The sequence below is a fragment of the Ammospiza nelsoni genome, chromosome 16 (genome assembly GCF_027579445.1).
Source record: "Ammospiza nelsoni isolate bAmmNel1 chromosome 16, bAmmNel1.pri, whole genome shotgun sequence".
In the NCBI taxonomy this organism is placed as follows: Eukaryota; Metazoa; Chordata; class Aves; order Passeriformes; family Passerellidae; genus Ammospiza; species Ammospiza nelsoni.
This window is the reverse complement of record NC_080648.1, coordinates 11,442,300-12,013,043: the sequence shown is the minus strand read 5'-3', so window position 1 is coordinate 12,013,043 and position 570,744 is coordinate 11,442,300. Positions and strand designations below refer to the sequence as shown.

General features: G+C 44.0%; 12 protein-coding genes across 33 annotated transcripts; 8 read left to right on the top strand and 4 right to left on the bottom strand.

Moving 5' to 3' along the window:
• Positions 1–6,637: 6,637 nt before the first annotated feature.
• On the top strand, positions 6,638–23,507 carry GFPT2 (glutamine-fructose-6-phosphate transaminase 2). Its single transcript, XM_059483722.1, has 19 exons — positions 6,638–6,682; positions 11,166–11,273; positions 11,889–11,987; positions 12,678–12,803; positions 13,373–13,431; positions 13,940–14,074; positions 15,448–15,509; positions 16,726–16,805; positions 17,086–17,203; positions 17,906–18,069; positions 18,585–18,680; positions 18,779–18,876; positions 19,219–19,339; positions 19,509–19,666; positions 19,809–19,923; positions 20,511–20,638; positions 21,276–21,443; positions 21,877–22,038; positions 22,639–23,507. Exons 1-19 carry the CDS (start codon positions 6,676–6,678, stop codon positions 22,681–22,683), a joined length of 2,049 nt encoding a protein of 682 aa, XP_059339705.1. The 5' UTR covers positions 6,638–6,675; the 3' UTR covers positions 22,684–23,507.
• A 1,644-nt stretch (positions 23,508–25,151) lies between these two features.
• Positions 25,152–51,101, top strand: MAPK9 (mitogen-activated protein kinase 9). 5 transcript variants are annotated; one of them, XM_059483767.1, is made up of 12 exons: positions 25,152–25,232; positions 28,903–29,077; positions 32,932–33,061; positions 34,185–34,243; positions 35,147–35,285; positions 35,502–35,667; positions 36,913–36,984; positions 40,776–40,958; positions 41,471–41,595; positions 42,118–42,181; positions 43,471–43,542; positions 44,285–51,101. In XM_059483767.1, exons 2-12 carry the CDS (start codon positions 28,956–28,958, stop codon positions 44,425–44,427), a joined length of 1,275 nt encoding a protein of 424 aa, XP_059339750.1. In that variant the 5' UTR covers positions 25,152–25,232; positions 28,903–28,955; the 3' UTR covers positions 44,428–51,101. The 5 variants fall into 5 exon arrangements, with proteins under 5 accessions (XP_059339750.1, XP_059339753.1, XP_059339751.1 ...); XM_059483770.1 differs by having other exon boundaries at positions 44,280–51,101; XM_059483768.1 differs by lacking the exon at positions 36,913–36,984 and adding an exon at positions 36,614–36,685.
• Positions 51,102–146,154: 95,053 nt separating this feature from the next.
• RASGEF1C (RasGEF domain family member 1C) lies at positions 146,155–219,766 on the top strand. The gene is made up of 14 exons (XM_059483825.1): positions 146,155–146,247; positions 188,323–188,505; positions 190,119–190,241; positions 192,713–192,850; positions 197,366–197,578; positions 199,749–199,823; positions 203,088–203,183; positions 204,214–204,316; positions 204,417–204,496; positions 205,138–205,233; positions 210,076–210,171; positions 210,321–210,444; positions 212,448–212,520; positions 212,920–219,766. Exons 1-14 carry the CDS (start codon positions 146,221–146,223, stop codon positions 212,942–212,944), a joined length of 1,452 nt encoding a protein of 483 aa, XP_059339808.1. The 5' UTR covers positions 146,155–146,220; the 3' UTR covers positions 212,945–219,766.
• A 5,965-nt stretch (positions 219,767–225,731) lies between these two features.
• CLK4 (CDC like kinase 4) lies at positions 225,732–236,226 on the top strand. Of its 2 annotated transcripts, none has more exons than XM_059483555.1 (14): positions 225,732–225,868; positions 227,719–227,778; positions 228,394–228,551; positions 229,574–229,799; positions 230,970–231,060; positions 231,451–231,517; positions 232,765–232,881; positions 232,977–233,143; positions 233,248–233,342; positions 233,697–233,826; positions 234,128–234,210; positions 234,690–234,769; positions 235,703–235,790; positions 235,872–236,226. In XM_059483555.1, exons 2-14 carry the CDS (start codon positions 227,725–227,727, stop codon positions 236,007–236,009), a joined length of 1,494 nt encoding a protein of 497 aa, XP_059339538.1. In that variant the 5' UTR covers positions 225,732–225,868; positions 227,719–227,724; the 3' UTR covers positions 236,010–236,226. The 2 variants fall into 2 exon arrangements, with proteins under 2 accessions (XP_059339538.1, XP_059339539.1); XM_059483556.1 differs by having other exon boundaries at positions 225,761–225,861.
• Positions 236,227–239,525: 3,299 nt separating this feature from the next.
• Positions 239,526–413,476, top strand: LOC132080255 (collagen alpha-1(XXIII) chain-like). The gene is given in 29 exon segments (XM_059483285.1): positions 239,526–239,747; positions 243,477–243,546; positions 366,903–366,947; positions 374,665–374,672; positions 377,815–377,841; positions 391,486–391,512; positions 393,281–393,307; positions 393,953–393,979; positions 400,354–400,389; positions 400,947–400,973; positions 401,368–401,394; positions 402,670–402,714; positions 403,310–403,372; positions 404,619–404,663; positions 405,128–405,205; positions 406,458–406,511; positions 407,244–407,288; positions 407,768–407,857; positions 408,175–408,246; positions 408,551–408,592; positions 409,453–409,479; positions 409,887–409,958; positions 410,049–410,102; positions 410,364–410,390; positions 410,895–410,948; positions 411,575–411,661; positions 413,040–413,218; positions 413,220–413,365; positions 413,406–413,476. Coding segments are annotated over 29 exon segments (1,794 nt in total).
• Positions 413,477–418,510: 5,034 nt separating this feature from the next.
• Positions 418,511–443,508, bottom strand: HNRNPAB (heterogeneous nuclear ribonucleoprotein A/B). Of its 7 annotated transcripts, none has more exons than XM_059483290.1 (9): positions 443,279–443,508; positions 442,887–443,165; positions 439,886–440,054; positions 439,643–439,801; positions 439,097–439,228; positions 437,372–437,480; positions 437,126–437,278; positions 436,963–437,047; positions 418,511–419,213 (listed from the first exon to the last, which is right to left on the bottom strand). In XM_059483290.1, exons 2-8 carry the CDS (start codon positions 443,126–443,128, stop codon positions 436,977–436,979), a joined length of 1,035 nt encoding a protein of 344 aa, XP_059339273.1. In that variant the 5' UTR covers positions 443,129–443,165; positions 443,279–443,508; the 3' UTR covers positions 418,511–419,213; positions 436,963–436,976. The 7 variants fall into 7 exon arrangements, with proteins under 7 accessions (XP_059339273.1, XP_059339277.1, XP_059339276.1 ...); XM_059483293.1 differs by lacking the exon at positions 418,511–419,213 and adding an exon at positions 426,637–429,033; XM_059483291.1 differs by lacking the exon at positions 418,511–419,213 and adding an exon at positions 436,384–436,707.
• PHYKPL (5-phosphohydroxy-L-lysine phospho-lyase) lies at positions 425,303–434,338 on the top strand. 3 transcript variants are annotated; one of them, XM_059483288.1, is made up of 13 exons: positions 425,303–425,360; positions 427,638–427,756; positions 428,528–428,687; positions 429,297–429,371; positions 430,145–430,232; positions 430,327–430,443; positions 430,646–430,728; positions 431,017–431,242; positions 431,506–431,660; positions 432,188–432,277; positions 432,422–432,552; positions 432,960–433,016; positions 434,159–434,338. In XM_059483288.1, the coding sequence occupies exons 1-12, from the start codon at positions 425,341–425,343 to the stop codon at positions 433,010–433,012; spliced, it is 1,317 nt and encodes a 438-aa protein (XP_059339271.1). In that variant the 5' UTR covers positions 425,303–425,340; the 3' UTR covers positions 433,013–433,016; positions 434,159–434,338. The 3 variants fall into 3 exon arrangements, with proteins under 3 accessions (XP_059339271.1, XP_059339269.1, XP_059339270.1); XM_059483286.1 differs by lacking the exon at positions 425,303–425,360 and adding an exon at positions 426,016–426,118; XM_059483287.1 differs by lacking the exon at positions 425,303–425,360 and adding an exon at positions 426,016–426,118 and having other exon boundaries at positions 433,121–434,338.
• Positions 443,509–451,644: 8,136 nt separating the features above from the next.
• NME5 (NME/NM23 family member 5) lies at positions 451,645–459,225 on the top strand. The gene is made up of 6 exons (XM_059483590.1): positions 451,645–451,846; positions 451,948–452,114; positions 453,495–453,700; positions 454,051–454,151; positions 455,154–455,272; positions 457,574–459,225. The coding sequence occupies exons 2-6, from the start codon at positions 451,986–451,988 to the stop codon at positions 457,658–457,660; spliced, it is 642 nt and encodes a 213-aa protein (XP_059339573.1). The 5' UTR covers positions 451,645–451,846; positions 451,948–451,985; the 3' UTR covers positions 457,661–459,225.
• Positions 459,226–474,974: 15,749 nt separating this feature from the next.
• WNT8A (Wnt family member 8A) lies at positions 474,975–479,121 on the bottom strand. Of its 2 annotated transcripts, XM_059483739.1 has the most exons (7): positions 478,980–479,121; positions 478,355–478,533; positions 478,233–478,266; positions 477,884–478,022; positions 476,891–477,016; positions 476,651–476,793; positions 474,975–475,535 (listed from the first exon to the last, which is right to left on the bottom strand). In XM_059483739.1, the coding sequence occupies exons 1-7, from the start codon at positions 479,097–479,099 to the stop codon at positions 474,975–474,977; spliced, it is 1,302 nt and encodes a 433-aa protein (XP_059339722.1). In that variant the 5' UTR covers positions 479,100–479,121. The 2 variants fall into 2 exon arrangements, with proteins under 2 accessions (XP_059339722.1, XP_059339724.1); XM_059483741.1 differs by lacking the exon at positions 478,980–479,121 and having other exon boundaries at positions 478,355–478,566.
• Positions 479,122–490,249: 11,128 nt separating this feature from the next.
• LOC132080503 (thymosin beta-4-like) lies at positions 490,250–492,898 on the bottom strand. Its single transcript, XM_059483704.1, has 3 exons — positions 492,739–492,898; positions 491,743–491,850; positions 490,250–490,314 (listed from the first exon to the last, which is right to left on the bottom strand). Exons 1-3 carry the CDS (start codon positions 492,857–492,859, stop codon positions 490,277–490,279), a joined length of 267 nt encoding a protein of 88 aa, XP_059339687.1. The 5' UTR covers positions 492,860–492,898; the 3' UTR covers positions 490,250–490,276.
• A 9,746-nt stretch (positions 492,899–502,644) lies between these two features.
• On the top strand, positions 502,645–547,638 carry FAM13B (family with sequence similarity 13 member B). 5 transcript variants are annotated; one of them, XM_059483374.1, is made up of 25 exons: positions 502,645–502,882; positions 514,006–514,172; positions 515,148–515,338; positions 515,760–515,972; positions 517,998–518,175; positions 518,801–518,945; positions 520,962–521,119; positions 526,825–526,866; positions 527,840–527,995; positions 529,884–530,019; positions 530,236–530,259; positions 532,551–532,618; positions 533,172–533,226; positions 533,606–533,753; positions 536,210–536,275; positions 537,327–537,537; positions 538,760–538,889; positions 539,331–539,412; positions 539,681–539,910; positions 540,228–540,311; positions 541,108–541,203; positions 543,386–543,469; positions 543,562–543,734; positions 544,152–544,253; positions 545,293–547,638. In XM_059483374.1, the coding sequence occupies exons 3-25, from the start codon at positions 515,182–515,184 to the stop codon at positions 545,414–545,416; spliced, it is 2,862 nt and encodes a 953-aa protein (XP_059339357.1). In that variant the 5' UTR covers positions 502,645–502,882; positions 514,006–514,172; positions 515,148–515,181; the 3' UTR covers positions 545,417–547,638. The 5 variants fall into 5 exon arrangements, with proteins under 5 accessions (XP_059339357.1, XP_059339358.1, XP_059339361.1 ...); XM_059483375.1 differs by having other exon boundaries at positions 502,651–502,814; XM_059483376.1 differs by lacking the exon at positions 502,645–502,882 and adding an exon at positions 507,398–507,432.
• An 8,916-nt stretch (positions 547,639–556,554) lies between these two features.
• MYOT (myotilin) lies at positions 556,555–569,168 on the bottom strand. 4 transcript variants are annotated; one of them, XM_059483734.1, is made up of 10 exons: positions 568,975–569,168; positions 566,642–567,247; positions 564,836–564,986; positions 562,882–562,983; positions 560,878–560,927; positions 560,121–560,253; positions 558,791–558,998; positions 558,083–558,248; positions 557,521–557,654; positions 556,555–557,154 (listed from the first exon to the last, which is right to left on the bottom strand). In XM_059483734.1, exons 2-10 carry the CDS (start codon positions 567,079–567,081, stop codon positions 556,982–556,984), a joined length of 1,557 nt encoding a protein of 518 aa, XP_059339717.1. In that variant the 5' UTR covers positions 567,082–567,247; positions 568,975–569,168; the 3' UTR covers positions 556,555–556,981. The 4 variants fall into 4 exon arrangements, with proteins under 4 accessions (XP_059339717.1, XP_059339716.1, XP_059339719.1 ...); XM_059483733.1 differs by having other exon boundaries at positions 568,979–569,066; XM_059483736.1 differs by lacking the exon at positions 566,642–567,247 and having other exon boundaries at positions 568,975–569,015.
• Positions 569,169–570,744: the final 1,576 nt, after the last annotated feature.

Genomic DNA, 570,744 nt, shown 5'->3' with positions numbered 1-570,744 from the left:
AGAGGAACTGCACAAAAACTGAACTGGTTTTGCATATGGTTGGGGATAGGAAAGTTATCTTGGAATCCCCTGTGTGCAATATCTATATTTCTACCAATGTTGATGAGCCCAAAGCTGATTTTGACAACAGGTAGATTATGGCAGATCTAATAACCCCAAACCCCTGGAAACCGAGATGTAGATGAGTCACTAATTGTCAGTGGAAGAAAATGACTGCTTCTATTTAAGCAGAGTTAATGCCATTTTTCTTTGAATAAGCTGCCAAAAGAACAAGATCACAAGCTGTTAGAAAAACAACTTGAAGAAGCTGTAGCTGTGATTTGTGTCAAGCTCAGAAGGAGAAATATAGAATCTGTAGGCAAGAGCAGACATCATCAGAATAGCTGTGACTCTGGTACAGAAAATAACCCACCTGTGAGAAGAGTTGTGTTCAATATTGTACCAGCTGCTAAACAACAGCATCACATATCTATCATAATTGGGTTTTATTTATTAAAGCTGGGGAATGTCTGGTTACCTGTGTTTGGACTTAAGGTACTTTACTTTCATCCTCCTCTAAAATAAATAGTATCACTGAAGCGGCATTGTTAATACACCAGTCCTAAAAAATATTACTGTTGTAGCTTAATCTGGCTCCCCCATTTATTCATTTTAATCACAAACGAGAGAAAAGGGAGAAGAGGTGGTGTTTTAGTTCCCAGTGTGTAGTCCTTTGATGCCTATCTCAACTAGAAGGAAGTGATAGGGACAGATTATGGTTTGGGGATAGGGACAGATTAGGATTTGGGGATAGGGATAGATAAAACAAATAGATTTGAATGTGTGAGGTAAAGCCAGATGCATCTTGTTTTATGGGCTGCTTTTAGAAACTTGGATTTGTTTTCTTTCAGCCTGGAGCTGCTGATAACTGGAGCTGTTTGGAGGTGCCTCCCATTGCCAGCACCTCGCCTCCCTCCAGCTCGTTCCAGCTGCTGCTGCTGCAGCTTTTGCTGGCCACTGGTGACAGAAACAATGTTAGGGGTGAGACAGGGGAGAAAATTGGACTGTTACTCAGCTTGGCTTGGGGGAGAGTGTAGATATGTGTGCTGCAAAACAACTGGGTTTTGTTCACAAAATCAGAAGCTTCTTGCCAGAGAACTCTTCAAAGGGCAACCCAGAAGGCAGCCAGCAGCAAAACCATTTTCTAGCTTCAGAGGTGTTGTTCTCAAGGGCCAGCATAAATCCTTGAAGCATTAAAGCTGTGAAAACAAATTGAGAGAAGAATGGAACGAAATTGTTCTTACCAAAATAGCAAGGCAGGTTCATATGCTTAGAAATAAAATTCCCCAGAGCAATGCAGGAGTTGCACCTCACCCTGCTCTGCTCCCTGGTGCTGGGTGAGCCAGAGCAGCTGGGGGAGAGCAGAATTATTGCACACAGGGGTGGCTGCTGCCAGGGGGATCTGCAGGAACTGGGGAAGGAGAGTGAGGCAGTGGAGGACAGAGGAGATGCTGTGGCCTGTGTAGGGTATGATGGAGGAGCTGCATCAGCTTTTTGTTTCTCTGACCAGTTCCTTGCTCAAACACTTTCAGCCAAGCCATGTTTTGGGGCATCGCTGGAGAGAATTCTCTTCTTGCAATGCTTTTTTCCTCTTTGGATTTTGAGCTTCCTGACTTCTCACATGGGCATGCTTTCTGCAACTATTGTAAGCAGCTGGCTTTGCTCCCTCCAACCCCATGTAAGCTGAGAGAATCCCAAATTTATGAAAAATAATGAGTAGATGGACCTGGTCCCCACAAATGGGACAGGGGAGGGAAGGTATAAAGATATCTGTTTTAGTCTGTCAGCATTTCTCACTTTTGACCTGAAGGACCACACAATATGCTGAGAAAACGAATCCAGCACTGAAAGCTGGCTTGCTTGAAAAATCTACAGACTTTTCCAAGAATTTATTTTTCTCTCTGACACCATTGATTTATTTGCAGCTCTTGTTACGAGGAATTGACATCAAAACCTCAGGAAACCAATTTTGCTTTTTAAAACAAAGCTTTAGATGAATTATTACTAAATGTGCCTTCATGTTTTTTAGTGTTTAAGATCCAGTTAGCTGGGTTGGTTTTACATTACACATGCTCCTCATGACATTCAGCTGAAAAGCCACCACAGAATTAAAACATGGTTACTTAATCCTCAGTCATAGGTAGGATGTTGATTCACATTTATCACTGATTGTGTATCTCCTCCTACCACACATTATTTTTATAATTTCAAAGTCAACTGTTCGACAGTGACAAATGACAATTAACTCTCCGCATTCTCAAATGAAAAGATGTTAATTACTATTTCATACTTTTAAGCTGAAAGTACCAATGCCTTAGCCCTACACAGATCCTAGGTGAGCAGCCAGCTGACACCTCCACTGAGAGAACCATCAAAATTACAAACATTTTTTTCTTCTCTTTTGAACCTCTCAGCACAAGAAAGGTGTTGCTGTTTTCACTTCATTGCTGATTGCTTTCCAAACTCACTGTGGAGCTGAGATGGATGCAGAAAGTGTCCTGAAGCTCAGCCTGACCTTCTTCATATGCCAGCAAGGTCAGCACTTCCTTTTTATATTTTCTGTGGGTGAAATTCAGCTCCACTGGAGTGAGTCCTGGTTAACAGCAGTCATTGTTATCAGATTGGGAAGAAATCAGAGAGATCCAGACCAAGCTGTCAGCCCAAATATTCTTGAGAGCCTTGGTAGGGAATAACACTGTCCCACTTTGTTAAAATGAAAGTGATGGTGATAAGAATGTTCAGAATTTGTCCATGTTTTAAATATTATTTATTTGGAGTAATACATAAAAATGGCAGAACTGCAGAAGCCTAGTTGTGGGGGATGATGATTTGTAATGTACAATTGCTGCATTTAGGCTCTCAAATTCCACATTTTGAAGCAAGAAATCTCTAAATAAATAATAGATAATGATATGTAATATATAAATACATAAGAGTAATAAAAATATATATGTAATATATATTATATTCAAAAGAAATGTTAAATATATGTATGTTAAATATATAATATATAAATATATAATATAAACAAAAATAACATATAAATTAAAATAATGGATTTCATTGTTAATATAAGAACTTGTGCTGTGCATTCTAGTATGAATCTAGAGACAGGCTACTAGTTCTCAGAAAATGTTGTAGCCACTCAAACAGCAGTTCAAAAAGGCAATTTAAAAGGAGTTTTATAACCTAGTCATAATCATGGAAGTGCTGCAGTTGGAAGGGACTGCCATTTGGTCACCCCTTGTCCTTCACACCACACACAGGTCACTCAGTGGTGACCCACAGGACAGGGTCTCTGTTCCAGTGGTGTCACCAGGGAAAGGGCCATAAGCGACCCTCTGGGGGCTGTTCCATTGCATAACTGCTTCTCCTAATTTTTTTCTTGATATTTATCACAGTTCTTCCCTTTTGCACTTCACATCCATTACTTTTTTCCTGCCCCTGCTTACTAATTAGAGGGATTTGGTCCTTTCACTCTCTGGGACAAGGGAACCTACTGGAACTCCTCACTAGGAAATTTGGTCCCCATGGGTGTCAAGGACCAGAACAAGATATTCAGAGATGTATCTGGGCCTCTTGAGTATGGAAATGCAGTTTGAAATAGCTGTCCTTTAAATGCTGATGGCTGCTTTTCAGGGCAGATCATAAATGCTGTGAGAACTAGTACCTGCATTAGGCTCAGAGGGAGCCTAAACATAAATCCCTTCTCTTTCCAGCCACATGATTTTCATTGCCCCTTGCCTTTGCCTATTGGTGCCCCAGGCAAATTCCTCATTACCTGACCCTTAAACAGTGATACAGTGATCCCCATCCTGTACCCCACTGTTTCCTACTTCCATTTTTGATCACTTGTGTAAAGACAGAAAAAAAAAAAGAGAAATATGTAGCTGGGCAAAATTTCCTGATCCTTTGGGTGCCCCTTCAGGTTTGTCTTCAGACCTTAGTGGGAAGTTGCACCCCTTGACCTCCTTATTGCTCATCAGTTGCCTGTGTCTTGTGACAGGAAAATTGCAACCTTCAATTTGCAAACTCTCTGTCAAAACTGCTCCCTTTTGTTTTGGGGTTTTTTAATGGTCTCATGAGAAGAGCATTTTTCCAGAGCATGGCAGAATTTCTGGATCCTTATTGTGTTGAATACAGTAGGTGATACTTCAAAATATTTTGGCTTTTAGAGTTTAAGATGTTGTGAGATGAGAACAGTTTGATCATCTCATCTGAGTGCCATAAAATGTGTCCTTCAAGCCAAACAAACCCACTAGTAAAAAAGAATTAGTGTACTCTCTAATGCACTTCCAAAAAGTGATGAAAAAGACAAATGGCATCAGACAGATGTGTATGAGAAGTGTTGACTGATAAGTTATCAAGGTGATGCATTAACCACTAATTAATGCAGTTCTTCCTAGCAGTTGAATCTCATTTTGTTTAGTTTTCTCCCTGGGAATGTCACATGGAAACATGAAATGTCTTGCATGAGTGGAATTTTGGGCTCCAACTCGTGATCTTTGGCAATTAGTATTGCAGTGATGTTAAAAAAAAATGTTTTCCTACTGCATCACTCATTAGTTAAAATGCCCCACAAGGAGCAAATAAGTTTTCCTTTATTGTATATAATTTAATATAAATAGCAATGCTACTTTACACAGAGAGCTGTGATTAGGAATGTTCCTCTTCACTCAGGCTGGGCTGAGGAAACAAGATCAGAGGTTATTTTAGAGGAGGAGCAGTTACCTAAACAGAGAAGAAAAACTGGAATGGAGTGTCAAAACGCCTGATGTCACGTGGCAGGTCAGTGACACAGCTGGGATTGCAATGGTGACAAATCATGGGCCTGTTTGGTCTGATTCTGGGAGACTGTGGGAAGGAAAACAATATTGGTTTTTAAGGAGCACGGTGTGCATGGCTGTCCACACATTAAGTGGAAAATACACTTAATTTATCCCTTTTAATAAAATAATTTAAAAGAGAATTTAAACACTTTTAATTTTATGACCTGAAAATATTTTAATTCTAGTATTTAACTTTAAAATTGAGACAAAGTTTCTTTTTCTTAAAGTGGCACAAAAATGTTTTTTTTTGTAAACTGAAATGTTAATGTTCCAATCTTTATCCTTCATTCAGCTTCTCCATCAAGCAAAATGCGACAAAGTTTGAGGGAATCACTGCTTTAGGTAAAAAATGACCTGCAAAATAAATGCAAGAGAGAAAGAGTCTTTAAAATCTAACTTAAATAAGACACTTCACACTTGAATTTCAGGAACTCTATGAGATAACTGGGATCACGTCTATAAAATATTTTGGTACTTTTTAATAAGGAAGAAGAAACTATTTAATGAAACTTTGTGTATTTTTAAAGTCATGTTTCTTTGAATAACGGCCTCAGCTGTTCTGTGTACACTGTTAAAGCAAGGCACTTGCTTTAAAAGCCATCATTCACTCCTTTGGTTTGGAGGAGCTCTCTGAGATGAGTTCCTTTTTAGGTGGAAAATCAGAATCAGTGCACAAAAACTGCTCCTTGTGCTGCCCATGGTCACACAGGCAGATCTCTCTGGGGTTTCTGTCACTCTGAAAATCCCTGAGTAGGCCTGAGGTGGACATAGGATTCATCCTTGACATGACTAGACGATGTAGCCTAGAGCTGTGCCAGAGAAAGTTGAAGTTGGACTCCAGGTAGAATTTCTTCAAGGAAAGGATTGCCAAGCACTGGAACGGGCTACCTGGGAGGTGGTGGAGTCCCCATCCCTGGAGGTGTTGAAGAAATGATTAGACATGTCATTTAGTGCTGTGTTTGACCAGGTGTGATCGGCCAAAGGCTGGACTTTGTGATCTGGGAGGTCTTTCCCGAGCTTAATGCCTCTGTGACTGACTCCCCGTGCGCGGAGCTCGGCAGGGCCGGCCAGGGCGGGATCCGCCGCGGTCCCGCCGGGCTCTGCCCCTTCCCTGGGCTCTGCCCCTTCCCTGGGCTCTGCCCCTGCCAGGCTCTGCCCCCTCCATGGGCTCTGTCCCCTCCATGGGCTCTGCCCCTTCCCTGGGCTCTGTCCCCTTCCCTGGGCTCTGCCCCTTCCCTGGGCTCTGCCCCTTCCCTGGGCTCTGTCACCCCTGGGCTCTGTCCCCTCCATGGGCTCTGCCCACTCTCTGGGCTCTGTCGCCTTCCCTGGGCTCCGAACCCCCTGGGTTCTGTCTCCGCCGGATTCTGCCCCTTCCCTGGGCTCTGCCCCTTCCCTGGCTTCTGTCCCCTTCCCTGGGCTCTGTCCCCGCCACGGGCCCGTCCCCGCCGGGCTCTGTGCCCTCCCCGGGCTCTGTCTCTTCCCTGGGCTCTGTCACCCCTGGGCTCTGTCCCTTCCCTGGGCTCTGCCCTTTCCCTGGGCTCTGCCCCTTCCCCGGGCTCCGTCCCCGCCGGGCTCTGTCGCCTCTCCGGTCTCTGTCCCCTCCCCGAGCTCTGTCCCCTCCCTGGGCCGTGTCCCCTCTCCGGTCTCTGTCCCCTCCCCGGGCTCTGCCCCCGCGGGGCCCCGGGCAGGGGCGGGCGCAGGCAGGGCCGGCCCGGCCCCGTAACCGGAGCATAAGAGCCGCAGGCGGCGGGGCCGGCCCGGCGTCAGCCGCGTTCGCCGGGAGCGGGAGGGACCGTGCGCTGCCACCATGTGCGGTGAGTGACGGGCTGAGCCCGGCCAGCAAGGGACAAGGGCGGCTTTGTGCCCGAGCCCAGCGGTGCCGCTGGGGACCGGCCCCGCTGCATCCTTCTGGGGGTGGGAAGGACGGGGAGCGCCCGGCAGGTGAAGGTGCAGCCCCCCGGCCCGGCCCTTCTCCGAGGAGACGCGATCCCCGTTCCGTTCATCCCTGCCCGAGCCCCCCGTGCCTGGTGGCGTGTCCCCGGTTTTGGGATGGTCCCTGGGTCTTGGGATGGAAATGGTCCCGTTCCTACCGCCCGGCTGCCCGGGGTGCCCGGTTAACCTCTGCTCCTGGTCCCGCTGCGCTGATGCACGGGATGCGCTGGGCTCTGTCTTTCCTAATTCGGGACTAGGGATTGATTAATCGTGACTCACTGCCGAGCTGCAGCGATAAGGGAGAGTTTGTGGCTTTCAGACAAAGGCAGTGAAGGAGCTTCATTCCTAGCTGTTGTGAGTTTATTCACCTCGTTTTTTTCTAATAAAGATAAGATGGCAAGATAATTCCTATAGCGTGTACACAATTGCTTCGACACGCTTCGGATCAGATGGAAATCAAAGTGTGGGTTCGGAAGCTGCTAACGCGATTTTATTTGGTTATGGGGGAAAGTTTGGTGAAACTTTGCCAATCTGTCCCTGACATCTCCTCTCAGGTCTGATGAAAGTAGAAAAATTTGCACTGGTACTTCTTAGTCGTCATCAACAAAACCTCTTTTTTGGGATACATACTGAAAGTGAGTTGGGTTACTTCTCCCAAAATTGTACTTTCTGAGTTAGGTATCTTTTCCTTGCCTCCTCATCCTTTTTAACTGTAACCTCGGGAGGAGCAAGGAGCTCTGGGATCCTCTTTCACTTGAATGGAAACACGAGGTGATACAGTTTCAGCTGCTATTGTGTGAGCTCCTACGTGACAGATGTCTATCAATGAGACAAACTCGGCGCCTCCCAAACAAAACCCCTCAGGTGAGAGGCCTGGCCCAGTGCCTGGGGTAGCCACGGCAAGCCCTGAGACACATGATGGTAATATCAAAAACTCTGCATGTCTGAGCCGTGTATTGATTGGGAAGTGAGGGTGTTAACAGTGTTCGAGGAGTTTGGTAGAACATCCAGCTTGGGGTGGAGCAAGTGACTCAGTATGAAATGGCAAAGAGCAGCAGTTCAAGAAGGGTAAGTGAGAGTGGAGCAAGGGTTTTTCCCATCAGCATTTAGAAACCTTTTATATTACATTTGTTTCCATGAGTGGTATTCCCCAGCCCACTATGCTGATCTCTGTAGGAGTTCTAGAGACTGCAACCAGCAGTTTTGAAATTACTTTTTTTGTTGTTGTTTTTATTTTTTTCATATCTTTCCAGGTTTAAGTGCTGATAATGGACCCTATTGTGTTTTCTTTGGCTTCAGGTAGCACGTGAAGATTTATAGCCCTTGGTTTATGTTTTGAAAATACACGGGTCATAAATTCTGCTATAAACATGCTCATAAGGAAGCAAAGTCAAGATGTTATCATTCTCTCATGTAAAACGCTATAGCCAAAGCATTCAAGCAAAAGTATTCAGGGTTTAGAAAAAAGTCAAGATGCACTTAAACTGATGACCTCTTTTAGATCAAAGTTAGTTTCATCAGGATATGAAGTAGAGACCTTTTCAAAGCTAAGTTTCTGGCATCAGCAATGTGCTTAGGGGTATCCTTTTATTTTTCAAAAAGTAAATAATTTTGTTCAAATTTCAAGTATAGGCTGCCCCCTTGTTGATTTTGGTGAAGTCTTGCAATTGCAAGAGTTCTTGTGGAATTTTCCCACAAAAAAATACTCAATTTACTTTTTCTTCTTCTGATGCTCTGCTTGTAATCCTGAAAAGGGAAGCTCTAAAATCTTGATACACATGTAAAGGGAGAGCCTTGCTTTCAGTGTCTGCATGTGATTGAAGCTGGTTTTAATTATGTTTTAGCAACATTTTTCTTTCTGTTTTTAGCTTCTATAGGTAAGCCATACACTATTGACCTAGTTCATCCTTCTAAGCAAACTGTGATTATGGAAAGTTACAAACTAGATTTAGCATTCAGATCAAGAGGACAATGCCCTAGTAAAACACTTCTTGGGTGCTTTTCCTGAATTTTATGTTTTTGAGTCTTCTTAAGTGAGATCTAGTAATGGCATCTAATACCTTGGGGAGGCCATCATAAAGGAACTTGTTTGCATCACAAAACTCTTATCATAAGATGATTCAACTGAGATTCAGTCATACTGGTGTGCTTCCAGAAAGAATTAAGATACAAGGAATCTTTATCACAAGTTGTTTCTACATGAGTTGAGTAATGTGCTTTAAATCTGGCCAAAATGATGACTGAGGAGGGAAAAAATATGTGAGTGAATAAATCATTAAACAGAAACGTACTAGAGAAAGTGTTACTCTCAGTGCTTAGAGCAAGATTTATTTGCCTTAACTGGAAGAGTTTATAACATGTTCTTTGAAGTCAGACTGCAGCTATTGTTTTCATTTTAAATGGCCTCTGGTGACTTCTGCATCTTCTAATGCACGTGTGTGGAAGTGCAGCTCCAATTCCCTGGGAACAAGGATCTATTTAACAACTGCAGCACACTGGTAGCATTGTAGGGATGGTCCCAGAGGAAGGTTCTTCCTGGAGCTCCGTGTAGTGAAAGATGCCACATGGAACATACAAGGATGTTGAGGCTTAAATTCATTGTGAAATCTGGCCTAGAAAGTAGAGCTGGATCTGAACTGAGGTGTGGCAATGTTTTGGAATGATGTTGAGAAATTCGTATTGAAGAAATTGAATGCTGCTTTTGAGGTTCGTGGTTAGTGCCAGAGAACGGTAAATATCTGTCTGGAAAAATGATCAACAGGCTCTCAGTCTGAAGTGACTGCTTATAACCAGAGGCATTATTTCTCAAAGCATCCATGAAGAACAGTATTAAGCAGTTCAAATTCCCGAATACCTCCTTAAATGCAACTATTGTCTTAATGTCTCCGTTAATGTCAGATGCGCTAGAAATAATTAGGCTGAGCTCCTCAAATCTCTCTTCTGAAGCAGAAAAGTATTATCCACCCTTTAATCTTTCCTAAATAAATTCAGAGGCACATGTAATACTGCCTTTGTCTCACTGTCAAATCAACAGTATTAATGTCTTATAAACCAGCAGAGTAACCAAATTCACAGTAATATTTGTAAGGGCGATTTACTGGTGTATCATTATAACAGCTTCTTCACTATGGCCATTTACAGTTCAAAAGCCTTAATTGAAGGGGAAGAGGGTGTTAAATTTCAAACAAAGGCCTTCTCTATCTAAAACACTTGCCTGAACTGCTTATCTGTAGAGCTCTTAAAGTCTGGGGTGTTTTCTTACTGTAGTCTCCAGTCCTGACTTGATGCTTGGAGAAACTGCTGAAACAGCGAAATTAGTTGTTTTTGTTTTATTGGGGTACAGATTTGGAAGAGTTAATAAAAAGGCCTAATGTATCCATATAAATACCAGAGTCTCAGGAAAGTAGGCAGAGAAAAGGAATGGCTGTGTTTTATTTTGCAGGTGACTCTTTCATTACACCTTTTCCAAAGATAAAACAACATTCCCAACACCCTTCTAATAAAAAAATGCCTGTGTACTTAAAAAAAAAAAGAAACATTAAAAAAAAAAAATAGCGTGGGGTAACCAAGCCCCAAATTAAAAAAAAAAAAAAGCCAGTTCTTGGTGGCTGACTGGTCTGTTCAAGAGGAGAGGGATCAGGGAGGGAGGTCAGGGCTCCCCGAGGAGCTGGCAGGGGCACGCCCGGGGCTCCTGTGCCCGCCTGGCTTTGGGACTGTGCTGAGGCAGCACAGGGGAGTGCTCGTGTTGTGGGTGACCCTGTTTTGTACCTTCTGTTTCTTTCCTTTGTTGTCCTACCCCATTGACTTCTGCCCTTTCCTCGTGTTTGCCTCTCCATTCTCTTTCTGCTGAAGTGGCTGTTGCATACAGGATTAAGCTGGAGCCTTTCAGAAATAGATGTTGTGCCTCGTACCTACCCATGGGTATTTAAGGCCATGACTTGGATTACAAAAGTCTCCTTGTGTTAGTACTGGTGAATATATTCCCTCCTTGAATGCCTGGATATGAAATAGATCACAATGTTCCCATTTTCAGCTGTGGTTTTCGTGAAAAGTAGAAGTTTTTTTTACCTCTCCCAACTGTTTAACTCTTGGTGGGTAACATGAGGAGAGTGAAACTCGCCAGTGAAGTTTGTGTCACGTGTTGAAATTCGGCTTCTGAGTCCTTTATTGTACTTGAATTCTTTCCATTTCAAAATGCATTAGAAGGAATTGTACTAAATGGGAGGTTGGGTGCCCCTAGGACTTCTCCCTGATGCTAGTTTTAAAGAGTTTTAAATCGAGTCTGAAGTGATGCAAATTTTTTAAATAACCTCTTTGCTTCTTCCCCCCCCCCCCTCCCCTCCTTCCCCATTTCTCTTTAAACAGGAATTTTTGCTTATCTAAACTACAGAGTGCCCCGCACTAGGAAGGAAATATATGAAACCCTGATAAAAGGATTACAGAGACTGGAATACAGAGGCTATGACTCTGCAGGTATGTTAACCAACTCAACAAATTAATTTTAGCAACCAATAGCTCATTCCATTTTGGATTTTTTGGGTTCTTTCAGTGTCTGGCCTCTTGGATTTTTCTTTCTTTATTCTACAGATTAACAGATCAGAACTAATTAGCTTGATTCTTGGAGGGCTACAGCTTTCCTCAGGACTTAGAATTGGGTGTTTAGCTTTGTAATTAGATGGTTGAGGTTAGTACACGTAAGCAAAACAAACAGGGTGTGGAAAAAGATCTCTATACAGGGCCATGTAGCTTGTGCCTCAGCCTTTTTTGTATGTGAATCACAGTGAAGGATGGGGAAGATTAAACTTGTCTTAAATTTGAGTTGGCTCATTTCATCTGGCAAAATATTTCAGTTTGTTGTCAAATACAATTTGAGATGGCTCATGTATGTTTTAATCTGTGCAGTCGATATAGAGTTGATGTGGTTTCATTTGAACATGCACAGGTCTTGCAACAGACTGCAACTATATCCCTTCAAAGGGTAATTAAAAATACTAATTTCAGTGGTGTGTGCCTATTTTCTCAGCCTTTTCCTCATTCTAGTGTATTTCGTGCTTTAAATAACACTTATGACTGTGTCCTGTACTGTAGGAGTGGCAATTGATGGAAATAACAATGAAGATAAAGAAAGATTCATCAAACTGGTTAAGAAAAGAGGAAAAGTAAAGGCCCTGGAAGAAGAGTTGTACAGTAAGTGTTAAAAATGACCCCTTTGCTTTGGCCTCCCAGTCAGATACTATCTGCATCTCAGCAGAAAGTCAGACCATAAAATTGCAGTTATGATTTTGCATCAGCAATACATGCATTGGGAAATCCAAGCAGCTATTTTTTTTTTTGTGTCCCTCAAATCTGCACTTAAGAAACAAGCTGATCTTCAGATCTAGCACTGAGGAATTGTCAGTCTATGTTCCCTTCTTTTGGTTGCTCCTTTGTTCGAAACCTGGGCTCCTTTGGCTCTTTGCTCAGGTGATTTCTGTGCTGCATGGCTGAAATGCTGAAACATGCACTCTGACAGAATTTATGACCATTTAAGCAGCTGGCTGTCATCACAATCTGCTTTATGCAGTGCTTCCATCTGTGAAAGCCTCAAGTTGTATTTTAGTACGTTTACATTATAATTTGTAGTAATGGGGTCTGTTAGCCTGTCTGTGGCTAAAAATGCTCGTGGCTTGGCAATCAAGGTTTTAATCACAGTAGCTTGAATTTTCTAAAGTGTAATGTCAAAAAAGCAAATGGTTAAAAAAACCCCCAAAAAACAGAAGATAGCTTTTAGAATTTTGCCTGTAGGAATTGTCTTTGTGTTTTACTAATTGTGTGTGTGTGAGAGGGAGGGAGAGAGGCAATATTAATTATTCAGTAAACTGAATTTCTCCTGTCTAGAACAAGATGACCTGGATTCAAAAACAGATTTTGAAACACATTTTGGAATTGCTCATACTCGCTGGGCGACCCATGGAGTACCAAGTGCAATAAACAGTCACCCTCAGAGATCAGATAAAAGGAATGGTATGTAATCTCTGCAGCACTTGAACCACACAAATCTGAAATGATTCAATCCACAGAACACAAATGTTCTTATAATTGCTATGGTATCTATTTTTGATAGTAGGGCTAAGCTGTTGCCATCCTATTTAGCTCAGACATGTTTGAAATGAAATAGCCTCTTCTCAGACTGAAGCAACACCAAAAATTAATGAGATCTGTTTTCTGAAAATTGCAAGTTAATTGAAGTAAAACATTCTTGTTTTGAAAGGTAAGACTGAAAATATGAATGTGTCAATATTGCCTGGTCCAGAAAAGAGAGATTTCATAGCATTCTTCACTTGAGAATGGCTTAATGCTCTACTAGGTGTAGTTTAGAACTCTCTCAATAACTTGGAACTGCCTTTGTATACTTTCAGAATTTGTAAGCTTCTGCTTGCAGTTGTCCATGTTGTGATAAACTGTAGGTCTGAAAGCTATAGCAGGTGGTTTCAAGTGTACTTCTAAGCTTTTTTCCCCCTTGTAATTTTGTGTTCTGAATTAAATATCTTAAGTTTTTGTTGCTCATGAATATATGTATTTTTTTCTCTTAGAATTTGTTGTCATCCATAATGGAATCATCACAAACTATAAGGACCTGAGAAAATTTCTGGTGAGTCTGTGGCAACTCAATTCTAAAACTAGAAAGTTAATACTCCCCCAAACTACCATCAGGTCATTCATGACTTCAGTGAAACATGAATTCAAGTTTCTTGATATCATCTATAAAAAAGCTGTGTGAAAGGGTCTGCCTGATAAAGATACTAAGGAGCTGGTGAAGTGCAATATGTTCCTGTAATCCTAAATGCAAAGTATTTATGAGCAGAGTAGCAGTTTGTGCTGAGACTCTGAGAGGGTGTGTGGAGTGGGCTCCCTCCTGTCTCTTACTGCTTCACAGATGCCAAACAAGTAAAGTCTTACTATGGGTCTTATTCCAGCATTTCCCAAAGAGTATCTATGACATAAGTCCTTGTATTTTATCTACAGTGATTTATATGCACTGGTCCAATGTAGTGCTCTGAGCTCTGGCTGCAGTTTCTGGTGGGAGGCAGCTGAAAAGCTCTTCAGTGTTTGCTGCCTGAGGATGCACACAATTCTTACTCTTCTATATGATATTTCAGGAGAGCAAAGGATATGAATTTGAATCTGAAACAGATACAGAAACAATCCCCAAATTGATCAAGTACATGTATGACAACAGAGAGAGTGAAGACACCAGTTTTTCAGCCTTGGTAGAGAGAGTTATTCAACAGTTGGTAAGTAGAACATTACTTTTTTTTCCCCTGTACAACAGTATAAGCTATTTGTGGGGTTCCTTAGCATTCTGCCTTATGCATTTAGATCCTGTGCAGGAGCTCTTAGAAGGAGCTGCAAATAACACTTTTAGGCTTCTAAATAATGCTTAATAGACCAAGAAATGAGATTAAAATTTTGGAGACTTCAAAGGCTTTTCACTGTTAAATCTTTAAATTGCAGTAGCAACAGGTTTTGTTTGTTGAGTTTTTTGTCTTGTTTTGTTTTTAGCAAGAAGTTAACACAGCTTTTTAATGAAGCAGTTTAATTTAAAAAAAGTAATAGGAGCCTCTGGGGGTTAAAATCTCTCATAAATGGCAGTGTGTTCCTAAAGGTTATTCTAATCGTGTTGAAACACTGCCGTGATTCAAGTTTGGCCAATGCCTTGGCTCTCCTATTTGGAAATAGATCTAACAAGCTGGACTGGTTTCCAAACCGTGAAGTGGGAATCTACTGTTACTCAGTATGTGAATGCTTAAAAACTTTGATAGATGCATTGCAAACTTGGAGAAAGCTGGCTTTGTTTCCTCCCCCAGTCTCCGGGCAGATGTTTTCCCTCCCCTTCCTGCAGTTTCTGAGTCTCCTCTTTAAGGCAGCTCTGTAGGATTCCTTGCAGCAGGGCTGGAATCCACACCAAGGCAGGGCCTGTGTGGGTCGAGAGGGAGCAGCCCCACAGTGTGGGGAAGGGAGGATTCCTTCCAGAACAGGGGCAGAGTGCTCTGAGTGCAGCCCTGGGAGAGGAGGGAATGTCACCAGCTCTGTCCTGCTGGCAGGGTGGGGCCTTGGCTCCTGCTTTGGGAATCTTCCTCCAGGAGTCTGCCAGCTGTGTTAGTACTGTAGAGTTGTTTCTGGGGTTTTTTCTGGTGTTGTGGATTTTTTGTGGTTTTTTTTTTGAAATACATTAATGAGAATTTGCTGCTTGAACTAGGAACAGTAACGCCAGGTTTTTAGTTGAAACTGCATAGTAATGCACTACAAGTAAAATTCTGATTGAAGGTCTTACTCAAAGTAAATGTCTAACAATCTTCATGTTGATTATGAGCAGCATCTCTGACATTTTCATAACCTTTGCATTCAAGTTTATTGCTTTTATTTATAAAGAGAGGCTAAGTGCTCACTTCCTGAGGTTTTAGCTGTTGCACTGTCAATGTGGATGTCAGCTTGTTCTGCTCCATGGCCAATTCCTTTAAAGGTGCAGTCTGCCCTCCAGGAAGAGACTCCTGATAGCAGCTCCTTCAGTGCCTCTTCAGAGAGGGGCCCCAGTTTAATGAGATGCAACTATTTGAGATAAGTTCTTTAGAATCTTTTTTTTCTCCTTTGTATTCATGGTTTCCAGGAAGGTGCTTTTGCATTGGTTTTCAAGAGCATCCATTACCCAGGTGAAGCTGTTGCTACCAGGTTAGTAAAAGTCTATTTTATACATAATGCATGCTTTTTATTAGGTTAAAAAAGGCCAGCCTCTGAAAGATACTAAAATATTGATATTTAAAGTGCTTAATTAACCAAAATCAGTGAGTCAATAAAGAATCTCAGTGCATCTTGTGTTTCTAAATTTGTATTAAGAGCATGCTAACATTTTTCCTCTATCAAAAAGGGGAGAGGGAAGGGATATTGTTCAGTTTTAGCTCCCATTGAGTAAAGACAGATAAGTATATTCATGTGGGCTGAAAGACCATCATAGTAACAGGTTATACAAATAGAGTTCTATAGCTGTCATAGCATTTATGGCATCTTTCTGTGTTAAGTTCTACTTTTATTTATGACTTGAAAAACAACTTTCAGGAAATGTAAAGATATTAAAATAGCAAGTGACATAGCAAGTGATTAAAATAGCAAGTGATGGGAATAAAGACTGTTTTATATTACAACCCAAAAGCCCATTGCTTCAGTGGTCTAAAATAAGACTACATTAAAATTTTGAAAAAGCCAGCTGTACCATCACTCTAACTAGAGAACATCTTCTCAAATGAACTATTCTATATGTGGTTCAGATTTGGGTTTTTAGGGTTGAGGGATTTAAGAGAAGCTAATCTTGTAATCTGAGTGTGACTTGTTCTTTTATTCCTGTGATTTTTTTTTTAATAAGGTCTTCAGTGACACGTAACCCATATAATTAAAAAATTATCTTAATATTCCACAGTTTCAGAGGTGCAGTAGGGATGATTGATGTTTCTGAGTTTGAAAGGCTAAAGAGTGTAACAGTACTTCAATTCTAAAGAGCACAGGAGCTTACTGTTGTCTCACTTTAGAGGCAAAGTAAGCTTTGGTTCAAATTGGTCCCTGTACTAAGATGTTTTCTGATAACTGCAAAGAAAACAGCAGGTTCATATTCACATTTATTCACATATATTCACATTTTCCTCCACCTGGATGTAGTTTACAGGTAAAGAATCACCAAGGCACATGGTAATTACTTATATAATAATATTTGGCGAATCTTACAGAAGAACCAAGTTTCTAGAATTCCTGCCATGTAATGGCCTTAGGATCATGAAGGAGGCTCTTCCTGTTTAGGAAGCTAGATGGGATATTGTCTTTTCAGCTTCACTGATGTCTGGTAACTTCTTTGTATGCACATTTCTCTTTATAAACTTGAGTGTTTTCCTTTCTCTAGGAGAGGGAGTCCTTTGCTCATTGGGGTTAGGAGCAAGTACAAACTCTCAACTGAACAGATTCCAGTTTTGTATAGAACATGTAAGTTGATGAATCAAAATATATTATTTTTAAAAACTAAAATTACTGTTATTTTATGATTAGAAATTAGGTTAATTGGTTTTTGTACCATAAAACTACCAGCTGATGCCCCAAATAGCTTTTTGGCTGGGGATATTTTTATACTTCTGAATGTGTAGTTTATGTAAAAGTCCCATGCCCCAACCTATTTCTGTAACTGTGATACCCTAAACATGTATAGTCTGTAATCTCTACTGAACAGAACTGGGTTTGCATTTAGAATGTCTCATTTCTTTAATAGGCAACATTGAGAATGTGAAGAACATCTGCAACTCCCAAATGAAAAGACTGGACAGCTCAACCTGCCTTCATGCTGTTGGGGATAAGGCAGTGGAATTCTTCTTTGCTTCAGATGCAAGGTAGTAAAAGTACTTCAACTCTGCTGAAAATACTGGGGTTTTTTGTTTAAAAGTGAGATAGTTCTGGAAATTTAAGCTGCCTTGCTCTTGTACAATGGCTTTCTGAAAGAAGAGCTTTTAATCCAGGTAACATCAGAAAGCCCCCAGGCTCACGTGCTTGAAAAATGTGAAGGTTTGTCAGCAGCATTTGAACTGCAAACAAGTGCAATATCTGCCATTTGCTGACCTCTCTGTGAAATACATCCAGTGGAAAGTAATTTGGGTGCAAATGGACACTCATCAGCCGAGCATTTGGGCAGAATATGGGTTAATTGGGGTTGTGATGTTTTCAATTCAGATATTGGAGGAGGAAAATAGTGGTGTGGTTCCAAGCTGGGCAGGAACCTGGACATCAGGCACACATTTATCTTGGAATAGAGAGACCAAGAGTGGGACCTTAGCAGGATCCTTCAAGGACACTGGGAAGCATCTTCAGACCAGCAGGAATGGCCGCAGTGGTTGCAGAGCCTCCTGCTGTGGGTTGTTGTGAGAGTGCAGGAGGAGCAGCAGATGGAGCCATTGCCTTTAGGATGGCTCTGTCTGCAGTTCTGTCCTAAAGGAAGAGAGAAGCAGTGCTGGAAGTGCTCTTGTGGCATATTTAATTGCTTTGCTATTGCCAATTCTGACGTGTCAGGTTTGTCTTGCTTGTTTTTTTCTCTGTAGTGCCATCATTGAGCACACCAACAGAGTGATTTTCTTAGAAGATGATGACATTGCAGCTGTAACTGACGGGAAGCTCTCGATTCACCGCCTGGAGCGCTCAGCTAGTGATGATCCTTCCCGGGCCATCCAGACCTTGCAGATGGAATTGCAGCAAATCATGAAGGGTGGGTAGAAACATCTGTCAATGAGTATCATCAAAAGTGGATAGTTACTGTTTGTGTAGTAGATGAGGCAGCAAACTGCTAATTTGATGTGACAATTGCCTTTTATTCAGGCTGTACTGGGAGCTGACAATTTTAGTTTTGAGACCAAGAAAGAATGGGCAGCCTGGGACCCTATCCATTTTATGCTTGGAAAAGTCATAGATACTTCTATTCATTTCAGTATCTAGTGAAAATGTAACTAATGCTAACATGTAGTTGTTGGCAAAGTTTGACTATAAATTAAGAATTGAAGTGGAGCATGGATGTTTCCTAATGAAGGAATTTATTTACCTTGTCAATATGGGGAAGTGGAACCAACCAAATAAAGTGACCTATCCATCCTTCCTTTCTTCTTGCCTATTCTAAGCTTTTATTTAGGCTAACACAGTCAAGTTAGTCTTAAAAGTTCTCTTTGTAACTGAAATAGACTTCAAATAACAAACCTAAGCATTGCCATGTCATGTTTTTATAAACAGGTAATTTCAGTGCCTTCATGCAAAAGGAAATTTTTGAACAACCAGAATCAGTTGTCAACACAATGAGAGGCAGGGTGAATTTTGAGAGCAGCACAGGTAATGGAGAACAGTCCTTCAAACTGCACTAAGTTTGAAATTTGTAAATGTGCTATCTAGAAAATGAAAACCACCATTGTGTATTTATTTGTTTGCAGTTCTGCTGGGGGGGCTGAAGGATCATTTGAAAGAAATCAGAAGGTGCCGAAGACTGATCATTATTGGCTGTGGGACCAGTTACCACGCTGCAGTGGCTGTATGTTCCCAGCCTTGGCTGAAATGCATTTATAACTTACTTGCTGGGCTTTCAGACAACAGCTTTTCATCTGCTTTTTCTTCTATCTCAGACTTTGTCCTTCATTGAGGGATCTCACCCTTTTATTTAGCTTTCCTTATTGCCACATTCTTTATTAATGCTCCAATGCCATTAATCACCATGCTAGAAGTTAACTTTTTCCACCTTGGCTTTTAAAGCTTTGGTGAGTTGTAATTACCAGCTTTTCTAATAAGAATTCATTTAGATTTTCTCTGATTTGTAAAATGTCCAAATGTTAGTGGGTGGCAATGCTGACAAATACTGTGTTCTGCTTGAATACAGACTCGACAAGTCCTGGAAGAATTAACTGAATTACCAGTGATGGTGGAACTTGCCAGTGACTTCCTGGATAGGAACACACCTGTATTCAGGGATGATGTGTGCTTTTTTATAAGCCAGTCAGGTGAGCTGCATTTGCTGTTGAGTGAGTGCTCTAAGATTGCTTTCCATTGCACTTTGCATCATCTAAGTGTGGGTACAGTTATTTAGAACACACTTATGTAGACTTTGATGCTTTTCAGGAATCATTATTATCTCTTTCATCCTGAAGTGAAGATGTGAATGTTTTCCAGGTGAAACTGCAGATACACTGATGGCCTTGAGGTACTGTAAAGAACGCCGTGCTCTGACAGTTGGCATCACAAACACAGTTGGAAGTTCAATATCCAGGGAGACTGACTGTGGTGTACACATCAATGCAGGGCCTGAGATTGGTGTGGCAAGCACAAAGGTAATTCCTGTTTGGGGTTTGACTTTCACCCTTCAGCCCTGTGGAACACAACTCAAATTTCAATTGCAGCACTTCAAACTGAGATCATATTCACTCTCTGCAGAATTAGCTGTTAAATGTTTTGGTTTTTTTTTTTCTGCAGGCCTATACCAGCCAATTCGTGTCTCTTGTAATGTTTGGCCTAATGATGTCTGAAGACAGAATTTCCTTGCAGAAAAGGAGACAGGAAATCATAAGTGGACTAAAATCATTGCCAGGTATATTGGTATTTTGGGTTTGAGGAGGTGTAGAGGATGTTGGCAGTGTAAAATACTACTCAGGGATATTTCTTTCTCATTTAAGTTTCACTCTCCCCCTCATCCTGAAAGGCAGACAACATGAGAAAAATGGACTGTTCACTTCTGCAGTGTTTGCCAATTTTACAAGTGCTCTTCCAAGAAACTTGGCAGGAGGATCGGAATTTTCATGGGTTGGGTTTTCTAATTACAATAAGGTAGTTTTGTATGAAAAATATTACTTGATCTCCTAAATTCATGGTTTGAAATTTTTAAAACCTCCCACTTTAATCAGGATAAAATGAAACTAATTCAAGGTGATTTTTACATGGATATTTCACAACTTCCTTTAGAAATTCAAGTGGGATGTATGAGCACTGCTTAAACCAATAGTTATTTTAAATTTATTACTGTAAATAAGGCTGGAGAAAATATCCTTAAACTGCAGTCAAAGTTGCTAAGTTAATGGTTGAATTGCATTAAGTGTATCTGCTCTAATAGATAATTAGAACATTCTCGTACAAGTGAACTAATTTTTCCAGTTAATTTTTTTTTCTGTGCCTCAATAGAAATGATTAAAGAAGTCTTGTCCTTGGATGAGAAGATCCATGATTTGGCTCTTGAACTGTACAAACAGAGATCGTTGCTGGTTATGGGCCGTGGGTATAATTACGCTACATGTCTGGAAGGAGCTTTGGTAGGAACATGTCAATATTCTTTGCTATTTTTTAAAATGAGATTTTGTGCCTTCTGCAACATAGTTTTTCTAATATTTCATTACAATTTAATTCTACTGCAATAAAACTATTCATAACTAGAAGCATTTAAACACATACATAAGGTGAACCTGGATGTGATGCCACTTTCTTGTTTCTTTCACATCATAAACATAGAGTTTAATTAGTCTATTTAAAAACAAGAAACTAACAAGTTGCTGACCCATTTGAAAACAACATCAGAAACATGCAATGTGCTGATGTTGAGAAGAGATGCTCATGCATGGAAGTCATTAATTATGTTATGAACATCCTGATGAAATGGACACGTGCCCATTGCTCAGAGGAGTTTGGTGTGTTAAAGGCAGATTGCAGTAGCCAAGGTTGTGCTGGGTGTTTGGTTCCTAAAATTCCTCTGATTAATCCATGTGCATGGGTGAGCTCTGCTGCTGCCCACAGCCTGCTAGAAATCCCAGCAGCTACCCGTGTGCTTTTGCTAATACTTAATACTGGGTATGTGTATTTAAATGGCAGAGGCACAGCCTTGGTGCTTTGATTCTTGTGGCTGTTGCTTCTCAGCTGATTTAGTAATAACTTGAGGCATTTCCTTTTTTTTAGAAAATAAAAGAAATCACCTATATGCACTCAGAAGGTATCCTGGCTGGTGAGCTGAAACATGGGCCCTTGGCCCTAATAGATAAACAAATGCCTGTTATCATGGTGATCATGAAGGATCCTTGCTTCACCAAGTGCCAGAATGCCCTGCAACAGGTCACTGCTCGGCAGGTACAGTGCTCAACTGATTCACTTCTCCTGTGTCATGGGAAAAGAGATTGTGCACACTGCACTGCTGCTGCCTGTGCACCTGGAAAGGGATGTACTGCTGATTATTGTTAATTATTAAGTTATAAATAAGATGCTACATCTGCATTGCAGGTTGTTATTACAGGTTAATATCAGCAGTGAAAACTGCTTTCATATGGCTTGTTTGTTTTGGGGTCTTTCTGTTTTGAAGCAAATGGAATAATGTTAAAACTCTACAGGGTGAAAACATTCAAACCTTACAATATAGTGAAAGTCAAGAGCCATTATGCAAGGACTGGCATTGCCTTTGTTAGCTACTTGAGCGTGTTCAAATACACACAGACATACTGTAAACAATATTTCAAAGCAGTTCTAGGCTACTTCTTCACTTAACAATGTAAAAATTTATTTTCAGGGTCGTCCAATCATTCTGTGTTCTAAAGAAGACACTGAAAGCTCAAAATTTGCCTACAAAACCATTGAGCTGCCTCATACAGTTGACTGCCTTCAAGGAGTGTTGAGTGTCATTCCTCTCCAGTTACTTTCATTTCACCTGGCTGTTCTCAGAGGATATGATGTAAGTATCTTCTATATTTAACACTCCTTTTAGTGCAGTTTTGAACTTCCTCCTACTAGTGTAAAGTGAGAGACCCAGTTATATGGCATCTCTAAGACTCACTAGCTATGAAAATAGTTAGTGAGTCTCATAGTGAGTGTGGTTATAGAGGTGACATTTCAGTGCCAGTTCTTCAGTTTTGTATTTTTTAATTAGTATCCTTCTAAAAAATTAGAAAGCCCTTTTGCTTAGTTTGGTTATTTAAGAGTGCAAATGGGACTTTTCCAGGGAACCTAATCTTGAAATGTGATATTGTACTTCAACTTAAAATAGGGCAGTGCTTTGTACACCTTGGTTTGTTGATGTGTCAGTTTGACAATGATGATGGCTTTGGAAAGGTACCCTGTGAAGAACAAATATGTATTTGTTGGGAGGGCTTTGGAAGCACAGATAAATTCAGCTGCAAGTCTTTATTGCAGATCTATAGCCTGTTGTGTGTGTTAATGTGTCTAGAATCAAGCAGAACTCATTAGGAAGTCAGAAAAAGCACACTAAATGAACTGTCAAATGTAGAATGCCAGTATTACTCTGCCATACTGAAAGCCTGTCTCTTCATTCTAGGTGGACTTCCCAAGAAATTTGGCCAAATCTGTGACTGTAGAGTAACAGCCAAGAACAGCTGATGTCTTTGTCACCAGACCTCTGAGTTATACTTGTAGAATGTGTTGTTCTGAATTGATAAGTAAATGTTTTATCTAAAAAGAATGATAGTGCTAACCGGAAAGTGTCAGAAGGATTTATCTTGCAGCTTTAAAAGCTTTTGATGTGCCTTGTACCCAAGTGCTTTTGCTCACAGTAAATACTTCTCTAAGTCCTGAAATTACCAAAGAAGATAAAAATTGTTTACACATGGTATACTGAATGAACATTTTTACTGTGCAATATATATATATATATATATATACAGCTCTCTCCAGAGTAACTGTGAACATTTTTTTAGCCTACACTACATAACTAGTTTCAAAGATATAGTATTTATAAGTACAATTTGTATAGCTTTTTTTAAGTTATTTTTTTAGTACATTGCTTATCTGTAACATTGGTAATGCTCAGAATGTAAATACTGAGCGTGTTGATACTTCTGTACAGTTGTTAGGGATTTTCCTCCTTCAGCCTCAAACTGGAAAATTGTTGTCCCCTCTTCTTTCCCAGCTTCCCTTCCCCCGTTGCATCTGTGTTTCATATTTAACCAGTCATTTGCAAAGTTCTTCCCTGGCTGTAAATTCCCAGCTATGTTTTCAATTTCTGCTTCTTTTAATTGTTTTGAAAAGCCAGAATGACATTTGTTTTGTATGCCACCCCAGCTCTTATTTGCATAACATGTATAGTGCAACAGAATAAGGGAACTGGATGTCTTTCAAGTCATATTTTTGTTTGAAGAGGGTACAATGAAATGACAATGCAATTAAAAGATTATATAATTCTTCTTATTTTGTGGTTTGGTTTTTTGTGTGTGTATGTGTGTTTGGGTTTTTATTTGTTTCATTTTTGTTGTTTTGATTTTTTTTTAACCTGATGACTTCTATGTCAGATCTGAAGAAAGTCCTATTTTAGTACCATATATATTTGCAAAAGCACACTTTGATAGTTGTGAACCAACTTGCAGCAGGGGAGAACCTATAAACCTGCAAAAAAATAAGGTAGATAGACACAAGAAGTTTGATTTTTATTTCCAAATGGCCAGAAAGCATAGGATTTATTTTTTCTGCATTTTATTATCTAACTCACTAGTGAAGTGTCTGATATTCCTCTGCAGACTTGGTTCTAAATGGAGGTGTTTGAATGTTTACTTAGGTTAAGAGCTTGAAAAGTGTTACACCAGCTTGTTATAATAGCAGCTACGTACTGGAAACCACCCTAGTACTTTTTATTACCACATAATAAAACCAAAATCATAACAAAAAATATCATAATAATCTGACCTAAATGCCAAGAATGTGTAACTCTGTCTCTAACGTGTTTTGGTAAGTGATGAAAAGGCCCCTTTTACTCTTGATCTAGAATTAATATTCCCTACATATTAAAAAGTGGAACTACCAAAGCATATTAAGGTAATCTAGTCTATATGCGACATTAAATTGATTTATTAAAAAAATTACAGGTGCATTTTTCTAAATTAATCTGTGAGAACAGAAATCACAGAAATGAAAGCTCTTATCAGTCCTCGGAGAGGTGGCAAAATTGAGTTTATTTTTAGGCAGCACCTGTTTTAAAAACAAGCAGTCCTCGTGTCAGGGCCGGGGGTGTGTAATGGAGAGAAGGCTTATGATTTTTGCGTGGGGTTGAAAATAGCTTGGGGAGGGAATAAATCCCTTCCCTCCTGAGCCATTGCTCTGGAAGAGCTGAGGAAAGCCAGGCTGAGGGGCTGTGCAGGGACCGGCGGGTCGGGGCCTGCTGTAGTCTGTGGTGCTGTGCTGTGCCCTGCTGTGCTGTGCCCTCATGTGCTGTGCTGTGCCCTCATGTGCTGTGCTGTGCCCTCATGTGCTGTGCTGTGCCCTCATGTGCTGTGCTGCCCCGTTGTGCCTTCATGTGCTGTGCTGTGTTGTGCCCTGCTGTGGTGTGTGGTGTTGCGCTGTGCCCTGCTGTGCTGTCCCGGGCTGTGCTGTGCTGTCCCGTTGTGCCCTCACGTGCTGTGCCGTGGTGCCAGGCTGCCCCCGTGTGATGTCACCGTGCCCCTGTGGTGCCTCCTGCCCAGACCGGGCCTTTGCCTCACCGAGGGCTTCTCCCGCCTGCCGGAACTGTGAGGAGCCGGCAGCAGGACTGGCGCCACAACCGGTAGTGACATGGTACTGCTGAGAGGTGATATCACGACTATCGTGACATGCTGACGTCAGACAATGACATAACAACTCAAATGACGTCACGACATCGCGCGATGACGTCATCAATACCATGACATGCTAACGCCACAAAATAAGTCCACGCGGGGGGCGGGGGCCGAACCGCCCCGTCACTGCGGGCCTTCAGCGCCCTCCCTTATATAGCGGCCAGCAAGTCCCACCCCCTATCCGATTGGCCGAGCTCCTCCGGCGGGGGCTGCGATTGGCCGCGGTGGCTGTCAGTCAGGGGCGGCGCCGTGCGGAGCACCGGGAGGCCATTGTGGCTGGGGCAGCGGGAGGCGGCGGCCGGGGCCGGTCCCGCCGCGTCCGACCCAGGTGAGGGGGCGGCCGCGAGGGGCGTGCTGGGGCGGCGGGGCTGGAGCCGGGGCGGGACGAGTCCTGAGCCGGACGGAGTGCTCAGCTCGTCCCGCGGCGCGGGCAGAGCCGGGGCGCCCCGCCGGCCGCTGCCCGGGCCCGGCCGCGCCGGAGGGACGCGGGGGAGCGGCGGGGCCGGGCCCTTCCTGCTCCGGCCGAGCCCCCCGCCCCGCCCGTGCCGCAGTGCCGGCCCCGCGGAGCCGCCTCTGCCCGTCCCGCTCCCCTGTCGCTCCGTGCCGGTGCCCGTGTGCGGCCGGCCCGCGCTCGGCGGCCCCGGAGCCCCGTCCCGGGAGGGCAGCGGCACCGAGCGCTGCGGCCGCGGCCAGCCCGGGCTCGCCGGAGCCGGAGCGATTGCTTAGCAGAAGTTTTAGGAAAGATGTAAGAAGACTCTTCTTGCTCGCTTCTTACATGAGCGGCGAAATTGCTTACAGCACAAGCATGTTTAAACTTTTTCTCTCTTTACACCAGCTTGCCCTGGCAGAGTTCTGAGATCCTTTCAGTGTTTGCTTCTGTGTGTAGTAGCTGAATGAGACTGTAACAGGTAGTGGGGAAATCTTTGTTTGGTCAGTAGTAGTGTGGGTTGCTTAAAGAAAAAATATCTGCTTTCCAAGAGTTTCCAGTTGTAAACTACCTTTAAACTGCTGTAATCCTTTGGTGTTACTCAGCTAGTGCTTTGCTACACTTTCGTTCTAAAGGTTGGCAATAGAGGAGTGAGGTGCAACTCACTGTGACTTTGTAGCTGGACTCTTCCCTTTTGATATATACTGCTGTAAAGATTTAAAAAAAACCCTTGATACTATTGGGTGATAGTCCTTAAAAGGGCACACCTGAGTTAGAAATGGTTTTGCAGAAGTGAATAAGAGAATAGGGGGAGATTTACTGCATGGATTTCCCATATGTTTTCATAAATACGTGTGTGTGTGTGTGTGTATATTCACTGCTAATATTGTCAGCAGTAGAATTTTAGCTTAAGACTTAAAAAACAAGCCAAGCTTCGTGCTGTTCTTGTGTTTCGTTTTCAGTAATGACATTTCTGTAACCAAAACAACCCTGGGAATGTGTTCCCAATCTGTTTCATAAGCTTTTGACTTGAAGATATCCAGAGTACAAATCTGGTTATTAATAAGTTGCCATTTTAATAAGTATATTTTAGGTAAGTGACTGTTTAATGCAGGATGTATTCTCTAGTGCAGTTGCTTTCAGCTTCTAAAGATTTCTCACTGGAATTGTGTATAAGCAGGTTTGGGGGTTTGGTTATTTTTCTAGTAGGAGAAAAATAGGTAAGTACTAAGAAACTCATTTCACAGATATACTTCTTACTTGCACAACAGGAAATCTATTTTTATTTGGGGGCTCTTGAAGCCCTAGTGAAAGTCAAGGCTCGAAAGCTGCTTTGCACAAAGAATTGCCAATGGGTTGAAGTACATAAAACTTGTGTGTTCTGATAACCCATTTCTCTTTCTGGGGCTTTTCTAAGGAGCTTATGCTCATCTCCAAGTGATTTTTGAACAGTGGCTTTGTGCAGACCATGATTCTTAAAGGGAGGGTTTTTCAGCATCAGGATTATTTTGTTTTCCCATATTTCTTTATCTCTGTTACAGAAAAGTGTTTCATTAACTCCTGAAGAGGTACAGCATTGTTCTTGTGCAGCTAACAAGTTGATATCCTGCAGCTTGATATCCAGTTCATGCAAAATCTGTACTTTTTTTGGTTTTGTCTCTAAGTCCTTGCAGAGGGAGCATCTTGACCTTCCAGCTGTACTTTTCTTAAAATATTGAAGATTCAGTGAAAACACCATAGGTGCTCAGGAGCTGTTCATCAGAACACCTGGTACCTCAGAGTGCCTAGCTTTGGGGTAATGAACAGGGCTGGAAAGAAGAGTGGGATGTACTGGGAAAGTCTGGAGCTGCCCTTGAGGAATCCTGTGGTCTCATGTTAGTGCTAGCTGGCTGTGCAGCTGCAGCTGACTGCCTCCAATATTATTGTGTAGGAGATACAATTTTCTTCCTTTTTCTCCCTGTGACAGAGCAGAAAGTTGGTAGCCACATTTTCCCTTTGCTGATCCTTTTTCCTCTGCTTTTTTTCTAAAGCTTCTAAAAGGAAATGTCAAATAAACTGACAGTCTAAATTGCTGCTGGAGATGACCCAGTTCAATGTCTGCCTCTTAAAATGCTGCATGGATTTTGAGGAACTAGAAGGTAAAAGGGACTCTAGACATTTCTTGAGAGTCTCTTAAGGCTATTACAGTTTGATTTTAAACTCAGTCTTTACTAGGATTTGGAGGTCTTCCATTTATTTTATTGCAGATTCCTCGAGTCTGTCAGCTGACTTAAAACATGGAAAAGATGCTGCTCCCTCCTACATGCACTGAGGAGGACAGAAATCCAAATTCTAATTCTTAAAGCAACCAAAAGTTATTTGTGTGGCTTTGTGCCCTTCTAGGGTGGGTGTCTGGGTTGCCCTTGAGGCTTTTGTATTTTGCATTGGCTCACAGATACTCGGTGGGGCCAGTGAGGAGAGACAAACTGTGCTTTCAGTAACCAAAGCAGGCTGCTCGGGGGAAGGGGCTGCTTGCATTTCCTGTTTTAAGGAACAACTTTGAAGAGATTTGCCTGTGCAAATCACCCTGGGCTCTAATGGCACTATCTGTCATAGTAAATGTGAAATTATGAGGGGAAAATTTGTTTGAGAGCTCTTCAGTAATTACTGAGGTAATTTACTTGTAAGGTTTGGAAGAGGGATGGACACCCAGGAAAACTGCTGGTCTGTGCTCTTGTTACTGTAGCACTTCCGAGCTAAAGAGGTTGGGTCCATTACTCTGCTCTCTGATGTAATTACTTATCTCTTATTCATTCTTGACAGATGAATTTAGCTTACTCTCTATTGTGTCAGGAAAGTCTCTTCTAAACTGTAGCACAAAAGTCTCATTCTGTAGTACTGCAAGGACAGTGGCTGATAGTGCAGGGTGTTGTGGTGTGTATAAAACGGGAAGGAGAATGTGTTGTTGTAGGTCTGGATCAGGGAAGGGTTGCCTGGCAGAGCCCTCCTTGGAATTTCCTACTGAACAAGGCTGAAGGGAAATGTTGGAGAAATTGCAGCAGCCACAGGGATTTGGGGCTAGTTTTGTTTTAAACTTGTTTTGCTGTTTTAGTTAAGTCTTTTATTAAAACCCTGTTTCCTTCTGTCCATGGGATCCATGGGTATATGTTGTAACTTTTATCTTTGTTCCCAGTGTTTGAATAATATTATTTTTGATTTTTTTTTCTGTAATACAGTCCTAACACATAACAGTAGTTCTAAGTTATGGAGTAACCTTCAAGGAGTAGAGAGTTGTATTTGGGTGGTTTTGTTTTTAGAGTTGTTTACTTAGATGCTTTAATTTTTTGAGGGATTGGAGTAGGAACACGCATTCCCTTAAAGCTGTAAAAGCTGTAATTGCTGTCTGTCTGCAAGTATATTTCATTAGCAGTGGTAATGCACAAAACTGAAAGAATGTTTGTTTATGAATGAATGTTTAATGGTGTGCTGTTGAAAAATTCATATGTTTTAAAATATGTATAATATTTCTCATCTTGTCTACTGGAAATTAGTGAGATATTGAACATTTGTTTTTTTTTTCTTTTTCTTCAAGATCTTGAAAACTTTGCCAGGTCCCTGAGAGAGAAAACTACATGACACTACACCATGACTGACAGTAAATGTGATAGTCAGTTTTACAGTGTTCAAGTTGCAGATTCAACATTCACTGTGCTAAAACGTTACCAGCAATTGAAGCCCATAGGATCAGGGGCACAGGGCATTGTTTGGTGAGTAACAAATACTTCATTTAAATATTAAAAGCTATAAATATGAAGCAAAGTTTGCATGTATTTCTGATAGAAGTACCAGAATATAAAACACTGATAATACATTCTCTTGTTACAGGATTATGGACTAAATAAATTCTAAACCAATTGCTTGCTATAGTTCATGTGCAATTGTATTTTTTTTGTTCTGTTTTTAGGGAAAAATAATATTTACGTAAGTGCATAAATTAGAATGGTCAACAAATTTCTTCCTTTGTCATTAATCACTGTATTTCTGTTTCTAGTTCTCCCATTGCCCTTGTAGTTGTGATATTGCAGTGTGAGGTATGACAATGGTGAGAGATTCTGGGTTTTATTCGTTTCTTCATCATGGCCCCCTTTCTTCCCCCTCTTTTATTCCCAATCACTCCTGTCCATTTCTAGGAGCCATCAATGCAGTGCCTTGCCATTAACTGGCAGGATGAGGCAAATCAGTGTCATTGTCACTCCATGGATTAACCAGAAAGGGATGCTGTGTGAGGGGCTGGGCTGGCCGGCTCTCCCTTGGTGTGGCACCCCAGCTTTGTGTCCAGCCTCCACTGGCCCAGGACGTGGGAGTCTTTAGGCTGATCCTGAACCTTAGTCTCTTGTATGGCACCACACCTCTGGGCCAGCTAAAGGTAAACACTTTCAAATGTTTTTTAGACTGCAGCAATCCATTCTGCACAATGTAGTGCCAGCCCATATTTTGTTGGGTGAAACTTACTTGGTAACAGCAGAAATGTTTATTGATGTGGGTTTTCATTCCATAATCAGGGGAGCAAACAGATGTACCCAGGAACTCTGTGATATTGACTTCATCACAACACATGGTGGGCTGTTTGTGCTCTGAATCCAGCCTGCAGTTTATCTTCATCTCTAAAATCTGCAGAATAAGTGTGATGACTCATGTACTGTGAATAACTCCTTAACAGCACCTGCCCATGTCTTCTTGGCCTTTCCATAACCACAATAAGTTATATAAGTAGGAAAAGAGTGCATTTCTCTGAGAGCAGGCCTTAATTTTAAATTTTTTTAGCTACCCCTCTTGCCCTGCTGATAGGTAACAAACAATCAACATGAAAACACCATATTTCATTCTTCTTCAGTGGGTTGAGTGATGAGGGGGTCCTAGATCTTGCTCATTAGGATTTGGGAAAGATTTAGTATAGTACTGACATTTTCCAGGTGTCTGTGTTCTCAGAGTTATGCTTGGTTGAGATGGTGTGCAGGAATTTGGGCTGCTTGGAAGTGTTTCTCCTTCATTAGAAGCAGAGCATTTTGAAGCTAAATTACTTTGGATCTCTGCTTCAGAATGAAATGCAGATCATGTTAAGGTCATTGTGTTGGGAGGAAGAGGAAATTATTTGATTTATTTGCTTGTTTTGAAACTACTTGATTTATGAAACAGCAGAGTGAAACATTGCATGAATTTTCATCTTGCTGTGAAAGACCTCAAGTTGAACAAGGTACAATGTCTTAGTTTCTCCTAAAATTTTTATGCAAGGGAAAGATGCATTTTACTTCCTAGTTTTTTGTAGAAAACTCAGTGTAAGATGAGTGCTATCCTGCTATGTTTGGCTGAAAAAATTGTCAAGACATTAGGGTAACACACAGATGTGATGGCTTTTTAATCATCCTGTGTTTAATATAAAAAATAGGAGAAGTTTTTCTGGAGTTTTCTGTCTGGATTTAAATTATTCTGTGAGGAATTTTTAATACCACCTGTGTCACTTTAGCTAGGAGAGGCCTACATCTGTGCTTTTTTTTCCTCAGTATGTTAATGAGAAACTCCATTGGTATTGCTCTATGTAGTTTTAACTTTGATATTAAAATGTAGGATAATAAGTAATTTTAAAAATATATACTTAGGAAAAATAGTAAATGAGAGCTTGAGGAAGGTGAAAAAGTAACTCAGTTTTTATGTACAGGATATTTCTAGGTCACAAGGCCAGAAGAGAAACTGGATATATTATTTGTAATTTATGTACAAAGTAAACATATTTACCTTACTGCACTTCTTTGTTCCTGAGTATTAATACATCTGGAGTCTGCTAATCTATTTTGGACTGAATCAAAATAACTTTTGTCTTTAACTTCCTGACATCTTTTTGTTTTTCCTTTCTTTTCCTTGATTTCCTAAATTTTCTAGTCAATCTCCAAAATAAGAGGTTCAGGTGGAGTTCTTCATATGTCTTTAAACTAAGGCTTGTCATACATCTGATTTGTCACATCACACAGGGACACTTCCCCTAAAATTGTTCCTCTGTCTGCTGCTGCCCTGTGATTTACAGCTAATTCATGCAGACCCTCTTGGTTACTGATTTGATACTAATTCACAGGTGTAATCATCAACATATGGAAGTCATTAAACATTAAAGGCATTAACAAATAAAAATTAATTTCCATGTAACATCTGTTGGGTGAATACTGAAATATCAGTGCTTTTGTATTTATGTTTAGGAGGAAAATAATTTCTCCAACTGTCTGGCCAGTTGCTTTCCTCCCACTCTGTTTTTCCTTTTGCACAGGCATAAAGGGTTTAAATCAGAGACTTACTGTAACATTCAGTAATGACTTGTGCACTTCACAGAAGTCAGCTGAAATAAATGCTAGCAAGTCTTTAGTTAAGTGGCACATGTTTCAAATTGAGAAGCATGTCCCAGGAAATCACATCTCCTGGGTGAGCCCTGCTTTGTGGTGGTGTTGCTTTTTTCTAGGAGAGAAAGCAGTGAGTTTATGCAGGGAAACTTGATAGATTTTGAGTATTGTTGTACTTACAGGGAAGCTGTACTTTTTGTTAGGGTACTGTAGTGTGATGGCCCTTTTAAGTCTGATGTCACATAGAGCTTGATGAGATAGGAAAGGAGCTCACAAAGAGCTTAAATGTGCTTGGAAAAAATGTGAATGAGAATTCTTTCCTACCTTATGAAAGTTAACATCAAATAGAAATAGGGTAATGTGGGAATCCTTATTTAAAACTGAAACTGTTTAAAGACTGGAACTCCTGAGTAGCATGTGCTGGGAATTTGCATATATTTTTGCCAAATAGTCTCTGTTACTGATGAAGACTATTCCCACTTTAGTCTTGTTTTGTTTATACAGATACTTTAGCTTTAGATGTCTTTCAAAGTGTAACTTTGACCTCAAACTGCATATGGAAGGAAGAAACACAAGTGAAAACCAGGGTAAATTTAATGGTCATGGTCACTTTTAAACTCTTGTATTCCTCCCTTCAGTCTGTTTTCCTTATTTCTCAATTCAATGCATTTTTTTCCATTCAGAAGCAGATGATGAATGTAATTTTCTGCTAGGCACTACATTTTTTTATCATTACAAAGTATCCATGTAAAGGAGAATATTGATCCCTGCAGAAGGGATCATAGAGACAAGTTGTGGCTCTCCTTTAGCTAAGAGACATTTCTGTTGCAAATACTAAATGATTGTCAGTCAGCAAAAGTGTCCAAAAATATTCCAAATATACAGATTAGGCAGCTGCAATGCTTCTTGATTTTAAACAAGCCTAAAATATTTTTAGATCTTGCAATTTTGGGTGTGAGTCTTGAGTCAGCAGTTTCAAGTGTAAAGACAAAAAGGAGAGCAGGAAGACCTCTGATGAATGTCAGTGCTTCTGTTTGACTTACTTGTATTAATTAAAGGTTGTGAAGTTTTTAAAGGATGTTTCTTTTCTGAATTAAAATTAGGTGTAGTACCAACAGGCTAGCGGATATACTTAGTCTTAAATCTTGATTTCTTTCCTTCCTCACTTCTGCCTCCCTTTGCCCCCTCCTCTCCCTCAAACAGACTTCAACTTGTTTGTCTTTGAACACTTCTAGTGCTGCATTTGATACAGTGCTTGGAATCAATGTTGCTGTGAAGAAGCTGAGTCGTCCTTTTCAGAACCAAACCCACGCCAAGAGGGCCTACAGAGAGCTCGTTCTTCTGAAGTGCGTCAATCACAAAAATGTGAGTCGGCCTTTGTGTTGCCCTCCTCACTCTGCCTTATCTCAAAAGCTCAGCATTTGCTCCCTCACTTGCTGTTAGTAACCCTAGGAATGGAAATAGTGATGGGCTGGGAAGATTTGCTGTGGGCAGTGCAGTTCTCCACAATGTATGGCTCAGTTTTTGGGTGAGCTGCTTGGGGTCTGAAGTACCGAGGGGAGGGGAGGAGGTTTCTGCTGCCATCAGTGTCAGTGTTAGAGACCAGGCCTTGCTCTGTTGCATTTGCCCTTTTTCAGCCATGTCCAGCACAGCTTGTTTGGCACTGGGGTGGTTTGTGAATTTGACCATTGTAACTTCACTGTATTTAAATCTTCTGAGCTTAGGCAAGATTTTTATTAAACACACCGTTTAACTGCTGGGGTTTTTTGAGGTGCAGCACTGTCTACGAAATTGAAATGCTATGGACAATACTTGGTGAATTTTGAAATCTTTAAACTCTCTAAAGTGAGCCATACTTCATTGCTCAAATACAAGAATATCAGATTTATGTGACTGCTGTGTGCTGGTACTAACATGAACTAGAAACATTGCTGGTCAAATCTCAAACTTCCTGCAGTCAATTAGCCTTTCAGGGCTGCTTTTTAGGTAAGCTTCTGGTGAGGCCCAGATGTAGCAGAATAAAAGCAAGGTGGTTATTAAAGATGGCAGTAGAGCAATTTTAGCAGTTCTGGAAATAGTACATCATAATCTAAGTTTAATGGGATGGTGTGGGGCACCTCTGTGCACGTGGTGTTGGACAGCCTTGCTTAGAATTCCTTGCACAGCCTGTGATTTAAAATAAGAGATTATTATTTATGGGGGAAAATGGGATATATTTCAGACACTGGGGAGGGAGCTAGAAGGTGTCATATAACTTCAAAAAAGATTTTGTCCTGTCTTGGTTCCCTTGGCACACATGCTGCAGTTTGGAACTATTTCTGAATTGGCAGTTTTTCAGCATATGTGAATTAAGTGCAGCCAAGTAACATTCAAATTGTGTATATAGTAACAGTGTGCACTTTATTTTGCATAGTAACTTCTGCAATAGTGGAGTTTTGTGTGAATTAAAGCAGAAGTTTCTTCTAATGTTTTGTTTTTTGTTTTATAGATTATTAGTTTATTAAATGTATTTACACCACAGAAGTCACTAGAAGAATTTCAGGATGTGTAAGTACTAGATGTTTTTTAATTTTCTATGACAAATACTGGCCTAAGCTTTAGAGCTGGATTTCCAGTATCCTACAAACTTCATGCTTTGAAAATCAAGAGTAGCTAAAAGCTGAAGTGGGCAGTGAAAAAGGGATATTTATCTTTTATCATCAGTCTGCCACATTTTGCTTGCCCATTCCTCTGGTTTGTGTGCATGGTCCTTCAGCAGCTCCATGGCTCACCTCAGGATAATAACTTGGTCTGGATAGCATGAGAACAGATTTTTACTGTACCAGTCACATCAGCACAACAGTATTTTGGCCTCAATTCAGAACTGAATATATTTCTTTTTTATTCAAGCATTATCAGTTGGTCTAGAAAGGATTCATGGCTATTTGATTGGTGGGATTCCCTAGGTTCCAGTGAATGTGCTGTTGTGGTTTGTGAATTTGCTTGGGCAAATGAGGGAGTGTTTGTGTCTGAAGAGGGTAAGTAGATGATAACTGCAAATTATTTTATGATCCTTAGTTTTCAATGTTGTTATTCTAATTTTCTTTTTTAGAGTAAAATACAGTGAAAGAGAGCATTTATGTTGCATTATCTGCAATCTCTACATCAACTTCACTCAGTCTTACTTTTCATAATGCATAAAGATGGAATTATTCTCTGTATTACTATTTATAAAACCAGTGGAATTTTAATATTTTGTGATGGAATATTGAGCACTTAATTTTTAATAGTAAGACTTTTTTAATAGATAATTTAACTTTGTAACTGTGATTGTGCATGGGTTTTTTCTCATTGGTTTTTTTGACACTTAGATTAGCAAAGGTGATTTTTCTTAAAAATCTCATATGTTCAATTTAAACCTATGAAAAATAAGACTTGAGTTTTTTTAATACTTTCTTTTTTGTGCTTTAGATATTTGGTTATGGAGCTGATGGATGCAAATTTATGCCAGGTTATTCATATGGAATTGGATCATGAAAGAATGTCTTATCTTCTTTACCAAATGCTATGTGGGATCAAGCATCTCCACTCAGCTGGTATCATCCACAGAGTAGGTAGTAGTAGATCATTAACAATATTCTTTGTGAACACAGTTTTTATGAAACAGGGAGGAAGGGAGGGGGTTGTATAAATAAGCACATACACCAGGGCAGGAAAATGCAGTTGTTAATAAAGTTACTTTTTGGCTTATCCTGATTGTGGAGGGGGATGTGTGGGTATTATTCTGTATGTTAATCCTTCCTTAACTGAAGTAATTTCTTGTTAGGATTTGAAACCCAGCAACATAGTAGTAAAATCAGATTGCACACTAAAAATCCTTGATTTTGGACTGGCAAGAACAGCATGTACTAACTTCATGATGACTCCATATGTGGTAACTCGATATTACAGAGCACCAGAGGTTATCCTGGGGATGGGATACAAGGAGAATGGTAAGCTGCTGGAGTAATGTTTAAATCTCCTGTCTAAAGTATGTCTCTCTTGGAACATAACTACTGTAAAATGAGGAGGGAGGGCTGCTTTCCCCCTGTCAAGGTTGTTAAAGTATTCTAATCATGGTACTGGAAATGAAAATTATTACAGTGTAATTTTTTTGTTGAAAATATGATCGTTTTCTGTATGCTTTTCTTCATTTAACATTAACTGCTCCCTCTCCTCTGCTCTAGTTATATCTTGTCATATATTCACCATTATGTTTTTGCCATGTTTTTATTCTCAGAAAAACTGTTGAGACACTGATAGTGGCTAGTATTAAAAAAAATCCAAGCAACAAAATCAATATATGAATAATAAACCCTTTAATCAATGTAATTTTATTCTGAAACGTCTTTTAACAGTGTGTCCCCTTTTGCCTCTCTGATTATTAAAATACATTGCAGATCCCTACCATAAACCATGTCTAATATTCTCTTAAGTCTGCTTGGTGCTCAACGAGGCTGGGTTTTACATTGTTAAAACCAACACAGCTGTAATGTACTGAACATTCAGCCAACAAAATTGCTCCCAAGGAATTGTCCTTGCTTTATTGGGGGTTTTACCTGCTGATTTTTATTAGCACTGGACTTGTATGTTCTTTATCACAAGGGCTTGTGGATGGTTTTGAATATCTGTAATTTTGGGTGTGTAAAACAAGGGACTTGTGGGACCTTGCTGGGCCCTTGATAATGATAAAAACACTTTATTTAGTGCAGAAGGCAGCTTGTGGTACAGCAAGTGCTGATGTGAATCAGAACTTCAGCAAAAATTGTTCTAGTTGGGACAAAAATAAATTATCTGCAGGACTGTAGGAATACAGTGTGAGCTTTCAAATAAATAATTGTGGAATTTAAAAAAAAATCTCTTTAATCTTTTGTCCTTGTTGCACCTAACATATGATAGTGGATATCTGGTCTGTTGGGTGCATTATGGCAGAAATGGTCCTCCATAAAGTCCTGTTCCCAGGAAGAGATTGTATCCTTCTTCATGGCATGGTGGTTTCACAAGTGTAAACACTGATTATGTTCTACAAAATACAAAATTCAGGAACACTCACTTGGTGTTGATATGATTGAAAATTCATGTGAGCAGTTTGGTTTTCCACGTCGTTGTGTTTTACTGTAGATGCAGATGGTTTTGTTTGTTTTCCTCACATTTGTTCATGATACTCCATAATTTGATCATTTCACTTTTGTTTTCAGTTGATATCTGGTCAGTTGGGTGCATCATGGGAGAATTGGTGAAAGGTTGTGTGATATTCCAAGGCACTGATCGTATCCTTCCCTAGTCATCCTTGAGTCCCATTCCACTTCAGCAGAAACACAATTCTGTAGATCTGTATAAAAGCATAAACAGTTAATAATGTTAGCAAAACATTTAATAATATTTTACTAGATCCACTGTACTCTTTGAAATTAGTGTCATTGACCAAGTTGTTGAGCTTTCCATTCTATTTTCTTAGTAGATTATATTTCATGTAATTTATAGTGGTTGAATCCAATGTGTTATGAGCTCCAGCTTTTGTAATTTGACAGATACTGCTAGGTTTGAAAAATAGAAAATAACTTATTTTTTACTCTTGTTCTTTGTAGATACGTGTTTAAGCAAAAGCCTACAAAGTTACTTCTTAACTATGCATGGATTTTGCTGATTATTTGTTTGAACAGTAGACTAATTTTTTTTATTGCACAGTTTTTTGAGTTTTAATCAGATTTTTTTCTTGTTTATTAGGGCTTGCTGGGCAAAGGTGACCTAATGGCCAGCACACTGCATGAGATCTTTTTTTATTATTATTTAACATAAAAAGAAAAACTTTCTGGAGGTTCTTTTTTTTTCCCATTTTATGAAAATTTAATTTTGGACTGACTTCTTTTATAAGACAGTTGTTTTTCCATTTCTCCTTCTAATATTTTTAACCAAGATTTCATAGAATCATAATCTGAGAACCATTTGGGTTGGAAGGGGCCTTAAAAACCATCTCATTCCAACTCCCCTACACCTTCCACTATCCCAGGTTGCTTCAAACCCCATCCAGCCTGGCCTTGAACCCTTGCAGGGAATGGGGCACCCTGTCTTCACAATTGTGCTCCAAGCCTTTGAAGCCAATATAAAATTTTTGCTCATCAGCAAGGAGCAACCACCACTAAAAGATCAGGTGCCTGTTCACAGATACTTGTGTATCTTATAGAGGAGGATTTCCAATTTTATTGCTAAATTTCATGACACTAATCTTCAACAGTTGATCATACATTATTTAGTAGTAAATTGATTCAATGTTAAATAAGTATCTTTTTTTTCTACCTTTCTTCCTTTCTATATTTATTATTTTACCTTTTGAAGCCTTCAGACCAACCTAACACAATTCTTCATGGATGTTATGTGTGTTTCACCTGCATGTTGTTAGCATGAGCTATTTTAATTTATTCATGAATAAATGAAGGAAATTTTGTTCATGCTTGTTGAATATACAAGTTATCATTTGTGATTCTCTCAGGGCCACTGAAGCTCTACCAGTCTATGTTTCAAGGAGTCTCCTCCCTGATAGGGAAGTGCAGAGTTTTGCTTACAGGGATTTTTGCTTCTTGTAAGAGTTTCAGTTCTCTTTAATGTGAGATACTGACAACTGTTTGTGTTCTTGGGGTCTTTCCTGGGTGGGTCAGGTTGTCACCTTCAGCTGCAGGATTGTCTTGGCAGGATGGTTTCTGGGAATGCCAGGAAACATTCCTTTTGTTGATTGTGTTTGGGTTTCTTTTGTTTAGTTGCCTTTTTTAAGTTAAATTTTAAAATGTCTTGGTATTTGGGCATTTAGAGGAGGGAGCAAGTTTGACATATTGCCCAGTGCTTGCCCTTGACTCTCTTCAGGAAAATCTGCTCTTAGATTCAGTAATTTGTATTTTCCCAGATGGTGGATGGGAATTTCTGGGATACTTGCAGCAGTGTCTGGGTGGAATGAGATGCTCTGTGTTGCCAGGGTGATGGATGCACAGACCCTGCTCCTGATTGTGCTGGGGAGCCCTGAGTTACTGCCAGCTGCTGTTGGAAATGACAAATGGAGAAAAACCAGGGAATGCAGGTACCTAAGGTGACATGGTGGAAAAGCCTGGCAGCAGCCCTGTGTTTTTGGGGCAGAAAGAAACTCATGGCCTGACCAATGCAAAAAGCACGAGGGGTATTTGTGCTTTCTTGGGAAAAGTCATTCTTTGTTGTGATTTTAGGAAGGATTCTGTTTTCAACTTTCCTTCCAGAGGCCCTAAAGGCAAATAGACTTGGCATGGATTAAATGCCTGGTCCCTTCTGACCCTGAAGTCTCAGGACTGGGGAGAGTGGCTTTGTGTGAAGGCTGCCAGGTCAGTCACAGAGCTTTCTCTGCCTGCTTTATACTGAAATCCCACTTGGATTTCTGATAAGAGGCTTATTTTAAGTCCATCCTATATTGAGAATTTTTTCAACTTTGACCATCTGTAAAGCACTTTGAAACTGAGATTCAGTAAAAAACTGAATTGTTTTTTACTTGTTTTTACCTCTAAAGTGGGATGGGTCATTAAGTTTTCTGCCCTTCCCTGCAGTCTTCTGAGGCCTCAATAAACTGGACTCTACTTTGATTATCTGACTAACCAGGCTGCTGTTACTCAAAGGAAAAGCATCTTCTTGAATCTGGATTGGTGGAGCTCTCACACAAATCAGTTTCTCAGCTAGGAACAAAATTTCCTGATGTATGTTAATTTTCTCTTTGTCTGTGCTTTGTTTTAGCATGACAGTTAACAATATAAACAGTTCTGAATTTTGGTTTTAATATAGCTTTTCCATTGGAATGCATTCAATAAACAAATAAAATTTTCAATCTTTGTATCAGAAGTCTAAAGTCTTAGCATGGAGCAGTGACTATACATATATTCATAATTGTATTCTTGACACACTAACTGAAATAGAAGCACCTCAGTGTTTTTTGATTACATCTTAATTCAAAGTACAGCATATTTGTTGTTTAGTTGCATAGTGTGTCCATGAGAATGGATAGGTTGAAGTGCTAGATGGTGAATTTAGCTGTGAATTTTTTTGCAAGGTCAATGGATAGGCTCTGCTGGAATTGCACATTCTTTTTATCATGAAAAACTGGCAAGTGTAGATCTGAGTTGACTTAGATGTTAGGAATATTAATGCAGTGTCTCCTAAGTGTGATAAATGAGCTTTGTTTGCCCAGCTGAGCTGGTTCAGAGCAGGCTCTGGTATCTCTGTAACAATTGTCACCATGGCTGGGGAAAATGCCTTCACTTGAGAGGGGGAGAAGGGACAGTCCTGAGGAAACATGAGGCCCAATTTCAATTTGTGACTTGTAAATGCTCTTCTTACCAAATATTTAAATTCTGAATTATACGGACAGAGTTATCTGTGAGTATGATGGTTGGTACACTTAAACAAAAGAACCTGCTATAGAACTTTCTGGAATGTGGATTTCCTGTTCTGAACTCCTCTGGACCTTTTCTGAAGTTGAAAAAGAGAAAGAAATCAACCCCATCCAAACACCAGCCAAAAAAGCCCCCAACCATCCAACTACAGCCCTGCAAAATGCTCCAACTCAAAGTTTCATTTCCTTAGGAGTCAGGTACAAAGCTCCTTACTTTGGTTGGGATGCATTTGTGCTTTTGGGTTTTTGTGTATTTTTATCTAGCTTCAAGAATTCTCAGTGTTCCTGATGTTACATTGCACTTCAGAAGATTCCACAGCAGCCTTTCTTTTCTGACCTTAGAGTTGTTTTGCTATGGATACAACCGCCAAATAAAGCTTCTTTTGGATTCTAGAAAAATATTATAATTAGAAAAAGATACTTAAGCATAATGCATTGTGCAGCACTTCCAGCCTGTCCTTCAGAATACACTGACACAAAAATAAGGCTCAGATTTTGTAGCTTTTTGCATGGCAGCTCAGAATACTGCTGATGCTGCAGTCAAGTTCATCTTTGTGTCCTCTGTTCAAGTTCCTGTTAACTTCTCAGATTTTTAAGTGGTATTTTTTTAGAGTGCAGACTTCAAATTCTTCAGCTGATTTTCCTAAAGATGTGGTGCAGATATTGATCAATGGAATAAAGTTATTGAACAATTAGGAACACCATCAGCAGACTTCATGAAGAAACTGCAGCCTACAGTGAGGAATTATGTAGAAAACAGGCCAAAATATCCTGGTATTAAATTTGAAGAGCTCTTCCCAGACTGGATATTTCCATCAGAATCTGATCGGGACAAGTTAAAAAGTAAGGCGAGTTTTTCCTCTCTGTTTCCCTATGAAGTTAATTTAAAATGTCTGCAGCACACTTAATTTAAAGTCTAATAAAAATATTTATTGTAGTAAATGTCAACATTAAAAGCTGCTTACTTTCTGTTTCTTTTATTTATGATAAGTTTTCAGATCTTAGTAGTAGTTACTAAATATTCTTTCTCTGTCCCAGGATTCTGTTTAATTCTCTTAATTTTAATTCATTGAATAATGTCTTAAATTTAGTGTTCTCCAAAAGTAATACTTTTTATTACTAATCATCTTATTCTAAGTGCATAAAGCTCATGTGGGTTATATTTTATCTTTAGATAATCACTGAGAAAATTAAAAAAAAAAAAAACATAACCAACAATCCACCTTACTATATTCTGTAGAACAGAAGTGAAATTTTGCAGCGCATGTCCTGTGTTTCCAGAATTTATTTCCTGTGTCAGACATTAAACTCTACAGCTCTTTTACATTTGTGTTCTTTTCACCTTTACTTTCTAGCCAGCCAAGCTAGAGATTTATTGTCAAAAATGCTTGTAGTAGATCCAGACAAGAGAATTTCTGTAGATGAAGCCTTACGTCATCCTTATATTACTGTCTGGTATGATCCAGCTGAAGCAGAAGCTGTAAGTGTGCAATTAAAATCAATTTTCTAAGATTCCAATTCAAGAACTTTAGAAATACCTGTAATTTTAGTCAAGAGCATGCTTTGAACTCATTGGCTAGCAGGAGTCACACAGGAAGCCTTCAGATGAGCATTAGGGGCAGAATCACCTGAAGGACAGCTGCTGGTGGGGAGCTGATAAAATTCTGAAAGTGGCTGTTAATATTTCATTTTACTTACAGAAAGAGGTGCCTGTTTGGTGGCAATCCTGGGCTTTTTGAAACAGGGCCTTGCTCTAAGGCCCTGTAAAGCTTTACAATTAATTTAATTTTGGTAGATGCTTTTAAACAGCCTTTCAGTGTGAGACAGGACTTAAAAGCAGATTCTGGAGTTGTAAAATTAATGTGCCTGATGTATAGGGAATAACCTGCCAAAAGTGAAGGTAAAAAATGATTAAAAAGTTGTCATTTTTAGATTTTTTTCATTGAGATTGGGTGTGTTAGCCTGATATAATAGGCACTATAGACTTTTCTTTTCTTTGTAGCCTCCACCTCAAATCTATGATGCACAATTGGAAGAAAGAGAACATGCAATTGAGGAATGGAAAGGTAAGGAGTGAGCATGACAAATTACATTTATTGTAGTATCTTGTGTTATTACTGAGTGGCTGCAGCATGTGCTGGATTGTGTAACAGGCTATTCCAAATAATTCCTACTGTTCCAGAGAAGCAGTACTGCCTGTGGCAACAGGAAAATCAATCAGTGATGAAAACAGGTTGTGTGTGAATACATACCTAGGTGTGTGAATGCTCATATATACATGGAACATTCTGAAGTCTGTTCAACAAAATGCTGCAGTTTCCTTTTTTTCCTTGCCTTTTTGTTCTTAAGTGCTTGTAATCTATAGAGCTTTTTCCTTGATAGAGAGTTCTCTGAAAAAGAAACATGCCTCTTCTCAGTGTACCTTGTTTAAGCCATATCTCTTGACAATATTTACTAGTTCATTTGTTTTAGAAACCTAAATAGCAGGAGAGTCCTTTGGTGTAGTTTTTCTTCTAATCTCATTGCTTATTTATTGACCAAATAGATTAAACTGTTGACTTAAACAAAAGAATAAACAGCACTGTAGCATTAAAATCAATTTCACCTTACAGTTTGAGTCAAAACCATTAAATGGTGAGGCAGTTAAAATTTTAACATCTGCCATCACAAGACCAAGGGTAATAGGCATCTTTTATGACTACTTTGAAAGCTGCTTGCTTTTGTAAAACAGCATTATAAATTTCAGATATTGATTCTGGCTGATCTATATATGTTATCCTTAGGGCATGCCTGCACAGGTAGGTAAGCTTCAAATCATCTTTGATTACTGCAAGGTGGAAAAATAAAATGGATCCACTAAATGTAATTGAATGCGTTTGTAAACATTATTACTCAGAATTAAAGAGTCCCTAATCTAGTTGGATATTGTTATCTTAGTTACATGAAGACTGTGGGTACACACACGAGGTTCTGTGATTTAAATTACAGCTCTGGATTTTCTGGGTGTTGTTCAGGTGGCTGTATCCTAAGTTGTCTTTGACTAGTAAATGGGGGTCTTCATACAATATTTTAACTGTTTAACCTTCTTCAAAATAGCCAGACTTTCCTCAGTTCACCCTTGGAGATGGTTCTTCAAGAATAAGTATTTGTATATAATTTTTGTTATCAAAGTAAAATTTCCAGGGAGGTTTACATAAAATCAGATTTTGAATCCAAATCCAAATGGCAAATAAATACCTCTGCAGTTTTCAGACTGACCCTTAACCATTTCCTTGTACCTTGGTAAAAATGTGAATTGTTTACAAATCCTCTGTGATCTTACAGTGCTTTTCCTGTCTCTTTTTTCTCTTGTAAGAATTAATATACAAAGAAGTTATGGATTGGGAAGAAAGGAGCAAGAATGGTGTGGTAAAAGATCAGCCCTCAGGTTAGTCATTGTTTCAGTAGTTCTGTAACTGTCACACATAGCTCTGTGAATGAAGAAATCTGCTCAGAAATCCAGGTAGGCAAAGCTTTTGTTGTTTGGGACTCATGAGACTGATCTGCCTTTGGAGATCCTTTGGTGCTCTGCTTTTTAATTGTTCTGAACTTGTAGAAAAACTTCACTGGTCTTGCATGTCCCACACCCTGAGCTGCCTTGTCCCTAAAGGGCTCAGTCATCAAATGAAATTATCAGCAGCAGTGAGCTCACCTGGAGCTCAGGTAAATGTGCTGAGTGCTGCTCCCAGGCTCAGCACGAACCCCTTTCCTCAGGGTTAAACAGCTTTAGAGCTCCCTCAGGATACTTAACAGTGCTGTGTTTGTGCCCATGATTGAATCCTTGTGTTTGCTGCTGTTCTCACAGCTCAGTAATCAGAATATTGTACTGTCTTTTATTAACTGTATCTGTTAGGTTTCTTGACACTCAAGTCACTATTCACACTATGCATTGTTAGTCTTTTCTTCCTTCCCTCCACAGAGGGAGAGAAAAATAAAAATCTTTTAAAAGGTCATCTTGGCTTTTGAGTGCTAGGGCCCTTACTGCTTGCTTTTCTCCTTTTTTTATTAATTCCTTGATTTTCTAAGGATTTCTGTGGGGAAAGTGCTGCTCACAGCCCAGAAACGTGGTTATTTGTGACTGTAATATTGTCTTGCCTCAGATTTTATTATGTTTGGTTTTCTTAGCACAGATGCAGCAGTGAATAGCAACACCAGTCCTTCCCAGTCATCATCTATCAATGACATTTCATCCATGTCAACAGAGCAAACATTGGCCTCAGACACAGACAGCAGCCTGGATGCCTTGACAGGACCCCTGGAAGGATGTCGATGATCAGCTGTGATTGCAGACCTGACTTTGGAAAAGAACTCTAATTTCCATTGGGCCTGAATTGCTTGTAAGTTAATGGAACTAAGTAGAAAAACTCCATGTTCTGCATGTTCTGCTAAAGTAATGCCTGTTGTTTTTTTTACTCAGTTGTTATGAAATTGCCTGCTTAATGTTGTAGAATGGAAGCAAATCAATGTCTAAAGAACAAAAAAAAAGTTAAATTTAGAGACTATTACAGGCTTTTCTTTGTTTCAGCCTATTTCAGGTGAGCAGTTATAATAGACTTCTAGCCAATAACTCCTCTTAAGTGGCTTCAACAATCTCCAGTCCCAGCTGGCAGGCTTCTGTGACACAGTGGTTGTTTACATTTAGTACAGTATTGCTCATCAGTGGGTTTTGAATGTATAGTCCCTATGAAGTTTGTTTTACCGTGTGACTGTGGCAGTTTGCTTTATTTAACAACCAGAGTGTTGTGTGTAAGTGTGAGCTCACATGTGGAATGCTCTCAGTACTGTCTTTAAAGGGCAGTTTTTCTTCCACATTGCACTTTTTTTTCTTTTAATCAAACTCTCTTTCTATCTTCACTTTTCAGTAATTTTCTCTTCTTGTAGAAGAGATAAGCGTGAAGTTTAAAGCATAAAGCCATTACTTGGTATTTCACCTGAGTGTCTTTTTCAGTCTTTTAAATGTGGACAGAAGATACAGTGGCTTAAATAAATCTTGAGGAAGGATGAGTGACTTTTCTGTGAAGCAGTGCCTGTTTAGAAGAGGAGAGTGTGCTAAAATGTTCTATATTTTTTAGCTTGTGATACTCATCCTTTAACAAAGATAAAAAGAAGTTTTATCTGTGATGCTCTTCATTCACTGCAAGCTCTGATAAAAGGAGAGATGACTTGGAGATACTTGCAGCCTCAAAAAGCTGCATAAATGTTTTCCATTTTTTTAATGGGTCCATTCTATCTAGTGAGTAATTAAAGAAATAAAAGTACAGTAGTTCTGAGTCACTTGTAAATTAAGCATTTAGGTAACAGAGCTTAGCTCTATTCTCACCTTAGTAAAGTCTATTTGTAGTGAGACATGTTTAATAAAAATTTTCTAAATGCAGTGTCAGACAAGAGGAGGAGGTTATTTGCTGTTTCCATACAGATTTATCAATAAAGTTTTCAGAATCAGATAATACAAAATTGCCTGTTACATTGCACAATCTGTTGAATTAGAAAATACATTTGCAGTAGGATAAGGCTTAAATTGTTTTGTAACACACTTGTGACTTTGTGCACATTCACTTTGGGGTGCACAGGTGTGAAATTTGCTAAAGGATCTCGTGTGTGCATGTGTGTGACTGAACTATAGAACTGTAAGAGTAATAGATGTGTACAAGTTGAGGTGAAACACCACTTTCATAAAAGCACTATATTTAGCTGTTGATCAGATACTCTTGCCTTGAATATATAAATAGAACCTGTAAAATACACTGGCCCAGAGAGGCACTGCATTACTGGCATACTTCTCATGTAAAACACAATTGTCCATTGTTCCAGGCCTTATGACTCGAATAGCAGCACTTTCTCCTTATGCAAATGTTCTTTTTATATTAAAATTTTGCCCCTTTTTAATAGCTTAATTTGCTGTAGTAAAAATATCAATATTTTAGTGTCCCAGAAGGTTAAAAAAAATTAACAAGGTAGTTAATGTTAACTTCAGAATTGTATTCTGGCATATCTGATTTTTAAAATTCTCTTAAATTGAATTGCAAGATATATGGGGCTTGTGTTTTTTCTTATTGTTTGATTTTCAACCTATGGATAACTTTTTATCTTTGGATACTGACAGTATATGTGAAATATTTTTAGTGCATTCTTGTCACTGGAAAAACATTTTAAAATACCTATTTATCATATAGCAGAGCAGTACACTTGGCTGTTCTTTTGCTTTTTTTAGTCCATGTTATTTGTAGAAGTGAAAATAGCTGAAGACACCTATTCATAATGAACAATTAGTGATTCATCTGCTGAATTTCATTTTTCAGGACTTAAATTTTTCAGCTGAAGTTGCACTGTGCTATGTTCATTTTAACAGTTTCTACTTTAGAAGACAAAGATTTATTGCTTTTTCCCCGTGTGATTTGAGTATTCACAGAGTTGAATTTTTCCTGTTGGACTTGAGCTGCTCAGCACAACAGAGGGTTGGACCAGATGACTTCCAGGTCTATTCCAACCTAAATTTTTCTGTGATTCAAATTGTCTTTAAATGTTTTTAACAATACTGTTCTGTCATCATGACTTGAACTGCTATCTGTCCTTCTCCTAGTACATAGTGTTAGCTTGAAAATATACTCTTGGAACAAGAAAAGAAACCCCAGCCTTGAGATTAAATGAGTTTATTTGTAAATCTTGTAGGAAAAGCTGTCTCATACCTAAATTTTTTTGATGTCTTCTTGCTATGGCATACATTGAAGCTCAATTACAGAATGCCTTCAGAGCATGCATGAAATATCTGTGAATATTGTGGATTTTGACTCCAGTTTAATCCAAAACCATAGTGCAAATGCAGGTGGATTTCCAGAGGACACAAATGCAGACAATCCCCAGCAGAGCCAGGCAGGTGCATGCTGCAGTGCCCAGGCTGTCCCAGTGTGCTCACTGCAGGGGACAGTCAGAGCCAGGTTGGTGACATGGTGGTCAGTGCCACGAGAGCCTCCTCACTGATGGAAAACAAAATCCAGTGTCACTTGACAGGGGTTTAAAAATTAGGAGAGTTTGGTGTGCAATATAATCACTTTTATTCCTAATACTAAAATTATGTATGTAAAGTGATGCAATTGACCGTGGTTTTGCACTTTGGCATTTATAAATATTTATATGTATTTAAAAATTAAGAATATGTGTGTGTATACATATATATTAAGAAAACAGCTCAGTTTTGTAAACATGAATGTTACTTTCCTTTGAGAGACTTTGTATAGTGTTAACACTACTGCAGCATACATAGACAATTTATGAACTATGACTAAAATAAATGTTGGTCAGCATAGATACAATCTGTAATCTTAACTGCTCACCTGAAAAAGAAAGGGATCTTTGGCTGTCAATAGATGCTTTACCAGAAACTTGTTAAACATCTGAACACTGAGTAGCTGAATGGCATTGCAGAAATGGAGTATGTTTTAAACAGTTCATTTCATCTGTGATTTTTCCTCATATCATTTTTCCTCAGAAAAGCCTTTAGAAAGAGAAGCTTGGCATTTTGCAATCTGGGTAAGCAGCCTGTACTTTGAGGAAATCCTGTGATATGACAAGTCTAGGTCTTTATGGAAAAAGACAAGAAATGAATGTCAAAATTAAGGCTTTGTCTGCATGGATCATACAAACTAAACTAGTCTTAGGACTGGAAACTGCAGTTTGCAAACAGCCTTTGAAGTTTTGTCATGTTTCCAGCAAGGGCTTGCATTTTCTTGTCAAAATAATGAAAAACCCAACCTTGACTAGAAATTAACTAGTTGGTTGGAGAGTTTCAAAAGCTGTTAGGAACCAGAGGGCTCTTGAAAGAGGTTTTGTCTTTTTTTACATCCTAACAGAGGATATGTGTTTATTCCAAATTAATGAAAAGAAAAAAAAATTATTCCATATGTTTAATTTTTCTTTCTTAAAGGAAGGACCTTAAATGCTAAATCACTTTGCTTAAAGTTATAATTTTATGAATGAAGTAGGATTTAGCTATTCCAAACACAGCTGACATGGAGTCTCCAAGGACAGGGTGGGTGAGCCTTGTGTTGTCACAAGGGCCACCCTCCAGCTGGGAGGTCACAGCTCCAGGTGCAGACAGACAGACAGACAGACCTTTGTGGTCCTTGGGGAGCGTGGGTTCAGCCTTGCAGCAGCACAGAGTGTTTGGGGTGAGTGCTGAACTGCATTTGTCTGCCTGTTCTACGTGTGTCACATGGATTCTAGCAGGGCTTGATGCTAAACCCAGTGAGACCATATTCTGGGAAGCAGATTCTTTCTGGGATGTGTGTTGTGTCATTCCTGCTCAAAACTGGCTTTGATCCAGGGACACCTGCATCCAGATGCAGAATTTGGACTTGAGTTCTATAATGAATATAGTAATTTCTTTGCTTTTCCAGAGTGTCTTGAATTATTTTTTTTTAACATGTTGAAATATGATTTAAAAAGTATTCTGGTTCATTATTTTACATATTTTATTGTCTTTTACATGAGTGGTGTTCTAAAAGCTTCTTACACAAGTTGTCAAATCAGTTGTGGTTTTTGCCCACTCTGCATGCTAAAATAATGTCTGGGGCTAAAATCATGTTTTAAGTAAACCATCTTTTCTCATGTTAGCTTTGGAGGAAATTGGAGAGACAACCATTCTTTTTTGTTTGTGTTTTATAAAATGATTATTTTTGCAGCTAAAATTTCAGTTGTTGGATTTCAATCCCACAGTGTTGCTTTGTGGATATAAATTTCCTGGGTCCTCTATTTCAAATATGTATAAGATGTCCAGTATAAAATTAAACTAATAAAATGCACTCTTCTGCAATTTGTTATTGAAAATGTGGCAAATCATTTTGGTCCAAGAATTCAATACAAAACAGAGAAAATACATTTAACTATTTAAGTTTATTCAGTGATGCTGCTGCTTATTTTTTTAAAAGGTGCTTGCAGTTTTGCACAGAAGAAATCAACTTTATTAATTGCTGGGTTTGAAGCACTTTAGGATTCTTCTAAATACAACCATATAGTGTGAAAAGGAATGACATAACGTGCTTAATGTGTTCAAATTTTGTTTGTAGCCTTTGCTATTCTGACAGAATTGATCAGCATGTTTCTTTAAACCTGTTTTCAGAGATCAGAAATCAGAAACTTTTTGGGGGCTAAAATTTAACATGTAGTAAGAGATCATTTGAGAAATACCTTCTGAGTGGGTGACTTGATTGGCAGTGTGACTACCTGGCCATCTATTAAATAAACACACAGCAATGTCTGTTCCTGCAGCAAGGGCAGCTGGCTGTGAGCACTGGGATTCTTTTTTTAAACAAAAAAACCCCCTTTTCTTTACTCTTGGCTATGCATCGTGAAGTTGTGTGTGCTGTGCTGAGGCCAGGCCAGCCTTGTGGGACTCCCCTGCAGCAGATCTGTGTCCCTGCTCTGCGGTGCTCAGACACCAGAGCCCTGGGATGTGTGGGGTGTGCTTGAGCCTGTCCTGTGTTCCTTCCCCTGCTGGGCAGTGCCTCAGCTCTCCTCAGGCTCCTTGGGATAATAACAAAAGCAGGGCAGGAAGGAGTCAGGTGCAGAGAGCATTTGGTGCTGGCTGCCTGAAGCAGAGATTGTGTCTGTTGCTGATCACAGAGCTCCTCATGCCCCTGAGCATGTGCTGTTGTCTTGTCTTCTAATGGGGAAAACCTTTTTTTGAAAACCCAAGTGTGTCACGTTTTCTATGAATTCAGATGCTTAAATTGGTGCTAATTTTTTAAAAGAAAATGTAACAGATGGTTAGCACTGTATTTGTCTGTTTTTGATACCTATATTTTCTTAACTGGTAGCAAGCCAAACTTTATAAAATGACTAATGTGCATTTTCAGCTCCATCAGATTCCCAGATTTTCCTAAAGTAAAATGTTTAATCTTCCATGGTAGCTACTGCTTCTTTGGAGCCATTGCTTTCAGGTGTTTTATACACTAATCAAATGAACACAATTAGAGCAGACAGCAATACCTAACTATCCCTTTCTTAAATCACAACGTGGTTCCCCAGGTGGTGTTAGCAGTTTAAGATGCCTAATTAAGAGCAAATTAGAGATACCTGTGTGCAGTTAACTCAGTACATTGAAGCCTTACCTGGTTGTTAAGATAATTTATAAAGATTTTACAAATCTTCATCTATTTTAAAGAGGGAATAACAAGAAGAAATAATGAACTGTTTTCATATAAATGAAGTGTAAATTCCAGAAAATATATTATTTAATGTATACAGAACACAAGCTATTAAAGAGTGTAATAGGCTCATTGAGTGATTAGTTATGAAATCCAGTTTTATCCAATGACTCAAACCCCCTCCAAAATGTAGTTCTTTGAGAATTTCTTTTGAATGCCTTCAAGTTTAACTCCCCTCAGAATCAGCTGTTGGTTTGGTGTCCTCTTTTGCACCTTGTGTTTACCAAATGTCACCAAAAGTAGCATCAAGCCCTATCATTGTTACAGTGTTCTGGTTTTATGGCCTTAACATTAGTTGTAGTCTGGTATATAATTTCAGAAGAAAGATGTGCTTTGAAGTCTGACTATAGATACATGTGGCCTCTTCTGCCTATGGAATTAGGCTTTGATTGTCATATCTCATTCTCAGTGCTTGTGCAATAGGAACATATTCCTCTCAATGCAGTGGCTATTTTGTCTGATGCTGGACTTTGGTTTCAGGATGACTAGAAAGTTTTTTTGGGTTTGTTTGTTTAGATTTATTTTATGGACAGCAGTCATGCATCATTGTTTTTTTGGACTGTTGCTCTTTAGGAAACTAGAATTTCATAAGGAAAACTGTCAATAACTAGTTCTGTAGTTCTAGTTAAAGCCTTGTTCTGGAGCTTTTTGGTTGTTTGTTTTTTTTTTCTTTCCAAAAACGTTATTGTAAAGTACAGTACTAAAGCCACTGTAAAATTACAAATAAATATGTATACATAAAAGATTTGAGCAGTCTGTCTTATTTACGATATTTTTTATACTTATATTTTACTTACTTACTTGGTTCTTCCTATGTTGAAGTAGAATGTTTTATGTAACCAATGATGTATGTTTGATGTATGAAGTTTCAGTTACCACTTTAGCTTCCAGTTAATGGAATTGTAGGTGTTGACATGAAAAATGAATGAAAAAAAACTTAAAGAAATTGATTGAAGCATCTTTTTCCTGAACAACTGGAATGTTTGGGCATATTAACAGCACTTGGTTTTACTACAACTGTGTTTTGAAACTTATTTGGGGGGTTTTGTTGTTGTTGTTTAAATGGCAGAAGCTTGTAAAAATAGTTTCACTGTGCTTCTTTAGAGGATGATGTATTTTTGCAAAGACAGTGATGAGGTTTCCACCTTGCAGAGCTGTCTGCTCTGACTCCAGGGAATGGGACTAAAACTGCGCTGCTGCTTTGATCTGCTGGATTTAATGAAGGGTTTCTGGTATTAAAGGGAGGATTAACAGCTGCCTTCCCAGATCCAGGGCCAGGGCTCTCAGGCAGCTTTTGGTGTTCTGAAAGCCTCACCTGGGACAGTCAGAAATTACTTTACAGCAATGTTTCTTTCTTGTGTGAGAACATGGAAGTTTTAGCTCTTCTCTACAAGGCTTTGCAACACTGGATAAAGCAGGGATGCCCAGAATATCCCAAAACATCCCTGGATTAGATGATGGGATGCTTTTCAGGTTGCTGTTTAAGCTACAAGGAGGATCTAATCCATTAAATACACACCAACAGCAACAAAAAAAAATCAAGCAGGATGATGATGTGTGAGCAGGGAAGTGCCTTGCAAAGCATTACCCAAGAACATTCCTCACTTATGCAGTACCTTATTTTACATTTCCTGCAAATTCTTGATGCTGGCAGGACAGTTTTTAAAAAGTAAGGAGGGAGTGATGTGATTAAACACAAGACTCAAATATTGTTTGAGGAAAGTGGGACTTGAGAAGCTGATTTTTCTCATAGGAATAAGGTCTAAAAAAAAGAATGCAAATGCTGGAATTCAAATGAAAAACTCATTTGTGATTGCTTGGTGTCAAAGTGGCAATGAAACAAGCTCTTGTTCAGTGATGCACACACATGAGTGCTTGGAAGGGGAAGATGCAGAACCCTCTGCATCTTCCTTTGCTCTCTCCTCATTTTCCATCCCCATCTCCCCCAGCCTGTACCACTTTAGGCTGCTGTCCCACTTTCCAAAGCATCCCCTGAAACTCCAACTGCAGTGCTCTGTTCTGCTCCAGGCTGGTAGAAACATAAATACTGTAAAGCACAAGATTAATTTCCCTCTCAGAAAAGCTCTAGTCTTTTAAAGTTAGCCTTTTTAAACATATGTTCCCATAAATACAAGTATTGGCACCCCCAATACGTTTCCAGTCTTCAGTGTTATGTATTAAAAGCTGCAATTTTTAGCTACCCTAATTTATAATAAGTATAAATAACCATATGGCCAAAGGAGTCAGTTTGTGGGTTGATTGATTTTTTTAGGGTTTTGTTTTTGTAGCAGAATACTCCAGTACTGTAACAGCAAATGGCAATGCAACATATTTTAGGAGACACTGGTGATTCTGCATAAATTGCAGTTCCCTTGTACTGCAGGGGAAAATAGAAGAAGACTACAGCAAAGATATTTTTTTTAAAAAGAGACTAAAATCCTACAGTTACTTTACTAAGAAGAAATTGAGGAATATTTCAAGAAATTAAATGGATCTTTTTCTTTACACGAGGCAAAGTGTAATTTGACATTACCCACTTGCCATCTGTTGAAATGCAGTATGTTGAGGTATTTTCTGGTTTATGTCATTTTGCATGACATACTTGTAACTTTTAACTAATTAACAATGCTATATTTAAAACATTCACTCCTTTTAACTACACAATAGCAGAGCAGCACTCTTTGGAAAGTGAAGCCTGGAAATGTTGCTGCCTCTTGGCTTTGATAACAAGCTATGGGTAAATCTCCATTCAATTTCTAATCTTAGAAATTGGGAAAATACTAATGAACACTTTCCTCAGAGTTGTTAAAATTCATGACTTGAATTTGTAAAGAATAATGACTTACTGCTAATGCTACAGAGCAGCCTGCACATTATTCCCTGGAGAAATGCTTGATATTGGATTAAGGCAAAAAGGGAAAATACACAATAGACCAGAGGCTTTTTAAGAGCTCTGTGCAGCCCTGCAAAAAATCTTTTAGATGCTCTGGAGTTCCTCAAGCACCTTAGATGAAATGAGTTTGGATGAGTGAATAATTGCCTGCCTAATCCTGTAATGCTGGATTCTGGTACAGGGAGGCATTGGCTGCAGCAGCATCCACAGACCCTGGTTGCACACAGTGGGAAGGGATGCTTTCCCTGAAGCCTCAGAGTGTTTAAAATCCTTTACCTTGCAGTTACAGATTTGTACCCAGCCTTCTGTGTGCCCATCAGCATCCTCAGAGCTGGGAGGGTTTGCTGGCAAGTCCCCAGGGCAAGCAAACCTGTCACTGCCATTCCCTGGGACCTGTCCTGTCTTCTTCTGATCCCACAAAACATGACTTAGAGCTGTCTTGGTTTCTTGGGAGTCTTCTGGCCAGGCAAGTTGTGTCAGATACCTTGAGAGTTTTCCTCAGTTGTGGTTCCTCAGGAGGAGCCTGTGAGCTGCTGTCCCCAGCCTGCTGTCCCCAGGCCCTCCAGTGCTGTCACCAGCTTGGTGCCTCTTCTGCTCAGGAAGGGACCTTGTTTGTGTGTGTGCTTTGCTCTGCCACCGGTCCTGAGAGTTTTCTTCCTCCTCGCAGCTGTTTGGAGCTTTTCAAGTGCTTGGAAAGGGCCCATTTTGCCAGAGCTGGTATGGAATTCACATTCTCTGAAAAAATTCCTTCACCCAGGGATTTTCTCCTGGGAAGCTGAGAAGCCTCAGAGAAAAGGAAAACAATTCTTATCTCATTTGCTTCTCCTCTGTTTTGTTCATGCGGAATGTGTTTGGAGATTGTTTACCCACAGGTGATTGTTTCATTGGATTGGGGTGTGAGTTGTTTTGACTCATTGGCCAATTAGGGCCAAGCTGTGTTGAGACTCTGGAAAGAGTCAGGAGTTTTCATTATTTTTTTAGCATTTAGTAAGTGTCTTTTCTGTATTCTTTAGTATAGTTTAGTATAGTATTCTTTAATGTAATATAGTATTATAAAGTAATAAATTAGCCTTCTGAGAACATGGAATCTGATGCATCATTCCTGCCTTTGTCAGGACATTTCCCAGCAAATACAATAAACTGGGATCTTATTTCAGCCTCCAGTTTTCCTTTTTTTGAGGTTTTGAGCTGCTGTACATCTACTGCCCACTCCCATCATCATCTCTGGGAGCTATTGCTGCTTCCCACCCCAGCTCTGTTGGCTGTAGATTGTCTGACACCTGCAGGTGGCTCATTTGAGAGCTGAGCACATTAAATGGTTCAATTCCCTGGCTGGGAGGGAATCCTGCAGCGCTGTCCCAGTCCCAGGGCTGTGCAGGGGGAGCAGGGAGCCTCCATTGCAGCATCAGAGACACAGCTCCTTGCATTCCCCTTCAGGAGAGAGACCTGTAACATGTTCTGGCTGTGCTGTATGCAGCTGGTGAGGCATGAGAAAAACTGCAGGGAGGTGAAATGGCTCAGGCTGCTCCTCCCTGGAGCATCCACTGCGAGACAACGGCAGCAGTGCAGGAGGGAGGCGGCTCCCCCGGCCACGCTGCTTCAAGGACAAGGAGCTGGAGGTTAAGGAAAAATAGGCCACATCAGCGATATTTCAATTCCTCTTGGAAAAACTTTGATGTGAATAGATACAGAGTGTTTATTTTAGCTGCCTGTTCTCACAAGAGAATCAAGCACAGCACAAAAATAACTCGGTTATTACTAAAGGAAGAGCAGCCCTTGCAGTTTAAATGCATGTCTCAGAAATAATGGAGATGGTTTTAAAATAATCTAGAAACATGCTTCCTCTCCCTCCTCCCCACATCTTCAGTCTCATGATACAAGAAATGAAAATGAGCCGTTTGAAGTGCTGCTGTGTTTCTGTGAATGTTTTACAGGCCTCTCTCTAAAAACCTCTTCAGGGTTCCCTCTGCCCTCCTGACAAAGCTGGGATGTGTTCCTGGCAGAAATTGGGTTTGGGAGGTTATTGATGTGCTTTCCCACCTTAACCTGCACTCCCTTCAGTGGGAAGAGTCCTTAGCAGGGCAGGCATGTGAGTCTTTTGGGAATCTATAGAAGGGCTGGGGTGTAATATGTAAAAGCCAAGTTAGGCTTTAGCTGTCTGAGGGGAAAGATGCTGTATTGGAGGAAGGTGGGGAGGAATCCACTAATTTGATTTGCCAGAAGTGAAAATGAACTGGTTTAAATTCCACCATCAACCACCCTTCCCCACCCAATGCTGCAGGTGCTGCACGTGGAGGGATAGAATGTAAGAAAATAAAGATGGTGCAGAAGGTGATCTCACACCTGAGGAGTTGCAGCTGCACTGATTACCAAAGATTAGGAACAGGCCTGCCCTTAACAGGCCACAGCTGTGTCCAATTAGGATGAGTGCTATAAAAGGGGGGTTAGGTGTGTGAGGGGAGAGTTGGAGTTTGTTGGCTGTGCTGTGGAGGAGCTTGTACTGCAAGGAGCTGCCCATGGGAGATCACCAAAGAGGTATGGAACTTTTGCAATAAGATGACAACAGCTGCAAGCTAAACTTTTCCTCCAAACAAAGATCTTCCTGGAGTATTCATGGCAGTGCTTTACAGGAGTTCTGTGCCTATTAATAAGCTGACAGATGGCTGTAGTTTCTGATGAAGCAGATTTGGTTTCATTGATGAATCTGTTTTCTCCCTGCCCCAAAGGACAGGCACAGCTGTGTGGGCCAGCAGCTGCTCCTGCACAGAGCTGATTTCCACAGGCACATCTGCCTGCCTGGCCAGGAGGGAATCCGTGGGGAGGCAGGGAGGGAGCTGGCCTGGTGTCTGCTAAGGCAGGGTGGAGAAGCAGGGTGAGCAAGGGACCCCTATTTGAGAGCTGAGGCACTGGGAGGAGTCCAGCCTTGTGATCCCCATTGCAGTCACACACTTAAAACAACACAGTGTGGGTGAAATCAGGGAGTTCAGTGGGAAATTCAGAGAGCTGCCCTCTGCTCTTGGTCTCCAAGCCTGTGTATTGCTGGAACTGATTCACATGGGGAGGGCCATTGGAGGCAGCAGGTTTGCAGCATGTGGGGCTGGGACCTGGGGACAAGCAGCCCTTAGTCCTGTGCCTTTTCTACACAGTGGCTGCCAAGGTCCAAGTTAGGAGGAGCTCCGAGTACCCCAGAGCAACATCAATGGGGTGCTACAGCTGGAATCTCATCTGTGCTTCCTCTGCCAGTTATGATCTTGGTGAGGCACAGCACCATATAATGTTGATTTCCTCCCCCACACCCCTCTGGATTTATGTTTATTCAAATGCCATGTTCTCCGTTCACCTTCCCTATGGCTTCTCCAGGAAGATTGCTTGTATTAGTTTCCTGACAATGTAAAGGTCGGCAATGAAAAGAGCTGTGGTTTTGGGTTTTTTTGCCCTGAGGCAGAGGAAGAGCTCTGTTCCAGACACTCAGCTTGCAGAGAGCTGGGATGTTTTGAAAAATTGTTTCTTATTTTGGACTGACTTGGGATGGAGCTTGTGATTCTCTGCTGTGACCTCTCCCTGGAGCGCAGAGATGCTGCCATGTGTGGTTAAAATTTAACATGCTTGAAATAGTTTTTCCAGATGAGCTGTGGGACTCAGCCTCCCTCAGTTCTGGTCCTGTGCCAGCTGCCTGTTCCCCTGGAACTGCCTCTGAGCTCTAGAACAGAGACCAGAGTCCCCTCACTGTGCCTTTTGTGGGATGTCATTTGCTCTGCAGACAGATATGTGACCGTTCCAAAAGGGACATTGATCAGCCCTGGGACTGTGCATGTGTGGGGTCACTGTCCAGATAAGAGCTCAAACTTCCTGCACACAAAAACTGATTACAGAGTTAGACAGTCATAGGTTAGAATTGGAAAGTACTTCAAAGGTATTCCAGTTTCAACCCCTGCCATGGGCAGGGACACCTTCCTCTATCACAGGCTGGTCCAAGCTTGGTTCAACCTGGTTTTAAACACTTCCAGGGATGGGGCAGCCTTTGCCAGGGCCCTACTACCCTCACAGGGAAGAATTTCTCCCTAATATGTAAAATCTACCCACCCTTTGCCAATTTGAAGCCATTCCCTCTTGTCCAATCACCAGCTGCCATTGTCCAAGTCCCTCTCAGCTACACCCCTGGAGTGTTGTTGTAACCTGGGTTAATCAGCCCTTTCTCACCTTCAGCCTGGGGCTGGAGCTGAGCTCAGCTGCTTGGAAGGGAGAAAGCACAAAGATCTGCACGCAGCTGTCAGGGCACCTCCTTGTGCCAGGCTCAGCTCTTCCAGTTTGTTAAAGTAGCCCTGTGGTGTGTGCAGGTAGCCAAGAGCTGCTCAAAATGCACTTCCAGCTGTGCACTGGAATGGCTCAGAATGACCTGGACCCACCACTGTGCTCCCAAACCACCCTGCTCTCCATGAGCCCCTTGTGCAGCTGGGCTGGAGAACATGTCCTGGAATGGGGAAACACTGCTGCCCTCTCCTGCAGGATGCAGTCAGAGCTGGGTGTGGAATTTAATGCTCTCTTGGTTTGCTATTGATGAATTGAAAGTTTTGTTCTTGCTGGGTTTCTTTTCAGCCTGGACTTCCATGATGTTGGAATAATGAATGTCATAGCCCCATCTCTAGTTTTTGTCTTGCAGCTGAATTAAAAATAAAAACAGTTTCCTGTGCTTTTTTTTTTTTTTTTCAAATCCTGCTTGGATTTTAATTCTGAATGAAATATTTGTTGTGCTAAATATGGTGAATATAGGGAAACAAAGAAAATGTTCTCTGTGCACCTGCAGAAAGAGAATCAGGATGGACTGGCTGGGGCAGGCTCTGAACCAGGCACCTGCCCATGTCCTGAGTCTGACCTCTGCTAAACTCCTGGCAGCAATCTTGTATTGTTTGATAGCAATCTTGTTACAAAAAGAAATAGAAACAAAGTAATAAAAAGCAAAAGTTCAAAACTTGATTTTGAAATCTGATTACACTTTTGGTCTTAATTTGCCTTTTTATGATGCATGTTCTTATACAAAGGTGCTGCCCTGTTCCAGTAGAGGAGGAACAGGTGTGTGTGGCTCAATGCCATAAGGACCTGAGCTTTTAAAGCTTTGGGGCTTGTCAGGAATACTGTATATTGCCTGTCTGCATAACAATGCTTTTGTGCATAAGTAAAGGTCTGGGGCTGCAGCCAGACAGCATCACAGACGATGGAGGTGCTGCCTTTGGGCAGCTTGGAAGCTGCTTGACAAACAGAGCTGGAGTCTCCTTGCTGTGACCCCAGCAAAGAGCCGGGAGCGCGTTTTGGCATCTCTGGCTTGTCACAGGCTGGAGCCGAACGTGGCGCCCTCCTCATCCTCCTCATCCCGCCCATCGTGCCCCAGGCTCCGCTGTGGCTCGGCTCCGGAGCCCTTCCCGCGGGGACAGACTGACGGCGATGGTGGGAAGGGGGAATGACCTTTTTCTCTCCCTTTTCCTCTCATCTCCCGCTAGATGTCACGGTAGGGGCTGGGCTGGCGCTGCCGGAGCCAAAACGCCCGGAGAGGGAAAATCCCCCCTTTTTTTCAGGCTCTGTGACAGTTTGTAACCAGCACCTTATGAAAACAAACCATAAATTATTTACGTTCCTTAAACAGGGGGGCAAAAAGACAGGTGTGGGGGAATATTTGAAAAGCACAGGCTGCTGGCAGGAGAGGGCACTGTGTACTCGGCTATTCCGAGGCAGAGCGCGCTTGGGATGAGGGAATTTGGGGTGGGAAGGCAGAGCAGGCACGCACTGCTCCCAGGTGGGACCAGCTCCGAGGACAAAGCTCGTGAGCTGCTCCTGCTCCTCCTTCCCACACCATGGTTTGGGTTAAAACTCGCTTTGCACCTGATTCTGAGGTTACAGGGGTGGGCTGGGATGAAGGCAAAGCCAGCATGGGGAGGTGGGAAACAAGGCTTCATCATAGGCAGCCTCTGCATCTCTCTGCAACAAAAGCATCCTCAACAAATGTATGCAAATACCTTTAATTTGAGATGCTTTTCTCCCTCAGCAACTATATTTTGTGCCATAACCTGTTTGCTTCAATGTAGGGTTTCCATCTGGGGGAAATGGAGTTTCACTGGAAATGTGTGCTCAGATTAACTCTCTTATCCTTTGTTTTCTTCTGTAAAATAACTCCTGTTGTGTTATAATTGGGGAAAATTGCTTGGAATGAACCCTCCCAAACTGCCTGTCTCATGGACTTGGCTTTTAATGGAGGCAGCTTTGATGCAGGTCCCTACTTTAGTTTTATTTTAGCTCTACAGATCTGCAAGGAAGGATTTCAAGTATTGGGTTTGGTCAGCACTAAAGACAAGCTCAAGACTTTCTTGTGTTCTCAGAATGACCCTAAACCCTCCCAGGGACCAGCCTGTTTAGTTCAGCATTTGTATTTCTGATAAACACTAATGGGAGCTGCTGCTGTTCAGGCTGTCATTCAGTTTTAAGGATTTTATTTCCCTTTCAGGTTCTTCCCAAGGCGTGTTTCCATTTGGGACTTTTGTCTTTGCATAAGGATGAGGCTTTGACTTTAAACTAGGGAAAATGAGAGCTGCTGGGATGCCTCTGGAAATGATCAGTGTAACAAATGCTGGGCTTGAGGCGAGCTCTGGTGTTTAGCTGCATTTTGGATGGTGTCTGTAAACACAGCAGCTGTCTGCATGCAAACGGGGCTTTCCAGCAGTGCATAGTATGAAAAGAATCTTATTGCCAGTTAAAAAAACAAAAAAGCAAGAAAGGCTCAAAGAGCTCAGAGGATGCCAGCTTGCTATCAGCTCCAGCAGCAGTCTAGACATCTCAGAGAGCCGTCAGAGCAATGTGGTGTGCGTGAGGCATCCACAGCTCTGCGTGCCTCAGAGACAGCTGGGCAGGGGGAGCTTTGCCCCAGGGACCAGCACAGCTCCTCAGGGACCCGTCCTGCTGTCCTCCTGCTGTCCCACTCCTCACCCACTGCTTCCTCTCCTGCCTGGGTTGGGGTGCAGGGGTCACCTCTTGAGGCACAGAATGTGATGATGACTTTCTTTTAATGTCATTAAGCTCACTGATGCTTTGCTCAAACCTCAGGGGTTTTGCAAGTGCTCCTGGGGCAGGGCTGTGGTTCCTTCCCTGTGGCCAAGCCCTGTGGCCATGGGAATGGCAGAGGGAGCTGCAGGGACACTGTCAGGGGGTTGAACACCTCCCCTGTCCCCTGCCCTGGGCCTTTCCTCAAGGTGGTGAAGGAGCAAAGCCAAGGTCTGACCCCACTCCCAACACTTCCCCCAGCCACAAGCTGCTCCTCCATCTGCTCCAAAAACTGCTGTGCTGGGATACCCCAAAATGGGGCAGCTCATTCTGCCAGGGACCAGTTCTGAGTCAAGTGTCCCCTCCACCTCCTGTGCTCTTTGGAGCAGGAATAAACCATGTCCAAGTTGCAGGATTCAATTTGTAAAACATTACAAACTTTTGGGGATTGCAGGATTCAATTTGAAAAACATTACAAGGTTTTGGGGAGAAAACCCCAATAGCTTGCTCTTTAGCAAGTAATTTACTTACTTGAGTGCAAAGCCAGGGATCTAAGTGGGTTCTCTGCCATCCCTCATGACTAGCTGAGCTGTGGGATGCATGCCACGGGGAAAACTTGGCTCTGCCTGCACCGAGGAGGTTCCCAAAAAAGAAATACCAAAACATCAGAGGAAAGACAGCTTTCATGATAACTTCTGGCCCCTCCAGAAGGAGAAAATGTCAGGAATTTCCCAAGAATATCTGTAGTCTCTGACTCTCCAGCTGAACTCTAGAGCTGTCTGGGATGGAGGAGCACCAGACACTGCAGGTGTCCTGCCTCTCCTCCAACACCCAGACCTGGCATTTCTCACAGGGCTCTTCTTTTAACAAGATTCAACAAAATTTATTTGGTGCTTCAGGGTTTTTTTAGTCTTCTGGTTTGTGTTGACAGGAGCATGTTGGGCTGAATACATAGCTTTGTGGTTTGCATGTTACAGGGGAAAAAGCAGCAAGAAAATGGGGAGGCTTATGGAAAACTAGCTGTTCTTTGCATTCATTTTTGGAAAATACAGCACAGAATTCACTAGTCCCAATCAAAGGTATTGAAGAAAGAGGGAAGGAGACAGATACATCTCTTAATGTGTAATTTTCCTAGGCAAAGCAAGCAGGTAGCAGAAAACAGTGGAAGGAACAAATCCGTGTTCTTATTCAAACAGACAAGTAAAATGCAAATTAAAAATGCAGTGAGTGATGGCTTTAGAGGGCTTAAAATTACAGCCCCAAGCAGGGTTGGGGATGCTGAGGGTGGGTCAGGGCCTCCCTCTCACCTCACCCCCCTCCATGGAGCATTTTCATGAGGAACACGAGGGCAAAATTTTGGTGAGAATAAAGATAAACAGTGAGTGATCCCTGTCCTGCCAGGGAGGAGGAGGAGGTTGAGGCACAGCCAGTGCAGCAGGGCCAGCCTGGGGGACAGAAAGGGACAGCAGCATGTTAGAGCCTCTGATTCAATCATTTTTTCCCTAAATGTCACTTGAAGAGAGTGGTCGTAATGTTGAGTCATTACCAGCCATTTGCATGTACAATAACAACAGGGAAAAAGATAAAAAAATCAATGCCAGGATCAATGGAGAGCTCCCTGCTCTGGGTCTTTTGCCTGGAGCTTATCATTAGCAGGCACTCACAGAGCAGAGTGCTATTAATTAGAGGAAGCACTGGCAGTCCACAGGAAATGACTGGCAGGTGGAAAATCCTTGGATTTTTTTAAACTGAGTTTTTGGAGGCGAGTTTGTTTTCCTTTTCACTGCTGGACTCCTCAGTGTCCTGAGTGAAGCATCTCCTTCCCATCTGTGTTTTGAAGAGTTTTCTCACCTGGAATTATGGGAAAGGATGACTTTCCAAAACATGTGAGCAAAAGCCAGGGACAGCTCTGCTTGAGCTTAACCCCTCTCAAATCCCTGGGCACTGAGCCTCTGATCCTCCTCTCCTGCACCCTCTCCCCCAGCACTGCTCCCAGCCTGGTGTAGTACATAAATTACAAATATTTCTGTTGTTTTTGCAGCAGCAGCTGATGGGTTTCCAGGAGGGGGCTCTGGGCAGGCAGAGCAGTCTCTGAGTGCTGCTGGAAGCCTCAGAGTGGTGGTGTTCACAGGGGTCTTATGTTGGGAGAAGAGACAGAGATCTGACTCCATATTTCAGAAGGCTTGATTTATTGTTTTATTATGTATATTACATCAAAACTATACTAAAAGAATAGAAGAAAAGGTTTCATCTCAGAAGGCTGGCTAAGCGAAGAATAGAAAGAGAAAAGAACGATAACAAAGGCAGCTGTCCCAGACTCTCTGTCCGAGCCAGCTGACTGTGATTGGCCATTAATTAGAAACAACCACATGGGCCAATCACAGATGCACCTGTTGCATTCCACAGCAGCAGATAATCAATGTTTACATTTGTTCTTGAGGCCTCTCAGCTTCTCAGGAGGAAAAATCCTAAGGAAAGGATTTTTCATGAAATGTGTCTGCGACAGGGGAGAACCCACTGGATCTCAGGCTCAGGGTGAGGACCTCAGCAACATTTAGTTTTTATTAGCATTTTGGGGGAGTTACAACAACTTCAAGTGTGTGAGAGTGTACACAGTCCTGCCTGGACTGGCTGGGCTGTGAGCCTGGCTCTTGGCACTCTATTTGCTTTATTGTCTGTGGTTGTGCATTTACTTTAATTAAGAAACAAATGCTGAAACCACATTCGAGATACTCTTCCTCCTCTGCATCGTGGTTTAGCTGATCCCAGGCAGCTTCTATTAGGTGGCTTTGTATTTTGGAGTTTTTTTCCTTACTTACTATTACTACCATGAAAGCATTTCTAGGCCCCAGGGAAGACTGGGGAAAAAAAATCTCTTTAAAACCAGCAATTATTCTTAGTAAAATATTCTAAATAATTCATTGCTTACTGGCTGTAGTGCACTATTAAATGCCTTTTAGCTACTGCTTGTATAACTCTTAAAGCCCTGGTTCAAAGCCAAGCTCAGGTTAATGATACAGAGATGTCTGTGGGAAGCTCTGTGTGCCCAGAGAGCAGCTCCTGCAAGAGCAGGGCACAGAGGGGGCTGTGTGGGCAGGTGCCTGTGTCACTGCACTTGGTTTTGAGCAGATTCTCAGGATTTCTGGACCTAGGAAGTCTCCTCATTCTCGCCCGCCTTCTGGAGAGGCTGGCTGGACAATGCTGTGTTGGTGTAATGCCCTTCTAACAGAAACCCAGGGGGTTTGGGAACGTGACACCTGCCTGTAAAGCCTGGAGGAAAGGGCCACAAATGTGAAGCCAGCAGGGGCTCAGTTCCCCTGCCTCTGCAGCAGCCTGCTCTCCATCCATGCCCACTGGAGATAAAGGAGAGTCCCTGGCACACTGGGCTCAGTGCAGGGCCCATCAGTGTAATGTGAGGGTGTTTTTCCTTTATTTATCATTTCCCTGTCCACCTCTGTCATGTATTTGCTTCTATTTGGTTCAATCCTTACCCAGCACTTCAAGCCCTAAATCTGATCCAGATGAGTCCTTATTTGTCTGAGAAAAACCTCAACACTTGTAGAAAACCCTTTCAGAGGACTGACCTGAGCACAGCATCAGACCCAAGGCATCTCCTCCAGCTCATCTCTCTGAGCATCACTTCTGGCTGCAGCTATAAAGAAAAGGCTGAAAGATACTGAAGCATGAAGATTTAAATTTACATTTCCTATATAAAGCTTTTTTCAAATTGCCTATTAGCAGGTATTAGCATCTCTTTGCATCCTTAACATCTGGGTAAGAAGGAAAAGCTATGACATGGCTCAGCAGCCACCAGGTACCTCAGATTCCAAGGCCATTTCCATCAGCAATTCAAGCAGTGCCTGTGCAGTCTGTAGGGTGGGACATATTTCCAGGAAAAATGGCTGGTGGAACCAATTAAAGGTGTTCCAGTTTCATTCCTGTTTAAATTATAAACGTTGCAGAGTTCCATCAGGCATGGAACTGTTTATTTTGTCACTTCAAGTGAAAATAGTTCAAATCATGATTTAAACCTTGGAGCTCTTTGCAGAGTGTCGCAGACATCTTTTTATGAAAAATCCTTTCCTTAGGATTTTTCCTCCTGAGAAGCTGAGAGGCCTCAGGAACAAAATGTAAACAATGGTTATCTGCTGCTGTGGAATGCAACAGGTGCATCTGTGATTGGTCTCATGTGGATGTTTCTAATTAATGGCCAATCACAGTCAGCTGGCTTGGAGAGTCTGAGACAGAGCCTTTGTTATCATTCCTTTCTATTCTAAGCTGGCCTTCTGATGAAACCTTTTCTTCTATTCCTTTAGTATAGTTTTAATATAATATATGTAATAAAATAATAAATCAAGCCTTCTGAAACATGGAGTCACATCCTCATCTCTTCCCTCATCCTCAGACCCCTGTGAACACTGTGACAGCAGAGCTGATCCAGGTTAGTTTCCAAGAACCAGTAAATTGTAGCTGGACCTGACAAAAGCCCATCTCAGCTGCTGGCCCCCATCCAGACCCTGCTGACCCCATGGCTCTGGGATCTCTTCTCAGAGCAGCCACAGAGCTGGGCTTTGCAGGGTTTGGCCCAAGGTGCTGCTTGGGAACCAGGAGACACAGCCTGAGCTCCGCTCCCCCAAAGGTCTCCAAGCATTTCACAAATGGTGACCTTCACTTTATCTCTTGGAGGTGAGTAAATACTAATACACTAATTTTACAGATGACTAAACAGCGTAGAGAGTTTCAATGATTTGGCCAAGGTCAGAGCAGGCAGCAGTGGGGCTGGGAGGAGATCCAGTCCTGCTAAATCCCATCACCTCCTCCCACAGCTCTGGGCAGGCCCTGCCTTTCACAGAGCTCAGTGGCATGGGGCTGAATTTAAATGGATCTCAATTTCATTTACTGCAAACTCCAGGATATAAACTGGGGGTTTCAGAGCAAATCTTTTATCTGGCCATTTTTAAAGGACTGTGTCATTTAAAATTGCACTTGGCAGAAATCAGGCTCTTGGAAATCAGAAAATAAGCTGCCTCCTGAATGACAGCTATGAGGGAACGGGCGAGTTAAGGGATTAATTTGTTTGATTAAATCTTTAAAGAGTTTACTGAGAGTGCAGGCAGGCCTGCAGATTATAGCAAGGGCACAGGGGTGGGCAAAGGAACTATTTAGATAGAGCCCACGTGCTATCTTTCATTTTTCTCAGTCTGTAATTACTTTTAAGTAAAATAAAAGCAAAACCACAACTGAAGCTGTGGAATTAGTTACCGTCCTATTTTTGCTCCCCCAGGATAATAAAATATTGTGAATGACTGATGGCAAAAGTGCCACCAGCACCCTGACATGGGGGTTCCAGGGAGAAATCAGTGCCACAGCCCAGGTGGGCTTTTGCTAAAATCCTTTTTACTTCCCCAAAGATTAAAGCAATCACTGAAAGTGCACGTTCAGGATAGGAACAGGTTGAAGACATTGAAGTTTTTGATGATGGCAATGAGCTTTTTCCATTAGGGCTGGGAGGCTGGAATGGCCCATTTGTCTCCAGGTTGTGCTGAGTCCCTGGGAAGCCCTGCAGGAGCAGCCTCTGAGAAGGGGTGTCCGTGTGTGCTGCACATTTATTTAAGCCAACAGTAATCAATGTAGTGTTTTTCTTAATATTTTTTCTATGATATGCAGTGCAGCAGGAACCCAGCAATGCAGGTTTGTACTTTGTTTAGTGGCTCTGGATGCAGCAGTTCCCTGCCAGCCCTGGGGCTGTGAGGCAGTGGCAAAGCAGCAGCTGAGGGTGCTGGTTACTGACTGAGGCTTCTCACAAAATGCTGACCATGGGTAAGGTGCTGCTAAGCAGGGGCACCTTCCCTCCACCTGCCTTTGATGGGACACATTAGGCACAGGTGGAGCTGGACGCTCTCTCTGGCCAAGGAGTGCTCTCAGCTGCATTAATCAGTCCAGGGCCAATAAATCCTTTGCCCAATTGCCATTAGCTGCCCAGAAACAGGGAGGAGCCTGCTACAATTTAGGACTCCACCTGGGGTGGCCCTGGGGTGGGTATAAATAAGGAACAGCCCCTATGACCCAAGGTTTGCAGTGAGGTTGGAGGTGGGATGAGTTTGTGATATATGAGTGAAGAGTTTTGTCTTGATTTAAAGGGCTCTGAAGCTGCTGAGTTGGACCCTTAGCTGCCTCAGGGAAATGCCAGGTGAGAAAAATGAATTTTTTAAACATAAGAAGCTACAGGTATTTAAATGCTTCACCATGTACCTGGCAATCTTGTGTGGGGTGAGCAGGAGGGCTCAGGTGGGTTGCTGCCAATGTGGTGAAACATTCAGAGTGGGACCCACCCTGAGGCCAGCTGTGTGTCAGTGGCACAGCAGAGAGACAGTGGTGTCCTCAGCAGTCCCCTGTCCCTGCCTGGTGTCCTGGCAGCACTGCCTGTCCCATGGCCCCAGGGAGAGCTGCTGGAAGGGTTCACTATGAGTGGTTTGCTCTGCTAAAAGGCTGCAAGTTGTGATGGTGTTCACAGGGGTCTTAGGTTGAGGGAAGAGATGAGGATCTGACTCCATGTTTCAGAAGGCTTGGTTTATTATTTTATGATATATATATTACATTAAAACTACACTAAAAGAATAGAAGAAAGGATTTCATCAGAAGGCTGGCTAAGCTAAGAATAGAAAAAGAAAGAATGAATAACAAAGGCTCTGTCTCGGACAGAGAGTCCAAGCCAGCTGACTGTGATTGGCCATTAATTAGAAACAACCACATGAGACCAATCACAGATGCACCTGTTGCATTCCACAGCAGCAGATAATAATTGTTTACATTTTATTCTTGAGGCCTCTCAGCTTCTCAGGAGGAAAAATCCTAAGGAAAGGATGTTTCAGAAAATATCATGGCCACAGCAAGTGGCTGCTCTGAGGGAACTGGTGCCAGGTATGGGGAAGTGCTGGCATACCCTCAAAGTCTGGGAGCCTCCCCTAAAGCCTGAAGCCACCATGGAGGGGTTGGGCTCCTTTTGGAAACTTTGGCATGGGAAAGGGTGGAAGTGCCCCAATGGTGCTGTTGCACCAGGCTTTCAGAAACGTTGGAAGGACTTTGCTGTGGGTGGCAGCTCCCTCTTGCTGAGCTCCATCAGTCCTTGCTGCTTTGTTTGCTGGTGGCTGATTTATAAGGTGAAGGTTGGCTGGTGTCCCCCTGTGAGCCCTGTCCCCCCAGATGTGCTGTCAATAGCGCAGTGATGCTTCAGCACTGCTGGGAAATATCAGCCCCAGCAGCAAGTCCAGCCCAGCACATCTGGGGGGACAGGGCTCACAGGGGGACACCAGCCAAGCTGGTGGATAGGAGCATCACTCTGAACCTGCTCTGAACCATTAACCTGACAGCCAGTGAGGAGTGGCCTTTATTTTGTTTTGTTTTCAAAGCAGTAGAAGTCCTTTTCTGGAAAATGAATGGATCAGGTTATTAAAGTCCTGCAGAAGCACTGAAAAACCAAGGTCCTGCTCTTAATCCCTACTGAATACAGCAGAACTTTGCTGGCTTGTGTCAAGGCAAGAGTCTGACCTGCTGCTGTGGGTTTGCTCTGGGACAGGATGTAGCTGGATGGTGTTTGAGAAATTCCCACTTTCTTCATGCGCTGATTACCTGGAGGGCACCATTTGGTCTGGTTGGCAAATGGTGTGTTCACTGTAAAATGGCAGATTCTCAACACAAGCCCTGTCCTGTAAAGTTTCCTACATCTGATGATGCACAAATCTTCTGGCTTGGTTGGGGTGAAAAGGAGCTGGGTGCACAACTTGTATAAGCGTACTCAAATTTGTAATTTCTAGTGTAAAATTTAAAAACTGTGAGCAAGTTCCCACTAGCCTTGTCCCAACAATGGTGGTAGAACAAATTCAGAATATCTCTCCTGAAGAGTGGCAGAGGCTCCAATTTCACAAGGTGTTGCTCAGAACAAGATGAATCTTTGCAGCAAGTCTTTGCAAAGAGTTCCTGTGCAGCCAATGGCCCTGAGCTGTAATTTAATTGCAGTTCTGATTTTTTTATTGTTATTTTTCCAGAAGCAGTTTGGACTCCCGTGCTGTTCTGCTGTTAAATGCATAAATAGGCAACAGGCTGGCAAGAACAAGCTTACAGTGCAAAAATCAATGGCCTGGGGGCCTGAGTGTCTCTGGGACAAGGTTTAAACTCAGATTCTTCATGAGTTCTCCCAAGCCCTTCCCTGAAGGAAGGGATGGGGCAGGGGAGCAGCAGGTAACATCCCTGCTCCCACTGAGAGCATCTCTGCCATTCCATAGCTTTGGGTTACAGGGAGAACTTGTGAAACATCTGGGTGGCACAAGCCAAAAATGCACAAGATGCAGTATGGACGTAGGAACACATACAAGCTATAATATTTTAGTTGTGTTGTAAAGGCTGAATCACTTGAAGAGAGAAAGGGAGTTACAATATTTTGTCCTTGTTTGCAGGTTTAAGTATAACCCCCCTCTGCTTTCCTTGTTACGGCAGCATAAGTATTTAGCAAAGCATTAATCTTGCTTGTCAGTAATAGCATGCAAATTAAACACCTGCTCTAGGAATCTGTAGTGCTTTGTTCCATTAGATGGTATTGACATGTCAGGTATTTGGACTTTAATTCAGAAAAATGATGCCATTTTCATTTATCTCCCCTAATGAAGAATGAAGGTGTGCACTGATACACGGCTGCCCACAGCAATGCAGCTAAAAGTGAAAAACAATACTTAATATAGCCACTAAATTACATGTGACATCTCATTTAAAGATAAACAGCCTGAAGGCATATGTCCAAGTGGCATTGATGAAATTTTTAAATGTTCCTTTGGATTTTCATTTAACCACCAGTTTGGTAGTGAAGGTGCTGTGCTGGCTGGGAGATGTAATATGCTGCTGCTTAAATGTGAGCTGGAAGGAGAAGTAGGAAAAGCTGCAAGTCCTGAGGGACATGGATGTGAATAGGCCAAGCCATTTCCCCCTGCTCACCTGGGGAAACAGGAGCTGTGGCCATGAGAGGGGTGGAAGCAGCTCTTGTGCTGTGGGATGTCAAAGCTCCCTGTCCCCACCTGCACAGGGACACTGGTGCCAGAGGCTGGGCACAGCACAGGGATTCTGTGTCCCTTGGCCTTGTGAGCTGCAGGCTGGACACTGCTGAGCCCCCACTCTGTCACATATGACCCTTTTGCACATCTTCCTCTTTAATTTTCCATCATTTTCTGGAAGAGCTCAGATCTACATGGAAAAATGTGATACAAGGGGGGATGGTTTTAAACTGAAGAAATTCTTCTCTGTGAGAGTGGTGAGACACTGACACAGATTGTCCAGAGAAGCTGCAAGTGCCTCATCCCTGCAAATATTCAGGGCCAGGCTGGATGGGGCTTGGAGCAGCCTGGTCTAGTGGGAGGTGTCCCTGCCCATGGCAGAGGGTCAGGACTGGATGATCTTTAAGGTCCCTCCCAGCCCAAATAATTCCATTATTCCGTTAAATGTTCCTTAGCAATTTACACATGGAAGTTAGCTCCTATTTTCCATGTTAGCAGGGAAGCTCTATGCATTTGAAACATGTTCCTTGCTTGCTCTTTTTTACCCTATCTAAATCATCCAAATTTGTTCACTCTTTTTTCCATGAGTTTTTCAGGCAGGTTTTGTTTTCCTCTGTTGAGATTGGCTTTGCTCTGTCACATCCAGCTAGGCACAGTAACTGAGCTGGGGTTCTTCCTGTGCAGGACAGAAGGAAGATCCCTTTTGCAGGGTTGTGTTCTGGCAATAGAAAACCCACATTTTCATCTGTGACTTTGCTGGTGTGGGCAGTCTGGGCTGCTGAGAAGTAAACCTTGTTTGTGTGTGCAGTTTTGGGCTTTCTGGGATCTTCCACAGCAGTTCCTCAAGGCAGGCCCTGGGGCAAAGCCTCTTGTGGCAGAAACAAAGACTTTCAGAGGGGAGGCTCACAGTGCCATATTCTCCTGCCAATGTTTACCCAGCTCTTGAAGTGACTGCTTGAATGGTGTCTCTACAATGTTTTTTCATTGCTCTTTTTGGATGAGAACCTTTGATTTACTTTCAACTAATTTCTTTTGAAGACTGCTGCAGAGATGAGCTCTGTGCTTCATTTTTGTCCAGATCTCCTGAATTTGTACCAGAGATTTTTTTGTTTGCTGGCTTGTTTTCCCCCAGAAGGAAACTGGCAGCAGCAGGAACAAGCTCATGTAGAGGGTGCTTTTGTGGCCAGACACTGAACACACAGATGACCAGGCTGCAGATCTTCAAAAGCATCCAGCAGCATGAAAAAGCCATGCTGGAGGCAAACAGCAGGCACTGCCAGACCATTCCCTCCAAATCTTTGATTAGTCACATTTAATGGGATTTCTTCTCATGCTTTTGAGCTGTTCAGCAGGGCTGGAGTTTGACCAGCATTCATGGTCACCTATTACTGGCTCCAGCCAACCTCCATATAGCCACTGAATGTTTATTTGTGTCTCCTTGGTGGGTGCCCGGCTCAATCTAAGACACAGCTCTCAGGATTTCCTGGTGTGGGGTCACTGGGATCCAGCTCTGGAAAGATCACGTACTTCTACTTGTTCAATCTTGATTTTGATCAGGGGAAGAGTTGATGTTGTTGCATCATTCCTAAAGCTCACCCTCCCTTTTGACTGTTTTTTTAAAAGAACATAAAGCAATTTGGCACAACAGGCTGTGCTTTGTTGGGTCTTATTTTTGCATCTTGGTATGTGATAATATCCATAATAAACACAGGCTGGGATTGCTTGTGGAGTATCTACCCTTATTTTGAATAGATCCTTTCCTTTTCCTCTCCAGATGTTTAAACCTTGCCTTATTAAAAATAATAGAAATGCATTTCCCCTCACATAAAATATTAAAAGCAGCTTGATGGGTTTTATTGTTTAATAAATAGTCTGCACTCCCAAGGCTCTTTCCAGCAGAGAATATGAGTACTCCACAACCCTTTCCCGTGCCTGGCCATGTGAGTTGCCTCCAGCAAAGAGAGTTCCCAATTCACAAGGTACCTCTGCCCACGTGCAGTTGTCAGCCCAGCCCAGCAGGCTCTAATCGTGGCTGGCAGGAGCTGGCCCTGCTGTCATTCCAGCCCTGGGCACCTCAGACATTTCCATACCCACTGAATCTCTGGGTGTTTCCTGATGGGCACAGCAGCCTGCTAGAAGCTGGACCTACTCCACAAACCAGGAATTGGGTGTTTCTTAGAGCAGCCTCATGTATTTACACCACTGAAGTTTGTGTATTTCAGAGCTGTTCATTTACTTACCTCCCCCAGACAGGACACGAGGTTTGCCCACGTTTCCTCTTGTCCAGCAGGGAATTGAGGCCCAGAGAGAGGAGGAGGCTGCTCAAGAGCCTGAGGCAGAGCTGGGACCCCATGGAGGTGCCATGGCCTCATCCCTGCTCTGGCTCCTCACTCACATTTCCCTGAGCTCTGCATCCCTGTGACAAGTGACATTTAGCAAATCGTGTCAAACTGAGGATTTGCTGATATGATTCTTCTGCCTTGATGGAAGGGGGTGGGGAGGAAGAAGCCTCTTGATTAACGAGAACTAGCCAGAAAAATCTCTTTTCTTCAGCAGCAAATACTTGTAAAAGCAAGAGAGCTGTGCAGGGGAGTTGGGGCTCTGCTGAGCTTCCTCCACCTCTGTTTCTGCAGCTTCATAGCAGGTGCTGTTGTTGACTTACTGGTGCAATATTTTGGTGGCCTTGTCTCCTTTACCCAAGGGCAGGTTATTTGGGAATGTTGAGGAGCAGCCCCTGCCAGCCCAGCCTGAGGATGGACCTCTGTGGTCCCACCACTCAAGGAAACTTAGATTTTATAATAATATGCTTACAAGTCACTATTACACAGTTGGTTTATGGGGCCCTTTGTATATTTTCTGATTCACATGACTCCTCTGGGTGGCAGATCCAGGGCTCTTTTTGCCCACAGACTGTGGCATCCTTTAGCTGGGTGTTTATGGGTGATGGCTGCTGAGGAAGGGGGGGTAAGTGATGATCTCAGCTCTCTGAGCTAAGGGAATGGGGTGTTTGAGACTGCTGTAATGAGAAGTGAGTGAAAATGGCAGCAGGGAATAGATTCTTAATTTAAATAATGAGCGCCCTTTGTTGCCTGACAGATGGTCATTTTCTGAGAAATGCAAAGTCTCTTTGGAGGGGTCAGATTGCTTGTATTTACATGGAATAATGAGGGAGAGGCACCGGTCCCAACACATGCTGTGTTTTTCACATTTTTCCAGGGGTATTCCCAGCTGTCTTTGAAAAGAGCCGATCTGATCCTTTGCAAACCTTGTGTGAATCTGACCACACGTTATTATTGCACAAGAAAATCAAACAGTGATGGGAGTGTCTCTGATATTCAGGCAGCTATTATAATGCCCTTTAAGCATCTTTAGTTGCTAGAAAGGAAGCTTGATACTGATGCCAGAAAACATCTTGGGCCTGAATGTGCCTTTACTTGTGCAGGGCTGGCTGCAAGCCAAGATCCAGTGATCTGCACGCTGGTGGTGTCTCTGGGATTTAACTCATGGGAAGGCAGATGGATGGCAGAGCATTTACTTGGAGTAGGGCACCTTCCTATACTCTTCCTCCCTTGCTGCACCCACTTTTAATGTAAGAACTAAAGATCAGGCACCCAATACTCTGTTTTAACCATTATTTATTCCACCAGTTGTGGTGATGGGCAGTAGGGGTTATAGAACAGGGAGGGTTTTGGGTACACCAGGAATTCCTTGCTGTTTCATGATATTTTTCTGGGATGGTGGCAGCTCTGTTGGGCATCATGTCTGCTCTGGCTGCTCATTGTCCATCTGCCTCTCTGGAGTGTGCAGGTTCTTGCTGTCTCATCAAACAGGGCAGAAAGGGAAACAGCCTGTCCCAAGCCAATGGTCAGGAGACAAAGATTCTGGTTGCAATGGCTCATTCTCCCATGATGGTAAAGAACTTTATTGCTTCCTGGTAAATGTCAATATTTTGTGTACATAAGCATTTTAAAAAGAGGTACCACACAAAGTAACCTTGGAAGGAGTAGTTTGGCCATCCTTGAGCCCCCACAGAGGAACTGTTAATGGCAATTTGTGACATGGTTCTCTTACTGTTCATCAATCACCACTTAGGCTGAGGTTTTAGCCCAAGTAAGCCCTTACAGTCCCATTAAGCTTCTCCCTAAACAGCAAGGAAAACAAACACTAGTCTTGAACCCAAAATTTTCTTAATGGCACAGGCAGCACTTGGGAGTTGGGTTTCTGCCTTTTCCTGTTTGTGGGTCTCCATTCTGCCTTTTTTCTCCCAATGCAAAGAAGGATGAAGACTTTCTGTCAGTGAATGTGCAGTGATGACTGTGTCCCAGACAAAGAAGAATTCAGCTTGCAGATATACCAGAACCACCCTCTTTTGAACTCCTTGCAGCAGTGCAGGAATAAGTTTTGCTATCACACTTTTAAAAAACCCCCAACACCTTCCCAACCTCCTGATTCTGAAAGTCTAGAAAGGCACATGCAAGTTGGAAAACACTAAAGGCAGTGACTGGAGTTTTGTTGCTCAGCAGCTGAGAGGTGCTCCCATAAAATTCAGCAGTTTTGTACGTCCTCACCATGTGTTCTTTAATCTCTGGGTAGCAATGTGCTTGGAAGAAGCCAAGGCAATCAACACCCATTTTTCACAGTGAATCAACTGCTGGTGTCAAGTTCTGGTCTGTGTTTTGTGCCAGAAAAGTCTTGTTGTCACCTAAATTTGGAGTGTGCCATGTCAGGCTGCAAAATCACTTGTTTCCTGGGCATGGCCCTAAATTTTATACTCCTTGTCAAGTTCTTGGAGACTGAAACCAAAACTGTATGGACAGGGTTTTCCTCCCCTTTGGTTAATTCATAGCCAAAGGTGGTTGCCTGTTGTTTTCCATGTGCTCAGACTGACAGAAATCAGATTTGGGCAGTGTGGTGTCCCTGTCAGGGTTTGCCATTCTGTTGGCTGATGCTCCCTGCCAAGAGCTCTGTGCATCTGGGAGGGAGTTCCCAAGGACCTCAAATTGCTGGATTGTTTGCAGAACCCTGGCCTGGTCTGTGTAATTTCCTGGTAGCGTATGGAGGCATTGGCTTTGCTCTGGCATGGATAAGCTGTTACAGCTTATAAAATATTTTCTTTTAAAAAATGTGTTTTACCTGGTTGACCTGCAGAGAACCAAACAATTGTGTTTCTCAGTGGCATCCACATGGACAGGACTTAGCAGTCCAGCAGCTGACAGAGTGTTGTATGACAGGGAGTGAAACCTTTAACCAAAAGCAAAGCACAAGTAATTTTTAAAGCTTAGTGTTCTAAATTTAGCTTCAAAGATGCTAAAAGAAGATGGGTAGATGATACAACTGGTCAGTGATCTCACAGGCTGTGAAAGATGTGTGTTAATCAAAAAAAAGATGTTCATGATTGTGATGGTGTTCATGGGGGTTTTTGGATGAGGGAAGAGATGAGGATCTGATTCCATGTTTCAGAAGGCTTGATTTATTATTTTATTATATATATTATATTAAAACTATACTAAAAGAATAGAATAAAGGATTTCAACAGAAGGCTAGCTAAGAATAGAATAGGAAGGAATGATAACAAAGGCTTGTGGCTCAGACAGAGTCCAAGCCAGCTGACTGTGATTGGCCATTAATTAGAAACAACCACATGAGACCAATCACAGATGCACCTGTTGCATTCCACAGCAGCAGATAACCATTGTTTACATTTTATTCTTGAGGCCTCTCAGATTCTCAGGAGACAAAATCCTAAGGAAAGGATTTTTCATAAAAGATGTCTACGACACATGATCTTCTGCACCCCTCCACCCCCACAGGTTTTATTTGTGCAGGGATGAAAATTGTGTGTACATGGGGTGGTGATGTCCAGGGCTGAACCACTGGTGAGCAGTGGGATGCTCCCAAATACCTGCCCAGCTCTGTTGTGTTGTGTGTGAGTGCATGGTATTCACACATATAAATGCCAAGGGCTTTCATTACACTTCCAAATAGAAAGGAAACCTTCATTTATCCATACCTGGAGAATCAGAGAGAGAATCAGCATCAAAGAGAGCCTCCTACTGAAACCATTTGATGTTATAAAGGATAAAGAGAATCTGGCAGAGGCCTTAGAGGGGGAAAATCTGACAGGCGCTCAAGTGCTACAAGCAGCCCAGCCTTGTAGCCTCCAGTTTAAATGCTCCAAGAGCACAATCATAATGCACAGGGGCATTCAGAGCATAAATTGATGTTTTGTCTTTGCCTTTTTTTTTCATTGCACTAAGAATTTTCCCTGCAGCTCCTGGATTAATTAAATGCTGGCAGTCTACTAGAATAGGGGTGGAGGTGCTTTCCTGCCCTTTGGATGTGTTGTGCAGAGTGGAGTACACAGTGCCCCTAGGAAACGAGCTTGTTCCATTAGGCAAGATCAATAAGGCAGAAATCTCTGTGAAATTCTTGTATTAAATTACAGATAGACTAACCCCCTGAACCAGGTGACAGTGATCATTGCTTTTATGCCCAGGACAAATGCTTGTGGGAGCACTTTGGTCAAAAAGGCACATGCACTCCTGCAAACATCAGCTTTGGTCTGCTTCATGTGGTGGCTGGCTTTTCACTCCTTGGACTATAAGAACAAAACTTTATTTTGCCTATCAGCTGTTTTCTTAGTGGTACTTAGTGCTTGTCCATGCAAACATTTACCATAGAGGATCATTTCAAGACAAATTCATGCTCTCTCCCCAGGAACGTTGTCCTTAATGTCTAATTTTCCTTGGTTGCAGCACAGGAGTTTTCTTGTTGTGCCAATTTAATCTCAGATCCAGGCTTGGTGGGGCATGAGGAGCTCAAAGAGCTCTTCAGCAAGTGCCACCAGTGGCCAGGCACTGCCTGGGATGAAGCAGCAAAAACATGCCATGCATTTACTGTCCTCGAGCAGCCCTGAGTGACACATGGCCTGCCACCAACTTTTTTGTCACTAATCTTTTCATATTGCAGTACTCATTTCTGCAAACACCTCTTGGGCTTCTCAGCTAGGGGAAAACGCAACAGGTTGTTTATTCCTGAAATGTTTGTTCAGGGCTTTGATCCACCTGGTTTAGGGAAAGGTGTCACTGCTCATGGCAGGGGCTTGGAACAAGGTGGTCTTGAAGGTCTCTTGCAACCCAAACCATTCTGCAATTCTGTCACAGGAAACCTTGTCTGTAAAAGCAAGAGCTTGGACAGCAGCAGGTTTTGATAGGCTCTGAGATCGCCAGGCCTTTCACTTTCTCTCACAGGTCCTGTCTCCAGCAGCTCAGGAGCTGTTAAAACAGCAGGTGCTACAAAAGCTGATCTTAGGACAAGCAACACAGGGGAAAAAATGCAAGGAAATAATGATCCTTACTATTGTCATTTTTACAGGAAAACAGTCTCCTGCTACCCCAATCCCGAAAAAATTCATTTTACCTACTTGGATTTCTTACACCTGGTGGGTGGGGCAGGGACAGAGGAGTTCAGCTGTAGCACCTGGGGCACATTTTGGGCAGTAGAAGTGTGGGTAGGGACTGGGTTTCTTTGCTTGGATGGGAGAGTCCCATCTCCAGAAACTCTTAGGAACAGCTGGATAAGTTTAGTCAGAAGTGTTTCCCTGACTGACAGCCCAAGGAAAGGGTTAGGTCACTTCTCCTCGTCCTTCCCAGGGATATTTGTCACCAGTGATGAAGGTCCTGTGCTGTGCAGGGTGCTGTGTTCCAAACTGCTTGTTTTTTGGAGGTTTCCAGAATCAAAGTCCTCCTTGCATTTCCTGGAACAAATGGCTTTTGGGAAACATATTTTGTTATGAGGGTCAGAGACTAACACCCTTCCCAGCATTCATAGCAACCTGCCTTAAGAATCTCTGCTTGGAAATCTTGTAATTTTGCTTGGATGCTTTTTGAACAATTTCCAGGAATGTTCTGCTCTTTCCCATTCACAAGTACTAAATATATGCTCTGCTTGGACCGCAGACCCTAGTCTATTTTTATATTTATTTCCAGCATATTTTAATTTTCCTACCCTGGGTAGAACAATTTGGTCTGTTCTTAAACCCAAGACCTTGCTGCCCCCTCTTCTGCCAGTGCTTGATTTTGGCATCATTTATAAGGAGTTTATTATTCTGGGGTACTTCTGTGTGGACAAGGACTGTGCCAGCTTCTGACTGACTGGAGACAGACTTAAAACCAGAAAAAAATATGGTCAGGAAAAAAAGGAAATCAGTTGTCCCTACACAAAGGAGTAATAAAGAGTACAGAAGTGTTTTATCCTGTTTGTAAATGGTTAACTGAGTTTTGGGGCAGAAAACACAGTAATAGAGCAGTGAATTCCTACTTGTGGAGCATTTCTCATTCCTCTGGGTTGAAATTACCAAAGGTCTTCATGTGTAAGGCAGAAAACAAGTGGCTGCTTTCTTTCTTGTCCTCCTGTGTGCCCATATTTAGCAGGGCTTTATTTATGTGACTAGGTGCAAGGAATATGGGCTTATTGTTTACACTGCATGAACAAGGATGGCAAGAAAATAGATTTTTATCAGTATTACTCTGGTCTTTGGTTACTACCTTGGCCTCTGGGATGTTTATTTCTGCATCTGGTGAAAATTTAAAGGAAGGGAGCAGGATTTGAAAACATTCTCAGGCATGTGGGTAGTGAAGGACTATTCAATCTGAGCTGTGTCTTGATTAAGCTTATATATCTCCTTGTGACCTTGACATGGAAATTCCCCCTTTAAATAATGTTTATAAGTCTCCAGGGTCAAATCCAGGCTTTTGTGATGCAAAACATGACTAATGAAATTACTGTGTCCTGAACTGACAACATCTTGCTGGGCTGTAAGAGGCTGAGCCTAGAGCAGTGCTGGGATGTCCCAGCTCTGCTGGGAACCCACCTCCAGCCTTTGGGAAGGAGTTTAAATTCAGAAATAATGATGTTTTTAAGCGTGTGTTGAAGCATTGCGAAGCTTCAGTCCCACAGGGACAGCCATGGTTCTGTCCCATTACTCCTCACTAACACCCACCACAGCAGCTGGCTTGGCTCTATTTAGTTGTTTTTCCTCCAGACAAGGACTGTGACCTTTCAGAGTGACAGAGGGAAACTCTCACAGCCATATTGTGCTTTAGAAATGAGGGAAAAGGAACCCAAGCCCTGAGTTTGTTACTACAGAAACAAAATCCTTAATCCAGCAGGGCTGGATGGTGCAGCAGGAATGTTGAGGCGGGAGTTTGCAGCAGCAAGGCAGGTGAAGGGGTTAAAGACAAAGCTGGTACTTGTTCCTCCGTGGCATTATCTGTATGATTGCTTTTCATATCTTGTTTATTGTGGTTAGCAGAGCAGCTATAATACAGAGTGCTAGATGCAATAAATCTTGTCATTGCAAACAGCACACTTTTCATCAGAGCTGGAGGAACTGCAAGGTAAGCATTCAAAGGCAATCTATAGATTTAATTATATAGAAAGCCTAACCCGTGTGTAGATCTTAAAATAAATTATAACTGTGAAGACTGCATTATGTTCAGTTTTATTTGTATTACGTGTGTTATCCTGTTTTAGCTGTTCTGAGGACACAAGGAATGGCATTGCCAACACAGAGCCTTCTCTGCTTTTGTATCAGCCCTGAACAGCCAAGGATGCTGGTAATTTAGGGGGATGAGAGTTTTTCAGCCTTTCTGATAGCTGTGTCTATAAATTCACACTCCTGAGTTTTAAAATCTCCTCACATGCTAATTGTAGCAGCAAGAAATCCCATGGGGTAAGGGAAATCATCCCTGGTTTTATTTACTGAAAGAGGCCTGTGACCACAAAGCAAAACACTGTGCATCAAAGTGACAGGTCCAAATTGCTCTAATCTCCACAATGCTCTTGACACTGGGCTGGCCACAGCCTGAGGGGACAACTCTGCCTGTCCCCACCAAGGGACACTCTGCCTGTCCCCACCCAAAGGACACTGCATGTCCCCTCTCAAGGAACACTCTGCCTGTCCCCCTGCCTGGGCAGGAGTGAGGAGGTGACTTACCCTGCCAGCAAAAAACACCCACCTGAGTTCTGGGTGCTTGGAATTGTGGCAGTTTCAGCAAATTTCATTTTTTCCTGACGTGTAGAACACCCAGCCTGGTGGTGCTGCTGTGTGGGCCTGCGTTGGCTGGGCTGTGCTGTGGAATCCCAGTGTGGGACTTTGCTCCCCCAACACGAACTTTGTGAAGGCTGCAGGAGTGCAAGGGGTGATGTGGGGTGGTTTTGCTGAGGTTGCTGTTCTTGGGAGATGCCAAGCGAACTTCACAATCTTATGGGGGTTGAGCTGCTCTGTTTTGGGCAAGGTTCAGTGATGGTTTCCCCAGCTGAGGCCTGAGGGGGGCCTGCTCTCCTAGGACTGTTAGAAATGGAGAGATGGATTTGTCATTGCCAATTGGCCACGAGGCCCAGCTGGGTGAGATCAGCTCTGTGACACACAGAAGGGCATGGTCCCTGGCTGGCAGAACCTGCTGTGGCCTTCCCAGCTCAGGAGCAGGGCTGGGAGCTCCTGGGTGGTGGGGAAATGTGATGTGTCACTGGAATGTTCCACCTGGACCCTCTCAGTGGTGCTTTTCCAGCACTCCCATGGACCATGAGTCAGGAGGAGGTTGCCCAACATGCCCTCAGGGTGCACCTTGCTCAGACAGGTTTGTCCAGGAAGGAGCAGCAAAAAAATTCCTGCTGGAAAGAGGCAGAGCAGGCAGTGGATGTGCTCCAAATTCTCCACGCCTTTCTCATCAGCAGGACTGAAAGGTGTTTGTGCCCATTTCACTGACTCATGGGTCACCCTGAACTCATGGTCTGCAGATGAAAAGTGTAAAATTGCTGCCAGTTTGTTTCATTATCTTCGGCTGTGAAGTGTGACTCAGGAGCTGCTTCACAAGGGATTTTGCCATTGGTGGCACAAGGAGGCTCAGGAATTGTGCCAGGCAGGAGTGGAGGGGTCCCCACAACACCAAAACCAACAGAGGTTTTGGTTCCAGTCCTTTTTTCCACTCATGGTACTGCCCTAAGTCCCCTGGCTCTGCAAACTGCTGAGTTTGTCCAGTGCTTCTGTTCATCATCCTTTGCTGGACACAAGGATTTGCTATTTCAGAGTCAGGGCTGAAAGAGAAGTAAATGCTAAATGTAAGGGACTGTGTTAAATGATAAGAGCAGTGTAAATATGACATAAAAACCAAAAAGCACATTTTCTTCCATCTCCCTTTGCTGAAGTAAACCACATCTGACTAGAAAATGTCTAAAATCAATAACAGCTAAGCCTCAACAACAAAATGCATGTACTTAATTAGCACAAAAGCACAAATTTATTTCCATTCATAAGCAAGATGCTGAGGTTTCACTCCTGCCTCATTGTCAGCAGTATCACTCTCCTTGTGCCCCCCTTGCTAAATCCCCGAGGTCTGGAGAGAGCAGCATTTTGGATTTAACCCAGTCAAGATGCTGTTTGGGGTGAATTAAAGATATAATAATTGTCTGGCAACTGTGCCAGTGGTAAAACCTTGAATTACTGCTTTCAGCTGTGTGCTGGAGTGATGGAGAGGCAGAGCATGGCTCAGTCCCTCCGTGCAGGAGCAGGGGGAGGTCACTGCCGGACCCCAGTGCCAGCAAGGACCACCTTGGTGGGAACTCTGCAGCCCAGCTCTGCTCTGCTCTTCCCTTGCTGTGCTTTAACTTCAGGGATTGGTTTTTTCAGCCATTTTAGTGTACATGTGAGGAGCAGCACAATCCCAGAAAGAAGCTGTTTTGTTCATGCACACAGCAGGAGCAGAGATGTGTAATTTGTTTGTGTGGACTGGGGAAATCCTGTCCCATGTTGTTTTTAATGAGATGTTCTTAAAGCTGGGTTTTGTGCTGATGATGAACCTGTGATCAGAACTGGTGACAGCAGCTGTGCACACAAAGACTTGTGCTTATTAATTCAACAACACAGGCTCATGAAGAAAAATCCTTTCCCAAAACTCTCCCAGGACTTGTCTGTAACCAGCTCATAACTTCTGCAGCTTGGTTTACCTCTCCTGCTCTGGTGGGAAAAGCAAAGCATCTGCTGTGACCTTCCACCTGTGCTGGTTTTTGGCAGAGCAGGAGAATCTGTCTCCTGCAGCTCTGACACAAGTCTGGGTGGTTTCTCCTGTGCAGGATCCAGAGCACTCAGGAGCTGGGGGTTGAGCTATACCCTGTTGCTTGCACAAACCTACATTCTTCAAGTCTCAGGGGAAATCTCAGCCCTCATTCATCCACATGATAGCTGGGGTGGTTCTGAGCTACCCTAATCTCAGTTATCTTTCCAGGGGTTTCTCCAGGGCCTTACTTTGGGATTAGACCCTGGACTGGCAGTGTCCCTGCTCCCTCTCTGAGCAGGTGTTGGGGTTGGTGACAAATGGGCACAATTGTGGTACGTGCCTTGCTTTCAGCATGCAGAGCTGGTTTGTAAATGGAGTGGTTTGCTAATGCAGGAGGAAATGGATGGGTATTAATTGCTGTCTGGCAGTTTGTCATTCTTCCTGCGGGTTATTGCTGAAATAGCAGTGGCCTGAGGGAAAGCAGCAGAAGAGACACAAATGTTAGGAACAACCTGAAGTCAGAGGAAAAACCCAATACTGGCTGGAAGAAGTAGGATGGATTTTAAACTGAACTCTTTCCAGTAGATTTACCAATATCCAAATATTTCATCAACTCTTGGCCTCACCATGCTGCTGCCTCATACCACTGCTGGAAGAAAAATTTCTTCTGAAGGTCAAAACATCCTTTCAGTATTCCAAAATGAGCCATTTTGACCATTCTTTCAATCACTTTACATTCCTTTTATTATGAGAGCCACAAATTTTGGGGGAAGAAACCCCCAAAACCAAAATCCCATTCAGCCCCAGATTGAGAGCAGAGCAATATAACTTTAGTTTAAGTAGAGAGGAATGTTGTGTTGGATTCCTGAAATCCTGAAGTTTTGCAACTTCTCCTTTTTGTCTTTCAGCACATCTGCTTTCTTTTGGGGGATTGCAAATGAACTAAAATAATAATAACAATCATGCAATTATTTTCTCTGCTGTAATGAATTCCTGTGTTGCAGTGGATATGATGGGTCCAGCAGACCACGGAGTGGACAGAGCTTAGATGAAAAATGCTGGTGCTTTAGTGTGCGCTGAATCCAACCAAATATCATTATGATCATCTTGGGCCAGCTCTGGGGAGGGAAATCTTAATTACTCAGGTTAGGTTTTCATTTATCCACTCCTCCAATTTAGCATAATGAGCCTGAAGAGGCAATGCTCCTTTGCCAGCAGTGGCACTCTGTGCTACTCCTGGTTCAGAGGGGAGCAATGAGCAGGTACAAATATTCAATGAAATTTATTCATTTTCTATAAACAGCAGAAGAAACAAATTATTTTGCCCTTTACAGATAGAGTTACAGCTTCTTTAAAGATGCAGAGCTACGACATCCTTTGGTTGGGGGAAAGTCCAGGGGAGAACAGGGTAGATTTCAATTGCTTTTGCTGTGAATGTATGGGAAACCTGGACCAGAAAGGGAATATTAATGCTTTTCTCTGTCTGTTTGCACATTGCACTGCTCAGTGATGCTGCCTAGCTCTCAGCATGCTATTTCATTTATACATGCAATTCTAATAATCCTCATTCTGTGCTTCAGCCTCTTCTCCATTTTCCTTTTCCTCCCCAGTCCCCACATTCCTGGCAGCTGGAGTAGGCTGGGCTGTCCAAGAGCTGGTAGACAAAACAAACCCATGGTCTCATCACCTTTAAACACAGGAATGGAGAAAAGGCTTTGCTGTTCTGCATTAAGCAGCATTTGAGTTTCACATCCCAAAAATGAGATTCTGTCATTCTCCCTGAGAGCAAGGCTGGGAAAAACTCTAAATAGACACCGAGCAAACAGCCATTGAAATGCTTTTTTTTTTTTTCTTTTCACTGCTTCCCTACCCCCACCTCTGATGTAAACCATTATTTGGCTGACACCTGGTGCCTGCAGGTGTCATCCTGTGTGCCATTAAGATCCTTTGCACCAGGAGGGATGGCTGCATCATGTGGCCCAGGTATAACTGTGCTCCTGGGCAGGGGGAAATTCAGATTCCCCAAAACCCAGACTAGGTGGGATGAATGGGTTGCATAGGGCTGATTTTACACCACCTCAAACTGAAAGTATTCATTGCAGCCAGGATCTTGTGCAGGTGTTGAGACATGGGGGGTTTGTAGGTGATAAGGAAATGCTGGAAAAACTGGGGGAATATTTTTTTAATTATATACTTGTGTGTGGAAACTGTTTTCCAGACTCTTGGGAAGAGTGGCTTGGTATGTGTGCTGTGATGCCATGAAACAAAGCCAAGCTCAGCTGGGGTGATGGCAGAGGCCTCTCAAACAGGGACAGACAAACACCAAAGTGACCACACCGGTGACATCCTCTCCTTTAGGGGTGTCCTGAGGCCACCCAAGCTCAGCTTTCACTCCCCAAAGCAGCTGGAATTTAGGATCTGCCCTGATGTTTCTGCAAACACTCCAGAAAAGCAGTTCAGAGGGATCTCTCCCAACCCCTGGAGTGGGACCACGAGTCCTGTGGGTGTCACTGTCACAGGTGAGAGGCACAGCAGAGCCTGGGGAAGGGATTCTGTGCACAGCCCCCAAGCTGCTGCCGTGTTCCTGACTTCAAAGGCAGCAACTGAGAGGTTTCCAGAGCCTCAGCTTTGTTGTTCATCTTCTCCAACGCTCATAAATTATCAACAAACAACCTCAGCTATCAAGTCAGTGAGTAGGACTGGGTAATTATGTTTGTGGTTCAAAATGAGGGTTGTCAATTTTAATTAGGGAAATCTGAGGGCACAGGGAATTTTTAATGTTACTACCTGAACTCTTGAGTGCTGCACAGAAAATAATTGTAAATGAAAAATTAATCAGGGCTTGGGAGGGAGTACAATGGGTGCTCCTTTTCCTCCTATTTTATAATTTTGCTTTCTTTGAATCAAATTTGGGTCTAGTGTTACAACTGCCACTAAGTTTGATTTTAATTACAGTAAGGAAAACGTATGGACACATGCCAAAGGGTGATTTCAAGGGGAATCAGATTTTTAGAGGCCAACAATCACTAATATTTGAATATATTTCTCAGGTATGGGTTTCAGAACAAATCCACTGCCTGAAGGGTGCTGCTCTCTGGGGTTCTGGTACTAGCAAGACAATTGTGAGCTGGTTCTTATGGCCCTGGCCCTTCCTGCAGGTTTCCCTTTTCCTCATGCTCTGCCCTGGTACAGGGAGGGTTTGGGCTCAGCAGTGCCTGGAGGAATCTCAGGACTAAACATTGGCAAGTGTCACTCCCATCATCCCTGCTCCTCCTCAGATCTGGGGAGTTTCATCCTTTAATGTCACCAGCAGCCAGAGGGGCTGTGTCTGTGTGACTGCACTCTCTGAAGAGCAGGCAAATGTCAGCTGATGGTGGGGAGTGTGTGCTAAGTTTTAATCAGCAGGCCAGTATCTTCTCCTCATTTATTTTCCTTCATTTAGACAGGATTTTCTGTGTTGCACATGATGCTGTGAATATTTATGACGAGAATTGTTTTTCTCTTGCTGCTGCTGTGATTAACTAATTTGGTATTTCCCAAGGATGAGCACAGTGAAGGTTAAACTGATCAGGCCCAATCCTTCCCTGGCATTATCCTGTGAGCATCAGCAGAATGGTTAGGTGTGATTTTGGCACTGAGGGTTGTTTTTCCCAGGCCAGATGACTCTGCCTGGCTTCAGCTGTCCTTGGTACCAGCAGAGCTTTGTCCTAAACAGTCTCAAGACAGCAGAAAGAAGAGTTAGTGAGCTTAGACCAGCCCAAAGGGTTTCCAGGTGCCTGCCACATAGCTGGCTAAGGTCACAAATTCAGGGAGGAAAAGAGGGGAGCTCGTGTTCCCAAAGCCCCCTGTGCTCAGGCACCTCTGGGGCACCTGCACCTCCCTTGGATGCTAAAAAGCTGGAAATGTCTGTGGGCTGGGAGAAGAACTCAGAGGATTTACTTTTGCCAGTCAAGGTGACCCAAACATCACTGCTATATTATCCCAAATCATGCTCTGCAGGTAGCTGCCTTGCTGTTTTTCATTAGTTTTGACTTCTCTTGCTGCAATTACTGATCTGCAACCAGGCTTGAGGGATATATCTGTCAAGGAAGGCTGCATGCAGCCAGGTGAATTTGTTCTCATGCCACTGTACCCACAGCCAGCTCTTTATCTGTTTGATCCTTCAGCATTTGGAGGGAAAATATTCACAAGAGAAATACATTCCTGGGAGCCTCCACCTTTGGGGTGGCTTCTGCAAATTGCAGTGATGGTGTTTCAGGCTTTGCTGTGATTTGGGGCTGGGAAGTCAAAGTCTGGCAACAAAACAATTTGGCCCAAAGATTTTGGCACATGATTAAGACACTGTTACTTGGTTCCTATTTATCATCCTTGCTCCATACAACTCTGTATCCAAAGATCTGACCTATTTATGGGTTTCTTGTCATGAAGAGACAAGCTGGGGGATGCTGTCCTGTAAATTGTTTGGTGCCCTCAATTATTTCTCTCCAGGAACCTTCTTTGTTCAGCTGCTTCCCAGGCGAGTGCCTGGCATTGTCTGGAGGGCAAGAAGTGCCATTGTTCATCTGCACCACGGTGCAGAGCTTGTAAAGTGTCTGGCAGCAAATGGGATAGAGGGTGGTAATTAAAATGTGCTCTCAGAACACAGAAAGAGGTTGCAGACAAGTATTTATCATCTCCCAGGCCTTCAACAGGCTGGTAAAACATCAGAGCACATTTAACACAACAGCTTAATTAAATGCTACTACAGTCTTAATCTTGCCTGGGAAAATAATTTACTTATTTCCTCTAAACTGTGATCTTAGAGAAAGGGAAGGACAAGGACATGCACAGTCAAAAACTTGCTTGTCAAAAATACCTAAAAATGCAGTCAGGGGATACAGCATTTGTGTAGGCTGTAGGAGGAGGACCCTGGTTCTGCTGATGGCAGCTTCTCCAAGTGTCCCCTACTCTCTGGGTCTCCTTCACTCTGTCCATGCAGGGACAAAGCTGGTTTGCAAAGAGCTGACACTGCCCTCAGTCCCACTGGGCAGCACTGCCTGCGCCTGGAGGCTGTGGGATGGGCTGGTCTGAAACAGGCATTAGGGGGAATAAATGGCAAAGGAGTGGGGAATAAATGGCAAAGGAGTGAGGCTGAACCTACAGTAAAACAGGGAGAGGGGACAGGATGCAACAGTCCCAGGTTGGGAGAGCCACCCTGTGCTCTCCCCAGAGCCAGGCCAGGTACAATCCAAACTGTGTTAAACCAACCTCTGCTCTCCTCAGCCCTCCAGACACAGGTGACAGAGGGATAACACAACTTTATAATTGGATTTTAAAAAATGCTAATGAGCTCAAATTGAGCCTGGCTTTTCTCTCTATATCCAGAAATGCTTCTGTTTCTCTGAGTGCTGCTCTGCAGAACATCACCTTTGAGCAGGGAGCTCTGCTGAACCAAGTGAAGGCTCTGATCCCAGCTCCTGCAGTCTGATGTGGGTTATTTTTAGAGTTTCACACAAGCGTGGCAGTGGGCTGTGAAGCAGAGCCTGTGGGTGTGCAAGGACAGCGTGCTGGCCACAAGGGATGCCCGGAGAGGAGCACCCCAGCAAGAGCCAGCTCTCAGTGCCTGGGTGCAGGGCTTTGAGGGGTTTTGGTGCTTTTTCAAAGCTGATCCCAAAGATGACTGTAAAGAACCGCAAGCGCCTTCCTCCCTGTCTGTTTGCATTTGTGGGATCTGACCTACTTCTGATTTGTAGCACAAAAGCCTCCCTTGTTTTCTGACTTGCAGGGAGCTCCTGCAGGAGTGCTCAGTGCCTGAGCCCCATTGCAGTGCAATGAGCTTCACCTCAGAAAAACCCCCAGGGGAAGGAAGGTGGTTTCATGGGAAGCTGAGTTAAGGGCCAGGACATGTCCCCAGCCTGGCATCTCTGTCCTGCCTCTCCTTGCACCCAGCTCAGAGCCAGCCCTCCCATGGTCAGGGCTGTCAGGGTTGCTGCCTTTCTGCTCCCCAAACCCAGAAGTGCAAACCCTCAGCAATAAATCCTGCAAATCATGCTTTGTGTGGCCACAGCCTCGCCCTGTTTCTGCAGAGACGGAGATGGTGAAACCCACTTGGGATGGGGGAGCTCCTCAGTCCCTGTGCAGCATCACTTGGCATTGCCAAGAGGAAGGGCAGGAGAGGCTGTGCCTCAGTGCACGCAGCATCACACACTGGTTTGCTGCTCCTGGCTTGCAGCACCACCTGCCATGGCTGTGTGTGTCCCTGTGTCCCCGTGGGGACATCACTCTTTTTTTTCTGAGCACATTCGTTTTTATCTATCTTTCCTGCTGGCCATCCAGCAGCACTCCCTGGGGCAGAAGCAGCCGATATGAGCCAGGGAGGAGGCACACAGGATGCACTGTGGATTTTAGAACTAAGCCTGAACAGCAAGAAAACATTAATATATGCTCTTTCCCCTCGTAAATATTTCTTCAAAAGACACTGCAGCTATCTGGGATGCTCCTACACAACAGCAAGTCATAAATGATGGCTTTCTTCAAGGAGAGTAGACTGGAAGTTCAGTTAAATACATCAAATTAACTGTCAAAATAATCTTCCAGGAGTTCATGAGCCCAAAGATTAAATGGCATGTTATTTCTTCCCTCTGCTTTTTTTATCTTAGCAAAAGGGATTTGCAGTATATTTCAGAATCCATATTTTAAATGAATTGCAAATAGTTTCTGGTAGACTTGGCCTATAGGAAAAGATTATTACCCAAAACAACCCCTCTGTCAGGGGGAATATATGTTAAAGAAAAACAGGAATGTAAATAAATGTAAAGTCTTTACAGTGAATTCTGCAGGGGGCATGTTTATTTTCTCTTGAATCCCCAGGCCTGGCTTCCTATGCAATTAAAGGCTCTAGCTCTTCATTGCAAAACATACCAGCATTTTGTGTGTGTATGTGTGTGATCAGTAAATATTTGGGCTGAAACTGTGTAAATATAATCTTTCAATAATCTTTGTTTTGCTTTTCCCCCTGTTCACTGGCTGAGTCTTGGTGTGAATCTCCACAGACTAAAAATACATGATTTTATTGGAAAAGCTTAGGCATCTTTGTCATTTTGCTGTTTAGCTATTACCAGGAAAGTCCTAAAATCCTCCTTTGACTGATGTTCAGTGTCACATAGTCAAACAGGGATATGGGATGTGCAGCCAGGGGTTGTTATTCTGAACAGGTACCTGTTATTCTTCATCTTCCTCATATTAAACTGTATGGCCCAAACAAGGCCTCCTGCCACAGGCTGAGAGCAAAAACGGTAACAAGTAGATGCAAAAAGGTGATAAAAGCCAGCAGTGGCACAGGGTGTGAGGAGGCACAGGGCAAAGCCAGAGATTGGTAGCAGTCAGTCCTGATTTTCAGGATAACAGCCTGGCTCTGAGGCACTGCTCCCACATTGTTCTGTGAGAACACTGACAGGGAGGGATGAAATGTGCCCAGCCCATGGCTTCGGCCTTAGCTGTGATGCTTTTCCACGTGTTTATCTGGGGCTCTGAATTTCATCTCCCCTTCTAGGATGTTTTATAGGCAGCAGCTAGTGATTTCCTGAATTTATTGAAAGACCTGCAGGGTTAGTAAGCAGGGAGAGGAAAAGAAATCCAAAGCTGCTGGAGGATTTCCCCATTTACTGTGCTGCTGGATGTTCATGTCCAAGTTTAAAAGTAACCTTAATTACAGGCATCTAGAAAGGGCCATAATCATCTGTCATTCGTGGTGACAGGATGACATCTCCTGTTTGGATGTTTCAGCATTACCACTCACAAGCTCAAGAGCCCAGGCTGTGATGGTGACTATTCCTGACAGGCTCAGGAGATGAGCTGGAGGTTCTGGATGTGAGTGTGTGCAGGGGAGGTGGTGTGGCAGCACAGGTGTGTGTTAGGGCCTTCCACAGACAAAAAGCAAACAGGTATTTTTATTATGAGCAACTTTGAGTTTGGATAAAGGGGGAAATAAACACAGAAAGAAGCAAGCACTGATGGGGTACCTTGTGTGCTCTCCATACAGCTTCTGTTGCAGATTCACCACCACATCCAGAGTGCCCTTAAGCCAGATGATGTAGCACCCAATGACATGAAACTCTTCCAAACAGCCAGCAAAGTCTGATGTTAAAATTTGGAAGCTCCGTTGTGTACTTTATTCTTGCTCAATTTCCACATTTGTCTGGGAGCACATGTGAAAACAAAGGCTGTCCTTTCCATGGAGCAGGGTCACAGGCTGCCCACTGGCTCAGTGACCTGGCTAGAAGGGACCTCTGTGGAGCTTAACTTCATCCTTTGCTTCTGGAAATCTCATGGATTTCCTTGCTTGCAGTATGAGTTCCAGGAGAAATGTTTGTTTGTAAAAATAAACAAGTAGCTATTAAGAGTTGCTCTGTTTATTCCCTCCATCTATGGTGTTATGATTGCAGCTGTCATCAAAATCTTGCTTGTGAGTGCCTAAATTGAGTAAATTGGGCTGGAGAGCAGCAGGGGCAGGAATGCCAGACCCAAGTAATGGGTTCAGCATGCTGAGCCTCCCCAGTTCAGGACTGGGAGGCACCCATGTGCAGTGAACAGATGGCCAGTATCACATCTCTGCAGAGCAGCCCTCTGAATGGCAGGGCTTTTTTTGTCTGGGTGGGTATTTTCCCTCCTGTCAGATATCAATCTCTTGGAGAACTGGCATCTCATATATCCTTCCTGGCTTTGGCTTCTCTGTGTGTCTGCACAAAGTGGGTCTGCTGGCTCCTGCTCGCTTCAGAGGAGTGGAGGAATTTGGAGACCCTGCCTGCATTGCTGCCTGCCCCACAAAATGTTCCTGTGTGTCCTTGTCACCTATTTGCTGCTGTGGCTCATCCCTGCAGATAGTTGACAAGCCTGGGCTTGGTCACGCAGCTCAAGTGTGTGAGGGATGCAGCATCTTCATCACTCTTGATTAATAATGTGTCAAGAGAGACAAGAGTCACTTACCTGTGAAATTCACTAATGATGTGTTGCATTAATAACAACACAAATGAAGAATAAAGAACAAAACAAAACATCCCCATCCAACCCCAAATCCAAGTTAAATAATGTAAGGAGTGTCTCCTGTGATCATCTCACTGCAGATTAGATCAGTAACAACCTCTGAATAAAGCCAGGAGAGTGGCTCTGAGCCCAGAGCTCTGCAGCACTGGCACTATTCTCAGCCCTTATTGTGGTTTACTACAGAAATGTTTTCCCTGTGCATCACCAGATTCCCTGGCTGGGTAATATACAGCCATTGTTGAAATAAATATTTCGTTAATTTTTTCTTCTTGGAGGAGAGAGCAAGCAGTAATTCTTCACTGCCACCTGGAAAGAATATGCAAAGCCAGCTCTTCAAAAGGTCAGACTTACACTGAATATAGACAGAAAAGGAAATCAGTGCTCATTCTCCCTTTGGGTGGATGCTTGGCATCACAAAGTTTGCCAGTGCAAAGTATTTTTTTTATACGTATAGAACAACGTTTTCAACCTGAACTCTTGAGAAAGCTTTTAAGAATCTCTGCTGGGTCTGGACATGGCATTTCTAACTAACACGATGAATGCCTTTGTTTGCTGTGTTTATTTTCCTCCCTCAACTGAACCAGTCCCACAGTGTTTATTGTGCAGTTCATTATTTATCCCGCAGCATTCAGCTGCCCTCATCGGATCAGCTCCTTCTGTGCAAACACACAGTGGGAAAGTCCCTTCCCTAAAGAGCTTTAGCCATCGGTGCTAATTAGAAGACAAAGGTGCCTGCTGCTCTCCGGGACTTTGTTCTCCTCACCAGAACAGGCAGTTTGTTTTTGCTGCTGTCCCAGGAGACAATGGCATTGTGGGTTCTTTGCCAGGAGTCACCGCCCCAAGGCTGCAGGTTCAGCCCTGGAGGATTTACCCACCCTGTGAGCAGATGAGGATTTGCAACACACTCCTCGCCTGTAGGATGCTGACGTTCTGGCCTGTCTTTGGGGGTTTTTTTAACATAAAATAAATATCCCAGCCGTGGGAGTTGTTATTTGGGTGTCTTTCTGTTAGGCAACCAGAGAAACCTGGCTTTTCCTGGCAGAAGGTGAGGCCATGGTAGCACCCTCCACGCACTCTGCTTCATCTCAAGGACTCAAAAGGATTTGAACTGCAACAACTTCTTCCATCTTTCTTTATCATCAACATTTCCAGTCTCTGTTTGGGAAGATATGAAAGAACGGTTTCCCACGTTTCTGATTATTACACAAGGGGAGTGCAACATACAATGAGAGTTAAAATGATTTATAATGTAGAATGCTCCAAAGGATACACAACACAGAGAGTGAGAGAACTGCTGGAACACAATCTTCTGGCAGGGCATGAAAGCCCAGTAATGATCTTGGAAATGTATTGATTCAGGGATTAGCATGAAAGGCATCCAGCTAGGATGCTTTGTTCTGGCTTGGGTGGCATCGCTGGAGACCTTGAGGAAGGTCAGCAGATCACACTGACTCTCAGTCATTCCAGCTGGAAGTTGGGCAAGAAGCAAAGACCTCATGGAGGACCAGATGCTGTATGCACACTCACTGTTCCAGGATAAATAAAAGAAGAAAATGCTTTTCATTTGTTTGAGCAGCTGTTGTTCTCTGGTGAATCTTCCTCTCCATCATTTTCAAATGCAAATTGGCTAACTGTATATATTTCGAATGACAAAGATAAGGAATAATTTAAATACATCATTCTGTTGCCATTGAAATGGCACCAACCACAGTTTGTTACTGTAGTCAGAAGGGTTACAAGTGTAGTGACACAGAAAAGGCCAGTTGTGCTAGCCAGGCATGTCTCCTGACTGCATTACACAAGGATTTTGAGAGAGGACAGAAAAGTAACACCATGAAATAAGACCTGGAGGATCTGAAATGGTTTTCGTTTTAAAGTACAGCTGTTCTGTCATTTGCTTCCCCATCTCTCTCCCAGCTATTTCTGCAGTGGTGGCCACTAGATGTGGCCAGAAATGCAGACTTGGCAGCAGAGATTGGATGCAAAGAATCCTCTCTATCTGAGAGGAAGATAAAACCATGTCATGCTAGAAGCAGAAAGCTGATCCATTGCAGTGTAACTCTCCCTGAGCCCTGCACAGCCCCGTGGGGTGGGATGGGTGATCCAATCCCAGGGGCAGCCCTGCACAGGACACTCCTGCCCTGCACAGGACACTCCTGCCCTCACCCTGAGCTGCTCCAAGCTCCTGCACCTCGAGCACATCCAGCACTGCTCACCCGGGGACAGCCCTGTGGGGTCACCTCTGCAACTGGAGCAGTTCAGCCACTGATTTTTAGGCAGTTTTCACAATACACAAAGTCTGACTGCAAACTGTACAGCTCCTTAATTAATGGCTTGCTGGCTTCCTTCCCAACTCACAGCTTCTCTATTTAGACTATTCCAGTCACATACACTCTCAAAGCAGCTTTGGCTTTTACAAAGGCAATCCAACAGATGAATAAATAACAATAATCTCCAGCTGAATGCATCCAGGAAACTTTTGATAGGAATTAATTTATTTTACTTTATTATTTAGCAAGCCAATATATAAAATTACCTGTCACAACAGCAAATGAGCTGATGCACTCACTTCCTTTTAGCTTGTGGTGGCTGCTATTGAAAGGTTCAAGTGTATTTTTTGCAAGGCAGTTATGTAAGAAGGAGGTTTTTTAAAAAGACAAGACATTTTCAGGGTTTCCTGACTACTGAAATAGCCCTGCATCATCAAGCCTTTGAAGTATCTAAGCTTCATCTTGAAAAGCTTACACCCTCGACTGCTTTTAAGGAAGACATCACAGAAAACCCTTCCATGAAGATTACAGCTGACAGCACCTGTCCTCAGGCAGAGTCAGACATGCCACCACATGGGTGAAGGGTTCCCAGGGGATGGCTGTGCCCCCCAGGAATGGAGCACCAGCTTAGATCTCAGCTCTGGAAGCAGAGCCCATTGCACTGACTCGTCCCCTCCAACATGAAAAGGGAGCAGCACACAGCAGGAGTGAAACCCCAAATTAAATACTACAAAAGCAAAATATTCCTTGCACATACAGTCCTTCACTTGGGGAGATAATAGAGTGTGCATTATCTCTGCTAGCTGTGCTATCCTTGAAGGGCACTGGTGTTCCAGGCAGTTTCTGGGCTTCTCCCTCCTCCAGAGGCTGCAGCATCCTGTTCAGGTTTGTGTGACAGAAAAACTCATCACAGCATGTGGGTAATCCTGGAAAGCAGGGGGACTAAAATGAATCTCCAGTAGCTTGGCTGTCCATGCACCACACTGACCCTGCTCTGACAACACAGTGTGGACAGACTCCCTGGAGTCAGAGGAAACCAGACAGGGCAGCAGAAAGAGCAGCCAAATATATTCCCCTGGCTGTAAATAGCCACTACTACAGAAAACATTTTGGTGGATACAGCGAGTTTGTATTCCTGGAAAATAGAGTTATAATGGTAAGGGTGAAAATTGGAAGAACAGGGAACTCATTGGTTTTGGATCCCCAAGATGTCCAGTAAAGGAATGCAAACCTTCAGTAATTCCAAATGTGGTGCAGTTTTTTTTTCATCTTTAATTTTTTTCTATTGTATTCTGATCTGTCTGCTAGACAAAAGAAACAGCTTGAAATGTTTAGGCCCCATTCCTGAAAATCAAAATCAGTTAAAGGCCTCAGTACCTGAAAAAATGTGTGAGTCTTTGCAAAAGCCATAACTATATTTCTATACAGTCATATTCTCTGAAAATCTTGTTTTGTAGAAACAAAAAATCCTGAACATGGGTAGCTCTGAAAATTTTATGGTGGGTCCAGACAGTAAAGAATTATTAATGGAAATCTGTCTGTGGCATACCAGGAGATACTGAAAGTTGAGTGTGTCACACGCTTGAGCTGCTTTATTTGTACAGTCATTTATGCAGCAGTCATCCTGGTAGTTTTTCTACCCCTTCAACTTTGTGAAAATGTAGAACATGACACAGTTTCTTTATAAAGCTTTGTGTGGTTATATAGAAATTAAACTCATCTTTACTTTAAAAGGCCACAATATGCACGGAATTTGTCGGTATATTTAAGAACTGGAATGACATTCTGTTAAATTTCAGAACATTTAGCAATTAGTTCAGCAAGAGATGTGTCTAAAAAGTCGGTTATCAGAAGCTGAAGGTTTGTTAAGCCAAGGCAAATATAAAATTCTTGGAAAGAAAATAAATTGAGAAGAAATCCAGAGCTTAGTAAAAGAAATCCATAATAGTGTATATTCTTCTAATGTGTTTAAGAAGGTGCTTAAATGGCTAAGAGTTGCCAATGTGTAATAAAGAAACTACTCAGATATAGATAAGACAATTTTAAGACAGGGTAGGTTAAGTGACTTTGAGTACTAGCAGTGTCCCCAGGGTTCAAGGGGATAAAAAGAAGAGAGAAGCATATTCAAAGTAAATAGAATATTGAGTGTACTAGAAAGAGCTACCACCAATTAATTTCTGGGGTTAATGGCAATGCAGAGCAATGTGATACTTGTCTGGGAGAACCTGTGGAAGAGAGGAATGCCTGGCAGGGAAGGGTAGTGGGGAAAAAATTCTCCTCCTGTGTTGCCATCAAATGCTTGTCCATCTCTCCACATCCTTCCTAGCTCCCAAAGGCACAAATGCCAAGCTGTGCCTGGCTGTCAAACTGCCTGAGTAACCAAGCAACTCCATATATATATATACATATATACATACATATATATATATATGTATATTTATGTACATACTTATATATTAAATGTCTTCCTTTCCCTCCCATATATAAATATAGGTAACAGTACCCTGGCTTAGATTCTTAAACTGGTTTCCCATTTCTATGATTCCCTCCCTGAATACAAGCTGGATTTTTTTTTTTTTTTTTTGTGGTCAGTGACCAAAAAATATTTTGCTACCTTTTGTGAGCAACGTTCTGTGTATTAGAGTCCTGGCCCTTAACACTCTGAGCAGCCCACAAGCCCTGCTTTCACACCAGGCTGTAACTGAGGTGTGTCTCCTGCTCTGCAGCACTTGCAGTGATAATTCCCAAGACAATTTAGCTGTGCTTTGGGGAACTAGTTAAACCTCCAGCTCTACCTAGAGCTGAGGAGTGTGTGGGGGTGGGGATGCTGCATGAAAAGTAGGCAGCATGAGACAAATATAGAAGCTGTCAAGGGAAGCTTATTTCAAGCCTGTCCCCCCAACCCCACCAGTCTATTATTCCAACCATAAATTTGTCCTTCGGTGTTTGTTTTTCTTGTCTCAAAGTCTGAAAGGCCTATTTCTAACATTGTGAAGCCTCAGCTGTCATATCTGCTTTCCTCTTATTGCAAGCTATGCACTGAAGCACCGTGCCCTTTCATATCAAATACATCATTAAAATGGAGCCTTTTCCCATCACAAGGAAGCTCTGGTACAGCTATTCAAGCATTTTCTCTTGCAGCCGAGCCAATCTGAGGCATTCGCACCTTCCTGACCTCTTTCTGCCCGCATGTACAGCTCCCATCCCCTCACGTGTGCCTTGGGGGGGAGTGAAGGGGGGTCCCCATGAATATGATCCTTGTGGATTAAGCCCTGCTCTGAAAACACATGTCTCAGCACATCAGAGGGGGGCACTGACCCCTGCCATGGAGACGGGGACGGTGTCCTTGGAACCGCATTTTCAGACACAGCTAAGGGCTGTTCTGCTGCTTACAGGCACTTCCCAAAGCAAAGCCTGAAAGCAGTGAAAAACCTGACCTGAAACCTTCATGCAATTCTCCAGCAGCCAGCTAGAGACCAGAACCATTTATTTATCTTTAATGGCACTCTCTTTAGGCATTTCCCCAAACAAAATTAACACCCTTAAATCCTCAAATCAATTCATCTTCCACTCTTTGCTACAATTAAGCAACCTGCTGTTATTTATTGAATCCTCTTTAGAAACAGTGGAAAGAAGAGCCATATTTTTTTTCAGGCATTTAAAATTCATTACAACCCTGTACTGGTAGATCCATCTGAAGGTTTATATCTTCTAAGCCACAATCCAGGGTGAGTCCCCAAAGCTGCACTGGAGTCTGGCATCCTCCTTGCAAACACAAACCTCCCAAAAAACTTCAGCCCCCAGCATGCTCCAAATGCAATGGCATTTCTGGAACCAGGGTGACAGCTTGCATGAAGAAGCAATTAACCTGCCTTAGCAAAACAGGGGGGAGTGGGGAGAATCATGGCCACAGCTGCTCTGTATTCCTGAAAACTCAGTGCAGCTGCCAGCTTGCAAGGCAGCCCTGCACCTTCAGCTAGTGAAAATTTGCAAGCTGTTTGATGTGCTGGCTGTCAGGAGGAAAAGGGATGCTAAAAATGACTGGTGGAGGACTCAGTAAATGCTGTGATATCCCAGGAAGGTACTTAAATGCAAAAAAGAAGCACCTCGGTGAGCAAGTGCTTTGGAGAAAATGCTTTAAGTTAAACTTGGAAAGGAGCAGAACAAAAGCTGAAATGTGTCACAATGGGTGTTGGCATCCCGAGCGCACTAATGAGCTGTTGCACCTAATGAATGAAGCCGTGTTCCACGTTTTGGGGACAGTGCCAACAAGCTGCAGCTCTGTGACACCCGTGCTGACCTCCCCAAAGGGATTTGTGCTGCTGCCAAGCTCGGGGCCAGTCCTGCCAGCCAGCTGCCAGCACAGGGCACAGCGAGTGCCCGGGCAGGGAGCAGGCACCTCGCCCCTCATTTCCACACCAAAGTGTAGCTGGCTGCTATCTGAGTGTGTAAAGTTCAGCTTTTTGCAAATCTGAGAGACTGGGAAGAGAAACAGCCTTGCCAGTGCTCATCCCCTCAGCATAAGAGAGCTGGGTTAATTAGATTTGCATCACCAGTTGCATCTGCTAAATCAAGTCTCTTTAAGCCATTTCTGTTCTTTTCCCTGGGGTAAGGATGCTGGAAGAGAGGTAACTTAGCTAGGGACTAAAATCCTGTTTATTTGCACTTTTTTTGCAAAATCTTAAAAATAGAAGTACCCATTTGTTTTTCCTCTAGTCCTGTCAGAGTTAAAGACCTGGGTGTGTATTTGTACAGGATATATGTGTACATCTATAAAAATCTTCCCCTCCTCTTCTTCTCCCCCACACATACGGACTCACTGCAGCACTTGAAATTCTTCAGTTGCTTGCTAGAAAAATGCTCTGAAGAGTGATCAAAGGTTAATGAAAAGTTCAGCCAAGGAGCAGACCCCAGCAGAGACAGCAGTTCTTTAAAGCTTTCAAACAGCTGACAAGAAACCATCAATAAGTATTTGTGGTCAGGGATAAAGAGAAACATCTTTTTGAACATATCCAAGCATGAAACCTCCATGGTAGTTACCTTATAATATTATCCCTACATGTCAGCCATGTCATATTTATGAAGAAGACTGATTTATACATGACAGCAGCAACTTTTTACAGCCCTCAGGGGCTGTGACTTCAATAGCTAAGATCCAAGTAGTAGTACAACTGTTGTCTACTACTCCCATACCAAAAATGGCAGTGGGAGGAAGATGATTGTTTTCAATCCTGTTACCAGACTTTAAAAAATATTGCCTGCAAGTACAGTCAATTTGCTTTCAGGTCTCAATGAAAATGGACTTTGTGAAGCAGTGGTTTTTTTATTATTATTTTTGGATTTTTTTTCCTGTGTTTCTCATGTTTTAAAATAGAACTGTCTTGAAAGTAAGTTTTTGCTTGGATGCCTGGGAAATTTTTAAGGACATTTATTTATGTTTTGAAAATGTTCACGTTATAAATGAGTGTACTTGTGTTGTTTGTGTTCTTTGAGCACTGAGGTACCTCAGTGTTCCCAAGAACAAGGACAAGAAAGAATCACCACCTCACGTGGGCTTTGGTTTGTGTTGGAGCACCATGGTCAGAGGTGGGGGCTCAGGATGGGGGGAAGATGTTGGAGAACATGCTCTGGAGGAAAAGATTGATTCACATTCTCTGGGTTAATTACATGCTGGATGCTGATGGACTGGATAGAGACCTTAATATCTGTAAGGTATTTGTAATGGGAGTTTATCATTATCCTATCCTGTTATTGATTGAAATGGTACTGACAAGACATCTGAATCCTACTGATTAATTTAGATATGTTAATTGAGTGTGTGCTCTAAACAGGGTTTGATGCACTAGTGCACTTTTTCCTTGAGTTTATTTTCCTGTCATCATGGTGCTGTACATGTAAACACTCCTTCTTTAAAAATATCAAGTATGAAAGCAGATTCAAAGCATTTTAGATCGTAAGTGCTGGGATCAGAAAAACATACGTGGTGTTTTGACATGAGCTGAAAATATATCCAAAGGTTCCTTTCCAGCATGCTGCCAAAATAAATAAATTAGCCTGGCAAAGGTCTGGCTCCCACCAGAGCCCTGATCCAGCAGAGCAGCCAAAGCCACTGGTACGTGGTGAAAAATCATTTTTCTAGCAAAGATTGTACCTGTGCCTGTCACAATAAGGACCACAGGGAAGGCAGCAGCTCACTGCCCCAAAATTCAGTGATAAATTTGGATTTCTCTGTGCCTGGCTGCTACAGGGGTGGCTGAAATACCCCCCCAGTGGCCTTGGCTGTTCCACCAGTGGGAAGGGAGGGAACAGAGTCACCCCTCAGAGAGGAGCAGAGAAAGACAGCACATCCTGAGGAGAAGCATCACATCTCAAATCACCAGCACTTCCCTCTTAAGGAGCCATTAACTGTTTCTAATTTTAGGCCCAACTTTACCAGCACTGAGAACCCTGGCTCTGATTACACCAAAGTCACACAAGCACCACAAGAAGGAAGTTAACATTAACAATGTTCCTTTCAGAGCATTACAGATTCTGTAATTTACACTACTAATTCCTACAGATACTCTGGAAAAGGCCACTTGAAAGTGTTTCTCAAGCACTGCTGGTGGGAAGTTCAAATTCAAAGCATTAATATTATTGCTTAGCTATTGTACCTGAAGTACAAAGGGGTCATGTCGTCTTTAAAAGTCACTTGAAAAAGGAAATCTTCTCCTAGAGATATCAGCTTGTTTCTCCCAGGAATTCTCTGCTCCCAGGCAGATCTGTGCTATGGATGGGACACTCATTCACGTTCACATCTTGTCTGTTCTGACAGAGGCTGAGGGAAAATCTCCCAAGGGAATGTGTGTGGCTGCTCTGGTTCTTGTGCTCCATCCCTGCACCTCCTCTGTGCTGTCCTGCAGCCCAGGCTGGTGCACTGCTGGCAATAAAACACCAAAGATCAAGCTGGAAATCAGGTCAGCCAGCGTGGCTCAGTTCCAGCTGCTCTAATTGCTGCATGGGACAGGCAGGCACAGAGACCCCAGAAGGTTCACCTTGGCAGTGAGCCCCCCTCTCCAGGCTGCTGGGTCTACAGAGGGGTTACATTTTGCCATTCACTGGGTAAATTATTCCAGGTGTGAAAAATCCCTCACCTGGGTCACTCCCTCTCCTTCCCAGCAGCTGGGGATGGAGGGGGAACATCTTTTAGCTGATGAGGAGCCCTGAATCCTGGCCAGCTGTGCTCTGTCCCCACCCTGCCACACACCTCTCCCAGATGCTGTACAGCTTTAGTGGCCTCACAGTTAAGGGGCTGTAGCTGCTCCAGTGTGTGTCTGAGCAAGGTTTCTCCCCTTGTTGCTGCACTCTGCACTTTCTGAAGCTCTCTTACAGCACGTGTGGCTCTTCAGTCACAGGTAAGCAGCAGTTCTTGGGTTCATTTGGTGCTGAGAGCTTGCACTGAGTGTTTCACTTCTGTGAGTTTTGAAGTGGGTGAGATCAAGGGGGTTGGTTTCCCACAGTTTGCTCCTAGGCTTATATGAGGTCTCTGTGACCATCTGCCAGAGAAGCATGTCTGTCCCAGGAAAGGTAAAAGTGGGATGAAGCTCTCCCATTCTTCATGGACAGCTAAAACCCATGTGTTCACTTTTTTATGGTTCCATATCATCTTCTGTAAAGCTAAAAGCAGTTACTGTTTGTGGGTTACTTGGGCATACAATAAAGCTTAGTGGATTATGGTCAAATTGATTCATGTATTACTGGAATTTTCTTTGTCATGCTTCTGCTGGCTTCTTGCCCACAATCATTAGATTTGAACTTTGATACAGAGCCTATAAAATAACGATCACTTGGGAAGTGGGTGAAGCTGAAAGTCCTTAGCAGCTCTTGGGGGGCAGGTACTGAGTGATTTTCCAGAAGTGCTCAACATTTGCTGTACTGACAGCTCTGAAAATACAAAAAGTTGAGCAGATGAAGAAAGGTGTTTGATCCTGAGGTAGGGAAGTGCTTGACCTTTTGTGTCTGCTGCACTCTTCTGTCACTCTTGCTGCTGTAGGACACACGACACATTTATGAAAGACCCATTCTATGCCAAAATAAGAAAGGGGTTTTTGTGGCTTCTTTCTTAATGTTCTGAACTTCTAAGTTATTCAGGTCTTCCTTTTATTTATAACAGTTTGTCCTGGTATAGGAACAGACAACTTATATAGGACCAGGAGTTTGGGAAAAAAAAAAAAAAACAACATTTGGAGAAGAAGCAAATCTTCACCTGGTTTGTTGTGACTCTGAGTTTCTTGGGGAGAGTCAGGGTGGGGTGTGTGGAATTGGCAGTGAAGTGTTTCTTGGTCCATAACTAGAGTCTAAGGGGTGACCTGAATATTTGCTGTTACTCTCCTTGCCTTGTTGAGCACCTCTGGCTCACAGCAGAGCTCCTCCAAGCCCCAGAGCAAAGGGCTCAGTGTCTCACTGCACAGAAATTACTTTCTTCCCAGTCTCACCTGCATATTTCAGGTGTGTGGCAGCCAGACAGGGGCTGCCTGTGTCCTGTAACCCTGGGGTTCTTACAAATCCCACTTAACTGTCACTGTCACTTGACCAAATTAAATGAAATTACATCAGAAATTAAAAATTGAGGTCTTTGCTTAGAGCCTCAAAGTTCTTTGTTTTGATGCTAGGAATCAACCTCACATGAGATGTTCAGGAAATTCCCCTGCTTAGGACAGCAGAAATCTATATTTGAACAACAAAGCAATATGTGATAAGCACTGAAATTATTGGCTGGGAAAACACAAGTAATCCATCAGAATCAGGCACTTTGTGAGAATTCTGGACCTCAGACGTGCATATCAAAATTCCAGCTGGCTGGCAAGGACTGTGGGAGCATCCAAAAAGTTTATTTCTTGAAACACTTGCTTTATATCAGCCTAATCTCTCTGGACAGTAAATATCTGGTATATTATCTGCTCTCATAATCAGGTTGCTTTACCTTGGTGAAACTGAGAAGACAATCCAACCTTTGTTTCTGATGGTTACTTTTCATAAAAGATCATCTATCATCTGTCTCCAGCAAAACTAATTATATTCTTCCATATTACATTTCCAGTCATTTCACAGTTGTCTTTTGTGCCATGTAAATGGAGCAGAAAGCCTGTAGCAAGTGCCAATCCTGGTAAAGTGAGTCCTGTTTCAGTATATTATGGTTGATTTGCAGTGTTTCTTGCTGTTACTCTACATTTCTCTCAAGGAGGAGGAGGTGGATGCTGTATTGCCAACTGCTGAGCTATTTCACAGGTTTAGCATTGTAGTTTCCACTGATAGCAAGTGTTGTAGTTAGGGATGCAAAATGGCCTCCATCATAAAATTCTGACTGAGTGTTCTCATCTTTAACATTGGGATGGAACTTGTTTCCAAACAGAATGAAAGCAATAAGAAAATAAATTATTTTCCCCACCACAGTCCTTCTGTTCTGAAATTTGCTTCCTCTGCCCAGTTATTTAACTTTTTATAAACATGGGGAACTACAAAGAGGTATTCTGCAAACAGCAGGACTGATCCAGAACAGCTCTCAGCAGAGGGCAGGAGTCACTGAGCTGCTCTGAGCCAGGATGGTCCTGTGATGGCACCAGTATTGTCATATTCCAACCATGTTGTACCTCTGCTAATGAGCCCCAGCGGGTTCAGGCTGTCTCCACATCTGGGCCATGGTTGTCCTGGGGTCCCTAAGACACCCAGGACAGCCGTGCTGGAGCAGCCACAGCAGCACACACAGGGTTAGGAGCATGCAAGAGATGGGACTGAGAAGGGTGTACGTGAAGAACAGATCTCTGGCACAGGTGACCTTCTTCCAGTCCTGGGCTTCTGTGGTATTTTCAGGGTCCCCCCTGGGAGGAAGGAAATTATGAATTTGACTCCATGTTCTTAGAAGGCTAATTTATTATTTTATGGTGTTATATTATATTAAAGAATACTATACTAAAACTATACTAAAGAATAGAGAAAGAATACAGACAGAAGGCTTAACAAGATACTAATGAAAAACCCCTGACTCTCTCCAGAGTCTGACACAGCTGGACTGTGATTGGTCATTAAGTAAAAAACAGTTCACATGTTGGATAAACAATCTCCAGCCACATTCCAAAGCAGCAAAACACAGGAGAAGCAAATGAGATAACACTGTTTTCCTCTTTCTCTGAGGCTTCTCAGGTTCCCAGGAGAAGAATCCTGGGCAAGGGGATTTTTCAGAAAATATCACCATGACAGGCTTCTTGATAAGATCAGGGTTTACTAGGAATGGAACATTCCCATTTACTGTTCCCTTCAGAATTTTGTTGCCCAGGGCTGCTCAGTCCCACTGCAATGGTTGCCCTGCTGAGCTGCTTGTGGGTGGTAGAAGAAGTGGTTGGATGCTTCCACTCTGCTTGGCTGATGTGCCAGTTTCCATTCTATTTCTAGGGCAGCTTCCTCCACATCAGGATCTTGCTTTCACTGCAGCAATCCAGAGATCAATTATTGTCTTCCCAAAGTCGGGGCAGGGCAAAGGTAACTGGAGCAACAGGGAGATAATTCTTAAGCAGGGGTTTGAGGGCAATGAGAGGATGAGAGTGTGGTGTGCTGCAATAGCAGGGATCAGGGCCATGGTCTGTTCATGTTCTCACTGACCTGCTCTGACTCCGGGAAACTCAAACTGACTGCTTGAGTCCCCATTTGTAGGGAAAGGGAAACACTCACTCAGCTTCACCAGTGTAGCAAATATAATAGCCCTTATCTAAGGGATTTTCTTCAATACCATGATGCTTCTTATCCTCTTTCAGCTCTGGCTGCAGAGGCAGGCTTAAAGGAGGGAGGGGATCATCCTTTCTCCCCTCTTAGTGCCCTTACCAAAGAGAGGAAGCACTTTCATGAAGGGAAGGAACTGCTGGACTGCTCTGAATGTGCTTGATCCAGGAGAGGCTTTGTTAGCTGACTCAGCTTCAGCAGCACTGAAATGAAATTAGCAGGTGTTAAGCCTGTTTTGAAATGCTGCATCACTATGACCCAATCAATAACAGCCTAACTCTTTTAAGCTGCCTCTTTGGCCTTCTATGATTAAAATTTTGCCAATACATCATGTTGTTCCCTTGGTTTTTCTTATACCAAAATGAAATTCACTTTATTGCATTAGCCTTGGTGGCTGGAGGATGCTTGTTATTGCAGGCAGTGAGAAATCCTCTTGTCCTGGTCCTGCAAAGAGCAGAGTGTGTGCAGCTCCTGATGGAGCTCCATGGGCTGCCTCACACCCAGGGCTGTGCAGAGCTGGGCCTTCCCCATGGCACTGACCCCTGCTAGAAACTTATTTTATCTGGATGGTTTTGTTTGAGACTCCACACTCAAAGCTTGCAGTACTTTCCTGGCCTCTAAAACTGCTCCTGTTTGGAAAGCAGGTGCTTTGCTTGCTTCCAAACTGCTCCTGTTTGGAAATCAGGTGTTTTGCTTGTCTCTTGTGCCTTCTGACTTCCTGTGCAGGTACAGAGACCCCCAAGCTCTGCTGATTACTCTTGTGGCAAGTAGCAAACAACACTGCATTTTTATTTTGGTTTTAATGCTCAGGGTGCCAGCCTCTCATGCATTCCTCATGTAGTCTGTGTGGTGCAGAATTCTGTCCTTTTCTTTGCTGCAGATGCTGTTGGGCAAAGCAGCTTCTGAGGAAACTACTGGATGCAATGGATTGGGAACCTATCTCAGAAAATGGGAATGGTGTCACTCCTCCTCTAACCTTCACCTTCCTGGGCTCCTCTTATCCTGCCTCAATTTGTTTACTTAGCCTAGATGTTTCCAGAGCAGGGCACGGCTCTTTTATTCCAAGCTGCATTTGGCAGAGCCCTGATCCTCTGATAATGCAGCAATAAATCTCCTGCAGAGCTTCCTGACTTGCCAATTGTGTGCTGAGTCCCATCTTCAGACATTCAGGAACCAGCAGGCTCAGGTGTCTTGGCTGTAACCAGCAAGACAAGAATGAAAACCAGGTCAGCTTTTTGGGAACTGGTGTTTTGATACTCTGTCATCCTGCAATTACAGGAAACGAGATAACCAAATGTTCAAAATCTAATGTGCTGATACCTGCTGATAATCTGCCTGATGCTTTTGATGGCCAAGGGAGGGCTGACTCTCCTCACATGGTCAAGTTCCTACTCGACTTCTAGGTTGACTCCAGCATCTGATGTCAACAGAGATGAAATCCATTCATCAGCAGAAGGCCTGTATATCACCAAAACTGAGTTTTGATATGGTGACTGAACTTGATCCCATTCGTTATTGCCATCTAAGCAAGCTCCTTATCCCCTCACACCTCTGAAAGATGCTATGAATCCCTGGATGGCTGAGTTTTGAAGGGCCATATCCTTTCCCTCCTTCCTAACATAGCTTGGCAGTGCAGTGCTCACACCCGCAAACATGAGGAAGTCACAGCTCTTACCTCTGCCATATCCAGTGTGAGGGCATGCTCTGTTAGACTAAAAATGATCTAATCCCATTAAAACCCCCAAGCTGTGCAAGTTCAGACAGCCTAGCTCTTTGCTCTGAGTTCCTGAGTACATCTCTGAATGCAGGAAAAAAAAAAGGCAGATATTCATTACTGATTTAAAGCACAGACTATGACAAAACTAAAATTGCACTGCTACTAGAAGTGTTTGTGAAGAGATTTTATTTTTTTTTTTTAGTAAAGAATTTGTCTGGCTTGCTGTGATTTCCTTAGTTTGTGCTATTTTCATGCAGATACAAGTATTTGTTGTATAACCAGTGTTTGCACATGTCCTGTATTTTGATACAAATTGTCTAGCACCAGAGCTGTCCTAAATGGTCATCACAGTAAACAAAGCCCAGTCAGTGTGTGCTGGGTGAAAGGAGCAGATTTGCAGTAGAACAGCTGACAGGGGAAGAGACACTGTGAGACTGCAGCCCTGAATCACGGCACTGACTTGAGGCAATGCAGATCAGCAGGAGACAGGACTGCAGCAGATGGTCTGAGTTTGATTAATCAAATGTCCTGAATTAAAGCCTGATTGTTTTTCTTTTTAAAAAACTGGGTTAAAAAATAAAAGCAAGCTGACAATGTAAATGCAGGCGCTGTCTATCGCTGTTATTAACTTCAAATAACTGAAGGCTGAAGGAATCCTTGTTTTCCTGACAGATCTCAGCACATGGAACGTCAGAGTGTTTAAAGAGATTTAAAACACTGTGGGGCTCAAGCTTAGGTACAGCAAATTCTGCATCCTCTGGAAAGGCTGAGTGTGATGGGCTGGGAGCCTGGTGAAGGACAGGCAGGGCTGTGCTAAAATTCACAGGGTCCCACCATTCTTGGGAGCTGCTCTGGGCCACAAAACCCAGTTCAGCCCCAGACATTCACACCCTGTGCTTGAATCCAATGCACTTGAGGGGCTGAGCCTTCCAATGTGACTTCCAGAGAAGGAAACCAGACCTCAGTTCTCCACAGCTGAGATTGCATGTTTATTTTTTGCTTCTAAATAATGCACATTTCATTATAATTAATCATCCTAAGGCAAGAAAGGGGGAGAAATTACAAAAGTGGTGAAAATCATATTCAGCTCTGATTTTTCTGTCTCTAAAACAGCAAAAGCCACCCAACATTCTAGGAGTGCAGAATTGAATTAAAACTATAGATTGATCATAAGTCCTCTTGGCTCCAAGCCAAGAGTGGAGCTATTAATTTGACGCAAATTAATCTATGCAAATTTGCACACTGATTTAATGAAGAGACAGACATGCAATCATTTCATTACTTCTCAGATTTTCAATTAGATTGAATTCAGTAGCTGGCCACCATCATAGTCGCAGAGTTTTGCTAAAAGGTTATTTGATGAATATTTATGAATTTGTGACTCTGCTACAGCTGGGCTTAATAGCCAGTATCATACTTTGAGTGCATGCAAATAATTCTTCAAATATCCTAATGCAGTGATTGATTTACCTTTTTTTTGTCTTGACTGCTCTATCTTTAATCCTGGTTATTACTCTGCTGTTCTGCTCGGAGACAAATGACTTGCTTAGGGGTAAGTGACTGTTTTAAATTATTTCAAACACTGTCTTGTTTCATGGCCATTTCAGTGTGAGACGTGATGTTCTGAGCAGCTGGAAATGTGACAAATCTCACTCAGAGTGCAAACAGATAAAAATTGAGACAACCCATAATACTGCCCTGGGCAAAAAAAGGTGTCACTTCTGCAGATGTCTGAGATTAGAGGGATGGATTCCCTTCTCATGGAGTTCTGTAAGGATATTCAGCTTGCAATCACACCTAAGGAAGTGTTCAGGTGGAAGTCTGAGGCTTCCCCACTCCAGTGAAGCCAGTACCTGTTTCAGCACTGTCCCAGTTTGAACTGGTGCTTCTGAACCTTATCCAGCTTTTGCTGAAATTAAAGGAGCTAGGAAGAAAATCTGTGACTGGGAATAGGAGCAAGTCCAACACGTCCTGTTCCTGCTTTTCATTGTTTCAAATTCTCAAGTAAGGGTCCAGATTAAAAGCTGAATGCACACATGTACTGCAGGACCATTTTTGAGCTAGTGGGTGTTTGGGGAACAAACCAGGTGAGGAAGATAAAGATTTAATGTACACCTACATTACTCCCCCAGGAATTCAGAAATGTTCTTCTCTGGAGTCATTTAAGGCCACAGATGATCTCTAGCTTTAAATCTGAAGGTTCAGACACTTAGTTCCTCCAGGCAGTACTTTTATTTTTGATAGGCTTTGGTTTTTTTCCTTTCCATCTTTCAACCTGCCTGTTCACTGACATTGGCTTGGAGTTGGACCAGATCTCTTCTGGAGACAGCCAGAATCAGCAAAACCTATGCAGAATACTGGCTGCCCTGAGGTGGCTTTTACACCCCAAACTATAGACTGAATGTCAGAAACTTGGAGTAGAAAACATTTAATTTAGTGACAAGTTAAACAGGGACATGAGGAAAAAGTGATCACATCATTATGAGCACTCTGAATCTCCATTTTTCTGTGTTTATCCCTGTAGGCTCTTACAAAACCTCCAAAACCCGTGTGAGAGCCTGTTCCTGTAACCATAGGTGTGCTGTGTGCATGAGGGACTCAGTGTCTCTGCATCCCTTCTCAGCTCTGCTCTAAATGGGATTTGCTCCAGCTGCTCCTGAAGTCAGCCTGGAGAGCACACAGCTGGTCGTTTGGATAGGAGATGGAGAGGTTGTGATGCTCTTTAGATCCCAAAGAAAACAATTCTGCTGTCTGAGGTCAGCATCTTCCTGTTTATCACAACATCAAACTTTGCCTTGGACTTTGGCCCTTTAGTGGTGCAATGCAAGTGAAAGCACAGGTGAATGTGAAAGGAAAATGGCTGGAATTTGTAAGCTCCACAAAATGAGAGCTTGAACTGCACAAAGCAACATGGAAATAAGCCCTATATTTTATCCATTCAGAACTGGAAAGAGCTGGCTAGCAAGAGTGAAAACACAGAGATGTCTTAGTAAACTGTGCTGGAGGTGACAATGGTAACTTCACAACTTCACCAGAACTGGTGTCACTTGCACCTTCTGCCAGACTCTGGTGTGCCAGTTAAACCAGTTCTGTTGCCCTTTGGTTGACACCCACATGTATTATAATTACTCCCACATAACTACAGCACTGTGTCATTTTTACCTGAGCAGGAGCATTTTCTGTGTGAAGAGCCAGAAGAGCAGGATGTATCTAGAAAGACAAGAGGTGGTGATAAGGAAGTGTTGACGGAAGGAGGCTGCACCTCCTTTTAGATTTCACTCTCCACAGGAGCCAGGGTGTTAAATTTATTCCCACTAAAACATACACCATGTTATATCTTCCCACTGACCTCTGTGTGCTATCCAGGCTAGGAATCAAATCTTTGTGTTGGAGGTGTTTAGCTAGGAAAATGGAAGAGCAGCAGAGGGTTGGGAGATTATCAGGCATGTTCCCATTCTGCTGAGAAGGAGTCCTGTTCTCTTTCAGTGGCAAGGAGATTGGTCACTATTCACTAATAGGTCCTGAAATTAAGAATATTTATAAATTTCTGCAATCCCTTTACTCAGGAAGGTCAAAAGGGTGCTGCTTTCATTGCAGCCTGTTTCTTGCACTACATAAACACCTGCAGGTTATGTCAGGCCGGACTCAGCTGGTCTGTGAGGAAATGCTGTATGATTTCAACACAGGCCTGAGAAGAAAAGCTCATTCAATACAGGCTTTGGGAAAGTTTGTAGCAAATGTCAGTGGCTGGGTACATGGAAAGGAGGATTATCAAACTGGTAAAGCAATACTACCACCAGGATGTGATCTAAGGCTGAACCATTGCAGGGAGGCTGGGCTGAGGCAGGGCTGCAAAATTTGACTCTGTTAAGGGGTTTCTGATTTCCACACCAATTTATTTGCATGATGTCTGTGAGTGTCTGTTCCTCTCCTGCTTATTTCTATTCTTCCATGCTCTGGAGAATATCCTCCCTGAGCTTTCTCTTTAATGTAACAAAAGGAGGTTTCATCACTACCAGAGATGTGACCATACAACTTGGAGAGGTGTTGCTGCTTTTACAGCTCTATTATTTGACAGTGCATGATGTTTCCACACTTAACTGGAGAGCTTGTCAAATGCCTCATTGCCCCCCTGAAAATCGCCTTTCTTCTGAGCAGTGGTGACAAATGACCATCACAGGGCCCAGGGAGCAAGAGAGAAACTGTAAAACTCACTAGAAATTAATTTCCTGAAGCAACAGAATAAACCCCACGTTTGCACAGCCCCTGGCAGCATTTCTGCCTCCCTGTGGGAGCAGTTGAAGTGTTGTGTCCCCTGTGCTGATCTTGGAGCTGGTTTTCTTGGCTTTTGTGGCTCACTGAAAGGATGTGGCTTGTCCATCTTGGCACAGCCAGGTGCCTTTTGCAAACCCTTCCTCCAGGACTGAGCAAACTACAAACAGCACAATCCCATTTTCCCTTTAAAAAGCAGGGATGTACAAGAAACAGGACCACCTAGTTAAGGGACTGGGAAAGTTTTGTCCCCAGTCTTGTTCCTGGCCCATGCTGGTGTTTCTGGCTTGTCCTTTCCTTGGAAGAGGGCCCTGAATTGGCAGGAGACATCCTGGGAGCTGAGGAGATTGATGGGAGGGAGGAATGCAGGAGATCTGTGTCCCCTCATGGGTAAGGCACCCCTGGCTTTACCTGGGGTAATTCCCCTAATGCCAATTGTGGTCAGGCTCATTATTATTACCACAGCTGCCTGCAGGGGGAAGGCACTGCTGCACTGCAGTAAGGGAAAATGGGGATAAGGAACATGAAAAAGGTGCTTTTCCTGCCCAGGGCACAGTGCTGAGGGGCTGGCTCTGGGGTTTATCCCATGGCTGTCCCTTCTCTCTGGGGGTCAGGAGGAGACCCCTGCCCTGTGCCAGGCTCCTGGGGCAGGAGTAGGTGTGACCGTGTTCACAGGGGTCTCAGGCTGAGGGAAGAGATGAGGATCTGACTCCAAGTTTCAGAAGGCTTGGTTTATTATTTTATGAGATATATTACATTAAAACTATACTAAAATAATAGAAGAAAGGATTTCATCAGAAGGCTAGCTAAGAATAGGATAGGAAAGAATGATAACAAAGGTTTGTGTCTTGGACTCTCTGTCTGAGCCAGCTGACTGTGATTGGCCATTAATTAGAAACAACCAACATGGGCCAATCACAGATCCACCTGTTGCATTCCATAGCAGCAGATAACCATTGTTTACATTGTATTCCTGAGGCCTCTCAGCTTCTCAGGAGGCAAAATCCTAAGGAAAGGATTTTTCATGAAAGATGTCTGCGACAGTTGGGTGCCCTGTCCTGCCCTTGTCCCCCATTGATGCTCTGAGCAGAGCAGCAGCTGCTGGAGCAGTTGCAGAGAAGCTCTTCCCATGAGGCAAACATAACAAGGGAAATACCTTGTTTAAGCAATAAAAAAGTTGCCTTGTCTCCTGTGGTGTGTAGCCCGTTGCTGCATGGAGTGGCTTCTACTGCAGGGTCTAATCTACTGCTGCTGGCACTTGTCTGGATTTTGGGGGTGTTTCTCTGCAGGTAACACTGTGCCTGCTTTGTTGTGCTTCACTTGCACCCATGTAACCCTCTCCAAACTGCCCCTGAGTGGGGAGGCGGCTCAATTTATTGTCTCACAATATTAGGTCTCCCAGCCATACTGTAAATAACTCTCAGAGAGAAATCAATATATCCCACCCTTAGCACATTGATTTACACCACCTTTCCAATGATGCCTCTTGTAACAAATGCAAAAGGGCTTTTAAAGACTTATCTGAATGCAAATGTCTTCCATGTGCAAAGCACAGCAGTGTGGGGTGGTGAGGAATGTGTGGTCCTGAAACAACTTGCACAGGGTCACACAGGCTCATGCAGGGCTGGCTCCTGTGCATGTGAGTGCATGTTTGAGAGATGCAGCCCACAGTCTGGGAACAGGCAATAAAACAGTGGGATGCTGCCTCAGCATGTGGGCTATAATGGAACTAGGATGGTGACAATACATGATGACAATAAAAAAAAAATTAAATATCTACATATAAATAAAGGCAGTGACAAGGCTTGAACCTTGGAAGCACTTTGTGTCAAGAGCAGAGCTGAGCACAAAGAAGCAGCACATGCCATGCCATGCTTTTGAGCTGCCTGTGTTTTGGTGCCAGGCAGCTGAGTGCCTCAAATTTTTGTGTGTGAGAGCCTCAGTCAGATGGTTACAATGCCAAAATATTGGCCTTTTAGCTAACAGTGAAATTCCCTGTTCTGGGTCAGGCAGGGCAAGGGGAGAGGTTGCCGATGTAGCTGATGTATCAGAGCAACGATCTCCACACCCCAGAGCCCTTCAGTGATCTGAAAGCCACCCAGGATTGTGTCTCTGCCTCTTCTTTCAATTTGCAATGCAGAAAGTGTAATTTGTATTGCTATGGTTGTGTGAAATCCAGGCATTGCTCAGTCACAGCAAGCCTTTGTGCTGAGCTGCATTTTGGGGAGGTCCAGCAGCATCAGTACCTGGTGTCCCCTTCCCTGTGGCAAAGCACCCAGCACATTCACCAGTTGAAATCTCTCAGAGGAGTTGTAGGGGCTTCACAAGGGGCTGTGCTGTGCCCTGGCAGAGCAGCATCAGACCCTGTGTGTAAGCAGCCAGAGACAAGCGCTGGCAGCACAGCCTGGAGAAAATGCTGAGTGCAGCTTTTTGCTGGCTAAAAAAGGACTCGGAGCTCTCTCCTGCTGCTCCGTTCCTGGTGTGTGGAGCGAAACGAGGCTTTGTACATCATTTGAAAGCAAACAGGATTGTGTCAAAGATATCAGAATTTACTATTCATTATTTCTGCAGACTGGAATGACCCATGGGAGTCAGATATTTTAGCCAGCTCCTCTGGGCAGGCAGAAAATACAATGAAGTGTTCTTATTTGATGGAAGTGGGCATCACACCCTGAATGGTACACAGATACACCCCAGCAAAGGAGCTGACAAAAATAAAAAGAAACAAAGTCTATTGGATTTGGAGCTGAGCAGCACATGAATTTAAATAGCTACTTTCAGTTGGCTATTTGGTATATTAAGTACATAATTTTCCTGCTCCATTACTCCACTGTAAAACAATCACTAATGGAGATGGAATTAAGAGTTTGAAAAAAATGCTTTCAAATATTTTGCAGTTTGACTCAAAGTGGTTCCTTGTCTGAAAGGGTAGATCTGATAGTTCACAGAGCTGCAGGTATTGCTGATATGCATTATATAGCTGCTTTAAAGGTGTCAGCATTTCAGAGCTGTTGGGCTGTACATCTGCATTGCTGCAGCCTATGAGCTCCCATTAGGGCAGTTTCCAGTCTTTTCCAAGCTTCATCTCCAGTAAAATTGCAGGTGCTTGAGGAAGAAGGCACAGAAGAGAATAATTTCTTATGTGTTTATACACTATCTACCACAATAGGGCTCCAATTTTAAGTGAAGTCATTAGGTACTGCTACAGTATAAACTATTTCCAAATGAGAAATAATTCTTCCAAACACTGTTTAAGGGCCCTTTAGGAGCTGTGTAGCTTGTCTGAGTCCCACTGTACAAGTTCCCTGGATCAGGGATTTACTGTTGATATTTTCATAGAGTGGGTGCCTGGCTCAGAGCAAGAGCTGGGCTTCTGGCAGTGTTGTCTTTCTCTTGAAAGACTCAGCCAGAGGTGCAAAATCTAAACACAAGCCTTGACATCCTTCAGCTCCGAGGCTGTATAGGTTTGTGTGACCTTGTTGGGTCCTCAGATGTCCTTAGAAATGTGACCTGCTGGGGTCTGAGCATCTCCTTGGGTCCAGCAGGAGCGGAGGGTTAGCCTAGCTCAGGATCTTGTTAACAGGCAGGCTCACCAATGCATTTCAATGCTTTTGGGTCAATATGAAGAATGTTTATTTCTTTAAGGAAAAAAAAAAATCTGTCCAGAAACAGGATTTGTAATAATTCTTTGTAATTTGGATAAAATTGGCACCTTTCACTTGAATGACTCTGTGTGCAAAGATTATTTCACTCACTGAACATTATGCTTTCCCATCAATTCCCAGAAAAAGCACTGCTCAATCAAGGCACCTCAGCCTGCATGGCAGAGCAGTGGTGCTTTGCATGGTCAGTGAGCTGTGCTTTTGGTGCACATTTGATGTTCCAGCCATAGTCCCATATCATACATAAAACAACATGGATTTTCCCAGCAAGGAGCTCTGCTCTATCTCAGATAAGCTCTCAGCCCCAGCAACACCTCAGAAAGTGCAATAGTTTAAATAGAATGGTTGTGTGTGCATCAGCCCAGACTGATTGTATTCATAAGCTGCCACTGCTCTGGGCATGCACAGGACAAGCTTGGCACCAAAAATGGAACAAAAAGAGTCCAAACACTTCAGCTGTAACTTGGATTTTGGGAAATTCACTTCACAGGACAATGCATGACCTCTGCACTGAGACCCATTTGCACGATTTGTCTCTTCTGTATTCATGAGCAGCTCTCTCATTATGGCTATTTCTCACATTTATTTTATTTCTAATTACCGTGATTTATGATTGGGTTTTAATTAACTTCTCTTGTCTGGATCCTACCTAAATAGTTAATTGAGCCTTGCAATCTAGGCTTCACACTGGTGGAAGCTGTACATAGAAATACCCTTGTAGCCAGTAGCTTTAAATTAATCTAAGATTAGATTCTGGGATGGAGCAGCTACTGAAGATGATCTCAGCTTTTGTGGCACAGAGGAGGTGAATAACTTGCTCAAGGTCTCTTCTGAGTCCTGGTCTCCCAACACCAAGTTCATGCTCAGTGGTCCTCAGATCATTCCATGAGTCGAGCACCCTGTGCCTGTGGATACACCCTGTTGTACCAAAAGCTTGGCTTTGTGGATGCTGTCTTTCACCTTCATGGCACTCAGCAGCACCACTGAGACCTCAGCTGTGTCTTTGGAGGGTGCTGGGACCCCAGAGCCAGACAGGAGGACAGCAGACTGCTGACAGCGTTGTGGTGTTGATGCCCTGCAGGGCTGCCATGTGTTCCAGTCAGAGAGAGCCACCCTGCAGGGACACTGGGCCATGAGAGAGCTTTAATGTGACATCAGGCTTTCAGTTTAGTATGACAGTCCCTCAATTTTCTAATAAATTTGGGTCAATGTTGGTCGTTTGTGGGATAATTAAGGTTGATCCGTTCTGCAGGGCAAGCAGGAAGAAAATTCATTACAGCACGAGGAGGTCAGAAAGGGCCAGGGTGGAGAATATCTGTGTTCCAAGCACTGCTGTTTAGTGCTGCATCCTAATTGATCAGTGAACCATGTAAACGCTGAACAGGTCAGGCTCTGCATTTTATGAAGTGTCAGAACTTTTGAGGCTTGCTTTGAAAAGTTCCCTTGCTGTGCTGCATGCTGCCAAGAGAATAGGAAAATGGGATCTTTAACAATTGTTCATTTTTAATTCATGGCAAGTTCTTCTTATGATCTTTACACTGTGCTTGGCCTGCTGAGCGTAGTGATTGCCCCTGTAAACAAAATACTCACAACACAAATACAACAACAAACATTCTCCAACCCTTCCCACCCCCTCATGCTGGGTGCTGTGCAAAGCAACAAGAGCAGTGTGTGTTTCTGATGCAAACAATCAAGCTGCTTTGTAATAATATTTATTAGTTGGTTTGGGGGCAGGCAAATTCTGGAGCTAAAATCAAAGCCCACTGAGGCCACTGTTTCACACTGCCTTGGGTGTGGGCTTCCTTTCCTTTTTCCTTTTTTCTTCCTTTCTAAGAACAGAAACCTGATCCCAAGCACAGTCTCCATCTTAATTCTACCTGGGCTCCAGGATTCTGGGTAGAATGGTGCCATGAGCACCATGCCCTGAACAGAACAAAACAGGAGCATCTCACAGCAGAGCTGGGTCCTTGTATGGCACTTCTAAGCTGGAATTCCAGCACTGGGAGGAGGAGATTTGCTATAAATACAGGGCTTTGTTTGCAGAGCTTTGGCTTGCAGGATTGTGCTCAAGTCCCATAGCCAGAGCACTCTGCTAGAACAAATTGCTTTGAGAGATCTCAGTGTTTTCCATTTTACTATGATTGGAAGAATGCCAAGTTCTTTTCATTCACTTACAGCAACAAAACTTACCTGACCTCAGGGCATTACAAAGTGCAATGAGTTAGAATCATGCAGGAATGAGAACTTCCTATGAAGCAAGCTGCATATTCATTTTTACAAGTGGTGCAGGAACAGAATTCCTACTTGTTTCATTAATCACTTTTGTGACAGGCCCTTCACCACTCCTTCCTATCAAAGCTAAAGCTGGGAAACATTGTTTTTCACAATGAGAGAGGCAAGAAGTGGATCCCTAATTATGAATACTATTACAGAGCAGAAGGAAATCACTCAAGGCTGTTTTAAGTATCATGCAATGGAAATCATCACTCAGGCTCAGACAACACGCATCTGTTACTGATATTAGAATTGTTAATGTGAGCATGTCATGGTTTTCCTTTGTGCTAAGACTGTGCAAATAAAACAAAAAGAAATAAATTCAGAGGATGCTTGAAATTCTGGTTCCTCCAGGCAGAATTCCTCTGGTGGGCCCTGGGCCATTCACTGTTTGAAAGAGCAGAGTGGGGGGACTTGCATCCCAGACTGGGACAGATATGCTGTGAGGGCTGGTCTTGTTATGAGGAACAAGGAATTTCTAATCCTCAGAGAGGGAGGTTGAGGCTGTCACAGGAGAAACAGCTTTTACTGCTTTGTGAAGTGAGAGCTGAAGAGAGAATGTGCTTGCTGGCTATAAATTCAAGAGGAATAGATTGCAGGAGGGAGAAGAACTCTGCTGTTGGCCCATGTATCTGTGAGTTGGCCCAGTGCTTTCCCATTGTGTGAATGGATTATTGAAAGATGTTATTTCTCCTAGAAGACTCTGGTTTTCTTCTAGTCTTGGACCACAGCAGCTGTGGTACTTCTGTGCTTCTAAGTGAGTGGAACACTTAGAGTCAAGTTGAGATAAATTTGGTTTCAGTGTGAGGAGGATTCCAAATAAGAGAGCTGCAAGGATCTGGGAAAGGCTCACAGTATTCAGGCAAAGCACCTGAAATAGCCATAAATTGGCTTTTGATTAGTATCTGAAGGATTGGATGACATGGGAGCATGTGATAGCTGAATTGCGATGGCTCAAAGTCCTCTGTAGTCCTGAGGGAATGCAAGCTGAAATAAAGAGACTGTGTAACATCAGTGAAGTGGGGAAAAATCTACATGAGGAACATCAGCAGATTTACTAGCCAATGGTTTCTATTTAATTATTGATAGTAATCCAAGTACTTCTTCTCCTGTCTTGTACTATTTTACAGTGTTTTCCTCTGTGTATTGAATGTCTGATTTACTAAGGAACTATATGCCTTGGAGTTGTGTAAGAACAATGAATGTATTCATCAGCTTTCATATAAAGCAGCTGTAAGATCTCACTGAGGAGGGCTTCTGCAGAGTTAAGCTGGGGGATGAAGGGAAATGTAATAGAATTATACATAAGATTGGCACATCCATCTAATGTGCTACATGGGCTGTATCATAAGGTTGGTCGTTTTGTTCTCCCTCTGTGCTAAGAACTTAGAGAAGCCTTTCAGAAATTCAGCATCAGTATCTAGGGTAAGACTTTTGCTCCCACTGAGGCCGTGTACAGAGGAGCCAGGGTCTCAAATGGAGGGCTGTGCTCAGCACTTTCCCCTTGGCTCTGCCTTGGGGAAAGGCTGCTCATCACCCTCAGCCCAGAGGAATGGGGCACACACAGCTCAGTGCCCTGCTCCCAGTGCCTGCACTGAGGGGACTGCCTACAGGCATTTGGGGGAGTTACAGGACAAAGGGAGTGTTTTGAATTCTGCAGCAATTTCTTCAGTAGAGCTGGTGTGGGATGGCACAGACCAGGGCAACTTTGCATGAAAAAATTTACCTGAATTGTGAATTGCCAAACTTTTGTCCAGGATAAACAACCAGGGAACATCTGATTGTTCCTGTAAGCTAACCTTTGCTAGTGGACTCACTGAAAGTACCAGGAAAAGCTCTCATCCTTCCTCTGCACTGCATTGTATCCTTGCTTTGTATTGGTAAGATGGAGATTTCCTCATCTGGAGCCTTGATGGTTCATTGTGCTACAAAGGACCTCATGCATAGGTTTAACTGAAAGGAGGATGCAGTGAGGTGGGTGTTGGTCTCTTCTCCATGTAACAAATGATAGGAGAAGAGCAAACAGCTTCAAGTTGTGCCAGAGGAGGTTTAGATTGGATAATTAGAAAAATTTCTTCACTGAAAGTGTGGTCAGGCATTGGAATAGGGTGTCCAGGGAAGTGGTGGAATCCATGTCTCTGGGAGTGCTCTAGAAATGTGCAGATGTAGAGACATGGCTTAGGGGTGTCCTTGGCAGTGCTGGGTTAATGGATGGACTCGATGATCTTAGAGGTCTTTTCCAACCTTAAAAATTCTGTGATATTATAAAATTGCCTGTCTAGACTGTTCCTTGCTATTCCACTGGAAGGGGTAGCCCATGATGGAGGCTGATAAAACAGGATGGAAGACCTCACTGGGCCTCCCTGGAGGAATGCATGGACTCAGAAGAACAAGTGAAAACACTTCCCATGTCCTGTCTGAGCCTGTGCTCTGAACTTGGGCTGCTCTTCATGACAGCTTGGCCAGGTTGGGATCAGCCCTTGGGATCAATCCTTGCAAATGGGAAATTTGCAGAAATGACACAGCAACACTCAGGAGATGCTGCTCACCAGGACGAGTCAGGAGCCATTGCAAACAACTGGATGCACACAGGATGAGGTTTTACACTGTCCTCAGCTATCATCCCTCTTCTGCTGTAAATGCATCTGAAGGGTGTGATTCCCATTTGGAGTACATTATAGAACCAGGTCAAACATGAGGAATTTGGTTTTTTACCTGCCTGCTAACCTGACAGACCACGTAGTTTGATCTTTGGGAAATGATCTGACTAGACATGGCACTCTTCAAAAGTAGAGGATTAGGAACTATTTAGACAAAGGAGAAGACAGGTGTTTTAAAACAGTCATGGAAGTTGCTTTCCCTAGATTTACAGGAAAATTAAATTAAAGAGGAAACTGTTACCTATTTGACACTGAATATGGGAATTACTGGGGAAAGTGTTACTTATTTGACTGTGAATGTGGGAATTATTACTAATTGCAAGAGTAATTTCTTGAAAATGATGCTGTAATGATTCTTTCTATTACAAGTGGTAATACTGTCATTATTACATTACTCAAACTCAAATCCATGGGGGGAGCTCTGTAGGGTGAGCAGTGATTGAATGTTCAACATTAACATAACTACACTCAGTCTTAAATTTAGAATATGTGATCTATATCTAATGTTCTCTAGATTTACTAAGGTTTCTCTTCCACAAAGATGCTTCTCTTGTCTGCACTGTGGACTGGCTAATTTATTCATTTTATACTAATTAGTCGCTCAGGACATGTTTAATGATAATATTCAGAAATGAAAGAGTTTTAGCATTCATACAATGGTGGAAAATCAAGAAGTGAACAGCTCATTTCTTATCTATAATGGTGTGTGGAGAAAAAGTTGTCAGTGCTATCCAGAGATTTCCTGTTTTTGCTGCCTCTTTGAGATAGGATTGAAGCATCTCAGTGGAAACATCCTGTGGCAGTGTGAGAAATATGACAGAGGCAGGTGCAACAAATGCTACTCCAGGTCTCATTTTCATTCTGTAAGCCCTGGTGAAGCAGGCAGGGTGAGTGAAGGATCAGGAAGGACCCTTCTGATTAGAGTAAAAGAGAATTATGAAGTTGGGCTTCCACACAGCCTCTCTACTAAGTGTCTGTCTCACTGACCCAGGGGCTCCCCCAGAATTTCCTAAGGCAGGCAGGGCAAGCCCTTCCCCTGGGAAATGCTGTTAATTCAGTTCTCCCAGAGCTGAGGAGCCTGCTTGATCTGGAATTTTAACCAGCACCTTCTGTACTACTTGAGAGTCAGTTCTTTGCCAGCCAGATGGAGGCATGTGGCTGCTGCGTGCAGATATTCCTTGGTGTGGCAGAGACCAGGGAGCACCTCTGAAATGCAGGAGAAATAAGGAGCTTTCCTCTCCTTGCTTTGTTCCTGAGCTGTTCCTGGGTGCAGCTGGGAGCTGAGCCCCTGCTGTGCCCTTGGCTTGGCTTTCAGTGCAAGGTTGTGCTGACCCAAGTGTTAAATGCTATTGTAGGAGCAGCTCTGAAGGAGAGGTTTTATTCTGGCTTCTCTCCACCAAACGAAGGAGAGGGAAGTCCCCAAAACATTTTTTGGGTAAGTTAACTGGATGGAAATGAGGTAGTCATAGGAAAAACACAGCCCAGTTCCACTAGAAGGTGAAGGGGCTGTGGGAGGTGGACTCTGCTTTGGGAGCACTTGCAGAGCTGCTGCTCTGTTTCTGCACAGGGTCCTGAGCTGGGGCTGCTGCCTGGGGCTGCTCGGGGCACTTTTGTCCCCACATGAGGGAGGTGCCTGCCCAATGTGGGCACTGGGGGCTTTCCCTGCTCTCACTGCTCCTCACCTCAGTGATGATCATCTTCCTTACTGAGCTTGTCCCACTTAACTATAGCTGGGGACTTGTCAGGATCCTCCTCTGGCAGAGACATTTTAGTCTTTGCTCTTCAAACATATTCTCCTTCGTAAAAACGTTCAGAATGTGTTTTCTTTTTAAGTGTAATCTTGAACACATTAATGATATCGGCAATTACTCAAAGGAAAACATGTAATCGATGAAGGCTTGCTCATCTGTGGGGTGATGAATTTCAGAAATACAGTCTGTGCTTGCCTGGAATTTATTGCTTCAGGCAAGGTGATGGCTGCAGCAGTGCCATTTCCAAAGACTGTGCTGTGCATTTATTTTCTCATTAGCATCTAGTTTCTATTGTCTATTTTGAACAAAGGTAACCTTGGAGTAAGAACACATTCCTTTCTGTCAGGAAGAACTTGTGATGCTGTTTCAAAGGTGCATGCATGATTGAGCAGCAATACATCACAAGAAGCTCTGCAAAGAAGATAATTCTCCATGGGCTGTAGTTGAAGAAAAGAAAAGAAAAGAAAAATCCATTTTTTGAGATTACCATACTTTGTTGGGGGGGGAGGGTTAATTTATGTGTGTTGTGACAAGCTCTCTCAGATGGTGAGTAGACTGTTTGTCAACTCATAACTATCATTCTCCAAAATAGCAAAGATTCATTGATTTGCATTTTAGTAGGTTTTGATAAAAATCTATATTCCTCTTTGAAGGAAGGAAGGGAGCTGTTGTCAGTGAAAATTCTTTAAAAAGCAGAAATTCAGAGGGGTTTTTGTAGTTCAGGAGAGGAATTTGATGCAGTGACTAAACTTTCACTGCAGCATCCACTGTACAGCATAAAGCCCTTGGTTTACTGCTGTCATTTAATGCCCATGATGCAGACACTACACTGAGCTGGAAGCTCACAAGAGCTGCATTTCTGAGGATGGAGAAGAAGATGAGGTGGGAATTGAGGAGGGGCAGTCCTGTGGCCAAGCACTGAGCTGTGCCCTGGAGGAAGAGGAGGTGCAGGGAGAAGTGTTTGTGACCAAGAATACCAAATGTCAGTGGGACCCTGGAAATGGAGCTCAGGTGCTCCTGGTTTGGAAGCACCTCATGCCAGCAACATGTCAGGAACATCAGACCCAGCCCCAGAAGGTAACTAGGAGTGGTCCTTTCTGTAGCTGGGCCCAGAGCTGGGATAATAATCACTGCCCAGCACAGGAGGGACCCATTCACATCCCCCAGAAACCACAGGGCATAGTTAGAGCAGGAAAAGCACTGGCAGCAGAGCCAGGTATCGAGCAGGATGCTAATCCCAGCGCTCTCATTTTACAAAACACAAGCTGAGACCTTTTACAGCTCTGCTTAACCTCAGCCTGCTCTGCCCCAGCAGAAGTGTGCCCCCACATCTGAGGTGAGCACAGGGGAGTGGCTTCTGCTGAAACCCCACCATGGGATTTTAAAAATCTCTTTTGAAACCTCTGGTGTCTGCAAAGTCCATCAGTGCAGGGGCAGCTGCCCTGAATGCTGCCAGGATTTTCACTTCACGTGTCCCTGGAGCAGCTCCAGTGCCAGCAGCACTCAGGGATGATCTGATGTCCCAGGAAAGCAGAGCACAGATGATGAGCTGAGCAAGGAAAGTGGTGTGAGAGCACAAGGAGTGTTCCCTGCTGCTGTGGGAGGGCTTTACCCCAGCTGAGCTGGCTCTGTGCTGGGGACACTGTGTGCTGAGTGTGGGGCTGAGCACAAACAAGGCTCATCCCACTCCAGGAGAGAGCAGAGCAGTGCCGGGGGAATTGCAGAGATGCTGAAGGGCTGCACCAGCCAGAGCAGCTGCTTTGTGGCTTTCAGCTCCCAGTTCCAGTGGGCTGTGGTGCTGGCCCTTGCTCCTGTGTGTTTATGGTGATGGGATGGAACTGACACCCTGGAGTTCATTGTTTTCAGGGTTTTTCTGTTTGAATCCTCAGCTTCCCCAGGACACCAGTGTCCTTGCTTAGGGGAACATGGGGCTGGTCAGCTCTGTGCCAGATTGCTCCTGAAGGTGAAACCTCCATCAGAGGAGTGGGGGTTTAAGGATAAAGTTCTCTTTGTGATCACAACATGGGAAGATGTCTCTTGGCTTGACAAGCTTCAGCTCTGCAGTCAGCTACAGCTGTGCTGGCTCAAAAAATCACATTAAATCTGTGCCTGTTCCTGTTCATGAAACTTGATGGGGTTTGAACATAACAAACTTTAATGTGTTTGAAAGTGCCTTAAGTTGGTAATGATGATGAAACACAGAGAACCATCCAAATTTCTTCTGTTTACTTCTATAGTATAAACAGCTTTATTCAGTAGTTACTACATGGGGTATTCAAGATTTTTAACTGACAACAGAAATCCACATATGGCTCAGAAAAGTGTTGGCATCCTCTTGTGTGAAGTTTGTTAAAATTGTATGATAGACATCTTGTTATTTAAAAAATCCTTTTCCTTTCAAACAAATTTATTCTGTGGTTTAAAAACTGTGTTTTAAAAGCTTATTGGACAAGGCCAAGGTTATAATTAGATTTATGCTCATGCAGAGTAGTCTCCTGGGACAATTTTGTAACTCCATGTCTGAAACTGAAGTTTGTCAGGGTGTCAACATTTATTTTAAAAAGTTGTCATCTGCTGTAAGTGACAGTTGCAGTTGTACCAGGAATTTTTCAGTATCAAAGGCAGAGATTATCTCGGGGGGGGGGGGGGGGGGGGATCTGCCATTATTACTGCCATTATTATTATTTACCATCTACCTTGTCAAGCTGGTTTCCTCCCTTCTCCCCTGGAGGTGATGCTGATGGCCAAATCTGTGATGCTGATGGCCAAATCTGTCCTGCTTGTGGTTTCTGTAGGATTAAGAAGGTTAAACCAGCATGAGGTCACTCACTGAAGGCTGATTCAGAGCTGTTAACAAGTGCATTCAGTAATCATATTCTTTCTCCCAAATAAATCACATCTTTAAGAAAAGCAGAAAATAATTTATTTAGGACATAAGAATCTTCACAAGCAGCCTAAATTTTATTTAATTTTTTTAATGTGGATTTAAATTCTCTCTTCCTCTTACACAGAAAAGTGTGCCTTTGTTTGCATCATTTCATGGCTGAGAGGGGTCTGGGCTCTCTTAGCACAAAAGTTTCATTCAGCCTACCCTGGGCTGGTCAATGCCTTTCCCACCCATCCTAAAACTTTGTCAGCTCTCCCCTTGTGCTTTTACCTGCTGCTATCACACATAAGAGAGACCTGCTGGGTCCTGGCTGAGCACAGGGGGTGCTCCAGGTCCTGGCTGAGCACAAGGGCTGTTCCAGGTCCTGGCTGAGCACAGGGGGTGCTCCAGTGGGTCCTGGCTGAGCATAAGGAGAGCTCCAGGTCCTGGCTGAGCACAGGGGGTGCTCCAGTGGGTCCTGGCTGAGCACAAGGAGAGCTCCAGGTCCTGGCTGAGCACAGGGGGTGCTCCAGTGGGTTCTCTGTGGATAAGTTCTCCCCTCAGCCTCCTGTGACCCTGCTGATCTGTGTGCACAGGCGCCTGGGGGAGAGGATCAGCTTCCCTGGGCTTTGCCTCCTCTCCCTCCTGGTTACTGCAGGAAGCAGCAGCTTTTACAGTGGAAATGAGAGGTTGCTGCAAACAAGTCCCTCCTGATTCCATGGTGCAAATCCTGCATGTTGAAGAAGCTGTTCCTCATTAGACACACACTGTCATTAGCACAGGGAGGTATCAGCAAAAGGCAGGTGTCCCTGTGCTAACAGCTGCACATTTGGGCAGTCAGAGCTCATCTCTGTCCTGAAGAACTTGCAGCTTGAGCTTGTGCACAAGACTCACAGGGAACCTCTTGAATGGGGAATTTCCCGTAGTCAGAGCTGAGTGGTTTTGTGGCAGTGACCTGACCTCTCACAGAGCACATCCATGTCTGAATGAACACTGTTTCCTGCTTTCCTAGAAACCCCAGCCCTTCCAAACTCCCATACAAATTAAATAAATAATAAAGGCTTTCAGTTTCATTTAAAGGCAGGAGGTCTTGGACAAAAATGATCCTGGAAATTTTTGTTGTTTTTTTTTTGCTTTGTTTGTTAAAGTCTTGTTTTCTGGTGAGCTCTATTTATCACCTAATAGAAAAGGTGGAGGAAATGTTCCTTTGGGAACAAACCCATTAAATGGCTTCCTCAGGGTCTCACATGTACTCCAGAAGCAGAATTGAACTTACAGTTCCTGAGCATTGGTAGAGCCTTAAATGCAGAATGATTTCAGTCTTGTTATGTGAACATAATCTCAGCTATATGCTGGCTGACTTAAACCTCTAAAATTAAAAGCAAAGCTCTAGCTCAAAAATGAAATAAAATGCTGGAATTCCTTCAGTACTACTGAATTATTAAGAGAAATGTTGCTGTTGTAGTGGAATAGCCTTTTTAAACAGTGTTTTCAAAGGACAAATGTTTATATCCAATAAGCAGACTGCAGGGAATCATCTCTGAGAAAGCTGCTTGGAGTCTTTACCCATAATTTGCTAATGAATTTCATCTTAAGTGCAGCTAAAATGTAAGAGTTTGACTAGGGACTGCATTGAAAATAGTAAGTTTTCTTCTTCCTGTTTTCTCTCTAGGCACTTGTTAAGAAATGTTTGAATGCAGTGAAGTGTTCAGAGACTGAGAGCTTGTTAAAAAAGCAGAGGGGCAGCTGTTGGAGGGGAGGCAAAGCAGAAAGATTCTTCAGATGCACCTTACTTTCTTTCCAAGAAAGATTAAAAGCACCTCAATTTGAGGAAAAATAAATGTCCTTTCAGATCTTCCTGTTACACACTTTAAAATCAAATGAGGCAGAAAATTTGTTTGGCTGCTTGTATGAGCATCAGTCTTTTATGTCTGCATTGGGACACCAGACCTGGTGTGCACATGCCCAGGTTAATTGCACTGGTAATAGTCTCATGCAGCAACTGGATCCAAACTTGGATGGATATTTAGGAATAATGGATGTACTCATAGCTAAAACCAGTATAATGTGCTCAAATATCTAGGCTGCAGTGGGTGATAGGTTCAATTTTGATAAGGACATTTTGCATTAAAAAGGCTTCTCTATCTCAATAATTAATCAACTTCTTTATTTATTGCTCAATAGCCATAAATAATCTTCTGCTCTTTCTACCTGTGCTGGGTTGGATCTGATGCTTCTTGGACCCTGCCTGGAGATGAATCTTTTTGTTAATCCAACTGAAAACTAACTAAAATTAATTCTTAAAAAGTGGTCTTTGGTTTGGTTTAGGTTTGGTTTGGTTTGGTTTGGGTTGGTTTGGCTTGGTTTGGCTTTGGCAGAATTGCCCCAGAGCTGGCTCAGCACAGGCTCCAATGAACTCAGAGCTGGAGGAGGGAGGGAGCAGCACCTCTGCCTCTCAGCTGCTGGTCCCTAACTGGGCAGTAGAGTTAACAAGGAAGATTTGTTAAGTGAAATGTCTTAATTTTTGTGATATTATTACAAGTTTGTGGGGTAGATGTCCTGCCCTAGGAGCAGAACTGAGCTGACTCTCAGGAAAGGTGGCAATGCACCTTTGCTTTTGAAAAGCTGTGCTGATGTGTGTGCAACCTCAGCTCCTTTCAGGGTTTGCAGGCACAGATATTGGAACAATTCAATTAGATTGCATGTGATTAAAGGCACTTCTGCTGTTAATCAGTGTGGGTTAGGAGGATAGGTTTAAGAGTTTGAAGGGGGAGCTGAAAGTATGGAAGGAGATTTATTAATATTTGAAGTGCAGACTGTCACTCATCCAGCTGTAAGCTTTGGGATCCCAAGAAACCCCTGTTTCATTTCCCAGCAGCATACAGATGGGAAAGTCTGTTGACAGATGCATCATATTCTCTGGGAGACTTAGTGGGAATGTTTGCCCTGGACTTTTAGTATTATTCATATATAGTTCTTATTTAGATTGGATTTTAAGCAAGAAATCTGCCTCCATTCCAGTCTAGTTTGCATTTCAGGGCTTACCTGTGCACGTGTGAGCACAGGCTGAGCTGATGCCACTGAAGCCTGAGTGGGATTGGGGATGGAGCAGGACAGGGGCTAAGCTGAGCCTCCTGTGCCCCCCCAGCTGCTGTGAGCACAGAGATCCCCACACTGAGCTGGGACAGCCCATTGCCCTCACCTGGCACACCAGGACTCACAGGAGACACCTGGCAATGACTCTGTAACCAGAGCCTCAGAATAAGGTACCCTGAACTCTGAAACTCTGCAAAACCTCCAGAGATTGCTTGGCTGATACGGCAGATAAAGATCTCCAGGCAACTAAAGAATATCCTGGCATGTATTTGTGTTGCTGGCTTTGAAAATGATAGTGGTATGTTTTAGGGACTGAATTAAGCCATTTAAATCATCCAGCCTGACTTCTGTAACATCAGAGTTTTTCCTTACATTCTTATTGAGGAAAAAAAATCTTTTAGGTGTAAGGACCAGTCTGTCATCCCCCAAAAGGGCTGTTCACCTACAAATTGTCTTCAGTCTTAGAAGTGCATTTTGTTGGGCTGATGCCTTTCAGTTGAGTAGGCAAGTCCGTAAAACTGGCTTTGATGTTCAGCCTAGTGTGCTAAATTGAGCCTGGATACTGAAAGCATTGCCCAAGAAGGGCAAAGAGGTGACCTGGCTTAAAATTTGGCTTGTCTTCATCTTAAAAAGCAAACCAACAAAACTAAAAGCCCAAACCAGACAAACAGAAAGTGTCAAGCAAAGAAAAAACACACACAAAAATTATTGCCATCTAGTTTACTCATGATCACAGCCTGTATGGTTGCTATAGTGTTGCTAACACCAGGAGATCAGGAGTACTGCTCCTACTTTTCTGGTTGAGCAATGAAATAATCCATGTTGGGGTATGAGCAGTAATTTTCTGCTCCTACTTTTCTGGTTGAGCAACCAAATAATCCTCGCTGGTGTGGAGCAAGTACTTTTCAGCACACAACTGAAAATGGCTTTATCAAAATCCTCTATTAAAACAAACCCTCCCCTAGCCTCAAATATGACATCCTATTCATTGGCAAGACTGGTTAGCTTGTCAGTTTGTTGAGTATTCCCAGGACTAAACTCACACTGCCAGAAAGGATAACACAAAATGTAGAGATTTAACAAAGCCAGGAGAGGGATGGAAGCTCTTCTTTCTCCTGCTAATGTATTTCCAGCACTGTTTTGCATCCTTGTAACTCTGGGGAGCACATCTGAGGAGTACCCAATTAAGCATTATCACTGATTTCAGAGCCATCCTGTTACCCTGAGCAATAACTCATTTTCCACCACTGTGCACACCAATATTGCTGTCAGGGCTGGGAGCCTGACCTGGCACTGGCAGCCCAGGGGAAGGGAAGCCAAACACCAGCAATAACCATTGTGAGCACCTGGGAAAGCCAAACAGAACTGCAGGCCTGCCATAGGCTTGCCAGGCTGGGCAAAATAACTGTTCTGTTCCTCCAAGGCATTTTGGTTTATGGTTATAATTTTCTGTGGGTTTATAAGACAGTCTTATGTTTTCCTGGAGGCACCATTTTCATTTTGAGGCCAAATCATGACCAGTGTTGGTTTCATCTGTTTAATGGGATTGCTCCAGGTAGAAGTTGCTCTGTGTTAATTAAAACACTCACTTGAACTCAAACCTGAAATGCTGTTTGGGAGCAGGAGAGCAGCAGCTGCTGGGTGTGGGTGTGAGAGGGAGGCTGAGCTTGCTGGGAAGGTGCAGCTTTGGGGCAGAAAGAAGTGCAAGAACTCTTTAAATCCCTGCTCTGTCAGTCTCCCTGGTGGGCCACCTCACAGGCAATGAAGTGATGGCTGAGATGTCAATTGATAGAGCATCACAAGGGGCTCTGGCTGCTTATAATCCCTAGACACAGAGCTGGAGACCCAGTCCCCATTTCCCAAGCAGGCAGGAATGTTTTCATTACTATGTTAATTCAATCTCTCCTAGAACAGTGATACTTTAATTGCTCCTCTGTTTTCCTCAGACATAATCCAATTCCCTTTGGCCTCCTAGTTTATCCACACATTAATTGGGTTATTGCCTTGTAAAACAGAAGGGCAAATATATAGCTTCAATGTTATAACAGACAGTTAATAAGCATGATTGAGATTTTTTTAAGTGCCCTAATGCAATTATGTGCCAAGCTCCCAGGAATTCCAGTGGGATCTGGGTGCCTTCCTGCCTCACACTTCTTGGAAATTCCCATGCCAGATATGTAAGGATGACTATATTTCTTTACTCTACTTTGAGTACTTCAGAGTTTCTCCTTTTCAACCAGAATTCTTGATCCTACAGTCTTTAATCCTGTAAATCTGCTTTTGATTTAATCTAGTAAAATTCCTTTTGATTTCCTTGATAAAGGATTGTGGGGTCAAAACCCTTTGAAGTACAGGTGAAGGCTTTGAAGCACAAAAGGAGCAGACCCAGGGCTTGGGGGAGTGGTAAATGGACACCCAGGTTCTCACACTCAGGACTGCAGTCCCTGTCCCTTGTGCTTCCCCAGGCTTGTGGCTGCAGGACCAATGTCCATCCCCTGCAACCTGAGGGAACTGATGAGCAGCAGCCTTGTTCAGCACACACAGAAAGCTCTGAAGCTTCCCTATCCTTGCTGGGGGAAGGATTTTACCCTGTCACAGCCAGGTCTGTGCTGGTTATCCAAGGAGCAGCTCTCTCTGAACCCCCCCTGTCTCGTGGGCACTTTGGTCCTGTGAACTTCTATTAACTGTGTCAAGGAGCACTGGACCAGGACAGCAGCAAGGAAAATTATTAGGGAAAAAACAGAGACTGTCAAGGATGGCCTTAATTCATTTTGACTTGAGCAGGGCAGTGGAACACCAGGGCTGAGCACACTGTGAGGATCTTCCCCCCCTTGGCTGTTTCAAGCACCACTTGCAGCAGCAGGATCAGAAATATCCTTCACTCCTAATCAAACACATCCTGCAGCTCCTTCAGCTGCCTGGTCTGGGAGGCAACAGCTTGCCACAGAATGGGGGATGGCTGCTGCACCCTCCAGTGGGTGACACCAGGCTTGGGACATTGTGACAAAGCCCTCAGCAAGGAGGAGCCTGGGCTCTCTCATGTCCCTGACCTGGAGTTTGAATCAAACAGCATGAAAGGCAATAGGGAATGATCAAAGGGTGAATGCTAATGATAAGAACATTACATTAATTAGTGGAATACCTGCCATGCCCTGCCCACAGCACACCTGTGGAGTGGCAGTGATCGATTTTCTTCAAGCTGGCAAGGCAGAAATAAGATTTGCCAAAGCAATACACACTGAGACCTCTCTACCCTTTTAAAATACGGAGTGAATAAAACTGACAGGGATCATTTTTCTTTGATTGAAAAACACTTTCCATCCAACCTTACGCAGTGTAGGTGTTATAATGGCCAGGGAAAACCAGACATTTCATAGAGCATTGCAGGAGTTGCTGAAAGTCAGAACTGGAAATGAGTCAATAAATTACAAGTGGTGGGAGGGAGCTGGGGGCAGGTGCTCCTCCAGCTCAAGCAGGGACTGAAGAGCCAGGGCTGAGCTGAGCTGGGACCTCTGAGGCGAATGCAAAGCAAGATGTGTTTTGGTAAAAAGATTCTTTTCTTTATTGGAGTCTTTATTGTTTAAAGTAATTAATGGATTTAGAATCAGTCTCTAGTAACTTTCACTGAGATGTGAATGGGTCTTTTCAGGAAGTGCTGTGTTCCTAACCTCAGTGGCCAGAGTGACAGTGAACATCCTGGTTCACTTGGGTGTGCCATGGAGCTGGGCACAATGTTTGCTTTTGCTTCTGACTCTTCCATGAGGAGAGCCAGCCCTGTGGCTGGCTGGGCTTCCAAGTGCCTGCTGATAAAAAATGACTTCTAACTGGAAAGTGTCCCCTGTAAGAATGTAGAGATGTGCTGTCCTAAGGGGGCTGATGAAACTCTCTGGAGGGGCTGGATTCTCCATCAATTACAGAGAAATTCAGAATATTTTAAAGGTACAGTTGTCCAAAAAAGCTGAGAACTTTATGTGGAGTGTTTCTGATCTGTTACACTATTTTGGCTATGACTGTCATAAGTATCACCTTAAAATCTACAAACAAATCTTGTGCTGTGCCTTTCATTTCCAGGAAACACCTTTCATTTAAATAGAAAAGGTCTGGGTAATTAAGGCAAGCAAAATGCTGTAGCAAGGAATGTGCCATCCAGCTGTGACTGTGCCAAGTACTGATGTTTCCCTTCTCCCTCCCCAAGAAATTAAAGGCTTGCCAGTCTCATTCCAGCTCTGTTGCAGTTCCCAAAGCTCTCTTTGCCCATTTCCCAGCGGGGCTGGAGGTGTTCAGCTGGGTGTTGATGGAGAGGGAAGGGTTCCCTGCCTGGGCTGCATCCACACACAGTCCTGGGCAAGGGGAGCTGTGCCAGGGCTGAGCCTCTGCTGTGCTTTCACCCCTCCTCAGCAGCAATGAGAGGTGAGCTCTCCTTTGGGGAAACCTCCCTGGGTTTCATCTGGGAAAGAATAAAAATGAAACATGGAGGTTTCCCCTGCAGTGTGGTGGGTTAGGAACAGACAGAAGAGACTGCAGCAGTGAGTGCTCTGTTAAATGCTCACTGCCACAGGGGAAGAGATGCTGTGGCTGCTAAATTTGGGGTGGATTAAAACTCCCTTGTAGTGTAGGGCAGAGTGTTTTCATTTGGAGCTTGGAGTCTGTCCAAAACAGAAATGCAGAAATACAGAACAAGCTGTGATTGTGACAGCTGCTCAATCCTGTCCTTCCATCCCTTCTCCCTCTGCAGAAAAACAACACAAATTTTCATCTCAAGCCCTTGGTCTTGCTTTCCTTTTCAGCTGAACACTCATTTCAGTGCTCAAGTTCTATTTCTTGAAAACCATGCTCAATTTCTTGAAAACCCAGAAGCCCAAAGAATCATTTTAGGAGATTATTCTCTTCATTGCAGCTTTAGAGTTTACATGAGGGGCCAGGATATACTTGTTGGGTTTTTTAGTTACAAAAGTATCTTAAATAATGTCTTTTATGGTGTCATAATCTTTATTTGTTGGTGGTCTTTTCTAATAACTTTCAGGATTTATTAGCTGTGTATATAGAAAACACCCTAAAATCTGATAATCTGTAAAACTTTTACTCAGGCTGTTGAGTTGATTGCACCTTATGAGACTCAGTGACATCTTAAGTGCTTCATTGAAACAACAGCTATAAGATGATTATTGCCAGGTTATTGGCATTAAAATAACAGTAGCCACAAGGGTTTAAAACTGTTGCATGCATTAGAAAGGGGATAAAATGTATTGATTACACTGGAATTTATTCACAGTTCTTTAAGACTGTGCCCAGATGAACCAGGAAAATGCTGATCTTGCTGAGGGAAGCTGAGCTCCCATCAGCTCTGCACCAACAGAATCAGGCCCACAGAAAAAGCCTGAGATGGGGAACAAAATCCCACTGAAGCTGCTGCTGCTGTCTCTCTTACCTGCCTGGGGTGTGGGCTCCAAATTCAAAGCAGAGGGAAGGACACCAGTGATTTCCTCCTACTGATTCCCAAATGGCCAACAATTGGGAAATTCCCAAATTTCCTGGTTTGCTCTTTGAGATATGTTGTCTTGGCCCCATTCCCTGTAGAAGAGCTGCCTGGATTGAATGGTCTTTAAGATCAACAAGAAATTGTCCAGCACAGATGGGAACCTCAGTCCTGTCTCTAACTTTGAGCAGGCAGTGTAAGATCCCAGGGATAAATGAGAAGGCTTAAGGGAAATATTGTGCTTAAAGAACTTCATTGCTTACATTCTGCAGCTCTGATTTTGATTAATAGCTCTCTCATGCTGGAAGCATCATGTCCAGATCAGAGGGAGCTCCACACACAGAGACCCCAAAGCTCACTCTAAGGGGCATGATCATAAAATAATTTGTGTGGACGGAAAAAGTAAGATGGTAGAAATGGGAAAGGGGGCAAAGGTGTTAAAAATGCAGATATGGATTAGCTTTTAGCTCCATTTCAGTGAGGCTCAGCTGCGGTGCATGCTGTGTGTTCAGAGTGCCAGTCTGGTTGTTAACCTGGGACTTGGAAGGGAGTTGCATCTGGGGTGCTGAAAACCATGATGTGATACAGATTGTACTCTCCTTTGTGTGCCGTGACAGCATTTCCCGGGCCCAGAGGGACAATCCAAGGCTGAGAGGTCCATTTGAGTCCCAGGGATGCACAGACTGTGACTTTGCCATCTACAAGTGCTCTGTCGCTCTGAAAAACCAGCCCTGTGCCTGGCATGAGATCTGAATTCTCCCTTGGTGCCAGCTGGTGCAGTGCAAGTCTCAGGACTGTTCTGACTGCAGAAATCTGTGAAGGTGGCAGCAGCAGTTGAAGTTTATCAGTTTTTTCAGATGTGCAGGTAAAGGAAAGGACTCTGTGACCTTGGACCACTCTTTACAGCCTCAGCATAAACCTTATCAGGACCACGTGAAAAAAGCATTCTCACCTTTGGGAGCTGAGTGGGCTCAGGGCTGTGATCCTGAGCTGTCCTGCAAGCCAAATCCAGCTCTGCCTTCCCTGGCCACAGCCAGACCAACTCCCGAGAGATTAATGAGCCAACTTCTGATCTCAGTTCTGGTCCCATATCCATCCTACATAAATCAGTCTTACCCTGCTCAGGAAAGCCAGCTGGGTTGTGGTCCCAATTAAGTCAATGGGAATTCTGCCATTTTTGGGTTTCATTTGGGTTGAGAGCTTTTGGTGTCATTTAACTGTTTCCTACTGGAAAAGGTACTATTGTCCCACAGCTGAAATAAATATTTGGCATCCTCTAAGCAAGGCAGCTCTCATGTAAAGGTGCATTGCATTTCTCATAAAAACTGCTGCAATATTTGGTTGGACAGGATGTTTCCCTTTCATGCTGAATCAAGAGCTCTAATAAGCATGATGACAAAATATGAGGAATTCTGTGTAATTATGGCAACGGCACCACCTGCCTCTAATTAAGCTGCCAAAACATTTGGTCTAAAATGATGCAATGAATTAAAAAAAATATATATCCAATATTTTGGCAATGCAACAAGAAGCTGGCTTTCCTCACATAATTAGTTTTAACAAAGTGTTGTTAATCTGATTTTTTGATTAATAGACTATTTAATCTTATAGCAGGCTGACAAGACTCTGATCTGCCTCTGGTTAAAGTTTTTTTCCACCAAAAAGGCTAAGATTTACAAGAGTTTTAAAAGATATACTTGTATAAGAAACATTAGATTTCCTTATTATTTTCATTGTTCTTCATGAGAGCCCCAAAGGTTACATTCTCTGAATTCACTGAACTTTTAAGCCTTTCATTAAACTGGAAGCCAGAGGAAAAGCTCTTTTTTTTTTTTCCCTTTTCCTAATTCCTTGTACAGAGAAGTCACTGGTATGACTAATTGGGGGGAGGAGGGGTGCCCAGAAACCTGACAAGCACATTTCAGAGCTGCTGGCAGAACCTATCAGCTCTGTGGGCTGCTGTGATGCCCTGGGGTGTTTGGTGGCTAATGGTCTCTCCCCCTAGAAGTGCTGCTCGGGTTGGATTTAGTGACAATGAGGAGGGGAATGTAATGTGCAACAACAGCAGAGCAGCCCAAGCGCTTTTCCAGGACTTGTGTGGCCATTTGGGTTTCAGAGCTGTTAATGTAACCTGGCATGTTAAATCAGACATGATCAACACTGTAAAAGAGCCAAGCATACCAACAGTACAGATGGGTGGCAGATAATGAAAGCAGCCGTGGCTGAGCAGTGTAAAACTGCTGATGAAACCACGTTAATATGTGGGTCTTGTAATTCTGAAAATCAGCATTTGAATATACCAGGGTGCAAACAGGTAACTGTGTATTCCCTGTAGGCACCATCTATAAAAACCATGATTTTAGCAGCTTGCTTGTCTCTTGCCCTAGGTGACCTAAATGCATTCTTTTTCCAGTACCTTGTGCCCCCTGTAGCAATTGGTGACTCCATGAATTGGGTGTAAAGAGTTTCTGCCAGCTGCAGTTTCTTGTCTCACCCTGTTGAGTTTCTTTCCCATAGCAGTGTCTGGGCTGGGTTATCTGCTCCCATTCCAGCTGCAAAGTCTTGATGAGCTTTAAAGTTCAGAGGAGTTTCAAGAAAGTCCCAGAACTTGACTGCTCTGGGCTATTTGTAAAGTTGAGTGTTAATTCAAAAGATTTGTTTCACTTTTCTCATCCTGAAGTAATGATAATGGCATTGTTCTTGTATCTGGTATCTTGCTAGGCCACTGTTGAGATTTCAGCATTTGAGTAAAGGTTTTCTGGTGCAGTTCCCTGCTCTGACAGCAGAGATTTGGTGGCCTGAGTGATACTCCCTTTAGAGGTCAGCCTTCATGTCTGTGTGTCACTCACCCTTCAGAGCTGGGTGCAGGAGTCCATTTGCTATCTCCAGAATGCCTTTGTGCAAGGAGCAGGTTGGTTTTGTCGCAAACCTTAGCAGATTTGCTAAATAAAAACCGAGTTGATGTGTGGTACCCTGACCACCCCAGTGTGAGCACAAAACCACCTCCAGATTCCACCTCCTGCCAGCCCTGGGGGCGTGCAGCATCCTCAGGAAATGCTTCCAAAACAGCTGCTGATAAGGGGAGACAAGGAGGGCCAAAGGTCTCTGGACGCTGATGGGGTGTGTCAGCCAAAACCCAGTGGGTGAGGGTCCCACACGATCTGCTGAAGCAGCAGGAATTGGAGGTTCCTCACTGCTCACTGGCACACCAGGCAATAATAAAAGCCAGGATCTCCACTGATTCCCAAACCTTGCCAATAGACTGCCCTGCTCCTCCAAAACAACAGCAACAACCCTTAGGTGGCCACCTCATCTCTATTACCTCTCGATTAAATCCTTATGACTTCTTTTTTCCCCCTCCACTCTCAATCTTATTTATCAAATAAATTTTCAGGCACAGATTTGGGAATACCCCGTGTTTATTTTTAAATGCACTTGGTAACATTTGTTTTCTTAAAAGCTTATCCAATAACTGAACAAATGGGCTCCTGAGCCAGTCTAGAGAAGGAGGTGGCTAGGGTCAGTTTAATATTTGCCATGATTAAAGTACACACTGCTGAGTAAATACAGAGAGGAATTATGTGTTATTTGACTAGCTGCTAATTATGGTGAGCTCTTCCCGACTGTGCTTCCTTTTTAAAAGATGAAAGTCAGATCCCTCAAAATTCTCATATTTAGTTCCTTTGGAAAAAATGGTCTGGTAAATAAAACAAGTATTACTGCTCTAGTTTGTACCATTCTTCTTTTGCATACTAATCTGGAGTTCCCCTGAGATAATTTGACAAGAAGGCCATTAATGCAAATTTAAGCGTGACCTAGAAAGGACTCACTTTTCATGTACCACGTTGACTCTCTGCTATTGTTATTTGTTCTTCTTTGTTTTAAACTGCCTGGTGTTTTGGAGTTACCTTTCCTTCTTTTTATTTCCCATATTTTACCTCATGATTGTAGTAGCACAACTGAGAAGAAATACATTGGTTTCAAATAAAATGCTTGAGTCAGATATGAAAGTGTTTCACATAAAGAACGGAATTTATCTGGCAAACACTAGATATAGTTCGGGAAAACTGTTTTTATAGGCAATTAACAAAAGTTGATTTTAATTTCTTTCAGTTTACTGGAGAACTTGTGTGTAAATGTGCATTATAGATACCTGAGCTTTCCTAGCAAGTGTGGTCTCAAAGCCCTTCACTGTCCAACCATGCCAGCTAGCCAGCAGAATGAAGTAAAAACAAACCAAAACTATTGCCGATGTAAGGAATAAACATTCTCTTTTCTTCAATGATTTGTTTCAGTAATTTCTAGGCATAACATAATTTTTGGGACCTCTGGTATTCATGTCAGTTAACTAGTGCAAAAGAAAGCAAGGAACAGTCCCAAACACTCCAGCATATCAATGCTTCTGAGTTTGGTTATACCTTGTAAGGAATAAAAAGGTCAGAGCTAGCTGCTTCTCTTTAAAGGTCACTTCAGGCATTTTACTATAGAATGGAATGGAATGGAATAGAAATAAAGTATGTGAGCTCTCCCAAAGCTCTGTGCCATCTTCTTTCACTAAGTCCTTGAAAGTACACATTTGCTCAGAGTCAGGAAAAGTGGATCTAGCTGGTTTCTGGATAAAATGTGGCTTGTCAGTCTGTCGTAGCAGAAACCTCTCTGTCTGAGTCAGTGGGGTTTTCCTGCTTTGGACGGGTAGTGGCAGCAGGGAAACCTTTCCTTTCCCTGTAGCTGCCCTTTGTGCAGGGAGATCACGGCTGATGCTGTCCCGGCACCGCGCACAGCTCGCTCCGGGTGAGTTCACATTTCTGCTCTCCAGGTCGATGTGTCTGCTTAACATTCGGCTGGAGAGAATGCAAAACACTTCCTGGTGTGTCGCAATGGGGCCAGCGCTCAGTGCCGGGGCTCGGGGAAGTTCAGAGCCCCGGGGTTCGGGGTGATGGAGCCGGGGCTGAGCCTGCCCTGCCCTGGAGCGACCCCGCTGTCACCGCGCCAGCCCCCGCCGCCGAGAGCGCATCCAGCGCCCAGCCCGCTTGACCCCCGGTCTGAGCAACTCGCTTTGCCATTTGTCACTGCCAAATGTTTCTTTCTTCTGCCTCAGTCACTCGCTTTGCCACTCATTTGACTCCCCGCATAATTAACTTTGCCAGCCAATTGACTCGCGGTGTAATTATCTCTGCCAGCCGCTCCGGCCCGAGCACGTTAATCACGGTGTGCGATGGGCCCGGGGGCAGGCTGCGGCTCGGTGGGGCCGGCAGCAGGTGCGGGCCAGCCCCAGCGCCGAGCCCGGGGCCAGCCGGGAGCGGCGGGGCTGGGACAGCTGCGGAGACACGCTGCCACTTGCTGCTCCTCTGCCCTGAGCCGAATGTGACTGCGCTTCCCAGCAGTGCCCCCTCCAGCCCTGCCCCTCCTCGTTTGATCGCTCTCGTTTGGGATCTCATGACACATCTCCCCATCTGCTCTTATCGCGCTCGGGCTGTGCAGGCAGAGCCCTTCGCCCCCACAACAACCTGCAAGGCGTCCGCAAGTTCTTTGTTCGGCTTCAGGTGCGGGGCTCTTTCGGCAGGAGGCCTTGGAAAAATCAGCTGGCTCAGAGCGACAAGTGTGAGGAGCAGTTGCAGACAGTTTATACATCCTCCTCGGGGAAAATAAACCTGTTAGTGTGCGCCATATGCTACAAAGAAGTGGCTCTCGGCCACGCAGCTGAAACGCTGGAGCCCTTCCTTGACTCTTTGTCTGCTTGTCTATTTGTCTTCAAAGCAGGAGCCCCTTGCAGCTGACACTTCTTAAGTCCTGTTTACCAAATAGCTGTGGACTTTGTAAATAATGCAGATAAAAGTTTTGGGTGTTGTTGGGAATAAACAACATCATGTCTAGATTAATGGCAGGATAATGGACTTTGGAAAACTATCTTGCCTGCCTGCCTAACTTTCAGAAAGAGTTGTTTTTCTCCACTGGTGCAGTTTGACTTTAAAATCTCTCTCTAGTCTGTGCTTTGTTCTGACCTTCTGTCCAACTTCAGTCTGGCCTCTGTATTGCTTGATTAAATTTCGTACCACTTCATTCCCTACTGGATATGCTTTAGCTCTAAAAACATGATTCAGCACCAAAAACAAAGACTTCCAATCTAATTTTCTCTGGTGGTGTTTTCTAGTTTGCCTGGATGGATGAAAATCCATTGCTAGGATTTTGGCCTCTCTGCATCCTTTTTTTAGTGACTGGTTACAGTTATCCTCCTTGCTTAGAGGACCTGTAACAAATTCCTGTAAAGAGCTTTTTAAAATCCTCTCCCATTGCTCAATGTTTTGCATCTGTATGCAACCAACGATGTCGTGCAGGGCTTATTTTTCTGAAGTGTCAAGAAATATAAACTCCCAAATGCATTTCCAGGTCCCTGTGGTGCAATCAGGAACGGTGTAGTTATCTCACCTGATTTTAGTTTCCAGGTGCCGGGGTTAGTGCAGCTCTCACCTGAGGTGCTTTATCCCCTCTGCCCAGCCCTGTGCAGCCTTGCTCAGAGGTTTCTCATGGACCTGGTGCCCTGTGGGGTGAGTGATGTGAATGTTTTGCTCGCGTCAAAGGGAGGAAAGTATTCCCCCTCCTCCCCGCTTTTCTTTCGGTCTCCAGCCTTTACATTCCCTGGCATGTTCCTCGCAGAGCCTGAATTATTGCTGGTGGTGGTTTTGTTTTGCAAGAGGACGAGTTCCTTGGCTGACTCATGCCCCGGCAATCATCTCTCCTGGCTCGGTGTTCCCCGAAGTTCCGCATAACAAAAGGAGAAGGAGCGATCCCATCTCAGCTCTCACCCTGCCTTTCAGTCTGGGGCGAGATAAAGGAGCTCTGCTGGGAAGAGATCTGAAAGTCACAATCTGGAGTTTTTCTTCTGAGGTTTAGCAAGCTTTTTTTTTCTTTTTCAGAAAAAAATAATGAGTTCATGTGTGAAGTATGGGTGCTGTTTATTACTATTTTTTTCCCCTGCTCTGTCTGTCCTGACAGCTTTGCGCTGCAATGAACCCACTCAGAGCTGCACCAGGAGCCAGCTCTGGCCGGCGCAGACAGCGAGGCTGCTGAAATTCGGTTTCAGCACAGGAAGTGACACGACTGGGGCAAATTCCTCAGCTTGATATTTAGGAGCAAATGTAACACCATTGGTGGTTTGGCTGGGCTGCTCTTGTTCTGGGCTGGGCTGGGATCAGTGGGAAGCACAGTGACAGAGCGGGTGTGCTAGGGCAGCCTCACTTCACCTGCCCAGGACAACCTGGGGGACAAGAGCTCAGCTTTGCCTTTTCCCCAGGCCAGTCCCTGCCTGTGTGGATGTACAAACTCGGGGCTCTGTGCACAAGGAACTGCAGCAGAAAGCAGGAAAGAAACACAGTCCTTCCACCGAGCTCTGGCTAAAGATTAACCTTGCTGACTAACTGAATGCTGGGTATGAAAAATGTTACCACTAATAGACTAAAAAAAACAGGCTGTATTTTTCCTCTCCACTGGCTGATGGAGGGCAGTGTTGCCACCTGTTTGGACTAATATTTTTTAGATATTAAATAAACCTGCTCTCTTTCTGTGGTACAGTACTGAGAAGTTAATTCAGCTCTATTAGAAAAGTCTAGAGCACAAAGTGAGTTAATAACAGCTTTGAGTGTGTCCTTAAAGCTGTTTCACACCCACCCAGAACACAGAGATAACAGTGTTTACTATCACTTTGTAACTCTGGATGACTAAATCAAAAAGTAATGAAATGAGGCTGCCTGCTGTGTTCCTCTTTCCTCTTTCATTTATTCATCTTTGTGTAAGAGAGCCCAGGGTCTGTGATCCCCTCCTCTGGGAAAAGCAGGAGTAGGTTCCCCTCTGGGGGAAGCCTGGCTGCATTTGGGGATATGTGGAGGCACAGATGCTGCTCCTGGGGGTTTCAGCTTTGCTCAGGACTCTGAATTTATCCTCCCCACTGAATAATCCTGCCCCCTCCAAACCCAGTGCAATATCCCTCTCTCTACCTGTACTGACAACAGATTGCCAGAGGAAGGGAGGAAAAAGAGACAACAGCAGAGGAAGGAAACAGGGATGCTGCTGGAAATCATTGGTCTTTGAAGACCTTTTTTAAAGTCTCTATTATTGCAAAGATGAGCTTGCTATAAACTCCCGAATGGACAGGCAGAGCCTGATGTGCAAGAGAATGGGCCTGAGACAGTTTTCTATTATCTGGGAGATTTCTGTCTTAATAGAAGCTTTCAGAGCCAGCATGAGAGTTGAGCTCTAAAATTATGCCCCCACAGGAACATAGTGTGTTCTGATGGAAAAAGCAAATAAATTGTTTTTTATGATATTGGACACACAGAGTATTATTCTGCTGGTTCTCAAGTCACGCAGACTCCATCACAGACATCGAGCCTAAATGTATTCTGTGGCAAAAATCAAAATCACTTTCTTTCCTCACTGAGAAAATGGGGCAATACCTGGTGAAGGTGGCTGCTGTGTTCATCTTGCAGAGCACTTCAAAGTTTTCTTCTCCTCTCTGCTGCTCAGCCCTTTCTACCCTTATGTGCTCATTTTTCTTTTAATTTTTCTTTTGACAGTATCTACTTACTCAACCTGTTAGTGTGAAAATCAATGTTTACATAATTTGAAACAGTTAAAACTAATTAAAGCAAACCATCACCTTCCAGGCTGGGTTGAAGTGGAGAATCTTTGCCCCAATTCACACACATCCCTTCAGTCACACAGCAGGAAAAAATGGTAAAAATTTCAGAATAAAATGAGAATGTCAACTTAGAGGAAGTTCTGCCACCCCACTGACATTCTGTGATGTGATTTCAGCCATCAGAACAGAACTCTCTCCACATTCAAACCTGTGGTTTACAAAATAGATTTTGTACTTCCAGTCTTGCCACTACTTTATTTACTTTACTTTACTTGCCACTTGTGGGTGATGTCTCCTTTGGGAATGCTGGCCATAGCTTCCATTACTGGCTGCACTATTTATCATAATTCCACATTATTTTATTTTCTGCCAATGGCAATCATATTATAGCAATGGATTATTTACCTCCTTTCAGCTTAAATGTGATCTATGTATTTCAGCCCAGCTTAATAGCTCGCGCATTTTTTGAAGATTTTAATCAGATGTATGCTCCAATAATCCCTACAATAATATTTATTTTTCTAGCAAAACCCAGGATTCAATGAAAATCATGCTTTCATGTTTTACAGGTTTTTAAAAGGAAAGAATCTCATGAGCAATTTTAGGTGTTATACTTTTTTTTTTAATCTGCAATTAATGGAATATAATTACTTTTCACCTTGTGTTCTGTTTGCTTTCTGCATTCCACTTCTGTGCTTGGGGTATGAATCATGTTTTATTTCATAGTTGGAAAGCAGGCATGGGTGTGCTGCTGATTCCATGTCTGCGCTGTATTTTTGGTAGAAACACTCAGCTGCTACAAACCAACAGAGGAATCACTGAAGCCAAGTTGGTTTGGATGAGCAAAGGATGTAACCTTTGATCTTCTGCAAGAAAAAGCCCTTGACCCTGCTCCTTTGAAAAATCTAATTTCAAACAAAAAAGTACATGACTGTCAGTCAAACAGGCACTATTGTCTGGGTGAGGGTTTGCCCTTGCAGGCTTTTTTCCTCCTCCAAGGAATGCAGTCGACAGAATTCAGATAAAAACCTGATAGCTGAGAAAGACCCTTCAGCAAAATGTTTGTCCAGCGGTGTTAGAACTTGCCCTGGATGATGAGCTGGATCCACCTCTGTCATTCCCTCACAGCCCTCAGCACTCAGGCAGCTCATTCCAGCACTCCTTGGGGCTCCCAGACTTTCCAGGCTGGCTCTGCTCCTGCTGACCCTCAGTGTGACCCTGTGGAGCATCTGGGCCATCTCTCCCAGGTCACCTTTCTGTGCTCTGTGCTGCTCTCCAAACCTCAGCCTGTGCCACTGATGCAACAACTCTGGAGGCTCAGCCCAGCTTTCCCTCGAACCTGCTCTGTAATTAACTCTGTTTCAGGTTCTTATCAGCAGATTAACGTACTGCAGAAACATTCTGCATTTCCATAGCTTCCAAGCCACAGAGGAACTTGGCCACAGCCTTGGCATTACTCAATATGTCAGCTGGAGTCTTAGAAGTTTTCCAGACCTTTTAATCTTTACTCCTCACATAATACTGTTCCCTTCAAATAGATGACATTCCACCCACAGACACTTTGCCTCGTGGGGATCTAAAGCAAGCTGGATTGAGTAAAGACCCATTTCACACATGGAGGAAAACACAAGAAAGATAAGGCCTCTAAATATAAACCTCCATTTAGGAGGACAATAAAGCCCATGCTCAAATCCATTCCTGTTGTAATTATTGGTGTTATGAGATCTACAGAAACTACAGCTCTATTTGTACTTGATGTTGTATGAATATCTAATGAGGAGGAAGTGGTGTGTCCTGAAAGACTGCCTGGCAATGTAAGGATAAAGGCAACAGGGAGATCCCAGCACAGACAGGAGCACAGGAAAGTTGACAGAACCTTTATCTACAGAGGGATTCACTGGCCAAAACAAATTACCTGTTGAACAGCACTGTGATCTCTGTGGGTATTGTGGCATATCCTCAGCCCTAAGTATGTATTTAAGTCTAATTGAAGAAATTAAAGTTTAGCATGTGCTTCAGTGCTTTGCAGGGCCATAATGCTGCCAGCAGCCACTTTAACACTGGACAGAGAGGATCTCAGGATTTTGTGATATCAGAGACATTCCTCAGCAGCTCCCAAACTGGGGACATCGTGTTCAGCCAGAACTGAAGCCCCTTTCTGTGCTGTGATTTTCAGCACTGATTAAACCATCTCAATATACATTCCCAAGGCCACTGATGTAATAGATTCCTTCCAGGGAAAAAACTGGTCAAGCAATGCTGCCAGGAAAAGGGAGCCTCACACTTGGTGCCTGTATTTATTGTAAATATCCTGACTGAAGTCTTTTGTGTGATACTTTGAGAAGCAGCTTGTTGTTGTCACCCTCTTCAACTGCACCATTGTCCAAGTCTGAAAAGAAATTGGGATCTCATCTGTGGTGAAAAAAAATCCATCTTAGAAAAGGAGATGAAATACAGTAAAGACAAAAATAGCCTGAAAATGGGTTTTCAGTGGGAAAGAAAGTTTCCTGGAGTTCTTGTCAAAATAATCTTCATCAACAAAGGGTTCTTAAATGTTATGGGATTTTCAGGGTTCTTTTCCTGTAAGAGTAGATTCAATACATGAATGCTCATTCCCAAAAGTGGTGCCCTCCCTGACAGCATGGTCACAACATGACCCCATCCCTCACTGCAAACAAATTCAGCAGCTCGGCAGCCTTCTGTGCAAGGGGCCAGCTCACCTTACCCTGAGTCAGTTCCCAGAAGCAGCAAAATGGGAGTTTTGCAGCTGAGGAGGATAAAACCCTGGAGTGTTTGTGCTGGGTACTCCACCACGCCTGCAGCAAAGGCTTGAGAGCTCTTCTGCTGGAATCAACAAGCCCCTTGTCCCGGTGCTCCAAATGTGCAAGGCTCCTTTATACATTAAAGCAGCTGAAATGTGGACAAAAGAAGCAGCCAGTTTTTTTGGCATGCTAACAGTATTAAATGTCATTATGCTGTTAAAGATCAAAGGAACAGAGCTTGGACAGAGTTGTCCCTTGCTGAAAGCAGCCAGTGACTGCAGGCTGTGGCATCTGGGCAGGCCAGCACTAACCAGAGGGACACATCTGCTGCTGAGCCTGGCTGGGAGTCCTCAGCCACAGAATCAGCACCCACAGAATCAGCACCCACAGCTGCTTTCCAGCCACTGCTGGAGCTTGTGGGCTTTCCCACAGCCCTGACCACTCACCAGATCCTCACTGAGGTGTCAGAGCTAAAGACGAGGGATGCCAGGTGAAATGTGGGGCAAGGATAGGGCTCGGTCACCACCAGGTGCTGCAGACTTTGCCCCTGGGGGCAGGGGGGACTGTGCCCAGGGATGATAACTGCTGTGGTGGCTGTGGACAGCCACGCTGCCCTGTGGCTGCTGATGGGCCTCACCTGGGAAAAATTATCACAGCACTAACAAAAGAGCACAGCTAATTACCAAAATGGAGAGGGGAATGTCTCAGTGAAACCACACAGCTCGCTGGGTGTGCCTTCAGTTTATGGTAAATCCCTCAGTGGAGGCATCATCAATCTGCCACCACAGGTACCTTTCTAATTAAAGTGGCAACAGCCCACATACATTTTTCAATGTCCAGTGCTCTTTCTACATTTGCAGTGCTGGTTTTGATGTAGGAGGTCCTCATGTGATTTGGTTTAAGGCTGCCTTGGAGTTTGCTCCTTCTCCCTCCAGCCAGCACAGCAGCAGAGACCAGGGATGCTGTGACAGGGACCTGCTGGAGCCAAACTGCTGAAAGAGTTTTGGGCAGCTCTGTCTTACTGGAATTCATTCCCCTGTTGAGTCAATAAAATCTGGATGTTGAAGTTGGCACAGAGTGCAACACTGAGCCATGTGAGTGAGAACCAAGAAGGTTTCTCAGCTGAAGAAACCATGCTGGTGACTGTCAGAGGACACATTTTTCCTTTCACAAAAAATCATGCAATGAATCAGCTGCTGATGAAGAAAATACACCTCTTTGACACCTTTTTTCTTTTTATCTGAGAGTCATATCTGCATGGCAAATGATGTTGAGCGAGAACCCCACCCTTCCTTCAGAACCCTGCACTTCCATCTGCCAGCACAGGAGATGTGGCTCAGCTGTCTGAGACACAGCAGTGATGAAGATATACAACATCTGAAGACCAGAGGCTTCTCTCTGGATTTTTTCCATGGTGTTTTGTAGATTCTACCACCATCCTCCCTCACCTGTGATGTGACAGAGAGCAATGCTGTCACACAGCTGGGTGAAGCTGCACCTTTATGTGCCAGTACCAAAAAGTCCTTTTGCAGGAAGGAAGAAATAAGCAGAGATTGGGAGACCAATTCAAAAGTATTCCAGGATTTTTGTGGTTTTGTGATGTTTCTTCACTCTCCCAGGTGTCTCATTAAAAATGAATTAAAATGAGACAATTAGCTGCAACAGAGAATTTACAATGCTGCTGCATCAAAGTACCTTGGAGTAGTCACTAAATAAGAGCCAAGTAATTGGTACCTATCTCTACTGCCTGTCATATAAACAATGGACGTGGTGAGGGTCCTGGAGAGATGTGGTCTTCATTGAAGAAAGAAAATGAATGCTTAAAAATGCTAGTTATGAACAACATATATAAATTAATATGATTAGCAATATCTTGACTGGCTTTTTCTTTCATTTCTTTTTTTTTTTTTTCTCTGCTTCCTTCCACAGAGTCTTGTTCTGGTTGGCTGCAGAATGGGTTTCCTGGTGAACAAATAAGGAAAGGCAGAAATAATACTACTTTCACAAACCTATGGTCCAAATGCCCTTGTGCTTCTTAAAAATGGAAGCAGGTCAGCTGGAACCCCTCCTGACAGTGCCTGCAGGACAGCTGCAGCCTCTTCTGTCTGTCCTCTCTGACCTTGCTGCTTCTCTGGTTAGCTCCTGGGCAGAATTCAGGTCTGGCTACCATCAGGACCAAAACTGGGGCCAAGACTTGCCATGTCAATGTCCTGTGAGTGCAGCAGCAGCGCCTGTGTGTGTGGGGCAGGTCCCCCTCTGGCACTGCATGTTTGATCCCTGCAGGCTGGGCTGAGGGATCCTGCCAGCCCTCTGCCGAGAGCCAGGATTTACTGCTTTTGCACATCTTCACAATGGTCTGGCTGCTTCTGCCTCCCCAGCTCTCTGCTCTGCAGGATTTCACCCCAACAAAAGGAGGGAAGAAACACAAAAAGCAATAAGGCAGGGGAGTGGCAGGAGAGAATTTCTGATTAACTCGTTTTCACAAGCTCCATTTTTATTTGAGACTGTACCAATTCCAGTTTTCATAACAAAACTTTTCCTTTGACAAGTGCTTATTTCATTTCATATAGTTGTCTAAATAGTTATCACACTGCTAATGTTTCCAGCCAGAAATTATTCCCCAGTGTGCCAAATCCAGACCTTCCAGTAATTTGTGTATGTAAATTTAGATTATTATTATTATTATGTTCACATGTAATACTACAGGTAACAAAATGAAAGAGCAGGTACAAATTATCTGCATAAAAATCTGCATAAAATATTCACAGAGAGAAACCTAATTTTTCTTGTTTGTGGAAATGTCTGAACATGTGAGATCTATTAATCAATCTCACTAGCACCCATACAGCTCATATTTATTGTGTGAATCCTAACACCATCTTCCAGTAGTTCATAAAATATGATCACTGTGAGGAGCTGAGCAGAATTCAGAACTGTATGATTATTTGGTTACTACTCTGGGTGTAAAATGTCTTTTTTTTTTTCTCATTTGACAGCCAGCTCAGCTATAGTGATCTGGGATTTAGCAGCTGATGGCTGTTCAGCACTGCAGGATGCTTAATGCAATTAGCAAAGTTAATAAAATGCTGGACAGGTGCCTTGTACTGGGGAAAAAGGCATTGTTCTTATTTGCTCAGCATCAAACAGTTGTGTTACCTTGTTCCTTTTAAGAAAGCATTTATTCTAAAAATGGGATGAAATAAAGAACAGAACCAATGATTGACTTGTTACTGGTTGTATTTTACAGTAAGTTTTCCTGTTTTCTGCTTCCAGGAAAATACAAGCACAATGCTTTCTGGAAACAAGACCTACCTATTTGCAGAGGGGCACAGAAACAAAAAGTACACTGAAAAGGACAAAGCCTGAAGAAAATTACCCCGGAATATCTGAGGGACAAGGTGGAGCCAGATCTGAACCATCCACCTTTAATAATGGGTGGAGGACAGGAAATATAAGAGAGGTCAGAGAGGAATAAGTCCACTGTTCCTCCTGTCTTTGACAGAGTTGATCCTTGGAAATCACACACTTATCAGCTTAACACCTGGAAAGGCAGCAGAGAAACTCAGAGAGAGAGAGAGCTGGAAAGTGTCTGTGGAGCTGGGGGGAGCAGAGAGCTCCTGCTGAGAGGTCAGCCATGAAGCATAAGAAAAGCAAGGATAAGGTAAGTGAGAGAGTTTGCTTCTACCTCCACTGGAGAGCTCCTCTGTTCAAGGTGAATGTTCTTCTGCATCTGCCCTTGAGGGAAAACTAAACCAGGTAGTTCCCTGTGAAGTAATTTCTGTGTTGGTTTTAAAGGAAGATTGGGAAGTCTAAGTGAGAGCCTGTAATTATGATGGGCTGGTTTTTAAAATGAAAAAAAAATAATAACATTTAAAGAAAAGAGCTTGAAAGAGAAATTGCAGAGTCAGTCTGTCAGGTTGCTTGTCCTCTGTTTCAAGTCATGTTGTTCCAGGTTGTATTGCCTTTGTGCTTCCCTCACTCTTCTATATTTATATACTTCTAAGAAAAGATTCTACTATAGCTGAAGGGAAAATGGAAGAAAATATAGTCTTAGCTTCTTTGTCCTCATCTTGCTTCCTAAGCCATGCACTGCAGAGACATCTGCTCTCAGGGAACACACACAACTGTCTCTGACACCTTCCCCATGCTTTCACCTCTGGGACCAGCACTGAATAAAGAGCAAAAACCAGACATTAAAAATAGTGTCTGGAAGACCAGCATCACTTATATCTCTGTGATTGTGTTGGATTCTCTGTCTCCTGAGCAGCCATGGGCCTATTCCAGGGGGGGCAAAACCCCAGAGAGGCCCAGCTGAAGGCAAACCAAGGATGCTCCATGTCCTGCCCAGCTTGTGAAACCTTGCTTGTTTTGGTCCCTCAGAAATCTGCAGAGCACAGGTGTGAAAACAAGGAGCATTTTCCTGTTCCTGCTGAGGTAAAGGCAGAGCTCCTCATGCTGAGACCAGAATTAATGCTGATGTAGCTCCAGACTCTGCATGGAGCCACCCCTTTACCCTTTCCATAGGTCCAAAATGGTTCTCTGTTCACAGGTGTCACCTAGGCACCACTGGTAAATATGAAATGGCAGTGTGACTATCATTGTGGGCTCAGGTTGAGAAGTTTGTAATTGCTTGAAAGAACTGTAATCTCTTGCCTTCATTGATAAGAAGATCTTAAATTGATAGGAGCTGGTGGTTAAGACCCTGGACTGGGCAGGACAGAATCTCTTTTGGGGATGGGGGAGCTGACTTCCAACCTGCACTTTGTGTTAACAAGCAGGACTGCCCATCCCTTCAGACACTGCCCAAGCTGACAGAAATACAGATGTGTCAGCTCTCTGTGGCTCCCCTCTGCAGCCCTGGGCTAAAAGAATTCCCTAATCCTGCTTATCTGAAGTGTTTACACACCTCATAATGTCCAGGTGTCAGCAGGAATGGCATGGCTGGGTTTCAGCTTTGAGTCATGGGGTGAAAGCAGTGTGGTCTGGGGCCTGTAGTGACTAGAAATCATTACCTTGTGTTGGCTGCTTGTCCTCTGCAAGATGAATTTGTGGGCTTGATCCATTTTCCTCACAGAGATGCATAAAACGCCCACACATCTGACTTGTATTAGCGTGTCCTTATTGGCAATTTCCCTGAAGACAAACCAAGCTGGGGAGAACTGGGGTGTTTGAGCCATCTGCAGCTCACCTGGCCTGCTGAGAGCACAGGTACAGCAGGGGAGCTGCTGGTCCTGATCAGCTTGGCCAGGACATCCTCTGCTGCTGAGCTCCTGTCCAATAACAGGGTCCCTCCTTCCCCAGTGTGTGCAATAACCTTTCCATCCTACAACCACGGTGTTTCATCCTCCCTGGCTACGGGCAGCCAGTTAAACCCATGCTCTCTGAGGACGCACACTTTAAGGAATAAGTAAATAGCGTTGTCCCTCATCTTCACCTGCTGTGAGCCGGAATAATCGCAGGTGTCTGTGGGCAGGAGCGGGGCCAGGCCGTGCGGGGTCCCCAGGGCAGTGCCCGGGTGCGGAGCCGGCGGGGGGAGCGCACGGCAGCGGCGCGGGGGGATTCGATCAGCGCTCCTGCCAAAGCCAATTATCGGCGAGAGGACGACATAATTATATTAGGGAACATCTGTACTTCATTAAAAGCCCTCGCGGGGCGGATTCGCGCCCGGCCACGTTACACACAGGCGCTTCCAGCCGCTCCTCGCCCCCGTTCCGCGCGCGGCTCCGGCAGCTGCGCCGCCCCGGGGCCGCGCCCGGCTCCGGTTCCAGCTCCAGCTCCGGCTGCGGCTCCGCGCCGCCCCCCGCCCCGGGCGGCTGCACCTGCCCCCGCGGCCGGGCCCCCCCGCTCCCATCCCATCCCGTCCCATCCCATCCCATCCCATCCCATCCCATCCCATCCCATCCCATCCCATCCCATCCCATCCATCCGTCCCATCCCGGCGGGCAGGCAGGCAGGCAGGCGGCGCTCTGCGGCCGGGCTGTGCGGGGCTCCGGGGCGGCGCGCTCCTCTCTTCCTCCTCCTCCTCATCCTCCTCCTCCTCCGCGGCGGCGGCGGCGCCGGGCAGATGCGGCGGATCGCGGGGCGGCTGTGGCCCGCAGCGGGCTCCCGTCCCCCCGCCGCCCCCATGGACGGCAGCGGGGGCAGCAGCAGCAGCAGCAGCCGCGCGTAGCTCGGTGAGTGCCGCTCCCGTCCCCTCCGCCGCGCCCTGCCCGCACCGCGCTGCCGCAGCCGCCGCTCCTCGCTGCGCTGCTCCGGCTCCTTCTCTCCACCGAAAATCAGCCCCGGCCCGGTGCTCCTCACCTGCTGGCGGGGCTGGGCTGCGGGCACCGGCTCTGCCACCTGCCTCCCGGCTCCGGCTCCTCTCGGGGCTGCGGGGCTCCCTCCCGCCGGACGGGGCTTGGGGAGCGCTCCCCGCTCCTGCCCTCCTCTATCGGGACTCCCGGGCTGGAGCTGCTCTTGGGCTCCCGAACATGTCTCCGGGTAGGACTTTACCGGTATCAATTTTAGAGTTATTTTGTTTCAGTGAATTTGATTTAAATTGACCCAGCGGCTGTGGGAAGCTGAGAGGAGAATGTCAGTTTGAGGATTGTTTTCTTTACCTTACATTTAAAGATCTCTCCCTGTATATTTAAAGATCCCTCCGCTGTATATTCCGTAATGATTTCTTTTTGCAAAATAATTTTGCTGTGCTTTATTAACTCCTGGAGTCTGACAGTCCTCCAAGACAGACAGGCTTGTTAGAGGCTGGAATAATCAGCTCCAAGGCGCAGACAGTGCCCTTGGTCGTAACAGGTGCAGCGTGCATATTCTTATGAACAATGAAATGGTTTCAGCATTCAGGTTTATTTGTATGCTCTGCATTTCTGCGACTCTGGAAGAATTGTCATGCTGTGTTATGTCAAAGATGCGCTCACGGCGTGAGCGTGTCCGCGGTACCCAATTAGCAGCACAGGGGAGCAGCTGCACACACTCCTGTGCCTTTAATGCCCGCCGTGCTCCTGGGTGACATCGCACAGCCTCGGGCGTTCTGGTGGCTGTCTGAGGACCCACACTGGGCACTGCTCCCTCTGGCACAGCATTAAACACTGGGAGATGACGAGGAAAGAGAGAAGTGCAGAGGAGGAACCATTTAGGCTTTGATTGTATTCTCTAGGCTTGGTCTCTGCCCATGTGTTGAGTGGGGTGGCGATGGCACATTGTTGGAACCTTGGATCCAATGTCATATGATGTTCCTGACACCTGAAATACTGGCATTTGTATTCCACAGAAGAAATTTCCTGGGCATGTATTTTCCAGATAAAAAAGATAGTTATTGTTTTAGTGGCTTCCTGGGCTCTTTATTTAAGGCAAACACCCAGAGTGGTACCACAGTTGGGAACTGGCTTCATAGGAGTCACTAAGGAGTTAGAGCTGTGGATCAGGAGGAAATGAGACTGGAATGTAATTATTGCTCTCAAGCCAGTGTAGCTGAAAAGGTGTATCCAGCAGCCCTTAACCAGGTTCAGCTCTTGCTGTGGGACACCTGTGCTCTGTGCTGCAGCCAGTGGCACCTGGTGCCTGGAGGTGTTTCTGCCCTTCTGAGCACTGGAAGATGCCCCTTGCTGCTGCTCTGTTTCCCAGGACTCTTTGAATCTCCCCATTTTATTAGGGATGGGAGTAGGGGCGGGCTGCCTTTGAGGGATAGAAGGATGGCTTGGTGCAGGAGTGAGGATGGAGAGTGCATTTCTTTGTTACACTCTGGCTCTTTGTGCACTTCAAGGAAGAAGTGGTGGAGCAAAGGAAGAGTCAAGGCTCTAGCCAGGGGAAAGTGCCTGCTAATGAAGTCCTGGGTGATGTTAATGGAGGCTCTGAACAAAGCAAAGGCACCAGAGATGTCTGAGAGGTCTGAGCTTATTGTGAGAGACGTCCTACACTGCACAGGCTTGGAGCTTACCTGTCATAGGAGACAGGGCTTCCTCCTCCAGGAAACTGGTGAAAGAAAGTCATGGATGTGTAGTCTGGGGCTTTCAGCCCTCTCCAGAGGTGGGGTCTGCCAGGTCATGCTGATAACTGCAACAGCAGTGAACTTTGTGTTGCTTTGTAGTGTCTGCAAACCTTGGGACAGCAAAGTGTCGTGCAAAGGAGGTGAAGTATAACCAGGATTCCTTGTGATGTCTTAACTTCCCTTGGACTCCTTAGAGCCTCACCCAGCATTCTAATTCCATCCCTCACGGCAGGTGAAGGTAGGGATTTGTTCTGCCTCCTTTGAATCAGGGCATTTTGTGTGGTTCTAATTCAGCCAAACGAGGAAGATAAACACCTTGTTAACCATTTGTAAGGTGTGACTAATACAGCTCCCTCTGGTTTATTAAGGTAAAAGTGCTGTCTACTGTTAGAATACAACACACTTCTCAAAAAGCTTTTACTTAAGAAAATGGTTCTTTTATATCATCAAGTCAATTTCATCTGATGATATTTGGTTGAAAATATTTACAACATTTTTTAATCAAATTTGAGGGCAGAAATCTTGAAAGATTCTTTTAAAATCCTTAGAAATAATTAACACCCTTATTTAACTTCTTGGACAATTTATGCTGGTGAGAGAATGATTTGTCCAGTGTTTCACATGGCTGGCAAAAGGTGATGTTGCTGTGAGTAAGCTGGATGATGTTTATGGATCTGCTACAGCAATGAAGCTCTGCATAGTGGCCCTCTGGTTGCCTGAGGCTTTTCTTGCTATACATGCTTGTCTAGCAGGGTTTGAAAATCATCTCTGGGAGCCAGCCCTGTGTTTGTGCTGCTCATGCTCGTCTGGCCAGGGCTGTGTCCAGGCTGCAGCTGGGAGTGCTGTGCTCTGCAGGAGTGTCTGACTGCCTGGAGCTCACTGCATCCCAGCACTGCAGCTCCCTGCTCGCTCTGCCCAGCTCACCTGCACCACAGCACCTGATCCACCATCAGGATGGTCAGGGTGGGGTTGGAACAGGGGCAGAGACTCCTGGGCACTCTGGACAGCTGATTTAGCACACTGATGGCCCCAAGCCATCAGCTAGCCCAGGAGTTTAGCAGGATGTAAATTGAGTTAGATGTCTCAGATAGTGAGGATGTGAGAGCGGCATGTGCTGATAATGAACAAGGCTTTAAGGGGGTTCCATTCCTTTTGCTCAGTGTTGTTCCTTTCTGATACAGTTATGAGAAGATGCCTTCTAGGTGCTGCTGAAGGCATAAGGAACTTGTGAGGGCTGGGTGGCAGTGCCTGTCCTCTGAGGAAAGCCTCTTCTCTTACAGCAGACAGTTAATAAATGCATGCATTCTTTTGCAACTATAAATTCCTAGTCAGAAGTTCAAATCTATGTGGTGAATTTCTTAATTAATTTCATTTATTCTGTTTTCTGATTTCCTTGCTCAAGGACTGCTTGTGTGTGTAAGAATAGTAGGTCACCATGCTCTGGGATGCTTCTTTCAAATATCACCATGCTGGTTATTTTAGAAAGGTTTTGTCTAAGCAAACTCACTCTGGACGCTTTTCCCACCTGCAGGTTTCCTGAGGGATGCAAAAGCTTAGCAGGTGTATACTGAAGGCTTTTCCTTTGCTGGCCAAATGTTTGCTCATGTCCTAAATATAACTTCTGGGAATTTATGTTTGTTTTGGAGCTGGGGAGCACTTTTCTCTTTTACTCTCTTTATAGATTCAGAGAATTTAAGCATATGATTAACATTAAACATGTGAATATTCTCCACGGACTCATTTTTTGGATCAAAGGCAGAGTGCTCAGTCTGTTGAGAGGATGGAGCCCACAACCACTAAATGCAGGGAGCTGATCTGCTGCTATGCTTGTCTGAAAGGAATATATGATATGAGTGCTTTGGATTTATGTCTGTCTGTGCCCCAAATCCCTCTGCTGACTGCTGTCTTGATGTTGCTTATCTACAAAGTGCTTACAAGCATTAACAAACCTTTGTGGTGCTGCTGAGACATTTTGTTATCCCCCTTTTCCATGAGGGGATGCTGACAGAGTTTGGTGATCTCCTGAGATCACTGTGGGTTCTGGGCATGGAATGTGGGGCTGTGAATTGCCAGCCTGGAAGGGGCAGCAGCACTGGGGCTCTCTGGCAGTGCTGGGTCCAGCATTGCCATCTCTCACACTGCCAGAACGCTCCCCAGATTTCCATCCTGACACAGAAGCTTCTCATGTCATCTGCTGGATCAGGCTGCAGTGCAGAACACAGCCTGTCTGCAGAGTGAGCAGTGGCCTGTTAAGGGAAGGAATCTCAGAGTGAATTGTGTCCGTGCTGGCTCTCAGCCTTGCTGGGTGCTCCAGGCAGAGCTGATGCGTCAAGACTCCTCTAATCTGAGCTTAGAGAAAAGGGAATTTTTCCATCTTCTCTAAGTACTGTGATTCTTGATTTCTTGCTGATTTAAAAATATTCATAGTGCCTGTACCAAGCAGGGAGCCTGAGTCCATGTGTATAAATATAGACACTCTAGGTGTGTGTGCCTGTGAGCTGGCAAATGAATCAGTTTCCAAATCTGAACTTGGCGTGGTGTCACTTTTGGCTCCAAGCCGGTTGTTTTTCATCTTCCTGGTTTTATTGTGTTTCACTTGCTCAAATTAGAATAATTTCTTGAAAGAGAATGGGCAAACTTCAAACATGGAAGGACATGCTTTGCACTGGTCTCGCTGTGCTTGTGCAGGGGTGAGAGACCAGCGCCTCCCTCCCTCAGCCCTGGTCCATGAGACCCTCCTGGACCCCTGCAGGATTCCAGGACACTGGGAAACTGTGGAACTGGGAAATAAGGCTTTGCTGTGACAAAAGCAAGGTTCTGTGTTAGTTGAATTTTTCCTTTAGGAAATGCAATTCATCAAAATCCAGTGTTCTGTAATGTAGGGCTGGTGACAAATTTGCACCAATTCTCAAGTTTTCCACAAGACAGCCATCTGCTGTACCTGCACACACAAACATGTGAGGGACAGACAAGCCCTAATTGGGAATTTACTACCTTTATGTGTTGGGTAAATGAGCCATCCTGAGCTTTTCATGTATATAATGGCATCTTTTCTTCTTTCCTTTCATCCTCTGTAGGGAATCTGTGTTCTTCTGAACTAATGTTCCCTTCTATAAATGACCAATCAGCCTTCATCACTGCTTGTTAGATCAGAAACTTATTAGTTAATAGCAGTGCTGTTCTTCCTTTTAGTCCCTTCTACAGCTAAGCTCATGGCATTTGCAGACAGACTTGTTAGTCATTAATATTCTTTGTATTCTTCATCTTTGGCTTCAGAAGAGAAGGCCTTTCATCTTTTGCCTTGCTTTGTTTTTTAGGAGAAGCCCAGTTTGACTGGAGGAAAAAAGAAACCAAAAAAATATTTCTCTACTGCTTTCTTACAAGCTTCCAAGCAGTCTCCCCTGCTGACTTTGTACTTTTGCAGTAGACAAACATTGACTTTGTTTTCACAGAATATAGCAGATTTTTTTTTTTTCTAGTTTGCCTTTTTGGTTATGTCTCAGTAGCTTGACAGGACTGGATTAATTAGTCAATGTTTGTGTCTTTTGCTGAAACTCTCATTCTTTATTCAATTTTAACATCAGGTTTATTGTATCTGAAATCAAGTTGGTGTAGAGAGAACGTAAGCATGTGTCTAAATTTAGCAAAATTGTGAAGGGTTTCCCTGGTTTGGAGACTAAAAGATTACTGAGGTTGATCTGTGGATTCTTGTTCTTTCCTTTAAAAGAAACCCAAATGCTGATACCCAGGAATGTGTTTCAAGTCTGTGCACTGGGGGTGACACATGCGTGGGCAGGGTCGATAGAAAATTGTGTTTCTCAGATGGGGAAGGCTTTGTTAACATCACTGAATTCTCACCACTTGCAAGTAGTCAAATCCTCTGCTAATCTGCAGTGCTAACTAAAATGGAAATACAGAGAACAGCATTTGTTGTCTGTAGTCACATGAAATCTCACACCTCATTTCTGAAGAGCAGGATCAAAAGATAAAAAACTTGGTGCCTGAGCTATGTGTTTTGTTCTTGAGGTTTGGTAAATGCTTTTTTGAGTGTGCCAGTAGTTCATATCCATTCTGCTCAGGTTTCCTCACTCCCAGCTCTGATGCCGTGCACATCACAGTGTGATCATTAAGTGTGATTACAGCATTTTTTGACCTATTTAAAAGTGTCTGGCTGTGAAATTCCAAAGATTCTAATTTAAGCTATAAACCAGATTATTAATGTGCCGCCGCTTACACATTTCATGGCTCATTTCCTGATTACAGCACTTTTGAACGTGGTGTAGACTGTTCCAATGCATGTGCATAAACATCCTACACCATGTTCAGCCTGGTCACCTGGCTCAGGGATCACGTTCCTCAGCTTAAAAACAAACAGAAGGGAAAGCCACAAGTGCAGGAAGTTGGGATGTTCCACGTGGGTGCTGTTGAAAGGCCCTGATGCTTTCTGCAGGGCTGGAGCTCAGGACAGGGTGTAGGAATGGGATCATTCAGGGATATGGAATGGGCAAGGAATGTCTTCAGACAGTCCCTGCTGTGCCCTGTGGGCTGGAGAAGGTCCCTGGAAGCATCAGGGATCCATGGCTGTCCCTGGAGTGCTGCCAGGAGACTTCAGCTGCACTGAAACTGGAACACAGACAAGATGCTGAGTGCAGTCAGTGATCTGCTGAGAGAAAAGATGACTGTGGAGATCTGCAGTGTTTTCCATCACTTTGTTCAAATCTGTCAGTTTGTTCATGGAACTGAAACTCTGCAGAGCCTCCTTATCTGGGTGCAGAAAGAGTTTGGGGTTATATTTGTGTGGGTCACTTATGGTTCAGCCATTGGGATGAGCCAGCATAGAATAACTCACCAGGGTTACGGAGGTAACTGCAAACAGTGGGTCCAATGGAGAAATTGAGGTAGGAAGATCAAGAGCAGGGGAAAGTGTTGTAGGAAATATCCTGTGAGGCACTTCCATGCAGCTGCATTGAGTCTTCTCCTGCTGAGGCCATAAAGGAAAGCTTGTCTTGCTGTGTTTTGTAGGATTAATTACGTGCTGAAAACTGCACCTGGAGATTTCTCTCTGAGCTGGGAACATGTGTAAAGCTAGGTGTGTGCCTGGCTGAGTTTGGTGCTTTGTTCCAGAAGGGCTGAACCTGGTGCTACGTGAGCTGCCAGATATGGATATCTGCTCTGTGTGAGATTAGCAGTGATTTTATACAAGTTTGGGGTGCAGGATGAAAGCAAGGTCTGGAGCAGGTGTGCTGCTCTGTATCAGGGGTGGGATTTGTGCTTCTGCTCCTGGCATGTGCACACACTAATCAGCATTTCAGTGTGTATTGATTCAGAACTTTACGAAGGCAGAGTTACTGCCATTTGTTACTCAGTTGCTGGAGCTGATTTGGATCCTTGGATCCTTCTATCTTTCTCCCAACTGGAAGGCTGGTAGCAGGGCTGAGCCCTGGTGGAAGGTATCATTGCACAGTGTACACAGCTGGGAAAGCAGCAGCTTGTCGTTTGCAGTTGTCTTACTTCTTAATGTGGTGTAGTAAATTATAAATGTACACAAACACCTACAGAGTGTTTCATTCATGAGCTGCCAGACTGCAGTGTGCTTTTTGAAAGTGCTGGTTTGGGGGTTGTTTTTGTTTTGTGAGATAATTTCATTATCTGATACCAGGCATTTCCTAAAAGCAAATGGATCACATGAGGACTCTGTGTCCATTAGCAATTCTGTTAATAAAAATTTGGGTTTTTTTTTTCATTCCATAAAAGACCTTCTCTACCATAGCCTTTTTATGCTTTATGGCAGTTATTAGCTGTTACCAGGTCATTTTAGGAAGGTCATTATTTGCTAATGGGTGTGCTGTGGGGCTTAGAAGCATATGCCACAACATCCTGTAGGCCAACAGAAGTATTTGAAAGTATAGATTGTTAGGCAAATGTGCAGGAGGATTGTATAAATAGGGATGGTTACAGGGATGGCATTTCTCACATGCCTCTCTTGTGGGCTGCAGCAGTGCTAACAGCGATCCCATTTGTGAATTAAAGCAAGGATCTTCTGAAGTGGAACCACAAATGACAGCAGAATTAGGATTAAAGGGCGGTCAGTACTGATGGCAAGCCCAACATAACATACAAGCCAGGCTGAGGTTAGGAGAATGTGCCCATCTAATAAGCAGCTTAACTTGGTGTATTACTGTGAAATAGAAAGAACCATGGAATATGTGATGTGAATAGTAGGCTGGATTTCCCTGTCACTTCGTATTTATGTTCCTGGAGCTGCCCTGGGCTCGCCAGGGTAACTTCTGAATTGCACCCAAGGGAACGAGAGGGAATCTCCACTGCTCAACACCTTTCTTTTTCATCTGGAAACCGTACTATAATTTCTTTGGTTTAGCCCTAGATTTGAGGTTTTCATATCAGATGAAATGTGTGCTAAATATCCTATCAGTAGCTTAATTGGTCCAAATGTTTTATTTTTCCAGTTCAGCTGCTAAGTGATACAACTTGGTCCAACTCTGTTGAAGGAAAGGGGCATTGTTCCTTTCTCACTAATAGCAGTGGAATCGGGCCATTAAAGGCCAATTCCAGGAGAGATATTAGCAAATACTGAGGCTTGATCCACAACTCTATGCAGTCAATAAATCAGCAATTGCTGTCTACACAATAGCAGGTCTAGCAGGGTTTGAGTGTCTTTGAGATGGAGAGCCCTTGTCTTGAGTATTGCTTAAGTTTCCTGAAATCAGTTAAATTGAGATAAAGCCAATGGCTTCTTCATGTCTCTTGGAGTTGCTCAAAATTTATGTTCCTCACTGAGAATAGACTCTGCTCTGCTTGCTATGGCTTGGGAAAAGTGAAAACTTTTCCCCTTGTACTGTAAATAGCCTGCTGAATATTTGTATTCTAAAGGTGTTCAACCAGCCACTGAAACTGTATTTCCAAATTGCCTTAAAACACTTCCTGATGGTTTCTTTGACAGGTTTTACCTTTTGTAGGCTTTTACATGTGTGAAGTTTCCTTTTAAGATTGTTGTGTCTCCCTTCCCTCCTGTCAGAATTCTTCTTCACAGCCACATCCCAGGGGTATGTTGAGGAAAGAAAAGCCTGTTGGTACCAGGCTGTGTGTTTGGGTGTTCCAGCAAAGGAAACTGGAAGTTCTCTCCTGCACACCTTCCATCCTGGTGTTTTGACAAGCCCCATTTAAAAGCTCTTACCGCGAGTGATTTTTATGAGCACGTGTGGAGGGGAATGTGCAAAGTGCTTGGGATGGCAGGGGCTGGGAGAAGCATGACAACTGCTTTGTGAAAGCTGATCTGTGTTGGGAGGAACAAATGGTGCATTGAGATGACAAATGGAGCAGCAGAGGTGCAGCTGGGCAGTTCCACAGCAGGGACACAGGCAGGCAGCTCCATGGAAGGAGTTTGTAGTCGATAGAAACAGCTTCCTATTAGCTTTGAGCTTTCTGATGAATTAATTATATAATTCTCATTGATTTAATTAAATCAGATTCCAGGGGCTTGATTTGCAGAGTTTTCTGGTGGTAGTTTTATAACTAGGTGGGCAAATAAATGGCCTTGATTTTCTTGCTGGCTGGGTGGGGTGTCTGGTGGTAATTACTGCATTTATCAAAGTGTCCTTCCATGCTGGAGATGGGTTGGTTTCCACTTGTGATAGAAACAGGGACAGGGAGATTCTGGGACTCATCCAGTGGCTGATGGGTGATGTGTTAGAGCTCAAGAGAGAAGTGCTGGCACCCTAAAATCCCGACTGGTCCCACGAGTTGTGCATGGCTCATCCTTGGGCCACACAGTGCCTTTGTCCTTCCTAGGGAGGGCAAACAAACCCCTGGCACAGGCCTGGCACTGCCCCGGGCATTGCTGCTGGCACCCATAAAGCTCCAGTGCTTCGGTACCATCCCAGCTTGGCTTCTCACCTGGTGAGACAACGTGCAATGCCACATTGCTCTAATTGGTGTTGGTTTCTCTCACACGAGTTTGAATGTGTGTTGGCTTTTGTCAGGAGATCAGGAAGGAATTAAAGCTGCATTCTACTTAATTGTTCCTCAACAGGTGAATCGTGACAAAATTGCTCCACCCCAACTAGTAAAATAACACTTAAGAAGACTTAATTATAGCAAATGCCTGAATTTTATTTATATATATATATATTCTACTAACTACTGTGTTGAGTAACAAGTTTAATAAGACCAGTTTGTAAGATGAATGACAATAAAAACAGGGTAAGAACAGAATGCTTGGGTTTTTTCCTGGACAGGAGCTGGTGGAATTTGTACCCATGGGTTAGACTTGCAAAGCCTCCAACCCTCCCCTATTGGTATATTTTTCCTAAAAACAAAGGTGCTGTCACCACAAGTCACCACTTGGAGAGGGTCGTATACCTTCCATAAATAATAATAAAGGCCTGTATAAATACTCCCCATATGCTGCTGCTGGATTGTTTTAGTGAAATATGTCAGTGTTTGTGATGTGTGCAGCCCCATGTTTGATGGCACCGCTTGAAAAATGAAAGACATTCCTGTGAGTTATTTGGGAGACAGTGACAAACCTGTTTGGGCAAGCAGGGTCCTGAAGGGAGCATTTCCAGGGTCCTGAAGGGAGCATTTCCAGGTTCCCAGCAGAGGCAGAGTGTGACCAGATGTCCCCAGCACTGGGGCAGTTTCAGCCCAAGTGCTGCTGGAGGGTGGGTGGCTGTGGGGCTTTCCAGTTTGCTGAGTTTTCCCAGTGTGACCTGTGGGACCAAGTGCTTACAGGCACCAAGCAGATGGCCATGAAGATCTTTTCTGCATAACTTCCAGATATCTGAAAGCAGAGTGGTTGTTTCGGGTTTTTTTATTTTGACAGTTTATGTGCTGTTGGGTCTCTACCTTAGCCATGTTTTACTGAGCTTCTTGGATAATCTGTGTGTTGCCAGGATGTGCTGCAGAGCTAGCAGACACAGCAGAATCCAAGGCTGTGCTCAGCCTCTAAAGCAGTGTAGATTTCCACCTGACTGGAGCAGGTTGCACCCGTGTACATTTGGTGCCCTGTACCACTGGGTGCAGATGTTTGCATTGGTGACCAGAGTTGTTTTTTGAGCCAGAAGAGCAGGGGTGCTCAGGGACAAGCTGGGTTTGGATTTGGGCAGCCAAGGACAATGTTACCCCAGCCACCCCTCCTGCTGAAGCTGTTGTGCTCTGCCTTCCCCATACAATAAAAAGGGACAACTGATAGCAAAGAGCAAGCAAGAAGCAGCTTTTGCCTGTATCTTTCTATGATTTTATCTAGTCCCTGAGCCTTCACTGTATTATCTCCTTAAATCTCTGTGCCTGACACTTCTGTTTTAGCACAGTTGAATGTATTGCTGTCCTGGGCTGTAAAAGAAAAGCGTGTGCTGCAAGCTTCCATTGGCTTCCTGGGAGGCTTTGGAGTAAATCTCCCAACATGCAGCTGCCTGCTTCAATTCTCCCTTTTCATGTAGCTCCTTTTTTAGCAGTGAACTATTGCAAGGATAAGTTGCTATATGCAAATCTGAGATTAAACCTCTTGTGTTTCCAGCATTTCTGTGCGAGTTGCTCAAAGAGTGGTTGCAGGTTCCCAGCTTTGGGCTCTGGCTGTGCCAATGCCCCAGCTGAGGGCTGGGGGTGCTGCTGCATTCGAGGCTCAGGTTCCTGGGACGGTGAGTGCCAGCATTGATAAAACCCAAGGATGGGTGATTTGTACTGCAGGCAGCAGCAGCACGAGGTGGGGGCTCTTTTGGTTAATGAATATTGAACCTCTCCTGTCTAACAGCACGTTGTGTCGTGCTCTGCAAATGAGCATCTCTGCAAGAGGCTGAGCTGCAGGCAGGGGGGGCTGCTTGGGAATTCATTAATTCCTGTCTGGGTGAGGAGTCTGCAACAAACAGGGCTCTGCTGGCCACCCAACAGCTGGTGCCAGGCAAGATGACTTTTTCTTTTCTCAGTTGTTCGGTTCTAATTATTTTCCTCTCAAAAATCTTTACTCAGGGTCGGATGCTTTTCTCTGGATGCTTCTCTCTAGCTGCCCACATTGCATTTTCTACATGACAGTGTCCTCAAAGAATTGATGTTATAAATTTGTGCACTTGGCAGTCCCCAAATTCATCTCTGTTTGTGGCAGGAGTTCCAAAGGGCAAATGCATCTCAGAAGCATTGTGACTGTTGCATGAAATGGTAATTGTAATGCATGGAAGATCAGCTGCTGATTTATTTTTATTAGTGCAGATGAAAATTACTATGATGGTTCAAGTAGGGCGTAAAATGATATCTTTCATCTCATTCCAGTAGGAATATTAACTTCACATTTTGTATTTCTTTTCTTTCCCAAACCACTGAAAAATGCTTAGTATGTGACTTGAGTGTCTGTTCTATCATTTTTATGTAGGAAGATTTCTCTTTTTTTTTTCATGCTCGTAATCAGAAAAAGTGTATTTTGATTTGTTGTTTTTTATGTAGTATAGAAGTTCAGTTCCTTTGATCAGAAAAGCCTCAGTTTTTAAGCAGAAATCTGTATTTATCCCCATAGACACATTAGGGAATACTTTTCCATCCAGGTCACTGCTGGTGAACTTCAATTTAAAATCCACCTGGAGTAGCAGGAGCACCTGGGCAGCCATGGCTTGTGGGAGGGACACTTTCTACTCTTGGTTTCCGACAGGTGAGAACCCATTTGTTCCTGGAGACTCCATAGATATACAAGTAGTTCCCTGGAAGGCTGACTGCGAACTGAGGCTCTGAGCAATGTCTGTGTGCCTGAGTCTCCACTTGTGGAGTTTCCCCAGCTGTCTGGGCAGGAGCTGCAGGGAGGAAAAGCCCTTTGGAGACCTCAGCTGTGTCCTGTCTGTGGCAGCTTCCCCATTAACTGATGGCACTGGCAGTGCCAAACATCCCTGGAGAAAGAGTGATGATTGTGCCAGCATGACTCTGTTCTCCTGCTCTGAGCTACCAAACCAGAGCAGGGTAAGCAGAGCTGTGATTTTCATCCCTAGATAAGTTAACAAAAACGTGGTTGTGGACAAGCATGTGTGAGGACGTGAATGTGTTTTTCTGTCACAATGTCCCGTCTCTGAGTGCTGCTGGAAGAGCATTAGGTAGCAGTGGTGTTTCAGGGGGGTTAATTGCTAGTCTAAATAGCATTGTGGGGAAAATTGTAAAAGGCCTTGAAGAGAATATTAAAGGATTCAAGTATTGCTTAAAGCATTAACAGAAGATGCGCATGTAGGTGTGTGCATGCATGTGTGTAATTGACAAAGCAAAGCCTTTGAATTGGAAATCATTGGTACAGAAATACAGTTAAGGGTTTAGAATGGACTTAGTTCAAGCAGCCATTGGGAGAAGTCAGCAGTAAAAAGATGTATGGCAAGGCATTCTCTTCTTTATCAATTTATTGATTGTACTGAAGGTGGAGTGTGTGCAGAGATGGGTCTTCTGGTAGGAAAGGAAAATGAATTTTAGGAAATGGGAAAAATCACTGAAAGTGCTGTGAGATGTTCTTAATACATCTTTGTAAAAGTCTGGAGAGGGTCCCTGTGAGTTTTGCTGTGTGATCCAGGAAGTTGAAGATTGTCCTCTGTCTGGGAAAAGCTTTGCACAGGTGAAGAAATCGGTGTGGTCTAAGACTCCACAGGTATAAGAGAAAGAAAGTAATGATATGAAAATATTTATGGTGACAAGAAATTGTACACTGCTGAAGTGACACTTCTGCTGTGAATAATTTTCCATAATGAAAGTCAAGAGCTAGGCATCCTGGTGAGTTGACTTTGATTTTTTGTAGTGAGAGTGCTCAGAGTTGTTCCTGAGGTGGCCAGATTGGTGCTTATTATTCCATAGAACAACTCAAATAGTCTTTTATCAGTAGCACAGAGTCTGCTGAGGGTTATGATCAGCTGGCCTGGGGAGTGAACACCTGGAGTTGTGTGGTCAGGGTGCTGTCTGTCCCAAATGCCTTGGAGCCCTCTGAGTGTCCCCTCATCTGGGCTGAGCGCCCTGTGGGTGTAAAGCTTTTTGGGGAGGAATTTGGGGGAAGTGGCTTTGGGAGTGTTACAGGTTGAGCTGGGCAGACCTGATAACCCACTCTGCACTTGTGACTGGTCTGTCTGCTGTTCACCTTGTTAGTGAAGCCCCTGCCCTCTCCCAGCAGGTTTAGGGTGTCTGGGGGGCTCTGATGGAAAGCTGCCCTGCTGTGTGCTCCAGAGTGAAGTGGGAGCAGGTATCCATTGGGCTCCAGCACTTCTGTTTGCTCAAGCCGTGCACTCAACCCTTGCTGTTGGTGCCCAAGGCCACTGAGGATTTCTGCCCTGTGCTGGGGATGATGCCGAGCCTGTGCTGTCCATACCCTGCTGTGGGAGTACAAATGCTGTTAACCCCATCCAAACCAGCTCATACTGTGGCCCCCAGGTGCTGAGAGTGTGAGATGTGAAATCTGTGCAGTGATGGGATCACTTCACTGCTTTATACTGCCGAGCATAAACCTGCCCCAAGAGCCTTCTGCTCACAGGAGGCAGCTCATCCCTGTCTCCTAAGCTTTTGTAATGCCAACAGGCTGACCTACTGTGGGTTTTTTTACTACTAAGTGCTAAATCTTTGAATGTACCAGCTACTGTTGGAGGTATTGGTATTTTTAAGGATTGCTTGGTTTCTGCTTGCAAATACACAGCTTCTATTCCTGGATGAAGATATTCTTGGAATACTTCAGTGTGAACCCTCCAGTGGGCAATCTTTTATTCCAGAATAATGGGCCTTTGTCCAATTTAACATAATGTACTCTGGAAGTGGAAGCCTGTAGTTTGTTGTGCAGGAAATGCACTCATTTACCAAATCTCATTAATTAACTGGCACCTATTTAAGGGAAGTCTCTTCTCTCATGTGGTGTTTAAAACCTCATCTATCATAAAAGTAGCTCTTTAGATTTTTTGATTTCATCTTCAATTTTATAAATTATTCCTTCTGCATATTAAAAGTAATTTTTCTGCTGTTTCTTGTTATGAAGAAGGGACCTCAGCCTTGAGAATTACAGTTTAAGCTGCTCAGAGTTGTGTGGCAGCCCTGTGCTTGCTGCCAGAATCTGGGACTGTGCTCAGGACACTGCGTCTCTGCCGTTCCACATCATCTTCTACGTGATGAAAAACTAAAGTAGCTGTTTTTTTATTCTTTGTGTAGCCCCACCACTTGTGAAAGGTACAGCATTAATCTTCTGGCTGCCAATCCACAGAGCTTTGCCCACAGCAGAGACACCCAGCAATGCCTGCACTGCACCAACTGTGTCAGACAAACCTCGCTGTGTTTCCTCAGTGGGCTCTGTAGAAATAACTGTGCAGATGCTTCTCCTCAGCCACCTCGTCTTTGCTCCTTCCCTTGCTTCACTTTGTCATTTCCAGGTCACTTCCCTTGCCTTTGTCAGCATGTTTAGCCTTGCTCCGTGTAGGCACTGCCCCCAGGAGCACTGTCATGCATACCAAATCCAGGTCTGGGGCCACGGTGTGGAGTGGCCCATCCACTTGGGAGTGAAATACAGCCATGGGCAAGAGCAGGCAAGCTGCTGACCCTCTGGAGGTCAGTCCTGGGCAGCCACACGGGCCCCTTGTCCTGTCATCCCAGAATCAGGGTGCCAGGGTGGCCCTTGTGCAGGTGGGTGCACTGCTCCTGCCACCCCTGGCTGCTCTGACTTATCTTCAGTGGTGCCTGAGCCAATCTATTTCAGTAATGCAATTATTCACATTGAGCTTAATCAATGAGCCACGGAGCAATCTACTGGTGGCTCCAATCAGTGGAATTACTCAGAAGGATCAAGATGAGCTGCACTTTCTGAAAATGAAGCTGTCTTTCACACAGAAATGAGTTCAAGGGAGCCCTGTTCTTTATGCAGGGCATGCTCAGAGTACCTGTTCATGGGAGTGCTGTAATGTAGGAGTAGGGGTCTGTGCATGTGTGGGAGGATGGGGATTCCAAAGCAGAAGGGCCAGGGTGATAACCTTACAAGAGAATGGGAATTCAGGGCTGCCTGCCAGCAGCACCAGGGCAGTGGATAAGGGGTGGTTTCAGTGGGGCCCAGCTGAGTGTCTCAAGGACAGTGTGGCACAGCCCAGGCTGTGATCACAGCCTGAGGTGGGAGTCTGTGCAGCTGTCCAGCTGTGAGCTGCTGTGGCTGGTACCTGCTGGCATGAGCCTGCTGTCTGTCCCCATGCAAATAAATGTTCCTTATTCCTGCAGCACCAGGCACTGAGCACTCTGCATGTGGGCAGCTCCTGCCTCTCTCACATGTGCTCGTCCTTCCACATGATAAGGGTACCAGGAGGATTTCGGGGAGTGGGGAGGATTTGGTGTGAAGCTGGCACTGCTCTGTGCTTGGCAGGGTTTGTCCAGGCCCAGCTGAAGAAGGGGAGGCCAAATGTGCCCCCCTGTGTGAGCGTGCCTGGGCTCAGCCGTGGGAGCAATCCCACAGATTGTGAGCCCCGTGCTGGGATTTTTATGGGCACATCTCTGCCTGCCCTGGTGCTGTGTGTTCCTCTGCAAGCCTGCCTGTGTCTGCTGGCTAGAGCCAAAATCCAACAGTGCTGTCTCCTCCCCCACATGTGCTGGATGCCACTTGCTCACTGAGAGCGTGGCTTGAAGGCTTTGTCCTGCCCATGAACTGATGCCCAAAGGAAATCTCCTCCTTATTCTGGAGCTGTGAATCTCCTCCCTCCCCTTGGCTCATGTTTGCAGCTGTGGCACTGACAGCACCAGGCTCCCTGGGCTCACTCTGTGGGCAGTGTTTGATTTGCTAAGGGGCAGGCCAGTCCTTGGAGGGGTTTTCAGCTCTCAGTGTTTTCATTCTCTGCTAGATCAGCAGATTGAACAGCCCCATCCCACTTTCTGCCAGCTGCAAGGAAAGCAACAGGCAGCAGTGGGAGAGCAGGATCTCTGCTGCACCCTCTGCACAGTCACACCACATCATGTTTATCATCCAAATGCTGTCTTGCCTACTTCTTACCTTGGATGTGACTGCAAGTGGAAACTGCTGAGCTTTTATATGATTAATTTTGAGTTATGAGTATAAAAATGCAGCCACAAATAGCAGTTTGGTTCTATAAAGCTAAAATGTTGGGTACATGTAGTGATTGTTTATTGTCAGACTCTTAATCTGGCTGGGGTGAGTGAGAAGCTGATGGTGAGATCCAAATACTTCTACGCTTTCAGACACCTCAGTTCCCAAAAGTTGGAGTTTAAGCCCAAATATTCATGGTGATCCTTCCCAAAATACCTCCTCCCAAGGGCCATAACACTCCCTGCCCATCACTGGGCCTTCAGCTCAAGTTCTTGAGCTCAGTTCCTGTCCCTGGTCATCCCATCCCTGCAGAGCTAAGGGGGAGACAAGTCTGAAGGCATTTTGAATTGCCAGAGCCATTTGTATCTTGTGTATTTGAAATCTAACTGGGGAGGAGGGTTTGTTCTACACTACATTCCTGTTATTTTATGGTACTGATTTGGGTGTTTGGACAGTTTTCGTGCTTTATTTGTAATCTTCTCCACAGATGTTTATGTGATACCGAGAACCTAGCTTAGGATTCCTGCTGCTCAGTAAAAATTAAAGCATAATTGAAAATCATCCAATTGGATCCAGTTTTTCAACTCAGTTCAGATTCCTGATTAGGGAACACAAAATGTGGATGAGAAAGCCAAAGTGCACCAAAGTCTCCAAGACACCAGGCTGTCTCTGAGCACGTCTCTGGCATTGCTGTTTCCCTTGATTTATAGTTTTAAGCATGGTAACATTGGGATATGAGTTGGCAAAATGGAACTTCTCATGGCAGCCTCTACAGGCTTCAGGCATCAGTTCAGCAAAACCCAGAACCATCTGAGCAGCTCCATCTCTGCTGGATGGGACATTTATATGTTTACTAAATTTTGAGCACATGAGTAGCTTTGTTGGCTGTTGCATTTTGAAGCACACATTTAAATGATTTACTGACCTGGGGCCTACATGCAGATGTGAATATTAAAAATTAAAATTAAAGCATCCTGTCCAGATTGTGAATCTGAAATACATGTTTTCAAGGCAGTCTTGAGGATTTGAGCAAACATTTCCCATTAAGTTTAATGGAAGATACATGCCTTAACTCCTATAGACTGCTTTGAGAAGCAGTTTGAAAAGTGTTGCAGTGTGAAGCCCTAAATGCTGGGTGTCTTTGCACTGCAGGTTCCCAGCGCTGAGGATCTTGTAGCATCTCCTGGTCACTGTTTTGCATCAGGACTCTCACTGTCCTTGTCACACTGTGTTGCCAGCCCCTGCAATTTTATCTTTAGCTTCATGGTACTTTGTTAGTTTTATCCTAAAATAACAATTCCTCATCCTGAACAGTTTCAGTTTCTGGTCCTATTTCTACTTAGCATGTGTTGCAGGGGGTGATGAACATTTACAGCCTTTAAATTCCTGAGGGAAGCACTTGAAACACTTGACAGCATTAACCATAAGCACTCTTATGGTTAGGGAATAGGAATTTGATAGACTTGTGCCTGTTTTTAAATCTCAAGGCTTTAACATCAGTCTGCTGACCTGTTGCATTGCTGGGGCAGCATTTGGTGCCAGCCTGGCACCTGCAGCTTCACAACCTCCCACGTGGGCATCAGCCAGACACGAGCACTGGGACATTGGGTCTGTCCTGCTGTGTTTCTAGCATGAAGCTCAGCTGGATGACTCTCCCGCCTCTCTTTCTGCAAAGCACTTACACTTGTCCCAGCTTCTCACATTTCTCAGTGCTCTGCCTTCTTTATAGTGGTGCTCCAGGGACTCCAGATTGGTGCAGCAAATGTAATTTCTGTGTGCTATTTGGAGAACTGCTTTGGTTTTTTGGAGGTAAAACTGTTTTCCTTCAACTCTGCCTTTTGTTCCTAGGCACGGTGCTTGAGGCAGAGCGTTTCATTAAAGATTTATGTAAAGCAGGGGCTGGTCTCTGGAGCAGGAGGATGAAGCTGTGCCTCAGAATGCTAATGCAGAGCTGGAGCAGTTTGAGATGTGCATAATGCAGCAGCGGTTGGCATGGGCTGATGTCTCATCCAGGAGAGGGAAACTTGCACCAGGTTGATCTTTGCCCCCCTGTAACTTGGAGGATCCTCACATCTCAGTGTAGATGAGGGAACAGAAACATCCTGCAGGCCGGCCCTGCTGGGAGCCCTGAGGGGGCACGGGCTGGGAGGAGGGGAGGGGGTTTGGCTCCAGAGCAGCCACTGCACTGAGCTCTGTTTGCTGGAAGGAAACCACAACCTTGTGATTTGTTCCCTCTCTGCCCAATCCTCCCTTTTCCAGCTGGCGTGAGCAGAATGTGGAGGTGAAGCTCAGCTCTTGTTTCCTTCACTGAAGCCTCTCTGATAACTCCTGCAGTGGCTGAAATGTGTGGAGAGTGTCCTTTCTTCTGTGCCTGGTTCCCCAGTGGTAGGGAATCCAGGGAGCCTGCCAAGCATTGAGACACTTGTGCAAATTTCCAAGTGCACCCAGAAGCGCGGGTGTGAGTGGCTCCACTGAGTGCCTGGCAGCTGCTGCTGGAACCCTGCCCTGTGGGACAGCACGTGTGTTCCTGCAGGGCTGGCAGCAGGGACTGCCCTATCCCATCCCCAGCACTTGAGCAGAGCCAAGCAGCCTCTGTCTGACAGCACCACCCAGATATCTCAGAGCATATGGAGCTTCCCCTGGGCCCCACAGTTGTGCACAGGAACCCTCAGCACCCTTGCACAACAGTTTTACTGCTCATGGCAGGTGCAGCTCCTGCTCCCCGCCGTGCAGGCAAAGCTTCTCCCTGTCAGGAGGCACCCAGGGCTCCCAGGGCCTTGGCAGCCTCCAGCCATGCATTAATGTAGTGCTGAGCTGGCTCTCTGGGTGGAAAGGCATGACAGGAAATGGGGCTTGTATTCATGGAAATGTAATTATGTATGTTGTGTAAACTAACCAGTAAACGTAATTCTGGAGCTCATAACAGGACGAGATTTGAATACTTATTAATGAAAACAATGGTGGTTGATATGTAGGTTGGAATGAACATCTTTATCCAATAGGAAAGGCTGTGTTGTCCCATCCTCCCTTATAGTCCTGGCAGCTGGAAATGGCCTTCCTGCAGGCCTTGTGTAGGAGGCTTTGGCAAGGGTGGTTCTGGATTGTCTCTGCTGTGTGGAGATCCTGAGAGTTACAGGATAAAAGACTGGATGGAACAAGCTTGCCTGCACAGGCAGTGCCCTTCCAGCCAGTCTCCTGAAGATAGGATCTCTGTATCCCTCCAAAGTCATTCATGGCGAGCCATGATAACGTGGAAATCTCCTGGGCTGTCTCCTTGTGCCAGCAGCTCCAGCTGGGCTCACAGGCCGGGCTGCTGCACTGAGGGTGTGAGAAGCAAATGCTGCTGGAGGACTCTGGGCATGCAGAGGGTGCTGGTGGTGAACAGCCTTGTCAAGGGATGGACAGGATAGGGTTTGACTTGAGGCTGAAATTTCAGCCAGAGCAGCTCAATTGAAACAGCTCAAGTTGAGAAGCCCAAAGATGTGCTTGCAGATGGTCCTTGTGGTGTGAGACCCCAACTTACAGCAGCTGTATCAAACAGTTGACACAGCCTGTGTCAGACCCAAGACTGATTGTTTTCACTAATTTCACCATGTACCTGAATTAATACAGCAGACTGTGACACACTCATTTGCAGCTTGTTTTGAGGTAAGGCTGTCGCAAATTGGAAAGTCCAGTCCCAGTCCTCTTCACATCAATCATCTGCCTGGAGGACACCAGCCAAGTGTGTATTTTAATAAGAGCACACCTAGAGAAACACCTGGGGGTTTTTGCTCTGCATTTGCCAGAGGCAGGTAATGCCAGCTGATAGCTTTTAAAAGGGAAAGTTCTGAGAAACTCGAGTTATTCTGGTACAAATCAACTTAGTTGCAATGTGAGTAGAGATAAAGATTGGCCAATGTTGTTAATCCTAAGCAAGAGATAGTATTCTATTTCTGCGAAACTGTGGAATACAAATTGAAAAAAACCCCAAATCTATGTCTTCATTTTTGTGGTCTGCATTTCTGGGCAGTGTCTGTGATGTAGGACAGCTGAATGTCACCTGGCTTTCCTGTTGTGTCTTCAGCAGTGAATGCAGGCAGCCATCAGCTTCCTGTGACTTTCAGCATCTCTGCAAACAAGCACTGGAAGTGGCTTTGCTGATGTCCAGACAATGTCAGATCTAGAAATAACAGGTTGGCAGTGTCAAGTTGTTGTTTCCCAGCAGCTTTGGAGGACAGGGTATACTTGAAATAAATCTGTCAGGTAGGATTTCAAATTGGCCAGGGCTGTAAGTAACAGTTTATTGAGCTTATTTATGATGTGGCACCTAGGAAATGAAATGGAGAAATGTCAAGTGCTTTCAACACACAGTTTAATGCCCCCTCCCCCTTGCTTGGAAGCTCTGCCTTGGCTTCATGCCGGAAGCAAATTATTGTAATAAAACACATTCACATTCTAGGTGCTAAATGGAATTTACCCAATAATTAAAACTAGAAATAAAGTAAATTCATTCATCATCTTCATTCCCGGCATAGCTGACATTCTTACCTTTATATATGGTACAAAAATGTGCACCTTGGGTTTTTTAGCTGTTCATGGTGTAATGACCAAATCCATCTGTGAGCATCTTGGGAATTGAAGCTGAAGCAAAACCACACAAAAGCTGAATCTGAGCAGTTCCCATAAAGGATGTCTCTTCTCCAGAATTTGGACTTTGGCCCGGGCTGAAGCCCATCTTCCTTCCAGACTGATGGTTGTTGCCATTGTACAAAGGCAGAGCAGCCTCAAGTTCCTCGGCTGAGTAACCATCTGTCTGCCCTCCCACACAGACACCTGAAGATGAGATAATGTTGAAAAGAAAACAAATCATTTAAGTAATTTTAAAGCTTTAAATGCATCTTTCTGCAACCTTTAAAATTTCCAATGTATTTTTAATGTGTTAATAGGAGAGATATAGTCTTAGAGGTTTCAGTTTGCTTGTTACATTAGAATTATGCATTCGGTTCGATAGAGTTGTTTCATAATTGTGCAAAAGGTCTGTGCAAATGCACAAATGAGCTGGATTCAGTCCTGAGGGCCAGCAGCCCTTCTGCAAACCTGGGATGAGTGACTTGAGCCCTGCAGTCTGCTTTGCAAGTTATGTCTCTTTGTGCAGTCTTACTGAGTAAAGCCTTAGTAAGCAGTCAAATAATCCAGGACAAGCAGCACAACTGAGCGCAGCAATTTCTTTTCAGAGGAGTGCTTGCTAATATTAGGATAAACCTACACAAAATAGAAAAATTAAAGACAACTTTGAAATGAATCCTGAAATGCAGCTAGAGGGATCTTGGATTAAAAACCTCTTGTGTGCTGCTTTATGAACAAACAACTTCATCCGTGATAGATTGTGAGCCCTGAGCATACATAACAAGGCAATTAAGAGAAAGCACAGTCAATGGAATAATATTGCATTATCTTTTTGTTTCACATAAGTCCTGTATCTCCTTTCCACTGCCAGTTTGCTGTAAATTGCACCTTGTCATTAATAGGATTATCGATAACTCTGCCAAACAGAGCTTCTGCAGAATTTAGTGTTTGCTAAAATGCCTCCTTCACCATTTAAAAGTGTTACTAATATGCTTTAGACATAAATCTTGTACTGTTAATACCCTAGGTTACAGCCAGCAGCAAGCAGAGCTCTGTGGATCACTAAAGCTGGAAGGGACCCACTCCTGCTGTGGGATGTGGTGTGTCCAGCTGCTGGAATTTTTTTGAAGTCTGTTTTTAAAGCTTAAAAGTGAATTTGCCCTTCCCCCATGGGGCAAATTCAGGGGTGAATTCCACCCTGGATAAATTGTCTTGTGCCACAATTAAATGTTCACCACACAAGTGGATTTTCCTTTGCTTTGACCCTCTCCTGCAGCTTCCTTGGAGGTGCAGGTGGTGCAGTTGCTGCTGGTGTTGGCTCTGTGCTGGCCTTGGCCATAGGGACATGGTGATACTCAGGTTCAAAGTCTGATGGCCTCTGGGTCAGCTGAAGGACATGGGTTCATGTCCAGAAACACAAAGCTCTTCTTAATCTCCTGCCAGCCAGGCTGTCAGCAGTGGGGCTGCATGTCACACATGTCCCACATGTCACACACTGTCACTCTGCTTGGACCCAGGGTGGATGACTGCAGAGCATGGGGCTCATTTGGGGATAAAAGACAGAATTGTGGCTGGAACTTTGTCCAAACCACTTTTCTTTGCAGATAGCATCACGTTCTGCATCTTGGGTCTGGCTTTCAGCCAGCAGCTTCTGCTCTTTGTCACCCTGTCCTGTGTGGGACATCTTTGTGGCACCTGCAGTGTGGCTGTGCAGGGAAGGGGTTGGTGGCACTGGGTCTCCTCTGACAGCTCCCCAAATCCTCCCTGCCTGATGTGGTCCCTGCTGAGGGGGATTCCAAAGCAGGGCTAGCAAGCAAAGGTGCCATTGCCCATCACTGCAGTTCATTAGGATGAGTTATGTTACAGGATTATCCTGGACCACTTTGCTCCTGCTGCGAAGTGCTTTATTACTGACAGGTCTGAAAGCGGCAGAGGATTTGTAGAAATGAAAATAAATTACTTTCCCATCTGTGGTAAGAGGCAGAGATCATCTGTCACTGCTTTTGGTGTCCCACCTCCAGCTTCAATCCAGGTTGTTGTGTGGACCATGAGCTCATTCAGGTGATCATTGCTGCGTCCATGTGCCCTGTCTCTGTGTAGTATTCTCTAGTGCACAGTCCAGCTCAGGCTGAAATAACACAAATGGATTTAGTTATTATTTGATGGAGCTGTGTGGTATCAATCTGACATTGTAACAAGATACAGACATGCTATGGTACCATCCTGATGTTTTCAGGACAGTGACCAAATTCAGGCCAAGCAAAGATGGTGCAGGGCAATTCCTTGAGATTTTCATTGCCAGTGTGGTGATGTTCAGATACTGTTGAAGTCTGTGGCCTGTATGGAGTAGAGCAGTGACCACTATGTGCTCCTGCAGTCTCTTCTCTAGCCTGTGTAAAGCAAAGATTGAGGCCTCCTGCTCAGTCATTTAGAAGATGGTTGTTCTCTCAAAGCAGCAGTTTGTCAGACTGTAATTTTAAAATTACATTGTGTTTTTCTAGGACTTGGCAGAACTTTTCCAAGACTTTCAAAATAGTACTCCAGAAAAGCTCGTTCCTGGTGCAATTAAAAATGAAAAGAAGGAGAAAGAGTGGTTTGAAATGAACTGTTTGTTTGGGAGCTGGGTTTTTGTTTTGGCTTTTTCTAAGAGAATGGTGCCTGAAACTCTTGCTTTTGAAGATGTATTCCCACGCTGAGTCACATGCAGAGTTCCTGCAGAACAGCCTGGCTGGTGTTTCAAATGTCGATATTTGTTGACTATTTCAGTGATGCTGCCAGTGCACAGCAGTGATGTCTCACAGAGGAGGGCTGCAGGCGTGCCCTGAGATAAATTGATTCAAAAGGTAGGCACTGCCTCTTGGCTGCTTTAATTTTCCTCCTGCCAGGTTCCCTGTGCTGGTGTGATTGCAGCACACACCAGCTGGAGTTGCCATCTTTCACTGGGTGACAAGGACAAACATTTCTGCCTTCAGAGAGGATGAAGGTTTCTCTATTGTGTGTCACTGTGTCTGGGGAGCGTGTAGCTGCATGTCACCTGTGACAAACGCAGCTTTAGAAATAAGTCTGCTGTGGGTTAAGAGCCTCCATCTGGAGGTTATGTGGCTGTTATGCCACTAAATGTCACTTTAACTTACAGAGTCTCACTCCAGCCTTATTTCTCAGTGCTTTGCTTGGTGAGCGCGTGGTTTTGCTGCTGCTCCTCATGAAGTGCATAACTCAGTGTGAGTAAAGACACCCATCCGAAACCATAATGTACAACTACATCAAGCCCCATTAGTTAAGAGTCAGACTGGTGACAAATGAGGGTGAAATGGCCATTTCATTGCTGCATCTGTCTCTTCTCTGTGTGAGTGTTTAATTCTTTGAACAAAGGGTGGGGAATGAAGAGACACCTCTGTGATAGGTTTGGTGCCACTTTGAGCTGGCCCAAGTCTGGGAGAGCAATCTTATTTTCATCACCTCTGTGAGTCATCACAAAAAGTGCCAGCTCAGGTTTGATTGCTGAGATTGCATTGTTGCTGAAGTGTGAGACGTGGTGGAGTAGAAGGAACACAACGTGGTGTTTAGCTGCAAGGCTGAGCTCAAGATGCTGACAATTTGAAAAAGCTCGGTTTTGATTTGGTGTGCCAAACAAATTTACTGTCGGAAGAACACGCCGGCCACGCCGTGATGTCATTTGCACTTTACAGATGGTGCCTGCAGCTCAGCAGAAGGCTTGGTCTGAATACAAAGACCTCTTCAGGGTTCTTCTAGGTCTCCTGGTTGGAAGAAGGCCAGTACTGATGTGATACTGAAATGCAGGTAGTGAAACTACTCATCCGGTAAGATGCGTGCCTGAACTCACTTGCAAATCAAAAGTGTCATTGAACTGCCTAGAGAAGGTGAAAATTATCAAAGATTTGGAGATGTGAGAGAGAAGGAAAAAAATATGAAGATTCTACAGAGGATGGAGACGTGGTGCTGGACCAAACTCTTTCTTTGTGGAAGGGTCGCTTGGAACTTGGAAGCTCCTGGAGGTTTTTGTAGAAACGAGTGTTGAATAATGACGGACTGAGCTCCACAATAACCTCTTGACTCTGGCTTCTCATGGTGTGTGGTGTGGCAGTGAAGCAGAATGAAGAGCTGGTGTAACATGAAAAGCTTTAAAAGCGGAGGATTTGGGGATTTTGAAACTGAGTTCTCACAGAGAAGTCACTAAGCTGGCAAAATGGACTACAGCCCTGAAAAATGGTGGTGGATTGTACCATATGTGAGATGGATTTTTTTTTGCCCCAGGTAATTGTGGTAGTCATGTAGCTGCTCACTATGTTAATACAGATTTTAAACAAGAAAGCAATTATGTATTTATGAATGGCAGGCACACACTAAAAACTGCCCTGGACAGTCAAGAAGAATGTTGGTCATTAGTGTGGTAAAAGATGGATAATAGGCTAAATCACTTAATTTCCCACACATTTCCGGATTTGGCCAGTGGGAAAGATTTCACTGAAACGATCATAAAATGGACTGAGATAATCTTGGCCAATATCCTCCTTTTTGACAAAACAGATTCTAATAATGATATCCTGCATTTGATCACTTATCCCAGTGAAAGGCTTTTCGTGGTCCTTCCTTTTCACAGTGTTTAATAGGCTGTAGCAGCGCTGCCAACCAGCCTGGAGCAGGGAGGGAAGGAAGGAGAGCTTTGTGCTGGCCTTGGCAGGAAGGTCAGGGCACAGACCTGGCCAGAGTGCAGTGGCATTTGCAGGGACCAGCTGGGAGCTTTATTAAATGTGTGGGATGGAAGTGAATGGGAGCATTGGTGTGAAGGGAGGATCTTCACAGACACTTCTCTTCAGAAGATAGTTCTTGAAAAAAATGCTTGTAACGGTACGGAGGGTGTTCAGATGTGGGTGAATTCCTTCTGTTTGTTTCCCAAAGGGAAATAGTCCTCCCATGCCAGGACTGATGGGGACTCTTGGCCCCACTGAGACACATGGAGCTCTCCAGGTGAGGAGATGTGACTGCAGGTGTGCACTGCTGAGCAGATAAATAGCAATACATCTCTGCTTTTGGACAGTGCAGCTTCTTTGGAGTTTAAGCTTCTAAAAATCTTTGGAGAACGTAAATATACAGAGCTCTGTCAAAAACTGAGTTATGTCTTGTCCTGTTCATGTAGCACAGTGTGGTGTTTTCAAGCAATCTCTGAGTTGCTGGGTTGGCTTTCTTTTTCCACTGACTATTAAAAGGCACCCGCTTCTACCATGTTGTTTTAAAGCTTGAGTATTTCAATTTTGTGGATATTTTAAGCTGGCATCCTTGAACTCCCCAAGCAACCAGCCTGTTCCTCTGAGTCCCAGGCACGTCTTCTGAAAACATTGTAAATGCCATAAGAAGCGATTTCCCTGCACGGCTGCCCAGAGCAGACATATTGATGTTATTTAGCTTCCCTTGCCAGGCTGAGTGTTAGGATTGGGTTGTCACATGCGAGGCAGCTATCAGCTTTACTGATAGCCATATTTTCATAAGCTGCATTTGGCTGTCACACCTTCTCCTGTAATTTCTTGATATGCAAACAAGTCTCAGTTATATATGCTCCTGGCATATAAACTGATATCCCTGAAGAGTTCCTGATTATCCTTCCATTAACTTTTACTCTCCTCTGCCTCCCTTGGGGAGGTAACAAGTAGTCTTTCCTCCATCATGGATTTCCAGCTGGTTACCTTCCTGCTTCCCTCCTAAATAGATTCTTTCAGTAGGGAAGTACAGTCTGTGAAATTTCAGTGCCATCTAGAAGTACAGCAGGGACTGCTGAAATGGGAATTTGAAAATTTGGAATTTTACTGGATCTGAAAGTGCCCTCCCAAAGAACAGAATAACCATCACTCTGTCTAAATGCAGAGTTGTGAAGCCTGGAGCAGGAGCTTTGCTGTTTGTTGTGGTGTTTCAGCTCCTCAGCTGTACTGCTGGAAACTTTAATGGAGGTTTGTGTGAGGCTCTGTCATTCTTACATTTTCTGGTCTAATTAGTGTCATTTACAAACATTCAGCCCCCTGGTTTCACTCAGCACTGCACACTTCACAACATTTCTCCCTTCCATGATTTTCTCTTTATGGAGTTCACATTGGTTTTTAATCAGGTTCCCATACCCTGTGTTCATCATAGCTGCAGCTGGGACATCCTGGCAAAGCATTCAGCAATGAAATCTTCACTTGTGCTTGTCCATCCTCCTGCAAACTCATTGTGTGAGTGCAGCCTGACTCCTGTTCCCAAAGATGGGTCCATGGAGGGTGTGTTGCACTGGAACCCCCCCATGCAGGTTTTGGCACATGCTGCTGGCTTGACCCCTAATCTCTATGATTATTTAAGTTCTGAGTGTTCTTAAAACAGTCCTTAGGGCTGCTCTGTGCTATCCCATATTCCTACTTGGGTTATTCCTGTTGACAAAGGGCTGTGTATATTTTCTAGTTACTGCCTTAAACTGAGCATAAAGCAGGATTCTTGTCAATATTCTTTGTTTGCAGCAGGATGCTGGCTCAGCTTCTTTAGAGTTATTCAAATTGAAATAATTGTTTCGTTGAATAAACATTTCAAGACAAGTTGCACATTTCTGCTTTTGGTATTAGCACTCTTAGAAAGTTTGCAAATGCCAGAGACTGGGTTTTTAAATGTGATCTCTAACCTTATTGCTGTAAATATTGATGTGAGCCTTCAGTTGTATTTGGGAGCAAAGGTGACTCCCCTTACCCACATGAACAGAAGAATCTTGTGGAATACTCACACTGATTTCAAGAGCTTTTTGAGGCCACAGAACAGAATTAAGATGGCAAGAATATGGCCCCAGCCATGAGCGGATGCCAAGCCTAATTTGAGCTTGTGATTCATCCAATTTTCCATGCAGAGTGGAAAGTCAAGGGTTTTCTTCAATTGCAGGTATAAATCTACAGGCTTGAGAGATTGCAGGTAACATTAGACTCTTCCTTTTGCAAATACTCCATGTTTGCATATCTGTAGATGCATAGTTTACCAGAAATTCCCCTGTAGAATTTAAAGTCCTGTGACTGTCTGTGCAGGTCTGGAGCCTGAGAAGATTAAGTAAGGGTGAGACATTTAGCCACAGGGTAACAACTCTGGTGTGCATTCAAATTTTGTATCAGCCAGTTTGTTATATTATTAAAATAGTGCAATTTCATAACAGTGAGAGTTGCTGCTATTAAAACATCGCTGTTGCTCAAACAAGATGCAAAATGAAGGAATGTAGTTTTTCTATGTTGGGTGCTATCTATAGACACAAATTGGGATTTTCACTGTCCTTGTGCAGCATATCCTTTTCCAAGCATCCAGAGGGGGGTCTGTGTCCCCATCTGGGCTGCCCAAACCTTAGGCAAGCTGCTGCCCTGCAGTCTTGAGGCTGAGGGGAAGAAAACCCATATGTGTTGTTTGGGGCTGCTCAGAGCACCAAAATAATGAGTGATTAAAGCTCTGTGCCTTCTGATGGGTCACATATCTTTTTGATCTACAGGATTTGCACCCTTGACACCATCTTTTGAGGAGCACTTCCAAAAAGTATGGAATGAATGTGGATTATGTGGGAAATATCTCAGTAGTGTGCTCACACAGCTCGAGTCAGCACAGTCTCCCACTGTTAACTGGACATGTCCTTTGTGGAAATTGGCCTTGTAGCCCACATTTCAACTGCTGAAGAGTTATGAGGTCAGCAAGTGCATTTCAGAATTTAGCTAGTTTTGTGTATATCTTGGACCATGTTCACCCCTGGGTTTTATAGCACAAAAATCAGTGAAATGATGCCAAGAAAAAAAATTCATCTCCTAATATTTAGAATCAGCTCCTTTGACAGGAGTGTATTTCACTGAGCTCCCTGCCATAGCTCTGAGAGTTCTGGTGCTGGTTCCTGAGAGTTATAATTTCTGCTTGGGCCCTGAGAATTACTAACAAGAGCAGGTTTTGGATGGATATTAAATCTCATGCTTCAGGTTATGAACTGTTGTCCTAACTCAGGAGCGGAAAGAGGCAGCTGTAGTGGGTAAAATGTTCCATTTCTGCCCCTGCAGTGCTCCTGCCTGTCTAAGATGCCCCCAGTGGTGGTGGCCAGTGTGAGAGGCAGGTGGGAGGGCTGGATGGACCACGGGCAATCCCCATGTTTCTCTGAGAGCAGATTGTTGTTCCCAAAGCCAGGGCATCACATTGCCGGTGCTTTGATGGGAAGCTAAGAACTGATGTCTGCAGTCCTTTATAATGACAGACTTCTAGCAGTGATCACAGAATTGTCTTGCAGAGTTAATTTCGGCTAATGAGCAATTAGCCAGCTCAGCAGTGACTCTCCCTTGCCCGTGGCCCCTGGGGAAGGGCTGCTCAGGGCTCAGCTTGGTGCTTCCCTGGGCTGTTGGGGGCCCCAGCATGGGCCCAGCACCCTCACCTGTGCTGCTGCTTGGGCTGCAGCTCAGATTTCCTCCTCCTGAAGCAGAGGGATTTATTTTCCAGCTACAGACTTGCAGTGTTATCCTAAATGTCAGCAGTCTCTTCTTTCTTTTTTTTTTTTTTTCTTTTTTAAATACTTAATGCAGCCAGAGAAAATCTGTCTGCTGAAGACTCCTTGCCTGCCCAACTGCAGGCTGAACTTGTATGGGTTTGAGCACATTCCAGTGTGGATGTGTTTGAATTTGGGGCAGCCAGGGATGCTGTGCTGCTGCCTGGGCTGCCTCGGGTCAGGCTGCAGCAGCGGGTGTGGGATGGGAGAGGCACAGATGGTGCTGCAGAAGGGGAAATCCAGAAGCTCACGAGCTCATTTCTTTTAGGGAGACGTGTCCATATGTCACCCATGGAGGATGAGAGCCTGCTCATCAGTCTGGAGCACTCTGAGGCTGCTGGGATGGAATAACCTGAGTCTGTGTCTGAGCTGGCCATGCTGATGGAGCCCCTGTGCTGTGCCACCCTCCCTGCCTCAATATCTGAGCGTTCAGTGCCTCTCTGCCCAGGGCTGAGGGGGGCTGTGCCAGGGAGCCTGCATGGCTGGATCCATCACTGACAGGCAGGCTCAGCCCTGACCTCTCAGTTTTCCTGCCCACAGCTCCTGCAGGTGAGCTGAGGCTCGGGGATGTGAGCACCATAAATCAGGAGCTTGGTTGTCTGTCCCCTCTCTCAGGCAGGCACTGCACACTGGGGCACAGAGATGCTCCACACAAAGGATGCCTTGCAGATGGACATAAATCTCAGGGATGCCTCCAGACCTGGGTAATTGGCACAAATGTCACTTAAATTTCTGGTCCTAATCTGGTAACTGAGCATTGCTTGAACACACTGTAATGAACAGTGGTGATAAAATGACATTGCTGACAGTCAGAGCTTGTGCTGCTCTTCAGAGTGTGTTGATGTTTTCTGAGATATGAGACCCTCTTCCATTTAATATTTTAGCAAATTTGGGGAAGAAAGTAGGTCAACAGAAATGTCCCACTCAAACTGGAGCAGTGGTAAGGAAGTTACTTGAATTTCTGTATTTACATATTGAGGAGGAGGGGTGCACTTTCATGAATGTCTCTATATAACTGCATTTACGTATGTAACACCCAAAACACATCATTATGCATTCATATTCACGTGGTGTCTATCTGAGGATGTCTGTGTATGTATAAAAATATGATTTCTAGGTTTTTAAACCTCCCTGACAGATTCCAGGAGACCAATTTCTAAATGTATGCCAAGATTTTTGACTGAGACAGGTAGCAGTAGGTGCTAATAAAGGAAAGACCTGCAAGTAAAATGTTGTGACATCCACCTCTCTGAACAACCTGCAGAGCTCTGGCAGAATCATCAAACCGAGCTGAGAGTAATCAGCAGGGACTGATAAAGCTGCTCTTGTAATTATTTGTTTGATATACAGCTTTCCTTCTTCCTTCTGCATAAATAGCAGAATTGCTTTGCTTAGTGTGGGAGGATTTTTATTCCTGTCAGGGCTTGTTCTCACCAACATGTCATGAGAGGAGGACTGAGATCTGCATTTTTGTTTTATTTACGGGCTTTCCATTGTAATTCTGACAGCATGCACTGGAGACAGCATTCATTTAGCTGGGGAGAGGCAGCCTTGCTCCTGCAAAGCTGCTGGTGTTGCAGGGCCAGACTCTGCCATGCTGCTTTTCATCCTCTCTGATTCCTCAGATTCTGGCAGAAGCTGCTCCTGGGAGGAGGTGGCTGCTGAGGTCTGAAGCCAGTCAGGATGTCATGCTCGGGTATTTGGATTTAAATACAATTTCCACAGTGGCTGTCTTGATTTTAGGTGTGAGTTTGATGATGCCACAGCCCAGGCTGCCCAACAAACCACACAGCCCTGCAGCTGACAAGTGTTAGTTATCCTTAAATAACTTCCTCTCCTCACCACTTGCACTGCTGAAGGAAGAAGATCCAAGCATTGACTGATTTCCAGGCAGTCCCGGTGGTGGCCTGTCCGTGATGGCTGAGCTGAGCCAAAAGGCTCCTGTTGATGTCAGTGGTTTCTGGGAATGCTGCCTGGGTGGTTTTGTTCTGGGATTTCCCTCTCTGTCCATGCCTGGTTGAGCTCTGACTCCACTCTGGGGAAAGTTTGCAATTTAGTGTTTAACAAAAGGTACAGTAATTCATTCCCACCCTAAGCACTCTCATTTTCCTTTCCCCATTTATCTTCTATTTAGCCTCTTTCTTACCTTAAAAAAGGGAGGAAAATTATAATGGATAATTTCTGGGCTGATAAAGAAAGGATAACTTTTACTTTAAAAAAAAAGTCTATGCACCAGAATAGTTTTTTATTGTCTGAGGGCTTTACCAAGATACCAGGAACTCTGGAGGAAGGGGAGGTGTAAGGGGAGAGAGAGCAGAAAATAGATTTCCTAGCCTAAAGAGAGAAATCCAGACTGCTGCCTTTGGCATGCATTTAAATATTGTCAAGGGCATCTGGAATATGTTGATAGCCTTCTCCTTCTAATAACTCTAAAAATCTGCTAATGATGAGGCACGGATTTGCCATGGGCTGTGTCTGCCGTGCACACCCAGCACTGGGAAGGGTCTGAGGCATCAGAGGCTGCGCTGCTCTCCTGGCAGGGTCAGCACCAGCTCCCTGTTACTCAGGAGAAATACTTCAGACTTGAACCAGATTAATGAAAAGAGAAATTGCTCTGAAACTAAAAAAAAAAGCTTTACACCCATTGCAGTGCTGTGGGGGGTTGTTCTTGAGCGATTACAGCTCATCCTTTCAATGCCTCATGATTCCAGGCAATGATGGCATTTTAAGATAAATAAAGTGTTCATGGCTCTGCTTGTTATTGAAGGGATTTTATTATTGCTGATGTTACATGAAAAAGAAAGTTATTAAAAAAATGTGGCACTAACAAATTGAAGCCCCCGGGGAACTGTTGCCTGAATGGGATTTTGATTGGAGTTCAATTTAATTGGCCATAAATCTTCCCTTTTCTGATTTACATTCTACTTCAGCCCAGTCTACCAAATTCATGATAATCAGGTTTTCATTTTTCTCTATTGAGCAAAATACTCTGACATGAGCACAAACAGAAATATTCCTTCAGCAAGGTGACCTTGTTCTTGCTTGCACCGTGCTGGTAATTGATTTAATGCCTCCTTACCTGTAAATTGGGCCTCTTTGTGAGGCATGTCCGTCAGGTTTCGAGGTAATTGGTTAGCATGGTTGTTTTTCTGACTGCAAGATATTTCTCATGAACCTCTAGTACAAGATCATTTTTCTGACATGATGGAATGGATTCAGCAGGCAGACATACACTGGCTCTGCTGCAGCTTTGAGTGCACCTATGTGCATTTCTTGGGGAATTACAGAAGATCTTGTTCTAGCCTGGAGTAAATCTGTGGAGTTGGAGAGCCCAGTAATTTCTGTGGAGTTCAATTTTGCAGAAGAAAAAGAAGAAAAGTTTTCCAGGCCCCCTGAGGCTCCCGGCCCACATGCCCTGCTCTGAGTGTTGTTGACCACAACACATCATGGAGCTGTCCTGTCCTGTCCTCTCTGCTGCTCAGCTCCCCTTCCTTTACCCAAGGCTGCTCTCTGTGACAGCTGCTTTAGATTTGTGAGGAGTTTTCCTTCCCCTCCTCTCTGAGAAGGCTTCACTGGGTGAACTCTTTAGGGAAGTGATATGTGTGGGTGGATGAGTAAGAGGTGAGAACCAGGTGGGATCAAAGGAAACAAAGTTGTCATCTAATTCTGATTAGATATCCAAAGCCATACATTCACTTGCTGCTCTTGCAGCCTCATTCATGGGAATCTCAGTGAACTCCTCAGCTGCAGCAAGGAGTGGGTAGGAAAGGGGAGGGAACCTGCATTGAGATGTAATCATCATTATTGAGATTGGAGAATATTGCAGTTAAATGTTTTTCCCCACTGTTCTTATTCCCTGTGCTTCCTTTGTGTTTCTAACTCATGTAGAGACTTCATTATATTGCTCACTTAACCACTTCCAGCAGTACTGGGATTGACAGGTTGAGTTTTCAGCAATCTCACAACTTCATGGGCTGTAAATTGAATGTTTTAGGGCCTGGTGAAAAGGTGATAAGAAAGTTACATCTGCTCCCACTTTCCTAATTACATCATCATCAAATACATTGAGTTTGTTAGTGCCAGGTACTCTTGCTGAAATACCTTTCTAACCATGGCCTTGGCGACTGGAAGCAATTACTTTGCAGTGGTTTTCCTTTTGTATTCTGAAACACCAGAATTCTTTTCTCTTCTTTCTTCTGCTTCCCTCCCTACAAAAGAAGCAGAGAAAAATCTGAATTTTAACTTGTTATGATTATCTCCCACATATTTTTTTTTTTGTCAGCAAAGATGAATAGCTGGAAAATTACTGAAAGTAATGTAAAGAAAAATGAGCATCTGCTACTGCAGTTTCTGCTGAGCTCAGTGGTGTTTGGGGCTTGTGTGACAGCAGTGGGCAGGTACTGAGGCTGATGAGACCTCAGTGTGGCTTGTGCTGTTCTGACAGGGACTGGGGACAGGGGTTGTTCCCCATGTGGTTGGTGATGGCTGGGTAGTAGACCTGGTTACTAAAACTGATCAAGATGTTTTTCCAGAATGTTTTATTGCCATCTTCCTTTAGTTATGGTTTTGGTGATTGTTTGATCAGAAAAGACTTTTGCAGGATTCAGATGGGATGGAAGATGTCTTCTACCTTGATTCCCAACTCACTCTGAATTAGGTATGTTTGTTAAAGTCTGTACATTGCCAAATGAATACTTCACTTGGGTCTCCCATACCCTTGGTGTGTCCCCTGCCCCCTGAATGCTGACGTGCTCGAGTGACACTGGAGTGACACTTGCTAGAGTGACACTGGAGCCTCCTCATGGCACAGATGGGTACCCCATTCTCCACACCTCCCCTCGCCACCCTCTCTAGCTCCTGTAGTTCTGCTGGGAGATTGTCAGAACCCTGTGCCTTTCATCCCTGGAGTGGGAAGGCTTTTATTTATTTGGTTAATCCAGAAGTTAAGTGGGTGGGAAGGAAGATAAGTCGGCAGCCCCGTTCCCTTCGTCACATGGCACCAGCTCTTGTTTCCCCTTGAGAGAGGCAGAGCAGATGGAAGGCAGAGATGAAATGAAAATCAAAAGTAAACAGTGCGATTAGGTTTTTGATAAAGGATAAAACACTTATCACATCAAAGGCTCTGAAAACCACATTAAATGTTTCCTGAACATTTCGTGTCCCCGTTAGCATTAACTGCACTTGCCATGGGGATCAGCCAGTGGTGAGCTGGGGGATGCTGGGGGGTATTGTATCAGCCCGTGGTGGAGCTGGGGGATGCTGGGGGGTATTTGCCCTCGTGGCTGTGCTGCAGGTCACCTGCCTGGCCCAGGGAGGCAGAGCTGCAGCCTGCAGCCATCCTCTGGCACCTCTCCTGCTGCAGACCAGTGCATGCTTAGGGCTCCTTTAACTCTCCTCATTCTTCCAGGTCTGGGCACTTCTCCACAGTTTCCATCAGGTTTTCCACAGATTTCAAAGTGCTTGGAGATGTAGATAGGTGCAGAATTTGTGGGTAATTTTTGTCCCAAGTGCTGGTGATCCTTTGGTTCCATGCTTTAGCTCAGTGAATCAAGTCCTGAAATATTTTATGTAAGCAGCATCATTGGTAGTGAGAAGTGTTTATGTCTTTTTTTTATCACTGTGTTGAAATACAGTGGTGCTGGCCAGTGGAGGAAGATAAAAAGGTGTATGTTGCCATTATTTTTTAAATGGTGGTGTGATTGCTCTGGCCACCACTGGTGGATATAACATTTTGGTAAAATTAACACAAAATGTTACCAGCCCAGCCCAGCAGCATTTGGTGTTCCTTTTCCAGGTAGTGCTGAGTCCAATCTGCCTTTGCTTCCAATTTATCACCTTGTTTTCCTCTAGGCAAGGAAGGAGGCCCATGCCCTGCCTTCTGCCCCATGGGAGGTTCTGTGTAACAGAGACAGCCCCAGAAACAGTCTGCCCTGGCTTTTCTTTTTGTTTTGCTAGCCAGTGCAGAAACACTTTCCTATCTCCTGGTGTCAGCCCTTCAGAGCACAGAGGTAGTTTAAATGCTGTGTGTGTACAGCCACATGTATCATCAGTCATTTTGCGTGTTGGGGGTGGAAGTTTGCCCTTCACTAACATCTCGCCATCTCACTTCCTCCAGAGCACCATTTATCAACTGAAATTGGCATCAGATTTGCTTCTGAAATGAGAGGAACAGCAAAACATTGTGTGTTGAATTGGATGAAAGTTCATGGAAGCACCTGCTGAATCACAGCCTTAAATCTCATTGACCTCAGGTTAAGTCCAAGAGGTTTTCAAGTGAGGTTTTGAGTCATTTTTACCACATTTGAGCTGTTGTTTCTAGGAAAAGCAGAAAAACCTTTTTTTAGCCAAGTTAGACTTCTTTACAAATATCTAATATTCTGGACTCAATTTTGCCAGGGTTTATATTAAAAATCTCAGAAATGGGGCAATACTTGAATGGAAATGTCAACCTCTTGCACTCATCAGTCCAAGCTCCCACTTGAAGCAGGGCTTGAATTTTGCTCAGAGTCTTGTCTAGTTGGGTTTTGAAGACCTCCCAGGGTGGAAATTGAACATCCTTTCCAGGCCCCTCTTCCACAGTGCTCAGGGGATGATTTTCTTTTTCTCTTCAGCTGGAATTTCTCTGCTGCAGCCTGGCAGTGCTGCCTCTCACCCTGTCCCTGCCCTTCAGGGCAGGGGCTGCCTCTGCCTGTGCTGCCTTTTCCATCATCCAAAGAGCTCAATAAGACAAATCTCCTTGGTTGTTTGCTTGTTTGTGTTCCTCCCAGTGCTTCCCTTGTTTCTGTGTTCTGTGAGTGACTGACAGCAGAGCCTTGTCTGTGTATTTGCGCTCTTTCAAAGAAAGATCTTGTTTCTATTTAGTACTCTTGAAAAGAGAATTCTGGAAATGTATGAACAGAAAAAGGAATTAGGCAGTGAAGTCCCTGTCCTGAATTCATGTCTACCAAATGCTAATGTTAGTTATTTTTGAGCTTAGTGGTGCAAGAGGCTTTTATCCTTTGTACAGCTGGCCTCACCCTGCTGTGAATGTAACATAAAAGGGAGCAAAAGGCATCTGTTAAAGCCTTCAGTTTTCTTTGGTGGCAAGTAAGGTGGCAATCATGCACCAGCTCAGGTATGAGACAGGCCTTGCCTGAAAACTTGAGGTTACTCAAGAACTTCATAATAAATAAGTCAAATTTAATTTCTTGACAATACCCAAGACAGATGTCTCAGTGACAGTTGTACAGCTGTTTTATTTCCTTTTTGAAAATGTACTTTTACTTAAAAAGCTTTACCATGTATTTCAGCAAGATTTCTCATTTAATAATATGCAGAAGTTCAGGCAATATCCTGTTTAGATGGTTTCTATCTGATAATAAAAATGGCATTGACAGTGAGAGATTGCACTGAATAAATCATTAGTTGTGAGTTCTGTTTTATGCTGCAGCCAGGATGTGTCCTGTAAGTTCACAGCTGTTCTAACTTTTTATTTTCCTCATCTAGACAGCTGTATGTCCATGAGATTTATTTCTTGATCTATGTGGACATGAAATCCTTCTTGGGATTATTGCCATAGAAACAAGCCATAACATAGAGAGTGTTAGAAGTAACAAATGGGATTTGGCAGTCCTTCCCATTTACTGCGCAGAGTCTGAGCTATGTGCCACAAAAAGCAGCAATTACTTGCTCTCACAGCTTTATTAACAGGCACATCTGCACATTCATTAGAACTGGATGCTTCAACTTCCATCCTGCCTGGGATGGCATTTACATGTTCCGGTCCTTAAACTGAAATCCAACATCTAGTTTATTTTCCAGTCAGGGCAGGAATTGGTCAGGTTTGACATTTTGGTTCCTTTTTGTTGGTTGCAAATCCCAGAGGCAGCCTGTGTGAGGCTCCCAGGGGGAGATAAGGGATGAAGCTGCTGGCTCCGGGGGACGCTCCCTCCTTTGAAGGATGAAGTCACCCAAGTTCTGCTTGTACAGCCTGATCTCCCACGGAGCTGGGACTCGGCTCCCAGCCTCTCCCGGGCTCACAGCAATGATTCCCTGCTCCTTGGTGGCCCTGAGCTGGGGGAGCAGATGGGCTGTGCCAGGCAGGGAAGGGTTTTTGCAGGAGAGACCTCACCAAGCTGTGCCTGGAGCTGAGGCTGAGCTGCCTGGGTCACAGCACAGCTGCTGATATCCATGGGGGAGAAAGGCAAACTCCAAATTCTAAGCCAAATCCATGGGTCAGCTTTTGAAAAATGGTATGGGATGGTAAAGAGGCAGAAAAGCAGAGGGAGCAGAATACAGAAAAGGGCAGAGGAATGTGTTAAAGCCCGTGGTGAGTGTGCTGGCTGTGTGTGCCGAGCCCTGGCAGTGCTGTCACCTGGCCCTTCTGCCATGGCAGGTCACTGCTGGCCCAGCAGGGCTCAGATCTTGCTTGGCTCTGCTTCTCCTCTCTTATCTCTTTCCTATCCTCCCTTTTATGAGGTAAAATCAAACATGAAAACAAATAGTCATGTCACAGAGGGGTCCCTTGCTCTGGGTGATCTATTTGCAGACCTGGAAGGGAGCATACATTGTTCTTTCACATCCATGTCCTATAATGCTGCCTCTAGCTGAGAGAGGAGCAGCTTCCAGGAGGGATTTCAGAGGCAGCTGGGGATGCTTTAAAGCTCTCAGGGCAAAATCTCTCATCCCTCTGCAGCAATTCAAAAACAAAACAACTTTGTTCAACAAGAGGAACATTCAAAGCTGATTGTAAACCACAAAATCAAGATGAAACCTAGAATGCAACCTGAAAAACCCAGATAACTGAAATATAGGGATTTGAATCTGGGCTGTGTGCTCAGAGTCTGCCTGGCCTCCTTTTCAGAAGTGCTGAGGACTGAGCAGCTCCAGTGGAAGCGATGAGTGCTCAGGACTTCTTTGAAACATTTATTTAGTACCTAAGTATAGATCTAGGACTGACTAACTTTGGGCTCCAAATATAGCTCAAGTGTCTGCCTTCTCACTCTTCCTCATTTCTCTTTTCCTTGCTATTTAATCTCCTCATCAGCTCCCACATTCTCTGTTTCCTTCAACTCCCTTCACTGTCCCATCCTGCCCCAGCTGACTCCTGCTCCCGTCTCCTCACTCACTCTGACACCTCTGCTGTCCCATGGGAGCCACAGGGCTCCAATCCCAAGCAAGCTCTGTGTGGCACCCCTTTTCTCTCCCTCACACCCTAAATTCTCCCTGCCTTGTTCTCAGGGGGGCAGAGGTTCAAACAAACTGCTTCATCCTGTTCAGGAACTGCTGAGGTCTGTCCCAAGTATCTCCCCTCTCCTGTGTGGGCCTGCCCAGAGATCAGTGAAAAGGGAATCCTCACAGCCACCCTTGACTGGGGGGAGCCCAAAGTAGCTGCCACCACTTTCTGGCCCAAAAGCATAAATCAAAATGTTCCATTTTCTGTGTTCTGCCCATGCATCTGCCAGTGCCAGCAATGAGAGAGACGTGGAGGTTATCAAGAAGGGATCGTGTTAATTTTGTGCACAGGGAGCTCTCATTGGTGGCTGTGCTGTTCAAATCAGCCAGAAGACAGATGTGGCTGTGGATCTGATGGATTTTGTCCCTGTCTCTCTTGCAGGAAGGCATGCCCCAAACACTGAGTTCTACCAGTATGTTTACCCCATGTGGCTTCAGCCCTCATCTACATACTTCAAAAGAAGGTGAACAAGGAGGACTGATCTTCCAGGATGGAAACCTTACCTCAGCATCTCTGGATGCTCTAATCCAGCATCTGATACCTACCACTGATTACTACCCTGAAGTAAGCAATTCACATTATAATAAATGGTTTAATTTTGATGAATTGGGGCAGCACTTTATGCAAAAGTGCAAATGTGTTAAATTTTGAATTAAGAGGGCTCATTTAAAAGCAGCATACAATTAAAGCTTGGTAAATTGATGCATTGCTTTACATGCTGTTTCACTGCTCTGTAATTGTTCCCATGAAGAAGCAGATCCCAAAGATGATACTGCCTTTAAATAAGAGAACAGGATTGGGGGGAGCTGTCGTGGTGATGAATTAGTGATGTAGCAGTTGGAGCTTTTCAAAAATAGCAGCGCTTCCCAGAGAGGTTTAGAGAAAAACTGAAGCAAAAAGCTCCCCAGTCTGAACTGGCATTAAATTAGCTGAGTTTCAGTGGCTGCTGAAGTCACCAGGTTTGCCTGTATGTACAGAGCATTCCCTTGGTGATGACAGAGATGCTTCTTCTGGTGGGTTTGTAATTTACCTGTATTGTATTCACAGCTTTGCAGTCACTGGACAGCATAATCCAGATCCTAATCGTTGCTCCATCAGTAGAAATTAAGTGTTTCCTCACCAAGAGTGTGAGGATCTAAACTGGAAGCAGGTTTATGGTCCTGCAAGCTATTGACTTCACTGGATTTTCAGTGGAATTCAGACATCCTCAGTGGAATTCAGACAGAGTTTGACTGGAAGACTTTTAAGTGCTAATATATCTCCATGGCTTGTATTTCAAAGCACAGAGTAACATTGACTTCTGGGTACTTGAGGAGACTGGGAAAGTTATCAATGCAGAGCAGGCAGTGTGTTTTAAATTACCCGGAGCTCAGTTTCTGATCAGCTAAAAAGAAGTAATAAATAAGCATCTCAATTAAAAAAAAAAAAAGGAACAGAAAGGCAATAAAAATAGGTAATGGGCAGATCAGGCTGTGAGATTTTCATTAGGCAATGCATGATATGTAATATTATACCTGCTGCTTGGGAGCATGGCTGGGGCTGGGGGAAAGGAGATAATTCAGGTGCAAGGATGCAAGGAGGGGTCAGGATGCAACAACTGAGACTTCATGCATGTCTTTTAAATTCACTGCTGGAATAATTTGAATAATCCAAGGATTTATCCAGCAGACCTGCTTCCCACAGCTTCACAGATGTGGAACTGCATATGATATGACTTGGCTGATAGAAAAGAAATTTGAGGAGTTAATAGAATAAATGAAATATTGCTGAAAATAGGCTGGGTGATATCTGCAGGGCAATAGCAAGATGTGGCTGATGTGGGGGTGTCTGCAGCTCCCAACCCAGTACAGCACAGAGATTCCTGCCCATTTAGCTGTACTGTCTCCAGCACCCTGGCTGGGCTGTCTCCTGTGCCTGGGCTTGCTCCTGCTTGTTCTCTTCACTGGATGTTTGCCCAGGGTTTAGGCAACCAAGGGCTGGAAGTGGATGCTGTGTAGGAAGGAGATGCTGCTGCTCCTGTGCCCAGTGTAACCAGTTCCAGGGACAGGAATAGTTGTCTTTTAGTTCATAAAGTCTTGCCAGGTAGAAATGAAAAAGCTGTCAAGTTCAGACTTTTACAGTCAATATTACCCACTGTGTGGCTGCTTACAGTAGGTCTACTTGTCCTTCTCCTGCAGAAAGCCTACATCTTTACATTCCTGCTGAGTTCCAGACTCTTCATTGAACCCCATGAGCTTTTGTCCCGGGTTTGTCACAAGTGCATCGAGCAGCAGCGCCTGGATGACCCTGTGCTGGACAAGGTTAGTTTATGCTTACAGCAGAGAAATGTGAGGTGTTGTCAATGGGGAGAGGATTCTGGGGCTCTGCTCTGGTCCCTTGCCTCTCTTTAGATTGAATGAATCTTTCTCATAAAGGATTTGCACTGAGATCCTGCCATTGAGGCATCCTGGTATCCATGGCTGAGAGCAATGCTTCAGGCAGTAGTCACTTCAAATCATCTTCTAATTTTCCCTTTCCCCCTGTCTCAGTCTTCCCAGGTGACTTTCCTTCTTAACTCCTTTAAGGCTCTGGGGAAGCCTGCAGGATGCAAGGAGGTAGGACAAAACCCTCACACACTGTCCAGTGCAGATGTCCACACACCACTCTCTCCCATTTTTACTTACTGTCTCTGCCCCTTTTCTTTCTTGCTCCTGGTACAGTGATATTTCCCCTTGGCCTTCCCTGTCACTTTGAGCACCATGTAACAGGGGACAGGTGCCCACCACCCTCCTGCCCTGTGCCCTCGGAGCACCAATGGGGCACCAGGAATGGGCAGGAGCAGCTCTGGGGCCCTCACAGGGGAACAGAATGAGAAAATCCAAGCTGTTCCTGCCTCAGCACTCTCCCCACTTTGCCCCAGGGACTGTGCAGCCTGGTACAGTGTATGGGAGCACATGTGCATCCTCTGGCAGTGCCACAGACAGTGCAGAGGTGTTGGGTACCACTGGATGCTGCTCAGTGCTGGCTTCTGCCCAATCTCTCCTTGCTGCATTGGTGAACACTTGGTTGGTGTGTTGTCTGGAGCAGGAGATGCACCTTCAGAGCAGTGGAGAGGGACAGAACACGCATTTGTTGGAAATTTCCAGAAATTCTGAAATGGTTTTCAGGATCAGGCTTTCCAGCTTTGAAACTGTGAGTTTGGCATCAAATACTGAGTCACCAACATCTGTGCTTGGTTTTGGATAGGCAGCTGGTTCCATGGGCAACAGGAGCTCTGCCTTCACTGTGCAGAGCCATTCTCCAGAATGCTCAGCAATCCCAGACTTGGGTTACCCATACAGTCAGAGTTAATAGAAATATCTGTATGGGGTGAACCATGCAATACAAGTTTTCTAAGGTGTGAGGTTCTGTTCTCCAATTCTATGACAGATACAAGTTTAGGAAGATTAAATGTGAGCATTGCAAAGTTTTGCTGCTCATTAAACTTATAAGATATTAAAAACAATGTCTTATTATGAAGACTTATCTGCCTGAAGTTCATCTGGGTGTTGTAGCAATATAGGGCTGGTAGGACACAGCTGATTTTGTGCTCCTGAAAGTGGGGCTGATTTTGAAACTTTGTACACACACAACTTCCCATCCTATGTCCTGTGACTTACACGAAGTCCTCTCCATCAATTCATAATGCAGTTTACACAGCTGAAGCAAATGTCTCCCCAGACCTTTGTAGTTTCCAATAAAGCTTTCCCTTCAGCAGCCACCTGCTGGTCTTTGAGCCTGAGCTTAATGCTAGCTGACAGCAGTTATTTTTAGAGATGTGGTTCATTGAAACCTGTTGTTGGTGGAAAGCTGAAATATGCATTTTGACCACCTTGGTTGAAAAACAAAGAGCCAGGGAGCTTAAGAGTATAATTTTTCCTGATTACAGGGTACACTTCAGCTGCAGTACGTGGGGATGCAGAAGAAGGCTGTTTGTTTCAGTCTGTGTTTTCTGTAAATAAAAATGCAGTTTGTTTTTTAACACCATTTCCTTTTCACATAACAGAGGATGAAAGCTTTGGGAGCAGCCACACTGGCTGTCTTTTGAGACAACACTGATGCACCAGTTGTGCCATTCCCTGCATTTCCCTCCTTGCCCCATCCCAATCCTCAGATAATTCTCCACCAGAACTGGGCATCAGCTGTATGCTGTGTGAGTGTCCTTGTCCCATCATGACCTTGAGCTCATGTGGGAAGACAGCAACATTACCAGCAGCCCAGGTAAAGTTACAGAAGTGCTGCTGTTCTGTTCATCTTTTTAGTCATTGTGCATCTGCCACTGGTCATGAAGCAGTTTTTTCATAAGGCCAGAAAGCAAAGGAGCAAAAAACCTCTTTGATGGTCAAGAAATCCAGTGCAGTTTTTCAGAGAAGGACGAAAATATAGAAGGGTTGTAAGTACAAAAGGGAAGAACAAATGGTTCAACTCACCAAGAAGGCCAGATGTTTTTAAAAAAGGTATCAAGGTTGCACCAACAAAATGTCCATCCAACCATAAACAGGCCAATTGCATGTGCAGAATACTTTAATCTGCATGTAAAACAGGCAGTTGTGCATGCACCTGAGTTCTGGTACATTTTGCATGCCAAAATGTAATATTTGTGCACCACACTCTGAATGCATGTGTGCAAGTTTTGCAGGTGCAACACAAATGCCTTCTTTGAAAACCTGGCCCCACGTTCAGTGGCACACACAGTGAGAGGCTTTAATGAGTAAACATGTTTCAGTCCATCATTCAATGGTTTGCATTTCAGGCTCGAATCAGGAAATTTGGACCCAAAATCTTGCAGTTGCTGACAGAGTGGACAGAGACATTCCCGTATGACTTCCAGGAGGAGCGGATGATTGGCCATCTCAAGGACATGATTCACAGGATAGCCCCATGTGATGAGGTGAGGATGCCTGACTTGGGATCTTCTGCTGAAACATTGAGTTCATTTTCCCACTTGGTTCCTTCTTTTCCTCTTTTTTCTGCAACCTGTTCCATGCCTCTTCCTGGATACTCCCAGAGTTTTATTCTGCAATAATCTGTAGTATCTTCCCTGAAATCCACACCTCTCTTTAGGTGCTCCTGGAGCACCTGGAGCAGTGAGCATTGGAATTTATCTCCTGCACATGGAATTGTAGGATAGCAGCATTCCCATTTTATAGAAGGAATATGTAAAAGCACAGCATAGACTGAATGTGCTGGTGACAATTCAAACAGCAGCAGAGCTGCGATCTCCCAAGGTCCAATCATAGAATGACAGACTGCTTTGGGTTGGAAGGGACCTTAAAGACCATCTTGCTCCACATCCCTGCCATGGGCAGGGACACCTTCCTCTAGACCAGGTTGCTTCAAGCCTGTTCAGCCTGGCCTTGAACACTACCAAGGGTGGAGCATCCACAGCTTCTCTGCATCCAAGTTCTTATATTTCAAGAAAATACTAATATTAGTGACACGTAGCTTGTCTGGGAGCATGGAGGTGGCAGCAGACAGCAGTGTGTGGCCTGCTGAGCACAGACTCAGGCTAGAGGTCTGTATGGTCCTGGGTTCAATATGTGAGCTCTGTGTGTGGCACAGTGGGCCACAGTGAATGAAGCCTCTGGGAGAGGCAAATTCAGGTGGGTGAACCCCATAAATTAATTCAGAAACATTAAAAAGACCGCAAAGTTCATGAAAATAATAAGCAAATAGTACACTGAGAGTCTCTAATTACTGCTAGGTTAACTGTGGGATGTGGAAAAATTCAGTTCCACTGGCTACATGAAGGCCTGGCTTCAGGCCACAGAGGGGTGCAGTCCAGCAGAACAACAAGAACTTACCCATGAGGATGAGAGAGAGAAGAGGGGAGAGAGGACAGAAGGAATTAGCAGGGCTGCAGCACAGCAGAAATGAAATTGGGCTCTCCCATGCACATGAAATATGAATGGAAACAGCTGCTCTTGGACTGGGCTGGCAGCATGTCTGGCACTTCCAGGGAGCTCTAGGCCGGCGTGGATTGACTGCCTGGGCTGGGAGAGAAGGGGTAGGACAGGGAAGCTGTGAGACACAGTGGAGGTGAAGGCAAAAAAAAACAAAAACAAAACAAAAAAAAACAAAAAAAAAAAAACAAAAAAAAAAACAAAAAAAAAAACCAAACAAAAAAACCCAAAGTGGCTGTAGTTCCATTAACCAGAGTAGTAGAATTCCCTCAAGGAAAAGAGGCAATGGACTTGCTCCTGGCCAGCCACAGCAAAAGATGCCTTGCAGCCCTTCAGCATCGGGAGTGAGGGAAACCCATGCAGACCCTCCAGAACTGTGTCCACAGTTTGTGTCCACCAAAGGGTGGAGAGCAGGGACTTAGCATGTGCTCTTTAACAGCAGTAGTTGCCCTGGTGAAGAATCACAAATGCTATAAATGAACTTTCTGCAAGCAAAGCAGGGGTTTATTTGCCTAACCTGAGCAGGCAGTGCCCACCTTTGCTCTGGAGCGTGCACAGCTGGTACAAATCCTTGGGGGTGCCCTGGGGGGCCTCAGACTACATTAGTTTCAAATCACTGTTTTTCAGATATTACTAGGCACTGTAATTGCAAGTGATTATGCCTGAGCAAGATCAATAATTAATTTAAGAAACAGCTCATATCCTCCAAATGCAAATTTCCTTTAAGGGACAGCACAGAACAGTGATGGTGACCATAAGTTTTTTTGGAAGGAACTTGCTCCTATTGTGAACCACAGAAGTTAAAGACTGAAAGATTTGTGATGTCATCCAGTCCATGTAGGTCAGTGCAGGATTTTCCCCTGCAGTGTCTGCTCCTGTTCTTTGTAGAGTCCACTTTCTGAAGGCTGTGATGTGCTTATAAAGGTGTCCATGCTGAGAAGCATTTCTTAGTAAGTGCTGTGATTTGCATTTAGAGTTAGAAATTTTAATTAAAATTTGAGCTCCTAAGCCACCTGCTGAGGCCTGCTGTCTTCAGAGGAACTTTCCTAGTTAAGAACGAAACATTTTCTTTAAATATTAAACAGTAGTGTGCTTCTTTTGACTGTTAATGTGGCAGGGAAGTGAAATTGGTTAATAAGTCCAGCATGCAACTCCTGTACAGTGGGGGGTCACTTTGTGGCAAGATAATTACTAGCACGTTGAAGGTAATGAACAATGTTGTTTTCAGTTAGTGGATGTGGTTTAAAGAAGGCAGGAAAGGCTTTTAGAAAGGCAAAAGCAGGATTTTTAAAATTTTTTTTTTAATTTCTCTCTCACTATGCACAGAAAAGCTTTCTAAGCAAGGGTGCACCCAACTGATTTCCAGTGAGTCTCTTCAAGAGCTCTGATTTCTGTGTAATTGTTTGTGTCCTTTCAATGTGTCTCTTTTTTTTTTTCATTCTTTATTATGTGGTTGGCTTACCTGAGTCTTTCTTTACTGTTGTCTGTATCTATTTTTTTGTGCCATATTCCCCATGAAATGAGGTGAAACTAGATCTCTTGATAAAGATTTATTGAAAGACTTGCTAATATGCATGTCTTTCAAGCAATTTTATGCAGCTTTTTGTCCAAACTATGAAGAATTTGATACTGCTTAGACGTGGCTGGTCCAAGATTTTTCAACCAAACTCCTTTTAGAAAGAGGAGCTGTGTTTCCAGCCAAGTCTTTTAGCCAGATGTTTTTTATTCATTAGAAGGTTTGGCTTTCAGTGCTGTCCCCCACTCTCAAAAAACTGAGTTTCCCATTTACAAAATAAGTTCACAAAATGCTAGAAATGTCAGATATTTGAGTTTTCAGTAAAAAATCCCACTGTGTTCACAGAGCTTAAAAAGCTGTGTAGAGATTTGCAAACACACCTGGATGTGAAACAGAGAAATATTTAGGTGGTGGTCAGTAGTTTGGGTCCAGAACAATCTTTGTTAATCAAAAGTGTGACCATCTGTTGACATGAGGATTTACATGAAGAAGGCCTTTCTTGGAGCTAATATACATCAGTAACAGATAAAACCTGAAGGAGTGGGGTTTTCCTCAGTCAATTTTTACTTCACCTTTGAGATTTGATTCCAAACACATTGTGTGTTGTCATTGTCGCTCCTGCCTTCTGGGTATTTGCTTCATTTCAGACTTAGCAGCTGTTTTACAAAGGAGAGCCTGACTTATTCTGCTCATCTGGTGCATGTTCTAGCCCAGCTCAAGGGAGCATCTTCCTTAAGTGAAAGGAGAGCAATGTGAGTCCAAGAGAGCAGTGTGAAACCTTTTGTTAAAAAAGCTGCACCAAAGTTATGAAGTCTGGCAGAAGTTGAAGCACTTTGGATGTTCTAAAGGTCTCCAGCCTTTCCTACCCTGTCATGAAGACAGAGTAGATGTGAGAAGTTATTCTTCACTGTGAAGTAGGAGGAGGTGCTATCTCCAAGGTGCAGATTGGATTCTGTGCAGCTGAGAAGAGCACTGACTCTGGTTTCTGGTTCCTTGAAATGTGAAACCCTTAAAATGTGAATGCTGTCAATGCCTGACACTGAACACTATCTACAGCCTACAAAACTGAACACAAGGGCTGGATCTAACCATGGGATGACTTCCCAAAGGCTCACTTGAGCTGCATCCAGCTTGGGACACAGGACACAGGGACACAACAGGTGTGTGCTGTTCTTTGTGGTGAGACACAGTCTAGCCAAGGACATTTCCAGTTAACCTTACCCTTAAACCCACCCAACAGTTCTGTTATCTCAGTTTTGTGATGTCTGCATCTGTCAGTCATGAGCAGTTGAAGTAATTTCCTTCTGCCCATCCTCCATGGCCAGAGACTCCACTCATTGTCTGTAAAGAGTTGCTCCAGCTCTGAGAGCAACCTGGGCAGGTTGGTAATGATGAGCCTGCTGAGCATGGCTGTGCTTGGAATACAATATGAGCTTCCTTCAGTAGCAATTAACATTTGGATATTAAATAATCAAAGCTACACAATGCTCCAGCCACTCCAGCTGGGTAGCAAGCAGATGCAAGCTTCTTCTGCATTCAGGTCAAAAGGATGGAGAAAATAGCATTAGAAACATTTCTTATTCCTAATAAATAAGAGGTGACAAAGCAGCATTAACAGGTAGAGTTCTCAGCCAAAATGCAGCTAACATAAAAGATAGGCACCAAAAGCTGCTGTGCTCCAGAAAGCTGCAGTAACTCATGTGGTAGCTTTGCCTCTCCTTTGAGCCTGATGTTGGCAGCAATCTGGAGTTTCAGTGCCAGCCCAACCCACCAGTCCTGCCTGCCTCTCCTCTTGACTGCAGTCTCTGTGTCCAGAGCACAGAATTGTAATTAAGCCAACTGGTTATTCTGAAATAGGCTTGTTGGAAATAAAATGGTAACCTGTTGCTGCCTTAGGAGTATTTTGCAGAAAGGAAAATTCAGCACAAAAACCCACTCCTATGTCAAGTTTTCTGGGTGGCTTATGTTTCTCTCCCTGTCTCTCCAGGCTTACTGGAAAAAGATGAATCAGCTTTTGCAAGCCCTGAATCAGAAGCTTGCAACCCTCAGCCATGGGCAAGAAGGGATTGTCAAGATCAGTACTGCTGTCTCTGATAAGCTGGTTGCCTTTAAAACTAAACCTCCATCAATTCAGAGAGAAATCCTGAGTGTCTGCAGTGACCCTTACACCCTGGCTCAGCAGCTGACACATGTGGAGCTGGTAAGTGGGAATGTTTCCCAACTTCTGCAGCCAGAGCTGTTATTTTAAGCCATCAGCTGCTAAGTATTCCAGACATAACCAAAAAATGTCTGCACTGCTGCAGCATATCCCATGCTGTATCAGCACTGCAGCAGGAGGCAGGGTTTGACGGGTTAAGAGATGCTTGGGAAGAAAATTATATATCAGTGTCCCTCTGCAGCTTGGAGCAGGTCACTGTGCTTCAGCTTGCTTATTTGTGAAATGAGAATCCTATCCTAGCAAAGTCAAGTCCCAGGAATGTCACTTTTATAAGGTGCTCAGAGCCTCAAAAACTCTGCAGGTGCTATTGAAATGGTAATTTATAAATGACCATTTATAAATGGCTGGTCATTTATAAATGACCTTTATAAAAGGCTGGTCATTAAGCCTTTTATAAATTTGGAAGAAATTTTAGCAGTTCGCATCCATTTCTGCAGATACACAAAGTTGTGTGTTGTCTGATGTGCCTTTCATTCTTCCCTTTGGGATTTTGTGCATGGACATGCAAGGGTGTGCAGACACCACTCCCACAAATTCCTGCTGTTCCCCCTGTGCTGCAGTCTGCTCCCAAACAGGCTCTTGTGAGAAAAATTGCAGTGCTGGAGCCTTGGTTGTGCTGCACACCCTTCTGCCAGGGTCAGGTGCTCCCCGCAGAGCTCCTGGATGTGCACAGAGGACATAAAACGTTGCTGCCATCTGCAGACCTCTCCTTGCTCTGGTGCCCTGCTGCCCGTCCTCCTTCCCTCTGCTCATCCTGCAGGGGAAGGGTGGAAAAACAAAACATGAAATGCACTGAGGATTGGAGTGAGTAGTAGGAAATCAGAAATTCAGATTTCTGAAGATAGTTTATATTCTGTTTGTCAAGAAGTGGAATGGATATTTTTCAGAACATGCAGCTTTGGCTCTCTTTCCTTTATATAACTTAAACCAGAAAGCAGAAGTCCTTTTGCATGGAGTTTTTCCTTGCTTTTTGTTTTTTCCTCTTCCACAGTGCAGCTGTCTTCCAAGGGGAAATTCCCTGTAACTGAGGCATCACTGCCTTTTTAAAACAGATGCAGCTAGATATTTTAATTCCACTTTACTGTAATCAATTCTCTCTACTTTCTTTTTCATTGCTATGTCTGATATATGAAGTGTTCTGCACTGAAACTGTCTGATGCTTCTTTGTTAGTAAGAATTATTTGATACTTATTTAAAACAGTTATTGATTAGGAAGAGCCCTTTACAGTTATCAGTATTTGGGTGAGAGGCCCAGAGAGAAAGCATAGGGCTAGACATAAAATTTTTCTTTGACCAGAATTACCATTAATTTTATTGTTGCTTGAGTATTCTAAGTTTGGATTCCAAAATAAGTAAGAATTCCAAAATAACTCCTCTGAAACACTTTTGTGGCCTACAACCTACCGAGAATATTTATTTTTCTAATAAACACATTTAAGGAGAGTGGAAAGCTTAGCAGGAAGGTTATTGTGTTGTTGGAGCTGCCACATTTTTTCAGGAGCTGCTGGAGGTGGCCTCTCTTTTACTGAGAGAGATTTGGATACTTTATTTATTCTTTTGCTTAGTGCCTGGGACACTCTCCAGTGTAAGCAAAGCCTTTAATGTCATCCTCAGTGCCTTCCTTCCCCAGTGACCCAGAGCCATCACCTGAGGGTCAGTGCCAGGAGCCAGGGCAGAGGCCTGGGTGGGCTCTGAGCAGTGGGATGCTGTGGGGTGCAGTGGGATGCTGTGGGGTGCAGTGGGATGCTGTGGGGTGCAGTGGGATGCTGTGGGATGCTGTGGACTCCAGATAACAGCATTTTCTGCCATTGGAACAGCTGGGGAACAATTTGGCTTTTGAGTGATGCTGGACCACAGCAGGTCTGAGGGAGCACCAAACAGAACTGATGTCTACTGGCTCCCTGTGCATCCAGCACAGTAGAGGGGACTCTTACTGTGGCTTGTCAGTATTTATTCTGATTTTCATCTTTCTGCTGACATAGTTCTAATTGTTGTTATGAATTTTAATGTCCAGTTAATTGGCTGTGTACCAGCTCAGTGACACCACTCAGAGCTGACAGAAAATGATGCTGTTTTATCAAAAGAAACAGAAGATATTCTGGGGTGCTTTCTTATTTTTCCCTCTCTCTTCCCATTCCCCTACCCTCAACAGGAAAGGCTGAGTCACATTGGACCTGAGGAGTTTGTGCAGGCATTTGTCCATAAGGACCCTCTGGATGGCACCAAGGTATGGTTTGGTTTCTCCACACACAAAGTGTCTCCTGTGACCACAGTTTGTGCAATTGTGACAAGGTCCCCAAGAGCAGGGACACAGTCTGACATGGGCCAGGCCACTGGTGTTGCCATGGCCAGGATGGGAACCTGCTGGCAGAGCTGACACTGGCAGGTCACTGCTGACACACTGGCCACCACCCTGCTGTGCTTTCGGGCTTGTTCCTCCCAGGCTCTTTGAGTGGGACAGATGCTTGTGGCTGTGCACAGCCAGGGAATGTCTGCTGCTCTGGTGGAGGGCTGAAGGATCTGGGTGTGATGTAATGGCCTCAGTGTGTGCCCAGACACCACAGCCATGAGTCACTGAGTCATGAACCAACTCTTCTCTCTCTACACAATAACCCAAAGCACCACAGGGAACAGAGTGCCTGATCAGGGCTTCATCCAAAGGCTGTGAAAGCCACTTGGAGTCTTTTCACTGATTCCACTGAGGTTTGAAGTAACATTTCAGTGAGTGCCTCAATAAGGAAAGAGGCTTCCAAGCTGGAGAGGGAGAGTCAGAGATTTCACATGCTGTCTGAAAAGAAAGGGTGGAAAATTCTTGCCCTGAAAATTCCCACTGAGATCATCAATGGCTGAATTTCCTCATTGGACCCTCAAAGGTATCAGGAAGACCTGTAGTGTTTGTAGTCCTGCACAAAGAGCACCAAAATAGCTTGTAATGGTGTAAATATGGATGGATGGATGGATGGATGGATGGATGGATGGATGGATGGATGGATGGATGAAACGTGCAACATTGGGCCCTTTCCTTCTTGTCTTGGACTTGTGGAGATTCTGCAGTTTGTTTCAGCATGAGGGAAATAGGCAGAGATGGAGTTCCAGGCATTCTGGGCATTGATCACATTCCTTAGAAAGGAGCTCAAAGGCAGAAAATGTGTGTCAGAAACACAAGTACCAAACCAGCCAGAGTGAGATTTCAGCCACCTGGGCTTCAGGTCAGCAAGGCTGATCACAGTGGGGGCAGTCTGGAGCTTTTCTACATGCTTTATGTGGTTGATTTAGCAAAGCTTCTGTGAGCATTGCACACAGAATCACAAAATAGTTTAGGTTGAAAAAGACCTCCAAGATCATTGACTCCAACCCTTAACCCAGCACTGCCAAGGCCACCGCCATACCATGTCCCCAGGTGCCACATCCATACATTTTTTGACCACCTCCAGGGATGATGATTCCACCACTTTCCTGGGCAGCCTCTTCCAATGCCCACCACCCTTTCAATGAAGAAATTTCTTCTAATATCTAATCTAAACCTCTTCTGGCACAACTTGAGGGCATTTCCTTTAGTCCTGCTGCTTGTTACTTGGGAGGAGAGACCAGCCCTACAACCTCCTTCCATGGAGCTGTGGAGAGCAAGAAGGTTCCCCCTCTTTGTCTCCAAGCTGAGCTCCCTCAGCTGCTGAGATTTGTGCCCCATACCCTTCCCCAGCTCCTCTGCCCTTCTCTGGACACATCTTGGGACAAAGTAGCACAAACCTTATGTGGAGTCATATTCCCTGACCCATGGAGAACATCCCTGTCAGACACAGGGAGTTGGCTCAGGTCTGAATTCCCTCCAGCTGGAGATCATATTAAACATCTTTCTTGCGTGAGGGCTTCAAAAGGCTTCACTTATGAATGTTTATCAAGCATTCTGAGCTGCAGATGGAAGATGCTTGGGAGGTGCTAAATATTGCTGCCATTTATAAAGCTTAACCTTTAAAAAGCAGTCTGTCTCCACTTCACTGTTGCACATTTTTCACAAGTTTTGCATTATTAGCTGTGGCTCTTACGCCCTAGCACAGGACAGCAGTTCTGAGATGGAAATACTATTTTCAGAACAAAACCTGGGCTTTGTGTACTTTTTGCTGTAATAGGAAACAAGAAACAGAGCACATGAAAAGCAGCTGTTATGGTTAGACTGGGGCTGATGTGGGTTTCCTTTGGGTTTTTGATATTTACATGCTGCTTGCTAACATTTACTTTTTAGATGCTTTAAAAATACACTTTTATTGTGTTTGTAGTCTATTCATAAAGTGGCTCAGAATTTCAGTCCTGGTAGGCTTTGCTCCTCCATAGCATGGCCCTGTGATTCTGTTCCTAAACACATCTGTATACAGAAACACAGGTGAATATTTTCTTTGAGTTACCTTGGGAATCACATTAAACCTCATTTCCAAAGGGGTTCTTAGTCACTGATTTACCTTACATAATATGGGTGATCCCATTGGCATTATTGGATCTTTGCTTATGCACTATGATTTTCCTCTTAGTGGCATGTGTTTATGGTACCTCTGGGAAATGATGGTCCTAATAAAACAAAATCAGTATTCTCTGGTACCCTCTAGTGGATGTTCCTGAATGTTCAGGCAAATCTCTTGAACTTAAGAGAGCTGAGTGTCCTCCATGGATTGTCTAAGAGTTTAAAACTGGGCAAAGCACTTGAATTCTTACAATCCCAAGCAACATTTTCAGACTGTGTGAACTGCCCTATCACTCCTCTGAAGTCAGATTTTCTGTTGATGACAAAGGAACTGGAAAAATTCAGCCAAGTATCTGCTCACATAGCCTGTATCAGTTATGGGAATTTATGTTAAGTTTTACATAAATAAGTGAAAAATATGCTTCTTGTAATGGCTGTTATCAGTGAAGTGCCTCTGGCATGGGAGTGACCTGTTCAAACACAGCCATCCAGGCAGAGCTGGTTGCTAAGAACCTGTTTCTCTGAAAACTCACTAAGGAAAACAGTGGGGTTTTTTTCATAAAAAATCAACGAGAACTGTGTTTTCTCTTGTTTATCTGTTGTACACTTCACTAAATTCTGATCCCTCCCCTGCAGAAAAGGGCTGTGGGGGATTTTATTTACTGAGGTGGAGGAAATCCTGGAATCAAAGTCACAAACAGAGCTTGCTGTGGAAGACTGTGCCTGTCTTATTTTGTCTGCACGTCCTTGTTGATGTCAGAATCCTGCAATGCCTCAGCTGTTTGTATCCCAGTGAACAAGGGCCAGTGCAGGCTCTCGGTGAACACTTGCTGCAGGCAAAATGGGGCTGTTTTCTGGACACCAGAGTGAATTGTACAGTGTGACACACACGGGATTTTTAAAAGGGACCCTTAAATGCACTGTCTACCATGAACAAGAGAGAGATGTGGCCACTAATTACCTTTGTGCAGTATTTATCTTAGTGATCAGGTCACTGACTGGAACACAGTTATATTTTCTGTGCTTTTTTCCCCCCAGACTTGTTTCAGTGAGCAGAAGAAGACAAGTAACCTTGAGGCCTATGTGAAATGGTTCAATAGACTCTGCTACCTGGTAGCAACAGAAATTTGCATGGTAAGTTACAAGTATGTGTCACGTTTTACCACATACCTGAAGTACCACTCTGAGATTTTATATTAATAAGCAATCCTGGGGATTTATTTCTTGTGTCCCAGCTAAGCATCTGATGGTAAGTTTTAGTAGTGTTGCACTTGCAGAAGAGACCTGATAAATGACAAACATATTGCAAAACAGAGGTGGTGGCACACAGGGGAATGCACTGTTCTCTTGATGTAGTAGGAGCACAGTGTGGAATAATGAACCCTGCAGGGAAAAAGAGAGGGAAAAAATGCCTTGAGTTATCCTGTGAGATTTCTGCCAGCAAAGATTCTAGCAGAGCCCTATTTGTTATCTGTCATCCTAAAGATCTGCTGTGTGTGTGAATTCCCACTGCACAGCTCTCTGTCCTGCTGCCCATTAGTGTGGCTGTGGCTGTTGTTTCTTAACTTGTAGTGGTTTTAGTTTGCTTAACTTGGTCCCATCAAAATCAAATTCATGTTTTTCTCTTTGGAAAGGGAATGAAAAGGAGGAATAGTAATAGTTGAAAGAGCCTAGATAGCCTGTGACACATAAGAATTGCCATTTGAAGATCATCTTTGGAATCACAAGTTAGGGTGATTCCAGTCGAATTAAAATGTGTATTTAAAATGCTTTCACTTGGTGTGGCCTATTGCTAAAGGGACAGGAGAGGGGAAAGGGATTAATACAATGAAACAAGCTTTTTTCTGAGACAAAGATGCTGCTGGTACAGGGGTGTGAAATCCTGCCCTTGGGGAAGTCTGTGCTGATGAACCCATGCACTGAGACAGTCACTGGGGCTGGGAATTGCTGTGAATTTCTTCTGTGTCACTGCAGTAAAAGCTTTGATTTCAGAGGCTGCCAGTCACCAGCATCCCCTGGATTGCTGGAACAGAATTAGGGCCAGTGACTGAAAGCAGATGGCCCAGGCTGTGCATGAAGCCACACTATGCATGGAACAAATGCTTAGGATGACCTCCAATTCTGTATATGCTCATTACAGAGACTCATTTATTTTAATTTACAGCCTGCAAAAAAGAAACAGCGAGCACAAGTCATCGAATTCTTCATCGACGTTGCCCGAGAGTGCTTTAACATAGGGAATTTTAATTCACTGATGGCAATCATTTGTAAGTACAGCTTCTAACCAGGCCCTCCATCAGCTGTCACAGCTGAAAAAGCAAACCCAGCTCTTATCAATGGCTCTGTTTTTTTCTCTCTCACTCATAGCTGGAATGAATATGAGTCCAGTTTCCAGGCTAAAGAAGACTTGGTCAAAAGTGAAAACAGCCAAATTTTTCATTCTGGAGGTAAAAAAAAAAAAATTAAATTCCTGATGCACTGCTTTAATTATAGTCAGGATATTTTTGTTTGGGAATTTTACAATGTTATCCAGGGGAGAGATGTATGGAGACATATTTCACAGGCAGAGAGCCTGATTGTAAGCTGAAATATGCTAGGGGTAGTGAGGAGGGTGTAAAGCTGATGATATGTAAAGGGAATTCAGAGTACTCAAATAAATAAAAGGAATTAAAATAACCCCAAAGTATGAACCTATATGCACACCACAGTGCTTCTACTGATGCATGTTTTGTTTGGCCATGGGCACAATGCTGAATGTAAAGCTCCCAATCTATACCTTGGAGGTTGAGTGAAGACCCCACAATATTTTTCATTGAGAATTGCAGGATTTGGCACACAAAGAATGTGCAGTGCTCATTCTTCACATAAAAGCTCAGTAAGCTGTCAGTAGAAATATCAAAGGTACAAACAGCCATGGGCTGTAGACCTCTCATTGCATCCTTGGGGCTCTGCAGGCATGTGGATTTTGAAATGTACATTTTGAAGATGGAGGCTCTGCTCTGCTCATGGTTTGCTACAACTGAGTGTAAAATTGTCTTTAGAGGGCCCAGGCTATTTTCTAACCACCTGTGTTGTTTTGTGCATGTAGCACCAGATGGACCCCACTGGAAACTTCTACAACTACAGGACAGCGCTGCGGGGGGCTGCCCACAGGTCCCTCACTGCTCACAGCAACAGGGAGAAGGTGGGTGTGAGCACAGCCCCTCCATCCCTCCCCACAGGGCTGGGTATAGGGTTTGCAGGGAAACCCCAATGAAGGGAGAAATGATGAGGAGGTCTCCATCTTATCAGAAGTCTAATTAATTACTTTATTATACTATATTATTCTATACTATATTACATTATATTTCATTACATCTAAACTGAATCTGCCAAGCACTCCACTGCACAGCATCTCGTGACTGTCAGCCAACAGTCCTGACACACACACACCTGGATTCAAGTGGTCAGTGAATCAAAACACACCAGAATCCAATTATCAATTCCCTTCAGGTAAACAATCTTCTACAATGCATTCCATTTGTGCACAAACATAGGTGCTGTAAATGAGATAAGAATTGTTTTTTCTTTCTCTGAGAATGTGAAACTCAGAAATATTCTTGGGAAGAATTGTGTCTTGCTTTTCTCTGAGAAGAGAAATGTGGTTTCAGTGGGGTGCATTTCTGCTGGGAGTCAGTGGCTCCAACACTTGATGCAGATGCTCTCCTCCCTTCCATGGGTCACCACTGCAAGGCCTGTGTGCTTCAAGAAATGTAAAATGTGGCGGGGGGGGGGGAGTGATTGAAAGAGTCTGGATAGGATCAAAGCAAATCCTTGTGGACTTGCTGTCAGACATTGGGAGGGTTAGCGAGGGCAGGACACACACCATGGAGAAGTTTGTTGCAAATGTCTCTACATCCCTGGAAAATTCACAATGTCTAGATTGATAAACCTGATGGAACAGGTACTCCAGGCTGAAACGACTTTTATTTTGGTGATGGAGCAGGAGCCTGGCAGAGGCAGGTGGAGCTGTGCTTTGTTAAACTGTGCCCCTGGCTCTGGCACAGAAGCACCCATTGTGTGATGTGTGAGGTGAGATGGAGAGCAAAGGGCACAGCAGTGGAGGCGAGGTGGGTCTCCATTTACACTGGGGAAAGATGATTTATCACAAGTCCTGCAAGGGAGTCTAGTCTAAATCCATTGCAGCAAATTTGGGGTGATATTCTGTCCTTGTGAATTTTCATTTCATGTGGCTGTTGCTGCCATCTCAGTGAGCAAGAACTGAAGTGTTTTATGAAGGGTTCATGGCAGATGTGGAGCTTTCTGACATGTCACTGATGCTGCAAAAATCAGATTGACAAGGTGTTAGAGTATAGGATCCTCCTGGTTTGTGCCCCAGTATGTTTCTTGTTAATTTTCTTATTCCTCCATTCAATTCTTTATTTTTTGGTATGTGAAAAAAGGTTTGGGTTTTACACTGCAATTGCCCATAGTCATAAATGGGTAATCTCTGCACTAAGCATGGCAGAGCTAAAGTAGATGCTGCATGAACAAGCACAATATGGAATTTAGTATTCATTCACTAGAGGAGCCCAGCCAGATGCTAATCTCACACCCCTGTACATTTGATGTAAATCTGCTGAAGCTAATGGAATCTCACAGCATTTACAGTGAAATGAGATCAGCATCTGGTGGCAGGCTGACTCAGCTGCAATGGGAGTGCACTGAAAAGCACTTCTCTATGCAAAGGAGGGATCATTTGGATGTGTGTGACTGGAAAAGCAATTCTTTCAGCTCTCACACACTGCAGTAAGGACCTGTCAGTCTGAGATGCTTTTGCAGTTCAGCTCTTCTGCAGCCATCATAGATATTCAAACCAGTTGCTTTACTGTTTGACTTAATTTCCTGTGAAGTTAGCAATCTCTCTCATATCTCTACCCCCAGCTGGGTAATACTGATGGCAGAGAGGTTATGAGACTGAAAGGAATCTATTTTACATCATAAAAAGCCCATATTCTGTTTTCCTTGTGTAGACAACCTTAGTTGAGGAAAATGCTCCAGGATATGATTTGGTAGCTGCTCATACTGGGTATTTTACAGTGTCAGATACAGCAGATCATGTAATGCTTTCTGTAGGATTAAGGAATTTTGTTTCTTTTTATAAGCAAGACCATAATTTATTTGTTTTAATGAACTTGAACACATCCAAAAAAACATGATGACTTCTTTTTGATAGATGTTATATTGTTTCTTGGCAAACTCATAGCAAAGCTCACTCTGAAGAAAATTTTTATCTTCAAACTGAGTTGTGCTTGCAGAGGGGTGTACTGGTTAGTAAGCAAGTCTGGTTTTGTCTGTGCAGTCAAATGACCTGTGACAGCTCCAAAATGAAGTCATTCCACTGGGAAACTCTGCCTTGTACTCATGGCATAGCTCTGGCTTTGAAATATTGGGAGTGTGTACAGCACAGCACTGTGTGTTGCTGCTGTGTGATACTGTGGAGCAAGAACAAGTCAGATCTCATTAACTGTCTTCTTTCTGCAGGAGGCAATTGTCCTTCAGCATGTGGGTGGGTTGGATGGCATGGAAGGGGGATTAAAATGGAGAGAAATATGAGTTTCTGGCACCAACCCAGGTTTTATGCTAGCAAAGTGCCTGGAGTGAAGCCAGTGTTAGACTATAATTGCAACCACTTTTGTTGCTTTTCCTACAGAAATTTGGAAAGCAAAACATACAGGGTAATATATTTTTATTAGGAAAATAAATGGTGACCAAAATACAGCAATTCCATGGAAATGTGTAGAGAATTCGTATCCTTGGGTATGTCTTTTAGCACCTTTTGGATGGGATGAGAACAAGCTCTGCCATATTCTGAGCTGACTGGGGGCTCTGCAGCTGCGTTACCCTGGCATCCAGCCCACATTTGTGTACCTTTCCTCTCAGCAAGGCTTTTCCTTCATGTTTAGTACCACTAATGGTGCTGACCTTTCTCCCAGGCAGTGGAGCAGACAGAACAAGCTCACATCTGCCTGCAAAAAAAATATGTAGACAGAACCTGGCAGTGATTTCTAGCTGGGGATCAGTGTCTGGCTCCAGCTCTCTGTATCTTCCCTTTGTATATACCTTTTGAGACCACACTTGTTACAGAGTCATCATCATTTTTGGTAGAAAACAAACAACACAGAGTGAGTTGTATTCTTTATTCCAGGTTGATGATCTAGTTTGGGTAATATGAAAATAAATTCTGAAATACATTTAGTTCAGTTTGACTAGAAATTGTTCCACCCGATTCTAATAGGAGGGCTCAGCATTTTGGGAGGATAAGGCTGTGCTTTGTTTTCATTCCTGAGTTTTATCAGTGGAAAGTATCAGGATAAGTATCCAGTGGCTCTTGGGGCATCAGTCCAGGCTTTTTTATGGCTGTTTGCAGTGACATTGCAGAGTTTATCTGTGGCTGTCCCATGAGAAAGCCAGCAGAATGCAGATCTTTAAAAGTTTACTGAATGTGGTAATTTAGCTAGAACAGAAATTGGCTTCCGTTTTAACAACACACACTGGCAGTAGCTTGTGGACTCCTTGCCTCAGTGTTTTCACTTCTATGGCTTGTTCACCCTCACTGGAGCATCACAGCACCGTAGCATCCATGTAGACTGGAAAATAACAGCTGCCAATCCTGTTCTGGGTCCATTTCATATCCTGTTACAGCTGAGGTACAGCATGAGGTGGAATAACATTAATGAGATGGAATAACATTAAATACTTAACTAAGGGTTGCTCTCTTGGCTGTTCTTGCTTATAATGAGGGCTCTTTAGCTTTGGTGCTGCTTAACAAGCTCCAGCTCAGTTAATATACAAACAGAGCAGCGGAAATATTTGGGCACTGCCATGCAGTGTGTTTGCATTTGTGTTCATGCTGGTTAAGTTTGTACTTGGTGGTTTAAAAGACAGACATTGCTGCCACAGGAAAATGCTCACAGGGGCAGCTGCTGACCTCCAGCTCAAACCCCCCAGGCAGCCTTTTGCTGCCCCAGTGTCACTGCTGGAGAGGGGGGCAGTCTCAGGTTTGACTGTCAGCTTTCATGGACTGGTCCTTTGTGTTATCTTTCTTTTCCCTTTGAGCTGTGAGACAAAGGACTCTGAGAGAGTCTGCTTCACTCTGCATTTCTGCTGAGGTTGAGGATGCACTTCAGGAGTGCTGCTACTGCTTTCTGCTGTAGAACATCTGGTATAAAATGTATTTATTAACCCTGCTTGTAATTCCATCAATTTCAAGAGTCCTACCCAGACTTCTTTTATAGCGGACTCTGATGGGATAGGGGGAAAGCTTGGGTCACTGCTAAATGCCACTCTGCCCTGGATGATGGACAGGGCTAGTTTTGGGAACTACAGTGGTCTCTCTGGCTACTGTTAGCAGTTTCCTGTCAACCAGCTTAATATTTTCAATCCTGTTGTCTGCAGGTTTTTTTGGAGAAGCAGGTTGTACTAATCAGGCACCAGGAAGGAAATTACATGCCTCAAGAGGTAGCTGTGCATGGAGGTGTTGAAAATGAAGGAGCTCCTGATTAACTGTTTGTAGACAAGTCCTTGCTCACCAAATTTTAGGCTGTCTTTCCTTGTCCTTGGTTCATTGGTTCCCACCTGTGTTTAAATAGATCAATTTTTGTGTTCAACATCTCTGCTTATAAGGACACAACAGGAAAGGGAAGAGTTCTGCAGTGTTATTTTGCTCTTTGCTGTCTGATGTTGTCATCAGACAGTGATGTTGTTGATAATAAACGGGGCTTTTAGCACTTTCTTAGTCATGTTATTGTGCTCAGTGAACATTGTGTTCAGTTCACTTTCATCTCAGCATACACTCTCCTGGTGGCTGAAGGTCTCTCTAGACACTGCTGCCCTTTTGCTGGCCTGTAGCTGTACTGCTTTTCAAGTGCACAGCACACTGAAAAGTTAATACTTCTTTATTCTTATCTCTCCCAATTGAGTTGTTCTTTCATGCAGAGAAAATACTGAACTGAAAAGATAATGGTATTGTCATTTCTCTCCACAGATTGTGATCCCCTTCTTCAGCCTATTGATCAAAGACATTTATTTTTTGAATGAGGGATGTGCTAATCGCCTTCCAAATGGACATGTCAACTTTGAAGTAAGATCTGAAAAATGTTTTTACCTATCCCATTCTGATAGCTGAGGGACTATCTGAGACTATTAGCCTGCAATTTTCAGTGCAGACCATCAAACACTGAATATGAGGTAATATTACTATATCTGAGTGGAATGATTTTATGTTTACAGAAATTCCTGGAACTGGCTAAGCAAGTAGGAGAATTTATAACATGGAAACAAGTGGAGTGTCCATTTGAGCAAGACCCTAACATCATCCACTACTTGCACACTGCTCCCATTTTTACTGAAGATGGTAAGACTCTGTACAATCACTCATCACTGAAAAGGTCTCTCTTTATCACTGCTAATTAACGCCCTGATCCATGCTTTGGTGATCTCTCTCACTGTCCCAGCTGTTTCCTGGCTTTCCTGCCAAACAGCTTGTTTATGCCCAGTCTATCAATGTTTTTGCAAACACAGCCTTCTAGCACATGAAGCTGCTGCCTGATGGCTTTTTCTCCTGTCTCTAGCTTCTCTATAAGGCACTATCTAGGAAGCTGCCATTGTGGCCTTATTTTTTTAATCATGAATTGAGGCCACACAGGCCTGTCATGGGCTCCCGTGAATGTCAGCTGTCCCTTAGCCACTCATTGTGTGATTGATGGAACCAGAGCTAATCTCTCTCACAAACCAATGCTGTCATCTCTTCAGCAAACACAGCTCAGGGCCTTGGAGCCCAGCTGACCTCCTCCTCTACAGCAATGATATGTTATATACAGAAAAGAATTTTTAAGAAAATCTTTTCTATTCATTTCAGCTGTAGCTATGAAAGCTGTTCTGAAATTATTTCTCTTGTTCTTTTATGCATTTCTGTCCTTGTCAGTTTGGTATCAGCATGTCAGTGTGTGTCACTTCATACTGGTTTGTGTCAGCTCTCTCTCTATACATTGGCACGCACAGAATTGTCTGTAGCAACCTTCCCAGAAGCTATTCTGGTGATGGGTTTATTTCTTCTTCATTCCATAGGAAATTTTCTGTACTAATCTAAGGTAATCAGACCAGACATCTTTTATTTCATAGAATACTTCAGAAAGCAAAGTACTGCTTCTAAAATCCTGCCTAAATCTTAAGAATGTCTGCCAAAATAGAATAATTAATATGATTAATATGTATCAAAAGGAGATAGAATGAAGGCATTTCTTCTTTATTTAGGCTCTAAAGGGACAGAAAATGAAAGTCAGGGTAAAAGTATAGTTCTCAGACTACTGGACTAAAAAAGAGTGACCTCAACCCACTAATTGTATGTAGATTTTCTCCCTCATGTCCTCCCTATATTCATGCTGCTTTTGTGAAATGCCCTTTGCAGAAGCCACAGGAAACCTCCCCCCTTACCCAGGGGCAGTGCAGAGTAGAAAGAACTGCCCTGAATGAAAGGTGGGAAGAGATCTGAGGGAGATTCAGCAGTGAAATGCAGCTGTACTGTGCTTGTCATGATGTGGAGGAATGGTCAACACTTGAATATTAAAAGACAATGCATTTGTAGCACAGACTTGAATGGTGAGATGGTTCCAGCAGGAAAGAAAAAAGGCATCATGAAACAGTCAAATGAGGAAATGTGTGTGAACACAAATTACAGCCTGTGATTCTATGAAGACAGTGAGATATTATTGCACTGTCAGCTTTTGCAGAGGAGACTCTACAATCTAGACTCATTTTTCTGTCATAAAATACATTTTACAGTATAAGGATTTGCAGAGGGAACAAAAGAACAGATTTATTTTCTTTCACTGCATTCCTTCTCTGGTTTCTGTAACTCACTTTTACCTTGACAGTATTGTGTATGCATTTAAGATACCACGTTCCCATAAGCTTTAAAAAGATTGAGGAACATAAAGTTGTGTTATGTGATGAGAATATCCTTAGTTTTTGAAAGCTTATGTGTTTAGGTGTCAGCTCTCACTGTGTCTTTTTTAAAGTTCATATAACTCTTGAGTAGCAGTGCTGTGATGGAGGAAATGGGCCCAGATCTCTGTATGCAAAACCAGAGACCATTCAGCTGCTTAATATTGTAGTGAGAAGGTGATACTAACATATTTTAACTCTGGGCTCCTTTACTGTTCCATCAAAATTAACTAACAGCTTTGCAAGGTAGACCTGTGAGCTAATAAACATCAGTGTCCCACTGATCACCAGCTACCCGAGGGACCATGAAGTTTTACAGTTTCTCTTTCTATGTGGTACAAAAGGATGTACAAAAATGCAGAGGGATGGGGGTTCCTGATGCTATTGGAAATAACACATATTTACTGATTCCAGGTTTGTATCTGGCTTCCTATGAAAGTGAAAGTCCGGAGAACCAGACAGAAAAGGACAGGTGGAAATCCTTAAGGTAAACTCACATTTTATCAGCTCATTTCTAAAATACCTCCAAACAGCTGCTCTGATACTTCGTTAAATCTTGTGAAGTGCAGATGTTTAAGCTGTAACCCCTGAGTGAGGTCTCTTCCATTTAAAACTAATTTGCAGAGCTAAGGCTGCACTGATAAAAGCTCATTTTAATCTCAAATTATCCTCCCTGTAAAGAATACCCTCAGCTTCCTGTACCCATGCCCAAGCCTGATACAGAAGAAGAATGCTCCAGGTCAACTGGATCTTCCAAGAGTTTACAACTTTTCTAAGAGATGTGAAATGGTTTGGTATAAATGAGAACATGAGGAGAGTGATTAAAACAACCCAAACCTTTAAATTTGCTTATTTAAAAAACTATCCTTATGTTTTACTTTTACAGATCCACCATTTTAGGAAAGACTTGAAGATTGAGAGATTATTGCAGTAGGTCAAGGAAAAGAAATCCGCAAACATTTTGCACTACTGATTCCAAAGATGCCTGTTTGGGATTTAGACAATTTCTTTTGTTTGAGTTTTTTTGTTGGGTTTTTTTGACTGCCTAACATGATGGATGAACTGGATTCATCCACTGAAATCAACAGAACTGTGTGCACAATGATGCTTTTCTATGAGACAGAGAGAGGAAGGACAAACAGACTATTTGTGGCTGTGCCCAAACTGCATCAGGATCACTGTAATTTTGCCTCTGAAGGAAAATGCAAGAAAACCAGAGCAGGGAGAATCATGGTACTGCAACAGAGAATGGAAAAGTATAAAAAAGGAAAGCAAAAATACACAAGAGTATTTCAGAAGCAGGTGCTTCAGACAGCAGTTCTTTAAACCTTTGAGGATTGTAAAATTAAATCAAAGACAGACAACGGCAATCTGGTTAATTGCTGAATGAAGAAAAAAAGAACTTAACCTTGCATCAGCAGTCCCCCAGCCTTGTTGAACAAAGCACCGACTGCTGCAGGTTGGAGCGTGCAGGGATGAGGACTGACACTGCTCACACACACGTCTGTCACACATAGGCCACGTCAGCATGGGAACATTGTCCTGACCCCATGGATTTTTACAGAACAGCCTGGAGTGTGACTCTTGCGTAGTTCATCTTCCCACCGCTGTTGTTGCTTTCCTTACTGTGAATCTGGGCCGGTCTAAGGAGGGCACAGAGGGTTGATGGTGCTGCTTGAAGAAACCCCCACCACTCCTGAGGCTGAATGAAGAAGCAAATTACTCTGGACTCAACTTACCTCTATTTAATGTATGTAGTGTATTCCCTAAAGTTATTGATGCTGAGTTGCATCTTTTAAGGGGTTTTATCACACTCAAAGAAAAAAGGTACTTCATTACCATTTCTATGGGGTTCCAATTAACACAGTACTGTTTATTTTGTAACATGATACTTAGGAGGATGGGGGTTAATTGCTCTGAACTTGGGAACTACATGGTATGCTTTAAGGAGACAAAGGGTTTCAGACTGGAATGAATGCACTAAAGAATTTGTCATTCATGAACAGATAACCATTTTTGTCTTTTTTAATTTTAGGATGTAAAATTCACAGTTTCCTTACAGATAACATGAAATAGGGACAACGTCTTGTGTTTAAAGCTGTACAATAATCAAGGTGCTACTGTAATAGATATATTAAATGATAATGAACTATATTAGATTCAAAACTAAGCCCTAACAGTAGACTTATTGTTTGTGTGTGGAAGGAATGTTCCTAACTGCCCCAGAAAAAAAAAATATCTCAAAAAGCTTAAATGAAACCTCAATGCCACATCATACTGAACTTTGCATTTTTATTACTGACTTGGTGCTACCTTTGCAGATATTCCAGTCCTTCTCTCCCTACAACAGAAGGATGTAACCCTTTTTTTGAAATCATTAATAATTTTATTTCAGCACAGAGTGATTCCAAGTGACTGTGGTGTTTTGAAAAATTAGGGTAATCACAAAACCTGGCTGTGTTGGCCTATTCAGCCAGAAAACTGGAACTGCTCCTGCCCTCTGCCAGGCCTCAAAGCTGTCCATGCCTGAGTGAGCTGTTGACCCGGGGGCGTGGGCAGGCTGGTGTTTGAGGGAGCAGCCTGGGAATGCTCTGTGGGGTGCACTCCAGGTTGGATGTGTCTGCAGAGCAGTTCTGCGCTGGGTTATGGGAGCCCAGTCTGGCTCACTGAATCCTCTTGTGCTTGCTGACCTGAGCAGGATGGATTCTTCTTGGTTTGCCAACAGGGCTTGAGGCAGAACTTCAGGTCTCCTTTTCCTGTAGATCTGCACATGAATTCAGATGGGGGGACATAAAACTCTAATGTGTTTATTGCAGCTTTGTATGGAAGAACTGAGGACGTAAGGATGGTACAGCATCATTGCAGCCATGGAATGATGACTGTTCTGCTGATACTGTGAATCTGCTGTTTGTTAATTTTTGTACATGAGCTGAGAGCTGTACAGAGGAACTATACATATATAGCTCTTCCTTCAGGCAGAACCATTTCCAAAATGAAGCCATTAAAAGCCTGTTAAATTTTCAGATGAATCCAGAGCAATAACCATAAACGTATCTACAACAATGCTAATGTTTAAATGTGTTTCCTAAATGATAATTTTTTCTTCCAATCTGCATATTTTTAACAGGCACAGTGTGACTTCACAGTGGAAATATGGGGTTTTTGCTTATCTGAAACCCAGTGCAGGTGGATGGGCCCTTTCTTAAAACCTGCTTTTTAAAATTCAAATCCTCACTCCTTTTCTAATGAGCCACTAGAGGTTGGTACAGATGAGATTAAAACCTGTGACAATTAATTAAAATATTATTTCTCAATATAATTCCTTATATTTTGGGGCACCTTCCATGAATTTGGGCAATTTTGCAAGTTCAAGTTAAAGTAGATCTCCTAAAGTTTATCAATGTTGCAAACTAAACCACTTTTGTAGTCCAAAACTTTCAGACCTCAGTGTTTAAAATGGAAGCATAAAGGTCAGATCTAGGTGGGTATTAAGGGCTTAGTGGGAGTGTCAGAAGCACTAAATTATTCTTAAGCCTTTATGTAGTCACACATTTAAAAGGTCTTTTTTCAGAGGTGCTAAACATCCTCATCTCTTGGGGTGTAGTGAAGTAATTATTGCTTTATAGATGTGCATGGCACATTAATCTGTAGTGTTTGATCTCCAGAGACATTCACTGCTCTTTGCAAAATGTCTTGGAGATGAGAGTACAAAACAAAATGAGTTTAAAAAACGGACTTCAGGAGACATAGCTTGTCTTCACAGAATTTTGTAGCTGAATCCTTTTTAAACAGAAACAATGTAAGCCTTAAGTTGCAGCTGTCAGTGGCATTTCTAATCGATCTGTGGCCTAACCAGGGTGAACAGCTCCTGGCAGGAGTGGGGTTAGAGCCTTGCTTCACCAACAAGCACCAGTACAGCTGAAAACAAAGAATGACAACTTGGGCAATAAATTTCTCCTAAAAACGTATTAATATTACATGAAAAAGAGAACATGTACGTGTCTAGTATCTATTTTTCTTGCTATAAAGGCATAAAGAACTCCTGCCATGCTGAAAGGAAAGGATCACTTCCCACTAGGCACTAAACCACTCTAAGGTGTGCCGTCATTAGACCAACATCTAGACAAGTTACTCGTAGTAATGTTGTGGCTTTCTAATTCTGTTTCTTTGAGCGGATTCACTCCCTGGCAGCTGCTTGAACTAATGCTACACAGAGAGCAGAACAAAGCTAGACCTGTAGGTCTGCAGTGTTGGTATCAAACCCTAAGCTGGTAAGATGTGAATATGGCGCAGTCCTGCAGAAGCATTAACTTAGTTTCTGGTATACAGCAGTATTTTAAAAGACCCAAATACATGAAATCACTTCTGCATCTCTTCCAGTGTAATCAGAATGGTAGCAAAAGTCCCATTTTTCCATGTCTTGAGTGTGCCATCCTGCAATGCAGGGATAGGTGTAAAGCTCAGTGTAAAGCAAGGAGGGAATTGTGTGCCTTGAGCTTCTTGTGACGTCAGTAGATGAACTTGCTCAATGCCTTTTGAAAGACACTTAATTGTATACTGTGTTGCCCTCAATTTCACATCCACATTGATCACATTACCAAATCAAAGGTGCATGGATATAGGGCAGCTGGGCACAACTAAATTTTCAGGGCAGAAACTCAAAATGAGTCAAGCATCAAGCATCCTGTGCCCCAGAGTACCCCAATTAGACTTCATTGCTCCCCCTCTTAGGCAATGAACACAATCCTGTTGTACATCTCTGGAAGATGTCACTTTAAAAAAGTGTGGACAGCTGCTAAAGCACTTCAAATAAGAAACAAATTAAATGTAGAGATATTTTTCTGAGCTCAAGAATACTTTATGATGTGGTCAGTGGTGATAAGATAATCACTCATTTAAAATTAAGCTGTCCCTTCCTGATATCTTGGTTATTTCATCATGTTTTATTGCAATAGTATAATGCACCTTTTTTTTAAGCACATGAGCACTGGTTTGCACATTACTTTAAATCCAGTTTAGAACAGAGCTCAGATCACTGAATATGTAATTGGAATTATCAACTGAAAAGAAATGTTAGTAGAAAAAATAGTTATGTATATCAATGTAAAAATGTTACAGAGTTAACAGTCTCTGGCCTAGCAATGACTGTGTTCCATGGAATGAGACTGATTCCAAGCACAGCAATGTGCCAGAGGAAAAACTCCAATTAATTTTGATGGGCTTTGAAGCAGTCCTGCAATTATTAACTGGAGTTTTTAGTTATTCATAGGTATTAAATTGTATTGCCAGCTGGTGTAGTCTCTGTGCCAGGTGCAACTCTCAGAGGGCAGATGCACTTAATAGTCAAAGTCCAGCCTTAGCAAAAGTTTTCTTTGACATTGTTGAACTTTCAACAGCAAATTCAAGGACTAAATCTGATCCAATTAATTAATTCATGTCTGAGTGCAAAATTTTACTTTCTGGCTTTAAGAACCTTTTTCTCTTTTTATTCTGGTAGAAATTAGCCATAATGTCTCAAATTACTCTCTCACTGGAAATTAAACCCTCTGTGATTGTGAACTGATGATCTCCATTGTTGTAGTTGCAGAATGGGGTTAGGGGGTGACAAGGAAACAAGGAAGAGCCCCTTTGTTACTGCTCAGACTCAGCTGTGGGCCAAAGCTGTCCTTTCTTTTGTCCTTTGTAACACCACCTGTGGAGTGGAATTCCCTCTGTAGGTGGTGCAGGGCATTCCTGAAGTGTGGGCACCCAGCTTGGCATGGCAGCACAGGCACCACCAGGGGATGATCTCAAAGCTCAGCGCACATCTACAGCTGAGCCTGCACTCTGCTTTTCTGGGACACAGCCCTTTTGAAGGAGAGAAAGTTCTTGGAAGTTCACCTGAGGCAAAGCCTTCCTTACCCACCCAACAGAATGATTACAAGAAAATTCTTTGAACTAAAAGAAGTTTTCTGTAGTGGACTTAAAACAGTGAAGAATTTGTTGCTTAGTTGACAGAGATTTTAAGATCTAAGAAAATAACTATTTTAAAAATTATGATAAATACTTTGATGGTTATTAACTTTCATATTTCCCTGCATGGTGGCAAAGTGGAACTAAATATCTTCTATTAATATCAATGGCAGCTAGGCAGGCAAAGGCAGGAGAGAATAGTGAAATACTGGTGCAGAAAATGTTACGAATAATTTTGGTTTAATATTGGCTAGAGTATGTCACTTCCCCTGAAACCACTGCCCCCTGCTCTGTGGAACAGCTGAACTAGTTACCTTGTTAGATGGAACAGATCTGAAGTTTAATCTGGCTTGTATTAATTTCTTTTACAATTCTTTCTGCATATTTTCAGACAAGCAAAAAATACTAAGTACACTAAAGCTAATGCCCATACCAGGCATCACATCCTGCATTGTTACATTATGCCAGTGTAGCTAGGGAGCAGATAGCTTGTATGGCTGGTATTTCATACACTCTGCACGGGTGCAAGACACTGAAAGTCAGGCAGCAGCCTCAGCTGCAGAAAGAAGCTGAGAAAGAGTCACTGTGCCGAGCTCCCTGCCCTGCTCCATGGCCAGCACAGGCTGGAGTGCTGTAAATTCAGAGTGGCTTGGACTGCTCACTCCTCCCTTGATGCCTTTCCCTCCACAGAAGTGGTATTTTGCTCCATAAACAGCTCTTGCAAAATGCCAAAGGAACATTTTTCTAGCTCTCTGCCATACAAAGGCTCTGTATTCATACTCCACATCTGTCATAACAGAATAAGAGTCCTTCTCTCTTTTCATCCCCATGGCCTTAAAACTGCCAACCCAGATTAATATTGCAGTGTAGCAATGTTCCCAGGCCTCCTAGAATGCAGAATATTTAGGAGTTCAGAGCTCAAGAGTCCTGCAAGTTAAATGTTTGTAAAGAAACCTTCTTTTTAAAAGGTGCAAACCTCCATCTGATGGAATTTTGAACAGAAAATGACATATTCCAGCTACCTTTCAGAGCAACATAACTTCCTCAGTGAGCTATTACTGGTCAGTACTATATCACCACTTTCATTATTGAATTATGCTTCTAAAATTTCAGTCTTTTTGAAATTAATATATGATGGGTTTTTGATGATTGGTCTGTGGGCAAACAGAATAGAGAAAATGGGGGCTGTAGTTTAGGCTGTTGACATCATCTGTGTTTCTTTAGCAGCCCAAGCTGGGTTATCACTTACTGTCTGTCCTTGCCTTGAACTAGGAGTTGTTCCAATATAATTGTCCAAATTATTAAAACTCAGTGAAAGATGCACATGCAGAGCTATTAAATTCAAGTGTTTCAAAGTCTGATTCTTACAAAGGTACAAGTACTTCCCTTGGGGGTTTGTCTGTAAAAACATCATTACTAGTAGACAACATAGATGGAAAACAAATTATCCTCTGGCTTCCAGAATTCTTAGCATTCATCAGCTTATGAAGGTGAAAGATCGGATTTTAAGAGTGACTATCAACTATTTAAACTAAACTCCAAGAACATAGTATTTTTAAACTATTAGAATGATACTATTTAGTCACAGACCTAAAAGCACAGAGTAAAAATGGGTAAGCAGAACTATCTTTATTTTCAGACTGAGAAATTCAAAGGCTGCAGGACAGGCCCAGGGCTACCTGGGAAGCATGTCCTACCCAAAAAGGTACCAAAATTTTAGTTTTACATTTCTTCTGGTGTTAATCCTTTTTACAGCTGTGCTTAGATAAATGGGAACTAAATTATCACTTTAGGTTTTAAAAATAATCAAGCTAAGAAATAAATATGACTTAAAAGAGTGGTATGTATTAATCATGTGAGTGATAGCAATGAGGAACTGTGCTTTTCCTGTATCTTTTTCATTAAATTAAAATTCATGTTGTGATCAGCATTTTCAGGTCAAATTGAAATCTCTCTACCATAGAATCACAAAATTAGAATAATTTAGGTTCTAATTTCCCTTAAAGGAAAGGACCTTTAAGATCACCGAGTCCAACTTTTAACCCATCCATAATACTCAAACCATGTAGCTTTGTTAGAAATTCCCAGAATACCAACACTTTATTAATTGCACAGGCAGGAAACAGTAAAGTTACTTGAAAGTGGCTGTTACGATTTTGTGACTGTACATAGATCTTGCAAAATGTTATTGGTAATATGCATCCTGTAGCCCACATAAACACTGCGAGAATAGCATGGTCATTGTTACGCTTTATAGCTGTTGTGGAAAATGTCTTAACCTGCATTCATGCTGATAGTGCCCATCCTACTCCCATGCCTTTTTATACAGTTGTGGTAAGATTGTTATGAAATCCTTTTGTCAGTCATGTTCCAGCTAACTTACCTATGTATAGAATTTATATATTAAACCCCCCTAATTTATACTGTGTTTTAACAGTTTGCCTGAACTGTCTATGGTTTCTAAATTTTGTAATGTGAGTGTCAAATAAGAATAATAATTAAAAAAAAAGGTTTGTCTGTGTGGATTTTTTTTCTTTGGTTTTATACACAGTAAGGATTTCTACAGGATAGGCTGTGAAGAAACTCACATTGCTTTGAAGGAGATGTCCCTGACTCTGCACAACAATTAATGAATATGTGTGTAGGAAGAAACCTGTAGTTTCTGCTCTTTCTCATTTCCACCTTACTGCTTCTCTCTCTATCCTCACACATGAAGTTCAAGCATGTGCACTGCAAGGAAAGGAGACAGATTCACAGTTCCCATAACAAAGTATTTTCCCAAACAGGAATTGTAGAATGGAAACTTCATAATAATAGGAGGAAAAAGCTGAGACTGGGTCTGAGTGTTTTTAGTTTGTTTCTATAAAACTCTGTGGTAAAACTGATGTTTAAATGTATTCTTTTAATATTTGTTTTGCTGATGGTAATACAAATAATAAACTGAGAGGTGCTACTGAAATGAGGGGCCCATTTCAGTAACAATGTAGAGCAAGAGACATCTTGCTCTACATTGCTTAAAATTCTTTTAAATAAAGAAGAAAGAGGCTTAGAGGTGAAACTTGTGTAGACAGAAGTGGTGGAGTTCCCTTGATGTCACATTTGGCACCTGTACCATGATGTTTCTGTGAGTAACTGCTGTTCAGCACAGCTGTCCTGCCTGCTGTCACCAAGGGAGAATGGCTGGATAAGAGTGGTGGCACTGCCTCCAAAGCTGCAGAAGTGGATGTGCAACCTCCTTCCTCAGCAGTGTTCCTACTCACAGCACTAGAGCTCCTCCTGCCAAAAGGAACTGTTGAGTCATCTGGCTGAATTTCCTGTTAACTGTGGCTTATCCAGCCTTCCCCATGTGAAGCCCCCAATTCTCTATTAGGCTAAAACATTTCAATCCTCAGGAGGCCCAGCTGTGCCACAGAGAGTGAGAGAAGCGCAAGTTTTAACCACCCCTGAGAGCTTTTCAGTTAAAGGGAGTGATCAGCTCAGCTCAGCCTAAGGTAAGCCCAGCTGGTTCCTGTGTCACCAAAGTGAAACCCAGCCTGCCCAGTGCAGGGAACCCTCCCTGCTCAGTGAAACCCAGCCTGCCCAGTGCAGGGAACCCTCCCTGCTCAGTGAAACCCAGCCTGCCCAGTGCAGGGAACCCTCCCTGCTCAGTGAAACCCAGCCTGCCCCGTGCAGGGAACCCTCCCTGCTCAGAGAATCCCAGCCTGCCCAGTGCAGGGAACCCTCCCTGCTCAGAGAATCCCAGCCTGCCCAGTGCAGGGAACCCTCCCTGCTCAGAGAATCCCAGCCTGCCCAGTGCAGGGAACCCTCCCTGCTCAGTGAATCCCAGCCTGCCCAGTGCAGGGAACCCTCCCTGCTCAGTGAATCCCAGCCTGCCCAGTGCAGGGAACCCTCTCTGCTCGGGGTGAGCTGCCAGGGCTCGGCGTCCCCATTGTCCTCAGCTCACGACACGCTCAGGGCAGCACAGCCTGTTCCAGTCTGCCACCAGCCACAGCTCAGGTATTACCTGGCCACAGCTTCTCCCCACCAGGGAATGAACACAAGTGCCCAGGCTTACACAAAGTTTCTGGGTCACTGCCTTTCTAAGAAAAATTCTAATAACTCCTAAAGATGGAAAATGTGTCCTTAAGCCATAACCATACCTTGTTCTTTTTTTACCTGGCTGAGTATATTTGCATTTTTTCTATTCTACTGAGTAATCTAAAAAAAAGAAATCTATTTTAAAATTTTCCTTTATAAAAATAAACTCTCATGGAATGGAAATGCAACTGTCAGTGGGTTCTCACTTTGCCTTTCTGCTGATCCACACATCCAAGCTCCTATTATCTCTTTGAATTTACATATGCCACAACAATCTGGGACACTGGCTCCCTTGATCAGTAGTTACAGTGATTTGTGAAATGAATAATATATTTTTGCCTGATCTATCTTCGAAATTCTTGTGGTGGTTTTTCTATCCCCATTCAGTTCAGTCTCTTATAAAGAGACAGTATTGTCATTACTCTGTCCCTGAGCTCCCAAGCAAAGACACAGCTACTCCCACAAGTTGGGGCAACCTAAGAAAATCTCTCTGTCAGTGTAAAAAACAAACCATGGAACTGCAGAAATCCATAAACAACTAAAGAAAAAGCACAAATGGTAATCAGCCACCCTCTGACACCAGAGGGAGGAAAAACAAAACAAATACATCTCTAATTAAAAGAAAGCAAGCACAGCACTGGAAGTACTGAAAGTCAGGAATTTTTGGCTCTGCCTCTGAGTTTTTCTGAGGCTTTGGGGAAGGCAGAGACAACCCTTGCTTTACATTTTGTATCCAAACAATGAGAAAACTCAATAAGATCTATGTCTCCTGAAGAGCTGCTGTGAGGATGGATCACCTCCTGTGGCAAGACATTTGAAAGAGGAACCTTACAGAATTGCATTTTGAAGCAAATGGTTTGAATGTATCTTTTCATACACCCACCAATGTGTCCCAGAAGCACAGTAAAACTGAATTGTAATGCACTCTGCTGTACAGAGCAATCTATGACATAGCTGCATTGTGTTGCTCACTCCACAAGCTGTGCACACATTTGGCATTGCAAGTCTAATTAAAGAAGTATATCTCTCACATAAACAAAAGTAAATACCATAAGGGCTGACAGCATAAGTGGCTGTAACTGCACTCAGATGAATTTCTTGAGTTTTGTAAAGACTGAATTTCTCTAGTTTGATTCTTCATTGTTCTTCACCTCATCCCTGACTTAAAAATGGCCATTTCTAGAGGGACTGTCACTTTGTGCTACCTAGCCTGGTCATGGGCAGCAAATTTCTCCTGACCTTATTCTTCTCTGAGACACCACCTGAACTCCAGCTGACATTCCTCCAGTGCTGTGTCTCCACTGCCACCTCCTGAACAGGAAGGAAAATTAACTTCTTCCAATCCTGCTTTTCTTTTGAATGTCTGCAGAGGTGGTTTTGAAAGTGCTTGGTTCAGCACACAGAGCAGGAGCTGAAACTGCTTTGCAATCTGTCCAGGGAGGCTACATTCTATAAATCCATTGTAAGGCTTTTACTTCAGAGGGAAATTTCTTTATGTATATCTGATATGAAGGTGGTTTAACGTTTATACACTGCTTTTCTTCTTCAAAAAGGTCCAATTATTCACTTCTGATGGGTTTATTCCTCTTTCAACTGTCAGCTGAAAGCCTCTGACTGAAACCAGTAAATTTTTACAGCTCCCATTCATTCTGTTTTCACAATGCACAATAATTATTTCTACCTTTTCTATTCCCAGCTGAAGATCCTTATTCCTAACAGGAGAGAACCAAACTATCCTAGAACCAAAATTTTCCTCCTTCCAAAGGTAGTCAGTTCTGAGAGTCTCTTCTGCATTAATTTCCTTTTTCCCACTAAACGTGATTTCCCAAAATTGTCCCTTAACTGCTGTACTGTGTTAGAGGCCCTGTCATTCATTTATAAGGGGAGAGGAAATTAGCTAAGGTAAAACCCAGTAAAAACTTAGAAGAGGCAGCAAGGCAAGAAAGGCAGATCCTGTCACATGCCATCTTCTCTGCCTGCCAAGAATACCAGCCACAGGTTTGTCATCAGCCTTCCAGCAAGAAACTTTCCATAAAATCCAGATGCTCTTCCTAGACACACCTCTTGGATTAAGAAATTAGAGAAAAATTGTAATTATGTGGTACAGTTGGTTAATATCAGGTACATGGATAGTTTCTGCCTCTTCACAGGTGCTGGTTCACTCTCTGTAAATTTAACTTCATACTTGTTTTTTTTTTCTGCTGCTTGCAGTCTGAGAGAATTCCTCAGACAGTATCAGTGGATGTTAGGTAAATTCTTAATGCTTGGCAGACATTACTAGTTTTTTATAAATAATAACCAATCATTTAGGTGCTAAATGAGAAACAGTGAAGCAATGGCACCAAAGCCATACTTGGCAATAACAGATTTGGTATACAACATGAATTATGAGGTTAAAAGATTTTTAAAAATACAGAGGGCAACAAACAGGTGTCAATGCTCTGTATCTTAGTTTCTCTTCTTAAAAAAAAAGAAAGAAACAAGAAAAAAAACCCAAGAAGAGGAACAGGTTTCCACTCTAGTGCAAACCAGGTTTAAAGGGTTATCTTACTCTTGTTGGCAAATGAATTTTAATGACAATTTTAAAACCACAAATTCTCTAATTTTAGAACAATTTACTAATGTTATTTGGGACTAACATTAAAAGGACAATGGCACTCCTTAAATTCTAAGTACATTATACCTTAGCTATTCTTGATTTTGCTTCAGCTGCAAAACCTTGATGTATTAGAGGTAACACTAGCTAAAATTATTCTGGGGAAGTGCCAATAAATCCAGGAAGTTTTCAATTTACCCATTCACCTTCAGAGATTGCTATTTTCCCCAGACTGCTATTTTCCTCCAAGTAGGAAAAGAAAAAAAAAAATCCCAAGCAGCCATAAGTAGAATTTTCAGTTGACTGCAAAATTGCTACTTTCCCCCATGGTGAACTCCTAAATCTGAAGCTTGCATTTCAGTTCGACTTTTCCCTGTTTTGGGGTGTGCTTTTCTTTACTTTGCAACAATCTCTTTGGGTTTATTGAGTTCCGCAGGATGAAGGCAGGAGGGGCTGGTGATGCCGAGTTTCCCGGAGCAGTCCAGCGCTACCCCGCGCTCCCTCAGGCCCGGGACGCGGGGTTTGCCCTGCCCGGCCATGACTCAGCCGGATCCGCCATCCCACATCCCACACTGAGTCACGGCCGAGGGGGCACTGCCGGCCTGCAGGCTCCAGCACATAAAATATTTTACTGCTTTTTTACCAGTTTTACACACAAACGGCTCGCACAGAGGTCTGTGAGCCTGAAGCCAGGCCTAACTGCGGGATCACCAAACTGCTTAAACGCCGCTTTGGGGAGTTTAAGCCGTTTGGGGAGTTCATTAGAAGGAATTAATTGGCGGTTGGGGCTAACTGGTGATTTCTGCACTACTACACGCGTTTGATGAGGAGAGGAGATCTGGAGTTGCCTGTGAACTCGCCCTCCATGCTTGAACTCCTCCATGAGGTTGGCTTACAAAGCCGTGAAGATTTGGGCAAAGATGCCCAGTGTGGGATGGAGCGGCACCAGACAACGCGAACACCGCCCCGCTCCCCTCACAGCTGCCGCCATGGCGGCGGCACCACCTCAGGGGCGGGGCGCGGGGGCGGAGCCGCTCCTGGGTCTCCCGCCCTGCCAGCCCTTACGCCGTGCGTCTGACGTCAGAGCGCACAGACGCCGCGAGAACGAGGGAGAAGGAGGAAGCCGCCTCTCCGCGATCGCAGCCGCCATTTTGTCTGTGCGCGCAGGGCGGACACGGAGCTCGCTCGCATTCTGTTCCAGTTGTAAGTGGTGAGGGCCGCCCTTCTTCGTTCTCTTTTCACCTTCGCTTTTTTCCTCTGTCCTTTCTGTTTCCAGGGTGGGGCGAAGCAGCGGGAAAAACGGAGGGGAGGCAGGGTGGCGGGTGGGGTGGGAGAGCTGCTTGCGTTGTCTCCGCGGCTCGGGGCGCATCAGGCGCTGCTTCAGGAGGGTTGAGGGGGGAGGAGGATTCTCGGCACAGCAGCTCTGCCGGGGTCGGTGCGGAGGGCTGGGGCGGGCGGAGCTGGGCTCTCCCGGCCCGGCCGTGCCTGGCGCCCGCCCAGGTGGCGGCGGGGCCCGGCCCTTCCTCCCCCGCCGGCCCCGGGGACCTCCGGGGAAAGGCGGCCTGGAAACGGGCTCGGTGCCCTGGCTTGGGGTGGCGGGTGTCCCCTCCAGGATCTGCACTATCGGACTTTGGCCATCCCGAAGGAATTAAGTCTTTGACCTCTTCCGCCTGCCAAGATTTTGAGGAGAGGCATTTGGAAAGTGCTGTGTAGGCAGCTTACCTTACGGCGGGGCTTTCGTGGCCCTCGTGTGCATGGGTCTGTTCTAGAGGGGAATGGCTCCTGCCTGAGCAGCCGTATGGCAAAATGTGGGAGTGAAAACTGCCTGCGATATGGATTAGTTCCACATGCTACAGAATGCATATGTTCGTGGCAGCTGTCAGTATTACATAAGTGAAGTTCTTCGGCGCATAAAATCAGAGCACCGTAGTTAAAAAATTTTAAGGTGGCTTCTAGCGTAAAATGGACTCAGACCGATTCTGGCAATTTCCTCCTCATTTAAATTTACTTAGCTCCTTTAGGGACAAAATTTGTAATTTTTGTTTTAATTTCACTAAAGCTATGTGCATTTGATTGTAGTTAAGCAGCGGTTAATCTTCAAGCATTTTCTCCAGCTTCCCGTGTCAAATATCCATCCCTGCCCCAAGCCCTGCTCTGCAGGACGATTTAATGGTGATTTTATTTGGATGTTAATTACAGAGCTTTAGTGCAGCCTGCCGTCCTCCAAGTAGGTGAAAAATATTCTCAAGCAACCAAAAGTAGAATTTTCAGTTCACCTGTAACTGAGTATATCTGTTCAGAGCTCTGCACCTCAAGAGTAACTGCAACCTGAGTGTGCTTCAGAACCTGAGTTATGTAAGATGAAAATACAGGAAAATAGCTTTGGAGCTGTGCAAGAACAGGGGAAATTAAAACACGTGAATGAAACACCAAGTCGGTTTAAATTTTTCAGGTGGTTTTGTTAGTCATTTGCTACAGTAGTATTTTTTGGTTTTTTTAGAATCTCACAGGTGAGTAAGATTTTTGTGAATCATGCCTCACCCAAAATGTGTAAAGGCACTTATTTTGTACAGTTTGTTAATATGTTTTTGATTTTTAAAACATTGTTGCAGATGTCTGTCGTTTTATGAGGTTTTTTTTTAATTACCAGTCTCTAACTGATCTTCTGAAAATATCAAAAAAGCTCTTTTTTTTCAGAATAGGCCTGTTATTTGCATGTTCTGGGAGTTTCCTACTTAATGCCTTCTGTTTGTATAGAGACATTGTTCTCTGTAAATTTACACAGATTTGCACAATTTACACATGGTTTACAGTCATGATTTTTCTACTCGATTGCTGTCATTGTCTCTAAACTGCTGTTCTCACTGTCACTGCTTACTGCTGAAACTTTTTATTATCTTGTATGAATTCATTCTTTGAACTATACCTGAATAGATATAGAAGGTTATTCTTACTTTCAAAAAACTCCTGCTGCAGATGAATAAAAAAATAACAGTTGGTTTTGTTACATTCTTTAATTCTACAGCCGTGTTTTACTTTGCCTTTTTTTTTTTTTTCCAGTTGTGCATGTACCTGTTTGAACAAAGAATTCCTGCACCTAACATCCAGCAAGAGAAGCTGGTGGGTTTTGTCTTTGGCACATCAGCTGAACTGTAGCACACCCACAGTCCTGCATGCTGATAGGGTGCACAAGTTGTGACTTGGCTCCAGGTGCTCCAAAGTTGTGTTAATCCATCACAGTTCACAGTGGTGGATGCTAAAAGTGACTGTGTCCTGGTGTTGTGTAAATAGCTTAGTGAGAGAAGTTTTTGAACTGATTGTGTATTCTTGATTTTCTGTAGTAACTTTACAATTCAGTAGGAAGACCTAAATCCAGGTTTTCTTGTTAGAGGATGTTTGGAGAGGAAGGTTTCTTCCAACAGGAGGCTCTTTAAGGATACTATTGTGCTTAGTCACTTGAGAGTTTATTTCAAACAGGCTTTAATGACATGTTTGAAGCTATTAAATGAGGATGAGTTGGCCTATTTAGTCTTGATTTGTGTTTCATAACAGCATTAGTGTTGGGAGTTAGGGAGCTGGGTCTGCTCGCCAAACCCAAATAATGGGGGGAGGGAGCTGAGGACAAATGGCCCTTTTTAGTTCTGTCATACTTGATCAAACCACCATTGTTAACTTGTACCTACGTGGGTGTTTGTTGATTTTTTAAATGATTATTATTGTTATTGTATTTTGCAGTGGGAGATGAGGCATTCAAAGCAGTCCCATTGTCCTGAGTGGGACGACAGGAGGAGCTGGGATCAGAGGAAGCACAGCAGCAGCCGCAAGCGCAGGAAGAGGTCCCACAGCAGTGGCCAGGAGAGCAAGCACTATAAACCCAGTCGGGTTTCAGAAAGGTATAACACTCTGAACTGAGTAGTGCAAATGTTTCTTACCATGTCTAAATGTGTTTTCAGGGTAGGAATGAATGCCCAGAGTTGTCAGTTCCTTTTGGTTTGGCTCACTTAAGCCTGATAGGTGTTGTTAACACAGCACCTGAACCATTAAATAGATATTGTTGGATAAAATCAAGTAAATGTCTCTAGTTTGTCTCAGTGATGTCAGTTAAATATTGGTATTGAATACAATCAGTATTAAATTTCAAGTGAAAAGGATGTCTTTTAATTTAATGTGAACAAAAGGAGGAGAAGGTTTGTTTAATCATTTAATACAGTGGTAAGTATGAATCTCTCTTACTAATTTGCAAGTGATTTGTGTTTTCTCCCACACTGCTTTCACTGGAAAGATGTATTTTCTGTTTTGTCTTGGGTTTTTTTTTTCCTTGAAAAGATCCAATGTAATTCTTTTAAAAGCTCATACCCATGCTTATTAAAATGCTGGAAGGAGTAGGTGTACAGCAATCAGGGAACTCTGTGCCTCAGCAGCTTTCTTAATTGTCTGTTTTCTGTGCAAAAAATCCTTGTTCCAGATCCTCTGAGGTTTTAATGTTGGTTGCAAAGCACTTAGAACAGTGCTGCTTCTCTCAGTCTCCAGGTTTTATTTAAACCTGGAGCTTTGAAAGCATAAAAGGGATGATTTCTGTATTGAAGGTGGTTTGTCATGTGACTTAAGGTTGTAATGAAGTTGCTCAGTATATTTTAGGAAGTGTTTCTCCTTTTTAAGTCTGAGTTTCTTACTATGCAAACTGTGGTCAGATCATACATTGTTCATGTGGATGGCTGCCATGTATTTGAGACTGACAGTGTTGTTAAATTCCCAATAAAGTAACATCAAAAGCTCCACTATTTTTGGGGAGGGAGTCAGTTAAAAAAGATTTATGCTGTAAAGACAGATACTGTGTAACTCAGCTCAGGTCACTTATCTTGTTGGAACCTCAAGTTTTTGAAGTGGAGAACATTCACTTAAAATATATTTTCAGTCATTATTTGGACGATAGAGCCATAAATGAAAGAGACCATCATGACCGGAGATATGTTGAGGAATACAGAAATGACTTCTGTGAAGTGTATGACCACAGGCATTATCACAGAGACTATGAAAAGAGTCACCATCATCACTATAGCAAATCCTCTGGTCGGAGCAGGAAAAGTAGTCATAAAAGGAAGCATAAGAGACATCATTGCTCCAGTCACCAATCGCATTCGGTATGAGTAATTTTTAACTTTATTATTCATGAATTAGTGGTAATAGACTTCTTAAATGAGTGCTAGAGCTGCAATTCCTGATCCACGGTACTTTTAAGAAATACATTATTAAAAAAGGATTTGTATTTATTTCAGTCTGTTTGTGGAGCATGTGAATATGTTGTAGTTGAGATTCTTGGATCGTTGTTGGGAGGGGGGTGGGACCATCAGTAGTAGCTGTACACTGGGAATGTAGGTGGTTGGTAGTCACAATCACTGGGGTTGATCTGAAAAATGTTACCTTGAAATTGAAGACAGGCAGCTGTCCTCTTTTAAAGTACAGTTGTCACTTAGCTTTGCAGCATAGTGAACTCTTTTTTCAGGTAGATTCTGAGATGCTATCCACCCTATTGCTAAAAATAATTGAGATTACATGCCTTTTTAACATGAATTGAAAGTATGAATGTGCATGTCTGGTAAATGGATGTGAACAATTTTACACCTAATTCCAGAAAGCTTTGATAAGCCCTGTGCCCAGCTAATGGCACCTAATGTCTTAGGGGATGGGATAAGTTTGCTGCTTGCCTTCTTTGAAGGTGCTCTCAGAATTTCTCATGATTGCCATGATGCCCACTGATGCATCTGCAGTTCCAGGTGTTTTATACCACTTTTCTGCAGTAGAACTGCAAGCTGTATTAAATTATATACTGCAAATTAAGGACTTCAGAGTAATTTTTCTCCCCTCTCTAAACATGGGGGAAGTTAAATTGTTTACATGAGTGGATGTTTTAGGAATAGAAACATTTCACCTGACTGAATGCTTAGGTATGTACATAAATACTGGTTTCTGCTATTTGCTAGCAAAGAATTAGAAATAGCAGTGTTGCAGTCTTAATCTGTCTTCAATTAAGCCACTGTTTGAGAGACAAAATTGTGTTGTTTTTTTTTTCTGTTGCTTGTATCACTTTAAGTATTTATCTGAAAATCTGTTCCTTGCCATGTTTTTCTTCTGTAACATAAACTGTGCCCTGTGAATTTCTGGGGACTGAATTTGAAATTGCTCCTGCCAACTGTTCGTGGCCTGGTGTGTAACTGAATGCCTGAATATCTCCCCGCTGAATGAATTGCGTATTCTGCCCTGAATTCACTCTGATATATTGATTGGCTGGACGATCTTGGTGCCGTTCCCAGAAGAGTCACCGAAGGAAAAGATCCAGGAGTGTAGAGGATGATGAGGAGGGTCACCTGATCTGTGAAAGTGGAGACGTTCTAAGAGCAAGATGTATAGAACATTTTTCAACACTTTTAAAAAACTTTTCAGAAAAAAATCTGTTTAGAATAGTATGTCAGAGGAGGGGGGCTAAAGAAATCTCATTGCTCTTTTTGTTCTGTTTTTTTTTGTGCTTTTTTGTTTTTTTGCATATCTTCTTTTCTGTAGAATTTAAATACTGTGTTCAAAAAGTTCCAATTAGTAAATGAACTTGAGATTAGAACAAGAGATAGTTTTTTTTGGCTAACTGTTTTCATGACTCCTGTCCAATAAAATAATGCATTCTGATGCTGAAATTTAAAGTAATTATGCTTTTGTAATGGCACATTTTAAAATCTACATTAATATGTTCATTCTCCTTCAAGTAGTTGTATAATTCTAACTTATGTTTGTTCTTTTTAGATGAAATTGTTGCGACTTTAGGAGAAGGAGCTTTTGGAAAAGTAGTGGAGTGCATAGATCATGATATGTAAGTGTTGGGTTATTTTATCAGTGGATCTCATGATAAAAGATACTTAGATCAGAAATTAAAGCTCGAGGGTGTTTTATTTAAGAGAAGATTGCAGCCCAAATGCCCTTTTTAATGATTGAGAACTCTATTTTGTTTCATTTTTTCTGTTTCAATTAAGTACTGCTGCTGTAACTGGAGAATGGGAGAGCAGCTGAGGAGTGCAGAACTAGTTTGGGAGACTTATAAAGGTGACATACTGAGAAAGTAGTTCTGGCTCTTACTGGAAGCAGTTTCTGGAAAGCAGTTGCTTGGAATTGCTTGAGCTCTAAATTGCTATCCTCAGTTTTCATAATCAAAATTATCCTTTAAAGTTTTTTTGACTCAACAGTAACCTAGTATGGAGTACTTTTTAAATTAAATTGTTGCCTCCATGTAAGGGGCATGTCTGGTGAAGGAGAAGAAACTTAACTGTATTTCCATTAATTCTGTATGTTCTAGCAGTTGTTAGAACTCAGACTATTTTAAATGTATGTTTTATATAATCAGTTTTATGACATAGTTTTAATACTTTTTTCTCAACCTTTGGTTTGTTTGTTCTGTCATTTCATAACTGAAGTCTGTTCTGGAGTTTGAGGTCATGTTGTGAGGGCAGAGAGTGTTCTGGAGTTAGAATTGAAAGAGCTCTGCAGAGACAAAAGTTGTCTAAGAGTGAATGGGACAGAAGGAGCTGTGTCTGTGTTCCATTCAAGTAACAGCCCTACAGTCTGAATGCATGCAGGCATTCAGTGCAGGGCAGTTTTCACTGGTATAAACTGCTCATAATCCAAACTTCAGAATTACTCAATTCCCCTGATTCCATAAGAACACTGGAAAAGAGCCAGCACAAGTTGAGCAAGTTGCAGGAAAAAAAAAGCCATCCAATTTTTGTAGTATTTTTGTTCAAATGAAAACTTTGTTAATTTTTTAATCATTCTGCTGGCAGATTCCTAATGTTTATTCTTCAGATGAGATGATAACACTGAGAAGTCATTAATAAAACATGTACTATAAGTATTTGAGAAAGAAAAGATCAGGATTACTTTTTTTTTTATAAAACCTGTTCTGGTTGAGTGCAGCATGCTTAAATCAAATTCCCCTAATCCAGCTCATAATTCTCCATGACCTTTAATCTTCCTGTGTTCCTTTTATTAAAATCAAGCTGCTTTGGGGTTGTGGGTATTTAACAATAATCGATTCAGCTTGCTATGCTTTACTTTCTTTCCAAGGAGAGGAATGCATGTAGCAGTTAAAATAGTGAAAAATGTTGGTCGGTACCGGGAGGCAGCCCGTTCAGAAATACAGGTGTTGGAACACTTGAACAACATGGATCCAAGCAGCAATTTGTAAGTATGAAATTTGAGTAGTCAGCATACCAAGGGTTTGAGGAAGGTGATTTATTTAATAGATTTTCATATGTTTTCTTTTTTTCTCTTTTAAGCCGCTGTGTCCAGATGCTGGAGTGGTTTGATCACCATGGCCATGTCTGTATTGTTTTTGAGCTACTGGGGCTCAGTACTTATGACTTTATTAAGGAAAACAGCTTTCTGCCATTTCATATTAATGACATCAGAAACATGGCCTATCAGATTTGCCAGTCTATAAACTGTAAGTAAATTTCAATACTCCTTTCAAACATATGGGTGTGTTTTGGTTTCTCCTTGAATTTAATGTGTAAATTATGGAATACTGTTCTCTTTTTTTTCTTGTAGTTCTACACCATAATAAACTAACTCACACAGATTTAAAGCCTGAAAATATCTTGTTTGTGGAGTCTGATTACATAGTGAAGTACAATGCCAAAATGGTAAGTTTGTTCTTTGTTTCACCCAATTTGAGTTGCACTACCTCTGTCGTCCTTGAAACTTCTCTTAAAAAAAGAAATAACAAGTGACTGAAGTTAACTTAAGGTTAAAAAAAAGAGGAAAAGAATTCTTGTTACTGTGAATGGTCTTTGCTCAGCTGTTTTGGGTATTGAGATTAAATCACTTTGTTACCCACTCTTCTTTCTTGGAGCATTGAGCTGCACAGGAATTAAAGTATTTGGAGGAAGTGTTTTGTTACACATTCTATGCTGGCTGGTACTTTGAGGATAATGTGATAATGCCTTTTGCCTAAGCATGCTTTTGAAAAATATTAACAGCACTTTGGTTTCTTGCAGAAACGAGATGAGCGCACTTTAAAAAACACCGACATCAAAGTTGTTGATTTTGGAAGTGCGACTTTTGATGATGAGCATCACAGCACATTGGTGTCTACAAGACATTATAGAGCTCCTGAGGTTATTTTAGGTCAGTAAAAACTCTTGAACCTTCTGAAAGTTGATTGCAGTTCATTCAGATGTCTTTACTTTATAAACTGGAGTAGTTGTCCATGGTTCTGGTAATCAGTCGCCTCTCAGGTGGTGGGGGTAAAATTACTGAGAGTAAACAGTAAAAGAAATAGTCTAAAACCAGAAACGAGCAGCAGGTTTGAGGAGGGTATGGGGAGTGAGTTGGACATCAGTAAATGTGTGGAAATGGACATGTGCTTTGTAGGTTACACGTTTTGAGAATATACTAAAAAGTAAAACAAACTTTGCCTTTTTTGCAGCACTGGGATGGTCTCAGCCGTGTGATGTGTGGAGTATTGGTTGTATTCTGATTGAGTATTACCTGGGATTTACAGTGTTTCAGGTGTGTATGTAAGCTTAAATAGAACGTGTTTGTTACAGTCTACTGATTTTAATCTTTTAATGACATGCACTTAACTGTGTAGAAGGCAGAACCCCGTGGGCTTTTAAGGATTATATAGGTGAGATTGGAAAACCAGCATCCATACAGGAAAATGTTACATCTTGGGTATCTCCTTCAGAGTATCTAAGATGATCTTTCCTGGCATTTTGAGTGAAGAAGACTGTCATGTTACTGTTGGAATTAAGAGTAAAGAAAACACTTGTACAGTACTTGGTTTATGAACCTTTGTTCAAGGGTCATCCTCACTGTGGAAAGTGTTATATAATCTACATTGCATAATCTGTTTTTAATAATTGAAAGTGGCAAAGTTTAAAGATATTGTGACAGTGCTCTGGCAAAAACTCATTTGCAGTTTGTTGTTACTAAGTGGCTCAGAGGAGAAAAATGTGCTAAGTGCTTTCATTGCTTTTTCCACACAGACTCATGATAGTAAAGAACACCTGGCAATGATGGAAAGAATACTGGGGCCTCTGCCCACTCACATGATCAAGAAATCCAGGTATGTTCATTGTACAAGTGCTAAGTTGCCTGATATTTTTTTCTTACAAGAGAAATTGCGAAGTTGCCGTTGTAAGCTGTGAGTTCTTGCAGATCAACAGAGATGCATAGGCAACCTTAATTATTTGACAGTAGTCCTCTTTTCTCATTTTGGTATGAATTGTCAGCCTCTTGAACTATAACTTGGGTATGGATGTTTCTAACTCTTTAAAGCTAAGTTTGGCATGGTCACCACAACAGTATTAGACATAAATTTTTTCTTTAAACTCTCAGAATGAAGAACATGTTGTTGTCACAATAATTATTGCGAGGAAGAAGAGGGTCCTTGCTTGCTCATATAGCTGTCATTCTCTTTTACTGCCCCTCCACATCCCTCAGACATGTGCTTCAGTGATCTTTCTCTCTTCCTCAGAGATAACTCCTTGTAGCAGGAGTTTCTCACTTCCAGGGCAAAGAGAAGGAGCCAGCACAGGGTTCTCCCCTGACCCCACTATGTCCAAAGTTTAGAGGTCCTGGGATTTGATGGTTCATTTTCTTTCTTACATAAGCTGTCCTCTTGCCAGCTCATGTAGATAATTCTGTAACTCATGTTAGAGTAGAATTCCAATAATTCTGGGTTGGATAATGTATGTGTTTGTTACGATTATAGTGCAGTTGATTATAGTGCATTTTGAAAACCAGGAAACAGCTTGGAAAGCAGCACTTGCAATAGATTCAAGTAATTTAAAAAATAGTTACTGTGTTCTAATTATTGTGGCAGCAGTAATAAAAACCCAGCAGATCTCTGTGAGTAAATGCACACTATAAAAAATGTTAGCTCCCAGATGCAGAGATACATGCAGGAGCACTTAATGGTGTTTTAAAGCTTCTTGGAAAAGCATCTGCTTGCTGTGTGCAGTGACACCAACTTGCTGTTACTCCCCTTGTCCTGCAGAAAACATTATTTTCACCATGACCAGTTGGACTGGGACGAGCACAGCTCTGCAGGCCGGTACGTCAGGAGACGCTGTAAGCCTCTGAAGGTAGGAGCAGCATTTTTATTGCTCTGCTAGACTGCAGTTGGGAAAGCTCTCTCTAAAATACCTCCTGCTTTTTTCTTTCAGGAATTCATGCATTGCCAAGACACAGATCATCAAAGTCTGTTTGACCTTGTTCGCAGAATGCTGGAATATGACCCAGCCAAAAGAATTACTCTTGATGAAGCCTTGCAGCATCCTTTTTTTGATCCATTAAATAAATAAATTCAAAGATCTTCTATGCTTCTTCAAGGAGATTTCCTAGACTGTGTCAGTCAGTCAGCAGAGGTTGCATGAAACTTTTGTAAGCTTTAAATTATTTTGTACAGTTAAGTCTGTAAATAATTACATATGTTTTGTATAACTGTTATGTTTACCTTGTTGAGCAGTTGTAGTCTTATGAGTATCAAAGTGAAAAATAAAAGTAATTTTCATTTTTGAAGGCCTGCGCCTCTCCTTTTACAGATGATGCTAGTGCACCCTCTGACCGTAGGTGAGGAGTCTGAGCTAGCTGAAAGAGTTCTGGAAACATTCCCTAAAACTTCCTTTTGTTAGTCTTGAAGGAAAGATCCACCTAGTTATTCTGTATGTAACAGTTCAACGGCATGTTGAAACATGCTTGGAAACAGTGTATATCCTAAGTAGGTGGCTTTTGTGGGTCACTTTTTTCCTAGATTTTCTGTTACATGGTGTGCCAGCTAATTATCTCTTGGAAACTTGTCTGATGCCTTCAGTTTCAAGTATTCATGGCTAATCCTTTTAGTTAAGATCTGTAAAGTAACATTTCCTATTTTCAATATTGTTCCTAGTCATTAAAGATGAACATCTTCATAAGTTTTTAGACTGTATATTGAGGCTGTACAGGATGGAGGTGGCCGGGTTCTCAGTTGTGGTTCCTGAACTCTGGTACTGAGTTGAGAAGAAAATGGTGCAGCTTTCCAAGAGCCATTAATATACTCTGGTAGTTTTGCGATTTCCACATCTATAAGATGATGCTTTTTACTCCGACTCCCTTAATCCATTTGACACTCTGTGGGTGGCTTGCTGAGTAGTAGGAAGGGAGCCTTCTATGGAAAAGTTCATTCTGACTGTAATAAGCAAGTTTTGGCTATTTATTTTAATCTTGACTTTACTGCACAAGCCTTTCTTCAAAGGGAGGAAGCTAAATTGTTTTGGCTCCACAGGAGCCCGACTCCAGGTTTTGTGCTTGCTGAGTTAGCCCTAATACACAGTAAGGTTTTCAACTGATGTCGAGGAAGCTTCATTTGCAAGAGGCTCCAGACGTGCATATCTGAGCTGGGAGTAGAATAGAGCTAGGCCAGGCTTTGAAAGCTTATCTTCTGTTACTAGTGCCACCTCCTGGGCTTGATTACAGCTCATCACAGCCACCTCCTTTCCTTGGATGTTGGTGTTGATGACATTGTTTCTGCTTGGCATGACAGAAAATGTAACAATCTGTGCCATGCAGGTCAGCTCGGTAGGGCTGAGCAGGACGAGAGTAAATTCCTTCTCTTCTTCCCACAGCACTTTCCGTCCCACAGCCACAGAGGCAAAGCAAGGACTTGGCTGAGTGTATCAGCTGAGCAATGCAAATCAAAGGCAGATGGGGGAGAAAAGTTTATATGCTGCTATAACAATAAAACTGTAACCATAAAGCAGTTCTATGGAAATTAGGGAAAGATGGTGTGCTCTTGCTTACAGAGTGCTTCTAGCTGTTGATGTAGGTACTGAAATTTGTTGTGCTTGGTAAAGGAGATACAGCTTAGCTCTATCATAAAGCCATCTTTAAATTGACTTTTCTTCTTCCAGTAAATTTAAAAGCACTGTCAGGATTAATGTGACACCTGCAGCAAGGTGCCAAGGGCTTTTGTAGACCTTGCAGCATGTACACAAGTGTTACTTTGCAGGCACACACACGAGCCAAGGCCCCTGGGCTCCCCAGGGAAGCTGTGTGGGGCTCTGGGCAGCACCCTGGGGCAGGGTCTGGTGCTGCAGGGCTGCCCTCGGTGCTTCTGTCTTTAGTAGGGGATGGATTTTTATATGCACATACCACCACACCCCTTTGTCATCTTCATACTTGAAGTTGGCAATCTTTGCATGTTTGGATCAGCTATAGCTGTTAAATAAATAGAAGAGCATTCCCATCTATTTCTGCACTTCAGATTTCTAGGTATTGTACCTTCAAAATATGTTCTGTGACTGGGTCAGCCAGGCAGACCAGACTAACAGTGTGCATTTCCATAGTGCACTAAACAAAGAGGACAAGAAAGAATAAAATTTTAAGTGGACAGCCCAGGCTTCATCACTGAAGTGCAGAGTGTGGAATCTAGGGCCCCAGAAGCTGAGGGAAGAGTTGAGCTCAGGCCTAAACTGCATGGGAAAGGAGTGGATTCCTGGGGCAGGAGCTCATCTGCTGCAGGAGTGATCAGCCCTGCCTGTTCCTTCAGCGGCTGTCAGGGCTGCCTTGAGGGCTCAGCTCACACAGGACAAGATGCTTTGCACCCGAGCATCTCCCCAAAATGATGGCACTGTGTGTGTTCTACTGCTCTCATGGAGTTTGTAAGGAAAGTCTTAGCACGCTCATACAAAGGAGAGGGGGAAAAAGGAGGTAAGAAAGAGGGTCTCACAGAAACACGGAGTTTTCCTTTATCTTCAGGACCTGTAAGAAAGCAGGAACTGGTTGTCAGCGCATGCTATGGATTTATCTGCTTTAACAGCTTTGGAAATAGCTGCAAGAAGCCTGTATCCTTCTGTGTGTGTGTTTTATTAACAAATTTAATTAGAATCTGACGTTGGTAATGTTACTGACGTTGTAGCATTTCCTAACTCTGTCCTAGGCTTCAATTATCTATTCTAGAATTAAGAATTACTCCTCGAAGGGCCGATGTCTGTGTCCAGAGGGTACACTGGAGCTTTTATACCATGTGCTTAGAATATGGGCAAGCATTAAGTTGCAGAAGGATGTTTTATAGGTGGGTTGTGATGCTCTGTGTAAGAGTAAGGAGGAGCGATGACAATGTGGATGCTCGGAGCTTATGTGTGAGAAGTTTTCTCTAGTTAAAAGCATGGAACACTCCGCTGAGATAACAGTGAGTTACAGTGCATAGTGTGTTCCTCTAGAGCAGATCGCGGTGCAGATGGGCTGTAGGGCAGAAGGCACAGAGCTCCCGGCCGGGTGACACCTCTCGCCAGTCGCACGCTCCAGGGCAGCCGGGGCCGGGCGCAGCCGCCGCCCGCCCGCTCTCCCGGCGGGGAGAACCCGCTGGAGGGCGCCCGGCCCGCGCCCGCCGCCCCCGCCGCGGGCAGCGCCGCTACCGGCCCCGGAGCGGGGAGCGGGGCCGGCCCGCCGGCAGCCTGCGCTCCGGAGCGGCTCTCGCAGCGCCCCGCCCGGGCAGCGCGGCCGGGACCCCGAGGGGCGCGGGGATGGGGCCGGGGGGAGCGGTCCCCGCGGGGGGCCGGGCAGCGGGGGTGGGATCTGCTCCGCGTAATCCCCCACGGGGGGCGGCGGGCCGCGCTCGGAGCATCCCCCCTTCCCCAGCGCGGGGGGAGGCGGCGGGGGAGCCGCCACCCCCCGCTTCCTCCGTTTAAGACCCGGGCTGGCGGGGCGAGCGCAGGAGAGCGGCCGCTCCGCAGCTCCGGCCCCACGCCCGCGGCGCGCACGGGGCGGCGCTGGATGCGCCGGCGGCGGGAGGCGGGCGGCAGCCGAGCGGGACCCCGCGCAGGGGCGCGGAGCGCGGCGCGATGAGCGCGGGCAGCGGCAGCGGCGCCGCCGGCGCGGCGGGCACCGCCACCTCCGCGCTGTGCCTGCTGCTCTCGCTCACCGCCGTGGCCGTGTGCCTGCTGCTGGGCGCCAAGACGGCCGAGCTGCAGGGCCGGCTGGCCGCGCTGGAGGAGCGGGGCGCCGCCGGGCACGGGCCGCTGCTGGACGCGCTGCAGCCCCGCGTGGAGCAGCTGTTCCGCGAGGTGAGTGAGGGGCGGCTCCGCTCCGCCGCGGGGTTCGCTCCGTGTGAGGGTCGGGGAAGGCGCTCCGGTCCCGCTCCGCCGCGGGGTTCGCTCCCTGTGTCACCGGCTCCTCATCCTCTATGAGAAAACTTACTCCCTTCTACCAAACTTTCCGCTTTTTGCTGCCGTTCCCATGAATCAAGCGTAGGGCGAGGCGTGGCAGATCCCACGTTGATTAGCCCCAGGTGAAGGGTCGGCAGTCGAAGGCTAGAGACATGCGACTTTCCCCCTTATTCTATTCACTGACACAGGTAACCCGAGTGCTTTAACTATTTGTCTTGGGATTTAACGGACCATAATTTCCTTGTTAGAAATTATGAACATGATCCCCACTATCTGGACTCTCTGTCACAGACTATTGTGGTCTGGCAGCGCAGAACTGATTTATGGAGGGCAGAGGAGACCCGCCACTTGTTACTTCACTTTCAGTCCTGGGGTTTTCTGAAATTATTCAATAAATATTTCTGTGCTGAACAAATCCGCCTACATGGAGAACTATTGTCCACACTGATGCCCTTCTCAGTGCCTAACTGAACCAAATCTCTGGGAGAAGTTACACTTTATCCCAGGGTTATCTTTTTCCCGATTCTGATGTTTAGGTTTGGGGCTTTTTACAGGCAAGGGAGACGTGAAGGGCTCCATCACTCATAGAATGTGCTTGAAGATCCCGCTGTTGGTTTGCTGGATTTGTATAAACAGTAGTTCGTAAAGTCCAGCAAGATTCAACACGGCTTGTGGGGCTGCTGAAGGGCACCCCTGAGTGATCAGTTCTGACATCTGGGGAAGGTTTTACACTGGGATTTTATTAATGGCCTGACTGCGGTGCAAAACATGCGTTAAAATCATGACAGCCATGAAGCCTCAATCATGCAAAAATGTGTTTGTATGTGGAGCTCTGTGAAAGCTCTGGGGCTGTGAGCAGGGATGGAGGCAGTGCTGGGGGCATGGGGAGACAATTCCTCATGCTGTGTGTTGCTGTTGGAGCTAGGGTGAGGCTATTGCTGGCACCACCACAGCATGTTCTTTTGCCTGGAAACTTGGTTGCATTGATGTGCCTCGATAAAAGTGAAATGTTAAAATATTTTTGTGAAAACCCCGAATACCAGAGCAGGGGGGGGGGTGCCTGTGAGGCGTAGTCACAGCCTCTAGTTAATGTCTGTTCTCCAGGCAGGAATTAGCCTGCCGGTTGTGGCAGTGGTTCTGTTCCAATTACCCCAATAAATGTGCTTAGCAATGGGAATGGTTTCTGTGGCACTGCCTAAGATCATGTGCAACCTCTTGCTGAGATTTAGTTAAGTGTGGAAAGCTTGTTTTGTACTGGGAATGCTCAGATGGAGTTTGTACAGGGGAAAATAAAGCAAAACCACATAATTGGGTTTCTAATGGAAGAGTGAGCTTGTTTAAACATTTAGTATGACCAAACTCTTGTCAATGCTAAAGCAAATTTTGAATCAAGCAACAAATTTGATGCGTCCATAGTAGTAATTGCACTATCTATTAATGGTCATTTTAAATGGACCTCTTGATTTATGGTAAAGTTTCAGAAAGTGTTTCTTGCCCAAACTCTGTTACATAAGACCACTCACTTGTCAAGCAACTGCTGCCCTTTCTGTGCTTGAGAGTTTCTGGAGAGTGAGAGAGTATTTCCATCGTCATGAACATCAACTGATGCCTGGGGTCAGTTTTTTGTTAAATTCTGTGTTGGTCCTCCTTTGAAGTTTACCACAGTATTTCAGAAGTGAAACCAAAGCTCCATACACTCTCTGTGCATGACCCAGCATCCTTTGTTCTCTGCCACGACCCAAAAAGCTTCATCCATGTACCAGAGGAGGGGTTTGCTGGCATAATTTATGGCAGAGCTGTGTAGAGAGAGCAGCAAATAGAACACCAACACACTGGCTCTGCTCCTTTCAGTGCTGTTTAAATGTTTGGCAAGTAGAAGAGAATAGGAAATAATATAGGAAGGGTAAGTGTGTAGTTAAGGTAATGGAAGCCAATTTGGACAAGAAGGATTTAGTTTCTGGCTCTGTGACAGGCATCCATGTAACTCTGGAGAAATTGCTGATTTGGCTGTGGCAGGACCTTGCCCTGCCCTTGGCTCGTCCCGTTAGTGGGATGTGCTGCAGGCTCCTGCTTTGATGCCCTCTGAAACATTGCCAACAGCACGGTCCAGGCGTGGCAGCATCTCCACTTGCTCTGTGTCAAAAGCCCCAGCTCCAAGTGTGTCGTTTTCACACTGGAGGGAAAATATTAACAGGAGGATTATGGAAACATCCAGTTGTTGTAAACAAAGCTGAACCATTTTGTTCACAAAGGATTTATTGTCCGCAGTGTCCAGATTAATCAGTTTCACGACAACAACAATTCAATGGGAGAACAGAGGACTCGCTCCAGGATTCAGATCTCTGCTGCTCCCAGTGATGCCTGCTGAACCAAAAATGTGGGAGAGCTTGTTTTCATTTCCTCGAGCATCTTCATCATCCAAATTACTTTGAAAGTAAACAGATAGAACTTGAGCAACTCTGTAACATTTAGACTGCAGGTGGCTGTCAGAAAAATCTCCTTAGATTTTTTTTTTTTTTTGCCACATTTTCTCAAGGAAAGTGTTTTGCAGAAGGCAGCTGGATTGTTCTGGTATTTATACTTCCCCTAGGACAACTTCTCTGTCAGGTGCTATGAAACCGTGTTGATACTTTCAGGACCTCTTAGTGTCACATCCAAGCAGATAGAGGAAGCATAAGATTTCAACAACAGATAAAACTATTTAATCCTCAGAATAAAAAGAAAATAATCTAATTCACAGGTAGCCTAATACCTGAATAGTCCACAGTGTTCAAATATTTGAAAAGAGACTGGGTCATCAGTTGTACAATATCAAGTCTTAACACCCTAAACTGAATAAGTACTTTGAATTTTCTGTCTTTGAAATGTAGGGACTCCAGTTATCAGATTATTGGTTTATCTTTTGGCAAGTACTTTAGGTAGGACAGGGCATTCCTGGAGGACTGAGAGAGTGAAGATTGTGGGTGAAGATGAGCTGTTCCCACCCTTGCTGGGCTGTCCCAGGCAGGGAGTATGCCTGAGCTAATGCAGTGTACCTGTCATCAGGCTCATTAACTTGGGCTTGGCAGTGGGCTAAATGCAGGCACGAACAGTCTGGCTGGCTCAGGGAGCAGCCAGAGTGTGCACACATCTGCCTGCAATATGCCACGTAGACACTGCTCTAGTTTCATGAATTTTTATGTGTTCTAGTTACCCCATTGATGCGATTTTCACTTTGGGGATGGAAACACTGGGCTTTGGTTAGGCCTGAAGGTGGGTGAGCACTCCAGTCTTGACTGCCCTTTACCTCATCCCTCTGCTAAAGAAACCTCTAACACTCCACAGAGCATGAATTTTGAGCGCAAAATCAACCAAATCAGGTCAAGTTTGAACATAGGACTTGTAAAGGAGCTCAGGATGAATCCTCCCAATGGAGCTTTGCTCAAGGGACTTTGGGATGTGCAGGAGGAGTGTCTGCCTGCTTTCTGTGGAGCTGTAGGCTGCCCAGAAACATTTCATATTTCCGTGCTACTGTGGCATGGGACATTAAACCCTTACCCTCCCTGGCTGGTTTGGATGTTGGCATGCATGCACGGCGCTCAGGTGTGATGCTCTCTCTAAAGGGCTCTTTTCATCCCCTCCAAACAGAAACTCGGCGAGGGCCTGGCGAAGCTGCGCACGGCGCGGGAGGCGCCCCCGGACTGCGTGTGCCCCCCAGGTAGGTGCAGGTACAGCCCGGCCCGGGGCCGCCCGCTCCCTCAGCCCCTCTCTCCTGTTTTACACACTCCTTCCATGGAGGGAAATGTGTTAATAAGTGTTTTTCCCCAGCCAAAGCGCTCCAGCGTCTCCCAGTGCCTTGCTTTGGCCTGTTTACAGCTCAAGGAGTTTGAGGTTTGGACAAAAACGATGTTTGGCTATAAGAATAAAAGAGGGAAGAACTTGACTGGGTTGTGAGCCCTGGGTGTTGGGCCAAAACAATTTAGAAGTAGTAACAAAATCACTGGGACTTAATGCAAGTGTGATAATTAAAAGCTGCAGCCTCTCTGCCTTTTCGGAGGGCAGGATTTCTTGTGCTGTAGGAAAGCTGTCACCGATTGTTTAAATTTCCTCCCAGAGTTTAATGAACTTCTAAAACCGTCAAAACTTCCTGTTCTGCTGTGGAAGTGCATGCTCCTTGGAAACAATAAACAGCTTAGATTAGTTTGTAAAGGAACCTCATTTACAGAAATGTTCTGTGAAGTGCTCTGCTGTCACACTGAAGGGTGCGAGTGGCTCTGAGCTGGGGCGCTTCGAGCCTTTATTTTCTTTTTTCTTTTCACAAAAGTAATGAAAGATGGGTGAAAGATGTGCAGTGCTTTGATGCGGGAGAATTCACAGTGTTACAAGGACTTGCAAGCAGCAGAGAGTTCCATTCTAGTTTTAAATAAAATAAACAGTAAATGCTACATAGGGATGGCAGAATAGGCAAAGGGGCAGGGTCAATTTTCCCTGCCACCCTGGGTACAAGTCCTACCAAAAGACACAGTGTTAGTCCATACTCGCAGGACAAAAAAAATAAAAAAAAAAAACAGCTTTTTTTTTTTTTTTTTTTTCCTGTGAGATTATGTTTAATCTCAGAAACATTTCACTAATGATGCTCTTAAATGTACTCGCTGCTTTTCTGGTGGAAGGCTCCCTGTGTGCCTCACTGCCTGGTAACAAAACCCACCAGCTGAGAAACAAATCCTGCTTATTTTCAGCTCTTTGCAAAGTGGTCAAATCAGGTTTCTCTCTTGAGGTGCACAGACCCAACAAGTCCACCAGCCTCATGGGGCTCTGTGGCTGTGTCTTTCTCTGGTCTGGACAAACAGGGCGCTGCTGGTGTGCTTAAGTGGTCAAGAGGCTTTTCCTTTGCTCCTCGGAAAGCAATTGGGATTGAAGAGGCTCCTTTTGTCCAGGAAAGTCCCAGTTCTGTTCCGGGTCACTGAGCTGCTGGTTGCTGTGTTTGGGAGATGGGGAGAGAGGAAGGGGAAGGATTTCCCACGTGCTGCTGAGATGCTCGTTACAGTCATTAGGAACGAGACAAAGCGGTTTGCGAGCCGAGGGAAGGAGAGGTGATTCCTGGTGGGTAGGAAACGTCCCATCGGTGGCTGCTCCTGGCCACCACTGCAGGGAGCTGACTGGGGATGTGCTGCTGGACGGTCCTGAAGGCTTTTGGCTGGTTTTGAGCCAATCAAAGACATCTTCAGCCGTGTTTCGTTCTTTTTCTCCTGAAAAAGGCTGAATTGCCTTCTGCTCTGTAGTTAAAGAGCTTCAAGGCCTGGAAACACCTGAGAGCCTGTGGCATTCACTGCTGAGCTACACCAGGTTGCAAACCAACAGCTGAGCTTCAATTTGCCTCTGCACTGAAAAAGCAGCCCCAGGTGAAAGGAAAATTTCCTTGTGGAGGGGATGGGGAGATGCTGCCAGCCCCACTCCTGCTTCCCATGGGCAGCTGGTGGGTACCCTGAACACCTGGGCTGGGCGGCTTTCCTCTGCCAATAACCCTGCTAGGCTTAGGAATTCCTCATCAGGGCTGGGTTTAGAGCCAGCTGGGGAGGGAGTGCGTCAGGAGGATGCTCTGTGATTGCCACGCAGGCGTGTCCCCTCCTTCAGTGTCTCTTTATAAAAATCACAGCACCGGCTGCCCCGCAGAGCTGCCGTGGGCAGCGCAGGAGCCAACACAGGCTCAGGGCTGGCCGTGCCAGCTGGGCTCGCTTTAAACAAGCCCTGAAATTTCCTAGAAATGAGTCAATTTGGGGTTTGTTTGCTCTTGAGGGGGTGGCGGTTGTTTTTAGGGCACTGTTTTGATACAATTGACTCGCTACACATTCAGAGCAATTTTGGAGCAAGATGGCAACGACCCGCTTAAAAGTTAAATGAGGGTCAAGTTATCTAACTACAGCGAAATCCTAAATCACTGCTTGTAAAACCAAGACTAAAGACAAACACCGTTCCCTCCTGGAAGAACCCCCGACCCAAACGGACCCGTCGTGTGCTTTGTGCTGCTGTTGGAGGTCCCCTGTTTGGCTGTAGGGCGCATCTGGGTTGGCTTTAGGACGGGACCCTGGGGCTTTCCGCGGCTGCGGGGGCCGCTGGCCGGCAGAGGGGGCCCGGCTGTTTCACCAGGGCCACGGAGAGATCGCGATCGGCGAAAGAAACCATAGAAAGACTAAAAATCATCCAGTCCAAGTGCCCTGCAGTGAGCAGGGACATCTCCAGCTAGGTCAGGTTTCTTGGATCCCTATCCAGCCTGAACTTGGGAGTAATAACAATTTGGGGAAAAAAAGATAATTAAAAGAATATATTTTTTAAGCTTTTAAAAAAAATTTCTGTCTCCAGTGCTGAGCATGCTGTAAAAAGTTGCCTCTGCAGTTGCTCTGGGCATCTGTGCACTGCTCTGAGTTGACTTGTTTTGCATTACTCATTCGAGCAAGGCGATGCGGGGGAGGATGACAACAACTTGGTGTCACTTTGAGCCCTTTGTGGTTTGGGCATTTTTGTGGCTGAGGGAGAGGAGAGCATCCTTGAGGGGGTTGAGGCAGCTGGACCGAGTGTGGGTCAGGCTCGGGAAGGCTGTGACAGGCTGGTGACCCCACTCCGGGGCCAGACATGGCCCTTGAGTCCCCTCAGCTATTCGGGACGGGGTGGCAGTGGTTGGATGCTGCGGGCACTGGGCAGGGCCAGGACAGCCTGTCCCCATATGTTGTCCTGCAGGGAAACAGCAGCTTAATATTGTGTTATTGTCATTCCCTAAGCCAGGCCTGTAACGCTTTGCAGAGAGGCCCCTTGTCCCCTTGTGTTCAGCTCTTTCTCTGGTGGGATCCTCACAAAGCCTTTGCTGCAGGATGAAACGCAGCAGGTGCAGGAGCACTGGTGTAGATGGCATTTGGGACAGCCCTGCTGATGGGAGGTGGGTTGAAGGCAGGACTGAAGCTTCACACTGGTAAACAATTTGTTATCAGTTGTGTGGGCTCTGGCTGCCTTCTCATATTTTTTTAAGGATTATTTTTTATTTTTCCCACCTTGTGATTTTGACAGTCCTTTAAAACATCAGGTGCCAAAGACTCTTGTTAAAGGTGGTATTTGCTGTGCTAAAAGTCTTCGAGCTCTGTGACAACAGGTCCCTCGAGAGCTCAAGGTGCTGGATGCATCATGCTAGAGCCTGAGAGCAAATGTTTCCTTAAATCCAGCAAAAAAGGGCTTAAACTAGCCCCAGCACACAGAGCATGCCTTACCCAGCAGCTGGTCCTTGCTGAATTGTGGACTGAGAGTGTAAAGAGCTCCAGCTCTGCTGGTTGGCTCTTGCACTGTGTATTTCTACATATGCATTGTGTTTCCCTGTGCCTTTTTGTTTAACAGCACCTCTGGAGCCTTAACTCCAAATCTCCTGATGCATTTCCCTGTTTTCATCTCGAGTTCCCGCTGGGACGGTGTCGTATGCTTTTGAACGTATGGATTTATTACAAAACAGCGTTAAATGTTCAGTGTAGTAATCTGATGTTCCAGCTAATATGTGACAAATATTTCCCAATAATGGCTTGGCAGCAGCAGGAGTGCAGTGGTGCTGCAGCCGGCAGGACGTGGATTGCTCCATTTCTCTGCAATTCAAACCATCTGTACTGGGGGAGCCGAGCATTTCAAACCCCCTCCACCTTTGCAGACTCAGCAGCTCCACAGGCTCTCTTGCTTAGATTGTTTATAGAATTTAAAATTTTTTTATTAATAATTTTTTAATATTTACCCTAACTTTATACCCAGAGATCAGTGTTCTCCAGGTTGTCCTGGGAGCCTGGTGTGGCATTTTTTGTGATTTCCAGTGACTTGAAATATCTGATTTTTGCTGGTGCAAATGTTGCCTTCAAGTGTCACTCGCTATCAGCCTTCTCCCTGTGTTGTCTCCCCAGGTAATTAGCACAACAGAATTTCCCTAATTGCTGCAGATCAAGGGGGAGAGGGCTCTCCTGCCTTTGTAGTCCTGACAAATGGCAGATGTTTTCCAGGAGGCCAAATGGGATGCACCCAGCCCTGCTAATTCTGGCTCTTTGTTTTGTTCTCTCCATGATAGCAGCTCTGTTATTGCATCTTCAGGGTCTGGGCCTGCAGTGCCACATTTCTGAGCCCTTCAAGGTAGTTCAACAGATACTGAAAAATATCAATTATAAACAAGTATTAATTATTTTTTCTTAAATTAGCAGTGATCTCTGCTTTTCTGGGTTGCTTTGCTTCTACTGACCTTAAACCTCTGAGGTATTCCTTACACTTACCTAAGATACCCTTTTCTGCTTACTGAAGTCATGAAAACTCAGTATTTTTCTGTAATTTCTATTATATAGAGTGAGACAAAGAGCTTTACAAAATATTCAAGTTTTAAAATGTCTTCTGAATCCCCCTTTGCCTCGGTTTTCTGTACCCTGCCAGTCTCTTCACTTCAGCAGGGTTTGCTTTCTCCATCTGCCTTTGCCCGCAGGAGGCTGGGACATTGGAATTATGGATTAGTGTAAAAAGGATTTTTTTTTGTACTAAACTTACAAGTGCAATCAGAATTCTCTCCTGCACAGAAAAGGCTGTGCCAGGATTTCAAAAAATGAGCCAGAAGCCAAGTGTTAAAGCATCTAAATAACAAAGAACAACTGGCTGGGAAGGACTTGTGGCAAATGGTGCCATTTAAATGCAATTTCTTTCTGTTTCACGTGTTTTCAAATCTTACTCCTTCAAAACTCCAATCTGCAGACCTTAGCAACTTTTGGAAAAAATGCTCTTTGAGCATAGAAATGACTGCTGGCTACCTTCCATCAGCTCCTTCCTGGCGACCATTCCCCAGTCCCTTTTGGATATTTGTGGAAGGCCCCAGGGACATCTGGAGCTGTGTCTGCACGCCACATGTGCAGGGGCTGCCAGTTCCTTGTCCCAGGAGCTACCTGGGATGGGCACTGCCCCCTTCCATCATCTCACTGCTGGAGAGCAGCTGCCACAGAGTGATGGGTCCCCACCTCATCCCTGGGACCTCAAAGCTTTGGCATCAGGATTCATGAAAACCTTGAGGTCAGGGGTTGTTTTCTCGAGTGGTTGCAATAGATGGATATAAATTAAGGAGAAGGAGTTTTGCTTGGTTTGGCATCTCCTCCCAGCCATGTGGGTGCCAGCCAGCAGCAGGGAAAGGAGCCCAAAGTCCCCCTGGCAAGAGGAACGGCTCTCTGGTGGTCCTGTGGGTGGCTGAGTGCTCTGAGGGGGCTGCTGGAGTGGTGACAGCAGCCAGGTGTGTCATGGGGGGCTCTGCTCACAGTTTTGGCACTGTTCCACAGCCCTGCTGAGGAGCTCGTGGTGGTGGGAGCAGGAGGTGCCAGCCAGGTGTGCAGCAAAGGGGAGGAATTTGGGGACTGCTCTCAAACTGACCCAGCAAAGGGCAGGTTTGGGAATTTGGGCACTGCTCTCAAACTGACCCAGCAAAGGGGAGGTTTGGCTTTGGGAGTTTGGGGACTGTTCCCAAACTGACCCAGCAAAGGGGAGGTTTGGGAATTTGGGGACTGTTCCCAAACTGACCCAGCAAAGGGGAGGTTTGGCTCTGGGAATTTGGGCCCTGCTCCCAAACTGACCCAGCAAAGGGGAGTTTTGACTCCAGGAATTTGGGCACTGCTCTCAAACTGGGTTCCCCCCGTGTGCTGGCGTGTGAGGGAGGGCACGTCCTGTGTCCCACAGCCACCCAAACAGCACCACCCCTCATGAGCTGCTGTGGCAGCCAGCAGTGACATTTCACGTCCTGCCGAGGTGGCTCTAAGTGCTGGATGTGGCCAGGGCTCTCTGAGGCAGGAAATAGCACAGGATCAGGGCTATTCCCAGAGCTGACGGCGCCTCTGACACACAGGCAGAGCACGAGCTGGAGGCAGTCTGGCCTCAAAACCACTGAGGCAGGGAAATGGGCTGGAGGCATCTTCAGGGAGGCTGGGGCAGGATTCCTCCTGGTGCTGCTTGCTGCATTTGAACAGCAAGGCCTGCAGCAGCCCCCAGTAACATTTGCCTTTAGACCACTTCAGCAAAAAATAATTAAAACTGGTGACATCAATAGGAGAAGGCTTTGAAAATTTATTTTTTCTGAGTCTGCCAAAGTTATTTTGAGTGTAATGAAAACTACAAAAATAAATCTGATGACCATGTCCTCCACAAGAGGCTCTGTGTAACTTTATCTTTGTCTCGACATATGAAGTCATTTACCCAGGCACAGATATTTTTTGCTGCCAACCCCTTCAGTGCTGCCTTTCCAGGGAGACACTCTGGAGCAGGTTAGTTCATTGTTCATGGACTGACTCACCTGGGAAGCTCCTGTTAGTTTCAAGTTGTTTTCCTCCTCTTTCTTGTTCAAATGATGGATCAATGTCATGCAAGTGAACAGTGACTGGACTGTGCAGAGCTGATCATTGAAAATAGACAGTGCTGGCAGGGAACCTGCTGTACCTCCATCCCTCTCATCAATCAGCAGTGCTGTCATCTCCTGCCCACCCTGGGTGGAACAGGGTGGGAATGTGTCTCACCCTAGCATGCTTTAGCTTGAGTTTTTCAGTCATGCAGTGTTGATAGAAGCAGGTTTTAGCACAGAAATCTTCTGGGACAGTGAGTTACCAGTGGTGTACTCCTGAAGCAAGAGCCAACTTATTTCTCTGGTAGAAGAAGCTCCAGAATGACATTTCATGACTCACATTGCACAGGAATCAGCACCACCTATGGCTGTGGGCATGTAGGTGACAGCGACCAAAACCAAACTTGAGCAGAGGGGCTGTATAAAAGTTTTTATTCTGCTCTTGCTGCACTGGGTGGGTGCCACATCATTCACCAACAGGTTCCATTAATTACCCTTCCCTCTGGCCAGCCCAGACAGAGGCTGGACAAATAGCCCCATCTGCCTCAGCAGCTTCTTCCCTCAGCTTCCCACTTGAGAAATCCTAGACTCTCTACAAAACTGGTGTCTCCTGATTTCCATGACCAGAAACACTTCTTTCCCTGGTGCTGTTGGTTTGCTTCTGTTTTGTTGCTCCCAGACATGGACATTTCATTTGTGTGACTTTGTGGGCTGCAGGGGCAGTAGGTGTAGTGTCCTTTAAAGGATCCAAATATAACTCCATCACTCCTGACACTCCAATAAAGGCTGGAGCAGCAAAGGGCTGAGTGGTGCTTAGCTGTCAGCTGGGGTCAAAACATGAGAAAATCTATCAGTACCTTTTCTGGGTTATTTTACAGACTTCTGGGTTAGACAGTCCCTTTCAGCACTTGTTAAATAGAGTTTTCTTAAAGGAAGGTGTTGTGAGCTCCAGCCCCCGAGCAGTGCTGTGTTTGCACTGCAAATGTGCTCATGCTTTGACCACCACATTGTCAGGGGAGGGAGGAAGGGGAACAGGGGAGTGACACCCATAGCTGGCTGCAGCTGGGAGTCCTAACAGGATTTTAAGCAGTAATTGTGCTGTAGCAGTTGCTCACTGAGGAGTGTGGCTTGCCTGGATTACAGAGGGCAGGGTGTGAATCCAAACAGCAGCCACAAGCGTGGATCACTCACCCTTCCACTGCCACCCAAACAGCACAAGCCAAGCACTGATCACACCAGCTGTGAGCACACTTAGGACTCCAGGTGTCATTTCAGACAGAAAACAGAGAGAGATCAGGAAACTTTTGTCTGTTATTCTCCTTTATTGCAGTAGCTGTCTGTTCAGATCAGCAGTAAAATTATTTATCAAGTCTGACACACAGAGCACCTTGTTCCAGGTGAAGGTGCTGTGACACCAGCAGGTTTGTCCCCACATGTGCTAAGGGACAGGCAGTTCTGACACTGTGATGGGATACTCCTGCACCTCGTTTTTCATGAAGCCAAGCTGGCTGTAGAAAATAGCTCCTTTACTGAGCTACTTTAAAAGCAGCCAGAGTGAGGAATTTGGCCACAGGTTTGTGCATGCATGGTTGTGAGGAGTCTGGAAGCAGCACTGCTGCCCTGCTGTGCTGGCTCCCTTGGCCTGGGGGTGCTGGTGGGATGGCAGGGATGCACCTGGTGGCTGTACCTGGCTGGGGATGTGCTGGATGTGCAGGAACCATGGAATGAACCCAAGGTACACCAGTGTGAGTGGCAGGTCCTCGTGGTGACACTGCAAGGAGAAGCAGCTCGAGGAGACACAGCCAGTTGCTGATCTTTTTTGCGTTGCACCTGTCCTACCATGATAAGCTAGACCGTGAAAAGGCTGGATTTCTTTCTGCCTCAGACCCAGGAGGCAGCAATTCTCATCACTTCCCAGCATGAGCCCAGGGTAATCCCAGCCAGCAGCCAGCCTGGGGGGAGCAATGGCTCTGCAGGCTGAGCCTGCCCACCCAGCTTGGACTGATGGGTATGAGCACTGGGGTTAATGCAGCTACACAGGACACACTCACGTGGTTAACGACCTAATTAAGCCTCCACCTGCTCCTTGTTGTCACCATCAGTCAGTTTTATCGTGTGGCAGAAGAGGTTCTGGTGCCAGGATGCCCCGAACATGGGGCTTTGGCAGCCTGTGCAGCACAATGTGCTTCTTGGGTTTCATCCCTGCAGCAGATGGAGAGAGCTCGTGGCCTTGTGTAGGAGTGAGGCACAGAGCTGCTGGAAATGCAGGAATGACAGATCCCCAGTGCCCCCCAGCTTGTGCTTGTTCGCTTTTTAAAATGTGACCATGTGGGGCAAGAAGGAGAAAAAGCTGCACGTGCTGGAGGAATAGAGTGTAGCCAGAGGACTGACAGAACAGGGCTGTGGAGAGCCCACCACTGCCTTGAATGCTGATTTGGGGGCAGGAATTCACTTTTTTCTGCAGATTTGAGCTGGGGATGTGTTTGTGAAAGACCTCCCGTTCATCTTGTACCCCATACAGAATCTTGGTTGGGGTAGGGATGTGGGGCTGTGTTGGTTGCAGTTGAAGTTGTTCATGTTTCTGGCTCACTTTTAAATTGGGGCCATTTATGTAATTACATATTGAAGGCATTAAAAGAACTTGGCTTCTGCTGAGTGGAGGCTGCCCTTGATGGTTTATTTTTTCACCACGATTGCAATCGTGGCAAGGCATGAAGGCCAAGAAAAGCTAGTCTTTACCTGAGGCTGTGACAGAAATTACATTTTAACCCACTTGAGCAACCCTATGGCAAGAGCCACTGACTTTGGGACTTTCTTCACCTGAAGGTCCTTCAGTGCAGGTTTGCTGGGACATTTATGCCAAGACAGCTCCAGTGAGGGACTTGGCTCCAGCCCATGTGTGATGTTCTCTGTACATTGCAAGAAATCCCATTTTTCTCCCTTTGTTTCTGGCTCTCAGTGGCACAACTGTGGATATTGGCTGTACAAGCAGTAGAGAGAGGCCATGTGTCCCTGGGTGCACCTATTAAATCCTGTGCACCACATAAAAATTTTATCCTTCATGTCCCAGGCTCCTGGGTGGCTTCCCAGCAAGGGTGACATGGTGGAGAGAGAAGTATTCACAAAGAAAAAAACATTAAATAGGTTCGATGATGTTTCCAACCATCTGTGTGTTTGTTGTGAGACTTCTAAAAACTACTGGTGGAGATGAGGTCTGTCAGTGCAGTGCATCTGGAAATGTTTCTTTCTGCTCGATTTTGTCTGGGTTTTCTCCCCATTTTGTGCTGTCTCTGGGCTGTCCCCATTTGTGCTATTCCAGCCCACTTGGTGCAGGAGGCTTGAGCAGGTTTGTGCTGCTTCACTGCTCAGAGACATTGGAGAACTTGGAGGAGATGTCAAACAGATTTTTCTTTTTCTTTTTCTTTTTTTTTCTTTTCCCCCAGCAGATCTGTCTGGAGGATGAGAACAGTTGGTATTGATATGATCTGCTTCATATTTTGGGAAGTCTTGGCAGTAACTACTACCAACTAATGATGCTTCTGGGGCCCTATTGTGCAAACATTTAAATATGTTCAACCGTGTTGCGCAGAAGCCCTGTCAAGAGACCAACACGCCATCCCAGAGGAACTCCAGGGCATGGCTGATGGCAAAAATGGGCCTTGATAGCGAATTGGGAATGTATGTTCCCATTTCTTAAAAGAAATCCTGGCTTTTTGGCTGCTGACAGCTGTTGCTGGAGGATGGGGTGCTGCTGGTGTGGGCAGTACTGCTCATCTGTGCCATGGGAGCAGGGACTCCTTGTGTTCATTTGATTCTTTTTTCTATTTTTCTCCTAAACTTTGCATCCTCAACCCGAGCTTGTCCACCTCATTTCTGGGGTGATCACTGCATGAGGGTCTGCCCCATCCCTCATCACTGATGCCCTGAACCGGGCCAGAAATTGCACATACTTTTCTTTTCTGCTGGATTTTCTCTTTTTTTTGGGGTTTTTTTGTTTTTTTTTTTGTTTTTTTTTGTTTTTTTTTTTTTGTTTTTTTTTTTTTTTTTTTTTTTTTAATCTATCCATTTGGTAGATCAGGACTGTATAAAAGTGGTTTTTATAAATCCCAAAAATACAGTTAAATTCTCCAAGAAGTCCTGTTCAACTCCACTTGGGAGCTTACGCAGACCAGTTGACTTTAAGGATAAAACCTTTGTATTTGAGCTCCTGCATTTTCTATTTTTTTTGTTTTATTTTTTTGGATCCATCTATTTTGTAGATCAGGACTGTATAAAAGTGTTTTTTTTTTAAATTCCAAAGATACGGTTAAATTCTCCAAGAAGTCCTGTTCAACTCCACTTGGGAGCTTATGCAGACCAGTTGACTCTAAGGATAAAAGCTCTGTATTTGAGCTCCTCGAGGGTTGCTTTAATGTCAATTAAGCCAGACTTCAAGGAGCTCTGCTTCATTTTCAGAGTGACAAGGTTCCCAGTCTTTAAACCATTCCTTCACAGAGAGGTGAGGTCAGAGTGCATTGGTGCCTGGCAGCATCCCTGGGCTGTGCTGGGGATGATCAGACCCATGAGCTCTGCTCTGTGTGCAGCAGCAGCAGCAGCACAGCCACCCCCTGTCTGCTTCCCTTTGCTTGTGGTGGCACAAAGACACATTCAGGCCCTTTGATAAAAGCCAGGCTTGGCTGCTTTTTGCAAACACAAACAAAAAAACCCCAGAAAAACAGCAGAGGAGAGGTGGCTGGGTTTTGTTAAAAGTGGGGACTTGGGATTTAGCAAGAAAAGAAAGCCCAAACCTCCACTTCTTTCTGGATTAACAAGGGAGTCTGAAGTTGCACCTTTCTCCATCTCTCCCACCCTGTCAGGTCAGTGGACATTTCCAGACCCTTTGCTGGGAACATTCTTCCTCTTCAGCCCCATGGTGGTGTTTATAAGGAAGAAGGAGTTTTATAGAAATACATCTCCCTCCCCTCTCTATATATACATATATATATATATCCCTTCCCATATAGAATCCCTTAAATATTTATATTTAGTGCTTGTTAAGTGGCAAAGCAAAATGCAACATTCCTTCTCCTTGGTAACTGAATGCCCACCCTCTCTCACTGGGGTTTATTCTGGGCTTTGCTGATTGCAGGTTTTAGCTCCTCTTTGCTCCAGACTGGCCCTGACTGCCAGCTCAGTGCTTAGAGCTCATCCCAGGGGATTCCACTGGTGGGAATGGGTGAAATTAGGTGGCTTCATCCTGGTTTGGTTTAACACGGTAATTATGTGTTGCTAGAACCCAGCCGTTTGTTGAACTGTTTTGCTTTTAAATTTATTTAATGCCTCATTTTGGAAGATTTCCTTGCTGTAGTTGGGGATTCCTTACAGCTGTTCCACTGATGCGTGTCTATATTCCATTACTACCCTGAATTCCAGCCCCTCCACAGAGTGAATTCACTGCTGGCAGGAATTTCCCTGTGCAGAACTGGTGATGCCAAACCTTGCATTGATGCCCTGAGGAGACTGGCCTTTGCCACCAAATGCTGAAAATGTCTCCTTTCTCCTGGCTATAAAACTGTGCAGTGAAGGCAGAGGGAGCACACACACTGAAGTTGTGTCACTTAAGATGTGACAGCTCGTCTGAGAGGCCCCGGCACAGGGTGCCCAGAGCAGCTGCCCCATCCCTGGGAGTGGCCGAGGCCAGGCTGGACAGGGCTTGGAGCAGCCTGGGACAGTGGAAAATGTCCCTGCCCATGGCAGAGGGTTGAAGCAAGATGAGTTTTAGGTTGTCTTCCAAACCAAACCATTCTGTGATTCTACAGAAACTCTTCTCTGCTGGGTTCCTCAGGGAGGTTGTTCATGGCACTGCAGCCTCGAGAGGCTGAAACCATAACAATGAACCTGGGGAGGCAGATTCCACCCTCAACCACATCCCCTGTGCCCCCAGGAATGACCCCAAAACTGCAAGGAGGAGCCAGGAAGGATATGAGGAACATCTCTCCCTGTTCTGAATATCCCAGGGAGGGGAGCAGAAAAGGCAGTGGGGCTGTTCCCTCATTTTGCAGAGGGGAGCCTTGCTTGGTCAGGCTCTCTGTCTGCACAAGCCCCAGAGCTGCCAGGTGCCCTTGCAGGTGAGTGGGCACAGCTCTGCTCCTGCTGCCCCACTCAGCACAGCTGTGCCTGTGGGGGCTCCTCCCTCCCAAACAGCCTGCTCAGGGGCTGCTCTGGGGCTCTCACTGAGCCTTGGCAGCATGCATGGGGCTCCAGGCTGGGGCATGCAGCTCTGTGCTCTCTCTGTGGCTGGGGTAAGTCTTGTGCTCTTCCCTCTTTCTCAATTCTCTGCAAGGTGCAGCAAAGAGACAATTTGGGAGCATGTTTATTCTGCTGGGAGCTGGGATTGCTGGTCAGCCTGGTGATCAGAGCCATGTGCAGGTGACCTGAAAACATCAAAATTCTCCTTTTGAATTGAGGGGCACTGGAGTGAAGCAGACAGGCAGAGGTGTGTGTGTGTGTATTTATGCACACGTGTGTGTGGGGGAACTTGTGCCAGGTCTGCCTGGCTGTGGGTGCCCTATTGAGAATTCCTTTATGATTTTGTTGTTGGAGATGTGGGGCTGTAGCAGAAGTCTCTGTGCAGTCTTTGTTGCAGGAGGTGCAGGGGGGCTTCTGCTCTGACCAGGGGCACAAGTGTGTGATTTTGAAATTGGTTTTAACTCACCTGCCCTGGAACTGGATGTCTGCTTGGCCATGCTGTGACTGGTGAAGGTGGGAAATGTGCACCTCAAGGAGAAATCCTGTGCAGAAGGGTGAAGTGGCCCAGCTTCAAGATGTTAAATCACAGGATGCTTTGAGGGGTCCTCACCTTTCTGGCTGTTATTTTTAGTGCTTTTCTTGCATAAAGTACTGCTTTTACACACAGACTGTGCAGCTATCCCAGTGCAATTGAAGGGCAGCAGGGGCTGAGCCTGGTTGCTGGCCCTGGTGAGACACCAGTGTGGGGTTGTGGGGAATGGCAGGTGACATTCTGGGATATAACCCCAAAAAGGTGACTCCTAGAGGTGAAAAGATTAATCAGGCAGTGGAGGTAAGATTAGTAATGACACTAATTGGCTTCTGTCTGTAGGAGTCTTCCCAGCTCAGTTCTGTGACTGCACTATTGTTTTAGTGCTTTTTTCCCTGCGGTGTGTTTGTTTTTTTATTTTTGTGGAATGCCTCTGTTGGAGGAGGGTGGAGGCAGACCTTTATGCGTGAAGGAAACATTTTCTTGGGTAGGTGTTGCAGAATGCAAAATGAGAGGAACCCCAAGATTCCTCCAAGCAAGGCCTGATTTGAAGAGGGATCTCACTCTGCTCTGGCCAGTGCTGCTGATGGTTCTGCTGCTCAGGCACACTCAGAAGCTGAGCTGGTGGCTCTTGGTGGAGCTGGGGGAGGCTGATGGGCCCCAGCTTTTGTGGGGTTGGTGCCAGATTCTGCTTTTAGATCTCAGTGCTTGGTAGAATTTAGCAATAGCCTGGCTCAGTGTGGAGTGAGGCCCTGGGTTGGAGCCATTCATATCCCCTGCTTGGGGCTGTGCCCTGGCCAAGGAGCCACCAACAGCCTGGGGAGAGGAGGCAGCTGAGTTACAGCCTTCATTTGGGTGGGGGGAGAAGAATCCCTCTCATCAAGGCCCCTGACTGCGGCTGGTTTCTCTCTTAGGACATCCCTGATAGCACCTGGGATGCTGAATAACAACGCCTGTTACAGGCAATTTGTTCTTATCTGATGGCCTGAGGTGGGAAAGCTGCAAGGAGGAAGATGAAGGGACAGAGGCTCAGCCCAGGACCAGAGGGTTTGATTTCCCTCTCCCAAGTGCCAGCATTTTGATGGGGAGCCAGGAATGCTGTGGGCTGTGAAATGTTTTTGTTTCACTTCATCGGGTTTGCGCAGCCAAGCCCTAATCGAGGCTGTCATTTCCAGAGGGGGGAAATGGGAGCTCTGTGTTTGGAACACCTCTGTGGGACTGCAGCAGGGAAAGGGTCCTGCCTGGCAGCTTAAAGAGCTGAACTTCCCTTGATGTTTGAGGAAGCTGTCTTTTTTTTGTTTGTTTGTTTCGTTTTGTTTTCCTTCTTAAAAAGTTTTTTTAAGCAACACTGAATTGCTGTTTACAGTCTGAGTGGTACAAAAAGGGACTGAGCTGAAGCTTTCCAGTGCCAAGCATCACACACAGCTCTGATCAGCTGGACAGATGCAGCCACAGCTTGCTCCTCTCAGCTCAGCCAGGTGAAAACACATCAGTGATGAACATGATCCCCATCTGCATCTTTCTTAGGGACCTGCCTAGAATATCAATATCACTAATGTGTTATCATTTAAGTCTCTAATTTCTCTTCACATGCAACTCTTCAGCTCTCATCTGTGAATAATTCATCTGATATTCAGAATAGCAAAATGGCTTTGTTTGCAGATATTGTTGGAGGAGCCCTCCTTGGTTTACTTGTCTTCCTTACCAGTTTATGTATCTTGACATGTCATTTCCTTCGTGGTCTTCCCCCCCACTCCCAAAATGATTTGCATATGAATAATTAAAAACAAAAGGAGGCAAATTCCCATCATAAATGTCTTTCACATTGGGTTAGACACGATTTTTGGGGACAGATGACTGCTGTAGCCTGTAATTGAAACATCACAAATGGCATACCTGTGCATGAAAGGGAACTTGCTCCTCTCAGCTCCTGCCTTTCTTCCATCTCACCCTCTCTTGCTCAATGCTCTGCTGCCCTTCCTTGAATCCTCTCTCAAAAGAGCAGGAGGGAACCATAATGATTAAATTAGACAGGAATACATATTTTTGCAGCAGGTTTCTTGAGGACATTAATTTAGTCATCAAGCCCATCCTCCTCCCACACCCCCAGTGCAGCCCCTGCCTGCTGAGCCCTTACCCCACACTGCTGAGTGAATCCCTGGTCTCTGCTGCATGCAACAAAACAGTTGTAATTTTAAATTAGCTCTTAAAGGGAATATAACTTTAAATCCTTGGGTTGCAGTCAGTCACAGCTTTAGTTTTTTTTGGTCAGTATTATTTTGGTTAAAGTTAACAGATTTCTTTTCTCTTTATTATGATTGAAAGGTTTTTATTAGGACATAGAGATTTTTATTAGGCTCATGTACGCATTGATTTGCCTAATGTTCCAAACAGATCATCCAGAAGATGATCATATTTCCTGCAGGTGGTTCAACAACTGTAGATTCTGTAGTGTTGTGGTACCAGTCCTGAAATAGATTGACCTTTCAGTTTCAGTTCTGCTCAATTCTGCCAAAATGATTTCCTCCTTACTCTGGTTCACATTATCGAATTGCAGAGCCGTTAGTTCTAGTTCTTGGTAAGGATGCTGCTGTCCAAATCTGGCCCTCACTAAGGCTGAGTGAAACTCGTGATTATTTACTCAGCCTGGGGCAAAGTACTGGCAAAATGAGACACAGGATGGGATTGAACAAGTCCCATCAGTTAGAAATTAGTGTAGTTTTAAAATTATTTTGATTTTATTTGAACTACAGCAACGTGTGCTGGAGAGCTTGGGATATAATGCCCACAGAGACAAATCCAGGGCAGCCTGTGAATCCTCTCTAAGGAGCTGCAATGGTGCTGGCTGTCACTGCTTGTCCTTCTGGGGGGCTGGAGAGCATCTGCTGTGTCCCTGTCCAGTGTGGGACATTTCTTTTCAGGAGAAAATAAATTGATTGCATTTGGTAGAAATCGAGGTGTGTGAAATAAATGTTTCTTCTGGATTTTCCCAAACTGGATAAAAATTCTAATTGAAAATGTAGAAGTTTTTCAAACATCGACATTTTCAATTTCTTGAGCTTGAGTTCATCACTCCCCTATTCTTGCTTCATACAAACACAGCCAAAATGAGCAGTGGTCCTGCAGGATCCCAGCCTGCTCTGGGCTCTCCTGGCCTTGCAGGTCACTGAGTCCCAGCCCTGGAGCAGAGGTGCTGCTGCTGTGACCTGATCCTCTGGAGCTCATAGGAGAGCCTGGGGAACCAGGAGCCGCTGGGATCTAAGGTGCCATGTCACAGACATCTTTCCACTAAAAATCCTTTCTTAGGATTTTTTATCTTCTGAGGACTTGAAGCCTCACAAACAAAATGTAAACAATGGTTACCTGCTGCTGTAGAATGCATCAGGTGTGTCTGTGTTTGGGCCATCTTGAATGTTTACAATTAATGGCCAACCAGAGACCTGATAGCTTAGACTCTCTGTCTGAGCCACAAACCTTTATTATTAATTCTTTTCTATTCTTAGCTTAGCTGGCCTTCTGAGGAAATCTTTCCTTCTATTTCTTTTTAGTTAGTTATAAGGTAATATATATATCATAAAATAATAAATCAAACCTTCTGAACATAGAGTCAACATTCTCGTCTCTCCCCTCATTCAAGAACCCCTGTGATCACTGTCACAGAGTCCCTGTGGCTGATTGATATATTTTAAAAAACCCAATTATACTATGCACAAAACAGCCGTCTCACCCCGTCCCAACTTGAGCATTCACTTTCTTTGGCTATGAATGCATTATCCTGATGCTGCCAGCATCCTGCTGCAAGTCTGCAGTGCAGAGCTGCAAAATGAGGGTGGGAAGCTGCTGCACTGAACAGCTGAACTTGGTTTTGTGGCAGTAACTCTGATCTAAAATTGTTCCTTGAGAGCTCAAGAAACACAGTCTCTGTGACCCGAGTGTGAGTGACAAAGAGCACTTCTCCAGCTGATGCCAGACCTCAGACACCAGACTTCCTGCAGGGATTCACCTCCTGAACCCAAATTTCTCACCCAGCAAAGCCAAAGGTGTGTTCTTGTGGCACTGTGTGTCATGCTAGGGGATTCTAGAGGTAGAGGAAGAAATCTGGGGTGGGAAGGGGCCAAAGTGGCTAAAAGGGTTTAAAAACTGGCTGGATCCTGGTAATGGTTGTAACAGTACATGAAATATCAGCTCATGCTGAATGAGGAGATAGTCTTGGCATAATTCAGACAAAAAATGACTCTTAAAAATGTGTGTCTTTTCTTTAGATTTACTCTTAATACCCTAAATAATCTCCAGCTTTGACATTTTAATTGTACAGCACAGATGTGAAAACTTTCCACCAGGTCCTGGCAGGAATCCCAGCAAACTTCTTCAACCAGAAAAGTTAAAAAGGGGGGGAAAAATTGTTTCTTGCACTTGTAAACCCTATTGTTTCAGAATTTATGAGGTAATATTGACCTCTCCAGGCTTTATAAAAATCAGGATAAAAATATTGCAAGTGATGGTGTGAAGGAGATGTGATGGAAGCACTTGGTGAGCATGGAATGGTGTATTTGGTGCTGAGGAGCTGGGAAGCTTTTGACATTTGTTTGGTTTTTGTAAGATCAGAGGGAGGCAGGGATCCAGTCCTTGGTGCTCAATACTGGCCTAGATGTTATGGGTTTAGCACTGCTGCTTTGAATTTTATTCAGTGGTACTTTCTTGCAGGGGACAGACTTTTCCCATCTGTTCAGCAAGTAATCCTGGACCTGATTCCTTTTGTATCCACTCTGCTGCCAGGAAAGATAGGAAATATGCATAAAATCTACACAATATGCATAAAATCAATTATGTAGGGTTTGGGGATTCTTTTGAGTCTGTCTGCTGTAATGAACGAGCTCCTTGAGAGGGGCCAGGACAGCCCCAGAGCTCTCCTGCTTGTGTCTGGGGCATGTCTGGGGAGGTGGAGGCAGCTCCTGCAGCTTCTTCTTCCCTTAAAGCAGAGTCCTGACCCTGTGTGTGCATGGGGAGCCCTTCCCTCGCCAGAGGTCTCTGCTCTGGAGATGAAAATGGAGTTTTAATGCATTTCATGGATGGGTTTTGCCAGTTTCTGTGCTGGATGCTTTTGGCACTGAAGGCTTTGAGGCAGGGGCTGCTGTCCCTGGTGGGATGGAGGGGCAGAGGTTCCATCTGGCAGTGAGCAGGGGCTGATCTGTGCACCTTTGGGGTCACTGGGTGGGCAGGGCAGGGCTGTGGTGCTGGGGGAGGTGGCTCTGCCAGCCCAGCATCCATAGCCTGCATCTCCCAGAGCATCCATAACCTGCATCTCCCACAGCATCCATAACCTGCATCTCCCACACCATCCATAACCTGCATCTCCCACAGCATCCATAGCCTGCATCTCCCACAGCATCCATAACCTGCATCTCCCACACCATCCATAGCCTGCATCTCCCACACCATCCATAACCTGCATCTCCCACACCATCCATAACCTGCATCTCCCACCTCCCTCTGCTCCTGAGGGTCAGCCCTGCATCCATAGCCTGCATTTTTCACCTTCCTCTGCTCCTGGGGCTCAGCCCTGCATCCATAACCTGCATCTCCAGCCTCCCTCTGCTCCTGGGGCTCAGCCCTGTCCCTTGGCAGCTCCTGCAGCCACCCCTGGGTGCTGGGGGAGAGCAGCCCCTGCTCCAGAGCCTGCCTCCATCCCCAAAGGGCTCATTAATTAGGGGCTCAGTCGTGATTACAGGAGCCTGGGGATGGCCTTCCCTGTCTCTGGAGGGGGACCTTGTGCTGGGCTGAGCCAAGCAAGGCTCTGCCTGGTGTGAGGCCTTTGAGTACTGGGTCAGATCAGTTCAGCAGCTCCTGGGGGAATCCTGGGCGTCCACAGGCTGAGACTCTGTTGCCCAAGGGTCTCCCCTGTGCCATGGAAACCATCACAGAGAGCATGGAACCCTTGCAGCTGGGCTCAGAGAGGATCCCAGCCTCACCCAGACATCTCCCCCTTATCACACAGAGCTTGAACTGATGAATTAATTGAGTAATTAATTGAGCCTGCAGGGGAGGGATGGGTGAGCACAGAGGGGCTGTAAATTAAATTCCCATGTGGGAATGTGAGTACTGGGATAAGCTGGCAGGGAGGATTGGTGCACACATGGCCACTGCTGTAGGTGAGGGGGTCTGGAGCTTGTGAGGGCTCAATTACTGAAGCAAGGAAACATTTCTGGGAGTTCAGAGCTCTGCAGCAGGGAGAGAGAGCAGGGATGAGTTGGGGTTGTCAGATCTCCATGGCAGCCCCCTCATGCTGGCTCTCCACTGTCACTCTGGAGCTCATCACGTCCCTTGGGCCAGCAGCACTATTTATGGAGGCAGAAGCACCAGCAGTGCCCTTTGGCTTGTCTGTCTCTGCTCTATACCATGTGGTTTGCCTTTGATGCCAGTAAAGAATTTTTCTAAATTTTGGTGGGTTTTTTGTGGCTGCTGGGCTCTTCCACAAAGGTCCAACATCTGAAATTACAGCAAGGCGTCTCTGGAGCTTTGCTGATGTCTCAGAATTTCATTAGCTTGGAATTGCTGTTAGTGCACTAATTGTATTTTCCCTCAGCCTTTATTATTTTTCTTTTTGCCTGCAGGAAAACGTATGGTTTTTACAAACACTGTTTGTTATTTAGCTCTGGCTTCACAGAATGCCTGTGAAGATTGGTCTCCATGAGAATCAATTGCAGATAATTTTCATTGCAAACAAGACCCTGCAGTACATACATGTGCAGCTGGGTTGGCTTCTCCTTGGAGCATATGTAATGGTTTCTAGATGGAAAGGAAAGTCTGAGATTAAATAGATCATGACATGACATTTTGAAAGTTTATGAAACAATAAAACACAATAATCATGGTTAAAATTTGATAAATGTGTGGTGGTGTTTTTCTAGCACAGAATACAGTTCTGCAATAAACTCTAATTAATACAGTCTGTGGTAAACAGATTAATTCCTGTTAAAATCAAACTTTCCATGCCCTGAACTGAGACAAGTATTCATTTTAGCAGCCAGCGTCTAAACCAGGGAGTAAAAATATTTCTGTTCTTTTTTTTTTTAATTGTTGTTATATTCATTGTATGCCTTGAGAAAGGCCAAAAAAAAGAAACAGCTCTGAAACTGCCCTGGGTGACATCAGGCCCTGGCTGTGTGTGCACAAACCCATCCCCTTGCTGAGAAACTCACACAGCTTCGTGTCTGCCTGGGCTGCATTGTCTGGGCTTATTTTCTCAGGGAAGGGGTGATTTCTTTGCCAGTTTGGATACATTTCCCCCAGAGGACACAATTTCCCTTTTTCCATGAAGTGAGAAGCTGTAGGAAGGGGCACAAATGTCCTCAGGAAGCAGCACCTTGAGTGGGGATGTGCTGGGACACTTTGAGATGAATTTAGTGTTGACTTCAGCTGTGAAGGTGCATGCTTGCTTTAGTTGAAATTAATTAACTTGGTGAGTCATGCTCTGGTAAATCAGGATTTGAGATGCTCTGGGTGTCAGTGTGTGGTGGCTCCTGCAGGAGCGAAATTGTGTTTTGGGAGCAGGAGAACATTTGCCTTCCCAGGTCTGAATTTCCAAGGCTATTTTCAATCAATATAACAATTCCTGGATGACTAAATCTAAAATTGTTGTTGTATCAAGCTTTTAATTTCTTGAAAAGTGGAAGATGGCACAAGTTTTTCCATTTTAATAAAACAAACTTCGTCCTTACTGCAGAGGATCTGCACTGAAAATGCACCTTTTCACCTCTATCCCACTGTGGTTTTGCTAATGTGTTTCTGAAATAGACCTGACTGCCAAGGAAAACATCAGCTATTACACTTGCTGGGAGGAGAGGATTAAATTCTGCTTCCTGATGGCTGCATTTCACACAGGTAGTTTAGGCCTAATAAAATTCCATTCTGGTTTTTACAAAAAGGAGATTTTTGTGTTGGCACTGAGCTGTGGCTTGGGGAGTGTGTGCTTTGGCTCTGATCGTGTGGGTTCTGTTTCAGGGATGCCCAACCTCCTTCACCACCAGCACAGAAACCTCTCAAAGCCTCTTGTGCAGCTCCTGCTCTGGTCTGCAGAGAGGATGCTCTGCTGGGAAATTCACCAGCACTGCTGGTATTTAAAATTTAAAAAAAAAAAAAAATCACTGAGGTCAATGAGAACTTGACAAAATTAGGGTGTGTTTATTGAAGTTTTATGCTCCCAGAGGTTTATTTTGATTGCTGAAAGCAGCAATAGCAAACTGTGGTGCACCTTCCATGTGGCAGCAGTGCAACTCTTGGAAAAACCAGAGAGCAGAGCTGGGCACGATGGGGTGTTTCCCCACTCCAGTAGGCTCAGTGGAGTTGAATAAAGCTGAATAAAGGCCCAGAGCCCTGGCTGGTGGGGCTGTGGCTGCTCACACACAGCCAGCAGCCCCCAGGGGCAGCTCCATGAGAGCCAAAGGCAGGGCCCTGCTGGGAGCAGGGATTGGAAATAACCATTGAAATGAATGTTCCTGTGAAGTTCAGCTTGCTGAGCTGGCTCCGGGCTCTCTCTGCTCCACAGGCTTAATTATTAAGTTGTCCCAAGAGCATGGGATTTGCTGCAGAGGAATTCTGGATAGCTGTGGGGTTAAGGAGGAGGGTGTGAATCGTTACATGCAAAAACATCTTTGTTTGTTAATGTAGGATATGTGACTCAAAACCTGATAACGTGCCACTGAAGGTCTTCTAAGTGAATATATCAGTGACTTGTTTACTGAACTAATTGAGTTTATCATGCCAGCAGTGTTTATGGCTGTCCCTGGGATCTTTCTGGCAGACATATTAATGTGCTTTCACATACCTAAAATTTGTAAAACCAATTGTTTATTGTGCTTTTGAGCATAAACAGTTGTGCCAGACTGACTTTCTCACTGATGTTTGTAGACACCGTGAGCATTTCTGCTGTAAATACCTTCTCTGTAACAGTGCCTTTTAGCCTGGACTGATTTCTCTGCCTTTAAAATGCAGTTTCTTCTTCTCCTCACAACTCTTTGCATAGAATTGCCTTTGAATGGGGTATGTATGATGTGTACTGCACATGTGTGAGAATATATGTGTGTGTAGCCATATGAAAAAATAAGAAATACATGCTTTTCCCTCTTGAGAGGGTGCTGCTTGAGTCAGGCTATTTCAAAAATGGGAGAGCCCATACCTGGGTAGGTGCATGAGGAGTGTGTTTTAATAGTGAGATAAACTCAGCAGGAAGATCCTGCTTCTATACTGCCTTATTTTCTCTTTTATGCAATACCCTGGAAATGCAATGTGTAAGCATCCAGGTGTGCTGTGTCTTACTATGAAATACTCCCAAATATTTCAGACTGGACTGCTTTAGGAGCTGGTATATATTGGTATTTGTAACTGGGGGGAAGAGACCAAATGATCTCAAATATCTGTGTAAATATCAAGTCCCAAGCCCAGGGTGAGCTGTGTGCATGCTGGGTTTGGGAGGGCACTGAAGGTCTGTGGGCAGGAGGAGTTTGCTGAGTTGGGATCTCTGGGCATGTGGCAATCTCACTGAAGGAAAAAGCAGTGACCTGGCCTGTTATGGGGAGAGCAGAACCCAGCCAAGATGTGTGAGCCTCAGACTGTTTATGAGCAGTTATCCCCAGGAAGCAACAGGCAGTGGGAAATCCAGTGACTGAATAATTCCTCTGCTTAGGATGGTTTCCAGTTTTCTCTTTCCTCTGAGCAACCACAAGGCCTTCAACTAATTCTGACCCGGGTTAAATGAGTGCTTTAATTAATGTGTGTGTCTGTTGCTTAGCCATGAGGAAAATCAGGTCGAAAAAGGTTTGGGGTTATTTGGAAAGCTCTAAATGGCCTGAATAATTTCAGCCTGAAAACATCTCTGTTCACATTATCACGGCTCTTTCCCCAGCCCCCTGCTCTTTTTCCTTAGGAAGTGCAGAGCTAGAGAGGCACTTTGGACATGAAATGGAAATTAAAATTCAGGCTTTTACCTATTGGAACAAAAGACATCCCTGAATTTCTTGCTGGAAGGGATGATGGTGTGGTCAGAGGAGCATCCCTGTGTCCCAGCAGCACACCTGGAGCAATGGCAGAGCTGGGTGCTGCTGGGGACTCCAGGCTGGGCTGGAAACAGCTGAGCTCAGCTCCTGCCAGGGGTTAACATCTCGCTCCCAGAGCCCCTTGGGGAGCTCTCACACACCCAGCTGCAGAGCAGGAGATGTTTCAAATGCACAAAGCGCCTTTGATCACCCGGAATTCACTGCCGTAAATGTTCCTTGGTCCCACAGTGGTCACTGTAAATTTGGAAAGCAAGAGACTTATCTGGACTCCAAAACCCTCCTTCTCCTCCTCCCTGGGAGGATTGGAAAAGGAGCTGGGAAGTGTCACCATCACACATTTGCCTTGAATTTGCCCACCTGAACTGAAATTTCCCACGCGTGAAGTGAGAGCTCTGCTTGCCCTGATTGTATTGATGACACCAGCGTAATTCTCCAACCAGAGTCCCTTTTCTCCCTGTATTTCTGTAATTAAAAAATGAATAACACAATTATTTAATGCATGAAAAAGGACTACTCCTTTTGAATAATTTTTACTGAAGAGCAGATTGTTTAAGTAACTGTTTATGGTGATTAGTTGTGAGTTTTCAGGCTGAATCAATAGCAGATGTTACTTTAGAATGACCTTTATGAAATGTGGATGTGTTTTCATGCTAAGTTGACTCTTCAAGGTACCCTTGAAGTAAATCAGATGTCTTAAAACCCCCTGCCCTGTGCTGTGCCAGAATGCCATGCACTTAGGAAATAAATGACAGACAGCTCTGCCGACCAGAGCACCTTGGAATCTGCATAAGTAATTTTATGCTCTTGCAGCCAACAAACATCAGGATGTGGTTTTCTTACAGGTTTCCATGCTAATTGAGTTATACATGGAAAAACCAACATGATTAAAAAATCAGCTTTTTTTGTTTTTAAACCTCTGGCCAGGTTTTGTTTTTGATATTATTTTTTTAATGCAGTTATCTCTGTGGTTCCTTTTAGAAGCTGTTAATTTAGAAAATAGGAGGACTTTATTTCTAATATGTGTAGTCTGGCTGCTCATTAACAGGTTTATAGCTTTTTTAGCAGTGCAATTAGCAGGCATCCATGTGAATGGAAAGATCAGATCTTTATATAGATTAACATCTAAAAATCTGTTCTCAGTCAAAAGTATTTGACTTTGATTTGTGCGGTTATTCTTCAAGTTTTTTTTGATGGCTTGACAAGTGATGTCGATTTGGCTGCTCTGAAACCCAGCATCATCATCATCTGCACCAGAAATGTGATGCTCAAGTTGGGTTAGCTTGCCTTGCAAACACAGGTTTGAACGTGGATAATCAGTGAATACACATCTCGAAATTCTTCCATTCGGTGTGGGAACACCTTGAGCCTTGGGGACTGGGGTAAGACAAAGCACTTTGCAAGCAGCAGATACCACACTGAAATCTTCATTTAGGGGTGAGACCTGTCGGTATGCTGCACCCAATCAGCAGTTACCTGAGTTTCTGGCAGGTTGCACTGACTTTTATCTGTGTGTCCCTCCTTCATCCTCCCCTGGAGCTCTATTTCAAACCAGAGAAGAAATTGCATTTTCAAATAGATAATGATTTTTCTGTATATTTTTACGTATTTTTTGTTTTGACTTGATTGCAAGATTTACTACCAGTTTCAGGTAACTATTATTATCTTCTTTTGAGCAATATAAAAATTTTGGTTGTATCTTTGTTTATGGCTTTTTCCCCTCCCGTCTCTAATGTTGCTGAACAAAAAACATTAATAATCTTTAGCAAGGGAAGATGTTTCCTAACCAGTACCATTTTCCTGGTAGGAAAATATCCAGGTCAACTGTAAAACATGGATGAGATCACAGGTCCATTTCCTCTGGCATGACCCTCTTTTCTGATGAGCACAGAACATTTTTGCAGCATGGTACCAACTGGCTCCCATTTGCAGAGCACATCCATGCCTCTGCCTGCTTCACTTCCAGTGAGAAATTTTCCAGACACATTTTTAGCTTGGCTGTGTGATACATTAACATGGGAGTGCTGAGCAAAACCTGCCCATGGGATTGGAGGTTAGAGAGCTCGGGGGATGTCCCAAGATCGCTCATGAGGCACTTAAACCTCAGCTCTGGAGGGGTAGTGGGAAGGAATAAAGGGAAAATAGAAATAAGTCCCATAGAATGATTTCTCTGCCAACCTCCTGGCCTTGGTTTGATGGGCTGGGCTGCTGAGGCTGAATGCAGAAATGCAGAAGCACTCAGCGCTCACTGGGATGCTTCTGAACCTGAAGAAAAAGACAACGGAATAATTTTAACTGTTGCTGAAGCTTTCTGTGAGATCAGTAATTGGAGTGAATTATCCTGAAGTCCTGGCATTTTTCTGTAGTGTGGGTGTGTGTTTGGGGAGAGGCAAGGTATGCATTGTTATTTCTTTGCTAGCAGTTCTTGCACATGTAGTGATATGTATACAGCACCCAGAAACCTCAATTAAGGACCATCATTATCCGCAGCCTGGAAATGAAGTGCCCTGAGGGCTTGTAACTCACCTGGCTGTTACTGAGGCAGGTAAAAAAAATAAATGTGAGTAATACTTCCTGACATTTTTGGTTGTGTGACACAGCAATACAGAAAGCACTTGACAAATTCGTTTCTGCCATAAAGGGTGGAAGAGGATAATGAGATCTGTCAGGCACACGTGTGGGTGTTTCAATCCTGTCTGTTCTGAGCATGCACATTTCAGTTCAGTCTCCTTGTGTGGAAGAACAAGATGTTTAACTGTTCTTGTTCTCTGACAGTCTGGCCTGGGTGGAGGGCAGGGAGGGAAATCCATCTGGGTCTCATTTAGAAGGTGTGTGCTGCAGGGCTGGGCTGCACCTCCTGCTGCCCTGGCTCCTTCTCCTTTGTTTCTCACTATGTCTATCAAATTTGTAATGTTAAAATCCATTTCCAAAAGCTCAGCTTTAGCCCAATGTCTAGAAAGAAATAAGGATGCTACACATGGGATTGGGGAAAAAAAATGGATTTTTAAAGCACAGTGAATTCTGATGTTTCTTCAGTCTCAGTCCTTCTCCGCTCTAGTTGTGAAAAGTTGTGAACCATGCAGGAAATTATGCTGTGGTGATTGCAAGATATAGAAATCAATGAAATGCACAAAATGCATGCTTTTAGCTCTGTCTCTTAGACTTTTATATCCTATTTTATATGTATTTTGGAAAAAAAAATTTTTTTGCCTCACATTTTTCTTTGAGAAAACATAACAATATGATTTTCACATGTGCTTGGGGTGTCTTGCTGAACCCTACCCTACCTCACATAATTTAAGGTGAAAGCAGATATATTTGAGTAATATGAATTTTTTAAATAAATATTTTTTAAGAATTGGTTGACATAATGGTCTCCTCGAGTACAATAGGTGACTGTGTTAAGTGCAAGATAGATTTTTTAAAATTTAATTTTTCTTGGGGTCGTGTACCATTAGCAGGGTTTTTCTAGCCTGTAGGAAGGACCTAACTTGGCTTCTCAGCCTTGGGGTGATCCTGGAGGATTGGGACCTGAACCACTATTTTCTTGATATCTATAACTCTGAAATTGAGTCAAACCCCCAGATAAGCTTTAAGTATTTCCTCTTCATGCACTTCTAAAGCCTTGCTGATATGAACAACTCAGTAGGTTTTTCATAATCAAGACATACTGGGGTAGAAATAATCCCATTCTGGCTTGGCAAAGTCAATATTTAGAATAAGTTCTCCCAGATGACCCACACGAGGCCATCCTGGGTGAGAGTGCAGCAGTGTGAACTGCTGTGGTAACAGCTGCACCATCCAGATTGTCACGAGCAGAGCCATGAATATCCCCAAAGTGCTGTAAAATGTTCTTTTATTGGTTTGGTTAAAGCCCTGGTAGTTGTAATTAGAGTGACAAAAAACACTTCAAAAGTGAACAATCACTTTATGGCAATAAAATCCTGGAGCAGACACTGCTCCCCTCAAGGGCACAGGCTGCACGCTGGCTGCAGGGCAGGAGCCTTGGAGAGCCTGAAATGAGTCTGGTGGGAAACTGCAGAATGGTTTTGTCAGCTCAGGAAAAATCTTGGTTTGCTCTTTGCCCTGCTGTTGTTTCTTCCTAAGAGAACATTGGATTGTAGCAGCATCAGTGGGAAGGGGTTGGTGAGGGGCTCCTGCCCAGGCTCCCGTGCAGAAGTGTTGCAGACATCTTTTCATGAAAAATCCTGTCCTTAGGATTTTTTCCTCCTGAGAAGCTTAGAGGCCTCAGGAACAAAATGTATACAATGGTTATCTGCTGCTGTGAAATGCAACAGGTGCATCTGTGATTGGCTCATGTGGATGTTTCTAATTAATGGCCAATCAAAGCCCAGCTAGCTTGGACAGAGAGTCCGAGACAGAGCCTTTGTTATCATTCTTTCCTTTCTATTCTTAGCTTAGCCAGCCTTCTGATGAAACCTTTTCTTCTATTCTTTTAGTATAGTTTTAATGTAATAAATATTATAAAATAATAAATCAAGCCTTCTGAAACATGGAGTCAGATCTCCATCTCTTCCCTCATCCAAAAGCCCCTGTGAACACTGTCACACAGAAGGGTTTGATCAACATCCCCCTCGATTTGGGGGCCCAAAGCTGGGTCCTGCCCCCATCTGCAGCTGGGCACAGTGCTGCTCTCAATCCACTGCCTTGTCAGTGCTATTGAGCAATGCAAGGCAATAAGTCCACAGTGGATGTGGCTCCTGCAGCCAGCCCCACCCTGTGCCTCCCTGGGCTGGGATGTTGGTTTGTCAGGCTAAGCCTGGCTGTCCAAGGATGTGACATTTAGCAGTCTGCTGTGTAAAATCCATCATTTGTGTTTGGACATCCTCAAATGCCTGTGGGAGAACACAGGGTCAGCCTTTAGGTTCACAGTTGTGCTTGCACACGTCCAGCTGTTCAGCCCCCCAAGCTGGAGGGGCTTTTTCCCCTTTTTTTGCATATCACAAACTGTTGCAGGTCTGTGGACCCCCACCAGAGCTACTGGGTTTTATATTGTGATAAGCCACAGCAGTTTAACTCTCTTGTGAAAAGCATTGTTTAAGTGTGTTTAGGCTGAAGGAGCATTTGTAATTGTTTCATGTGGTCTGATTATGAATTTCATGTGTTGAAAACATAGACTACTTTTTTTTTTTTTTTCCTTTAAACACACAACACATGGTGTGGAAGGTGGAAAGCTTTTGTCTTCTATGGTCCCACCCCAGTAGACAGGGGAAAAACTTAGTCTGGTGCTTGTGATGACTCTGGGGGTTCACTTTAGGTAGCTGTTCAGAAGTTTCCTTCTCCCTGGCTTGTTTTTAAAAGAGCCTTCAGGGAAAAACTGGATGCTGCTTCCTGAGTACTGCATGCATGAACCATTAAAACAGAACAAATGGGACAAGCAGTACCAGCCATTCCACTAAATCTGGGCTTTGAAGTGGATACTTGTTGTACACAAGTCTCAGCTTCTGTCAAACCCCATTTTCTGTGTTTCTGCCTGTTTTCCCCACAGCCCCATCTCAGTTTCTCTGTTTGCAAGAGGAGGTTACTGCCTTGTGTCACTGGGGTAGGGCAGTGTGTGATGGTCACCACTTGCTACAAATTATGAACTTTATTATGCAGAAATTTGCATTTTTGCAGGAGATTAGGATGAGGGAATAAACAGAGAGGGATGAATATGTCTGGGTGTTGAGCTTGTGGAAAGATGGCAACAGATCCAGGTGGGACAGGACATGGATCCTGGAGGCTGCTGGGGTTTGGTCTAATCCAATATTCGTGTCATTTACAGAAGCATAAATTTAACATGACTCCTTCAAGACCTGTGAGTTTTTTGCAAATTAGGCTGAACTTTAAATCCTGTGTTCATTTTTGGGCCCCTTGCTGCAAAAACACGTCGAGGTGTGGAGGCAGATGGGAGGAAATGGCCTCAAGTTGTTCCAGGGGAGGTTCAGGCTGGATACCAAAAAACATTTCTACACAGAAAGGGCTGTCATGCCCAGGGAGGTGTTCAAGAGACATAGATGTGGCACTGGGGATGTGGTTTAGTGGTGAATGTGGCAGCACTGGGTTAATGGTTGGGCTCTATGATCATAGAGGACTTTGCTGCAAACCTCAATAATAATGATTTTAGGTAGAAATCTGAGCAAAGTTGCATCTGCTTTGCTGAATCTGCAACCTGAAGACTAGGAGAATAGCCCTAGGAAGCTTTGGTACTGCAAAGCTAGTGACACGTTTTGGTATGCATTTAGGATATTTTAATAACTTAAAAATAGTCTTTTTTATAAGAAGGTAAGGTTTTTGCAAAAAAACCTTCACATCAGCCAAGTCCATGAAGAATTGGTAGATAATTCAAAACATTGGCCTTGCTTTTGGTCGTTGAAGCTATTCTAATTGTCTAAAAACATTTTGATTAACGCAATCTCTGATTTTCAGATGGTTGTGGAAAGGAGCAAGCTTCTGTGGGAAGTGAGCTCTTCCGTGCTGCCTGAGCAGACCAAAGAACAGGGAAAATGGGGATTCTCTGGAAAAATACTCTTATGATTCACTGAGACTCTGTAAACTAATATGGGAAGGACTTAGTCTTCCTAAAATCCAGAGTGGTAACACCTGGTTTTAGTTTTTAAAGGGGCTCGTTGCCTGTGCTGCTCTATCAGCAGAGCATTACATTTTCCATTACTTTAGGCAAGAGTTTGAACGTGTTTTTTTAGCAGATGTACTACCGTGAGTTTTTTCCAGTTTCTAAAAATACAAATATTCTGTTTTCCAGTAGGAGAGGACCAATTACACTCTACTATTTTGCCTTGTAGCTCAATAGTGTATACATTCTTTTTCCAAGGAAAACTCAGAGCCAAAATATCAAGGAAAGAAGCACAAGTACAAATTATCATGAGTACACATTGCTGCTGCTCTTTTGAATATTCCCACTCTGCACACATGGAGAGACTATGCCCACTTTTGTAATTATGATCTGGTCCTTAGAATCTGCCTTCATCTATATATTACACTTAATTATATATATATGTATATTTTAACCTATAAACATCTGAAATAACTCACCATTAGACTTTGAATACAATTTGAGGGGACTCACTAAATCCAGACGCTGAATGCTGACAGCAGGAATCAATTATGAAACCTAATATGAGATTAAAAGGTTCCTGAGTATATCTGTAATTGAATTGTGCAAAATGTCTGATTTGTGCACTGGACACAGCGCACAAGAGACCACAAGCCTAAATGAAGCAAATTATAATTCAATTATATAAATGCTTCCAGAGCAGTTCAAACCCCATCTTTAAGCCCACTTAATGTGGAGAAAATGCTTTTGCTTTTTTCTGTTAGGATATAAAAAACAAGCCCTTATCTGAAGGGTGTCCTCTGTTCCACTTCTGGCAGCAAACTCAAGTGTACAACCACACTGGCTACAGTGGTGATGTTAGTCTGTAAAAGAGAAAGAAAATGGATGTTTTGTAGAGAAATTGGAGAAAATTATGATAATTTGTACTGGTGAAAAACAGTCCACTGGAGCTATCTTGCAAGCCCAGCTCAAATTTTCCCATTTTCATGGGGCATTTATGAATTCAGTCCCCCTTGCAGAGCCTGTCACCAAGTCCAGCCTGACTTAAATTTAATTCAATCCAATTTGTGCTTATCTTGGGATATCTGTTTGTTTCCTCCCTTACAATCAATGCATGCTTGGCAATTTCAGTTCTGTAATGTTTAATTAACCCTCTCAGTTGCTTAGTTTAATTGCACGAGAAATTTAGTCCTCACTAGATGTCCTTACAGTAGCAAAGTAAAAAACCCCTGATTTTTAACAGCAATAAGAACCTAAAATGTCAGAAATCTGTAAAATATGAAAGTTTCAAGTCACTTCTGCCTTTTTTTTCTTATTTATTCCAGAGGGTGATATTGGAGTCAAACATTACCACCCCAGCTAACAAGCAAGGATATGGCTGTATCCAAAATTTGCAGAGAAATGATGGATAAGGTGTGAAATAAGTTGGGTTGGTGATTGCAGGAGTCCAGAGAGCTTAGTTTGGATTGGTACACTTGGCAAATGACAGGAGGAACAGGAGCTTGTTTGCTTGACTTAAGTCTGACACTCATTCTCAGTGTTTTCTAGCAGGTTACTTTTACTGGAGATTTCTAAAATTTTTTTTTGTTTACTTTTTTTCTCTTAGTGGGGCAGATGAGCGTAGCATTCAATATTCAATCAGACTTCTGCAGAGCCAGCAGCGGGAATAAATCTGGCAACAGTCAGATTGTGCTTTCTTGTCCAGACTTCTCAGCTGTTTGGGCATCGCTGTTACTACTACTACTACTACTACTACTAATAGTAGTAGTAGTAGTAGTAGTAGTAGTAGACCACCTTTAAAAACTTGGGGCTGGGAGGGGTCTGGCTGCCAGGCATTCTGGCAGACTGTAGCCACTTGGTAAATACCACAGGAAATTGCTTAATGAGAGCAGATATAAGAATATCTCTGCCTCTAAAAAATTTTTGGCTTGGCTGCTCCTGGATAATGTGAATTAGACTGTGTGCTTTGTGAGGCCCAGAGGGCAAAACTGGCATGACTTTCCTGCCTGTATTAGGGAATAATTGCAGCCTAGATAAGGGAGGGCAGGGTTGCCTATTAATTTTAAGTGGAAGCAGTGAATGGACTTGCCGGTTATTTCAATGTCTTCTATGGAAAAACCCCTGTTCCCTCAGCAGTGGCAGCAAAAAACAGATTTATGGAATGGTTTGCCACATTTTATCCTGTCTGGAACAGCTCTGTCTTGGGGTGCCTCTGGTGCTCTCTTGGTCCTGGGGACACTTGTCCAGGATGACCCCAATTGTCCCAGGTGAAAATCACTGATCTGAATTCTCTATTTCTGTACAACAAATTGCTGTGCAGGCTTAGAAATAGGTCCCATGTGTAGATATTTACTATCAATGCTCAGTGTTATCCAACAGATGAGTGTTCAACACAGCAGTCAAATGAGCTCTTATGCAAGTTTTGGGTAGTCCTGGGTGACCTGTTTAGTCCAGTTTAAATTGCTCTGTCACCTGCAATCTTTATTTCCATTTAAAGTCTTCCTCTTTATAAATCTGTTGATTTTAGGATGTGATTATATAAATGCTATTCCATGGATGTGTTCAGAACAGCAGGCCAGATTTGCTTGTCTCAAAGTTGGGAGAGTTGTGCTAGAGATGAGTTGAGCTTGGTGCATTTAAGGCAAATTTCCTGATGATTGATAATTCTGGTGCTTGTGATAGGCACTTCTCAATGTTAAACCTCTTGCTCATTTGAGTTCCTTCTTCGAAAATTCCTTGGTCTGAAAGACTTTGTGATGAATTGCCAAAGTTCACATTTCAAATTACATTCCTTCTGGGCTAAATAAAAGAATAAATGAGCATCATGCTGCTTGTGTATTTCTTGTTCACTTTGTTATTTTCTGGTTTCAAAATAAGTGATTTTTTTTTTTTAAACTTGTGAAGTGAAATGAAATGTGCTCTTTTGCCAAACTAATGCATGTTCAAATTTACTGGAGAGCAAAACTCAGCTCTGGGTTTCCATTTGGGCAGGCTAATGGAGGTATTAAAACACAATGACTGAACCTTCCCTGACTTCAGCTCAGGATACCATCCATGGAAGCTATTTTGGAGAGTAAATTAAGATCCATCCAAATGGTCCCATAATTATATTTTCTTTCTGGCTGGATTCTGCTCCTTCAAGCAGAGAGTTTCTTTCTCAACCTGTAACCCCAGCAACAGCTGCATGAATTAGAGAAACTCTTTGGTTCTCCCCTGACTTTTCATGGCCCATTCACCCTTCTCTCATTCCCCAAGCTGCAGCAGGGCAGACCACAGGGGTTTATTTTGGTCCCTTGTGTTTCCTCCTAACACACCCTTGTGGGTGGATAGTGGGAAGACCTCTGGGATTTGGGTTTATTATGGCATCCTGCACCAATATGGGCAGCACTGGTGTGCTTGAAGTGCCTTGAAAGTACAATTACTGGGCATTAATTTGTGTGTTCAGGCTGAAGGAGTCACATTGTTCTTGAGTGAACTTTAACACTAAATCCCCCAGTTTGCTGAATCTACCAGCAAATCTATAAATCTGTGCTATCTGCAGGGAGCAGGAGCTGCCCTGTGTGCTGGCTCTCTAAGGGCTGGAGGGCAGCTTCCTGCAAAACCTCCCTAAAACCTCCCTTTTGGAGTTGTTAAGATCTGCCACGAGCTGAGAGCTCAACCCTACACTTCACATAAATCCTTTGTGGTCCAGCAGAGAAATCTATAAACTCCTTCTGGTCCGATAAAGACTTGCCTCTAAACTGCTCTTCTGTTAGTCTTGGCCCACTCTCTCAGAGAAATAATCCTATACTAAAAACAAGATCTTTATTTCTTAGAGCTCTGTTTCTTTCTGCTTTCCTGAATTTCTCATCTTCCCCTTCCAGTATGGTCCAACCAGGCAAGAGATTCTGTAAATCCACGAGGAATCAAGATTTCTTGTTTCCTTTTAAAAAACTCTTCTCCACTTCCTATTAAAAAACTCTTCGCCACTTTCTAGTTTTTAAAACTACCTCAGTTGAACTATTTATGACAGTAGGTGCAAATTCATGGGCTTTGTTTTCTTAGCTTGAGTCTGTTTTCTTTTATGAATATTGTTTCCTCAGCTCTGCTGAACTGAACATCATCTTTAACCATCAGTAAAACTCCCAGTGCAGAGCACAATGAATGCCTCTTTTGACCTTCTTGAACTATAGGAACTTCAGCTATTGTTTGGGAGTTTTTTTAGCCTAAAATTAAGGGGTTTTTTGCTATCCTCATTTCTTGAATGGTTAATTAAAAAAACCAAAACAAAACAACTCCAAAAGCCAAAAGAAATAACAAAACTATGAATGAGCAAATTTAGGAAATGGCCCTAAAATACCTTTTGGCAAACTTCCTGAATGGGCATCCTGCCATACTTGTCTTTGGAGATGCAGGAAGTTTAATCCTCTAGAGCTGATCAAATTTGCACAACTTTAAACTTTTTGCAGCTTGGTTTTCTTTGTGGTGAATAACTGGGTTGAAACAAACTGTGTGTCTCCTTGGCCCTTTTTGGGGCTGAAAAGAAGCAGATTTATCCAACACAGAGTGAATGCTGCTGATCTTGGCTGCCCCAGCTGCATTGTAGGGTTGCTCTGGGGTGGTTTTACAGCTGTTTCTTGAAATTCTGACTTGTATCATGTGAGGGTGTGTGGTTTAGTGTGATAGAGCAGGTAGTGCAGGTTGAGCTGGTGGCTCTGGAAGTGACAGAGAAGCCAAGGCACAGGACACAGGTGCACCCTGCCCCAGGATCAGCCCCTGTGTGAGGAGCTCGAGGTCTGGGAAGGGGAGGGTGGATGGGTTTGGTTGTTTTTCCCAAACCCTGCCCTATGGGTTTGGTTGTTTTTCCCAAACCCTGCCCAGTGCAGGCTGAGCTCAGGCAGAGCTGGGAGCTCTGGGGAGGTGAGGGCTGGGATGAGGCATCGAGGTTTGGCTCAGGGCAGTGTCCTGGGGCTGCACTCTGGGTTTGCTCCTGTGTGCACCAGTGGTGGCTTTCATCTACATAAAAATGCCTGGGCAATTCAACATGCACCTTTTTGTTTGTAGAGCACATCACCTATTCCCAGTGCTGGCTCTCTAAAATCTTTCCCTCTGCACCTTCTGTCATTTCAGAGCAGGGAAGGCAGCACATGCTCTGTTCTGTCTTTAGAGCATGTAAGGAAGGCAGAAGGGGGCTGGAAGATCATAATTACCTGTGGTGTGAACTTCTTGCTAGAAGAGCTTCCCTTTCTTTCCTTCTCTCCCTCTTCCTTCTCCTCTTCCTTCTCCTCTTCCTTCTCCTCTTCCTTCTCCTCTTCCTTCTCCTCTCCTTCTCCTCTCCTTCTCCTCTCCTTCTCATCTCCTTCTCTCTTTCCCTCCTTCTTTTTAAATTTCCAGCAAAAAGTAAGGTATAAAATGGGTGCTGCTGAGTGCTGACTTCAGCTGTAAATTTCTTCCAGAAGGCAATGATTTTATTTTTTAAAAATGGTAGTTTTGTGTAAGTGAGCAATAATTCCTCCCAGAGACCTGTCTGTAGCAGGATAAGAGGATGTGCAGGAAAATGAGGCAAACCAGACCCTGACCTGCTCCTTTTTATCTGGTTGCTGTCAACTCAACTGATCTTGATTGTCGACTTCTGCGTTCCTGAAGTTTACTTGTTTATCTGAGCAGAGGCCAAATCAAACAGCCACAAAATGTGCCTTTAATCTGCAGTGATAAAGAATACCTTGGAGAGGAAATTACATTGTGATGCTGGGAGAAGAGGAATAACTGGAGAGAAATGCATGTGAAAGCACTGCTCTGCTTTCCTTAGAAACTGTTTTTTCCCACCACATTTTTCTCCCAAAAGAAGAAAAATGAGGGAGGGAAGGGGAGCTGTGGGGAATGGCAGGTTCCTGCTTGCTGTTTTGGAAGGAAATTGAAAAATATTAATTACAAAGATAAAATTAGAGAAGGAATTAAGAGTTGTTATTTTGATACATTAGTTTCTTGCATAAACGCTTTGATGGCATTGCTGTGATACTGCCTTTCTTTAATAAGAATCTTTAATTTTGTCTTATTATAATATGTGTTAATTATCTTAATACTTTCTGTTCTTTCTCCATATTTCAAAATCTTGGCTGGGAGTGAATTATTTTGGTTTTTTCTGGCCTGCCTGGCTCTGTGGATTTAGCCCTGATTGTCAGGCCTTTGAGGAAAGGATCATATTTCATTATGTGTGGACTATCAAGCCCAGAGATTTCCCTTCTCCCAGTTGGAATTGCAGATGCCCATATGTTCAGAGGTATTCTGCTTTTTGAATAAAAATAATTGTGAGTGAATGAATTTTGCCATGAGTTTGTTTCCCCTCCTTCAATCAATGGGTTTTCTAAAACCTGGTTTGTGTTTTCTTATTTTCTGGTGCTCATAACTCTGACTTAAAGTTTTAGAAGGAAAACTGCCTTTGGGCTTTGACAGTGCATGGAGAACTTTATTCCTTTGCAAAATTTGTTTAACAAAGCTACTTGCAATGGAAAAGGAGATTAAATTGGAAATGCCATCTAGGCCTGATTCTGTCTGCTGTAACCTGTGCCTGCACACATGTAATACCTCATATCTTTGTCATAACCTCCTGCCTTACTGAGTTGCTTATCTCTGTGTGAAATTCCTGCTTAAATATTTTCAGGGAACAAGTTTAAATAAAAGATGGGTAATTGCTTTCCCTCATTCCTTACAGCTTTTGGCACTTCTGGACTTTTCAGTGTTTTTATGAGGCGTTTTAGCCTCGTGCTTTAAATTGGTAACCTGAGAAGAAAGCTGGTGTATACTTCATTTAAGTGAAATCAGAGCATTTTAATTAAGCCATTTCTTGGGCTGTGATGGGTACTGACAAGGATGCAGAGCACAGCCAGCCACTGGTAAAGTCAATCATGCAGATCTTTGCTTTGCCCACCTCTCCCTGCACTGTACATCAGCCCAGTGCTGATGCTGGTAGTGTGTCCCCAGATTCTGGCCTGTTTCTGGCTTTTGTTTCGGTGAATTTTTCAGTGTTTTTGGTTTGTACAAACCACTTGATGTCTCACTCTGGTCTTTTGGGTTCACATGCAGCCCAGCAGTCTGAGGAAAGTGGCTGTTCCCTAAAGAAAACCCTCATATTATGTTACCAAGTGCTGCGAACCTAAGCTGGCCTTGGAAACAGACCATAAAACACAGCCCTGGTGGCTCAATCCCTGGTTCAGGATGGGGTGGAAACTGGTTTCCTGTGGTGTGCTGGGCAGTGCTTGCACTGGGGAGATGATCTGATGGCTAAGAAGATAATTTGGTATTTCAAACCTGTTCAGCTGAGTTTGGTTGATATTTCACTCTCCCTGGGTGTTTGGCACATGGAGCCAGAGTTGTGTCACAGCCCCAAACTTCTGTGGGGGTCTGAGGGGAAAATGTTTTCCCTCCCCCTGCTGCTTTTGAGTAATAAATTCCCATGGTGACTTATGTATTTCATCTCCTCTGACTCCTCAAACAGAATGAGTTACATGTTTAGTGGTATTTTGTAGCCAGGAAAGGGAAGGAGACACACAGATTCCCTAATTTGTTGCCTTTGGTGTATTTTTGTTGAGTTTTTGGAGGATTGGAAATGAATATTCAGTTGTCCTCTTTAATCTAGGTCTTGTGACACATTGCAGATTAAATACCATAACTCAGAGCTTAATGCTGCCTGAACATGACAGTTCCAGCCATAAGAAATCAATCATCTTGCAATACAGCCTTGCAGCACATAAAATGCCCCAGCAATTACATTCACATGCATTGCTTAGATTCACGTATTTTTAAAAGTTGCTATTTCTGTCCTCTGTTGGAAATGGAGGCATCAGAAAGGAGGAACTGGTTGCACCAGTACTTTGTGTTAACACACAAAATGTATTACTACTTGATTAAGTACAAAGTCCCTCATGTCTGGCCTCAAGATGTGTCTTTGACCAGTATATGTTCATTTTTTGATGCTGAAGCTGGGAGTGACACATGTAACTATATAAACACAGGGAAATGTTCAAGGAAACTCTTTTAGTGAATATAGTGAAGAATCTTGCAAAATTACCGTGATCAGTAAAGATATAAAATTATGGCATTTAAGGTACTTGCACTCTGAATGGACTGCCCACACTGGACTCTGTAAAAGGTCTTTTAATTTAATCCAGAGCTGTGAGAGTTGTCTGTAAACAAACAGGGGAATAGAAAAAATTCTCTTCTTACACAAGAGTAGTTGAAGGTTGAGGACAAGGCCATGAGAAAAGCTGGTTCTCTCAGTGCTGTACTCTTTTTTGGGGTTTGTTTTGGTCAGTATAAAGACCAGAACTGCACTATTGGTAGCTCAGAGTGAAGATGGAGGAGTGGACATTGTTCTCTGACCTGGCACCATCACTGAAGCTTCTGTGATGTCTCCTGAGGCAGAGGGAGGGTTGCTATAAAAACCTGTGACTTTCATTTTATATACTGAGAAAGAGAGGAACTACAACCTGAAAAAAGGAAATATAGAAAAGCTTTTTGTGTTCCAGTTCATGACAAGCCCATGATTGAGTTTAGTACCTTAAGATCTGTTTGGATCCATATCTCTTGCCCTGTTGATTTAAAAAGTGATTTTAAAGTTTATGGGTTCAGATTGTGCTATTGCCACTGTGCTTTCCTAAAGAGATTTCTCTTGTTGAGGAACTTAAAATCTAATAGTTTGGACAAGTAAAAGTTTTTGAACTAGACAGTTGTGGATTTGTCCAAATCTGAAATGACAGTTTACAACTTGATGAGCACAAGTGCTGCAGAAATCTTTGTGTCCCCCAACAGCTTTTTTTTCCTGCCAAAGTCACTCTGACCCAACCTTTTTTCTATTTTGAGAATTAGTCATTGCATCCTTCTGTTTCTAATCAACCTAATTGGTAAAAAAAAGAAAATTAAAGAAAAGCTGAGACTTGTACCACTCATTCTGTGGATCACAATTGTGGTGTGTGGTTTGATGTAGGTGCTCACCTGCTGTTGCTGGTTGTTTCTGCAGTAGTTCTTTTAATGGTTAGAAATAGGGGTTTTTATTTGATTGGAGCACCAAACCAGCATCCAAACCAACCAAAAATGGCATTGCACCCCAGTCTCTCTGCCTGGTGGTGACTGGGGCTGAATTAGATTGTCATGGCAGAACTTAAAATGAGGGCAAATGTCCAGCTCATTGCTGGTGGCAACAACTTGGGCTGTAATCAGGACCATGAAACACTTCCCCACTCACTTAGCTGGATGTTTGCCATTAAAAACATTTTGGTGTAAAATGTGCTCAATTCTGACATGTGGGCAATGCATTGGTGCCATCAGTCACAGACTCTGGAGCCACAAGCAGTGGTTGCATTTACAGCTCTTTAATCAGATTGGGTGTTGTTAAATCATTTTGGGCAACCAGAAGAGCTCAAGTTCCCCAGAGGGTCCCTGGGGGGGTTCTTCAGTCAGCTTAAATACACTGCATTTTGTGCTTGTCATTACCAGGACAGCCTAATTACTGCATTGGAGACAGCCAGGGTCTGCTGAAAGAAGCAGCAGATGCCAAACCCAGCCTGAGCTGCTGAACTGAACAAAGTGGCTTGGCCAGAAAGGATAAAACCAAGATAAAACCCTGCAGGTCTGTGTGTAGAGACCACATCTGAGGCAGGGAATGGCCATCCCTGGAAATACTCAAGGCCAGGTTAAACTGGACTCCGAACAACTTGTTTTAGTGGAAGATGTCCCTGCCCATGGCACGGGGTTGGACTGGGTGACCTTTAATGGTCCCTCCCAACCCAAACCATTCTGTGATTCCCTCTCCAGCTCGTGCCTTGGCAACACTGATCAGGGATTTTGATAATTAAAGACTTCCACAGAGGCAATGAGCAATGTGCTTTCACAGAGTTTGAGTGGACAATTTCTTGTCCTGCAGTCATGGGGACAAATGTGATCTCTGTGTGACTCACAGGACACAGGTGATGCTCATGGTACAGGCACAGACAATGAATTATCTTCCATTGCTTCAGTAGGGGTGCTTATGAAAGGCAGACCTGATTTGAACATGCAGTTTCCATCCTCCCCTCCCCAGTCAGTCACTGCTGTAGCTCTGCTGCTGCTGGTACCACCAGCTCTTCCCTCAAATGCCTGAATATCCTGAGTCCAAAGGGGTTTTTCTTTGCAGCCCCAATGTTTTTGGTGTAGAACACTTGAATGTTGAGTGATTGGTGCTCTGGGTGGCCATAAAGTGCTGTTCTGTTCTGTCAGAGCAGTGCAGTAACACATCCTGTAAAGCATGGAAGGAAGGTGTGAGAAAGGCAGCTCTGCCAGCTGTAATGCTGAATGAAAGGCTGGAGTGCATTTGGATCCAGGTTAGCAAATAACTGGCAAGCCAGCAGAGCTGATGCTTTTTTGCTGCAGGAAATTCCTCTGGAACATCATGGAATTGCTGAAAATAATATCAGGATGAGCAAGTTTCCCAGGTGATGTGGGGGGAAGAGAAGGAAGTCATTGGGAAGGGGTGATTCCCTAAAATTTTGTGAGGGTTTTCTGTTTTCAAAGAAGATAAAGCAAAACAAAAATAACGTGGGTTTCATAGATGCTGCAATCTCTGTGCAGTACAATGTTTTGAGCTATGATAAAGCTTTATCCTGCAATAGTAGATGTAATTTCAAGCAAAGGGATTCCTCTGGCACGCACAGGGTGGGCTTTAGTGCAAGCTGACCAGGAGAGAGGCTGAGCTCTGCAGAGTGGGATGGAGAGAGGAGAGCAAATCTCCTCGGGGGAGAATCAATGGCAGTTGTTTACAGCTCACATCTGAGCTCTCAAGCTCAAAGATCAGCTTTCCCTGGAGCATGATGCTTGTTGTTGACATACCTCCTCAAGCCTGAGGACAAGTCACAGGGCTGATGAGATATTTGGACCTTCATTATTATTATTTTTAACCCAGTGTAGGTGGGTGACGGGAGGCAATTGGTGTCCCTGGTATTTCTGCCCCTTGTGGCTCTCTGCAGATCAGCTGCATGGCTCAGGACAGCTGCCAGCAGACTTTGTGATTTACAGGAAACCATCCAAAATTTTAAAGGGTAAATCCAATGGTACACTGTGTTCTCAGAGGGTATAACTTAAAACATTCCTGAAAAGAGTAGCTCTTCCTCTTGGACTACAAGAGCTGCCTTAGAATATGGAGGGCTCATAAAAATCAGGAAAACCTCTGGATTTCCAGGACCATGGAAATATGTTCCTGATAAAAACCTGGCTTTGTGCTGCCTGGTATCTTTATGAATGTTCCTCTTGTATTTGATAGATTCCTAATGATAGCATCCTTCATGGTGGCTTTGCTGTTGTTTAACATATGACAATTGGAACTATTAAAGTGTGTCATTTCCAAATTCACTGTCAGTGGGCTGGGACAAGTATGAGGACACCAGTCTTATGGGGAAGTGACTCCCAGTGTCCTTTTTCCACTTTCTGTAGGGAAATGAGAAGTGTTACTAAATAACCAAAGAGGTATTTTCATAAAAGAATAAATATCACTGTTTGTAATGTGATGGCTTACAAGGAGGGCATGGACTCCCCTCTTTCTTTATTCCTGGCTGTGGTGCATAGCTGGGTCAGCCCAAGACATTTTCAGACCCTTTTGCAGGTGCTCTTGGCCTTTGGAGAGCTTGGCACCCTGAGCAATACATGGGAGGGATGTTTGCTGTCCCCATGTCATGGGAGGACAAAACACGGTCAGAAAATCTTCCCTTGTGCACTTGGAGTGATTGGAAAAATACCTCCAAGTAACAGGAGTCCTAAAATGATCCATTCTTACCCTTTCCTAAAAGGAGTGGAAAAAAGATGAGAGCAGATGCTGAGCAGTGAGCAAGGAGGATCAGGGTGTGTGTGGGTGTTTGGTGTTTATTGTGTTTCCTTCAGCAGCTGCTGGTTCTTCAGGCTGTTTCATATCCATGCGTGAGACTTGCTTTACTAGTGCTTTTCATTAGGGGATACTTTTGAGCTGAGTTGCCTCATTTGGTTTACAGGGGATTTCAGAAGTCCACCCAGTTATGTAAACTCAAGATGTCCTTGCTCTCATGAAATGCTATGGCTTTCCTGGAAGTTTGCAGCTCTCATTGATAAATTTTGTGTGGGATATTGAGGTAGTAGGAGCCTCTGGTGTGTCAGCCTTTACTCAGTGCTTGTTCAAGCTGGGGACAAAGCAGATGCCACAGGAAATGCTGGGGACAAAGCAGATGCCTCAGCAAATGCTGCTCCCCAGCTTTGGGCAGGCACAGCCCCAGCTGTTTCCAGGTGTGTGGGGGTGGTTGGATTGTGGGGTCTCTGTTCTGATCTTGGCTACAGGTAAAAAATGCACTATTTTAAAGCATCCCTGGTCTCTTAGAGCCTTGTGTGCTCCAGGTCTTTATGGGGAGGAAATGCAAGGAGGAGCATCCTGCTCAGATTTGGTGTGTAAGAAGCCTTCCAAGGAGACCATCTTGGAGGCTTCTGCCAGACCCAAGTTTTATCTGTTTATTTTCCTGCAGATGTGTTTACAATGCAGATGCATGTGTCCAGATGTATGGGGTCATGCATGAAGGCACCTCAGCCCTGAGTGCAGGGGAGAGCCTCCAGTCTGGGTTCACAATGCACCAATTCATGAACAATGAGCTGCCACCAAAAGGTCCCTCTGTCCATGGTGGTGTGCTTGGTGTTGGGGGTCTCTGCATTGATCTCTGCCCAGGTCCCTTGACAAGGAAAAAGGGCTATCTTGGACAAATCCTGCTCCTAGATCTATTTAGACACAACATGAAAACCTCTCTGTACCACATTTCCCCAGGCAACATGAACCAGATCTACTCAAATTGCAAACAAAGTGTTTTTGACCCTGAGCTGGCTCTCTTCCCTCTACCATCCCTTCCCTTTTGTTGGCATGAACTATTGGGGATCCAGCCCCACTTTATTCCCTCAGTTTGTCCACAGGAGTCTCTCTTGTGGCTCTCTGTGGATGGGCTGGAGCTGGGACCAAGCAGCAGAGCCCCTTCCAAGGACAGTGCTGGATCAAGCTCCTCTCCCCATGGTGGCAATAGGTTAAAAAAATGTGTTGAAACATCCATGGATGTCTCTGTATGTCCAAGGACTTGTGCCTGGCATTAAACATTATCCCTGATGAACTGTATGCAGGTTTTTTTTGTTCTCATTTTGTTACTGCAGAAATTCTAAATATTTACAACCTCCAACTTGGGAAATCATGTTTTCTGGCACAATGTGCAATTTAAAACTGCATTAAACTGACTGGGATGGGTTTAATCCAAAGCACTGTTGCTGGGGCTTTTCCTCTTCAAGTTTGTGTACATTAGTGTGAAATTCTGGGAAAAGCCTCTCTGAACAACGAGGGTGAGAGGCTGCTAGAAATTTACTGGCAACTCACATCTGGTTTTGACCTGGTCCCCTGCCTGTCAAATTGGTGGAAGATATTCCAATTACTTGTAAATCTTATCTCCTTAAGTTGCTTTTCTTCTGGTCTTTAAGTTTTTGGGTCTCTGCCAAACCCAGCCGGGGCAAGCACAGGACACATCCCACTTCCCCCATCTCCTTTGCACTGAAGGATGATGTGAGGGTTGAGGTTACAGAAGCTGCAGAGTCAGAGACCTCAGCCCTTTCTGGAGGACCCTGTGCAGGGTGCCCCCTTTTCCCCTTCTATTTATGAGGGAAGTGCCTTCTGTCTTTATTGATTTGCCTGCAAAGCAAGAGGGTCATTTCCTTGTTTGGTGCTGGAGAGTCACAGAATCACACAGAATCACAGAATTTCTAGGTTGGAAGAGACCTTTAAGATCATCGAGTCCAACCCATGTTCTAGCACCTCAACTAGATCATGGCACCAAGTGCCTCATCCAGGCTTTTTTTCAAACACATCGAGGGATGGTGACTCCACCACCTCCCTGGGCAGATGATTCCAGTATTTGACCACTCTTTCTGTGAAAAACTTCCTCCTTAATTCTAGCCTGTATCTCCCTTGGAGCAGCTTGAGACTGTGTCCTCTTGTTCTGTCGGAGAAAGAGGCCGACCCCCAGCTCACCACAGCCACCCTTCAGGAAGCTGAAGAGAGTGATAAGGTCACCCCTGAGTCTCCTTTTCTCCAGGCTGAACAACCCCAGCTCCCTCAGTCGTTCTTCATACGGCTTGTGCTCCAAGCCCCTCACCAGCCTCGTTGCTCTCCTTTGGACACGCTCAAGCATCTCAATGAAGTCAGGGTACAACAGGGGCTCTTTCAGTGGGGAGCAGCAGGATGAAATGGGTGTTCCCAAAAATTCTGACAAATCTGAGCTCTAAGCTCTGGGCTTGGTGAATCTTGTTCCTGCTACAGCCCCTGGAGAGCAGCAGCATGGGTGTGCCCAGGTGAGTGTGGGTGCCTCCCCATCCAGCCCCTCACCAGGAGCTTTTCCAGGGTGAAATGCAGACTGGGGGCTGTGCTGCTGGGCAGGCAGCACTTTGGAGTGGATAACATCAGAGCCAAACACAAACTGGATTGTATCTTGTGCTGCTGCTGTGCTGCCACCCCAAGTTTCTGGCTGGAGAGGAGCTTGTCCTTCCTTGCAGTTCTGTTCTAGATCATCTTGAGGGTTTTCTGTTTAGTTCTGGATTTTTCTTCCACACTTACAAGGATTGGTCTTATTCATATTCTGATGAAAACAAACCAGAGAATTCTCTTATGCTAAATACACTTTCAGCCACCTGGCTCAGCTAAGGAATCCTGTGCTTGGGCAAAGTTTTGCAGAGGCAAGCAACTCTTTGTTTTATGAAATCTGCATTTAAAGGCTACATGTGCCATTTGGTCACCAGCTGACTTAGCTTGCAAACCAAAGGGCTCCTTTGACTTCATAAGCTTTCAACTCATGTGTGGCACCTACAGAGCCTGACTTAGCAAAGTGAAGTTTTCCAGTAATAATAATTTCATTGTAAGAATAAGGGTATGAGTCACATAGGATTAAACACATGGGGGGAATGTCAGCTTTTCAGCTACATGGATTATTTGGAAGCTGATGGATGATTTTTCATAACATGCTTATATTCTTTTGTAGGTAAAAAAAGTGGAAAGCTATTGCCCCATTGATTAAAATAGCGGGCATCTACTGTATTGAACTTGAAACTAATTAATTTTGATTAAATTGCCTTGCCTTTAACATGTCATGAGAAAAATGTGTGTGTGTGTTCTGAAGACATCCAAAATCACACCTGAGGTATGACAAAAAAGAAAATATGAAGTTTATATCTGCAAGACGTGAATCACCTGGGCTCACACTCTGTTTTGCCATTTCTTGCTTAAATCAAACTTGCAGTTGTTATGAATATTTGCAAAAACGAGTTATGATAATGTTGTACCAGGGATAAGAGGGAATCCACGATTGCCAGTCCCGGCCTGGATGGGGCTGTGCCCTTTGAGTGAGTGGTGATTGCCCCTAACAGGAGATTTGTGGAGAAGTGAGGCAGCGTCTGCCTGCCCTGTGCAGGAGCTGCGGCTGGGGGAGGCGTGGGGGCTCTGGCTCCTCTTTGCTGAACACCGATACCTGTTGTTCATGGGAATGGATTCCTACCTTCCAGCTGATATGTTTTAATGCTTATTTCGTATGTATTTTTGTCAACTGCGAGACATCAAAGCTGTTCTACCCAGAGAAAAAACAAGAGAGATAGGGAATAGCAATTGTTTCAAATTAGGTCCTAATGAGGTGCAGATGTTGAGCTGTGCTTGCTAGAATTTCTTTGAAACTACAGATGGTCTGGTAGTTCAGGGGTAAGAGAGGGGCTGGGAGGCTTTTTGGTTTCATTTTCCCTCCTGTGCCATTTGCATGACATGTTAGATTAGGGCTGAATGTAAATGAAGAGCTAATACCCTTCTTGGATCCCTGGTCTTGCAAAAGCAGTGTGTGTGTAATTTTGTTAGTGAAGCAGATTTTGTTAAGCAGCCTGGGCTTATGTATAATACATCTTTCTGCTTTCCTTAGGCATTTTGTATCGCTGAGGGTTGGAGGGGAATGGTGGAGAGCAGAGGGGCTCTGAAATGTGCAGAGACATCCCAACTGTCTAGGAGTGCTTTGGACCTTTTCTGATCTAAAACGTGTGATTGTATTTTAACAGAACTGGCATTAAGGATGTTTAAAATGCATATGGCTCTCCCTGCTCTGTTAAACTTGGTAAAATGTAAAATCTGCCTTCTCCCACTAGTTCTTGCATTTTACTGCTCTCTGGGGTGAATCTCAATAAATAACTGGGAACCAGATCAAAGGCCCGTCTTTAAGACTGTTTATAAATGCTCGTGTTCTCTAGAAGAGATGATTGTGCACGTTGGAGGACAGGGTTTGGTCTGAACAAAATGATATGTGTAAGGCCTGCTTTGAAATACAGCATGTTTTGGTGGCTTTCTTTCTCATCCCAAAGGTGCTGAACCTCAGAGCTTGGCTGAACTCAAGGGTTTTCAGGCTTTTAGCCCATTTGGAAGCCACACTGATCCATGATTATTGGGTAGGAAGCCTTGAGGAGTGTTTTGAAGCAGCTTCAGCCCTTGGTGAATGGAGGAAGTGGTTGCTGGTGTGTGTCTCCTGCCCTGCTGGGTGCTCCCAGCAGATTTGTCTCCTCTCAAATTTGTCTTGTTGCACTGCTGAGCCCCAAAGCTCCCATTCCTGCTGTGAAAGAGGGATTTCACCCCAAAGGAGGGAAATGCTCTCAGTGTTTGTGCTGCCACACCTTGTGTGGCTCTCTATCTCCACAGTGAATATCTCTGGTGTTGTTTGCACGTTTGGCATTAGTCCTCCTGCTAATTAATGTGAAACAAAGCCCTTGCAGCCCCTTTGATGTGGTCTTCTGCCTTTCTTCCTCCTCCATGTAATGTTAAGCCTTTTAAATCTAGATGGATAAATGCACTATCTATGGCTGTAAAAGCACTAACATAATTAAACCTTCAGTAATAAGGCTACACTTTGTTAGCTCAATATCAGAGCTGGGAAATAACAAATAAACTTCAGCATCTCTGAGCCTTCTCCCTGTTCAGTGGGGGTCAGGGAAGGCATGATGTGGCTCATCTGCTGCCCAGAGCCTCCCTGCAGTGCAAAATTACATTTTTGTTAGTGAGTAAATGCTGTTGCACCTGGGCTGGCAATGGGTGCAATTATGTGAATGAAATGGTAGGAGGAAAGAAATGAGATTTTGTGTTTGTTGATATTGAGGCACCTTTTGTCATCCCATGTTGCGTGATCAGATTTAGCTCACACACTGGAAATTCTCTACCCAGGTAAGGGAGGAGGTTCTGCATCATTGTGCAGGCTTTACTGAGTTTGGCTGGCTCCAAGAGGAACTTTTTGATCCAGAATAGTTTGGGTTGGGTGGAACCTCAAAGATCATCCAGTTCCACCCCCTCCATGGTCAGCGACACCTTCCACTATCCCGGATTGTTCCAAGCCCCATCCAATCTTGGACACTTCCAGGGATGGGGCAGCCACTGCTGCTCTGGGCAGCCTGTTCCAGGGCCTCACCACCCTCGGAGTAAAGAATTTCTGACATCTAATCAAACCCTGCCCTCTGTCAGTGGGAAACCATTTCCCCTTGTCCTGTCACTCCATGCTCTTGTCAAAAGTCCCTCTCCAGCTCTCTTGCTCCATTATGTTGGTACAAATCTGACTTCAGGGAAATCCAAGTCCAGGCAGTCATCTGTACTTTTGATTTTTTTAAATGTTTAAATGTCTTTAGCTGGTGTTAGTAATTTCTCATTAGACAAAGCTCCTGCGAGCTGCAGGCTTGCACAGCTCCCCGCTGGAGGGAAGGCAATAGGGAATATCTGATCTCTGAAAAAATGGTGGCATCTTCAAATGAAGGTCAGTGTGTCCTTGGGATGTTGAGTAAAAATGTGCATTGGCCCAAATTATATAAAGGAAGAGTTGTAAGTGAGCACCAGTGGGTGCTCTGGGGTGGAGCTGTGGGGCCACCCGAGGCACAGGGCACATGATGCTGATATCTGGTGGCTGCACAGTCAAGGTTTGTCTGGATTTCTGGGAAAAAAGAGCTCCAGATGCACTGCAGTTTGGAGTGGCCATCTGTTGGCCAGCTAGCCAGTAGTTATTAAGCATCTCATATTTATCACCTCTTTTCCTTTGTGAGATTTTTATGTAGGTTTATGTGGCTGCAAAGGAGCAGAGTGGTTGTAATCTCAGCTCTGGATAACAGATGCTGAACGCTCCCAGATTACAGATTAGATTTATTTTTTAAGGCCAGAAAGAATTATTAGGGTTGTTAAATCTGTGTTTGATACCTCCCAGTGCAGGATTTCTTCCAGAAACCAGATTAAAACCTCTCATTTTGGAGAGGTATCTAATCTCCTCTGTGAGACTCCAAGCAGTGGCAAGTCATCCATCACAGACTGAAATAGTGATGGGCCAGCAGCAGGGACTTCAGATTTGGGTTTGGAGCAGCACCCAGGCTTCACATTCCTGCCCAGAGCTTATCTGGCAAGCCCAGACCCCTGGAGCCTGTGGGTTCAGTGTGGGAGCTGAAGTGAGCAGCCTTCCTCCTTGCATGGATGCACAGAAGCTGCTTTGGCATTTTCTCTGTATTTGAGTACAGAATAGAGCAATACACCTGGATTTTGGGAAGGATGGAGTGCAGGTGCTGATGTTTTACACTGCATGTCAAATCTCTGTTTGATCCATCACTCCATGTACACATCCCAAATAATGCTGAAAGCATGACCAGGAACACAATGTGCCTGGAACCATCTCTGTGTCCTTTCTTTTGGATTTAATCCATGCCAGGGGTGTGTAGGTTTAAATTTTTCCATGAATCCATTTGTTACTCGTGAGGAGCTGTGGTGAAGAAGCAGCCTGTACTGAAGTGAGTGAGTGTTCCAGTGTCCCAGCTCGTGTCAGCAGCTGCTTTTGGGTTTCCTGAGTGAGAAGTGAGAAGCTGCAGTGGCAGAACAACCTGTCACCACCAGAGAATGTCACGGTGCCCATGGGAGAGTAGTTCAGTCAGGGAGGGAAAGAGATCTAAAATGAGAAGAGAGAGCATAAATTCAACAAGCCCGACTTAATGTTTTTCATTGAAAGTTCAATTTACCCATGGAGAAATGGAGCAGTTCAAAGGGGAAAGGCTGCATTGCTCATTGACAGATAAACTGCATCTGTGCTGTCTGCTGTTTTTAAAATGTTAGGTATTTTATAGGGATTTGAAAGATACCTGATTGGTATGGTAAACTTCAGCCTTAAGTGGGATATGAGTGGCTGTCATTTGAGGACAAGGAGGGCTTAGATGGTCCAGAGCTGTATTTGAAAGGTGGGAATATTGACAGACAGGTTATATGGTCAGTGCAGTGATGGAAGTTGCAGTGTCTGCTGACAGGGCTGGACAAGATTAGAAAAATCAGGTGTTGGTAAAATACAATGATTATGTAGACATTAACTGTTAATGAGGTGTTTTCTAACTGGTGAAAAGCTGCAGAAAGTGGTTTAGTGACACAGGAATCCTTCTACTCTGCTCTTTGCACAAAGAACTTTTCTTCGTAGGAATTTCTGTCATTAGGACCTGACTTTGGGTTGAATTTCCCTTTTGTACAAAGTTCTCTGAACCTTTTGTAAGTGACTACTAATGATTTCTTCTTTTTATTTTGGCTTTGCTTTTGTTTCAAATAAATCTTGGCTGCAGTGGCCTTTGGAGCCTTTTCTGGTCTCTCTGCCTGACAGCAGACCCGTGTCTCATTCTCTTGTTTAGGTTTCTGCTTACTTTGTTCCAGGCATTGGAATGCTAGCACAGAAAATGGTCAAATTTTCAGAAATGCTAAAATTCTGACTATCTAGTGTTGTGGCAAGAGAAGCATTCAAGTCGCGAGTGGCTGCTCCATTCCCTTGCCACCCTGGGAATAAATACAGAGAATTGTCTGCAGAGAGGATGTCCTGGGATGCAGAGCTGGCCTTTGGAGAGGGCAGCTCAGATGGGGCAGGGGTGGCCTGAGCCTGGGCAGGTCATTGTGGAAGAGCCCCCAGACTGCAGGGCCTGCCTGGGATGCGCTGACAGACCCGTGGCTGTGTTTGCTCTCAGGTGCTCTTGGGAAGGGCTGTGCTGGCTGCCCACAGACATTCCTGCAGCAGGAGTGCCAGCCACAGCGGTTTTCTCTCCATCACTGCTCAGCTCTGGTGTGAGAAGGAGCTTTGGGAGCGTTTGGTTCAGTCCTGGTGATCTGAGCTTGTGCACAGCCTGGGCTCAGGGTTACACAGGGAGGGGAGATGTGCTGCTCCCAAAACACACCAAGCAAAGATTCTGCACAGCAGAGGCTTTTCTTCAAAACTCAGTCTGGATGGCATGGATTCCTCTGGTGGTGTCACAGTAAAACTTGGAGAAGCCACACACCAGTGAAGATCTCACTCAGTGTTATCAGCTCTGGGGATTGACAGCCTTGTCCTGCCTGACCCTGATCTCTCAAGGGGCTAATCACAAAATCAGCTGCAGAGTGAAAACAAGAAGTCAGCTTGGAAAGGATGAGACAAGGGTCCATCAAAGCCCCACAGGGTGTCAGAGCTGGAAGTGCCTGGTTTGGTGTCAGCAGCAGCAGCCAGGCACTGTTCCTTGGCCTGTTGCTGGTTATTAAAGCTGACTGCAGCCCAGGCAGTGGCTGTTGGCAGCCTGGGGCTTGCATGACACCCCAGAATTCTTTCTAGCAGTTCAAATAATTAGCATTTTATTGCAAAACAAACAAACAAAACCCTAAACCATAATGGCAGGAATTTTAAGGATTTTCTCTTTCTTAGTTTTTTGGTTTTTTTTTTAAGGCTTTCATGCTAGAAATTTAATCAGGTTGGAGCTTTACCTTTGTTTTGCATGTGACCTATTGGCATCTTCTTCTGAAACTCTGCACCTCCAATCTGTGGTGAGGAAGAATTGTAAGCTTTAAATGAATGAAATATCTTGTCCAGGATAATTCAATGACCAGGCAGTTTGTATGGTGTTTAATGCATCTGTGTTTGCAGTGGGCTGGGAGTTGTCAGGGTCTGTCTCTGCTGCTGGAAGAGGCTCTGTGTCCCCAGGATGGCCCTGTCCATGGGTGTGACACCCTGCAGTTGTTCCTGGGACTCTTTGCTGTCCTTCTCCACCATGGTCCCTTTCCATGTCCCAGCTCTCTGCTCCCCAGCCCTCTCTGCCCCCTGTGCTCACCAGCCCTTTTCCCCTTGGGCTCAGCCTTGCTTTGAAGGCTCCCCAGCCTTCAAGCCAGCATTCCATGTGGGAATTTGGGCAGGTGCTGCAGGGCAGAGAAACAGCAACCAGCAATTCTTGCCCTAGTTTTTATCTCCATGCCAAGGATGAGAAAATTGTCTTTCCTTTTGCCTTCAAGTAGAGATTCCTGTCTCCCCTTCAGCTAGGGTTGTGTGGCATTTCCTGTCCTTGCCTGTGTTTTGGGTTGAAGGATGGAAACTGTTCTGATTTTGATGTGACCTGGAGAAAAATGGTCTGGTCTGTGCTGGGGGTGTGAGGGCTCTGCTGCAAAGGAAGCTCTTCACAGCCTTTTGTGTTGACTGCCCTTCCTCATCTGGGGGAGGCTGCTGGTTTAGGGCACATAGATGAAATTGGATGTTCAGGCTCCATCTCTCAAAGGGAATTGTCAGACTTAATGATGTTGCCCCAGCAGCTCTCTTCCACAGTTCAGCAACAGCTCTGGATGATGTTCTGATCATGCCTTGCATTTCATGGTGCTCCAGTGCTAAGGAAATGTGCTTTATATGCCTTTTCTTGGAGACAATGTTTAAAGGAAAAAAAAATCTATTTTTTTCTACTGAATAGAAGGTAAGGAAATGATGGAATGGGTGGTATGTTCCTAGTGCCTCCTATTTAACTGGAGAACATTTATCAGGGTGGTATTTTCTGCTCTCCTGTGACACTTTCCTTCCTTTCCCCTGGTACTTCTATATGCTCCCAATATGGAAATACTCCTATATATTCTATATACCTCTTTGCACCAGTGCTGGAGAGTGACAGTCATGGCTGTGACTGATTTCCCAAGCTCAGTCTGGGCTTCCCATGGCAGAAATTGGAGGGTGATCTCTCCCTGTCCTTATCTCATCCCAGAGCCTTTAGTTGTATCTTCTCCAGCTGAGGAGGGGAGTAATGGAGCAGCTTTGGTGGGCACCCAAAGACCAGCCAGGGCCAAGCCACCACACAGAGACATGATGCACAAGGGTTATAGGGCAGAATTCATATTTATTATGTATTAAATGAGGATTTGTATACTTCTATTTGAATATTAACATGTCAAAGAAGGACTTTGATTTTCAGCCATGGAATTGGTAATCACAGAGTCTTAAATTCCTGGGCTTTCACCATAGTTCAAGCGTGTCTTTGAAGCGTGTTCAAGTTGTTCAGCCCCTGTTGCATTCAGGTCCTCCTTTTCCCAGCCTTGGCTGTGAGGATGGGAATCTTCTCTGGTGGAAAGTAAGATTTCTGTGCAATGCCCTACTTCCAGGAACTGCTGTCTGCAGGGAAAATGCCTGTTCTAGAATGAGATTTTGAAAAGCAGCAGCGATTGCTAACGTTGATAAAACTGCACCACTGTTGGTGTTTGACTGGGAGTGCTCAGCTTCTTGTTAGTGCTGGTGCCTTTGGGTTGGTCCCCTGGTGCTGCTAGTGCTGAGCAGACAAGACATCAGTGGTGGTGGTGCTGTGGCACCAGATGGGACAAGCACAAGGGATGACTTTCCCCACGCTTTGTGCTCATGGAAAAAACCATAAAACCCTTTTACAGCTTGCTTTTACAGCGTTTAAAGTGCTGGGGTGCTTTGCAGCACTGCAAATACCAGAGATAATGGGGATGTGTGTTTGCCTTCCTGCACTGCAATGTGCCTTCTCAGGAGAGCAGGAATCCCTGCAGAGCTGCCTCGTGGGCTCGTGGGGCTCTCACTTGCAGCTGGAAGGGAAGATCTTAGCCTGATCTCCTAATGAACATAAAGGGGAAAAATGTGCCCAGCCATCCCATACCCCTTTGAATGGGGAGGGAGAGTGGGACAAGGGTTTTACACATTGCTGTGTGTCCTTTGCTAGAGCATGGCTGATGCTGCCTCTGGGAGTTCTGTCCTTTCCCTGCTCAGTTCTGCACAAGAATTGACAGACAGCAGCTCCAAGACCCTCAGGTTTTTATTTGATATTTTTTTCCCTCTCTGAAGCTGCTTCCCAGGGAGCCTGAGCCATGTGCTGGGGGTTCCCAGGAGCACGAGGAGGGAGGCCCAGCTTTGGGAATCTTATTTTATTTATTTTTCCCCTGTCCTGCTGCTTTCTCAAGGCAGCTATCTCTGAAGTCAGGGCAGGAAATGAAAGGGCTGAGAGGTCAGGGGTGCCTGGGGAGTGCTAAGGACTTGCCTGCTGAAAGCCTGCCGTGACTCTCCAGGCTTGGACACAAAAGCAGGAGGCTGCATGTACTTAGAAGCATTTCTAGCTTGATTCATTAATAGCCAAGCAAAAAAAAAAAAAAATTAATGTGCAGCCCTTCCAAAAGGGGAATACAACTTTGTGCTGAGCTGGGTGCTGCATTTGGAGTGCAGAGCTGTGTTTTGGGTAGGAGCAGTGTGGCTACTGCAGGAAATTCCATGTGATGCCATTATAGGTCTATAGGGGTTACCTTTGGAGCTGTGTCCCTGTTGCTGTCTTTAATTTGCCCATCAGCTGTCATCTAAAACTGCAAGATGCTGTTGAGAACTTGAATCTCAAACTACAAGTGTCCTCTTGTGGTTTCCTGGTGGTACTCAGTGTATGAGAGGATATTTTTATATAAATACTCTGGAGTTGAGCAACAGTGCTCACAGCATCAGTAGGGAGGGTTTCTGAGCAGATTCTCAAAGGATTCCTGTTTTCAGGGCATGAAATGGAAGAGGCCTCACTCAGTTTGAGCATTGGTGTAAGCTAAGCCTTACTCAGACACTGTGATGTGCCAGTGTGTGATATCCTGTCCAAGCTAAAATCACCTGAAAGAGGTGGAGGACAAGGCCCAGGGGAAGGATGTGCATGGCTGGGAAGAGGGGATTGGCAAACAGGACAGGCTGTTTTCCTATAGCACCCTGCTCCTGGCTGGCCCCATCCAAGGGCCCGTTTGCACCCTCCTGTGCTGCACACAGGATTTGCAACCACAACTTCCAGGTGTTTGTCCTCTCCATGCATGCCCAACCCCTTTGGGGCTGCCAGGAGAACCTTCCCAGGTTAAACACCTCTGCCTCTTTGGAAGAATGGCTGTTATTTGGCTATTTGACATCTGTGCCTGTTCAGTTTGGGGCTGGACTGAGAAGTGATGAGCTCCTGGCATGGCCAGGGGCGGCCTTGCTGATGAGCTGCAGCTGTTTTGCCCCAGGAAGGAGCTGAGGCTGCCCAGTCATCCCCACCTTGTGGGGGTGCAAGTTTAACAAAATGCTCTGAAGGATGGTCCTCAAGCCTTTTTTTCTTTTTTTTTTTTTTTTTTTTTTAAGTGTGTTTGCAAATAGTAAATAGTCACTGTTTGTTTATTTTGCACCCCTGCTCCCAAGCTGTGCTGGGTGCACCCACCCTGTGGGTGCTGACACATGGAAGCTTGGAGAGTTTGTTTTCCCAAGTGCTAAAGAAGTTTTTTGCCATATACTCAGTGATCTTGTGAAAACTCCAGTGAACTACCAGGAAAAAAATTTGGAAATTAATATTTCCATTTTTTCTCGCATTGCCTTGTCATGGTTTGAAATAATAGAGAAGCTGGCTTTTCAATTAGAATTTTGATTAGTTCTCCTTTATGAGTAATAAATTCAATATCTGCTGTGCAGGTTTCTCTCCTGGACTGAATTACTTAACCTAGTTCCATATATTTTTTTTACCTGAAATATTTCAGGGTTCTTTATTTTACAAGAAGCTTTTTCCTTTCTTTTTCCTTCTGTTATGATTTTTGTATTGTATGACTTAAAAAAAAGGAAAGCTGCATATAGTGTGCTTTTTTTTGGGCAATGCTAATGAGCAAACATTTGTAAACCATTAGCTTAAGAATTAGTAAGAACAGATAAGAACAGTTTTGGCAATTCTGTCAAATTAAACATTTGCTTTATCTTAGCAGAAGATTTTCCAAGTCATAAGCAGATCAGCTGCCAAACTGCCATTGACTTTTTGGAGGAGAAAGATGCATTTCTGCCTAACACAGCATCCTCTTAATAAGATGCACCTTCTTGACCCTCTGTGTTTATGTAGCTACAATTATAATTGTATGGGATTTTTATTGTTTAATTAGGATGTGGTTAGTAATCACTGGTATTGCTCCAATATCCCTGAAGGTGAGCTCTCCTGTGGCCTTGTACTGAATGTTTTTTAAAGAAGAGTGTATGTAAAGTACTCTGCAGCCTTAAAGGTTTTTTTTGTTCTGTTGGTTTCTTAACACAGAATCCCACAGGAGTTTTCAACTGATTTGTAAAAGCTTATTTCTGCTTGTATTTAAAAGAAATTTATGTTAAATTTTCAAATACAGAGTTCTAAAACAATCTCAGAACAAACGTACATTTAGCATTACCTCAGTTTGTGTTGCAGCTCTGTAGGAAAACAAATTACCTTCATCAAAAATAACACAGAGCTGGTGCCAGTGCTTCTATTGCTCAATTCTCACATTTATTTCAAACAAGCACCTTCATGCTTGGGAGCAGCTGCACGCAGGCATCTGCCGAACCATCTCATCATTCCCATCCTGAGTCCCACTCATAAATCTCTCAAGGTTTTTTAAAATAAAGGAAAAGGCTTGGCTGGTAGGACATTGATCCTTAGGAGGTTTTGTACTTCTGTCTTGGTTTGGTTGGGCTGTTGCTTTATGAATTGAGAGCTCTTTGGGCAAGTTACCTTTGGCACAGTGTTTGTGCAGTATTTACCATAGTTTTTGTGTGAGACTGGAGCTCTGAAAAACACAAATCCTCGTGATAAGGATAGAATTTGCCTCTCAGGGCTATAAGCTCCCAGCTTTCCAAAGAGAGTGATGGATTTCCCTTATGGATGGTGCTGGCATGCTCACTTCCCAAAGCTGTTGGATTTCTTTTCCTCTCTGAAAACATTGTGGTGTTCTAGAAAAACCATAAAGGAGACCAAAACTTCCCTCCTCCTATTAATTGCTGGGTTTGGAGGATGCCTAACAAGGAGCCAGGGGTTGAGCTGGAGAGAAAGCCATTGGCACAGCTGCTGTGGCTGCTGTTGCTGCTCTGTGATGCCACAGCAGAGCCTGCAGAAGTTCTGCTGCTGAAGCCACTCTCTCCTGAGGACACTCATAGCTGGGGACACTCATAGCTGTCATTCCTCAAGGGTTGGAGAGGAAACAATTTGTCTTCTACGAGTCCAGTGATACTTCCTTTTCATTAATGGATCTCCTGGTGCTGAACATCAGAATGAGTTTTTTAAGAATGAAACGAGCGGTCACGACTGTTCTTTGCTTTAGAAGATATTTTAAGTGTTTGTAATATAATCCATGGTTCATGGTCTTAGCAGCAGTTTTCCAGAGTAGCAAGGAGTCAATTACACATGCACAGAGAGGAGGAGTTGGGAGAATAAACACAGGAGAAAAATATTGTGTGTTGCAATAAAAATAAGCAAAGTTCTTCTCATGGGCTCTTGAACTCTGTGCTGGGTTTGATGGGGCAGCATGAGGCTTGCAGCTGTCATTCTCCAGCCTCTTCATGGGGACAGCTTCATAACCTGGGAGGTCTTTAAATACAAGCAGAGGATCAAAAGCAAGAGGAGGAATTCAAGCTCTGGGCTCGACTCTGCCCATTAGGTTATGTTACTTGTTTAAACCCACTTCTTTTTTTTTTTTTTGGAGGCATGTGAGGGAACTGTGTGCTGCTAGCACCACAACAGTTTCTGTGGTTTGCAGATGTAAATGCAGTGCTAACAACACTAACTAAAAGGCTCTGGCTGTGATTTATGGCTGGTACATATGGCAGTGAAACAATATCCCCCGTGAGCGCGCTGGAATGAGCGGGATGCGCGATGAGGCTGCCCCAGGAACAGGTGGTCACGAATTATCTGGGGGCTCCACATCTCCCGTGCTTTCTGTTTTGTGTGGGGTGAAGCTTCATGCTCAGCTGCTGGCTGCCTTTGATGGCCCTGCTGGTTTGCACAGGAGAAGTGGCTGGTGCTGTGAAGGCACGAGGATTGGGGCAGTTTTCCTCTCCACAGTCCAAACCAATTTTATTTTCTGCAGCTTGTCAGTAGCAGCTATTTTCCCCTGCAGACAAGACAGAGGGATCAATGACTGCTCAAATAGTTATCCTTAGTTTGTGTACAGTCCTCTTTCCTACAAGGGTTAGTGGATTACCAGTGTGCAGCAGAAACTTTTTGACTAGTACCATCAAACAGCAAAATGTTTTTATTCTGCAGCGAACTTCAAAGGGGGAGAAGCAGAACAAAGCTAGGAAGAAGATAAAAACAAACTTTCCAACTATCCAGGATGCTGTAAAGCCTTTATTGATTCTGCTTGGGAAGATCTTCATAATTCTACCAGACCTGGACTCAAAGTAATAAAAACTTTAAAGGAATCTGTCCAATCATATGTTCTCTCTATCCTTGAATTTCATAAGCAGTGTAAACATGGAATTTTAGCAGGCTCTAGTCCCAGGAGGAGGCTCTTACATACACAAATAAGAACAAGAATATGAATGCTTTTCCCATTATAATTCCCCCCCCCCCTTGCCTGTTGTTTACCATTTAGATTTCATGGACTCATATATTTTCCTGATTATTATCCAAAAGAAAACCACAGTAATTAGGGAAGTTTCAGTATATACAACATCCTATCATGTCTCCATAAAACAGAAAATGATGATGATTTGATTTGGGTTCAAATAATTGTAAACCTCCATCTGACAGAGCTTCCCTTGATGCTGTGCTTTTCATGGCAGCACTGCAGTCACACCAGGGGACTGGGGAAGATCTCAGACTTCTCTCCATGATGAATATCACCAGGACATCAGGGTTGTGTTAATTATTTCAAGATTTGGGAGTCTGGAAAATTGTTTTGTGGGGGTTTTGGGGGTGTATTTAGTTTTGGGGTTTTTTAAAGAAAAAAGTAGAAACACTTTGAGATGTGTGTTTATTTACTCAGGACTCTGTCTCCTATTGAGAACATGATCCAACTGTGTGGTTTTAACTCTTCTGCAAATATTCCTGGGCTGGGTTTTGGAGCAGGAGTGTTGCTGCTCTGAAGCGCATTTTCATGTCCACATTGAGAAATGAGGTGGCCTGTGGACTTACATGGAAAGCAAACTGCTTTGAGACCTTGTGATGATAAACTGAAAAATGGAGGTTAGAAATCTCTCCATGCTATAAACCACTGTAATCCTGCAGTGTGAAGGGGAGAAGTGGTGTGGTATGAGTGAAAGATGAGTGTGCTTTTCTTGGAAATAAAAAAGGGAAAGAGACTCAAACTTCTTAGAGAATGAATTGGTTGGATGTAATCCAGTTGTGGACTTTGTAGAAAGTGAGAAGTGCCATCAACTTGCTGAATTATCATGATGATTGTGCATCCAGGAGTTAACTTCTGTGTAGACAACTTCTAACATCCCAAATAATAATCTCATGTGGTTTTTGTGAAGTACCTCTCTGAAATGCATGGGTCTGGTCAATCCTGGCTGTTCCTCTGTCTCTTCCTAACCAGCCTTCCTCCAACTCCTTAGATACAGCTGTCAGAGTAACCTGAAAGGTGTGATGGGGTGTTTGACTAAGCAGTTCCATAAAACCAGGACAAGCCTGCAGGACACATCTGTTCAGAGCTCTCCAGGGAGCTTTCCTTGAAGTTAGAGCTGAACATGTGTTGTGAAGAGCCTGGGTGTGGTTGGGTTGGGGTTCCACTGCACTATGTGGGGTTTTTGGGGGTTGTTTTCCAATGACGAGATACATGTGGTGTGTCCATGTTGTAATTACCCAACAGCTGCTGAGTGCCAGGCGACAAAGTGACAGACAAAATGTGGTGCAGATAAATAAAATAGTTCTGTGTGTGGGAGATGGGTGAGTAATGGTTGGGAAAGACAAGAGACATCTCAGGCTCACCTACGTCTTGAGACAGAATGTGTGTCTCCTCCTTTCTCCAAAAGGGGACAGAGGGCCTTTGAAGTGTGCAGAGGAGGATGAAAAGGGACAGCAAAGAACCATTGAATAGACAGTTCTTTCATGTTTTCAAGTACCTGCCCAAGAGCAGGAAGAGTCCCCTGCTATTTTGGTTGGCCTGATTTGGGTTTTTAGCCAGAATAGAGTGCAAATGCAGTTCCCCCAGCACAGTTCCTAGAGTTGTTTTCTGCCCCCAGGGTAATCAAGCACAAGAATTGATGCAAGTGCTCAAGAGATGGTCTTCTCAACCTGGGAAAAGCGTTCTCCCTATTCCCCACTGTTGGACACGGGTTAATAATAAAGAGGAGAGTCATCCCACACATGTTCATGTTTCAGCTTTCTTGCTGTTGCTGCCATGTGCGTCAGCAGAGCTGCCAACAGCAGAGCTGTGTAACACCCTCTTCCCCAGCCCTGCACTCCCTGGTGCAGCGCAGAATCCCGCTCACAGCCATGGCATGTGGCATTAACCACCGTGGAGAAAGCTGGATTTGTGGCTTTGGCAGCCCAGCCCTTGTGATGGCATGTGAGCATTTGCCCAGGCAAATCCTTGCACAGCTGGGCAAAGCTTCCAGCAGCACCTTGTTCCCACCAGGTAGCCCAGGCTGGGAGGCAGCACTCACATAGTGGCTGTCCTCTCGCAAAAACCTCTGTCAGCAAATTTTGAGGTGATTTTTTTGGGTATTCTCTGGATTTTATTTTCACTAAAATAATCCAGTAGTGATTTTCTGATTAGACTTAAGCTTTTTTTTTTTTCCTTTCTCTGAAATAGGTCCATAACCTGAATTATGTTTAAGCTATTTTTGTGTGGCTGTTTTGCCCAAACCAAGTAAATATTATAGTTTTCCAATTGATTTCACTGGAACTCTGATGGGGTCTAAAGTTACATGAGGGCTTTTGTGGTTGGGTGATTTTTAAAAATCTTGGTATTCTCCTATAGAATCAAAAAGATACCACCTCAAATTCAGTCAACTGCAGGTGGTCTTAATTAAAAATAATGTGGCAGCACAAAAGGTTGTCTCTTATGTTGACCAGGGATCTGGTCTTGCTGGTCTGCTTGTGAAGGGAAGTCTTTTAATATTAAAATAAGGCAAGAATGTCCAAATGTTAGAACTACTGGTGTAAGATACCTGGATGCATATAAGACACTTAAGGTTTCTGGGCTTCTAAAATCTTGTTTGTGCCTTAGGATCAAATAACCCCTTGTTTGTAAGTAGTCTGTGCTAGTGTTTGGCTCAGAATAATTTGCAGTGGGTGTTTTACTGGTGCTACTCAGTAAAAACAAAATGCCTTTGGTCCTTTTACGTGCTACATTCATTTTTCTAGTTCATGTTGTCCAATTAAATGGGCCAGAGATGGGCAAACACTGAGCTGAATTCATCTGCCTTAAATGTCCCTCTTTCCTGGGTCTGAATCCACAGGATAGAGCTGTTAGAAGTCCCTGGGGACAGGGGATTTCTCTAGAGGTTGTCATCAGCCTTTTCTTTGGATTGTAAAGGGATAGGGATGAACAACTCTAATGGAAAACTCTCCTTCGAAGGCAAGTAAAGGCAGGTGAGAGAAATCCCCCTCTCAAATCCTTATCAAACATGCTGGAATAATTCTGCTGTGCTTTGAGCCTTTCTCTCACAATGCAGTGCCAAAAATAGTGAACTATCTTCAATTTACTCAAGAATTCAGTTTTTATAACTCCTTTCAGACAGAAACATGCGAACACGTTTCATAATTTCCTCTACAATTGTGTGCGTTCATCTATGCAAATAAACAGGCTGCTGGAATTATTTAATGTTGGAGTGCTTTGAAAATGTAATGTGCTGTGTAAATGCAAAGTATCAAGGATAGAGTCCTACGATTAATAAGGCCTTTTATTAAATAAATGCTGGTTCTTGCCAAAAGTCCAGAGAGACTTGTGGTAGAGCATGTGTACTTAACAGGTCAGAATGTGAAAGTAATAACACACATTCTCAAATAGAAAACACATGTATTTGTTTTTAAACTTGGATATATTATTTTAAATTCTTAATACCCTCACCCTTCTTTGATTAAAGGGCCATAGACTAAGTGGGGTTTTGTAAGAGATTTTCTAACAGATGTTCACTGCTGAGAACATTTCAAACTGAAGACAGAACAGATGAAAATCCGTAGAGGAAAATATAATATAAAATTGATCTTTAAACTTGGGAGTCTATGGGAAATAACAGGCACAGCTTTCCCTCTCTCAGCAGTTGGTGCTTTGCAGTGACTGGGCAGTTGCAGAAATCCATGTACAGCAGTAGCAAGAGGAAAAAATGGGAAAATTGGTCTGCATCATGTAATACTCTGGTCATACAAAGAAATTAGGCTGTTAATGTTAATCCCCATGAATGCCACTTAAGGAAGCATGTATATAAAATTATACTGAGGCTTAGGTCTCTCTCCTATCTCAGCTGCATCATCTTAAGTGGAAACATTGCTCAGATTGATGGAGCTTGTGTTATCAAGTGCTCCTTTATTAGTGTTAGGCTCAATTCTTGTTTCTGTTTATCAGCTTTTTCTACAAACAGATTAGAAGCAATAGAGGCTTTATCTGACCTGAAAGCCTCGAAATTCAGCCATGAATTATCCTGTTTTGTTACACAGACCACAGGGAAAAAAAATGGACTAATCAAGGAAATAAATTGCATGGACACTTAGAAGTTTGGGCTTTTGAGGAGAGATCACCTTTGCTATTCAGTGAGATGCGTTGTGGTAAATTGCTCTGTAGTGCTCTGGGGATGTGGGCTGGCTTCAGATCCAGGGCTTCAGTGTCCTGAGGTATTTGTTAAGATTCCAAGCATGACGTGAAGGTGCCAAACAGCCTCCCTTGCTGCCTGTTTCAAAGTGGGTGTTTTGACAATTGCAAAGGAATCTGAGATCAAAATCTGTTGAAGCACAGCTATAGATAACGTCATTAAGCAAACAGAAAAACAACACTAAAAAATAAAACCTCCAAACAATAACAACAAAACTAAACAAAAGATTAATGAAACTAAATTTAAAAAAACTAAAACTAGAGAATGTGAACTTCAGTGTTCCAGGCTCCCTTCTCTCTTGTTATTCTCAAAAAAAAAAAAAACAAAAAAAAAACAAACAAACAAAAAACCCAACAAAAACCAAAAACAGAAACACAAACCCCAAACAAACAAAAAAACCAAAGCCCAACCAAACTGAAATGTGGCAATGAGGAGAGAAAGGTGGAAAATCACTTGGAGGGGGAATTTCCTGTAGTTCCCTGGTTCAGGACTGTGGGATTCCAGCTGGGTCCCTGTCAGGGAGGCAGGGTAACCAAAAGGGATGGGGCTGGCACAGCTGGCTCTGCCTGTCCCCAGGGGCACTGCTGGGAGCACTGTGATTGCAGTGCAGGCTGGAGCAACATATTGATTGGAAACCTACTGCAGATGAGTGTTTAGGGGACAAATGTACACCACCATTGGTGGGAGATGCCAGATAATGAGTTCTGCCCACCCTGAACTCTTGTTTTCTGCATTGCTGTGTGAGAGCATGAACAGAGCAGCTGGATGTGTGCATTGATCTTTAACCATGATAGAGCACAAGGACCTTGATACTGTATGGCAACTCAATTTTCTTTTTTCAAGTTCAGTTTGCATATTAAATTGCTTAGCAGCTGCTCAAAATGGTTAGCACAGGATATGGACATTCTCATTGCACAATATATCTCCTAATTAGTTTCTACTTGTAGCTGCTTTTATTCTTCCTTTTTTTTATCATATGGATTGTGTTTATCTATGGATTTAAATGAACCAAGGAGGTTGGAAGAGTTTGATCTCTGCCAGCCTCCTGTACTATACCAGTTGTCCTTACACTTAGATTTTACTTTATAGCCTAGTGCCAATATAAAACTGGGTTCTGGTTCTGGAAAATTTTGGTGTATCTTCTTTAAAGAAAAATGTCCTCTGCTTATCTTGATGCTGTGATTCAGCTATATCTCTTTTCTGTTTGTTATATTCTTTTTCCTTTTACTGTTTTTGTTGCTTTTAAATATTGATATGCAATATGTTTGGGGGAAGTTTTTCCTGCATTGAATGTTTGCCTCAGCAGTGCTGACACACTGTGGTGCAGGTCTGCAACCAGCACCTCTGCCCATTTTGATATAGGGAGAGTCTGGCTTTTGTTTCCACACAAAAATTTGTTAAAAGCAGGAGGATCATCTTTCATCTCATCTACTGAGGGAAGCATGTTTCACTACAAGCCAAGTATGGAAATAGGAGAATGTAGTTTGTGGAGAAGGAAAATTATCAGGTTTGGGATAGCAAGGGCTTTCTGCTTGGGAGGCAGCGGCCCTGCTGCTCCCTTGCTGCTGAAAAAATGGTGACATCTATCAATCCATCAAAGGGCAGAGCAGTAAGGTAAACAACAGCCCCAAACAGGCACATCTGGCTCCCATAAATTAATTGGCCATTTACACAGTGAGGGCTGTTTGCATGTAAAAGGAGGCCTTCCTGCTAACACTGTCATACGCTTTTGATTCTCCTGGTTCATCCATGAATTAGGATGGCTTGTTTTAGTCAGCTGGGTTTAATTTATTTTACTTTGTCACTCTTGAAATGAAGAGGAACTGGGCGGTCATGAATCATCTGACACTGACACTTTGTCTTTTGATCGTCTGGGATCTTGCTTATATTTTTCTCTTATAATAAGAAACCCAAGGAAAGGGGATGATGAGTCTGTCTGCACGAATCTGACTTCAGACTCCTCTTCCCCTGAGAAATCTTTTTTTTCCCCCCTCTGCCACTGCTGTTGAGTGTAATTGATGGTGTCATGGGTTGAAGAGGTTTCCTCCTTGCTAAGAATGTTCTGAACAGTCCCCAATGTGTGGGAGCATCCCTGGATTGATGTTGGCAGCACCTCAGGAGTCACTAACTGGGCATGACAAGCTCTGAGGTCTGGACTTACTTTGGGACAATCAAAAAGTTTTAGTCAACTGGACTCTTGAAAAACAAGAGGATGGATGGAGGGATGTGGAGATGCTGCTGTTGGGATGGACAGGGCTTTGGAATGCATCCAGTGGAAAGACTGAAGCAAACTCAATCCAGTGTAAGGAATGGATTTATGTTCCTGGGCCTGCAGCCAGGACATGCTGAATGCATCCCAGAAGTGTTGTACTACTTATTTAACATGCCTTTTCCATAGTTAAGAGAAGTTTGCCCTTCAGGGTTGCTCTCCTTGATTCATCCATTAAGTAATGTTGCAGTGGGGGAGGGAAAAAAAAAGCTCCTAACATGTTGTTTTAGCTTGAATGAAGTAACCCTTGCTGCCACATGTGGCACTGAGGATTGTCATCCAAATTTCTGAGTCTGTTAAATAGCTGAGGCTTCCTCTCTTCTTCACCCTGAGGTGAAGAACACATGGTTTGGCTTTTCCAGGAGAGTTGTTAAACTGAAATGTTGGGGTTTTTGGTTTGGGTTTTTCAGGCATCTGTCAGCAGTTCTGTGGGGGGGGTGGCTGACCCTTTCTGAAGTCCTCAAGGAGGAGATAACTGATTTTAATCACTCTTGGCATAATTGCTGGAGTGTGTTATCTAGAGGGAAAAAAAAAAAAAAAAAAAAAAAAAAAAAAAAAAAAAAAACCAAACCCAAAAGGTATTATAATGGGGGAAAATGGCTATTTAAAATTCTGTTTTCATGTTTATACAAAATACATCCTGGAGGGGAAGAATTGCTGCTGACATATGAAACAAGATGCTCTAGGACTGAGAGGCCTGAGGGAACATGTTCTGCTGTTGCCTTTTCCTTTTGACACTATACAAAGATACAATTTTTTTTTCTTTTGTTTGGCAATCTCTGCCCCAAGGTAGAGATTTTCAGTGCTCAGCTGGGAATTTCAATGCTCACCAGGATTTTCAGTGCTCAGCTGGGTTGTGGTTTGGCTGGGTGGATGGACCCTTTGCAAACCTGTGAGTCTGGTAGATGTTGGTTTCAGGATCAGGACCATCTGGAGTGCAATGAAAAGAAATCTGCCATTGCATCCCACCAGTGTACCCAGCTTCTCTTGAGAAAGCACTATGGGAATTTTTTTTTAGCAAGTCTGTAAGCCACTTGAGAGAATACTAAGTAAATATGTACAGTTGGATCAGGCAGGCTTTGTACTAAAGAGGGAATTTATTAGAAAGTATTCAGAGAATAATAAACATCACTGAGAATTCCTGGGTTCCTGCCCATGGATTTATGAGTTTATGCTTTAACTGGATAAATCTCCTTAGTTTTAGTCTTCCCATTAGGACGCAGTGTCATCCCCAGCCTTCATAACATGGAACTAAAAAATGACAGAACCATTGCTCCTGTTAGCCTTCCACCCTGTGTCGCTCCATGGGCTTGTCTGACTCCTGCTCCAGTGGTGTTGATTGAGAAGTGGCTGCTACCACCAGGGTGGAGATTTAGGGAGATCCCTGCAAGGTTTGGGATCTCTGTGAGGAGCTGTTCCCCATGCAGTAACTGAAAAATGGTGACATCTATCAATACATCAAAGGGCATTTTGCCTTCTGTTTGGATTTGTTTCCCTGAGCTGTATGTTCCTGTCTTTGCATTTGGATACCTGCAGCTCTGAGAGCAGGAGGCATAATTTCAATGTAGGCAGTAAAAAGGAATGAGTCTGAAAGCACTGGCACTGTTTGAATGCCATCAGAGGAGCAAAAAGCCTGTTCTTCAGCTTTGTGCATTGATGTGGCTTTAAATGCTGGTGCTGGCACCTTGGTTTTTAATATGACTAATGATATGCTATTTTTGTGATATGATATTTATGCTTTTTTAATGATATGCTGATTTTCAATATGACTAATTGAGGTCTGAAGCACTGACCCTGGCTACCTCCCAGGAGCATCTCCTCTCCACTGAGGGTTCCCTGCAGGAAGGGAAAACCACCACCTCTTTTGTACCAAATACAAGCCTCTTTTGGGGGATGTTTCCTGAGGAAAGATGCTCTTTCTTCACTTGCCAAATAAAGCTGAGGAGGTTGTTCATGGCTTCCTAAGCAGTGACACTTTGAGGTATGGGGATGTGCCAGCCTTGGGAAAGCAAGAGCTGTCTTAGAGCACTTTACTAGGTGAGCCTTGGAGGGAGCTAAAATAAAAAAGGCATGATGGGAGGCCTGGGTTTGGATTGTTTTGTTGTTTGTAAGTCAAGATGAAGTTAAGTGGAAATGGGAACTCTTCTCCCTGCTCCCCACTAAGCAGAGAAGTTTGTCAGTGTTGGAGCCCACCAGGTTCCCACTGTGCTTGTGATTCCTCCAGCCAGTGGTGATGACAAGCCAAGGGTGAGTTCTCTGCTCTTTTCATCTGGCTCAGGTAAAGCTCTCCATGGTGCAAAGTCACCAGGGTCCAACCCAGAAACACCTGATGGGACTCCAGGTGTGAGATCTCCAGCATCTGGGAGATGCTCCTTCCCCATGGCCTGTCTGCCTCTCCCCTGCCTCCCTCTCAGCTCCAGGAGGAAACTGCCCTAACCCTGCTGCATTTCAGATGTTATTTGTTTTGCTGAAGCCTCTTGCTGCAGGCCACCATGATTGTAAATGGAGCAGCGTGTGAGTCAGGCTCTGGTGTTGAAGGAGGCTTTCCTCTTGTTTTCTTCTCAAGGGGTCCAGGTTGAACCCACTTATCTCCTTTCCTGTGGATTATCAGGAGCTTGTTTGTGTGCTCCCGAGCCCTGTCTCTTGGGCTTCATCTGCTTTCCCTAAAATCCAGCAGGCTTTGGAAAGCTGTGAGGCATTGATGACAAAGCACAGGAGCTGTATTTGGGTTTTGATGGGAAAGATACAAGCATCAGGATATTTTTTATATGTGGGTTACTTCTGAAGCTCAGAGCAGTGAAGAGTTTTCATTTATGCTTTCAGAAGTTACTTCCAGAAGGAACAATGTAGCTCTTTGTGTGTTTATGTATCAACTCCCTTAGTGTGTTTCTACTCATATTTCATTAATAAAAGAAACATATTCTAATAATATTTTTCTAGTGACATTAAATAATGCATTCTCTTCTGAATAAGTTGAAATCGATCCATAAATTTTAAGTAGGCTCTTTGTTGCTCAGGGTTGGCTTGAATATTTCAATCTCTGTCCAGCACTGTAAAATGTAACAAGCATTTTGAGTAAGTACTTTGGGGCTATTTTTTAGTTCAGTGTGGATATTTTTTTAGTACCTCTGATTTAAAGAATCAAATTGATACTCCTTGCATTTCCTAAACAAAAACATAGTTTTGATGGATGGCATGCTTTCATAGGAAGAGATTAAAGTATCAAATGCTTACTTTAATGATGTAGTGAGATGCAGTTTGCTGATATTCCTTACAATTTTAGGATTTGATGACAGTCCCTCTAGGTTTATGGTGCATCCTTATAGTCTCATTTCCCATTATCTCGTTTTGGTAGAGGGACTATAACTTATTAAATGAGGAGCTGGAGTTTAATTTATTATGGGTAACTCTCCTAAAATCTACTTTCATGTACAGATGGGCTGCAGCACTTTTAAGTGACTGTTGGGCAGAATGATCTATTTATTTTTGTTGCTGGTTGATAGAGAAGAATTTTTCCCCAGGGATGTAGTACAGCACAACTGACCTATTGCATTAAATAAATTCTCTGCTTTCCTTTAGAGTAAGCAAACCAGTCTATTCCCAGAGCAATTAGGGATGTGCGCCCCTTCCCCTTGCTGTGATTCATACCACATTGGTACAAAGTCTGCAAATAAACAGAGCTGCATTCTTACCTCACTGTTCTACATGGGAACGGTGCTGTTGGGCTGGCTGGGGGTGATCTGATCCTTTTGAATGAAACTCTGCCTGGGAATTGCCTTGACACGTTGGCCTTGTGGAAAAGGCTTGGAGATGAGCATTGCAGGGGCTGGAGAGGTGGTCTCAGCCTTGAGGGATTGTAAAAAAAACCCCAAGCAATAACCATGGCATGATGGCTTTGAGGAAGAGACAAGTCCCACATCAGTCAGTGAGGAGCTGTCATCACTGGGGGGCTGAGGACAGGAGGAAAACACAGCTCCATCTCATGCTGGTGCTGAGCTGTCACACCATGGCAGCTCAGGAATGGGTGAAAATAGAGCAGGATTCGCTCTGTAGCTCAGATGATTAGAGGAGCTCTAATGCTAATTCTCAGCCCTGTTCCAGATTTCCTTGCTAGGTTTTACAAACTGCTGTTTGTGGAAAAGCCCAGTTTATCTTGCTATCATCTGAGGGCTCGACATGAGCACAGATGTTGTCGACAGAAACTCCCTAAGAATTGGCACCAGATCTGCTGCTTTGCCTCCTCGTTGTGCCTCCATCCCCCTAAGGAGCAGACCCAGGGCCAAAGGGAGCAGTTTGTCCTTCTGTCTGTCTCCAGCACACCTGTCACATCTGCTGGCTTGTTCCTCGTGGGATGGTTATCCCCAAACACAGTTTTGTACTCACCACTGGAGTTTCCCTTTGTTTTAATTCCCTTTGAGTTCCCACCTTCTGAGAAGTATTTAAAGCAAGAATTACGCAATAGAGACATGAACAACCTAAGCCCTGTTCCCAACATGTTTTAATGAAGAACAGAAAACGAGGAGGAAGTAAGGCTACTGCCAAACCCTAATGTATGACATAAGTTCCAGAGAACATCACAAACTTGTACATGTAGTCTGAGTCCTCGCACTCAGGCTTAGGATTTTACTGCAAATTCTACCTCTGCAGCAGAGATTTCAGAGAGCACTCTAAAATAGTCACGCGATTGTCCTCCCTTTGCTTCAGAGGGTGACAAAATTTCTCCCAAAGTGAAAGCTTTTTAAACTTGGGTCTGAAATTTGCTTTAGTTATGTGTTCAGCCTATTAAGCCTTGCCTAGAGTCACTGGGACGATATCTGGAAAAACTCTGGAAAAGAAATTATCTGCACCTTGGTTTTGATTACAAAAACCCACCCCCTTTTCCTATAGGTTTAGGTCTTGCTTATATTGCATAGTAGTTCTACATCATAACAAGTTTATAATATACAAAATTGACTTGGCATAAGTACTTTGCTCATAAAAAGAGCACTTCGGCCTGCAAGTGCTGCTGTTCCTGAGCCTCAGGGATATTAGTTATTCTAAAACAGGCAATGATTTGTCACTCAGTTTTAAACTTATATGCAGAAAGAAAATCCTTTCTTAAATGTATTTTCATGTCTGTCCTGTGAAATGGCAGTATTGTTCCTTTTTACGAAAAGAGGATTATCTGAAAATATTTTTGTATGCAGAAACCTGGGTTTTGGATGTAAGTGTGAGGGAAATCCTCCACAAAGCATCATAGTTATAGAGATCAGATAAAAGCACTGTGCATTTTGATCTGATGGATCACTGCACAATTCTAAAACCTTCAATGAAATGTATCAGCATTAATGTGGGGTTTTTGTTGTTGAAAAACAGGCTTTAATTCCAAAATAGATACCCCATTGTCCTGTCCCATTGAGGCCAGTAGAAATCCCATCAGAATCACTCAGAAGTGTCCATTGCCAAGGCCTGCTGTAGAATTTGTCTCTTATGGACAGGAAAGCAGAATATTGTGTGGAATATGAAGGATAAACAGCTCTCAATCCCAGCTGTGTGCTTTTACCAGTTTTATCTGTTTTCTGTATCAAAATCTGATATTGTCAGAACTCTCTCAGAACTAGTTTTCTATCTGTGACAAGCCAAGATACGCACCTTTGGAGTATTGGAAGGACATGAAGTCATTTGTTGTGATTATTTTCAAAAGTCATAATTTGCTGGTTTTGCAGCTTGAAAGAAACTTGTGCCCTGTCCAAGGATAGCTGGGTCTTTCACAGTTACATGCATAGTCTTGAATTGTCTGCAATTACTAAAAGCAGCTATTGGGCAACTGAGGAGTAAATTAATCCCATTCCTTATGCCTATATCCTTTCATTAGTAGCAGCAGCATTTAATTAAGAACTGCAGAGCCTGATAGTAACCTAAACTACAGGAAGATATGCCTTGTCCTAAACAAATTAGTATTTTACCAATTTTAAAACCCTTCTTAGAAGTGTAGGCTCAAAAAGAAATGTCTTGCTGAAGGCTACAGCATTGTAACCTTGAGCAAATTGCTACTGAAAACAGCAATGGGTAAACCCAAACATCCTGGGATATGGTCGGGTCTTCTGCCCCATGGATTAGGCTCATGGAATCTTAGAATATCCTGAGTTGGAAAGGACCCATAAGGATCATCAAGTCCAAACCCTGGTTCACCACAGGATGACCCCAAAAATCACAGCATGTGCTTGCCAGGGTTGTCCAAAAGCTTCTTGAATTCTGTCAAGTGATTGCTCTTTGTTTCAGACCCCTCCCAATGGCTTTCTTCTGTCTCTTTGCAGTTCTGATTTAACTCACTTTCTCTTCATGTGTGTTGCTTTAAACTGGTAACTGTGCTGTGTTGAAACATTTCTGACTGTGCAGGAATTGATTAATCTGAGCACTGGAATGGTGCCATTGACAGAAGAATATGTGTGCATGTCTGTTTTCATCAGCACAGAAAAAAGTAGTCATTAGTCATTGTTTTTTTTTTTTCAATAAAGATCTTATTTTAAGACATGTCAAATATCTCTTGGAGCCAAGGAGAGGTTTGTTCTGAGTCAGCTGAAAAATAAGATCCTAAATACCAGTAGGAGATTTTTCTAATCAAATTTTCTGATCGTATGGGATTGTAGCACGCTAAAGTGGCATTCTTTGGAACATAGGCTGTTTCTTGGATTATGGCAATTATAGAGCAGAGAAAAACTTAAGCTAGTGGAAAAATAAATTTATACTTGACAATTTACATACTGATGTCCAGAAACAATAAAATGTACTTGATGTGCAAATAAACAGATTCTCCCCTCTGATGAATTTGAATGGCACAGCTCCAAGCACAATAGTTTTCCAACGAGGACATTTTCAGGAAAAAAAGCCTGGGTGTACTATTTGTTTTCCTTTTCATCCATAGAGAATGTACAATTTGGGGGAATTACAAGGGTCTTTCTAGGAACTGTGCCAATTAATGGACCTTGGTGGTGGTGTTGTCTTTGGCAGCTCACCAGGGAATAATTCTGAATTAGGTTTGAAGGCCCTGTTTCTAAGAAGTCCAGCAGACCAAGGTCAGGCTTGAAACAACCCAGTAAGGCGGGATTGAAAGGACATTTTGTATCTGAAACAATGCCTGTTTTAGCATTTTAATCTTACTTTGTGCGGAGCTGTGCTGGCTGTGCCCAGGCACCTGTGTGAGCAAGATAGTGCTTGTGTGGGCTGGTGGAAAAGGATGCAGCAGAAGTCCTTGGCACAACTACTTTTAAGGAAAAAGGAATTGTTTGTGCAGTATTGTTAAAAGATTGTTGGGGAACACTAGATTTTTTTTTTTTTTGTCTTGTATATAATATCCTGATTTGGAGAAAAAAGGGTCTGGTTGAAGAATTAATCAACAGCAAATGTTGGTTGATGTAAACAGCGTTTATTTCTTCTTTGGCCATGTAACTCAAGAGCACAAAACCACTCAAGGAATGCTCTGTTCCCAACTGTCCAGCAAGAGAAGGGGAGCTGGACCAGCAGCCTGGGCAGCTCAGCAGCAGCAGGGCAGCCTGAGGGACAGTGATGGGTGCCTGGAGATTCAGCATATTTTCTTTTCCCCTCTGTTTGCCCTGGGTCTAATCCTGCACATGCCAGTGGCAAGCAGAGAGCAGGAAGCTGTGGAAGGAAAGGAACCCTGGAGAGGGCTTTTGGGGCTCACAAGGAAGAGCTTCTGCTGGGAAACCGCACAAGCTTCGAGTTCTCCATCACTGAGGGTTCATGGAGGTCATTTCCCCCCCACTTTCCATGAAGGGAAGGAAGGAATAACACAGGTTGTAGCTTTGAATTCGTGGCTGGAGAATTAAGTTACCATTATTTCAATTCACTACCATCCTCCACTCTGAATAGATCTGCATTATATTGCAAAATGTTTCTGTTGCACATGCATATGTGAGTTTTTTAATTTATAGAGTGGATGGAATTTACCTGTGTAGGTGTGCGCAGATGAGACGCTTCCTTGTGTTAAAGTATGAACACCTTTCCAGGGGCTAAAAGCATTATTTTCCTGCTGTTTTGCTGGTTATTTAGTGAGAAAGGTGGCATGCAGGTGTGTGTAGGGGAGTGCTGGCCCCACGTGCTCTCTCATGCGAGGAAGCCGTGCTGTCCCTGTGACCCTGCTGCAGCTGGGGATGCTCCGTGCACCTCCTGGGGCTGCAGATCCCCTTGCGTGATCCCAGCCCATGTTTCATGTTTGGGCTGACTGTAAATTCTGCACTGCAACAGCCTCTCCATGGAGCACTGTGCTGCCTGAATGCTGAAGTCATTTTGATTTACTGCATAGCCAAGTTATACGTGGCTTTGAAATGCTGTGTGCGTAGTTTACCAAGAGATCCTTCCAGGCTTTTTTTTTTTCAATCTTGCCACAAAATATCACGACTTGTGTTTGGTCTGTGGTTTTGCAAACGGGCTCAGAGACCGGGGTTTGAAAGGCAGCAACAACAAAAACCTCAGAACTTCCAAACACATCCCCAGCTCTATTTTGGGATCCAGCACTACAAAGGAGCAGCAAGAAGCAGGAGCCAAGGTCTGCTCTTGGTTACCCTGCTGGAGCAGGGAGTTGTTTCAAGCTGTCATCCAACCAAAGCCTCTCACAGCAGCAGTACCAGCACAAGCAGTGTCTGCAGCTCTGCGTGGTGAAATGGGCTGGGAACTGGCTTGGTTGCTGAAAATAGCACAGGGAAATGGCTCCTCTGAGCCTGGGCCAGGCCTGGTCGGGCACCACTGGCGCTGTCACCCAAGGAGATGCTTCTTGTCTTGCACGCTGCAGTAATTGCAGCAGCCCTTTTACCACACAGAGTAACCAGGGCTGTATGTGGCCAACTGTTTGTTTTCTAGACAAAAACCAGAACCTCAAGCCTGCTGCTGTGGAAAAAGGGCAAGGATATACATTTTGCAGCACGGAGGTCTTGCTGGGGTGGGCTCTTGGTCCAGTTCTGCTCAAAGATGCAAGTGTTTGGTGCTGGGCTGAGGTTCAGCTGTGCCAATGGGACTGAGGTTCTTGCACTTGATTTATCCAGGAGGGGTCAGTTCAGTAGCAGTAGCATCTGGTTTTCAGCTCAGCTTTACTTGGGTTTTCAAGCTGAAAAAGGCACAGGGAAGCTCACCACAATCTGTCCTGAGCCGTGTGGTGAATTTTAGTGATCACAGGCCCTTCTAGGTTAGCAGTCATTGCTTGAACTGTATTAACTTTGTTGAAATACACAGATGTCCTTCACCTTAATAAGTCAATACTTTCCATATTGTTTGGAAATGCAGAAAGAGGAATCCAGCTGAATGTCAATGTTGTTGGAGTATCACATTTATAATTATTCAGTCTGATCTCTGTAAAGGACAATGTGTTCATGTTTCATGTAGTGTGGGAAATATTGCCTGGACTGTGAAACCAAATGACCCAAGGGATGAATTTTCCTTACCTGCTGTACCTAAGGCAAGTTTATCTCAGAAACACCGTCTGAATGCAGAGCTGACTCTTGCATGGGGGATTTGGGAGCTGTTTTGTTGGTTTTTTTAATTGATAAAAGCTTATTGTTGCTGCTGGGGTCCCCTGTGTTAAGAGGCACACTTTTTGTGGTTTTCCTTTTGGAAATGTTCCCATGTTGACTGAAAGCACAGACATGCTGCTGTGTGTTTGGGCCTTTCAAGCTCATGGAGCAGGAGGCTGTGCCATGGTGCTGCAGCTCTGGGAAAAGGATCTGAATACCCCAGATACTCAGATAGAATCCCAGAATGGTTTGGGCTGGAAGGGACCATAAAGATCATCCAGTTTTATCTGTTCCTGCCATGGGCAGGGACACCTTCTGCTAGAAGAGAGGCCCCATCCAACCTGACACTTGCAGGGGTGGGACAGTCACAGCCTCTCTGGGCAGCCTGTGCCAGGGTCTCACCAGCCTCACAGGGAGGAATTTCTTTCTTGTATCCCACCTAACCCTGCCCTCTCTGTTTGAAGCCCTTTCCTCTTGTCCTGTCACTCCAGACCCCTGTCCAGAGTCCCTCTCCATCTCTTTTGGAGTCCCTTTAGGCACTGGGAGGGGCTCTAAAGTCTCCCTGCAGTGTTCTCTTCTCCAGGCTAAAAAGCTCCAGGTCTCTCAGCCTTTCCCACAGCAGAGCTCCAGCCCTCTGAGCATCTTTGTGCCCTGTTCTGGTCCCTCCAACAGGTCCATGTCCTGTTTGTGTTGGTGGCCCCAGCTCTGGATGCAGAGCTCCACCCTTTGCTTTAGTGTGACAGGACAAGCAGAGGTGTCAGGGCTCTGTCAGGTCTTACAGGGACAAGGAGTTTTGCCAAGGCAAGTTGTGCATCCACCCCCAGCAGCACTGGGACTCTCAGCTGACCAAAGGGGATGGGGAAACTCCTCTCAAGTCATGTCCAGCAATGGAGTGAGCAGTGCCAGGGGAGAATCTACCTGGGCAAGGGTGTGTTATGGCATCCTGCAGCACATGGCAGTTTGGGTCTGGGTGCAGGGATGTGCCTGGCTCTGATGCAGGCTCTGGGTGCTGCTGTGTGGGCAAGCCAGAGCTGAGCTGTGCTGTGCATCTCCCCCAACTCACAATTCACATCAGCCACACATGGGTGTTTAGGTTGCTCTGCAGTTGGTTTATTGCTTTCACATGCTGCTTTCATTATACCTTATTCCTTTTCTTTTTTTTTTTAGGGGAGGGAAAAAATAGAGGAAGAAATCCAAAAGTAAAATTAGTCATTTGAGAGTCCAAGTTTGGTTTTCATTTATTTGCAGATAGGATGAGTTTGAGCTGGGGGAAGGTTTGCTGGGGGGAGGGAAGTGCAGAGAAGATTTGTGGGGCTGAGGCAGTGCTAACTTTTCTCCCTCAATGTCAACATAGTCCTTGTGCAGTCACACACTCATGTAACACCAGGGTCTTGATGTTTTATTAGCACCTTCCTCCACTGGTTAGCATCTTCCTCCACTTCTCTCTTGTGGTGTTTGCATGGCAGAGATGAGCTATGGCCAAGCCACCCTCTCCAGCACTCACAAGTACCTCCGTGCTGGGCCTGCTGATCCTCTCCTGATGCTCCATCACTGCTTCATGCTGGAGCAACTGGTGGGACAGGCTCCAAAAAAAATTAGAACAAGTCAGATGTGACCCAGCTGTCATCCCCCATTGCCTTGCTGGTGCTGGTGTGTCTTGGTGGGTATTTCTGCTCCTCAGCCCATGGCACGTCTGTCACTGCTGTCCTGCTGGCACCCACACGCTCTGCAGCCTCCTGGGACTGGCTGGGAGTGCTGCTGGTGTTGGGTGAGACAGCCATGGCTTGGTGTGTGCCAGGGTGGCTGCTGTGTGCTCCAGCTTGAGCTGCAGCCCTGTCTTTGATGGGCTTCCCACTCCCAGGCACCCTTTCCTGCCACCGTGCCACAAGCGCTCATCCTGACTCAAAATAACATTTTGGGGTTTTTTTTTTAACCTTCTCACAAAGTTTTTGTGCAATTATAAATCTGGCTATCCCCCAGAGCCCGGCTCCTGCATCTCTCTATTGCTGGGCATGTTGGCCAGACTGATTGACATCTCCCCAGCCGCGGGCTCGGGGCCAGGCACTCATTAACAGCTACTTCAATCTCTATTGAACAGTAAAAATTATAGTTGTTTCCAGCATGTTCTGGCCCCCTACCAATCACCTGGAGGTAGAATGCATGGAGGTGCCTATTGCTGTTCTTTAATTCTGTGCTTCCCCACCATCCCTCTCACCGTGTCTGTGTGAGGATGGGCTCCATCCAGAATCCCAGGGTTATTCTGGGCTGCTCAGGGGAGGCACAGGGCACTCTGCCCATGTGTCCTGCTGAGGGATATCTCTGCTGGAGAGATTGTTGGGGCTTGGTCCTGACCTGGCCAAAGCAAACCTGCTGGTGGTGCATAATGATAAATCTCCTTGATGGCCCCAATCTTGCCTCAATTCTGGTTTCTCCTGTGCAGGATTATGCCCTCCCACAAAGCTCTTTGGGTGATTTTAGAAGTAGTAAGAAAAAGAAAGTGCTTTACTGTGTCTCCCCATGGGGGCTTACATGGAGATCTCATGTATTATCCTAATGGATGTTTCTCCTGGCTGCCAGGCTGAATTTTTACCTTTTCCATTTTCCTAGGGCTCAGGCAGCAGCATGCACAGGAACATGGCTGTCCTCTTTGTGCCTCTTCTTGGTCAACTTATTTCCAGTCCTTTTTAAGGTTTCATTTAGCTACCTCTTAATAATTTTATTTTATTTTTCTTAATGAAGATACTCTGATTGCAGATGAACTGAGGAGTGACATGTTGCCACACTGGTTTCGGGTGGGAGCACACCAAAATGAGAGAGCTTTCATCATTTGCAGCCTTGTTACATTGCAACCTTTGTCTGATATATAGAAGTTTTTATTCACATTTTCCTTGTGGAGTTATTGCTTCTCTGATTTCCTTTTCCCTTTGAAGAAGCTGCTGGGAGTGATGGTGCTCGTCCTACCTGGCAATAAGCGCAGCACAGGGCTGTGATGTGTTAACTTGCATCCTGTCTGTGATAAAAACTCATCCTGCTGGTCTTTTATGGTGTATCAATTCAAGCATCAGCTATGTTCATATTTTCTTTTAAACCTTGATAAATCTCCTTGTATAAAATCTAATTTGAGATTTATAAAGAGAGATTTAAAACAGGAAAAACATCTGAGTGTAAGCTGAACAAAAATCCTATTAATGATGTGTTATTGAATTTGACGTCAGTCAAGTGGTTGTAAAACACGTTATAATAGAAGTGCTCTGAGAACAAAATTGCTCACTACTTCTTGGCTCTGGTGATTTAGCTCTTCATTGTGAACATAACTTCATAATATTGGAATTGTACATATTTTTATAGATTTTTTTCTTTTTAAGTGCTGTAGAGCATCACATAGGATCCTTTCTGATCACTTTTAACCCTTTCGGTAATGCTCCTAATAGAAATTTCAGAATGTTTTGTTTGTTGTCTGTTGTTTCTGATGATGTTTTGGTAGAAACAGGCTCCACTGTGAGTTTACAAAAATTGATCGTGCCTGGGCAGAGAGAGGAGGGAGAAAACTCACTACATATCCTCCTTCCTCCCACCCCCTTTTCCTCTTTGGCATCAAATAAAACGATGTCTCATATGGTAGAGTACACTGTTCCTGATGAGTTTACTGTCTCCATACCACCCAGGATGGGTCTGGTTCTTATTGTGTGTACTTGCACACACAGCGTGGAAAAACAGACTCCTTTGCTGAAAAACAAAGATTTCAAAGCATAGTTAATTGGCAATTATTCACCTATTGCCTGAGAATAGGACCCTGCAGGTTGGATGTCATTTTCGTCAGGCTGGGTTCATGCAGCTTGGGATGGAAAAAGAGACAGTGAACTCCTTCCTCCTTCAGTGAGGAATCCAGCTGTGGACTCGAGCACTTGTGTTTGGTTTCTACCCCAAGCCCAGAGTGAACGAAGCTTGACAAATTGTTGTCTCTTTGTCTCCTATCTCTAAAGTGCAGAAGTGCTTTGGCAGCCTCAGGGTAACTACTGCAATGTGTGGTGCTAGTCCATGGCTGTGGTCTCACTCTGGCAAAAAGCAGGGGAAGAACCTTTGGATGAAGTGTCCTCACAGAAAAAGTTGCTTCACCCTCAGCCCTGCTGGTTCTACATCAGTGGCAAAGCCAAGGCAGAGAAGTCAGGCATTTTACCTCTAGCAAGTTGGAAACTGTAATTTGTTAGTGTTTCCTCCAGGCTCAGAAGCCCAACAATAACAGCTCTAGATTGGCTTGGGTTCAGCCTGAAAGCACTGGCCAAGTTGTGACAGCACACTGCCTCCTCAAAGGCAAAGAAGATAGATGTGTGTGGAAAACGTCCCAGCTGTGGGATTGCTTGGCACAGTTTGCCAGAAATCACCTAAAGTAAATTCTCTGTTTAAAAAAGAGTAATTTTTTTTCTCTCATGCACTTCTGGATGACAGTTTTGTGACTCAGGAGATGCAGAACAGGTCTGTGATGGACTGGATAGCTTGGTAGCTCTTATCTACCTCTGAATCCAAGGTGTTCTGACACTGGAGAGTCAAAGTGTGCTGTTAATAACTGGGATGAGGGAATTAGCAGGATCTGAGTATTTCTCCCTCTGAAAAAAACTTAAACTTTTAATTAGAGCAGCTGACATAAGAATACAATCATGTCAGTGAAAAATATTACAACAGTACACTATTCACTTTCAAGGAATTTGTTGTCCAGAAACTCTATTCCAGATAGTGCCAAAATTGTTTGGAGGTGCAAGTTACCCATATGTATCTGAGATTTACTGTTGTACTTGTGAGAACATGAGCCACAGCACATATTTGTGGGATTTAAAGGGATCTTTTACAACGGGCTTTAGTGAGGGGTTTATTACTGGTTCTAGATTTGTGGTTGGCACCAAACTGTTGGGAGAGTCTCATGAGACTCCCATGAGACTTGCAACATCCAGATAAAACATCAAGCCCGTGTTAAGTGGTTTTCCCAACTAAATTAAAGATTGTGGCATACTTTCAGAAGACAGGGAAGCACCTCTCCATCCTGTTTTCACATTGGGAGGCTCCCCCAGCAGGCTGTGAGCTCCAAGGCTGGACAGGAGCCCCTGCAAAGCTCTGTGTGCCCACTCTGCCAGGGAGAGGAGGCACTGGCACCGCGGCGTGCGAGGGGAAGCACAACCGTGCAGAACAAAGCTGCTGAGCAGCCCACACAGACCTTGGAGACGCCAGAACACTTCAGCAGCCAATGTTTTCATGAGGATTAGGCTGGGCTGTTTGATAAAGCACATACAAGAGCCATTGTGCGCTATCGGCGCACAGAAACACTGATGTGCTAATGGGCAGTGAAAGGCAGCTGCAGAGACTCTTGAGATGCCCCAGGATCTGATGACAAGTGTGCTCACTCAGAGCCCTCCAATAAAGCCACTGGTGGGCTGTGGCATTCCCTCTGTGGGCACTGCAGTGGGATGGGGCCACGCTGGCAGATGGACTGGCCACAGCTGATGGGAAACCCTACAAGGGCTCCAGCGTGGAGTGAAGGAGAAATGAGAGACATGGGCAGAAATTGTTAAATAAACAGGGATTATGCTTTAGATATTTTTCTTTCATTTTGATTTATGACAGCTGCACAGCTAAATCTACATAAATTAATCTTGCCTAATACAAACAGAGTGGCTTATCCCATGAGAGAAGGTGGTGCTGGGGGAGGGATGGGGTGTGACAGCATGGGGACTCCAGGCTGGGAAGGTTTCTTGCTTTTTGTGAGCTTGGCATGCTTGCTCTGCTGTTGGGGATGATGGTATAAAAAGTTTTCTGTTCAAAGCATGGAAGCCCTGTCCCAGATCTAAAAATGCTGTCTTGGAGATGATAAGAGACGAAAGGGCTTGATGTGAGCAACACGCTCCCTACTGCAGCTGCTTGTGTTGGGTGCACCCAAGGAAGTTAATGGTTTTTTGTATTTGCCTGGTCAGACCTTTTGTGTGGGTTTTAACACCAATTCCTGGCTAGATACAAGGCTTTTTTAGGCATGTGCCAAAAGGAAAAACTAAAAATTGTTTTCCTCAATTGCGGATTAAACAAAAAAAAATTGGTTTGGGTTTTGGTCATAGTAGGATCAGAGCTTCAGCTGTACATCTCTGATACGTCTCATGTGCTGAGCTCCTTCCTCCTGGGCTGAGCAGAGTAAATCCAGGCTGACATCTACAAGCAGGTCTCCAGGGCTGTCCTTTCCCAGCCAGGTGTTTCTGGTGTAGAGGAAATGAGGAGCTGCAGAATTGGGAAGCAGCTGTAGGAATTAGCTCTCTGAAGCAGTAAATCCATAGCTCTGCTACTTATGAGTACTACAGGGAGGATTTTCACTCTGTTTTGAGCCACTGGCTTTGCTAGTGAGGGAAATAAAGCTTAGCAGCTTTCCTTCAAGCTGTGCCTTGAACTCTCAAATGAAAAAAACAGCTTATTTAATTTTTTTTTTTTTTTTTTTACTGCTCTTAACATACCCTTTACAAGAACAAAAATCTGCCTCCTTTGAAAATGACACTGGGATATTGCATCTGCTGCAAAAACAGAGTAATAAGTTCCATATTTAGGTCTCAGCACAAACCCATGGGCTGTTGTGTTTTCTTCTTTCCCGTGTTTCAAATATCTGTGTGCTCCACCATGGTGTGTCTAGTCCCACTTAAAAGCTTTAATGGTGTCTCAAGGAGGAATGTGGAATGATTTCTGCTTTGTAATGAGGTTAAAACCCATGCACACAAATTATTTAGTGTTAAATGTAGAAGAGGAAGATAATACTACATGAAGAACGAGCAAAGTTTGTGCTGCAGGGGGAGAGGGAAGGTGTTGCTGGTTAAAAAGAAAAGGGTGAAACTTTGATCTTTCCAAACAGTTCCTGATGGTGCAAATCATCAGGGCTACTGAGTTACACACAGGCATTCCCCAGGCCCGGGTTGTGGGGGGCGATGGCCGATGTGTGCGGGCAGCTGAGCGGCACCGCCTGTGAAATGAGAGCCCAGCATCTGGAGACTGGAAAAATCAGATGGGTGAAACTGGACCCCTGGCAGTGTCACACGGGGGCTGCAGGGGCTGGGCAGCACGGCCTGGGCAGCCTCTGAAGGGAAAACACTCAAGGGATGCTCATATTGATTTTTAAAGTGTTAGTCACTGCGAGAAAGGGAGCAACTTCCACATTGAGATAAACGCTGTGCAGACGGGAAGTTCTGTGTTGACAGCAGATAAAATTATCTCTTCAGATTACTTTCTAGCTGACTCTTTCAATCACTGCAGTGCTCTTTCATCTGAGCAGCTACAAACTCCAAATTATTGTTCCTTTATAAGATTCTTCACTTTTCCCTCTAATGTGCCACCTCCTTGGGCTTGGAAAGTTTTTCTTCTTTAAACTCAGCAGTAACAGGCAATAAGGATTTCTGGGAAAAAAGGACTGTGGTGGATCCCCTGATAATAAGGATTTGCTGCCAGTAACTTGCTGCTTCTGAGCTCCTTTGGTTTGGGACAGGAGTTCATTTCTGGTCTGGCTGGGAAACCAGGCAGGTCATTCCCACACATGAGTGCACTCTGTGCACTTTTCAGGCATGGTGTCTGTCATTGATATCACCAATGGGGGAATTTTCTGCATTTCCTGTGAACAGGAGATAGAAAACTTCCTATTCCTTTGGATTTGGGGAGCACATGGCAGCTTGGTGGGCTGGGCCAGGGTCCCATGGCTGGGACATGGAGCTGGGGTTTGGAAAGCAAAGCTGGGTTCACATCTCACTGTGGGATCAGGCAGGCTGTAATATCTCTGTGAATCCATTGCTGTCTGAGGGTAAAAAAACCCCAACCAAATCACATAAATACTACACTGTGAGAGCTGCACTTCCACGAGGGCATGTGAAGATCCTCATTAGTGTTACAAGTGGTAATTAGTGCTGAAATTCATTACCCACCTGGTGTCACAATTACCTGCTAATGTTGCAAGTGACCTTTCCCTGCTTTTGAGCAGCCTGTGCCATAAAGCCCAAACCAGAATATGCCAAGGCAGGCATCATTCACAATCTGTTCTCAATCCTAACCCAGGGCACAAGAACCTCTGATGGAAATGGGTCTTCAAGTGATCTTGTGGCAGTTTGGCAAAAGAGGGAGAGCGTGTTAAGTCTCACATTACACAACCTACCATTCTACTTACTGAATCATCTGCTGCTTTAGTCACTTCTTGGAAGGGAAGCTGCTATTTTTCTTTACTGGGTGCTTAGCAGAGGTTCAAATACTACCAAAATTATGGAAACATTTTTTCCTGTGTGACTGACTCCTGGTATTTCGCAAGCAGCACCAGTTTGCTCATGAGACTGCTTTCATTAGGGCTGTTACCTTGGATAACAATGGATATTTTGGGTTCCTTGGGTTGTAACTTGGGATGTTAGTGTTGTTACAGGACCAAATTCCTCATTTATTTTTGTGTAGAAACAACAGAATCTGTTAAAATTCACTGGTGCCAGTACATGGTTAGTACCTGGGTTTACTACAATATCATTTGAAGAAAACTTGGTTTTATGATGCATTTGGAACTTGCAAGGGACCAAAAGATTCTTCAAAACTGATAGTTGAAAACCTAAAGGAAATCATAATTCTACAGTGCTTTATTCCCATCAGGGCACTGAGATATTTCATGTCTGACCTGTGCACTCCATTTTTATTTTACAGACAACAGGGTATCAACCACGACTGATATGTAAGGCTGGAATAGAGGTAAAAGACTGATGGATTAGTGCTTTCCTTCCCCTCTGGAAGCCCTAGAGACTGGAATATTGCAGTAAAAGCACAGAAGGTAGTGTCTGGCAAGACAGTGCTGGGAGCTGGAAAGCCTTTCCAGGGATGAAAGGTCAAAAGCTGGTGCTCAGAGGCAGGGCATCAGGGCAAGTGTCACACAGACATTCTTGAGAAGCCTCCACAACTTCAAAGTCCAGACAACTGGGTGTTTGTGCCAGAGGGTCACTTCCTCAATGAATTGCTAAGATGCATTAAGAAACTCTTTGGAGAAATTCATGGTACGGTGCCAGAAGTTTAATACTCATAGGGTCATCTTTGTTGTTTGGTTTGGGGTTTTTTGCTCCTTATGAAAATATTTTGGGAAGAGAAATACTGCTTTTCAGGATCTTGCTTTTACTTGAGTTTTTGCAGCCCCTGGTAATACCTTGCAAGTCTTTATTCTTTCATGCAGAGATAGTGTTGGATTTGTTTGTTTTATAATCACATCACATTGGAATGTTTTATTCCTGGTTTGTAATTAAATCTTGCATTTGTTTCTTGGCTCATTGCTCGCCCTGGAGTCTGTGCATAGGTGTGTGTAGTTGGGAACAGCAGGGAGGGAGGAGGGAAGGAAAGGCAGAGAATGGGTGATTTTCTCTATTGGCCTCTGCCATGGTCCTGGAGGGCATCAGGGAAAGGGGTCTGGGAGGAGCCTTGCCTTTGATGTACCAATATCACAGATATTTGTGTTAAAGACCAGATTTTCCACCAACTTTGCCTCGTGCTTTCTGTGTCAGGGACAGTGCAGTGTCACTATAGAAAATATTCCCTGTTTTATTATCATTTGAACAGCAGCAGCTATTTGAATTCCCAGCCTGGCAGTGAAGAGAACAGAACCAGTTCTTATTTCTCAATAAGTGGGAGTTGGGAGCAATAAAACCAGGCCTGTTGTTTAAGGGCTGGGCTTAGCCCAGCTGGCATTTATGACTGCAGACAACATGATCCCTTGTTGAGGGTGCTTATTTTAGACTAACATTTTTGTGGGGATAAATTGTCTTTGTCCCTTCTGCCCCCACTTAGATGCTTGCTGATAATGTGATTTTAATAGCTGGGATGCCACAGCATGGCTTGTGAGCACAGGCAAGGGCATGAGCTTATCTTGCACTGCTTTGGGCAACTCTCTGAAAGCACCCACACCTGCTGTTCCCATGGTACCTGTAATTCTGTAGTGCGAAAAAGCAATTTGAAAATAAACTGTCACTGAGGAGAAAGCCCAGTGCCTCCCATCCCATTCTAACCTTGAAAGTTTGCTGCATTTGCCAGCTACTGAGCTTGTTTTATGAGCAGTACGAAGATCTGATGGAATTCTTTTGAGAAATCTCACATTCATCTGCACTTGTGCAGCTTTCCAAGAACTGTCATGTTGGCAGATTCTCTGAGAGTTGTTCAGATTTAAGCTAGACCAAGCTTGCAGGAGGATGTTATTTTCTACAAGAGCTGTGCAAGCAGATTTGAAATTAGTTTAATTTTTTTTTAAAGTTAAAGAAATCCACCTGTCCCTGGAAAAGGGAGAAGTACAAACCCCTTTGCCAGTAGCCTCCTTATTTGGTGTTTTGCACTTCCCTGCGGCCCAATCTGCACCAGCAAATGCTTTCTTTATAGGGCAGCCTGGGAGAAGATCTGTCCCACGTTGCTTTCCTTATGGAACTTAGTTGAATTATGTGGTTTTCTGACCCTCTTTCTAAATTTAAGAACAGCTCTAGAGTCCACAATGTTTCAGTAGCTTCATGAGAGAGAAATCAACATTTTGGCAAACAAGTCAAAACCTTTTGTGTATGGTGTGGATTCTGTTCTATCTTAAATGGGCCATTTTAAGTCTATTGGTGTGACAGAAATAATTTCAAGATTGATGGTAAATCTTGCCCCTGCAGGGAGTATCAGAAGCAGTTAGCATTTTACATACAGTGTAAACAAAAGGATGATCATTAGCCATAATTAGATTTTTATGGGTTTGTAAGATGACTCATGCCCCCTGGAACTTTTGCACAGCGAGCTAAAGACATGCCAAGGTTTAGAAAAGCATGATTGCTCTTTGGCTTGTAAAAACACCATGCCTGGATGTACAGCTGTTGTGTGTCCTTAGTATTAGTAAGACAACTATGTTGTAACCTTTACTCATCCCTGATTCCAGCAAGCTTTCCATGGGATTGAGTAAGAGCTGCAGGATACAGTTTGTGGACCCTGGCTGTCAATGTTAGATTGGGAAGCCAATGGCAAAAATAGCCAAACTCTGATCTTTCCCCAAGTTTTGGGGATGCCAAAGATAGCAGGCTTCTGAGAGGCCACGAAATCTCAATCCAAGCTTTGAAGTGATGAAAAATATCAACTGTAACAGCAAGTCTTGGCTTTTTGGAAGACCTAAAGCATGTGGTATGTTGTGGTTGAGAAGCAAAGCATTCTGTAGGGCACTCTCACAGAAAGAGCTGTGGAGAAGTTCCCTCTGAAGTTCAGCAGGTGGCTCCTGAGTGTGCCTTGTGAGCCTGTGCCATCCACCTGCAAGGCTTTTACAGCTTCTACACCTGTCTGTTGACACAGAGCTGGATTGGATAATTCTTCTCAGTCATAGGTCTGTTGACATGAGTTTCTACCTTAAATACCACTCACAAAAGATACCTGCTAAAATGCATCTTGCCCTTGAGGTGGGCCCTGAGGCCACTGGCTGTCACTGAGCTCTTCTGGCTGCTTTGGGATCAGGAGTTCAGTCTGGTACCTGAGGTTTCCAGGCTGAATGTTCTGTGCAGGATTCAGGGACTGTACCTGTGTCCCTTGTTCCTGTGCAGCCTCTGCCATCACTCTCCCTCTGTCAGCACAGCTCTGCCTGGGCAAGGCACACATTGGCCCTGGACTGTGACTGCTCTGTGGGGCTGCTGGTTTTGGGCACTGTTTTGCCTTGTATTGGATGTACCTTGCTCAGCTTCTCACATTTCTATCCAATACAGTAAATTCTATATGTAAGAGACAGGAAAAGTCTCTTAATGGTAAAGCCATTGATAAAATTATTGCATTTTTTTCTGAAGAAACTCAGAAAAAGTATCAATATGGAACCACCATCCTTCAAAATTACTGCTCCCTCTGGTGTTGTTTTTTGCACGTGGGGACTGTCTCCTCCACGGCTATGGAATATTGAGATGGTTTAAGTGAAGGTATGCATGTCCTCAAAGGACTGGGCACATGGATGTGTGTAAATAGGGAAATAAGCAGACTGCTTTCACAGTGCTGATTTCCTTGTTACAAAGTGCAGAGGCTGCAAAGCACAGGGCTCTGACAAAATGCACAGACTTGGCCTAAGATGCTGAAGTACTGAGTCTGTCTGTGCTGAAATCATAAAGATGCTTTGGGATAGATGGTGATCACTCGAAATTAGGGACTTGTTTGTCCCTCTTTAAAAGCATATTAATAACACAGCAGCATAAAGCATACTTTACTTAACACTGTTGGTAATGCCTGTAACTTTAAACTTGGCATAGCACATCCTAAGAGAGGACGTGGAAGGAAATGGACAGGAAGAAAATGGTCCTGTATCATTTGGGGGAAAAAATGAGCAATAAAATTGACTAACATTTGTACACTTCTAAAATGTGTCATTCTGGAAACCCTCAATGAGAAACAGAAGCTTTGAGGTGCACAGGGTCTGGATTTTCAGTTGTTTTCTTGTCCCTCCTCACCCTCCTGCCCAGGGACTGCCAGGCAGTGCTGCAGGTTGGGAGCCAGATGCCTGAGAGGGGCTCGTGGCTGTTTGCAAGTTTGCTGCTGACTTCAGGAGTGGCTGCTGTGCTACCTCGATGGAGATTTTTTTATTATTTTCTCAACATCTGTTGTGCATTTGTCTATGGCAAGAATTACAATCCCTGAAGGAATTGTTGGCTGATGTATAGATGATGCCAGATGAGGGAAAAGCACCGTTTGGCACATTCCAAATTAAGCAGCTCTCCGTGTACGACACTGTCATTTGGAGATGATTTACACGGCCGTGTTTGCCATCAGGATGTCATCTGCCCTCTCTGCACTGTTGAGCTTTAGGGCTTGGATGCAGCCTGACTACTTAAACACACTGCTGTGATTGGAAACACACCGAGGGGAACGAACGCTGCCTTTTGTTGCGCACGGGTTTATTTCAATGGAAAGCAGAAAGAGTGGAGTCATTTCCCCCCACCCTGCCAGTGCTGATGTCAGGGTTTCAAGCCTGACTGCCTGGATGACGAGAGCTGTGGTATTTCCACAGGACACAGCCATTGTCAGGTCTCAATGTGATCCTGCTAATGTGGAGGGAGAAAACCTCGGACTCCTTCCCAGCTTGTCCAGATGTTTCTGTGTATCAGCATGGGCATCATGCATGTTCTTTCAGCTGCATTTTGTCCTTAGGAGATTTTGTTTTCCATCCTTTCATCTTCATTTTGCATGATGTGAAAATAAGCATGGGCAGGTTGTGATGATTAGTGCAGATCCTGTGCTGGTGTAAATCAGCAGAGCTCTGACTTCTACAAGAGGGCCAAGTCCATCTCCTCACTGTTTTTGGCCATGTGTGCTGTACACAGGGTTTGTGGGTGGATGTGGTGGTGGACTGGACCGGCAGCTCCTCTTCCCTCCAGCCCTCAGCTGAGCGGCACATGAAGATGTTGCTCAGATTTGGTTAAAATGGGCTTTATCTGTTTTAGAAGCAACAAAATCCCTGATGCTTATTTAATGTTGTGGAAACAAAAAAAAAAAAAAAAGAATATCCAAAAGTTCTTATCCTTTGTCCGCAGCTTGGGGCAGAGTTGAAGTCTGTATAGTGACACAGCTGCCCTCTGTAAGAGTTGGCTTTACCACTGAACTCTGCCTGAGGACAGTTTCTTTACTTTCAGCTGTATTTGGTGTGTTTGAAATTGTGTGTGTGTCCAGAAGAAAAATATTTCATTCTGTACTTAACTCTAATGGTCTTTCCAAGACCATGAAGTTACTTAATCAGTAATCCTTGCCTACAAATGCTGTCTTTCCACACCAAAACCTTACAACTAGAGATAAATCCAGTTCTGCAATATTTTCAGTAAAGCCCTGTTCCCCCAGTATATGTCTGCCCTTGCTGGCTTAGTGAAATATTTGCTGGAGTGAAGCCTATGCTCTGAGAGGGTGATGTTTGTGGCTTTCCCCTTCTGTATGACAAGAAAATACAGGCAAATGTAACCTGAACTTAAAGCCAGAGTTCTCTTTGTGTCTTAGGTAGTATACTGATTTTAAGCTGAAATTAGGACAACTTAATTCTGTTGGAAACTTTCTGTGTTTGGTCTGTGGAAGCTAAAATAATTCTTTTGAAATGGATAAAGCAAAAATTACATTCTATCCTTGGCACTGTATCAACATTTATGTAGCAATGTAAAAGTTTTAAACTGTGAAAGAAATAATCGCCTGCTCTAATCAGCATTTTCAGGGGAAAGCTTATTAAAGCACTGATACATTATCTTAAACTTTTGAGTACTATTCCTTCCATTTACAAGAACTTGAACTTTCCATAGCTGCTGCGATAAACTTTTCAACAGGGTTCAAAAAACTAACAAACGATCCCATTACACCATACGTTAAAAATCTATTCATCTTATACTAATGAGTTAGTGGACATGCATAAAATAAAAATATCTGTTCCTTTTGCTTTGTTTAAATTGCTACTGTCATGTACTTCAGCTCCAAATGATAACACGTGCTTAAAAAAACAAATACATTACTGTTTCATGTTATTTTAAAATGTCTCTGACTTTTTTCAAGTGATTTATATTGTGTTTGTGATTCAAGCATGAAAGTATGCTAAGAGGCCTGGGGAGAGAAAAGTTGCTTTAGAATCAGAGTATTTTGCATCCTCTTACCCCAAACCAATGAAATAATGAAATACCATAAAGAAATTGGAACAGATTGCTGGTTTTATCTTTAAAAGTTAATTTAAAAGACAAGATTTTATAAAATGACAATCAATTTTGTGATGAGACCTAGAACATGGGATGCCTGAGTAATCCTTCTGTGTTGTACCTCATTTGCTTCCCCTTGTGGTTTGTTTTTGAGACGTGCAGTTGCAATCTCTTGGAAAAATCAGCTGTGTGTTGTTGTAAGCACGTCCCTCCAACGGAGGCAAATCCTCTGTTTGACAGGCATCCCTGACATTAAACTGCAGAAAGAGCACTGACCTTTAAGAAACTCTTCATGGGCACATGCACTGAATGGAAAGGGCTTTGGGTACAAAAAACCCTTTTGGCTTGGTTTGGAAGGGAGAGAACAAGAAGCTCCTATAGAGAGATCTCTGTGTGATGGGAAATGCACTTTGGGTGGGATTTCTGTGGGATTGTCTGTGCCACAGAGCTCCTGCTGCACCTGGGCTGGGTGGGTTTGCTCTCTGATGCCCCTGCTGCACCTGGGCTGGGTGGGTTTGCTCTCTGATGCCCCTGCTGCAGCAGCTGTGTGCTGATGTGTTCTGGTGGCCTTCAATGGTCTGATGGGAGCGGGTTTGGAGCCCACTCCAACAGCTGATGTCAGCCAACACTTCAGTGAGATATCGAGCAAAAGCCAGCCCAGTTTCTGTGCTGGAATAGGAGCACACATGAAGGGGAGCTGCCCTGGGAGCAGGGGCTCTGACACAGCTCACAGTGGTGACTGCATCGTCAGGTTTGTCCCAAGAGATTCCCTGCAGGGAACTTGATTTAGCTCCCTCTGTGTCATTAGAGATGCTCCAGGAAGGTGGGAACTGCACAGGGGTGATTGAATGCCTGAGAACACTTCCCAGCAATCACAGTTGTTCAATCCTTGGTTTAAATCAGTGAAGCTCTGGTTTTGGTGGTTTTGGGTTTTTTTTGGTCTGGACTCAGCTGTCCAAAAACTACTCCAGATCTCCTTTCTCTTGCAAAACTCCTAATTTTTAACATCATCTTACTCCTGGTCAGTTTAATATTCTCATGCCAACACTGCTCTATAGTTTAAACAAATTTTTGGGAACGAACTGGGCGTGCCTCCCTTATGCTGTGTTTGTAGATGACAATCTGTCCCATCTGTCCTGGTTTGTCAAGGCTGAGCCTCTTCTGGCCAAGGCTGAAGCTCCAGTGTCCTGCTCCTCTCTGGCTCCCACTGGCTGAGGAATAAAAGCAGGAATACAAGTTTCAACTAAAGGCAACACCAGGCCAGGCTTCTCTCTGGACCTTAATTGGCTTAGCTTTATTTTTTCCTGATAACAATTTAAAAAGGCACATGTGAGAAATGTGAGAAAGCAGTTGTGGATCCAAAGGGCTGTCCTAAAATGAAGCTGGTCTGTGTGTGCTGTGTCCAGGCACTGGTGAAGATGCTGTGGTGTTTCCATGCCCCTCAGGCAGAGATTGTACTGATGCTAATTTGTAGAGAACAAAAGCAAAGTCAGATGTGAGTTCTTCAGCTCTTTGTGTTTTCAGTGTTAACTCACATTTGAATAACTCAGTAATTCAGAATTATTTTATTTTAATACCTTCACAGTTACCTAATCATAGTGGTGGTTTTCTAAAAGGATTTTTTAAAAATTTAGTTGGTTTCTTGAGGAGGATGTGCAAAAATAATTTGAAGCAATTTGCAAACATATTCTTTCCAGAAAAATACCTGCAAACATTAGGTTGATGTTAGCGTCATGTTTTCCTGAAGACACCTGTGTTTGAAACAGGGCTAGCAAAGTCACATCTGGCCCATCCAGGGGTTTTGCTGAGCTGATTTCTGTCACAGCAGTTGAAATGTTTCTTACGGATTAAGACTACATGGCTGAAAAACAGCCCATCTTAAGAGCACTGTCTTGAAAACCCAGCTGTGTAAATACTTGGGTTCATTTTTCCCTCCTGATTTGTTATTCTTCCCCCACCCCCAGCCCCCTTTGCCATACCAGATTATTCACTTTTCCTTAGGAGAAAAATCTTGGCAGTTTGAAGTTTCCCGGCATGGAACTCCTCAGGGGACCTTCCCTCTCCTCTGCAGCAGGGCCGAGCCCTTGCTGTCACATTGGTCAGAATTAAAACTAAATTATGATCCCTGGAATTTCCTCACCAGATGACCAGATGTCACATGCAGCAACCAGGGCATGGCAGGCAAGCCCAGCACCTGACCACCAAAATCTCTGGGGTGTCATTCCCATTTTCCATAATGAACCTGGGAATTGTGCTGCAGACCTTGCAGATGGAGCTCTCTGAACCTGGGTGTTTGTTTTATGTTCTATTTTGTTATTAGCTGTGCTGTAATCTATTTTTCAATCTGCTGGAATAATTTGCAGGAAATCAGTGTGACTTTCTCTAGAGCAAGATAAGCAGGAAGATTTTGCCTTCCTGTTTTCTAAGGGCTTTCGTTCTGCAGCTTGAGGAATCCAGTGGGTGTTTCTAAGCTTGTAATAAACTCTTGTCAGTAAAGATTTATTGCACTTCAGTTACATCTTAATTGGCCCAGAAAAAGTGTCCATCTAAAACCATCTAAAGTCCATCTTAAAGTGTTCTCCAGAACTGGAGCTGCTCTTCCAGAATGGACCAAATGATCTTGGTTGACTGCTCCAGCTGTGGCTGTGACTGATGCTCCTGAGGAATTGTTCTGGAGGCAGGTCTAGCCCCTAGCAGGTGATTTACTCATGTCCTTTGGTGGGTTTTTGGTTTTCATTGGTTGGTTTGTTGGTTAGTTTTTGGTTTTGTTTTGTTTTTTATTTATATGGACCAGTCTGGATTTAAATCCATGTGTAAACTTCAGAGTTGGAGGAAGTTTACACATGGATTTAATGTGTAAAGTTTTTTGGAAACTCTGAGGAGCAGCCTCCTCCCTCACTGGCTGTGGGATATCCTTATAACTCCAGCTCAGATTTTTCCTTATTTGATACCTGATACATGCTAATAAGCTTTGGTTTTGTGGCTTTTGTAGTTTTCCATTGCAATTTCGTATTCCATTTTCTATTCAGGGATGCCATCAGAACTGTGTTAATAATAAGCCCTGTGGACTATGTGGTTTGCTCTCAATTTCTATCAAATTTTGAATTACAAATCCTGCAAGAGCTGGACTCTGATAGCCTTATAACAGTGTGGATTCACATAACTATATCCTAAATGGGCAATAACTACCCAAACAGCACCTTCCTATGCAGTGCCCTAAAGAATGCATAGTCTCTCTGATACACAGAGACATATTAATTTCAGGTTAATGCTCTGAAATTAAACACAGAAATGCTTGTAGAAGGTGGACCAAAGCAGTAAATTCACAACTCTCTGCAAGCATCAGCCACTCAGTTTGCATGCCAGATCTCAAAAGCAGAATCTCTGGTTGGGAAACCCTGGTTCCAGGCTGGGCAAATGCCAGCTCAGGGGGTTTTTGCAGAAACCACAGGGGTGTGAGGGTTAGACTGGGTCTAATGTGAGATGTAGATGTTCCAGTTCAACATGTGCTGGTTTTACACCTCAGCTGATGTAGGAATTTGAGAAGGGGACTCTGTGGGTCAGTCTCTGATGTGCAGCACTGCTCCCACCCTAATGTTCTGTGCAGGCTGTGAGTGAGCAGCTTGGAACTCACTGGGTTGCTACTGAAATGCAACTTGGGACTATTTAAATTGGTGTTGACTTGGAATAGAAAATAAATGTTTAAAAGTTGTCCAGCTGAGGTTGCAGGGGACTCTTTAAATGGGCTGGAGGAAATTCCTCTGGCCAGAATCTAGCACAGCTCTTCCCAACCACACATGTGAGCTTTCCCATCTGCCACTTGCAGAAGATGCATCATCCCACATCTCACTTGCACATTCATTATTCTGCTCAAGATAGCCACTAAAAAACCTTTTAGAAAGTAAGAAAATCAAATTACTATGGCAGGAAAGTGGGACTGAGCCCTATGGCAAGGCTTGCTAAGTCTGGAGAAGAGCAGAGCAGAACAGGGGCAGGTTGTGATCACTTGGAAGGATCCTAGTGAGGGGTTTGGGCTGCCCCTGTTTTAATTTTGGCTTCTTTCTTCCCTTTCACCAACTTTTCTTAACCAACCTGAAATCATGAAGGAATTGAACCTCCAGACTTGTGTCCAAAGGCAGGATCTGTGTGCTGCCTGCCCTGGAGGAGGCTCAGGATGTGTTTTTCCTCCTTCAGCAGAGATGAGTGGCCTGGCTCGTGCTGAGCTCTCATCCCTGCAGCTTTGCAGGAGCTGAGTTGCCCTTTGCATCTGCTGGCACTCACTGCTATGGGCGCTGCATCTGCAGCCAAACAACAAGATAAAATATATTGTTTGGAGTTAGGCTGATACTCTCCCGTCAACAGTGATCTGGCACACCACTTCTGCATTAGTACACCTGGGCCTTTGTCTTATTTATTTCAGTGATTATTAGGCATCTTAGAAGCTTTTTCTCAGTAGGTTTTTCCTAAGGAGATGGGAGACAAAAATGTTCACATGTTGTTCAGTCTTTACCTACAAATATGGAGTGGACATGTTAACTCTTGTCAAAAAAACCCCAAAATTGCTCTGTTTTGGAGATAGATGTCAAGCCTGTATTTAAATTGATGCTCTGCATGCTTTGTCCCCCATTGAGGGACAATCTACACTCTGATTTCTATTTTTTTTTTTTAATTAGTAGAATTTAATTAAGTGGATTTTTTTTTCAGAAAGGCATTGACTTTTACAATAACAAATGAAATAATAGCCTGTAACCACTATCATTCCCTAAGCATAATTTGCAAAAAATACTTACATCAACTAAGTAAATGTGATCTGAATCAGAAAATTATTCCGAGAGACTGTTTTAACTTAGCTTTGACCAAATTAATGTCAGTCTGGTTAGTGGCTTGATAATAAACATGCTTCTGCTTTCTGAAGCCACTACTGTATAATCTGATTACAGCTGATGTGGCTGGCAGGGAGCCAGCCCCAGCTTGCAGCAGGCTCCTTCCCCACTGGAATGTTCCAATAAAAAGCACAGAATTTGCTTTGGAAGGCATTGGCCAAGGCAGCAGGGCAGGATTCCATCCCAGGCAGTGAATATGCTCCTTGCCCTCACTCCTGCCAGGTGATGCCTCTGCTTTAAAGGCTTTTCCTGTCAGCAGGGGCAGGGCAGGGGTGGCAGTGCCATGGGGCTGCTCTGCAGCCAGGGTGACACTCAGTGAGAGGATCCTGTGCCAGGGCTGCTCCATCCATCCATCCATCCATCCATCCATCCATCCATCCATCCATCCATCCCTCCATCCATCCATCCATCCATCCATCCATCCATCCATCCATCCATCCATCCCTCCATCCATCCCTCCATCCATCCCTCCATCCATCCCTCCATCCATCCACCCACCCATCCATCCATCCCTCCATCATCCATCCATCCCTCCATCCATCCCTCCATCCATCCATCCACCCATCCATCCATCCATCCATCCATCCATCCATCCATCCATCCATCCATCCATCCACCCACCCACCCACCCACCCATCCACCCATCCATCCATCCATCCATCCATCCATCCATCCATCCATCCATCCATCCATCCATCCATCCATCCATCCCTCCATCCATCCATCCATCCATCCATCCATCCATCCATCCATCCATCCATCCATCCATCCATCCATCCATCCCTCCATCCATCCATCCATCCATCCATCCATCCATCCTCTGCAGAGGCTGCTGTGCCAATAAAAGGCAGCCACTGCAGAGGAGAATCCTGCAGCTTAAGTACAATGTGAATTTTTCCTTTGATAAGCTCCTTTTGAATCTTAAAAATAAAGTTTTCCAGCGTTTTTTTAAATGCTCTACTCTCTTTCTCTGCAAGGTTCTGCAAAGTGAGTTGGATACCATGACAGTGGTTTCCTGGGCAAAGCATCATCTCTTCCAGATAAGAAATATTTTTCTTCTTGGCAGCTGGATTGTTTTTAGTGCCTAAACATCTTCAAAGACTGTAAAAAGGGAGACTTGTTATTGTTGTATATCTTTGTCCAAGATGTTTCTCCCTGGATGTTGTATTTATACACAGGGTCTGTGTTTTATATGTTCAAAGCTGCTGGCATGAAGGTTAATGTAGGAAATCAGGAATAATATCTTCTGAAGTGGAAGAAACCAGAAATACCTTCACCTGAAGGTAGCCAGTGATGAAAATAAAAGGGTTTATAAAGAGGAAAAAAAAAAAAAAGAAAACAAAAACCCCTTAAAGTTATTCCACGCCACTTATAAATTAGTGAGTTGTTTTGGCAGTTTAGTGACTCTGAGCTTTTCTTCCACTGATGGCTTCCCCAAACCTTCTGGAAAAGGTCATGAGAGGTGCAGGGCTGACCAAGCAGTGAAATCCTGCTGGGGCATGGCCCAAGAGCCAGATCCAGACTTAAAGAATGGCAGCTTGTGTGTGTTGGTGGGAGGTTGTTGGGGTTTTGTTTTGTTTGGGGTTTGTTTAGGTTTGTTTTTTTTTTTTTTAATTAGAGCTGTGGATAATATGGACACAAATGCTTGATGTTGGTTCAGGCTCAAAATTCTTTGAAAATTTTGTCAAAAACTCAAAAGTGGAGGTACCTATGGGTGACAAAGGAGCCACAGCTCTGCTTGTTCAGTCCTGCTCAGTGTAAAATGTAGCACCTCTTTTAATCCAGTCATTTGTATGTGTGTGCAGGAGGTGAACTCTATTCCTCTATTAAATGTTGTGTTGGCTAATAGGAAACAACTGTGCTCTGTTTGCTCACACTCATTACACTAAAATAGATGAATTTTCATATTCCATCTGAAAGGAATTATGCATAGATGATTGACATGCAAAATGGGAGAAGATTGGGATGAAAAAGAAAATAATGTTGACTTCAAAAAGAACTAATTCTAAAATTACATTTAATTTTGTTTAATGGATTGCTAAGAAAAGCACCTGAAATAATAATTTCTCATAAACTGTGAATCATTACTGGGTTTTTAATAATGGAGAAAGAACAGGAACTTGAAAGAATTTCAGGAAAGATAAATTGACTCATAAATGGGATATAAAATAAGGTACCTCATTTTCTAACAGGATTCATCTCAAAATTTCTCAAATGTTTTAAGTGTTCTCTGAAGTGCTGCAGATACTGAAATCCAGGGAGTATGCTGGTGTTCTGATAAGTTGAAACTAAATGAGATTTTCTGCAGTTTCAGAGAGGCACTGTAGGTTTATTTTGTATGATACAGAATATAGTCTGCACCAAAGAGGTTTGCATTGTAGAGATATTAATTATTTCTTTGTCAGATGAGGCAATCTCCACAAAATTTGGTGGAAAGTCTGTTTTGCCATTCTGTTCTCTGCTTCACATGAGATACAGGAACTGAAAGCAGAGGCTGTCCCAGGCTCTTCAATTCACTGGGATTATTTGAGGTTTCCAGGACCCAGCTGCTGAATGGGGGAGACACAAACCCTTAAAAATTATGGACTTTTGGGTAATTTGTATTTTTTTGCCAAGAGGACACCCAGTGTTTCAGTAAATTCTTCCAGTAGAAATGTTTGTTTAGCTAAGAGGAAAATGGGACATTAGAAAACTTTTCCTGCTTCAGTTGTCTTTTTAATGTTTCTGCAAATCTTTCACAGATTTTTTCAACTGGAACCTTTATGGGACCATAAATCATAGTTTCATTGTGCTTCTTCTTTTTGTTTTTATAAATATGTATCACTTGCAAAGCAGACAAACAGCTTCAGGGTTAGTAAAGGCAGAGGGGATGCAGGTTGTTCCAGAGCCATGAATGTTTTTAGTTTATTTGTTACTATTGAATTTGAACTTACTTTTCAATAAAACTGGAAAGGAAATGCTATTATTTTCCCTCAAAATTGTGGCAGGAAATGAATTTGCTGGGATTGTGTTTTATCTCTGGAGTTTTTCTGGAGCTTGGACTCCAAGTTCAAACGTGTGCCACTGTCCTGAGCATCGTTTCTACCTCATGTCACTCTGTGCTTTGCAGGCAGTACTGGGGCCATTTATTTCTCAGGGGGTGTTCTGAGATGGATGAGCACAGAAAAAGGCAGAGACTGGCATGTCTGCTTAGTCCAGACATTATTTTTCCAGGTGTGATGTGTAAGGCTGTATGTATGCAGGTGAGCAAATGTTCAGGCAGCAGATCTGCACTGCCCAAACCTATGAGGATTTCAGTTTGTGATTACTTTCTGCTCATCATCTAGGCAGTGCTGTGCCTCCACAGTAATTTCTGTGCCTAATAGTTGAAAATCCTATTTTAAATGGTGATATGGATGTCTTTGCCCTGCGGATTAAACTACTCCAGCCACAAACTCCTGGAGTAAAGCACAAGTAACTTCTATAACAAAATATGTGCACGTGTGTTGTGTGTTTGTGTATGCAACTCCTTCTCTTTTCTTTTTTTCCTTTTTCTGGTTCACTTAACTAAAAGCACAATCTGTTTTTTCTGGTTTTCTTTCATTTCCTCCCCGGCACTCCAGGTCTCTGCAGCACTTCTGCCTGCACCTCATCTGTGCTGGATCCACACGGGACACTGTGGGGGAGGTATCAGGCTTTTTTTCTATGAAATCACCACTGAAGAACACAATTGTAATGCAACAAGGGGAGACACAGGCTCCCCTTGCTTTTCTAAAATACATTTGGCAACTGCAAAGCCAGAGGGTTTGTAGGTCCAACTGAGGGTGGGTGTCCTTGCTCAGGAGGCACCAGCAGTTCCCCTGCTTGCACCCAGACCTTTTCTTTTGGGGCATCTCCACTCAACTTGCAAGAAGCAGAATTATTGAGGCTGGAAGCAATGAAAACAACTCAATGAGCTTCTGTTCTTGCCCCTCTTGTCCATTCTGCTCGGTTTCCCCCTGCTCCCTGGCAGGATGGAGTCCAGGCAGTTTGGCTGCTGGATGGCTCTGTGTCTGGGGGAGGGATTCCTCTGCATGGGCACTGTGCAAAAACGAAGCGCTTGGCCCTGGTTGCCTTTCTGCTCCACCCCAGGCTGGTCGAGCTCTGATTTTGCAAGTGCTTGGCTGTAAGGACGTGAGAAATCGCGGCAATCCGGGTCTGTTATCTGCTGGAAGAGGGACCTCCCTCCTGCAGCTAATCCCGGCGATGAGACCACCCTTTCTCTTTTGTTTAAAACATCCGAGCTGGGAGATGAATGCAGTGGCATCTTCAGCTCCCGACTGCCTGGCCATGCTCCCCCGGGGAGTCACACAGCAAGTCAGGACCTGTGGCAATGACTGCTCCAGAAATCGCAGTGGAGCTGCTGGAAAAGCTCTTCCCATGCTGGAGTCCCAAGGCACTGCCAGTTCCCTGCATAATAACCCGCTCTCACTTGGCTCCAAGGAGAATTTGGGTTTGCATGTGTTTTAAAACAGCACAGCAAGGGCTGTTTTCCTCTCTTTTTGCATGGATCTGTGAAACAAGGAGCTGTAGGACTTTGGGGATGAAGATTAAATTTTGGGTTCCTGTAGCACCAGGTGTCTCAATGCTCAAAGGTGTGGCTGCTGCTCTTAGGATACAAGTACCAAAAAAAAAAAAACCACAGAAAAGGTCCATCCTTCTGAGTGTGAAGCTGAGAGATTTTGTCCTTTTGTGCCTCTTTCAGACGTTGGAGGTGGCTGTGGACATCCCTGTTCACAGTTGCCACACATCAGTTGCACGTCAGCACAAAGGGGCTGTGCTGGTGGTATTGACTGGAGGTTTTCCACCACTGTGATTTTCCTTTTTTTTAAAGCCAGCTGCTGCTGGGGGGGCTCTGTGTGCGTGTCTGCATGTTGTGGAATTGCAGAGGATTTCGGGTTCTGTTTTTTAGCAGACTCGTAAAATTCTAGCAGGGTCTTTAACGTGGTGTGTACTCGTAGCACTGCTGCTCCACAGCTGTATGCTTATTGAAATGTTTTATTATTTCAATAACATTTTGAAAGGGATGTTTCCCTCCCAGCTTGAGGGAAGAAAATTTAATCCCCTTTCAGTTGGCTCATGGCTATGGGATTAAAACTGGTGTGCTCAGACCTCGTCTGAAAAGGGTTCATTGCCTGAGCCTGGTGATTCTGCAAAGAGTAGGACATGTATGTGTCAGCAGATATCCTTTGCAAAGGCCAGTTTTATGGGTCCATTTTGCTCAATGTAAGATGATTCTTGTGAATATAAAGGCTTTCTTCCCAGAAATCTCAAGAGATTTGTGCTGCCTGGCTCTGTGCTGATATCTGTTCTACCAGGAAGCAGCAACAGGTAATGTATTTATACTACACAACAGCTTAAGAGCAGTTTTTTCCTAGTGATCCTCTGGCTTCTGAAATTATAAATTAGAGATGAGTTTGTACCAGCAGATGAAAAAAAAAAAAAAAAAAAAAAGACTGAGCTTCTCTGCTTCCTATTGATTGTGAGGGTATGCACAAAATCCTGTTTTTTGGTTTTCCTTGTCACCCCGTGGTGCTGCCAGCCTTGTTTCCAGCCTCCCTGCTCCCAGCCTGGCCAGCCTCAGAGCACTGGGGTGGTGTCACTGGGGATTTTCTGAGTCATCACAATGTTGGTGGGGCTCTGAGGGTGTTGTGCAAGGAGGATTTTGCTTTGAAGTCCCTCCTGGTTTATGTTCTGTTGGGCAAACTTGTAGCAGGACCTTGTTTTATTGCTGTCCTTCTCTGCTGGATTAGTTTATTCCTGGCTTTGTGTGTCAGAGTGGTGGTTGATGGCTGACATTAAGACCAGGTTTTCTTGTGTGCAGCATTCCCTGTTTGATGGGAATGGGCACTGAGGTGAAAGCAAGATCAGTTTTCAGTGGTTTATCCACTATTTTTGTCCTTTCTTCTGGAAGGAGTTCCAATGAATGTGAGGAGAGCTTGTACCCTGGAGCTTGGGTTGAGAACTTCAATCCTGTGCTAAAGCTGGATGTTCTGCTTAAATTTGCTTCCAAAGGCAACACATCCTTCTGGTTTAATACTTGGTGGTGAGGAGTAAGAGGGTTGAGCTGCAGCCACAGCAGAACAGCTTTGAGCTGCCCAGCCTGCAGCCCAGCCCAGCTCTCCAGAGCTGTCCTTGGGGCTTGAGAGCTACCAAAAGAAACCAGAAGTTAAACATATTTATTAAATTTTGTGGCTGGAAATGGATTAATTATCTTAAAGCAATAATAAAGAGATGACTCCGCCTTGCAGGTCTGCAACAAGGTGATGAGGGTGGGCTGGGCTGGTGAATTTGGCAGGGAGGGATGGCTGTGCTGCTGTCCAGGAGAGAAAGACAAGGACAGGGTGTGTTCCCCAAGGATGAGTGGTCCACTTTGTTTGATTTGCAAGTTTTAAGTCAACTTAAATATAAAGCTTCCAGAACAGCAGAGGGTTGCTCTTTACAAAATCCGTTTGAGTGGAAAATTTCCAAACAAGGATATCTGAGGTGGGGTGAGCCCCAGAGCCCTCTCAGTGCCAGGATCAATGCTCCATCTCCTGCCCAGTGTGGGCACTAGGACAGGGAGGGCTCCCTTTTGCGAGGCTCAGCTGTATGGTGAGCACATGTCCACATTAATGTCTCTTGCTGTGGGTATTACGAGCATATTTATCACTATTTAATATTAAGCAGTTGTCATTTGCATTGCTCTCATGCCTCTTAGCCACAAGCTGTGCCCTGTTTTGTCCCAGCTCAGCTGAAGGAGATGCCAAGGAGCCCATCCAAGCTGCCATCGTGGGTGCCCTTCACTGAGCCCTTCCAAAATACCCCAAATAAACCCAGAGCAGAGGCAGGGCTGCTGATGGCATGGAAACGTGCAGTTCTGCAGTTATGGAGTGCAGATTGTGGGATAAACTGTTTGAGAGGGCTCCAGAAATGTTTCCTTATCTTCTAGTAACAGATTGCAGCTTTGTTTTCTGAAATAGATTCTGAGAGAGATGGTTAAAGAATAGGGTGAATTTAAAAGCATATGTTTTACTCCCTTGCTTCCCCACAAACCCTCAAACCCACTCAAAAAACAAGCCAAAAAAGCTCCCATAAAAACTCCAAACCAAATAAATAAAATCCCATCCCTCATGAGCTTATTAATGAGGCAGAGCACAAAGGAAGGAGAGGCTGAAGACCACTTAGGTTGACTTTTACCTCTCCCCTTGCTTGACTTCTTCCTCACCCCACCATACCCAGCAACACTTGGGGAAAAAAATGCCCAAGGTGTGGACTTGATGACAGAATGTGGGTCCTTTTGTTTGGTGCTGAGCTTGGGGTTTTGTGAGTGAGCCAAAGGATTAATGAAATAAGTTCTTATAGACACAATGAAAAATGACTTGATTGCCAAGAAACTGTCATCCTAATGAACTTGGGTAGTCTGTTTGTTGGAGACACCAGAAAATGGAAATGGGCTTGCATGGCTTTATTATGTTCAAAAATAGACTTTAACTAGAACATTCTGTATTCTTTCCTGTTTGAGTAAAAACAGGGGCTGATAGAAGTTGAAAGCAGCAGATAAACTGATGTGGAGACACATATGGCTTGAAGCTAGTGTTTGAAAGGCAAGGAAACCATAATCAGCTGAAGGTAAAAAGAAAAATGTTCCTAGTAAAGAGCCCTGTTCTCAAGGCTCACTTCATGTTGGTATGAAGACAAGTCTCGATTAAGTCCAGATAAATTCTTTTTTTTAATGTGTACCTCATGCAGAATGGATGTTTGTCACTGTCCATCTTTGTTACTATGGAGGAAGGAATGTGGGAGCATGCTGCTGTTCAAGCTTTTGGGGCCCTAGTGCCAGAAATCAGTTCAATGTGGTCATCTTGTGAAAATGCTCTCAACAGCTCATGTGCTGCTTGGATTTTTTAGTCAAAACACACACATTTCCTTCAGAATCAGAACTGTAAGATGGGAAGGAAAATTCAGTTTTCTCTCTAAAGATGGCTTTTTCTAGGGGTGTTCAGTGGATCTGGGAAAGAGCTCAGTGAAGTATCTTAGATTTACAGGAGGAGGGAAGACCCATAGTGATGGGTAAATGTGATATACATCACAACTTCCCTGGTCTTTCCTCCTCTAGCAAATCCAAATCATCCAGCACAAAGGCTTGGCTGGATCTCTGCTGGGAGGATGTTGAACCATCACTTGTGGCTCATCCCTCTCCTGGAATATTGTTATATTTACTGAGATCTTGCACATCCATGTAGTGAAGAGCAGGATGTCTTCATAAATATGTTGTCTGCCTTGGACAGTTTTTATTTTAAAAGAAAAAAAGGAAAACATCTTCCACAACATTGAGAATACTTCCATACTGTTTTTGATTCACAAATGCAATTGCTGGTGTTGAATTCTTGACTATTTTATTTTAAAGTCAAAAATTTTACTGGGAAATAGCCCTGCTTTCTGTCTGGTACCTGGGCCTCTGTGCTTTGGACAAGGCAATGGTTGTGCTCTCAGTTCCCTGTGACAGAAGTGCCACCTAAAACAATGCTGGCCTTTCATGGATGCTTTGAAAGTCATAAACAATGTCATGACACTGACAAATCAGCAGAATGATACAGAATTATTTCACATAGAGGATTAAAAATAAAAATACTGTGTAGTTTTGGTTTTTCATAACTCTTTGCCCTTAGTTTTCAGCAATCAGATCAGAGTATATAAAACAAAGGCAGTTGCAGAAGATTGACTGCAAATGAGTAATTTGCTTGCTTTCAAGGTTTTTGTGTATAGAATTTAATTAGTAGGGGATATATTAGTTAAATAAGTGATTATTAAAGGTACCCAGCAATAGAACATGTAAATGGGTGAACAGAGCAGTGCAAGCATTCCAGCTGGTACCCAGGATAAGAGAGTTGTCTTTTGAAGTGAAAATCAAAAAACTTGACATTATTCCTGGCCATAACTGCTAATATTGGGTAAACATTTCACATATTTAGGAGTTGCATTGCCTATATGTAAAATATGAACAACTATTATATAAATGTTCTTTGATCTCTTCCCATGAAAAGCTCTATGGAAATTCCAAGAATTTGATATTAAATGTTAGATTTAGCCTTTGTAAATTGAGCCTAAGTTATTTATAAGTATCTTTGTTGTTTTAGGTAAAATGTTCATTTGGCACAGTTAATGCTTTCTGCTGTGGTCAAACATGAATGGTAAGAATAAAGCACGTTCTATAAGAAGCAGTGATTAAACACAATTTTAATCTCTGCATTCTTACAGTATGTTCAGAGGAGATTAAAAATGCCATGATCCAAGGAAGAAAGCAGTAATATGGTCTTGGTGACTGCTCTGGAGTAGCTCTGAGGCAGGACTTGTGGCTGTGGCTGTGGCTGTATAGCCCTGGAGGAGAGAGCTGTCCCAACATGAGAAATGAATTGGAAAGGTAATTCTCCAAGTCAAACAAAGAATTGATTAGTTATTGCTGGTTTAACCATCATAAAATGTAAGTCAGGAAGGATACTGCAATTCAGGCTTTGGCACCTCATCTTGTCTCATTTGAACTCATGTGTGCCTTGATTCCCTGCCATCAATCTCCTCTTTAGGAACTGCAAGCTGAAGTTAATGGCTTTCATCATAACTGCAATGAAAATACCATTTACCTATTAAAAATGCTCAGCAGGGAAATACTCAAGAATGATGCCTTGTGCTCCAGGCTATTCATCCAGTTTGATGAAATCTCAATTTTTCGTTATGCCTGCGTGTATGCAGACACTCCGCAAGGCTTTGAGCTGTCCATTTTGGAGTGTGATTAATTTGTGTCCACACCAGACAGCTTGTTGTGCATTAAGCCCTGCCAGCCAACAGATAATTTTTCTAGCATTTAACCCAATTTATGGTCTAGCTGACGTGCTCATTGTTTCCCTAAACCTGGCCAGTCAGCACCTTCTCCACCACAGAGCAGGAAATTAATCTTTGCAGTTATTTGACTCCATCAGCTGTACCTGCTGCATGCAATTGTGGGGGAATCTGGCAAACTTTAAGAGCTACATCCTCAAACTGTGCTCATGATAGCTGCCAGTATTCCTCCCTTCCCTTTGCTGGACCATGCCCTGGGGCACCCTCTGCTCTCCCACCCAGCTGGGTGGAACCACAACACCCAACACCCATGGGAGAGGGTTTGGCTGTGCTTTGTACAGCCCAGGAGGGAGCATCTGAGGTTGCTGAGATTGAGGAGACAGCAAATCCATGCCTGTGGGATCTGAAGACTCATCTTCAATCTTTTGCTGCTGACTTTGTTAGCTTGGGGCTATTAAAATAAGAAAAACTTGGAAGGTACCAGCTTAACTCCTTGGTTATGTCCCTGGTTTAAGACATGGGCACGGATGTAATTAAGTTCAAACTTCATCAGAGCTAAGAGAAAAATTGCAAATTTTCCAAAATGTGTATTTTTACCTGCCTGTTCATATGAATGCTTTACAAAAAGATGGGTCTGAAGCTCCTGTGTTGATTGTGGTGTGCTGCTGCAATTGTTGCTCTTAAGAGATGAAAAAACAAATTCAGAAGGAATTGGGATTGAAACTCAGTTTGAATTTTCTTTAACAAAGAGTGCAGTAAGACTGGCACAAAACCAGCTCTGTACCCAAGCCCCTGTAAGTTAAACCCCCATTTGCCCAGGGAAGGTGGAGCTGAGCCTTGTATGTAGCTCTACAGGATTTAGAGGTTCTGCTCTGCCAAAGCCTCCCTGAGACTCTCACTTCAGTATTCCCAATATCTACCTGTGTCCTTGCCCTGGAAGAAGTCCTGGACTGATGCATGGTTTGAGCTAGTGATCATTTTATGACAGCTCTTTGCTTGAAATGAAAGCTTGGAATTCAAGATTTGGCTTATACTTTGCATGAGTGGAAGGCGGTTTGATTTGTTTTTTTTAATTTTCAGGGGTTGTGGAGACAGAGCTATCGTGTGGAGAAATTCTCAGCAGAAAATGGGATGCATCAAAAAGATGCGGGGAGATAAATTTCAAGCAATCCAAAATTAATTCTGAGATCCCAAGGATTTCTCACTAAGTGACCAGCATTTTGCTGAAATGCCAGCATCGTTTTTCTTTCCAATTTTGTTTTCTCTCTGAGCCATATCTATTGCCTTTGAAGTAGCTACAGCTGAGGCCAGAATTTGGAAATGCTGGGAAACCAGCAGTTCAGGGCAAGGAAGAACCTTTGTAGTCTGTTCACAGGCAGGGCAAAAGAGTGGGAAAATATTTTTTTAAAATTAATATTTTATTTCCAAGCCTCCAGCATTTGATCCTGAGCTTCAGTCTTGTTGTGCTAAAATGCGTGGTGCAATCTTAAAAGTCAGTTTGCCAAGGGGCAAAAACCTTCCTGGTCAAAGAGACCTGGCAGGGAGAGTCCTCCATGCTCCTGAACTGCCAAATGATTTAGGTTAAGTCATGGATTAAGTCTTGACCGGCTTTAAAATGCAATGTATTGTCTCTTCCAGGAGTTGTGCTGGTTAATTTGAACTGTGGTTATTGTCAGGAAATCAAACCTTGGTTAAAATGTGTGCAGCATTTCCATGGATTGACTTAGAGATCTAAAATTAAGAATTGTGAGCATTAAGACTATATTCAATATAATATGTGCTTGTTGGGATTGCCATCAGTGTGTTGCAGCTTTTCCATGTTCCCAGTCCTTAACTTCATGGCCACAATTGCTAAACTGGGAAAACCTTTGGCTTTATTGATATATATTGATACAATTCCTATTACCATATGAATTTCAGCCCATGACATAAGAAGAACTAGTGAGTATTGCGAGCCACGTTGAAAAAAAAAGATAATTAAATCATGTTTTACAGAAGTTGGTATTACATAGCACAGATCCTGCCCTGAGAGTGCTGCTGTTGCAAGCAGATGATGAAAATCCAGGGATTTAAAGACAATTGCATTTTACTATGATCTTTACATGTTCCTTTACATGCATGTCAAAAGAAATGACCAAAAAAATCAAATACAGAAGAGTCTGGATGTCATCTGGAATTTATTTGACCTCTTACATTGGTTCTAAAAGAAATCATAAACAAATAAACAAATAAAACTTTTTTCTAAGATAAAAAAGACACTTAATTTAATAACTAGATTAAAAACCAGTTTGAAACTTAGTGGGGGAGCTTGCGTGTGGCACAAAAAAGGGAAAGAGAACATTTCATTTTTATGGACACGCTGCCAGTTCTTTTGGTATGAACCCTTTGTCCAGGGCATGAAGAAATTCCTGTTGTGATGAGCACTCCACAGCTACAGTGACCTGTGCCCCTCAAGTTTGTGAAGATGGGATCTTTATATGGAGGGTTGAGATGTTTGAATTAAAACCAGTCATTTTATTGTGGAGGGAATGAAATTTTAAAGGCAGTATTTGGAAAGTACATCTTTCTTTACTAGGCAACCCCAGGGGCCCCCTGGTATTTTAAATCTGTGTGATGATATCAGGATTTGTTTCTTAATTAATGACCAGTCTTCTCCAACTTTAAAAAAGTAAGTTTTATTTAGAGCCAAAAGCACAATTTGAGATAAATAGGAGCTACTGCTTTTCTCAGTAGGAGATTGTCCCAGCTCTCTCCCATCTCCCCCAACACGACTTCTCCCTCCCAGAAGTCGCCACCGTAGATCTCTTGGATAAAATGTGCTGCTAGACATAAAACAAGAAAAATATTTGTTTATTCTGTGGCAGACAGCTGTTTAGGATGCTGTGGAGGTCTAAGTCTTATAGCAGCTTTGCAGATGTTGTTTGTACGTGACTTTCTCTTGGAAACCATCTGTGTTAGGAAGCACGGAGGGATTCTGTGCATCCCTTGGCAAAGAGAGTTGGGCTCTTTTCCTTCAGCATCTTTGTCCAAGGAATTTGAAGGAGGAGAGACAGAGGAGCATTACCAATATTTGGTCAAAGTGAGGACCCTTTTGGACTTGGGCTGCAAAAAGCTTTTCTGGGCATGTACTGGGATATTCAGTCCAAAGGGACAGAGAAAAAATCTTCCCTCCTTTCTAGAAAAGATGTAGAGCAAACTTCAAGTCATGCCTATGGAAGCGGTGGATAATGTTTGGAAGCAGGTCTTCGTTTTTATGCAGAAAAGCTGTTTTGAATGGTCTGTGCTGCCGAGTTCAAAAGAGCTGGTTTGGTGAGATTAATCTGCAAATCTCCAAAGCACTGTAAGGAAAAGGGGCTCCCCTGGGTGTGATGGCTGTAGGGCAAGGCAGGTTTCTCTCCAGAGGTGGGGATAAACATACACTCACACTCGAGTACTTACATATTTCTATTAAGATAATTCAGCCAACAAAGCGCATAGCCAAGGGTGATAGGAATTGAGGAATGTGGACCTTTTCTTGGCAGTTTGAGTCTGGCTTGGAAGCATTTCAGGGGGGGATTAAACCTTGCTGCTCGGCGGGTCAGGGTTGGGGTAATCAGGGAAGGCAGAGGTTGGGATGGCTGAGCTGGGGATTAGTGCAGCACCACTGCGAGTCTGGGGCTGCTGTGAGTGAGGATGCAGATGAAAATATGTCAAGGATCTTTCATTTGGGGTGTTTTCAAATGGGCTGTGGTATTTGCAGGAATTTGGAGCCAGTGCAGTGGGGAGGGAAGGATGACAGGGCTGCTACTTGTGCTCAGCACAGGTTTTTACCAGGGATTAGCTGGGAAGTGATGGTGCTCTAGGCTTGTTTGATCCTGTTTTGTTTGCTTTGTGGGTGCTCAAATACCTGAAGTATTATGATGAAAAACTGACTTTTGTGCCCTGACATTGTTTGCTTTGTGAACTTTGTCGTTAGTTCACCCAGTTTTGTGCAAGACTTGCATTGTATGCAAATTAACATGGTTAAACCAATGTCAAACACACTTACATATGAGAAAAGTTAATATTTCTCTTGGCAGTCCTGACATCCTTTGTTCCTTATATGCTGAATTAATTTCTTCTGCTGGCTCTTGCTCCGTGCACATGCCACGAGGTCTGAGGGACTTGCTGAAAGGGCTCTGCCTTTCTCTGGACAAGGTGGAAATCCCTCTGTTTTGCAAAGTGCATATCTGAGACACAGCAACTGCAAAGCTTCTAGAGAGACAGCAGACCAAAAACACAAGGTAAAATGAAGCAGTTTATGGTATGAAGCTCCCACAAGCAAAACAGAGCCAGCCTTGGTGTTGTGTTTGGGTATTCCTGGATTGGTGGCTGGACTGTGCTGGAGGGTTGGGACTGGAATGTGGGATGAGCCCAGAGTTGTCAGTGCTGTGTCCCCATTGCCACGCTGCCATACATTCACTAGCAGGGTAATCAGCCAGGCCCCAAATGCAGATTGGAATTTCTGGATGCACAGCCCCAAATCTGGAGTTGATCCACTGTCAACAAGAGCTAAAACCAGAGACAATGCTGGTCCTGCCACACTCAGCATGAGTTTTATCACCTCCTCATCTCTGGGCAGGAGTTACTTACTTCAGGAATAAAGTGCCTCAGCCATTTCTCAGGTTGTCACAGTGATTCTGCTTAAACATCAATTAAAAGAGGTTCAGGTTCAGGGTTTGTGCAGTTTATTCAGGGACAGTGTGACCTGCAGGTCTCTGTGGCCCCATACAGTGTGTGATTTCAGTGTATATAAGCATAAATATATGTAAGTACCTGAAAGGAGAATGTCATGAAGATGGAGCCAGGCTCTTCCTGGTGGTACCATGTGATAGAAGGAGAAAATGGACAGAAACTGACGCACAGGAATGTCCACCTAAACATGAGGAACAACTTCGGTGGGCAGTGATGAGCCCTAGGACAGATTGTCCGGAGAGAATGTGGAGTCTCCCTCCCTGGGGATATTTAAGAACTGTCCAAACATAATCCTGTGCCATGTGCTCTGGGATGGCCCTGCTTGGGCAGGGTTTTGGGTCAGGCACTGAGGTCCCTTCTGACCTGGCCCATTCTCTGATTCTCCAGCACCACCAGTGCAGCCACGTGGAAACAACAAAGCAGCACTGGGTTTTCAGTCACTCCAAACTGAGAATTTTATAATTTCCATAGTGCTCAGGAGATCCAAGCTCCTACAGTGTCTCTGTGAGATACTTCTCTCTCCTGGACTTCATCATCACCTCTTCAAATGACAAAATGCTTTAGAATCATGGAACCACAGAATTGTTATGGTTAGAAAAGACCTCTGAGACTGAGTCCAACCAGAACATTAACCCATGTTCCCAGGTGCCCCATCCACAAACCTTTTCAACTCCTCTGGGAATGGCAATTCCACTGCTTCCCTGGGCAGCTGTTTCAATGCCTCACCACCCTTTCAATGAACAAGTTTTTCTTGCTATATACTCTAAACTTCCCGTGAAACAACTTGGAGCAAAACTTTGAGGTTTAAATGGCTTAAATGAAGGCACTCACACATCCCAGAGCACATCTGCAGTGGAGTCTGTTGGGCAGAACCAGGGAGATGGGGATGCAGGAGCAGCTCTGGAGGAGAAGGGACTGCTCCACACATGTGCATGAAGGTTTTGGGCTGAACCCATCCATTATTCTTGTGTTTATTTCGCATTCCATCAACTTAAGTTGTATTTCTGGCATTTGTTTGTTTCCTTTGGGCAGTTATAGTTATATTAGTGTAAATATTTTCTAGTGATTGTCAAGTGTCCAGTTTACATTAGTTGCTTGCAATTTCCTGCTGTAGCTTAAAATATTTTTTGGTAAAAGCAAAAAATTACCCTTCCCATAAGCATCAAACTCTGCTTTTTCAGGCAAAACCCAGACCCCTGAAATTTCAAAGGCACCTTTTCATAATTTGAGAACTGAAAAAAGAGGTGGCATCTACGTGATTGAGTGATTTCTCCTTCATGGTTGTAAAATGGTTCAGTAAAATCTGAGTGAGTCACTACTGCCAGAGTTAAGTGACCATGGGAAATTTATGGTCATACTTGAGTTGTTGTTTATCCTTATGTTCTTACTGCTCATTTCCTATTGAAAATCATTTTTGTTGTTATGTGGGTATATCCAACAGCAGAGTCTTTAAAATAGGAGCCCTGCCTGTCTGCCCTCTGCAGAACTGATAAAAGTCTAATAGTTTCTGTAACAGTAATAGCACAATAAATGCTTAGAGTGAACTGTGCTGAATATCTGTAATTTGGGACTATATTTTTCTTTTTTTCTTCTTTTCTTCCCCCTCCCACTGTAAAGGTACTCCTTCCTAACTGATTTCTACAGTTCTCCATTCAGTCTGTGGGCAAGTGAGAGCTGGCTCCTGTCCTGGGCTGCCCTCCTTCTGCAAAATTAATTTTTCTTGCAGCAGCATGAGGAAAGGCTGGATCTTATTTATTTTACCAAAGTAAATTTTTCAATATGAGAACAATTAATAAATGATTATGGAAAAGAAATTCAGCATTTGTTCCCCAACCTCTATAAATAAGATAATTACCTTCTCCAGAGGGAATGGAGTTGGCAGTGGTTTCACAGGGAACTGTTGAACTGTTTGACATGTTTTAAATGGTTTACCAAGGAAAATCAGCTTTAAAGGGAAAAGGGGCTTGTCAATCATTCAGCTTGTGTTGAGTTGCTGATGTCCCCCTGTCAGTCAGAGCAATAACAGCTTTCAGAGGAGCTGCTGGAGGGAGGGGAGAAGCAGCTGTGATAATTTTGGGGGGGTGGGGGGGCATTTAAACATTCCTATTTTATACAAGTGACATGTAGTTTCTTGGAGGATCTGATTTATTATTATGTGGATTCAGGCAGAGTGTTTGCAAAATTCACTCTGCTTTATGGTACTGCAGCAAATGTAAACACACATAATTCAACAGTGCCAGAAGAAATGAAGATGGGAAATAATCTCTGCCAGCAGCAGGAGGGGTTTGGAGAGAGCTGGGAAAAGGAGAGAAGTGGCAGAGTTGTGATGAGAGTAAGTTGGGGGTTTTTTATCTCCATGAGGAAGACTATGGGTCACTTTTGAGGGAAATAGAGATAATAGAGGGGTTAGGGGAGGGTTGTGCCACGTTGGAGGGTGCCCAGCACTGGCCATGGGGAGGGGTCCTGTGAGCTCCTGCCTTGGACCCAGGGCCGTGGGTCTGACCCTGCAGCAGCCAATCCTTCACTCAGCTGGAGCTTGTTTGGGCTCCAAACACAAGGCAGGAGATAAGAAACAGAAACATCAGCAAGAGAGGTTTGACAGCCAAGCTGTGCAGAAACCAGATGTCATTCTTCAGAGCATGCTTTCACCCGGGAAACTTAGGTTATTGCACCTCTGCCTCGGGGTGAGGGAGCATCTCCCTCCCAGAAAAAAGCCTGGTTTAGGACAGGTTTTAGCCATGGTTTCAGTGGGATTCATGGCTATGGGTCTGTGCAATCACTCATATGTGCGTGGCAGTGATGTGCAACACAACCTGAGACTCCCAAGGTTCCTTTTGGCAGGAGGTGCTCCTTGGGGACACAGGGATCTCCAGGGGTTCCCTGCTGGGACAGGATTTCTTGCTCACCACTTCAGTAGAAATCATCGCTCTGCTTCAGATTAATTTAGGGTCATTTTTTTCCAAAGGCTGAGGACTATGTGGTGTGAGTTACCTGCTCTTGCTGCATGGCAGCATTGCTCCACAGGCTGCTGGGGAGGGTGGGACTGACTGGCAGCAGCACTAAGACACTGTGGACATGTGCTTGCAAAGCAAAAATATACTTTGGATTTACTCTGGCTTTGTGGTCTTTCTAATTATCTGGAGAATCCAAACCCAGAATGGATTCTGAGACTGTTGAACAATTTGGGAGGAGGAAATAGGAAATTCTTACCTTAGTTCTACAGAACCATAATCAGTTTCTACAAAACCCTTTGGGATCTACAGGTATATCTATTCTTAGGGTGGGGATTTTTGGAATGTTTTCTGAAGCCTACAGTGTGTGGAAATGTTGGGATTTGGTTTCACCTTCAGACTGAGCTTCATTGCCCAGTACTCTCTAAATCCCACAAAGTCTTGGCCTGCAACACAAATGGGCTCTGCATTATTCATCTGTGGATGCAGTAAATGCTGAAAGGCTGATTATGAATATTGAAGAATATTCAAATTATACCAACAAAATTCTTGGAGGAATCTGCCAGATGTCCTAGAAAATTTTCATCTGTTGGGAGAAAAAAACACTATCTGAAGCAGTGGTTTGGAAAGCACTGTAATCCTGTGACCCCTACCAGCATTTTCTTTTATTTTTTTCTGCTTTCAGTGTTATTTTCCATCTGCTACACTTCACTATATGGTTAACTGCCCCTTCAAAGTCTTCATTTAACTCTATTTCAGAATTCAGTGGCAATATATCTGTATTCATGCAAGACTCTCAAGGTTTCTTCTTGAAATACTTTTCGATCCTCAGGTGAAATTACATCCAGGATATCAATAGTGTAAAAATGCATCCTGGAACCAGAAAGCAAAATTGAAAGCAGGATTTGACTTAGTGTGTTGCATTTAAAATCCAGGTCTGATTTCAGTTAAAATCTTGGAAAGTTCCAGCAATAGGCATCATATATTAATCAATGTAAGATGAAGGCCAACCCTGCTGCTTCACTTTGAGGAGAAACCTGACATTTTTCATTGTCTTTCCAGAACAAGGTAAACTTGGAGGGTTGGCAAAAGTCTTTGCATAGTACCTAGAGCACATGACTAAGAAAATAGTGATTTATGGGGAAAAAATGCTCATAAAATCATAGAATACTTCAACCAAGTCTCAAACTGACATATTTGGGAAGTGAATCTCATTCATTGATTCTCTTTGGTCCCTTACTGTGCCAAAAGGTCTTTCTGTCTCTCCTGGGTCCATATGATCCCACCACTGCCCTTGTCCTTAAGACCAAACCAAAAAAAGTCAGATGCTTCTTGTCCTTCCCTTTCATATTTTTCTGGCTTGGCTTCCTTCTCTCACCATGTTTTGTGCTGTTTTTCCCAAACTTGGACTCTTTAAAATACAAGTGGAAACTGATGGTCTTATCCAAACTTAGTAACATATTGGATAGCTTTGCTCAGAATAATTGCCTCTTTCTTTTCATCTCATCTCAGTGTTTAAAGAGCAACAATACCTCATCTCTGCTAAACCTTTGAACCTTTCCTGGATATCATTTGCTAAGTTAAATTAGAGATCCAGCATTTGTTTAGCTGAGCTCTAAAAAGCACAAATGACACAATTCAAGTATCCACAGGTAAAAATTTGCACCTTGGGATTGTCAGAAATTAAATTATTTTCCATTTGATATTCAAGATGGTTTTCACTATTAAAAAAGAAAAGTGCTGTATACCTCCCACGCTGCTGCCTTTCTGTCCTATTGATCTTGCTTTTTTTACTTTAAAATGGGAAAGAATAGGTTTAGCTGCCATGTAAAAATACTTACAGACCTACTGCTTTACAGACAACTGAAAGTCTGGAGCTGAAAATGGTTTAGGTACCTCTGAAAGATGCATTTGGGTAATTGGTAATGAACTAAGCATCTGGAAGAAGCAGCTGAGCAAAATCAGTCACTTAATTATGGCTTTTTGAGCTGTGTGCCAGACTGGGGAGCTCAGATAAACCAGACTGGTCATCAAATAAGATGCATTGAGTAGGTAAATTACCTGATTAAGCAAATTACAGTGTTCCTTTTGGTAATCTGTGGGTTTAATGCGCACTTTCAGAGCTCCACACTGTACCTGTGTCTTGGACAGGCATCAGCTCAGGGGTGAGCTTGGAAGCACCTTGTGGTGCATCACATTGGCCCAGAGACTTTGGTCCAAAATGAACTTGTTACTGAAACATTTCCCAGATGTGTGGGCAATAAATCACCCCCTCTTTGCACTTCAATAGGAACAGCCATTGCCACTGAATTCTGGGCCAGAGCAGGCCAGGAACACGGCAGGAAGGGCTGGAACAGAGTTTGCCTTTGCAAATTCGAGAGTGTTAGCTCATGCCATTTCACTAATTGCTCCTGTTCCCCACCTCTGAGGCATGGCCTGTGCCAGAGAAGTGTCAGCAGGCTCTCTGGTGTCTTAACTCTGCTTTTATACACACTAATACACCTCTTGTTTCAATTCTGCTTTTTCTGCAGCTGTTCTGTACTCAGCCCCATTGCCAACCATGCCCTTTGTCATCCACACTCCCAGGAGAGAGCATCCCTCACCCTGAGCTGATTCTGCAGCCTGGTCCTGCAGGGCTGGACAGGGCCAAAGGGAGCTTCCATGTCTCTATGGCCAGGCATCTTAGGTTGGAGCTGTCTTGCTGTGATTAAATTCTGGAGCACTTTTATATTTCATCGGGATGTCCAGAGGCTTGTGCAATTATTGCCTCTACCCAGCCTGAAAGTGCACTTTGATTTTATTCTGTTTTTTCTCTTTTTTTTCCCCTAATCAGTTCCTTTGTATTAGCTATCATGCTCCTGCTTGTTAATTAAATTCAGACTCGACATGGATTAGCATTATGGATGGAAGCCTAATTCTTTAAATGGATATACAAATGCTGCTCTTCAGTTAGTCATTAATTACTTTTATTTGTTAGAGCTCATGAGTGTGGCCATTTAGGCCTCATCTGGCAATTTTAACTGTGCCTCCGCTTATTTCTGCTGGAAGCTGTGCAATGTAGGTCAGGTACACAGAAGTAAAAGGGATTATATTGTTTTGATCATTCACACTTGCTACAGGAAACTCCATATTCTTTCTGGGGAGTGAACATGGCTGTAGTACATGCTGGTTCTGCCTATAGAATGGAAACTGAATTTTTCATAGAGTTCATGTATTCCTTTGTTGGAAGGAGCTCAGATGAGTGGGAAAGCAAATTGTTTACACACAGTAAATCTGGTGTTTGCCCAAGGTCAGCAGGCAGAGAAGACACTTGTACTTTTAACTATATTCTCAGTTGAAATAAGAAGTTAATTTTAGCATAGAACAAGACCCAAGTACTTCTAAAGAAATTTATTTTTTTTCTCTGCGTCTCCTCTGTAAAAATTTTTCATCTCTGATTTCACTGCATTATCAGGACTCAAATGAGAAACACTGCTTATGAGCAAATATAGCATCTGAATGTGGGCCAGGAATTCCTTTTACAGTATAAGCTTTTGTGTGAAATAAAAGCCAGACAGCTGCTCACAACTCAAGTCTGAGTAAGTGATCTAATACTCTTGCTCTGGTCTCAAATTTGAGGCGAAATTGTTTCTTTGCCAAAGACCTTGTGCCAACCTACCTGGTCCCAATTTGTGAGAACAAAGTATATTGTTTCTGCTGCTCTGGGACTGGAATCGCTTCATTTGCCTTTTTTTCCCCCTACAATTTCAGGCCTGACATGAGAAGCTCCCACAAGACTGAGAGTTGATGTCTCACCTCCAGGAGGTGTCCTGAGTAGGAAGGCACCTCCTTGCAAGGCTGCTCTGACAGGATGTGTAGGGATATTTTATTACACTTGAAGGCTCTTTTTGGCTTTTGATTTACTTCACTATTTTGCTCCTCAGATCTTCTGCTCTCAATCTTTTTCTTCTACTTTTGCCATGCTCTTCATCAGCTGCTCTCCAGGCTTCCCCTGCCTGGAAATACTGCAAAGAAGAGAACTTTTCTAGTTATAAAAAAAGACAATTTCCCACAGCATTAGACAGAGACTATTCCTCAAATATATGGTTATGCACTTGCCCTTTCACAAAAGGTTATTATTTCCAAAGAATTTGAGTTGTGCTCTAAATGTACAGCTAGAGCTTAAGTTCCTGTCTGATTTATTGCAAACATATCAGCAGAAGGGAGAAGAAAAATGCAGAGGCCAAGAAATGTCATGTCCTCTCCCATGATGGTGACACCCTTAGCTGTATCCAGAGAAATCACAGAGTGACCCCATCCTTATTCTTCTTATGGCAAAGATGAGATTTACTTGTTTGTTCTAAAATTTGCTTATTTAATAGAAACTAAAAATGAGGACACTTGAGGCATGGGTATGTTATGTGTACAAGTTCTTGTTGTTGTTGAATTTTTTTCTGCTTAAGAGGGAAGACTCTTTTTTTTTCTTTTTCCTTGGGTTGGCAAGTGTGCTTGCAGATGGTCTGCTCTCTTTTTGTGGCATGTAGGGACTTAGCAGTGCTGGATTAATGGTTGGGTTTAATGATCCTAGATGTCTTTTCCAACCTAAATGAGTCTGATTCTTAGATTAAAACTGCTTGTTGGATAATTGAGGGCAGAATGAATTCACACATCAATTTAATTTTGAGTGTCTGGAAGGAGGATCATCCATGTCTAACTTCCACCACTGAACTCTGTTGAAGACAGTGTGGGAGTTTCACTGGATATTTTATATTGGGTAAAGTTATTTTAAAGCAGACAACATTGTTAGTGTCTGTAACTTACAGCTGCTTATTTGTGTGACACTGTTGTCATTGGGATAAAATGATGTGATTTTTTTTTCAGTTTTGCTTTGTACAGCTTCTACTGCTATTTTACAAGGCTTCATGCACATGGAGGGGATTTAGCTGTTTGCATTTTGCTTGGTTCTGTTTCACTAGGATGTGCTTTTCCCCTGTCTTTTGAAGCATATGGCATCATGTAGCCCTGGTCAAGGGTTAATGCAGATAATGGAAGGAGAAACAGCTCCAGAAGCTGACTTCATATTTGCTTGACAGGCTATTCCTGATCTTCTCTCTTTATAGAGATGATGATGCTCGTGGAATAAGGTGCAGAAAACAAGATGGTTCTTACAAAGGTGGAGGAAATGCCTTCTACATGCAGGAGATTTGAGGTGGAGAGAGGGTTACACAGCAGAAAAATGTTTCTTTTGAAGACCACAGGAGGAAGAACTTAACAGTTTTTTTTAGAGAGGCTGAAATAGTCACTTGCAAGTGCAGTGTTGGATGAGTCTGGAAACAGGAAAACTTTGATTTTTATGTTGAATTTGATTTGTAATATGGAAGCAAATTCTCTTGATATTACTGTGATGGTTGTGGGTGTGTTCTTAGGATGTGCTTGGCCCCATCCCTTGGACGCTTTATGGTTTGCACATGGCAGCTTGGGCTCCCCCTCACAGGAAACTGGGAAACAATGAGGGTGGAAAATCCTGCCAGAAGGGGCATTATCCACAGACTGTGTCTGCAAGTGTGGGAATAACATTCAAATGCAAAGGATGTGATTTTTTGCTTTAAGTCTCCAATATATACACTTCTCTATAGTTACTGGAATCTTCCCTAGATAACTGTGTTATTTATCTGCTCTCAAAGCCTTGATTTGCTGGTTTCTCGTTTTTCACATATTCAAAATCAGAAAGAGTATTTTATTTTTTTTTCTTTCTCTGTGGGATCTTGGCTCTGGAAAGGCTAATTCTGATTGTAGATAAGACGCATTAGCTTTGAGTACTTCCGTGCTCTGAAGAAGTAATTCATCAAAACCCAAGTACTTTGTGTCAGATCCAAATGTTTCACAAGAGATTTTGTAATCCAACATGTCAAACTTGTTTAAATGTGAGATTGCAACTGAAAGCTGAAGGAAGAAATAAGTGTTTCGTTATCTTCCTTACCTTACAGGAGCGTCTTGCAGTTCTTAGAAAAAAAAAAGAAAATTGTCTTATTCCTGCAAGAAATACAGAGCCACCTCTTGTTGTAGAGGTGCTCCTGAGATGAGCATCCGCTCCTTGTGCTGGCAAACAGGCTGGTGTTTCATCAGTCAAATGTAGAGATTTGAGTAGAGCAAGCATCACCTTCATCTGCTGAATAAATCTATTGCTGGTGACTTCTAGATTCTTCCCAGAGGTGAGTTTGTGTTAGAAATTATTTGAGCAAGAAAAAGCTGACCTGTTGTTCTGGGCAGTGCTGCTTTCAGTTATCTAGTACTGGAGATAGTATAAGAATCATGAATTTCAATCAGATGAAGTGTGAGTTTGGCATCATTTCTGTTGCCCAGCTCTATCTCTACATGGATTTCTAGCTTGTATCCACAGAAGAAAAATGAGTCTGTGTTCATTTTCCAGATCCACGTTGGTACAGCTATGTCTGCCTTGCTTAACCAGTAAGTCTCTGAAGAGATTGTGACCTGAATGTTTTTTTAAGTCTTTCTAAGTGTCTAAAGTGTGCAGGAGCATATGGGGACGATGAACAGAGCTGGTCACTGTTCTCATGAAGAAACATGAAACCAAATATGTGTGCGTGTTTGTGCATAGACACTTTCTGAAAGATGTTCAAAGTTCCCATCTCTGTCCAGGACTTGGACTGAAGCAGCTGTCTCGGTGCAGATGTGGAAAACCGAAATCTGCCATGAAAACTTTTTTACCTTGCATATAGCAGCCCCCACAGCTGCCAAAATATGCATCCTCTTGTTTTAAAAATAGAGGGGGGTGTGCTGAGAACATCTGCTCCTGCCCTGCAGTGCAGCTGTGCCAGTGTATTATCTGGGAATGGCCTGAGTGAGACCAGCCATAACAAGGGAGGAAAAATCCCATGTTTGATGTAAATGCAATTGTGGCTTGATTCCAGTCACTTCTTAATTTATAGCTCAAATTCAGTTTATCTTCGTGCCCTGCTCACACTCATGCACACCCACTCACACTCTTGCACACCTGCTCACACTCTTGCACACCCACTTACACTCTTGTACACTCTTGCACACTCACTCATGCTCTTGCACACCCGCTCACACTCTTGCACACCCGCTCACATTCATGCCCTGCTGACTAAACAAAAGGGTTCTATGCACTTGACTCTTTCAAGAAACTTCTCTGGGTGTGGTAAAAAAGAAAAAAAATTATTATTTAGGGATGGAGGGTGGGGAATCCAGATTATGGAGCGAGGGGCACCATCTTGGTTGTTTTAAATGGAGCAAAATCAGAGCTTTGTTTTCAGTGGGTGTATGTATCATTTCACACTTTGAATGAGCTTGAATTTTATTTTTATTTCTTTTGCAACAAGTATTCATCCAGGGTAAGAGGGGACTTTTCTGGCTACAGGTAAAAAAACACTTAAACACCCTAAATTTCTCCCTGGCCTTGAAACATTTTGTCATCTTGAGCCACTACTCCTTGTGTGCAGGCTTTATCAGTGCTGCTGAATGTTAGTTTAGGGGCTTGGGTTTGCTCTGCTGTATCTTGTTGGATCAATTTAAATCTGCATCCTATCCTCTCCTGGATATCCCTTATTTTGGGGGTACCTCCATTTCAGCTTAGCTATAGGTACAGAAGAGTTTGAGGCTGTAAACCTTTAGTGCTGAGGTCCAGAGGTGCTTTAGTCAAAACAGATTTTGAATACTGCCCTGTATTATCCCAATAGCAGCACAAATATTCTTGTTTGGTTCCTGGGGTTGATGTTTTGTCCCCTGAGGCTGAGCACAGCTCCCCAGTGCACCATGGGGAAGATGCTCATGAAGGTCTAAGAATGAAAACCATTTCTTGCTTCTTTTGTACCTTGAAAGCAGCTGGGTCAGGTATGGAAGTGCAAGGAGCTCTCCCCAACTAACTACTAGAGGTTGCTTTCTGCATGGTTTTTGCTAACACATAATGTAGCCCAGGATTTTGGGGCTTTTGGGGCACTTGGGCCAAATTTGAAATGAATCTAGATACTTCTTTTTTTCTTTTCTTTTATTTGGAAAACTTCTGCAGACTGTAGGTGCTGCGTGTTTCCAATCTGCACCTGGTATTTGCTTCGAGTCTTTGGGTCTGTTGGATTCCAAAGCCAGGAAGGTTCATGCAAAGTGTTGTGACCCAAAACTGTTTAATCTCAGATCTGCAGTGTCGGAGCCACAGCCTGACTCGAGTACCTGATGAGTATCAGCTGAGCAAGCATCACAGCATCTGACTCCTGCCCATGAACCATAAACTTTGTCCTCGGGGAACAAGAAAGTAAATTGGCCTTTGTGCAGGAACAGCCAGCTAGGCTGGGGCCGTGGCTTCCTCGTGCTCAGTACCAGACCCCACGGTGCTCTGCTGCAAAGTTCTCCCTCCTTCTAAGTGAAGCCATATGAAGAGAAAAAAAAAAACATCTATTCTTGAGAGTGGCTGAACCAACCAATTTGTTCAAGCCATTCTTCTGGTTGATTCATTTTTAAGTGAAAAAAATGCTGATATATTGAAAACAACTTGAAAAATGCCAAAAGGGAAGAAGGGGAAACAAGTTAAACCATTTGAAGCTCATAAAAGAAAGAAAAAAAGCATTTAAGTGCAACCACATGAGTGGTGTAAAATTGGTGTAATACTTAATCCCATGTTAGAGCACAATGTGTTAGATATGAGTTCCTCTAGAAAATGAGGCCCTAAAATAACCTAATATTTATGATTGAGATTTCACAACATGATCAGCTCGCTGTGCTGTGCTTGCAAGGGAAAAAACCCTCTGGTTTACAGATCCACTGAGATAGGTCTTCGTTTCACTTGGCCAAAGATTTTACTTGAATGCTGTTCTCAACTACTTCTTTGGATCAACATAACCAAAAAAATATTCCTGAGAGCCTCAGCAGCACATGGCTTGAAGGAAGAGATGGACCCAGGTTTGTGGGACACCTCTGTGTAAGTGTTCTCAGTGGAAAAGGGTGATGTGTAGGAGAAATTTAAGGGAAGGGCACAAGTTCTTGGCTAAAATGTGCTTCACTGTTAGAACATTTAACAGAGCTTTGGTATTCAGCAAGGTTTTGCTGGACTCCCTTTCTTGCTAATGCTTTAAACTCACTTTGCCCTTGACAAACATTGATTTTACCTTGTGCCCAACAGTAATTTGCCCAGGCAGAAATTTACCCATCCAGCTGAAGGGCTGGGAGGCAGCAATACAGCCTCCCAGCCATGGGAACATGGGTCAAGGAGTAGATTTGGTTTAATTACAGGGGATAAAAAGACATCAAACACACATAGTGCCTGTTCTCCTTGGTGTTGATGGATTATGGTGTTCATTGAGCAGCCCAATTTGCAATGGGTAAATTAGTTCAAACAAAGGTTATTTACTGTACTGTGGACAAGTACATGGGTTTGGCTTTTTACAATATTTTATGTGAATAATAAAGCGATGTTGATTTTTAATATTTCATTTACTTGCTCACAGTAGATGACATAAGTGGCTGCTACCCAGCAATTATGAGTGTTTACTATGAACTTTTTACCTTGTTTCTGAGGAGCTATTCTTTAGATACATCCATCATCTCTTCCTCATAATATTTTCAAATAGCAATATATTTCATTCTCTTTCTTTGTCTTTGGGTTACTAAATCTATCATCTTACTGGGAAACTTATGGTATTGTCAGAAGTTGCATATTATGCCCTGGATTAAGGCTGTTTAGCTTGAATGTGACAAGTTGTTTAAAAATACACTCTTATGCTTTGTATTCATTCTCCACTCCAAAATTCTCTTTATAACAATGTAAATAAAGGACTCCCAGGACTGATACAGTGGGGCTGGCACAGTTCGAAGAAAAGACTCAGCCATTGCCCAATTTACTTTATGCAACATGAATCTTAATTCTATTGAACAAACATCAGACAGCGAGGTCTTGGGAGATGGAGCCTTTAGGGAACAGTTTACAGGGAGCACTCATCTTAAAGCAAATTCCCAGGCCTCCTTAATTTCTTTTGTAGCTTCTTAAAGGGGTTGAAAACAGGAGGTGTAATATGGATTCACTTTATGTCTGGTTCATTAAGCAGTATCTAAAGCTGAGAGCCCAGAATAAGCTGGAAATTGCTACAATAATAATTTCCAATTGTTCTGAGCATAGATATCATCAATGTGCAGAGTTTGGGGTTGTGGATGGCATTGGTGACTCCTGGGCTGCTCCTCTGTGGGAGCTGGGAGTCTCTGTCCTGCTCACCCCCACCTGCACCACAGAATTGACACTTGCAGCTCTTGCCCAAAGTAAGTGCTCGCTTTGATATTTTCCCTTTTAATTCCCAACAATTTTTTTTTCTCCTCAGAAGCCTTTCCTAACCCAGCTACTGAGTAGCAGCAGGATTCTAGATGTGGTTTCCAAAATGTTACTTTTTTTTTTTTTAAACCAAATTGCTTTCAGATAAAATCAGCAAGTAAAACAGATGAGAATGGATTTTAAATTTTTTCCTCTCCCAGTTTTGGTTTATCTCACTTGCCACAAGCAACATCTCTGAAATATATTTGTAATTCCATGTGCTGCACCCACTTTACAGATTTCCTGGAAGACTGTAGGGAAGAAATTATAAGATCACAAAATGGTTTGGGTTGGAAGGGACCTTTGAAGGTCATCTGGTCCAATCCTCCTGCAATGAGCAGGGACATCTTCAGTTAGGTCAGGCCAGTCAAAGCTCCATCCAACCTGACTTTGAATGTTTCAAGGGATGGGGTATCTACCCTTGGTGTAGGCAAGAGTCCATTTTTCCCATGTGGTGTGAACTATTAAGAAATTTCTTAAATTTAAAAAAAAAAAAAAAGGCCAACGTAGTGTTAAGGTCCCTTTTTATACAGAATCTTTAGTTTCTTGCAGGTTTCTCACATTCTCAGTTGAATGGCTCCTACCCAAGCTTTATGTGGGAGCTCTGTGCATCCACCCTTTGATATCAGCTCTCCTCTAAGCTGCCTAAAAGCATCAATACCCCATTACTCACTTGTTGAGATACTTGGCCTCGCTCTCCTACACCTCCATTAGGACATTTCCTCCTCCCTGGGGAGCAGCCTGTGCTTTCTGCCAGCAGGAGGGAAAGCAGAATGGTTACTGAATTTAGATTAAACAGATCCAGGAGGAGCCCTTGGAAAGGCAGGGATGGATTAAGCAAGGCTGGTGTTTAAAGCATCCCCTGCACTCTGAGGGAGGCTGGAAGCTGCTGGGGCTCAGGCTCTGCCTGCAGGTCAGATCCCCAAAATTAGCCCAGGGGATGGTTCAGGTAGAGGGGCTTTAATTGCTCAGTCACCACTGGTCTCCATCAGGTGCTTCATCAGAGCTGTGGTTCCTCTCCAAAGCAGCTAGACTTGGAGATAGAAGAAGTAAACCTTTCTCCTGGCTGTAATGTGCTTTCAAGGAGGCTGCGAATATGTTGGGGTTGATTTTTTTGTCTCCCCTGTAGAAACTTGTGAGCAAGTTACTCAGGGAGTAGTGGTGGATTTTTTTACCAATCATTTGTGACTACCAGGGCTTCTGTCTGCAGGTTGCCAATCCCATAGCGAGGCAGCAGGTGGGGTTTGGGCTCCCACTGCAGCCCCAGTGAGGGCAGGGGTTCCTCTGGAGCTCCCTGGTGGGCTGGGGAGGGGGACTGCTGCACAGTGTATCCAAACTTCAAAGAGGAGAACTCCAGGCTGTGCCTGAAATTGTGGAGATGCAGTTGCACATTTGAGCACAGAAATGTTTATGCAACAGGGGAAATTCTGATAGGAGTGCAGAAATATTTAATGGTCTTTGTTTATCATCCTTTTCCAGCAGAAAGGAGAGGGAGCAGTGTTGTTTCACAGATAAAAAGCAAGTTCTTGCCTTTTGTTAATGTTACTGTCACTCTCAAATACTCCACCAGAACTGGCTGACCTGCTGCAGGAGGCTGCAAAAAGGAGCTTTTTCTCCCAGCCTGGTAATGCACATGTTGTGGGAGAAGTGATGCTTCCAGGTGCTAGGCAAGGAATGCTGGCTGCAGCAGAGAGGCTGCAACACCAGGGCAGGAAGGATCTGGTGTTATGGCTTTGCCAGAGACATGGATGCTCTCTGTGTGTGCTGGAGCAGTATTCTGTATCAGAGTTTATTGTCTGAGTGCGCTTTTTTTTCCTTAATTAAGGGTATTTTGTCACTTATGGCATTTTATTAATCCTTCAGCCATTGCTGCCCAGTAGGGTAAGAATACAGCAAGATTTATATATGAAATTAAAAATATGTGACCAGATCTAGGCTGTGTCAGCAGTTGCCCAGAAGCATCTCTGACTCAGATAATTATTAGTATCAAGAGGTTCATGTTCATTGCTTTAATACTTTAAATATTGTGATTTGCAAACCTGTAACAGCCATTTGCAGCACACAGGGACTGCACAGCAATGCTGCTTGCTCAGCAAAGGATTTTTTCCAGAATTTTGGATCATGTTAGATCTGGGGTTCTCTACTATCTAACAATACTGATAACTTCAATACCAGATTGATTTTTTCACTGGAATTATGCTGTGGGGGGAAAAATGGTATTTAAGTTGTGCTGCATACCAATTGTTTTGGTGTTTGTGAAAGGGGGGAAGACATGACATGGGTCCAAAGGGGAAGATGTGTGGTAGATGCTCTGCTGAGCTGGCTGTCCATGGCCATCACTAACCCTGTGCTCTGTGCCTGCCTCCCACAGGGCCCCCGGGGCGGCGAGGGAAGCCCGGCCGGCGCGGAGAGCCTGGTAAGCATCACCTGCCCTGGGCACCGGGGTGTCAGGGCGGTGGCAGGGGGGTGGCAGGGGGGTGGCATGGGGGTGGCATGGGCGTGGCAGCCTTTGGGTAATGCCACCTGCCACCTCCATCTAACAGGCTGTGGAACAGGGGCTTCCCTCGCCCCTGTGTGCTGGGCATGAAGGGTTTTGTTAAAAACTTAGAAAAAACAAACAAAGCCAGCTCCCAAACTCCTAACAACCAAAACGAAATTTTTAAAAAAATTAAAGGAAGAAACCAACCAATCAAAACAAAAAAAAACCAGTTCCATTCAAAGCACCCACAGCTGTTTTACCTTTTGTCCATCCTTCCATTTCTCCTTGTAGCATTCAGCCTCATCACTGCCCCACCCAACATTGAAGAGGGACAGTGAAATAGGGAAATAGGGAATGGAGCATGGAAATAGGGAATGGAGCATGGAAATAGGGAATGGAGCATGGAAATGTGGAATTCCCCAGCCATGCTGGATGGGAGGTGTGCACTGGCTTGTCCTCTGCATGTGGCCATATCCCTGTGTTGTCTGCCTGGTGGTGTCTGCATTTGGGAGTCAGGGATAACCAAACAGCCACCAGCCCTGGGCACGTCCCCTGAGCACCAGTGTGCCCTCAGCTTGGCTGAAACCTCAGAGCAGCCTTGTTGGGAGATTAATTTGAGCTGTAATGCTGTGTCTCTGTCACTTCAGTGTATCTGGTGAGGTTTGGGGCTTTGTGCCTGTCTGAAATGGGAAAGGGCTGCCCCTGTTTCAGCTAGGGAGAGGTGGTGTTTGCATCCTGCTCTTGGGTCTGAGTGCTGCTGGAGCAGGGAGAGATGCAGCTGGTGTTGCTGTTGCTCAGGAAAATTGGCTTGGATGTGCCCAGAGAGCCAGGCAGTTCTTGGGATTGCCTCACTGTGCCAGAAAGCAGCACATGAAATTACATGTCCCAGCTCTTAGACTCTTGAACACTGATTGAATGAAAGGGAGCCAGTGGATTTTCATTTAGTGAGGAGACTGAATTCTGTCCTCTGCTGCCTCTTGCTATTGGAAATCCACAGCTGGTATTTCAAATAGGACAGCATAACTTTCTGATCACCAATATTTTAAACAATTTTTTTTACTCTGAGGAAAGGAAATTGAGTGGATTGTGCTGCACACCAGCAGCAGCACCTGAACTCCTGGACTGAGGGACAAGAAAGGCAGGCAAGCATTTCCCCTCCCTTCCACTGCTGGTATTCCTGAGTGCATTAGGGGTTTTCTGAGGTATTTTAGTTCCTGAAGCATCAGGGATTTACTCCTGATCAAGGGATAGGTGCTGATGGAGTGGTGGTGGATCCCAACCAGCTTTGTTAATTTGTTTCATTTTCCCAGCAGCCAGGCTGTAGGAACAGCCACCAGACAGCTTTGATTATTTTCTTGTTTTTTTTTTTTTTTTTTTAAAACACCTAAGGGCTTTAAGGAGCACAGTGGAATAGAACATTCTAGCAAGGGCAGCTGGAGAGGTCAGCCATTGGGTCTGATTTTAAATGCAGGCATTTGTGTAAACACTGTGCAAGATGTGCCTCTGGTCCATACAGAAATCTGGGAGGTAACACTGCGCTCACACATGCCCTTAAATCTCTTCTCCCTGCTTCATGCCAAACTCTTGAAAAGCAGCAATTTCCCTCGTGCTGTGGCACATCTGCAAATGCACTTGAGCATCCCTCTGATGAAGCAGAAAGCTGCCAGGGAATCGATGCAGAGCCAGCAAGAAAACAAACATTGTAAAATAAAAAAAAAAAAAATAGAAAATAAGAAATTAATTATTGACGATAAAAAAATTCCAAACCTTAGCAACAACTTTTTTAAATTTCTGTAATTGTGGAGGAGAATGGAGAAGAGTGCAGCTGCCACCCACTGCACACAGGCACACGCTGGGGCTCCCAGTGCAATCCCAGGAATGCAGTGCAGAGCCTGCACTGCCCCACTGCAGGCACACAGGCAGCAGCCATCCTGCTGTGTGCTGCTTTTGGCTGAGCTCACTGCTGTTTGTTTCTCCAGATAACTTGAATATATATTTCTATATCTGTTTGAGAACCTGACCACACATAAACTGGGCCCTTGTTCCCTCGCTGCAGCTGATAAATGTGAATAAAACTTTGTTTGTGTAGCATGCTGGTGTCCATCCCCAGGGACCTTGCCTGCTTAGGGCTTCACAGCCTCCAGACAAAGGCTGTTGAAGAGCCAGAAGGCTCAGCCCTGCCAAGGGAAGTGTTTTTCTTTGGCCTTTGTTGAAATAGTCATGTTGAAAAAGCTTTTCAGATTATATTGAAACTTCCAATGTATATCTCTAAGAAACAAGCAGAGAAACTGTTAAGAGATACTCCTGTCCCTTTTAATCACACCCTCTTGTTGATCTAAACCAAGACTGAATTTTGCTTTTTTCTTCTGCCATGATGGATTCAGATGAAATAAATTAATCCTCCAGCTCTGTTTGTCTAAACTAAGAATTCATCATCATGAAAACACATTGGGACAACTGCTCTCCTTCACAGATATGCACCATACCATAAAAGATTAATTTTAAAACCATTTCTGGCAAAAAAAATTTAACTATTTAGAGCATTTGGACGTGGGACAAGCCTGGCTGCACATGCTTCAAAAGCACTTGTTAAACCAATGGGGTGAACCCCCATTGCCCCCAGGGCAGGGAGGGGGTCCTGCTGGGCCTTGCCTCTGGGCTGATGGTTTATTTTGCTGTAGAGAAGCCTAAAGGGAACAGGTTTTCCCCTGGGGAGCCCTGGAGGGCAGAGGGGGCTGCACTGAACCCCATCTTCCCTTTGGGTTCACATGTCTGGTGGCAGCTCCAGCTCCCCGTGGTGGCACAAAGGTCCCCCTGTCACCCCTTCCCTGAGCTCAGACACAAGGGCCAAGTACCTGGGGAGTGCTTCTGCCCCCATCAGCCCAGCTGAACAAACCAGGGAGAAACTGAGTCAAATGGCGCCATCCAACCCATTTGATTTCCTCTCTCCATCTTCTGGCCCTGTGGGAATCACTGCTGCAGCAGAGGAGCAGTCCTGGGGCTGGGCACAACCACTGCAAAAGAGGCTGCTCTTAAAAACCAGTTTATCCCACTGCTGCTACCATGAGGCCAGAAAATTCACACCATCAGCTTCCCTGGGGGATGTCACTTTGGCTGTTTGGTCTGGTCCAGCAAGTCCTGGGCTCCATCCCACCCTGCCAGGACAGACACAAGGGTCCCAGCACCCTTATTCCTGCACATGATCATGAACAGTTTCTTTTCCAGCTGGAAAGCAAGCACAGCCTTGAAGAGTCATGTGCAGCCACCCATGGAAGTGGTCTACAGAAAGAAAAACACATTTTAATACAATTTTATGTGGGATTTTCAGCCTTCTCTCTGTGTGGGGTGGAAGAAAGGTTTTGCAGCACTTGCTGTCGTGATTGGCCCTGACAGCCAGCCTGCTCATCTCAGATGCAGTTCCTTTTCCTTGCCAAAGGCAAAATCAGGTTTAATGTCATGTTAGCTTATTTTTCCAATGTGATATGTCCCAGTGAGGACACAGTTCAGCCGCTGGAGTGAGCGTTTGTGAAATCACACGGATTTTTGCCAGGGACCTGGGAGGTTTTGCTTCCCCTCTTGCTGCCAGCTGTGTGAGCAGGATGGTGTAGGGATGCACAGCACTCACGGGGCTTTGTGTTTATTGTTTTAAAGACTGAGCCATGCTGGGGTGTTCCTGAAGGATGGAGGAACAGGATCCAGGATTTGGGAGCTTAGTTGGAGTGTTGGTTCAAAGGCTTTGCACAACTAGATGGTGGGAGATATGTTCCTGTCTCCTGGAATATCATTCTGCTTTCTTCCCCTGGCTTGATGATTGATCCAAAAACTGAAGCTCAAAATCTCTCAAAATAAACCAGGAGACAATCCACATGAAATGTTCAGCTTGGCAAGTCTCTGAGTAAGGCTTTGCTCTCCTCACATGAAGCAAGAGCTGCCCAGGACACAAACACCCAAAGCTGATGGCTGGGGTGCTGTGCAGCAGCTGTTTGCATCAGCTGTGCACAGCTTCAGCTCAGGGGGATAAATGTTGGCTGGTTTGGCGCAAAATTCCCTTTACAGGTAGGCTAGAGAGGGCATTTTTTTATGAAGTGTTATTTCTTTGGAAAATCCTGACTTGGCATGATTTCTATCTCTGGCAGAAAAAGTTTTGTTTACAAAATGTTTCATCTCAAAAGCAGTTTTTGGAGAAATGTGTTGAAATTTTGCTATGGGATAGAAGTCTTCTGCTCACCATCCATGATTTTTTCTTTTTTTTTTACATTATGCTGCAGGTATTGCCTTAATTTGAACTTCTAACAAAGATTTAATTCAAAAGGTTTTTTGTTAGTTTGGGAGGGCTTTTTTCTTACAGCTATTCTGTTTGTGCAAATTTCCTGATTTGGAACAAGAAGGAATCTAAAGCTTTTTTAAAAGGAAAAAGAAAAAAAAAAAAAAAAAGTGATTTCTATGCAGGGAAGGCTTATTTCTCTTCCAGTGCTATATATACTTAAAATCCTATCTTTTACATATCAAGATTTATGCTTTCAAACCCATTAGCCTTGTGATTGAATAGACAATTATAAATATACAGTTGTTGTTACATATGGGGCTGCATGTGGGTAAATCACACAGATAATTGTATTTATTTGGGGATTTCTATTGCTCCCCTATTTCTCACTATGAACTGCCTGTGACAACCTCATACCCAGGGATGACTTCTGCTGAACTTCAGGAAAATCTAATCTGGCTCTCAGTAATGAGCCTTTCCTAGGAGAGGATATTCCCTGTGTGCCCCAGCACCGAGGCACAGACAGGAGTTAGAGGTCAGCACACAGTGACAAATGAAGTTTTTCCCAGTTTCTGTGGCTTCCAATGGCTGTAGCAGTTGTTACCTGTTACTACCCATGGCTCTGTTACTCCTTATACAGCATCCCAAATTAATAACTCTATATATATGTGTATATATATACATTGTGTGTGTGTTTAAATACACATAGCCATGTATTAATATAGATTTTTTTTTACTGTATTTTTTTACATCTTCAGGTGGCCACAGATGCATGTTTGCTACCTTGGGGATGGACTATTTGCCCTTTAAAATTGCAGCAAAGTCCCCTCTGACTCTTCCTGAGCTGTTGGAAATGTCTGGCTGGTTTTGTTTCCCCTGCCTGGCTCTCTCCTCTCATGGCAGGAGAGCTTGCATGATAAATGACTTGCAGATTTAACAGAAATATCATCTTATCCCAGAATTTCCAAGCTGAAAAAATACTTGGAAATAAATGACTGTGACCTGTCATTTCCCATATGTTTGTGTACTGCTGGGGATGGTGCTGCTGTGAGCCACTCGGGCTCTGGATATACAAAATAACATTCATGTTGGTCAATCAGGAAATCTGGGTCATTAATTTTTAATGAGTTTTGATTTTCACCTCCTGCTAGCACAGCTGTGCATGTTCTTAAGGAATCTTTTTGTGTTCCCAAATTCCTCCATGCCCTTGCATGCTTGAGCACAAGGTGTTCACTCCTGGTTACAGCAGCATCCTCCCTGCTCAGGTAAATCAATCATAGACCAAAATCTCTGCATTTGCAGGTTATTTTTGTCTTTCTCCTCTGCCCTCTGAAATCAGTCCCCAAGTTAATTTATCGCGTAGTTTTCAGTACACAAAGGCTAACTTTTATTTGTTGTAAGAATTTCCAAGTTGTTTCATTCTCCCTTGCAGTCTCTCCAACTGATTATCGCCAGTCAAAATTATTAGCTGTAAATTCTGGCAAATTTCTTTGAACAGAGCATAAATCTTGTGCAATGTGCCCACAATGATGAGATGGCTGGATGAGGGGCATCTCCTGGGTACAGGACCAGCTTCTTTATTTATTGTTGAATTGCAAAAATATTTGACTTTTTTCCCATAAGAAACAAGTGCATTGTGGCTGGGCTGTTGAAAAACATATTCAGCAAACCAGAAAGTTATGTTGTTCTTAGGAGGAGAGAAGATCCGTTCAATAGGTTTAACTTTATGCCTTAATGAAGATTTATTTAGCCTCAATTGGCCAGCAGCACAGTGAAAAATTGGTGTAACTCCACTGGTAGGGCTGGAGAACATCCAAAGGTGCATTTACAGACCCTCCCATTTGACTGATTCCTGAATTTGGGAGGAGGAAGCACTTTAAAAAAGCATTTACCTGCACTTGTTGGGGAGAAAAAAACAGTAGCTGAGAAAAGGAAAGTAGGCAACAAATTCCAAAGAGATTATAATTGGTACATGATTGAAATCCCATATTAAAATAATTTCCTGCACACTTCTTTGAGACTTAAGTCTTGACTTTTCCACAAAAGGGCTCTTGTGGGTAGCCTGGTGTGAGTTAATAAATCAGGTTTATGATTCTCAGTTAATAAATTGGCACAAAGCCACTGGCTTCTGTATTCAGAAGAAATTAAAGCAAGGAGAGCGAGTTCAGCCCCTGTGCTCCTGGCCTGGAGCTGTCCCTGCCCCAGGTGTGGCTGTGTGGTGGCACTGACCCCTCCAGGTGACAGACACAGGTCACTGGGATGGTTCTTGGTGCACTGCCAGCCATTGCTTGCTGCCACCCCTCATTCTTAGGCTTGTTTGATTTTTATTTAATTCAACTTAGCCATGTTTTTAATTTTAAAATTAATTTTAAAATCCTTGAAAAGGCATTGACTTGAAATATGTTCCTTTAATAATATTATAGAATAACATAGATGAACAAAGCTTTTTTTTAATTGTTTTTTGCCTCCATTTTAAGCTTTACCACATTTTTTTCCTTTTCTAATTGTGCTTCTAGTTTCTGGTTTTGATCAGGCAAGAGTCAGAGTATGAATAAATCCCAGACAGAGCTATAGGCTGCCTCGTGAGCAGGAGTGCAACATGGATTGCATTGGATTAGGGCTCAGTGCTCACCTCAGTGCAGCACCAGAGGGAAAACTGCAGGGATTGCTGTGGCTGTGGTGAGCACCCTGCCCTGCTGGGGGATCTGGGGCAATGTTTCTTTTCCTACTGCTGTTAGAGCCAGCCTCAGACTGTGCCCCTGGCCCCCAAAGCCTGACCTGGGTGTGATAGGAATTTCCCTGGAGCTGAGGCACTGAGCAGGGGCACAGGGAACACAGGAGGGGCACATGAGGGTGTCACAGGGGTTTTATGACATGTTTGGAGGTCAGGGAGAGGGGAGCACATCCGACAGGAACATTTGGGGTCTGTGGAAGCAACAGCACTGCCCTTGTCAGGTCCCTACCACACTGCTCCTCTGGCTTTCATGAGCTTCTATCCTGCTCCTCCTGCATTACTCAAAGGATAGATAAGGTCCATTGTGAAAATATAGATTTTATTAGTAAAAATTGGCACATTTTTCTGGCCACATCTGTCTCCTTTCTGCTGGCCACAGGTGATGCCCAGGGTCTTATGGGGGGAAAGGAAACAGTCACACTGTGAAAAAATTGCCTTTACACCCCTGTCAGTACTGCTGTGCCAGCAACACAGTGAGATGGGGCTGTAACAGGAGGATGTGGATGGTGCTGAGTGAATCTGCAAAATCATCACATGGAATTGAACTGGAGTCCTAAATCATTCTGGTGTTCATTCCTGATTTCTGTTGCTTTATCAGATTGAACTTTTTCTTTGAAACTGACTCCTTTTTTCTTTGTTTTTCTTTTGTTTTCCAGGACCTGCAGTAAGTATCGTGGATTTTACTGTTGGATCAACAAAGTTAAGGCTTCCCCTTCCCCTGCTTTTCAGTGCCCTTGCAAAAGCACAGCATTTTTTTTTTGGGTGGAGGTGTGTCTGGAAACAAAATCAGTACCAGATGCTGCTGGATTTCTTTTTTCATGATTGCAGACAAATTGTGGGGGGAATTTTAAAATGTTTAACTTGCTGCCCCCAAGGAACTTCCACTAATTTTAAACTCAGAAAATATTCAGTAAAAAGGAGTTTTCCCTTTAAAGAGTTCTTTAGTCTGCCTCTATTTAACAGAAAGAGTGCTGTACTAATATTTAACATGTTACTGGGTTTATTGGTTCTAAAGCTCTGTCTTGCTTTTCTTATCTATTGTGTTTCCAGCATTTAATATGGGTTTGGTTGCCTCACAAGGGGGGCTAGAGGGAAAACCATAGCTTGCTTGCTTCTTTCTTTGAAGTCTTGGGTAGAATAATGAGCATTCCTACCAATGCAACCAGAAAATTTATGGGGAAATAGTTGTTTGAAGGGGTAATAGTTGAAAATGTGTCAACTCCTCCTTTCAAATGTTCAGACGTGCCTTTGGCTGTGCCACCACATCCAAATCTGTTGTTCTCCTGCTGGTTTTGGAGTGAGAATTTATGTTTTATTTGTGCCCTCCAAGTTGCTGAGGGTTGCTTTAAAAAATAAATTATGGGTATTAGGTGCTTCTGGTTTTCTACCTTTCTTCCCCCAGAGGAGGAGGAGGAGGAGGAGAGGTTCAGGCTGTTTGCAGCCACATTTCCCTGTCTGTCATTGCACTAGCAGAGGCATTTCTTCATGTTGTTCTCTTCCTATAGAGCCTCACTGAGTTGAAAGGGCTTATTTTAGGGAAAATAAATTTGGCAACTATTCCTGAGCTAATAAATTCCCAGTTCTGTTATGGTGACAAGAAGTGGGGGCTGTCCCATCACCATGGCTTTGGTTCTGCTGTGACTGGCAGCACTGCCTGTGGGTTTAGTGAAGAGTTTTCAGCCCTTTGAATTTTTGCTTCTATTTCAAGTTCATTTTTTAACTTAAATACATAAGAGGGGGTTGAGCAAAACGATTATTTGGGATTAAATAAAGAGGATAGTGGAACACTGCCTGTTTAAAACTCCCCAGATACACCTTTAAGGGACGCTCCCCATTGACTGAAGCACTTGGGCCAGTTGGGAATGGGTTTGTGTGGCTGTTTGGTTGTGCTCAGAGGCTGCTCTGAGCCCACCCGCAGCCAGGGCTGGTGCTGCCTCACGTGTGCTGTCTGCTCACGTTTATTATGGCCATCCAGCACAGGCAACATATGGTGCACTATTAATTTTTCTTTGTCTCTAGTTGGTTTCATTTCCTGGTTCCCACGGCACTATTGAATTGCAAACGGAGCACAGGGGAGATTTAACACAAACAAGACCTTTTTTTCCTTTCCTCTCCCCTTGCCCTTCTTTGAAAGACAACTCCTGGTTTAGTTAATTTTTGGGTTGGGTGGGGTTGGTTGGTTTTGTTTTTTTTTTTAAATCCTGCTTTTTAGCATAAATGGCCTTTGCCAGAGACTTCTTTAAGCATAATATAAAATAAGTCCTAGAACCCACAGAACCACAATATTATTTTATTTTAACAGTACTGCATTTATTAGTTTCTTCTGTTTCTTGATTTAGGCCAGAAGGAATTGATTACTTCTTACATGTACAGCATTACACTGCTCTAACTGTATCCCCAATTCTGTTGTCCCCTAGTAGCAGTTGTTCTGGTATTTTATTCTTTTGGCTGTCATAAGTTAGTTATGCATATAAAATTATTAGAATTTGTGGTACAGGATTTGTGGCTCATGGATGATTGATTGTCCTGTCTGTGAGTAAGGGGTATTCTGCTCAGATATTCTATAAAACCTCTGTTTTGGAGAGTATTAAAATCACATGCTGGGTAGGAAATTTCTACAATTGAAATATAGGCTTGCCACAGACTATAATTAAGCATTTACAGTTACAGATATTAGCAAACACTTTATGTGCTAATGTGCTGGCTGGGGAACTCACCAGCAAGCGACAGCAGGGCGTTCCAAGTGTTTCCTATTTATCTGTGTGTGCTCCCTGCCTTACCTCTCCATAAGCCTCCTGTACCCTTTATCCCAAGCTGTAACTGGTTAAATGGGCAGTTGCTGGAGTCAGTGTTGATTCTGAAAGAACCAGGAGTGCTGCAGAGGCATCACAGCTGCAGGGGTGCTTAGGGGAAGGGAGAACCCCTGTGAGTGGTGAGAAGGGGCTGCTGGAGCTGTCCCATGCCATGAGCAAAGCCTGACTCAGTTCTGCACCCACAGCACGCTGACAGCACCTGTGTTTGTGCAGCAGGTGACATTGCTGCAGCAGGTGACATTGCTGCACAGGCACTCCTCACTGCCTGTGTGTGTGCCAGCTGATTCCCACCAGCTCCTTCCTGGGCCTTGCCCTGGGTCTGCTGTAGCTCAGGGCATGGTCAGCTGTCCTTTGGGCTGTAAATGCCTCTGGGAACCCCTGAGGAGAGCAGGAAAGGTGAAATACCCTGACTGGGCTGTGTTTTGTTCTGCTGATCCTGCAGCTGCTCTAGGAACTGCAGTAGAGTCATTCCCACAGCATCGGCTGTGCTTTCTGCTTCACTGCAAATAAAGCAAAGCTTAGATGTGAGCTGGGAGAGGGCATCCTGCAAGAAGTTAATGGATTTAGAGGGGTAAATCAAGTACTGAAGCTCAGTGATCTCTGTCCTGGCTGATGTCTCAGCCTCCACAACCTCTCCCCAGCACTGGGGTGTTTTCTTTCCTCTTGGCACCTCCATCCCAGGGCAGCTTTATGGCCAGGACCCAGTGTGTGCCATGCATGGCTGTGGCTCCAGGGCCAGCAGGGGCTGGGCACTGGCGGCAGGGATGGGTGCAGGTTGGCAAAACCCTGGTAAGTAGCCAAAGGGGGGCAGGGGATCACAATACAGGGAAATCAGGGAAATGCACTGTAGGTGTGACCCCTCTGATAGTTGCCCCAAGAGGTTTCTCCAGTTTAGTGCCAGGGCTGGCTGGAGAGGCCATGGCCCGTGTCCTGCCTGCTGCTCTGTGATGTCAAGCTGCACTGACTGACTCATGTCCCTTGTTCCCCCCACAGGGGCAGTCAGGACGCGATGGGTACCCGGTAACTCCACTGCTCCTTGAATTTTATTCTTTTCTAATCTCTGCTCTGTGGTCCTCTCCAGCATTTTCCATGATTTTCCTTGCCTGTTTTAAGCTGCTTTTTTTCACTTTTTCCCTCCTCTCTTTCTTCATCAGCAATAGCTTTTGAGGGATTCAGCCCTAAAACTTAAAAGCCTGAGCAATAATCTCCCTTAATGTTTATAGGGATGAAACACTTGAGCCCTTTCATGGTTGTATTCATGCTCTTGTTTAAGAGTTCACTGGACTGCAAAGTGAGTGAAGGCTTTGGGGTTTGTCCCACTTGGAACTCTAAGAGGGGATACTGGTGAAAGAGCCTCTACCTCAGGTGTTGAGGTAGATCCTCATTTGCCCATATCCAGAAATTTTTCCATGGGTGCAGAGCTGTCCTGCTGGATGTGAAGGAGGAGGCTGTCCTTGTTCTGGCCAGACCCCAAACCTCAGCCTCAGGCAGGCTGCCCTGTCCCTCATCAATGCCCTTGGATGGCCACAGTGCTCCAGCTCTGAGGGGCTCAGCTGCTCATCAGGGAGCCACTCCCAAGCATGAACTTTGTGTAAGGAGTTGCTAAAAAGCACTGTAAATTCTCCATGGCATGGCACGGAGAGAGAGCTTCCAGCTCTGCTCCTGTTTTTTGAATTGATGCAGTGAGCTCTGCACTGCCTGTTGCTCTGGAAGGTGTGTACTGGCTTACCTTAGCCTTCCCCTTCCTGTGGTTGATGCCCTTTTTTCCTTTTTTTTTTTTTTTTCCTTTTTTTTTTTTCTTTTTTTTTTTTTTCCTTTTTTTTTCTTTTTTTTTTTTTTTTCCCTTTTTTCCTAAATGAGTGTGTTAGGAAAACTCCCTGCTTGTCTTTGCCACCACACGCCCTGGCCTGGCTCCCTTTGAGTGCCCAGAAACCACAGAAACACCTATTGAGTTTTATGTGTGCCAGGGAGCTCAAGAGAGGAGGATTGGAAGGGAATTCCAGGGATATTTGCAGTTTTCACTTCCCCTGGACCCCTGAGATCCTCCCTGGGGAGGGCAGCAGCGTTTCCCCAGAAGTGGAGAGGTGGGAGATGGGGTTAATTTTGCAGAACCAGCCTGTGTTTCCCTTGCATCCCTGCCATGAAGGTACTCGAGACTCCCCCAAATGATGAGGACAGATGAGGTTGGCTGGGAGGGGAGGCTGTGGCCAGCAGGGAGGGCTCTGTGTCCAGGGAAGGGCTTTGTCTCCCTCAGGTGGCACCTGCCCGCAGATGCTGGAGCCAGGAGGTTGTACAGATGCCTCAGGGGTCTGTTGGAAATTAAGAGTTTAATTTATTAGAAGTTAAGATGTGCAATTTCACTCTAATGGGCTGTTGACTGTCATTTTTAGGGTGGCTTTTTGCCCTTGTGGGGTGCGGCCAACCCTACTGGATCAGCAGTGCCCTTGGCAGGTTTGTCCCTTCTCCTGTCTCAGTCATGTGGGTTAGTGGCAGAACTCTGAAAAGCAGAAACTCTGGGAGGAAACAGGGACTGTTCCCTGGGAGAGCATCAGCACTGTCCCCTGGGCAGCCTGGCACCTTGCCTGTCCCAGCTCCTGGAGAGGGATTTTTGGTGATGCTCCAGAACTTCTGGGTGGTGCCAGGGACTGGGACTGACCTCAACTCTGGGAAAATGGCATTCACATCACCACAAGGGTTTTCCTCCTTCTCTTACCCCCGGGACCTGCAGTCCTGGTCCAGGCTGGTCTTATCCTGACTTTGAAACCAGCAAACACTGAGTTACTACACCCACATGGCTGTGGCTGCACTAATAAGCTATATTTAATAAGGAGGTGAGGATAATTATATTTCCAAAGCAAGATGTATCCCTGAAGAAGGAGGAAACGAAACATGAAGCAGGCTTGGGAGTATTATTTAGCAGAAGCATATGGGCAGGTTTTATTAAATCCAGTTGCATATTCAAATGAATTTACTTATTTAGTTCCCTTCAGGGTGATCAAATAAACTCTGAGCTGTTTCAGGGTGGTGAAAATGCAGAGGTAGAAGGTGGATATTAAGTGGTGTGTGGTGACATTTGCATCTACAAGCCAGCAGTGCTTTGAGCTGCTAGTTTATAACTGAGCTGCAAGCAAAGGAAGATTTAAAGAGATGAAGTGATCCAGAGTTCTGGAAGTGGGTCTGAGGGAGAAAACAGCTTCCATAAGATGATTTCAATATTTTTATACTTTACATCTTAAGAGGAGAGGTTTGGGCCTTACAATAAAACTTTGCAGCAGAAACAGTTTTTTTCTTTATGAAGTTCTGTAGGTTTATTGTTATTTTTTAAATCCCATAGAGGATTTTAGTTTCCATTTTTAACCCTATGGCATATCCTACTGACATTGTTGTAACAGCTATGAAGGATGCTGGGATTTGTTGCTCTTCTGCTCTTGTTTGATTTGGTTTTGACACCCCACTGATCATGCATCACAGCACACACCTCAGCCTGAATTTCAGTGTGAGGGGTGTATGGGTCTGTCTTCTCCTTCCCCAGTAATTTGAACTTGGCCAATTTCAGCCAGATTTGCCAGAAGGACAAAGATTTTGTAGAGAATATTTTAACTTTTGATACTGGGGGCCGGCTGAGGGAAAAAGCCTTTCTGATGCCCATGGCTGGAACCAGGCTGCCACAGAGCTGCCTTGTGCTCAGCTTTGCATAGGGGCAGCAGAAAAGCAGGAAAAGCAGATGTGCAGCCACCACAATGATGGAAATGTGTTTCTTGCTGGGCAGGACCAGCCTTGGGGCTGGGATCCCCTGGGATGTGTCCCAGGCTGTGCTCCCCAAGGCCAGGAGCTCCCTGCTGCCGTAGCTCCCCCTGACCTGGGGTGCTCTCAGCATGTTGGGCCATTTGTCCTGGGAGCTGGGAGGGGGCAGAGGGGCTGTGATTCCCTGTGAGCAGGGCAGGCAGCTGCATCTGGGCAGGAGGAAAAGGAGAAAATGAGGAGCAGATGGGAGAGCTGAACTGTGAGTAGGCTTAGAGCTGACCTTTGAGAGCAGGAGGATCTCTGCATTGCACAGCTGTTTAATTGGATGTTAGGAAACATTTCTTCACCAAAAGGGTTGTGAAGCATTGGTCTGGACTGCCCAGGGAAGTGGTGGAGTTACTGTCCTTGGAGGAATTTAAAAGATATGGCTCCTGATTTAGTGGTGTGCTTGGCAGTGCTGGGTTCATGGTTGGACTTGATGCTCCTAGAGGTCATTTCCAGCCTGAATGATTCTGTGGCTCTAAGCAATGGCTGTGCAGTGCTCTTAGCATTCCTGCCCCCATCTCTTTCTCTGCCTCATGCAGGGATGGTTCTATACTTGCCCTCAAACTACCCAGTTGTTCTCCTACATATTCCTCCTCTTTCCCAGTGAGATGCTGCCTTTGTGGTTCACCAGAACCCATTCCCTTCTCTTCTCCGCTTACTGGAGAAGCCTTTTGAAGCCAAGGTCTCTGTTTCTTGAGAGTTTCATCTGCCTTCTCTACTCATCCCTAAAATCAGTCTCAGCTCCACCACTACGTGACATCCCAAATGCAGGCCTGTCACTTCAAGTGGGAAGAAACCAAAAGAATGAAGTTGATTAATGAGGGGAATTACTTCATGTGCATGTCTTCATTAATAGAAAGCAGAGCAGGGAAGAGGCTTTGCAGAAGAAAAGTATGATATGAAACAGGATTGTCTCCTATTTTATACATTTCCCTTAGAATATTAGGATTTATTTTTAGTTGAGAGTTGTGTTACCCATTTTATCTCTCCGGTGTATAATGTTTGCCTTCTGAATTTTGTAAATCGCTTGTGTGCTGCCTGGAAGACCTCAGGCTTTGTCCTGCCCATCTCTTGCAGCAGTGGGAGCCTTTTGAGAAGGCAGGGAGAAAAGGCATCATGATCTGCCTGCTTAGAATAATGCAGATTGTTACTGAAAATAATTCAGCATTGAGTACCCAGCTCTGTGGTCCCCAGCACAGGGAGGATATTGATCTGTTGGAATGAATCTAGAGGAGGCCACCAGGGTAAATAGGGGAATGGAGAACCTCTGCTTTGAGGAAAGGCTGAGAGAACTGGGATCCTTCAGCCTGGAAAAGAGAAGGCTTTGGGACATCCTAATTGCAGCTGTGCAGTACCTGAAGGAGCTACAGGAGAGCTGGAGAGGTACTATTGACAAGGGCCTGGAGGGACAGGACAAGGGGAATGGCTTCACTCTGACAGACAGTGAGGTTAGATGGGATATTGGGAAGAAATTCTCTGTTGGGGAGGGTGCTGAGGCCCTGGCACAGGGTGCCCAAAGCAGCTGCTTTGTGACTGCCCCATCCCTGGAGGCGCCCAAGGTCAGGCTGGATGTAGCTTGGAGCAACCTGGAATAGGGGAAAGTGTCCTGGCCATGGCAGAGGAGCTGAGTCTAAACAGTCTTTAAGGCTCCTTCCCACCCAAACCATTCAATTATTCTGTGACTAACAGACAGGTAACTGCACCAATATAATCAATTAATAGACTTTAGGTAAAAAGAAATCATGACATAGACATTGATCCGTGCTGGCTTTTAATTTTGGGAAATAATTGCTCTGTCAGAATTGAAGTACTCCTGTGCAGGCCATTCTCACATATTTATAGTCCAGCTCAGGCTAAGGAGCTATTGGAGCTAAGCAGGTCAGCATCTTCAGAAACTTTTATTTTGGGAGCCTTGGACAGTGAGCTAATATCTTCCTTTGGCTGTAGTGTTGTAAATCCAAATCTATCTACTGAAGTCAGCTGTAATGTATAAGCCAGAAATCAACTGGTAAGGATGGTAAAACTCTGGTTTTAATTAATTTTCAAGACATAAAGTGAAGCCAAATGTGTTTTTCTAGTCTGATGTCTGTGAGTGGGGTTGAAGAAGCATGTGTAGAAGGAAAGATGGTTCCCTGACATAAAAACCCAGCACAGTGAAGCACTGGAACAGCAACTTTGGTTACAGGTCTAGACCTTGACCATAAACAGTGGAGTCTGGGGTTTTCTCTCCTCAGCAATTAAAAATTTCAGTTAGTACACAACTTAGGGAAAGTCTGTGCAAGCTTTTCGTGTGTGATCCATAAATATAATATGAATGCAGACAGGATGATGTGTGGGAAATGAGGAACACATGCCTTAGCCTCTTCCTGGTGGCAGCTCCTCTGTGCCATTGTGGTTCCTTTCTTACCAGAGAGCTCCAAGGCATGCACTTAACCAGGCATTTTGGAAATGGCAGCACCAGAAAACCACATGTGGCATTAATAACAAACTACTTTTACAAGAGAACTGTAGGAGTGGCTTAAAATTGAACTACCTGATGTCTTGATGAGTTGCCTCCACCTATGCAATTATCTCAAAGTGCTGTCGAGGTGCAGCCTGTGAGAGTGGCTGGAGGAGCCTGGTGTAGCTCTGGGATTGCTCTGTGTGCAAACCAGAGCAGCAGCAGCAGCATTTTATCTCTTCAGGAGGGCTGCCAGAAATCTCATGTGAGGTATAGGAGACCATTCTATATGGCCAGACCTCATGGGCTGTGTGGACCTCAAATTTTCCTGGTTTTTTGCAGTGGGCAGTTGATTGCAGACCTTGGGTGGCAGCTCATGCATGGACACAGCTCCTGTGGTGTCCAAAGCACATTGCATGGGTGCTCTGGCTGGTTGTGCATTGCTAGACTTGGGTACTTTTAAACACTGTGTGGTGTGATGAAGGCTTCTGTTGGTGAGGTATTTAGTTTTCTCAGTTAGGCTAATCAAGGTCATAACTATAATTTAGGTTTCAGTCCTGTGTTTGTTCCCATGTTTCACTCGTAAATATCCAGACTTCAAGGAGCGTCTCCTGTATGTGAAGTCATTTGCACACATACCTCTCCCAGTAAGAGCCCAAAAGACAGAAGTAACAAGCATTCATTTTACAAGGCAAGTTTGTAGTTCCAGTCTTTTTCATTTTATTTTAATATCAGTTTTGTGGCCAATTCACGTAATTATTTGCCTAGAGGGAAAATCCTCTTTAAACAGGGGAAGCAGATCCAGCATGTTTTCCTGCTACATCCATTTGCTGGCTCTCTGATGTGGAAGCAACAATGATTTTGTGAAGACCAGTTCTTCACAGCAGCAGTTTATTTTCCTTTTGATTTAAAGGTAATTCTTCCACAGGGATAATAAAAAGTTGTCTTCCATCCCACCCAGTGGAGGAATTGCAGATGAATTTGTTTATCCTGTATGATTCCAATGGCTCTGGATAGGGAGAGGAGAAGGTCTGGTGAAGGTGCTGACAGCAATGGCAAGGAGAACTGTGCAGCCCAAATTGCACTGGCAGGGCAGAGATTTGGTTTCTGGCTTCTCATGCAGCTTTTCCTCTGGTTTCCTGTTTTGAGTGTTGAGTGCAGCTGGTGGATCTGCATCTCTGCTTCCAGTGTGTTTGGATCCAGCCCTGTGGTGCAGAGGCTTGGTGTGTAGGCAGAGCAAAACTGAGAAAACCAAGAAGTTTTCTCATTAACCACCAAAGAGAAGTAATCCAAACAGAAGCTGTCAATGACACTGGTCTGGAAAGATCATAAAGGCAGTAAGCACTGTGTTTGTTTGTAATGCTAACATTCTTCCAAAATTACTTACCTACTTAAAAATTGCATTCCCAGCTCAGAGGCCATCACCCCTCTCATAGGTAGACATAAAAAAAAAAATATATCTAAAGCCCAACTGGACATCAAATGCTTGAAGAAAGCAGTTGTGCAGAACACATGGCACTCATTTAAGCCTCAGAAACTGGGGAAGTTGGGGGGCTCCTTCTTCCATAAGAGTACTTTGCTGTTTTGGAAGAGAACTGGTGCAATATGATGCACAGATGAGTGAGTTCTTCCCTCTGAAATGGTGATCTGGCCTGTCTGTCCAGGAGCCACAGCAGTCTCTGCTGGGAGAAGTGACCAGACTGGCTCTGTTTTGGCATCTCCAAGTGACCTTCCTCAAAAACCCTCACAGTGCCCTGTGCAGCTCAAGCCCAGGGTTTGTTTCCCACCCCTCTGGACCAGTCAGTGTTAGATTTGTTTCCAGGCACTTTTCTTGAGCATCTTTGAGAAGACATCCAGAACAAAGAGGAAGCTCTGTGCACAGACAGAAGGCAGCACATCTTGTGGTTAAGGACGAGGCAGCTCCTGCAGGGAAAAGGGTCCCTTATCTCATCTGAAACCCTGCAGAATGTGGCTGACATGTCTGGAAGACAGCTGGGAATTGAAGCACTCTGGTGAGCTCAGGCTAGCGAGGCAAAGGAGGGGCCGAACAGTGGGCAGAGCCCAGTTCTGCCCCAAAAGCTTCCTGAGGATAGAGTTGGGATTGATTTTTCTGCTTTTGTCTGTCTGGTTGTTTCTTTCCCAAGGCTTTCAGGAGTGCTGGGGGCGTTGGTGCCCATGGAAGGGAGAGGGGCTGTCCCTGAAGAGGCCCCGGATGCCCGCTGGGCCCGGCCTGGCCTCCGAGGCGGCTGCTCCCTTGCAGAGCCGTCTGGTTTGCATTAAGGGTGAAGTTTTTAGCAAATTACTGCTCCTTTCTGCTCTGTTTCCATCAAAGAATGGGCAGAGGCCTCCCAGCAGTCTGTGGGCAGATTTTCTGGAGCAGAGCACAGATCTGGGGGGCTTTTGTTGCCTTGCTAACGCACGCTTGGCCCTTATCAGGCTGCTCTGCACTGTTTGCCTGGCACCTATGGCTGGCAGCCTGGCATGAGGGACACGGCTCCCTCTGAGGAAATATTTCAGAGTATTTGAGGGTTTGGTGATGCTGAGCCCTGGGAGACTCTGTGGGCAATGCTCAGGTGGCCTTTTTGGAAAGAAACGAGGGAGAGGGGTGAGGGTTGCTGCAGCAACCTGGGGGTGAGGAGGGCTCAGCTCATCCTGCTGCCCTGTTGGACCCAGGACATTCCTGTGGCAAGGGGCTCAGAGACCTTGGCAAGACCTCGGAGTCAAAGACACCTGTGCCTTCCATTTTAGCCCATGGGAACAATTACCAACTTTGTGTGAAGATTTACAAGCCACAAGAGTCTGAGTAGAATGATAGTTAATTTGTCACAGGGTGAAAAAGTGGAATTTTGGTGATTTAGAATGGGTGTTCAAGAAGCAAGATGGAGGAATCTGGGCATGTCCTGTTCTTCTTCTTCTTGTCCTTCATCTTCTGTTGTGATGGTGACACTTCTGGATTGGCTTAGAATAGAGACAGACTGTATAACATAGGTGATAGGTATTGGAAAATTATTGTAAATAAAGTACATGTATAAAAAGTTAACACCACCCCAAGGGCAGACAATGTGTCACAACCCAACCTGCCAGACAGACAGCAGGTCAGAGAAAGAATGTTCTAGATAAGAGAAAATAAACAACCTTGAAAAGCAGAACCAACAAATCTTGACTTCTTCTTCTGTCACAGGACTGGGAAAAAAGATTTTCTAACACCTCAGGGTTATCTCAACCACAGAAACCGAAGACAGCCCCATCCTTTGAGATCTCCCACAAGACTGGGATTGGTGTTACATGCAGGGAGATTAGATTTTGGGGAACCCCTAAATGCCCTTCCTCATAAAAAGAAATGGGGTTTTCTATCTGAGCAAGGACAGCCTGGCTCCAAGGCCACGCAGGGTGCAGCCTGCATGTGTAAATTGTTTCCAAATGGAAACAATTAGTCTTGCAAGGATTAAAAAATAATGTCTCATCAACGTTTCTGTTTAGTGCTTGTAAGAAAATCGTAGAAGCTGTTTGGTTTTGGATTTTTTTTTTTTTTTAAACAATGCAAAAAGCTATCATCTAGTAATGGAAGATGGATTTCCAGTTTGTGTGTAGTCATGGTTTGCTCCATGACTGCATGGAGGAAATTTGGCGACATGGGGGATTTGTGTTGGACAATACTGAAATAGCTTTTTTCAAACAAAGAAAAAGAAAATTGTTGGCAAAGGATTGTCGATAATCATGTTCATTGATTAAAAAATTATATTTATTTTTCAAGTGCAGCGCTGTTCCTGTGTGCAGCAATCCCATCCCATTGCACTGAGGCTTTCCGTGCTATATATAAAGCTAAACATGAAATTGTTGTGATATAAATTATCTTAATGCTTAACCATAGCAGCTCCTGGTGGGAATGTTTCCAATGTTTTGTCGTGCTGCAGACTGATGTGATTTTGGGGTCTCACACCAGGGGCTGATGAAGGAGGAACCTCCTGCCCAGGACACCTCCAGGCTCACAGCAGTGAGTGGTGTGTGCTTGGGGTAATCCCTTGTATGACCAATTCCATACTCTTCACAAATTTTTAGATGTAGTAATAAATTTATTTAGCATTATAGATAATAAAGATAAAAAATAAACAATAAAACATAATTTAAATGCATTTGAAAGGACAAATTATTAGTGCAGCAGCAGTGGTACTGCATGGAGTAGAAATTTGTTATTTTGTAAGTGTTTCTGATCCTTCTGCACTGAGGACTTTGGGGAGGGAGGAGGAGCAGCAGTAACTGAGGATGAGGGGACATCCCAGAGCAAGTCTCTTGGACTCAGTTTATTCACAGTTAGTGCCAGTGATTCTCAGCTGCTATTTAGAGGACTCACAGTTCATTTTTTGTTTCTCAGTCCCTTTTCTTCCCTTTCCCTTCAGCTGGGAAGCTGGGAGCAGCCACAGCAACCTGGCTGTCTTCCTCCACTGTCCTTGTGACAGGCCTGGCAGGGTGTGCTTGGCCACAGCTTTTGCCAGAGCTTTCTTCTCACACAAAAATGTGCTGAGGAGCCACATGGCCAACAGACACTGTCCTGCCTGTGAGGGTTTGCAGCATGGCCTATAGGAAGGGATGGTCCCTGCTCCCTGCCTGTGCTGCAGATGACCCAGGGCCCTTTGCAGGGATACTAAAATGTTGTCATGCTCTTTTGTTCATTCCTTGGAATATAAGATCCTACCCTTTTCTGAAACCACAGAGCCAGAGATGGAAAGGCAGCCCTTTGAATTTGTCAAAATTTGACTGCAGGGTTCCTTCCGACCCCTCTGCTAATTTTTAGCAGAGCAGGAAACATTAAAAATAACCATAAGAGAAGATTTCCCAACTCAGAAGGATTGTCCTTTTAAAAATCTCTGGCTTTGCTTTCACTATATATTTTCCCCCCTTAAAATTCCTGTAACATTTTAAGAGCAAGTCCATCCCTGCCAGCAGCAGTGAGGATGGAGGGGGATGGCAGAGGGCCAGGGAGCCAGGCTGGCACCTGGGCTTGTCTGAGCCTCTGAGAGGTGAGTGATGAACGTGGGAAATGCCTGTTATTTATTGGAACAGCTTTTGCATGTGAACCAGAGCTTGCGAGGTCCACATCTTCCCTTTTGGGTGAGCTCAAAATCTTCTCAAGCCTTCAGCTGACCTCAGCAAGGGGTGAATCTCATTTTTGTAATGAGAGGTGGCATTTTGGTGCTGTATCTCAAGATTTGTGAGCTTCTACTGTGAAACAAAATGAAAAATACATCAGAATTTGTTTTAAAATGCATTTGAATGCAGCCCCTTATTCTGAAGTTGAAATGTTGTGTGTCAAAACCAAGGCATGCATCAAGATAATGTGATATAGTAACAAGCTCTGCTCAAGCTTTTACATCCTATCTGACCCCTGTCTGCATTCTCAGCATCAAGGTGTAATTATACATCATTAAATAACAGATCATCAATGTGTACCATAAAATATATTAGCTTTATAAATAATGTCCTCACCGGGGTGATGGCAAAGGGGGATGCACCATGGGATCACCATGGATCATTATTCCTACAGGAACACCTGTGCCTGTGTCACTCTTTGTGAGGGGTGAAACCAAGGTGTGTAATTGCAATTTTCACTCACGTCTGTGAGTGACTGATTGAGCTCTGTGTCACCAGCTCTGTGTCACCAGCTGTCCCCACTAATCCAGCTCCTCCAGCAACCTGAGGGCTCCAGACAGATGTTACAGATGTATTTTCTTTGCAAAACTGACAGCAACAATTTTTCTTTTCTAATGGGGAGGGTGTCCCACAGAGCTGCTTTGACCAGGCACTGAACACATCTGGTGTGTGGTCAGAAAATGAGATGTGAGTTGGTCACCAGCAGGAAGGGGCCTCTAGGGTCATCTGGGACCCCAACAGTGTGCTCTTCTTTGAAGCCTTTTGTCCCACTTAGCCAGTGCAGTGATGGTTTTGGTCAGAACTATGTTTTGGGGGAAATTGTTTAAATTTTCCCTCTACCTTGTTTTAAAGGACTGGGTTTGTCCTAGGCAGAAAGTTCATCCCCTCTGGATATAGAGAATAATGAATTATCTGAAATTATCTGAATTGTGATCACTGTGTGTGATTTAGAGCAAAGGACTGTGATCAAGAGTGAGTGAAGGCACAAGTGAAATTGCTCCCTGGGCAAAAAGCAGAGCCTAAAACCACTGTGATGCTTTCTATTGCCAAGGAATCCAAGAAGAAAACTCTCTTTTTTCACACACTTTTCCTGGTTGGTTTAGCAGAAGAATTTTTTGTCCTCTGAAAGTGAAAACTTCTACAGAGATTGGTTTTAAGTGGGAGAATAGAGGGTTACTCATTGTTTCCCCATTCTTTATTTATCAAATAAATTAGAGATTGCTTAATCTTTAATTAAAATGACATGGAGGAGAATTCAAATGAAAGACAATAACAATCTCAACACGTGGGCACTCTTGAGATTTGCAGGCAGTCAAGTCAGGCAGCCCAGATTTCAGATGAAATCTCCTGGCTGCTCTTGGGAACCCTGCCTTGCTCACAGACATTTGGCTGGGCAGGTAGAGCAGAGTCAATCCAATCTCCAGCCCAGACTAACAAGATGTTTAAAATTCTGTGTTAGTCTTGTCCATTCAGTGCTGTGGCTGGCCAAGAGCCCCTTTGGAACCCTGATGGATATTGTTTCTCTCAAGCATTAAATGTTTTCCCTCAAACATTTTCTGAATAGGCCATTGTTGGATGTCTCTTTGTGGACTGATACAAGAATAGCTAAAAGTTGAAGAACTGGCATTTTATATTTAAAAAATAATAATTCTGGGACTTCTACTCCTCTGATAAGTTCAATGTGCTGCCAGTTCTGTGCTCAGATCCCATGTCTGATCCTCTGAAAGTCAGGGAGTTGCATCAGGAACTTCAGATGAATCACCTCAAACAATCATAGTTTCAGGAAAGAAGCTCTGTGAACCTGATGCCATTTCCAGCTTTTAGAACCTAAGGAATTGAAGTGAGATAAAGTGTGCAGGAGGTGTCAGGGTAGTTTGGTTGTGACCTGCAAACCTTTGCATTAACAGACACAACTGCTTTATGTACTTTTTTCATGACCACTATGTAGCTTTGAGTACTGATGGTTCCTTAGAAGAAAAAGTCCACATCACATAAGGAATGTAACCTGTGCTTGGTCATTTCAGAAATGTCATGTGTGTAAAGATATCCTCATTTATTTTCAAGTGAACTTCTCTTGCACAGGTGCCCCAGCCCTTGTAACCCAGCTACTGATGATCTGCCCAGGTCATCTGGATTTACCTTTTTCCTAACAGACCTGTGCTCCCCAGAGTTTCATATTCCAGGTCCCATCAGCATAGCCATTGCAGACTGATTTATTCCTTATCAATGGCCATTTATTCCTTTTCAATGGCTGTGAGCTGCAAGGATGCTCTTTTTAATGCAGCCATTAGCCTCCTCTTACCCACCTTTGCCTCTTTTGCTCAATTTCCCTATCACAGAAATAAGACAAACTAAAAATTACTCACCCCAGTCAGTTCCCTAAGAAATACAGAGACCTTTGGTGCTTTAGAACTGTACCACAGTCCAGACCCCTTTTGCTTTGGTGGATCCTCATGGTTCTCAGGGCTGTAACACGGGGGATGTTTCATCCCAGCATGTTGGGAGGGGGATGTGCATATTCCACAGTGTGGCTGTGCAGGGCAGGGCTGGGAGGGAGCTGGAGCTGATCCCAAGGTGCAGCTTTGCAGGAGGAACCCTTGCATTTGCCACAGGCAGTGGATTTACAGCTACTGGTGGGTGTCACTTTGTCCCCAAAAGTGCCAGCTCCAGCTGATGACAGGGGCAGATTTGGCCTTAAAGCATCTGTGCTTCCTCCCTCCCCACCTCCCTTATCAAAAGCAATGTTTCCTTTGGCCCAACACATTCAGGGGTTTGGTGATAATTAGGGGTTAAGTGCCAGAAATGCTGAGGAATTCACCATTTTCCATATTGGTGCAGCAACCCTAGAAACAGGAGACCCGAGGAAGAGCTGGGATAACTGAGTGCTGTAGGAAAAATAGCTCAGACCCAAGGTTGATGTGAATCACTCATGGATCTGCTCCGTTTAACCAAATCAAGCATGTTTTACTGCTGCTGGTTTTGACTTCCAAAACCTCAGGGAGTCCCAGGCCAAGTGCCAGAGCAGTGTCACCTTATCCCTGTCACTAATCCTGTCGCTTCCTTTCACCCTCCTTCACACTCTGCCAATTGTTTGGTGCCTCTTACTGTGCCTCTGTGAAACCTTCCTGCTGGATTGCATGGATGGAGGAGTAGGTAAATCATAAAATCATAGCCAAAGATTAAGTAAGTAGAATCTCTTTCAGAGCATGCTTGATAATGCTATGTTTGAAACATTTTTTCTTTTTTTTTTTTTTTTTAATAATACTCTCTTTTCCTTACTTTTTTAGGGGCCTCTTGGCTTGGATGGCAAACCAGTAAGTAGCACCAAGTGCCAAATATAACGTCTTTGTTCATGCTGCTCCACAATAAACAGGCACTATCTCAACTATTACTCATTTAGTGCTACATATATAACTGCTCAGGAGGAACAATTGTACTTGGGAAGATTATTCCATGCAAGTTTGAATTCTGAGCCAGGGCTGGCCAGCAGAGCTGGAGGTGAACTTTCCTTTACCTGTCAGCTCATCTCAGCTGCCTCTTCTCCTCCTGCCCCAGGTCAGGGAGCACAGACTGCAGATGGGCATCAGGCCAAGTGTGGGGAATAAACTCCAGTAGCACATTCAAAGAGCAAAATCAATGATCTTGGTTGTGTGCTTCTGGCACTGCAGAGTGATACCATAAAAATAATTGATCCCAAAGCAGGTTCCATTTTCCTCCAAAGGACCTGAGCTGGGAACTGCTTGAGGGTGCCCAGTGTCCATGAAATACTTTTTGGAACAGACTGGATTAATTTATGAGCTGTTTTCTTGATTTCATTTTTGCTTGGAAGCCCTTTGGATATTCAGGTGCTTCATTCTTTTCTTTTCTATTTTACAGAAATGCAGACTTTTTTATTTTTATGCTAATTGAACCCTAGCCAGCTCTGATTCCTTCCACTGAATGGTTCCTACAGAAGGTCACAGCTCCATATTTTGTTTCCAAACCCCATTCTCTTCCACCACCTTCACTACAGGGCCCCATATGAAATCTTTTTAAATTCTGGTCCTAAACCAAGTGGGATTTCAAAAAGGGTAAAAGCCATTCAGTCTTTGCAATTGAAAAGCCACTCCAGACATTTATTTCCATCCAGCGAGGGAGTGTGTTGTTATAGCCATACATTGCTGTGGTTGGTTTTTCTCCTAACCCTGAGGATAGCAAATGTGAATAAAATCTAGAAATAAAGCATTAGACCAGAAAAGAAGGAAGGGCTTGGCTTTCATTAGCAAAACCTCATGCTGAGAGGGCAGTCAGACCCCAGAGCACAGCCCTGCACCCCCCGGCTGGGGTGCCACTGCAGGGCAGGAGGGAGAGGCAGGGGAGATCTCAGTGACACAGCAAACTTATCACACAGCCAGACTCAAACCAGAGTGCTGTTGGTCTCCTCCATGACAGAAAGGGGCCAGCAGCCTTGCTCAGAGGGAAGCAGTGACAGGGAGGCTGCATGGGAATGCAGATGCTGCTGACCTTCCCCCCCGGTCCCACTTCAGCACCAAGGTTTGGTGCTTCTGTGTGCTGGAAGGCAAATGCAGAGCAGACACATCAAAGTGCTGCTCTGGGGCTCTCTCTGGGGCTGCAGTGCCCCTGCCTGTCCTACAGACAGCTGCTCAGAGGGAGGATGAATGATGCCTTCAGCAACAGGCCAAGGGAAGCAGCTCATCCTCCTTGTTTATTTCAAACAGATGTATAATTGTTGTAATGATACACTGAGCATGTGCTTTTTCTAGAAGTGATTTAATACCTCCAGGTATCTTTTGCATCCATTTAGAGTCACATGTTGGTGAGCTGCTGCCACACTGCCTGCCCTGCTCTGGTCCTCTGTACTCTGTCCCAGCAGGAGCAGGCAGGACCTCGTGGGTGCTTTTGGGTAAAGTGTTGCTCATGTCAAGCACTGCACATTTTAAGATAGTAGCATGTATTCCTTAAAATAATAGAGAATGTGGCTCAGGTTTGTGAATTGATAAATGTGATTTCCTTGGTTTTAATGTCATATTGCATTGGTGATTCTGCTGTTCCTTAATTTGGATTCTTCTTATGTGTTTCCAGGGACCTCCAGGACCAAAAGGGGAAAAGGTAAAGGCTGCATTAACATGTGGATTTTGGGGAAGCAGTTCCTGTATATCCTCCTGTTGCTGTAATTCTTTCACGCTCAGATTGCCCCAATAACCCAGCTGGATTTTGTTGGAGCTGTTAGAGTGGGTTCTCACATTGCTCTTAGAAAAGCCCCAGGAAGGGGAGGGCAGGAACAATTTGTAAAAAAGGTGAGGGGACAAGTGTGGTCTTAAAGCTCATCTATGCCATAGAGCTCTGGTAAGCCACTAAGGGTGATGAGACCATAAAACTCTTCATTCCTCCAAGAGATCTGGGCTCCATCGTGTTTGCATGACACCCGTGCAATCAGAGGAGCCAAAGAAGGTCATTACTGAAAGTGAAGTTAATTTTCACATGTGAAGAACATAACCAGTTGCTAGGGGAGCCTTAGAGTTGGAAACAAACTGCTATTTCTGATTTATTATCTGTTTCACTGCCTGCCAGGGCAGAATCTTTCCCTATTGTGTTGTCTCCAAACCTTCTCCTCCCTCATTTTAAATACATTAAACAATAGGAAGGACTCTTGCCCCTTCCCTTGTGTGCTGTGCCGTGTCCAGCTGACCCTGTGCTCAGTCCTTCAGGGCTGAGGTTTGAACTCTGACCCTTTGCTGTTTTCCTGATTTGCAGGGGGAAGCGGGAGACATTGGCCCAAGGGTAAGTGGTGACACAGCACACTGATTTTTTTCTAAAATCTGGTTGGGTTTAGTCACTGCACAAAACAAAGCCTTGCTGCAAACAGTATGGTAACAGTTGTGGAAATGTTTAATTTTGCTTCTGGAGCTCTTTGTGTGGATGGTTTTCCTAACTTTGGCCATGAGGAAAAAGGAGTGGAAGATCTTTGGGTACCTCATGGAGGGTTTTGCTCCTACTGAACCTTCTCATCCCTGATTTCCTTTTCCAGTGTCAGACTCCATGTTTCTCTTGAAGTTTCTCTTGAGGCTGTGCTCCTTATCTGCTGGCATTAGAGCACCAGTACATGGGGGTAGGATCTGGTGTCCCAAGGAGAGGTCCAGTACAGAATTGTGCAGGATGGAATGTTCCTCCTCCCTTGCTGAGCTCCCCATCTGGGAGCAGGATGGCATCCAGGTGATAGCCGGGCTGCCTTTGAAAATAAAGGGGTTAAAGTAACTGTGTGATGAGGGAAAACTCTTTTGGCTGTAGCATAGAGAAATTAATGGAATTTCATGAAATATCCTCTCATGGAGCTGCACAAAGTTGAGATTTACTGAGGTAAATCAGGACTGGTCTCCACCAGACACAAGGGGATGTGGCCCATGCTGGGGATGGGGTGAGAGGTTTCACCACGAGGTGTGGGCTCTGTTGCAGAGGTATTTCTGTATTTCTGAGGTGTGGTGGTCTGTGGATTATGGACACCTGCTGCAAACCCCATTGTGGGGATGTGCTGGAATCCTGGTGTACCTGTCACTGTAGGAGCTGGATTTGGAGCTGGCACTCAAGAGTTGGCTGACCTGAGTTAGATATCATTGCTGGAAAGATAACCTGGACCTCAGTGGTTAATGTTGGGTAGAGATGCTTCAGAGAGATTTTTCTTTTTCCCCTGGAGGTTGTAAAATCACACCATGAAGTTGCTGTCATATTCTGAAGCAGCTCCCAACTGCCTTGGGTGTGTTTGGAAATGTCACCCTGGGGCTCAGAGAGCCCCTAAAATTTCTCAGATGGATTTACAGCCTGTGTGGTGAGGGAGGGGCTCAGCCAAGGCCTCACTCTGTGCCCACCCACAGGCTCAGCACAGCCTTTAAGAGGTGATTCAGCAGCACAGGGACCTGAGTTCACTCCTTGCCAGGGCTGTGGGTGACCCTGGGGCTGGCAGCTCAGGGATGCTGGAGGAGATGCTGCTCAGGCTCCAGAGGCTCTGTGCTGCCAGGTGCTGGGCAGCTCACCTCCTGCTGCAGGACATGCTCTGGGACAGGCTCTGTCTGGGCAGGCACCAGCTCTCAAGGTAACACTTCTCCTTTGTTTTCACCTACCAAGAAAAATGTGCTGGGTTTTGGGGGTAGATTTTGTCCTGGTCTGCATTTTTCCAGATTTTGCTTCAGTTTTTTATTTATTTGTGACTTTTTGCAGAAGAGTGAGAAAAAGGCTCAAAAACAATTTGGGAGAAAAGAGAGAGAGAAAAGCCTGGCAGAACCATGCACAAATAGCCCTAAAAACAGGTGCCTGACTTTGAAAATAGCTCCCTTTATGTCTCCAAATACTCAGGGCTGTGAATAGGAGGCAAAACTTCTAATACCATCTGGTCTAGATTACTTCTTATTTCTGAATTTAATCTATCTTACTCCTCAAGTTTCAGTGGTAGCTTTGTTTAGCTGATTTTGATTTTGAAAGATGTGTCAATGCAACTCACTGCATCAACAGGAAGATAAATAACTAGGACTGTATCCAGTGCCCTCTTCCTTGTAAATGGTCATGTCCATGGGCTGTGGAATGAGGATGGAGTGTGTCAGGGAGCACTGGAACACTATCATTAGAAATGATGGATTAAAAGAGAATAGTCCTTGGGGTGGCTTTGGAGGGACTGTCTGTGGTGGGAGTGGGGTGATGGCAATTAGGGATTAGCTACTGAATCTGTTCATGTCTGCACTGCTTCTCTTTCTGTAATAAACACCTGCCAGCAGCATGGACAAAACCAGAGATTATTGCATGTTGGAGTGTGCCTGGTGGGAGATGCTGGAGGGTGATTTTGGGAAGCTGAGGAAGGAGATCACCTTGGCTTGTCTTCATCACTGAATGCTCCTTGTAAGCAGCATGAGGGAGGATGCTGTGCAGTCTCACCTGCTCAGGATGACGAATAAACGTGCCCAAATGTTCTGACAGAGTGTATGGAAGTGTATTTACAGGGAGAAATCACTAACAGGGCCCCTCTGCTCTTGGGAGGACAGAGAGAGTTGAAGCAGGATGGTGCTGGGGTTGGGACAGCTGTGCCCTGATATTCAGAGTCACAGAATCACAGAGTTCATGCCTGTGTTTCTCTCCCAATCCAGTACATTGCTGCACCCCTGGAAAAGTCTGGATTTGTAAGCCTGACTCGCTCCCTGAGCTGGCACTGGGCCAGCTGCTCTGGATTTATGGACTCAGCTGGGTGATCCTGTTCCTACTGACAGACGAGATGTTCAGACAAATGATGGGGCTGAGGGATCCTGCACATCTGGGCCAGAGGATGCAGTGTCTGTGGCAGCAGCACCAGCTCTGCTCTCCAGAGGGGGAAATGAGCTTCTCCAGTGGGAGAGCTGCTCTGTCTGCATGGCCCAGTGGCACTGCCTGCCCATGGCCAGGGCTGGTGGAGGTGGCTCCAGCATCTCCTGTACCCAGAACTGCTGGGGGCCAAGCACTGGCGTGGCTGGAGCAGCTCTGCAGCTCAGTGCAGACTAAAGGAGCTTTTGCTCCCTTGTTTTCTGCAAAATTCTAACTGCTGGCCAAGCTCACACTGCAGATAAAACCTCAGCGCAGGAAGCATCCTGCAGAGCTCTCCGTGACAGTCCACAGCCACCTATGGATACTTTTATTTTATTATTTGCTGACTTTGGAGTGTTCTGTTGAAATGGCTGCATTGAGGGCTCTAAAGGTGGAAATTACCAGTGTTCAAGGTTTCTGTGCTCCAATATCCCATTGCTAGATGGGGTCAGACCCAGCAGCCTGTGAGCCCAGTGCCTGCAACCCAATGCTCTGGGAACTGTGGAGCAGGAATGTGTTGCTCCATCGCACTTAACCCCTCTGCTGCAGCCTGGATGTGTCCTGCACCAGGAATGGTGTCTCTCTATTTAACATCCCTCAGGGCTGTTCACCTCTCATGGGCCCATCTGTAACAGGAGCTGTTTAAAATTAAATGTGTGATGGCTGGATTTAGTGGGATATGGTGTGTTTGGCCTCAGAGCAAATGTAAATTGTTATTTTCCATTAAAACAGATAGGGCTGGGCTTGGAATGTGCTTATTTGGATGATGCCCACCAGTCTGAGGGACAAGAAAAAAATTTCAGTTCCTGTTTTGCTCTGTGGGGTTTCATAAAAATCCCACTTTATGCTTTTTTGTACTTTATGCCCATAATGAGCTACAGAACTGTGTGCTTTCTGTCTACCACAAACCCTTTTACTCTCAGTAGAGTATTTTTGGTGGTTTCTGTAGTATTTGGAGGACCTGGCCATGTGCAAGTGTTCTCATTAATTTTAATTTCTCAGTATTTCAGTGCTGTTCTTCCCAAAAGAAGCTGCATTTAACTGAGTGTTGAGGCCCCTCTCTACATCTTGAAAAAAATTCTTGGTAGGGGCTTGTTTTCTGGGGTTGATTGGTTTTTTCTGAATTTATTTTTTCCCTCTCTTCTTGTCATGGTGGTGTTAAAACATCTATACTGGGAGGCTGGACAGGAGGTGGCCTTGCCAGTGGACCATTCCCCCCAAAACTGAGGTTTGGGGTTATCTGTTATTGGTGTGCAAGGTTTAAAAGCTCTTTGGCAATTTGCAAAATAGGTTTGTTCCCCAGAAACCTCCAAAATCCCTCATGAAGGCTTTGCTGTGTGTTCCCACAGGGCTTCTTGTGGCTTCACCCTCTTGATTCCCCTATGGATGGGTGGATGGGGAAAGGGAGATGCACATGGTGTCCTGAGAAAGGAAATGTCTTCCTGCTTCTCCCCAGACAGAGGAGTGGAAAGGCTAAAACACAATAGCAGTGACTACTGATACAGTCTAAATACATTGTTTTTGCATCATATAAATCTGGGAGATTTATGTGCAATTTGCAGGCTGGGAATACATCAGTATTCATTTGAGCCTCTGAAAACAAATACAGTATTTGGTCAGAGGGAAATGCTGGGATATATCATCCCCTATGGGGTTTATTGGAATAATACTCTTTATTCTGCAGCAGGGGAATCCTTGCTCCAGCTGCTTTGAATGTTCTATTGTGCAGTAAACTGGTGAAAAAATACTTGTTTCCCTCAGTCTGTGTACCCAGAACCTTAAACCCCACTGTTGGCGACCTAGACTATTACTTTCTAATGTACCAACTAGTTATTAAAAATAAATATTGTATATTGCTACAGCCTTTAAAACTCACTCTTCTGCTGTGCTTTCACCTTAAACTGCTGCTCTTTATTCTTCTGCCTCCCACTTTCCCTGGATATAGATGGTTTTTCCCCACCTCAGTCATGGATTTCTGGCTAATGATCAGCTTGTCTTTAGCCGGCGAGTGCTCAAGGTAGACTCCGAACCTGCTGCCTCTGGTTTGCTGTGATTGAGCTGCTTTTGCTTTCTCTTTCTGGCTGACTGTTGCTATTTTAAATTGCCACGACCATGGCTGTGTTTAGAGATGCTTGTTGGGAGCACGTTTAACTGAAATCCCATTGGAATTTAGGGGGCAGAGTAAAGGGACATAAAACTAACGGGTTTTAGCATTTGGTTCTTTGTGAGATTTGAGAATCAAGCAGCAAAGTCCTGTAAATTTGATATAAACAGTGTTGGTATTGTAAAATAAAATGCATTAAAACTAGAGTAATCTAAATCCTTGAACTCTAAATGGGACATTGTAATTAGGAAAAATTCAGTGGGAGACTCGACATAATTGGTTGCAGTGTTCTGCCTTTACAATTGGATTTTTTAAAAAAAGGATGCAAGTGATTTAGGAGCCCAGATCTTGTTGAAAGGCCATGGGACTTGTGCTGCTAAGTCACTTAAGGACTTCTGAAAAATCCCACACTTGTCCCTGATTTGAGGGTGGACCGCATATTAAACCCAGCCCTCGGTGGTGACTCTCCCAGATGTTGCTACAAGATTTATGAGCCTGCCCTTCCCATTGTGCAGCCCATGGATGGGCCAGGCTGGGCCCCGGGGCTGGGCTGGCTGCTGGGGGGCCAGGAGCTGATTCTCAGCCTGGAATCAGCCCCATGGGGTGCTCCCCTTGGGAATGGCACCCACAGACCTGCAGGGACACAGTGAGTTCTGGGCACCCAAAATCCGCAGGGTGCGAGCGGCTCGGGAGGTTCGTGTGTGACTGTGGCTGGCTGTAGAGGGTGACATCAAGCACTGCCACTTTTTGTGTGGTTTTCTGACGTGATGCACTGAGCCATGGCAGTGTGTGCATGCTCCCTGCCAGCATGGTGTGGGCCTGGGCTGCTCTGGGTGCTGCTGGGTTGGTGGATTCCACGCAGACAGTCACTGGGTAAGGGATTAAGCAGATTAAATCTCGTTGTCGAGCACAATCCTGGTTGAGGAACCAGCTCCAAATGGCATAAATCGGTGAGCTTGGTGAGCTCACTTTCATTTTTCCCAGCTGCAGTTGGGAAAGCTGAAAGTTAAACATTTGGAAGCTGCAGTTAAATTTCTCTGGGGTAGCAGAGGCCAGGGATGCAGTGCATGTCGTGGACACCCTGAGAGCACCCCTTGCCAACACTTCTTTGTCTCACCATGTCTGTGTGAACTTCTTCCAGGGTGATCAAGGTCGAGATGGAGCCACGGGCCCCCCTGGTCCTCCAGGACCCCCAGGTGCCCGGGGGCCTCCTGGTGACACGGGAAAGGATGGCCCAAGAGGACCCCCGGGCTCCCCTGTAAGGACGGGAGATGCGCAGCGAGCTCGTGCCAGGCAGCTCCACCCCACGGGGACAGCAGGGTGAAGGGTGTCCCCTTCCCCAGAGCTGCCACCAGAGCCACTGAGCCCAGCCTGAGCCACTGCTGGGCTCCACAGGCTGCTCACAGAGCAAAGCCCTGGGGTGTGGGCAGGGGAGCAGGAGGGAACCTTCCATCTCAGTTTTGGAGCAAAGAGCTGGGCCTGGGGCGTGAGTTTGCAGGTGCTGGTTGTAACTCACACAGCCAGGAGATCTCTTCCCCAGTCCATACCCTTTGGATGACCTGTTGCAAATCCAAAAACCACTGGCAATTTATTTAGTAAAAGATAGGCTAAAGCTTAACACAGTGGAACATTGAAACACTGAACATTGAACATTCCCCTTGAAAATTATTGCTGAGCATTTCGGAGAATGAGAGGTAATCGTTTCAGTGTTGGTATTTTTATCTTTTTGCAGGGTTTCAAAGGCGAGCCAGGAGAGGATGGAGTCATGGTCAGTATTGCCCAGAAGCATCTCTGTGTGTCGGCCCCTCACCCCCACTGAACATCACCCTTCTGCTCACTGCAGCAAGGGGGTTTGTGTTCTTGCTTATGGAGGACAAAAACCCCTCATGCAACTATAGGTGCCCTAAAATGGATGTTTGCCCAGGGCTACCTGTGCCCTGGGGAGAAGAGAGGCCAGTTTTTGTGTCCCCTGGGCTCTTCTGGAGGGATGTGGTGCTCCTGTATCCTGACTCCTGCCCCTCTGAAGCCACCTGGCATTGTAACTCCAAACTGCTAAGGATACAGCAGTTTAAAAAGGTGGATTAAAGGATACAGCAGATTTAAAAGTGGATAAAAAGGTGTTTATTATACATAAAATACATGAGCCATAAAAGGATATTATTTACTGGGAGCACAGAGAACAAAGACAGCTCTATTTGTAAGGGAAGATGAGAAGTTGACATCTGTGTAATTTTTTTTCTTGGAATTAAAATACCCTTAGAAATGTTTTTATTCTGTTTTACTCTGTTGTCAAACAAGTATATCTATCACTCTTATATTCAACAGGGTGCCAGAGGCCCTCCAGGACCAAAGGTGGGTAATAATCTGTCTAATTTTAACATTAACTTTTGAAATTATGCTTAATAGGAGGGGTGGGGATGAAAATAAGCATGTTGCAGTGGACTGGAACCCGTTGATATATATCAGATATAAAATTCCAAGGCATTGACTGGAGTGTAAATGTCTGAATGTGTCACTTCCTCAATATCACGTCCACTGCCCATGCTCAAAACTGGAAATGGGGCTGTAGGGGGCTGCAATCTGCTGTGCTGTGGGAATGTGCTTTCTTGCATTTGGGGAGGATAAATATGATCAGCACAAGCCAAATATTTTAGTTTTACAATTAATTTTGATTATCTACATAATTTGCATTATTTTCTGTCATGTCCCTAAATTTCTTTCTCTTCTGTTGATGTTGCTGTTGAAGGGTGAGCCTGGCGTCCAGGGGAAAAAGGTAAAATGGTGATTTAAAAAATATTATTATTATTTTAGTATTAGTAGTAGTATTAGCATTATTAGTATATTTATACTAATTATATATTATGTATTACATATTATATATTATATATTATATATTATATATTATATATTATATATTATATATTATATATTATATATTATATATTATATATTATATATTATATATTATATTTATTTGTTTTAACTATATATTTATTTATTTATTTCCCCTTTGCTTTGCTCTGTGCTTGGCTCAGGAAACCATTGCCAGAGACTGGTGTAGAGGCTGTGGTCATGGCTGTCCCCACCAACCCTTCCCTGTGTTCCCTCAGTTTCCCTCACTGGGCATGGCTGTGCCTGCAGCCTGGCTTTCATTTCCACCAGCAAGCCAGAAGCTGCAGCCACGTCTGCCCAAGAGACAAAGAACAAAAGAGCAAATGCCAAGCAAAGCAGTAGGTCTCAGCCCTTTCTCTCCAATAATTCAATGGACCAAGAGGTGGCTGGAGGATGTTCTCTGCCCAGGGAAGGGGTCTGGAATTCCTGGGGTGGCCATCACCCAGCAGCACTGCAGTCCCGTGGGAAATGTCCCCTGGAGGGCCAGGAATGCTGCTGGGGTGTGGCATTGAAGACTGTGAGAGATTCACATGGCCAGGCTCTCCACCCCAGTGGAGAAGTGGATAAATCTCTGCCCTTAAGAGAAGTCAAAGCGCTGACAGGGCCCAGCCTTTCCCTTTTACTGATATGGCCCTAAACAGGGGTGGCCATGGGTGTATTTCAGGCCAGGATTTGGCTTTAACATTTCATAACTGCCTGGTAAAACTAATCTTGTCAGCATCCATGAAGTGGCTTTACTCCAGGAGAACCACAAAGCACAAGAAAAACCAGAAAACCTCCTCCTGGCAGAGGGTGTTGGTGGCTTGTGATGAAGTCCATGAAACAGCTACAGGAGGTCTTTGGGACCCAAAAGGCCTTAAGGAATTTAATGTTTAGTTTCTGTTGAAGGTGGGAGAAGATCTTTGCCAGGACCTGCTGTAAGCAAACTCTGGAAGATGCCCATCCACATTCCCAGGAGCAGGGAGTCAGGGCTGGGTGGGAGCAGGGGAGCACACTGGAGCCTCCTGTGCTCCTTGCTGCTGCTCTGCCCTGGTTGCCTGCAAACCTGAGTGGGGTTTGTGTCTCTGCAACACTCAGTGAGGTCAAATGATGTGTTGGGACCTACTAAGTGTGTGCAAGGCCTGTGTATTTCACTTTTTGTGTTTTGTTCCATCAGGGTGATGATGGGATCCCTGGGGAACCAGGACTGGTGGGCCCTAAGGTATGTTCTGTTCTGTGTCCCTCTAATGCATGTGCTGGGCAGCATTTTAACCTTATTATTCTGTGTGATTCTGTGGGATCTTTTGCTGTCTGATTTTTGCACCAGCTGGGGCAGGATGAGAAACATTTCTCCTCTGATGTGGAAAAAGATCAAAAAACTGTGAGGGTGGTGAGATCCTGGCACAAGTTTCCCAGAGAAGCTGTGGCTGCCCTATCCCTGGAAGTGTCCAAGGCCTGGTTTAACAGGGCTTGGAACAATCTGGAATAGTGGAAGGTGTCCCTGCCCATGGCTGGATGATCTTCAAGACCCCTTCCAACAAAAAAACATTGTGAATTTATTATTCTATGCTGTGGTTTTGGGGCCAGCTTCATGGCTGAACACACCACCTGCAGCCAAACTGCTGAATCGTAAAGCTTCACTTTTATCTCAAAACTTCCCCATTTGCACCTGGGCAAGGTGATGTGTTTCACAGCTGGAAGGAGAGCTCTGCTCCCTTGTGTATGTAAAGTGAAGATAAATCAAGAAAATGATAACCTGAAGAAATCTTTTCTCCATCATCCCTGTACAGCATTTGTCTAAAGGGTTTTGTTTTCAGGGAGAAAAAGGAAGTGTGGGTCCCAAGGGAGAGAATGGCACAGATGGCTTCCCAGGACTGAAGGTAAGGAGAAGCTGCAACTCTGGGCACAGCACTGCTGAGGCAGGGGATTCCAGCTGAGGAGGTGTTTTGGGAATTTGCCTTCTAAAAGCCTCATAAAGTGCCAAAACTGACATAAAAAAAGTGAGATTAGGAGTGTTTGAACTTTTCCTGGTGATTTGATGAAAGCTGGGTTCAAGCAGAGATCAATATAAGAGCTTGTAAGTCATCCACTTGCACATTTTCCACTGAATTGCCTTTTTCATCAAAAACTGTAGAATTCTGATCACATTTTGATCCCATGTTATTGACGGCTGTGGAATTGCTTCAGAGCCCCAAGCACTTGTGAGCTGTCCTGTCCTCCTGACCTCCAAAGCTGCTGAGAGATAAAATTATCTGGCTTTGTTGGGTGGTGCTGAGGAGCCCCAGACAGCATCCATGGGCTGCTATTTACCCCCTCAGCTGCTTTGTGTTTAGTAGGATCTGGATGCACCAATATTTCTATATCAAAGAGTCATGATCTCTTATTGGGCAAGATGGTGTGTATGTGAGGAACAAAGCAGGCTCTGGTGAACTTCAGTAAACTTTTTTCTAGAACCACAGTAGCAGTGCTGACTGAAATTATTTTTTTTTTTATACATTTTTACCATTTTTTACTTTTTGGAGAGCTTTAATTTGGTCAGCAAGGGGATCAACATGGGTGTGACAAATGAGACATCTTTTGAATCCTGAACAGAATTTCAGGTCATTACTGTAAGAGTACTATGACTTTTTAAAACCCTCCAATTAAAAGAACAAAAATTATGAAAAAGACGGTAAGGGGAAAAAATAAAAAAGAGGAAGAAAAAAGGAACAATTTGGCACAGAACTTTTCCTTAAACTCCCCGTTGAAAGTGGCTTAAACATCTCAGCTGAAACTTTCCACATGCAAAACTCAGCCTGAAGCAAAGGGTGGAAACAGCACAAAGAGATGGAGCTCAGCACAGGGACAGGGAGAGGAGCTGGAGAGCAGCACAGCCCCGAGCTGGCCACTCCTCTCCCCCTGCAATGAGACCTCCTCTTACTCCTCTTGTTGTCACACCAACATTGTTTTTTGCTAAATATATTCATTCTCAGGTCAAATCTATTTTCCGCTAGGAGAAGCAGTCCTTTGTTGGTGTCATATTTTTTTCTTAATCTAAAGGATATCTTTATGGGTGGGTACAGTATTTTTAGGATAAATATTTTATATTTTACTTGGTCTCATTGAAAAATGATTTTTGATTTTCAGGGTGAACCTGGTGAGAAGGGAGGAATTGGCTCCATTGGACCCCGGGTATGGATGTTCAGGATTTCATTTTGGAACAATATTTTTCTCAACCTTAGCTGTTCCCCACCATCTCTTTCTGCTTAGAATGTGGATTAATTGCTTCAGGATCTATTCAGTATCAGAAAATAGAGATTGTGCATATTTAAACAAATGATTGCACAGGTATTGAATGCTGGCATGGGAAATCAGTCAAGTCCAATTTTCTTATACTCATGACCATTCTGTGACCCTTTTTTCTGCAAGAGGAAAGCTGGGAATGGGGTAATCAAGTGAGGATTTTTATGCTCTTCTCCATTACACAAACTGATGGCCTTTTGAGGTTTGACAGTTCCAGCTGTCAGACTGAGGGCTGGTTAAATCCATGGTGTTTGTAAGGTGATAACCCCCAAACGCTGTGTGTCAGGTCTCTGCTTTCCTAGCAGCCACCTCTGCATGCTGTGGGATTAATGAGGATTCATCCCTGCCTGCAGGGTCCCCCTGGGCTGAAAGGGGAGCAGGGAGACACCGTCGTGATCGACTACGACGGCCGAATCCTGGACGCGCTCAAGGTGAGCCTGTGCCAAAGCTCATGGGAAAGTACTGACATCCATGGTGGCAATGTGTCCGCCCTTGTCCTCTGTCTCCTCCTGAGATCTCTGTCTTGGCACAGAGCTGGTTGGGAGGAAAGAAAGAGCTGATTGCCTCTGGGGTTTGAGGATATTCAGGATGCAGCATCAAAAGCGGTGGCAGAGTCAATAGTTGGGATGTGGGAGGAAGGGGAAGGACACCCAAGCCTCAACCCGCCCAACTGAACAGTGCCCTGACCTTTTCATTAGAAAGAAATAGGCTGAATAGAATAAATACTTAATTACAGGCATATTTGAGAACCATCCTAATTGTTTTATAACAGGCTGCAGGGATACACAAAGTGCTGGTAATTCCCGTTTGCCAGATGGCCACGTGGCACGCAGCTTTGGGAGTGGAGTGCAGTGCTTGGAGAGGCTCCATCAAATGTCTGGAGCCTTCATCTGCTGGACCCAGACCCTGTCCCTTGTTCTGCATGCAGAGACTGCAGAGGGGCACACCACTGAACCTCACTAACTTTGCTGTTTTCCTGCTTACTCGCTGTTTGCAGTGTTTGTGCACTGACCAGTCTCAAGGACAAGGCTCTGGAAAGGCTTCCAGTGTGACTAAGTGTAACAGCATTTGAGTGTGCAGCCATGGAGAAAGGTGCTCCAGGATATGATGCTGGTTTGGCTTCCATCTGAGCAAGACCACAAATTTTGCTGCTTGAAATAATTTGCAAGTTGGAAAATATTTGTTCATCTCAAGGTGGTTTGTGGTCTTTGCATCCAGCAGTGCCCAGGAAAAATAACTTCTCTAAGTGTGCAAGGTTTTCCTGTTGTTAGTGCTCACACAAACTCCTTTTTTCCCCTCTTTAATTGCACCTCCCTGGCTGGCTGACACTGTTTTCAGCAGGATGCTGCTTCCCAGGCTGGCTGGCTGGAGTGGGCAGGATGCAAAAACAGACCATCAGGTTGGGGTGCCACCTCCAGCTAAAGGCATTTTGCCTCTCAGCCCATGTCTTTGCAGCTGTACACTTGACTGGCTCCCACTGTGTTGTGTTCTGCATGAACAGCCCCGTGGCAGAGGAACTTTGGGCACTGTGTGGCAGCTCTGAGCTCATCTCAGTGCTCAGGCAATCCCACTCACCTGAGTGTCTGTGGCAGATCATGGCTGGGAGTGCTCATCCCCACAGCATGAGCACAGTGTGCCTTGTCCATGCCAGTCATCACCAAACCTGTTTTGTTTGTGTTTCAGGGTCCACCAGGTCCCCCAGGGCCGCCGGGCCCCCAAGGCACTCCAGGACCCAAGGTGAGCCTGACCTCTGCCAAGGTACAGTCCTTAGTAGCTCTCCATGAGGAGTCTCCCAAGCCAAAATCAGGCAGTTGAAGCAGCCTGCAGAGGGGTTTGGGGCTGTGTGTGCTATTTAGCCCTTTCTCTGGCTGAAAAAACAGTGGCTTTCACACAAAAGCCAAAATTTTGTTGACCTGTCTCTGGCCTTCTTCCAGAGGATGCTGTCCCAGAAATGAGTCCAGTCCCAGTTCAACCTGACAGACAAAATCCCAGCTCCTCTGAGAGTGCCCCATTGGTCTGTGGCAGGAGGCAGAAGTGGGAGAAGCAGCTGTGAGAGGGGCTGGCAGTGTTGTGTCTGTGCTGAGCCACCCTCATTCCCACCCTCCCTGTGTGCTCTTTGCTGTCCCAGTGCTGTGTCCCAGGCCCTGCTGTGCTCCTGCTTCACAAGCAAGAGTCTGTAACCTGCAGCCAGCTGCTTCTTCAAAAGAAAAATGTAATTTGTAGAAAAGTATCTCTTGAAAGAATAGGGTGGGACAGGATTTTGGTGCCTTTTGAGGTCTCTGTGCCAATATCCAGATCAGCTAGTGATGCTGGTGGGTCACTGACACCTCCTTGGTCCTAAGCCTGGCAGTGGCAAACCCATAACCACAACAGTTGTGTATGAATAACTAATTTCCTTGCACAATGCTTTCCCAGGATGAATCTTTAATTTAATTTACCATGGGCTCCCCTTTGTTTGTCTCCCTGCAGGGAGAGCTGGGCTTGCCAGGTCCACCTGGGGCGGATGGTGAAAAGGTGAGTGAGGCACGGCTGGATCGAGTGAGGCCTTGCCAGGAGCCAAATGAAAGGGAAGATTCCTGTGTGTCTGAAAAGCAAATCCAGCGTGCCAGGAGTGAGCTCTGCTGTGGAGGGGCAGCTGTGACTCCCTGAATTGATGGCCCTGTGCCCGCAGCCCCTGCTCTGCTCTGCTCTGAGCGTGCTGATGCTGCTGTGGCCGTGTCTGCCGAGCTAAGGGGGCTCCTTTCACAAGCAGCTCATCAGATGCTGTCTCAAATCCTTTTGTAAACCTTCCCAACCCCAAATGGCTGGAATCCCTCCTGCAGCCCAGCCAAATTCTGCTGCACCCTCAAAATTGGCATCTGTGAGGTTGAAGGTTAAAACATGTTCTAGTGAGCTCATGATGCAGAGGGAACAGCAGAGAGGCAGAAGTGGCTCCTGTGGGGGAATATTTTAAGAGTTTTCTCCTTAACATATTGTATTTTCTCAACTTGCAGGGTCCCAAAGGAGCAAAGGGTGACCAGGGCAGCATGGGGGCCATGGGGCAGAAAGGAGAGACGGGAGAAATGGGCTCGGCAGGTCCCCCGGTACGTCCCTTTGGTGTCCCTCTGCCCTTGGTTCTTTCAGGCACTCATTTCTGCAAATGCTCAGAATGGGGCTGGGCTGGCTGATTTAAGCAATGACCTCTGTGCACCACCTTACTGTTGAGCTTTGAATTTCCATTTCTAATCAGCTCATTCAGAATGTATCAAGGAGGAGAAAATATTTCTTCAAGGTCCCCTGGAGATGACCACGAGCTTTGCTTGAGCCAATGCTGGTGTTTAGAGGGACACAAACCTATTTGTCTCTCATTTTTCCTCTCCTGGAAGATGCACCACATCAGTGTCACATTTTTATCTTTCAGGGAGCAGAAGGGCCAAAAGGAGACAAAGGAGAAAAAGGAGACACTGGGTCACCATGTCTGCAGAATAATCATGTAAGATCTTGGCAATATAAAGTCTCTTCCATGACACAGGACCAGGCAAAGTTGGGGTTCAGGATACACCACCAGTCCCATATCCATCAGCAAAACCCAACTGTTTCCTACAAGTTGGGGTTTATTCCTTAGGGAAGAGCAGTTCACACACTTAGCACTGCAAAGTTATTTAGATTTTGTATTGGTGGCTGAGATATTGGATGCTGCTGTTGTAATCAATTGGGCATTAAATGATGATTTTGGGCTTTGTGAGGTTTCCGCTCCTGAGAGCCTCGTTAATGTGCTGTTAAATTCCCTCCTGCAGATCATCCCTGAGCCTGGACCCCCTGGATTACCGGGCCCTATGGTAGGACTCTGAAGTGATTCCTGCTGATTTATTGTTGAATGTGATAAGGGACAAGGGTGGTTTGTTCTGTTTAATCATTTTGGGCTGTCTTGAATCTGGGAAAAAAAAAAAAGGGAAGTGCTACAGTCTGATCTGTCTTTGGAGAAATGAAAGCACCCAATTTAGGAGAGTGCATCAGAGTTTATGGCTCATTTTGCAAAAATCCAAGTTGTTCCTTGAGAGAAAAGATAAAATCCTGTGGGACAGAAAATCTGTTCCCCACCATGACAGTGTCTCTATTCCCCTAAATTCACCCAAGTCCTCAAGGTTTCTGCCATCAGCTGCACTGGGAGAGGGGGCAGGTGGTGATGAACACACAGAGCATTTTTGATGGAGACATCAAAGGGGTTTGGTGCCTACAGTGCTTCAAAAGGAGCTGCCAGGGACATTGGGAAGGCTGGGATGTCTCTGCTGGTCCAAATATTCACCTTGAGAGAGCATGCTTCAAAAGCAGTGGCATTTCAGGTGGCATTCACAGCCTGGGGGTATCCCAGCCCTGCCCTGGTGTGGAGGGCTGTGGTGGCACCATGACACCCCCAGAGCTTCCTGCCACTTTCTTCAGCAAAGATCCTGGGGGCTCTCACTCCCCAGAGCTTGTGTTGCAGAGTTTTATTGTCCTATGTTACACAAAATACTCCTTTTCAGTTCCCCTGCCCCCTGATTTGATATTGGAGAACAAAATAAACTGCCACCTGTCTTGAAAATCAGTGTTTGACCATTGTCAGCCTGTAATTTGAGCAAGAAATTGTTTGGGAAGGAAAGTTTTGGATATGATTTTAAATTCTGTGGTTTTTTCAAATGCACCACTGTCTTTCCCACAGGGTCCTCCAGGAATCCAGGGGCCTAAAGTAAGTCAATAAATTAAATGTCACCCAGTTTCCCAGCTGCTAGTGCATTATTTACAGGCTCACAAAAGCCTGTCAGCTCTGGAGACTGAGTTTTTTGTCCCTGTTGTCACAACACATCCCTTGGTTACTGTTCAGCAGTTGGCATTTTGGAAAACAAGCCATTTTTCCTTCCAAGCATTTACAATCCAAACCCCTCCTCCAGCACAGAGTCCTGAGGGCTGGTGAGAGCCAGGGTTTCCAAACCAAAAGGCTTAAAACCTGTTTAAGCCTTAACATTTTCAGCTGTTTTCTTAGATGATGTGGTCAGGAGCAAAACCTCAGCAGCAGTGTGGGTGTGGGACCCCAGGGAAGGGGCAGGAGCTGGGGGTGCATGGGGGGCTGATCCCTGATCCATTTCATGTCTGCAGGGTCTGGATGGTGCCAAGGGAGAGAAAGGTGACAGTGGGGAGAAGGGGGACCAAGGTGACACCGGACCTGCTGTGAGTTGTTTTCCCAAATCTCATTTCTGGCTGTTGACAGAAACCTCTCACAGGAAACAATCCCAATGCTTTGTTTGTTTTTAATTTAAGGGTCTCCCAGGTGCTCCAGGGCTCATTGGGTTACCTGGCACCAAAGGAGAAAAGGTAATCACGGGTGTGGGAGAGGAGCAGGGATATTGGGGTGCAATCCTAAAATAGGGGTGTAAAATCCTGCTGTGGGGAGTCCTGCCAGAGCTGCAGAGCTGGAGCAGCCCTGCCCTGGTGGGTGGCAAAGGAGCAGCCTCCAGTCCCAGAGCTCCTGGGTGAGCCCTGCCCTCACTGCCACGTTAAACCAACTGGATCTAAGCTTGTCTGCAGCACCAAGCTCAACACAGCACATCCTAATTGTTATTTTTGCATCTGCAGGGAAAGCCAGGGGAGCCAGGATTGGATGTGAGTATGGAAAACATTAATTATTCATGGTAGAAACCCAAGTAACACACAGCTAACTTGAGATTGTTGGGAAAATATGTACCTAACACTGTGTACACAATGGCCATGCAATGATGGCTGTAGGAAGGGCTGAATTCAGGCCCATTGCTTCCCCTGCACAGTGGAACTGCTCACCTGAAGGTGCTGCCAGGGCTTCCCTTTCCAGCTGAGAATATTTGTATTGGATTCAGTGACATAAAAATTTCCAATAGCTAGTAGAATAGTATATGTTACAATAATAATAATATAATGTTAATAGTAATGTTACTGGGGTGTGGTGAAGCATTCCATTTTTCCAAAGAATTGCTGACATACCAAGTCAACAGGGAGAAAATGTCATTTTTCACCATAGCAGGACAGGCTGATGGCTGGAGTTGGCTCATGTTGAACTGAGCCATTCACACACTAAACTTACAAAACCTTTTTATTTTTTTCCTTTTTCCCACCTAAAAATTGTGGTGACAGGGTTTCCCTGGCCTCAGAGGAGAGAAAGGAGAGAGAAGTGAAAGAGGCGAGAAGGTGAGTGGGGAATGGCTGTGCTGATGCTGTGGGGCAGGACAGGCTGCTCTTCTTGGCAGGCAGAGCTGCTTGCCCTGGGAGCCACTGCTGAAAGGCCTTCTGTGCAGCCCAGGGAATTGCAATTTCCCAGCACAAGGCAGGACAGGCAGTTAATTCCTACCCACATTGAAGGGTTTTTGCAAGCCTGCCCCCTCCCCAGCCCAGCCTGAGCATTGTGGGGAAATGGAGCAGCCTGACAGCTCCAGGTTGCACAGAATCACTGATCTTGGTTTACAGACCTTGAAAATGGATCCAAGTCAAAGGTTTTGTTACAGGGACCTTTAAACAAAGGGGTACCCAGGTGGAGCCAGGAGCCCAGCTCAGCTGGAAGCTGCTGCTCCCATTTTCTGTCAGATACCAACCTGGGCTCCAGCAGAAACTGCTCATTCAGTCAATCTGTTATAAAATTATCCATTGTAATATTTCCACCCAGCTTTAACTGAAGATTTTCACAGTGATTCCACTGCTCAGCTGAGGTCACACCAGTGCAAGTGTCCTTACTCTGGGTGAGGACTGGCACTGTGAGTGCTGTGAGACATGAACCAAAGGTGTTTCTTCCTCCTGATATCTTCCTGTTGTGCTGACAGGGTGAACGAGGAATACCAGGGAGGAAAGGGGCCAAAGGACAGAAGGGGGAACCAGGCCCCCCTGGACTGGACCAGCCTTGTCCTGTGGTAAGTTTTCCATTGCACTTATCCTAAGCACAGGCTGAGGGGCTGAAAAGGAGACACAGCTTTGCAGCCAGGGAGGATTTGGGAGTTCTCTCTTTTGCAGTAAATCAGAGCAGATGATTATTGTTTTCTCACTTTTCTTAATGGTTTATCTGCACTGCTGGAAGTTCACTGCTGGCTGTAAGGCTCCTCACTGGCCAGATGGGAGCAAGCCACAGCAGTAAAAATAAAGCATCTTTGTGTGAAGACCTTCTTATTGTAGTCAGGAACAATGGACCTCAGTAGAGCTCTTCAGGAGATAGTGTGATGCTGCTGGCTTGGCTTCTGGACATGTTTGAAATCAGGGAGTAACTGGGTGCAGGGGATGGGAGCTGATCTGAAAACAAGACCAGCTCCATCCCTTCATCCCTGCAAACTGAGTGAGGGATGAGCCAGGGGAAGCATGTTAGGGTTGATGGCATCACAGCTCTGCCAAGCATAAATGATGCATGAGCTGGAGCTCCCCAGGCTGCCAGGAAGTGTCCCTGGGAGAAGAGACCTCCCCTGGTTTGTGTGCCTGTGGCTCAGAGCTGTCCATTCCACTGAACCACTGGGCTTTCCAGGAAACCTCCTGGCTGTTTGAGCCTGGGGTAGCTGCATCTCCCAAGTCCCCAAGTCCAGTTCCAGAGCCTCTCATTCATTAGATAGAGCCCACAAAAAAAAAAAAAAAAAATCTAGAGTGGTTTATAAGAAGTTATTTGACCTGGTAAAATTTACCTCCTTTTCACTACTGTTTCTCATATAATGACTAAAGGTAGAGAGATCCTCTCCCTGAAATGCTTTGAAACTGCAGAATGAAAAGTAGCAAAAATGGAACTGAAACTGCTTATATGTAGCTGTTTAGAACTTAGTCCAGAAGCACCTAATTAAGAGTGCCAGCTGCTTGCTCCATGACAATCCAAACCTCATTTCTTCTCTGAATGTGTGACTTTTCCTCACTGTCTGAGCACAGCCATGGCAGCCAAGGCTGTTGTGTAGCTTCGCTACACCAGCAATAAGTCCCTTTAGTCAACATGCTTTATTTTGCCTGGAGATTGAATGTGAACTGCAATTCATTTTTTCCTCTCTTTACATGTTGGGTGATTTACCCTTTATCTCTTTAACTGCACTTTTACAAATGTGAATCTCTGGTTTGTGTACAGAGGATCTTCCCCAGGTGACAGACTCCACATGTCATGTGAATTCCCTACCATAAAACCACTCTGCTGACTGCTGTGTCATCAGAAATGGACCTGTGAAGCTCTAGACCCATCCTCCTCCCCCTGTGCTGAAACATGGCTGTCTGTCTGTGTAACCCCTGTGTCCCTTATCATTCTCAACAAGCAGTTATTTTTCCATACAGGGAGATCATAGCATTGCAGGCAGCAAAAGGGACCCAGGTTTGGCAGGCCTGGATGGGCTGAGCCTGCCCTGCCCTTTGGTACAGTATCTGCTGTGTCTTGCATGGTTTGTGTGTGTTCCTGCTGTGGCCCCAGGAGCAAACCCCTCCAGGGAGAGGAAGGACACAGGGCAGCAAAGCTGGAGTGTTTCACTCTGGCATTTGGAGAAGGATGACAATGTGTGGGGCCTTCTTCTCCCCAGTTAAAATGATTTTAGATGAGTATAAATCATGTGAGATCACGCAGGGGATGCCAGTCCCTTTATGGTAACAGATGCTCAAAGTTAGATGCTTTCAAACATTTTTTAGATGCTCAAACTCTGGTAACAGATGCTCAAAGTTTCTCTCAGTACCCATAGCCCAGTTTGGTTCCCCTTGTGCCTGTGCTGCTGCAGCCCTGAGTCCCATCCCCAGCTGGGGTTGAAAAGCTTTCCTCAAACAGCAGCAGCCAGTCCTGCAGAGCAGCGCCCCTGCTCTGGGTTTTGCTGTGCCAGCACAGAGCTCTAGCCAGAGCTCAGGTTGGGTCCAGTGCTTATGCAGGAAGGTTTGTGCTCTGCTCCCCAAAAGGGCTCTGCACCACTAGCTAAAAGAGGTCATTGTTTTATTTTCATTTTTTTTAACCATAGAAAATGCTGCGTGTTAGATGATTTGCAGTTGTCCTCAGAGAAACAAAAGGGCAGTAAGCTGTTTCTCTTTCAAAAAGTTAAATTACTTTCAGATGTGTCCAAGAAACCAATTCCTAACAGCAGGCCTGCTCTAACTTCTTACTTACTCCCCAGAGATGTTCTATTTCCCAAGCATCTTCCATCTTAACTACACAGAAATCACAGGACCCATCTCTGCTGAAGGCATTGAAAACTGCAATAGGTGATTCCTCCAATTTACTACATTCCTCCAATTAACTACAACATGACCAGTCAGTAAAGCACTTGTGCATCCCCCTGGTTAGCTGCAGGTTGGTTGAAATGTTGATTTTTTTCTGCAGCCCAGGGTGCAGAGGAGACTTGCTGGGCTTTCAGTCCAGGAGCACCAACATGAGCCCCACATACAGCCACAAAGAGTCATTTTGGAGTCACTCAAGTGAAACATGGTAGAAAGATGTGGAGTTTTATGATACCCAAAATAAGAAAGAGAAATAGCTCAGGACACAGATAAACCCCCTGACCATCAGTGTTAGGGTGCACCTTCACAGCAGGTCAGCATGTTTTAGGTCAAACAGCCACCCTGCACCTTGTCCCCTTGTACCCATCACACCAGACAACTCTGGCAAATGTACATGTTTTACCCTTTTTTTAATAGCTTTGGACCAAAATATTGACTGTGTCTGCAGAAAAAAATGTGTTTTCTAACTAAGCAAAAGTTACAGGAAAGCATGACTGCTTACACTCTGAGTAGCTGGAGAGGGTTACCTTACTTCACTGCATCTGTTTTATTGGGCATAGGCTATTTTACATATAAAATCAATACAGAATACAAAAAAATGTGATGACTAACATTTACAGTAAAAAATGTAAAATTGCATTTTGACCTGTATTTGCACTAGCAGTTCTCTGCTGCATCCACATCCTCCCAGCCCCAGTGAGTCTGGAGGTGGCTCTGAGGGAAGGGTCAGTGCCTGTGTGCTCTCTGTGGCTCTACATGCAGAAATTCATGGAATTGGAGGTCCAAGAGCCTTAAACAAATCCAGCATCAGGAAAGGCAGCAGCAGTCAGCTATTTCTTCTGAGGTGTCTGGAGAGAGCTGGTCGTACATAGCTCATTCCTCTTCTAAGGGCTCCTTCCTTTCCAGTGTTCTCCTCCTGGAGTCAGAGCTCTTCTGGCTTTCTGATTTTTGTATGTTTCTTGTATCTCCAGTGGAACATGACAAATATTTTCACTCCCTTTGCATAGTCCACAACTCATCCTATTCTCAGTTCAGCAACTCAAGATTCCTTAAAGAAACTAAGTACTGCAGGATCAAATTTAACACAATTAGGATACCATCTAGGAAAAAAATACCTACATCACCTCCCCCCAAACAGAAAAGCACATTTTAACAAAAAATACATTCCCACATCATGCTTTCCATATATATGTCTGATTGCAAAATACACTACCTTATAAAGCAGATTATGAAGTTGATGAACTGTGATTTCAAATCTCTTTGTACACATTTTCTTTGTTTAAAGGAAAAAAAGTGTAGATTTCCAATTTATTTTTTTCCCCTGAGGTGTATTTAATTTTGTGTTGTGCGTGACATATGGATTACATTGCCTGCATATTCAGGTTTGTGCATATACAGTAAATGGGTTTTGCATGGTAATTAACAGTGATGCTAAGCCTTTCATTGTGACCAATGAGCTTCAGGTTTTTGGGTCTGACACTTGAGTCACTGTCAGGAAAACTGAATCTGTAAATTGAATTTTGCAGGGACCAGACGGACTGCCAGTAGCAGGATGTTGGCATAAGGTACGGTAACATTAATAATTGTTTATTCTTGAACAGGTCCTGAGTGATTTTGCTCCCTGCATGGTGAATGTTTGCTCTGCTGCACATGCTTTAAGCAGCAGCTCACAGGCCTGGCAGACAGGGCATTATTCCTTGGGAGAGCAGAATTCCAGCAGCTTCAGGTCTTGTTCCCCCCAGCTCTAGACTGGGGCTGGGAACACCAAAAACTTGCTAAGCATGACAAATCATTAACAGTGTCAGGAGAATGCCTTTTTACAGGCCTGTTTGGGCTTTTATCAAGGCCAAGGCAGCTCAGGAACCACCCAGGAAAGGCTGCACCAGGCGCCCCTGTGCCTTTCTCAGTCCATACTCTCCCAGCTGAGGAGGTAACAGTGGGCTGTCTCTTTGTGGCAGAGTTCCAAATATTTATTTTCTAACAAAGATTCTTCTGCCACTGTAATTATAACTCACAAGCACTGCCTCAGTGCTCTCATCAGCACCCTGGGTGCAGTGCTCAGGGAATTTGTAGCATCTTGTGCACCCAGAGCAGCCAGGGGCTGGAAGTGCTACTGGCAGCCTGGGAGCGTGAGGAGAGATGTGTCCTCCTGTAAAATGAGGATTTGATCCAGACTTGTAAGAGAATCCTCATTCTCCAACAAGTGTGTGACACTGAAGCTGAGTGGAATTACAAACCCAGCTGTAAACATGTGGTATGTGGACACAGCTGGAGTTAACAGCATGCCACTAACTGATTGCAAACCCTCAGTTAGAATGTCAGAACACCCTTGGTATATCAAAGGTTTTAACTATTTGTGATTTGTTTGGATGTACCATTACTAACAAAGAAATCTGAATGTCAATCCTTATAGTAACAGTAAAGTTAGTAAGTGTAATGAATGGAGCATTTCTCTGATTAAAATGTTTGTTTGTGTGTTCTTTTTCAGTGATCTCTAAGCATGAAGCACAATATGTAAATAATGTGATATATTTTGATCTTTTTAATTTTTGTATAAAAAAAGGAAAAAAAAACTTTTGACAGTAATATATTGACCTTTTTTTATACTGGATTCTGACATTTTTGGACTTGGAAAACAATGTAAAGCTTCCAAACCCATAGCACTGCATGGTAACACCAGGATTTGCTAAAGGTACTGATGGCAGTAGCTGAGGATGAACAGTGTTCCCTGCTCATGCTGCAGTGTGAACTAACAGTACTGAGCCAGCCTCGTGTGCCTTACTGCATGAAGGAGGGCAAAAATCCTCATTTGGCTCTCAACTTCATATTTGCATTGTACATGCACATTAAAAGGGTGAAAAAACCTGGCTGAAAACAAAGAAAAGAAGGATGCAGCCTTAAAAATGGAAGAAGCTGCTGTCTACTGTCTGGTCAAGCAGGAGAAGGATTTGCAACCTGCAGAGGAAACAAAGCCAAGCTGCATCCATCACTACCTGCTGTGGGTGTGACGGAAACAGCAATTCTGGGGCTAAACTGAACAACCTTGACTGCCTGTGGTTAATTCCTCTACAACCAAGAGAAACCTCTTCCCTCAAGAGGAAGCACCTCTGGGTCCTGTTCTGGGGTCTGAGCCTGAAGATATGCCAGCACTTTGTTACTGTGGAACACAAATTCCCCAGGAAGCCTCTGCTGCAGAATTTCAAACCAGAAAAACCTGGCAATGCCTTCAGTGCAGTGCAGGGAGCTGCAGGACAGGCAAGGCTCTGCTCCAGTCCCTTCTTAAACAACAGAGCACACAATGTTGCTCTTGGGGCTCCCAGAAATTGGGAGTTTGGAGTATTTAATTGACTTGGTTTGTTGGGTTCATTTGCTTTTTATTTCTTCTTGGTTTACATGGTTTTAACTGTAAACTAACTCTGCACTCTCCTCTTGTCGTCTTATTTTTCTTCACCTTTTTAGTCTCTTTTGTTACATTATCTCTTCTCAGGCACATCCCATGCAGAGCAGGGCAGTGGATAAAAATCATTATTATTTTGATATCTGTATATGCCACTGTGGGATCAATTAAAACCACAAACTATTCCACAGTTCAACATTTTTAAGATTGTTGAAAAAACAGCAATTGTGCAGCAGAGAGCCATAAAAAAATATTTCAAAGAGGAATAACATGGCTTACAGCCGAGTCTGTTCAGCTTACAATGAAGATCAAGAAGCAAGCAGATTCCTTTACAGGGAGGAGATACTTTGTATTAACAAGTTTTTAAACTGCACAGAAAAAGATATACAAGTACTCATCCAATGGGTAGAAGTTGAAGCAACATAAACTGAAAACAGTAAGCTGTGGATTTTTGTTGGTAAAATTGGTTAATTCTAACCAGATCAGTGATATAATTGCTATCACCCTTATGCCCTTTTGATTTAACAGATCATGGCTGGAGGAAACACTTTTCTCAATACAAGTAGCTGGGTTCTGAGTGGGAGTTTTAGGTGAAATTGGGAGCTGACTGTAATATCAAACATGGCATTATGGCTCTTTCTGGCATTGACATATTAGAGAATACAGAAGGGAGGCGGTTTTGGTGCACTGAATAGACCCAAAACCTCTGTTAAGATTGTTGCTTCATTGCCACTCTCACTGCAGCTACTGCCAGAGAGGGATGGGACTGTCCAGGTGCTCCCTGCCCTGCCCAGGCTGCCCTAGTGCTGGAGGTGCTGCTCTGATATTGTGAACAACATGGGGATGTGCTTTGTGCTCCACACAGGGAGGGTGATGGTGTCTGAGCTCTCAGCTGGCTCTGGGTGTCCTTGAGCTTATCCCAGCTGTCAGGCTGTGCTCTGTGTGGTCAATGCTGGGATGGCCACCAAGCTCAGCGGAGGTGACACAGCCTCAGGGCTGTGGGCAGTGCATTGCGGCTGCTCAGGGGCTACTCCTACACATCACTGGCTTTGTGGCTGTACTTGGCATCTCTAGCAGTTACTCACCATTTCCTTGGTCACCATACAGATTAAATCCATGTTAAATTCAGATCAACTAACAAATCAAGAAACAACAATTATGTAACTCAAAACAGCAATGAAAATGCATTTTATTTACTTCCATTTCATGTTCTCGGCTATCACTTTTGGTGCAGGGGTTTTTAAAGGCATAAGGAGCAGCTAACAAGCGTCCACTGGCCTTTAGTGCTTTTGAAAAACCCCTTTAATATCCCAAATTAAAGCTAAAAAAATTTCTGTGAAAGGTTGAAGGCAAATCTCTCATTGATGTCACCAGGAAGATCTGTAATTGTTCCCTTAATGTACAGTTGCTCTTCCCATCTCCCCCAGTCATCTCCAAACTAAAAGTAGTTCACTATTCCAAACCACACTGTGGGCTTCTACACTCAAATTCCTGCACATGTCGTGTTCATGGAACTTCTTTCAATATCAATGAGAGTTCAGTCCCCAGAATGACTGCAGAAAGCACAAGAATCTGGAAGTGTCCACAAACAATCTACAATGCAGATAGAAAAGTCTTGTTTTACATACGCTGGCAAAAACTAAACAGCTTTCTATCTAGCTCCTACTTGAAGAAGTTTGATATCACTGAAGCTACAAGACAAGCTAACCTCCAAAGCTTATGAAATTATATTAAAATTTATATTTTCTCTGAGGAAATACCCCGAAGTCCTATTTTCTTCAGGTAAACAAGTCAGTATTCCGTCTTCAACTTGTGGAATATCCAGTGCTTGTAGGCATCAACTGTGACCACTGCCAGGCCTGCAAAACATTGACACAGAATACCAGAATAGTGCTTTACCCTCTCACAGCTCTGCAAGGCCACCATCCCCCTCCCAGCACAGAGCCTCTGCTGCCACAGCACCCAAGCCATCTGTTTGTAGTGGAGGAAGGCTGGAATTACCACTCTAGCACAGCTGTATCCACCCCACCAGTGCTGCAGCTCAGCTACCAAACCTTTTTGTGACCCCCTTTGGAAGTTCCCAGGCAAAGGCCTTTGGTTCTGCATGTACAGAGGTCTGTGCACGTGCAGCCACTCAGGAATGTTCAGGACATTGGAGTCATTGCTCAGGTGCAGTGGCTCCTCTGGGCTCCTGCTGCTGCCACTCCATCAGGAATGGTGGCAGGTACAGATCCTGCTGCACTCTGCTGCCACTGGGGCTGTGAGGAACTCATCTGAGGAGCCAGCAGGTCTCTGGATCTCTCCCCACTCCTTGGGGTGGTACAAGCACCCTGCCATCCCCTCATCACCAAAGGAGCAGAGCCGTGTGAGAGCAGGGAGTGGATCCCCCAGCAGGGCACCTGAAGCCCTGCCTGGTGCTCAGCTCAGATTGCTGCATTTGGCCTTTAGATTCTGAACAGTGTCCCTGCTGCCCTGCCCATGGCACAGAGCTGGACCTCAATCACCTCTAAAGACTGTTCCAAGCCCAGCCATTCTGTGCTCATCAATCATATCATCCCGATCAACAGACTTTATCAGAGAAACTGTTGGGTTTTGTACTGATTACACAGAGTCTAAGAGGAAATCTGTTTAGACTTCCATGTGCCTTACACACAAACATTTAGAAGAGCAGTTGTTGAATACAGAGCAGTCATGATCTTATTGCAGTGAGTTGAAAAGATGTGCTTTGCTCTGCAAATTCATGCCAGATCAGTTGATTATTTTCTCCTTCCATATGAAAATGTTTATGTGGGTGTTTCTGAATACTTTGTGAATAGCTCACAAAGACAAATTTTACTTCTAGGTAGTACTGGCAGCCTTGCTCAAAACTCAGTCATGATCTCAGCCTTTCACAAAACTTAGGGAGTTTTTCCCCCAGGAAATCTCTCTTCTTTTGTTTTCCCCTCTGGTTTGAAAGAATCTGAGACTGCTTTACAGCAATTCCAAAAAGCAGCTGAATGTTACCACTATATGTCAGCAGCAATGAATATGAGTGACAGAGAGGCTGCTAATGCTTATGAAATGTGGGTCAGGCTGAGACTGAGCCACTGATTTTTCTTGATCACTAAAATATTTGGTGTAACTTCATAGATTCATCAGTAGACATTCTGGGTAACACACTGAACTTACTGATACTGGGGGAACCTGAAACTCAGACAAGAATATTTTTTGTTTTTAGTCAACAAAACAAAATTCCTGCCTTTAATTTAACTGCATGGTGCTTTCCATGAGGTTAAGGCAACCAGGGAGCAGAGGACACACAGTCTTCTGTCAGACTTGTCCCATTTCAAACTGTAGCCAGTGACATCTTTCCAGTCACCACCAACATCCTCTCTTAACACACTGTAGCTGAGTGAGTTTTGGAAGCAAAGTTCCCAAACTGAACTTGTGCCCATAAGGGCACAAGAACTTTCTTGAGACCCCTAAAAGGTTTTCCAGCCCCAAGGCTCTGCAGGCAGGGCTGCCTTGCTGTGACACACAGGATGTGCATGCTGTGACTGAGGAGCTGCTGCTGGCTGTGTTTGTGTCAGTGCTGCTGCTGCACCCAGATGAGTATGGGAGCGCTCCCTAAAGCTTCTGGGGAGGATGGATTTGGGGAAGAAGGGAATAAGGCAAAAAACCCCATGTGTGTAACTGCACAGCTTGAGAGAGACCTTGCCAGAGCATGAACCCAATAATTTGGCCTGTTCTCATGGGGACAAATGTGATTAATTAAGAGTTTTGCAGCTCAGTCACGGCTTGGCCAGTGAATTCAGGAATTTTTTTGGATTACAAAACAGGTGGCAGAGAAATCCTCATCTGACCCCAAATTGGAACTGTTCCCAAGTGTCAATTCATCAATATTTTAGTTTAAAAACATCATAATCAAGACATTGGCACATGCTTTGTTTTATTCCCATGGGGAGTCACCTCTTCTGTATGCACTGCTCCTGACACTTCCTGTATATATAATGGTGATGAATTTATTTCTGTATGGATTTTTCGCCTGTGTATTTAAAAATCAGATGGTTTCTTTTAATGGCAAGCAACTTTCTGATGTGTTTTCTTTTCAGGAAACCAATAGATAAAATATTTAGATGAGCTTTTGTCTTCTGTAATTTCATAAATTCAGAATTTGAAATCCTTAAGCAAACCAGCAAAACGTGGGAGGTTTCAGCAATTTAAGACATCCCATGCAACAATGCAAAGTAAAATGACACCTGTAGTTCTAAGAATTTTACAGTAACCACTATCCTGGGTAAAGTTTTGGTTTTGCACTCAGCCAAATATGGCAGGTCTTGGGCAAGAATGCAAGAACTCACACATTGTAATGCACAACTGATTAAAATAAGTAATAAAAATTATTTGAACTATTAAGATGCCTTGAAGTTTCCAGCTTTCTCATAATGGTAAATAACTCCCCTGGCCTGTCAATATAATTTGTGCATTATAAAGGTGAATGCTGGTTCAATGCTGCCCTCTAGAGGAGACTTTTTAAAATATAAGCAAATTTTATGCAAATTTTGTGCTGTGTCTCTTAATTAACAGCACACCTGACTTTTGTGTAACTACAGTTTGAACAGATACTTGTAAAACCAGGAGTGTGTGGATAGAATTTTTTTTTCCTAATCTGGTATTTCTTTCTTGGGAAATACAACAGTAATCTCACGTTTTTTCAGTCCCAGATATCTGTTGGGACAGATATCTGTAAATTATCTGTTCCCCAGCTAATTTACAGCATTATGCACATATAATCTACCTATAGTAGGTTTCCTGACACATTTCTATTTTTTAAATTTTCAGCATGGAAGCTCTGAATTATTTTCTTTGTAGGCAACAGATTTCTCTCTAAGATATGCAAAATATTAATAACTGTAAATTATTGAGATATAAAAATTTACATGTCCCCAAACCATTCATCCTGGACAAATAGTGCAGGTATGTGGCTGAATTCACCTCAGTGAGTTTGGTTCCACTGTAATCCAGCAGAGAAAGGAGTGTCCAGAGGTGGAAAGAACCTCAGTATTGCTTTGTTTAATTTGAAATTCCTGCTTTTTACCTGTTCAGGGCAGGCTGACATGCTGAGCAGCACAGCCAGCCTTGCAGAGGTTTAACCAGGAGATTTTCAAGTGAGAAGTTACACATATGGGTAATTTCAAAAGGCCTGTGACACTCTGACTTGCCAAGGCAATCACTGTGGCACACACTGAACCTGGCACCTTTACAGGACAGAGTTTATGTAAGCACATTTCTTGACCCTTTGCAATAGTGGGTTGGTTTTTGTGGGTTTTTTTAACAAAAAGGAAGGGGCAGAGAGAAACTGGTCACTCTAGTTAGTCCAGTCTCAGTGTCACTGCAGTCACCTGCCTTTTAACCATGTCCCTGGCACTGCACTGGACCTGACCATAATTACTGTTTGAAATACTCCAGAGCTCCACCTGGGGGATCTATGACAGACTGAAGCAAACCAGTGAGTAAAAAAAAAATTCCTAAACTTTATTTTCCCTGCTGATAATTTATATTTGTAAGCTAAAAATTGCTTTTAGTACTTTCACATGCCCAGGTGAACTACTGCAACTTTGCCATATGCTTGTGTCCATCAGATGGCACAGCACAAGGGATGTGTGGCTGTTGTGTAACCTGCAGCTGAACTGAGTGCTGAAAATCTGTCAGTTAGATATGAATGGAGGAAGGACTCAATAGATTATATTATTGTATACTACTGTAGGGAGCCTGGGAGAAACCACAGCAAGGCTGGGAAACACGAGTTTTCCATGCATAAGAAGTTGAATTATTGACAAGAGAGTGGAGTAAGAAATACATTAGTAATATTTGTGGTTTTCCTGTGACTTAGGACAAAAAATTAATTCCTTTTTTGTTAAGTTCTGCTAGAAGTTGCCTTCAAGAGTGGTTTCATGGAAGAGTCAGCTCACTTCTGTGTCAGCTCACTTGTATGGTTTCTTACATAACTTAGATATTAATGAACAGAAACTTTAAAAGGAGTTGACCTATGTATCTGTAAATGACATTGATCCCATCTGCTGCTTTTTATTATAATGTTAAACACTGTATTTAAAAAGTTCATTTTACAGGAATTTATGAAGTGTAGGTGAGTGCTTATCAAACTTGTATTTCTGCAATTACATTAAAAAATTAAAGTCTGGTTTTGCAAAGCAAAAGCACCCATTGTATCCACTGAACTTGTAAATTTAGCAGGAAAGGTCCTAAGCTACCATCAGTGCAAATGAGAGCTGGAGCCTGTTGTGTTTGCTGGTTTGTTTTATAAACAGTTTCATAACAGCATTTTGAGTTTCAGTTTGGGTTTCTTTTTCTGCTATCTTAAAAACAATCAAAAATATTGAATATGAAGAATGTTCAGCACAAATACCACAGCCAAAACTGAAATTACTGCATTACATGACTTTGGACATAGAAATGATACAAAACTGATGTGTACAACAGCCTTTGAGAAACTGTACCTGCTGATACCTCAAATCTGTGTACAGTTTAGAAAAATAATCCAACATGTGCCTTATCTGTCCATGCTTGTTTTTAAATTATGTCAATAGAACTTAATCCTCCACCATGTTATGCAAGTGTCCCTTATTTACTTGAGTGGTTGCATCACGCCAGGGAGGCTGCTCAGAGGAGAAAGGGCTGTTTGTGTGTTTGCAGCTTGCCAAAAATGAGTTTTGAATGTATTTACATGATATTTTATACAAAACTGGCTAAATCTCTGTATATGACCTTTGAAAAGAAATATATAGCTATTAAAATTACAGAAAATGTACTTAACATCTCCATTTGCAAACTTTTTGTGACTTTTGATCATGTATGTGCCACGAAAAGTATTCTATTTACTCTTCTTTGGGGAACAACTACTTTAAAAATGAAGGCATTAATAACAGTATTTCTTATCCATTGTTTTAACATGTTAAAATGGTATTAATTAGTACTGCATCATGTATTTCTAGTTTAAAGCTGTAATGGACAATACATTACCTTGAGACCTAAAAAAACTTTTTTTCTTGTGCTTTTTTTAATAAAAGCAAAGACTCAATTTTATAAAATGGTCTCTCTGTACAGATTACTTTTACAATTGTGTGAATATGTATAATGAACTCTGCATTTGTAACCAAGAGCAAACTTTCCAAATTGTAAATGTTCAGGTTGTTATTATAAATAGCTAGTAAATATCTTAACCAGACAAGAGTTCAAATAAAGATTAACAGCCATTATTAACTTTTTCTCCACTGTCTTTTGTTCCTTAAAACCTGACCTTTATGAAACAATATAGTTAGACTAAGTTCAATCTAACTTTAAGCATACAGCAATTTGGTTTTGCATTCTCCATATTGCACAAAATTTAAACTGCTCCTGTGTTCATCAAGTAATTGCAGCTAGAGATAATTATTGGTGGCTATATCTAGTGAGCAAAGTCTGCCAAGTGTAGTTTTAAAATTATCAGTTCTATTTTTCTAGAGTTTTTAAAAGCTATTTGTCAGTTTAAACCAAAAAGAATGTGAACATGTATTTGAAAGGGAAAAAAAAGTGTCATTTTCTAGAATCAAGCTGGAAAAGTTGATGAACTTGGTTATGGGATACACCTAGCAGAAATTAATCCATCAAAGAACCTCCTTTCTGGTTCTTTATCCTATTTTTATTTAGGTAATTCCAGTCAAACAGGAATGGAAGAAAGATCATTCTAATCTGATTGACAGCATTTCCTCTTTTAATCCTAACTATTACCTGCTTTAGGATTGGCTCTGAAGGAGTCAGTCAGGTGTCTCCTTATCCGCCACCAACCAAACACAGGGCTACAACACGTAAAAGGCTGGGTCTACTTCTTCTTTAACAGTGATGTGGAAGAATTATTTAACTTCTACCACTTTGGCTACCCGCTTAAAAATTTCCAACTAGAAACTTCCTCAATGTGTATTTCAAACAAAGAGCACTATAGCAGTACTGATGATCCTGGAGAGCCCGAGGTGAGTGGGGTGTGGGGCTGGATGAACCCGAGCAGGGTAAAGCCCTGGGGTGTGCGGTTTAAGGGCGAGCTGCCAGCAGCCCTGCAGGGCCCCAGGGCCACAGCCTGTCCCCATCTGTCCCCACTGCTGCCTGGGAGGGAAGCGCTGCGCTGCCCGCCGGGTCCCTGGGTGAGCTCCAGCCCCGCTCCGGGCGCACGCAGGACCCGCCCCGTGCTCCGGGAGCGGCCGGGGCTGCTCTGGGCGCACAGCGGGGCAGTGCCCGTGGCCCTGCTCTGGGCTCCGGGGCTGCGCTGAGCGCACAGCGGGGCAGTGCCCGTGGCCCTGCTCCGGGTGCCGGGGCTGCGCTGGGCGCACAGCGGGGCAGTGCCCGTGTCCCTGCTCTGGGCTCCGGGGCTGCGCTGGGCGCACAGCGGGGCAGTGCCCGTGTCCCTGCTCCGGGTGCCGGGGCTGCGCTGGGCGCACAGCGGGGCAGTGCCCGTGTCCCTGCCGGGGCTGCTCTGGGCGCTCCGGCCGGGCACTGCCCGTGGCCCTGCTCCCGGTGCCTGGCTCTCCGGCCGGGCAGTGCCCGCGTTCCTTCTCCGCCGCTGCCGCTCCTCCCCTCCCCTCCGGCCCGGCCCCCGCAGGAGGCGGCCGCTCCCTCCTTCCCTCCCTTCCTTTCCCTCGCTCCGCTGCCGGCCCGCGGGCGGCTCGGCGGCCATGCGGGCGGTAGAGCCGCGCTCCCGGCAGCAGACCCTGGCCCTGCGGCGGCAGCTCGTCGGGTGAGTGCTGCGGGAGCGGGGCCGGAGCCGGGGCCGGGCGGGCGCTGCCGCCAGACGTGGCCGGGAGCGGGGCCGAGGCGCGGGCCCCGCCCGGCGGCAGCGCCATCGCGCCCGGGCTGGAGGCAGCGGCAGCGCCGGAGCGCCGCGCCCGCACAGCCCGGTGCGCTGCTGTAATTAACAGGAATTAGCCTTTCTTAAGGAGGGGGATTACGAAACTGCGCTGTAAAACCCGTATGATACCGAGGGCGCCTGTTTAGAGACTAAAGTGCTTAGAAAGCGGTTTCTAAGGAGGAGGCACGGCTGGGGCTGAGGCCGTGCTGGGCCAGGCAAGATTCTGGCTCAGCCACTATTATAGCCCGTCTTTCAGGAAACTAATTATACCAAAAGCGTGATGGAATTAACAACAAACGTCTGTTCTCTTTGACAGAATGAGGGACAAGACTCAGTTCTAAACTTCTCCTTACCGGTGGTGTTTCAAGCAGCCTAAAGAAAGTCTTAATTCTATAGACGATCACCAATTATGGCAACACAACTCTTTTATTTAACTGAGGGAATATTTTCGTACCATATATATTCAAATCCAAGGCTACTTTTATGTGCTGTATAATTACAAAAGTTGGGCTGAAAGTAAAAGCTGAAATTAGAATTATGCCAGTTACATGCACCTGAAAAATATTACACTGGGTATCAAATCTTTTTCCAATTGATTTGCCCTTCCACGGGCAACAGAGACCCAGCCTCTGCAAGCACTTTCTCAGCATCTTTTGAACAGTTAGGAGAAGCTTAGAAAAACTCCCAACTGTTTTGCCAGCTCACAGAGAAAGTATCAAAATACCTGCTGGGAGGGATAAGATAATGAAGCACTTTCTTACTTCACCATTGTCCTTTGTCATCCATTTGACAATGGCTTTGTATTTAGCGTCAAATTATTTCTGAATAAGCCATCTTTTACTAAATGAAGTGTGGAAGTTTGGCATTCCCCTTCAGTCTCAAATCTCTGCAACTCCTACTTAGGCAGATGTGTTTCCATTTTACTTGTTTGGCAATTCATTTAAAAAGTGAAACAAAACAAATGCACTTAAGTAAAGCCAGCCTAATAAAATAACTCAGTGTTCTAGCTATGGTTAGTGAAGCTGTAGCAATCACCTGCAGCAAACTATCTGGAAAATCAGAACCTTGGCAGGAATAGCAAGAACATAGTAAGAATCATAAAAAGAACATAGCACAAGGTAAGAGACACTACAGAACAAAAAGGGCAGACAGCACAGACAGTAAGGAATTGCAGTTAAGACAGGATGAAACTATAGAGGTGAGTCCTACTGCTTTGGCTAGACCCTTGAGTAGGATTTTCAGGTTTGGAGTGAGCTCTTTTCCTTTTAATCTAAGAAAAACTGAGTACAAGGCCTTTAGTTTAGGGGCCAAAAGCAGAGTAACTGTGCCAGCAAACAGGAGAAATGTTTTTTACCAGTAGGATAAACTAAACTCACTAAGATATTTTGCTTTCTGATGCTTCTCATAGCTCTTCCTGCAAGCTGTTTTTTCCTCATGATCCAGTGAAGATCACGAAGGCCAAGGGCCAGTATATGTATGATGAGAATGGGAGACAGTACCTTGACTGCATAAACAACGTGGCTCATGGTAAGCTAAAGTCGTGGCACTGGATGTTATTTGATGCTGTTTTTTTAAGCAGAACAAAGAACAAGCAGTACTTTTACTGTGTTTGCACTGTGCTGGGGGAGGGGGTGTTTAATTGGAAAAGTGGAAGGAAACTTTCTTGAGCGTGTAGTTTGGGGAATTGCAGTGTTCTTGAATTTGGGTGTGTGAATGTGCTTTCCAGACTTGCTTCCTGTCCTGTCTTCCTAGAAATGTGTCTAAAACATAGAGATTTTTTTCCATGGAAACTCAAGTAAAGCACCTCACTGTAAAATGAATAAGTGACATTTTGATGGTTTTATAAAAGTTACTGGTAAGTGTACAGTCACAAAACCACTGTGTGCTCAGTGTGGTGCCTTAATTGTGTATAATTAAGTGACTGCTGCTTTCTTACAGGATTTGAAATCTCTCTAACCTAACCCCTACCCCAGGGCTAGTAATTCTTTGATATTAAATCTTACCTGCACCTTCTCAAACTCCTGAAACTGTGGCAATGTCTAAATCCAAGCATCAAATCAGACACTATTTGTTTTAGCAGATCAATTTCCAGTACTAACTACAAACCTTATATACAGTAGGAGGCAACTTCAAACCTTCTGAGGAGCACAAAAATGTTTTTACAAGATTTACCATTATTAAGGCCCTACTGATAATATCTCTGTACCATTAGAGAAATGTAAGTGTTAATCTAGCATGTGCATGAACACCATGGGTAATGTGAAGAACTCTCAAAGCACTCTCCACATTCTCTTGCAGTTGGACACTGTCACCCTGATGTAGTAAAGGCAGCCCATGAACAGAATCAGTTGTTAAATACAAATTCTCGTTACCTTCATGACAACGTGGTTGATTATGCAGAGAGACTTTCAAAAACACTACCTGAGAAATTATGCATCTTCTATTTTTTGAATTCTGGGTAAGTTGGATACATTAAAATTGATAGAGGGGCTTTACTAGGTATATACAGACAAGGACACAATTTCTTATCAACAACCAGTTTCTGGTGTGGATGTCTAGATACTGATAAAAACATGGGTCTGGTTCTGCAGGCTCTCAACCTGGGAACTAAACTTGTGCTTTATTTAAGAAGAGTTTTATTCTATTTGTAAGACCTTGGACCTCAAAACAGTAATGTAAATATTTGCTGTATTAGTTTCTTGTCTGATTTGTCTTCTGACTTGACAGTTATTCTCAAAATTAAATGTACCAATGCATTGCTTCTGTTGGGGGCGGGGATGGACATATTCTTAAGCAAACTTCTTCTGGAAGAAAAAAAAAGAAAAGCCAAATTGTTTCTCAGAAAGTAGTTCCTGTACTCAGTAATTCCTGTGCTCTGGCTTTTTAAGATGGATTCTGTTCTGATCAACAGTCCTACCTAGTGAGTGCTGATTACTGAGGAATTTGTGCATAATATGCAGCAAGTTCTGTCTGTTCTCTGCACACACAAAGAGCAGTGCAAGGGAAGTTAGCTTTCAAAACTCCAGATATCCACAATGAAACAATTGCTGAATTTTTTCCATTGTAGGTCTGAAGCCAACGACCTTGCCCTGAGACTGGCACGGCAGTACACAAAACACCAGGATGTGATTGTTTTAGACCAGTGAGTACATGGGCATTTTGGGGGTACAAGGCTCAGTTTTGGTCAGAGCATTTCTGAAATCTTCCTGTAGTAGAAAGACTGTAACCAGGAAGCTGAGGGAAATAATTTTCCCCTCTGTTGAGTGTTTGCCAGCCCAGCCCTGAGAGCTGTGCTGGGCTCTCCAGTCAGTACTGGACAGCTGTTGCACACTGCAAGGAGGGGCCATCAGTGACCTGCAGTGAGAGGGGCTGGGTTTGTTCTGCTACAAGGGACAGCCTGATAGATCTCACTGCAGCTACAACTGTCTCATGGAAGGAGCAAAAGCATGGGAGCCAGCTGTGAAGATGTATGGTGACAGGAAAAACTACCTCAGATGTAAGTTCAAACCTGAGGAATTTTGATAAGACATAGGAAAAAATGTCTTTCACCATGAATGGAGTCAAGTATTAGAACAGGATGCCTACAGTCACTGGAAACTCCATTGCTGGAAGATATTCAGAAATAGGCCCTTCCCATTCTGCAATCTTGTGATACTGCTCAGGTCTTCCCTGCTGTGATTCCAGTCACCAGTGGCAAGTCCTGTCCCTCTGCATCCTTTATATGAAAAAAAAAATCCAAGTAGTACTAAGCTTATTGATAGAAAAGAAATTGCAGAGCTGTTCTCAGCTAAAGTTAGTGAATTTCCTACCAGCTGGTGATAGCAGCTGGCTACTTTGTACTATTTGGAATGCTAATACTAAAGAACTCTTGATACTGAGGAAATTACTGTTTAGTTCTGCCAATTGTTTTTTAAGTGCTTACCATGGACATCTGACATCTTTGATTGACATAAGCCCATATAAATTCAGAAATCTAGAAGGACAAAAGGAATGGGTCCACGTGGTATGTACCTCAACCTATACCTATCAATTACTTGTCAATTGAGTGAAGTTGTTTTTATGTTATATTGAATGTAGGATATTATTTCTTTGCATAGGCTCCTGTTCCAGACACATACAGAGGACTTTATAGAGAAGACCATGAAGATCCAGTAACAGCCTATGCTGATGAAGTAAAAAATATTATTGAGCATGCACAGAAGAGAGGCAGAAAGGTAAGATATCATTTCCTTAACTGTTTGTCTTGCCTTAGAAATGAATGTGCCTGATTGTAAGTACAATTCACACTTACTAAACTAAGTGGGATGGACTTGTCAAAAAGTAAAGGTCACATTAATAATCAAAAACCATCTAAGGACAAAGAGCTTGCTCCACAACTTTCTGTATTGTGTTCAAATATTATATGCTGTGTTTTAGATTGCTGCATTTTTTGTTGAATCTCTACCAAGTGTTGGTGGTCAAATCATTCCCCCAGCAGGATATTTTCAGAAGGTTGCAGAGTAAGTGGTCATTCATTATCTTTTTTAACTTAACATATTTGGTAAATAGATAATTCTCTGCCTGCTGTATATTACAAAGCTTGACAGGTAGGAAATTACCCAAACCTTCATGTTAGAATGTGAACTTTGTATATGGCAAAGATTGCTTATAAACACACAGTATGCAGTATAGCCTTGTATGTGTTTGTTTCCTCAAAGTTTGCAAAGTAACACTTTCTGCATGCTCCTAAACAATAAATGTTATGTTCTCTTTCCTTTAAAGAGACAATAAAATCTGTTTTCTTACAGGCATGTGCACAAGGCAGGAGGTGTATTTATTGCTGATGAAATTCAAGTTGGCTTTGGCAGGGTTGGCAAGCACTTCTGGGCATTCCAGCTTCAGGGAGAGGATTTTATACCTGATATTGTCACTATGGGGAAGCCAATAGGAAATGGGCACCCACTTGCTTGTGTAGCAACAGCAAAAGAAATTGCAGAAGCTTTTGCGGCCACAGGAGTGGAGTATTTTAATACAGTAAGTAAACAGCTGCCCACTTCTGTAAAGGAGCCTAAGGATTAAATCAGATACTCATGGTGTGTTTTTATTGGTATTTACCACACAGTAACTAAAGAGGAACTGTGTCACTGTACTATTTCTGTTTCTAGCCTGTGACTATGTATTGGCTCCATCTGATCAAAGTAATAATGTGCTCCTTGTATCACTGAGGCTACACTTTCAGTGACATGATTTCATCTTTCTTCCCTTTCCATGGCTGTGTGTTCCTTTCCTGGGCTCAGTTTGGTGGGAACCCTGTTTCATGTGCCATTGGATTAGCTGTGTTGGATGTAATTGAGAAGGAACACCTTCAGGCTCATGCCACAGAGGTAGGCAGCTTCTTGATGAAGACACTCAAGGAGCAGCAAATCAAGCATCCCATCATTGGTGATGTCAGGTATCAGTGCCTTATTTATATTTTTGGCAGCTTTCTCTTGGTTCACTCAGTGCAATCCAACAGATGTTGTTTTAAGAAATTAATTAAATTTTGCGTTTTCAGTGAAAATAGCCTCCTGTACAACTAAGTAAAACTAACTTGAGCTTATCTGAAGTCTCATATACTTTGCCACTCTGGGCCACTACTGTTTTATCAATTTATTAGCTGCTAAAACTGTTGAACTGCTTCAACTGCTACTGTTCAAACTGCTGTTTGAAGTCAAAGTTCAAGTGCACAGGGTACAGAAGTGATGAGCTAGATAGAAAACCTACTTAACATCCTGTCCTGCTCTGCCAGGGTGAGCAGACAGAAGTCTCTATTACCACATTTCTTCAGAACAGCAAAACTTTTTTCTAACAGTAGCCAAACATCAGGTAACTCTCATGCAGTGAAGGTCTGGTGTTAAAAAACCTTTTTTTTTAGTTCACTTGTACTTCCTTCCTCTGACACTGACTCTGACAGACTGAGTGCTTTTATTTCTTTTACAGAGGTTGTGGCTTATTCATTGGAGTGGACTTAATCAAGGACCAAGCAGAAAGGACTCCAGCCACAGCAGAAGCAGAGGAACTAATAACAAGGTACAGGACTTGCTAAAACACAACCAGCTGGCCAAAAGTGAAACCAGTCAGTGTAGAAAGTGTGACATCCTGCAGGCTGGTTTTGCAAGTTTTCCTGAGCTACATGCAGAGGAAAATGTAATTCTTCATTACTGTTCTTTCCAGACTTAAGGAAAAATATATTCTACTGAGTACAGATGGACCAGGAAGAAATGTGCTGAAATTCAAGCCCCCGATGTGTTTTAATATGGAGGATGCAAAATTTGTTGTGGAGACAATTGACCAAATACTAACAGGTAAAAAATGATCAAAACCCTCAAAAATAGTGGGTGGTTCTGAACTTTCTTGAAGACAATGCTGAGCTACTGAGCCAGATTTTCACAAATGCTAAAATGGAGCAAAGATGGTAAATGCTGGGCACACAGCCTTCCCTTCCCAGTTATTCTGTGAAGTTCTCCAACAAAACTACTTCCTCTGCAGATGCATGTGCTTTTTAAAATAGCTTTGCTCTGGCTGAGGTTTGAGTGTTTACCTTATCCAAACAAGCACAATTTGTAAAATATGTCCTGTTCCTGAAAGCTGTAATCTATGTGCTTTTGCCACTTAGCTTTTTATACAACTTCTACAAACTTAGCATTAAGAAATGTGTAAATTATGTCACAAAGTCATGGCTTTTCTAAGTTGTTTCTTATTCTCTCTTTAGATATGGAAAAAGAATGTCTGAGTGAAAAGAAAACAACTGTTTGTTCCACCTGAGCAGGTATTTACCTACAGCCACCCAGTACTATTTAAAAGCCAACTTCTAAACATAACTTCAGAAGTACTTTCAGAATAAAGCTTCCTCAGAGATGCTTTTACTCAAAGTTTGCAGGAATTTCTGGGAATCTCCAGGCATGGACCACACTTGTGTACATCCAGCATTCACAACCGCCCTCCATCAGTCTGACCCTCCCAGCAGCACTGTGTGCATCACTTGTTGTAAGCAAGGGCCAACATGTCCCAGACATGACTGTCTCTAGAGCATGCAAATGACTGCACATCCACACAAACAGAGCTTTTCTGCTTGCTGCTTAGTGCCTTCAGGCTCTACCTGCATAAACACTTCTTTCTCAGCAGATCTCCCCTTAAGTGTCATTTCAGGTTCACAGCTGGCATCTCATCCTTCGGGATCCATTCACCCCTAGACTCAAAAGTTTGTGGGTATCAGAGTAAGATTGGTCTTGTTAGTCTTCAAAGCCTTGTTATGTCTTCATCTGTTGAGGTCCCTCAGTAGGTTGCCAAGAGAACATCTAGCTGCAACTCGGTTTGCTGCACACCCATGAGCACAGTGTAACTCACAGTTAACACCTTGGTAACAACACCCTTTGTACACTCGGTACTTCTCCAACCTTCTCTGACTAAAAGACACCCACATGTTTGGTAGAACTCTGGATAGCTGGGCAGCAGTGCACCTAACGTGGTCATTGTGAGCACTGTAATCACTGGTGACCTCAACCACCAGGAGATTCACAGTGCTATGGCCCTGAGCTAAGGAGAAATATGGTTTTAGTTCAATGTATATTAGTATAGCAGGCACAAGAGAAATGTGTTAATATTTTATTTAGCAAGTTAATGGAAAGACATACAGCTGTTTATACTACTTATTCTTAGGAACAGAAAGATTACTGAACAGTGCCAGTGCAAATTAGAGGCCTAATGACTTAATGTACTTATCTGTGATTTAAACTAAGCAAGAAAAATGCCTTTATTTTCTACAGGAAACCAAGAATGCAAAAAGCCTCTTACTAAGTACAGTACTAGTAAGACACTTACATATAATGTAAGCGAAAGTGAGGCAATGAAGTAATTTCTTTTAATGGTACTTTTACAAAAAAAACCCATAACATTATTTTCTTTCCATAGGTTTCAAACAATGTTCAAGATCTACTACTAAGAAACATTATTCTACTATAATAATGCACATTTAATCTTCATCCTAGCATGTCTTAGACCAGATAAGTCACCTCTGATTTTTCTGTTTTCATTTATCTTGTTTTTAGTAAAAGCTCTAGGAGAAATAAATTTTACAAGAGCTTGTCTTAACTCTGGCAGTGTGGAATTAGCTTTTATTTAAAACTGCATATCTAAAACTGATTCTAAAGGAGGATTTTTCTAATGGTCACTACAAAATACATTTGCTAAATTTGTGTACTTTCAGGTTATGACTTTTTCAAATCAGGATGAGCCAATGGGTGTTCTGATATTTTCAAGTCTTCAGCTATCTTTGCAAACACCATTCCAGGTGCCAGTACACCCAGTCCTTCCCAGGACTCTGTTGAGTTTCAGCAGCCAGTGTCAGAACAAGGTCCCTAAGTAGCACTGTATTCAACAAACACTCTCAAGCCACCAGTTAAAGTCAAAAACTTCAGTTCCAAATTCCTGACATCAAACACATGAGGGACAGACAGCTGAGGGCTATTGGCTCCCAAACCACTTCTTACAAACACAGTCTGTCCTCGAGAAATACCCAAGTAGGATTAGTAAATTAAGAGGAGTTTACAGCCATAAGCAACAACCTTGTGTACAAGCCTTCACTTTCACCAGGCAGTTCTTTGTATCACAAACTTTTCATGCAAAGAAGAAAGGGAAAAGCCAGCTCTGCATTTAAGTACCAGTATCCTCAGTTCCTGCCTAAGGCCACATCACCTGGTAAGGAAGCATTACCTGAGCACCTACTTACAAAGACCAGCACAACAATACCAGCTGACAAACTCCTGCTAGGACACTACCAGCCACAAGGCCTGCAGCACTATGGCCCTGCTACCATGCAGGTTTCCCACTGGAGGGCCAAGTGCTTGCTAGAAAAATATTCTGCTACCCCTTATTTCACAGAAAAAAAATATTCAAAGTATGTAATAAAGTATTTAAATTTTAAATCTTGAGACAGTAATACTTCTAAATACTGTACTCATTTGTTTCAGTGATCTGCTGGTTTTTTATTTGCATTAAATTGGGCTGGAGGTTACATGGTCCAGCTGTAAAATTGCCAACTATAAGATTTAAAATCTGATATTTTTTTTTCAATACTGAAGACTTACACCTAACACCAGAAGAGTCTTACAGACTTCTAAATTTACAAGCTAGCTTTTCTTTTCAAGGACAACCAGCAGGGAGCAGCAGATTATAGTCCATGCAGAAATAGCAGCATCCCTTGATAAAAAAACTGCAAAGGTCACTAGTAACATGTGTTTGTTTCTTGTCTTAGTTACTTGGTTTGATTCCACTTGCAGGTGTTACTTGTTCAAAGAGAATTTGTTACAAGAAAAAAAATATTGCCAGATTTTAGCTTTAAAAGGAGATTACAATCAAATTGATCACTGCAACAAAGATTAGAAGTTTACTTTGTGCAGTAGAGCTTACTACTTATAGTCTGCAACAAGACAGGCAAATCACATGACAGTTATTGCCTTAAAATAGCAGTAAACTAACAGTAAAGTCAAAAAAGGAGAGTATTTCTAGCTGGTCACATCTCTAGAGAAAGAGATGTTTTTTCCACCCACAATTGCAGTGGAAGTTCCTTTAGCCTTTTCTATTATACAAAAAGGCTGCAAAAATTCAGACTTTGCATTGGTAATTGAATGTCTGTCCAACCTGCCTGTCAAGGCAGGTATATACAGCCTATTAACAACTTGCAGACAAGTCTCAGACTCAAGACAGTGAAATATGGAGGAAGTGCAGCCAGCTTCTTGCACACCTCTCAGCTCCCTCCTGCAATGCTGTCCAGACTCCCAAGCCCTGACACCTGCAGCTCTGGCTCCTCCTAGCAGAGCCCAAAGCAGACACCAGTGCAGTCACTCTGAGCCTCTGTGCCTGCCTAGAGCAGAGCCACCACCTCACCAGCACAGCCCCACCACAGCTGGGGCTCCTCACCTGAGCTCTCCTCCACAACCTCCAGGCACAAGTGACAGCAGGTTTGAGCTGCCACTTAAACTGCAAGTGAGCATGACTACCAACACAGCCTTCTAGTTTTAAGATTAAAAACATTTAAGCACAACTCTTAATCTATCAAGGTACTGCCATGAACTAAGTTCTGGGAACAGGATACTGGTGTTTTACTAACACATGAGCTGAAGAATGGCACAAGACACTAGATTACGCCTTTTTTATTTCAAAAGCTAGGATAGCTCCAATATCCATGTCATGGTGAATCAGAACACATGTAAAATACCTTACAATACATTAGATTCCAAAAAGGTACCAAAAAGTACAGTAAAATTAACACTTCCATTACAGGAAATGTATGACACAAAAACAATACAAAATAAAAAGGTGGAAAGTGACACTGGTTCCCTAAGATGCATCTCATTCTGTACAACTGGAGTAATGCAGAGTCCATAGTTAACTCCAAGAGGCAGTCCCTAGATGCAGAGCTGCAGCTTTAAGCAGACCCTCAAAATCAGTTTCAGTTTAACCTATTAATAAAATCATTAATTAATATCTTCAGCAATGCTGAAAATTACACACCACACTGTCTAGACAACTAGTTATTGGTAAGTAATAAACATGTAAAACATTTCCAGGGAGCTCTTCCAAGTAAGATGCACATTTAACAGGCCATAGAAATTTATTGTAAAGTTAAATTTGGTACAGAACTGAAGTATCCATCTACAGCATTGTATACAAAACCTATGCAGTCATTTTCCAAAAGAGACCATGCCACTGCATACCTGAATAAGTTTGATCAATATGGCTTGTAGTTATTCTGATGACCACCACGTCTTGGTGTCTTCCCATAATTTGCACTGCCTTGACCTATGAACAAGAGAACAAATGCATTAAACTGCTAATTAGTTATGCTTGCTTATACCCAATACAGTTCTCTTTACTTACTGTAATCATAGCCTGGTCCATATCCATAATACCCATATCCTGAATAATCATAGCCTCCATAGCCACCATAACCTTGCTGATAGCCGTATCCTTGATTCCCATAACCCTGGTTCCAGTAATTGCCATAACCTTGATTCCAATTTTGACTTTGAGCTATAGAAGGGAAAACCATCCACAAAATCCCATTTTAGTACACACAACTTATTTAGAATGTGTCCATACTAAAGTAGTGTGTGTGGTACTTACCGCCGCCTCTTCCACCTCTGCCTCTTCCTCCATAGCTACCTCTTCCTCCTCCACTACTGAACTGTTGCTGCTGGTACACTTCTTTTGGCTGTGCTACCTTAATCTCACACTGCAAATAAAAAACAAGGAAGAGTCTGTCAAGTGTCTCAGAGCAGCATTGCCCCACCTGAGCACCTGGAGAAGCCAGAGGTTCCTCTGGAGGCAAAGGAGGTGTACGTGCTGTGCTGCTGGTCAGGTGAGCAGCACTAATGCAGGGACATCTGATTTACTGTGCCACCTGGGCAAAGGTGAGTCCCTGCCAGCCTTTCCCAGAGGCCACTGCTGGCAGGGCATTTTATCCTGCCTATTCCCTACCATCAGTTGCACCATGAAGAGGTGCTGAGGCCACCTCTCCTGCAGGAGCCACAAGGCTGCCCTGTCACCTGGCACAAGCTCCAGGACAAGGCTGTTGCTGTCAGACTGCTTCACCTGACCTGCACTGAATGAACAGGATTCTGAGAAATGCACAAAAGAACTTTTCCTGGCAGCCATTGTACACACTACATACTGTGTGTGTGGATGGACTGGACCACACCCCTACCAACACCTGAAATCACCATTCATCAAATACTAACAGGTAAAAGCAACCAGAACTGACATTTCCAAAACAAGGTTCCCAGGCTGCAGTTCAAGCTGTCAGCCAAGTGCCAGGTTCCTGGATCTGTGCACAGTCCAAGACTAAAGCTACTGTGCTGCAAAAGGAACAGCACCTGAGCAAGCCTGGCTTGGAGTTCTTTACCACAGGACCTTTAAGGTAATCTGCTTTTTATTATCTATGGCTAAAACACAAAAACAAGTCATACATACGATACAGGGATTTCTCAGCTCTCTTGGCATTTAGGCATTCATCTCTCCTGCAAACAAACTTCACTTCTAACCAGTGACTTCCCCACTGCACTAGGTTTGCCAAAATTTGTTCTGTATTGCGTCAAGACCAGTTTTAAACCAAATCCAAGTCAGTGTCAGACAGTATAACCCAGTGTAATGAACTCTGAAGTTATGTGGTCAGCACAGGCCTCAGCAAGGGAACAGGGACACCTCGAGCCAGTACACCTCATTTGCCTCCAGTCTCTCTACAGTTGTTGATCCATGAGTCTCTCTCCATGAGCAGTCAGCTGGTCAGAGCACCTCACACCACCCTTACAGCAGCTCCCATAACCAGCTGACCCAGCATAAATTTCCTCAAGTATACATTCACTCCCTGGATCCTTGTAGTGGGTTTACATGATAAGGTTTTAGTAGCAGGGGGGCTGCAGAGGGGCTCCAGAGAGAAGAAAGCAGAAGCTGTCCCCCAGCAGACAAAGCCACTTTCAGCCAGGTGCTTGCAAAATTAGGCATCTGCAAGGCTTTAGTTTATGCAAGTGCTCTGTGCTGAAAATAGGCATCTACCTGCTGGAATGGCTTACCCTGCTACACAAACCAATTTCTCCACATCTATTTAATGAATGCAATTAGATACTTAAGATACAAAAGGCCCTAAAATCCAGCAATGAAAGCCACAAGTATTGTCAAAGAGCTTTGGTAGCCTCTGTGATAAAACTTAGGGCAAAACACTGCTATGGTAAAATTCAAGCTGTCCTTATTGCAAATTCAGTACTTTGACACAAGGGGTCTACAAAAGCCTTTTCAGGTTACAGATGTAGAGGTATAATCCTTGGACAAAGAGTTACAAGTCAGAGTTTGTACCTTGCTTCCACTGACGTTATGGAATTTCTTCTCCAAAACCTTCTTCACTGGATCCTCTTCCTTGAAAGTGATGAACACAAAGCCCCTCCTTTTGTTGGTCTTTGGATCCATTGGCAGTTCAATTGCTTCAATCTGAAGATGTGAAATACTATTTTCAGACTCATGCTTTAGATGAACAGTCAAATGCACAGAAACTGGGACAGCAAAACTGTAAATTTTCTCTTTACGCATATTATGCGACACCAAAATTGCAAGCTTCTCTATGCTAACAGTGGCTTTCAGATCCAAGATTTCCATTTTACAACTCTTCAAAGTGGTGTTAACATCAGCTAAAATGCTTTGAGTTAAAGACAAGAGTCTCTAACTAGCAATGGAAGCACCTAGTGCAGGAAGTGCCACCTTTGCTCTCAAGGTGGGAAACTTCTGGATGTTACAGAAGGGTTGATACATCTGAAGTTAACTTACTCTGAAACTTGCAAATTATTAATAAACTACACAGCAACTGGAGACTATACTTTCTGAGTTCACAAAGATACCATTACACACCTCTCCAAACTCTCCAAAGTATTCCCTGATTTTCTCTTCTGTAGCTTCTGGATTTAGCCCACCAACAAATATTTTCTTCACTGGATCCTTTTTCATTGCCATGGCCTTCTTGGGATCAATTAGTCGTCCATCTAGTCTGTGTTCTTTCTGTTCCAGAACCTAAAAGACAATTTGGTATGATTAACTCAAGTTGAAAACTTTCCCCTAGAAGTTAAAGATCTAAAATATTTTGCTCAAATTCACCTTTTCAACACTCCCAGGTTCTTTGAAGAGAATAAATCCAAAGCCTCTGGATCTTCCTGTGTTAGGGTCCATCTTTATCGTACAGTCGGTTACCTCACCAAATTTGGTGAAATAATCTTTCAAGTCTTTTTTGCTTGTATCCCAACTGAGGCCACCAACAAACATCTTCCTGAAATTTCAAGGAGAGAAGAGCTATTCAGATTCAGGAAGCACTGAGAGCAGGCCATGCAGTAAGAGGCTCAGTGGTACACACCTCAGCAGCATTGTCAGAACAGGACTGTCTGTTCCCAGTGCAACACCTGCACCTTGTCAAAAGCTGCTGATATTACAGAGTGCACAAGGGTGGGCTTCTCCCCCTCTTTTTGAGGGAATGCCACAATGCACCCTGCCATTGTTTAGGGTAATACAAAAATTAATAATAGCCTGAAATATTCCTTGCCAGTAACTTTTGTTCCTAATGAAAGTATTCTATAATTTGCAAGAAAGCAGTATTGATTATCAAGTCCTGCCAACTCGGATTTTGCAAAGAACTTAGGATCATTCCTACTGCTCTGAAAACATTCAGCAAAGAATAAGGTATCAAAAGCAAAGTAGTTGAGCTCTCTTAGGTTTTGGTTAAAGAGCTGTGAAAATTTTAGACCGGGTATCTGTGACCTCCAATAACATTCACATACAACAGATGGGACTTTGGACCTGCCTTAACTACTGTGTTGTGCACTGCTTCCTGCTTAGTTACTGACTCTAGTTCTGTCTTCATCTGTACTACAGGAGTCTCTCCATCCTCAGTTTTAATTCCAAGTGGGCGGATACAGTTCTTCCCTGCCCACTTTCCCATACAAAATACCCTCTGAAGGAGGATATCTAGCTCAAAGAACTAAATTCAAGGCACAATACAGAAGTGAAGCTAACAAACAAAACAGTGATAGCAGGCAATAAGGCATTTTTCAAATGCTTTACTTCAAATGAAAACATTAATAACATGGCTGCATTTTCTATTTTCATAGTTTCCAAGGTAACAAACTAAGCTTTTAAAAGCATTCAAGCCTTTTTATCTAACTATAGACTGAAGCAGTTCAAGTTGTCATTACTCTTGCTTGGAGGTAACCTAGATTGACACTGGAAGGTAGCAGCACTTCAGAAACGAAACCATGCTTAGTTAAAATTGGCTTTTGGTGTTTATGTGTAACTTTGCAACAACGGGCATCTGTTTATGTACAAGAGGCAATTGGGGGGGGTTTCCCTTTTTTATTGAACTGGGTGAAACCATCCCCTTTATCTGCTGAAGTTTTCTCAGCAGAGCAAGCCGTGCACTGTCGGTGAGTGCAGCAGGAAGCACCGGGCCCCCACACAGCGTGTGCTTCCTGCAGCCATTACAGCAGAGCCCTGGAGGAACGGCCTAGGGAACTTACTCACCCTTTCGACACCAGGGCAGAGAAAGGGGCTTGGGGATTCCTTCCCATCCCAACAGCTGCCTGTGGCTGCTCTAACCTGTACGGACTGACAGCACACCCTGTCATCGCTGACCACACTCACAGAACAATCAAGATATGGGGGATGACAGGAATTTGTCTGGAGGCAGCTTTGGCTGCTCTATGGCACTGCCACATGCTAGACTCACCTCTCACCACAGCACTATGTGTTACACTTTGCAATTTGCAGTGCTTTGTTTTGCAACTGGAAAAACCGATACCTAATTTAAATAACACAGTAGTTAAAACTTTTGAACCTTTGAAACTGAGACAAAAAAAAAACGGTATTTGGATTTGCCTTCATAGGTCACAAACTGGACAACTGCACCCTTAACACGAAGTCATATTTCCCTCCTGAGTGCATTTGTGCAGCTAAACTGAAGCTTATTTTAGCTCATAACAAAACACTGTAAAATCAGTGCCTTGGACAGCATTACATTTTTCACATACGTCAATCCCTCTGAATAAGTGCTTTTCTAAGAAGTTTCATACCGATTTGGGGCTGAAGCTTGTCACCTCCTGTTTATGAAAGGAAAATACATCACCCTTTTTTCAGCACAAAATACTAGAAACGTTAAAAAAAAAATTCGTACAGAGCTAAAAGCCTGGTTCACAATCCTTGTAGTGTGTGCAAAGAGTACATCCGGCCTCAGCTCGTGGGAAGCTTGTGCAAGTGTTACTCGTTCCTTTATAGTTAAAAATCTATTGCACTGGCTTCAGCGCTCTGTTTAACCGAAGGGATCTGACCCTCTGGTTCAGAGCTCAGCGGTAACAAAGGGAGTCCCAATTAAATACTTGAGGTAGCCCGAATAACAAAGAACTGCTTGAGAAATAGCCAGGTAATATTCGTGTCATTTACGCGTGTTTATGAACAGACCAACTACGATAGGAAAGAAATTCCTCTTGTACACAGAAGAATTCCACCACCAAAGCACAGCGAAACAAACTACACTGAGTCCTCCAGAAATCCCTTGCAAGACTTAAGGCAGTTTCTGACAATGCTGCAAAGTAGCACACCAAAATAGCTCTTACCGATTTAAACACACCGCGCATTATCTCAATCGTGCTGGTTTTCCTTTTACTTCCCTTAAAAAATACTTAGGTTATCAACGCCGCCTTCCAAGGCCAGGATTATTTTTTACGTGCTTTACACAAAACATTCACATTTCCACCGACGCCAGCGGCGATGGGCCACGCGATCCCCGCAAAGTTTGAGCCAGCCCCCCTCCCCCAACAGAAAGCAACTCCTTCCATCCGCCCCTTTCGCTAAAGAGGGAAAGGATGAAGAAAACGCGGGAGAGGTAAATCCCCTTCCATTTTACAGCGTGAGACGGCAACAGCCCCGCTCGGCGCCCCTCCCCCAGCCGCCACATGGCGCCAACAAAAGGCAGCGCCAGAACAAAGGAAGCGCTGGTGCTGCAGGGCCCCGGCTCGGCGGGGCCGCTCCCGCCGCCCTCCCGAGCGGGGCCGGGGGCGCTGCCGCCGCAGGGCCGCGCCGGGCCCGGCGCTCCGCACATGGCGCCCGCGCTTACCCCGCGTCCTCCTCGTTCTTGCTGGCGTTGATCTGATCGCCCTCGGCCCCATTCTGGCTGGCGGCCGTGCCCGCTGTTCCCGCCGCCGGGCCGGCTCCCGCCGCCGCCGCCGTCGCCGCTCCCGCCGCTCCCGCCGCCGCAGCGGCCGCGCCGGTCTCGGCCTGCTGCTCCCCGGCGCTCTCGGCCGCTTCGTGCCCGTTCTGGGTGGCGCCCGCCGCCAGCTGCTGCTCCGCTTCCGACATGGTGCCCCGTCCGCAGAGGCAGAGGGTCGAGAGACGCCTGCGAGAGACGAGCGCGGGTCAGCGCGGCGGCTCCTCCCCGGCCGGGCCGGTCTGATCCGGTCCGCTCACACCCCTCCCCCTTCCCGCCGCCGCCATCCCGCTCGTACTCACTTTTAAAATCCGCTCCCGATAAAACCCGGGCTGACCGAAGTCTAATTAAAACCTCCCCGGCACTGGCGCTGGAGCCGATCCCGCTCCCCGCGGCTGCTCCGCACCGGCCCCACGGCCACCGCCGCCTCCCCCTCAGACACGTACTCGGGCCCGCGCCCGCGACGCGTGGCCGCCTTTATACCGCCGGAGCCTGCGCCACACCGCAACAAGGCGCGTCCTGATTAGGTGTCGCCGCCTGTCACTCAGGAGAGTCTGCTCTCGCTGCTGGCTGCCCTGCCGCGGTGGGCGGGGCCATGCGGGGAGAGGCGGGCGAGGCGCGACCGGGAGTTGCCGGCGGGGCCGGGCGGGATCGGGAATCGGGGCCGCGCTCGGGAATCGGGATTGGGGCCGCGCTCCCAGCAAGGTGCGGGTTGGGCCGCGGCGGAGCGGGCCCGCGGTTCCGCACGGAGGGTCCGGCTGCGGCCGGAGCGCTGGGATGTGCTCCGAGTGCCGGCCCGAGGTGTGTTACGGGCCCTGAGTCAGTTACTCCAGGAGCGGAGGTTTGCTTGATGATTCCAGCTCTGCTGGTTTTGCAACCGAGCGGAGCCAGAGTTTGTTGTTTTTAAACTTAGCTTTGGATATTACATAACTCGGGGCTGGAGCGCTGAGCACGTGCCCGGGCCTTAATTCCTTTTGCCCAAGGATATGTCAGCCTGGTTGGCTGAGTTATGGGTGAGGAGTCCTGGAGACAACTGCTCCCTGTAACCAGACATTATTGTATGGTATACAGCTCATAATGTCCTGTTTGCCCACGCCAAAGGGGCAGATTTTGCCTTCTAGATGTACAGGTAAAGTTTACACATCTTTAAATAAAACTGAAAGTTAAGCCCTTTGCTTGTGGGCAAAAAGTAACAATTATTACCCAGCTTCGTGCAGTAATGAGTGCACACGTTAATGCTCCACCCTCTGTCAAGTATGGCTTGTGGCTCAATTTAATCTTCTGTTAAAACTCAGGAGTGCCCACAGCCGCTTGTGAATTGAAACAGTGGAGAAACATTTTAAGTGATCTGGTCTGGCTCATGAACTGTCCTTCAGCTGAGCTGCTTTTAGAACAGTTTTTATCCTAAAACTGTAGACCAGAATTCATCTGTAGGGATGTCTCAGCATAGGCTACTGACAGGGTAAGGTATACTGTACACAAACTCTCAACCACAACTGTAGGCTGAACTTCATAAAAAAATGTTCCATGAAGTCAGGGCAGTAAAGATAGTACAGCAGGGCCAGTACACTTGAAAGTTGTAATGTCCTCAGGACATGTTGTAGATGTTGCCTGATAGAGATGCTCATCTTTATGAGAACATCTTTTTATATTGTTTCCTTTTATTGAACTTTTAATAAAATGTTAGAAGCAAATAATTTTTTATAAGATACCATAATTTATACCATGTCAGAGGAGCTTACTCCACATCCAGCAAGGAGGCTTCTTGTGATTTTTCAAGCAGTTTTGGCTTAGATTTTAAACCCCTCAGGTCTGTACCAAAGAGATGTGGTTTGTGATTACAGCCATCTGTCTGTCAGCTCAGTGCATTCCCTCAGCCTGTGCTGATGGCCTGCCTGGTGGGGAAATACCACAGGAGGTATTTCCCCACCAGGGAAAGGTTTAAGGCACAGGAGCCAAGGCCACACTGAGGCTGCAGGGCTGAAGTAGTGAATACCCCTGCCCTGGTTCTTTCTGCAGCCTTTTGTGCATGCAGCTGTGGCAGGTGACTGCAGAAATGCATCTGTGCTGAAGTTACAAGCTGAAGTTACAAGTAACAGAACCTGAGAATAAAATGAAATTTACAGCACTTGGCATGGGTCTGTCAGGCTCAGCTGATGGACATAACCTGAGTGCTCTGGATTGCATATTTATAACTTCATTTTCTTGCAAGAGTCACTGCCCATAACATCTGCTTTGTATTTTACCCAGTCTTGCTAAGAATGTAAATGACTGTCATTTCAATAGGACTTCTACATACATTTCCCTTTGCTTTCTCTTCTCTTTTTATTTCTCCAGTTCTCTCTTTTGCTTTGCTTTGCTAAACCTGTCTCACCCTTCCCTACCACTGGCACTTAGTTAAGTGTTTTCCTGTTTCTGACTAACAGTGCTTTCCTTAAAGCCTTGCTCATTTCCAACTGTCCATTTCTCCTAGTCAGGTCCCTCTCCATCTCCCACCCTGGCAATTCCAGTTACAATTCCAGCAGCCCCAGCTGGCAGGGCTCTCTGTGATTCCCAGTTTTCCCATGTTAATGGCTGTTTGATTAGACCTTTGGAGTCCCAAATCCAAGAGCAGGATAACCATGTGGTTCTAGACTGCCTAAGCAGCCTGGTTGGGGAACTGAGACTGGCCCAACTAACAGAGTCATTCTTTATGCATCTAGACATCAAGGACTGAGAAATTTGAGAATATGGGTTGTTGTGATTATTTTTTGTCTCACCAGGCCCCATCATGCCACAGGTAATTTTAAAGAATTCCTCTGGGCTGTGACTTGGGTTTTGGTCTTGCTTTTCACTCCCCACTCAAAGGCTGTGGTTAATCAAAGAAAAGTACACACATACCTTCTTGGGTGGTAATTCTCCCTATATGACACATTTACTGCTGAGAAAAAAGAAACTATCATTGTTTGCCATTTTTTAATCCTGTAATTGCTATGTTTACTCATGGTGCTGACTGAAATTCCACTGAATTTTACTTGCATATGGGCCTTCTGATCTTGGGTCTAATTCTGCTGTTCTATCAGACTTGCAGTTTATGCCAAGCCCTGCCCTTGCTGTCTGTTCATACGAGTTTTGTCCCATACCTATCTTAATTACCTCCTTCATTTTTTGGCCATCCTCTCCATTTCCTCATTATTTCCCTTTTGTTGATTTTTCTAGATTCTCTTCTAAAAAAGAAAAAAAAAAAGAGAGAGAAACAACATATCATCCATTGCCTTAAATCTTGATGTAATTTCTGTTTCCCACATCCTATGCCTGTCAAGTTGATTGTATCTCAGGTCACAGACTGCCTACTCTACATCAAACACCACATTATAGGAGACTTCTGTCTGAGTTAGTCTTTATGCACAGCATAAATAAATACATTTTATTAATAATAATAACAACAACTGTGCAAGTAATCCCATATATTTTAATGATGGGACTGAATGTAATGGCTCAGAATAAGTATGGCAAAAAGGATTCCTTATGCTACATGGAATTAAGATTAATAAAAGATGTCTTTAGGAATTGACAATATATCTTTAAAAAAGCATTATTTAACCAATTGCCTCTTTTAAATTGTTAGATAAAAGATTTTGATTGGTTTATTAATACATCAATTTCTTCATTGTGGTAGGATCACAGTGACTACTTCACTCTGAGCTTAGTGGCCTCAGGGATAATCCAAGCAAGCATTATTTTAAACATTGTTGTCTAGAACAAATGAAGCAGCAAACACACGCAAATGTTTTTGCTCTAAAATTTAGGTGAAAGCCTGATACCTGTATGCAGTGTTTATATAGAATATCTGTATACAGATGAGGAGGAGTTTTATAGAAAATAAATTGTCAGCCCCAGCCTCTACAGGTGTCCAACAGGAGCTCTTCCTGAGCCACAGGAAGCAGGAAGGTTTTATCTGAAAGGGCAGTAGTGGGATTCAGTTGTAGGGCTGCAGGAAACAGGAGATGTCTTTACAGAGTGAAACAAAAGGCACATTGGGGTCTTGAGCTGTGAGCTTGGAGAGAAGGGAGGGGAATCAAGGACAGTGCTCACCAATGCTCCTGCAGAAAAAGGAAACAAGGGAAGAAGGGACTGACAAGCCAAGCTGAAACAGTGACTGGAGAAGCGAAAAGTGAGAAAAACTGCAAAAACAGCTGAGACATGAGCTAGATATGCTAAATATGACTGAAGGGCAAACAAGAGATTGGTTTAAAATGGATTGAGAAGCTTTCAGATAAGAGGAAGCAAAACCAAGTTTGATGGGGATTTAGGGTAGAACCCAACAAGAGACAAAGAGATGTGACTGGAAGAACCTGTCAGGTGACAAGAGGCACTTACACCAAAGCCACTTTTTTTCTTCTTATTTTTTTTAATGATAAAAGAGACAAACATATCTTTGTGGGTGCCAGGAATCAGAGCAGACTGAATGACTAAAGCTGTGAACAAATGAAGGAGTGAGTGTTGGGAAGATCAAGAAATGAAATGGGGTGAAGTTATCAGGGCAAGTGATGGAGTTACAGAAGACATGTTGATAAGATTTTTGCTACTGCCGCTTAGAGACTTGTAGACTGAAGAAGCATGAAGAGAATATTTTATCACTTTTATCTTTACAGAAAATGGTGAGATAACAAGTAGAGGGAAACAGACAGGAGGGCTTGACAAGGGTTAAGCAGCAGCAATGAAAAGCTCACTGGGATTACAAGCGTGCAGATGAGCTGCAGAAGGAGAATTGTTTAGTTGTGAGAAGGCAGAAATGGAGAGAGCAGGCATGTGGGAGAGGAAGTTGCCTTGATCACAGGATTTCCTGCACTGCAAGAGCATGCATGGGTGGAGCAAGCAGTGAAGGTAAGCTGGTGCTGTGGGTAGGTATGACAGTTAATCATGAAAAGAAATAAAGAACAGAGAGCCCATGGTGGTTGAAAGTTGTATGTGTGGTGTGTAGTTAGAACATTGCTGCTGGAGCAAACACATTTTTCTCTACTTAATGTCAAAATGCAAACAAAGCTAAAAGATGTGCAAGCTTCGTTTTTACTCAGTTTTACTAGTTGGTATTACTTCTTTAGCTTTTCTTCACTTATTTTCATCATTCTGGTTTTCTTTCCTTCCTTTTTAACAGTCTGCAAGACTGTTAGTTTTTGCACCTTCTTGCACTATCAGAGGGCAAAGCTCTGAAATAATATTTTTCCTTAAACTGTTACTTATCTGGCGTTGCTGGGATGTAAATGCACCTGCAGCCACAATCTTTTGGTCGTATATTCCATGCCATCTAAAAATAAGTGAGGCAACTAAGGCTTGTTAAACCGCTTAACAGATAAGATACAGCAGCCAGGCTGTGCCCTGAGAAGTGTTCAGAACCACACTGGTTCACTGCATTGTAATTATAATTTTTGTTTTGTTTCTTTTCCTAAAAGGACATCCTGGCCTACAGAGGTTATAGAAGATGCTTCAGACCAGCCTTTTAATTATCAGAAATATTATTTCAAGCTCTGTAAAGACATAATTATATTAACACATTGTTTTAAGGGCAGGTTTATGGAATCCAAGGCTTTAGAGAAACCTTGGAGATGCTACTACTGTTGAGCAGCTTTGTTAGGGAGCGCATAATGTCATTTTCTCTTAACGTGTGGGGCCACTTTAAATTTGTGCTTCTGCATTATTAAACCATCGTGGGAAGTGCAGCAGGAGGAAACCCGGGTAATTGGCTGCAGCTCCAGATGCAGCCGCTCGCTCATTGGAGAGAGGAGGATTCTCCCGAACTAAAATTAGACCATCCCCGCCCTCCAGAAATGCTTCTGGAAACAGCGAGGGGAGGAATTGTGCCACAGCCCGGGGAGCTGGGAGGGCAGGGGCTGTGCGGGCCCTGCTCCCAAACTGAGCCTGGGGCTGCCCGGGGAGGTGCTGCTGTGGGGTTCGTGTCCTGGGTGCCTGGAAAAAAATTACACAATAAAGAAACTGCAGGAGATTCACGTTCACAGTGAAACACAGATATTAAATTCAACATTTCTTATGTAACAATAATTCTGAAGTGTTCATGCAGGCAGAGGAAGCCTTTGAACTGCTAAATTTAAGCAAGGGCTGTCAGACTTGTGCTCATTGACTTTGAAAAGAAACGAGTTGCTAGAATTAACTCTGAACTAAACTAAAAAACTAAAAACTCTTTCTATCAGCATTTCTTAAAAATAAAACATGTTTATCCATTATCTCTGTGATGTTGCAGTGTTTACAATGTCTTCAAATGAAATATTGGGTAGGGTTAAAGAAACAAATGCCACGTGGGCATGTTGGTGAAGGAAAACCTGTATCTGAATTTGCCTTGTGCACTTGGAGCCCTTATTTTTTAAGGTTATGAATATCAGTCTTCGGTTTTAAAATATATTTCAAGTTGACTGCAAGGAAATACCTGCATATTTTTATTTCTTGTTTCTATATTTATATTATTCACATTACTAATGAAAAAGGTTAAGGCAAAATGGGCTTTTCTTACACTAAAACCAGCTTTTGCTGTAAACTCGCTATTTCCTCACCTAACCAGGGCACAAAGTGTCAGCACCTCTGGCTCCAAACCCTAGGGGATTTTTCGTCTTTCCTCCTTTACCTTTTTGAGCGTGATACCATTAAAGTTCAATGCCTGCACACCTGTGTTTTCTCCGTGTCCCTTTGTCAGTGTCACCTCAAGGGTCTGAGCGCAGTTTTGGCTGAAGTCAGCCGCGAGCCCCGGGTGTTCGAGCACCTGGGATGGCAGAGTTCGGTGAGCACACGGTGAGGAGGAGAGGGGACGAGGCTCGGGGGGAGAGCGAGGAGCAGGGCGGCGTTGGCAGCGCCGCGGTTATCGGGGCCGTTCCCCACCCACGCCCCGATAGCGCGGGGCCAGCTGGCCCGGCTCCACCGGGAGCGCCGGTAAACAAGCACGGGAGGTGACACCGGGCCACTACGGGTCATGGTGGGTGGACAGCGGACACTGCACAGGCAGTTCCTGCCAGCCGACAGCCCCAGAGAGCCGGGGAAATAGGGCATGTGTAGGCAGCAAAAGCGTTGGCATCGCGGCGCGGTAAAATTTGGGGGAAATCCCCAGAGAATGCGGCTCCCCAGCTCTTCTTAATGCCCAGCTCATGATGGTTTAACGCACAGAACGGTGAGGGTTTCCTGATCGTTACACCTTTTTGTTTTAAACGTGAAGTGGCGCGGAGAGACGCTGTAATTGGCTCGCAGTGCCGAGAGCCACCATTAGAGAGCTGTGGCTCGGGGCAGCGCTCCGGCTGTGAGGGAGCTCCCGCCCGCCGCCGCTGCTCAGGCGCGTCCGCAGGAACGCTTCCCACAAGCCCTGATAAATGACCTGGAACGGCTGCTGGCTTTTCCCTTATTCTTTCCCCGCCAATAAACCGCGCTACGTCGCTTCACGAGCGTTTGCTGTGAGCGCGTGGCTCCCTCAGCAGTTCTGAGCGTGAGGTGAAACCTACATAAAGGTTTTATTGTCAGGGAGGAATGAGGTTTTTGAGATGAGCCCCGGAGATCACAGCACTCCGCTCTTTATTCCCGCACCACCGCGGAGCCCATGCCGGGACAGCCACGGTCTCCCGTTGTGTGCTTGGAGCCCGCGGCCGTCGCGGGTCCTGAGGCGCGCTCCGCCTCCGCCGCCATCACCGCGCTGCTCCCGGCCGCCATCTTCGTCCCGCCCCGCCGAGGCCCGCGGGCGCCATCTTGTGTCCGGGACCGGCCCCGCCATCGCCCGGCAACGGCGGCGGGTCCGGCGGAGTCCCGGAGGCCGGGATAGCAACCGCGATAGCAAAGCCGGGCCGGGCCCCAAGGCAGGTGGATCTGGGGGTTACAAGCGGACTTTGCAGCAGGGAGCAGCCAGCCAGGGTCTGCGTGTCTGGGTCTGGTGCAGGGCGGATGAAGAGAGCCAGGGCTGGGAGCGTGGGGACACGGCGGGCAGCGGGCGAGGGTGCAGGTGCCATCGTGTGCCGTTCTCTGAGGCTCCGTCAGGATCCCCCGCAGCATCCTGCGCTCGCAGTTCTCTCTGAAAGGTTAAGAGAGCTGAGGGTGTATAGCCTGGAGAGGCAAAGGTTCCATGGAGACCTTCGACCCCGTCCGAGTGCCTAAAGGGGCTCCAAAAGAGTTGGAGAGGGACTTGCGACCAGGACAGGGAGAGTCAGGAAAAGGGTGAATGGCTTCCCACTGACAGAGGACAGGGTTAGGTGGGATACTGGGGAGCCCTTCTTGGCTTTGAGGGTGATGAGGCCCTGGCACACGTTGTCCAGTGAAGCTGTGGCTGCTGCATCCGTGGAAATGTTCAAGGCCAGGTGGGATGGGGATTGGACCAACCTGGGATAGTGGAAGGTGTTCTTGCCCATAACAGAGTGGAACTGGATGGTCTTTAGGGTCCCTCCCAACCCAAACCATTTCCTGGTGAAAAGGTTACAAATGGACCCAGGTCTGTCAGAAACCCCCTCACAGGTTCCACCACTCTCAACACAATTCTGTGCTCTCAGCTTGCCAGGGCGTCTGCTCAGTCAGAAAACCAGTACTTTGTCTGGAGCCCATAAATACAGGAATTAAATAACCATTGAGGAATTACCAGCTCCAAGTCATTAGTCCCACCCACAGACCTCATGTGTGAGGATACAGATTTGGGGTTTGTAGGAGCCCATGGTGGATGGAGGGTGTGGGAGCACAGGGAGCCCACATCAGGGTGTGTGATAATGCCTCTCTCTCCTCATTCATTGTCTAACTTAGTGAATAACAACATTAAATTTTGGCCTTATTTTCCACAAAATGCCACTGCACTGAAAATGGGAATGTGAACTACAGAGTGCTAACTTGTCCAGAGAACATCTCATGGATTTTGTGAGGTGGGTGTGACCCTTTCTGTTCCTGGAGTACATGGTGAGTGTCACCATAGGTGACTGTGCAGTAGACAAATTCCAAATGTCATGTACTGGTGTCATTGCAGTACGAAAGGGGCAAGTGAATTCTAATATAGAAGCCAGGATGGAGGTCTTAATGCCTGAACCTCAGATTTATGTGGAGAGAACTCTGGCTATCATCAAACCAGATGTCATTGATAAAGAAGAAGAAATAGAGGATGTCATTCTCCGATCAGGATTCTGCATCCTCCAGGTAACAGGCTGTGCTCCAGAGAAAATAGCTGTAGTTTATAAGTCAGGAAAATAGTTTTCTAGCAAGCAAGCCAGTAACTAAGAGCTTGTGTGTCCAAAAATCGATTCATGTTCTTCATATCATTAAACATTTCTGCCAGGTTCTGTAAGGAGATGCTTTTTGGTGCATGGGATGGAACAGAGCAGACCAACTATATTGCTGACCACAAGAAAACACTGACTTTATTAATAAATAAACTCAGATTTAGTAAACATATGGAACAGATGTGTGAGCTTTCCAATACAACTCTTTGGAGAGGATATAATTCAGATCTAGCAAGATTTTGTGCAGTGTGCAAGAAGATATTAGAGAATTAATTGAATTCGATAGCTGGCCAGTTGCAGCCTAGCTAATTTTTTGTTTTCATTGTTTTTACAGTAAATAGACTTTATTAATATTGAAATGAGCTTATGAATATTTAAATATGCCTGCCCGGGGGGCCGCTGGGGGGCGCTGCTCCCTCGCACCTGTGGGCGGCAGGGCCCCCTCCTCCTCCTCCCGGCAAAGACTTGTTTTGTTTTTTGTTTTGTTTTGTTTTTTTCACTTCCTCCCTAACCTCTCTGGCCGTTTTATTTATGTGCATTTATTATTTGTATTTATTTATTTATGGATCTCTTGGAGCTACTCCAGAAGAGTTAATGAGGATGCTCCCTGGGCTGGAGCCCCCCTGCTCATCAGAAGATGAAACAAAATCGATTATTTATTTATTTATTTAATTGCAATATGTTAGTAGAGTCTTCTGATGTCTGCAGTGACTTTTGACACCAAAGTTATTACGACTCTGAGTATATGGAACTCTTGTGTTGTACAAGTTTGAGCTCAAAGAATGCACTTTGAATTTTATTTTTTGTTGACTGTGGTTTCTGATAAGTTCCCAAAGTTGTCCTGATCTTGGCCACCTGCAGGCTAGGCAGCTACTGGGACAGTCACAAAGCACTGAATGAAAAATAGAACAATTGCATAATTAACAGTGTGGGCTGGAGAGAAACTTGTTTAAAAGTAGAACATTGTGCTGTAGCAGCTGAGTAATAAAATCCTGCCCTGGTAATGCTCTTCACTTTTCCTGTACAGTGCTCTGTCATCTGCAATGGCTGTAGTTTGCCTGGGCTAAAATCACATCTTACTCAAATGGGCTCTTCCTTAATTAGCTTGGAAAACTGCTCTTTGTTACTCTCTATCTAGAGGATCCTATCTGACAGAATCAGAGGAATTTCAGAAGTTACTCTGTGTTCTTCACTTGAAGATATGACTCCAGGAGAGGACTCTATGCTGCTTTTAATTCTCTAACCTGTTTCAATGTAGCAAGCAATTTTAATTTTTTTTTCCTTCTACACTTTATAGAAACGGAAGCTCCAGTTAAGCCCAGAGCAATGTAGCAACTTCTATGCAGAACAATTTGGAAAAATGTTTTTTCCTAATTTAACAGCCTATATGAGTTCTGGTCCTATAGTTGCTATGGTTCTTGCTAGAAATTGTGCAGTCTCATACTGGAAGGAAATGCTTGGACCATCCAACAGCCTAAGAGCCAGGATAACTCACCCTCACAGGTAACTCACTGGCCGGCCTTGGGCAAGTCAGTAGGATTATTTTGTCATTCTTTGGATTCAGACCAGAATTCATTTTTTAAAATTTGTTTGTTTGTACAGTACAGATACAGGCTTCTTATCTCTTCAGTTTTCTGCAACAGCTTTTCACTGTTGTTTTTTAGTAAGCAAAGTTCTCCTATTTTATGAGGAATTCTGAATGTATCAATATTACATTTTGCTTATGTTTAAAGCAACAGCAAGCCAATGTCTTGTTAATTGGTCCATGTCTATTGCTTTTCTGTGCTCTCAGGCTGCAGAGACTTGGAAGGGATTGCAGTTGCCCTCCAAGCAGTTATTTCCCTTGTTTTCAGCTTAAGAGCTCTCTATGGCACTGACGAGCTGAGAAATGGGCTCCACGGCAGTGTCAGCACCTCCTCAGCAGAGAAGGAAATTCGGTTCATATTTCCAGAAGGTAAAATGGGGCAGTTGGTTCCCTGCCAGTCCTGGGGGTGTGGAGCTCTTCCCTGTCCTGCCCTGACTCCACATACAACTGATTTAGGAGAGGTTGGGTTGGTTTGTTTGACAGGATTGTGGGTCTCTTTATGTATAAACTGACATTTTCTGCAATGGAAGGCTTACCAAAAATGTCTGAGGAGCCAGTGTATTTACAGAGATTGCCTGCACCTTTCAAACTCTGCTCTGGGAATTGGAGCAGTCAAAGCTGGTAAATGAGAAGAAATGGGAAGCTATTACACTCCAGCAAGTGTTTCTGGCACAGTCAGCCTCGGTTGACTTGAGAGACTGACTCTTTTCTTGGATTCAGGCTGAGTAATTACTATTCAAAAGCAGCTGGATGCTCACATGACAGTGCAATTCCAAAGTTAAGTGCCAGGAAAAGGGCCCTAGAACCTGGAAAGGCTGCAAGAGGATGTCTGGTTTGTAATGTAACAGGATTTGCTCTGACAGAAAGGTGCACATGAAACTGCTAGAAAAGGGTGTCTGATACTTTTTGTCAGTTGTATCACCGAGTTCTATAAAAGATGTTGCAGTTCCTTACAAACCTTACCCGTTGTGTAAACCATGTCTCTTCTCACCCTGACAATCAGAACATGACTAAAGGTGAGATTTTTAGGGTCTTCAGAAACCAGCTTCACACTGGAAGAAGAAAGTGCTAAACAAGGGATATACTGTTTGTCTTCTGCCCCAAATGCATCTTCAAGGATTCAGGTTTTCCCCAGATGATGTGACTTCCTCCCTTTTCATAATAGACTATCATTAGTACAATTACCCCAGGGACAGAGTGAAGAAGTTTAGGGAGTTCCTTTGCAGTTTGTTGTGGGAGAAGCTATAAAACCCATGATGTATTATTAACTTACTAAGGAAAAGAGCAGCTCACATATTTACAACCTTTGAAAGGATGTTGTGTTTCATCACTGCAGAGGCTGCTTTCTAACACCCGTGCTTCCTCCTGCAGCAATCCTGGAGCCACTCCCCACTGGCCAGAGGGCTCGGGATTACCTGAACCTGTACGTGAAGCCCACGCTGCTGGCAGGGCTCACTGCCCTGTGCAAGGAGAAGCCAGCAGAGCCCATGGTACGTGCAGTGCCCAGCTCTGGGAGGCACTCACCAGCTGTCAGTAACTCCCTGTTCACAGCAGAGCTGCTCTGCTGGTGATGAACTGTGCTGTCAGCTGATGAGCTACTCTGTTATTTGGTTTCAGTAAGTTGATTTGTTTGTTAGAGGTGACACAAGAGCGTGTTATAAGTCCCTAAACAAAATCAGTTTTCTTACATCTGGAGAAACGTGGTTAATGTATCTTTGTTAAAGCTCCAGTCATTCACACCAATAGTTATTTAAGCATGCAGATAATTAATGTGCAAGTTGCTGGCAGTTGTACAGCAACCAGTGTAATGATTTTACATCATTATCACATTTATAGTCAACACTGCATTTTTCTAAAGGATATTTTTCAGAAAAAAAGCCTTAAAAATCACTTGGGATGTTCCTATGAACTATGTGATATACATAAGGCCATGTTTAATGTACTTTGATTGTTCCAGCTCTGTAACCTGTTCACTTTGTATGTCTGGCACTGTTACCATAGAAATCTAGAAAACAGATGAAGTCCATTCCTTTGCCCAAAGGCCAAACCGATTGTAACTATTCCTAACAAATGTGTGTCTGGCCTGTGGTTTAGCACTCCAAATGATGGAGAATCTACAGTCTCCCCAGGCAATCTGTTTCAGTGCTTAATTATACTTGTTAAAAGCTTTCACTGAAAGATAGCCTAAATCTCCTGGCTCCAATTTTAAGCCCATTACCTTTTTTTCCTTTTACTATCCCCAAAAGACATTGGAGACAATGTAATATCTTTTTTTTTAAGCAACCTATTGCATATTTGAAGAGTATTCTCATTTTCTTTCCCTTCAGTCTTCTCTTTATTAAATACTGATTTTTTTGTTGTTGCATGTCCCATCTTTCTAACTCATTGTTTTGCCTTCCAGTTAATCTGCATTCTTAGCACAATTTTCTAGTCAATTATGAGGTATCTAACAGTATATTTCTCTATCATTGAGACAGTGCTTTCCTTCCTTGCTTGTAAGAAAGCTGGATGAAGCAGTGTCAGCAGCTTTGCTAAAAACATTCTATTTGCATCTTCTTTGTTGTCCATAATGTCTGTGACCTTGTAACAGAAGGAAAATAGTGTTGATTTGATACTGCTTCAGAAATAAATATTGCCTGTTGCTTTTCAGTTTGTGTTCTGCTAGGTGGCTTACAGGGAGACTGTTGGGATGCTTTTTTTCCAGTATCCTTTTCTTCTTTCCTCTCATTTTGCAGATGACATCAGAAAGTGTCTGTGCACTCAGAAATACTTGCTGTTAGCACAGAGGTTCTCTCAACCAGTTCCTTAAGCAATACAGGATAAATTTATTTGGTTCAAATGATTTGAAGATTTCTTTTTTTCCAAAGTAGTTTTCCTAAGGAGTTTTGTGTTTTGGGCTATTTTGTTTGTTTTCCATTTCTGTCTTGGGTTCTTACCACTGTGCTGTTGTTTTACCTGTCCTAGTGCTCAGCCGGGCTCTCCCTTTGCAAACCTTTAATTCGTGGTAGTAAAAGCAGAGTGTTGCTTACCTTGCCTGTCTGCTGTTCTGTCAGCTCTTTCTTCACAGTGTGCTATGAAGTTTGTTGTTCTCAGCATTCCAGAAACCAGTTGTCAACAGCCTTGTGAAGTAAATAAGGATGTGTTAAAAACTTTGCTTTACAAGTGGAGAAATCGAGGCAGAAGGTTAATTTGCCTCAGGCCAGGCCCAGACTGGCAGATGGAATTAGGACCCAAGGCATTCCTGCCTCCCACATTCTCATTTAAGTACAATGCTGGAAAACTTAAAAGATGAATTTCAAAAAGCAGCCATGTTTGGGTTTTATGTTTTAGGTACTGTAAGGTGATTCAGTGCAGAAGGCTGGCACTCTTAGTGAATTAAGTATCTCTGAGTGTTGTCAGCAGTAATATTTCATTAAGCAGTTTCATGCATATTGTGCAGCAGCATTCCAAAACAGAGCTGGCTGAATTATTTGAACTATGGCTGTAATGGTCTTATACTTTCACAGAGATAAACATTGCCAGGACAAGTTGTCTTCTATAGGTCATGGTGCATTGTTCAAAAGCAGCGTAGGCTGGGAAGATTTAATAAAACATTTTTAAAAAACAGGTTATCTGCATGTCCATTTCTTTCTAAAAGGGCTGAATTTTGTAGCACAGTAGGAGAGTATCTGTAGCAGAGCTTTCAAATAATGCCTTTATATATAATAATGCTTTTATAATATTCTGCTATGAACTTAATAGAAAGCAACAGAAAGCTGAAAACATTTGGGTTTTGTGTTTTTTGTTCACAGATTTGGCTTGCTGACTGGCTGATTGAACACAACCCTAACAAACCTAAGCTACAGTATCATGTCTCTCAGCAAGAGCATCAGCAGTGAGAGCCTGGGGAAACCATCTCACCCATTCCAAGTTACAGATGTGTGTTGTCATTTTTGGTGTGTCCTTGGACTCTATAACCACCTCTGTCTAAAGTAAATGCATTTGTCATAACTGCTTGTGTCCTCATGGGATAAATAACCCTACACTTAGCCAGGATGTAGTGGTTCTAATACCTTCTCTACTGACAGAGGGAATGTAGAATTACACAATAAATTTATTGCACTGGGTGATTAGAAAAAGACAATGTTCTCAGTGGTTGTGACTTACTGCTGTTGTCCACATTTTTCTTAGTTTGGCTGTGTGGGAGAGCAAAATCATTTACAGCAGTGTGGATTCCCAAATGAAGTCCACCTGGCCTGTGCTTTGCAATGCCAAGGGTTGTGTTTCAGCAATTTTTTAGCATAAATGCAGTTATGAAGGGAGGTACTTGGATATAATGGAGAAAACAATTACTGGAGGCATGTTAGCAACTTTGGAATTTTAATTGCTGATGACATCACCCAGCTAAGGTTGTCCTTGAAGATGATTCACTGAAGTCTGATGTATTTTGTCAGAATGTAATCTGAAGGATTTATTTGAAGGTACATTCAATGCACCTTTCCCATCTCAGTGGCAAAGGGCTCAGGGACTATAAATAACAAGAAGATGTATTTTAGTCAAGTACTAAGGTTGTCTTCCAACATTTGTTTGCAATAAAGGTGCTTAATTGGAACAGCTCACCTTAAGAGTGTTTTCTGTGTTCTCCTGTTCCTAAATGTACACAAATTTCTGTTTTTCTCAAACTTTCATGTGTTCTGTTGAAGAATTTCACAAGAGTGCTCTTCCAATGGGTTAATCCCATGCTGTTTCCTTTATGAAGTAACTAAACTGTTTTTTGGGGATGTGGGGCTTTTTCATTTTCTTCAAAGAGCTGTACTTATACTGTTAACTTCAAGCTTTGTATCTTATGGTTTGTCTGGCTATAATGAAGAAAACTGTAATTTTCATAACTCTGAAATAAGAGTATGCTTGACTAATACTAAACAAACAAGCAATTTCATAATTTGTTTCATGAAAAAACTTGCTTCCCCAATTTGAGTAATTATGAGAAACATAAGTCATTTTTCTGTAACATCAAACTTTGTTGAAGTGAATTGTTTATCTTCTCAGTGGAACAAGCCACTATTGCCAGCCCAGATAACAAACATTTATAAACTGGTCCCTACAGTTCCAAAACCTAAAAATCTTGAAACTGCCAAGATAAGGAAAAAAAAGAAAGCTCAAACCCTCAAATAATGAAGAATAAAAGTATGAGGTGGTTAGAAATACAGTAAATAGATCTGTTTTCAACCAGTTTATTTTGCCTATAATTATTGTCCCCATATGTGTCTGATTGCTCCAATTACAGGACTGTTGTGCTTTGTGGTTTCCTGTCAGCCAAAGAAAAAAATATATTTTCTGAAGATGTCAGAAACTAAAACTTGGTGAATTCGCAAGGCATTCCCCTGTATTTGGTTAGTTACTACGACATTTGCCTGCTTATTTTAATGTGCTACTGTTTGACAATAAATACATCTTTAATGTTCCTGCTGGAGTTTTCAGTTTTGTTTTTATGCCAGAGCTGTGTTATGTTGGATGAGAATAGGTGGGTCCTTACCCGGGGGGTGGGAGCAAGGACAAGGGCAGCTGGTGTTGCAAATGTCACCTTTGTCACCCACACAGTACAGACTCTGTCATTCAGGTGTTCATCTCTCATGGAATTACTCTCTCCTGTTGGAACTAACACCCTCAATTGCTGGCTGGTGTTTGCTTCCATTTGCCTAAGGAAAAGGTGGAAAGAGAGAAGCTGCCTTTATCCCATGGGTGCCATCCTGAGTCCCTGTGTCCCTGCACACAGGACAAGCATTGGTCAGCGGCTGTCACAGCTGAGATCTGAGGAACCTGCATTAACGGGGATGTGGGCAGAGGGTCAGTGCCGGGAATGTGCAGTGGCAGAGCAGCCTGATCCCGTGGGGGGAGCTGTGACACCACAGGAGAGGCTGCTGGGGCATGTGCTGCTACATTTCTTACGGACTTTGAGTTTTTTATTTAGCCCAGAGTGGTACAGGCTTGGCCAGGGTTATAAATCTGTAGCACAGAAAATGGAGCTTTGGGGAAAAGCCCAGATTGACTGAAAGATGTGTTTCCATTCAATGTCAGCAAGGTGAGATATTCTCTGTGGGAACGAGTGACCTGTCCTCTCCCTCTGTCAAACCAAAATAATTACCTTGCCTTTTGAGTTCTATTGGGCATTTTTAGCTTTGAGGGAGTTCATTTCAGTTTTACTGCCTGAGTGCTGGAATGGATCTGTGTCCATACAATGAGTAGTTCAGTCTGTTTCCCATAATTCTGTTTTTTCAACAGAGCTCCTCCTGGAACTTTGCTTATCATATACTTGCTATCACCTGCACTGGAAGTTGTTCTTGGAACTATACAGATTGAGCTAGGCTTGAAGTATGTGATTGTTCAGCCTTCCTGTCTCACAAGAGATTTATTATCTTCAGGAAGAGTTAAACTGCCAGGAACCTTGGATGTACTTTAGAGATGGCAGAAGCCTCAGCCAAAGGCAGTTTCCCATTGCCTGCATCTATCAGAGCAATCCAGCGTGCCAGGCTTCAGAAATGAGTCCCTGGCCAGAGCTTGGGACTGTCATTCAGGAAATTTAAGATTGTTTCATGGAGATTTGCAAATTCCTGCTTTTGTCATGTAGGAAAAGAAGAGAAGATTTGTGTTTATTCCTTTATTTAAGCTATTAATCCTCACCATCCTTTAAACAGTTGATGAGGGTCAGTGTTCAGTCATTCAGAGTATTCAGATCAAGATGATTTGTGTTCTGCGCAGTAAATGTTGGCTATTTTTGGTGGTACCCAACAACAGCTCATCCTCTGAAAATGTGAGAGTGGTTCTTCAGTTTCCTTTAAAAAAAACAAAATCAGAAGAGAATTTTTTGTTGTTGTTGTTGGAAAGACTTTTTGCACATCATATAAAGATCATCATAAAGAGATAACTTGCAATTGTTTTTGCAGTGCCATTTCCTTTTAGTAGATTTGTCCTTGGACTAGAAATAGGACTTCAGTCCTCTCTACTCATTACATGATTTGCTTTACTCAAGCAGACTCGGCACAAGCCAGCGTGGCAGTGTCACCAGCGCCATCAGAGCAAAGAGGAGCTTCCTGATTCTGCTGTTGGTGAAACAGGAAAACCTGCTGCTTTAGGATGGTCCATCAGGAGCAGCTGCCTGCACCCAGAAACCTCCCCTGGTGTGGAGGAGCTCCTCCGGGTGTGGAGCGTGTCAGCAGCAGTGACTGATGTGTGCAGTCTCCTTGGGGGATGCCTGTCACACCATTGTCATGCTGCCTTCTGCCAAGTGATCATGGGGACACTGCCAGAGCTCAGGGGAGAGCTTCTTGTTGGTCTTCTGAGCCAGAAATGAGGTATTGTTGTGAGACAGAGCAGTTGGTAGGAGAAGAAGGCAGTTTGCAGACAAGTGGGTGAATGATACTCTAATAATGGTAACGCTGAATGATGGAGAATTCAGTTCAGTGCTTGTGAGTGTTTTAGGGCTGAGGGAGGCAATGCTTTCTCATAAAGATCTTCATGCTGTGCCTTGCTGGGTGTGCTTATACTTGTCTAGTGTGGCATCAAGTTGTCCCTTGAGAACTCCTGAGAACCCCATCTTGCTCAGCTGTGGTGCTATTCTGAAGCATGATTATTAAACAAATAAACCCAAAACACAGCTCTGGTATAATGTCTGCAACTTTGTTACCATCATATTTAATTTATTGAAAAGTCTTTTCACCTGGGATTGGAATCAACCTGGATGGATCCTGTGTGGCCAGAGAGAAAAGTTGGGTGCTGTCTGTCAGCTGCAGACTGCCTGAGCAAGCAATCACATGTGAACTCACCCTAAGTTCCAGGGAATTTTTATGTGCAAGAACCTAATTTGGCTCTAAATTCTCCTGGCTTTAGTAAACTACTCTACAAACCACCCATGCTTCTTTATTATCTCTTTATAATCAATGCTTAAGCTCTCATTTCCTTGCTAGGGGACAGTTGTGTTTTTGTCATCCTTCCAGAATCTGCACAGATTGTCAGGTTACGAAATTCTGCTTTGTCAAAAGCAACATCTTACTGCTCTGCTGGCTGGTGGTTCTTATCTCCCTTAGGTGTTGTAAAGTGTTTTCTTTCTGGGTGGCATTCCTGGTGCTGTGTGAATGAGGCAGTGTTTTGTCCATGTTTAGTTTTGTGCCAGGCCTGGTCTCTGTGTGAGAGAATTCCCAGCAGTGTTTAACTCACGCGTGTGGACAAATCTCCTGCTTGCCCCATAAAGCACTTTAACCATGGGCCACCATAAAGCACTCATTACAGAGCAGTGTTTAAACTTCTGAGATTAACACAGTCTCTCAATTGCACTTAACTTATTTTTATAATGTGTAATTTAGCAACTGAACTGTGGAAAGTTATGGCATAGCAAGGTCTTCTTAAGAACAGTGGTTTCAGCTGTGCTTTTAGGTGCCTTCGCTGTAAATACAGAGCAATTCCATTCTGTTAGTTAAAAGAGAGAGGGAAAATAGGATAATTTCTGGGAGCTGCTCAGATGGTGTGTGTGCATCTGAAATGTATTGTCAGGTGTTGGCACAGCACATTTTCCACATTTATGGAAAGCAAAGAGCTTGTGCCTGATTTCTCAGGAGCCAGACTTGGACAATGCTGTTCCCTGCATGCAGAACCCTCTGGCAGTTGCCATTTTGCTCAGGGAGTTGTGCAATGCTATTTTTGCCTGGATGAAGAAAGTTTGATCAAGCCTCTGTTTGAAAACCAGATGCTTTTTCTGTAGCCAGCACATATCTCGACAGCCATGAGATCCTTCCCTGCTAGTTCCCAACAGAACTATCCCAGGAGGCTATTTCAGAATACTTGTTTTCTTCCCAGCTCTTCCATGTAAATATACTGAATTGACCAGCAAAGTTTTGACCGTGACTGTCTTTGTTTTGCAAAGTTCTTTTGTAAACAGGCTCTGTGGGGCTTCCCCAAATAGCCCCATCAGTGCAACTGAATGGGAGCAACAAAGGCATAGGAAATGAAATGTCCATTCCTTTTCTTATTCATGTAAATGATAGTTCATCATACTGTTTATTAGCTTCATATAGTCAGGATCTGTGATGGTTCTTAAGGCTTTTATTGCTTTTTTTTCTCCTTTAATGAGCTGCAATAAAACATTGCCTTGCCAGGGTGCTGACCCAGTGCTGAGGCATTCTCCAAACTTAGCATTATTATTGGTTTTAATTAGTCGTTACCCATCACAGCACAGAACAGCCATGATATATCTTTACTAGTTGTTCTCTCTCTCTGCAAAATGTTCCTTTTTAAGGTGATTTGGGGATTCTTGGAATGAACAAGTCATCCATAAACCTGGTTTTAATAATGATACTTGGTTTCTTTATAATATCTCTCCTCAGTGGATGGGCAATGACGTAGAGAGGAACTGGCGGTACACAGGTGGTACAAGTGTGAAGGTGAGGAATGGAGATGTGAAAAGACTCCTTGTGTCCTCCCTTGGAGCAGCAGGAGGATCTAGAATCACAGAATCATGGAAAACAGGGGCAAATGCACGAGCAGATGGTTACTGCACGTGCTCTGTGAAAATGCCTACTTGGAGGTAGGGATAGGGAGTTAACACCTGTGTTCTCAAGGTCTGCCAGTGGATTGATTCTTGGATCACTTGGCATCTTTCATGTTGAATCATTTCTTTGGAGGCTTTTCTACCTGAATATGGGTAGAGGGTTTCTCTCTGTGGTATCAGGTTTTAATGAAGACAGCTCTATCACTCCAGTAATGCTGTTGCAAGTCTGCTAATCACTTCTGGACTCCATAAAGCAGTCATCAAAAATGAGCAGTCAGTTTTCTTTCATCTCTGGGAGTGGAATCAGGCAGAGCTGGCACAGCTGTGAGCTGTGCATGGAATGAGCAGGTTTGAGCACAGCTCCTGGGTGGGAGTAATTCCTCTCCAGGGTACAGATGGGTCTGGGGCTGGGAGGATCTGTGCTCCTCTGCCCCAGCTGCACCTCCAACTGCTTTCTTTTGTGTTCTGTTCTGTGTTGCTGTCTACAGCCACCAAAGGTGATGATCCAAGGGGAAATCACACGGAGTTCACGGACATGTGTTTAGAGCTGTGAGCAGAACAGGTAAAGGCCAAATGAGGACATGTGTGATTCCCTGCTCTGTTCCAACACAGAAATGAAATGTTTCCCTAAAACAGGAGATTCACCCTTCAGAGCTCTGACCGAGCTCCTCTCAGCTCAGCCATGGTCACAGCTTCAGGAGGACTGGCCTGGGCACACAGAGCAAAGGCTGACAGAAAATTAAAATTTGTAGCCATTTTTATTCTGTTCCAGCTGTTGGGTTTCTTTATAGGTACAAACAGTTGTGACTTTCATCAGCTGACATGAGGAAAAAAGGGGTAAAGTAAAGTATATTTTTAAGTTTAAACATTTTATGTGTGCTCTTATCTTAGAGATTTGCTGCAGAAGATGATGTTTGGTCATGTCCTTGGGGCCTACCATCTGGTATAATTCTACTGACAGATTATATTAATTTGGGTATGACCTGAGATTTAACATCCTGACAGTATAAACTGGCAGCTTTTGATTTTCATTCCCTTGTACTGACAAGAAATTGGATCTTTATTTAACTATCTATCCAGTTCCAATGAAAATTAATAGTTTCATTGTCACCTAGTATTAATTTACAATTCTGCTACAGGTTTTCTTTTAAGGTTGAGAAAGTTTAAATACAGAATAATTTTCATTTGTGTGTGCCAACCCACCCCTGGATGTGAAATAGCTGTATTTGGTGACAGGGGAGTTTTCCAAATATCCAGTATGTCTTTTATGTGCCCACATGTGTACCATTAAAGGGTTTCTGCTCATGGAGGCTGTAGGATTTCCACACTGGTCCAGAGGTGACACATTACTGATGAGAATTTGCTTATTTTTATAGAAAAAATTATCTTCTAAAAGTTTTGACTTCCCCTGGTCCATAGTGCCAGGGGAATATGTTGAGGCATGCCCTTTTCTGTTTGCTTTCAACAACAATGGGAATTCTTCAGTTAAGTACAAAAAATGGAAATTTCCTTTCTTTCTGCCCCTCTCAAGGATATTTAGGTAACTGAAGCACATTCACACTTGGAGAGATGGGGCTGTTTTGCAAGGGAAAACCAAAACATTCCAGTGCAGCTAATATTGCAGCTCCTCTGGTGTCTTAAGTTCAGGCCACAGCAGGAGGTGCAGATATCCAAGGGGAATGCAGTAACTTTTTGGATCTTTTCTTTGGAAGAAATAATAAGATGAGTAACAGTTAACCCATTCAGCTAAGTTAGTAAGGCTCTGGGGGATGAGAGAGAAATGGGATGTTCTTAGTTCTAGTGGTTTGCTCTACAGAAAATAAACCTTTTCTCTTACATCCCTTCAGGTCCAATCAATACATTTGTCTTCATTGCAGGCAGCATAAATTTGCTTCTTTCCTTACAACCTTCTCTTCCACCCCTCCTTGAGATGTCCAAGGCTGATGAGATGATTGTGCTTTGATTATCCTGCTCTGCCAAACCAGTGGGCTCCACTCTCCAGGAGAGAAGGGCTCTGCAGAGCAAGTGCCAGAATGTTGGCACAAAGCATTTTGTTCCTCTCCCATGATGAATGTGGAAGGAGTGTTTTTAAACAGTTTGTAATTTGTCACAGTGAGACTTGCAATGGAAAACATGCCACAGCAGAGGCAGCCAGGGCCATAAAGTGCTGCTGCTGGGAAGTGAGGATTATTCTAACACAGGTGATGTCTCCAGGGGGTGTATTCCTCAGGAGCTGGGGCGTGGATGAGCAGTCAAACCTTTGAGGAGCAGGGTGAAAGCAAATATGTCCATGGTGACAGGGACACAGCTGGAATTAAGAAGGATGACTAGCACATCCAAACCTTTTTTAAAGGATTTTGGTTGTTTTTTTCTCTAATGATCTTTTCTGGTTTCATTTATTTAGCTGTCTTGAGAGTTCACATCTTTCAGGCAGCAGAGAAGCGTCTCCCCTGGTGTCTCAGAAAATGGGGTTTTGTGTTTTGGCCTCTCAGAGGGAGCTGCACACTGGTGCCAGGGGCGAGCAGGGACTGTGCCTTTGCTCTCTGCCTGTCTCTGGCACTCAGTGCTTGTGCAGCTCCTCTCAGCAGAGCTTTGCTGCTTTCTGCTTTCCTTTCTCCACCTCTGGGCCTCGATGTCACCGTGTGGCTTTGGAAAGAAATCAGTCACCCATCCTTCAAAATGCAGGTCAGGGTGCTGCTTGTTCAAGGAGCAGCACCTGAAGGTCAGTTCTGTTATTCCATCACTCCTTAATTGATATGTTTTCCTAAAAGCCAGTAATCTCCTAGGAAGGCATGTCCTGTCTGGGAAAATAAAGCAAGACATATAAATTGCTTTAATGGGGTGCTCTAGTACATTTATATCTTCTTAAAAGGAAGCTAAACCACATGCATGAGATGATAGATGAGTTTATTTTCACATGTGGATTTAATAACCTACCAAGATGTAGCTGCATATTCAGTGCTCAAAGTCATCTCCAGGAAAACAGCTCCCTGGGGTGAGGTCAGTGTCTGCTTACAGCCAAGAGAATGAGTGAAGGGTTTGTCAGTGGTTAGCTTGGTTAGGAGGCAGGATGGTTCATATGACACTGAACTGATCAGGGTGATGTGGAAATAATTTTATCTTCTGCACATGACAGAGAGAGTGGAAGTGCCCCTGAGACCATCTGGGGTTTAGAACTCTGAGGAGCTGGAAGGAGCTGACTGTCACTCTGTTCTCTTTGTAGCACTGTTTGTTACTCTTCCCAAATATTTATTGGATCATAGTTGTAATTAAATTTGTGCTGAAAATGTACAGAGCACTCTGTACTTAGTGTAACATGAAACCAGAGATGCTCTGCACTGGAGCAGTACAGTGGCAGGTCTTGGAATGGGAGATAATCCAAGAGCCTTCCCTGTTGATATGGCACTTGCAGAGTTAAAGCACAGGAAATTGTGAATTTTGGCTCCATCCTGTTTGACCATTTACACAATCTCCTTATCAATGTACCTGGCCTGGTCCTGGCAGATTGGATGGTGTCTGGATGCAAGAGGCACAATTTAGTGCTCCCAGCTGCTTGAAAGGGACTGGACAGTGATTTGTGAGCTCTCTGCTGATGGGTGAGATAAAGGGATGTCCTGTGCCCTGCCAGAGCTGGGCCAGCTCCCCAGGCACACCTTGGAGCTGGAGCTGGGTGCAGGCTGTGCATTGATCATTCCTGATCATTCCTGATGATTTCTGATAATTCCTGATCATTCCTGAATTCCACACTCAGCTCTCATGGCCTGTGCTAGGTGAGAGAAGGAAATCAGTGTGCCAAAAGCATACAGATGTTTATCATGGAATTCAAATAGCAGGTTGGTTGGTAAATCAAGGGCTGAGGCCTGAGATGACAGCACTTACAGCCCGTGGGGGAAAGCCCATGGGACAAACAAGAAACAGGACAGTGAAGCAGTCCAGGCTGGGAAGCACAACTGTGTTTGCCCTGGGATAAATCTTATTAACTTAAGCACATCAAAGCATAAATGTATTGTCTTAGTCCTGAACTCGAGCTGGCTTGAGCAAAGCCATCCTGAGAATCTCTTCCCAGTGCTCCTGTCCAGGACTGGCTGGTGCTCCTGTGCCACATCTGCAGCCTGGCCCTGGCTGGAATTACCTGCTCTCCTGACACCTGTGGTGCAGCTGTGATGCTGGGAGTGCTTGGCGCCTCGGGAGGTGTTCAGGGCTGAGTTAATTTAATTATTCTCCTGCTCATTGGCTTCAAAATCCACTTAGGGAGGAGGTGCCTTGTCCCTATCACAACTGATGGCAGCTGGCCAGCAGAAATCTGCCTGGCAGGAGTGGGAAGGAAGAGCTGGGCCAGAGTAGGTTTAGCTTCAAGGCACTGGGCAAAAGGGAGAGAAATAGAAATTACTGCCTTTAAAACTGCCAGCTCTGCTCTTGATGGATGATCCCCTGGAAGTGTCAGGCCAGGAGCCCCAGCTCTGGGAGTTAGAGAAGCCTGTGGAATTGAGAAGAGATGGGAGAAGACAAAATGTGTCCAGGCTTGATCTGAGTCAATAGAGTCCCACTGACACCACAACGCAACATTTCAGGCCAGGCACTGCTCAGAGCCCAGTCTGGGTGCTGGCAGCCAGGCAGGTGGGACAGGCAGTGCAGCCATGGTCCCAGCAGAGCTGACAACCAGCAAACTCAGCCCATGCATGGCCTGACTTTGAGCCCAAGAGAGGCAACCCCTGTGCCTCTCCCCACTGTTTTACTGTCCTTCCACTGAGCTCACCATTACCATCTTTTATGGCATCAAATGTGCTGTTGAAAGCATCAGAGGAGGAAATGAAGGGCCCTTTACTGTCCAGGCTCTGTGCTCACACATCCCCTGACGAGCTATTCTCACAAGGGGCTTCAATTAATGTTGCATGGGACACTGAGGAAAGAATAGGGAGAAAGAGAAAGAATAGCTAAAATACTATTAGAGATCTCCCTATTTCCCATCACATCCTACTGCTTGTACAGCTCTGCTGTCCCATTTATGACAGATTTAGGGTTAGTATCTTTCATTTTTTGACTCTTTCATTCTCTAACTCACTCTGTCCCACATGATTGCAACTCATCTTTGCCTCCTGACTGCATTTGGTGAACATTTCTTAGCTGTGGCCATCAATCTCTGCTCCTTACCTGACTTAGAGTTACCACTACTTCCCTCTCCTTTCCTCTCTGCATTTCAGACCCTCTGGGAGGAATGAGTGTGGGTCCAAGAGTCCAGTGAGTGTGGGTCCTGGTGCACACTTTAAAAAGGTCTTTTCCAATCTCCAGGAGTGTTTGAACCAAGTCCACTTGGTCTGGCAGAGCTCTTGTGTGAAGCTGTCCCAGGATCCGTCCCTGCAGATACACAATTGTTTAATTAGGGAGCACCTCATCCTTCTTGTTCATAAAATATGAGCCACTCTGTGTGTTTGGTGAAGGGGGAACGGGATAGGAGAGGAAAAGAGAAAGAAGGAAGCAGTTAGTTTTGAAAGTACATTGCAAGTTACATTTATCTGATTTTCTCTAATCTGTCAATCTTCTGTTATATGGCCGAGCTCCTTGGGGCTTGTTTGAAAAGGGGGAATTTACTGCACTGTAAGCCAGCAAAGTGATTTGCAAAGTGGATTGTATCCTAGGAGAGAGCAGGGAACCAGAAAAGGAGGTGGGGGAGCTTGTGCATGCCCCAGCAGAGGTGTAAATACCCTGTACATCACCAAAATTCCCTCCCAGCCACCACGGGGGCGTTTTTGGAGGGACCAACCTGCTCTGTGTCCATTCCTTGTACCACTTCATACCAGGCATAGGGACCGGCAATGGGCAATAAACTGACACCCTGGCTCCCTGTACACCTCCTTCTCCTTGGACAAACCTTTGGAACCTTTCCCAGTAGATCTGTGCTTCATCAGGGCTCCTGGCTGGGAGGGCAGCATGAATTCACACTGAATATGCAGAATTCCATGTTCTCTCCATCCAGGGAAAGCAGATGCAGCTCATCCCAGTTATTGTAGGTGTCCTCCCCAACCGAGAAATGGTTGGGAAACACTTGTAACTCTTTTTCTCAGGTGTTGCAAAGAGGATTTGTTTTGTAAATAGCGAAGCTGTTAATTGCCCTGACTTTATTAACAGGGAGCCGAAAAGGCGTTAACAAGTTTGTGTTGCTCTGCGCTGGCACTGAGCCAGCACCAGTCCCTCTGTAAGGGGAAGGTGCCAAAGCTCCTCTCAAAGTCCCTTTGCCCTCTAGAGGAAAAAAAATAAATTAGGCACCCCTTTAGCCAAAGACTTGGGGTAACGTGTGAATTTTGTAGGAGGGATTTAACTCGGATCACCACGCAGCTCAGCCCCAGGGGATTCACTTGCTGTCGGTAACAGGGACTGGGGTGTCCCCAGGCAGCACAGCTGGGAAGGCAGAGCTGAAAAGAGCTTTAAAGGTTGTTTTCTGCCTCAGCTTCTCCCCAGGCACAGGTAGAGGGGAGCACCTGGACACAGCTGTGGGAAGCCCAGGAGTCCAGCAGCTTTGAAAGTCAGGCCGGTTTAGGGATCTAACTTTAGCAATCTCACGTAAAAATGTATTGCTGAAAGCTAGAGTTGAGGTTTCCAAGTCACTGTAGTCACTAACTGGTCACAAAAATCTTTCCTGTATACTCCAACAAGCCACACACCCAAATCCTCCCATCTTTCCCTGAAAATTCCTGCTGACAAATCCCATGGATTTAATCCCATAAACGGATGCTTTTCCATCCTCCTCTCTGGGACTGGCACTAGCAGCAGATAACCAGGGGCTGATTCAGGCCCTTTAACTTTTTCCTGCCAAGGGTTGGTTTTGCAAGTGGAAAAGGACCTGTGCCTTGTTTTCTAAGGCTTGAGGGAGTTGCTGGCACTCGCTGGTTTCCCTGCAGCAGATGCAGCGTGACCAGGAATCTACACTGCATATGAAAAGGTCACTTACCCTGCTCAAGAGAGGAGATTCTAACACTTGTCAGCTTGAGTGATGGAGGCTCTGCATGGAGAGCCATAATATTCATGTCAGGGAATTGCCAAGCCCTCACGGAAGTGTTGAAGATGGATGGCCTGGGGATACACTCCTGACACTTTAATACTGGGGGAGGATACAGCACAAACATCTCATGCAGAATTATAATCCATGAAAGGGCACTGGGGGCATAATTTAAAGGTAATCCAGCAGGCAAGGAGTTTAACAGCTGGAGGGAAGCAGGCTGGGGGAAAGGAGGGATGCTGTGGGATGCAGGGGGGCTGTGGTGGGGCTTTGGGGGAGGGAGCAGTGCCAGGCCAAAATCCATCCCCCTCCACGCTGCTTGGCAAAATAACCTGCAGAACCTGCACTTTGTGTGTTAATGAATTAGATTCTCTGCTTGCTGGTGGTCACTGTCAGCAGTGTGACCTGTTGAGGGGACAGCCTGGGGCAGGTGCCTCAATCTCTGAGCAGAAAAGTCCCTGCCAGCCTGCTGGGAGGGGTTGTGGGGCACACAGGGGCAATGCTGGTGTGAATTCCCTGCCAGAGCCACCCCTGCTCTCTGTTCTGGCAGAGGGAGCAAAGGAACCAGCCCAGATTCAGCTGCAGTGCCAGGTGCCACCCTGAGCCCCCACAGGCACAGCCCCAGGCTGGCTCTGGGTGCTGGGCAGCCCTGGGATGGGCTGTCTGTGTCCATTGGCACCTGCACCCCAAACTTCACCTTCCTGCCTGCCCTGGTGGAGGTGACCCCAGCCAGGGCCACCTGAGTCTCCTGCCTGAAGGGGAGTGAGGCTGGGCAGGCATTTCCAGCTGCAGGGAAGGAGAAACCAGAAGAAACCTGGGGTGGCTGTCCCTGGTGAGGGTGCTGGGATGGACACCTGGACAGCAGCACAGCATGGCCAAGGGCACTGGTGAAACAGGGACAGGGATAGCCCTGGGATAGATGGGAAGGGCTTGTGGGCTTAGCCCGGGCTGTTATCATGGTATGAGCACCCCAAAACTGACCCTGTGTATTTCAGCAGGCACCTCTGACATAAACCTGCCCTACTCTGTGCTGATGCTATAGCTGGAATGTATTATTTCATCATTTGAAGTATGTTTCTCTTTCTCACTAGAAATGGATGGTAAAGCATCCCTCTCCCACAACAAAGGCACAAATACACTGGGGGAACTCGGGTGTCAAACCTCCAGAAGGGCAGTGGTGATGCTGAGCTGATTCCACAGATTTCTCACCCCAGAGGATGCTCTGTCTATGTCAGTAGCTGGTCAAACATGAAGATGCTGCCCCAGAACCATCCAAGTGTCCCCACAGCCCTGCCTAAAGTGCCCCTGCTCCAGGGCAGAAGCAGTGCTGTCACTCTCAAGGGACAGGCAGCAAGATTTTGCTTTGAGTTCATGCAGCACCCAGCCCAGATTAGAACTTTTGGCTTTTCATTGTAATTAGGATCAAAGCTGTTACAATACCATTACTGTGGGACAGTGTCAGGTTCCTCCTCAAGCCCTTAGAGAGCCAGCCCAGCTCTTCCTCCATCCCTTCCTCCATCCCTTCCTCCAGCCCTTCCTCCAGGTGTGCAGTGAGTTACAGGGATTCGGATCAGTCAGATTGGAGCTGACTTGTGTGATGATAAACAAACCTGTGCAGGTTTGAAGGCATCACCAGGCCCTGCAAAAGCTCTTCAAGGAGCCTTCACAGGGCAGCAGTGACAGGACACACAGCAGTGACTGTGTGTGCTCCTGTTTGCTTTAGAAGCTGCTCTGCCGGGGTAAAAAATCTGCCCAGGTAAAATCACAAGTGAAATGATGAGCTCAGTCCTGTGGCATCCTCAGTTTGTTCCCCTGTGCCCCATGGCATTTGTGAGGGTTATTACAGAAAGCACAGCAGCAGGCAGGGGTGTCAGGGCTCCCTGACAGTGCTGTGATGGATTAAGATGATCCTGAATTTCTATTGTTTTGTAGTGAATGTAGTGAGAATTGATGGCTGTTGTATCCAAGCAACAAGGAGGAGGATAAGGAAGCTTCAGCTTCTCCAGGACTGTAATATCTCTGGCAAGGTGCCACTCTAAGCCATAGAGTTGATTTTTGTATTTGTTCAGTCTTGGTATTGTCTCTGCAAGGTACAAAAAGAGAGAGGAAATCTGTGAAATCTGTGCCATGGGATGGTGTGTAACTTTCTCTTGAGTTTGCTTCAGTTTGCATTTGGTCTCTGGCTTTTGGGGTGATTTGCTCGGGGCCTCAGAGAGTCTGGGAACCAGAAATATAAACGGCTTTGATGACAAATTTAAGGAAGGACAGTTCATCTCCAGCATTTAAGCACAATGGGGTGGATATGGATGCTGAGTTGGTGGGAATGGGAGGGCTCAGTGGGAAAGGATTGGTCTCAGCAGTGGCATCTCTGCTTCCCTCTCCAGCCCCATCTCCCTGGGATGGAGCCTTTGTGGGACAGAGGTCTGGTCTGGTGCTGTTGCCACCTACAAACCTGTTCCTTCTAATTTTCTGTGTTCATGTCAGTTTGAAAAGGTGCTGCAGAGAAATGGGTAGGATGTCACACAGCATGTCCTGCCTATTCTTGCTCTCTGGGAGCCCTCATCTCCCAGGATTTTCCTGTGTGCTTCATTAACCTGCTGCTGCTATACAGCAGGAAGGTTTTTGTGTGCTTGGGAGTTATCCTGGTGAAATAGTTTCCCTCCTCTGGGAGCACAACAGGGACTGTCCTGTGCTCTGTATATCCTCATTTTGTGGGATTTTGGTGGCACCCTGTGCCTGCAGGTGCTGGGGCTCTGGAGCACAGTCCAAACCAATACAAAAAGAGACCCTGGGGGTAATATTAGTGCAGACAAGTCAACCAGTGCTCGAGATGCAGGAAAGCAGCTTTGCTTGTCTGTTTTTATCACTCCCAGTTCAGCCTAAATTTTTGGGGCTTGCTACTGCTGTTGTGGCAACACTGTGCAAAAATCTTGGGGTATTTTGGTTTGGTAGGGTGAGTTACTAGAAATAGCCACCCTGAAGGCAGCATAGCCCCTCTAATTGATGGGGGCTTTAATAAACCCCACTTTCTATAAAATAACTGCATGGGAGTCAGCTGTGCCTCCCAAATGTGTGTTCTGCAGGCTGAGCTCCCTGCTCTGGCTCTGGTGTGTGCCCAGGCTGTGTTTACACAGGGAGCCATAGGGAGCCCTGGATAAAACAGCACCGGAGCATTTGCAGCGTGGGTGCGGCGTGCTGGCAGAGCTGTGGGGGCATTTTTACACTTGTCTCTCCTCCTCCTCCTCCCCTGGCTGGAGAGCAAGCTTGGCGGAGCACCCTTGCTGTGCCATCCTGGGTGTGGGTGATGGCACAGCCCGGGGCAGCTCGGATCCCAGGAGCAGGAGATGCTCTGGGATGGGACAGCAGCACCAGCGCTGTCCCTGCTGCCCTCCCCGGGCTGCCGGCACCCCGAGCCGCAGGGAACCAGCAGGGAACCAGCAGGGAACCATGAGACACATTCACAAGTGTCCCCGAGGTTTCTCTCCTGCCCCAGTTCAAAGGGTTCCTCTCGTGCCTCCGAGAAATCCGCGCTGAGCGCCGCTGCTGGCGCTTTCCACATCAAAGCGGGGCAGCCTCGCTTTGTCTGGGGGATGTCGGGGCGAGGCGAATTAAAGAGAATTTGGGAGCTTCAGAGTCAGCTTTAGCCGGGCTGTGTCTGCATACTCAGCGCTTGGAGAGGGCGAGATTACGGCGATAGGTACTAAAGCCAACCCTCCGGGGACTGGAGGCTGGAGCCAACTCACTGAGACCCAGCCACTGAACTCACTGCCCTCATTGGATTAATGATGAGGAAATTCCTGGAAGTGCTGGGTTTTACACAGAAAGGGACAATCTTGCACCTAAAATCATACTGCTAGGAAGCCAGAAAGGAAAAAGCCAATTATTTTCATTGTGGTTTATTGCAAAATACAGTCCAAAATCTAACTCTTAAAGGATACTTTAAAAAATATAGTCAAAACAGATTGTGCTAAGCAATAATGCAATTTATTAATAAACAACATTAGGCATAAAGAATTCTGAATTCTTATCTGTTAATTAAAAAAAATATATAGGAAGTGTAAAATGCTTAATTTTATCCAGTACAAATACATGAAGCTATTGTCTATTTGGAGCAAGGCTTCTTGTGCCAGAGTACAAAATTCAAAAAGGAGGAGAAAAAAAAGGTGGGGAGGGAAATATGTAAACACTGACTGTAAACTTTCCAAAGCCCTCAAAAGGCTGCAGCTGTCGTAACGCACACCACGACACTGTTAAACCTCCTCTCACATCACAAAGTGCATAAGTTTTCCTCCAGAGATGCTGCCAAGCAGCTGCTGTGCACCAAGAGCAGGGACCTGAGGCTGCAGGGATGGGATCACCTGGCTGGACCTGCCACAGCTCCCATTCCCACCTCTGGCTGGGGGCTGGAGTCCCACTGCTCCATTGGCAGACCACTGGCAAGGGCACGAGGGGTTGAACCCACATAAACCATGAAATTCCTCCCTGTGTCCAACACACAGATAAAGTGACTCCCGAGAAGAGAGAAGCTACTGGTAAACATTGAGGAAAACACATGGAAGCAAGATGGACCCTCAATGCCCGCACCTTGAGCTCCCTCCATCCACAGGAGACCCCAGCAGCTCACAGGGTGCACGCCCAACCCTCTGGACCCCAACATGAGGACCCCAGAGAGCCTCCCCTATCTCCTGTGGGCCCTGCTCCTCTGCCGGCTGTGGTTGGGCGCGGCGGGGTCGCGGCGGGTGCAGAAGTGCTTGGCCACCATGGTCCGGCACTGCTCGCAGCGCACGGTGCAGCACCAGTGGAACTTGCAGTTGCAGCTGGACACCACCTCGGTCCTGCGCTCCTCCACGCGCAGCCCGCACTCGGTGCAGAGCCGCCGGCAGCTGCGCTTCTCCCACTGCGACAGGTTCCTGCCGCTCTGCAGGCACTCGCGGCCCTCCGTGCCCTGGTGGCCCAGGCTGGCGTTCCTGGTGCAGTAGTCGGGGGAGTCCTCCAGGAACACGAGCTGGGTGGCGTGGATGTGGTGGAAGGTCTCGGCCGTGGCGCCGCGGCTCTCGGCGCTGTTGCCGGCCCTCAGGCGCCGCTTGTCCATCTCCAGCTTCTGCGCTTGGTCGTACTTGAGCTTCAGCAGGTTGCCCACCTCGCGGAACTCGGCCAGCTGCAGCCAGCAGGTCTGGATGCTGCAGCTGCCCGACACCCCGTGGCACTTGCAGGCTCTCTTCATGGTGTCTTTCACCGCCTTGGGGGGATGAGGTGAAGAAATTAGGGAATCTCAAAATCAGGCTCTACAGCACTTATAATGTGGGGACACTGCAGATAAAGTGTCTGGTTCTTGGCATGACTTCAGATCCTTCCAAGAGCTGACCTGGAATTCCATGACCTGGAATAACAAAGCTCCTCCCCATACCCAACTAAAGCATTTACTAGTCCCAGTATAGGCGATAGAAAAGACACCATTGGTGCGATAGAGACTACGTACTGTAAGGGAAAGATGAAATAATAATGAAAACTAAGCTATAAACAGCAAAGATCAACCCTTGTACCTTTTGCTCTTAGTTCCAGGAAAACATCTGTCCCAGGGCTAAGTGGGCACAAGCTATTGTCCTCAGCCCTTCCAGGAGAATCCAGGCCAAGAAAAAAGTGCCTTTGTCAGGTCATGCCCTTCTCACGCCACTCACCAGCATCAACCCATGTCCCTTTCAGAGGTTTCATTCAAAATGTGTGAAACTCCTTTGGAATAATCATAGCCAACCTCTCTGCATCTCCTCCAGGCCAAGCACTTCACAGATATTATCTGCCTATCTCCCTCTGGTATTTATAAGGTCCCAATCACTGGTATCTATGTGAGATTAAGCCTTGACACACCCTATGAGATAGGTATGTTAAGTGTTGTCATCCTTGTTTTTACAGACAAGGGAAGATGCTGAGAGCTTCCATGGCCCAGGCAGGAGTGGGGGCGAGTCTGGCTGGCTTGTGAGCAGGGCCAGCTCACACCTGGCTGCCCAGCCAAAGAGCTCAGAAATGCATATTGCAAGAAAGTAAGGAAGGTGCTTCTGGCTTTGTTTTACAGACCAGACAAGCCTAGAGGGGAGTACAAATCCCATGCATTTCTGAATAAGTGGTGTGTGCCAGCAGTTAACTGCATTACACAGCTGCAGAAGCTGGAAGGGGGAACAGCTCTTACTGTGATTCCTTGAGTTGAGGTTCAAGGCCAGATCCTGGCTGTGTTTTTTCCCCCATGCAACCACTACCGGGCCTGGATTTTCACAGGGGCTTGAAAATGGGCACCTGAACAGCCTAGATTTTGTTTTCAATATAGACATCATTATTATTACTATTATTATTATTACTTACAAGTCTCCCAACCTCATTGTTGTGCAGGTTAATCAGCGCGCGGGTGTCGTGTCCCGTTTCCAAGGCATCCACAAAGAGCTTGGAGACCTTCTCCCCAAACTCCACGTTGTCACTGCACCCTCCCCAGACCCAGCCTCGGCCACCTGCAGCACAGACACAGGATTATGAACTGACCTGCCCCAAATTATGCCCTGTGTATGGACAGAGGAACGGGTCAGTCTGTCCTGGGTGGTCACTCACCCACGCGGCCGTTCCGGGAGTCGTCGCAGCCGCAGCTGTCGAAGTCCCCCAGGCTGCAGTTCCTGGTCAGGGTGTACATGACCCCGGCCGAGCTGATGGCGTGCACAAAGGAGGTTTCCCGGGTAGCTGGGGGAGAGCAGGGAAGAAAGCTGTCACATGCAAAAGCTGTCACATGCAAATATAGACATCAATCCCGGATTATCAGGAATGAAGATCTCCTGTGCTGCAAAGGTGCAAGAAGAAAATACCCACATGCTCTGTGCAAAAGGAAAGGTGCTACAGAAATGAAATGCTCAACACTGGATCTTTTCAGGCTTCACCATCACAGGGTACAGCAATTTGCTGTCATATTATGCAGGTGTCCATACAGGGGATGAAACTTCTTGCCAGGGGTAGGATTTTAAGGAAATGCCATGGTCCTGCTGTGGCCAAGGTGAGTTAATTCTCTTTTCACCTGGCACTTGGTTCATCCCTGTCCTTCCCTGCCTGGGGGTATGTTGTGCTTTGATCTTGCCTGCTAGAGAAAATGGTCATTGATCCTTTGAACCTGTGCTAACAGCTGTCTGCACTCACACTCCTAGTGTAGTCCTTTGGCTTTCTGAAGACATTCAGATAGAGTTGCTGCTCTGGGTGAAAGGAGACTTCTGCCCATTGAAATAAATTATATTGAAATATATCCACAGCTTCCTCATGAAGGCAGTTTCGTAGTGCACATCTCTGGTTTCTCCCTTTGCCTCTCCTGCACTTCTCCCCACTGGAAGCTCGGGTGTCTCTTGCACTGCACTCCCCGAGATGCTGCACACAAAGGGGCAGGAGCAGACACATGGAGCAGGGAAACACTGAGCCTGGGATCCCTAGGAAAATGTTAGTGCTGTCTATGACCCCGGTTAATACAGCTAACGGAAACCAGCGGTGATTTTGGGGCAGGAAGGCCCTTTTCCATCCCGCCCGCCCCGCGCACCGGGCGGAGCGGGCGCAGGTGCGCGCACTCACCGCTGCGGAGCCGGTTGTGCGTGGAGAGCTGCAGGGCGCTCTCGGGGCAGTTCCAGCGCTCCCAGCCGAACTGGAACTTGCACTCCTCCATGCCGCTGTGTGCCCCAGCCGCCACGCTGCTGGAGAACGTCAGGTACGCCTGGCACGGGAAACAGCGGGTTAAAATCCACACTGATTTAGCGTTTATCAGTGAGAACAGACATAAGCACGTTGTGAGTCTTTTCCCTCTGTACTTGGCAGGACTTGAGCCGATATGCTCTGGGAAGTCTGGTTCCTTGGAAAGCACTATTTCCCATTTGCAATACAAAATCACTCCATTTAAATTCCTGACAGTCCATGTGTTAATTACCTTAGGTCCTGTCATCAGAAAGTTATTCACAGACCTGAAAAAGAGAAAATAAAATAAATCACCTTACCACAGGCTGAAGAGCATCTCTAAAAAAATGTCCCTTCCACCAAGTTGGACCCTACCATGCTGCTGAGTGGAGAACGGCGCTGTAGACCCCTGTGATGGAGAGGATGAGGAGGGTGCTTCTCTTCATGGCTGTCACAAGGAGTGGGGTTGGATCCCTTTGGCTGCTCCGTAGCTCTCCACACCGCAGGTCTCTGCACAAGCAGGGCCACCTCCCTCCACTCCTTCCCAAGGTGAGCTATGGGGATGGAGCAAAGCTGCAGGAACCTCCAACCCTGATATTTATAAGGTGAAGTTGTGAATAGTCAAAACCCCCCATTCATTTGCTACCCAATGACTTAATGTGATAAAAAAGCTCCCGCTCCAATGGGTGACAAGGAACCGCCTCAGGTTGCACTTCAAAAGGCGGCGGGTGTCCCTGGGAGAGGGATGGTCTGAAGGAGAGCAAACTTCCCTAACAATGGGACACTTTTAACTCTCTTCCCCGCCACCAGCCATCCCTTTCTGCTGGCCCCGAGTCCTCTTGCCTTCTCCTTTTCATCTCCTGCTCGCCAGCAGAGGCTCCATCCCCACGTCCCTCTGAAATAACAAGCAGATGCATTTCTATAGTTCCCCTGCTCCCTCCTATGAGAATTCCCCGAGGAGTTTTAACAACCCTTCTGTAAAGATCTATAGGGGATGGACCTCCCAGGCCTCCTTGGTTTGCAGAGATGCGTTTGAGGGCAGGAATTTTCCTTCTCTCCTCTTTATGATGAAAGTTTCTGCATCTCCATCCTGATACCAGCGAGCGTGGCTCGGTAGCATTTGGAAATCTCTCTCATTTACAGGGCTGCAGCTTGGGAACACTGTGTGAATCATTTATGTGGTTTTCTCCATGATCCAAGGCTGTAATTAGGGGAGCAGTTTTCTGGGGCTGGCAATTTCCTTTGGGTGAAGGCTGCTGCAGCACAGGCACAGCTGCTGCTGCTGCTCCAGGCAGGAGCTGCCCATAGCCTGAGCAGAGTGAGGGGCCTCTGCTGCAGCTGAGCCATCAGCTGGGCTTGGGAAAGGAAAATCCTTATCAGAGGAAACCCAAAAAACCTTTTGGTAGTTACAGCCAGTATGGTAAAGGGTTGTGAGGAGATGTGACGCAGCTGATGAGAAATGGGGGGATGGTGTTTATGGAAACTTCTTGGTCTGTTTTGCGGTGGGTGAATGGTCCTGCTGGCTCACCCTGGGCAGGGATCCTGGCTGCTCCAGGGGCAGTGTGGTGCTTGACCCCAAAGCAGTGCTGTGCTGTGCCAGCAGTGACAATCAGCCCCCTGGCTCTACCTGTCACTGTCCCACTGTGCCACACGGGCACAGCATCTGCCCACGATGACTCTCTGGCCCCATGGCAGGCAGAGGTGCTGCCTTTCTCCTCCTGCTCTCAGATTCCTGACTGACCCTGGGGTACCCTGAGTTAATCGGTGCTGCTGCAAGGGGACTGATGAAAGGCAGCAAAGTGAGGTTCAGGGGAATGGGTCTGCACTGGAAATGCAGTGGGGAGCTGTCCCACGAGCAGAAGGGGACACACTGGGATAAATCCCATTTTCACACCCAGGCAAGTGGCCACAACCAGCAGTGCAATGGCCAGGCAGGGGGATGTACCTCAATACCTTTGAGAAGTAGTTTTCTGTCCTGCCATGAAATGCTCAAGAGCACTGCAGAGCCAGCAACCTGCCCTGGGGTTTGACACCTCACACCTGGTGTCTGAAGCCGGTCTGTGGGCTCAGCTCCTGCTGCTGGAGACCTGTCACTGCTCTCTCCCCTGCCTGCAGACAGAGCAGCTCTCTCTGCTCCTGGCTGCAGCAAGCACAGGGATTCTCCCTGTCCTGCTGCCCCTCAGTGAGAGAGGAGAGAGCCCTCTCCCTCCAGACTCTGCACAAGGGAAACCTGGAGTCAGCTGGGCAAAGCCACAAACAACCCCTTTGTAACCAGAGGATTAAAATTGCAGATTGGTTAAAAAGCAGGGATGCAAAATACCTTCCAAGTGAGCACAAAGCTGGTGCAGTCCCATCAGCATGGAAAACCCTCTGTGAGTCAGCATTTTAATCATTACCATCCCAAACAGATCCTACTTGTTGGAGCTGTCAAAGGACAATTACTGGGAATGAAGTGTTTCCCATGTATCAGGGGAGCTCATTGATTACAGGCCATGCATATGGCTTGGAAATCTGCGTGCATTTTCTGCATGCACACAGGTAATTCTGGGGGGTTGTGTCTGGCTGCCCCTGAGGCCATTTAGATGGGCTTTTTCCTTGTCTGAGACAGCTTGTGCAGCTAAAAAAAAAATGTTGGCATGTCTGCTCTGTCAGTTCACACATGATACTGCTATCACATGCCAGAGGAATAACAGCGTCCCTGGGCGTGAGCAGCCGCTGGCAGGACCACACAGCTCTCTGCCCAGCCTATTAAAAATGTCCTTTCTAATTAAAGTCACAGCCATCCCAAAAGTCACTCATAACGTTGTCACTTGCACTAGTTGTCAGCAAACAGAGCAGCGTGCTGGGACAAGCCTCCCCACGCTGCTCCAGGTTTTTCCACAGGAACTGCTCAGGCCTGGCAGGCAGCACTTCTGCAGGGTGCCCAGCAAGGAGTGCACTGATCCAAATTCTATTTCTGCTTGACTCTTCCACCTTAGGCAAAAGCAGACCTGAGTCTTGCTGTGTTAATAAATTTGCACTTACAGACCACTTTGTGCGATGTCCTTGCAGTAGAAGGGATTAAATATTTGCAGCTGGGTAAACTGAGGCACAGGAACAGGTGGTCTGGAGATCTTGGGGTGAATCAGTGAACTGGGCAGAGCTGTTTAGAAGCTGATTTTGGTACTTTGCTCTGTAAGTCACTGGGCACATGTGGCTCTGGAGGCTGCAGGGTTGGGTGCTCCCCCATCACCCATGGGAACAGCCCACTGGTCACCCCATGGTGACCCACCCCCTGTGGGCCATCTGAGAAATGCTGCTGAAGCTGGTTTCCCTTTGATTTTCCCACTGCCTAGAGACTGCTTTTGGCTTGGTTCTGGATGGGGAAAAAAAGCCTGGAAGGCAAATTCTGTTGAATTTACCTTGTTGTGAAGAATGTGCACTGCCAGTGGTTCTGGGCAGCCTCATGAGCTGCCCAGCATGGAGGCAGCACCAGACCCTGCACCCAGTGATGCTGAGGGACAGGCTGCCTGCAAAGCAGTGTCTTGAGTGTCAGCTGGAGCCCCTCGGCTTAACTGATGAAATGTTTCTTATTTTTGTGCTATGTAACCAAACAGGCAGTGCCTTTCATGGGATCGTCAAAATACTAAAGCATTTTGGTATCTCCCCTAATTAAAAAGATAACAATAGCATATACAGCCCCAGACACCCACAAAACCCTTTCACACCACAATGTGGGTTTTCAGGGAAGGCAGACATGATGTAAATCAGTTTATCAGGGTGGCAGGTCCCTGGCTTGTGCTGCCCCGTGGCTGTGGACAGCAGGAGAATAAAGCACAGGCCACTTGCTAAATTGCCCCTGGCAGGTGACACATTCAGAGCCCTGGCGTCAAATCCTGCATTGCTGCCCTCCTCACAATAGAAACCCACCTGGGTAATTAGAAATCACCCCCTCTCTGGTGAGGTGCAGGATGTTTTATGGTGCTCTCTCACACTGCTCACCCCGGGAAGCCCCCCAAGCCCCTCGGTCTGTACACAGCAAAGGGGATGTGGCCCTGTGCTGCACAACCCAGAGCCCTGCAGCTGTGGGGCAGCCCTCCTGCACACCCAGCTCTTCTAGGAATTTTTATTTTTAATCTTCTCAGACTTCCTGTGTTGGGGAAAATATGTCCCCATTGTTCTGCCTGCTGCACAGTCCCCGTGGGCTGCTGCAGCTCCCAGCAGCAGCAAACAGAGGCAGGACCCAAGCCCTGGACCTGGCAGTGCCGGGGGGAGTTTTGCCTGTATAATGAATTTGTTTTAATTAATGAATAGTAATTGGGGATGGAGATGTAACTGGAATCAGGTATTGTGCCACACCTACCCCACAGACTTGGTCCTCCTCATGCCTGTTTTGGCACACAGAAGCAGCCCAATATTTACTGAAAACAAGATTAAACCACCCAACAGAGCTGGCTTAGGGTGTGCTTTCCCAGTGAAAATAATCATCCCGAGGATTTGCTGTCTCTCAGCAGCACTTTGTGCCCTCAGCTGTACCAATGCACCCAGTTTTTCTGTCTTAATTTTCACCCTGGTTTCCAGCACAGCCTCGGGCATTGTGATGGGGTGAGCAGTGAACTTCATTAGTGAGGCCACAAAAAATCAAGTCCGAGGTAAGAGCCTCTTCCACTGAAGGAAACTCATCCTGGGATAGAAGTCAGCACCACAGGAAGCCCCAGGTTGTGTCTTTTGGTTCTAGCAAGGAAAAAAATTGAGGTTGGAACCAAATTCTGATCTTTCCAGACACAAACTGGCCAGGGACATAGATCCTTCCCAGCAAGGGCTGTCAAGGTGATGTGGGAATGTCCTGAATGGGGTTGTAGAAAAGGCCTCAGAACATTGCAGAATTCTTGGATCTGTGTGTACAAGATGATGTGTTTAGGCTAGAAATGAGAAAATAGAGATGGGGAAACTTATTCCATCAACAAGAGGCAGAGCAAGGGGCTCAAGATGTAGATTTAATTTGCTGTGGGCTCACCATGTGTCAGGAAGGAGGTGGGTGAGTGCAGCGGGGAGGAAGGGCTGTGAAATGGGTCAGGACCTCTCCAGCCCAGCAGGCTGTGGACAGTGGCTGCAGGGGGATTTCACCCTGCCAGCAGCAGTGCCCATCTCTGGGGGAAGCTCTGAGAGCACCTGGCTGCCCCATGACCTCATCAGCCTCACCTCACCTGCCTCCTTTAGGTGTGTCCCCCAAAACCCACAGGGCTGTTTACACAGCAGCCTTATAAAGCAGGCACAAGTGTTTTGTTTTTCTCTCCCTCTTTAAAGGAAGTGTCATGCAAACAGAATCAGTGCAGCTGATAGGTTACTGCCCGGGCATGCATGCAGGGACCAGATCTGTGTCCTGGCAAGGTGTCACCTCCCAGGTGAAAGCCTGTCCAGGAAGAGATTGGGCACTTGATACAGAGGAAAATTATCACATCCTTCTTAATTATTCCTAGCCAAACTCAAGTTAAATTAACTGATTACAAGCTGGCTCATGTGGAGCTCCCCATCCTTTCCCAGCATGAGTCCTTGTATTGCCCATTTGTAGCTCAGGCTCTGTCATCCCTCCTGTCCCCCAACCATTTCATGTCACAGATCAAGCCCAAAGATCTGAAATTCTGAGTTGGATGATATGGGTGTTGCTGCTGGCTCTGTCTGGCACACTCAGTGTGGGAGGTTTTGAAACTCACAGAAGAAAATGGTGATTTGAGCCATGAATATTTTCTTTAAACTTGCCTTTGTTTCTTTGGACAGAGGTGATTCCAAGTGAAGAAAGCTGTGGCTTCCTCTGGAGGAATCTGGGCTGAGAGCAACTTAAGAAATTCTTTGAGTTTTTCTGGGAAAAACAAAGTGAGGAGAAAGGTTGCTTCTGGCAGCAGCTTTGCCCACGAAGGCAGTGGGGAGCCTGAGCTGCTGTGGGGTTTGTTCCCCCTGGTGCCCACCTGGGCTCTGGCACTTTGCTGTGCTTCCCCTAAGGAAACCCCTCTTGTTTTGCCTGTCTAGGAAATGGAGAGCTGGGCTGGGCTCTGTATTTCCATTTCTCAGTGCAGCTGGGCACTGATGCCATGTCCATACCTCACTTCTATCACTCTGGCAGTGCCTTGAATTTCTCCATCTCTGAGGCAGGAGCAGACAGCTCTGGTGTTGCCTGAGGTCAGAGTGGGATGACAGCTCTTTGCAAGGTCTCTGGTTTTCCTAAACCGGTTTGAGGCCTTTGCTGTTCAGTTTAAAGTTGATCCAATGGGAATGCCTAAGGTGAGGATCAGGCTCAGGGCTCCATCCCATCAGCATCCTCCAGGCACAGAGAACTGCTAGGACACTCCATGGGGTGAATGACACCCTTTGGAGACAGATTTCCTTCATCTTATTCTGGTAAATCCCAGATCTGCTCTGAACAGTGAGCCGTGGTGGCTCTGGAGGGATCTCTGCCCTGCCCTGCGAGGATGAACGTGCTTGGCTTTGCATTGTAAACTCTGGGGGGTGGAAACGGAGCCCCAGCACCGGGATCAACCCAGCCGGCACCAGAGGGGACACTGGAGATGGCAATGTCCCCGCAGCGTCCCAGCAGTGTCCCTGCAATGCCCCTGCAATGTCCCAGCAGTGTCCCCTCAATGTCCCCACAATGTCCCGGCAGTGTCCCAGCAGTGTCCCCACAATGTCCCGGCAATGTCCCAGCAGTGTCCCCGCAACGTCCCGGCAATGTCCCCACAGTGTCCCCGCAGTGTCCCCGGCAGTGTCCCCGGAGGCTGGTGACAAGGCTCCCCCCTGTGGGACATCCCCGCACCGCACACCGTCCCCAGCCCGTCCCCAGCCCACTGTGCCCGCTGGCAGTGCCCGGGGCACACGGGGTGGCCCAGCCTGCAGAGTGTCCCCAGCCCGCAGTGCCCGGGGCACACGGGGTGGCACAGCCTGCTGCCTCCATCGCTGCCCTCGGGCTCAGCCCCACAGGCACACACCTTCAGCCAAGGCTCCTCATGCCTGATTTCTTCATTGCTAAATGAAATGTGTGATTTTGGACCTGCACACTTGTTTCTTTAACTCTTTGTGGTGGTGACTCCTCCCTGTGCCAGCAAGGATGGGGGGACCAGCTGTGGTCAGGCGTGACCTGAGGTAGCTCCCGTGATTAGATAGAAAAATAAAACCCCTATTCTTCTCTCTGAGGAGAAGAATTATTTCCAGCATCATGAGAAAACAAAGCAGACCAAGGAGGATTATTTTCCCCAAACAAGATGCTGTTTGACAACACCCACTTGGAGTCACACACAATTTTTTTCCTCCCTTGTTACAACTTCACCAAATCAAAAATTTTGATACTGAGTTGGCTTCTGAATTTGTGAGATCAGCTTAAAATTCCTGATTTTTTTTTTTAAATTCTCATTATTTTGTTCAGTGCATACTGCTGGAGCCTTAAGAGACCTCATTTTCAGGTGTCCCTTTGACCAGAGCAGCTAGAATCCTCTTTTGCTCCCCCCTCCTCTTCCTCCCTTCCCGATTCCCCAAAGACTGAATGAATTCTGGCCCCGGGCCTTGAAGCAAACACGAAGCACTGGGAGATCTGCAGTTGATGGTAGGAGTTGTCAAGAGCTGTTGTCAGCACAGCTTACAAGATGTGCACCAACCTTCCCCAGCAACTGTTCCTCACCGAGCCAGCTCTGCTGGCAAGGCAGCAGCACGCGGAGCCGGGCACAGGAGATGGAGGCAGAGCTTTCCCTGCTGTCAGTGTGAGCAGTGTTGGGCTGGAGGAACACCCCAGCACACGGGCTGCCACCCAGCCCAGGCTGCTCTCAGTCCCAGCCCTGCAGGCTGTGCTGCTGGACACACCTCGGGGCCCTGGGTGGGCTGGGAACAGGTGGTGAGGCCAGGGCTGCTGCCCGTGCCAGGGCTCCAGGAGGACACAGAGCCTTTGTTTGCCCTTGCACAGTGTGGGAGGCTCCCCCAGCTTGGCACCAGAAGGTTTGTGCTTTTCAAAAGACTATTGTTTTCACCCTGTGTTTTTGGGAAAACAAGGGGTGAGCCAGGCAGAGGCATGAGAACCACCCTGGCTTCTTCTGCCTGGGGTTTCTGCTGCCGTGGGCACCTCCCTGGCTGCACTCCCAGCCCTGACCTCCTTCCCACGTGCTGTGCTTCACTCCTGATCCCACAGAGCTTTTGCAGATCTTCCTTTGCTCACATCTCTCCCTGGTTTCTTTCCCTGATCTCTCCCAGCAGGAGAGGTCTCTGCTGCATCAGGAGCAGCTCTTAGGGCAGAACAAACACACAGAGGCGTTTTCCAAAGACTTTTCCAGCCTTGGCCTTGCACAGGCATCCCAGCTTTTGTTGTGGTAGCAAAACACTGGCCAAAACCCACTGCCCTTGTCACTGTGGAGCTGTGGCATGTCTCAGCAGTCACATTTGGGGCTAATTACCCAAATAAGAGAGAACACCCAAATATATTTGAAAAAACCCGACATGTGCTTTGAGACTCGGCCATGGTACCTGAGCTGGGGCTGGCAGGGCCTGCAGGGCCTTCACCAGGCTCCAGCTGTGGGGGAACACACAAATGCCCTTTGCCTAGGAGAACCAGGCTCTGGGCTTGTTCTCCCTGGCTTTCACTGCTATCAAATGCCTGCCTAATGAGATTTATTAAATCAACTCACTTTGGTGTAACAACGACAGGAATGCAGATCTCTCTGCCGAGCCAGGGCTTGCTGCAACTGTGCACAGCAATTAGAGGTGACTCACAGGGGCAGGTGGGCTTGGCCAGGATCCTGAGAGGCCTGGCCCTATCCCTGGCATCCAGGGGGCAAAACTGCCTTCATGGTGATGCCAAGAAGGTGGGTGTTTATCTGCATATAATGTTCAGCTGCATTTAATGATTTTTCTTGCTGTAACTGCATTAGCATGGGAGGTATTTTTCCTTTGGAGGAGTTGCAAGGTAACACCTTGTTCCTGTACCTTTACATAACAGCAAGGGGCTGCTGCTACTTGGCAGAAATATTTAAGTTTCCCACCTGGAGCTGGCTCTGTTTATTGATGAGCTTGTCTCCATCACCATGGAGGCTGGGAAAGGGCCTCAGTTCCTCAGCTGGGTGACTGTTGGGGAGCCTTGAGCTGGAAGATGCTCTTCCAGGGAGTGAAGGTCAGGTTAACACCCAGAAGGTGTTTCCTAGGTGTGGGTAAGGTGTTTGCTTTGGTTTAGCTTAGCTTGGCTCTGCTCGTAGCTCCCTCTCAATGGCAGCAACAAATATTTCCTTGTGTAATGCCTGGAAGGATGAAAATTCCCTCTCTCAGCCTGAAGTAATGAGCAGTTGCCTGGTTGGTGTCCCCAGCTTGCCCCACAGATAAGGCCTTTAATGCTCTTAAGATAACAGGGAGCCAAACCTGTCCCTGCTCTTGACAAACTTTAATCTCCTGATGCAGTTCCTGGGTTGAAATGGTGTCCCCCAGCAGCAGAGAGGGATGTTCCTCAAACCAGAGTACTGCAGCTCTGTGTTTGTAACTCTGAGCCTCTCTGAGCTGCTGATTATGAAAGCAGCACTCCCCAGCCCTGCCATAAAGCCATGCTCCACCTGGGGCAGGTGGGGAAAGCTGGGAAGATCTGCCCTTTAACCTTGAGGGGTTTTTCCAGGTGAGCAGGTGTTTGCAGCCTTTGTAGTCAGATCCTGGGGTGGGGAATGTGACTAAAGTTCTTCTCAGTCTATTCAGTGGGGTGAGATGTGTGGATAAAAGCACTGAGATGCTGGTTTTACCATTTCAGGTAATTTCAATTTAAATTTAAACAGCTAAACTGGGAGCAGGCTCCATGGAGGGAGACTGAGCCCTGCAGCAGCATCAGGAGCAGCCCTGAGCCAAGTGCTTGGGCAAACCTGAGCTGTGCTGCCAATCCTTTGTGTCTTGCAAACACAAGAGGAGAATATCTGAATATCTCTGTTGTGTTCTTGCTTTGGCCAGACCTCCCTTCCCTTCTGCCCAAGAAGTGCAGGCTAAGAACACAGCCCAGGCCTTTGATTTTTGGGAGAACTTGTTGGCACAGAGACCAGCCCCTGTTTCAGTGGTGCCAAAGAAGTTTTTGGTGATTTACAGTGTCTTTGCTGAGTGAGTTGGCAGATGCTCTGAACTGGTAGAGGTGGAGGGAGATCATCACGTGAGACAAAACCAAGGATAAACTCTCATCTGTGGCCTCTCTGCTGAGTGCAATACAGAGCTCCAAAACCATCCTGGGGAGAGGAACAGGCTGAATGAAATCTGGTTGAACAGTAGGAACCCTACAGATTTCCATAGGTGGTGTTGCTCTAAGTGCTATCTCTAAATGCTTCCTCCATGAAGGAGCCATCATCAAAGCAAGTATTTGAATAATGTCAGAGACTCCTTGACCCTGGAGTGTGCAGAGTGAGGGGAGGCCATGAGTTACAAAGAAAAGATGAGTGTTTACTTTGTTGCTGGACCTCTAGCATTCCTTACCTTTTACACAAAAATCAGCATTAGCAAATCCAGCTGACCTGAAAATAAATACCCCTTTGAGTCAGATGCCAAGGGGTCCTCAAATGAGGATGTGAAAACAACCCTTCATCATGAAAAGAAAACATCATCAGTGTTGAACTGATGAACATGGATTGAAACAGCAATCTCATCCCTTTGAGCAGCACCACATTAGCAAAGCTCTGACAGAAATCAGTGCTCCTCTTGCCCTGTGTTTTCCTTTGGTCTCCTGGTCACCTCTGGTTACTTTCTGTTGTCACCAGAGATCACAGTCTTGTGGATCCACTGCTATTTTAATTGCAATTCTGACTATCCACATTCAATGTCAGGTGTCAAACAGCCCTTAGGCAAACAAGAGCTTTCTGGCCATCATCCCAACCATTCCCCTTTGTTTCCTGAAGCCTGCAGGCTGCTCTCTGCCTCACCCCATGCAGGTCCAAGCCCAGACTAACCCTGCTGAAGTACACAGAGCTGCTCTCACTTCACAGCACAAGTAGGATCAAACTGAAGCTCCAGGGACAGCAGTTTATCTGCCCAGAGTAAGCATTTGTTTTTCTAATATGATTGCAAATTAATTCCAGAGATAATGTGATCCCATGTAATTGAGAGTCCCCCGAGCTGGTACCAGTCTATTTTTGCCTAGTCCTCTGCAGACCAGTGAGGATGTTATTGCTCCACCAGTAATGAAGATGTAGGGAGTCCTTTCTTGCTTTGAAAGTTTGTGTCTTACACCCCTGTGCTGCTAAAGATCTTCCTTTCATCCCTAAAAATTAATGCAATACTTAATTTTCTTTCTTCCTTCCACCTTCCCTCATTCTTGTATTGCTTGGTATGAGATGGGCCAAAGGCTGTGTTTGTGCTGCAGTTATCACAAGGCTGACTGGATCTTTGCAAGTTAGAGAGACAAAAAAGCTGTGGAAAGGGTGCTGCAGGCCTTTTCTTCATCTGGAATGTTAATTTGAATATGTCCTCAGCCCAACCATCAATTTGGCATGGAATCTGTAAGTGGGTACCTGTCTCTGGAACTTCTAATCTACTGCTGGGCAAGACTGAAGCAGGCCAGTGGCTTCCCCATGCCTGCTGCCAGGCTGGGGCTTTCAAAGCTCCTGGCACCCCCAGTTTGTCCCTCAGGGCTCCCATGAAACACCTTGAGTGCCACAGGGGATGGGGGTGAAGTCTCCAGGCTGCTGTGAGGGCACCCAGGAGGTTTCTGTGGATTGGTGCCATGTGGGGCTCTGGGATTCTGCAGGATCCAGGGATGGAGAGGGGCTGTGCTCCACCAAGGGCCCTGAGAGTGCCTGGGGTGAGGATCCAGGGATGGAGAGGGGCTGTGCTCCACCAAGGGCCCTGAGAGTGCCTGGGGTGAGGATCCAGGGATGGAGAGGGGCTGTGCTCCACCAAGGGCCCTGAGAGTGCCTGGGGTGACCCTTCCCAACCTGCCCAAACCCTTGGTCTGCTGAGGAAATGCAAACAAAGGAGGAAGGATGTTGGTAAGAGTTGCAGTGTAAACTTGATTTCTGCAAGGCTCAGAGACAGTTGGTCAGAAGAAACTGTTTATTGTGAGGTTTAGGAAAACAATTTCTATGCAAATTGCTCTTTTTTTGCTAAGTAATGGGGTTGATACAGAACTTGGAATTAAAATTTTAAGAGTACAAATACATGGTATATTCTTCAACAAACACAAAACAAACTTCTCCAGGGAACATTAAATGAACAAATGTTTCCTAACATAAATGGGCAACAAATATGGGGTGGGAGGGATAAAATAAAACAACAACCCAACTCAGAAGCCAAAACCCCACTGAAGAAGCAGCAGTCACATCTTCAATTTTATGCTCAGGCTGTACTTTCACTTTGCTTTTCCTGTTCGATAGCTGGCAGAAAAACAGGAAACAAAAACACCATCAGTAAACTTTACTGTTTATGAAAAATAAACTCTGCCTTCCTATAGAGACAGACTGAGGGAATTTTGGGGTGTACAGCCTGAAGAAAAGAAGGCACTGGGGAGAATTTAGAATCCCTTCTAGCACTTAAAGGAGCTGCAAAAGAGATGGAGGGGGACTTTGGACAAGGGGCTGGAGTGACAGAAAAGCAGAGAATCGCTTCACACTGACAGAGGGCAGGGTTAGATTGGATGTGAGAAAGAAATTCTTCCCTGTGAGGCTGGTGAGGCCCTGGCACAGGTTTCCCAGAGAAGCTGTGGCTGCCCCATCCCTGGAACATCCCCGTTCTAGGCCAGCTTGGAGGGCTTGGAGTGACCTGATCTAGAGAGATGTCCTTGCCCATGGTATGGGGTTGAAACAAGATGATCTTTAAAGTCCTTTCAACCCAAACCATTTTGTGATTCAATGATAATGGTTCTGCAGGACACCAATTTCTAGGGTCCTACTCAAAGCCAGAGAATTAAATCCATAATTGGTTGTTTGGATCACCCTGAAAATGACAACTCCTTCCCACATCTGCATAGCTAGAAGGGAGCAGGTCATGGTGTGCAAAGCTCCTCTTGTATTTACAGCTTTAGCATTGGCAAGGATAATAAAACAGGGGAAAAACAAGGGAAAAACCAGGTATCTAATGTTGAGACTGTGTGTGTGCATGGCTATCAGCACACACATCCACAGTGATTAGCAGTTCTCTTCTGAAGGAAACTGCTCCCAAAACCTGCTCCAAATGCTCTTTTCATGTCTGAAGCTGAACATGAATCCCAGCCTCACCTGGCTGCCTGTGCACAGCAGGAATGGGAGAAGAGCCTGCATGAGAACAGCTCAGGGTGCTTTTCTGAGGGAGATTTTCTGTTAGATGAGGATGATGATGGGTTTGCTCACTGCCTTATTCCCACAGAAGGTGCCTGCAGGTCTCCTGCCCAGGGCTGACAGCAGGTACCAGTGGGAGGCAGCAGCTCATCTGCCTGATAACATTAAATCCAGAGCCCAGCAGCCCCTGGGGATGCTGCCTGGCCTGCCAGCGATGGGCAGAGGGTCCCCTGTGTCTCCAGGGGGGCTGGGAACAAGGTCATTACAAACAGACTGATCCTGTTACCAGCACCCAGTGGGAACACTGGTCTTGCTTTCAGCAGAAGGAAGAGCAATCCCATCAGAAAGGGTTTTTCAGACAAAATGCACTGCTGGTTATAATTACTGATATCCTTGGAAGCCCAGCATAGAGTCTTAGTATTATCCCCACTTAAAGTCAGGGATGAGTTTGAGCCTGTAATCCTGTGATTAGTATTCATTCTGCATATGAACTGCAATATGGATTATGTCCTTGCTACTCGTACTTCAAATAGCCTCATAAGCACTTACTTTCTTTAGTGGGCAGTGGATTTTTCTCTCTGGTTTCTGTCTTCTTCAGCTTGGTCTTGTCAAATGTTTCAATTTCTGCAAAATCTGGTTTGTCGGACATGATGGGTCCTGACAAAGAAAGGGAAAACACACCCATGGCTTCATTAGCTAGTGCTGTGATACCAGCCATCTGCAAAGCATTTTCTCCTCAAGAGAAAAAATATTAAAATACCATAAAAATATTTATTCAAAAACCTCCACAAACCTAACACTCAATCTGGGACCTTTCCCTGAGGCTTGTCTCTTTTAGAGCAAAAGAAGAAACACATAAATAGAATTTTCTGTAGATTTCACACATGCAATTTCTAAAAATTGTATTTTGCACATGGCAACAAGAATAACTGGTAATAAAAGAGACAATGATTAATTGCCAGTAATCCACAGTGCCCCCTGACATAAACCTGTATTTTAAGAAATGCTGCTAACTGGAAAATCTACAATAAACCCCAAATCCAACAGGAACAAAGAGCTTAGATTATGATTTTCTTTTAATTAATAGGATTTGTCTTTCATTCTGAGCCCCCTGTACTGAGTACATCCATGCCCTGAGCTGCTGTGGACACTTGAACATAACAATAGAGGACCGGTTCCCCCAGCCCTTTGTTTGCTCTTGCTCCATATCCCAGTCACAGCTCAATGGCTTTGATTATACTCTATTATAATAAAGAGAATTCCACAAAGCACACCAGCATTTCACCTGTCAAAACTTCCCTAATCCAATTCCTCTTTTTATTAAGAAATTCAAGTTAAAATCCAGCCTGGGCATTATTCCCCTTATTTCAGTGGAGCTTCCCATCAAGGCAAGGCTTGGCCCGGAGATGGCTGATATAATTATATTTTTTCCTTCCTGCAGAAAATCAGATTTCATTGCTATCTGCACTGAGACAACAGAGTAAATATTCACAAGGAAAAAAATAAAAAAAAAAAAGAAAAGCTACTAAAACCACATGGCATTACCGTCTGGCTGCTCTCTCTTCAGCTGCTTGGTGGCCGTCTGAGGCAGTGTGAGTTGAAAAAGGTCAGGGTAATCCCTCCTCTCCTCTCCTCTCCTTTCCCCTCCTCCCCCTCCCAAACCCATCGCTATTAATATTGATTAGTTTAGTGCTGGGATTGCTCAGCGTTCAGGGAAAGGACAGATTGCTCCTGTAGAAAGTGCATGAGGGAGGGAGATGGGAAAACTGACATGGAAAACTGCCAAATTACATCTTGATTTTTCTTTTATTCTGTTCTCTTCATTTACCATGACAATCATATTGAAGTTTCCCTTCCCACCATTTCCCGGTGCTGAGGTTTGGGGTGAGGTTGAGGTGTGGGGGTTGCTGCTGCCAGATTGCTTTTTCAGGGGGGGATGTAGGTGCATTCAGCCACACTCCTGGATGTCGTGCCCCCCTGCCCAGGCTGGCAGAAGCACAAGCCTGGGGCTCTGAGGGCTCGCAGCACAGCCTTGGTGTGATTGCCATGACCAAGGGCCAAGTCTGAGATTAGCACAGCCCAGGCACCACAGTGACACCCAGGAATGTGTCCTAAAGGGATGCACAGTGAATTTCTGCTTGTGCCTGGTTTGGTAGCTGTTAATTCACTTGCTGGTGCCTCCCTCAGCCTCAGCTCAGGAAGCAGGGAGAGAAGGGCTGTGTGCATCCTCCTGGATACTGGTGTGGTTTCCTCTTGTGTACCTTTCAGTGTCTCACCTGAAATTCCTGTCTAGACTCCATGACAGTCAGAAGGAAGGGAATGAAGTTGGGATAAAATTGATTGTGCCCTAGGAGTAGCTGGTTTTCTCTACTGACTGTAAGACAGCTGAGTGAGCTCAGAGGCACAGAGATGTCTCAGCTGACTCAGAGCCCCTGGAAAATCTGTGGATCTTTCTGTTGGCACCACAGGCTTAGGTGGAGTGGGTTTGAGTTTGACACGTGCGCATGGAGAAAATGGGTTTAATGTGCTTAAATGAGTCTTAAGGATCTCTTCTTACAATGTTTGTTTAAACTAAAACAATGAACAGGTTTGTGGTTGGACTTGATCTTAAAGTTTTTTCCCAGCCTAAGGGATTTGTGCAGGCTGGCTCAGTTATCTCTGCATCTGCACTGACCACACCAAATCACTGGGTGTGTGTGTGCGCACCATATTTAATGTCAGGGCTCAGTTCCTTTGCTTCCATCCTGCATTTCCAAGCAGTTGTCACAAACAGAAAGCTGAGTTCCTGACTGAAAGCCCCAGGGAAAAAGCAGGAAGGCAGCCACTGGGTGAGTATTTGGTGTAAGCTGTAGCTGAAATTTGGCACTGAGGAGTCTTCGTGTGTCTGTTTGAAGAGAGAGCATTAAACTCTTGTTTGGCTGAACACAAGATTTAGATCAGAAAATACTTTAAAACATAATCTGAGTGATTCATGAATCCAGGCAGCTAATGAGTTACAGTTTTTAATTAATATTTAATATTTGTCAATTTTAAAAAATAACAATTATAATTCTGATTATGAAGAGAGACTAAAAGGACAAAACCTCTTAAACTTCAAGAGTAGCACAAGTTCTCTCAGTTGTAGACAGCAAAGTGTTCCGAACAGCAAAGCAGAAGAACCTCACTTTTGGTTTTCTATGTCCAGTCACAGGCTCTGCCCCCAGGACCCACAGCAGAGCTCAGGCTCTTCTAAACATGCTAAGACAGGGTGAACATGCTTGTTTTCACCACCACTACCACTTTAATTGCCCAATTTATTTTCCAACCTAATACTTAAACAGTTTGGGATACATTGTTTGGGTTTTTAGGCTAAAGATGACCAAGTTTTTAATTGATGTTGGGTTAGGTTTGCAAGGAAGGTGCAACAGTGTTGAGAGAAATAACATAATGATGAGAACTTACACATTCTCACTCTGCTGAAATCAGGAGATACTCATCTCAATAACAAACATCTTGACCATTGCATAAAGTGCTTGTCAAGTTTCTGCAGCTTGTAAATTCAGTGCTGTGGTCAAACACAGCTCATGTGGGATTCAAACCTCATGTTTATATACTCAGTGCAGCACACACAGCTGGATGCAGTTTACATGTGGAAAATTTGGAACTTGGCTTGAGGGCATTGCATATTTTGAGGTAAAGATGGGTAGGTAATATCATACTCAGATGCCTTTTCCTTTCACTAGTAATGGAAATACTTTTGGTATATATGAGCAGCAAAGCTGTTCTTTGTCAGGTTTTTAATTGCAGGATTTCAGTCACTGTCTTCAGTAAGGGGAACATGGCATTTACCTGGCCTTGGGAAGACTGTGGTTGCAATGAAAACCTCAACTTTCTACATGTTGCTCAGAGGCAGAAGAATGTAGTGTATAGAAATGTGAAAAACCAGGAAGCCAGTGGAGCACGCAGACTGTAGAATCTTTATACATGCTCTACACATAAAGCATATAAAGCTACACTGCTATGGCTGTGCCTGAAAAGCTGCCTCATACAATGGAAACTCTATTTTATTTCAATTTGTTGCCAAAAGATGAAGGGCTGAGTCAAACCTGCCAGGACTGACACTTCTGATACCAGTGAGTCACCTGCCATTGACAGCATTAAACCATGCCTGGCAGCACAAGGCACCGAGTCTGTCAGACACCCACAGAGCAGCAGGAAAAACAAACACTCGCTCCCAGGATTCGGTAATAGGTGAGAGGAAACATTTAGAGAGCTCAAGTGAAAAGTCTGAAAAGTGAAGCTGGGAGGTTTGGATGCTGCTGCCACTTGCCCTTTTCCCTTGGCTGCTGTCACTTGGAAGCAGCATGCCCAGCCCATGCATATACACATATATACATATATGTATATATGCACACACATATATATGGGCTGTAGCCTTCAGTGGGCTGGGGGATGCTGCGCTCATGTTTGGCACAAGAGGTGCTCTGGAAATGCCAAGTTTCATAGAGATGAGGTGGGCAAGTGCCAGAAGAAAGGGTTTCTTTCTCCTTAGTGGGAACCAAATGGTCTCAATTTCCACGGGGAGCTGAGGGGGGACAAAGCACCCTAAGGCGAGCAGGCGGGTAGAGGAACAGACGCTTGAGCAGATCAGTGTCTGTAGCTGAGCCAATAAGCTGACACAACTGATTTTATAATCACATTAGTGCTGTCTCGAAATAACACGCCCACTCAAATATAACAGTGATTTCATTTTCAAAATGCTGTGGTATTTTTGGTGCTAAAGGTAGGGGATCAATTTGTCAAGGCTGAAAGCTGGGCTGGAATCTGCACAGACCCTAATTCCTGTAGGTCCCTGTGAGCACTGAGCACCTTCCAGGCAGGTAGCAGGATTGGGTGTATTATGAGCTGTCCTTAGAAGGTTTCCCGTCCTCAGGGGAACAGGAAAAAAAAAAGACTACAGCTTCACTGAAAGGGTTTTCTTAGTTCTCTTTGTGCCTTTTGTTCCGTCTTGCTGCCAAAAAAAATATCCCTGTTTGGGAACGGAGACAGGTTCCCAGGCTAAGAGACAATGAATCCTGGGGGTGTAAGGAAGGCACCGATCCCTCTTTGGCAGGCTCTCTGCTGTAATGCTGCACTGCCACTCAGTAAATACTCCACACTTGTCTTACAGTGGACATTTTAGCATTACCCAAGGTGTTTCATTTTCCTTACCAAGACCATTGAACCTTGAGGGTAGTGCATGCAGAAGATGAGGGGCGAGGAGAGGCAGTTGTAGACAGTCCTTCTCCTTGGGTTATTTTTACCAACCCCATGTTTTCCAAATAGCTCAAGAGTTCAGACAAGTCTATACCAGAAGCCCTGTTGCAGCACAGAGCAAAAGGAGAAAACATAAGCTAGTGGGAGTAGAGTTTCCTCTCTCTCTCTCTTTTCTTTTTTTTTTTTTTTTTTTATATTATAAAACTTGGTATGGGAGTGAATTTTTAAGAGTTTAACCAGATGGAGATTCTTGCAACAGAGCTTTCTCAAGAACTGACCCAAAAGTGTCTTCCAGCACAAAGCACTTGGCTCTGGCCTGGCCTCTTCTAGCAAAATGTGTTGACCCTTGAATTAATTATTTAAGGAAAAAATAGAATTAATACAGAATGTCCATGCACAGGCTTCTCTCTCCAAAGCCAGGGTGGGGAACAAAGCATGTGATGTGTTAGTCACATTAGTTAGTGCTACAGAGCACATGACAGTTTGTGATGAATACTGGTCTACAGACACAAGTTTAGCATGACTTTGAGTCTTTAACAGTCTTTTTTTTTCCCCTCCTTTCTGTCTCTGGACAGAAGCACCTCCTGCAAGCAGCAGTTTAGGGAAGAAGTAAGACAGGGAGATCTTGGATGAGCATTGGGAGTGTGCTCAAACATGGCTTTTCTCAGTGGAGCTGGCTGCTCTGAAATTAAATAATCCACTCTTGAGATTCTCCCTCTCTTTGCTTCAGAGGAAAAACATTACCATTCAAATTGTGGCACCCACTGTGCAACAAATAGATAACCAACATAATCCAGGAGAAGACAGATCAAAGATCATAAAATCCAGACATTACTAGCTTTATGTTAACTTTAGATTTTCCTTTTGTCCAGAGGAAAAAGGACAATAGGTGGGTCTGTTGTTACAATCTGTGCTGTGCTGGGGTAGCTACAGAGGTGAGAAATTCTTCATTCCACTGGGCTGTGGATGTAGTTTTGAGGGGCACCTCACCAGAACTTCTCTTTGTGTTGCCAAATCATTCCACTCTCAATAGCCTGGAACCCCTGGTAGTTTGGTTTTATGTTTCGGAAGAAGATAAACCCTGAAATTTTTCAGCGGCTTAAGGAAACAAGGCTGCTGAAGCAGAGGAACAGAAAAGGCAGCCAAGTTATCTTTTCTAGCTGATTACTCTGAGCAATTTACAGAATAAAAACATGTATTTCTCCATCATCTTTTCAAAAAATAATTTTCCAATTTTATAAGCTTGTTATACAGTGTAAGTCAAACATATAGGTATTACATGTTGTGTACAAGGTGAACAATTATGTAAGAAAATGGTAATAAGTGAGTTCTACATGTGTTAACTTCTGCTTTTTCCATGAACGCTGCAAGTATTTTACATTAAACACTGGTTTTCTTTTTTAGAATGTGAAAAAGAGAATGAAGAAAGATGATACCCTTTACCTCTCCTGGCATCTGAAGTGAACATCTCTTTTTTCAGAACCTGAGTGAACTAGAACATTTTTAGTGAGTACTCGTATGATTTTTTTTTCTTCCAAACGTGTGCAAAGTGCCAAAATCAGTTGGATTAAAGCTCTGTCTTCATCCCAGGGTTAACCTGAGCTCTGTCAAAGTGACTTCCCTGGAGTTAGTGTACCTTGGGCATGAGAGACCACACCATGAAATAACATGGGAGCAGCAGAGAGTGATTGTGTTGGCACTGACAAATTGTGGGAACGGGAACTGCAGCCTTTGCTTACCCAAGGTAAAAGCAGCACAGCAGCTCGAGCACAGATTCCACGTGAGGGCAAAGAATGGCAATTCAACAGTGATGGGGACACACAAGCTTTAATTTGAGTTAACTTTATCCTTGGGGCATGAGTGTGTGTGTCCACAGCCCAAGCTGGTGAATGCAGAGAAAAGCAAATAGGAAGTAAAAAATGCAAGTGTGCAGTACTGCAAGTTTCGCTTGCCTGGTGCATACACTGAGTGATTTTCCCCTTTGGATGAATACTAGCTCGCACAAAATTCAAATAACTCAGCTGTCTACAGATGGGGGGTGGGGAGGAGTGTGGGAAGGGGAACAGACGGAAGGAAATGGAACTGAGAAGACTGAATTAACCTTTCGATGTCTTGAATTTCAAGGAGGGAAGAACTATCTCCTGTTAAATCTGCAACCATGCAATTAAAATATGAACAAGCCTTAAAAGACACGTTTGACCCATATTCCTCGATTTCTGCTTTAAAGACAGATCTTCTAAAACCGAGATTCAGATCCAAAAAGTGTTCAGAGGCAGGGAAAAAAAATCTCATGCTGTAAACGTTTATTTTAATCACAGAACTCTAGTAGAAAAATGAGTAAAAATGTCTGACATTTACGCAGAACGTGTGCCTTTGATACTGAATTCAGTTTTTAAAAAATCCTTACATATGTGTCTAGTTATGGCTGACAGGCTTTGAAATGATGAATGGTGTTCTCTCAGCTGGAGTTTGTGTTTCTATAAAACAGATCTTTTAACCTGTTTGCTTGAGCATTGTGAAGCCTCATTTTTTAATACAGGGCAAAGATTTAAAAATGAACTTTGCTTCTTAGGTGCCCTTTTGGACACCATGAGTTAGAACAACTGTATACTTGCTGATATGAGAGTTTCCATGGAGAGTTATGGATGTTCAGCAAGGCCAAGTGTCATGTGCTGGGCATCCTGAAACAAAATGTTTGTTAGAAAATGCTGGAAAAGAACAAAGTAAAGACTCAGCTTGGGGACATGTCTCTGTTTGTGGATGAAATACACAGGAAAAGAAAGCTCTTTGTAGAGCATCCAGCTGGAAAGGGTTTGCTAATTTTCCCTTGGTGTTGAAAGGACTCACATTTGTCAATATTTTTTGCAAGGTATCAATAGGATCCACTTAAGGCAAAAAATTGAGCACTTCCAAGTTCAGAAGAATGCATCAAATAATTTGTAGGTGAAAAATTAAACCCAAAAGCAAACACCTTGCTGACATACAGATAATCTCCAGGAAAAACTGTTTGACATATAATACACAGGCATTACAACACAGTGTCTTGTTTTGCTACGTGTCAGATTCCCATTTCCTCCTAGTAAGATAATAACCCAATAGGAAGGTAAGGAATTGCATGGCAGGCTATCAACCTTCCAAGGATTCTATGGCTTTGCAAAGCTGATTTCAGTTCTGAAGTATTTTAGCTCAGTTTGTACTAAGCCTTGTACAACCCTGAGCACAGTGATAAGGATATTTTTCTTTCAGTTTCTTTCATTTCTGATGAGCTGTAATGCAGGGCTCTTGCTGGAAGTAGACTTAATTGGAAGCCAAATTCTTCAGAGAATATTTATTCTAAAGCCATACTAGGTCATGATGGGAGCTGGGGATACATGAAGGAAAGAAACATGGCTCCAGTTCTTCTGTGACACATACAGGCAACAGTGATTTGTGCTTATGAATGGCTTTTCCTGAAAAGAGAGGAATTACACCAGTAATTATTTCAGATTTACTGAGTTACTTTGTAAGCACTTAGCAGTCAATCTCTGCAAAACTTTTACACTGAACAATTTAGCTGTAAGGACTTGTAGGAAAACACACTGAGCTGCAGAAATGGCTCCCCATTCATGGTGTGGCTCTGGACATGGATTTACTGATATGACAGGGATGCCAGGGCACTCTGGCTCTTCAGTCCTAGGGGCCAGATGCTGACCAGTCACACCTGCCAAGCCCCTGGAGCTGTGCAGCAGCTGCCTCTCTTCTCTCTCTATTTACTATCTTAGAAAATGTGGCTAAAGCATCAGACAGAGACTAAGATGGTGAAAAGTCTCAAGGGAAATTCTTACAAAGAGCAGATTAGCTCACTGCATTTGTTCAGCTCAGAGATAAAGAGACAGAGGGGGGCTCTCATCACACCCTGCAGCTTCCCTCAAAGGCAGGAGGAGATGCTGATCCTCTCTTCGATGACCAGTCATGGAACCTGAGGAAATGGAGTAAAGTTGGGTCAGGGAAAATTCAGGCAGGACATGAGGAAAAGGTTTTCACTGAGAGAGTGGTTGACCACTGGAAAAGACTCCTCAGGGAATTGGTCCCAGTGCGAAGTCTGCCAGAGTTCAAGGAGCATCTGGACAATGCTCTTGGTCACATGGTTCAGCTTTAGACAGTCTGTGAGGAGCCCTATCCTTATGGGCCCCTTCCAACTTGGGATATTCTATGTCCCTCTGACTCCTGGGTTGTCCTCAACCTTTCAAGCAGACAGCAAGAACACAAAGTGAGCAGAAAAGCCTAAAATGGCAGCCTGGGACTGCATATGTCTGCCCCCTGCAAGGAGCCTTGGAAGCCTTTGAAAGAGGTAGGATAAGCTGGCATGGAATGGTGTATTCAGAGCCAGTTCAGAGGAGAGAAACCACTGCCTTGGACTAAAAAGCAGCAAACAGGTGCTGTGCAGTGCCTGCCTACCTGCCTGCCTCTGCTGCCTGTCTCTCTCACTGCATGTGCTTTCTCTGTCAGGTTCCTTGCAGTTTTGTTGCTGTCAGCCAGCCAATGGATCTGCTGAAGAGCCAGCTGGAGTCCGCTCTCCCCCATGTTTCATCAACAAAATTGCCAGCTTGTTCTGATTCAGTATCTTTATTGTTGTTGATGAGGCTAAATGAATCAGAAAGAACACAGCTATGTATACAAAATACAAATTCAGAAACCTCATCCTGATGCGAGGAAATTTTATTAGTGCTTCAAGTAGAGAAGTCTGCTGTGGAAACAGACAGAGAGCACACACAGACCATTTCCCCCGACCCTACATGTTTTATTGGGTTTGTGTGGTACCTCCTAATGGCACCAAATCTTCCAGCAGGAAAACGGAGTTTTAGATCTGATTAAAGCCAGGTTAATTTACTGTGGAGTTGTGACTCTCCCTTCTTTGGATTCTAAATGCAAAACCTTTTAATGAGTCTTGTAAATGTATCTCTAGATAAAATTCAGAGCCCATGCTGGAAAACCTGAAAAAAAAATCCTCCCAGCTATTGAAAATACAGAGGTTTCAATTAATCCCATCCTGCCTGTATAATTTTTTCCCCTTTCATATACTCTTTGTCAGTTTTTCACGGGAGGAAAAAAAAGCTTTTCCTGAGAGGATTTTTACTAACTAAATCCAAGTTTCCTTAAATGCCTTATTAAACCCACCACCTATGGCTGCTGGCACTGCATGACAGAAAAAGCTGTTGTAGTTTCAGCGTGGCATGTGGGAACCACAGACTGCCAGGCACTGCTTTTAACACTTCGGGTGTAAGCTTGCATCTCCTCTCTAACTTATGCTAACTCACTTTAAGGGTGCTAAATTTTATGTTTCAAAATGCATTAGCTCTTTGTCAAAGGGCACTTCATTACTTCTGGCACACTCGCCTTTGGGAAATGTTTGGCAGTGATTGCTCTTGATGCTTCAGTTCAGAAGATTTACAGGAAATATCTTAATATGGTTATCAGAAAAGCAAAACTGGAAAATCAGAATCAATTATGCCAAAAAAGACTTCTGAGGTCGTTGAGTCGAACCTATGTCAACCAGGCCATGGCATTGAATGCCTTATCCAGGTTTAAACAGCTCCAGGGACGGTGTCACCACTACCTCCCTGGGCAGCCCGTTCCAATGTCTGATCACCTTTTCTGGGAAGAAATTTCTCCTCATGTCCAACCAAAGCGAGCAGGGTACGAGCCTGCATGGTGGCACTGCTGGCCATGGTCACACTCTGGGCACCCCAGGATGCGAGGAGAGTCTTAAACTGCACCAGAGGTTTAGGTTGGACGGGAAGAGGAATTTCTTCACGGAAGGGGTGATCAGACATAGGAAGGAGCTGCCCAGGGAGGTGTTTAAGGAAACAGCAGACGGGGCACTCAGTGCCGGGTGTGGTGGGCGCAGTGATGCTCGGTCCAAGCTTGGGCTCGATGAGCTCAGAGGTCCTCCCCAAGCTGTTTCACTCTGTGACTCGGAGCCCGCACAGGCCGATGCGGGCGGGTGGCTGAGTTACCGTGAGGGAACATGATGAAAACGTTCATTTAGGGGCGATCCCCGCTCGCCCCCCGGACCGGGCCGGGCGCGGCCGCCGCCGCCTCAGGGGGCGGGTCCCGCCCGCCCTCAGCGCCCGCCCCGCCCCGCCCCGCGGCACGTGACCCCCGGGGGGAGGCGGGCGGGGGGCGCGCGCTCTGCACCTGTCAGTCAGCGCGTCACTTCCGCCCGTCGCCGCCGCTGCCGTCGGGGACCCCCCGCTCGCGGCTCGGAGCTCGGAGCGGCTGTGAGGGCACGGACGGCGTCGGCTCCGGCAGCGCGGCGGCCGCGGCACACGGCGCGGGCAGCGGCCGGCGGAGGAGGGCTGCGAGGAGAGCGGAGCGGCGAGGAGAGGCCCGCGCCGGCCCCCGGGGTAGGAAGAGGCGGAGGAACCTGCCGGTGGTGCTGAGGACGGCGGGGAGGGCGAGTCACCCGGCAACGGTGAGGGGCGCGGGGCGCATGCGCGGGGGGTCCCCGCTCGGGCCGCTCGGTGTCACGTCAGGCTTCAGGAACCTTCTGGCACCGGCCCGAGCGGGGCGCGGGAACTTCCTCCTGCCCAGCCGCTGCAGCCGCGAGCTGCGAGCTGTCAAGGGGCGGCAGCGTCCCCCAGGCTGCTGTCGGTGGGACGGCAGCGCTGACAGCCCGGCTCCTGCAGGAGTGTGCGCCCAGGCTGCGCCCTCCTGCCACGGAGCGGCCGGGTGCCCCTGGCAGGGCGCGCTGACAGCCCCGGTCCCGCTCCCTCACAGCCCCGGTCCCGCTTCCTCACAGCCCCGGCCCCTCTCCTTCACAGCCCCGGTCCCGCTCCCTCACAGCCCCGGTCCCGCTTCCTCACAGCCCCGGCCCCGCTCCCTCACAGCCCCGGCCCCGCTCCCTCACAGCCCCGGCCCCTCTCCTTCACAGCCCCGGCCCCTCTCCTTCACAGCCCCGGCCCCGCTCCCTGACAGCCCCGGCCCCTCTCCTTCACAGCCCCGGCCCCTCTCCTTCACAGCCCCGGCCCCTCTCCCTGACAGCCCCGGCCCCTCTCCTTCACAGCCCCGGCCTCTCTCCCTGACAGCCCCGGCCCCGCTCCCTGGCAGCCCGGTGGATCTCAGAAGTTGGCACAAGGGCGGTCACTGCATCGCCTGGGTCACCAAGGCAGCGCTGGGTCATGCACTGAACTGTGACCGAATATATCTTCCGAGTGGTTTGCTGCTGTGGGTTTCCATTGTTCATGGAAGCTCCTTAGGGATTTCAGTGGAAATGTTTCTTGCTATCAAAAAGTTGCTTTAATATGAGATGGCCCAGTGTTGGGGTGCTCCTTCAAGATTTGGAAAAAAAACAACAAAACCCGACAACAAAAAACCCTCCCATCACAAACTGCAATGCCAGCTTTCAATGCACAGCTCTCTTATTCTCAAATTCCTTGGTCTGGCTGCATTTTAAGAAATTTGTATAAAATTTCTTACTGCTGCCAGGCTCAAGATGGGGAAAAGAGGTAACAGATGAAGAAAGTAAATACCACATTATAACTCTTGCCTGTTAAAAAAAAAAAAAAAAAAGAAAGTGAATATATGAAGAATACACAGTTGTTTATTTTTTTTTTGGCATGTGTTCCTGAATGTCCTCAGGGATAGAATTGTTAGTTTGTGAATTTAGAACAAATTGTTAAACTGGATTAGTGTTTAGGTTTGAAGTTTTCCTGTCTTCCATGCAGTTTAATCTGCAGTATAAAAAGAGCAGAAAACTGATTTGTTGGCCTATATTATAAGCAGTTTAGCTATTTTGTTTTCTTTTTTTTTTTACTGCTCATAACTAGTAAATTGCTTTATGTGTTCTTTGTTGCATAGACTTTAAGATATTTAAGATCTCTTTTAATCTTCTTTGTCTGTATTTTGTACATTGTTTGGCTCCATAGGGATTCTTTCCTTGTCTCGACTATGTAACAATAAGGAATTAAATACCTCAATGCTTTGAAAGCATCAAACTGGAAATTTACAGTATTGTTTTAGAAAAATCAATCAAGTAGAGTGTCCCATGGTTGCATTTAAGGAAGCTGACTCGGAGAGGCTCCTGGTAGCTTTTAATGCTTGCAGATTTTGACATGAACAACATGTCAAAACATCTGAGTTTGGCAAATGATCGTTTTTACCTGCTCTGTGTTAGTTTGGGCACTTCATTTTTGTGTTGCTTGAAACACTGGAGGATCTTCTTGCACTCATAAAGACTGAATTTAACATTTGTCATGTGTGGCTCATACCCTGAGAGTCCGTGCAAGCAGTGAAGCATTGCTCTCTAATGTATATAATGGCATGTTTGAAAAGCAGGTGAGGCTGGAGAAATATTCTGTGTGTTTGGAACAGACATCAGAAAGTTTTGAGTCCCTGCTTGCTGCGTGGGAAGGCTTTATGGGCTTGGGTTTTTTCCTTCTCTAGTACTCAGCCTTTGGATTTCTGCTCAAATGCTACAGCTGAGCAGTGATGCCCCTTTCCAGGGGGAAAGTAAGAAAAACCCACCAAGTCTGAGGTGATTTTTTTTTTTTTAGTTTGGATTTTTTATATTTTTGTGTGGTGATTCTCTTTTTTCCCCCATCCCCCACAAAAGAAGCTGTGGCTGCATGGAGGAGGAAGTGATGTTGGTTCAAGTTGTCCTTTAATTCCGTGCATAGCAGGTTAACCCTACTGCCATATTAGCACACAAAAATCTCCTGGCCATTTGGGTGGGAGTGAATCAACTAGTGCAGGGCAATTCTTCATTTCCATCTGTGAGGATGAAGGATGGAAACTTCTTCAACTTTTTTTCCTTGCATTGCAGGCCTAGTTGTATATTTATTGATAAATTCAGACTGTTATTTAAGAACTGAAAATTAACATTTTATCCAAAACATGAGGAGGAGATACAGAAGTGAAGGAATATTAAATCTTTTGTGAAGGGCTACAGAAGAAGGAGATTGTTACTTGTCATGCAGTTTGTAAAGTGATGGCTCTATCAGTTTTTCAGCAGAGGGGCTCTGTGTCTCTTGTCACAATTGGATTCAGGCAGAGCATACAAGAATTTCACATTGCTCCCCGGAAAGTTAGTATAATTGAGCAATTCAGTCTTGGTAACTATTATTTTCTGTAAGGTTCGAGATCAAAAATTTTGTTTGAGAATGAGTAGCTGTCTCAAGGCTTGGTAAATTCAGATTTATCTTCACAGTTTGTACTGGCTTGATAGCCAGCTCTTGAGATTTGTGGAAGTTCAGTTGGTTCAAGTGAATTCTGTGGATTATTGCACTCTAAAACATAATATATTTGTTACTGCATCTTCTACCAAGCTTTTTTTTTTCTGTCAAGCTGGTTTGTTTTGAAGTCTTAAAAACATAGTTTAGAAGGTCAAAACCTGTTATGTTTGCAACATATGGGTGGAGTCATTCCCTACAAGAAATGGGTAATATTTTGCAGGCCCATGTTCTGATTAGTGAAAATAGTTCTATTGTGATATTAACAGTTCTACTCTTGTGGTCTTTTCCCTGTGAATGTGTGAAATCCTGTGTATTTGTCTTAAGAAAAAAACAAAAATGTGCCATTTGAGCTTAAAATACAGATAGGGCTTTATGTTTGTGTTCAAACAGCTTGTAACAAAGACTCTGGTTGCAGAGGCTTTTTCCTATAGAGAGCTTTGAATGGTTTTTATTTTCTTCTCTGTTTGGACATTTGTAAGGACATTTGGGTGGGGCATGTGCTGGATGTGAGCCCTGGATGTGGTGGGAGCCCTGCACTGATTGTCCAGGTTGCAGTGCTGCTGGCAGCTCTCCTCATGGGGCTCTTCTGTTCACAGTTCCTGCAGTGGGCTAGGATTAAAATTTGTGCTCAGCTGTGTAGGACAATAACACATGGACAGAACTGAAAAGGTGAGAGCTGCAATCTTATCAATGTGGTTCTTTCTTCTTTTATACCCTTTTTTAAGTGTGTATTTTTGAAAGGTTTTCTCTCCTTTCTGCTGAACTTTATATTTAATGAAATCTTTTGTTGTCTTGGCACTCTAGAAATATAATCAGGTTAGTTAATTTTAGTCTGCAATGTAACTCTTAACCTTGTGATTTCTTCAAATTTAGTCATAATTAAGTTTTGACAGAGGACCTCAGTACCAGACCCTTTTTTTGTGGGTTTTTTGGGTCTTTTTTTTTTTTTTTTTTTCTTTCCCCATCTCTTGAAATTCAGAGAATCATTGCTGCAGCACTGAACTCTTGGTTGAAATGTCTCTCTCCTGCCGTGGGGGTGCTGAGCCTGTCCTTTATTTTGGTGGCACGTGCTCGAGGCTCTGCCAGAGGCAGCGTTTGGGTATCGAGGGGCTGTGAACCATTTGGTGATTGCTGAGTTCCAGTTTGTGTTTCTGCTGACCTGTTTGGGAGGGCAGCAACAAACTGATGATAAATGTATGTAATAGGATAACTTATGTATAATGAATTAAGTGCATTATATATTTATAGTTTGCTTTTTTGGTGTCTCTGAAATAGCTTGGCTTCTGTTCCAAAGTCTTTTTTAACAGCAGTGACAATTGTTAAACTGCTTTGGTTTTATAACGTGAAGCTTGCAAGTTGCATAGTTTTGCTGATAATTTCTTCCTGTCTGCTACTTTACTGTACTTTAATGCCATTGCAGCCAGGTTCTGCATGATCTGATGCAGGGGCAGTGAGATTTGTGTGCTTTGGAGTAGAGCTTTGCATTGGGGGGTGGCGAGTAGGATGAATATAATTAGCTGTTACACAAGATACAAAAGCCTTTTTATTTATTAACTACTGTTGTTAAGAGTGTGATGGGATCTGTGTGAGCAGGAAGTTTCTTTAGAATTCTGCACATGTGCATTGGCAGCAGCAGATGAGAGCAAATCTGGCAGTGTGTGGTGGTGGGTGTGAGCACTGAGCAAACAGCTACTTTTTCTGGGATCGCTGATGGTTTTATTTTCTTGCTACAATGTACTTGGAGGATTCTAAGTTGCTGTAATGCTGGTAAAAAGCCTTTGGATTTTATCTAGTAAGTGAATATAAAACATTCCTTTTGCTTATCAAAATCAGCTAACATTTTGATGACCTCTCAGCTTGTTCTTTAAAAGTGTAGAATATTTTTGGAATGTTGCTTAAATCAGTCACTGTATTTGGGGTTTTTCTAATGGATTGGTTCTGTCTCTCATGAGGGTCTGTGAGCGATGGGCGTTTTCAGAATGTGCTCAGGTTCTGTCAGCTGAAATTGTAGACTAAACTTTAATGACTGGAAAATAAATACTAATCAGTATTATGGTTTCTTGGCTTGTAAATAAATGAAAAAACCCCACAAATTCCCAAATGATATTAGTTTTAGTTATATCTCTTCCAGAGGAGTTTTCATGAGGTGTTTTGTTTCTTTCTTGCATGGAAACGACATAAAGGCTTAATTTAAATTGTTCTAATTTGTAAATTAGAAGGCTTGCTGCCACATTCCCAGGGAGCAAAAATTGCATTAGAATTGCATTCCACTAAATCTTCTGGTGCATTTTTTGTGCTTCTACTTGCTGTGTCAGTATGAGCAGTATTTTGTCAGTTGAGTGGTTTTGAGACCATCTCAGACGTGCTGCTGGCCAACGATGGAGAATTTCTGTTGAACAGCACTGAGGTTTAATGTGTGTGTGAATGCACATGTGAGGGCATACACAGACAAACTGCTCATTAATGAGAGCTGCTGTTCATGCTTCTGCTGGCTCCTTTTTGATTGTGTGCAAAACTGCAGTGGGCTGGTGTCCTTCTGATTCCTGCTTAACCAGAAAGCAAACAGGGCAGTGAAGGGTTGGGAACCATAATGAGCAACAAAGGGAGCAGCAAAGTCACATCTGCTTGGGAAGAGATTTATTCTAACATGGATTCCTTCAACACTGCAAGTGAAATTTTGTAGTTCTACCTAATTTCAAACAGTATGCCTTAATGGGGATGGGGATTGTGTTCTTAAGAAGACCAGCTTATTAAATTTAAAATAATAAGTAGCCCAATTTGGCAGTCTAGACTTGTGGCTAAAATACCTCTTGATAGCTGATTTCACTGAGCCAGAAAGAGGAAATCTTGCTTTAAGAGTCTATTTTAAGCTGATCTTGCTGGTTTTAAAACTTTTATTTTAAATAATTATTGTTTTGACTTTCAAATGTATTAATGAGTACTTAAATGTGATTATTCTTTTTCCATAGAGGATGCTCTGTGTCTGTTCAAGCACTGGCACATCTCTGCATGCCTTTTACTGTACTCTTGAGACAAATTTGTTCTTTCTGTGTCCTGTAGATTCTGTTTGTGGGATTAATTTCAGTTTGTCTTTTGTATAAATTTACTGCAAGCCATGTCCCCTCCCCAGCCTGGCCATCCTTGCAATTTTGACTGGACTATTTCAAACAAGCAAAATGCTCTGGTTTTACTTGTTAGCTGAACAAAAGCTGAAAATCAGACGAGGAAAAGCTCTTTTGCCCAAAATCTTCATCCATTGGGAATGCTCACAGTAATTTGAGTATACAAATGGCATGAAAACCAGTCAGTGCTAATTGTTACAAAATTCAGTTTCCTTTTAACTCAGCAAAACTAAAGAGTGAGATGAGGAGTGCTGGTTGCCGTTTTTGGAGGCAGAAATAAGTGCAGCAGTCAGCGAGTGGCTCCGTGCGCTCTGCGGAGCTGGGACTCAGGAGTGCCCAGGGAAGGCTCCTTGCTCTGCCCTGCCTGGCAGCTGCCTCTGGGTGATGTCAGGAGGAGAGTTCCTGGGATTCCACCTTGCAATCTGGCTCTTAGGTTTTGGCCAGCATTTAGAAATTCTTCTTAGAAAATCTGTTTAAAATTTGATCATTTCCAATTTAGCAAAAAAATCAATTATTTATTTGGATTGGCAGTATGTTTGCTGTAGGCAGCCAGGGAGATATCACAGGTTTTGTCTATAAGTAAACATAATACATTATTTTTCTTCATCAAATCTAGAGGAAGAAATCAAAAACTTTGGGACTAATGTTTTTGTGGAATTTAGTTTGTAAATAATTATTGCAGACAAGGAGCATTGATCTCTTTGCACTGCAGGATGTGTTTGTGGTCTGTTAGGACTCAGTTTGCAGGCATGTGATGCTTCACAGGGTCACAGCACTGCAGCTGAAAAAGCCAAAAAAACTTGAGGTGTATTTCCTGAGAATCTGGGATGAGCCATTTTGTTGCTTTTTTCCCTATCTAAAAATCTTAGTTTTTACTTTTTTGTATTAAAAACAAATATTCACTGGCGATGTTTGCTAATGCCATGAAATAATGTATTAACACAGAGCAAAACAGCAGTCAGTGTTAGCTTTGGGTTGGTTTCAGAGACAATACGAATTTCTTGCTACATAAAATGAGCAAATAAAAGAATTGCTGAAATAGTTGAGACTTGTGGCAGACATTGTACACACAAAATTAATGTTTTCATTCCTATGGCACAGTTTCAGTTTGCAGCCTTTCTCTGTTTATTTTTGCTTGTTGCTTCATTCCTTTGTTTTAAGGAAAGGTGGTGGAACCCTGAGGACTTTCATTTAAAATGATGCCCATATATTATTTGTACTTCAGTCATTAATGTAAAAGCTGAACTAAATGTAAATCTAAATTTTCATGTGTATTCCTCAAATATTAGCAGTTAGCCATGTATTCTGTGGGGTTTTCAGTGGCATTTCATGTGTGGGTGTAAATACTTCTCCAGTTGCCAAGATAAGTGAATGCTGTTATGATGGCAGAATGAAGCTCACGGTGCTGTTTTCCCAGCAGACCCTATAAAGAACTTGCCTTAATTAAAAAAAGCAACCCAAAATTTTTTAAATAACACCAGAGAGCACTGAAATCCACAATACAAAACAAACCTCTGTATTTTACCCTCATTTAAGATGCTTGGGCTCAACATGTTACAAAGGACATAGTAAGTTTTTTCAGTCCCTTGTAAAATTGTGGTGTAATATGTGGTTATAATAAGGTGTATTTTTACTTTCCTGCATTTATGTTTTGTACAGCATGATTGTAGCTTAAGGATGTGTGGGAACTAAGCACAGCAGTCCTGATGTGCAGAGTCACCGAGACAACCCTTGGGGGGCTCGGAGGTCCTGGAACGTTGCCAGAAGTGTTTGGTGGTTGGACTTTGAGTAACAGCTGTGTGAGGATGGGAGGATCACACGGGGATAAATGGTGAAGGGATAGATTAATTATAAAGTGAAAACACAGGTTTTAGAATCTCAGTACAGGGGGGTTCTAAGGGGACAAGATGGAGGAATTAGGGCGTGTCCTGTCCTTCTTCTTCTTCTTCTTCTTCTTCTTCTTCTTCTTCTTCTTCTTCTTCTTCTTCTTCTTCTTCTTCTTTTTCTTGTCATCCATCTTTGGTGGTGATGGTGGCATTTTGAGATTGGTTCTTACTGAATGTGCACTTGTCAATAAGGGTGAAAGGTACTGGGGGAAAAGGGAAATATCTTACTCTTAGTTTTGGGTATAAGGATAAGTGACCACCCTGAGGGCAGGCAGCGTGCGATGGCTGGCGTGCTGTGCGGAGCTCTGTCAGGCCAGGGGAAAATATTGTAGATAAGAATTCATAAACAACACTGGAGACAGAAAAACCTGAAGACTCCTCTCGTCCTTTGGAGCGGGGGCTGCCCCAAGGCCATCCCGAGCCTTCCAGGCCATTGGAACAGCCGAGGAACGGGACAAGGATGTTTTTAAATGTTTGTAGTAACAAGCAGGGGAAGTAGATTGAAAAAAATGCAACCAGAATGTTTATAATTAAACTCAAGCTAGGTAGTTTTCTTTTGTGTGGTTTTGTTTTTTTTTTTTTTTTAAGTTGCTATTTTTTGTCTTTTTCTTGATAGAACTTGTGAAGCATTTAGGTTATGAAATTGTGAGGGAGAAGCATGCGCTTAGAAGGATCAGGATAATATGGGCAGAAGAAGAAAGAGTAGAATGAGTGGGTTAGCTCCTGTTTGATTGGGGCAAAAAAAAAATAAATTAAAAAACTCCACAGCATTGCTTAGAATTTGTGAAAGACTCTGGAAATAATCCTGAAAGTTGCATGTCCTGTCCTGGTTCTCGTGTGTGCCTGCAGTGACGTGCTGCACTTCCTGAGTCACGGGAGGGCAAACGGGAAAGCTTCTGATCCACAGAAAAAGGGCAGATAAAATGTTTAATTATTAACAGTTTTTACAATGTTGGAAATAGCAGGAAGTAAAACTTGCTGAAATAACTTGAATAACATTCAGAGTTTCTAGCTCTTTCTAGATTTGGTAAATGTCAGATTAATTGTATCACAGCCTGTGGAGATAGCAGAGCATGAACTAAAAGGGAAAAGACTGAACTGCTCTGAAAATAGATTGTTGTGTATAATGATATATTGAAATGTGTGTGTCTGAGAAGGTGAAAATGGGGCTTTCACTAATTTTTCTAGGTGATAATAAGCCATATAAAGCTTTCTTCAAAGTATAAACCTGGGTTGTAAATCCGGTTTTGCTCTAACAATGAGACAACCAGGCTGTTTCAACTTCATTCTTACCTTGCCAATCCAGTTAAAATAGAAGTTTGTATTCTTTTTCTTTTTTTCATGCCTCTTGAATGAAATTAATATTCAGGCAGCCTGTTCATCTGCTGAGCTTTCATGTCAGTGAACTGAGCACAAAGTTACCTCTGCTGAGAAAGCTGGGCTGTAAGATTGTTCAATTGGTGCAGAATTATGAAGAAGTGGTTACTTCTAATTTGGCCTTTTTATTAGGTGATGTTTGTTTTGAAGGTTTGTTTGTTGGTTTTAGTAAGTCAGCCTGAAGCATTGTGGCAGATCCATCAAAGGTTTTCTGCCAGGTGCCCTTGACCCCACAGCTGGCCAGTGAGAGGTTTTCTGTTCATTGTGGGCAAGCTGACTTTGGTAGAGCTTGAGAAAATAAACTGTGTGCAACTTCATATTTTAAATTTTGCTTGATATGTTTGGATTGATTGAAATCTACTTACATGCAAAGATTATGTTGACTTTCTCTTAAAATACCAGAACAATAAATAAAAATGGCTGTACCAGGCCTCCATAAATTATAGGAGGTCATGAATTGCAACTGCTTCATTGTTGGAACCTGGTAGGATTTTTTCGTAACCAAGAATTTGCAATAACAGATTTTAATATGATAGGGTGAAAAAAAAAAGTCAAACCATTGACTAGAATATAACCCTTCATTTTCTGTTGTCAGCTCACCTGGAGCCCTGATCTCAGAGCAGGATTCACTTGTGTGAGGCTTAAGAGATTTACAGCCTGTGTGTAATTCAAGGCACAGAGACCATTTAAACACTTCTAAGCCTGAAATATTTTTTCTCTAGGTCTCAATGCAAGAAAATGCTGAGGAGATGGAAGCAGTCTTACATAGAGATTATGACCAACTCCCTCAGCACATGGATGCACTTTGGGGAGGGTTGGGAGCAGCAAAACTGCTTTATTCAAACTGCTGAGAGTACTCTGGGCTCCTGTTGTGATAGCTAATGAATGGTCTGGCATTTTGGTACTGAAAGCAGAGGGCTTGGTTGTCAGGAATTTGCAAGTGAAGATAAAGTTTATTTGTCCTGATGTGGAACAGAAGCAGGAGCTGTGGGAGAACAAAGGGAGGGAAGGTACTTGTCTCCAGGCTGTCATATCAATCTCCAGTTATGAAACAAAAGGTTTCAGTGAATGTTTTGAAGCTGGGGAAAGCCTCTTTGTTATCTAGTTTTGGTGATGAGTGTTGTGGTTATGTGTGTGTCACGAGCTGCTTTTGCCCAATCACAGTTGCTTGAGTTTATTTAGAGCAGGCAGTGGGGAGATCAAGGGGCTGATGTGACTCTGACTGATTCTGGGCATTACATTGGCTCCACTCTGCCATGAAGCTGCAATTTAAATTTTTAATACCACAGAAAACCAGAAAGGCAATTTACTGTGGTTTATAGCTATTTTGAGAGCTGAGAACATGAAAAATGTCCAGATAATCTGGATTCTAAATAAAAGGTGGCAAAAGTGTGGGTGGTTCTGTGGAATCTGACATGGTGAAGTTGCTTCCTGTATCCAGACCTGATGATCACTTGGACTCTGAACTGGCAGTTAGGACACGTAATAACTTCCTAGAAAGGATGATCAGTACCATCAAAAACTGCTTGACTGTAAAGGTTCCTTAGTTAGGATTTAGGTTTTGCTCTTGCTGTTTAAAGATGTTGTATTAGACCAGTGCCTGAGATCATTCTAAAACTTTCATAGCCATTAAATATTTTAGCATGGTAGGTACTTTAAAACACTCTGTGTAACCTACTTAACTCTCCTTGATTCTTTGGAAGAGGATTGAATGAGTCTGCAAATTATTTCATAATTGTTAAGACTTAGATGTCCAATGCTAACTTTCACTTCAGATTTGGTTAACTCATAAATGAAAGGAGGGATTTGCTGTTTTAGGGGCTCTCTCATAAGCTGTGCTAATGTGGGCTTTATGCTTTCTTGTTCAGAACAAGAAACTGATGATTTGACAAGAATTCCTCTAACGTGATGTTTGGATTCCTGACTGAGTTGAAAACTGTTGAAAACTTTATGATCTAATAATATTTTCCTTCTTTTCAGATTAACTGCTGAAGTACTGATCGAGTTCTGCTATTCTTCAATGAGGAACTACAGGCTGATCTTTTGCCATAATCTTAAACAACCATAAATGACAGAAGAATGCTTGGTCAGTGAGGGCAGCTGGCGCAGAAAGCGTTTTTCAAACTCGGCTGTTTAAGTACTCTGAGGTGGGTTTCTTAACTGTTTCTTAACTTGCTTTCCTGGGGAAAAAATAAAGGAAGAGCAAGTGTGAATTTCAGAATGTCTAATCTATTAGAATTTACCTCTTGGTAAACAGAGAATTTTAGTTTGGTTGCAGTGCTTTGACTAACAGCATTTACTTCATGTTCTATGTGCCAGCTTCTGTCAAAGTGACTGCTGGCATTTAAGCAAGTATGTTTTCTTTTCTTTTTATTAGTTATTTTGAAATGACTGTTTTTTCTTTCCTAGGAGAAATATTTTGGTTTTGACAGGATTACAGCCTGACTGACTTACACTGCTCTTTGTTATCGATCTAGATCCTTTATCAAGCAAAGACTTGCAAGTGAAGCTCAAGCTTCTGCATGATAGAATGGTATCACTGAGCATCTAGAAACTAGCTTTGGGGGTTTTCTGATCAGTAAAAAATTTAATTTGATTCAGGTGTGGAAAGCTTTATTATGTAGACCAGAAAATGCCAAGTATATTTTAAAATTATTACAGCCCAGTTGAGTATCACAAAGTACTTAATCATTTCATATGATTGAAATTAGGGTTTTGGTTTGGTGTGATCCACTGGTTTCATTTCCTGTTGAGAGACTTTTGTATTGAGTTCTGAGAGCCTGGTTACTAAATACTGTCAGAAAAAGTACTGAGGAATTTACCAAAATACCTTAGAACTTAATTAGAAATGTGGTAACTAGAATTTTCTGCATTTTCCTTCCTGCTGTATACATTCTTCTCAGTCCTCTGTTGAGGGCTGGACAGAACACCTCAGTGGTAGTCATTTATTGAGCTGGCTGTGTTTGGAGACATTACAGAACTGTCCATTAAAGCAGTGCATGGATGGAGGCAGACTAGAGAGTATTTGCATTAGGTAATTAAAACACTTTGTGTTACAGATTAATGCTTTCCAAAACATACATTGAACTGGGCCTTTGGGTTTTAATTTCTCCTATTGACAGAAAAGACAGCTTTGATTTTTGGCTGCAAAAAGATATGAGGAAGAGCTCCTCCCCTTCCTTGAGTAACTGCAACTCTGTTCTTGCTAACAAAATATTTGGAATTCCACTTGATGAGCTGCAGCAAGAAGGGCAACCAGACAATGAGGTTCCATTCATAGTCCGCCATGTCGTGGACTATATTGAGGAACATGGTATGTATCACCTTGCCTTATTTAAAATAATGTATTTCACTGGCATTCTTACAGAATGGATTGTGGGGTTTGAAGAGTACTTGTTTCTGAAGTTAATTATTCAGCTGGATGTGATTTGGCTGTTTTGGGTTACTTCCTTTCTTTGCTCCTTCTGTTATGTGTATCACAGTAATGTAGTCAGCTCTGCAGGGCACCTCATAGGAAATGCTGTGGTTTAGGTACTGCTAACATGTCCCTTGTTATTTTATTGTTACTGGACACATGAATGTGTGTGTTGGGAAGGGAACTGTGGAAAACTGTTGTCCAGAAAATGTTTCAGTCAGTATGGGAATTGTACATAGCTGATTATCACTATTTTCTCCAATATATTTGTCCATACCAGAGCTAAAAGTTTATTTATGCAATTGTTTTCCTGACTCAGGGGGTCTGGAACAAGAAGGACTTTTCCAAGTCAATGGGAATGCTGAGACAGTGGAGTGGCTCCGGCAGCGATACGATAATGGAGAAGATGTGGACCTGGTTAAAGAAGCAGATGTACCCTCAGCTATCAGCCTTCTTAGATTTTTTCTTCAAGAACTTCCAGAGCCAGTTATTCCAGGCAGTTTGCACATACATTTGATGCAACTTTCTCAAGGTAATAACTCTTTTTGATTCAGTGTTTTTATTTGATGATTTTAAGAGTAAAACCCAGGATTGAATTGAGATTTGTAGTGGCACTAAGGTGTTTTTTGTGCTCTGTGTAATAGTAAGAGTGATAATATTGCTGTGCACTTTGGCAGTGTTATCTGTCAGGACTGGAAATGGGACTGAAGAATATTCACTTGGTGTGACAGCAGAATTCCCTTCTATGACTGTAAAATCTAGTGTGAAAATTGTTTTTTTCCTCTCATCTTTGTATAGATCTCTGTGGATAGGTTTACACATGGATTGTTTCTAGCATACAATTCCCCAGTTAGTTCTCTTTTGTTGAAGATAGAGAGAAACTTCATTTAAACTTGCAGCTTATTGACTTTACCGACTTTTTTAAAGTGTAAAAGTTATTTCAGAAAACTTTAAAGTTATCTGTAACAAGGGAATCAAACCACATAAACCCTGAAACAGTGCTTTCAGATGCTAAAATGATACTTTTGATTTTCTCTAACTGGGTTTTGCCTGTCTGATAGACATCTCAGTCAGTTTTCGGAATTACATCATCAGCTGCATTTGAAGCAGAGGAATTGCTTAAAAACCTGCAGAAGGCGGTAGCAATTGTTGAGCCGTGTGTTAGTTCTGCAGTTATGTCAGGCTCAGTTCTCAGGATGCCTTCATTGCACAGCAGGGTGTGGCCTGTGTGCATCGTTAGGAGCTCATTGCAGGCAGGTGGTTCCTCAAAGAGAGGTGATTTGGCTAATTGGGGTGTGAATGTGGTCATCCCAGAGCACGTGGCCCTGCTTTGCTGCCAGAGGACTTCAGTTAGGGTAAAAATGTTCTGCTTTTGGGTCTCTGGTTGTTTAGAACTCAAGTTTCAGGAGGGATTGCTTAGACAAAACATGGAGATGTGTCTGTTCAGAGTGGTCTCATTATCACCTTGCTGTGGTCTTCTTGTAAAAGTCTACATTGTTAATGTACTTTTTTTTTTCTGTTCTGTTTCCAAAGTGCAATTTCTAGAGGAAGAGCTGTCAATGAAATGTTCATTTTAATGTGTAATGTGTTTGGACGACCATTTCCTGTGCTTGGTTGCCTGTATTCAGGTGCTGTAGGTGTTGACTGTGTCTGAGCAAATGAAATCCTGCAGATCCTGCTTGGTGCTCCTGTACATGCTCAGCAGGGAATTTACTCACTCTTTGCTCTGATATCAATAACTACTACGTCTCTGCCCTCTCATCTAGAGGGGCAGAGATGGTTCATCATCTTCAAGCATGCTTTTCCCTCTCTAACTGATCTTAGAATAGTTTTCAAGTGTCTGAGAAAGAAAGAGAGGCCTCTTTGTATCAATTTTTCTCCCATTTTGCTTTCCTGACATTTCTTTTCCTATGGATGAAATTTCTCAGGTACAAACAGCTGTAAATCTCTGAACCTTGCTGCCTGTAAGGCTGATGGGGTAACAAATAAGATTTATGGGGACATATTTTGATGAAGAGTATAGTTAAATGGGGTGAGAAAGACGAGATTTTATGGTGACCCTTTCTCAGATCTGAAATTGAATCAGCAAGCTTCAAGCTGAGCACTATGAAGATGATTACATTGAGATAGCTTGGATTTATCAGTTAAGTATTATAAAAGCAGGTAGAGTGGTGAGAATGGGATGCTTGTAAAGGAAAAGGTGTCAAAGCAGCTTGTTGCCAGAAGAATTTAAGTAGATGGCAGTTAACTCACTGTTGGAGCTGTTGCTATCTCTAGAGCTCTTCTGTGGAGCTGCTGTTATGTAACAACGGTAAAACAAAAACATTTCAGAGTTTGCCCTCTGAAATCAGGAATTTGAGTGGGCATTAATTGGGGAAAACGTGCAGAAGAGAATGTGGTGGATTATGAACAAATGCAAGAAAGTTTTCACATTTTAGGTTGTGGTTTGGTCAAATCAGTTGTCTTTTCAGAAGTAAGTAATTGTCAGAGGCAAAAAGCTGATTACTATCAAATAGATACCTTCTTTGTGACTAAAATATTTTTATTACTTTTTCAGATTATAATAATGAAGATGAATTTGGAAGAAAGTTGAGGTTCCTCTTGCAGCAGCTTCCACCTGTTAATTACAGTTTGTTAAAGTTTCTGTGTAAATTTTTAGCTAACGTAGCATCACATCATGAAGAAATTTGGTCAGCAAGTTCTTTAGCTGCAGTCTTTGGCCCGGATGTTTTTCAGTAAGTTAATTATAAAAGTTAATTCACTGTTTCTGTGGGAATTTGAGTGTCGCTTTGTAATTTTAAGTCATTCCTGGTCCCTGAGCAACAGTAATAAAGTGCACAATATGTTTCAGGCAGAATCCTTTTCTGTTCCCACCCACTCTCTCACCGCAGTTTGGTTTTACAATTTTTGCTGAGATTTAAACAGCAGCTTGTCTCTGGACTGTGGCATGAGAAACCACTGTTTTGATGATTGCATTGCTGTATTTATTCTGAGGTTCAAATATTTTAGTGGTAATATATAAGGCTACTATATGTAGCAAGAAAACAGTTCTGGAAAAAGGCTGGTAAAGTACCAGCTTAAACTGTTGTTTCCTCTCCACAGGAAAATATTTGACTTTTAAATACTCCTCATGAAAATTTAATTGACTGAATAGTTGCTAATTCATGCTTTTTAAATATAAAATAGTATAAAGCTTTATAAGGCACTAGTGTGAGGGCCTGCCTAAAGTTCTGTGTGTTCAGAATGGGTAGGGGGCAATGGTGTGAAGTATAGCACTGAGTCATAGGAGACTTTCAGAGGTGTTCTTTGGGGAAATGTTGCATTTAGATTTTTAAACTAAAGCAGTGTTGAAATCTTTAGCATTTACACAGATGTGGAGGATCTGAAAGAACAGGAACTAGTTAGCAGAATAATGGCAGGACTTCTGGAGAACTACTATGAGTTTTTTGAAAATGAAGAGGAAGATTTTTCATCTACTAATGATTTAAGCTCAATAACTGAGCAGGTAAGAATATTTTGAATGGCTATATGTTACCACTTAACTGTTATATACATTTATATTTATGAAAGATTTATTGAAATACAGGTTCTTTAGTATGACTTAGAAGTTTCTTGCAAACTGACAAAACCTGACATTTTCTTAATGGTTGTGAAATTCTTGATTTTATAGTAAGTGTAGCTGTACTGTATTGAAAAATACATAGGAACTAAACCAACAGTGATATCCTGCCCAACACAGACACTTATAAACAGCTTTCTAATTACCAGTTTAGGAATAAAGAACTGTTTTTTTGATCAAATGAAGAACAACTCTGTTGTTGGTCTTGGTCAAGAGTGTTTCTAGATGTGTCTTCCAGGAATATGCAGGGTCTCACACTCCACTTGATGATGTTATCAGTGGTGCTTTCCTGTGCCAAAGTTTTTGAATGGTGTTTCTGATTCTAAGAGTTGAAAACTATGGATTTTCTGTAAAGAGGAAAAAGGGGAAAAATAAGCAGTTGCTAAGGTAGGTAACAAAGAGTACTGAATTTTACAGCCTATTTCACAAATCCCTCCTCTAGCAAGACAGGTAAGGCAAGTACTGGGGCACTTGGCTGCTTCCTCTCCCCTGCAGTAGGTGCTGATCTGGTGTGCCAGGCTGGCAGCAGGTTCTGGAGTGAGCAGTGTGTGCTGTGAGAGCTCCTGGGGCAAACTCTGCCCCTCTGCAAAGCAGGAACCTGGCACTGAGAGCTGCCCCAGCCCTGCTGCATGCAGGGAGCTGCTGAGCAAAGCTGGGCTGTGGCTCCTGCAGCTGGAGGAGTCACTGGGTTGGGATCACTGCTCTGTAAACCAGAGCTGCTCTGTGCTCTCATGCTTTGAAATTATTGCCTTGGCTGTGCCTTGTTGTGTTTCAGCAAAAGGGTTTCCTAAGTACAGAATCTCTTTGGTGTGTGGTTTTGTTTGTTTTTTCCCTTAGCCGGAGGGCTGGTGGGGTGTCCCTTTAATTTCGTGGTGTCTCCAGCAGATGTCAACAGTGCACTTGTGTGAGGCCAGAGCGGTGGGACAGAAGGGCTGCTGTCCCTGCAGGGCGCAGCAGCTGCCCCAGTGTGTGGGTGGCCTTGCCTTTGCTTCACTGGCACATCCTCTTGCGATTACAGAGCAAAATCAGGGATAAATACATTTCTTGCCTGGAATGTGGTGCCGTATAACACGTTACACCCCTTTGAAAAACTAACCAATATCTTCTCTCTGTCTTCTGTGTAATTTTAAACTTCTGAAGTTTCAATTTTTCTTAATTTAGTGTTTTTGTTTTACACTGGTGACAGAAACTATAAAGCATATTTTCTTGAGGCTGCTGCTTTAATTTTTGGGTTTGCAAGATTGGGAGATCAGTAATCAGTCACAGAGACAGCTTGGGAGTCAAACAGAATCACTTTTTTCTCTTTACCTTTCCATGTTTTAGACATAGTTTCCTTTAAAAAATAAAGTTTGCTGTCTTGAGTTACCACTTGGTTATATTGTTTTGCTTTTTAAATTTGCTATATTTTGCTGCTTCAGTAAAAACATCTGTGTTTGGAAACAAAGAAACAAAAATAGACGAGAGCACAGAAACTTTGTAAGTTTTCATTCTGAGCTTTGAAGTTTGGGTTCATAGACGTCTGTATTGCCTTCCCCTAGGAGGGTTTGATACATGGATAAGGCTACCTGTGGAATAGAGGAGAATGATCAGTTTTAGACATAGAAGAAGAAAGGTTGTGTAGTTCATTATTTCAGTGTGGTTGGGATTTTATTGTTCCTTCATTCTGCTTGTGTTTATTTTTGGCATCAGAGGTGCTTTGTGCTTTTCAGTTTTTGTCCAGTGTTCAAGAGCAGCTTTTTAATGGTGTAGAATTTACAGTTTTACATAAAAGCAAGTCTAGTGTGCCTGGTTTTTCCTAAAATTGAAAGGTATTTCCTTCTTCATGTTACTTTCATCTTTTAATTCCCTGGACCTCTTGGAAGGAGCATTTCAAGCCCTTAACTTTGATGAAATATTTTTTAGATCAATGATCTCTTGGAAGAAGAGGAAGATGTAAAGCTTGAGCAGTCAGAAGAACTTCCAGAAGACAGCACAGAGAAACCTGTGGAAAGGCCAGCTGTGGTGCATCTAGATATGACAGGGAGTCTCTCAGATTCCAGGAATGTTACAGCATCAACAAGGTAACTTGGTTCTGCCTGGAGTTTGGGTTTAAGGTTTGGATTGTAATTTATTCTGTCTGAGAGAGAAACTGCCAGACTTTTGAAATAAATGTTGGTGTGTGCAAAGTGAAGCTTTAGAAGTAGGTGCAGTTCTTATAATAGTAAAATGTGGGTTAAAATAACTGTTCCCAAATTCAGCAGAGGAATGCCTGTAGGATCAGATGAGATTAAGTATGGGAATTTATGCAGGGAAAGTTAAAAAGAGCATATTTTAGTGAAACTGTAAAGTGGTTTTTAAACAGTAAATTCTACAGCAGAAATAAGAAGAATCTGCATACTGGTAGATACAAAGCTGTTCTGTACCATCCTTGCAATGGGAAACCCTGGGACTGTTTCTTGTCATGTGGTGCTGGAGAGCTGTGGGCAGGTTTGGAAGTTGCAAAATGAGATGTAGGCAGGAATGTTGGAGGGTGACCCAGCTTTAGGAGCAACTCCCATAAAAGAATGTGTAAAATTAAAATCATACTTTCATTTGAGAGCTTATTGGTGCTTGCTTAATACACAGATATATATTTTACTTGTAGTATGCAAGGATTTATTGCTTTATTTGTACTTAGAGTTTACATTCTGCAGATGGTGAGTTTTACCTCTTCCCCTCTGCAGCATGTGTTTAGTATGGGCATTGCATGTAAGAACTTGTAGGGATGAGTGAGGAGGAATGAATAATAAAAATGTGACTAAAAGCAGAAGAAATGCAGGGAAAATCACAAGTAAGTCACTGCCTAAGAATGGGTAGTGGATTTTTGGTTGGAGTGTGTTCAGCTGCTGGCTGCATGCTTCATTCTGCTTCATGGCAAGAAACTGTAAAATACTAAATAATGCTTGAATCATTATTCTGTTTTGTATTTTTATATTTTAATAGTTAATTATCTTTATCAGTAATAAAGCTTCTTATTTTTAGTTTGAATTAAATTTTAAAAAAGTTGTTAAAAAAGTTTACCTATTCACAGGTATTAGGTTGCTTTTGGAATGTGTAAACACAGCAGTAGTGACAAACTCAGCATGTTTGAGAGTTTAAATTGGATAGCCTGAAGAGGCAAACATTTTTACTAGATGTTTAAGGTTAATTAAAAATGAATAGGCATTAATTATGGTTGGCATTGTAAATAATTTGTGGGGAAGGATAAGGAGGAATCCTTTAGAAGAAGGAGAATCTTGACTGTAAAACCAGAACAACTGCAGGAAACAGTTAAAAAGAAATTAAGTGAATGAGAAAGTGCTCTTTATTAGACTTTTAACCACTATAAATACTGTAAATATTTTCCCAAACCTGATGGCTTATATGTACACATTCAGTGACCTTTTTCTGGTTTTAGTTTCTTAATGTAAAAAAAAAAAAAATAAAATTAAGAAAGCAGATGTTAATTTGAATTTATTTGGATTATTTATCTTTGTTCGATGTAGAGCCTTTGGCAGTTTTTACAGGAAGGAGGAGGAGAAGTAGATCTCAAACATGATTCTTGTAGCTCTTTAAGATGGGGTTTTGTTTCCTTTTTGCTGTTGGGAACCAAATATCTGTGTATTTTGGTCTCTCTATGAAGAGTACTAAAAGAGATTGTTTATCTTGATTTGTACAATGGGGCATCTGACCTTCCTCCTTGTTATTTGCTATAACTTGCTTCTAATTTTGCTCACTGTCTTTTTTCTCCACTCATTCTGTTTGTTCTTGCTGGAACCTATGACCTTCCTGCACTGCATGGTGTTAATTTGACTGAGTTAGAGATCTTGTGAGAACGTGGATAATCATTAATGCACTTTGGTTTAGTGACTGCTTGAAAATGGTATTTCTCATAAACCTGGGGAGTGATCTTTGAGCCCATTACCCAGCAGGGAGCATTTGTTGCTCCCAGGTTGGTGTTGAGCACATAAAGGAAATTTGTTCTCCTTTACCAGGAGCCTTTTCCCCACGGCTCTTTGCCTTGTGCTGTCCTGACTTTTGGAGTAAAGAATTACTGACTCAGCATTACAGCTGAAATTTAAGACATGCTGTTGAAATAAGTACTTTAGAATCCTCCTCTGTCATTATTCCCAATTTTTCATCCCTGAGCCTTGCCAAGCAATATTTGCTTTAATTGGGCAGTTCATCTCCAATGTTGTCAGTCAGAAGCCTAATATAAAATCTCTTTGGTTATATGTGTAAAAATACGAGATGTGACAGGCAGTAAGTTATATAAACAGTTTACATTGTTTCTACTAAATGCAGTGACAAGGGCAACATCCTCACTGCTTCTGGGATATTTTTGTTAACCCTTTTGATATTTAACTAGCTCTGATCAGAGAGAAGTGATAATGCCAAGGGAGACAAAATCCATGGTATAGCTGCCTGAATAGAAGAGCTGCCTAAACTGCTAAAGAATACATTATTCTTTTAATGTAGTGCTGTTTTTAGCATCCAAATACTTTTTCCTCCTTCCATCCTGGAAAATGTGTAAACAACACGTTAGGAGAGCTTTCAAGTGTTGATTGGGCAGCTTATTGTCAGGAGTGACCTCATGTTGCAGTCGATTTCTATTTAGACTGCAGCCCTTAGTGCAGCACTCCAGAGGTGCCGCTCACAGGCAGCCCCCGAGCACAGGCAGCAGCATGCACAGCCAGCAGCCCTCAGCACGCTTTGCTGCCTTCCACATGAGGCATTTCTACCTGAAGTGCTCTTTTGGGATAGCAAAAATTATCAGAATGGCCTGCAAAGTTCTGCTGCACAGGTAAATATACGAAAAGAAAATGTCATTTTGGTATGATCTCAAGTAAGGGTTGAACTTTTAAAATGATGGGAGATTAAATGTGGTTTGGAGATACAAAATGAAATAATAGCACAACTGATTATTTTAATGAGAAATATGAATCTGTGTATGGTCAGGAAATTACCAAGGAAAACTTGGACATGTTTTATCTCCAGTTAATGTATTTTTCTACTTGAGATATGTTTTTACTGGGACCTTTTCTGGCTAGGGAGCTAATGCTGGAGGGGTTCTCAGGAGGGAGTTAGCATTATGAAACAAAGATGTTTACCTTTCTGTGTCTTGCTGTGTCATGCTGCGTTAAGGCTCTGTCTGGCATTATAAATTACAGCTTTTAAAAAGTATTCTGGAACTGTGGTAGGTGGGCTTAGAAGTTGTAGTGGCTTTTCACTTAAAATTGTCACATTCGTTTCAGAAAGTGCTTAATTGCTAAAGTGATTTGTTGAAGATGTAAGATATTCTTCATGTAGTAAGAGGATTCTTTAGGATTTGTAATACTGCTGATTTATGCACAGCTTTTGCTGAGTACCTCTAATGCTCCCAAAGGTATTGAGTGAAAGCACTGGAGAGCCATCCTGTGCTGGGGGCTGAAGGTTACACACTAGGATGGAAAATTTTCTTCTGAACCATGTCTGGAATCATCTGCATTCTTTGGAGATGAGTTTGATTCTCCCTGTTCTTGACACATTTCCTCATTGTCTCAAGTGGTAGAAGAAAAGGTTTTCAAGTCATCAGTTTCCTATAAATAGTGTTTGTACTTGTGCCCTTGACTGAGTTTTTCTTGCTCTCTTTTGCAATTAGGGTGTTGCAGTGTTCTGTGCTCTAATTGCCTCATTTTTTTCTACCAATCTGTCCAAGGAGTGACTGTTTTATTAGTAATTCAATTTCAATCTACACAATTGTGTATTTGTACCTTTAGAATACCAGCATACCTTTAATACAACTTTGTAGAACTTACTGAGATGGATACTAAAAGCTACATTTGTCATATTTTGAAATATTACTGGGATTTTTTCCCAAGATTATGCTTCTTTTATCTTACTTTGTTCATGAAGCTAAACTTGTAGCTTCAAATTTTCATTTTTTATTTCAAGTATTGTTAATACAGAGTATGTTTATCAGGAAATTGACTTTGTACAGGTCATAGGGCTGTGCTGAACTTCTGTGCATGGAAATACAAATGACATGTAAATATCCTAAGCTGTAAACTCCCTCCTGCCACTTTTTGTTTGTAAGAAAAATATAAAATGTCAGCGTGTCCCCCCTCAGTTATTTGATCTGCAGCTCTGAAATCAGTGGCTACAAGATCTGGCTTCCATGTCAGGTGTTTTAATTTCCTGAAGCTATGTCTGCTTGGAAATAGAAGTGGAGTGTTACCTGTTCTGTCAATGCATTTGCAATAGATCAGCTTTGGCTTTTCACCAGGCAAACACACACACAAATCATAAGATGAACTTGATTTGTCAGCCAGTTTCCATTTTTAAAAAAGGGAAGAAAAGAAATTAAAAGCATCTATGAGCACCTGCTTGTTCACTTTGTGTCATATGGGCTTTAAATGCTGTGCACTCTGCTCTTGGCCCAAGGTGCAAGTACAAGGTGTCTAAGGCAAACTGGCATAGTTATTTTTAAATAAATACTTTAACCACTTTATCACCTTATATTTAATTGAAAGCACTTTATTGCTTGTGTTTCACCTACTTGGAGGAAGGAAAAATAAAGAGTCTGCTTGAGGTGATTTCTCTCTGGTGATGGAACTACTAATAAACCTTCTAAGTTCTAATCAAGGAATTCTTTGCTGTGTTGAAACTATTCTTGGGCAAACAGAGAGACTGTCTGCATTTTTTTAGTGCAAGCAAGGCTCATGGCAGTCAAAACTGATAGTGCACCTCACAGAGGTAATAACTTGCTCAGTTCTCCAGGGGAGTGGCAAGCTCCCTTGTATTTCAGGGTTTACCATATGCATTCATGAAAATAATATTTTTAATCAACTTTGGCTGCAGTGTTGTTGCATGGTAAAGAGTAGAATAAAATTTTCTTCAGCTTTTTGAGCTTAATTATCTGTAATAGAAAGAAAAAGCCTTTTTTAACCTCCCTCTCTGCCTCCAACTTAAGCTGAAATTAATATTAAATTTTTTTCTGAGTGAGATGTGTGTGTTGCAATTCAGGGCTGTTTATAGCAGATTTCTCATCTTTTATTCTTTATTGTCACTTCGTCTGAAGTTTTAAGTATTCTGTTTATAATAAAATTTTAATCATATTAATGAAAAATTGTAGAGGGACCACACACATGAATGAACTGGCTTGTGTTAGTTATGTTGATTTCCACCCTCCCACCCCTCCTCGAGGAGCTTTCTAGGCTGAAGTGGCTTTGCCTGGAGATTTCCAGATGCTTTACAAAAATCAGGCTCCTGTCCCAAAATCTGCCTTCTACTTGGAATGTTGTAGCTGTGCTCAGAGAGTGTTGTAGATCTGTTGAGCATTGCAGAACAAAATTATGCAACAGTGGGAAGAACCTGTGGAGGAAAGCAAAGTAATTTGGAATTTGCTTTAGGCAGCAAGGTTAAAATCTGCATTCTTAAGCAAGGTGTCAGGAAATGTTTGACTACAGAATGATTAGTATTTCCCATGGGAAAAACCATACATCTGAGAGCTTGGAGCTTCATAACACAACAAATATTGGCTCTTGAGAGACTGAAATCTGCATTGCTGCTTCTACAACTTTCTGCGTCGTGATGCTGCTCCTTAAGATTTTGTTATTTAAATAATAAAGGACTGCAAATCAGGGTGTTCCTTCCATGTTTATTCTACTTCTGTTAGCTGCATCACATGCAATATTTAAGTATTTTTAGGTTGCTTTCTGTTGACTTCAAACTTCTATTTAGTGTGAGAAGTTTCTGCATTATATTAATTTTTCTTTCTTTATTGCAGTGCTCATATCTCTCCCATAAGTATCTTGCCAGCCTCTGCAGAGTAAGTATAATGAAAATATCAAATGTTTGAATTGTGCTCTTACTAGAACATGCATAGAAGTTATGTATCCTTCCAAATGAATGCAGTAGGTTTGATTACAGTTATGAAGGAACATATTTTAGTCTGAAGGATTTCACTGGTGGCATTTAACACTAATGCAGGAAATACCAAATGCCTGTCAGCGTTGTTGGCTGCAGGAGCATGAAAGCAGAATGTGCTCGCATCCAAAGTCCAAAACTTTGATTTTACACTTAGGTACATCTGAAATTTTTTACTTAACTTTATAATACCATTCATATTGTAATTTTAGCACAAGTGATGCTGAGTAAAGTTCAGTGGAATTCTTTGTACATGTATGGAGGAAAAAATAAAAGCACCATTTCAGTTAAAATGGGATTAAATAGCTTAAGATTTTTACAGGAGGATTTTTAGAGGCCTCTTTTGTGTTGGGGAGGAGCTGCCTGAGAGGTGCTCAGCAGAGCAGTCTGTTTTTAAAGAATACTGTTCTTTTCTTGATGAAATTTTGGGTGTATCCTGTGTCCTTTATCGGGTACTTGCTGATTGTTGCTCCTATTTGTTGGCTTTTGCCTTTTAAGATGACAGCCCTGTTCAGGAGAGGGTGCAGCCACGTGAGATGAAGTGGAGCCTAATCCAGGGTTGATTCTGACCTGTTATAAACACTGTATTTTATTGTCACATTAATCTCTAAGGCTTTTATAAGTTTTTGTGTATAGTTGTTAAAAAATAGGTTAGTTATTTTAGTGTGTTGATTACTCTTAAAATACTGTTGATAAACTTCATAATACTTCATGTAAATGAGTGATTTCCACTGCTTTTTGGAAAAGCTAGTCTCTTTTGCCTTGAAGTACTGCCATCAAAGATTATTGTCGTGTAAGGTTTATCTGTGCCTTTCTGTCTACATGATCAATGCAAAAGTAGATCTCTTACTAGGACTTTTCCATCTTTTTTTTAGCATTTTAGAAAGAACAATCAGAGCAGCTGTGGAACAGCATCTCTTCGACCTGCAGAGCAGCTTAGATAACGATCTGAAACACATACAGCAACAACGACTGGGCTGTAACAATGAAACAAAAAATCCCGGTGGGGATGAGGAAGGATCTAACAACCAGTAAGATTTTGTTGTGTCTGTAATGAATTCTGTAGGGTTGTGTATCTTAACTCTTCCAAAAAAAACTACCCTAATTCTCCACCTCGACCCAAAAGTTACAGCTTTGGCTGTTGAGTTCAGTTTTATCTATTTTAAAGCAAATCAACTTCCATCAGGTGCCAGTAATCAATAGCTCTTGAAGCAAGTATTTTAAATTGATCTTGTAGCTAAGAATGTTGTAAAGTGTAGTATCGGCTGAATTCTGTGCAAATAGCACAGAAACTTAAATTTATTCAAGTGCTTTCATTCTTATCTCATCAACATGACTTACAACAAAATTTTAACATCTTAAAGCTATTGCAGAATCTGTTTCATAACCCTGTCTTTCTGTGTCAACATAGCTACTTTACTGCTCTGGCTGCCAGTGGCAATGAAACAGCCAGAAATGGATAGAATGACCACTGTGGGTCTATTTGCATGCAGTTCCAACCTTATTTGATCAGATTTTATTTTTCTTGTAAATCAGGACAGATTCTGAGTGTAGTGATTGCCATGGCAGCATTTGGAAGCTGATACATTTTGGTACATTTCATTAAAAATAAGTAGTCATGATTAATACCCAGATTTCAAAAATGTGTGAAGATTTCAATACCTAAATTTCTTTGTTACTCAGAGCTAGAATACATGAACAGAACCTGAAATACATGAAAGTGTTCAGCGACTCAAATGCTCTTTTCTAAATTGTTCAATCTTTAGTGGTTTTAGAAGACAGGAATAAAGTTTGCAGTGGATCATAAAAGTAATAATCATTGCTGGTAATGATCAATTAAATCTGAGTTTAGTGCTAAAGATTCAATGTCTTTGAAGTAATTTGTAAGTGGGTAATTGCCTCACAGCCCTGGAGCAGCTGAATTCCTTCAGTCCCAGTGTAAGTGCTGTAAAGGTTGGCTGATCTCAGAGGGGGAGGCTCCAAGTGCCATCACTGCTGGTTTGAAACCAGTATCCTCCTCTGGCACAGACACTGCTGCAAATGCTTCTGATCATCATTCCACTGTGGATTAACTGGGAGAGAGGATACATGATATTGTTCTTCAAGGGGGTGTCTGGGTTCTTTAAAGCAGCAGACTGTGCACAAGGCAAATACACAGTTAAATTAAGAACTGAAAAAAGCAGTGATCCAGTGCCAATTTCTTAGTGCTAATTTAATGGCTGGAATTAAGAAAAAAGAGCTAAAATGTTAATTTTCAACCCATCCTGTTTATTTTCTCTATATCTGATAGAGAAGGAGATTTCTTGATGTGGTCTGGAATTCTGTTTGAGTGAGGGCAAGGAAGGCAAAGCAGTCAAAGGCTTGTGATGAATGACAGAGTCATGTGGTGGCACATAAAGAATATATGTGAATACAAATGTGGTGTCAATTAGTTTTAATCTGGCTGTAATGTTACATGCCTTAAGTTGAAGTCTCAGCAGATTAAATGTTAGAAATAATGGGATTTCTCACTGGAGGGGAACCCAGTGACAGTAGCTATAAACTAACTGGCTTTGGTACTGAGAGGAGTGGAGCCACAGCAGTGTCATTGAGTCCCTGTAGTTCAGGATGTCTTTGCTTCTGGCTATTGTGTTTTAATTCCTTAGGCTGGTATAGTAAGTGTGGGGTGTATGCCTGGCTCTTCAGACAAGAAACAAATAAATACATTTTAATATGTCTGTCATGTCTGGATGTATAAAACATCACATTAATAATTAATTTTGCCTACAGGTCAGAATAATTCTGTTCAAAAAGAAACCCAAGCAAAAAACATCCAGATGTTTGATAATGTTCAAGGGCAGGGGTTCAGTGTTTATTTATTTTTTTTTCTTTTAAAGGTGTAACAACAGATTTCTAAAGTCTTTCTGTTTGTATCTTCAGGAATGATGTTATTGAAGATAATGACACTGGTAGCAGTGAAAACACAGGAGCCTGCTCTGAAGTATTGGTTTGCACTGATTTAGACAGTGAAGCTATGAAACATGATACTGTAACTGAGGAAGAAGAAAGCATTCAGGTGAGAGGAAGAATCTCCTGTATATCAAATCATAAATTGCTGCAACTTTAGTGCTCTAGAGATCCAAGTTCTCCTAGGATCTCTGATGTAGCATTACATAGTGCTCTTGCTCTGTCAGTTGTCTTCCTGTTGTGCCATGTGCACTGAGAAATCTCTGTGTCTTTTGGTGGGACTTGTTTGGTCCCTGACTGACATTTTTCCATTCTTCTTTCACAGACACCAGCCCTTCCTTCTGCTGAGGTAAGTTGGAGTATGAGGCAGCATAGCACTGGTTGGAGCAACCTCTGTGTTAGTGAAGGCTTCCTGAGGAGCAGAAGCTGTAGAGCTGAGATGGCAGCATAGCCCAGAGTCACCTTGCATGGATCAGGAAAGGGGAGCAGTCACTTTGAGACTTTGCAGCCTCTTGGCTGTGCTTGTGCTAGGAAGGTTTGGTTTTGTCATTAGCTAATTACAGCCTTTCCTCTCCATTTTCTAGTTTCTTTTGTGGTAGGCAGAGATGTTCTGTTCTTTTCAGCACATCTTTGTCTCTTCCCTAGTTGATGCAATCAGGGAATTCTGCAAAATATGTGCTGACAAAAATGAAATCAAGGATAACAGTTAAAGTGCAAGAGAAGAGAGTATTATGCCACTCTGCATCAGGCATATGCAGGTGTCAGATAAGACCTTCCAATGGAAAAAACCAAATCTATAGTTCCTTATTTATTTGGTAACACTTTTGTTGCTACAAATCTAAATGATAAATTATGTGGGTGGAGAGATTTGTTAAATGTGTAGAGAAGTTTCTGCAATGGTTTTCAGCTTCTTGCCTGTGAGTCCATAAATCTTCCTGAGAGTTTCCTGAAAGATAAACAGATAAGCAAACCTATTGTTTGTAGACTTAAATTAACTAGAAGAATTTAATAGGTCTTTGAACTTGCAAAGATGGGAATGGATTCCTAAGCACAGTGCAACTGAGTTGTCTGGAATCTGTATTTTTATTAAAACAAAATGTTTCTGTAGTGCTTTTCACTATTGTGATGTGTTCTGCTCTTGGGCTTTTGTTTGCTTTTGGGGATCCCAAATGACTCTGAATCACCTAGCAAGCCAAATTTTCCAGTTGTTCCCACAAAGTAGCATATTGTTTTGGAATCCCATTCTGTAAATTAAATTTCACAGAATGTATTAATTGTCCTGGTTCTTTCCTTTAGTGCCAAAACTTGGTCTAAAAAATAATTAGATTCTTATCCTATAGCACAAAATGCATAAAACGTGGTGTTGGATATAAAAGGGAATATGATGCTTGTGAGTGCACAATAGAAATATTTTCTTGTCAAACCTGGTGGCATTCTTGGCCTTTTTTTGCTTTTTGATGGACTTCTGTCCATTGCTGTCAGTAGTAAGGTGACATTTTAGTGTGGAGTTTTGCTTTTTTCAATGTTAGTTTTTACCATCTTTTTAATACACTGTTTCAAATGCTCTTGGAGAATTGTACCATTTATGGAGAGGTTAAAGAGAAAACGTGGTGATTCTGCTGTGTGAAAGGAGTTTGAGAGGAGTGTGTAGGGTGGTAGGAAAAGAAAGCTCTGCATGTGAGTTCTCCTTTGGGCCCAGAATGGAAATAGAAGCAGCTGTTTGCACAACTCGAGTAAGTGTGACTGTGCAAGACTTGTACAGCTCATCTCCAGGCTGGAAATTATCTGCTGGAGTATGACAAATGCACTGTAATTAAAAATTGTTTCCCCAGATTGGAATTTGACTTGAGGACTGAAATAATATCAGCAGGAGAATGATGTTTTTTCTGACGGGGGTGTCAGTTGCTGTCAGCAGCATAAAACTGGCAACTGTTGGTGTGTTTGAAGTCTCCTGGTAACTTGATGTTATCTTCAGGCACTGGAAAGATAATTTTGTGAGAATTCCTGAAGTCTAAAACCAAATGACATATTTTATATTTCAAATTTCTTTTATTCCCCCAAATAAGAAACTTTTCTGAAGAAATCAAGTACTGGGCCTTGGCATAAATACTTTTAGTGAACAAAGTTGTGACGTGGATTCATCTGAACTTGTTTTGTGAGATGGTGTCATAGAACTGACAGCACTTTTTCATCCCCTTCCAATTCTTTCTGCTTTATTTAGTAACAGGGATTAGTAGCTCCTTTAAAAAGTTTGTCAGACTTGTTTCATTTCATATATGTTAGATACAACAAAAACTCAGAGGTTTTTGAGACTAGGATGTACAAACTGCCATGATTTTAGTCACCCCAAAACTTCATATCATGAGTGACAATTTTAGGTACAACTTTTATTGAAGAAATAATAAAAATGGTTTATCTGAAGATGGAAAGTTAGTATCTGAGTTCTGGTGATTAAAACACCTGGACACTGGCCTTAATTGAGATGTAAAAATGTCACATGGTTAAAAAGTGTGATTTCCATTGCCACACACAAGGAAGTTTTAGTTTTTGAGGGCATTTTGTGGTCAGAGATGATTATGCAAATGTTTTCTGTTGAGAGAGCCATTCCCAAATCTTTCTAAACGTTCTTTTTCCTAACAGACTGCAGACATATTATTGAAACCATGTGTTGAAGATGAAGATGTTGATGAAGAAAATAATAGTGAAAGGTTTGTGGTTTTTTATACTCATACAATCTATATGATTAACCTACAGATTTTTTTTTTTTTTTGTGATCAGCCCTATGTTCTGGGCAAGAGAAACAGAAGGATAAAAATTTATTTTCTACAAAATATTTTGACACATTTTATTGCTCTTAATGATTGAAGAATTGATGTTAGCAACAGTGACTAGCCAGAAAGCTTTGTTAATTTGCAGCTTTAGTTCAGCACTGATTGAAATTTCAGGTTTTTTTCAGTTGAGTTTAAAAATGTTGACTATTTGAGAATAAAGGTCTGAGCTGGTTTTATTTTCAGCTTTGTTCAAGTCTAGTTGTTTACATGCTATGACTTGAAATCCAATATGAAGATCAGAAAGTGGAAAAAAGGTAATATAACTTTTATCCCTCAGAGTTTTAATTATTGCCTGAAGTAAATACATTGGCTATCTGCTTAAACTGCATGGGGTTTGTAAAAAAAATATAAGGGGAGTGTATAGTGTTTACTGTCCATTTAAAATGATAATGTCCATTTAAAATGATAATGAGGTCTGTCTTCTTTTTAGGGAAAATAGTATATTGCTTGATGGCAATGATAGAAATTCTTCAGAGGCATTTCTGGTAAGAAAGATTTTGTTTGTATACAGATACACGGCATCTTATAAGATATTCAAATGTGAAGTAACACAAAAAATTTAGTTTTTAACATCTTATGGTGTTTGGTGCTGCAAGGCTTGCAAGACCTCTGTTAGAGAGCTCATCATGTCACTTCACAGAAACTTAGGGCAGCACAGCAAGTTTGTGCTTATGCATCTCATGTAAGAAATGTTTTGGAATGTGAATAATTGATTGCTGTTGCAGTGTGTGTGTCTATTTTTAATTCCTTGTGTTTGGAGAGATTTCTTTTTTTCCTTAAAGTTTCTAAAAGTGCTGGAGCTGATTAAGTACCTGATTTCCAGCTGCTGAGTAATAATAAACTTGTTCTGTTTTTTAAATACAGGATTCAAGTAGCAAGCCCTGTGATCTCAATGCAAACCCTGATTCAGAGGTGCTGGGGGACGGCAGCGTTCACGTTCCCGAGGAAGCTCCGGCTGTCCAAGTGCCACATCTGGATCTGAAGAATGTGTCTGAGGGTGACAAATGGGAAGGTAATTCTCACTCTTTAGCTCACACTGTAGTTAGGGAGGAGTGATAAATAAAACTATTTACAGAGTAAAAGCAGGAGATGACAGCATGTTCCTGTACACATGGTAAGATCAACCAAGTCATGACATAGGTCTCATCTTGTTTCAGAACCATCTGCAACTTAATTAAGGACCTTAAAAAATATAAGGAAAACTAAAGAAGGAAAGCAAAGAAGTCCAAGTTTCATTCTAGGTGGCATGTTTTGTTGCTGTTTTTTATTGACCCTGAGTCTCTCATCCAAGTCTTTAAAAACACTTTGTCAAGTTATATAATTTAGTTAAAATTATCATTGTGTCTTGTTTGTCTTTTATTTTATTAATTATAAGCTATTGAATTGGCTGAATTTGACTTAAAATCACTAACCTGCCAAACACAGCAGTTCATACTTCAGTTTTTCAGAAAAATTTGTCAGTTGTTTTGGTTTCCATGTCATTGGAGAATTTGAAGCAGCTCTGAATTTTCAAATAAAGGCTGAAGTTGCAGATGTATTTTTTTCTGTGCCCCTTCTCCTTCCATGGTTTGCATTTTAGGAGAAGAAAAATACTTATAACAGTTTTCTCTCAGACAGGATTCCCTGCGTTTGTGACCATATTCTTCACTGCCTTCCAGGTTTAGCAATCCCCTGAGCTTGTGACTTGACTGAATTTTATTGCTCAAATGTTTAGTTAAACTGTTAAAACTTTTGTTTTACTTAAAACAACCATAAGTTCTTTGTGACCAGAGCAGAACACTCTTGTCAATACCTTCTTTTCAAAATACTTCTCTTTTTATGTCTTCCTTATATCATGTTTCCTCTGCCTGGTGTTGGAGTCATCACACCTTAAAAAATGCAAGTGATCTAAGCTGCTAAACCACAGTGAGCTGTCACTGACAGTGCAATGGCCACAGGCCACTCAGTTCTGGTTTGGAAAACCTGCAGTACAACTTGATAGATGTATGCAGGTTAACTGTGCAGGGACAGGGTTTTAGCTTTCAGCAGGCTCTTCCAGTGACAGCTGTTCCTTGAGATGCCTTAATTGTCACAGTGAAACCTTAGCAAGGCACTGGTAGCAAGGAATCACTGCACTGAACTTGTGGTTGCAGTGTTGGAAGTATTAAAATGAGGGAAGTAAAGCTGGAATGTGTGTTCTGTACCAGTGCAGCTTGGAGCTGTCAGCACATACAGCTTTGTCCTGAAGCTCAAGTGGTGAGAACTGATTGTTGGTTTGTCACTGCTGTTGACTGTCTTGCAAATTAATTGACTTCATCAGCCCACACTTCTCTTTTAACCCTTTTGCAAATAATGAGGTTTTCAACTTGTTATTGGCTTCATTTGTTTTGTGCAATATTTGCTGGTTGGTGCTCTTGAGCCCTAGCAAACTGCACATTCAGGGTAAGTCCTGGCATAGAGAAGTCAAATTGCAGGCACCCAGAGACACTGAGTCCAGGTTTCCATCTTGTTGCCCAGGTTAAGAACAAAAGCTAGAACATAAAAATCCTGTTTATGTTTTCAGTGTTTTATTTAGTTTAATTGCTTACTTGCACATTACATTTTGTTGCATCCTCTATTTGTGCTAAGATGACTTAATATGTATTCTCAGAAGGTTTGTGGCATCCATTTTCATTATTTCCTTAAATCTGCTCGTGAAGTTGCTTTTGGTTTTACTTCCCCAAATAGCTTTATGACTCTTGTTTTGAAAATAGAGCAGTGTATCTCTTTATAAATTTATATTATAACTTCTTGGTATTAAATCATGTTCTTTGCAAGAGGTCTTAATCTCACTGTGAAGTATTTGAACATTGACTGTACTTCAGTTCTGTTTAGGATGGTTATTAGGAACTCAGCCTTCCAAGGCACTGCAAGTCCTTGTGGCATTCCACTGAAGTAGAGTGATTTTGTTAAGAAACCTCTACTAGTCCAAATTCAGTTACAAGGTTTGGGTAATTAAAGCAAATCTAGTAGAAAACTAAAGGCCTGTATGCAACAGAGTTCTTGAAAAGCAACATCAAATGCTTGCTGGCCCAAGGTGAAAATGCAGAATGGTTGATTTATATTTCTGAGTATTTTTTCTGCATTTGCTCTGCTTTTTGGAAATCACCACCATCTCTATTATTTACAAGCTCTGATCAAAAACATTGGAGCTTGCCTTTGTTCATGTGAGGATGCACAAGTCTCTCATTAAACTGCAATAAGTCTTTACTATTCCTCTACCAGTTCTTTGTAAACCTTTCCAGTAAAAGTTCAAATTGGCTGAGGACTGAGCATCCTTACCTGCCATGGGAATTGCTTGGAAGCTGAGAGTGCTCAGGGCCTGGTCCAAAACGATGGGATGTTTTTCCCTGGTACTGTATCTTCCTGCTTTACATGTTATGTATAGTTTGTTCTGACTGTGCTGTGTGTTCACTTTAGTATTTTTGCCATTCTTTTTCATTTTATTAGCGCCATGCCCTATCACTTTCCCCCTCATTGATTTCAAAACAATGCATCTGCAGAGAGAAGGGGAGGGTAAGTATGGTTCGCCATACGTTCAGTTATCTGCCTTTTGATAGTTGATGGTTTGCTTTCTGACTAACCCTTCACCTGCTGTCCCTTATATCTTGGGAATATTCTGATCTGCAGCTTTTTTTGTTGATTCAAAAAGGTCCCCTTCTTGTATCTTGTACTGTGCAAACAGGCAAGATCACAGCTGAAAAACAACAAAAAAATTCCCAATCATACTTAGTAAATGTGCAGTGGAAAGCAGGTACAAGGGTTATTTTTTTTTTTGAAGATTACTTTGTGGGTTTTATTGTTGTTCTGCACACTTTGAACCCAGTTTTCAAATTTCTGATTTGAACTAGGAAAAAGAACAGGTAACTCTGAAAGGAAAAGGGGGGTGGGATTTTAAATTGAAGTAATTGAAAGGCTGTGTCAGCTTTTTTTTAGACAGCAAAAAGCCATGCCAATTATAAGAAATGTTAGCAAGGAGCTTTTCATAGGGATTTGAAAGAATTGATTGTTTTGGAATCTCCCTCCTAAAAAATCACCTTCCACAAATTAAGCAATCTCTTTTTCTTAGTGTTGTAAAGGTAGATTTTATCATAAAACCCAAAAACACTCCTTGAAAAAGACTTAAGCAAATGGGCATTGTCCCTAAACCTTCTTCAAAACCAAGAAGACCAACTTTCAAAGTACATGCATACAGTATGAAAATGAATTTCCACAGCAAAATACTGCAATGGACAATAAACATATTCTTCTTATTTGATGTATATTTCTGATACATAAATAAGGCTCTCTTACACTGTTGAACTGCTCAGAAATGCATACTCCCAAGATACACTTTGAAAAAGGGATCCTAGTGTGCATACTTCATTTCAGTACCTTTTTCTTTCAGTTTTATGACAGAATTTGTAGCTTTCTGATGCATTTCACTGTTTTTATTCACTTTGTGTATGACACCACATCCTCTAGAGCATACAAGACTAAGCATTGGGTTCGCATTTTTGTTTCAACTCTTGTTGATAGTTCTGGTAACAGAAAAGTACCATTTTGTGTCTTTTTTTTTATCTCCTAGATCCATTTCCTGCTTTCAAGTCTTGGCAGGAGGACAGTGAATCTGGAGAAGCTCAGCTTTCCCCACAGGCTGGGAGGATGACTAACCATCCATTGGAAGAGGACTGTCATCCCATTTTGTCACATCGGAGTTTGGATTTTGGGCAAAGCCAGCGTTTCTTACATGATCCAGAAACGTTGGACTCTTCATCCAAAGCACTTTCTTTTGTTAGGTGTGTATTTTATTGCAGTCTGGGGGCCAGGATGTGTTAAGCCAGGATGAAAATACATCTGTTTGAGATTGCCACGAGTTTTCATGATCTGAATGAACTGAAGACCAAGGTCAAACACTGTGTGACCATTTGGCTGCTCTGCCCGCCCAGGAACTGCTGCAGAGAGTTGGAGCAGAGGTTCAGCTGGGGTGGGATTGTGGCTCTTCAAGTGGCCTTTGACAGATGCTGAGGGAAAGAGGATAAAAATAGGACAAGATTGCAGAGCTTTCCCTGGCATTTGGTCACAGCTTCGGACAAATGGCACTTCCTGGGCTGAAAGTAGTATTTATATCCTTTGTTTACCAGGCTTTGCTAGACTCTGGTCTGATTTTATGTAAGCTCTGGCATTTTTTTTCTTTTATTTTTTTAGCCTAGTATATTAGAGTTGTCACTAAACAAGCTGCAGGTTATTTGTATTTGTGAACTGGGCAGTGTGACTCTCCAAAACTGTAAATAACTTGTGAGCTGTACTGTCTGCTCCTGTTACTGGGAAAGGGAAGTTGAGAAGATTTTTCATGCTTGTTAGGGAAGAAATAATGTCATAAAAATGAGAAAGCCTGAAACAGGAGATTGGAACAAGTTTAGAGTTTATAGTTGTCTGTCTGGCAGATTTATTGATGCAAAAAGATCCTTGTGCAAGTTTTCTCCAATTAACCACAGAAGACATTTTACCAAGTACTGTTAAAATGATGTAGAAGACTGACCTGCAGAAAGTGCTGATGATAATAGCTCTTCTCCTCATTCTGAAACGAATAAGGATCTGCTCTAGTGGATTATTAGATTAGTATTGCTAATATCTTGGACTACATAGATTTCACTGGCTGTGTTGAGGGATGTTTCAGGCACTTTGTATAATAAGTGTTCTGGAAAATTCTCATGTCAGTTTTGAAACAAAAAACACTTTACAAGAGCAGCAAATGTCGAGGAGCTGTGTGAAAGATGATGTAAAACCAAAGCCACATACTTTCTAAGTCTGTTAGCAAAATCTAAGAAATGTATTAGTAAGACTAACAAATTATGTGAATACTTTTTGGCTTAATTATCTCTTAACTTACCTGAGACAGTTGAGTGAAGCTGTTTAATTCATTCATGAAGAATGAAATTATTAAACTCTTTCTTAAATATACATGTTGTTTGCACTCATTAATTATCTAAATTACATTTTAAAAATGTTTTTAAACAGAACACGAAGAGCATCCTTTAGCTCAAAAGATGACAAAAGGGAAGATAAGACACCTTATCAGCTTGTCAAGAAATTACAGAAAAAAATAAAGCAATTTGAGGAACAGTTTGAAAAAGAGAAAAACAGCAAGGTAGGTTAGCACTTCTGTCTTTGTTCAGGATAAACAACTGCATGGGAGGGCTGAGTGACTCTTGTGGTTCATTATTGAATAACTGTTCACAAATGAGAATTTTGTTACACACTTCTTTCTGCAAAGGGAGCTGAGCAACAGCAATATTAGAAAATGTGCCAGAATGCCAGAGCCAGAGGAGGAGAGTGACAGTTCTGCTGAGAGACTGAGGCCATTTCAGATGTGTGGAAAAGCAGAAGTGTCTTACCACTCTGTGGTTCAGCTGCTGAAGTTGCTTCAGTTTTATTTTCAGAGATGTTGTCACTGAGATCTGAACTGATACTGAGTGGCATTCCTGTTCACATTCACCATCACAAATCTTACCAAATCTTTAAAGAAGTATTTATAAACAAGTTTTAGTGTGTTTGTTTTAATATGTAGTTTATTTGTATTTTTTTTCAGCCTTCCTATAGTGATATTGCAGCCAATCCAAAAGTTTTAAAATGGATGACTGAACTTACCAAATTGAGAAAGCAAATAAAAGGTAAGAGATTGCTACAGTTTCTTCTTCTCTTGCAACACAAATTATCTCCATGACTGAAATGGCTGTGTCATTCAGCATTCAGCAAACTTCCACAGCACAAAAATGTTTCATTTCTACATTCTGCATTATTCAAAAATCGAATTATTCTTATGGCTTTAGTTCTTTAGGAGGGAAACTTTCCATATGCAAATTGCTGTGTTGCTGTACTTGCAGTTAAATAAACTGTGTTATTTTAAACCTTTGGACTGAGCAGTTTTTCTCTTTTCAGATGCAAAGCAGCGGAGCTCAGAGGGAGAATTCATACCTCAAACACGTCCACGAAGTAACACTCTTCCAAAAAGCTTTGGTTCCTCTCTTGACCAAGAGGATGAGGAAAATGAGGATGAGATGAGGGTTGTGCAGAAAGAGAAGAAGCCCACCAAGGAAGCTACACTTGAACTCATTTTGAAAAGATTAAAGGAAAAACGAGTTGAGAGATGTTTGCCAGAAGATATAAAGGTAAGCATAAGGTTCTTTCTGAGACAATAAAGGGGAAATAGAGCACTTGAGATACCACTTTATCACATGATGATGCCTCTGGCTAACAGCCCCTTGCCAGGCCATCATATTTCAGACTCAGTGGGGAAATTATCAACATGAACCACATTCTCCTTGCTCTATATTAAAATGTTTGCAAGTTTGTGCTGACAATATTGAACAGCTTTAAATGGACGAAGGTGGGTTGTATGATGTTAACTAAGCTAAGTTTGGCTTAGGCATCTGGATAGCGAATAAAAGTGACTTGTGTTTGATTAAATGCTAATTATTCTTGATAGAAAATGACAAAGGACCATTTGGTAGAAGAGAAAACATCTCTCCAGAAGAGCCTCCTGTATTATGAAAGCCAACATGGACGGCCGGTAATGCTTGGCTTTATTTCAAACTCTGCCATTGTGTGCATAGACAGCAGTAACTCTTGAGCAGTACTAAGACCAGAACTTAATGCTGGTGTGGGGGTTCTTCTTTTTCCTTCTCCAAAACACAGAGGTATCTATTGGCCTCCATGTTGCCATCTGAGGAACTTGCTGCATTGACTTCTTAAAAAAGAAAAAAAGTATGTATGAATAGGCCCCCTTTTCAGAAATCAGCAGTTGATATGAGTCTGCAAAGTGATGGGTGTCATTTGGTGCCTTATATGTCTGTGAGGCAAAGAGATGTCTGAAAAATAAACAAGATTATTGAATTTCCTCAGAAAAGACCAGAAATGTTATTCTGGATTTCACAGAAACAGAAATGAAAGGACAGTTCCCACCCTCCTTCTCTACAGTTCCATCTTTTTCTTTTTTCCCTTTCATTTCTGTAGAACCATCATCATTGCCAGGCACACATCTTTTCCCTCACTTCTTGGTCCCTTTTTGCCTCTTTTCCATGGATATTTAAATACAGGGTTTGCCTGTGCTGAGGCTCCCCTAAATTTTAGGAACCGCTTAAATCTTTTCCCTGAAAAATACAGGGTGTTAAAGTGAGAGAGAATGAAAAAGCACCGAGTTATTCCCTTTTATCTGCACAAACCCCCTTTCATGCACACAGTGTAAGGTAGTTTTATATTCCTAGCTGGAATGTTGGTGGCCTGGCAGGAGAAGCACACAGCTTTGTGTTTGCTTGTCTGTGATGGAGTGACCGGTATCATTAATTCTCTGGTTTCTCTGCCTCTAGGTTACTAGAGAAGAAAGACATATTGTGAAGCCACTTTATGACAGATACAGACTTGTAAAACAAATGTTAACTAGAGCAAGCATTACTCCTATTCTTGTGAGTAAAACAAATGCTATTTCTGTTTATTTTCCCACTTTTGAACTGCGAGGCTGCCTTTAGAAAAGCTAGTGACACTGTTGTGTGAAACATCTTTCTTGTGAAAGATACAAGATATTGTTGTCATTGTACTTGAGGCATTTGATTGATTTACTGCTGAGAACAGAGCAGTTCCAAGCTTTCTGTGACCTTGATGGCTCTTGGGAATTAAATGGTTCTCTGTGGAAGTAAGTGAGCTGTGCTAACTTGCTGTGGCTGAGATGTTCCCAAGTGCCTGTGCTAGGTATGGATCCCCAGGACATACTGTACTTTCAGTCCTCCCCAGAATAGTAACACCAGTTGCAGTGCAGGTTGCTGTCAGCAGAGGCTTGAGTGACAGGATTGCCATCAGAACCATTTCATTCCTTCATGCTTCCTCAGAGAGAGACATGTTACAGCACCTGCAGCATCTGTACAACATCCCTGCTTTTTCATTGTGTTTTCGCTTCATTTCCTTCTGAATTTTCTATCCTCTCTCTGTGGTCTTCTAAGAGATGAGGAAGAAAAGTTTTCATACTGTGCAAGGAAATTGATGTAACCTTGTTTATAGTACCTGTAAAACAGCTGGGGAATTACAGCCAGCTGGTTTTGTTCTGCATGAGCCACAATCCAAGCCTTGCATACTGACCCAGACTTGCAAAATACCTGTTTGGATGTTGGCTGCTGACCCTTTTGGAAGGAAGGGACTGCATAGCTGACACGAGATAATCTCTTTGCATACAGACAGTTCTTCCCAGACACAGGTAGCTGGGCTTACTCAGCAGCAATTTAATCTGCTGTTTACATTGTCACTGACAGTTCTGAGCTCTCCCCTCTGAGCTGGAGTACACTGAGATAAAGGGACCAGGTCAAGATTTTGCCTTTCTTGCACATACATTGGTTTTGGTGGCTCCTTTTAAAGAAAAACATGATTTTTGTCACAGTCAGGTTTAAGGCTTTTCTATCAGAATCCCTTTCTGAACTCCATAAACACAGGCTGCTCTTAGGGACCACTATGTTTCTGTGGGGCTGGTGAGTCACAGCTTTTTGGTAGTGCCCTTGATTGATTGAGCTCTATCCCATCTCTCCCCTCAGAAATCTGACTTCAGCTGAGATGGGTTTTACATTCTGGGCAGCCTTATGACTGTACCATAGCCATTCTGACTTTCTGGCTGTGAAATAAAGGGATGGGTTACAGCCCACCAGAAGGATTTTAAATTCAGGAGAGATGTCAGTGACATGATTCCTAACCTGTGCTGTAGGCAGCACCTGTAAAATCTCTTTCACAGGTCTTTGGTTTTGAAACCTATAAGAGATATGAGGAGCTTTCTTATATTGCCAAGGATTGTTCAGGTGTAACTTCTAAGTAATATATATTCAATAATGGATTTTTAGGTTTATATAACAGTTAATTCCATGAGATCTCTTACTGTATTCTGGTACACCAATGACATGCACTGAAGCCTGTATGGAAATGTCCAGAAAAGCAGAAGACTATTTCCCTTTCATGAACTAAAGTTTTTGACAGGTCATTGTCTGTGTGGCTTTTGTGTTTCACATTTTCCTGTCCAGAGAACATCTGTTGGAGCTGCTTCTGCTGTCTGGGATAAGGGATGAGCAGGACATTATGGCAGGTGTGCAGCAGGCACCTGGACAGGGACACTACTTTAGGCTGGAGTTTAAAGGATTTTGGCTCTGAGCTGGCAACACATAGCTCTGATTTCACACTTCCACCTGCAGGGCTTCAGAGTGGTCTGGAAAAGGAACCAGGCAGGGTTATTCCCAATGAATGCCTGGTAGGAGCATCCAGCTCTGCCTCTGTAACTGTGCTTTGGTTTGGGAGGAACAAGAATAAATACAAATTCAGAGCTATCATTGCACTTTATGAATCTTCTACAAAACATGGAGAGAGCAAATTCTTTTTAGTCTGAAAATTAATATTGTAAAATAAATTATAAGCTACAACAATTATTTCTGTGTCAAGGATACTTTGGGTACCTGAGCTTTGTGGGTTGTGTGGTTGTTTGATTTGTGCTCTGTAAGTATGTTCGTTGTCTTTTATTCATCTTAGGGAGGAAATATTGGGTGTCTTCAATGTAATTCTGACATCAAACAGCACTTGATGTCTTACTGTACCTTTTGAAACAAATTTCCATTTTTTCAGGGCTCACCATCAACCAAGAGGCGGGGGCAGATGTTACAGCCCATTATTGAAGGTGAAACTGCCCATTTTTTTGAAGAAATTAAGGTAGGTGCAATGCCTTTAAAAATACTCCCAGCACTTGTAATAGGGAACTGAAATACATCATATTTGTTTTGAATTTCTGTTTTCACTTTCAGGAGGAAGAGGAGGAAAGTGATGGTTTGTCTACAGATCTGAATGAAATCTTAAAAACTGCTGCCCAAACACAGCCTGTTCTAAGCCCAGTTGAAAACTCTGAGTCTGATATTGAAGATGGTCAAGAGAAACTCACCCGGGACCTGAGGCTCTCCAGCACCCGAGCTGCTTCTATGTATGGACAATTAAATGGATAATTTAATTATGATAGTTGTAATTATTGTAGTTAGAGTCATGATACTGAATCTCTGATGATGGGTGAAAGGAGTGACATGTTCAGCAATTCTCAGGAAATGTTTGGATTGAATGAGTGTTCTTTGCTCTGACATGTCTGACTAAGATCTTTTTGTACTCAGTGAATTATTTAGTATCTTCTAAACCTTCTTCAGCCTTACTTGAGCTGTGTAGACAGCAGAAAATTTATACTCCTTTATTAACTGCTAGTTTGTTCTCAATATTTCACTTTCAAACTGACAGCATGTTCCTTATGAGCCAGACAAATAAATTATTAGTGCAGCTATCTCAGTTGTTTCTGAGGAATTGAAGTTCTATTGTAAGGCCAACATATTTTTCTTTCACTTGAAATTTTTAGGCCTGAATTATTGGAGCAACTGTGGAAAGCCAGAGCTGAGAAGAAGAAGCTACGTAAGACATTACGAGAATTTGAAGAGGAGTTTTATCAGCAGAATGGAAGGTTTGTTTAGCACAATACCAGATGCTGGGCTGCAGCCTCATTATGTAGCCAAGTGTGTTTTCTAACTTTGAATCTTGTCAGCTGGAATCTGATCTGTTTTGATCTGCTGTGAATAATCTCCTGAGGGAGAAAACTTTGTGTATTTTTAACAGTTCCATTGAAAAAAACAGCATTTAAAAATACCTACTAGAAAGTATGTTTTTGTTTATTTTAAAAACCCCATATTATCTCTGTTCTTTAACATGGGGCAGGGAAATTTGCCCCTTGTTCCAGTAGGTCAGTTCTGGCAGTGGATATTTGCTTTACCAGTAAAAGTTTTTCTAACTTTTATTCTCCATATAGTTTAGTTCTTTTAGGTTTCTGATTTGAATTTGTTTTGTCATGAATGGGATTGCATTGCTGCCCATTGTATTTTGGAGATGTCTCATGTCATGAGCAAACCTAACAACAGTCCTAAGAGGTCACTTCCTTGACTGGCAAATGTTCTCACTTGACTTTGCCTTCTCCTGTATTTCTCCTGAGCTACAAACTCCTGTAACGTGGCTTCATCATGCACTTACTGAGTTTGGAACAAAACTCCTTTTGACTTCAATGGCAAATAATGAGGTTAATCATATTAATAGATTATTTATTATAGTCCAGCAAGAATAATGCTCTGCTGCCAATTTGTGGGTCAATCTTCTTAGAGTAAAAAATGTAGGTTGACTTAAATGTGACTTTTTCTGTAGTGTATACCCAGGATCTGAAATGAAACTCTTCATATCCTGTTAGTAAAATTCCCAGGAGAGCTTAGGGCAATGGTTGTTACCCAATGCTGCAGCAGTTCTGCTGAAAATTTTCTGCTGGATTTTCAATTCAGTTTTTTAGGTGATGGCAATTTTAACTACTATAAACTAAAATATGTCATGCCTCTTATTGGTGAACAAGCTGCCAATAATATTTTCACCTGCCCTAAAATAACTTCCTGTAGCTGCTTTTGTGTTTGGCTTGCTGCAGGATGGATGATTTAGTTGAAATTTTGATGTTTTTCTTTTTACAGGAATGTACAGAAAGAAGATCGGGTCCCAATGCTGGATGAGTACAGGGAGTACAAGAAAATCAAAGCCAAACTGAGGCTGTTGGAAGTCCTTATCAGCAAACAAGATTCTTCAAAATCAATTTAAATTATATTGCTCCAACCTGTTGAGTAACATGCTGTTTCCATATACTACCCCTGTACTTATTGGGTGCTTGTGTTCATGTGTCATGCACTGTTGAAAGAATCCAGTTTGTGCACTTTACTGTGGTGCCACTAGGACATGTTTGAAGGGTAAGTAGGTCCTGTCTAGAGAACAAATCAGGTTTCTGAGTTTGAGACTGCTCTATCCAACTTTAGCAAACACAGTTTCCATCGAAGTTTTGTATTCCAGATGCATCCATCCTGTTCCAAAACAACCATAGCCTTTTTTTTATCTTTAGCATTCAAGAACTTTGAGACTTTTGTTATTACTAACCTTTTGCATTGTTGAAGAAATTATTAATATTGTAATGCTACACCGAACTATTCCTCTTGCCTAAAAAAATCAGCAAATTAAGGGTACAGCTCTTAATTCTTGGAACACTTAAACAGACTGTAATTCCTTTCAAAGGACTGCTGTGGAACAACTTTGATTTTTTGGTATTCTAAATTGCACCTGTACACAGTAATAATTAACGTCTATGGATTTTGCTCATTAGCGGTCACGTTTCCTCCTTGATAAAGATGACAGTGGACAAACCAGAAAGTGACCTTTTCTTAGTGGCTTTTAAACCTTGGAAAACTGAAAAGTTCAATCACATGCTGCCTACAGGACTCATGTCATTGTTGTTCATTTGATCCCTTTTTGGGTTGCTGTTTATCAGCCAGTGGTGACGTAGTGTTTGGGCTGAATTGGATACGGCATCTCCGCTTTCGGAAGATTTGAGGAGCACAGTGAACAGTGTGGTGGTTGGGAAATCTGGTGGTGCTCAGACTTGTGTGGCTCCACAGAAAGGAGCTGGCTTAGGACAGTTAAAATCCCACTGTACCTGAAATGAGTATGGTGTCAAGGGCTAAAATCAGAGTAGTTAACACGCACCACAGGGAGAACCGGCGGTTTGGAGTGGAAAGATTACTGCTGTTTATCACGGTTTTGTTTTACAGTTGGAGAATAAAAATACATTATCTAATCCTTACGATGTAAGCAAAACAGTTTATGGGCCTTGCATGATTTAGCTTCAGAGTTGAATCTAAATAATGTTTTGAGTATCACATCTGCTGTGCTGAATGATGATTTAGGGACTAGCTTTGCTCTGCAGCAGCCATCCGCAGCTGTTTCTGATCTGGCAAAATCAAAATGTTAATTTCAGCTGGTGCTTTCTCAGTTGTTTTGTTTTTTTTTTATTTCAATGTATCAGTTTGATTGTGGCCATGTTTTGCATGCACCTACTCTCACTGCATGTTTTTATGACTGGCTAATGTCAACATAGCAACGATTCACTCTGCTTTATGAAAGACCAAAAATGAACTTTCTCACAATGTAAGAAATGGCTCGCAGTAACCTCAGAGACTTGCTGTTCTGTCATGAAGCATATGAAATAGGTTGCAAGTAGGATTTTTAGTGCTCAGATTTCATTTGTGTACTGTAGAATACTTCTTGGTTTGTTTTACTCTGCTTGTAGGCATGTATTTTTGGAATTCAGAAAAAAAAGCACTAAAACTATTGAGCACTGGTGGTATGCCTTTTTTTCTTTTATTTTTATTTTTTTTAACTGCAAAGTGATCTGGGACCTTAGAGAATTATGAGGTTAAAGTAGTCTTTGAGACCATTTACCAATTTTATTCAGTTCCATTGTGCAATGTACACTTCAGTTCCTTTTCTATCAGTCTGCAGACACGGGTGTATCCAAACATTGAAACTAATGTGTACTGTATAGTGTTGTACATGAATGTTTGTGTTTTATATACCACATGCAAAATGTCAATATGCACTATTTAAATGTTTTAAATAATATATTCCTCCTTTATAATGCTTAAATCTATATGATTCCAATATTTTTATAAGTGAGTGAGTGATCAGACTGGTTCCAATTCAGAATTAACAGCTGCTTTGTGTTTGTTATGCAGTGTTTGGCTGTTTATTCAGTATAGTAGATAAGCATGGCAACAGTTATGCTGAGTGTGTTTTGTGCCATCCTTGTTGAGCAATAAATAAATGGTAGAACTAGGCATTTTGTGATATAACAGTTTTACTTTGGTAAAAGCAAAACCTATATATCTATATGGATATATAGATATGGAATATATATAACTAAACCAGATATAATTGCATTGCTATGTCTGGTGCTCATTGTATAGACTTTTATAATAAAAGTACCTTAACCTTTATTGTCTTGTATTTTTGTTTCTCATTATGCTTTTTCCTTCACTGCCATCTCTTAAAAGGGAGTGCTGAATCCTTTACTGCAGGGTGCTGTGAGCAGGGTCTGGATTCCACGCCGTGCCCTGGTGGTGGCTGGGGTGAAACTGCATCCCCTGGGGCCGTGCGGGCTGTGCAGGGGAGGGGCCCCAGCTCCTGGACGGACGGCGGGGATCGTGGTGCCGGCTGGGCTTCCGCTGCTGCTGGGGTGACAGGGAGCACACCGGGACACGGCTCCTGCCTGCCCCAGCAGCAGCGGGTGGGTGCAGGAGCCAGCCCGGGACCGGTCATTCACTGCCCTCGGCTGAGCACATCGGGTGTGTGTCTGTAGCCGCGAGGATCTCTCAGCCTGGAATCAGAACTGCAGCTCTGTATCCATGAGGATCTCCCAGCCCTGGAACCAGTACTGCAGCAGTTACTGCTGTTTGTGGTCAGGAAACATTGCTCTTGCATGTGGTGTTTGTGAGGGTCCCCAGGACAAGGAGAGAGATGGGAATCTACTCACAAGTTCTTAGAAGGCTGATTTATTATCTTATGATATTAGGTTACATTATATTTAAAAAAATGGTATACTAAAACTAAAGAAAGAGGAAGGATACATCAGAAGGCTAGAAAAGAATGAATAATAAAAACCTGTGACCCCTCAGAGAGTCACTCACAGCTGGCTTTGATTGGTCATTAAGTAAAAACAATTCACATGGAGCCAATCAAAGATGCACCTGTTGGTAAACAACCTCCAGAGCACATTCCAAAGCAGCAAACACAGGAGAAGAGAATCAGATAATTATTATTTACATTTTTCTCTGAGGCTTCTCAGCTTTCCAGAAGAAATCCAGGCAAAGGGATTCTTCAGAAAATATCATGGTGATGCTTGCACTCTGCTGTACACACCAGAAGATGCTTTTCCTCTCAACCAAAGAGCCTTTCATAGTATGTTGTGAGCTCACAGAAAGTGGTCAAGGTCTTTCAAGGTGACTCTTGTGTTGTGCTCTGTGAAAATCCATCTCTCTTCAATCTAAAGCGTGGCAGGGACTGAAGAACTCCTGAAGGTGAAGACTGCGCTGCAGGTAAGTGGGAACAGGAAACCAGCAAGTTGAGGGAGCAAGGGAGGAAGAGGAGATGGGAGGCAGCCTTGGGCATGTTCTTTGGGTTGGGACAGGGTAACCTTCCCTCTGATCACATGGCCTTTCTCTGAAAATGGGGGAAAGAAATTCTTGGGACATTGGCCTGTAGAATGTACAAGGTTCCTACTGATCTGTTCTACAATCCCCCATTTTTCCTTAAATCATCATTTACTCAATGAAGCTTGCTGTGAGCAGGATGCTAATAGGGAAAAAAATTCCCTCAAAGATGGTTTAGTGGGAACTGCTGCAAATCGATGTGCAGTGAAGTAGGATATTAATGACGAAAATAACTGTGTTGAACACTGTTAGTTAAAATGGAGGAGCAGCATGTTTCTGAGGGTGCAAAAAGCTCAGTTATATTAGGAAATCTATTACTGGAGAACCAGTTCTGAGACAATGCAAGTCGAGGGTTTTCCAAGCTTTCCCTCTCCAAGCAGATTTGTGTCACTGCAGGGAAATGCCAGGCAGGGTTTGGAGAGGGTGTCCTGTGCCCCAGGGTAGTGAGGTGAGATTGAGGAGAGCTTGAAAGCTCTTTTGGGAAGTTCTGGGAGAGGAAATGTGTGCAAAGGTTTTGAGGCTCTGTAGGAGAGGGCTGCCAGGAGGAGGAAAGGTTGGAGATGTCACAGGTGCCACACACCTGCTTTTCTGCTGTCATGCTATTGAGTAATCCAGATAAACAAATCACCAGTGACCTGTGTGTTCTGGGACAAGTGTCCTGGGCTGCTGCCTGGCAGCAAGATCCCTTTGGAGGGAAGGGAATAGGGGTTTAGTTTTTAAAACTGGTCCTCTTAGAAGAGAGTGGATGGCTTGGCTTGGCCAAAGTCCAAAATCAGTGATCCCCGGCAGGGCTGCTGTGTTCCCTGACTGTGCTGTTGGGCTGGAAATCCCCTCCTGGGAGCCTTGGAATGCCTCTGCTCCCTTCTCTGTGACCCTGCTCCTCCACACTGGGATCAGAGACAGGGAGAGCAGAGCCCGTGGAGCAGCGTTAGCATTAACGAGATTAATTAGCATTAACCCCGGCAGCTGATGCATGAAGGGAGCAGGGGTCGGGGTGGATGTGAGCCAGCAGGTCCGGGATGCTCCGGAGCTCGGGATCTGCCCCTTGGTCACTCAGCTGAGTCTCAGAGCTGCCCCAAACAAGGCACAGGTAGCCAGCTGCTACCTGAGGAAAAGTGGCTGCAAGTGCCTGAGGTGCCCAGCCTTTCCTTGTGTCTTTATGGAAGCATCATGCCTCACTAAATTGGATTTCACACATAGTAAAGGTAAGAGCTCCCCTGATTATCCAGAAGAGGTTCACTTTAGCATTACATCTAGAGAAATACATATACAGGATATGGGTTTTGAAATACAACCGCTGGTAGGATTAGTGTAAGATTCGGGGGCTTGGGGGCCGGGCTGTGTGTCCTGCAGGAACAGAGCTGGGCAGGGCCTGGGGGTGCGGGGGGCGCTGCACTCCCTGCTGGCCCCGGCTTTCCCCGGGGCACTGTCCGGATGGAGCCTGGGCACGTTTTCCTCCTCCTGCGCTGAGTCCTGGCGACAGACGGACAGCAGTGACTGCCTGGGGTGCACAGCCTCTGGCCTGCCCGTAACCTGTCCCCAGGGTTACGGGAATACAGGGATTGAGGGATAAAAGGGATGTTCCCGGAATTCCGGCTGGTGCGAGGATGGAGCGAAGCGCCCTCTGGTGCCTGTGAGCTCTGAGCCGAGGAGAGAGATTTGGGGATTTCCCTGAAAGCTTAAATTGATCCCTTTTCTCTGACGGTAACAGATAGCGGGGTAGGAATTGTTGAGAGATTAGCATTAACCTCTCGCATGAAGGGAGTAGGGGTCGGGCGATGTGAGCCAGCAGGTCCGGGATGCTCCAGGGCTCGGGACCTGCCCCTTGGTCCCATAGCTGGATCTCAGAGCTGCCCCAGGGCTCGGGAGCTGCCCCTTGGTCACCCAGCTGAGTGTCAGAGCTGCCCCAAACAAGGCACAGCAGTTGATGTCATCCAGGCATTTGTATTTCCAGCAGGGCTGGGCAGTTCTCAGAATAGCACCTGAAAGGTTCACAGAACAGACCCAAAATGCTGTTTATACATTTATTGAGAGTCCTGCTCCTCTTGTCCAGAAATAGGAAAATAAGGGGGGGTAGTTGGTTTTAATTAAACTGTGTGACCAATCTGTTACCAGCTGAGCTCAGGCATTTTGCTGTGCCCTCTGTGTCCTGAAGCTCTACTAAACCATTCCCTCCCAGAGGGCAGCTGTTGCCAGCCAGTATAGAAGCACTTAAAGCATCTTAACATCACTGACTTGGTGCAGTTCTTCTGCCTCTGGGGCTGTCCCTCAGTGAGGTTTCAGCACGGCTGCAGCTGCCAGGGGATGGGGACAGCATCTGCAGGAGCAGCGTGCCCCACCCTGCTGGGATGCTGCACTGGAGATGTCGCCCTGAGCTGGGACTGGGTCTCTTCCTTCCATTCCTGAGCTTTGATAACTCCCAATTCAACACCAAAGGGATTTAAAAAATAAAGTAAGTCTCAAAGCCAGCATGGCTGACTGGGACAGCAGTACCACAATCAGTCCTGCAGGAAGAGATTCATGGAGCTTTGTGGGGAAAAGTGTTCCACATCTGGCTGAAAGTAGACCTTCCTTCTGGCCCTTCCAAAAAGACAGGATACAGAAATACACTTTTTTTTCAGATTGGAGAGTGATGGCAGGGATTGTTGTGCAGTAATGTTTACAGCCAGCCTGGGGGCTTTAATTTTCTTCTTGCAGAAGTGATTTTAAAATAAAAATATGTTGTACAGACACAGACTTAGCCCAGTGATGGAACTGGAACAAAGATTGCTGGAAACCTTTTAGCAAAGCAAGAGGAAGTTGCAGTAATATTTCCCCTTGCTGTAGATGCAGCCTGTGACCCAATAGATTGCTGTGAAACTTGTTTGTTTTCCATACATCTGCTTTTGGTTAACATTTGGGGAAATGCTCAGCTCACAACTTTATACAGTCACTAGAACTCACTGATCTTATCCTGCTGCCAATTCTGCTGTTCTGTGTATGACCTGGCCTGAACAAGCTTTTATTTGACTTTATGGGCATAATTGGTGATTTTTCTTTATTTATGGGTTTAGTTTTGCTATTCTTATGATGTTAAAAATAGTATCCTGTGGAGAAATAGCTTTTGTAAGTCACAGTGGGGGCAACTGTGACTCCTTTTGTATTCTTCAATTTCCAAAATGCAACCAGCAGTTTCTAAGATTACAGGAAATAATAAAGCCCACCTTTTCCTCAACACTGTCTCCATTGGTTTGGCCCCAGAGCACCTGGTTAGGAACCAAGGTAGTTCCTGGTTTTGGAGAAATATGCCCTCTCTGTCCAGAGGTCAGTGTGTGTATTTGCAATTAAAAATGCAATTAAATTAGGTGTGAAGGCAGTCCTGAATCAAGGTCAGAACATTTTGCCTCCTTCTGCAGTTAAGAAGTAGCAACTTTTTAAACAGCTTTTGGCTACAAAGCTATGACTGCCTTGCTCTCTTACAGCCAGGCTGTCTGTACAGGTCATACCTGGCTAACATGGGTCTAGGAAAGGCTGAGTTTAGGGAGGCTTTTGCCTGTGGTGATTTCCCAGCTGCTCCAATGGAGACAGCTGCCCACGTGCAACGTTTTTTTAGCTGAGCTTGGAATTTGCATGACCCATGATCATGAGGAGGAGGTAATTTTAAACCCCTCTGGAATCTTATAAACAGAATTCTCCCTTTGAGCTGCACCTTTGCAGCTCACCCATGGAAAGGTAAAAGTGAGCATTCATGCTGTGCTGAGGAGCACTGTGATTCCTGAGTACAGAGAAAGGGAATCTGAACAATACTTTATCCAGGGAAGGAAGATGTTGACAGCATGTTTACAACATGGTGTTGTAAAGAACCAGGATGCAAGGAAACAGAAATCTGGAGAGACATTGGCATAGCCAGCAGCTCTTCCTTTAGCAGACCCTCCTCCAGGGCAGGAGATGCTGGAGGCAAGGGCAAGGATGGATCCTGAAGGAAAGCAGGAGCAGGGAGATCCAGCCCAGCTCCCTGCCCTCCCTTCAGGCTGCCATTCTGCACAGGGAGGACTGGATTGGCTTCAAAATATGGCTAGATTTGAGGAACCTGAGCTTGTTGGGTGTTTTGTCATAAGCTGTATATCTCTATGAGGCTTTTCTGGCCAAACCTCTTGTGTTTGTGCTGTGTCACCCATCCCAGTTTTACTGTGCCAGCTCTGCTGTGCCCCAGCCCTTCCCTGCTCTGCCAGGTTCCAGGCTAAAGCAAACAGGGTGGGTAATGAGTGGGGAGGACACAGAGCCACAGCCAGGCCAGCAAGGGGCCCCGGACCCTGGGCTGAGCAGCCTCTCCAGGGCAGGACAGAGCCTAAGCAGTTACTTCAGGTTAGACTGAGCCTGACCAGGCTCACCCTGGGGCTCTTTCTGCAGGGCTGGCCAAGGCTGGCAAACACAGAGGTGAAATCATGGGGCAACTCACCCCCACAGCAGCAAATGCAGCCAGTTCTGGGCACTTCTGGAGCATTTCTTTCTCAGTTTTACCACGTTTGTAGCTCCCTAGATGATGGGTGCAATGACAAAGAGGCAACATGAGACTTGTCAAGGCCACAGGATTCATCACCACTCGTGACTGATCTGATGGACTCCACGTGGGAGGGGTGTGGGGGGCTGAGAGCAGCCCTGGTGTCAGGAAAAACAGGGGGCTGGTGATAAATGCAATCCCTTTGAATCATCTCAGGCCTTAATTGACTAATATTGCTAATAACAAGGACTAATAATCCAGTCTTTGACCTTGAAAAGGCTGAGAAATCTTTCCCAACAGCAACCAGAGTACAGACCGGACACCAACTATTGCCAAAAAATGGGAAGGATGGATCTGGGTCTGTTCCCTGATCTGAGTTCTGCATTTTTAATGAATTACTCTCTTGCCAGCTGCTACCTGAGGAAAAGTGGCTGCAAATGCCTGAGGTGCCCTTATGGAAGCACCATGCCTCAGTAAATTGGATTTCACACACCATAAAGGTAAGAGCTCACCTGATTATCCAGAAGAGGTTCACATTAGCATTACATCTTGAGACATACATACACATTTATGTTTATGAAACACAAACACAAGTATGATTAATGCAGCTCTGGTTCCTGCAGGGATCCAGCTGTTCTGCCTGAGAAACACCAGCTTCTCCTCACCCTCCTGCTCTGATGTGGGTGAAGATGTGTCCTCCACTGCTGTGCCAGCCCATGGATCCCAGCTCCATGGGGATAATGAGGGGGCTGAGGAGTGCTTCCATCTCTCAGAAATGGGGAAACAAAGCAGCTCAGCTTATGGGACCTGAACTGATGTAAGCCTGGATTTTTATTTTGTAATCCTTGTTAGTCCTTGTGTTCTTCTGCATGCAAAACTGACGACTAAAGGCAGACCTTGAAATAACATTTTCTTTACATGAAGTTCTCAGGAGATACAGAGCCTTAGCATATTCCCAGTGCCTTTATTTAGTTACTCAGCACCTTCACAAAACAACAATTGCTTATTAATCTGGATTTCACCCAAGATGGGCCAGGCAGTTTATTACTTTAAAATCTTATTTCATTACCTTAAATGAAACAACTCTGGTTTACATAGTTCATTGTTACTTAGGCATGTTCACGTGGTCTCTCTTATGTTAAATCAGTGCTAAATGAAGTGTGTGAAGCAGGGCATTTCCAGAGTATTTTTGCCTGATTCCAATTTATAAATATGTGATTTAAATTAAAGCCTCCCTTTAATTGATTCGTCCAGAGATGATAGAGGAGATAGAAGCACTAACATGTGCTTCTGCTCAACTGGGCTTGCTCCTTCCAGTTCTTCCTGTCTCTGCCATGGATTTCCCATGCCAAATACCCATCTTTAATGTTGGCACAAAAACAAATCCATGGTTTATCTCAATGTAAACAAGAGAAAAGCTCAGCTAATTGCACTCATGGCTGTTACTGATGCAGAATCGTGGCACTTTCAAACATTTCTGTGCTCAGACAGGATTACTTGCTCAGATTGATTCCTTAGACCGAAGTCAGATCTGTCTTCAGCTCAGTAATGACATTTGCTGTAAGTATGCTAAAAAAGTGTGGAATTACAGGAGATGGATCCAGTGTTGTTGCCTCCTTTCAGCTGGTGGACCTGGGCTGTTTCCAACAGCAAATTCTTTTGTAAATATGACTGTTGATGTTTGGGAGGGTTAATGTTGTGTTGTGGTAGCATTTGTCCCAGCAGAGTCCATCCAACAGGAATCCCTTTGCAAACTATGAAAATAATTTTTATTGAAGTCTTTTTCCTTGTGTTTTGTGTATGATGCAGCAATTAGCTGGCCTGTTGTTTTCCTAGGCTGGTTATTCAGAAGTTTCAGCATTGTCTGTACCCAGAATTTCTCCAAACGCATTTGAAGGATTTCGTTGCCTTTCCTGAGCTGAAAACACAACATTTAGCACAAGGTTTTTGGGAGCCACGAGGTGAGGTTGCTCTGAACTTTACTGGGAGCATCTTCATTTGTTTCTCTGCATGAAAACATTTCCGAGGAAAGCCTTGCCCTCCAGAAATCCCAGAGCTGCTCCTGCCATCCTCAGCAGAGGAGAGCTCCAGGCAGAGGTGGGACATGGATTTGCTCTGGTCTGTGCTCAGCACCCTGAGCTCACCAGAGAGGAGGGGCAAGGAGGGGATGGGTGCTCACAGGCTGAATTTGGAGGGTGACAGCAGCTTCTAAGCTTGCTCTGCCATTCCCACTTGTCACTAAGCTGTGCTGCTGGGAACTGAGAGCCATTTCCACTGCAGGGACGTTTCTGGGTGGATGATGTGTGGGGTGAGGAGTGAGTACTGAACGAGGCACAGCTGACACTGTGATTGCTGGTAAAGAGTGTGAGGCACCTCAGGTATTCCATTTGTGTGTAAAAACACCTGCCAGGGAAATGATGCAGACTTTCCAACCTGCCAGTGGAACCTGTGGGCAAACTGGGTGCTGATTTCATGTGATCAGCTCCATCTCCAAATGTGCCAGAGGGGAGTTATCTCAGTGTGTTTCATCACTTGGGCAGCCCAGAGGAGATGTGTGATCATAGAGCTGCAGGATTTTTGGGGAATTTAACAGTCAGTGTAATGCAGTTCAGATTTGGGGGGTTATTTAATGGTACAGCAATGCAGGGTGAAACTGAAGCCTCATTTTTTCTGTTCTGGAAGATGCTTGAGAGGTTTGCTGACTGTGCACCTTGATGAGGAGGTCAGGTCAATCAACCCCCACAGATTTTCTTGTAGCAAGTACAGTTGAAAGACCTCCAGTTTTGGTTTTATTCCATGGTATTTAATATTGTTTTTGAACAAGGTCTCTGTGAACAGCAGCACACAAACCACTTGGGTGACTCAAATCAACAGCTTGTTGAGAGTCAACAGCAGGATAAGTTGCAACCACTCCTTGATTAAAGGAGGGAAAACATGATAGCCCTAATGATTCATATCATGGAGGGCAGCTTTTGGGTCAAGTGTGCAAGGAGAAGAAATATTGATGTTGCCTCACTGGCATGGTGTAGTGTTAATAGGGTGTCAGCATTTAGTTTATGCTAAATATTTGGTTTATGCCAGATGACAAATGACAGTGGGAACAGACAGGGGAGGGGACAAGTGGAAAGCTCAGGAGGGTAAGCACCCATCTTTCCCAGGCTGCAGCTGATGCCAGGCATTCAAATCTGCTTTTAACAGATCAAGCAAGGAAGAGTCACAGCTGATTGGTTGGTTATTTAAAATTTTATTTGCCTCTAATTTATTCTCATAAAAACACTCTACTCTATTTGGTTTTAGTATTCAGACAGTACAGACTTCTGATATTACCATGAGTGATATTAGAGAAGCAGCACAAATCAAGCTACCTTAGCATGTAACCAAGCGCAGGTGGAACTAAGCCCACCCACACTTGTTAAAACTAATTCACCTGCTTTCTTAGGCTTTCTAGTTCAAATGCAATACTCAGTAATGGTTACAGTCACCAAACCATATAAATAAAATCTAACATGGTAAAACAGGAACAGCTGAATGTGCAAGAGTCAAGGTAAAAATATGCAAGTAGGTATTTTGCTAATTAGAGCAATCACCAGTTAACTGCATCTATGTTGTAACTGTCTCTTATGGGTGTGAGGTTTTCCTCTTCATTTCCAGTTAAAGTTCATCACTTTCATACAGTCCAGACTGCTCAGCCAAACGCTGAAACTCCCCTTCTGGTGAGAAAGCTTGTTTCACATCCAGTCCTCTTCCATTGAGTGCCAAGTACTTGCTGAAGGTTGGTCGAACCCGTAACTGCTTTGGGGCTGGAAGTGGCTTATTTGTATGTGCTGGAAGAGAGAGAAAAAACCTCTTTTAGTGCCTTCCAGAGTGCACAGAGACCCATGGCAGGCAACCCCATTGCTTTGGATCTGCAATATAAACCAGCAAGCCCTTGGGAAGAATTTAGCAGACAAACCCATATCTCAGACACCAGAGATTTATATCCACCCTCTTGCTTGTTGGAATTGTAGTCTTTAAAGGAGCAAAAGGACACTCCACAGTGTTCTGTCCTAAACAAAAGAGCTTTTCCCAGGATAGTTACTATCTATCTGGGAAATAAATCCTCCCAGCAGTCTGAACATCATGAGATTAATCTTGAGGGCCAGCTCTGAGTATAAGATGCACTTTCTGTGGCCCTGGGACCTGGAACTTACTTGCAACCTCTAGCCTGGCATGGCACGTGGCCACCCCTGCCCCGTTGACAGCAGACACGGTGTACCAGCCAGCATCCTTCTTGGTGGCATTGTGGATCAGCAGGCAAATCCTTCCAGTATTGTCATGGAGCAAGCTGAAAAACCAACGTGTTAATGCCCAAGTGCTTTGAGGGGCAAGGAGAGAAAGCAGAGTTCGCATGCTGAGGAGCTGAGAAAGCCCTGGAACAATCCTCGCACACTGTTCAAACATGAATATTTGTGTTAGAGCCAGCAGTGATTCACATCGTGGCATCAGTGTGCAGCCCCACACTACACATTTTGGCCCTGAATCTGTGCTTCCCCAGGGCCCTCTGCTGCTGCAGGCACTGAGAGGAGCCCTGGGCACAGCTCTGTCCCCCTGTGTCCCCAAAGGCTCTCAGCACGTGGCCCGTGCCCCTGTGTCACCCCCCAGGGCAGATCCAGCCCCCAGCCTGCTGCTTACAGACCCAGCCCATTTACACCTGACTGAGCCAACACTGGTTGCTGTTTGTAACACCCCGATGCCAGCTGAGCAGTGGGATACCTTATTCGGTCTGTATTATATTGTACCATTTCGTTGTTTCTTTTCCAGTAAATCCGAGGGGTTGGGATGGCAGAGATCTGGCATTCCAGCCTGGCTGTGTCTCCTTCAAAAACCTTTTTGCTTTGGGGCTTGAAAATGAAAGTTGGAGGCATGTGATGCTCTTTAGCTGAATTAAAGAGGAGAGATAAGGAGGAGTTACTGGAAGTGTGGAATGCTCATGTCATGCTTGTTTTTTAAGATTTTGGGTTGCTAAATTCAGGAGGACATGTGTTCCTCACTGCATCTCAGCCTGCAGGCAGCTCCCATGAGCTAAAGGGTGTGGTGAACACAGTCTACCTTAGAAGGAGAGTCAATTAACACATGTTATCAATCCTGGAAAATTAATAACATCAATTAAATTAAATTCTGGACATCTCACTATATCTAAATATATATTCTGGATATCTCACTTTATCACTATATCTAAATATCCCAATAGAAGTGTCTTGAAGAAATACTGCATCCTAGATGTAGTTATTGAAATAGTCTTGGAATAGTAAGTTGATTTTAATTGTTTGAGCCTAAATTGATTTTTATTGCTTGATCTTGGATATGTGGAGTGCTACCTCTGCTTCTTATTACTTGAATGTCCCAAACACAGGGAGAAAAGCAGTAGATTGCTGAGATTTCCCAGTGTGTCCAGGGAACTATCAGTGCTCTCAGTCTTACCAATTACTTCCACTTTTACTGTGAAAGATGCTTCTCCTGCACGGTTGACAGCCACACATTCGTATGTCCCTGCATCAGCTGATTTGACTGCTTCAAAAATGAACGAGTGGAACCCCTTTTCTGACACTATCATTTTGTGGAACTGATCCTGGTGAACCATCCTTCCATTCTGGTACCACATCACATCTGGAGTGGGGAGCCCACTGACCTGTGAGGGAGAGGAGAGCAGGGAAGAGTTAAAGATGATAAAATCCCTCCAACACTGCAGGGAGTTTGATGCTGATGGTTGATCAAACTGCAAAGCTGTATAGTGTTTCCTAGTTCTGAATATTAATGTGATATTGCACAGAAAGGCTCAGGGAGTGCTGTGGAAAGATGAGCTTTAGCTACAAGACAGTGGATGCTGTTCCTGCAGCCCCCTGTGGTTCCCTTCCTGTAGGTGGCTTTGATCAGGCCCAAGATGCTGATTTTGGGTTCAGCCCTTCGTTCCCAGAGCTGTCACTGCTGCAGTGCTGGCACCCACAGCTGATAATGGCTGTAAATGAGCTCCAGCTCCTCCACAGCATCCAGAAGTTTGGGCAACCTGGAGGGAGATGGCTAAAGGCCATGTGTAAGTCTGGCCAGAGTTTACTGAAGCAAAGAGGTGGGCACTCATTAGGAAACCTGTGAGGGAGGGCAGGGTCCTTTCTCCCCCCAGGGCTGGTACAGCTGCCATGAATTTTAGGCCATTCTTGAGTTTTGTTTCTATTTAGGGCATTTCCTTGCTTGTCTGCTCCAGCAAAGGTACAGTGAGTCGTGGAAGACTCACTGAGGGGAGGTGAGTCCTGCACAGACCTTGCTGGATGTGTGTCCACTGAAGCAGAGGAGTCCCTGTGCAAAGCACAAGGTTCCCTGACAAAAAGCCTTTTTTCAGCAGGGCATTAATAGTCATTCTTCCCAAGGAGGTCCAGAGACATTCTATAGTGGTCTGTATTTACCACTAGTTAGCTTTAATCATAATCTTATGCAGATAATTCCACTTATATTTTCCCAGAGAGAATGCTGACATATTTAGCCATCTCCTGTTTCTTGGTTTCCATAGCCTGGGGAGACCCTGAACCATCTTCCCTTAGTGCTCTGGGTTATGAAAATGCAAAGGCACTGCAGAGACCTCTCTGCATGTCCCACACCCCAAGAGGGAATGGAATGGGAGGGAGAGGTTGGCAAAGGAATTGGGAGAGGTTGGCAATGGAATTGGAAGGAGAAGTTGGCAAAGGAATTGGGAGAGGTTGGCAATGGAATTTTGGGAGAGGCTGGCAATGGAATTGGGAGGGAGAGAGGCTGGCATTACTTTAAAGTCCAGCCTGCAGAACCGCCCCTCCTCGATCACCACATCTTCAGGCACTTGTGTGAAACGTGGCTGGAAAAACTTCTCCTGGATTGAGTCATGTCCACGATCGTCGCCTCTAGAGGATGGTCTGCTCCTGAAAATGGGACAGGAACAGTAAATTGTGTAAAAGCTACTGTAGCACAAGTGGTATCAAAGCTCTGATTGCAGCTGGAGTCCCTCAGCTTTAGGAATCTAACAGTTCTGGTTGGTTTTTCAGTTGTAAGTCATGACTTTTGATCAGTCACTTCTCTTGCTCAGGTTGTTCATTTCAGCACACAAGAATAACCTTCATTATGGCCTAATATCCAAAAGACTTGACAAGACAATTTTCATGTTTAATTTTCATTATTTATAACAATTTCATTCAATATTTATGTATTTATTATAGAAATATTATATTCATAATTTATATAATTTCATTCAATATTTATATTTCTTTGACTAGAAATTAATCTTCTAGAATACAAAGAGTATTTTTCCAATGTGCATGGGAATTGCATTTCCCAACTCCCAAGGAGTTTTTAAACCTCTAATGCTATGCTTAGAATTCACTGGATTAAGATCATAGGCATCATCACCCATCCAAAAATGGTAGCATTTTAGTCAAAAAGGAGTGAATTTAGTAATTACTACTTTAGGAAGAGTGATAAGTAGTGAGATTAAATCAACATTGTCTAGAAATGTTTGAAATAAGATCTTGAACAAGTTTTTGCTTTACCTGACATGTGTGGTAGGAACCTGCAGCCTGATGTTTTCTGCATTCTGGTGCTTGGGAAGAGAAAGAGGAGAGGTGAGTTCACTTGGAAAGATTTATCTGTAGACTGAATCAGAAGCCTAAGTTCATTATCCTGAGTGCTGCTTAAAAACAAAATGAATGTACTTCAGAAGTCCTTGGGACAGGAGGCAGAGGAACTTGCATGAGGATCTGACACACTCTGTGCTCACCGTGGGCTTGCCATGGCAGAACTTGTCATTGCTGCCCAGGTGATGGGTGCAGCAGCTTTGTCTGGCACACAAGGTTTTCTGCCAGCCCATAACCTTTGTGAGAGAGGAGCAGCACTCCTGGCAATGTCTAAGCTGAGAGCTGAGTACAGAGTGTCCTTCCCCACAGCAGGAATAGCAGTGGGATTGCTGGCAGGAGCCTCGTATTGTGCCCACTTAAATGTGGTACCAGCAGCCATGGACACATGCTGAGCTGGAAAATACTTTTCTTTCTAGATCACAGCACCAGCTAAGCTCGCTGACAACTCTGAAATCACATGGCTAAATCTGCTAAAGTACCCAGGATTGATTCCTGTTAGGAGCCAGGATGTTTGGAAAACACGACGGGGTTTGGTGCCAGCGACTCATTTTAGCAATGGAGTCAGAGAGAGCAAACTCTGCATGGAAATTTCTGGAGTGCTTGCCTTGGGCCATCCCAGGGCTTGGTTCTGTGCTCTGCAGCCCAGCCCTGTGGAACATTTAAGCCTGGGTTTAAACTTGAAGCAAGGAGGCAGTTTTAAGTTCGGGGGGGAATATGACATGAATGAGGGTTTTGCTGGGCTCAGTTCATGTGCAGTCCAAAGCAATTGCCTGTATCTGCTCATTTACACAAGTTCTGTACAGTTATTACTTGTCCTGTGAAATTATGCTGTAGTGGTGAAGCTACTGATGATTCTAATGACCTGTTACATGGACTGAGTTAAGTTCCTGAGGAATCAGTGAATGAAATATTTAAAAATAAGACTGAACAATGGAAGTAAAATGTCCCAAACATAAGCCAATCTCTGCTTCCAATGTTCTTTTTTAAAACAGCATTTCACACATGCTGAAAAGTTGTCAGTCAGCCTGTTTTGACTGAATATTTCATTGCTGTCAGCAAAAGATGAGGCTTCCCCTGCTCTCTGCCATTCATGATTTCTCCTTCTTTCCTGATCTTGCCAGGTGATTGCTGGGGAGAGATAGCTCAAACTGTGTATCCCTCCTTTGCTGTGATGCTAAGTGTCTGTTCCATGCAGGAGTTTTGCTGAGGGCTCTCTGGCAGGTGAGTGCCTGCTCCTGGCTCTCTGCTGCTGGCAGCAGGAGGGGTTTCTGTCCTGCACAGGTACCCAATGCCACACCATGGACATTTCCACTAACCTTGAGCACAGAGGCGCCAAAGAGAGCTTCTAACTGGCTTGAATAACCAACAAATGATGCAAATCTCCAACTAAAACTCTTTGGAAAATGCCAGTAGTGATAAATTCTTGTCTATCAGCATGTGGGCTGCTGAAATAACTGCTTTGCATTCTCTTAATGGCTGCAGCCCCCTGCAAGGGCTAAAACCCAACCAATCTCAGCCCAAGGCCACGACCTCTTGAGGCCAATGTCACTTGTTCCCAGCAGTGGCAGGTGTAAATCTTGTTGTCCTGGCCCAGCCTGCACTCAGGCTGCTGGGAGTGGGTACCTGGCTCCCTCGTGGTGCTGCTCCCTGCCTGTCACAGGCACTGGGGGCTGTGCTGTGCAGCTGCTGCTGGAATTCCTCCCTGGAGAGGTCATTCCTACAGATCAGGCACAGCAAGGGAATGGGGCTTGAATTTTCCCTCTGTGAAAACACCAAACCCCTGCCACGGAGAGCTCTGCCTTTGAGAGCCACCCCTCACCTGCACTGGCAGCAAATAAACCCCATCTCTGCCCTCCCAGGTACAAGCAGGCCACAGCAGAACCCCAGGGAACCCTTTCTGCAGAGGCAGTGCCCAGTTACCTGTGCATTCTGCATGCTGTCTTCACTCTGTGAGTCCAGCACTGAGGCAGCATTCACTGGTCCGAGCAGCCTGCGAGCCATCCTCTCCTCATAGGTCAGTCTCTGGGGGCACAGTGCACAGCAATTCCAGTCACAAGCCCATTCACTGTTTCAGATCAGCTTGTTAAGAGCACGTTAATATGCCACAAGTTCACATTAATATGCCACAAGTTCAGGATGTTGTCAATGGAAGCAGGAGCTGACCACGTCTGGCCCAGAGGGTTTGCAGTCTGTGATGCCAACTGAAGTCAGCCTCAATATATACAGCACTGAAATGCATAAAAGATTAAACTGCCTGTTCATCAAAGCCTCCCTAATGCCATCTGTGGCCTTCCACTCCTCCTCTTTCTCTGCTGGGATTATTTATGGGTGGCTGATGGCATCATCCACAGAAGCCAGAGTAAGTCCCAGGGTACCTTTCTGTCAGGGCTGGGAAAGCTTCCCAAGCCATTCAGCTGTGGAGCTGGAGGCATGATGGATGCTCCCAAAAAAGCCACAGCAGAGACAGGCACAGCCAGAGGGGAGCACCTCTGCCCCTGCAAGCACTGGGGAGGCTTCTGCCAGCACATCTGCAGGGTGAAATGCTGGGCAGGAGGCAAGGAACCTTTCAGGCACGGCACAGTCGGTGCCTGCACTCTGGATGTGGCACACAGGGATAAAAATGAGCAGAGCTAAATCCAAGCTCTGTCAGTTGCGTTACTTTAGAGAAGCATGTTAGCACCAGAACTCCTGACACTTTGCTGCCCACAAAGTTTCACTCGGGTTTGGATTTTGACACAAGGGTGAGCTCTGACTGAATTTCTGCTCTGTACAGATACACATGAGTTGGCTGCTGGCTGGGGAAAGCTTTGGGAGCCTTGAGGGACTTTTCTTTAGAAGAGAGCACAAGACCTTCAGCAAAAGCTGTGAGAGCTGCCTATCCCTGAGGTCCTTACGTGTGTGTCAAGTGTGGCTGAGATTGGCCAGTTGGCTCAGGCTTGTTGGAGGACAAGGGGAGGAGGACACAGTGGTGATTGCATAAGACTTATTTTTAGCCTGGCTTCTTCCTATGGGAAGAAAAGCTGACTTGCTATGACAAGGTTTCCTACAGCACATAGGACATTCCTGTTTAGGGGCATATTCAGTCAGATTTGACCTATTTGTTTGCCCATTCAATATTTAAAATTATATATATGACACAAAGCTGTTCTCCCTGATGATCATGAGAATACTCCTTTCTGCTTCAGGGGAAAGAAGATGGAAACTGAACGCTGAGCTTTTACCAGTCTGCCTGCAGCCAGCAGAAAGGCTCCCACATTAGAAACCTGCCTGCTCCAGCTGCTACTGGTAGCAAATTTTCCCCCTGGATTTTGATTTATTGGTAAGGGGGATTCTATTGTGAGCCTCTGCAGAATAAATAAGTACTGAGGCTAAGAGGCCTTCTTATAGGAGACAGGCTTTATGATAAAAGCTCATATAATTTCTTTCATTTATTGTTGTTGATATAAAAGAAAAAAATTTACCCCATTTAGTGGTGATCCCTAGAGTGAACTTTCACATATTCCAATTTTTCTTCAGGTTCTAATAATTTTGAGATGTTTATTAACCCCAGTGCTGAAAACCAGGTTGTAGTCATGTCTAGAGAACTGAGGCATTCTCCTTGTGTTTTTAATTTTCTGTGGATCAGTCCAACAGGATCCCCAGAAGAGAGTTCAAATTTGTGCCACAGCTCTAAACATGTTCCTTTCTCTTTCACATTGAAAGAATATTCTGGTCATGAATGGCTTTTGCTCTGGTGGGATGTGTCGAGGTTCTGAGTAAAGGGCAGTGCTGCTCCTGCATTTCCTTCTGCTTTTAGCTCAGTTTGGAGGCTCCAGCCCCTGGAGCAGCACCTCTGCAGCCTGCCTGCCCTCCCAGGAGCTCCTTAATCCCTTACCTGGTTGCCATTCTGCAGGAGGCTGTCCTTGCATCTCAGTTTCTTCTCCAGGTCCTGGATGAGGGCCTCCTTTGTTCCTCGAATTTCTTGGTCTGATGTCTTCTGCATAGAGTTGATGCTGGCTTGTTTGTTATACATGGGCTGTGAGTAACTACTCATACAGGAGGAGAAAACAAAGTTATTCCTGAAGGCCTGATGGATTATTATGCTTCACAGAATGCACAGAAAATGTGAGCCTGCCCCTGAGAACTGGGGCTCAGATGAACCCACAAAGCATGTAGGAGGAGAACAGGCCAAGTTGGGCAATTGAGTATCAAAACCTAAAGGGGAAGAAGCATCATGGTGCAGCCAAATCACTGAGTGTCCTCACAACACAGCATCCCTGCATCCTGCAGTGTCCCTCCCAGCCTGGCCCTGCCATCCACAGCCACGGATACAGCCAGCTCCCAGGGCTGGGTACCACATCTGGTTCTGGAAGACACCAGGAAAAGAGGGGCAGCCATCAGAACGGGCTGCAAAGGTCTGCTGGAGGTCACAGCACTCTGTGCTGACAGGTCTGACCTGGTCTGTGACCTGCACTGGGGTCTCCTGTGCTGCACTTGTGTTCAGAAATTATTTCAATTCCAAATCCTCTTCCTCCTGTGGCTTGGGAATTGGTTCTGCTGGCTAGACTAGAGTAGGAGGGTTATAATTCCAGAATACTCCCAGCACTGCTTGGGCTTAATAACTTAATGTGAGTTATAAAACTTGAGTGATTTGCCCCAAAGATGAACACACCTCATGTCCCTGTTTGCTCATTAGTAGTGAGATTGGAAAAATAATTCCTCAACTCATTGCATGTTGTATTTAAGAGCAACTTATACAAAAATCCTAGTGAGGCACCCAAGCCCTTTGCTATGGAAACAAACAGCCCCACACTACAAACCCAAACCCCAGCAGGGTCCCAAACCCTCCAGAGTCCTGCAGGACTTCAGGAAACTCTCCCCAGATAACCCAGCCTATCTTACCTTTCCCCTTCCCTCAGTGCCGTGATTCAGAAAACAGACAGAAATATTCTGATTTCCTGAATGCAGACTGACACTCAAACCTGGGTTTATATCCAAGTCAGCAGGACCCCCTGCCCCTATCAACTTTCCAATATCTCACTTTGTGTGTATTCTACCCTGACTTTCCCCAGGACCTCCAGCTGATATTGGCAGGAATACAAGTTGGTGAGAAGGCAAGGCCCAGCTCCCTTTGAGAGCTCACTGACCTTGGAAGATATTTGGATTGCAGCCCAAAGGCAAAATGATATAATACATATTTAGGAAAGAATTTATTCTTTGCTCTAAAGGGGTGAAATTTTCAAGGGGCTGCCTTGCTTTTGCATGCATGATTAATAAAAGGGGTTTTGTAGGTGAGTTTAGATCCACATCATGATGTGGAACATGAAAATATTGCTGAGACTTACTAGACTCTCTAAGTTGTGTTGGGGATATTACTGTCTTTCCCTGTTGGAAAGAAATTAATTTGAGATAGGTGCCTGTCTTCTGTTCTAAATAACCTTAAGAAATTTCTGTCAAATCCAACTAAGCAACTCAAACCAGCTCCAGCAAACTCAGCCAGCAGCCTGTGCCATGCCCATGGTGCAGTTTGACTCCCACACAAGGGCGAGCACTCCTACCCTGACCTGTGCAGCTCTGCCTTGCACAGCGCAGTCAGTGGGAGCTGTGCAGGGCCACGGCTTTGCCAGGGCGTTGTTTTGGGGTGGGCAGCACTGGGACAGGCCGGGGGAAGCAGGCAGGGTTAGCAGCTGTGTGTACTTACGGAGGTTCCACGGGAGAAGGAGCTGGGCTGCTATAGCCGGGCTGCGAGGGGAGCACGGAGCACAGGAAGGCTGCGGGGGATTGGTTAGGCATGGGCAGCAGCCTCTGGCCAGATGATGAGCTAGCAGGAGACTGTGCAGATGCAGGAGTGATGGGATAGGTGGATTCCTTAGGGGCGCTACAGGAAGGCGAGGAGAGCGTGATTGAAGAGCTCAGCGATGACGAGGAGGAGAATTTCTGCCCGCTGGGGTTACGAGGCTGGATGAGGATGGAGGACTGTTTGATTTCTCTGCTCGGCTCTGTGGAGGCTGCCGCAGGTCCTGGAGGCTGCTGTTGCCCTTGGCACACGTTCTTAGACTGGATAAAGTGTTTTGGACGTTCGTAGTTAAACATGGTTGGTTGGCACATAGAGGAAACGGATGGGAGATTAGGGACACTCATAGGAGAGGTTTCACAGCTGTCCTGGGTTTTAGTTGGTGGTAACTGGCTTTGGATAGGTGGCTGGTAAAAGCTAGGTGACAGGCCACAAAAGTTTTCCTGGCTGGGCTCCTGGATAGAATGGAACCCTTGCCTTGCAGAATAGAGGCTTTCTTGGAGTGGATTTTCCCTTAAGGAAGACAATACAGATAAAATAAATTGTACGTCACAAGCTGAATCACCAAAATGCTCTGTTCTGAGCAGCCACTAGCAATCCAAACACTATGAAGTTAAAGTTCAACTAGATTAAAGCTTGAACTTAAAATAAAGTTATTTAGGATTTATTAGAACTGTACCATGACTGTATGAGCATTTTGGGTCACAGAAACAAGCCACACAGTCTGCCTGGCTCAGGTGCAATGATCACCAGGCTTGTCATATGTGCCAGAGCCCAGTAAATGCTAAAGGAAACAGCAATTGGTTACCACCTGCCTAAATCTATAGATAAACAGAGATTATCTACTACTGCTAAGCCAGGTAATTTCCCGTGTATCATCTTAACTAAAGATCCCTGGATCCTGCTGCTTTGTGCCCTGTCAAAAGGCTAAATGTACTATTTCCCAGAACCAGCTATCTCTGCCAAGAAATTCCTTGTACCATAGGGAAGCACAAAAGTTTCACTTTCAAGTCTAAAATGAAACTTTTGAAACCAAATCTGATTTCTTCTCTAATGGGTTTTGAATTCAGAGTTTCTAATATCCAGCTGAGATTTGGGATTAGAATGCCAAGGACTTCGTGTCTCTGAGGTGATTTCCTGATATTTGCTATTAAGGCTGCTAATTGCCAGAAGGACATGAGCTGCAAGATAAGGTAGGGCAAGCTGAGCTGCTCAGAGTCCTGATTTATTTTGCAGGTAGGTGTTTGATATCTAAAAACCCAGGCTTTCCATCAACTCAAAACCTGGGAGAGTTTCATTTCGCAAGCTTTTTAAAATGGACAAATTACTCCAGCTCCAGGATAAAAAAAATAATCCCCCCAAATAAGCATAAAGCCACTAATAAAAAGAAAAGGAGAAGAAGAAAAAAAAAAGAATATAAATCCCCACAGTTACATGTGCTGGAAAAAATTGTAATCTTGCCCCACTGAGATCAGCTGTTTCACTGCTATATATACACCCAGTGTATTGTATTCCTCTCGTTGGAGAGCCCAGAGAAGGGCTCCACGAGGTCATAAATTCCCATGGGGGGAGATAAGTGGAGATGTTGCTCTGATATTAAGGACTCAAGGCTTTCACTTCCTGCAGGTATTCATCAATATTAGTTGTGAATTAGCTGTAAGTAAACAGAGGCCTTATAGTAAAAATTCCCTAACTTTTCCCGTGTCATACTCTTGGAATTTGAAGCTGGCTCAAACTTCTGGAGCATGTCCACACTATGTCCCCATTCACTAGTGCAGAAAACTCGTTCAGTCTTGTCTTTATCCCGTTTTTATATCACTACCAGTGCACGGATTTGTGCGTTCACTGTACCACAGGCTGTGGACAGCAACCAGCGTTTGCTCTGTTTTTTTTTTTAGAACGCTGCCCTTAACCAAGCTCTGGTGTGCAGCGTCACTTCTCACAGCAAGGGATAAGCCATGTTTTCCTCAAATCGTTCCACCTTGATTTGGGAGGGAAAAAAATAAATCCGAAGAGATATTCGACCTTACAAGGTAAAACCAGTAAGTAATATCAGGGACAGTTTTCCTGCTGAAAATCAAACCCGTGTTTTGGCTGTGTTGCTGCCCACGTTCCCGGTGACACCGCCGCACCGTCCAGGTGCGGTTCCACCTTAGCACTCCCAGCAGTCCCTCTCGCCACCTCCCTGGCCAGCCTCCGAGTGGAAAGTGACGTGGAGAAAAGCCCAACGAGCGCCTTACCTACCGCCTAGGAGCTGTCACCTGGGCCGAGGCCGGTATTTTGGGAAGGACGGTCATTCACTGTCATAGCCGCCCTCTGCGCGGCGGGACGAGCCCGGAGGCTTTAATGTGCTGCCAGCGGTGACACCGCGGGCCCGGCCTGTCCCCGGCCCCCGCCAATGTCACAATAAGAGTCTCCTTACACAGCCGGGCACCGGGCAAGGACCGGGGCTTGGGCAGGTGCCCGCGGGCAGCGGATCGGCGGCGGCGGCGCTGGCACTGCCCGGCTCCGAGCCCCGGCTGCTGCTGCTGCTTTGGACCGGGTCTGTCCCGGCTCTGCCTCTGCTCTGCCTCGGCTCTGTCCCGGTTCTTCCCGGCCGGCACGGCTCTGTCCCGGCTCTGACCCTGCTCCGCCCCGGTTCAGTCCCTACTCTGTCTCCGTTCTATCCTGGCCAGCCTGGCTCTGTCCCAGCTCTGTCCCTTCTGTGTCCCGGCTCAGCCCCGGCTCTGTCTGCCCTGTCCTGGCTATGTCCCGTCTCTGTCCCTGCTCTATCCCGGCTCTGTCCCTGCTCTATCCCGGCTCTGTCCCTGCTGTGTCCCTGCTGTGCCCCGGCTCTATCCCGGCTCTGCCCCGGCCAGCCCGGCTCTGTCTGCTCTGTCCCTGCTCTGTCCCTGCTCTATCCCGGCTCTATCCCTGCTCTGTCCCTGCTCTATCCCGGCTCTGTCCCGGCTCTATCCCGGCTCTGTCCCGGCTCTATCCCGGCTCTGTCTGCCCTGTCCTGGCTATGTCCCGTCTCTGTCCCTGCTCTGCCCCGGCCAGCCCGGCTCTGTCTGCTCTGTCCCTTCTCTATCCCAGCCCCGAGGGGCAGCTGTCGCTGCTCAGCGCTGCCGGGAGCGTCCCTGGCTCAGCAGAAGGCACAGAACCGCAGAAATGGGCAGCTTTAGAACAGAAAAGCAGCTGTTCTGCCCATTGCACCGCCAGGGAGCAGCAGCAAGGACTGCCACAATATGCTCGAAAGTCCCGAAATCCCACTCTGTCATCCCAAGGAAATTCTTGCCCAGAGAAGTTGTGACTGAACCACCACTGGTGTTCAAGGCCAGGTTGGATGGGGTCCTGAACAGCCCGGTCTAGGGAAATGTGTTCCTGCCCATGGCAGAATAAAGGTCATCTCTAAGGTCCTTTCCAGCCCAAACCATTCTGTGGCTCTAAATTCCTTAATTCATTTACTAATTTGTAGCTAATTACCTCTGTAGTGCTAAAGCTCCGATTTTAAGGCTGTGCACATAGCACACACCCTAGAGCCAGGTTTAAACGTGGATTAAATCCCCGCAGCCGCGGACCCGAGCGAGCCCTCCCTCCCTCCCTCCGTGCCCAGCGCAGCTCCGCCAGCCCCGGGGCCACCCAAACCCCGCTCACACCCGGTCAGGAGCGGCGGCACCGCTCATGGATGTGTCTGAACAGCCATAAACTGAGTAACACAACCAGCCTTGTGGGAAGAATGCGATAAAAATACGGAAATATAAATATTTTGCTATTTGTGTTTGTTATTACACCTATTTTGCATCTATTTTGTTATTACATCTATTTAATATTTTGCTGTTTGTGTTTGTTATTACATCTATTTCATCTGTTTAAATGGATGAAAAAAATGCAGCTGAGGTGTTTTCACCAGAACAGCAGCAGGTCCTGCTGGCAGGTTAGGTGATTCATATCCCTTTCATTACCAGCTTCAATGCCTAATTACATCTGAAACTGACATTATAGCGTTTTAAATATCTTAATTATACTTC

Coding starts and splice junctions, on each gene's coding strand:
- GFPT2 (XM_059483722.1), top strand. Junction 18,877..19,218: donor GTTACCACGCTGCAGTGGCT/GTATGTTCCCAG, acceptor GCTTGAATACAG/ACTCGACAAGTCCTGGAAGA. Junction 21,444..21,876: donor AACAGGTCACTGCTCGGCAG/GTACAGTGCTCA, acceptor ATTTATTTTCAG/GGTCGTCCAATCATTCTGTG.
- MAPK9 (XM_059483767.1), top strand. CDS start 28,956: ATGACTGACAGTAAATGTGATAGTCAGTTTTACAGTGTTCAAGTTGCA. Junction 42,182..43,470: donor TGCAATTGAGGAATGGAAAG/GTAAGGAGTGAG, acceptor TTCTCTTGTAAG/AATTAATATACAAAGAAGTT. Junction 43,543..44,284: donor GGTAAAAGATCAGCCCTCAG/GTTAGTCATTGT, acceptor TTCTTAGCACAG/ATGCAGCAGTGAATAGCAAC.
- RASGEF1C (XM_059483825.1), top strand. CDS start 146,221: ATGAAGCATAAGAAAAGCAAGGATAAG. Junction 203,184..204,213: donor TAGCAACAGAAATTTGCATG/GTAAGTTACAAG, acceptor TTTAATTTACAG/CCTGCAAAAAAGAAACAGCG. Junction 204,497..205,137: donor CCAAATTTTTCATTCTGGAG/GTAAAAAAAAAA, acceptor TTGTGCATGTAG/CACCAGATGGACCCCACTGG.
- CLK4 (XM_059483555.1), top strand. CDS start 227,725: ATGTACCTGTTTGAACAAAGAATTCCTGCACCTAACATCCAGCAAGAG. Junction 234,770..235,702: donor CACATGATCAAGAAATCCAG/GTATGTTCATTG, acceptor CTTGTCCTGCAG/AAAACATTATTTTCACCATG. Junction 235,791..235,871: donor GACGCTGTAAGCCTCTGAAG/GTAGGAGCAGCA, acceptor TTTTTCTTTCAG/GAATTCATGCATTGCCAAGA.
- PHYKPL (XM_059483286.1), top strand. CDS start 426,057: ATGCGGGCGGTAGAGCCGCGCTCCCGGCAGCAGACCCTGGCCCTGCGG. Junction 430,444..430,645: donor CACAGAAGAGAGGCAGAAAG/GTAAGATATCAT, acceptor GCTGTGTTTTAG/ATTGCTGCATTTTTTGTTGA. Junction 432,553..432,959: donor AATTGACCAAATACTAACAG/GTAAAAAATGAT, acceptor TTCTCTCTTTAG/ATATGGAAAAAGAATGTCTG.
- HNRNPAB (XM_059483290.1), bottom strand. CDS start 443,128: ATGTCGGAAGCGGAGCAGCAGCTGGCGGCGGGCGCCACCCAGAACGGG. Junction 439,802..439,885: donor AACCTGGGAGTGTTGAAAAG/GTGAATTTGAGC, acceptor ATTGTCTTTTAG/GTTCTGGAACAGAAAGAACA. Junction 439,229..439,642: donor ACTTTGGAGAGTTTGGAGAG/GTGTGTAATGGT, acceptor TCACATCTTCAG/ATTGAAGCAATTGAACTGCC.
- NME5 (XM_059483590.1), top strand. CDS start 451,986: ATGGAGGTCTTAATGCCTGAACCTCAGATTTATGTGGAGAGAACTCTG. Junction 452,115..453,494: donor CAGGATTCTGCATCCTCCAG/GTAACAGGCTGT, acceptor TACACTTTATAG/AAACGGAAGCTCCAGTTAAG. Junction 454,152..455,153: donor TCGGTTCATATTTCCAGAAG/GTAAAATGGGGC, acceptor TTCCTCCTGCAG/CAATCCTGGAGCCACTCCCC.
- WNT8A (XM_059483739.1), bottom strand. CDS start 479,099: ATGCTACCGAGCCACGCTCGCTGGTATCAGGATGGAGATGCAGAAACT. Junction 478,267..478,354: donor GTTCTCCACTCAGCAGCATG/GTAGGGTCCAAC, acceptor TCTCTTTTTCAG/GTCTGTGAATAACTTTCTGA. Junction 478,023..478,232: donor TTCTGATGACAGGACCTAAG/GTAATTAACACA, acceptor TTCCCGTGCCAG/GCGTACCTGACGTTCTCCAG.
- LOC132080503 (XM_059483704.1), bottom strand. CDS start 492,859: ATGGGTTTGGGAGGGGGAGGAGGGGAAAGGAGAGGAGAGGAGAGGAGG. Junction 491,851..492,738: donor GAAGAGAGAGCAGCCAGACG/GTAATGCCATGT, acceptor TTTCTTTGTCAG/GACCCATCATGTCCGACAAA. Junction 490,315..491,742: donor TCCACTGCCCACTAAAGAAA/GTAAGTGCTTAT, acceptor TTTTTCTGCCAG/CTATCGAACAGGAAAAGCAA.
- FAM13B (XM_059483374.1), top strand. CDS start 515,182: ATGAGGAAGAGCTCCTCCCCTTCCTTGAGTAACTGCAACTCTGTTCTT. Junction 532,619..533,171: donor GAAGAAAATAATAGTGAAAG/GTTTGTGGTTTT, acceptor TCTTCTTTTTAG/GGAAAATAGTATATTGCTTG. Junction 533,754..536,209: donor TGAGGGTGACAAATGGGAAG/GTAATTCTCACT, acceptor TCATTTTATTAG/CGCCATGCCCTATCACTTTC.
- MYOT (XM_059483733.1), bottom strand. CDS start 569,031: ATGACCGTCCTTCCCAAAATACCGGCCTCGGCCCAGGTGACAGCTCCT. Junction 562,984..564,835: donor TCCTGCAGAATGGCAACCAG/GTAAGGGATTAA, acceptor CTGTGCCCCCAG/AGACTGACCTATGAGGAGAG. Junction 558,999..560,120: donor TCTGCAGGCTGGACTTTAAA/GTAATGCCAGCC, acceptor TCTCCCTCACAG/GTCAGTGGGCTCCCCACTCC.